General features: G+C 47.4%; 2 protein-coding genes and 1 long non-coding RNA gene across 3 annotated transcripts in view; all 3 read right to left on the bottom strand.

Moving 5' to 3' along the window:
• SPECC1L (sperm antigen with calponin homology and coiled-coil domains 1 like) overlaps window positions 1–23,589 on the bottom strand; it is a 622,366-nt gene extending 598,777 nt beyond the window's left edge. Inside the window, exon 1 of the mRNA XM_078667759.1 lies at window positions 23,453–23,589. The gene's annotated coding sequence lies outside the window, so the exon portion shown is untranslated. The remainder of the gene's footprint in view (window positions 1–23,452) is intronic.
• A 29,502-nt stretch (window positions 23,590–53,091) lies between these two features.
• Window positions 53,092–66,203, bottom strand: LOC144791529 (uncharacterized). Its single transcript, XR_013602420.1, has 3 exons — window positions 65,344–66,203; window positions 60,097–60,134; window positions 53,092–54,231 (listed from the first exon to the last, which is right to left on the bottom strand). It is a non-coding gene; the product is annotated as an uncharacterized LOC144791529 (long non-coding RNA).
• Window positions 66,204–112,622: 46,419 nt separating this feature from the next.
• Window positions 112,623–560,373, bottom strand: BCR (BCR activator of RhoGEF and GTPase). Its single transcript, XM_078667758.1, has 23 exons — window positions 557,583–560,373; window positions 378,589–378,779; window positions 338,757–338,861; window positions 337,932–338,117; window positions 313,468–313,575; window positions 312,767–312,827; window positions 302,279–302,331; window positions 277,269–277,409; window positions 240,141–240,262; window positions 224,914–225,082; window positions 205,216–205,335; window positions 193,581–193,656; window positions 192,531–192,635; window positions 191,542–191,616; window positions 191,049–191,146; window positions 176,997–177,128; window positions 158,585–158,644; window positions 156,167–156,276; window positions 154,732–154,871; window positions 137,563–137,697; window positions 132,491–132,596; window positions 131,438–131,600; window positions 112,623–113,650 (listed from the first exon to the last, which is right to left on the bottom strand). Exons 1-23 carry the CDS (start codon window positions 559,087–559,089, stop codon window positions 113,561–113,563), a joined length of 4,053 nt encoding a protein of 1,350 aa, XP_078523884.1. The 5' UTR covers window positions 559,090–560,373; the 3' UTR covers window positions 112,623–113,560.
• Between the last annotated feature and the right edge of the window lie 16,343 nt (window positions 560,374–576,716).

Below are 576,716 nucleotides of genomic sequence, written 5' to 3'. Positions count from 1 at the left end.
AGGTCTATAACATCCCTTAATTCGGCTTGCACTGTGGCTGCCTGCAGACTGGAATTCGGTCTCTGTAGCAGTTGGGCGCAGGGCCTATCAGCTTTAGTTCGATGGGTTGTTAGCCTAGCTAGAGGAGAAATGGGGTCTTTGAGATTTCTTCTTAAGGGGGAATTGTTGGGTAATTTAAAAGAGTACTCCCAAATTGTTAAGAACTTTAGAAAGGCTGTGGCACTTCTTGAATTGGAAGAGAGTACTCTTTTTACTATTTCTCCTTCCCAGCTAAAATCCCTTTTGAAACAGGCGTCATGGGATTTATGTTTTACGTTGGATAAGAAGTCTATGCAAGTAAAGAGGGGAGGTGATCTCCTTGCCAACTCATATTTTATGAAGCTTGCCCAACCCTATGTCGCCTGGAATTTACCTCATGGTATTCGGAGATTTTGGTTCCTTTTAAGGCAGGATTTGTTGCCCCTGAACATTCTTTGGGCAAAATGGTATGGGTCTTCTCCCACATGTAACTTTTGTAATATATCTGTTCAGGATCGTTCCCATATATTGTTTACATGTCATGCATTGCGCCCACTTCGGTTGAAGTGGTTAAAGCCAATATGCCTGCAATTGGGTATCCTTAATGTGAACTCTTTTCTACAGGCCTTATACACGCCTCCCAATGAAATGTTTTGCTTCAACATTTTTAACTTTTTTAAATGTTTTTTAGCTATTTATTGATGAAATATGGAGGTTTGTGACGCTAATTTTCTTGTTTAGTGGAAAATGTTGTAGTCGTCATTTTATTTAGAGAAATGTGTATTTGTATTTGTTGTATTTTGTTTTATGTGGCCCTCTTTGGAGTGCCAAAAACATAATAAAATTAAATTGAAGTTGACCAAGCAATATGCAAGCCTTCTCAATAGGGTCTAACACGAATGAGCATAGTAAAAATCTACTCCATAGGCTTGCCAGAGGGGGTGACCAACACAAACATTCTTGCCTACGATGGCAATCTGTGAAATTCCATGTATCAAAATACTTGTATAGAACCTATAACCTAATGTAATGTCAATTTACTGATAGATAGAAGCCTACTGGCTGTGACAAATGGTTTACAATAAATGAGGCCTACTGTCTTTGTTATAATTTCCAATAATAAACAGACTGGACTTACAGTATATGGCATAACTTTTTTCCCATCACAACAATCAGGCCTGTGGGCTTTATCATTGGCTTGTCAGCATAACCAACTAAGGCCTACTGTATTGAGCGTAAGCTTTCCTACAAAGAAAACATCAGTATACAGTCATGTTTGCAAAGTGACAGCTGGAAAAAAAAACATAATATCTACCCTAAGAGGCCCTAACAAGGATCATCACAGAGCAAAGGTCTGATGGAGTCTGTCAAAGGGTGTAACTGACAACAAAACACTTGCCTACTACAGTAATCTGTGAGATTACATGTAAGAAAATACCGGTCTGTAGCTTGTAACACAATGTGATAACAATCCACTGTTAAAAGGTCTACGAGCTTTAAAAAATGCTTTGCACAATAAATAAGCTAGGCCTACTGCTATTGTTATAACTTTTTATAATACGCATATCAGATCTATGGCCTCTGACATAACGTTTCCCAGTGCACCAACCAGAGATATAGCTGGTCACCATAACCAAATAAGGCTTGTTGTTTTTTAGCGTAAGCTTTCCCACAAGACAACCAACAGGCGCACAATGATAAAATTACAATGGTGTACAACATGAGAGGTGTCTAAACAAAATATGATCTCTCCTAAGAGGGCTTAGCAAGGATTCACACAGCACAAAACTTCTATTTCCAAGGTTTATCACAAGGGTAACCGATACCAAAACCCTTGTCTACTACATAAATCTGTGAGGTTGAGAATCTGTGAAACAAAATCCTTCCCTGCAGGCATTAATACAGAGTGCTAACATTCACCCTTAAATGGATTGATGTTAACATGTGCTCTCCACAATAAATATGGCGGGTTAACTACTTTTATCATAACATTTCATAATAAACAGATTGGGCCAATAGCCAAGAACAATGTCTTGCCACCATAACTAGTTCAGTCCGGCTGTACTGAGTATGAGCAGGGCCACTGGAAATCATGTGATTCTGCGGCTGCAGTTTTTACTGCATAATTATGGATTTACCGCATTTACCACTTAATCCAACATCTGCCACATAATCTGTAACACAAAAACTTTTAGTTTAAGTTATCAAAAGATACTAAAAATGTGGCAACTCGTGTCCATGCAGTGGTGGCCTTTCACAAAAGTGACTGCTCAACTTTTAGTTGCTTATTGCTGTATTTGTGTGGTATACTGGTAGTGGCAATGCTAATAGGTCTGGCTTAGGAAAGAACGGGGACTTTTGTGTCATCGATGGATTAAAGCATTCAATAAGCCATCATACATCCAAACTGTCACTCATCTTAGCACTCATGCATCCATATCCACCGACTCATTCTCGCATTTACCCTCTGACACAACCACAACAAAATACACCCTAAACCAAAAACATAAGCAAGATAAATTAACTATATTGAAGTAGAAAACAAGGGCATATTTGTAATTAAAAAAACGAAACAGAGGTATTGTAAATAGTCTATCACTGTTTTAAAGGTCCAGCATGGTGGTCACATTTAGAACCAAAGTGTGGGCCATTTGGAAATGGTGAAACAGTGATAGACTCTGGACCACAGCATTCCAGAATAGTCTCCGGGTTTAAAGAAGTGGGGGATGTGGTGCACTGCAGATGAAATGAGAAGTAATCAAGTGACCGGTTAGCACTCACTGGAGAGCTGTAGCATCATCCTAGGAAACATTAAAGTGAAATGAGTAGAAACAAAGAAGTGAGAGTGGAACTATAAATGATGAAAATTGAAAACAAAAGAATTGTCCGTCCAGCAGTGCCACTGAAGCACACCCATTTTAATGTGGGTGTACACAAGTGATCAGAAAATGCTGTCATTCACAGGGCAAGAGAGCCAAAGACCGATGTGGACTGAATCATTTAGCCATGTTGTACACCGTCATGGATTGGTGCAGAGTAAATGACACTCTGATAAACCAATGGCAGAAAATAGCGGAGTTAAAGGCCATCTATGTATCTATAGGTGTGGCTGTATGTATTATTTAATGTATTTTTTTTACAAGATCATGGCAGACAGCTAAGAAGAGATGCTAGTATGATTACAGTGTAAATCTTCTACCTCTGGGGTTTGTCAAATGGGGTGACAAACACCAAAATCATTCCAAGTAATTTGTGATATTTCTTTTAACAAAATACTTGACTGCTTGCAAAAACAAAACACTTAAAGTCCTATTGAGTTAAAACGTGTGTCACATAGTAAATAAATTAGGCCTACTGACTTTGTTCTAATATTTTACAATAAACAGATGAGACCTAGGGCATCGAAATACCATCTAATAGTGAGAAAATCGGACCTATAACTGTTATCATTGGCTTGTCACCATAACCTACTCAGGCCTCTTGTAGTGAATTTAAGCATTCTCACGAGGCAACCATCCAGCAAACATTCCTAAAATTGCTTAGTATAAAAATTACAGTTGGAAAAGCAAAACATTATCTCTCCCAAGAGGGTCTTAGAAGGATTTTGACAGTACAAACCTTCTATACCCACAGATTTTGACAGTACAAACCTTCTATACCCACAGTTTGTCAGAGGGGGGAACAAGAACCAAAAACCCTGCCTAATACTTTAAACTGGGAGAATCTGTGTAACAAAATACTTATTTGTAGGCTTTTATACAAAGTATTAACAATCTACCCTTAAATGCCTATTGACTTTATATGCTTTTCACATTCAATATGTAATGCATATGCGTGTTGGGGCAGAACTTCCAAGGAGTAGATATTATGCTGGTGTCAAGCTAAAAGTGTATGGTCACCCAACACGACATTGGAGGGCAATAATCGAAACTACGTAATAACACTGTACTCATTGTTGGTTTATATATTAAAGTCTTTTTGGCAAATATCGGGCACAAGCTGTTGTAGAGGGAATATGGTATACATGTATGCACAATGACTGTGCCAGTGTCACATGCTTGTTGAAAGATGCTGTATGATATAACTAATAGAAAGACTACACACACAAACAAATATGTAAGATCTACTGCCTTCATAATAACCTTTCATTGCAATCAGGACAGATACCTTTACCATTGACTGTCACCATCACCAACGGAGACCTACTAACTTGGCTATAAGCCTTCTCTCAATCGAGCATAACATTACAAATGTGTACAAAATACAATGGTCAAAACAATTTAAAATCCCAACTAATATAACCTAATAAGGATTTCCATGGTTTATTTGAGTGGATCACTAAGACCAAAACTCTTGCCTACTACGGCAGTCTGTGAGCTATATATAACAAAATATCTGCCTACGGGCTTTATCACAGTGTAATAACAATCCATCCTTAAAAGCCTATTGCCTTTAACACATGCTTTTCACAATAAGTAAATACGACCCACTTGCTTTGTCAAGACTTTTCATTAAAAACAGATCACAACTCAGGAGCCCGACATAAGTTTTCCCAGTGAACCGAAAAGGCCTCTTGCATTTACCAATGACTTGACACTATAAACAACACAGGCCTTTTGAAAGCACATTGGCTGCCAACCATTAGGCATACATTTATAAATGTATAAATATGTATAAAATGACAGTTGACAAAATAATGTACAACTCCTCTCCAGTGGGACGAAGAGTCATAACTGTGAAATTCAACTACCAGGCATCGTCAGAGTGAGTGACCAACACCAGAACCCTGCCTACTATGGTAACCTGTGAGATTACCTGTAAAATACCTATCAATGGCCTGTAACATACATAAATGTGATGACAATCCACCTGTTAGAGGCCTATTTAGCAATGCTGTTCACACTAAAGAAGACAGACCTACTGCTTTTAAAATAATGCTTCATAATAAACAGGCCAGACATACACCATCTCGCATAACATTTCTATACATGCACATCAAGCCTAGAGCTGATGTCATTGGTTTGTAAACAAAACCAACTCAGGCTGACTGTACGGAGCATAAGCCTCATAGAAGGCAACCGTCAGCCACACAGTAATAAAATTGCAAATGTGTACAAAATTAACATTTGGCAAAGTAACTTATTTTCTTTTATCAGGGCCTAACAAGGATTCTGAGAGCAAAACGTATATTCCCATGGTTAGTCAGAGGTGGCACCCAACACCAAAACCAATGCCTACTAAAGTGATCTATGAGATTCCATTTAACCTAAAAAAAACTATCTGTAGGCTTTAATTCAGAGTAACCACCACCACCCTTATATGCCTATTGGCTTTCATTCCAATGCTTTCATATGCTGCCTTTATCGTAAATGTTCATAATTAGGCCTTTACCCTTTATCATTGGCTTGTCACCATAACCAACTTAAGCCTACTGTACTGACCGTACGCTTTCCATAAAATCTCTCTCCTAAGAGAGTCCAACAAGGATTACTGCATTACATTTTTTTGATTCTCACGGTTTGTGTGGATCAACAACACCAAAAGCCCTGCCTTCTACCGCAATCTGTGAAATTCTGTGTAACACAATACCTGTAGGCATGAACGTTCAGTAATAGCAATCCACACATAAATGCTGATTGGCTTTAACATAAGCGTTTCACAATATATATGTCAGACGTAGTGCTTTCTCGTAATATTTCATGATAAACAGATTAGGCCTATAACCATGATCACTGGCTCCCCCCATTAACCAGCTCAGCCCTGCTGTATGGAGAATAAGCTTTGCCACAAAGTGGAATACACACAGTCTTTTTAGTCGAAGCACGTGCCAATCAAATCTTGTACTGAGGAGAACCAACCAACATGTGGGTAAAGCCTACAGCCCTCTCTCAGTAATACTCTGAAAGCTCTTTTTTGTTGATCACATAAGGTTGCACTGTCCGGCCAGACCTAAAAGTCCATGTATATTAGTGTAGACCTGGCCATCCCACACCGCTCTCAAATGCAAAACTGCACTCTGAAATCTAAAGTTAATGATGAAAGATGAGGGTGCTGGGACTGCAATACATTGCTCACGACTGCCCTTCTCCCAAACGTGCTGCTGCTAGAGAAAAATAAAATTACAATAGCTATCTAAGACACGTTCATAGCATTACAATGTCATGTGTGTTCCCCTGAAAGTTCAAGCTCGGGCACTCATACTACTGCTGCCTCAAGAAGAGGGATAAGTAAACTAAATAATCACAGCTGCTCGGAGGGGAAGCACATTTTTCTACGAAAGCACACAACTTCCGCCCAAGCAAAACATGTACTCTTGGCTCCAAACAGGTGGGCAGACCCAAACCCCTCTTTAAGTACTCCTGAAAGCTATTTTTTTAGGTTTATGACATTATGTCTGGTGACATCTGTGCTATCAGGCCAGACATAAAAATTATAAAAATCAAAAAGCATCATGGTGCATAATTTACCTTTTCTTAATGCATAATTTAGTGAACCCTTCCACATACTTTAGTCTTCCCCCGCCGCATAATTCCAGTGACCCTCCCTCCCCAACCGAGCATGAGCTTTGCCACAAACCAAAAATTTCAATACACGTACTCTGTTCAATGGAAGCACACAACTTTGGCCCAATCAAGTCCTGCACTCAGGGAAACCAACATGTGGGTTGAGGCTAGGCCCGTCTCGCAGCAGTACCCTGATAGCTCTTTTTTGTGTGAATCTTATGAGGTAAATAAATTACACTATCAAACCAAACCTAAAAATGAATAACATAACTCTCACAATAGCTCGCCTTGCAAGTACACTGTCACCCCATCATGTAAGCAGCCCTTTCAACCTAATTCAACAAATCAGGAGGGGCACGTGAAAGTAATGCTACCCATGCAAGTAATAACTTTACTGCTGAGCTTGTAAAAAAGCAACGTATAATATAATACAGCGATACAGGGCCAACAGTTATGAAACCGGAACTCAGATGCAGAAACTAAAAACAGATTGGTGTCGGGGCATCAAAACTATTACACACACTAAAACAGTGAATTTAGGCAGAAACGCTGTGGAGCAAACTAATAATTTACATAAGGGAGAAAGGAGGGAATGGCAAGAGACAAAAGATTGGGGTGAGGAAGGGGGGGGCAATATGGAGAGAATGAGGACGGAAACCGCAAACTGAGCATTATCCCTAAAACTCTTACACGTCACCACACAGTGATTGTGGCTGCACAACTTCAGTACATAAGGTTACCAGATGGATCCACGTCATCAGGGACATATTACTCCAGTCCAGTCTTTGCTTGTAGAAACCAATGTAATCTGGAAATGTTGTCCGCTTGGGCTGAGCTGATCCAGATGTACAACTCCTAGAATGCATCGAGTTTTCATTGAAAGACCAGGGTTAGGAAACTGCGTCAATGATGGCGAGGAGACACAAAGGTGGAAAGCGGGAGCAGGAGAAGTGTGTTAGCATACAATGGCAGGAGGTAATACTTAGGCAAGCGACGAGGCTGCCCATCCTTCACCGACCATGACGGTCTACAGTGGGTCATCATTGTAGTCCTTGCTAGGAAGGCAGGAGGGTAAACTATCTCATTACAAGCTACATAGCTCATGTGATGACCAAAATATTCTCTCAAGATTTTTAGGCTGAATGTTGGGGTCACCAATTTGCAAACTGGGGCTTGGCGAAGAGTTTGGTTTCTCAAATAGTCACTCGAATACAAAGCAGTATTCAACCAACTGGGTTATCTCGGCAGCCTAACATGAGCTCAGTGCGCTCCTCAAGCCCATTAAAGAGTTCGACAAACCTGTTGAACTTAAACACAGACACCTACCTGGCTGGACCCGCACGTACAACAGAGGAACGACTATTTAGAAGAATCTGCCCCAAATTAGAGCTTTAAAGTGATCTAGAAACATCATCTGTGGGTCCACCACAATGTTCACTGGAGGAATCAGGGACGACAGAATACCACAGCTGGAAAAATCAACCGGCTCGTTCCACTTATGAGGTAAATAATGAGACATTCTATGTGGTCACACACCCCACCAGTGAGTGTCTCGCTCTAATCACAATGGTACTTACAGGCTACAAACAGAACCTCGTTTCCCGACAGCTGACATCATCCTGGCACTGCTGGGGTTAGATCAAATCAGGAGGAGGGAGGGAGAAGCAACTGTGATCCATTCAGCTTCCTTACATCAGCATTCAAAATCAAAATGGGAATGGATCACTTGACCTGAGTAACCAGGGTTTATAAAGTTTGCGTGGTATACTGATAAAAACCCCTCATTCACGTATCCTAGAGACAGCACAAGTCGTGCTGCACCACGTAGCTCCCTGGCCACCCGATGAAGTCCGCACAGTAGGACTTGAGGTACTACTCGACCTTTCCAGAATTGGCTAATCATACCCAGATTCAAGGAGACCCTAAAAAGTAACAGCCTCCATTTTCTCTAGGTCCTGAAGAAAGCCCTCCTGACCCACATGGGCAACCACAAGGGCTGAAACATGTTGATCTTTTTATGGACACTTTTAGTGCAGTAGACCCATAACTAGTCTTCCTACGCATGATACCTATTTTAAGCATCTTGAAACCACACTGAATAAATGTATACGTCTGGATATACAAGATTTTAACACCACATTTATTGCTATTCACTTCACCAGAGCACCCTCACCGTTCTCTGATCACTACTGCAATTACCAGTGGTTTACCTCCGGATGGAGGAAGCATACAAAACAAACCCAATGATGATGCTGTCACGTTTTTAAAGCAAGGCGGGGAATCAAGATATACCGCCTCCCCGACTTGTGTACGTGAATGAGGGTTTTTTATCAGTATACCACGCGAACTTTATAAACCCTGGTTACTCAGGTCAAGTGATCCATTCCCATTTTAATTTTGAATACTGCGAGGCTTAGATTACAATCTTTAATGAAGGTACACAACTCCAGCGGGTCCAGTGGGGAGATGGTGGCCTGTAGTGGTCGGACTTGAGGTGCGGCATCCATGGGCACTTCAGTGCCTTCCATGAAGCACGAATGCCAATATATAGATTATTCACACTGTGCCAGTCATTAGGAACTGCACCTTGTGACAAGAGGTTAGCGGCAGTCAACCACCTCTGGGGCAACAGGTCTAACAAGGGGACGGATCGGGCAAATAAACGCAATATGGTCGGATTAGCGACATGCCATGGATAACTCACCTTGTTGTTCTGGCGTGAGATCTGTGGCATAGCAGTATCAGTGAAAAGATTCACTGCTTTATGAAAAAAATATACAATATTTAGAAAATACACTGTGCGTCACTCTCTCCGTGTCCTCGATTAACATACAAATGCTGAATTTTCTCTGGCGTAACCCGTACTCACAGAGTACTACTTTGTCGCCTGTCAGCACCAGGCCTTTTTGAATTTGTTTACTGTTCTTTCACCTCACCTTCTGGAAGCTGCTTACCAGATTCATGAGGCTCTTCCCAAAAAATAATTGGCTAATCTTCCTCCATTATTCCCTCACACACCCACACCCATTCTACAAACTCTTTCATAAACCAGTTTTTAAGTATAAGCTAAGTATTAGTTTCATTAAAATTGTATAAGCATTACAAGCCAGCACAATAAAGTTATATAATACTCTCAACAGATATTATACTCTTACATTGAAAGGGCGTATAATGTGTTTTTATACTGGGGGTTTTATAGCTTTAGTGCCGGCCTCGTGTTTAAAAGAAATATCATAATAGAAAAAAGTATATATAGGTATTTTTTGCCAGGAACAGTCTATCAGTCCTCTTCATCCATTGGTGTGTTCAAATGTCATTCACCCCTGGCTTCTGACGTTGACGCCAATATGGCAATAGGTCAACCCACTTCAGCCATTGGCTCTCTCTGCTATGAGTGACAGTATTTTACTTATGCACATCCACCTAAAAAGCAGTCCACTCGAGTGTCTGGGCTGGAGACCCAATTCTGCTTTCATTTCATATTTTATTGTTTTTTAGGGTATGGCATTTTTTGACAAACATGCACACCACATTTAGATTACATTTTAATGTACAGGTCTACAAAAAATAATGAATAAAAACATTGAAGGCTTATTAAGGCCAGACATATTGCCTTTGCCAATGGTTCCTCCCTTTATTAGGTCGAGCGACCTATCTCAATGCGCATGCGCATTGAGCGGGAGCTCGATATATTGCGGCTTAAACAGAGCTTACCGAGATCAGGCGATTCCCAGGCGATTTCTTCCAGTGCACGTGAAAGCGCGTGCACAATGCCACCAGCCGCTTGCCTCGCATTACCACATCAAAGGCAAGGCGGCCTCGTCTCAGGCCCCTGCTGCTTCACACCCTCATGCCGCTCTCCCCGCTCCGCCCCCTCCCCTGCCCGTCGTGTCGCATTTCTCCTCGTACTTTCACTTTGACGGCCGCAGGCCGTCTCTCGTGTTTCTCGTTGTCTTTAATTGGTCATCTATTGTAAAGCAGACCCTCTTTCCAATAGCATTGGTCCTTTGTAATGCATGCGTTTTTGTGTTAGACTTTGCTTTTATTTTCGTTGGCAGGGCATTTCTCGGACTTTGGCATATCTCAGACTTTGTAATTTTTAATGCCCTTTGTAATGCGTGCATTTTCGTGTTACACTTTGCTTTTATTTTTGATAGCAGGGCATTTCTCGGACTTTGTAATTTTTAATGCGCATTGCAATGCGTGCGTTTTAGTGTTAGACTTTGCTTTTATTTTCCATAGCAGGGCATTTCTCAGACTTTATAATATTTTATGCGCTTTCGAATGCAGGCGTTTTCGTGTTAGACTTTGCTTTTATTTTCGATAGCAGGGCATTTCTTGGACTTTGTAATTTTTAATTCGCTTTCTAATGCGTGCGTTTTCGTGTTAGACTTTGCTTTTATTTTCGATAGCAGAACGGCATTTCTTGCACTTTGTAATTTTTAACGCGCTTTGTAATGCGTGCGTTTTCGTGTTAGACTTTGGTTTTGTTTTCGAAAGCAGGGCATTTCTCGGACTTTATACTTTTTAATGCGCTTTCTAATGCGTGCGTTTTTGGTGTCAGCACTAGGGCAGGGTGAAAGTTCGAAGTGAGGATACAGAGGAGTACCGTTGAACTTGAAAGGCCAGCACTGTACTTTTATAATAATAGTTAGCATCTGCGGCCAGGACTGCTCCGTGTAATCATCCTTCACGAGTCAGTGAGTAATGTGCTTTGAATACGACGGCAGCGCTATCTTTTAGATAAAAATATACATTGCGATTGTATTTACCAGACAGGCTCTCGCTGCTCCTCATTGCGCAATATAGTATTCACTACTAAATTTTATATCACACACGAGTCAGCGCATTACATTTTTACTAGGGACGGCGCAGCTCTCTCTCTGTTCTCGGCACTAGGGTCCGGTGCGAGGAGGAAATGGAAAAACAGGAAAACATAGGAGTACCGTCATTCTTGAAAGGCCAGCACTGTACTTTTATAACAATAGTTAGCATCTGCGGGCAGGACTGCTCCGTGTAATCATCCTTCATGAGTCAGTGACTAATGTGCTTTGAATACGACGGCAGCGCTATCTTTTAGAGTTACATACAGCCTGTGCCAATAGCATGCTTTACAGGTAAAAATATACATTGCGATTGTAGCAACTAGTAATATTTATCGTCAAACATAAGTCAGTATGTAACGGTTTTACTGAGGAGGGCGCACATTTACTTTGCTCTTAGCACTGGTGCCCTACTGCCAACTGCAACTTATTTACGGGCCTCTCATTTCCCTATTTGTATTACTGCACACAATATACCTCAAGTATTGTGCAAACGTTAATAAAGCAGCCTAATCCCTTAACAAACAGCAATTATTCGCACACGTATAGTGATGTTAGAGTTATTAATGTGTTATATTGCTTTTCAGTCAAATGTGTCATGTTTAGAAAGTACCACGTGAAAACTATACTTCTTATCGTATGCTTCCTACGCACACTAAAACAACTTTTTTGTTGTACTTCTTATCGCGTGCTTCCTATGCACACTAAAACAACTTTTTGGTTGTAGTGTTGCCTGTTAGTGGAAGTCTACTCTGTCTCAGTGTTATGTTAGGGCATCACTATGGTTTCACGTTTGCTTATTAATAGCCGCAGACAACGAGTTTGGTGGTCTCCTTTTAAGTGTATGCTTTTATCCTGCAAACGCAGATATTATCTAAAGTTGCGTCTTAGCTTGGTGTTAAAGCCGCACCCCCGTCCTTCACAGTTCTTCCTCACATCGCAGCGTTGACTGGGGCAGAGTCAGATCTTGGCAGACACATACCCCTCGTACAATCCATAATGTGCCCTTAAAAACACAGCCAGCGTTGACCGGGGCAGACTGACAATTAAACAAATCAAAAGCTTTTTCGGCATCTGAGATACAAATGTGAGCTGGAATATGTTTGGTGTTAAGAAAATCTAGAGCTTCAACTAAATGTGTGTTAGTAGACAACCATATTCCTGCTATAAAACCGTTTTGGTCCTGATTTATCAACAAACCCACTACCTGGCTCAATGTATTTGCCAACATTGTTACTATTTTATAATCAGAAATTAGCAAACTGATTGGTCTGTAAGAGTTTACATTTTCCTAGTGTTTGTTCTTTTGGAGGAAGCTTACAAAAATCACAGTATTAACAAGCATTGGCATAGCAGATAGGTCTCGCGTTTGGGACCTTATAAGTCTTTAGCCATGCAACAGTTGATGCTGTTGCAGAAAGGATACTGTGGTGCATAACTGAATACTTATAAGGCCCCAAAGGCGAGACCTATTGGCTATGCCAATGCTTGTGTTACATTGTCTGCATTTTTGCAGAGAATATTCTGGCACTGGTATTGCCCAATGGAGTCTACAAAGCCAATGAATTCTAAAGTGGTTCCAGGGCCTGTGTGAGTGTGTGATGATGCGTTATAGGGGGCGGGGGGGCACTAGGGATTTCCGTGTCTATAGTAAGTACAATAGCTCTATTTTCACTGAGAGGAGGTGCGGGGACAATGAGAGAGAAAAAGAGAGAGCATTGTTGGATTGAGAGTGAAACCACTATATCGCCCCTTTAGATTTTTTCCACACCTTCTAGAACTGTTCCTCCTATTTGTAATCCACATGCACAGGCGTAGAAACTTTTAGCTAATCAAAACCCAACAAAATAACACCAGAACTTTATGACCAATCCGATTGGCTGAAATATGCACAGCAGTCATTAAACGACATGTGACATCGTGCAATGGTTCGCACATAAATCTCTAGGTGAGGACGGAAATAACAAAAGTGAAGGAATGCCCGTCACATGTTTGCAGAACAGGACGTTCGCCTACGCCTTGTTTACATTTCTGTCCCAACAGGAATGTTGTAGACACCAAGCGATATTTTAGTCCTCTTTCGGGTCCTTGCACAGTGGCTGCCACCAGATTCAGGCCCTGTGGCACAAATGCGGCCTGAAAACACAACTTCTGTGGTTCTGATTGATCTATTTGCCCTCCTTTGAAGGTGCCATCTCACCAATTTGCAGGAGCAAAATAAGGCAGGACAGCGGACCACAGAGGTGTGAAGTGTCACGGTTGGAGGTCGAACAGGAGAACCACAAGGCCTAAGTGAAGACAACACTGTGTCTGCACACTGATCCCACAAACAGTGCTGACACGCACTGGAGAGCTGATACCGAGATTAAGTCTCACTTAAAGGTGTCGAGTTTTTTTTTTTACCGCTGGGGAAGTTCATTTTCCTTGCTCTTTGTGAAACTTGCAAAGCCTTCTCAGTTATACGCCTTGTTATTAAGGTTTTTTTTTATGTAACAAGATAATTTCAAGGCACAGTGAGATCATTTTCCACTCTAATCGAAACCAGCTAAGTCAGAAACTGTGAAGATGTTTTGTCTGCGCGAGACTGCCTCGAGCAGAGCTTTTCCAAGCGCAGAAGAGCGCGAAGTGTTCTCTGCAAAGTAGAAGGCAAAACCATTTTAGTGTTAAATTCGTGCTTTTGACACAGCTGAAGCAAAGCGAAAACGTTTGCATACTTAGCAATTTTTTTTGATCATAGAAATAATTAATCCACAGAAACCACCCGCCCCGATTCCCACTACACATGCACAGGCCTGACGCCCAGAGAGGTTGTTCACAGCACAATGCTCGTTTTTTGGAGGCGTGGAGGCATGCACCTTCACCCTTAGTGCTACGAGGGGTTCTCTAATCCTTCACAGCACAATGAGGCTGTTCGCAGTTAGGCCCGAACCCCTTGCGTCCCTGGCATTGAACAGTAGGTAATGCTGAGACACATGCCAGCCCTCACATTCGAAGGCCGCCAGCACAGGGGGCGCTCCTGCTCTCTCTGATGTCAGATGCTGACAGCTTACACTGTGAGAACGGGTACTGCCAGCCCCGGCAGCCGGGAAGCCCTGCAAGGTTTGCAACCCGATAAGCGGGCACAAAGCATTTGCCCCTTCCATGGCGAGCTGCGAGTGAGAAGGAAAGCCCCTTCAACACGCCCCTTTCCTTGCGACTCATAGTTCAAAGGATACCTATTGCGATCGTAATGACAAATACATGTCCGGGTCACTTCTGCGCACTGCGGCTTTACGTGCGGGTCACACACAGAACCCTTGTATAGATCAGTGGGTTGAGCGCCCGCTGAAGAAATCTGTATGTTATATGCTGGTTACAGATCCAAATCCCAGCAGGGCCGAGTCAGGCGTTCATCCTCTCGAGGCTCTTATAATGTTATTAGAGAGCCCAGAGTATATTCCGTTTGGATTGTGTGTAACATACATGGACAATATTACCAAATCCATAAATTCAGACTAAACGAAGACGAATATTCATTCAAGAGCCGAAGAGTTCCATACAAGCATGAAAACCCACACCAGGCCCTTTTCGTGCCGTGAACCTCAGTAAATGCCCGAAATTCTGGGCTCAGCTCTTAGCCGATTCCCCAGCAGTCATTGCTTAGGGTCGAGTGCAGCTGGCAGGACAAAGGATCTATTCCCAGCGCCCCGGGTGTGAATCATGACACCCCCCGTCCCACGCGGGACTGGAGTCTGCAACAAGGTGTGTGCTAAATAAACTACCCGCCCTCTTGACGGGCACAGGTGCCAAGGCGCAGCAGGTACGGGTCGTTTTATGAGACGGAGTTCACACAAGACGGGACCAGGCCGGACCTGCTGAAAAACCCGGCACTGTGAGGCACACGCTTCTATTTCCTTATTACAGGGGTTTCTATAATGCGAACAACGCCCGGAGACAGAGTAAGAGCAGGTCAAAGACAGTATGGTCCTATAACACAGCATCCCTCAGGGCAATACCCACACTCTGCACATCACTTGCTTAATCCCTTAATGGTTAATGCAGTAATTGGGGTTAACCCATGGACACACATCTCTGGTCAAGGACTTCAATTAGGATTCACCCAGGGAAGGCACACGAGAAAAGTCAGGATTAACAGCAGCCCCACTGGCCTCATGCTTCAAGCATGCACAGGACTTATGATGACATGCCCATTCAAGCTTAGGCCGCTCTACAGAGGCTCACTTCTGGGCCATTTGTGAAGCTGGGGTTCAAGGGGAAAATAGGTATGAGGGAACATGCGTGACAGTGCAAACAAAGAGTACAGTAAGGAGCCCAGTCATGCTGTGGGGCGGGGAGGGCGGCTGTGTGGGTCCCAGCAGTTGCACCTGTTCTCAGCACGGAGGGTGAGCCGGCAGGTGGGTGGAGGTGTGAGTAAGAGCCGCACATCCTCTGTGGTGAGAGGGTGCGTGGACCCGTTCCCATGTTAGCACTGAGGTCCCCATCACACAGGCGCCATCCTTCCCCCTCAGAGAGAAGGCACCCCAGAAGGGGGAGGAAAGGCTGGAACTGGCAGGAAGTGCTTGCACCACACACAGGGCGCTACGACGCCTAGAACATCCCATCCCTACGCGCACCTCGCGGCCCCGGCCCTTGATTAAGGACTCACCACTGCACCCCTCAGAGATGCGCTCCCTCTGCTAGAGGTCCGAGCGGTCCATTCACAGAGACGCCAAGGGCGGCGGGAGCGCCATCAGAAACCTTTCAGCACCGATGGCATCACAGGATTGACCACCATGCCCACCCTTAGGCCTGGAAGAGCTTACCCTTTTCAAGTTCACAGGTGGGGACGTAGGGAGAAACGCAGAGAGTAAACAGGACTTTAAGTGAGGGTAGTGCCAGGAGTACCAAAGGACTAGACCAGGTTAATAGCTGCCCCCCCCCCATGCCCTCTATTGATGTCCACGCCAAGAGACCGAGCTTCCGTGCCCCGTGGATTATGCGTCTCACAAAGAGGCCTACCCAGTGTAACGTGGGACACTCTAAACATGTCACTATTTAACATGACATGATGACCGCCCAGACATGATGGGAATCGGTGTGGTCAGGCAGAACAATGATGTAGTGAAGAAAGGACAAGGAAGAGATCAGCACATGTTGAAAGTCTGGTCCTGGCACTGTGGTCCTTAAGCACGCCGATAGACGACATCCTGGCACTGGTGGGGCCTCGTCATGGTAGCAACGACCACCAACGGGGCTTTTGCAAGGTGGACAGGCCGAGGTGGCAGCAGCAGCTAGAAAGGAAGGCCAGAGGCAACAAAAACAAGCTAGACAGCCATGACAGAAACCAACGGCGAGAGACAGAGGCAGTCGAGAAGCAGCACAGATCCAGCAGCACAGATCCACCAACACGCTGCTGGAAAGGGCTCGTGGGCTCCGGTGAGAACAACTGGCGACCACCAAGTCACGGAATATGTATGGAGTGTGCTACGGACCAAAGCTACAGAGGATTATAATTGTATTCATATAGCGCATACTACCCCTGAGGAGGCGTCGAAGCGCCTTTCAGCGAGTAGGTATCAATGTTGATAGGTAGAAGGGCTGCATGGCCGCTCACCAGCAAAGACAACGAAGACAGTTGTGCAATGGATACTGAGTACCTCGAGGAAGATCACAGTTTCATGTGAGGGACAGACTGTCAGGGCTCCAGGGCAGATGACAAGTTCAGGTGACGGACAGACAGCCAGCACTCAAGGACAGATCATAAGTTCAGGTGAGGGACAGACAGTCAGGGCTCCAGGGTAGATCACAGGTTCAGGTGAGGGGCAGACAGACAACACTCCAGGACAGATCATAGGTTCAGGTGAGGGACAGACAGTTAGGGCTCCAGGGTAGATCACAGGTTCAGGTGAGGGGCAGACAGACAACACTCCAGGACAGATCATAGGTTCAGGTGAAGGACAGGCAGTCAGGGCTCCAGGGTAGATCATAGGTTTAAGTGAGGGACAGACAGCCAGCACTCCAAGGCAGATCACAGGCTCAGGTGACGGACAGACTGTCAGGGCTCCAGGGTAGATCACAGGTTCAGGTGAGGGGCAGACAGACAACACTCCAGGACAGATCATAGGTTCAGGTGAGGGACAGACAGTCAGGGCTCCAGGGTAGATCACAGGTTCAGGGGAGGGGCAGACAGACAACACTCCAGGACAGATCATAGGTTCAGGTGAGGGACAGACAGTCAGGGCTCCAGGGCAGATCACAGGTTCAGGTGACGGACAGACTGTCAGGGCTCCAGGGTAGATCACAGGTTCAGGTGACGGACAGGCAGCCAGCACTCCAAGGCAGATCACAGGCTCAGGTGAGGGACAGACTATCAGGGCTCCAGGGTAGATCACAGATTCAGGTGAGGGACAGACAGTCAGGGCTCCGGGGTAGATCACAGGTTCAGGTGAGGGACAGACAGCCAAGGCTTCAGGGCTGATCACAGATTTAGGTGAGGGACAGACAGCCAGGGCTTCGGGGTAGATCGCAGGTTCAGGTAAAGGGCAGACAGTCAGCACTCCAAGACAGATCATAGGTTCAGGTGAGTGACAGACAGTCAGGGCTTGGTGGCAGATCACAGGTTCAGGTGAGGGACAGACAGCGCACCGGGGAAGATCACAGGTTCAGGTGAGGGATAGACAGTCAGGGCTGCAGGGAAGATCATGGGTTCAGGTGAGGGATAAGCAGTGCTACAGGGCAGATCTCAGGTTCTGGTGAGGGACAGACAGCTCTCCGTGGCAGATCACAGGTTCAAGTGAGGGATAGACAGTCAGCGTTCCAGAGCAGATCCAAGTAGGTCAGGACAAGTTAGTTCTTATCATAATTCGCGGGAAGAAATCCAAAATACGGTTCCTTTGGAGAGTTTTTTATGTTGTATGACTCTTATCCGAATTTCGGAGTCACAATAGAGAAAGGTGACAGCCAATACGTGTTTCGCCCCCTCTACATGGCCCTCCAGCCTGGGGTTTCCTCAGGGTGTGGTCGGAATAGTTAAGACTCGAATAGGTCCCGTTCTGCACGTTCGTCAATCAGTTCTCGTAATCACGGCATAGTGCCTGGCGCGAATTCTTCATCTCTGTTGGCATCAGCTCCAGGGCAGATCACAGGTTCAGGTGAGGGACAGACAGTCAGTGCTCCAAGGCAGATAACAGGTTCAGGTGAAGGACAGACAGTGCTCCAGGGCAAATCACAGGTTCAGGTGAGGGATTGACAGTCAGGGCTCTAGGGAAGATCATAGGTTCAGGTGAGAGACAGTCAGGGCTCCAGGGAAGATCACAGGTTCAGGGATAGGCAGTCAGCGCTCTGGGGAAGATGACAGGTTCGGGTGAAAGTGGACGTTGGATGCCTCGTGATAGATCACAGGTTCAGGTGAGTGACAGACAGTCAGCACTCCAGGGCGGATGACAGGTTCAGGTGAGGGATAGACAGTCAGCGCTCCAGGGCATTTCACAGGTTCAGGTAAAAGATGGACGTTGGGTGCCTCGTGGCAGATCACAGGTTCAGGTGAGGGATAGACAGCCAGCACTCCATGCTAGATCACAAGTTCAGATGAGAGATGTGGAACAGGTGTTCTAGGGCAGATCACAGCTCCAGAAAATGACGGTCAGTGACTGCTCTAAGACTAATCACAGGCTCAAATGAAAGAGGACAGTAAATGTAAATGTAAATGTTGGATACTTGTAAAGCGCACTGTTACTCTACCCGAGTGTCCTGGCGCTGTAGACCGCTGGGGAACCTGTCCTGGTTTTCCCTGTGAGATGGTCCCTTTCTGGGTATCTCCAGGGTGAAACCAGGCATCCCCGGCGTCTGTGGGGGGCCGTTGTAGAATGAGGCAAGCTTAATGCCCAGAGTTACAGAGTGTATTCCCTGGTTAGAGTAGGCACTGAGGCGAGAATTATCGAGTCCGTTGACCTTGGTCCAAGACCCTGCCCCAAGACCCTGCCGCGTCGGGAATTGAACCCTGGTCCCGGGCCGTTCTCTGCTTACAGGTCTGCCGCCTCTAACCAGTGAGCCACACCTCTCAGTGACTGCCTGAGTTGAACGCAGGCGTGTGTCAAAGTCGGACAGTGACTGCTTTAGGGCTGATCACATGCTCAAGTAAAGGATGGAGAGTCAGTGCTCCAGTCCAGATCACAGATTCAGGTGCTCCGGGAGAAAGATGGACAGTTAGAGTGCCAGACAAGTTCAGTGAGTGATTCCAGGCAGATAACATGCCCAGGTGAACGAAGGGCACTAAGTGCCCCAGGTCAAATCACAGGTTCTGGTGAGAGATAAGACAGTCAGCTCTCCAGCTGTACCACAGGTGCTCCTTGGCTCATCACAGGCGATGGATAGAATCATTGATGCAGGCCAGATCACAGGTTCAGAGGAGTCATTTACAATGGGTGCTTCAGTGCAAATCAAAGGCTGAGGTGAAAGAAGGACAGCGAGTGTCTCTGGGCAGATGACAAGTTCCGGTTACAGACAGCACTCCAGGCCAGATCGCAGGTTCAGCTGAAATACAGCTAGTGCTTCAGGGAAGATGATAGGCTCAGGTGACGGATAGACATTCATTGCTCCAGACATGATCACTGATACAGGTGAGGTATGTAGCATGGATGCTTCAGGCCAGATCAAAGATTCAGATGAGGAGAGGACCGTTACTGCTCCAGGGCAGATCATGCTCTAGCACAGAACAGGTTCAGGTCAGTGACAGACAAAGGGTGCTCAACGCCAGATCACAGATTCAGGTGAGAAGTGGACAGTGAATACTTCATGGCCAGATGACAGGCTCAGGTGAGTAACCGACGGGGAGACACAGTGGTGAATCAGCACTGATCCCTTGGATCATTGTGGTACCATATCCCCCCTTTTTTCGCTCTCATCTTACAGGCTAAAGCCTACAGCAAGGGCTTCATCACACATGACATACTGCAATAAGGGATGGGAAAGAAGAGTTAGGGTACAGATCACAGGTGCAGGTCAGGAATTAACTATTGGTGCGTCAGTGAAAATAACCAGTTGAGATGACAGAGGGATAGAAGTGCTTCAGCACAGGTTGAGGCAAGAGACGGGCTGAGAGTGATTTAGAGCAGACTCAGAAGAGGCATGAACGGCGAATACTTCTGTACAGTTGATAAATTGCTTTTTAGTGACAGAAGGATGAACAGAGAGAGCTTCAGCACAGATCACAGACTGAAATAAGTGATGAACAGCAAGCACTTCCAGTGAGAAATGGCATCAACTTAAATATTACCACACAAGAGGATAAGCAAGCTAATTTTAACAAACAAGTACAGAATAAACTTTGAGCGGACCGACCTTAATGGATACAGAAATTAAATCCAAGTAACAAGATGAAATTCAGTCGTTGAGAAAATCACAAATGAAAGGATACGGCATTGTATAACAGGAATATCAATCAAACGAGTCATATACGACCTCTTTGTACCAATCTTAAAAAGTACATACATAATTGATAATAACAACCGAATCGTCAAAAAAAAGCTTTGAGTGTGCTCTTGGGTGTGTGGGGGTCAATAATAATGATAAATAATAGCTTGATTTATGATGTTTCAGCTGATAAAAGACTGGCTTTTTTGGAGAAAATGTTAGTTGATTGATTGCACTGTTTTTGCAAAGCTTACAATATTTTTCAACATTTAGAACAGCATTATCAATGGAGAAAAATACTTTAAATACTATTTCTTGTTTATGTATGTGATTGATTAATTAATGAAATGGACAATTTCTGAAGATGGGGTCGAGAATGAACTTTGGTATGCCAATCTGTGACAACAATGGTGAAACAGAATAGCTTGATGCACTATCTGAGCGGACAGCTTGGTTGCCACTCTTGCGGTACATTTTAGTTTAATTCATTTCTGTGGACACAAATTGTTTCAGCACCTATCACCGAAGCAAATTATGGCTAGACACTGTGTGCCTCGACAGAAGTCACAGATTCTGGAGTTAGAAGGCCTATGGAAGAAGGAATCACATACAACTTAGGTACACTTGTCAAATAAATAGCCTATCCCCACGGGCATCACGTGGGCATTGCTTTGTTGCTTCTCAGCTAGGTTCGCTCTATACAAGTGTCACCACTTGTAAAGTCTAAACAAAACTGCATGAACTGATTTAAACTAGACAGAAGCATATGGAGAACGCTCGAGAAAACAGCAGAGAAAACCAAGCCACTACACCACAAGAAGCCAACTCATGCAACTGAGACATTGAACAGATCAGAGCCATTGGTTCAGACACTCAAAGCGAGTGGGGGCAGAAAACAATCAACAGGGGGTCTTCAGTATTTAATTTGTTTTACCAAAGTCAACCTAGTGCAATTAGTACATAAAACCACACTTTACACTAACCCAAATAAGATCAGGTTGTATTCAAAGCCTATCCATACTTAAGCACAACGAGGCAACAATTTAACAGTGAAAAGGAAAGAGCAAGCAAGATCAGTGACATTCCATTGGCACCAAAACTGTACAACCATAGACTGTAGTCGCAATTAATAGCATATACCAAACATTGAGGTAAAATGATGAGTTTTATTTTGTATAAATCTATCCAATGATGAATCCCGAGCCAATATTCTAAACCTTGTTCATTTACCAATAGCGAGGAGCTTGCGCTTCTCAACCAGAATCCCATGGTGTTCTATTCTTAAGCAAATCACTCCTATACATAATCATGTTTATTTCCTCAGCAGCTCTATCATCAACACCGACACCCTTCAAACTTGGACCATTTACACAACCCTCTCTCTATTTTCCCCAAGTCCCCTGATGGTCTTTTCCAGGTTGAATGTCTCGGGCCCGTCTACAGCACAACACCACATGCTCAACCAAAACATCAATGCTTAACATTACTCACGATTACCTTCCTAAGCAGATCAGCCATTCACTCTCTTAACTAGATACAGAGGGTTTTCCTCTCAATAGGTTCATGGTATAATAATAAGATTTCTGATCTAGCTTCTTCCTCCTGGCTGTTACCTAGAGTTAATCAAGTTCTGTCACCCTCTTCTAATGGTCTTTATTCCTCATTCTTGGCATCTTTAGTGTCCACCGGATATGTTCTCAGATAGAACATTCCACTGCTTTACACACTTTTCTAGCCTCATATGGCGCTCAGTTAACTCCCATGGGATTGTCTGTATCTAATCGTATGCATCTTTAGCAGTACATTCCTCGATCACTCCTAATTCATATGTTCACACCACTCCTGCGTGAGGTCCCCTGAAACAGATCACCTGGACTTTCCTGTCAACAGCCATAGCATTCCCAGATAACTTGGTGGGTCTCCTGTACCTGACAATCTGCTGTCCCTCATATCATCTTCTCATGAATCTGGCAAGATCTCACCTGATGTCTCATACTAGATCGAAGATCCAAGTTGTACCCTTTACCAGTTCTGGGAGGCCATCAATTATTTCAGATCCCTTGGGTCTCTGTGGTAACGCCCCTTGTTTCGCTCACATGAAGCAGAATCTCTGGCTTTTCTCCCGTATCACATACCTTGCCCCATCCCCTACACGAGATCTCCCGTCACTCATGCACCAGAAAGATCCTTGTGTCACCCCTGGCCCTGGCCTTTCCCTGTACGCCTGACCCCTTGGGTCTCTTCGGTTCCACATCTATTTGCCTCTCTCTGCCATCACCAACTCTGATCTCTCTCCTACCACAAAGCATGGTGTCTCTCCAGTACATTCTTGCATCTCTGGGGTACCTATAACCCCAAAATCTCTCTGCATTACTAGCCCCCCCTGTATCTAATAGCCCTGATCTGTCTCCTGTACCAGACCCCTGGTTGCTGCTGTAACAAACACCCAAGTTTCTCTTCTGCATCAATGTCTCTGGTACATTCTGACCCAGCACGGTCCTTGACGATCTTCTTGTACCAGATCTCTTGATCTGTCTGTGCCAGACTCTCTCATTTCCCAAGTACCATGACCCACACGCTCAGATCCGTATCAGATCGCCAGCCCCCTGCCGACTCCCTGTCCCCTGCGCCCTCCGGTTTTATAACTCCTGGTCTACCAGCACGATCCCCATAGTGTCGCCTTCTTCCCGGTGACCCCTGTGGGGAGCGGGTTAGTACCTGGCGATGCTTCTGCTCCTCCAGGTTAGGGCGCCCCCCTCAGGCTCCGGTGCATTCCGCGGCTCGCTCTCTGTCCCTGTCTTTCCACCGTTCAAACCAGCGGCTCAGTTCAGTTGCTGTAATGTCTCGGGGCGGGGGAGTGCGCAGGCGCACAATCCACACAACCGTGTGGACGTGCGCCGTCGTCGTCAACTGGGCTGCGCGCGGTGAAACCCTGTGTGCGTTTCAAGCCTCCTTCTGGCTTGAGACGTCGCTTTGTTTACTATACCACCTAATTGTCGTAAGAGGCAGCATCGCACGCTGTCACGTGACGGCTTGAGAGTGTACCGCTGCCCTGGGCTTCTCCTCACAGAGCGAACCGTTGCCGGTGAACGAGACTGGAACCGAGCGCCGCCTGACCGCCCGCATGGACCGTAAAGTGATTAGAGAACCCTCTGCGACTCCTGTAGATTACGTTATCCCGCTTGGTTTGTTGCAGAGCGGGTCAAGCACCTGCTACACGTAGCTCGCCTCACAAACCAGTGGAGTGAGGATGGACCCCAACTGGGTGGTTGGACGGAATGTTTAGAGGAGCTGGAGATCACTGTAATGTTGTTTTTATTTTATTAGGTTCTCTTGCTACGCAGCTGTTGCGGTTAAAGATCGGTGGTATGAGACATAGGAAAGCAGGCAGACGCTAACTTGAGGATCTTTTCAGCTTCACGCAGGAAGGTCTAAGTGCCAAGAGACAGATCCACCGAACTTCCGTGGACCGTGGTCCGTGGTCCATGAATTGTGGGTGGCGAAGTACCGCAGCAGTTCAATCCTGAGGAGGTTAACAGACGCTTAACAGGGAGCAAAACAGACCGGGGGAGGGGCGTGTTATACAAACCAGAGGCGAGGCATATAGTAGAAATGCAAAAACAACGATTTAACGAGAAAAGTCTACAAGAAGTAAGAATAAGGTTGGGGAGGGGGGGAGTTGGGGACCCTTGGTTGTCGAAATGAGATATAGTCCGCACAGCCTGGCGCCTAAGTCTAGCCTTACTAGCTAATGTCAACTAGATATTTCTTCGATTTAAATTTAAACAATGGAAAGGCGGAGGCAGTGCGTACATCAAAAGGGTTTTTCGTTTAATTAACAGAGAGAACTTTTCGTGGATATTATTTGATACTCATGAAGTTAAAACAAAGAGTCGTTTATCCTCTCAGATTTCTTTGTTGTTCATTCTTTTACTCAAGTTGCTTAGTAGGAGTACATTGGAATTTGTTTATACCTATGGCCCACAATTTTTCAGTCTGCTTATGCGTGGCATTGTCAATTTACTATATGTTTTATGTGCTAATTTATCGGTTATCGTAATCAAAGCTAGGACCCCATGTCTTTGGAATAACTTTTATTACAAATTATTGCCTCTTTTCTATCTTATAGAAATCGCTTGTCGTTTTTAGGTCTTGCCTAGGCAGCGCATGCGCTTTCACTTCAAGACATGCTGTATCTACTCAATGGGCTTTCATATCTCCCATCACTTCTCATTTGTTTTCTTTGTGTGCCTGTCTAAATTCCTTTCTTTTCATTGGTGAAACGTTGCTATTTGTCCCACCTTCGGGTGTGTGTACTTGCATGACTACTGCCCAATTACATGCCCCCTAACTCTTTTGTTTATTTATAGTTTGGTCCGTGCACTCTTTTTTTTTTTTCCTATGAATTGGTCACACGCCTTTTGTTAGCACAATCATGTGGGCCGAGCACTGATTGGCCTAATTAGTTGGCTATCGGACTCAAATGTGTGGCAACCGCAATCCGCTTTGCAACTGTGGCCATTGGACATCTCGACGGGGGAGCGGTGCGTGGCATGTTTTGGAAAGACCCTAAACAAAGGGTACTACAATTCACCAAACCTAGCGGCACATCAGTAGAACCTGGCTCCAACATGGCAGAAGGGGGTGTGGCAGCTACCCGCCCAGAGAGTGCCCCTTCGAGCTCGGATGCCCTCATGCGTGCAGGGTTTAAGGCCCTGGATGGCCGCTTTGCCTTTCTGGAGAAGCGTCTGGACACTATGGGGGCCAGACTGGAAGGTCACGAGCGCCTTTTGGACAATGCGGAAGGCAGGGTGTCCGATCTGGAAGACGGGGCCGCGCAATCCGTCAAGAGATTGGACCAGATGGAGCAAATTCTGAAGAATGAAGATTTGGAGGCGAGAAGTAGGGGCAACAATGTGCCCATTTTGGTGTTCCAGAGTCCACCAACAATGGCCGTATTGGTTCATTGTTATTTAAACCTTATTCACAGACTTATTTGGCAAAGAGTCCTTCACCTCCAGCTTTCTGATCGAGCTGATTCACTGTACACTCAGGCCTCGCCCTAATCCAGGCGCCCCACTGAGACCGATCATAGCTCGCCTCCTGAACTTTCATGATAGGGACACTGTGCTGCGACTGGCATGAGAAACTGGAACATTGTCCTGGCAGGGATCCACAATTACACTGTTCCCAAATTTCGCTGTTATGGCCCAGGAGGCGAGGAGGAAGTTCGCTGGAGTAAAGGCTGCTCTCTGAAACTTAGGTCTCCAGTACGGAATTATCTACCCAGCTCGTTTGCGAGTGGACATTGCAGGGAGGTCTCGAATGTTTGATACACCCACAGCTTTCCAGGAGTTTTGCTGTGACTATAAAGGTGCAGATGGGGCCCAAAGAAAGGACCCTTCCAGAGTCTCTCCCCCATATAGCGGATCAGCGGCCAGTGTGGATCTGTCCTCTTCGGAGTGATCCGTCTAGTTGAACTCCGTATTGTTGGTCAGACTTGCACCAAACTTTCCTTTTCAGGGCGTTGCCTCCCCCTGGTGTGTATCACATTGGATCGGATATACTGTTTAGATTGTATGATGCTTTTTCCCATTCCCCATTATTTGGGGTTGTTTCCTTTTGCACTTCGCTTACTAATCAGTGGTGTTTTTCCCTGCAGTTGGGAGTGCAGGGTGGGTGGGGTATAGGGGGCGGTTTGTTGTTTGTTTTTATGTATCTTTGCTGTTATCTCTAAGCACTCAATGTAGCCGGTATGATGTACTATCAGCATTGCCTGAGGTCTAATTCAAACAATATATTAATGAAAGAGCAATATAAATTGTCTCCTCCTAAATGAAACTAATCATGTTCACGAAACAAATTCTACCTAATTTATATACCTCCAATACCGAACATAACACAAATTTCTGACTTGCACTTTATTTTTTTGTCAATTAGAAAAATTCTTTACCACAACGGCTTGTTAATTTACAAACCAATATTTAGGTACAGTGACAAACCAAACACATATACACACATTACTTTTTACACATATTTATATAGACACACATATTTTTTGTATCTCTTTCAAATATGTTAGCCCAAATTTTTTTGAAAAAGAGGATGCTATAAACATGTACAGCTAAGCATTCCTATGAAACAAGATCTAACCAGAAATCAAAAAGAGCAAGGAAGGTCTATATTGTTTCAACCTATCTTGTTATTAAACTCTTTTTAAATATGTATTTTCACAACGTAAGATGTTTTAATACTGGTGTCTCTTCGTGGGTGTCGACGCGTTTCAGCCCATTGACTACGGTCCTCATCAGGACAAGGGCTAATGATAATCCGTCGTAGTTAGTGAATTCCAACCGATTTGTAAAAAAACGAACGACAAAGAACTTTTCCAGATGTACTGATAAGTAGCGAACAAAAGTGTAGGCTCCTATTTTCAAAGTAATTAATATTGTTCAAAAAGCCACTAGGGGTGTTCCGATGGGCGCTCTCTCTAGTATGAGCGGACCAACTCAAACTGGATACGCCGGTGCAACTAAATTTCTTTTCCTTTTTTCATGAGTATTTTAGATGTGAAGTAGCGCTCGTTCGCTGTGGTATTCAATCACACGCCACAGATCTAACATCATTAGCCCTTGTTGGCATTGTTTTGTTTTGGATAATATGTTATTTACCCAGATGCCGTTGGCTTACCGGGGTTCCCCTCGTTTGTAATAGTACTACCAGCATTGGGCACAGACTCCTTTGTAAGCCTAGTAAATGACGACTTAGGATAAATTGTCAGCTTTCTCTGACTAAATGTTACTCACTTGGACTGTTAGGGGCTTAAATAACGGTAGGAAAGGGAAGCAGGTGTTGAACTACCTACAGAGGCACCAGGTAGATATTGCGTTTCTTCAGTAAACGCATTTGCCGAAAAACTGCAACAACGTGCTTTGCAACTTCCTGGGGCCCTCACAGATATTTTGCAAACTACAGCACATATGCTAGAAGGACAGCTGTCCTCCTACATAAGCGCTTGCCTTTCCAATTCCCAAAGGTTCGCATTGACAGCGAAGGCTGGTACACCATGATGGTTGTGCACCTTATGTGCTGTCGGCAAGCATTAGTCTGCATCTATGAGCCTAACGTCGAAGGTTCCAGACTTTTTTCACACATTACACCCACAAATCCTACAGTTGGACGTGGATTACATTTGCATGGGCGTTGACTTCAATCTCATATTAGAACCTGCACGTAATGGCACATCAGACTCCACTGACGCAAAGCCTCAAGCGTGCCACACCCCGCTATAGCTGTGCGACACACTGGGCCTCATGGATGTTTGGCAAAACTGCAGATCTGGGGACTCAGCATACACTCACTATGTGGCTCCCTCCAACACTTGGACAATATTGGATTTTTGGCTTGCGTCTCCTACTTTGGCCGCTTGGTACAAGGCATCCCAACATCTACCCAGAACCCTCTCTGAACACTCCAGTTGTGCTGACACTTAGGGTCCCACGGCCGGAGGGATGCGAGAGGCAGTGGAGGTTCCCCAGTCAGGCATTGCTGGACGAGGTCGTCCATTCTGAGCTCCATGACGCAATCATTGACCATTTTGACATAAATAATGGGTCAGTACAATCCTGGGCCACGCTTTGGGAGGCATTTAAAGAGTATCTGCGAGGAATATGTATCTCCAAGCATGCTGGTGTCTTACCAGACTTTAGGCATACACTGACACGCATAGAGCAGCAACTGAGTTTGTTAGATCAAGAGCAGGCAGAACTACCCGGGCCGACTTAGCAGAGCTGTCGTTTGACGCTCTTGGCAGAATTCAAGGAGACCGCGGAAGGCAAAGCACATTTCCTAAGTAAGTATGCTACAGCGCGCCGGTATGGAGAATGCGAGAGGCCCGGCCGCACATTGGCGAGACTCTTGAGACCCTCTGTGGGGCGATCATATATCGCTGCACTTCTCTCCTCACAAGGGCAGATACTGACCGGCACTCCTGATATTCGGTACAAATTTCTAGACTACTACTCTGTTATATCCGTTGCGCATAACTCACAGTGAAGACGATCATAATGCATATCTAGCTGAAGTTGCTGTAGTGTGGATTGAAAAAGCTATGCAATAATTTTTGGCAGAGCCCTTCACCTCTGATGAAATTATTAGCGCCATTGACGCCATGAATGGACACACCGCACCAGGCCTTGATGGGCTCACTGATAGCTTTTACAAGGCCTACAAATCCATACTAGCTCCACATCTGCTTGAAGTCTACAATGAAGCTCTCGAACGGCGGGAACTGCCCCCCACTCTGCTGGAGGCGTGATCATTTTGCTTCCCATGCCCAGCAAAGACCCTCTACTCTGTGGGTCATATAGGCCACTATCATTATTAAATCTGCATTATAAGATTCTGGCCAAAATTATAGCATTGGATTTGGCTATGCTACTTGATCCGATTATTTCACCTGTCCATTATTTCACCTGCCCAATCGGGCTTTGTCAAACATCGGCCACAGCTCTGAACCTCCGAACATGCTTTGCCTGTCCCTGACCAATTGTATCAGGATCGAACCGATGCTCAAAGGGGTCCACCTCTCAACAGCCCCAAGTCTGGATATGAGTAACACACAGACTTTAGGATGGTCAAGCCGGGAAAAGGAAGGATGGGGACAGGTGGGCAGGGAGACCTGTGGACACAAAAGAAAATATTGTAATACTCTTCCAACTTGGTGAGGTAACTATAACAACTCCCTCAAATGATATATATGTACCCATCATTTTAACTACCTGTACGAAAAGAAAATGCTTTCTTGCGTACAGGGGTGGTGAGCAGGTGACCTCAATTCTTTACGGTGTGTACTGGAAGAAGACAGAAGAATACATAAACTCTATGATCTTTATCAGTACTAAACACCCCTGTATTTATGAGATGTAGATAACACTAGTATTCTACACCTACCCTTAGAATCAGTGAAAAATGTCAGGAAACTACCTTAGGAAGGACCACCTACTGCTGACCAGCCCTGTTAAAAGGAAAAGACAAAACGTAGCCAAATAGCGAATCAAAGTTCGTAGTAGAAAGGTTCATTGTAATAATAAAGCAAGCAATAAAGTTCTATTCCAACTTAGTAATGTTTAGAGTAACTTCCTTATACTGTGAATCAAGATATCGCATCCAGAGAACTAATGATTTGTGGTTGAATCCGGTTCTTCAAACAGCAAATTAATGTATACCACATACGATATAGAAAGCTATAGTTAAGAGAGTTGGTAATCACTCTTCGTAGGCAACAAAGCAGGATATTCAAATGAGGCACAAAATACTCCCCCTGCATGAGTCTCTGCATTGGACTCGCCAACAGGGAAGTAAGAAAGTTTGCTCCCCAGCAGTTACAATATATCGTGAATAATGAGCAAAGGTTTATGCAACTTCAACATACCTGCAATTCTCCCCCCCCCCCCCCCCCGCATAAGCCCTCATAGAAAAGGGACTCGCGAACGTAGGGAAATATGCAGAGATGAGCCCAACTGAAAAGAATCTCCAAGAGAGTTCTAATTAATAACTCCCCAAGCAATTATTGCAGAGAAAGCAAAGCGGTGCTGCAAGGCACCCTTACTCGACCAGGAATACCAGAGGACTGCTGAGATATACAGCCACCAACCGTCAGGAAATCACATATAATCTGTAGCTTCTCCTCCTTTTCCGGATTGCTGGAAGTTGTGCACAACTGTGCGTCTGACGTCAGATGTCCGCTGCTGCTGGGGAATGTAGTTCTCCAGGGCGCCGGATCCTTCACACAGAGCCTGGCGGAGGATGACGTAAGTGTTCCCTGACAGTACATCTCTTTCTCAGAAAACACTGACAGGCCCAGGGTTTGTCTGGGTGATGTTTGTGGAAAGCAGTAACCATTCTTGGAGCATGTACAGACGACTCGGGTTCCTAGGAGTTTTCCTCCGCTCCATACCCCTTCCAGGCCACTAGATACCCGTTTGTTGCGCAGTATTTTGGAGTCAATTATACCAGAGACCTCATATTCCTCGTCTTGATCCACCCACAAAGGGGCCGGTACCTTTTTTACCTGACAGTGGGATGGTTTAAGTAAGGACGCGTGAAACACAGGGTGAATTCTCAAATGTGAGGGCAGTGCAAGTTTCACAGCCACATGACTGATGTGCTTCACCACTCTGTAAGGATCAATGTATTTCGGATTAAACACACTATGGAGGATATTCTCAAGAATGTGCGATAATCACCGCCAAAATAGGTTAATGCAATTTTTCATATCGCCGTCTATCGTGGGAAAAGAACTTAGTGTTAACGTTGTATTCCCAACACGGCGGTAACATGTGATAGTTTCCAGATAATGCGTCAAATGTCTGCAATAAAATTACAGGGATGCAGTCTCCCAGGTCCAGCTGCCAGCATGTATGCCAAGTATCAAGGCATCCCATAAACTGGTATCACGGTGACACACCTGGTCGTGGGCCAACAGGGGCGCGCACACATGTCAAAATCCAGTTCTGCTACTGTCCTGTTGGATAGGCAGACATCCATGGACCACTCGAATATGCACGATTGACGATGCAATACAGGCTGAACGCATGACGTTGGCAAGGGGGAAGCTTAGCCGGTTACTGATCCGCAGCACTGCCAATGGCAGTGCCCCAGTAAATGCAGCATACGTGCACAGTACAGTTCCACATGACCGGGGTTGTACATGTGTCCGGGATTTTCTGCTATTGCGTTAGTGGCTCTGGTTGAAGCGGCACTGTTCTGACCTGCGCCAGTTCGGTGGATGAAATGCCACAGCTCGGATCAATGAGTTGTTTTAGTGTGCAACGGTTGTACGCCTGGGATGGTGTGGGAGTAAGTGTGAAGGCCATTCCATGCAAGATAACTTCGAGCAAGGACTTCTCTGTGTGGGCTGTGTATACGTTGGTCTTTCGTCAGTCTGTACGTAGTGTGTGAGTCGTCATCGGCTGCAATAGTATCTGTCAGGGGGTGCCGGGGCACATGCAATTCCGAGGTCGGAGGTGCAGATGTGCACAGAGTGAGTGGCACCTGAAGCGCTCAGCAGGTGCGCAACCAGCGATGATGACGTGTCCTTGCAGGTCATAATTGGATTTGATATGTGTGAGCACTACTGACCGCAGTGTAGGTCGGAGGCAGCAAGGGCCCACAGCCACGTGGCATTGACTTGAGCTGCACAGAGTTAGTGGCACCTGAAGCGCTCAGCGGGTGCGCAGCCTGTGATGTTGCGTCATCCGGGCGGGCCGCACTGGAAACAATGTCTGTTGTCTACTGGACTTTGTCATAAATAAATCAAGACTCCATTTGAATTGAGGGACCTGCTGACCACAGTGTAGGCCGAAGGCAGTAGTCAGCACACACATAACTCCACGGTGCTGTGCCGCTGGGGGCCAGTGTAGCGGAAGCCAGCAATCTGCTGAAGAGACTGGCGGTCACAGCGGCGGACTCGTGGAAGGGTGAGGGGCGCCGCCCTGGCAGACGCGTTGGCCGTCCCGGAAGTGAACCACGCCCAGAGCCCCGGACTATTTATTCACACTCCTACGCTGGACTGGCGTACGCTGGACCAGCCCACTCCGCTTAAGCTTACAGGGGGGACGACAAAGCTACATAACCAAGGTATTCCCCACTGCCTACGGTAACACGGTTGCGTCTACTGTCCACAACACTACAAACACCAGCAGTATATGTCCACATGGACATGTCGGTGCTCTGCATACTGAAGTCTGTCCAGCACATCACCGCCACACTTGGCATTGTGTACATTCTCATTCATGGGTGACTTGCCTCCTTCACTCATACTTGGTTCCCACCTCTCCCCACATTCTGCAATTGTGTGGCAGAGTTGCCATGCCGTTTTTGGAAGGCCTGTTGTCTTGTTCTGCTCTGCCTCAGTGGTAGTCCAAGGGAGAGCCTGGGGGTGGTGGTGGTTGGTGTTGTGGCCCTTTTGGGTCTCTGAGCTGCATGATCAGTAACTCCATGACATGTTGGTCTTCAGTTGTGGCTCTGGGCTGGGCTCTCTTCTCTACTGCAGGTTGTCCTGCTTGACACCAGTAAAAGGCAGGTGTTAAATCCCTGCTGCTAACGCGCCTTATGGCCAGTTTTTGGATCGCAACGCAGATCTGGCTGGTCGTTGAGAATATCGCGAAGTGGTGTTTTCGTGTGTTTTTGCACGGGAACGCCTACTCTGCATATCATTAGCGTTAGTTGTCGCTCTCACCTCATGTGTAGTGGTTTTTTGCAGCAGCTATCGCTGGAAAACTGGCGATATCGGCAGTTTGCACCAGCTTGAGAATGGGGCGATAAATCTATCGCCACTTTTGCGGCGCTAAAGTGCCGCTAAATCAGCGATTAGTCGTTGAGAATATGCCCCTATATCATTTGAAACAAAGGTTATCTGTTGAGAGCCACACTTAATCCCCTTTTTCATAGTAGGTCCCTGCCTACGATGTTTGTCTACCTGTCTCTTGTATTGTTCTTAAGCGTGGACTGAATGTTTTTGTGTGTCCTTAAAGATTTTATGTAACTGAGATTCTATCATGTACCAGCGGAAGTCTCTCACTGTTGCTAGGTGTCAGAAAAGGAATAAAATGGGGATGATGCCCATAAGTACTACAGAAGGAAGAGTGTTTGGTGAAGCTATGCTGAACATTGTTGTACGCTTTTTCTGCAAGCCATAACCACTCCACCCAAACTTCAGTGTTGTTATCTACATACCATCGCAGATACTGTTTTAACATTTGGTTTAGCCTCTCTGTTTGTCCGTCTGTTTCCGGATGGAAACTGGTGGACATAGTCGAGGATATCTGCAAAGCAGAACACCATACCCGCCAGAAATGAGCAGTGAATTGAGCTTCAGGGTCTGACACGATCACTTTGTGGAGACTATGCAATCTAACCACATGGATCAACAGTAATCTAGCTAACTGACCTGCTGTAGGGATCTGTTTACAGGCGACAAAATGCCCCATCTTAGTCAAACAATCGATCACCACCGGGATAACAGTATGTTATTTATCTTTAGGTAGTCCTACAATGAAGTCCACTGAGAAATTTTCCCATGGCTTATCCAAAGTGGGTAAAGGTAGTAGGAGACCTTGTGGTTTGCCTTTGACAGTTTTCATTTGAGCACAAATAGTACAGTTCTTCACCCACAAAGGGATGTCTCTTCTGAGGGTAGGCCACCAAAACTGCAGTTGTATTTTCTCACTTGTCTTTTCACTCTCATTAAGTCCTGCACTGGGGTGAACAAATCACCATTGGAAGACCAGCTGTCTTAACTTTTCAGTGGGAACAAGAACCTGATTTTCCTTTATGGATATGCCCTGTCGCTTCCTACCCAGATGCCCTTTTAACCAATCCTTCCACGGGGAAGTTTGAATTCCTCTTATCACCTTTCTTAAAAAGGTGTCAGTGTGTATCACACCGATAATCTTCTGCGGTCCGATGAGCGCTCTTTCTGGGCTAGGAAGTGGTTCCATCGTGGGCTCTTGTCGTGACAGTGAATCCGCCTTCTTGTTCATACATGCTGGTCTAAACATTACTATGAATTTATACTCCTCAAAAAACATCATCCATCGCAAGAGACTAGGCAGAAGCTGCCTGGCAGATTTCAAGAACTGAAAGTTGCGATGGTCCGTATACACCGTAACTGTATGTCTGGCTCCCATCAACCAATGCCTCCATTCCACAAAAGTCTCCATAATGGCCAATGGCTCCTTTTCTGTAATTGTGTAATTCTGTTTGGCGCTGTTCAATTTCTTGGACATGAAGACAATAGGATGTAGCTGACCAGTATTGACATGTCTTTGGGATAGTACTGCTCCAGTAGCCACCTCAGATGCATCCCCTTCCCCTATGAAAGGCAATGTCGGATTGGCATGTGTCAAGATAGGAGCTGTAATGAATGCCTCTTTAAGGACGTCAAATGATGTTTGTGCCTCCTCAGTCCACGTGAAATGTGAGTTTTTCTTCAACAACTTCGTTATGGGTGCTGCCTTGTTTGAAAACTGCGATAAAGCATTGATAAAAAGGGGCAAATCCTAGGAAATACTGGATGTCCCTAAAGGTCTTGGGACAAGACCATTCTATGATTGCTCTAACTTTCCTTGTGCCCATTTCTTGTCACATGGAATTCGCAATTGCTGATCTTGCAAAAGAGATGGTTGTTCTTCAACGCTTGGAGGATTAATCCCATGTGTGTAGAATGTTCCTCTTCCTTCGATGAAAATATTAGGATGTCGTCTATGTACATGACTACTATCTGATCCAGGTATTCCAGTAGGACATCGTTCAGAAAGAATTGAAATGCTTCTGGCGCATTACCCAATACAAATGGCATAATCTGGTACTCGTACAAACCGTAGGAAGTCTTGAAGGCGGTCTTCCATTAGTCTCCCTTGCGCATCCTCATCAAATTGTAAGCTCCTCTGAGGTCGAGTTTAGTGTATATCACCGGTCCCTTTACTTGTTACCGTAATACCAATATCAATGGTAGTCGGTATTGATTCTTTACTGTGATGGCAATCTAGGCGTGAAAGTCAATACACGTCCTGAGCTCTCCATTTGCTTTCGGAATAAAAAAACGAGGAGAGGCTTCAGGAGAGCTGGAATGGCGTATAAAACCCAAAGCGAGGTATTTGTCGATGTACTGACGCAGATGTACGTTTTCTGGTTCAGTTAGGGCATAGATCCTACCACAGTGAATCCTACAGTTGTACGGCCTGTGAGGAGGGCGTACTTCAGCTATTTGATCACTAAAAACATCTGCATACTGATGATAACAGGGAGGTAGTGAAATCTCCTTCTCAGCAGCAGTAGCAATATGATGGCATAAAGTCAATGCATTGGAAGGAATGTCAAACGTCTTAAAACAATGTTTCTTGCAATAGTCAGATTCTGTAAGAAAGTGGCTCTATATATACTGGACCAAAGTACGGTACAGTGTGTATAGTGTCCCCAGTCTCCAGAGGTATAACAGAGGCTAAAGCAGATATGACCTTACTCTCTAAAGTGGTAGCTTGGTCGAGCAGTAAGGCAGTATCAGAGGACAGTGTAAAACATTTGTTGTACACACTCAGTCAGCCAATGGTTTCATACACTCAAGAACTGAACTCTAGGCCAATTGTTTCTATATCAAAAGATATCATTGTTTTATTTTAGAACCAACAGGTATCAAAACATACTTTTCTCAATATGAGAGACTTTAGGTAATTACTTTGCAGAAAGGCAATAGACTTTGAAAAGTTCAATAGCTACAGTGGTTGAAAGAGGTAACACAATTCTAAACACAATTTAACATTGAGCTCAATGGGTTTTTCTACATAAATGCAGTTGATTACTGTAAGGATTACTTTTCAGATATAGTCCGAATCCAACAGGATATAGATACCAATCACACAGCTTCAGAATCTGCCTTAGATCTTCTTCAGAATCAATTGTTGGTTTTGAAAGGCAGTCTTGCCTTGGTTTTAAACATTAGAGTCCAACAGAGATGGGAGGCCAGTAAGCTGGCACATTTTGAATATAGTGAGGGAGCAGGGAAATTATTGGCATGGAAGACCAAAATAGATCAGGTCCGTAATAATATAGCTGCGATTACAGTAGATAATGACACCTTTTCATCGGATGAGGAAATCAGGAGGGCCTTCAGAGAGTTTTTTCAATCTATATATCAAGAGGATAAGGCAATTCCACCAGGATATTGTAGGTTGGCTGAGTGGAATTGATCTACCCTCTTTCTCCTCTGAGCAATCTCAATATTTGGACAGCATTATTACTGAGGCAGCCATTAGGAAAAGTAAGAAGGGGAAGGCGGCTGGACCCGATGGGTTGCCAGCTGAGCTATATAGGGCGTTGGAAATAGAAATAGTGCCATTCCTCACTATCCTTTTTAATCAAATCCTACTTGAAGGCCAGCTCCCACCGGTGTCATGGGATAATGCTTCCATTACACTTATATTGAAACCTGGCAAACCTAAGCGTGCCTGTGGGTCTTATAGGCCTATTTCTATATTAAATGTGGATTACAAGATCTTTACCACAGTTTTGTCATCTAGGTTGGCCTCGATTGCCCCCTTGGTTCTTCACTCTGACCAAAAAGGCTTTTTGAAGGGGAGACAACTGCATGAATTGACCTATGACCTGATCGGCGCAATAGATATGGCAATGGCAGAGAACCTTCCTGTGGCCGCTCTCACGTTGGATGCAACCAAGGCCTTCGATAGAGTTAACTGGGTGTACCTGTCGGAGGCCTTGGCCAAGTTCGGCGTGGGCGAGGGGTTCCGCCGGGAGGTGAGCCTGCTCTATAATAATCCATCTGAGCGCTTACTAGTTAATGGTGACCTGTCGGACACTTTTTCCATCTCTAGGGGGACCCGGCAGGGATGCCCGCTCTCCCCCCTGCTTTTCGATTTTTATATCAAACCCTTTGCGCAACAACTGAGGGATGAGGTTACTATCAAACCATTTTCATATGAAGGGTGGAGGAGGAAGGTAGCACAATACGCCGATGATGTGCTTATTCTAACATCAGAGGTTACCACTTCACTCCCGGCAATCCTGAAATTGGCTCACGCATTTGGCCAAATATCAGGGTATGAGATCAATGCGGCAAAGACCGAAATGCTGATCTGGAATGATGATGAGAGTGTGAAGGAGGTTCAGGCAGGCTCTTCAATGCGGTACTAGGGCTTGACTATAGTGAAGGATATTGATAAACTTGCTCAGGTTAACTTATCAGCAGTGGTTAAAGAGTGCCGTAATCTTCTGCAATCATGGTCTCATCTTCCACTCTCCTTAATAGGAAGGGTCAACCTTATTAAAATGTCGATCTTACCCAAAATCTCTTTTTTATTTAATACTATTCCCTTATATTTTGATCAAGCTATTTTAACCAAGTTTCAGTCTGATATTACATATTTTATCTCGAACTAGCAGCCCGTCCCGACCTTGTCCGGGAGCAATCCGGCTTCAGGGCTCCCGCCCGCCCCAGCCCCCGCCCGACCCGACATTGTCCGTGGGTCCCCCGGAGTAGCAGCCCGTCCCGACCTTGGCTTCAGGTCCCCCGCCTGCCCCGACATTGCCTGTGGGTCCCCCGGAGCCTTACCTCATCCGCGGCACCTCCCCGCGCTCCTGAGTTCACCGGTCCGCTGCTCCTCGCCGCTCCTCCCCGCCTGTCCGCCGCTCCTCTCCGCTCCTCCCAGCATGTCCGCAGCTCCTCACTGCTCCTCCCCGCCTGTCCGCCACTCCTCCCCGCGCTCATGTCTGCCGCTCCTCCTCGCGCTCCTGGACGGCCCTCCTCCCTGCGCTCCTGATGTCAGCACGCACGTCGCGGCCGGCGCTACTTCCATGGGTCTACTTTTTATTTTCACGTACATTTTTTAAATAACTTATATTTTTTTAATTTATATAGCCTATGTCCATCTGCACACCCTGACAATTACAACGATGTATCGGGTGTGTGAATTGGCGCTGTGGTTCCCGAGTTTACCCGCCTCAAAGGTTCAAAGTTCTTCCTTTATAATAGTAGTAGTATAGATAATCATCTACCGAGAATAGCCTGGAAAAAACTACGACGGCGAAGGGACAAGGGGGGCCTGGCTGCCCCTGACTTGAAGTTATATGCATGGGCCTTCCAGCTATCCCACACCCGAATGTTGCTGAAAATGCCCACTGACTTTGGGGTGGGCCTGATGTTGTCAGCGATGTTGAACGGGGAAAGAGTTAGTCAGTCGGGCTTTCTTTTCAAATTTGGTAACCCCAAGTTTAAAAAAAAAATCAAACTGAAGGTCCTACAAGGCCTTGCAAAAATGTGGGCTGAAGTTATAAAATCTATTAAGCAGGGCTACCTTTGTGAAAGAACACCGTTGTGGGGGTTACCTGATAGCCCTGCTTGGCTTGAAGACAGTCTAGCAGCACCCTTGAGAGAGGCAGGTCTGGAAGTTTGGGGAGACCTCTTTTTTGAGGGGGATCTACTCTCTTGGGAACATCTTTCGACCAAGATAGGCCCCAACCTCTCAAGGTTTAAATACTTGCAAATGGTCAGCTGGACTCAAGCTTATAAAACTTCACCCCCTAGAGGAAGTAAATCTCTTCTTGGAGGCTACAGCCTATTGATTGCTAATCTGGTGAATTGCGACCCAGCTAAAAAAAAGAGATATCGAAGTGGTATAATCTTATACTGGATGAATCGGCTGGTGACTTTGTTCTGCCGGAGCTGCTGTGGGGCTCCTCACTTATGGACCACAATCTGCAGGATCTTTGGTCGGCTTCATTTGGGCTTTTATGGAACATTGTTAAGCCTTCCTGGCTACGCAGGAATCACATCTACACCCTGCATAGGGCATATTATTACCCTCTTAGGCTTTCTAAATTTTCCGAAGGCAACTCAGTGGCTTGTGCTAAGTGTGGGCTTGTGGCAGCATCAGATGAACATATGTTCTTCGAATTTCCTCTCTTAGTCACATTTTGGGAGGAGATCAGCAATACTCTCGCAGCATCAGTGGGGGTCTCCGTCACTATAGACCTACCTCTTGTTATCTTTGGCATCCTGGAGGGAGTACAGAGCTCCGCCAAAAGCCTAGTGATTTATGCGATCCTTTTGGCAAGAAGGGAGATCTGCAGGAAATGGAAGGACTCTTTACCTCCTACCTTCAGGGATTGGCAGGTTTCTGTCCTGCAGACTTCACGAAGTGACTTGGCCAGGCCGGGTAACCAGAGCAAAAGGGCTTTCTGGCATCTATTATCATGGGTGCACTGATCTCCCCGGGGTTTTTTTTTCTTTCCCCCGGGTCCAATGATTGAACTGCTATGGTGTCCCCTTTTTGCTTATACCATCGGCACAGCCGTTGCCCGGTCTTAGTCCGGCCCGATTTGGCTGTCACTTACACTAAGGTTACCGTGACCAGGTAACCGTTGGACTTAGTACCTTTTCGGTGGTGCTGGCGACAGCTGAGGGATGGTTGGCCCCCACTATGCATGTGTCCCTTCCAGGTTTGATAAACTGAGACAGCTGATCTATGCTAATCCGTCTTGGTATTTTGTCTGCATGGTGGTTATGAGGACAAAAAAAGAAAAAAAGGATTACTTTTCAAACCACAGGACTGGATCCTGGATTCAGTCCCGGGACCTAAGCTGTAAACAGTTAAGTAAAAGCGTATTGGTTACAGTTGTGATTTTTAAAGAATATCAATGTATTTTCAAAGTTGACACTGAAAATTTTCAGTGAAAAAGTAGCAATGTTATCCTATGGAAGGAAATTCAAGTCATAGGTAAAGTAGGTTCTCGTTACTTTTGTAATCCAATACTGGACTCCTAGGTTCAGCACTGGGACCTCTACCTAAGACAGGTAAGTAATTACGTTTTAGTATTTAGTACGATTTTAAGGAATATTTCTAGTTTGCAAAAATCGACACTTAGAAGAGATTTCAGCGAAAAACAGTCAATGGTTTCCTATGGAAGAAAATTCAAGTTACTGGTAAGTACAGTTAAGATTACTTTTGCGGTTCAGTACTGGGCTAGATGGTACAGTACTGGCTTCTCTCCTGATCACAGGTGAGTATTTCGGAATTCGTTATTCGGCTGATTTTAGATGAATATTTTAAAGTTTCAAAACTTCACACAAGATTTTTCGAGTCAAACCAGTCAATGTTATCCTATGGAAGGAAAGTGAGTTATCGGTTTTCAGGTGAGTACTCAACTGGTGAAGTTAAGGTTCTGGGCATAGACTCAGGGGTCCCCCGGGGTCAAGTAGGTACAGTTGTACACCCTCAGCGGCGCAGGGGCAGCCGGGTGCAGAGGTAGTTAGGCCCAATGTTATCCACTGCGGGGCAGGGGCCTTTGGTTGGTGGCTGCTGGCTAGCAGGCCACGCGGCTGTGGGAGCTGGGCTCCTGGTCACTTGCTCAGGGCAAATGGGGAAGTAGAATAGGGCAAAGGTTGCACTGCCAGGGGCACTCGGGCGACTGGGTGCAGGGTGCTTTTGAGCCGTCGGGCGCTCAATGTTATTCAATGTAGATCTTGAAAAGGGAACAAAGGCTGCAGGCTCGGGGACGGAGGATCTTCTAGAGCGACCAACACTTCGAGGGATAGGTTGGGATCTTGGAGGATAGGTAGGCACCCAGGAGTTGGGCACAGGGGGTCATAGGGTGCCGGGTGCAGGGTTGTCTTTTGAGGTCGGGAAATCTTACCCCCTGCTGGTCGCGGTTGGAGGAGTCCTTTGTCCTGAGGCTGCAGGCGTCATCGGGGTCGTCAAGCAGGATCCTTGGGCACTGGATTCCAGGTCAGGATCGCCGGGAGGACATCCTCAGGGTCTTGATTCACTCCAGCACAGGCCAGGCTTGGCGGGTGCAGAGTGTGCAGGGTTCGCGGTTCCGGGCTGATGCCAGGGCTTGTTACTTGCTTTGAGCAGTACCACGGCTCGTGGGAGATCCAGGTAGACAGAGTCGCAAGGCAGACAGGTCCTCCGGGGCTTTTGAGGTTGCTGACCGCTAGAGACGCCGGGGTTTTAGCAGGAGCAGGTTCGAGGGTCGACAGGCCTGTAGGGCTTGGGCCAAATCAGTTGTTGTCTTCCTCTTTTAAACATCTGCACGGCAGGTCTTCTTGTTCCTTGTTCTTTCTTGTTTCCATCTAGATCTAAGGAAGGAAGGTTCAGGGTGCCCCTAAATACTACATTTAGGGGTGTTACAGGTAGGGCGGGGGCAGGGACCAATGGGTCCCTGTCCTGGGGTGGGTACACCCCCTAGCCTGCTCCTCTCCTGTGGGAGGGGGGCAGGAGCCTAGCTGGGATTGGGCAGGGCTCCCCATCTTCAAGATGGCTGGTGGGGGCCAGTTGCTGAGTACAGCAAGTGTTCTGGAGAAGCTCACAAAGGCGGAATGCCTTTGAAGTTTCCCCTGCCCATCCTGGGGAGGGGGCTTGGCACCTCGTCCCAGGATGTGCATTGTTGCAGGCCCAGGAGAGCGGGGGCTCTCCACCCAGGGGCTCAGCAACATGTCTGCTGTGTGGCAGCCTAGGCAGCCTCTCAGACAAGACGTGGATTGTAGGTTAGGTTTCAGGGGGCATCTCTAAGATGCCCTCTGTATTGCATTTTACATTAAATCCCACACTGGCATTAGTGTGGGTTTAATGTGCTGAGAAGTTTGATATCAAACTTATCAGCCTTCATTGTAGCCATTATGGTGCTGTGGAGTTCATAATGACAACCCCCCAGCACCATATACTCTTAATGACATCACTGCACTTACAGTGCCCAGGAATGGCCCTGGGTACTGTACAGGGCTCATGCACCTGTGCCCACACCACTGGCATAGGGCACCAAGCTAGAGGGGTGGCTGATGTATGCCAGGAAAGTGGGGTTGTGGGCATGGCACACAGGGATGTGTGCCATGTCGACTCTTTGTTTAGTTCTGCACCAGGACACTCAGCCTGCAAAGGCAGTGTGTGTGTGTCAGGGTACAGGGCCCCTAAGGGTGGCACAATAAGTGCTGCATCCCTTAGGGGTCTTCTCTGGTCACAATGCCCTGGGTACCTAGGGTACCATTTACTAGGGGCTGACATGTGGCAGTGATGCCAATTGGGTTTAGGCTTTAGTACAGTTTTTAGGTAAGGAACACAGGCCTTGGGTACCTGATTGGCAGGAACCCAGGGCACACCAAGGAAAAGTGCATCAGGTATCAGGCAAAAAGGGGGGGGGGGGGGGTACTGCAACAGAAACTCACTTTTTCATAGATTCCACTTTCTGAGACCATTTAATGGTGGGGTTATGTGTTTGCAACCAAAATAGACCCAGAATGATCCCATACAGTGGTGCTTGGAATGTACTTGATGGAGATGTAAGGATAGTAATTCATGATGATTTCCATTGTACTCGACATCATACACTTTGTTGGCGTGACTAATGGGTCCGAATTCTAATCTCGTCTCATCAACTGCAAAAACCTCTTCTGGCAATGACTTGGGTATAAGATTGACACCCAACCTGTAAGCTTCCTCATTATCCATAAAACATCCTGTAGCTCAAGGGGGGGCGTGGCTGAGCACGCAATGGCGGCGGACGTGCCCGGGTAGAGCTCCGTGCGGAGCTTCCCCAACACGGGCCAGTTCTCCGTGCTATTTACTCGGATTCGGCCCCAAATAACAACGGAGCTGCAGGGGACTGCCTCCTGTGTCCCTGCCAACTTTGGCGCAGATTGGAGGATCCTGGACGCTCCGGCGGTGATAGAGACAGGCTGCTCCCTCCCCCGGCTCTCCCGACCGGCGGGGGCCTCTGGGCGAGGCCGGGGATTCACCGAGGCCGCTAGGCCCAGCCGCTGGGGTGCGCGGCGCAGGGTCGCCGGATGGCCTTCAGAGACCTGGCTCCAGATATCGGCGGAGCCGCAGGGAGAAGCGCTCCTGGTCCCTGCCAACATCGTGGCCGCACAGTGACTCCAACCCGCCCTGGTGGCAGCGAAAGTGGACGGCTCCCTTCTACCGGCCCTCCCGGCCGACGCGAGAGTCAGCGTGCGGCCAGGATCAAGCTGCGGGTCTACCTGTGGGGGGCCCGTGGGGAGAGGTCCTGTGGCCGAGGTGCGGGAGCGGGCGCCTGGTTCCTGCTGCCCTCTGGAGACACGCGGAGGAGCCCAGCGCGGCCGGGGGCCGTGGTGAGTTGTGAGGGCGTCTGTGACTGCCTGGACCGCGGCGGGGAGGGCGGCCCTGAGTACTGGCCCCCCTGGGCGGCGTGTATACCCCTGCAGGGCCGGGGCGGGCTATGGCCAGTGAGCCCCACTGTCGCCGCCTGGATCCAGAGGCCCCCACACTGGGCAACGAGTGGGACACTTGAGAAACATTCATGAGGTTGCTGGATACCCTGAACCCGGGTGCACCTGTTTCCATACACAGATAAGGGGCGCCCCTCCCCCGGCGCGAGGGCATTGATAAGTGCTGCATGTCTGCCCAACGGCCGCGAGACGGTTATCAACGCGGTGACTGGAAAGAGCGGTGGACGAAGTCACCTACCTCATTAACGCCCCAGATCTGGTCTCTCCGTTGCCGAGGGGGCCACCGCCCGTGGAGAATGCTGTGGAGACTGCATGGGATGCAGGAGAGGCGGGCAGTGGCTGCCACTGGACTTGAGGTGCTAGTGAGAGTGATTTGAACCGTTCAAGTGTCCGGCTGCACTGGAAAGCCAACTGGCGGTGGCTGAAGGTACGAGGGTCTTGCACTGGGCCCCCACACGCGGGGATATACCTGATGTCTGGGCGCACCGGCGGGGGCTAGTCGAGCGCAGAGGAGACACATCACACCCCATTCTATTCCCACCCAGTTGTTGTTCTTTGCTTTGGGGCACGACTGGGTCACCCACACGACCTGGAGGAGTTGCTGTTCTGCGCCCCTCCCCCCCTTCCCCCCTCCCCGGAGTTGATCTCTTGATCGCGTAGCGGACCTCGCCCTTCCCGGGGGCCTGTGAGAACCCCCCCGGGCGAGCCCGCGCGCTGGACTACATAGCGCTGCCCATGTCAGGGGGACCCAAGACGAGAGCCGGTGCCAGCGGCGCACAGGTGAAGGGGAAGATGGCGAAACAGCCTGAGCAGGATCAGACTGCCTCCAAATTGGACACGATGCTGGTGGCAATGGAGCGACTGGAGGAATCGATGCAGCTCACCCGCACCTCTTTAGAGACAAAGATCGACAGTGTTGCCATAGACCTCACGCTCCTGCGGGTGGACCACAGGAAACTATCGGGGCGCACATCTGTTCTGGAAGCAACCGTGACCGACATCACGCCCAAGGTCACACAGATAGACAGACACGTCCAGGACCTCTTCAATCGAGTGGAATTTCTGGAGGACCGCGCGGAGGATGCGGAAGGAAGGGCGAGGAGAAACAGCGTCCGCATTATAGGACTGCCAGAACGATGGGAAGGTAGGGAGCCACACATGGAACGTTGGCTCATGGATCTGCTCCCTGAGGGAACCCTGTCTCAGCACTTTGTGGTAGAGCGGGCTCATCGAGTGCCGACCTGGCCCCGGCGGGCTCTAACCCAAGACCAATGCTTATCCGCGTCCTGAACTATCGAGACCGCGATGCCATCCTGCGGGAGACCAGGAAGCTGCCGGACATCCGGGTTGAAAACGCCAAGATTATGTTATTCCCTGATTACACCATGCAGGTTCAACGCCAGAGACACTCCTTCTTGGCAGTGAAGCAGCGACTCCGTCAACTAGCCTTGAAATACTCCCTTCTTTTTCCAGCCCGCCTACGTGTGGTGGCCCGAGACAAGACCCTTTTCTTCGACACTCTTGAGGCGGTTGAGGCCTGGTTGGACTCGGGTGTCGACACGGAGCCCCGCCCGATGCCGCCGACATCAGCCATGCGGCGTGCTTGGGGGCCTCGGCGTCGCCGCAGACGGAGATCCTCGACGGGAACGCACAGAGACAGAAATAGGCCCTCGGGCCGCGCTCATACACACTGAGCAACAGGAAGCCCTCCGGATGGTGGCGGAAATCAGTGGCTCTTTGGAAGCGGACCCCACTCTGGAGGCCAGCCCCCGCGAACTCCCGAGTGATGACGAACACATTATGGACTGCCAGACTTGCAAGTTTCAAGTTACATTTGACCCCCCCCCCCTGTCGGTGGCAGAGGACTCTTATAGCCCCCGGGATTCTGTTCTCCCAGGACGCCACAGAAGCACCAGTGAAACCTCCGAGATCATGGGAGGTACTTAGATATAGACGTCACGGCACTACGACTGCTGCGTGGCGAGTCAAGACAGTGCACACATACCAGCTTTGCCAACTGGCTATGGAGCGACGTTGCGGGGGTGGCCCGACCTCCGGAGGTGAGTGACACGCTGGAGATTTCCCAAGGGGACTGTCAAGCTGCGACACGCTAGGCGTGGGGGACCTGGGACTCCACACTGGAAGAGCACTACCTGAAGCGAGGCCGAACGACATGTGATGCCTGTGTGGGGGAGACACCCTCCACCTGATCAGACAGTACACCTGTAACAGTCGAGCCAAGTGCTCAGCGACCCCCCCTGACTTACGGTTTCTTCAGCTCGTTAGAGCGTTTGGACGATAACATGTTCTGCTGTTGTCCTTTTGGCATTGTATTCTTGATTGCTCTACTTTTAGTGTTGCTTAACCTTTTTTTTCTCCCCTACACTCTCCTTAATTATGGCATGTGTGTACGAAGGTCTTTTGATGATGACTGTGGGTGTTTAATTCGCCAAGAGGCTATGCTGGCCGCTGTTGGGGGGTGGACAGGAGGAGTGACAACAGATCGAACGTACTATGGCTGTGATTTTAATTCTGCATGTGGAACGTGCGTGGAATGCATACACCATCCCGCCGTTACCAAATATACTCATATCAGACGACACGGCGTGCATATAGCATTATTACAAGAGACCCACTTGACTGGCCCGGAGACGCAAACATTACACCGCAGATGGAGAGGGGTAGCTGTATGCTACTGGGTTTTCGGCCTATGCCGGGGGGGCTCTAGTCTGGGTGCGCCCATGGGTCCCCTATGCACTCTCCCACTGCATGATAGACGCGGAGGGCAGATATGTAGTACTACATGGCAAATTAGACGGACGGCTTGTTGTCCTTGCTTCCCTTTACGCCCACAATACTGAGCAGGGCCATTTTTTCACACGGCTGTCGTCGGTGCTGGCACCCTGGCATGGTGTTCCGTTGCTGCTAGGAGGTGATTACAACTGTGTTTTGGACACTAATCTGGACCGGTCATTCCCCTCCTTGGCCAGTGCGCCTGTGCAAGGGGCCATGAAGGCACTCGCGGGCTGGGCGGCACAATGGGATTTACACGACGCCTGGCGCGGCCGCAACCTGCATACAAGGGTATACTCTTATTATTCAGGCGCCCATACATTGCACGTCAGGCTAGACAGATACATGCTGACAAGCGACCTACTCCCTCATGTTACGGACACTCACTATTTGGGCCGTACCCATTCTTACCATAATCCCCACATCTCAGACTTGGCCTGGGAGAGACCACACCCGCCTGTGCCCACCTGGAGACTCCAGCCTGACGTGCTGCTGGATGCCCCATTTAGGGATGCACTGTTGACACGCCTTCTGCAATACTTTGGGAAAACAACCACATTGCCTCTACTCCACAGTTTGAGTGGGAGGCATTTAAAGTTATCACGAGAGGTCACTGTTTGGGTACACAAGCGGGTATGCGGAAACAAATAGAAGGAGAACTAACACGTGTTGAATCTGAACTGCTGGACGGGGAGCGTGAGGCGGTAGAGGGATATGGTGGGACATTAATAGCGGCTAGGGAGCAACATACACATTTACTTGATAGGCTGAGGAACCCAAACTATGCTGCTCTTTCGGCGCGTACTCATCACTTTGGGAACAAGCCGGGTAAATTGCTATCGTGGTTTATCAGACGAGACACCCAGACCGCCCCAGTGACGTCCATCTGCACTGCTCAAGGTAATACTGTATACACACAAAGGGCAATTCATGAAGCCTTCACAACACACTACGAGGGCCTCTATCGTTCTCGCTTACGGGTTCCTACAGCTGACATAACTGCATATTTATCGGCCCTACCTCTGCAAGAGATAAACGACGCGCAGCGCGATGAACTAGGAGCACCGCTAACATCGGAGGAACTCCGCACAGTCCTTTTTTCCCTTTCCAACGGTAAATCCGCGGGGCCTGACGGGCTACCTGCGGAGTTCTATAAAGCCTATTCTATTATACTAATTCCTGAACTACTGCGTGTATTTGGGGCGGCAATCGCTGACTGTGCTCTCCCGCCCACCCTAAACGAGGTGACCTTGGTGTCACTCCTGAAGCCAGGCAGAGACGAGACCAACATGGGCTCGTATAGGCCGCTGGCCCTCCTTAACACTGATTATACGATCTTGGCATCCGCATTGGCCCAACGATTGGCGCCCTTGGTGCCTACCCTTGTCCATACTGACCAAAACGGTTTTGTGCCGTCTCGCAGCACGTCGTATAACATTAGACGGCTGTTCAGGGTGCAGCGTCTGGCCACATCTCGGTGGCCCCGCTCGGGATGCCTGATACTCGACCTCGAGAAGGCATTCGACTCTGTGGAGTGGCCCTACCTGGTATCGGTACTGCGGAAATATGACTTGGGCGATGACTTTCTCCAGATGGTGGAACTCCTGTACCAGAGGCCCATAGTCCGAGTTCGCATGGGTGGGCTACTCTCGGACCCTATTAGGGTACGCAGAGGTACCAGACAGGGGTGCCCCCTTTCCCCTCTAATCTTTGCTCTCGTGATGGAACCTTTGGCAGCCCAGCTCCGAGCCTCCGGGGCTGACTGGGGCATTCCTTTAGCCGGCGGAACCCATGCGGTGTCGCTATACGCTGACGATTTATTACTTTACATCAGAGACCTGACTTGCTTTCCCTCGACGCTCACGGGCATATTCCGTACGTTTGGGGAGATGTCGGGACTCAAGGTAAATTGGGCAAAAACTGGGGTGTACCCCTTTGACGCTGCCACACCAGAATGCGTGATTACGGTTCTAGAGGAACGACTTGTTTGGTATACAACAACTTTTCGCTATCTGGGGATATGCATGTACCGAGACCCCACTGACGTCTTAGAAGGCAATCTAATAAGATTAATCTCCTCACTCAGGGCGCAGGTAACCTTCTGGAACTCACTCCCACTCAATGTCCCGAGCCGAATCACCCTAACGAAAATGATAATGTTGCCCAAACTGCTGTACCTCTACGCTAACCTTCCCGTCTACGTCCATACCCGAATATTCCGCGAATTAGAGACGATAGTCAGAAAATTTATACGGAACGCGGGCAGGCCCAGGGTTGCGCTGAAGACGCTCTATGCGCCTACGGGGGCTGGGGGTCTAGCTGTCCCCAACCAGGAGCTTTATTACTTAGCCGCACAGCTACAGTGGGTCACCTACTGGTTAAGCTGGAAAAACCTGGGGGACACAGCCACGGACACCATGATCATGACAGCAACCCAAGTGCATGCCCTTTTTCACCCGTTAGCTAAAACCCGCTGCCCAGAGCAACTACACCTAGCGGTGGCGCGGAAGTGTTATATTAGGAGTTTGAAGCTTACGAGCTCCACAAAGCTGTATGCTCCGAACCTACCATTGCTGGGGACTCCCTGGGAGGACGGCGCACTCGCGGAAGCGGCATTGAGCAGCTGGACACGGGCTGAGCTAGATACGCTGGGGGACTCGTTTACGGAGGGTGCCTTAATTCCATTTGAGGTGCTGGCTGCAGACACGGGACTGCCGGTGGGACAGTTCCTGACGCATGCAGCACTCATACGAGTGCTAACACAGGTCTGGGGCGACCTCACCGAAGAATTGCCGACCCATCTACTAATACAATACTTACATGTGATGGGGAACGGGTCTCACGTGGTAGACTGGCTGGCTGGCACAGGCCCTGCACATGCATACACAGTTTTCCTCCCAACGATTACGAGATAAGTGGACGGAAGACAGGGGAAGGGCGTGGTCTGACAAAGAGTGGGCGGTGGTATTGGCCGGTGCACTCAACGTCCCACGCAATTCCCGTTTCAAAATCATACAATACTATGTTATACAGCGTGCATATTTATCCCCAGACAAGATAAACCGATATTTTGGACTGACCACGACGTCATGCCCTAGGTGCGGACTGGTGGATGCCAATTTACTACATCTGCTCTGGTCTTGCTCTCACCTACAAGGCTATTGGAAAGCGGTATCGACCTCCCTGGCAGCAGGGACGGGGGGTGGCTTACAGCACACATGGGAGGCATGTCTATTGGGCCTCTACAAACGGACAAAACAGACGAAAGTCCCGGCCAGATTTTGGGATCTTGGTTTAATTACAGCGAAAAGGCTTATCACTAAGCCCTGGAAGAATAGCGAGCCCCCTCAGGCAATACAATGGCGTCACTCCTTTGATAATTGGGCGAGAGCGGAGAGTGTAGCATTACACAGGGAAGAAACGGCGGGGCTCCGGGCGTACCCCATAGCCCAGGCCTGGGATGACACCTTGACCGCCTTTCACCGGGCGTGCCTGCAGGGAGGTATTATTTAGACACGCTCCCCTTTGATTACTGCCTTGACGATGGCGCCTACGTTGGAGTTTGTCCCATATAGTGTTCCTGCACCTACACTTTAGCGGGAGGGTGTGCGCTGTCGCAGCATACCTGGAGAGCACACCTGCCGTGACCTGATGGGGTTAGACCTCTGCGGCACTAGAGCGGGGACCATGGCTGGCCCCTTTGCCCCCCCCCTGTGTGGGCCCCACTTCCCCCTTCCCTCCCCCTCATTTTAACTACCTGTAAGAAAAGAAAATGCTTTCTCACAGCCAGGGTAGATGAGCAGGTTACCTCAGTTCTTTAGACCGTATACTGGAAGAACAAGACAGAAGAATAAATAAACTCTATGATCTCTATCTGTACTAAACACCCCTATATTTATGAGATGTAGATAACACTAGTTTTCTATACCTACCCTTCGTATCAGTGAAAGATGTCAGGAGACTTCCTTACAAAGGACCCCCTACTGCTGACCACCCCTGTTAAAAGGAAAACACAAAATATAGCCAAATAGCGACTCAAAGTTCATAGTAGAAAGGTTCATTGTATTAATAACGCAAGCAATAAAGTTCTACTCCAACTTGGTAATTTTTCGTGTAACTTCCTTATACTGTGAATCAAGATATCGCATCCAGAGAAATAATAAAATGTGGTTGAATCCGGTCCTTTAATCAGCAAAATAATGTATACCACATACGATATAGAAAGCTATAGTTAAGAGAGTTGGTAATCACTCTCTGTAGGCAACAACGCAGGAAATTCAAATGAGGCACAAAATACTCCCCTGCATGAGTCTCTGCATTGGACTCACCAACAGGGAAGTAAGAAAGATTTCCCCCCAACAGGTATTATATATCATAAATAATGAGCAACGGTTTATGCAACTTCAACAGATCTACAATACTCCCTCGCATGAGCCCTCATAGAAAAGGGACTCGCCAACATAGGGAAACATGCAGATATGAGCCAAACTGAAAAGAATCTCCAAGAGAGTTCTAATTGATAACTCCCCGAGCAATTATTGCAGAGAAAGCAAAGCAGTGCCGCAAGGCACCCTTACCTGACCAGGAATATTTATTTTATTTATTTAATTTATTTATTCAAAGTTTTATATAGCGCGAACAAGATCCTTACAGATATCAGAGCGCTTCACAGAGACAGGGGTAGGGGCAACAGGAATGAACAAGATAACGAGAGCAGCATAATAATCACTCACATAGTAGGATAACAATAATGTACAGAAACATATCCAAATACAATCAGGTAAACAAGTAATATAAGACGGCACAAGTCATTGCTCCACTACAGAAGGGTTGAGGTAAAGCCTTGGATGTGTGGTTGGCTTATACCAATTTCTTAGGATAGAGAAAGCACTGGGTGGGGGCATCGGGAGGGTGAGACAATACACCAAAGTGTAACATATATTGGTCGGTAGTAAGAGGGTAGCGTAGCAGTGACACCATAAAGTAGGAGTATAGTGCCAAAGAACAAGGTGATCAGTGATACAGAGCGATGCAGAGTCTCAGATCCAGTATCTATAAGGTTCAGGAGATCTTGGCCAGAAGGATTGTTTTCACCTCTTTCTTGAAGAGTGCAGTGGAGGAGATAAGCCTGGTTTCCGGAGGGAGCGCATTCCAGATCCTGGGTGCCATTCATGAGAAGGAGCGCTTGTATGTTTTTTCTTTCCGGAATCTACGAGGTTTCAGGAGTAGATTTTTTGTACTACGATTGGATCTCGACCCTCCAGATATAGACAACTTTTGCGCGAGGTAGTTGGGTGCCTTGTGGTGCACGGCCGAGGGTGTCATTACTGCAATTTTTAGCTGTATTCTGGCTTCAAAAGGCAGCCATTTTAGAGATTTTAAGTCTGGGGATATATGCGAGTGTTTTCTTGAGCCAGTAATGAGTCTCGCGGCAGCGTTCAGGGAGGCTCTTAGGGGTGCTGTTGTGGATAGCGGGAGTCCACCGAGGGCCACAATTCCGTAGTCTATGCGAGGGATGACTAAAGCTTGTACAGCAGTTTGGAAGTCTTTGGCAGGGAGGAAGGGTTTAAGTTTCCTCAGTGTGTTGATTTGAAGATTAGCCCCTTTTGTGGCTTTGCTAACGTGCTGTTGCATGTTGAGCTTGGCGTCGACTGTGATGCCTAGGGATTTCGCTGAGTCCACGATGGTAGGTTGGACATTGAGTGCTGTTAGGTTATTGAGCCAAGTTTGGGTGGTGGACGTTTTCGCCGGGGGTGAGATGAGTAGGAACTCAGTTTTCAGCGCATTTAGTTTGAGGTGATTATCAGCCAACCAAGATTGAGTGTTGCTAAGTGTGGAATTCAGAAGTTTGATATCTTCCGGGGATTGTAGTTTTAGGTAAAGTTGTGTGTCATCGGCGTACATATGGAATTGAACATTGGATGCTTGGAGCAAGGTGGCGAGCGGTTCCATGACGAGGTTGAACAGTGTGGGGGAGAGGGAAGATCCTTGTGGAACACCTAGATCTGCAGACACCGGTTTAGACAACACATTGTCGATCTTGAACTTCTGCGACCGGTTATGAAGGAAGGAAGAAAACCATTTGAGAACAGTTCCCGATAGACCCATTCTAGTGCTTAGCAGCTCCAATAAGTTCTCATGTTTGACCGTATTAAATGCTGAAGAGAGGTCAAGAAGGATGAGGAGGCAGGACTCATTGCGGTCAAGGATTTGGAGGGCGTCATCAATTATGTGTGTCATAGCTGTTTCCGTGCTATGTTTCGCTCGGAAGCCTGATTGGTGAGGGTTGAGGAGGTCAAATTGGTCAATGTGCTTTGTTAGTTGGAGTTGGACACATTTCTCCAGCAGTTTGGCCAGGGTGGGGATGTTGGTGATAGGCCGGTAATTGTTCAGGTCAGACGGGTCAGCTGTGGGTTTCTTGAGTATAGGTGTGACTTGCCCCACCTTGAGGGAGTCAGGGATGAGACCTTGTTGAAGGGAGCTGTTGATGATTTTGGTCCAAAGAGGGAGGAGCAAGGGGATGAAGTCTTTTACTGCATTAGCAGGTAGGGGGTCTGTGAGGTGATTAGAGGGCTTCAAGGTGCAGAGTAGTTTGTGTATTGCTTCTTCCGAGTAGGTGTGGAAGTACAGCCAGGATGCCTTGTTTTTAGGTTGAATGTTGGACATTCTGGTGTGGTTGGGGAATCGGCTTAAATCCATGACGAGGTCATTTCTTATGTTGTCGGTGATAGGGAAATACTGGCACCCTCCCAGGAGCATATCATGAATGAAACTCACCAGACATAGCAGGTTGCTCAGAAACAAAGTGAACTTTATTAAATGGTACCAAAAGCATGCATCATTGCTAATTAGCAAGGAAGAAGTCAGATCTGCCACCTTAGGGGCTCTCAGACCACTTCTTCCCAGAGTGACAAGTTTCTAGGTGTTATATACTGTATTCAATGCCATGTCAGCGGAACTTAGAATAAGGCACCAAGCCAAATATGGCTGACATGGATGTGCAATGTCTGCACCATGCAAAACAGCCAGATATGGGCAGACCAGAAAGGCAGGCTCTGCACTGTGTAACATTTGCATATCATGTAGTCAAGACAAGCAAGGTGACCTGTAAGGGTGTACAGAATAGCTTGTTGAAGCTTGTCCAGTCAAGGTCAGATAGGAAGCCATTTTGAGCTCCAGGCCTCATGTTAATGTGATCTTATATACTCATGAACTCTTTGGAAGTAAATGCAAATGAATTTATATGGATATTCATATATATTTTGTAACAATCCCCCCTTTTGGATATACCTATCCAACATTAGTGTAAAACCAAAATATATATATATGTCATTAGTTACATATCTTTGGATGGCATTACACAGTCTTTGCATAAAATGCATATATTGTCACATTGATACATCTTGATGATATCAATATTATATCAGCAGGCTGTTGTGATACCAGCAGTAAGTGTCCAACAAATATTGTCTCTGTGCAATGCATAGTGCTACAGTGACACTTCTAACTCAGTTCCTGGGCACCTTTTGCAAGTGTCAGTAGTTTAAAGGCACGCAGTAAGCGGTCATCTGCTTCTCCTCCTGGTCCGCAGTCGTCTTGTTCAGGGGCAGTGTCACAGACCTGCCCTGCGTTGTCCTCTTCAGTCTATATTTCTGCAGGTGCAGGTGCAGGCCATCATGTGTACTTCACTCAACAGCATCAGTAGATGTCGATGTTGTGTCCCTCTGACACTGTATGATGGGCCCTCATGGATCGTGGAAATGGTCTGGTCTGTCCTCTTCTTGACTGCTGTGTTGCTCAGGTCCTCTGGTGACAGATGGTCAACAATTTCTGGTACCGTCCTCTCAGGTGTTGGGGCGCTGCCTTGCATCTTCTCCCCTCAATCCATTCATGGCGTTTGTTCACCGTCTGTGGTCCAGTCCACCTAGAACTGAAAGAAACAGCTTTTATTTTTCTCTCAATGACCATGTGTCCATAATGTTATGTTATGTTATGTTACACATATTTGTATTGCGCACAGCTGCCCCAGCTAAGGGGCGTCCTGGCGCATGGCAGGAAATATGCAACACCTACAGGGAACACAACAGATAAAAAGAAGGAGGTATATTAAAACAGAAAGGTTTTTAAAGCTTTACGAAAAGCTAAAAGATCATCTAATAACCGCAATTCAACAGGGAGGGAATTCCAAAGCTCGGCTGCTCTGACCCGGAAGGATCGGCCACCAACCCGACACAACCTGTATCGAGGGGTCACGGCAAGAGCTTGGCCCTCAGATCTCAAAGAACGGGTAGGTACATACCAGGACAGAAGATCTGCAAGAATTTGAGGACCCCCTCCCCTCAAAATCTTGAATGCCAAACACAGCACTTTAAACTGAATCCTTGCCCTGATAGGCAGCCAGTGCAGTGATCTCAGTGTGCCGAAGACAGAACTCGTATGGGGTAAGCCAACAATGGCTCTCGCCGCAGCATTCTGAACGCGTTGGAGGCGGGTGACCTCAGCCAAGTTGGTCCCTACCAGGAGAGAACTTTTATAGTCCAGGCGAGATAGCACAGTAGCCTGGACTATCAACTGCCTGGTACGATGGCCAAAGAACTTAAGAATGGGACGCAGCGACCGCAAAATGCCGAACAGCAGGCCGCGATTTTCTTCGAATGGCCCACAAAACTAAGAGCAGGATCCATCCATACTCCCAAATTCTTCAGTTCAGTGACCGGACAAGGGGCCGGCCCCAGTTCAGCCGGCCACCACCTGTCCCCCCACAGTTCCGCCCCCCTACCGACGATCATGATCTCTGTTTTCTTAGCGTTGAGCTGGAGACAGTTGTTCTTCATCCAGCTTGCCACCGCCCTGAGTCCACTCTGAAACCTGGGGGCATCCCGGTCTGCATCCCCGCTGATCGTAACCGCTAGCTGAGTGTCGTCTGCATATGAGACCATAGTCATGTCCCATTGCTTGACGACCTCAGCCAGCGGTCTCACGTATAGATTGAACAACGTGGGACTCAGCGAGGAGCCTTGCGGGACCCCCTGTTTCAGAGAATGGAATTGGGACTGGAACGGTGGCTGGGCAACGCTAAAGAAACGATCGTCAAGGAAGGACCGGAACCACTGGAGGGCAGGACCACCCAGCCCAATCTCCTCCAGGCGATGCAACAGGATGGGATGAGAAACAGTGTCAAACGCGGCGCTCAGGTCTAATAAAACGAGCGCCGCTGTCACTTTAGAAGTCCTTGCCACATTGCAGGCAGTCTTAAATTCAGAGCACCAGGCCCTTTAAGGAATGTTCCATCAGTTGCTTTTACTAATAATTTATTTCTTTATTTTTATTTTTATTTTGGAGTTAATTTACTCCTCCTGTATAAATGTAGTCACTAAGTGATCTCCTTTTATCGCTATTTATGCCCTGGTGGGTCCTAACCTTGGAGAGATGGCTTTACTGAAGTCCTGCGCCTCAGTTGCTGCATTATTCTTCCCTGTTGGATGCACCTCCATTCATTTTGAAAACATATCCAACCACACCAGCAAATATTTAAATCCCTTCACTGGGAAGCAACATGCATCTGCGCATTCATCCTCCCTTGTGCAATATCAGAGGGTCCCGGCTCCAGTCTTGTAAGTGAAAGTAACATACTGCATCTATCCCATCCTGGTAGGCCCATACTCTCTTCATTATTCAGCTCACATCCATCATCAATCCTCCCTCTATATCTGTTGTTGGAGACCATTGTTCTTCCTTTACATTAGCTTACAACAATTGTCTCTAAATGAGCTGTATTTTTGGAATGCTTTTATTCATTAGTTCCATCTGCACTGGCTGTAACATATTTCCATTTAATGCTGTGTCAGCAATGGCATCATCTTTGGCTAACTTAGTATTAGCTCCTGTGTATGCTTCACATTTTATTACCGCTATCCTAATGTACAATAGTATTTCTTTTAACAAGATCCCTAATAAAGGACCATTTTTAATAAGGCGCCCTGTTTATGTTATGAATCCGTGATATTTTCACAGCTGGCCACAAATAAGAACTGTAAAGCATAATGTGAGTCAGTTTAAATGTTTAACAGTTTTACCCTTGACTAGTATTCATGCTTTTGTCACAGCAAACAGCTAATCTTATTGGGTAGATGTTGCAAGAAGCAGAGCTGCACTTCAGCTATTGCTATGGCTTACCCTGCTCTGTAATCAGTGTCTATCGCTATGGCATACCCTGCTCAGTAATCGGTGTCTATCAGTCTGCTGGAGGAACCATCAGTGTACCACTCCTATAGTCTACCTTTTTTAATGGTGTCTAATCTTGGCGGGGTGCCGTTTTCTACAATCTCAACACCAACTTACTTAGGGGTCATATCTTTTCCTAAGAGAATGGATCTCATCAGAATAACCTATTGCAGGTAATACTTTTGACAAATTAACAGGTCAGCATCTTACATGGTGCCATTATAACCTGTGTGCCTGCTAGCAGAAAAATGTTGTGTCTATCCAGACAGCAACCACTGTACCAAATATGGCACCTAGACAATACAGGTATAGTCCAACACAATGAGAGCCATCCTCTCCACCATCACAGCTGCTGACCCCCAATCACTGCAGAAAGCAATGTCACATAGTTGTGTCCCACAGGCCTTTCTTTTCCAGCTGTGTCAGCACATCATTGGCAGCATCACTTCATTTGCAATGTTATTTTGCTCTGAAACAGAGATGGAAAGGCAGTTTGTAGTCAGGCAGTCCAGCAGTCCCCATGAAGTTGCAGTACACAATGTCTCTTTCAATTTCTTGAACCAGTTTGCAAGTTCATTTTGTAACAGTCATAGCATCTGCATTCATTATCCATTGGTGGCAGCAGTTCATCATCCCCAGGAAGGACATCATTCCTTTCTTGGTGGGCAGGAGCTGAATGCCCAGAAACAATGTAATTCTGTCAGGTGATATGCTGTGGGTACCTTGGAATATCACAAAACCCAGGTAAGTCATCTCTTTTTGGCAGCACTGGCATTTTGACAATGAGGCTTCTCTTCTCTCCTGGAGGTAGTTCAGCAGAGCTACAGTGTCTCTTGTCACAGGCTTTCACAGGCCTCAAGTGACAGAGAGGTCACACGGATGTTATCAGCATACTGCAAGACAATGTACCACCTTCCAGGCATCGGTGGCCCAAGTCTCTCTTTACTGCGTGCGGCTTGACATTGGGACTCACAGTGAACATAGTGGATTTGGTATCTCAGTACGATGGCAAAGAGGTTCACACCCAGTGGATGGACTTTAATGCTAAAACCCACTGAGGAGAGAAAAATACTCTGCCTCTACAGGTATAAATAATAAGCACAACAGGCTCTAAGGGACCAGAAGCTCAAAAGGTAATCACTTTATGGGGACTGCATTTTTTTCACCAGCCTCTTTTTTTTTTTTTTTTTTACTTTTTTTTTTTTAACTTTAAATATCACTTTGTTGTGAGGGCATTATATCCTTCAGTATCAAGTTTGCGCTATAAAAAACTTTATAATAAATACATTTATCCAAAACCTCGCCGTTCCCTATATCTATAAACTTCTTGTTAGTTATGTGTACATCCATCCATTTCCTTTTCAAATGTAACAAACTGCAGTCTAACAGCATCATTCATCATCTCTCAACACATCCATACGTGCACTACAGATGTTGTATACAACAGAGAATCCTTACTGAAGCTGTAAGCAGTACTTGCCTTGTTCTAACCTATCATTAGGCATTTGTGACTAAATTCCATTTATTAAAAAAAATATACATATATATACTGTTGCAAAATTATATTTATTTATATTAAAGTTGTGAAATGTATCCCTTTATCTCCCACATTAGTGGAAACACCTTCCACTTTAGTGGAACCATGATATTCTCCTTGGGCATGTCTGATATCTTCATCCTGATACACTGTGCAACAATAAAACTGATACCATACTCTTATCTACTCTCTGGTATTTACGCTGCACCCCTTGATAATGTTATTCAGTGGAATAAACCCACCCTGTATATTTCCTGCAAATTTATTATTTTTCAAAAAACAGTTATATCCCCATCTGCTTCTAAAACAATGTAATTTATCCTTTAGCTAATGGTACCTAAACAGATCTTTGATGTCCAATGTTGTTCCAGGAAGGCTAATGTGACATCCCTAATATTATTACCATGCATTGAGAATTATTGTGGACCCTAATTTCCATAGGCACATTATATATTTAGACATCATTAGAGCAAAATGTACATGTACCTGTAGTGTTGTACCCTACAATGGTAGAATCAGTATTTTTAATTAATATAAAGGAATTTTAAGTTGTTTAAACTACTCTTCAACATTACAAGCAGTGCATTTTTTGCTTAACACTTATTTGCTGTAGGCCAAAATAGAAACAAATCTACTGAAAATGTATATGTTCCCCCTTCAATCAAACACAGCCCTGTGCACACACACACACAGTGGCTAACCTCAGCAAAAAATGCTCAAAACTCCCTGCGTGGACAGACTTCACATTACTTGTACAGGACTGCAGACACTTCTGAAAATTATTTCTTTTAATAAAAGCACCTACAGCAGGAAAATCCCAAACTGCTAATTTTACAGGCATTCTAGTCGGTACATTTTCTTCAAAATCCAAACTATGCAACATCAGCTCTAATAAGCATGGTCAGCTTATTTACACAGACTAGCTAATAAAGCAATGTAGACTACTTATCCTCTTATTAAAACATCAGACTGGATGGGCAGTAACATAGCATATATATATATATTCATTTTATCAATGCTAACACTTTTTAAAACCTTATTACTGAATAGCCAATTAAATGTCTCATGGCTATTTCATAGACAGTTTAGACAGTCTCAAAAGATATTGAGAAAAGGAGAGAGCAACCACATTTTTTCTGACCCTTAACTTGGACAGGAGCTAACCACCTTGCTCCATTTTGAAAGTAGAAAACCTGAAACAGTTTTCACTTGTGTCAACACTATGTCAGGACTCAAGCTGTGGGTTCTGTCATTACCAACCCAACTGCGTTATGGAGTGAATCAAGATGTTCTCCAAACACTTGGGCAGACAGGGTACGATCTTGGAGATGCAAGATGGCCGCCGTCGTGGCCAGCGTGGAAGACAATGGACGTTCTAGTCTTTCGGATCCTAGCTGCTGAGATTGCTATGTGGAGCGCGAGCGTCATGAAAAACGCGCACTTCACTGAAGACCCTAGCTGAGGAGGTTCGTCGTGTCAAGCTTATGAAGATTTTTAGTCATAGTAGTTTCTAGTGGTGAGAAGTTTCAGTAATCCGGAGAGTAAGGTGGAAGACGTCGGAAGTAGACTCGGCGCAACTAGCCAAGCGTGAGTCTTAAGAACATCGCGAGCGTCCGTTTCTCAAGACGGAGACCTCTTGACAGCCGCTAACTAGCTGAGGAGCGGTCTTCATGAAAAAAGACACTGTTATCGCCGCTAAGCAGAAGAGGAGCGGCCGTCAGGGAAGAAACGTCTTGCCGCTGTCAAACAGCTGAGGAGAGTTCGCCGGTTACCCCGTCAGAGGTTTCAAGTTCCCCGAGGACAAGACCGGGCGAGAGGCGCCTGCAGCGCGAGTCGCTGGAAGGAAGCAAGCTAAGTGAAAGACTGCAATTTCATTCAGAAATGTTATCTCTATAAGTATATATATATATATATATATATATATATATTTAGTTAATTCAAAAGCAACTGAGGTTCAACAAACAGTATACTGATAAATTAAAAGACGTGTGCAAAACTAAGAAAGACAAAAATGTGGAAAAGGTGAATAGTTACCATATCAGCTGAGAGACAACTCTAGGAACTCTGTGAATCTGCAAGGGAGGAAAGAGAGACAGAGTTATTCTTCAGTTAGACATCAAATAAGTAAATAAGGAAAGACAATTAAAACAGAATCCCATTTAACAGAAAACTCAGATGCCAGTGAAGTAAGTGCACTTTCCCTATCCAAAATAAATAGGTAGAATTCTGCCATAGTTACTAGAAACCAAACTAATTCATTGCTGTTTATTGTTATATTAGTGACAACTGGTAGCTGAGCAGAAGCCTAATCATTACATAAGAAGAGAGGCAAGGTCCAGCAGCACTAGGGTGGGTGAGCAGAGAAAAGGCACGCATTCAAGAATAGACTAGTGATAAAATAGATGGTAGGAGTGTAATGTTGTGTTATTGTTTTTAGGTTCCACACATCTACCAAGCCACCAGAAGGCAGAGACCAGAGGGAACCAACGCAGGACCATTCTCTTCTCTGTTTGTTATTTTATCCACACCCCCTTCCCTGGGAGTAATGAAGGGAGGGTTCAGAGACCTGACCCACTAACATTGCTCAAAGGGATTTGGGTTCTAGCATCTCTGTTCCCGTGCAAGACCTTGGTGAACCAGATAAGTTGAATCTTGACAGAGTGAAGTGCCCAAGTAGCCTTTGCACCTGAACAGAGATGACGGAGGGAATTGATGTCCAGCCCTTAGGTACAATCTTAGATGCAATACAGAAGGAATTGGGAGCGGTGAGGGAGGAGAATCGGAATTTGAGGCAAGAAGTGATCAGTGCCAGAAAAGAAACTGCGGATTTGGCGTTAAGACTACGCCAACCAAGTAGCTTAGAGAGAGAAGCCATGAACCCAGTTTTAGAGACAACCAATAGGTCCACCACTCAAGTAATACATTCTCTCTCTCCGGTCATTCCACTGGCAGCTCCAGAGAGATTTAACGGGGATCCTCAGAAAGCGCAGATATTTTTATCACAGTGCTCATTACATTTTATGTGCCGCCCTTCGATCTTCCCCGACGCGCAGTCTAGAGTGGCTTTCATACTCTCATATCTTAGCGGAGATGCAGCTTCGTGGTCCATGCCCCTAGTCACAAGAGATGACCCCTTGCTACGGAATTTTGAGGATTTTAAACAAGAATTTCTAAGAATATTCGACCGACTGAGAATTTCTCAGGTGGTAGATAACGAACTTTTAGATCTTCGACAGGGAAATCGAGACTTGATTGCATATCTGGCTCAATTCAATAAGCTGGTTGTAGAAACCAATTGGCCAGAGAGCAAGAGAGCCGCAGTATTCTACCGTGGACTGAGAGATGAATTGAAAGACACCTTGGCTCAAATTCCTAATCGGCCTACCGAAATCTCAGCACTGATAGATTTAGTGTTAGAGATAGATTTCCGTCAAGGAGAACGGCGTGGGGAGAAGAAAAAAGATTTTAAGACAATACCCCCGAGATTTGACCGGGCTCGGTCAGATGGCGCTAAAACCTCTGAAAATCATACAGGAATCAACCCGAAAAGAACACCCTAGCGCAGGCCTTGTGTACCATTGAACATTCTTTGTGTGTAATCGACGTTCAAGAAATACCAGAAGATTATAAGGAATTCGCAGAAGTATTCAATGAAGTGGAAGTAGAACGCTTACCACCACATCGAGTTTATGACTGCAAGATAGAATTGGAGCCAGGGTCAAATTTGCCATGCAGTCGTGTCTATGCCTTGACCGAGAAGGAACATCAACATTTGAAGGAGTACTTGGATAAGTATCTTGCCAATGGTTTCATTCGGCCGTCCCAATCGCCGGTTTCATCGCCTCTTTTTTTCGTGCCGAAGAAGGAGGGAGAATTGCGGACGTGCATCGACTATAGAGCCATAAATAAAATAACCAAGAAGAACAGATATCCTCTACCCCTTATCTCAGTGCTTGTAGACCAAGTTAAAGGGGCTCGAATCTATACCAAGCTTGATCTAAGAGGGGCCTATCATCTAGTCCGGATGCAGGAAGGAGACGAGTGGAAGACGGCATTTCGGACAAGATTTGGGCTTTTTGAATACCAGGTGATGCCTTATGGATTGTGTAATGCCCCGGCCGCTTTCCAGCACTTCATCAACGACGTCTTGAAAGAATTTATAGATCAGTGTGCAATTGTGTACATTGACGATATCTTGATTTATTCTTCCGATGTGGCAAGACATCACGAGCAAGTGAGAGGAGTGTTACGGAAATTACAGGAAAATAAGTTGTTTGTGAAGTTAGAAAAATGCGCCTTTGACGTAACCAAAGTGGAGTTCTTGGGCTTCGTACTGTCACCTTCCGGAATTGTAATGGACCAACGCAAGGTGGAAGCGGTGACAAATTGGGAATCTCCGAGAAGTGTGAAGGAAGTTCAAGGCTTCATAGGATTCGCTAACTTTTATCGGAGATTTATTAGCGAGTTCTCCAGGAAGATCCTCCCTCTCACCAAGTTACTGAAAAAAGGAACCAAGTTTGAGTGGTCGGAAGAAGCAGAAGGGGCTTTTCAATCGTTGAAGAAGAATTTTACCACAGCGCCAATTTTATTGCATGCTGACCCCTCTGAGCCTTTTTATGTAGAAACTGATGCGTCCGATCAAGCAGTGGGAGGAGTGATGTCACAAAGACACAAAACCACGGGCCAGTTGCATCCGGTTGCCTACAGATCCAGAAAACTATCTCCTGCAGAAGTGAATTATACCATCACAGAGAAAGAGCTGTTGGCTATCAAAGACGCTTTTAAGGAGTGGCGACATTATTTGATGGGGGCTCAACATCAAGTAACGGTGTTTCCGGATCATCGTAATTTAAAATTTTTGAAAACGGCCAGAACACTTACGCCACGACAGCTGAGATGGTCGTTGTATTTTGCAGACTACGATTTTATCATCACCTTTCGTCCTGGAACCCAAAATGGGAAAGCAGATGCGTTATCCAGAATTGGCACTGAGTTTCAGAAAACTTCCAACGACATTCAGCCGATCATTCCCAGTGAAAAGATTATTGGAGCCATAACCACCATTCAACTACAAGAGTCAATTGCAGATGTCATGAGCGAAGAGGCCATGCAGCAATGGGTGGAAGAAGACAGCAACAGAAAAATAATTCAACAATTGCCCTATCATCAGGACGCCTTGTACCTACCAACAATCGAGTTACGTCAACAAGTAATGCAAGAGTGTCATGACGACAAACTGGCTGGCCACAAGGGAGAAGCTAAAACAGAGGAACTAGTCAAGAGACACTATTGGTGGCCTAAAATGGCGTCAGATATTGAGACGTATGTGAAGTCTTGTGAGATTTGCGCGCAGGGGAAGTCAGAACGGCAGGCTCCAAAGGGGTTATTACAACCACTACCCACACCCCCCCATCCATGGCACACAGTTACATTAGATCTTATAACAGACTTGCCGGTAAGCCAGGGGTTCGACACCATACTAGTGGTAGTGGATGCTTTCTCAAAGATGGCCCATTTCACAGCCTTAAAGGGGGTACCTACAGCCAGACAGTTAGCAGAACACTTTAGTGCCCAGATTGTTAAAATACATGGAATTCCTAAAATAATCATTTCAGACAGAGGTCCTCAATTTGTGTCCCGTTTTTGGAAGGCTTTTATGGAAGGTTTGGGAACGGAAGTTAGGTTCTCCACTAGTTACCACCCCGAGACAGATGGGCAGACAGAGAGGGTAAATCAAGAATTGGAACAATATTTACGACTCTTCCTCTTAAAAGAAGAAGGGAATTGGTCGGAATATTTGTGGACAGCAGAATTTGCTCATAATAATGCCAAGAACATCTCGACAGGGTTCTCTCCTTTCTTTGTGAATTATGGCAGACATCCAAATGCAACCATTCGACAAATGGAAACGGCAGTTCCAGCAGTGAAAGAAGTCATGTCACATTTGTCTCGAATTCAGCAAGAAGTCATGAACAATCTGCGATCGGCTAAAGAAAAGTACAAGGAATATGCTGATCGGAAGAGAAAAGCAGGACCTCTTTTGGTTAAAGGTGACCAGGTTTGGTTAAGTACCAAGAATTTGAGACTCAAAGGAAACAGAAAGTTTCAACCTCGATTTATTGGTCCTTACCCTATAAAAGAACAAATTAATCAGGTCACTTACCGATTGGAACTGCCACCTAAGTTGAAAATACATCCAGTCTTCCATGTTTCACTGTTAAAAAAGGTTTCCACAAGTCTGAGGAGCCATCTACCGCCAAAGCCAATCCAGTTGGAAACTGGAACGGAGTTTGAAGTCAAAGAAATTTTGGATTCCAAGTGCTCCAAAGGCAAACTGTATTATTTGATAGACTGGAAAGGTTATGGTCCAGAGGAGCGGTCTTGGGAGCAGGAAGAGGATGTTCATGCACCAAGATTGGTAAAATCCTTTCATCAGAGGTTCCCTACCAAGCCAAGAAGGGAAGGATCTACCTTGTTGGGGGGTACTGTCAGGACTCAAGCTGTGGGTTCTGTCATTACCAACCCAACTGCGTTATGGAGTGAATCAAGATGTTCTCCAAACACTTGGGCAGACAGGGTACGATCTTGGAGATGCAAGATGGCCGCCGTCGTGGCCAGCGTGGAGGACAATGGACGTTCTAGTCTTTCGGATCCTAGCTGCTGAGATTGCTATGTGGAGCGCGAGCGTCATGAAAAACGAGCACTTCACTGAAGACCCTAGCTGAGGAGGTTTGTCGTGTCAAGCTTATGAAGATTTTTAGTCATAGTAGTTTCTAGTGGTGAGAAGTTTCAGTAATCCGGAGAGTAAGGTGGAAGACGTCGGAAGTAGACTCGGCGCAACTAGCCAAGCGCGAGTCTTAAGAACATCGCGAGCGTCCGTTTCTCAAGACGGAGACCTCTTGACAGCCGCTAACTAGCTGAGGAGCGGTCTTCATGAAAAAAGACACTGTTATCGCCGCTAAGCAGTAGAGGAGCGGCCGTCAGGGAAGAAACGTCTTGCCGCTGTCAAACAGCTGAGGAGAGTTCGCCGGTTACCCCGTCAGAGGTTTCAAGTTCCCCGAGGACAAGACCGGGCGAGAGGCGCCTGCAGCGCGAGTCGCTGGAAGGAAGCAAGCTAAGTGAAAGACTGCAATTTCATTCAGAAATGTTATCTCTATAAGTATATATATATATATTTAGTTAATTCAAAAGCAACTGAGGTTCAACAAACAGTATACTGATAAATTAAAAGACGTGTGCAAAACTAAGAAAGACAAAAATGTGGAAAAGGTGAATACTTACCATATCAGCTGAGAGACAACTCTAGGAACTCTGTGAATCTGCAAGGGAGGAAAGAGAGACAGAGTTATTCTTCAGTTAGACATCAAATAAGTAAATAAGGAAAGACAATTAAAACAGAATCCCATTTAACAGAAAACTCAGATGCCACTGAAGTAAGTGCACTTTCCCTATCCAAAATAAATAGGTAAAATTCTGCCATAGTTACTAGAAACCAAACTAATTCATTGCTGTTTATTGTTATATTAGTGACAACTGGTAGCTGAGCAGAAGCCTAATAATTACATAGGAAGAGAGGCAAGGTCCAGCAGCACTAGGGTGGGTGAGCAGAGAAAAGGCACGCATTCAAGAATAGACCAGTGATAAAATAGATGGTAGGAGTGTAATGTTGTGTTATTGTTTTTAGGTTCCACACATCTACCAAGCCACCAGAAGGCAGAGACCAGAGGGAACCAACGCAGGACCATTCTCTTCTCTGTTTGTTAATTTATCCACACCCCCTTCCCTGGGAGTAATGAAGGGAGGGTTCAGAGACCTGACCCACTAACATTGCTCAAAGGGATTTGGGTTCTAGCATCTCTGTTCCCGTGCAAGACCTTGGTGAACCAGATAAGTTGAATCTTGACACACTATCACCCCTATATGTAGAAACTGGGCATTAACAAACTCTGAGGAAGTAAATAGCATATTTAAAACAGCATTGTTCCTTAGCATGAGTGCATATAGTTCTTTCTTTAGAGCAAACTTCTCGTTTTCTCTCCCTGTGCTGCCATCTCCTCTTTCAAACTTTTTAAGAGGTCAAAATGTCAAAGACAGCCCTTGCTCTTGAGCCCTTTTAGGCTTCTAAATGTGGACCTCGACCTTCTAACCTATTAGCAGCTGTTCTTCCAAGGCGTTCCCTATGTGTGTTATTTGTTGAAGGAACTTCTCTAGAAGCAAGACTGAGGGTCCGTGCCTCCGTGGTGATATTTTAAAAGGTACGATCACATTTGAAAGTATCTCTCAAGAAGCATGGCTGAAAAATATTGCTGCTCCGCGCCAGCACGCCCATATATCTTTCTTTTAAGGTAGGATCTTTATTATTTATTTTTTATTCTTGTGTACTAAGCTTTTCTAGTAACCTAAAAAGTGGCTCAAAATATTTCACTTTTCAGAATGCTTTAATTTTCTCCCAGTATTCTTGTGCATGAAAGCAAAAAAAAAAAAAAAATGCATAAATGCAGGTCTCTAGATCTACTCTGCATTTCTTTTGAAAGCCTTTGTTTTTGACACTGCAGCCATTAAGCCATACTACATTTTAAGTTTGTCACTAAGAGACAGTAATATTTCCACACTTTTCATGTGGTGCAACAACATAGTTTAACCAGTTGGAGATACATTTTAATGTGCACATTCAAAATCTGAATATATATTTTTATATACTTTGCGCAGAATATTTTTCAACAGTGCTAAATATTCCAAACCAGTCTAAATCTATTAGCATTTTTTATTTTACAGCAGCTCATCCTCTGCACAGCCACCAATTAATGCGAATGCCTTTTAATATGTAATATCATGTATCTAAGGATAGTCAAATCTATTCCACATCAATGTCTATTTTTTATATTTGTTATGTCCTAGTTTTGTAGAAACACACAAATTCTATTTTCTCCGTGAGGCCTACTTTTTCCTATTTATTGCCTTTTTAGATGGCACAGCAAAAGCACCCACTCAATCTCCGTAGCTAGAATTCTACCTCCTACAGAGCGGTAGCTAGTCTACAAATATCTCCAAATACAACAGGATGTAGAGAAAGCACACAAAGAAACATTTCAATTAACTGCCATAGATATACAATACAACAATGGTATAGATATTGCTATCAAAAAGGAGGGATATTGTGGGGAAAAATATATCTATATCTTTGCATCAGCCAAATAAGTTAATCAATCCCATATTCTCCTCCGCACTATCTTGCTCCGTGCTCCTAAACACCCCTCCCTTCACAAATCTATTAAAGCTTGACCCCAGGCCCTGCACTGCCCTTTCCGTCACGTCCTGGGCCAACAGCTGCTGCCAAAATCTTCTTATTCTACTGAAGGTTATTCCAGTGAGGCTATGTATAATGCCCCTAGTAACATGAGGATGTATGCTAGTATTTTCCAAAATACTTATATTGGAAAATCAGTTTAACTAGTCTAAATACACTTATAAAAAACAATATTAATAAGCATTGCCAAAGCCAGTAGGTCTGAAATTGGAGGTCTTTTTATTTATTTTCAATGCATGACTTTTTCTAAGCATGGTTTTTCTAAACCCATATCAGTGTTGGAGCTATTGGCATCTCACCATTCTAACAAGCATTGGCAAAAGCAAAAATCGTTTTTGGTCTCAAAAAGTACTCATTGCCACAGGAATTCTGTGCACTGTACAAAACTACTTTGTTAGTCAATATGCTCCTTGTGCAAGAGCAGAATACAGTCACTCACAGTGATGCATGCTGAGAGAGAGTGACAGGCATACTTTTAATATACACAAAAAGTCATGGCTAACGCCAGGCCTAATTAAAAGCCCACTTATTAACCAAAGTCTCAAAAAGTGCATGCATGGTGTTTATCCTTGCATATATAGGCCAAGACATAGTAAAATTGGTGCAAACTCTTAAACACGCAAGTCACTATGTTTGCACAGACTCAAAAGGGCATTCCAACCCTACTTTGTACTTGCTTCACTGTCCATATTATTTTACTCCATATTCTTACCTTCATTTGAATTTGTCTCTCCGGACTGTTTTTTAAACAGCTTACTAGTGCGCTTACCATTATTTTCATCTGAGATCCCGTCTTGTGATGTCTGCTTTGTACTTACAATGTGCGCTTACCCTGAAAGATAAATTCAAAATATCTCCTGCAAAGGAAAAGTGTTAGGGCAATTTCCCTCTCTCATGCACTAATGCTCTTTATTTTTATATAAATCATGAAGCATATACGTTCAGTACTGAAGATCAATAACCTATTCAAATGCAGTCATTCATCCATGACATTACTACGCATGTTTCAAAATTATTCCCTGTGTTCCGGTGCAACCAGCAAATCAGAAGCTCCACTCACTATATTCTGGGAGTGTTTTTTTTTGTGGGTAAAATTAATACCCCCTCCTAGCAGAGCTCTCCTGAAATGGATTTTATAAAACTCCCAAAGAGTCTAGCCATTTGTCAATATTTTTTGACATAAAGTAACTTAGTTACTTATCAGTCACCTGCTTCACTACTTCTTATATGTGTAGGTGCACATACATTATTCTCTAACCCAGGCTCTCCTGCAGTGTATCCACATACCAATTAGTTTATTGATACAGAGAATATTTTTTAAAACATTCTCTACAGTCCCCCGTCTATTTTAAATGCCAGTCAATGTCCCTTTTTATTAATACTATGAGTTAAATACATATTTGAAAGACTGAAAGGTCACTTGCAGCAAGGCAAGTTAGTTATTTAACTTATATCTCACTTATCAACTGGTGACATCACAGTCCTCCAATATGTCCCACTTCTGACATCATTCTGATAGGGAAATACTGGCACCCTCCCAGGAGCATATCATGAATGAAACTCACCAGACATAGCAGGTTGCTCAGAAACAAAGTGAACTTTATTAAATGGTACCAAAAGCATGCATCATTGCTAATTAGCAAGGAAGAAGTCAGATCTGCCACCTTAGGGGCTCTCAGACCACTTCTTCCCAGAGTGACAAGTTTCTAGGTGTTATATACTGTATTCAATGCCATGTCAGCGGAACTTAGAATAAGGCACCAAGCCAAATATGGCTGACATGGATGTGCAATGTCTGCACCATGCAAAACAGCCAGATATGGGCAGACCAGAAAGGCAGGCTCTGCACTGTGTAACATTTGCATATCATGTAGTCAAGACAAGCAAGGTGACCTGTAAGGGTGTACAGAATAGCTTGTTGAAGCTTGTCCAGTCAAGGTCAGATAGGAAGCCATTTTGAGCTCCAGGCCTCATGTTAATGTGATCTTATATACTCATGAACTCTTTGGAAGTAAATGCAAATGAATTTATATGGATATTCATATATATTTTGTAACAGTCGGTCTTTAGCTTAAAGAAAGCAGAGAAGGCTTCACAGTGTGGGGTGTCGCTTGTTGCGTTGTTTGATTGTAAGGGTTGTGTCTTTGTTGGAGTCTTGATTAGTTCGAACAGTTTTCTTGGCCTGTTTTTTGCTTGGTCCAGCTGGCGGCTAAAGAAGTCCGACTTTGTGCGCTTTATTTTCCTAAAGTAGGCATTTCTCTTGTTTTTAAGCGTTTTTAGGTGTAGTGATGAGGGGTCAGATCTCCAGGTACGCTCTGCCATTCGCATAGTACGCCTGTCGTCATTGAGTCTGCCATCATACCAGGGGTTAGAAATTTTGTTGGAGACTCTCTTCAGTTGCAATGGAGCGACTTCATTGACTATTGATTTCATAGAGTCAAGGTAGTGGTCGGTCAGTGATTGAACATCCGAGACACCTGAAGGGGGAAGGAGGAGACTGCCAGTGTGGGGAGGCATGGTAGTGGGGTTAAGATTCTTCATGTCCCTTTTCCAGGTTTTGTATTTGGTGGGTTGAACCGGGTTAGGTTTAACTTTTTCGTTAATAAAGAAGGTGATAATGTGGTGATCTGACCAGTCGCAGGGTTAGATCGCCTCCAGTTGGGTAGAGTCCTCTTTGGCGATGATGAGATCGAGTATCGAGCCTTTGTCGTGTGTTGGACTATCGCATATTTGGGTGAGGTCAAGCGCATTAAGGAATTTTTTGAGACTATTCACCTCTGTGTCTTTCTGATCATTCCAGTGGAGGTTAAAGTCACCCAGGTAGACTTGGGTGATCTGCCGACCGGCATTGGATGTGATCGTGTCCATGAGTTGTTGGGTGAATATGAGGTTGTCACCAGGCGGGTGATAGATGAGATGTAAAGCACAAACTTGTTTGCCCTCGCTGGTGATATCGAGGCAGAGGAGTTCACAGGAGGTAAGGGAGGGGGAGGCGGCTTTAGTAACGGAGAGGTTGCTCCTAAAAATGCATGCAATTCCCCCGCCCGTCTTGACAGGCCTGTCCAGTCTAATGATGTGATAATTGGGGGGGACTAATATGTCCATTATCGGGGTAGAGGCTTCAGTAAGCCACGTTTCAGTCAGAATGGCTAGGTCCAGATCCATTGCTGAGACGAGATCAGCGATGTCGGAGGAGTGTCTCTGGGCCGATCTGCAGTTGAGTAGGATGCATTTGAGTTTGGGAGTGAGAAGGGTGGTCGAGCCTTCTAGAGAGAGGGGGACTTTTCTGAGGTTGTTAGGGATGGAACCTCTGTTGCTATGGGTTGGGAGCCTCGGGATTTGAGAGAATTGTGGGTATGGGGATGTGTGTGTTGGATATGTGTTTTACCGGACCTGGGCCATAGGAGCGTAGGAGAGAGCATAGGTCGCGGTCAGACAGTGAGTTGAGGACACGGCGGGGGCGGTGGGAGTTATTGCGAACGGGGATAGTCGGCCATCTCGGGGGTCGTTGAAGGCGAGGATATGTAGGGAGGGTGCGTCGTTTGTAGGGTAGTGGGATGGTGGGAGGTAGACTGGGCTGTGAGAAGAGAAGGTCTTTGATATCATGGACATCTTTTTTGACTTGTAGGAGATCCTCTTTGAATTGTTGGAGGGTAGATAAAGTCAGGTCAAGAGGAGGATTGGAGATGGCGTTGGTGGTGAGAGCCATTGGTGAATGGTTGAGTAGCGAGCTAGAAAGCGGGCAAGGTATCGAGGGGGGGGATATGCTAGCGTTGTTGGAAGGTTCTACGGTGATAATGAGTGGGATGGCATTCGAAGTGTGGGCGTAATTGTGGACGAGGGGTGTGGGTGAGGTAGGTGGAGGGTGGGAGACATAAGTAGTGTCGTCAATGGGAGACGGTGCCGGTGAGTTGAAGAGAGAGTGAAGGCTGAAGACAGTGGGGGTGGCAGGAAGGTAGTGGGGGCTGAGAATGGGAGGGGAGAGAGGGGGGGATGCTAAGGTAAGAGAGGCGGTATGTTCTATGGGACTGGTTGCGAGGGTGGGGGTGTCGTGAGTGAGGGTGGGGAGGGAGCTGGGGAGGGAGATAGATCTGCCTTGGGGGGGAGGGAAGGGGGGGGAGATGAACTCCGGACGGTGGTTTGTTCAGAAGCGATCATGGGGGGTGTAGCGTGGGGGGAAGGGGACGTGGGGGAATCGAGGATGTGGGTGTATCGAGGATGTGTGGGGGGGTGTACTCGCGTGGGGACTGAGAATGGGGGGAGCAAAGGGTAGGATTTGTCATTGCGCGAGCTGTTCTGGTGCTGATCTAGGTAGGAGGTGTTGTGGGTGGGGGTTGTTAAGACAGGGGAGAGAGGGATGGGGGAGGTATGAGTGGGGGTCAAAGGGGTATTGTTAGAGGGGCGGCTAGTGTATGAGGGGGAGAGATTGGTGACTGTGCCTGGGGAGTGTGGGGCGGTAACAGCAGGTGGGCCATTGATTAGGGTGCTGGGGGATGAGGTGAGGTGCGTGTGGACCCGGCGCTGAGCTATATTAGTAGTGTTGTGGGTGGGGGCTGCGACGTCAGGGGTGATGATAGTGCTGGTGGAGTTCTGGGTGGAGGTCCGCATCCTGGAAAGGTGCTCTTTGAACTTGGGGAACAGGTTGTCTAGTATTTCCAGGTTCTTGTCCTTGGATTGAATTAGGACAATCCCGTTATTGTAGATGGTGATGGTCGTTCTGCCATGGAAGAGTTGGGAAGGTGTGATAGAGAGGGTTATGCCATGAGCTGTTTTCCTGGTGGTGGAGACGGTGAGTAGGGTTAGAAACGCTTTTCTCCATTGGGCTGTGCGTTCGGTGTGGAAGATGATATCAGTGTTCAGGGCTCCATTGCCCGGTGAGAAGTAGGTGTCGGCAAAGGGTGTTTCAGGGTGCGACCTCAAGAAACTATGTTTAAAGCGTTTAGCTGCTTTTTTGGTGAGAGTGGAAGGGTAGTTGATTCTGTATGTGTGCTTACCGATGAGATCCATGTTAGGATGGCTGTAACATTGGGTGTGGGAGAAAAGCACAACAGAGCTGTCAGCCGTTGGATACAGGGCATAGGAGTGACGCTAGTGAGTGGCCAAAAGTAGCCAGAAGTATAAGAGGTAGCAGTCGTTGCAATCCAGGAACAAACAGTGCGTAGATGCAGCTTACACAATGTACAATAAATAAGAGGTAGCAATCAGCTTACATCATGTACAATATATGAGAGGTAGCAACCAGTTAGGTGGAGCCAAATTGACACATCATAATGTATGAGGTAGCAGCGGTGTAGTCCAGGTGTAGAAAGTGGCTTACAAGACTAAACTAGCTAAATGCAAATGTAAGAGGTAGCAATAGGTGCAGTCCGGGAACAGACAGTGCGTAGGTGCGGCTTACAAAATGCACAATATATAATAGGTAGCACTCAGTTAAATGGTGCCAAAATGACACATCAGCATGTAGGAGGTAGCCTCGGTGTAATCTAGGAATAGAAAGTGAGTGGATGCAGCTTACAGGGCTGAACGAAATAGGTGAGGTAGTAGTAGTCAGTGCATCATAGTGATAAAGTGAGAAGGGGGCGGCTTACAAGACTGAACCAAATATATGAGGTAGTGATCAGTGAATAATAGGGATAAAAGTGAGATGGGTGCAGCTTACAATATATACAGTATACAGATAGGGATAAAAAAAAATAATGAGTTACTGGCACCAAATATAGGTGCAAGCAGATGACTACAAAAAACAAATAGGACACTAGTGTGGAACCGGTAGGAATATGAGGTAGCAAACAGTGCACTGTCGGTGAGGAATAAGTGAAGGTGGGGTGCAGGTTACATAAAATGTAGAAATACCAATAGTAATATAATATAATACTGCAATAGGTGGCAAGTACTTAATCACCACTAACAGTAGTAATATAATACTGCAATAAATGGCAGGCACTTAATCACACAAAGAGTTAAATACAAAGCTATATAAAGTCTGTGGTACCGATAGTCAAGAATAGTCAGAAGGACTAGTCCATGATGGCCGCCAGAGAGTAGACTAAAAACTAAAACTAAAATGGCCGCCAAGTAGGGGGATAGTATCATTAGTCCTCTTTTAGTTGTTGCTGTTTTCAAAGCAGGGAAAGCAGTATACCAGAGGATTGCTGAGATATACGACCACCAACCGTCACAAAATCACAAATAATCGACAGCTTCTCCTGCGAGTTCTCCTCCTTTTCCGGGTTGCTGGACGTCGCATAACCGCTGCTGCTGGCGCCTTCACACAAAGCCTGGCGGTGGATGACGGAAGTGTTCCCTGGCATTGCCACTATTAACATGATAGACGCTGAGGTTCCGGCAGCCGCCCTACTACTTGATACGGAAAACTCCCTGGAGTGGCCTTTTTTCCTGGCCGTCATGAGGAAGTTGGGAATGCCAAAGTGTTTCATAGAGCTAACTGCCTTTCTCTACGCCTCGCCCACTGCTCGAATCAGACTGAATGGCAGGCTCTCCTCCTAGTTTCAACTTACTTGCCGCACCAGGCAGGGTTTCCCACTTTCTCCATTACTTTTTATTATAGCCTTAGACCCCCTGGTTAGGCAATTACAAGAGCGGCATTTACTCAGAGGGCTCCAATTTAAAAGTGGTCCCCTTCTGATCTCACTTTATGTAGACAATGTCGTATTATATGTCCGACGCCCTCAAGAGAATTTGAGCCCTCTTGTTAGAGAGGTTATACGGTTTGGTGGGTACTTGGGTTAGGTATAAACTGGGGTAAGTCGGAATTCTTCCCATTGACACCCGGTACTGCCAGGTGGGAGTGTGAATTCCCGCTGACGTGGTGTAATGACTCCACTAAGTATTTGGGGATACAAATTCATATAGAGGCGGAGCAGATTGTCCGGCTAAATTATGGCATAGCAATGCACGCATTAGAGCAGCAAGTTGAACGTTGGATAAAGCTCCCCCTCTCGCTGGCCGGAAGAATAGCAATCATTAAAATGGTAGTGCTCCCAAAGGTCCTGTATTTGTTTCAGAACATACCTATCCCGTTACCCAACAGCTTTTTTTGTACACTTCGCTCACATCTCATCAGACTGACATGGGGCAGGAAAAGAGCAAGGGTCATTTGGGACACTCTAACCCTGCCATATGAAAGAGGAAGACTGAGTGTCCCAAATTTCAGATTTATTATCTAGTTGCACAGAGCAGCTTTGCATATTCTTGGTACCATCCTGACACACGCATTCCTTATTCCAAGCTGGAGGCTGACCTGGTGCATCCTGCTCGGCTTAAAACGGTTTTGCCTGAGGGATTTCCCAGAGACCCCCGGGATATACAGACTGTGTCCACCACATGCTGGGCTAGGAAGAAACTAGCACAAATGACCGGCGGCCACACCTTATACTCCACTGCGCTACCGATAGTCAACAACCCATGGTTACCCATCACAACACACACTCACTACATACTCCTTAGACACGAGTGGGGATTTATTTGCGGGTGGACACGTTTTTCATAGCTCTGAGGACGGGAGGTTCAGTGAAGCATCCCTTGTGGACCACTTCATTCTTAGTAGGGTTCATGGTGCACTAAGAGCACAGATTGCTGAGTTCCCACTGGAGCCTGAGTCATTTTTACCACTAACAATGTTGATCACCAACACAGGGGGGGCACCGAATAACAACGTTGTACAAAGCTTGCATGACATTAATTCCCACTAGAGATGCTAAAGTCCGGTAGATATGGGAACGTGACCTGGGACACCCGATAGAGGACTCCCATTGGTCCTTCTGCTGTACCAAGACCAAGGAAGTTTCCCTGAATAGTCGACACAAACTGATCCATTTCAAGTACCTATGAAGGGGATACATGTCCCCCGCCAAGCTCAACTCAATAGACCCCTCTTGTCGACATACGTGCCCTAAATGTGGGGCTCGTCATGCAGATTTTGCTCACATGGCCTGGAACTGTGTGAAAATAGGAGGGTATTGGAGAGCAGTTTACACAATCCTTTCAGATATGACTCGCCTTAACCTCATCCCACGCCAGAGGTGGCCCTATTCGGGTATGTACGCAACATCCCAAAGCAGTTGCGTCGTTTCACTTCTATTGCGTTACTGCTTGCCAAAAGTGAAATAGCACTTCACTGGGGCAAAAAGGTCATTCCCACTACAAAGACCTGGCTAAATAGCCTCATTTATTGTAACACAAATTGTGAGATATTTGCAACAACCCTACCAGCGACATCCAGCCATGGTATTTTGTAATGTACGGGGACCATCAGGAATGGGAGCGGCGATTAGAGCCTAGATAACCCAAGTACAAGCTGACGATATCTGAATGTGTTTGCTGTGCTTTTTAGGTCTCGCCTGTCGATGCGCATGCGCATCGAGCAAGCGAGACTATAGGGGCTCATCCACACTTTATCTAACTTGCAAGGAATCGTGGCGATTCCTTGCAGTGCCCGTGACTTTTAAGGTCAATGCGCATGCGCATTAAGCTTATGCGCATGCGCATTGACCTTAAAAGTCACGGGCGCGTGCATGTCCGTCTTTGTTTACCCGCTCCGCCCCCTCCCGCCGTGTCGCCTTGCCTACTCTCTTCCACAGCCTCCCCCAGCTCCGCCCCCTCACTACTTGATTGCACGGCCGCTAGGCCGTGCCTCCCCTACTCTCCTCCCCCCTCCTCCTCTCCTCCCCTGCCTGCCTGCCGCTAGCCTTGTTGATGCTTGTTAAACGCTGCCTTCCTGCTTGGCGTCTGGCTGACGGCGCTCGTCACGTTCCTTCTGATTGTGGTACAGCAGGGGCTGTGTAGGAGGCGAGCGGGACTGACAGCTTTCTCGCTTCTGAAGAGTAGCACGTAGATCCCACCCTGCAAGGTTGTCATCTGCTGTCCAGGACTCTCTTTAATTGTTGCTTTTTTTCCTGATGGGACTTGGCCCGAGGTAGATGTGGGTCTGGATGGGAATCGCAAGGCGATCTAGCGCTGCCTTGGGGCTCACTGCGCCCAGCGTTCTTGGTCTCTTGTTCAGTCTCCCTGATCGACTGGATCTTTTTCTTCAGCTTCTACGGCCATATCATGGCAGAATCCGTTCCCTTGACTGCTCTTCTTTCCAATCCCCCGTCGACACTCGTCGTCTCACTCTGAAGCTGTATATTCTGTCTCTGTTCCCACATCTGATCACGACCTCCGGGCAGTCATCCTTTGTTGCTGGCTCGCTTTTCTAGCGCTGCTGCTCTGCATGCTTCTTTGCGCATCCGTTCACCCTCAGTTTCAGCGTTTGCCTTTCCCTGTGATTGAGCGCATCCTCCGGTCCATTCCCAGCACAGGTCATTCTCCATCTTACACTCGCACAATAGGCCTCCCTCGCTTCTGCCAGTGCACGCCGGTCTCCCTGCCCTCTCACTGCGCGCATCTCGCATTTCTGTCTGTGTGCTACTTTACCAGCGCAGTTTCCCTCTGCCCTGTGCTTCCCAGTCAGTGGCGCTTCTCCCTGCCTGTGGTGTGTGCTTCCCTGTCAGTGGCGCTCCTCCCTGCCTGTGGTGTGTGCTTTCCTGTCAGTGGCGCTTTTCCCTGTCCTGTGCGCTTCCCTGTCAGTGCCACTTTTCGATTCCCCATTGCATGCACTGCATGGTCAGTACCGCTTTTCCCTGCCCTATCAATAACGCTTCTCCCTGCCTTGTGGTGTGCGCTAATCTGTCAGTTCCCTTTTCTCCCGCCCTGTAGTGTGCGCTGCCCATTCTCCCTGCCCTGTGTTGTGCGCTGTCCTGTCGGGATCCCTGCTCCCTGCCCTGTGTGTTGCCCTGTCGGTGCCCCTTCTTCCTGCCCTGTGGTGTGTGTACTGCCATGTTTGGGGTATTTGTTTCTGACCTATGGGGTGCATTGCCCTTCCGTAAGTCCCCCTTCTCCTTGTTTCTGCTGGAAGTGTGTGCTTCAAACTATTAGACCTGGCTGCGGTAATCACATTTTGCAAGCAGACACTTGTTAAAGTGGCAGCTTTCCTGCCATACCAACCTTTCGTAGTTACATTGTAGGGAGGCTGTGATGCATGAAATGAAAAGCAAGTCAGAAAAGACATTACTCAATTCCAATATAAATAATTGTATTTACTACTGAGCGAAGGTGGTCTAGGGGCGCCAAAGGTCGCAAGAAGCTATCGGGCATCCTGCAATCGGCCCATGATAGAGCGGGGCAGAATGGAGTCCGATAGCATTGGTGTATAGATCAAACATTATTAGGTACGCAAATAAAAAGATGGCTATGCAAAAAATGCCGCAGCTGGGACTTATCCGGTGACTGGGACCACTCCTACACATGGGAAGATCTGTACGCAGAATGGGAAATGATAGTGTCTCTGGTTGTAGAATTGTGTTTTTGATGAGTGATGAAACCATTCTAAAAGCTGGAGTTTCTCACTCCCAGAAGGAGAACAATATTGATATCAGATGAGTCTCTGGTTCCTCTGCTTGCATGCTACTTTCGCGGCTCCTTTGATGTGCGTCCATTTGCCACCAGCCACTTAGCCACTTAGCCAATTTGTGTGCAGGCGCCGCCTCTGCTGGCGCGCGCCGCCTCTGCTGCCAGGCTTCAGCACACCAGGCTGCACACCCCTCACCCCCCAGTCACTTCATCCGCGCCCACTTCACACGCGCTCTGCAGGTCATAAACAGGACCATCTGCTCCACTCCCAGCACTGCATGACCATCTTCAAAGCAAGCTTGTAACACGAGCTGCCCTCAGACGTTCCAAGACACACTTTTAATGCTTCTGAGGTCGATAACATGAGCCCCGTTGCATTGACACACACTGCCCTCACACACACAAGTTACTGTCACACACACACCCTCAACCCCTCACCCTCACTCACCCTCACCCTCACTCACCCTCAACACCTCACCCTCACTCACCCTCAACCCCTCACCCTCAACCCCTCACTCACCCTCACTCTCACTCATCCTCACTCACCCTCAACCCCTCACCCTCACTCACCCTCAACCCCTCACCCTCACTCACCCTCAACCCCTCACCCTCAACCCCTCACCCTCAACCCCTCACCCTCACTCACCCTCGACCCCTCCCCCTCGACCCCTCCCCCTCAACCCCTCACCCTCCCTCACTCACCCTCACCCCCTCACCCTCACTCACCCTCACTCACCCTCACCCTCACTCACCCTCAACCCCTCACCCTCACCCTCACTCACCCTCAACCCCTCACCCTCAACCCCTCAACCCCTCACCCTCAACCCCTCACCCTCACCCTCACTCACCCTCACCCACCCTCACCCTCACTCACCCTCAACCCCTCACCCTCACTCACCCTCAACCCCTCACCCTCAACCCCTCTCCCTCACTCACCATCAACCACTCACCCTCAACCCCTCACCCTCACTCACCCTCACCCTCAGTCACCCTCACCCACCCTCACTCACCCTCACTCACCCTCAACCCCCCACCCTCACTCACCCTCACTCACCCTCACCCTCACTCACCTTAAACCCCTCACCCTCACTCACCCTCACCCTCACTCACCTTAAACCCCTCACCCTCACTCACCCTCAACCCCTCACTCATCCTCACTCACCCTCAACCCCTCACCCTCACTCACCCTCACCCACCCTCAACCCCTCACCCTCACTCACCCTCAAACCCTCACCCACCCTCACTCACCCTCAACTCCTCACTCACCCTCACTCACCCTCACTCACCCTCACCCACCCTCAACACCTCATCCTCACTCACCCTCACCCTCACTCCCCCTCAACCACTCACACTCACTCACCCTCACTCACCCTCAACCCCTCACCCTCAATCCCTCACCCTCACCCTCACTCACCCTCAACCCCTCACCCTCAACCCCTCACTCATCCTCACTCACCCTCAACCCCTCACCCTCACTCACCCTCAACCCCTCACCCCCTCACCCTCACCCTCACCCCCTCACCCCCTCACCCTCCACCCTCACTCACCCTCAACCCCTCACCCTCACTCTCCCTCACTCTCCCTCACCCTCACTCACCCTCAACACCTCACTCACCCTCAACACCTCACCCTCAACCTCAACCCCTCACCCTCACTCACCCTCACTCACCCTCACCCTCACTCACCCTCACCCTCCCTCACCCTCACTCACCCTCACCCTCACTCACCCTCCCTCACCCTCACTCACCCTCAACCCCTCACCCTCACTCACCCTCAACCCCTCACCCTCACTCACCCTCACTCACCCTCAACCCCTCACCCTCACTCACCCTCAACCCCTCACCCTCACTCACCCTCAACCCCTCACCCTCACTCACCCTCACTCACCCTCAACCCCTCACCCTCACTCACCCTCACCCTCACTCACCCTCAACCACTCACCCTCAACCACTCACCCTCAACCACTCACCCTCAACCACTCACCCTCAACCACTCACCCTCACTCACCCTCACTCACCCTCACCCACCCTTACCCACCCTCACCCTCACCCTCCCTCACCCTCACCCTCACTCACCCTCACCCTCACTCACCCTCACCCTCCCTCACCCTCACTCACCCTCAACTCCTCACCCTCACTCACCCTCACTCACCCTCAACCCCTCACCCTCACTCACCCCTCAACCCCTCACCCTCACACAGTGCAATAGGTCTCAGACCATTTCAGTTACAGCTTTAAGAAATGTTTATGGCTTTTTTTATTTGTAATTCTTTAGCATTGGCTACAGGAAACAAAAATGCTAAACATTTACAAAAAAAACCCATAAACAATTCTAAAAGCACTAACTCTAATGGTGCGAGACCTATTGCATTTCCAATGCTTGTTTAAAGTTGATAATTGCTTATTGAACTGTGCCTACTGTATTGCTATATTGAGAACATGTATCATATTGTTATGATTTCACATGAAAATGGTAAATAAAGTTTAAAAAAAAATAAAAAAAATTGGCAGAGCCTCTGAGTGGCTGAGCTGAGTGCGAAGTACAAGAGCGAGAGCTCGCCTTGATTTCTACTTCTAACTTCCACCGCTAAAAGCTTCTCTGACCTAACTAAAATCCGTGTTGTAGAAACACACCTGTGATATTTGAATGTGCCCTCTCATAGGCTGTTGTCCTTGTTGTTCCTGTCAACAAGCCAGCAGTAACTTCCTGCTTGTGTATTCAGTTATTAGCACGGTAGACCATCCTGGGCATCCCCCCCCTTTAAATGTGGTTTCATTTTGTCCCCATTTTACTATTAGTACCTCCTGCTTTTTCATTTATTTAGAATTGAACATCCGGTCGAGATGAGCCTGGCTTGGGCTAAACTTACTCTGGCTCATCAAAGTGGATGGGGATGAAAAGATTGTTGTCAGGACTGAGGCTACTCCCTCCCAAATGAATCCGTCATATTCACGAAAGGTATCTTAGTACCAAATACTGAGTGGAGTGGTGTAACCATAGCATATATTTATTTTGTTTTGTAGACCCTCTCCCATTCTTAGCAGCATTCTTAATTATCAGGTCTTATTCTGGTCCCTATAAACCAATATGGGCTCAACCTCGGTGAAGGGAGCATGTTGGTTATTTTTTCTTGGCACATAGATTGAAAGTGCACCCCCTACTCAGTCTGGTTCCTGCACACTTTTTGTGAGACTTAATCTCTCTCTCATCGCATAAATAAAACACTACTTTTTTCTGTCCCTATTACAGTTCAAAGACAAAAGCCGCACTCCGGACAGATTTGCACACATAATCTAAGGGAATTCTTTTGGCTGTGTCTGCTGCCGAGAATGGCTACAGTGTTATGGGTACCGCGTTGTTACAACGAAACCCTAACAACGCGGTACCATTACAACGCAGGTTTTAGAACGAAAATCGTTACAAAGACTTTCGCTGGAGGGCTCTCTAGGATAGGGAATAGTTTAATTTACTATCCAACACCTTCCCTACTATCCACGGGGACTGGAGTTGGAATAGTAAATTAAACTATTCACTATCCAGCGCCCCCCAACGCAAGTCGTTGTAACGACTTGCGTTGAAAAACCTGCGTTGTAACGGCACGCGTGGTAATAGCACGCGTCGTACCGTCATGTGTTATGTGTCTCACTGAAAACATGCAGCAAGTCGGAATCCTCTTTATTTTCGTAATCATTATATAATTGCGTATATTGAGGTGCAGGATGTTGCTGTTTAATTCAGGGGAATGCTGTAGTATTACAATTGAAGTAGCCTTCTACCTTTAGCACTTAACTTTGCTCATTTTTCAAGAGGATGTTTTGACTTTTTATACATTGATCATGTCATATTGTATTACCATCTGAAACGTGTTGATATTGATAGTAGATAGTGAATTAATGTGTCTTAGGGTGATAGAAGCAACAAGGAGATGTTCATCTAGTTCAGGGGTCTCCAACCTTTTCTGTAGTGAGAGCTACTTCTGCTCAAGGAAAGTCTTCCTGAGCTAGTAGCACATTTTATAACTGTAAAATAGTGACTACAGTACACTATGACCACCCTAAGCAGGATTATCAGTAGTTACCACCCAAGTATTCCAGGTGCGGTTACCAGCAGAAATGCTGGGAAAATGTTCATCAAGATAAAACGCCTTCACCTGACTTATGAAGTAACATTAAAATCTTTACTTGCCCTAAGGCACAAAGTATATAAGTACTGCAGTAGGTCTCCCCAGCTCAGCTTGAATTATCATTCATCAGTTTCTGCAAATGCACATGTTTCTATCAAATACCATTTTCCACTGTGGACAAACTAAATTTTCCAGAAGAAAATACATTTTTGAAAACAAAAATTGCCTTTAAAATATACGTTTTCAGATTTTAGGAAATGCACAGTCCCAAAACATCAGCTTGTCATTTTCATCATTTACTCTCATGTACAAAGGCCTTGTATGGACAGACAACTTTGAATATCCAGGTATTACAGTCTTGTGCCATGGATGCTCACCCCAGCAGTACAGATACCTTTATTATGCCATTAATTCCCACCATTATACTAGAGCCACAGTTGTGCTAATGCTGGAAACCATAAGGGTCAGAGCAGAGACCATATATCAGTCATGGCCATTATTATGCCAGGAATAGGCAAATGTAGGCCAGTCATGCTCCCAGTATATAAATGATGGCTGCCAGTATACCACAACTAGACCAAAAAATACCCAAAATAGTCAAGGGTGACCATTATTATGCCATTGGCACTATTATTCCAGGAATGGGCACAATTATGTCAGAGATAACACCCTTATTATTATTATTGTTTAAATATCTTTTATTGATTTTGTTGAACACATATACGACATATAAAGCATTCACGTAGTGAAACATTCATACAAGAACAAATCTGAAAATACAATTGTGTACAAATTGTGTGGTTAAGCAAGGTATGAAATGTAAAAGTGGCGCCTGCAGCTGCTTCATCTTGCTAAGGAGCACGTTACATAATTCTAATTCACTACCTGTTGTCTCCATCAGCCATAGGTGGTTGCGTTCTGCAGGCTTGCTGAAACCAATGTACTCTATTTCCAACTGTAATCTATTACATCTGGGTGTGCGGTCCGAGTATGTGCTGCATCAATGTGCTGCTGTGTTGCATAATAACTGAGCGACCACTGGTCGTATTGGAAATAAAAGATATTATATTCCAACTACAAACTCGAAATATATATAACTGGTTAACAAGAACAAAAGAAAAGAGAAAAGAAATAAGAATCACCATCTAAAAAACTTGATGCTGGTGGGCTGGGGTTCGTGTCAGAGATAACACCCTTATGATGGGGGATAGCACACACATTTGGTGGTCCTTCACACCAGGTGTAGCTTTCAGGAAGCATTAGTGTTTATTATGGATGCACATAAATGCTGATGAGTCTCTTAGTTTTCACTGGTCTGGATCTCCTCAGGTCTTGAGCTGATCATGCACCCAACTGACACATTGTCAGCACTCATTACTGCTCAGGCTGCCGCTGTCATACTTCTTTTATAGTCCACTGATCACACACATGGTGTGACTGATAAAGCAGGGATACAACATGGCGAATCTCCTTGTGGCTTTGTTATATTGAGATTGGATACAGAATGTCAATTGGCAGGCGCTATAGGCTGATACATTGTGTGTTTTACTGTTTAGTATGAGTTACTGCCATAGGTTTGGCTGGTTGTCACTCTAAGGATCTTGAGATCGGGGGTGCTGCCTTCTTAAATAGGTACCCACTCTCTGAATTTGATACTGGGCTTGACTTTACCTCTGAGAGCTACTTTGAGGGTACTGGTGAGCTACCAGTAGCTCCCGAGCTACTCGTTGGAGACCCATGCGCCAAACGTACCGAAATACTGGTTGATGCCAGCTCCATGGGCCTTGGGGCAGTTCTAACCCAGCAGCTGCACCAGGAAGGTGGGCGGCACTGGCGTACACCAGCAGGGCACTTTCGCCCATGGCAACGCGCTGTGCGCAGATCGAGAGGGAGGCCCTGGCCATCCGCTGGGCATGCCGGCATTTTCAATTGTACATCTGCGGCCAACCATTTAAGGTCATCATGGACCACCAGCCGCTGCTGCCGTTGTTCAAAGGGTCAGCGCCAAAACCACCCCCGAGGATTGAGCGATGGGTCATCGGGCTGCAGCAGTACAAGATGGAGGTCACCTATCGGCCAGGCACCAAGAACCCCGCCGACTTTCTCTCGCGGTGCGACACTGGAGGCACACCTGAATATGACCTCGACCATCGCATGCCCAAACGCACTGACACTGGCAGATATCGCCGCAGCAGTGGCAGGAGACTTCCTGATCGCCAAGGTGCGCATCACTGTTCAAGGGGGCAACTGGCACATCTTACAATCTGCCAACCAGTGGACCGGACCTGAAAAGGAGAGCCTCAGGAAAATGTGGAGAATCAGGAATGAGTTAATTGTGACGCAAGGGGGAATTTTGCTAAGAGGATCCCGCATTGTCATCCCCGCAGCCCTACAACATCAGGCAACGCAGCTGGTTCACAGAGGACACTAAGGGATCAAAAAATGAAAGCCCGGATGCGAGAGAAGATCCGGTTCCTGGGAATGGAGACCCGGGTGGAAGAAGTGGTAAGAAGATGCCCGGCGCCCCAGAAGGACTGGCATCCGTCCAAACGGAAGAGCACGGGAAGGCCCCTTGGGAGAAGGTGAGCATTGACTTTGGGAATTTTCCCGATGGTCAGACAGCCATAGGCATGGTCGACAGCTACTCCAAATATCCTGTAGTGGAAGTCGTCAGCTCCACTGCATTCTCCCGGGTTGCACCGGGACTCGAGAAAATATTTTCAATATTGAGGTGTCCAGAAGAGATAAAGAGCAACAATGGATCCCCCGCTCCAAGGGAATGAATTCAGAGAATTCATGCAGCATCATGGGATACATCATCGCCGCATCACCCCACAATGGCCGCAGTCCAACAGCAATATTGAGAGGTTCATGAGGACTCTCAATAAGCCTCTGCGCATTGCCGTGGCAGAGAACACAGATCCCGAATGAAATCTGCAGATGTTCCGCCGAGAGTATCGGAGCACCCCCCACAGCACCATCCATCAAACCCCATGGGTATTGATGTTCAAGGGGACCTGCCGGGACACAATCCATGCATGTACACCGAGAATGGGTTCCACCAGCCTACAGTGAAGAAGACATCCGTGGGCGAAGGGAGAAACAAAACCTCACTGCCAGTCGGACAAGAAGAGCGAGGCCCCGGGAAGTGCAATGGGGGGACACAGTCATAATGAAAGAATGGAGACCAGGAGGCACATTCGAACCATGTACGAACCAGGTCACTGGACAGTGATCGGTGTCTAGGGAACCATGAACACCGTGGCAAAGGAAGGGGAGGAAGTGACCCGGAACATCTCATGGTTCAAAAAGTTGCCAGAACCCTCCCCTGTGGCGGAAGCTGACGACACCCTGGGAGTAGATGGAAGTGGAGGAGAGGACTAGGAAAGACACCACCCCGGTACACCGCTGCAAGCACCTCCCGCAGTGTCGAGTGGAGCAGGTCAAGAGACCAACATGGCGCCACAGGACCCCAGGGAGACAACAGTAGCTTCTAAGGCACTGGAGTCCCCATCCATCACCCGGGGTCGTCACCCCAGATATAGACTGAGAGAGAATCCGAGGCCGACCTCACGCCTGAAGGACTTTATATGTAGAGTAGCGGGACCGCAAGCAACCAGCAAGAGAAAGGGGAAAAAAGACAGCGTTGGGATCGGATGTAATGAGTCAGCGGTCCAGTCTATTGTGCCGGATAAGGCCGGAAGTGTCACACACACGCACTCACGCGGATGCAGCACGCAGAATAAAGCAGGGGTGTGACTGCACAGGGTAATTTCGGCACCCAACTCTATCACTGTGTGGTGTCCCGTTATTTGGAGGCTCTCACTGCCCAGCATTAGCCCGCGTTTGGCCAGGCCTGGGCCAAACGCTACACATGGATCAGTTAATTACGACGAGTAGCTGGAGACATCCTACCTACCTCTGTTATGGCCATAAATACACTCTGGCAAACAAAGTCTGGTCTCACACGAAGTATGCACCGCTGAGGTCTCACTTCAGGGCTCCCCCAGGCACCTGCGCGGCCAACCCAGTCCCCGCCTAGGAGGTACAAGGCCCTCGCAGCCCCCCCAATGTAAGCTCCACAACCAGGAATGCCGTACTTGGTTGGGGGGGGGGGGGGTCGTCGATCGAGAGGGCAGCGCCACAGGGCCCAGTTCGGTTACACCCCTGCTAAGTCTCTTCAAGGTCTCTAGCAGTGGGAGCCCGTGGCCAAGCCTCATGCCAAGGGGATATCTCTCCAACACCGTCACCGCCGCAAGCTATGTCCCAGGGGCATCAGCGCTGCCCACTCTCCAGTCAACAGGATTACTACTCCCAGACCACCAGTGCGATCCTCGTTTCAAGTCAGCTACACAGCAGAGACCAGAGATCCCAGCCCCATCCCACGCATCGAGGGTGGAGGGGGCATTCCCTACAGGCCACCCTGTCACCCCCAGGTCTCAGTTAAATCAGGCCGTAGTCAGGATTTGGAACCCCGGGCCTCAGCAAGACCCCAGCATGGAGCTCTGATGTGCCCCAGCGCCTCACCTTCTTTGCAGGCTTCGTCTCCAGAGCAGCCCAATGGCCACGGAGCCATAACAAACTCCCGCTCCAGGCTCGGGCGTGCCGCACCACCCGGCGATCGCGGGGCAGGCCCCACACCTGCGTGTAGGATCTCTTGGGTGCTGCTGCTTCCCAGCGCAGCTCGCTGCTTTCAGGCGCAGAACAGCACCAATCGCCACAAGCCCAACCGCTCCGAAGGTCCAAAAGCAGCTCCTGGTCCCATCGGCTAGTTAAGGCCCCAGTGAGAAGGCCTCTTCAGCCCAGGGGGCCTTCTCTCAGGGAGCGAGAAGCGTGGGGATGAGAGGGTCTTCTCTCAGGAAGACAGAAACGCTGGGATTAGGGGGCCTTCTCTCAGGGAGCGAGAAGCGTCGGGATGAGGAGGCCATCTCTCAGGGAGCGAGAAGCGCCGGGGAAGCGAGAAGCGTCGGGATGAGGAGGCCTTCTCTCAGGGAGCGAGAAGCGTCGGGATGAGGAGGGCTTCTCTCAGGGAGCGAGAAGAGTCAGGATGAGGGGGCCTTCTCACAGGGAGCGAGAAGCTTCTGGATGAGGGGGCCTTCTCTACAGGGAGCGAGAAGCGTCGGGATGAGCGGGCCTTCTCTACAGGGAGCGAGAAGCATCGGGATGAGGAGGCCTTCTCTCAGGGAGCTAGAAGCGTTGGGATGAGGAGGCCTTCTCTCAGGGAGCGAGAAGAGTAGGGATGAGGGGGCCTTCTCACAGGGAGCGAGAAGCGTCGGGATGAGGGGGCCTTCTCTACAGGGAGCGAGAAGCGTCGGGATGAGGAGGCCTCTCAGGGAGCGAGAAACATCGGGATGAGGATGCCTTCTCTCAGGGAGCGAGAAGAGTCAGGATGAGGGGGCCTTCTCACAGGGAGCGAGAAGCGTCGGGCTGAAGGGGCATTCTCTACAGGGAGCGAGAAGCTTCCGGATGAGGGGGCCTTCTCTACAGGGAGCGAGAAGCGTCGGGATGAGCGGGCCTTCTCTACAGGGAGCGAGAAGCGTCGGGATGAGGAGGCCTCTCAGGGAGCGAGAAACATCGGGATGAGGAGGCCTTCTCTCAGGGAGCGAGAAGAGTCGGGATGAGGGGGCCTTCTCACATGGAGCGAGAAGCGTCGGGCTGAGGGGGCATTCTCTACAGGGAGTGAGAAGTGTCGGGATGATGGGGCCTTCTCTCAGGGAGCAAGAAGCGTCGGGATAAGGAGGCCTTCTCTCAGGGAGCGAGAAGAGTCTGGATGAGGGGGCCTTCTCACAGGGAGCGAGAAGCGTCGGGCTGAGGGGGCATTCTCTACAGGGAGTGAGAAGTGTCGGGATGATGGGGCCTTCTCTCAGGGAGCAAGAAGCGTCGGGATGAGGAGGCCTCTCAGGGAGCGAGAAGCATCGGAAGGAGGGGGCCTTCTCTCAGGGAGCGAGAAGCGTCGGGATGTGGAGGCCTTCTCTTAGGGAGTGAGAAGCGTCGGGATGAGGAGGCCTTCTCTCAGGGAGCGAGAAGCGTCGGGATGAGGGGCCCTTCTCTACAGGGAGCGAGAAGTGTTGGGATGAGGAGGCCTTCTCTCAGGGAGCGAAAAGAGTCGGCCTTTTCACAGGGAGCGAGAAGCGTCGGGATGAGGGGGCCTTCTCTACAGGGAGCGAGAAGCTGGCCATGCTTGGCCACGCCACGCTGTGTTTTTCACTAGTTGTTGGAGGAGCCTCGCAGTTTATAATGGAGCGGGTCTGTTGTATTGAACACTCAGTTACACTTATAATGTACCTTTTTTACTGTCAGCATTTGAAAAGTGCCCACCACCCAACTGTGTCTGTTGGTGCTGCTGTTATGAAACTGCCTTCAGCTGTGACCTGAAGGACATCACAGAGGTGGATACCTAGCCTCCAAGCGGACAAGAAGCTAGGACGTAAACAATAACCACTTTAGGCATTAATGTTGAATTAAGGGACCCTAAGAAGGGTTTCTTCTTTGCTTCTTTTTCTGCTAGGTAAATGGTGCTAGTTGGTGTTGGCATTTAAAGGCTGGACAAATAATTTCAAACCAAACTCTGATTGCCACAGGAAGCTAACAGAGATATCTCCAAGCTTCTAAGATATGCCTTTCACTGCCCATGTCAGCGATAACTCTTACTGCTGTTTTTATGGAGAGAAGTCCAAGTAACAATAGTTTCAGATCATGTGATGGCCTACGTTTGTTACAGCATGTACAAAAGAGTGCCACTGCTAGGCTGAACTAAACAGAGCCCGCTCAATTTCATAACCTAGACTCAGTGAAGTAGGTTTTCATGTAGTCAAGAGGAAGGCTTGGCAGGTTTAATATTACCTATGGGTAATCTAGTCCCCTACTTCTCCTGGCTTCCCAATAAGCATTCCTCTGCTCATCATGATGTTGCTGGAGCCTGCAGGGTACAGGGGAGAGATTAAAGTCAACTGTAAAGCCTACAACGAAAGGTATCTTTAGTGGTAGGGGAACTTTGAGGAATTATTTGGCTGCTCTCTGCTTATTAACCACATCCACAAATCAACAGGCATCTAGGTTTAAGGAATGCTCTCACTGAGGGGCGCAAGAGAGTCCGGAGCAAGATGGCCGCACTTTAGTGCTGCTCTGCTGGTCGAGTCCACCATCCGCCAATTATCATGCGTTTACGGCGCCAGCCATGGCTGCAACAAGCGTATCCTGACTCCTAAACTGTAGAGGAACACTTTGGGGCCATTGTTTTTGCCGTTCTGTGCCTCTAAACGCCTTTCACAGCGTGACCTCGCTCAGCGCAAGATGGCGGCCACGGAGGGGAATCGCCATTTAACTCTGCTAAAGGGAATCCTCCTACCCCTGTGCTGCAAACTGAACCCACAGCGGCTGTACGTTATTGTGGACCTGCCCTGACTGCCAATCTGTCATCGGTGCGCTGCGGTGGGACTGGGCTATACGTTCGCTCATCACCGCGAACCTCCATCTGGATGAACCGTCGCCATTACATGGACTGACGTGCTGAGGTAAGACAACTGCGCTGCGGCCTCAGCCTGCTACAGCTGCTGGAGGGAACAAGGAGCGCTCTGCGAGCGGCAGAATTGCCTGTGATGCGGCAGCATCTCGCTGCATTATTGCACTTACTGCTGCCATCCTGGTGCACCCTGTGCAGCCTGCGACCCTCCCGCCTTCGTGATCACCGCCTCTGTGGCCCGGTGCTGCTGTTGTGGAATGCGCAACTGATTTGGAAGCCTTCGCTGCCAGTATCGTCCTCCTCTGACCTTGTGCTCATATCTCTGTCTGCGCCGCCTGCTGTGTCTGCATTGTGACTCTGAGTCACGTGGCGTGGCTCTGCATACCATTCATCATCGCCTGGAAAACGTGCCATTGCGCCCTCTGGTAAGCCTCTGTGCCCGGGTGGACGCGCTGCTGGAAGGGACAAGGAGTGCTCTGTGGGCGGGGGAATTGCCTGTGCCCCACCCACATCTCACCCAAGTATTGTACTTACTACTGCCGTCCTGGTGCACCCTGCATGGCCTGCGACCCTTCCGCCTACGCAATCACCACCTCTGTGGTCCGGCGCTGCCGTTGTGGAATGCACAGCTGACTTGGATGCCTTATTTGCCAGCACTGCTCCCCTCTGACATCGTGCCTTCCGATCTGGTGGCCCTGTGATTTTATCATTGTCTGCCCCACCTGCTATGCCTTAATTGTGAGTTTGCATAACATGGCACGGCTCTGAATACCGTTTATCATTGCCAGTGAACCACACCATCACGCCCTCTGGTAAGCCGCTGTGCAGTGCGAACGTGTTGTGAATAGCCCAGCTCTTTGTTCACTCCCTGTGGTTGCCATTCTGTGACATATCCCCCCCGGTGGAAAGCTAAGTGTGGGGTGCAAGGCCTGTGATTGTGGTGGACATACTGCTGTCTTCAACCTGCCTGGCAGGAGCTGTGGGGCACTTCCACATGCAACTGCTGCACATCTGTCACTGGGTAAATCATGACTGTGTGGTGTATCATACTCCCTGTACTGGGTCCCATATACTTAACTGAAGTTCGCGCTAGTGTGGGGTATGGCGCTGTAGAAGTGGCTGACGCGCCTCCATATTCTATCTCTCTGGTGCACTCCACGACGTGGGATACGTTCATACGCTGCTACTTCTGCATGTCCCTGGTGTGATAGCTCCTCGCTCCCGCATATATCCTTAACTCTGCTACGTACATCTGTTCAAAACCACGGCCAAACATGGATAGGACGGACAAGCAGCAAAGCAAACTGCATTTTGAAGCCAAAAAGCTCACGAAGTCCCAAACACCAAATGCTTTGGACACTGAGCCCGTTCTTAAGCGGGGACGAGTACCAAGCTAGAGCGCCTGATGTTAAGCATGCAGCAGAGTTTGCAAACTATTGATGCAAAGATCGATCATCTTAACTTGCGCATGGACAATATGGCGGCAAAATAGACAAACATGGCACACAGATAGCGGAAGCCGAGCAACGTATCTCAACTACGGAGGATCGTATGGAGATTGTCAGCGCATCCTGTGACAGCAGGGAAAAGCTTTTGGAGGTAATACGGGCGAAGGAGGACTTTGAAGCCCGTTCCCGCAGGAATAATCTACGAATTACTGAAATTTCAGAGTCTATCAATACCGGGCCCATGGAATCCTACGATGAAACTCTGCTCACAACCCTACTGGGAGAGGAACAATTATCTAAAGTGCTAATAGTGGAAAGGGCTCACTGTTCCCGGGCAGCTCGCCCTATACCAGGGGCACCACCCCGTCCCATCATAGCCAGACTTTTGAATTATCGGGATCGGGACACGGCGCTGCGTCTGGCTAGAGAAAAAGGCAGTTTGAACTATCAGGGTATGAAAGTGGAACTCTTTCCCGATTTCACTGTAACTGTGCAACAAGCGCGCAGAAAATTACAAGCTGTCAAGAAGTTGCAATCCCTACACATCCAATATGCGATGTTATACCCAGCTCGCCTGAGAATTCAACATGCTGGGAAAGCAGGCATCTTCTCAACGCCCAAAGGTGCACTGCAATACGTCCGACGGATCGAGAAGCAGGAGTCAATGCGAGAGAGAGCGGGCTCTGACACAGGGCTGATCACGTATACTCACACTGTTTGCTGAACTAAGTAGGCGCGTCATTCACGGATTACAGTTGTATCTCATGTATTTTTTTTTATATCTTCAGTGCAATATGCAGTTACTCGCCACTATACTGTCCTAATTGCACCTCCCAATATATTGTGATTGTTTTATGCAAACTGCATGTTGCTCAAGCTACTGATACTTTACGATGCTCCTTATGTAAAGCTGGGGTATATGTGATGCTAGCGCTGGGGCTTGTTTACTGTCATTGTGCCTATGGCTGGTTAGCCTGATTCTTAATGTCTCGACCCACCCTGTTCTAACGGGGGGTTAACGGCTACTAGCAACCCTCAGTAAGGGAATTCCCCACAAAGTTCTTACTTATGTTATGGCACCTTTGGGTGCCTTTGCTGTTTTGGTTTCTGTTTTTCCTCTTTTTTTTTGTTTTCTGATTCAGGCATGCAAATGCTCAGTTGTTGTTTTGATATGGAGGCGGGGATTGACAGCATGATTCTATTGCTGAAGTGGGTAGGGGGTGGATGTAGGGGTGTTATGTTTAATTGAAGTTGCAATGGGCACATCATACTGGCAGTGCTCGGCTTACACAACACTCATTTTATAGGCAGCAACACAATCCTTCTCATCAACATTATTAGATATGATGGAATCTAAAGTTTTGAAGATTTTGTGGGTAACTTGGAACATTAGAGGGCTTAAAAACCCTAAAAAGGTGTGGCAAGTGCTCTCATACCTGGATCGTCACCATATCCAAATAGCTCTCTTACAAGAGACTCACCTTACTAAGCGGGCGGTTTCAACCACAGACACCAGATGAGCAGAAGTGCGGTTGGCTGCATCTTATTCCTCCTACGCGAGGGGAATTATGATACTCATTAAGAGAGGGGTCCCCTTTGTACCAATACATGTAGAGGAGGATGAGGTGGGTAGATACATAATAGTGTAGGGAACACTGTATGGTACGAGGATGGTTATTGTGAATTTATATGGGCCGAACATTGATGACCCTGCATTTTACGATACGCTATGGGGTAAGCTTTACAAACTGCCTCCCTCATCTCTTATCTGTGGTGGTGACTTTAATGTTGTGTTAGACTCTGCAATGGATAGAATATCTACAGCTGATCCTTCTCCTAAGAAAGCTGCTGCATCGGTACATGACAGTCTATTTAATCTGGGGCTTATAGATATTTGGCAGCTGTGACATCCAAGCTCCCGAGAGGGTACCTGTCACTCGTACGCGTGTCAAACGTGGTACCGCATGGACTATTGGTTAGTCACGCAGGACGTCAATGCATGGACAGTACAGATTAGGCATCTACCTCGGACGCTATCAGATCATTCCCCGGTATTTCTCAGCATGACATTGGCATCTTACATCTCCACCCAATTTCAATGGCGACTGCAGTCATCCTCCCTCCTGGACCAGGTCTTTTGCGAAGGAATTCGTGAAGCTATTTCTGACTATTTTTCACATAACACTGGGTCCGTACAGACTGTTGAGACGCTTTGGGAGGCTTTTAAAGTGACCATCCTGGGGGCATGTATAGGGCTTCAGGCGGGGGTTCTGAAATCTTTACACGGCACTATGGCTGCACTAGAACGAGAGTTGTGTGACCTTGAGCGCAGGTATAGTGATACTGCAGATCCCGCTACACTGGCACTCATTAAAACTAAAATCACAGAATATAATGATGTGGCCGATCAGGAAATACGACATATGTCAAGGCGGAGCAAAGCTCGGTACTATGGTGAAGGTGGTAGGCCGGGTAGAGCAATGGCTAGCTACATAACGGAATCCCAGGACAAAGCCTGTATGGTTAAAGCAATCATCGCCGATGATACTGCGCATTATGACACACCCAATATACTCAAAACCTTTGCAAATTATTACGGTGCGATGTATGCTCATCGACAAGCGGCAGATGAGGCTGAACTAACACAATACCTTGATAATATAGCGCTGGTATGGTTCTCACGTGGACAGCAAGAGTTTTCGATGCGCCCTATTACTCTGGAGGAAATACAGGAGGCCATCACCGTGCTGCCTAATCGGAAATCTGCTGGTACCGATGGGCTACCAGCAGAATTTTATAAAGAATATATAGACATACTGGCCCGTGCCTCCTTAAGTTATATGTGGAGGCATACGAAACTCAGGGTCTGGCACCGATCTTGAGTGACGCTCTTGTGGTCACACTGTTAAAGCCTGAGAAACCTCTGGACAGGTGTGATTCTTATCGACCCCTGTCATTAATAAATACAGATGGAAATATCCTAGCGAAAGTATTAGCGAATAGGTTGAAGCTACTCCTCCCAGTTATGGTGCTTCCCGATCAATCTGGGTTCATCCCTACTCGCTCTACGTCCCATAATTTAAGAACACTCTTCGATGTGCTGCATGTACTTGAGCCCACCATGCCGGTGGTTGCAGTGCTCCTCGACGCTGCAAAGGCCTTTGATTCTATCTCCTGGACATATATGTTTGCAATTCTGCACCTTATGTGTGTGCCATTTATTTTTACCAACTGGATTAAATTGCTTTACACAAATCCCATGGCGACTGTAAGTCAATGGTCAGCTGTCGGAGGAATTTTGAATACAGCGCGGTACACGGCAAGGGTGTCCGCCATCGCCCTTGCTACTTGCACTAATACTGGAACCACTAGCTTGTATTCTAAGGCAACGCTATGCTCAGACTGCATTACGTTTTCTCCAGCGCCCTCTGGCAGTCTCTATGTAGGCCGATGACATGATGTTGTATGTTCGTGATCCCACTATACACCTGGCGCAACTCATTAGGGAATATATCCGGTTTGAATGGTTCCTAGGACTGGGAATAAATTGGTCTAAATCGGTCATATTGCCTCTCACGGACAGCACACAACAAGTCGATCTGGATTATCCATTAGCGTGGTGTACTGACACTGTAAAATACTTGGAAATCTGTCTCCATAGAGATCCGCAGGTTGTAATGCAATCCAATTTTGGCACAGCTATCACGCACCTTGAAGGACAAGTAAGTCACTGGATTAAGTTTCCCTTGTCATTCGCAGATTGCATAGCATTAATAAAGATGGTAATTCTTCAGCACTCTCTGTATTTATTTTTGAAAATCCCTGTACATTTAACACAATTTTTTTTTTGATAGGCTCCGCTCCCTTTTAATTACGCTGGCATAGCGAGGTAAGATACCTTAAATGGGAAACACTAATGCTTCCTTACAATCAAGGGGCATTTACAGCGCACAATTTTCATCTATACTACCTTTTCGCACAGGTGTACTACGCCTACTACTGGCAGCAGGACACAGCTTACATTCCCCAGGTGGAGGTAGAAGCTATACATCTGATATCACTTAAAGCCATGATAGTCAATAAACACACGGTATTTGAAAAATGCAAACTACGGCCAAAGCCTGGCAGGAGCTAGGGAAACGGGCACAGAAACTGCCACTGTATGCGCCTAGCATGCCGCTACTACACCATACAGAACTCTGTTACTGGAGAAACACTAAAGACCCTTAAAGACATGGCTATGACTACAATGGATGATGTGTATCTTGGGGGTCAATTTATAACATCAGCGACTATAGTCGCTGGAGAAACTCCACTGCCAATGCGGATATTTGTATACACTAGGCTGCATTCCGCTATGCGTGCGCTCTATCTGCAATTTCCTACAGAACCGCCAAGACTAGAGGCGCTGCAACTTTTATTTACTGCCACATCACGAGCCAAGCTGGTCACAAGCCTGTATCATGCCTCACAGAGAGATGAGGCCGCAGTAGGCGTGGCCGCACAGGCTAAGTGGAATGCCATTCTACCAAACCCAATCTCAGAAGAGGAGTGGTCTGGATGTTGCCATTTGACTGGGCACTTGACGGCGAACAGTAACCTAAGATTGGTACACTTTAAATATTTACATCAATTATATTATACTCCGGCTCAGCTATATAAATACGGGTTGTGGGACACCGCCAATTGTAAGTGCTGTGGTGCATCTGATGCCAATTTTTATCATCTAGCTTGGTCATGCCCAAAGGTGCATTTATATTGGAGGTCCGTGACACATATTTTACACTTGATGGTAGAGACGCCCATAGCATGTACTCCCCAACTATGCCTTCTGGGCGCCGTCGCTAACATTAAGGCATCTCACAGAAAGTTTGTGGCCATAGCATTGTTGATGGCTAAACGCAGACTCTCTATGGGATAGGGGGGCAGACCTGCGCCTACAACTAAACTATGGTTGCAGGACCTGACTTACTGTCAGGGTCAGTTCACATGCTGTGCGGAGGAATTACCTACATCATCGAAACCTCGCGCTATCTAGGGTCCGCTTACTGCGTATTTGTTGACTGTAACTACTGTTTGATGTCCCATTTTCCCACAATATTGCTTTGCTCTGTACTGTCATGCAATGCAATTTCAATTACTGTCATATTTATGTATGCCTGTAAAGCCGAGTTATGTAACTACTGAATAATGCCAAATGAGTTGTACATCTTGTTTGTTTGTTCTCTTGACTTTATATGCTGGAATTGTCCATATCAGGAAATCTTTGCAATACATTATTTGTCTGTTTTTAGGAAACCTCCATAAACGGGACCTGTGATACCAAAAGACAATGGCAACACAATATACCAATAAATGCCTGGGTAATTATATGTACATAAAACAGGGGTTCACTGCGGTCTCATTTATCCAAAATATTTATACGTGAGCAAAATAAAATAAATAAATTTGACTGAACACATTAAATTTAGTTCAAATAATTCACAATGCAAACCTACTAGTACAATAGGTCAAGCAAAATGCATAACATTCTCAGCGTCCCAACCGAAAACAGTGAACAAATAACCATGAATGCATAAATTATGTACAGAAACAACAACTAAAGTAATGGAATTCATGCAGCATGTTATTATTAATCCTACTACTACATTTCTCTTACAGTGAGCCCAGACTCTGACTGTTTTGTTGTAATGACAATGTTTTGATTCTAGTACTAACGTTCGGAGTCATCATCGGGACAAAAATGATTGGGGACCCCTGAAAAACGTAAGAATATAGAAGTGTTTAAGTACTTGATTTTTTTTTCTCCTTATGTTTTTTAACAGATTTTATTGATTTGACATACAACAAGTATGGGGCCAAGGAGTTCCACCCCTGCCATTCAGCAACATTACGAGCAAGGTATGTGAAATACAAATCTGGCCACATATATTGTCCATGGCGTCATTCTGTTCATGTTAAGTGTTTGAGTACTTGATGAAGGACAGTGTGGAATCTTAAACTAAAGACTTTTGAGGCAAAATTGGACAAATTTGGAGTAATACTCCGCTAAACCAAAAAAAGAACGTAGTTGTTCTTTGTCAGAAGGTGATGGAGCATTCATGATCGCATCTAACAGGTTTTTCTTGGATCTAACACCATCTGCTGACAAGGTATGCCCAAGATATTCAATTTCATTCGTGGCAAACTTACATTTCTCAGCAGCAACTGTCAAACCAGCACACTGAAGTTTTGACAAGACCTCATTTAAAACATTGTCATGGTCAGTTTCACTTTTCCCCCACACAAGTACATCGTCTTGAAACACCAACATATTGGATATGCCTTCAAGGATTCTGCACATAACTCTTTGAAAAACAGGCGATGCCGAAGATAAACAAAAAGGCATTCTCAAAAATTGGGAAGCACCCTCTGGTGTTATAAAAGATGTTAAGTGACGAGATTCAGGGTGCAATTTTATCTGGTGGTATGCATTTGATAGATCAATAGATGAAAAATACTAAGCGTCCTTCACAGATGCTACCATTTCATTGATCTTGTGTAAAGGGTAACGATCCACCCAAATATTTTTGTTTAAGTCCCTTAAATCAACGCACATGCGTAATTTTCCGTTAGGTTTTCGCGCTAAAACCACTGGACTAAGCCAATCCGACGCCTCTATAGGCTCAATGATGTTTTGTTGACATAACCTATCCAGTTCTATCTTTAATTGTGATCTTAACACCAAAGGAACATTGCGCACTTTGTGAACTACAGGCATACAATCGGGTTTGAGGATTATGCAATGTTCAAATTTTTTAAGACATCCCAATTTGGAACAAAATAACTCTGGAAATTTTTTATGCCACTTGAACCCTGCATCACTTTGAGTTAATGAAACTTGGTCAGGAATTATTTTATGCCATTTGGATTCCGTATCACTCTGAGTTAAAAGAACTTGGTCAGGATGATTAGGATCTAGAATTATTCCCAAATTCTTCTGTTCTTTCCATCCTAACAAGGCTCTTCCCTTTTCTACCACATAAACAGTTCCTTGTGTACTCCTGCCTTTAAATAAAATATCACTAACAAAACATCCAATTACTGGTAATCTGATGCCCATATAACCCACAGGAGTTTTTTCAGGACATACAAGATCACATTTGCCACACAACTCCCACATGTTCTTGTCAATAATGGTATATGGTGAACAGGAGTCTGCCCACAAGAACAAATTGCAATTGTTGATAAAAATCTCACATTTGGGTGGTTGAGTTTCTTCTGATATTTCATTCACCTCATTATTCCAGATTGCCATAACTTCAACTTCACTATCACTACTTAAATAAGTAGACTGATCAACTAAATTAACAGAATTTTTCCATGCACCCGGATTGTCAGATCTGCACATTTTAGCAAAATGTCCAGTTTTGTTACTTGAAACACGTGACATTTGTCGCAGGACACCAAGAATTTTCAGCGACATGTCTACTATTCCCACACCTAAAACAGAAACATTTGTTAAAACTTTGTGTTTTGTTGGGAAATGATTTGTTTTGTGGCATTGCACTCTTGTTGTTAGAAGGGAAGGTTCGAGGTTTACTTTTGACACTATCTCGCTTAGTACTATATTTGTTGTCAAAATATTTTGGTTTGTTATTAACAATAGCACATACATCACTTCGATCTTTCCCATTTACATCATTACGATCCTTGCTAAGTTCACCACTTAATTTCTTGACATAACGAGAATTGTTTTCTACCCTTCTAGCTACACTAATAGTTTTTTGAAGAGATTGATCCTTTAAATCTAACAACTTCTCTTGGATTTTAGCATTATTGGTTCTATTGATAAATTGATCCCTTATAATTTCTTAATGCAATTCTCTAAATTTACATGTGGCAGCCAACCTTCTTAACACAGCTATATATTGTTCAACTGTTTCACCTGCTAGTTGAGCTCTTGAGAAGAACTTGTGTTTCTCCACAACAATGCTTGTTTTTCCCCCCAAATTTTCTTCTAATGCTTTTAACGCATCAAGATATTCATCAGAAATAAATTGTTCAATTTTTGAACTATCAAACACAATCTCCTCATCACTATAATCTTTACCACTACCCTCAGTAACTTTTAAGGTAGTACCATTTACACTGGAAACATGTATAGGTAAAGTCTTTAACACTTTCCTTCCTTCAACACCAAGACTATGTTTTAACAATGCTAGTTTGCGTGATGGAAGAAAGACTTCCCCACCAATGGCTTCCAAATATGTTTCTAAGGATTCTTGCCAATCCTCCCATATCATAGGGGGAACACCAGGGTCTTGTAAAAATTTTGGGGGAGCCAAAATAGTATTTGTCTCCATAATTCACCTTAAAAATGAAGAAATTATTGTTAGTGAAATATACCTTCTAAATAGTATGATAAAATTACCAGAAAATGAGTATACATAAAGAGTTAAGTAAAATTAACAAACTAACATAAGAAAAGTAGTCACCGTTGTCATAGTATCTTTTGTTTCACTTGGAGAAATTATGTACCAATATAATCAAAACAGATAAGTAAATACCAGCTTCCAAAATGATGATTGAAACCATTAAACGCGATGTTTTATAGTAAACTAACAAATTCAGCTTGATAAACGACGCTTGGATGTTCGTGTTCCGTGTTGCCTGGATACACGCCCCAGAATGCACTGCGTTATCCAAGATGCCTTGCGCAGAAGATGACGCGCCCAGAATGCACTGCGGTATTCAAGCTGCTCCTCCAAAAGATGACGAGATGTCTACTGTGTTCGGATGAGCGTGCGCGAATGAAAGTACTGCTGCACGAAGATGCCACGTTTAAAAGATGCAGGTTCAGTACGCTTCTGTCATTTATTAAAACTATTGTCAACGCAGTTTAATAACAAAATCGCACTTAGGCAATTCCACAATGCCTTCAGCAACTTTAAATTACAGCGTGATACAGTTGCTACTCACGAAAATTGTTGACAAGCAAATCGCACTTCGGCAACTCCTCAATGCCCTCAGCGATTACTGCGTTCTTGTTGCTAATTCCGCATACCTTCATTAATAAAAAAATAAAAAAACGTAAGAAGTAATGTAGATCTTCGTGTCTGGATGATACGTCGAAAGGAAGCTTTCTTTCTTTTTTTTATTTTAAAAGTTGGAATCGTTGCGATTTCTTTCCTCCATGCAGTCTCGGGGGTCAATCAGGTGGGTTCTCCCTCGTCGCCACTTTTACAAAGTGGAATCACACGATTAAGATGATTTAATATTAGTTTATTCAAGGTGAAAACCCCCGAGATACAGTTACAAGCAACTGCTCCTCAAGGCTGCTCGCTGCTTAGATAACGTTCTCCTAGTCAGCCTTACAAACATTCTAGGAAATTAAAGGGACATGACAATAGAACATAGCATAGAACATACCAGGATGTAACAAAGACCAACAGGCATGCTTTGTAAAAATCAGTGCTTTGAAGTCCTTCCTTTCAAATAAACACAAACCTACAGACATGACCCAACAATGTAAAATAAACATACTTTCTGTTGTGAACTTCACATGCAAATGACCCAAGCCCTCCTGAAAGTTATGAATTTTCCTGACTACCTTAACTGCTTCTTCATACTGCAGTAAAATTTGCTGTCACCTAAGTCCCTACTGATAACACTATATATAATAATTTATCGGCAGACGTCTTGTGACCAAGTAGAGCCAAAACAGGACCAGATCAGACAATAAAAATATATTAGCCCAGTTCAGTTTAGGTTGGGATAACAGACCCCCAATCACCTTACAATATAGATCCCATTTCTTAAATAGAAAATCTTCATTTAGAATTGTTTTGCCATTTGCCTGAAGAACCGCGAAGCATAGAGGTCTGTTACATGCATATTATCTGCTACAATCTACTCCTTATTATTTTTTTAACCATATTTTATTGGCATTTATACATTGAAAGTGCATACAATAGTACATATCCTGGTTCAGTCTCCTCATGTTCGTCACCCGGGTCCGGTGATGCACCCCTCGAGGTGTTCCCTTCGCGGTCAGCATCTGCTGCCACAAGTTCCTCCACAAGACCCTCCCATGACTTGACTTTCTCTATAGTACCTATTCCCTTGCTGGTCTCTATGAGTAGCAGTCTCCCTTCCGCCCCCGCCCATCTTTCAAGATCTTTACTCCAGGTAGTGAGTCTCTGTCTGCCCGGCACCTTCCAGTTCCTGGCTATCTCCCGCTTAGCTAATATATAGGCAAGGTCCTGAAACTTTCCTGTCACCCTGTTTCTAGCTGTGTGAGGGAACCACCCTAGAAGGAAGTGTTCTGGGGTCTGTGGAATTTCTTTGTCAATCAGGTCGCTTTTGATATGTCTAAGTTCCCCCCAGAATGTTTGCAATATTGGGCAGCTCCAGAACATATGGAGTATGTGCGCCTCTCTCCGCATCTGGGGCAGGCTGCTGAGTCCACGCCAAAGTACCTCCTAATGCGAACCGGCGTTAAATATGCTCTATGCAGCACATAGTAGTTAATTAATTTGAAGCGCGCATTCCGAGACCCTTTCGGGGTGCGTTCTAGAATTTTGTCCCAGTCTTTCTGAGGTATTTGTTAACCAAGGTCCTCCTCCTATTGTGTTCGCAAGCACTCTAGCGGTTGTTGCATATCCTGCTGTATTGCTTTATAGAGACAGGACACCGTCTTGATCCTTCCTGCCAATAGCGTGACATACCTGCATCCTGCCAGTGCTCTCGGCTCGGCGTCCCCAGTCTTCCAATGCACCCTAATCCTGCGCGTTTGTGCTCTATGCTTCAGGAAGTGTCCCCCAGGCAAGTAATTTGCAGTTTGCAATTCTGCAAAGGGAAGGAGCACAGAGTCGCGCTATAAGTCGCCCATCTCCCGCATTCCTGCCTCTACCCAGTTCTCCAGTACTGCCCAATGTGCCCCCTGTGGGAGATAGCGCAGCCTCGTGAGTGGTATGTCAGGGGATTGGGGAACTGCTGCACCCACTTTCCTAAGATACCGGGCCCAGCAGCGCACTATCACCTTAGCCGCCTCTGTGTCCTCAGCCGAAGTGCGATGCACTCGGAGGCGGATTCTCGCCAGCGTGGCTGTGTCTGGCGCAGCAGGATCCTGCTTCCTGTCTGGGTTTTGATCCGCCGCTAGCCACTGTATTAGCCAGTATAGTTGTGCTGCTAGGTAGTAGGCCTCAAGGTCTGGTACCGCCAGTCCGCCTTCTGCCGTGGGGCGTCGCAACATTGTCAAAGCCACCCTCCGTCTGCCTGCAACCCAGATAAACGATGTCATCTTGGAGTCTAGCTCCCTGAACATTGCTCACGGAATCTATATCGGCAGCGTTCCAAAATAGTATAGTAAACGCGGCAGTGTTACCAAATTCAGGACTGCCACTCTTCCAGCCACAGGTAGGGGAAGCGTTCCCCAGAAGTCCATTGCTGTTTTTGCAGCCCTCATAACCCTTCCTACGTTACCATCCAACAGGTCTGCCGCACTGTGATATATTTTAACTCCCAGGTACTGCAAGCAGTTGGGCTCCCAGCACAGTTGTTCTAGCATAAGCGGTGGTGGTGGGGGGGGGAGTGTCGTGTATAAGGCGCTAATGAGTATAGGCTGGATTTTTGCCTGTTGACCCCGAGACCAGACATAGTGCCAAACTGAGCCAGCATGCTGCGCGCGCCCTGCAACTCCTCAGCCGTGTTGCGCAAGAATATCAGGCGGTCATCCACATATAATGCGATATAGTGCTGCCCTATCCTCATCTCCAAGCCCCTGTAGTCCCGGCCACTCGTGGCCCTGCTCACCAGCGGTTCAATGGCCAGGGCAAACAGGAGCGGGGAGAGGGAGCATCCCTGCCTCGTGCCCCTCTCCACCCTCAGTCTGGGTGAGATAATCCTCCCAGTGCGTACGTGGGCCGTAGGGGACGTGTACAGGAGCCGCACCCATTGCAGGAATCCTTCACCCAGCCCCATCCTGATTAAGACCTAATATAAATATTGCCACTCCAGGCTGTCGAATGCTTTTTTGATATCTACTGCGAATACTGCCGCCTCTTGTTTGTCATACCCATCCGAGTCCATTACTGCCAGGAGCAGCCGAATGTTTATGGCTGTGTTCCGCCCTGGGATGAATCCCGCCAGATCTACGTGCACCAGTAGGGGGCATGTGTAGCAGGAGACACGTCACTAGGACTTTACTTACGATTTTATCATCCATATTCAGCATGGACAGTGGCCTGTAGGCCGTATAATCATGAGGTTCCTTCCCGGGCTCAGGTATGGGGATTATAAGGGCTTCTCTTGCACTCTCAGGCAGCTCTCCCAATTCTCGGGCCCCCTGGTACATCGCAGCCAATTGGGGGGGCCAGCTCGTCTGTGTATGTTGCGTAAAATTCGGCCTGTAGGCCTTCTGTGCCTGGGGTTTTGTTTCTTGCAATGCCCCTGATAGTGACCCGTATCTCCAACTGCGTAATATCAGCCCCTAATAATTCCGCCACATCAGGGTTTAAAACTGTCAGTGGCAGGTCAGCTAGATAGTCCCCGATGTCTGCCGGTTCGCATATGCACGTCTTCGTGTAAAGGTTAGTATAGTAGCGAGCAAAAATCTCATTGATCTTATCTGGCTTAAATTGTCTGGTCCCCTCTTCATCCTCCATCTCCACTAAAGGAGTGCCCCTGGTTGTCGGGTTTGTCAGCCACGCCAGGAGCAAGCCTGATCTGTCCCTTTCAGCATGCGGGCACTCTAAGTACTTCTTATAATCGAAGCTCCTAAGCCTCTCTGTTTGCTTCGCCACTTCCTCTTTAGCGTCTAAGAGTGCCGTATGCATTTCTGGGCGTCCCGGTCTCCTGCGTTCTATCTCTCTGAGTGCCGTCTCCACCTCCTCCACTTTGCACGTGATGACACGGCTGACCCCCGTGACCCATGTTATACACTGGCCTCTCAGGACCACCTTGAACGCTTCCCACTCTTCATTCCCCGACACAGCTGTGCCTGCGTTGGTTTGAAAGTAGCGAGGTATTTAGTCTCTGATCTCCTCCCTGAAGACCTGGTCTTCCAGAGTGTCCGGGCGGAGCCGCCACGTAGGGATCACTGCTGGCGGGTGCGCCCATCTCAGGGACAAGATCAGAGGGTTGTGGTCCGAGATGGTGTGCGTGAGGTATTCCGCGCTTGTGACAAGGGGTTGGACGTCTACTGAGCTAAGGAAGGCACCCAGGCGTATGTGTACTTCATGGACCGCTGAAAAGTAGTAGTCCCTCCCTTGTGGGTTCAGGGTGTGCCATGAGTTGAACAGTCCCCAACTCTGTCTCCATGTGGTGAATGCTTGGGAAGCGCACGCTGCCTGGGAATTTTGTAATGGGGGTGGGACCTGTCTAGTAATACATCATCCACGCTATTAAAGTCACCCCCTGCTATAACCGCTACTGCCAGGTAGTGTGCTAGTTTGTGGCTCAGTGTCGCGAAGAAGGCAGGATGGTCCACGTTAGGGGCATAGATGCTAAGTAAGCTGATCTCTCGGGCCTCTAGTCTCCCTTTTACTGCCGCATATCGCCCCTCCGGGTCCACCACTGAGTTGAGCAGCTGGAACGGCACCCCCGCTTGGACCCATATTAACGTCCCTCTCGCATATGTCGAATAGGTGGTGTAGTAGGACTGCTCCCTCCATTTTTTGTGTAGTGCCTGCCCTTCCTTCTGTTAGGTGCGTTTCCTGCAGGAAAGGTATCTGGACTCTTTATGTAAGAGTACCTTGTGGTGCTTGGACATTGAGTGCATTCCCCTAATGTTCCCCGTCATACAGGCGACTTGGCAGGGACTCATGTGCTCTTTCCAGGGCGAAGAAATTCGACAGGCCGGTCGGCGCCACTTCATTCCTGAGCCAGTTCTCGAGGTAGTCCGCCATGTTGCGGCCCTCAATTTTCTCTGGCAGGCCCACAATTCTCAGGTTGCTTCTGCGTGAGCGAATTTCGGTGTCCTACACCCTTTCCCCCAGCGTCCGCATTTGGTTTCCAGTATAGTCATTCAATGTTGCATGTTTGTGACCGCTGGGACAGCTTCAGCTAATGTTCGTTTATTTTTTCGTTAGTTTCTTATGGTCCTCCCGGAGCAATTCCACATCCCGGCTGAGAGAGTCAAAATAATAAAAGGAAGGAAATAAAAGTAATTTTCTTTATATGTACTGGAAAAACAGAATCCTCTTGATTTTATATGGAGCAAAAAAAAAAGGAGTAAACACTGATAACTACAAATTTTTACAGCATTTGTAAGCTTTGGAAAATACAGAAAAAGATCCACCGGAAGGCACAATAAACAGAAACTGAAACAGTAAAGCCTAATAACATGCCATTTGAATTCCATTCCACTGAATTTGTTTCTGTGAATACATATGTAAATTCCTGTTTATTTGTTGTTCACTCTGGGATCACTGGAGACACTGAGCCCTTTCTGCATTTTACCTGACTTTCTAGTGATTAAATAATTGTACTTGTAGGTTGGCCTTGTGATTTACTTGAGCCACATTAATTGCGGTGAGTCTAATTTATTTTGCTCATAAGCGTATTTGGGATAAATGAGATTGTAGTGGACCACTGTTAAAATTATCTAGGCCTCAAAACCAATATGTGGTTCTTTCAGCTAGCCAACCAATCCTGGAGGAGAGAAGATGACTAAACAATAGAGTGACCCAACAATCTTGGTATGCCAGTGCCCCCTTAATTTCTTACCTGCGACAAGCCTAGAGGCTGTATCTTCGTGGTTTATATTGCATGAAAACGTTCATCTGGAAACCTTCACAGAAATAACTCAGAAACACTCACAAAGATGCCAAGGAATTTTATTCAATATGTTGTGTACAAAGAGAGGCTAGAAACAGATGCCTTGGAGTTAGGGCACTTGCGACACCCTTATCGAAAACCAGGAACTTTTAAAAAAGGGAAGGCGCTCTGATCTGCGGTTTCTTTTTCTTCACCAGGCCCTCTCGTTATCTGTCGAGTCCAAGAAAGCAGCCCTGGTGAGCTGGCCGCACCTCATCAGAATGTCACAAACACGCAACAAAATGTATGTACATGTAAGAAGTGGCAATGTTAAACCAAGACCAGCAGAGCCTGCATACCATTCAAACCCATGAAGGATTTTAAAAATAAAAATAAAAAGACACAAAAATAAAATTATCTACCAAAAGTGCTTGGCTTTTCTCTCCACCAGATACATTGGAGCTACGTTTATAATTTAATCTTAATCTTTATATTTAAATAAATAGTTCTAACACTATATTTTCTTCTGGGACGAGCACAAATAAAACACTTGCAGGATAAGTGAAAAACACCATCATTGATTGACGAAAAGGATTTAGTGATGCAAACAATAGTTGTGGTGTTGTGTGCCGCAAAAGCTTACAACTGTACCATCCAAAAACTGAGAATGCATTGTATGAACAAGAAATGTACACCGTCCGAGAGATCAGTGTTTTATGTAGATGGTGCACTATAAGCACCAGTAAGACGAAGTGTGTTGTATGGCCAGAAAGCAACAGACCAGGACTGTTAAACTACATGGACACTTTGCAGTAGAACCCAGGCTGCAACCGCTTAAGAGACCCAGAGTTGTATAAAGTGTATGGCTGGTCAAGAACGTTGGTTGCATGGGTGAGGGCTTCATATAGCGTTTGGCTGAACCCGACTAGACACTTCACTGTATAGAACAATGCTGAATACAGTTTAGCATTCATTAGCCATGGATAAAACGCTGTTTCTGCCAGGACTACAAAGAACAATAAACTGCAGAGTTATACGAATCATGACTAAATACGACATTGAATTTGTATGGCTAGTATGCTTGAAATATGAGGTAAAGAGTGTATGAACGGACGAAGGCTACAATTAATGTTGGAGAGGCTGCTCTGTATTTGCACACTGAATGTAATTTTGTGTCACCTGATGCACACGGTCTCGTGTAGGATACAACTCAGCACAGTCAACTACTGAAAGAACATTAAGGGTACTACTTTGCATAACCCATAGACAAACAGAATGTAAACAAGTCTTTTCTGTACGGTCAGGTGCTTACAAAAATACTGCTCTGCAGAGTATCGCGAAGTGGAACGTAGTGGGTTCTTCTCCGCATAGGCCCTCAATAACTGGAATGTGCAGTATTCCTCTCTACATGTGCTCTTTCCGACTGGAGTGTCGAGGATCTTCGGTTTCCACCACTGCTATATTGAATGTGGAGAGCTCTGTTTTGAAAAATACTGTAAGAAATGAGTCATTTTCTCTACATAAAGCATTTGGCAAATGGAAGGTAGAAGATTCATCATTGTCTGTACCACGGTTGAACAGAATGCGGAGATTTGTTTGTACAAAAACTATAGGTGAATGGAATGTTGGGGTACTTCTCTGTATGGGTAATGTTGAAAGGAATGTGGAGCATCTGCCTATGCAGAGGCAATCGTTGAATGGAATGTTAAAGGTTCTTCTATATAGGGATCATTAGGGACAGCAAACCTTCACGTACTGTCTAGCAGCCAAAGAAGTTATATTGAATCTTAGGAACACTGCTCTGTTTGATGCAGCACTAAAAGGACTGGGGTCTGCATTGGAATGTTGTGGGAAACTGCTCCTTTGTCGCCAAACCAAGCTACACGGAGTAACGCCGTGCAGGCAGTGAGGAAAACAAAAAAGTGAGGTGGAGTGCAGGCAGTTCACGAAGCCATCTTCTACTCTCCAACACTCTCTACTAGGCTACACAACCATGTTAGGCCACACGTTTGCCCTCCACATCTATTTATTACCAGGCTTCCTGCATCCTCACGTTTGACTCAACATTATGAATTTGTCGTGACTGCAACAACTAGGACCAAATGTCCTGCAAATGTATGCCTCTGTCTTCTGCTTGGAGGGGGGCAAGCTTGCCATAAGTATAAATATACACATATATTAATGATAAATCGACCCAAAGTTCTGTAATGTACACCTTGTCCTTCAGAAACAGAGAAAAGCAGGCTGACAGCCACTGCCTCAGGTTGATACAGGCTTGGTTTCACATCTTGCTTTAATGAAGAGAAAGGTTCTGCTGCTCGTTAATGAAGGAATGTAAATACAGAGGACAAGCCCAGCCAAGCAAGAACATACATTTTCCTGAACGTAATAGCCACTGGGTTAAATGGAAGTCTTCCAACTCCCAGAATATACCCCTAAAGCAGCTGCTGAGAAAGGTGAACTGAAGGGAGAGAACCAGCAACATACAAGGAATCGAGGTCTGTAGTGAACAGTGGCAGCAAAAAGATACCATAGCGAGGAGGATATTCTATGACCAGGGGAGCACTGGTCTTTTATGATGTACCATGAATAGCGGGCCTTATTTCATACAAATATGCTTCTATGGAGTAAGCCCGCTGGTGTGAACAGAATGCAATACATCGGAGCATCAGTCCTTAGATCCTGTAATGAAAAGGGGAATTCATCAATAGTGTCAAGATTGGGTAATGGGTAGGATTAGGCTTCCTGGAAATGGTAAGAAATCTTAACTGTCTCTGCTCATTTACTTGTTGGCTTTTCCGAAGCAGTACCTAAAGTTAAAAAAAGACGTAAAATACATCTCTTTAATCATTTTGGAGGCTGACCTGTAGAAGTGAAATCCAGTCAATCATGGATAGTTAAGTTGTGTCCTCTGCCTTTACCCAAATGTACAGAAGAAAACCTCCCTGGAAATCACAACATGAAACCTTTGTTGTATTTACGGGAGGAAAACCTTTGTCAGTAATAGATAAGTAAACCTTTCTTTGGGATTACTGGAATATAAAGACCCTATATACAAACATAAGAGGAAACCGAGGTTTAACTGCAAAATATGGGTATTCCTTCTCAAAATAACAGGAGAAAATTCTCCTACATTATATTTGTAACAGAGAAAGATTGTCCCTCATATTAAGGTTGCAGAAAAAAATGTCTTGCTCCTTGTAATCAAAGGAAAAATCCATCTCAGAATCCAAAAATCAAAACCTACCTCCTTCGAATCACAGGACAAAATTGTTGTAACTCACAATTGCCGAAGAATAAGCTTCTTCCCCACATTCATAATGGTAAACGCTCATGAGAATCACAAGTCTCTCATTTCTCCTCAGAGTTTCGTGAGAGTACATCTTCAGAATCATAGGAAAATGTATTATTTTCATAATCTTAACAAGTAAAAGCTCTTGTTTAATAATCCTGCCTTACACATTAACAGGAGAAAATATTCAATTTTAGTCAAGTTCTAAAAAGTCACTGCAGAATTACAGAACAAAAGTTGCCTATCTTAAATTCAAGGAGTAAAACTTTCCTTGTCTGGTTTTTATAATAGGAATGCCTCTCAAAGCCAACTAACAAGTAAACACCGTGCAATGGTTTTACGAACAAGACAACTCCAATTACAAATGTTATAACCAGAACACGCGGAAAAATTGAGAGATATTTGCATTGCCCCTTCACTTACAACATCTCTTGAGATATAAGACTGTGACACTGACGTCTAACTGGTATGATAGCATGATGTTGGAAAAACTACTTTGCTCAGCACCTCTTATTAGCATTAGAGTATGCATCTTAAGCGACATGGAGCTTCGTCACTTCTCGATGTGATTAGCTTATAATCCTTAAGAAATGACACAGTTTATATACCACAATAGACGTCACTATCAGAGCATGATGATGCCCAGCCAGAGAGGATGCTTCATTCCCAAAACAGACAGCCGATTAAATGTCAAATGTCACATGAGGCCCAGAAGACCTTGCTATAAGACATCGCGGACTGCTTCTATGAACTCGTTAAGAATGAGAGCTCTAAACATGAGCAGGGATATGTTATTCACTCAGCCAGAGAGTATGTCAAGACAAGAAAGAAAGGTTGGTCATGTCCAAGGCCATTTGGCATCATGGAAGGTTTGCTTATATCAGGCTACGGATCTGCATGGTGAAAAAAAAACCTGTGTTTTTACACTCATATCCTCATCATCTAGGAGAAGAAACAAATGTCCTGCTGCCTCTACTCTGCAGGTAGTCCGGTGTTCTAACCTCGCTCACACACCAAAAAGTCATCTAAACAACAGTCTCTGCAACAATACAGACACTGCAGAGTACTTGCACCATCCACTGTAGCTGCAACACTGCATATGATGCTCATGAAGGAGGACTCAGACCTGCTGGGGCATTCAATCTCTTCTATGTATTCAAGCTAATTTATTTGGAACTGTGGCCCAAATACGAAAAACCAGTGCGTATTCTTTCAGTGCATGAGATTCTGGAGTGAGTTCACATCACCTGTGCTTCCTGGTTTGTGTGCTGGCTTGTGCAATGCAAAGACAGATTAAGAAATGCATCCTTTGCAACAGCTCAGGTCTCCGCAATGTATTCACTTACACTTTGTAGAAATCAAGAGGACCAAGGAGCGAAAGGTATGTCTGGAGCACTGAATGACCAAAGGAACTGGCAGTATGACTAGTACTACGTCTGTTACTAGCAAACAGTAAAAGCAGGGATAATACTAACATATTCAGAAGACGAATAGCCACCTTTTAAGAGATCATCTATCCACTGTCAGGAAGCACACTAAGGTGATTCCATTAGCTTAAGAGCGTGTATCCCCGAAGGAAAAGTGGCAGCAGAATTCTGCAAATCCACGCCACGCTAGCACAACAGATCGCTTCTGATGCATTACCACTTTAATGGAACGTTGAAATGTGGATGCTGCTGCCTGTCTGGCCACAACAACAATGGGTGAATTGCCCAGAGTCAAACTAATGTGCAGAATCATGTCTCTGAGAACAGTCGGTAACTCTTCAAGATGGAACAAACAATTTTTTATCGCTCAACGATTTTCCATTTTGGCTACTGGGTGGGAAAGCTGCTGAACCAGTACAGGGAGAAATTAGTATTTGGCATCAAATGTTCACGTACGAAACTATGGTGCTGGAAAGGAAGAATTTCAGACGTGGAATAGACGGATTCCTATTGTTGGCCACAGCTGAACTCTTCCAAACTGACTTTCCAAGATGAACCACAATCCCAGCTTCTGGCGGCGTCGACCATAGTACAAATCTGTTTGGAATGCTTGTATCTCAGATGCAGGGGGGCCTCAAAGATAAATAACGAAGGGGCTTCAAAAATACATCACAGTAAAAAGTTCACTCTGCAAACAATCCTGAATATGTCATGTAAGTGTAACGGGATATTCTTAATGCTTATCTCTTACATAAAGAAGAGGCCCACAAGATGCAGGCCCATCCCTTCTGATGCGCCTGGGTTTCCTGGAGGGATGGAAGATGGAGGATGTCTTCTCTCACTGGTCCCATTGACAACCATCCCCATCACATGTGTTTCTGGTTTAATTATTCGAAATGACCCCATTTTACTTTCAAAAACTTAAAGGGAGTGGCAGGAACACAAACTTATTAACTGCACCCCCTAGAGCAGAAAAAGATTCAGGGCGACAAAGAGGGAGAACAACAGTGAAAACATGAGATTTTTTCTGCATAAACATCCTGCAAGAGTTGACACCCAAACTCTTCTATGCACACCTACATTATGCCAAAGAGTTTTACCCAAGGACTGCTGTTGTCTGCTATACGTTGTGTTATGGACTACAAGGCCATTCAATAAATTCATTAAACAAGGTACTCACGCCGAGACTCCATGTACCTGTAAGGGGCTTTCTCGTGCTCTAAAATATAGGCTCATGGCAGATGCAACTACCTTTGTACAGATCTAAACGGTCTATCCCATTTCAGATTATAAGTTCATTATATGCACATGATCCCACCCCTAAGATGGCAGCCAGGCTCCCCAAAGGCTCTGTGCTGACTAAAGAACCAAGCACCCGTCTGCAGACATCTTCCCAGCCATGCTCCTTTTATCATGGTATTGCATTTAACGGTTGCCAAGCGTGCTGGTCCATCCATGCCTCCGAGCTGCTCTGGTCTCTACGCCACCATAAACCAAACAGATCTTGTGTGCTCCTGTCTTGTCACGTGGCACCTCTTGCTACAATGTCCATCTGTATGGCCTCAGTACACAGAGAAGGAAACCGCATAGTAAATACAAAGTGTGTCTGGCTAAAAAGAATCTAAAAACCAGCAAATTAGAAAAATTGGCTCTGAATGAGACATAAAAATTGTCCCAATACCCCACCAACTGCACACATATCAAAATGTTGTATCAAAGCAGCATCGTGATGCTGCAGAGTTCCTCTGTGTAGGCTTAATATTAGATGCATTCTCAAGAGGGGTATTGAGCTCTCGTGAAAGATTGCTTGTATCATCACAGGAGAATAAGCTGGCCTCAGTTTGGCAAGTTGGGTAGAGGGGTATTGGACTGCAATGGCGGAGGGCATTTGCATAACATTGTTTTACCAAGACTTTCTCAGAAACTATCCCCAAATTATTCTCTTTCCCCTTGCAAAGAATGTACATATTTTTTCTCATACGTATCCTGGTCATGGCTCCATTGCGAAGAATCCAGGGCACAACAGGAAAGGTAAGCACATGAACAAATCCCACACGGAGTCCATCTACTGATTGTAATTGGCTAGCATAGGGACATTCATCGATTTTTGGATTGTGATTGTCTGAGACTCCTGAACAATGTTTCGACTTGGAATTGGAATGCAAGCTAGAGGAAAATCAAAGGAGCTCCCACTTATGGAAAAGGTTGACCTCAATCTGAATCAATGTAAAATACCAGAATCCGGACTCTGCGTTTGTGTATTCTGAAAGAGTGGTAGATTCGACTGCATGAAGTGATGCTATTAAGTTCTGGTGTATGAATGAGCGACTTTCGAAAAATCTGACAAAAATCGAGAATTTTCAAATATGTTTTAGTAAAACGTTAGCCATGGTGAAAATTCTGGCACTGGATTACTTTTCTTTTTTGTTCAAGAACATATCCTATTATTGTGAAACACCTGAAACGCAGTGACCTCCGTTATAAAGTTCACCATGACAGACAGGCCTCGTGGCTCCCCATGCTGGCTTCGATAATGTTGTAAACACTAAAAAGCCTGCATCGTCTTGCCCCATGGTCTACATCACAGGTTCTCATCAATTTAAATAACTTCTTTCTGCTGGAAATCTTCAAATCTCATGAGTGACTTTTGGAAGATTCTGGTTGAACTCTGAATTCTTTAAGATCTTCTCAGTAGGCATAACTCAACAGCTCTGGAATGTTTCTCCACAGCCGCATTCTAGCATCCTCACGATCCGCTTTGGAATGTTCTCTGTGGTGGCAATCTAGGATTTTAAAGTGCTCTCGAAAGTTCTTTGTCGCACAAAACATGACTAGTAAGCAGCAAAAAGGAAGGTCGGCACATGTGGATATTTTTCAATCCATTTCCCAGGACTCCTCACAAATAGCCCCGCCTTAAAAAATATGAGAGTTTTCCCCCTAATAAATTAAGTAGATTGGAATGATGCACCCATCTTTTCCCCTTTCAGTCCATTGCCCCATAAAGGACAGACAACTACCCAAAGGGGAGAGTGCTTTTTTATGAAGCCTTTTGTTTCTATCTCGAACACGTCCTGCTGAGTCCATCCTTTCCTGCTCTGGTCAAAGCGAGAAAGAGGTTGCACCAGCTGTCCACATTTCCCAACCACAGACAGGCTGAAATCAGATGATGGCCAGCAGGATGACCGTGCAATGTCTGCCCGAGGGCCGCTCTTGGATTGGCAAGTGACAGGCTCCGATGCAACGAGGAAAGACATGTCCAGCAGCCACCCTCGCCTGCCACGTCCACATAGCTACACCTCGGTGGAGAAAAGGATGCTCTGCCGTTTGCTGTCCGGTGTGGGGAGGGATTCCAACTGCAAGAAGTATAGGAGGACCTGGACCTGCAAAACAGGAGAAATTAGACAATGAGCAAACAGGAATCGAAAAAATGGTGGACTGCATGCAATTTTAAAGGTAAGGGATTCGATACAATCAAATGTACATCAGAAACCTGCGCACAATCATGAACCGAGCTACAATCAGACACCGCACGCACCAGAGACTAGTCGGTCAGTCCACTTGTGCAGGAGTGGAATATCGCTGTCCGGGCACACAGGCAGAATCTATCCCTCTGGGTACAATGCGAAGAAGCCACTTTACACAAAGACAAGCCAGATTTGTCACAGATTTGAAACCTCACAGACCCAGAGGTATAATCTCTACAAATAGCACCAAACTCAGGTATCTACGTCCACAGAGGCAAAGTCTGTCACTGAAGTGTAAAGTGTCTTCCACAAACCCAAGTACCTTAGGGTCACTGAGAACTGAACTCATGAGGAAATCAGGGTGTATGCAAATGGAATCGCTTCCCCAACCCCCTCTCTGTGAAGTCCTTTCCTGTTCATGGGTCCATGTGGTGAACACATCTGAGGTGAGAAGGAAGCTCTTGTTGTCACTCTGAAGGCGCAGAAGCAGGATCTGCAAAGTCCCTTCGACAACTCATGAACACTGTAGTGGTAAAGCTGGCGTGCTTTGTTATGTTATCTGCATTAGTGTGGTATCTAACTGTCTGGAGTCATTATGTTATGTTATGTTAAATTTATTTTTGTATAGCGCGCGGTGACTCAAAAAGAGTATCCCGGCGCTTTAGCAGCGAGACCTACGGTGAGGTAACATAACACAGCTATAAAACAAAAAAGAGAGGTTCAGTAAAAGAAAGAAACAAGGCCTATAAAGTAAACAACCAGGTCTTTAGACCCTTCCTAAAGGCGAGTAGGCTGGTGGCAGCCCGGAGTGTCAACGGCAGAGAGTTCCACAGCTGTGGCGCCCGCAGTCCAAAGGAACGACCTCCATTACAGCTGGACATGCATGTTTGGTAGCAGACGTTTGTGGCTCCAGTGTGACCTGTGTGGGAAGAGTTAAGTTGAAGTGTGTGAAGTCCTCATTTGTGGTCTGATTGGTTGTAGCAAACGCAACTCTACTCCTAAGCGTACTCAAATGTAAAGGGTATGTAAGACCTTGCTCTATAGGGTTTTATTTTACCTGAAAGTCGCTGAGTTCTTGTCTGAAAGGAGTATTCTCCCGTTTTTGTGGTTTACTACTTCGTGGCTAATGGTCCCTTAGGTATCACTTGGGGCCCAAAATGTCAAAGAGCCAAGCTTTTATGACCTTCCCAAAAGGAAGGTGGCTTTCTAGCATCTGTGTTTGGATGGGAAGGGAGTGACACGAGGTGGAGGTTAGCAGTACCCTCTATGTGATGGTGTTGGAACATGACACTACAGGAGTGTATCGAATAAGATGCTTCACCTCAGGCAGTGGGTCTCGGATTTTGTCAGACTGTGTGTCCTATTCCACACAGAGCTCAAAGTGTTATGCACAGCGTTATGAACACGATCTAAGCACCTACTATCAATACCAGCAGAGTAGGCAATCTGATAAGGAATGGTTTGACAACAGACAACTCAACACTTGGTGGAAGTGGACCTGCTGGAACTTCCCAATGAGACTGGATGCACTCCAATTATTTGAGCTGCATAAGGTGGGACTTAGGAGCCCAAAGACAAACCTGGCGGGAAGGGAGAGGGGACATGTACCTCACAATAATTCCCAAATAAAGATGTAGGCATTGAACCCTGAAGGAGAGAGGAGGAATACTGAATTATAATTGTCCTAAGACCTTCTGTAATAGAGGGGACTTGTCTTAAACACATAGACCGCGTAGGAGATGAGACTTGATTTTTTCTGGGTATATTGTACACTTGTTATATAGATCAAGGCCTTCCATTAATGACACGTTATGCAAGTTTAAAATTCTAATTATTGAAAAAAAAAAACTTCAGCCACCGCAAACCAAATTGATTACATAGGTTTACTGGGCCCCAATGAAAATAAACCACAAGCTAGGCCTACATGCTTCACACCTGCCTCTTTCTACTTTCAAGATTCTATTGGTGTATACGTTATTCAAATGTATTGTTACAACAGTTTTGGAATGAGCCATCGGGGTCTTCTTTGATTTTAAATTTGAGAGATGAATTATAGCCTGCATAGGTTTTGCCTCTTATGTTCACCTGAACTGTAGAATTGTGAACACTATTGATTAATATATTTCCTTCTGACCATTGCTACAGAACATGTGCTTTCTCATTTAAAACAGGCACAATTTATATTGGTACACACTGGGTGGGCCTAGATTAAAAATATGATGGTGATAAAGTATGAGTTACTTACCTTCGGTAACAATGTATCTGGTAGAGACGTTGTCTAGCCGCAGATTCCTTAACTTAGAATATCCGAAGGTGTGAGACTGGATCCGGATTCTTTTTTGCAGCAGCACCTCTGCGCGCCAGGGGACGGCGCCACACGGCCCCGCCCTGACGTCGTCCACGTACGTGACTTCAGCAAGGTCATTAATCCCTCCCGGCGCGCTGACATCAGTTTTCTTCGGAGAAACTTTTCGGCGGCACAACGCGGAGCCACCAACCAAAAACTTCAAGGGGATGACCACGAGGAGACCAGGACCCCGAGGTAGTAGAGCAGACGGAAGGGAACTGGAGAGAAAAACAAATCTCTTTGTGAGTCAAAGGCACCATATAACAGAAAAGAAGCCCCTCAGCAGAGGTTAACTGTATATGAAAGCACCCAGAGAAGTGCAACAATCTGAGCCCCCCTCGAGATATAACCCAATGGCAACTAAAGAGGCCAGCGGAGAACACCATTAGACAAGGTCCTTGCAGAATGGGGAGGCTGAGTGGGCGTTAAGGGATCTACGGCTAGACAACGTCTCTACCAGATACATCGTTACCGAAGGTAAGTAACTCGTACATCTGATAGAGACATCTAGCCGCAGATTCCTTAACTTAGAATAGATACCACAGCCATACCCCAAAAGGGAGGCGGGTCTGCGACAGGACAACGGAAAGCGCCAAGCATCTGATCCGACAACAGAGTGACAGATAAAGGGGGGAAAGCTGTGGCAGAAGAGCCCAACAGCAACCCCAGAAGCTCGAAGAGCAGAAGTCACAGGATAGAAGATATCCGAAAAACATGCCAGAATGGCACCACACCATACCCGTATTAAAAAAAAAAGTTAGAACAGCAGGAGCCCTATACCAGAGCAAGGAAAGAGAGCAGAAGAAGGATCACTCTCTGCTAAATGGCGCACGATGAGTGCACTGACCTAAGCTTAAAATGAAATTGATGCAATGAAACCAGCGCCCAACAGACTAGCCTAAAGGAGGAAGCCAAAGGAGCCGGTGACAAGAGCCCAAAGGCAAGAGCTAGAACCTGAGCAATGCGTTGGGAATAGCCAGCAGGACAAGAAGCACGCCAAGCACACACCCAACCCAAAAAGGGTAATGAGGGGCAATTGCATCAACCCCCAACCCGCTGAAGCAGGTAGAATATGCTGCCGGCAAGCGGCCATAGAGACCATAAAGTGGCTTAAGCAGGAACAGAAGAGTGCCCGACTGGGCAGCATGAAGCCAAAGTGAGGAACAACCACAATATAGACTCGCTGACAGTAATCAATGACCACTGCCATTAGAAGAACTGTCCCACAGGCGTAGCTTTAACAAGAGTAGGCATATCCGAAGGAAGAGGCCAACAACAACAAGTTAACGAATGGTGGGAAGAGTCTCAGAATCCAAGACCAACACTCCAGAAAAACACGTACAGCGTTGAACACCAAAAAGGGAGCATATGTCAATTTGGGAAATCACTCCAGTAAGCGGAAGCAAGGAGGATTTCTAAGGGCAACTTGCAACAACTCAAAAAACTCGCCCACACATGGAGATATTGGTCCAGACCTCGCATCCTTGACAAGAGGTGGCAACATATGAAGAGGATACCATGACAACCGGCATGTAGACAGAAATGTATAACATGCAATTATGTATAGACAGAACAAGCCAGGAGCATGAACATGTATATACCGGACCATACCTAGAGCAGTAAGGGCAGGTAGGAACCGTTTGTGAAGAGGAGACCATGAAAGCTCCAAAGGCGGTGGATGACCATGGCAAAAGTAGATGGCACCAGGGAAAAACACAGAACACCGTACAATGGGCCACCACGCGACGCATGGAGCCCACATGATCTCCAGGCCCAGGAGAGATAAGCAAGGCTATATAATAGCTTACAAGTACCCCACATGGAGTATGCATACCACAAACAACGGAGGCCACCTCTTAGAGCAATAAGCCAGGCCAAAAGAACGCAGTAACGAACCGAACCCGTGAACTGAGTTCTGAGCCGTAATGACATTACCGAGCTGAGCCACTGGCTGAAAACCACAGTCAATGGACACAACAACCTGTGGAACACAGCCACAGAAGGCCAACAGGCAGCTGAAAGCAAAATGCATCCAAGGGATGCCAATAAAAGGGTAAGCACCCTTGACCACAGAAAAAAGAAGACGCAAGGCTCACTGCTCATGTTACACACAGAGCGCATCTAAAGGATGCAAAATAAAAAAACACCACAGAAGCAGGCCGAAAGACCTTAAGTGGGAGGACGAAGACCGCCAGGAGCGGGTGAACCATAAGAGAAGCTTCATATGGCGCTCCCGTTGAGACTTTGGTTTCAGACGTTGGCAGGCTTCAAGTCCGTGGAGTCATGGTGCTCGCCCAGACACCACATACAAATAAGATGCGGGTCCGTCGCGGACATTTGCCGCGAACAGGAATTAGAAGACTTAAAGCCCGAAGGCATCGCACACTGTTCCCAAAAATGAGGACTGAAAACAGGCCAGAGGAGCTCACTCCGGATCCGCGTGGCACGCGGAAAAGAAGGAAACTGATGTCAGCGCACCGGGAGGGACTTATATGACCTCGCTGACGTCACATACGTGGACGACGTCAGGGCGGGGTCGTGTTGCACCGTCCCCCAGCGTGCAGAGTTGCTGCTGCAAAAAATTTCCGGATCCAGTCTCACGCCTGGGGATATTCTAAGTAAAGGAATCAGCGGCTAGATATCTCTATCTGACAAACCTGTACTAACCTGCCTGTAAATATGGTTTTTATACTTGCTGTGTATAAATCCACCATTTAGTGATTGGGTCTGGAAGAATTCATGTATTCTTCGTTTTTTAAATTTCTTTTTAACCTTTGAACGTTGACTTAGCTGGAGTAGGTATGACTCAATGCGACATCAACCGTAAGCCCAGAATGCCCCTCAGGTGGCTTCCACTTTAGATTTTTTTACATACTTACTGCCCTCCTTCACCGTGGAGGTGGGACGATCACATGTGAAGCATGTGTAAGAAGAAATGTTTACTTCTTAATGGCTGGAGTCTCCTAAATGGAATACATTGTTCTTATAATTTATAATGTGTGTAGGGTCCTTTCTGCTGCATTAGTTCAGGTCAGTAGCCACTTACATCTTGGTCCTCTGCGCCACTCTTCCCACTGCCTCTGCCTACTAGCTCCTGCTGACATTGCAGCTGTTCCACAGCCCCATAGACTGCCGGTTTGGTCCTGCTACTCGGTGAGCTCAGGGTAATTTTGGGTTAAACTCTCACCTAACTTGGCTTATTGGGTCGAGAGGGCTCGTTGGGTCCATTGAATTTTTAGGCTTAGTTTGTGTTTTATTTTGGGGATGGGTTTACTATACACTTCTGGGTTGTTTGGCATCCTGTTTTGCCTCTGTAGTTCCTGGTTCCTGATCGGCTAGTAGTCCCACCCTGCCTGCTCCTGCAGTTTTCCATCTCCCGCCGTTCTCTCGCCTCCCTGCCTGCGCATCTCCCACCTCCCAGGACTTCTTATGGAGGCTGCTAGTTGGCACGCAAAGGCAAGCGTGTCTGCACCTGACCATGCCCAGCGGCAGGAACCCTGGCTCTTCCAACCAATGAAGATACACACCGTTGACCTACGAGCCCTGGACCCCGAATGCACCGTAATTGTTGCTGCAGCACATCCCCGCGCACCAACAGAGAAACCGTTCTACTGCCGACACTGCTGCCTCACCTTCAGCACCGAAGCAACCAATGACAACAGTGACACCACAATTGCGGCCCATTCCCCTACATCGACTGAGACCAACACAACACAACTTCAGTGCATCCTACTCAATGCACGTTCACTCTGTAAATGAGCCATGGAGGTCTAGAACCAGATATCCTCCTTCACCTCAGATGTCATCTTTCTCACAGAAACTTGGCTAAAAACCACCACTGCACCAGACATTGCCACTGCTATCCCCGGAGGTTACAAAATAACATACCAAGACTGAACCAACAAGCACAGATGTGGAATTGCCATCATCTACAGGGACACCATACGATGCACATCATCTCCTGAAGACCCAGCACTGGTAATGGAACAACTCAACTTCTAACTATACACAGATTGAAAAAAGCACCATCGGAGGCAGACTTGCCTACAGACCCCCAGGACCACGCCCCTGCTTCTACAATGCCATCCCGGAACTCATAGCCCCGCTTGCAATCGACTCTGAGCACTACATCTTCCTAGAAAATCTCAACTTCCACCTCGACGACCCCAGCAACGCCAACTCCACCGACCTACTAGAGAGCAGAAGCAACATCAGCCTCAAGTCACCGACCGTACCCACAGCACAGGACACACGCTTGACCCCATATTCACCTCCAGAGTCAAGTACATCCAGCACCACACCACTCACCTGGTCTCACCACCACAGCGTACACCTCACCATCTCAAGACCCACCCACACCAGCACAATCCCCCCCACCCACCCCCCATCCCCCCAGATCCACGTGACGAGACTGGAAAAAGGCATCAGAAGATCAGTGGAATGACAATCTCGGCTCTCACTTCCCATACCTTACACACAAACCTGAACAACAAGCAAAGAGCCTCTTCCAGTGGATCACAGAATAGGCCGATGCCATTGCCCCCACCAAGACAGCCAAGGTCAAAGAACAAAAAAAAGAGCAAGCTGAATCACAGAGGAACTGCACTCCTCCAAATGCAACTGCCAAAAAACTTGAAAGGAAATGGTGCATCAGCCAAACAACAGAAGACCTTCAGGACCGCTCTCAACCAGTACCACCACCTCCCAAAAGAAACCAAGAGGAAAGTCCTAGCAGACCGCATTCAAGCCAGTGCAAACCACAGCAAAGAACCATAATAAAAGAGTTCACCAACCCCGCTGCCACCGAGAACAACATCACCCCCTCGCAGAAGCTGTCTGACAACCTCGTGGACTCCTGCCATGACAAAATCTCGGCCATCTACGAAAACTTTGAACCCCAACCCTCCAACACAGACAGCATCAACCAGCTCACACCTCGTGGGGATTATCACCTTTTTAATGAAGACTGCTGGGCAAACAGGATCGCATATACCAGTTCAAAATTTCAGAAGCCTGACGCGTTTCTTACGTTGCTGTCCTTGTTCACAGGCAGAGGGAGAAAGAACAGCAGCAGCGTTTGTGGACACACCTCATAACCGTTTTCCAACTCCTAACCCAGTGGGCGGTGCCAAATGGCATGCTGGAACTTGTTGTCCCACAAATATTCCTCCCAAGTTGGTGCCGCTGAACTTTCAAATAAACTCAAATGTCTTCCCCCAGTGGGTCAAATTGGTGCCAGAGAACTGTGTCTCTGAAAAGCTTTTAAGGCTACGAACCGTTTTTAGCTTCAATTTGTGTCTTACCTGTGATACATCTGTTATGACGACGCCCTGAGGTGTAGGTAATTGAAATGGCCCACCTTGTCATGTTGTCTATGTTTGACTATTATATTTCTTTCTCAACTAAATTTATGATAACAATGATATCATCCAGTATCTCTGTGTTTGCAACCAATGACACATTAACCCTTCCTGAATGGGTTGCATGCGCAATTGTGCATTTGGAATTAGTTCAATACACAAAGTCAGCATCCCAAACAGTTTTATGATATTCCTCACTATTAATATTGAGACGTCAGGTAGAGGGCGCGCCATTATCCACATGAATGGTTTGGGTCTACAGACACTGTTGCATCCAAAGTCACCTCCAAGAATGTTTTCATTGTTTCTCGATTTGATGATGATTTCCCAAAAAGAAAAAAAAATTATATGGCAGATGCGGAGTACAAAACACCTAGGGCAACTCAAGTATATTAAAAAATTGGCATAGTATAACTGTACATACATATATAGGGCCCACAATGCCATATTACAAACAAGAACAAATGTTATTCAAGTAGAATATTATAAACATTGAATTATGTAAAAACCATACACACCTCAATCATATCTTCATTCATTCTATAAACATACCAGACAAAAACAAGATATACAAACAAGGCAACAAAAAATATAGATTGTGATAAAATGGTAATATTTCGTATTTCCTAATATATAAGAGGCATTTCATCAAAATCATAAGACACTGATAACAAAGAAGATGATGAAATAACGATGGGTGGCTGAAACACAAATGCCTTTCTTTTTTTTCTTCTTGTTTTTTATCCTCATCTCACCAAAGACATTAGCAGATTTAACAAGCCGATTTTTCATTTCTTACTGGGCGCCCTTCAGCTAACTGCATCTGTCTAGGCCAACCGAGCCATCCTCACGTTTTTGAGGTCTGGTGTAATCATAGGACTCAGCATCAAGGCCTATGTGGAAGCCAAGTATTTATTGAATTTCCCTCTCTGCCATCTTGTTCTAAACGTGCCATGTTGAGGGCAGCTTTGAGCCAAGCTTCCCTCGCCGGAGGAATTGTGGCCTTCCATCTTATGCATATCTCCCTCCTTGCCAATAGGAACAAGTATAATAGCAAGCCCATTTGAATCTGTGAGAGCACACCGCTGGTTGAGTCGTTCTTACCAAATATCGCCAAGTGGAGATCTATCTATATATTGCTTTCAAAAATAGATGTTAAGGTGTCTCCCACATTTTTCCAAAAAGAAGTTAACTCCGGGCATTCAAAAAAAATTTGAATATCATCGGCGAGTTTGCATCTAGGTCAGCTTGGCGCCGAGGCCGGGGCGAATTTGGCGATCTTGGCCGGGGTATAATTAAGCCTGTTAATCACGAAAAAGTGTTTTTTCTTCAGACTGGCAGGCTTTATATATTTATAAAGTAGCTTAAGTGATGGGTCAAAGAATTCCTCTATGTCATTTGCAAGTGATATTTGGTTCCAAGCTGATATTTGAGAGGGGGTCTCTATTTCCTCTGCTTCTAAGATTCTTGTATACCAGAGAGATATTTCTTTCTTTTTAGGCCGAGTGTCTTGTAATACCAATTCCAGGTCCCAGTTTCCAGTAATTTCTGCCACTTCTGACTCGTACCATGATCTTAATTGGAGAAACTTGAACCTGGAGAATCTTGGGCCTATCTTGGCTTGTAAAACCTCCCATGGAAGAATCCCATCTGAATCCACCAAGTCTGACCACCTCACAAGACTAGCACTTTTGATCCGAGTAGTCAAACTATCACACATGCAAGAAGGGGTCCCCGGGGAATCCCAGATAGGGGCAACGTCAGAGAAGTAATCTATGCCCCAAATACTCCTGATTTTATACCAAGTAGTCAAGGCTGTCTTGAGGACCTTAAGGCGAACCCGTTTAAAAAACCTTGGGGCCCCAAATTTATATAGGAACCATTCTTGCCCACTACCTCCCTCAGCCAGCGCCATTTCCCCTAGCACTCTACCCCACTTAGTTTCCTCTGGGGTGGACAGCAGCATCCTAATGCCCTTGAATTGGAAAGCCATCAAATACCAATTAACATCCGGTAGGGCCAACCCACCTTTTAAGAGCTTACGTCTTAATTTTTTCCAAGACATCCTGGCACTTTTTTGACCCCATATAAAACTACCAATTTTCCCTTGAATCTTGCTTATGTTTTTTGGGGGTAAGTTAAAGGAATTGCATTGAAAATGTATGTCAGTTTTGGTAAAACAGACATTTTCACAAGATTTACCCTCTCATAGATGGTCAAAGGGAGGTTTTTCCATTAAGTGAAAAGATAATCAATCTCCTTTTCAATTTTCTCCAGATTTATCAAGGGGATTTTGGTCAGGTCCTTGACAATTTTAATGCCTGGATATCTGAATTCTTTACTGGTGGGACCGCCTCTATACAGAGTATTCCAGCACATTACTTCGGATTTCGCCGGATTAGCAAGGTACCCTGAGATCAAGTCAAACTCATAAAGCCTGTTTTCCAGTTGTGGAATAACAAGCTCTGGATCATTAGTATATACAATCACAACATCCGCATACAATGCTAATTTGCACTCATAGTTTAAAGATTTAAACGGAATGATTGTGTTATCCAGTCTGATAGTTTGAGCTAAAGGCTTGATGTAAATATTAAACAAGAGAGGAAACAGGGGACACCCCTGCCTTGTCCCTCTCTGTATGTCGAAACTTATAGTCAGGGAACCGTTCAAGAGGATTTTTGCCGATGCACCCATGTAACAGTGCTTTAGGGTTTGCACAAAGATAGGACCCATACCCATAACCTCCAATACCTCCCAAAGGTACCTACAACACACCCGGTCGAAGGCCTTGGCAGCATCTAAGGCCACTACTGCCTGGGGATCTACCCTGGTCTCCGCCAGGTCGATATTCCCGATTAATAATTGGGTTAGTTCCTGAATTTCTCTCCCCACCATAAAACCTTTCTGGTCAGGATTGATCAGGTTGGTTGCCAATTTCGTCAATCTCCCTGCTAGAACGCCTATGAAGATCTTATAATCGGCGTTCAGCAGGGAGATCGGACGATAAGAATCAGCCATCAGAGTCCTTTCCTGGCTTCAGAATTAGAACTAACGTGGCCTTTTTCCAAGATCTAGGCATCACACCATTGGAACAATAAATTGAGTTAAATAGTGTATGGAGCACCGGTAAGAGTTCATCCAGTAACAACTTATATATTTCATTGGGGAGGGCATCGGGATCAGCGGCTTTTTTATTTTTCAATCTCTTTATTTGAGTCCTAATCTCCTCCATGGTTACGGGTGCACACAAATGCCTTTTAATGTCAGATGCTAACCAACATGAAGAAAAAGAAGAAAAAAAAAACATCAGCAACATGATTTATTCGCACACATGCATCATAACGGTGGCCGCCAGTATGAGGACCCATGCATGTGCACAAATTATGAAAGACGGTCTTTTATTTTGTCATTTTAATTTACTGTTACAAGAAGGCAGACACGCATCTTTTAACAGTAAATGGAAAAAAAAAAAGAAGTGTGCGAAATCGCATTGTTTAAAAAGGAGGGACACGGCAGCAAAGTGCAGCTATTGCCCCTGCCCCTCCCCCCACCACCCCAAAAAGCTTTTGTAAAGAAAGAATTTAACAGGAAGGGGTGGGGTAGCAATGATGGACTTGGTTGGACGGAGAAGTGCTACTGCTAGTCAGTCCAAAACATTTTTATTTGGATATTAGTCTTTAAACAGCACAAAACAAGGTTAAAAGTAATCATCATAATACATATCCATACAAATAACCCACACCATACAATTTAGATATCGCATTTGCCCATTCCCTATATATACTTTAAAAATCAGATTAATTCAGAATCAGATTAAGAGTCAAATAAAACACTCTTAACTGCAACCGCAAATCTTCCTAAGGCAAGTCACATCCAGATATCGCATATCAGTTAAAAGCGCCAATGCTTGTCCATGGTATTGGATACCATATTTGAGAAAAAGGTGCTTTAAAATTACTTTAAGCAGTGTCTGAAACTTTACACAATCTATGAGAATGTGCAAGAAGTCACACTTTACCTTTAATCCACAAATGCATATTCCATTTAAATCTATCATTACCATTTTTATCTTACTATTGCCGTGGCACAGGTTTATATCAGTTCTTAATCTTAATATTTCAGATCTAAGCGTGGGGTTTGGTAATGCGTCCACATAGGGGAACCACTCCTTGTTTTCCCGTGACTTTAGCATAAATCTAATAGAATGCTTCCCCTTTAAATAATGCATATCATTGTTCTCTGTTTTTTTTTTTTTTTTTTTTAATACGCAGAGTTCGCCCTTTGATTGGGCGTTCCTATATTTAAACCCAGCATCCTACATATTCTATCCAGGTGTATGCTAAGACTCTTGGCCTGCTTCAGCTCACCGTGTATGATCTCGTTTTTACACAGTAACAAAAGCTTTGGCCTTCTCTTGTCACCAGGAATAACCAGAATCCTACCGCCTCGGCATAAGTCAGATAGCTCCAGGATGTTATTCCTGTTTCCATTCTTCATGGGTCATTGAAGACCTTAGTAGTGACGAGGCTTTTTAAACATTTCCCCATTTCATATTCCCACTACGTTTTGCCGCTTAGGTTTAGCGATTCAACTCCATGCTGGGATTGCGGACAGATTATGGCCAAATAGGCAGTTATTAATGGTCATAGAGACATATCTCCATAGCTTTCATTACATTGTAAGACCACTTGCTGATATCTACTGCAACAATAAGAAGGGAGGAGCAGGGAAATATGCAAGGATTTGAAGGAAAATCAGCACTTGGAAGGCAAGAAAAAAATTTGCACTTCTATTGAATGCTCAAAGAAAATGAAAAGGTAGTTCCCTAGTGTAGAGCAGTGGAAGGATACAATTCATCCAATCAAAAGGGTGGTAAAGCAGCTATGCTCCAGGGGAGAGACAAAACCAAGACGTGGGAAAACCATTAAATAAGAAGCAATCGAATGAAATTGTCAAGAAAGCCAACCAATGTTAAGCAATGCCCTGGCCCAAAGCCCACTGTAAGTGTCAGTAGAGTACACAATAAGTCTTCCACAAGCAGCTGAAAAATGCCAGAGAGAGAAATCTACTTACGGTTGTGTAATTTTACTGTGAAGCTTTTATGATAACTTTTATCGAAATAAAGCCTTTTTGACTTGACTTGACATACGGTTGTGGTACCGATACTATGTTATAGAAATGTTATCCATATCGGTTCTGCAGAAAATACTGTGAGATATTGAAAGCTGCAAATGATCCCTTGTGTGAGCAATCGAGAGGACGGTCTTGATGGCTACAAAACTACAGTTTGTCACAACTTCTGGGGAACTTACCTAATATGGGAGAATATCATGTGGTACATAAACTACCTGATCAAACCCACCTCTACCCCTTGTTCGAGTCCCAGGGCATGTGGCCCAATTTACTCCAATGCGATCTTAAAACCTTGGAGGCCTATACCTGATGAAACCGTTGTCCTGAGAACACGTCTAGATCAAAGCATGATTCACTTCACACAAGAGGCTCACAATGTGAGAGTGCGCACATTCCAGCGTTCCCATGCTCGTTTCCTATCAGAATAGTCTGCTGTAGTACTACTGGTACTGGACAACCTGTTCTGAAATGAGTTGATTAAATCTCTTCCAGATTTGCAGAATGAATTTCATTTACATGGTGCCCACTAATGAAGATATCAACAACTGAGGGTTCACTTCAGACAGGCGCCATACACTCTCCTCATTTTGCTGGAACATTTTGTAGGAACAGGCATTATTTGAGGTATGTAAACTATCCTAATCTTGAAACACTGTTCAAAATAAACTGAGCTAGACAATAGCATGTATTGGCAGACACAGTTCTGTGAGATGATGGAAGACAACTCGGTTTCACTTCTATTGTCTCACAACAGAGGGATAATGAAATCCAGAATCAAGTTCACAGATGTTAATGTTCTCTACAATTGGTACTGGTCACTCAAAGTGTAGGGGATCAGATGCCTAATGCTTAAGATGTTTCAGTTCAGACTGTAATCAGCCATGTATTATGGTCTTGATCCATTCTTGAGCATAATGGTCTGTTCTGTGGCAATCAATGAGAGAGGCAAGTGTCTTTTGCCCATCAGCCAGATGAAAACACTACTTATCTTCTATAACAATTTTTGGGTGGATATTATCTTCCCACAGATTTCTTATATTATGATAATACACCAGGCACTAGCCTGGATTCAGAAACTGTTTCCCTCATCAATAGCTCTCCAGCTCCACCAGGTAGGACCATGCAATGTTAGTCATGACTTTGTCCACCCAGGATGTGACATCAAGACATATAAGGTGCAATGTGCAGAATGCAAGGAAAGGCTGAACTGAAAGGGGTTCAGACCTTCTAACTCATGCAACTCAAACATATTCCAGTGGTCCACATAAATGGATTTGATAGCAAGTGTTTTCTCAGTCAAGATAAACAACCTTTGGCAGCAAGCAGAAGGACTCTAGCTGCTGTGTGAGATTTTCAAGGTGGAGGATGTGCCCATACTACTCCAAAAGAAGGTCCATCCTGTGCGCCACAGTACGAAATGCACAAATGCTGAGATTAATCAGCCTGCTATACCAAATCCTCCTCTCCCAGCCTGGGGTGACCAGGATCATTTGTGCTTGATATTCTCCTACACTCTATAAGAAATTTGATAGAAGCAGGATCGGTGGGAATGTGTAAAGCAGACAAACCTGAGGACACTTCCTGTCTGGACTGTGGTGAAGAGATACATGCATGGACACATCAATCCGGAGAGGATCATTTAGCTCATTTGGGATGAAGTTCCCTCTTGGGAGGACAGCCCAGATCATGTGCCCTCAGATACAAGACCACTCAAAGCACTGTCTCTTGATATGATTGGTACTAGTGAAGCAGCTCCAGTGAACTTGAAAGGTATTGCCTGAGATGGAAGGGAGGAAGGCCTTCTCGGCAAGATGGACCACCTGCAGCTCCAAACCTTTATGTGTATGTATTGCTCCAACGACAACCACACCTGCTCTGTGATGTTGCTAACGTGGAAACCTAGCTAACAAGAAGGCATACATAATTACAGGAGCCTTCAACTGTGGAGGACTGAAAGGATGGCCCAGCAACAGATAGGAATAGCGCATCCACCAGGGCAGATCTGAGAGGCAAGAATAGCAGCTAAGTAATGTAGCCATGAGGATCCCCTGATGCAGGAGCCACTGGCTCCTCAGCCATCACTGGAGCGCACACTTTTGTAATTTGATGTGTGGCAGGAAGGATTGGCAGATTATAGTTGCTGTACTGGAGCTCCAGGACACCAGTCAACAATCCCACACTGAAGGCCATAAGGCCCTAGCCTCAGTCAGCATTTTCAACTTATTCTGACACATTAATTCAGAAGGTAAAGGTCTAGGATGGGTCTCAGACCTACATATTTGTGGAGGACCTACAAGTAAAAGCAGGAGAACTCAGTGCTCCTTTCTTTCACCGCCACCCTTTCTATGGTCCCTTTGCCCAGCAAAGAGAGTAGCTCCAGCCACACACATAGAGTTGCAGCCACAAAATGGGAACTGATGCCAGTGCACCAGTTGCCACCTTATACAGTCTGATGTAGTCACATCCTGGACAGGTGATATTGCGGCTGACGCTACACAGTGCCACCGAGTGGTGCTAGAGAAGTATTGTTAGGGAAATTTCTGAATTCAGCCTGACTCCTGGTGGATACTCATGAAGGAATCTTCAGAAAAAGGTATCCATCAGGATGACAAGCCGCAGATACAGAGGGCAACACACCTCACTGGCTGTGGCAAAGACTTTGAGATCCTGAGTGATCCAATCTCAGAATAAACAATTCTCAGAAGTGTATTCTTTTAAGTGATATAAAAATTACGAGACAAATTGTGTATCTTTTAGGAAATATGGGGTCATTTTCGGGAAATCTTGTTAATTATGCGTTTTATAAATGTATGCCCGCCCAAACATCTCAACAGCTTGTTTATTTCCTCAATTGTTGATTCGTAGTGCTGTAATTCTGATATAAATGTGTCTGCCAAAACATTTCAACAGCTTGTTTACTTTCTCGATTGTTGATTAGTATTGTTGTGTTGCTGATACAGAGTTTGCTGATCTATGGCAGTGCGAGATGAGACTACCAGTAAAGGTGAACACAGGCTTACCGTACAAATTAGTCTGGCTACTTACACTCATGTTTCATCCATCTTTATCTTAAGGATACCCCATTATATTGTCATGATGTGGATGATTCAATTATTACTCTACAGCTTCTCCTCATTTTCTCTAATCCTGTATCTTTCTTTTGAACCCTCCCCATTTCCCTTTGCCTTTCTTTTCCTTCACCCTTATGAGTTATCATTTGCAGGCTATTAACTTGGAGTAGTTTTCCAATATTTTAAATATAGTGCAAAGAGAAATGTTTGCATCTGATCAGTTTGCTGTTATTTTGTGTGTTCTGATGTATTTGTTTTGAACATATTTACAAGTCTTAGAATGTTTGAAAACATCTTGTTCCAAGGAATTATCCCAAGCCAGCAAGGGATTGGGACAAGGCGTTGTTACCTACAGACAAAATATATGGCACTGCTTTACACCTAGGAACCGTTGGTAATCCTATTGGGATTTTCAACAGATGGTCCTCCTTCAATACTCTAAGATGGGATAGCAGTTAGAACAGGTGCAGTTGACAAGGTAGGCAAGCGACTGATCTTCATTGTGGGAATGAGGAGGCACCAATACTGTGAGACTGACTACACAAAATATGGCACCTTCTAGCAATGGAAGAGCTTGCGATAACAGCTAAGGGCCAACTAATTAGCTTTGATGTAGAGCAGGAACCAACTAATCTCACAAGCCAAATGAGCAATTTATATGGTCCATGTAACAGGCTTGGGAACACACGACACACATACAGAGAAGGAAGATGATTTTTGACTTTCCTCACAACATGTAAGATGGCCAATACTTGTACTTTCGACTACACATTGGTGAGGTGGGCTTAAGTTGGGGTGGATCGAGAGTAGCCACAGGGGCTGACCGGAAGTGACAAAGGAGGGGAGGTTAGTGGAAAATGGAGAAGGGACAACTGTTGTGCTACCCTTTCCAGTTATAAATGCAATATATACATTTAAACCCCAAAAATGTTTGAAAATTCAGCATCCTCTACAAGACTAACTATAGGGTGGAAGCTTCAAGTTTATTAATTACATCTATTTAAACTACTGCATCTTCATGTACGGAGGGCAGGTGGGAAAAAAGAGATACCAGTGACTGCAGAATCAGGCTGCTAGAATGAACTTTGATCTAAACAGTTGGAAACGGATTAAACGCATGCTAAAATGACTACAGTGGTGTACAAATAACACTGTATTTCAACTGTGTGCACCAAGCAGGGCCCCTTTGGAACACTCACAGAGGAGGATCTAGACTGCCCCCGGTGACACTGCCAATCCTAGGTTTAAGCCATCAAGCATGGAGAGGGAGAACGGGGTGTCAAAGAGCCCATTCTCTGGAAATCACTAGATCCAAACTTAAAAGGACCACACTAACTGCATTTAGTTTAGAAACAGCTGAAACTCCACAATGGGAACAATTACTTTTGATCTGTAAAACTGTCTGAAAGCCCTTGCACTGCCCCACAGTTGCACTCTTTACACGTGCCTCAGGTATCTATTGCATCTTTGCTTGTATGTGTATTTGAATTGTATGGATTGTCAGAGAACACCCTGAAGTGGCTGCAGAGGTTGCACCTGCCGCTTTAGAAGGCAACTAAACAAGTAAAATGCTTCTTTCCAAACATCAATGCTTAAGGACTGCAGCTAAGAATGTTAGTGCTGCTAGCAGCAGCTCCTCACACTTGTCAGGCACCTGACGATGAACAGAGCAACCGAACAGGGATATTAGAGAGAAAATAGAATAAAAGTATTACACAATATTGTGCAGGCAGCAGCAGTGTCATACAGTGTCTGGTAGAGTCAGAGCCAGAAAGTAGTAAAAGCTTACCTGGGACATCACTTCCAGAGACCAGCTGTCAGCCATTGTTATGGGCTGAGTGGGGTTTGATGCTATTTTGCTGTCCTTCTCAGAAGGCCGGAGCAGCGTGGGTCCGAAGACTGTTGCCAAATTGTGGAGGGACATTTTGTTGATCATCTCCTTTTCTGCAATCCTTGAGGACCAAGATGAAAAAGTGCCAGCTATAAGTGATCTCAAACTACAGCTCTCTACACATTGTGTTGGAGTAGGGGGGCAAGTGAGGAAGGTGTAGAGTGTGTGTGTAAAACATGGGGTGATGGCAATTTGTATGCAGGTAGGGTGCCTGTCAGGACTGTGTAAGTTAACTTTGGTGCATACTGAGGGTGGATTTGTACTTTTTAGTACATGCTGGTGTAGCCGAAGCCTATACTTGTGTGAATATTTGTGCATGTATGCTTGTTTGTATAAAAGTTTCGATGTGTATTCAGATATTATGCGTATCTATGCACTTGTTGATGCATATGGCGGATTTTATGCGTGTTTAGGTGTTTGTGCTAGTATATATATATATATAGATGTTTCTCTGTACTGGGGCATAAGCACAGGGTTCCCTGCTAGTTTGTATGGGGGTGAGGGCTAGTGTATGTGTGTTTTGGTATGGTGTGTGTTTATTTATATCTATGCCCAGGTCGGTGTTGGGGCACAAGACGCCGTGCTGTGTGGCTTGCGGACCTGTATGACCATACAGGCATTAGTACATGAGAGGCTTGAAGGGACACTCTGTATTTAAACCATTTGGGATTTTCTGCAAATACTGGTGTATATAAATGGTTACGTGTACGAGAGTGTTTATTCTTGCTTATGCTGAATGGTATGGATTGGTCAATGTCCAGATGGATATTTGTAGGCTTGCGGGTGCATATAAAGTGCAAGTCTGTGCATGCTGGTATTTATGGGTTGTTCTTTGCTGGTGTGGGTGTATCTGGTGGCAACTGTACAGGTAATAATATGTGGCTGTGGTGGGCATAGCCCTGTCTCTGCTGGTCGGGAAGGGGCAGAACATCATTAGATTCCACTGCATACCTCTTTAAATGGTCCAGGAGAAAGAGGAAGGTCACCAGGTTGGGCTCTGGGAGGGACAGGAGTAGGTTCAGCATACAGCTCTCTTTTGCAACTGGGTCTGAAAGAACTAGCGAGGGAGAAGCAAAGACACGTTACATTTCTCCTACATCAAGTTCTACAGTGATTTTAGCTTGTCAAATTCCTGTAAAGGTTTTTAAGCACCCACACAGCAGGCATGTATCCAATATCGCCAGGCCTCTTCTCTACCATGCATCCTACCACTAGCCTTCTCTTATCACTGCCTTACCACCTGCCCAAATTCCTTAGACCCTTCTACCAAGCCACCCTCCAACACACTCATGTTTTTGATCTTACCTAACTGAAATCTACTGTATTTGTAGATCTTGTTCCACGTGTGGGTGAATGTTGACCACCACTGTAGTTTGCGCTCATCATTGGACTGCATCTTCCGAAGGCCCAGCCGCCTCGATCCTCATCTCACAAGGCAATCTTGCGAGGGGGTGCATGTGCAATCGGGCATTCAGAACTCGTTTAACGCAAGACACTATCATTCCTAACAGTTTCATTATCCTTCTAACTGTCTAAGGATGCAATATCTGGAAAAAGGGGAAGCAGTCTTTTAAATTTCACCACCCTCTTGCTGGAGTAGGCTTTGTCTGTCACTGTACTGAATATGGCTCCCAGGAACAATTGTGTTTGTTGGGAAAGAAGGCAAGATCTGTTTTTTAGCATTGACAGTGAATCCCTGTGTGTTGAAGGATGAGATGGCTTATTGAGCATGGCTGAGATATTTCACTCAGCAACTGCTCTTTTCCTGCCAATGAGTATTGTTGCATCAAGGACGCACTGCTACCACGGCCAAACACTTTGTAAATATCCGAAGACTGTTGTGACCTCAAATGGTAGGACTTTGAATTGATAGTGAATTCCACTTATCACAAACCAGACGCACAAGTAGTGAGCTGGGTGTATGGGTATGTGGAATTAGGTGTCCTTGAGTTTAAAGGTCGCCATGTAGTCCCCAACAAAAAGCATTAGAATAAGCTCTGGGAGAGTAGTCATTGGGTGGTTGTAGATCCAGTACCATCTGCAAAGTCTTGTCTTTCTAGGGGAAGATATTACCAGGGAATTGACGCCATACCCTCATTGGTGTGGAGGGGCAGGTATGATAGCTCGCTTTTGGAGCATGTGCTTCCTCTTGCAGCTGGTGTTGGTGGTTTTAGCAGATTGTTTGCTGGCGTGGTGGATTATCTGGTGGAATGGTGTGAAATTCCAGGCAGGAGTCAGGGGTGATGATGGAAAGTACCTAGAGGTCTGAGGTTATATCTTTCCACTGATGCAAGCTTAAATTGATGTGTTCCTGACGTGTTGAGTTTTCAGAGGAGGAATGTGCAGAAAGTCACGGTTTGGGAGCAGAGGTAGTTCTATTTTGGGAACAACTTCCCTTACCACAGGTGTTGCCCAGGAAGCCACCTCCTGGAGTTTGGCCTGGATTTTGACTCTATTGAAGTGGCTGTTGTGCTTGGTATGCAGGACACTGGTTTCTGCCCTCTAATTTTGCTATTTGTTGGCTATGAAATCTTGATGCTGGGGGTTGGTTTTAAAGTGCTAACTTGGCCTTTGCTGTGCCCAGCTCTTTCTTCGTTTTTTTTTTTATAACCGAGTCAACGTGTAGCCCTTGAATGTGTCCCTTAGCAAAGGCTAAGCAATAGGGTCATGTTTCACCTTGGCTGGAAACCCAAGAATCTAAGCCAGGCAGAATGGCAGAGCAAAATGCTGGTATTTGTTTTCCTGGAGACTATCAGCAGCATCTAGGGCACACCTACGTTTAGAGTTGGAAATTATTTTTCCTTCCTAGATGATGCCTTTCCTTGCTTTTTATAAGCTCGAGGAAGGTGCCTAACCAGTTCCCTTTATCTCCTCCTACTGATCTGTCATACCTTGAGAGCAGTCCACATTCCTGCCATGCCAAGGGTTGTTTCCATCATCAGTTGGTATTGGGTCCTCATATGGGTCTGGGTGATCTGCAGTAGAGCCTGTTTGCACAGACTGTACCGTTGATGGTAACTGTGTAGGCAATGGTGCAGGCTCCCTAGGCAGCTTCTTTTTAGAAATAAGATAGGCGCTAAGCTCTTCTAAAAATGCCTCCTAGAATGGGAGGTGGCACTTTTTGACTTGAAGATGACCAGTTGGAGGTGGTAGGGCCAGATATGGACAAAGACTGGATGTATATAAATTCTCCTCTGCCATAAACCAGGATGCTTCCCACAACTCTATTCTGGGGGTGGTTTTCTTGGAGTCAAGACGGATTCGTAGTTGATCTTGACATTGAGTTTTTACCTCATGGGAGCAAGACATTTCCAGCGCCTATGATACCTATCGGAGCCGAGGAGCCTCAGGAACAGTGGGCAGAGCAGACTATCAAGGCCTCTTTGGAGGCAGATCTGGGCTGAAGTCATGGCTCTCTCGCGCCGTTCCTTGCAGTGGAGCCAAGGCTCAGTTCAAGGTCGAAGCTCAGAGGCATTGTCTGCTGGGGAGGGACTATTCTATCGCTCTCAACTCGTGCCTATGCTGAATGAAACAAGGGTTAACCTTCTGAGACCCAGGGTCAGTGGCTGATGAAATTATCTTTGAAACAACCTAGTTTTGACCACTCTTATGAACTTTAAATGTGCCTGGGGTCTTTGAACCTTAGAGGGAAATGTGTTCCTGAGCTTGACAGCTTATACCAAGCAAGTGGACCTTCTTTGAATTTCATATTGTACGGTGGTATGACAATCAGTGGTGCTAGCCTGGAGCACAGTGTACTTTTTTGTTCGCACTACTTGCATTTAATTTGGACGTATAGTGGTCCTTTTTCTTGGGAGGTACAGTGGATGATGAAAATTGTTTTCAAAATTGATGATTTAGGGCCCGATGTAGGTAATAGTGAAATTCTAAATACCGAATCTTACCGATTCGGTATTTAGAAATCGGTATTTCAGAAGTAGGTAAGAATTCGGTAAAAAAATACTGAATCCTTAATTTTCATTATTACCGAATCGGTCATTGAGATTCGGTAATAACGAATACCTACCCATTCATTCCTATGGGCTTGGAGGCTCATAGGAATGAATGTGAAGACATTCGGTATTACCGATTCGGTAATACCGGGAGGTATTTAAACGGTGCCAGGGTATCCAAAGGACACCCTGTTGCACCCCTAAAATGTGCATGTGTGCACATGTGGCACACATGCATGCCCTACGGGCATGGATGTGTGCCACATGGCACTTCAAAAAAAGCAAGAAAGTGCTTTTTTAAAGGAATTTGGTAATTACCACCAACTTGTTGGTGGTAATTACCGATTCCTTAAGGCCGAAAAGCACTCTTTTATGTGCTTTCTACATTGCATTTAAGGAATCGGTATTACCGATTCCTTAAATGCAAGGCCAATAAGGAATCGGTATTAAGGAATTGGTATTTACCGATTCCTTATTACTTATTCCTTCCCTACAACACGAATGCCTAAATACCGGTCGATACGGGTGAAATTTACCGAATTTCACCATTACCGACCGGTATTTGGGCCACCTACATCGGGCCCTTAGTTACAGGTAGATAGTGAAGGGTTTGCAGGCTTGGCATCATGTGTTCTTTAGGTTGAAGACAGAGGTGTCTTCTTACTTCAGCCTTCTGGATATGTTGAATTTTGCATATGATGAAGCAAAGGGCGTAAAAATTCAGGCTACTTGTATAGTTGAGTTTGGAGATCACAAGCATAATGATAGCATGTCGTTTTTTCTGGTATCAAAGCTCAGGCATGGAAAGATGCGTCACAGTGTTTTCATTATGTAGAAGGTGTACCTTGTAACCTTATTGGCATGTGGTATCAGGGACATATCGGAGTCCATGTTTACTCCCACGTGTCTAACTTCTCTTGTTGTAGCTGGTGGGCATCACGTTCTTTAGGCCGCATGTATGCATGCTGGTGTGAAGGCTTTGCATTTCTACACTGGGAAAATTCAAAGGTGATATAATTCAGCCATAAACCTTTAATGCTTTCAGTGATGTATAGAAAAAAGTGATATGTGGGAAACTGAGAGGTTTTCCAGCAAGCAACCACACCTCTGGGAAGATTTCTGTGTCAGCAGGTAACATTACTGAGGATGCCTATAGTGATGGGTGGAATCAATTATCAGAGTTGGCTGTTCCATGCATTTTGAGTTAACAATGACAATGTTGACTCATGTTGCATTGAACTTTAGTCACTACATAATGATCGGTAAGTCCGATTCTGAGCTCTGCATATTGTGCAATTGTCCAAAGACTTAAATAGAGTTTAGCAATATACTACTAAATAAGTGTACACTTCTATAAAAGCTCTGACTCCGAATCAGTAGGTATGGTGGGAAGGCACTATATCAAGGTCAAAGATTGATCTAAAAAAAAAAAATCTGCAATATTGACTAACACCATATTGTCAATGTAAGCAGATGTGGAGTAAAGAATATTACATGTGTATTTCCTGATACTTATCTTGAAGATCTAGTAGTAGTCAATACCTTCATGGTGATATTTTGACTATGATAAAGAGACATACAACCTCTTCAGATTGGTGTTAATAACCAAGAACAGAATCCTGGATGACTCTTTAGGAAATAGAGTTGGGGTACCTCCAGTAAAGCCAGTAGGTACCAAAGAATATGAGCCACAGGAAAACTGCTCGTGACATTTTTGCAGAACTGAAAGGCAGATGTAAAAAGATCTTAGACTGTCACCTACATCTGGAGAGAACCAACAGCATGCTCAGTAATTCCTCTGCTGCCTTTTGAGGAAGTTTGACCCAGACACCATCAAGAGCAGTTTGGTGTTATGCACTGATGCTAAACAAAAGAAACAAAGACGCTGAACTGCCAAGTGGTCATTACAAAGGCAGTTTCCAGTGTGGTGGAACTTGGCTAGGTCCCAGTTCACAACTCATCCCCATGCTCCCCGTCTAAGAGGGGAGGCCCAGCGTAACATACCAAATCTGGTTGAATGCTCTCTAGCAGATAGCAAGAGGAAACTGTGTAGCATGAAAGGCTACCTACCAATACCCTCCGCAAAGTTGGGATACAGCTCATCAGTGAATAGGGGTTCAGGCAGTTCTCGAAAATACAGCTTCAAGGTTCCAGCAATGGCATTGACATCCATCTCACTCATCATCACAGAAACATCTTTATTGTCTGAAAGACAGAAATGCAGGTCACTGAAAAGATGCTATGGTGTCAGCTTTATCCATGTCTATACACCACCAAAGAATGCAAAAAGCCAACACTGCCTCAAGACTGTCAGAAAAGCAGGCACACACAGTTTCACAGCAACTCAAAAATCCTCAAAGTGTCCACTCTACGGTTAGAAAGATGTCTTGGGGGGTATATATGGCTCGAGATGCAACTGAAAAGAATGCTGGAGTCCATCCAACCCTGTGACTGGTCAGATCATCATATTGTCACATTTTTTATCAATGAAAAAGTCAAAGTTAACCCGGCTCAACTCTCCAAGCCCAAAGTCTGGAAAAGAGACTAGAAAAAGCTCAACCCAGGCTCTTTGCAACAGTTGCAACCTCCTACTGCCACCGACAAGCGCTACAGACGTCCAAACTCTGACTGACCACTATCTCAACGCTATGACATCTATAATTAATGAGGCTGCACCTATAGAGCTGAAAAGAGTCTCTACTAAAATCTCCAAACCATGGTACGACGGGAGTCTCAATGAGGATAGACGAGACATGCGAATGGCAGAGCGTACCTGGAGATCAGCCCCCTCTGCAATGCACCTAAAAGAGCTGAAGAAAAAGAGAAACGCCTACTTCAGGAAAATAAAACGCTCAAAACCAGACTTCTTCAGCCTCCAACTCGACCAAGCAAAAAACCGCCCGAGAAAACTGTTTGAGCTAATCAAAACACAATCCAAGGAACAACCCCAACCGCTCAACACTAGGTGTGAGGCACCCTCCTGTGAAGACTTCGCTGCTTTCTTCATCCAAAAAACTGACAAAATAAAAAGCGATCTCCTCATTGACGCAAGCCTCTACTCCAAACCCCAACGCCTAGCACCCACTGAACCAAAAAACAATGCTACATGGTCAACCTTCGGCACATACTCGGAAGAAGAAATTGGCAAACTGCTCAGCACCCTGAAACCATCCAATCACCTCACGGACCCCCTCCCTGCCTCCGCAGTAAAAGACTTTACCCCTTTGCTTCTCCCTCTCTGGACTAAAATTATCAACAGCTCACTCCAACAAGGAAGCATACCTGACTCTCTCAAAATTGGACAGGTCACACCTCTACTAAAGAAACCTACAGCCGACCCCTCTGATCTTAACAATTATCGTCCCATCACCAATATTCCTACTCTCGCCAAACTATTGGAAAAATGCGCACAACTACAATTGACTAAACACATTGAGCAATTCCATCTCCTCAACGCCCACCAGTCAGGTTTCCGAGCAGGACACAGCACAGAGACTGCTATGACTCACATAATCTACGACGCACTTCAAATGCTAGACCAAAACGACACCTGCCTCCTCATCCTTCTAGATCTCTCTTCAGCATTCGACACCGTTAAACATGAGAATCTACTAGAACTACTAAATACAAGAATGGGTTTATCTGGAACTGTTCTCAAGTGGTTCACTTCCTTTCTTCACAACAGGTCGCAGAAATTCAAGAGCAACAACCTGATGTCCTCGCCAATACCTGTAACGCTAGGCGTCCCCCAAGGATCCTCCCTATCCCCAACTTTGTTCAACCTAGTCATGGAACCTCTCACCTCCTTGCTACAAGCATCCAACGTAAACTTTCACATGTACGCCGATGACACTCAGCTATATAAGTTACAATCCCCCAAAGACATCTTACGTCTGAACTCAACGATCAGGAGCACCCAATCTTGGCTGGCTGATAACCACCTCAAACTAAACGCTGTGAAGACTGAGTTCCTTCTGATCTCACCTCCCACGAAAATATCTACCACACAAACATGGCTTAAGCACCTAACAGCACTCAATGTCCAACCGACCATAGTGGATTCAGCAAAATCTTTAGGCATAACACTTGACACCAACCTCAACATGCAGCAACATATCAGCAAGGCAACAAAGGGAGCGAACTTCCAGATCAATACTCTGAGGAAACTTAAACCCTACCTCCCAGCCAAAGACTTCCAAACAGCAGTACAATCGCTAGTCATCCCACGTATTGAATACGGCAGCACCGCCCTCTGCGGACTCCCCCTAACTACTACCGCACCACTAAGAGCTTCGCTGAATGCTGCAGCGAGACTCATCACTGGGTCAAAAAAGCACTCCCACATTACCCCTGACTTGAAATCCCTGAACTGGCTGCCTTTTGAAGCCAGAATACAGCTGAAAATCACCTGCATGACACACAAGGCGGTACACCTAAACTCACCCGGCTACCTCGCTCAGAAACTGACAATCTCTGGGGGAACTAGAAACACGAGAGGCACAAACAATCTTCTGCTGAAACCTCGAAGATTCCGGAAGGAAAAAACTTACAAGCGCTCCTTCTCAGGATTGGCGCCTAGGATTTGGAACTCACTCCCTCCCGAAACCAGGCTTATCTCTTCCACTACACTCTTCAAAAAAGAAGTAAAAGCTATCCTCATGGCTAAATACACTTGATCTATCATCTCGAACTCAGTCAACACCTTGCACCGATCTGTTTTGCATGCTTGACTCATTTACTTATTTGTATGAGTTGTTTTATTACTCACGTGATGGCTTGCAGCCACCTATTTGTACTATGTGATCTATTGATTTATTGTTTGACTATGTTCCCTCATGTACCCCTCTATGTAAAGCGCTCTGATATCTGTGAAGATCTTGTTCGCGCTATATAAAACTTTGAAAATAAATAAAAAAGTGCTCAACCTTCAACCTCAGCTTCCACTCTATGGACGTGCAAGCCTCTTCAGCAGATGCTTCAAACGCCATTGATGGGGATGGTGATCTAGCATGTCCCATGTTGCTATTCCCCACCATTTGTAGCATAACAACATGCTAAATATGTCTTTAGACAAGCACTCAGCTTGCAACACCAGCCACTGCAATCTGAAAATATCCTTGAACAGTATTACATTTCTTAAGTCAAAACACTTTCCTGTTATGACTCATCAACAAATTGCTATTAATGATATTCTGACGAATGCTTATGACTCAGAGTAGCAGCTGAACACACAGAAACAAGTCAACACCCATTGAGGCACAGGGCTCTTAACACACTTGTTTGGTTTTAATCTTGCTGTAGAGGAGTCCTATTAATGGTTCCTTAAACCACCCTCTTACAATTTTAGCCCTAGCGGTTCCTAAGGATGACAGAGCGTAAGTAGAACATGTAGTCAGTGTAGTTAAACAGGTGCTAGTTTAGAGATAATCTTCAGTGGCAAGACAGGTTTCGACATTTCACAAGGACATCTGAAGACTTTCTGTCCCACATACCAACTGTCGGATCCCAACTTTGGTGCTGACCCAGTGATGAAGCAAGATACAATCAGTGGGTGAGGCTTTGACATCATTTTGAAGTTACATCTCACACTACTTATCCAATAAACGTAATACTAACCACAGACAGGACATTCTGAGGGGCGCTATTTATGGTGTGCCTAGAGGGAGTAACACCACCTTAGTGTGCATTTGCATAACTCCAGGTAGGATGTACTGTTTCAACTTTACGTTCCTCGCTCCTCCATTTAAGGTAATCCATCTCCACACATAGTTGCCAACTCACAGCTCAGAAATGCACACAAATTGGCAGACGCATGTCACAAATGCAGAGCGATTCGGCGAACAATTAGTCAGACATATGCCTACATCTACATACTCTAGGTCAAACCTGTACAAAGATCAACATTCACAGCTCAGAACTGCAGACCCATTTTGTGGAATACCTGCCAGAAACACACAGATTGACATACTCGCTGCTCAGAAATGCACACAGATCTGTTGAACCATTGCTTAAACGTACACAGATCTGTTGGCTCTCTGCTCTCAACTGCATACAGATCCACAGCACAGTAATACCCACAGATCCACAGAATAATAGTTCAGAACTGCACAAAGACCCATGGAATCACGGTCAGAAACACACAGATGAACAATAGTTACTTACCTGTAATCTGTGGTTCTCCAGTATTAGGGGTGTCTTTCATAGATTCACATGCCTCAATCATTCCCCGTCGTCGGAGTAGGAGTCCCACGGTATATAAAAAAGAAGTAATATGCCATTTGTACATAGCAAATAACAGTTATAATAAACCAGGAAGTACAGTAGCCTCAGCTACCAATGAAAAAACTTCCACATTAGTGACCATCAAAGTCGTTATGTTAGACCAAACTGCAGCCAATCAGGCCACAGCTCCCACCAAGGTATTCTCCCCAGAGACCCAGGCTGTCAGATTTGTTGTAGCACTGGAGAGTACCAGAGTATATATACATATATCTTAACAGTCTGGGTGAGACTCTGAGGGGAGGTGGGTGGGTGCATGTGAATCTATGAAAGACACCAATACTGGAGAACCACAGATTACAGGTAAGTAACTATTGTTCTTCTCCAGTATTAGGGGTGTCTTTCATAGATTCACATGCCTGAATCCGAGTAGTTAGCAGTAATACCATATGTCGCTCTTATACGCCAAAAGAACAGTTTTCATGCATGAAAATAAAGCAATGCAACAACATATGAAAGCGTCAAAAGAGCAAAAGGAGGTGGGAGAGATCATCAGAGGCTCACCTTACTGAAAAAGATTACGCAGGACTGCTCTCCCCACCGAGGCATCGGTATCACTTGAAGAATCCAGACAGTAATGCCTCGTGAATGTGTGTCTGCTGGACCATGTTGCGGCTCTGCAAATGTGCAGGAGAGGCACACCAGCAAACAAAGCAGTTGAAGATGAGACTGCTCTCGTAGAATGCGCTCTAGGTAAGGTCTGTAAGGGTTTACCTGCTTGTTGATGGCAGAGCCCTATCGTGGATGAGACCCACCTGGCGATAGTCTGTTTTGTCACAGCACAGCCTTGTCTTGGTCTGCCATGCGCTACAAATAGCTGATCCGTTTTTCTGATGGCAGCTGTTCTTGAAAGATAAAATTTAAGGCATCTTTTAATGTCTAATGTGTGTAAAGTCCGCTCAGCTGGTGACTGCGGATTGGGAAAGAATGTCTTAAGTATCACTGGCTCATTTAAATGAAAATCCGATGGTACCTTGGGCATGTACTTCGGGTTGGTGCGTAGTATCACAGAGTCATGTGTGAATTGCAAGAAGGGTGGCTTAGATGTGAACGCTTGCATGTCACTCACCCTTCTGGCTGATGTCAATGCCAGCAATAATGCAACCTTCCAAGTGACGAACTTGAGATCGACCCTATGGATAGGCTCAAAGGGATGGCGCATAAGCTGAGCCAGTACAATATTCAAATGCCATGATGGAGGTGGTCGACGTATAGGTGGAAACATACGAAATAAACCTTTAAAGAATTGTTGGATTATTCTTGAGGAGTATAGAGAATTCGTACCGTCCTGACGGTATCGTGATATGGCAGCTAAAAACACTTTAAGTGTTGAGTGCGCCAAACCTGATTTAGCCAACTGCAGAAAGAAAGGTAAGATCCTTTCCGGTTCCGCATTCATGGGATGAAAATTCATAGTTTGGCACCAAACACAAAAACGCTTCCACTTGAGTTTGTAAGTTTTGTTTGTTGAAGGCGCTCTAGCATTGGCCAGGACTTCTTGACAGTCTTGTGGGATGTTCAAGTGTGCAAATTCATGGTGTTGAGGAGCCAAGCCGATAATTTCAGAGAATGAGGGTCCGGATGATACACCCTGCCTTCATGAATTGTCAGAAGATTTGGAATTTGAGGCAGTTGGACCGGTTCGCGCTCTGACAGAAGGAGAAGCTGTGTGAACCAATACTGTCGTGGCCACCGTGGAGCAATCAGAATTATTCGACACGGTTGTCTCCTCATTTTCTTGATGACTTTGGGAATTAACGGAATTGGCGGAAAGGCGTAGGCAAATATCCGTTCCCAATTCATTGACAGAGCATCCCCGCAAGAGTCTCTGTGGGGAATCCAGCTCGCAAAGTGAGTACATTTCTTGTTCTGATATGTTGCGAAAAGATCCAGATCGGGGAGACCCCATCTCTGGAAGATCCGATCCAGCGCTGGCTGATGCAGTTCCCATTCGTGAGTGCTGTTCTTGGATCTGCTCAGTGAATCTGCTAGCACATTGGCTACTCCTGGAACATGCACCGCTGACAAGTTGATGTCGTGATCCAGAGCCCAATTCCAGATCTCTTGAGCCTGTTGAGACAATCGGGCTGATCTTGTGCCCCCCTGCTTGTTCAGGTAATGCATGCTCGTTGTGTTGTCTGTTCGAATTAACACTGTTGAGCCTTCTAAAACTGCCTGAAAGGATTTTAAGGCAAGGAAAATGGCTCTTAATTCCAACAGATTGATGTGCCACTTCTTTTGACGAGTGTCCCATTTGCCACTGATTGTCATCCCTTGAAGGTGAGCGCCCCAACCTTCTAGCGAGGCATCCGTGGTCACAATGAATCTGGGGACTTCTGCGAGGAAAGCACAACCCACTTGCAGGTGGTGTTTCTGACTCCACCATAGTATCGTGTTCTTCATTCGAGGTGTTAAGGTGATGATATCCTCGAAGGAACCTGATACTTGCACCCATTGTTGACTGAGATCTTCCTGCAATGGTCTCATCCTCAGACGACAGTTTGGAGTGAGATGGATGCATGATGAGATCATCCCTAGGAAAGATTTGAATTTCCGAACAGAAACGCACTCTTTTCTGAGAAGTGTGGACGCCATCTTTCGGATCTTCTCCTGTCTTTCGCTTGAGATGAAGACCTGAGCGAGCTTGGAATCCAGCGTTGCGCCTAGGAAAGACTTCCTTTGCGATGGTATCAGATCTGATTTGTCGAAGTTCACTGAAAACCTCAGGCTTTGAAGCAGGCAAAGGCATTTCTGGACATGTTCGCTTGCTGTGTCGTAGGAATTGGCCTTGATAAGGCAATCGTCCAGATACGGGTATATCTGAATACCCTGCGATCGTAAGTGGGCCGCTACAGGTGCCAACATCTTTGTGAAGACCCTCGGGGCTGAACGTAGGCCAAAGGGGAGCACCTTGAATTGGAAATCCCTGCCAGCCACTCTGAACCTTAGGAACTTTCTGTGTCTGGGGAAGATAGGTACGTGGAAGTAGGCATCCTGAAGGTCGAGTGTTGCCAAGTGGTCGCCTTCTGCCAAAAACTGGAGGATCTCTTGGAGAGTTAACATTCTGAACGTCAATTTTTTGATGTATTTGTTGAGGGCACGCAAATCTAGGATTGGACGCCATTCCCCTGATTTTTTGCGTATCAAGAAAAAACGAGAGTAAAAGCCTGTTCCTCTCTGGTGTTGAGGTACTCTCTCGATTGCCCCCTTCCGAATCATTGTATTGATTTGAAGGAATAGCTCTTTGAGATGTGCTGGGGGTGGCCCTTTTGGGGGTGAATTTGGAGGGGTCTTTACAAATTCCAATATGTGTCCCTTGGACACTACATCCAGCACCCATTTGTCTGTAGTAATCTTTGACCATTTTGAGCAATGTAGGGATATTCTTCCTCCAATTCGTTTTTGGCTGGGACACAGTGGCGGCAGGAAGTGATTCTCACTTTTTGTTGGCGTTGTCTCTGCCCCGATATGTGGTCTTCCCTCGGGGCTGTGAATAAGTATTTTGTCTTTGGCCATAAGCTTGTTGTTTATATGGCTGGTACCTCTGGTTGTTTTGGTTGTTTGTATAGGAACGTTGTTGGTAGTATCCTCCTCTATTGGAGAAGCTTCCTCTTCCTCTAGCGCCACGAAAGGAAGATTTGCGATACTGCAGAGTACCCAGTGATCGTGCAGTTTCTGTATCCTTTTTGATGGCTTGCAAAGCCTCATCCACATGCGAGCCGAAGAGGTACTCGCCATCATAAGCCATGTTTAACACCTTGGCTTGCACCTCCTGCCTAAAGGATGTAGATTTCAACCATCCTTCTCTTCGAAGGACTGCGGCTCCTGCCAACTGTCTGAATCCTGTTGCTGCTACATCCACTGCAGCATCAATGATCTCCGATGAAGCACACTCTCCTTCTTGCAGGATTTTAATAGCCTCAGACCGGTCTGGTTCAGGCAGTTTCTTAATGTAAGGCGATATGTCCGACCACATTTGCCTGTCATACCTGCCAAGAATTGCCATAGAATTAGCAACCCTCACTGTAGTTGCTGCAATCGTTGATACCTTTTTTCCAATGGTATTGAGTCGTCTTCCGTCTCTGTCCGTTGGTGTGGAGATTTGAGACGACGGGTTCTTTGCTCTCTTTTGAGCTGCCTGCGCAATGACTGACTCCGTCTTGGCCTGTCCAATCAGGCAAGCAGGTGAAGAAGATGGTGCTCTGTACTTTTTATCTACTCGAGGTAAAGCTGCAGGTAAAGAATTTTGTGTGGCCATGATCTTTAGACCTTCTTTCCAAATAAAGTCTATGATAGGAATAGACCAACTTTGCCTCTGAGACAAACTCTTAAAGTCGTACAGGAAACATTCGTCCTGTTTAGTCTCCATGGTAATGAGAAATCTCTTGGTTGCATTGTCCATAATTCTGTGGAAATTCGCAATATCCACCGGTGGTGAGTCAGCCTTTGGTTGTTCATCTGGAGAAGGTGAGTCAGCCTGATAATCTTCATACTCCGACGAATCCGATTCATCTAATTCACCTTCTTCCTGAGCTTCCCCCTCAGTATTATCATCCTCCGGTTGGTTATAGGGCACCGGTATGGATGGAGTATGCCCCGTTTCTTCTGATATATTAGGCATTGAATTCGGGGCCACTCTAGGCTGTGGGGAAGAGATTTGTGAATCGGCCGACTCTGAGGGCGGGAAACGGCGATAGTAATCGTCCAACATGGACATTAAATTTCTAAATAGTTCCATAGGCATTTGCATCCCTGGTGGTGGTGCAGTATCCAACCTGGGCGGTTGTGTCACTTGCTCCTCTTCTTCCTGATCCTTTACTAGTATCAGCAAGTCAGATGGACTCTTGGCTGCTGGAAATAATTCATCACCAGAGCCCTCATCCTCGGTGGTGGCTGGAGATGGCAACGATATCACGTTGCTTGCTGCTGACCAGACCTGGATATCAGTGCAAGATGATAGTTTTGGTGTCATTGGATTCTCTTGAGCCACTGGGAAGTCTTGTGGTGTTGACTTTGTTGAGAGAGATGAACTCGCCGTCGCTGATTGCGTCGTCGACAACTGTGGCTGGTGAGACTTCGTCGACGAGACGTTTTTCGTCGACGACGACAACGTCGTCGACGGAACTATTTTCTTCGTCGACGGGGCCGTCGACGGAACCATCTTCTTCGCCGACGAGGCCGTCGACGACGACTTCGTCGACGGGGTCGTCGGCGGGGTCTTTTTCGTCGACGTCTGGATGGTCGACGGGGTCTTCCTCGTCGACGATGGGATGGTCGACAGCTGGGTCGTCGACGGTGACGTCGTCGACGGTAAGGACTTCTTCGTCGACGGTAAAGTCGTCGTCGACGGAAAGGTTTTCGTCGACGCCGATGAGTGTTTCGTCGACGGAGGCTCGTCGACGGTTGGAGAAACTTTCTTCGTCGACGAGATGGGACGAACTTGGACATGCACAAAAGTTGGTGAGGACGCTGAGGACATCACCAAAGAGGTTTTTGGTGAGGAGAAAGTCATGGTAGTAGTCACTGTAGTGGCTATCTGACAGGAAACCGGTAGAGAAGTTGCTGCCTTGGTTACAGGCCTCTGAGGTGACAATAAAGACACAGTCTTTTTTGCTACAGGTGGCTTCACGGATTTTTCAGAGGTTTTCTTCACTTTTGAGGTAGAAGGCTCATCAGCGTCAAGGGTGTGCTGGGCCTGTTTCGCCACCTTCGCCTTAGGGGTAGTCACTTTACCCTCAGCCATTCTTTTTCTAGATCCCATAGAAGACATAGAGGCCAAACTTCCTACCTCAGAGAGTGGCAAGTCCTTATCCTTATTCCGCTGTATCCACAGTAGCAGGCGACCCTCTCTGTCCCTGAGGGTTTTTGTGGGAAAAGTGCGACAAATCTTGCACTCCTTAGCCTGATGATCAGGATACAAGCAGTATATGCATAGAGTATGCGGGTCCTCCTTGAACAGTCTTGCCTTGCCACAAGATTCACAGGCCCTGAAAAGGGACTCAGATGTAGACATGTTTGAAAGTGAGAACTTTCAAGTGTAGAGAAAAAAACTGAGCAGAGCTCAGAGAGACTCCCTATCACACGACGTGCGGTAAAAAATCTGACAGCCTGGGTCTCTGGGGAGAATACCTTGGTGGGAGCTGTGGCCTGATTGGCTGCAGTTTGGTCTAACATAACGACTTTGATGGTCACTAATGTGGAAGTTTTTTCATTGGTAGCTGAGGCTACTGTACTTCCTGGTTTATTATAACTGTTATTTGCTATGTACAAATGGCATATTACTGCTTTTTTATATACCGTGGGACTCCTACTCCGACGACGGGGAATGATTCAGGCATGTGAATCTATGAAAGACACCCCTAATACTGGAGAAGAAAACAAGTTACTTACCTGTAACTACGGTTATCCAGTATTGGTATCTTTCATAGATTCACATGCCTGAATCATTCCCCGTCGACGAGGCGGGAGTCCCACGGTAAATAAAAAAGCAGTGCAAAAAGCACTTTGTAGTAGTAGTAGGCCCTAGGAATAGGCCTGAGGCCTAAATTATAGTAGCCTATCTACCTCATTATGTAAAAAAGACCAAAGTCTTTGCTCCAACCAATCAGCTCACAGCACCCTCTAGAACCCTCTCTGCAGAGCCAGCTCTCCTCAGATTTTCGTAGCACAAGTGGGAACAAGTATCCCAATCTTAGAGAACTGACTCTCCGGGGAGGAGGGTGGGTGCATGTGAATCTATGAAAGATACCAATACTGGATAACCGTAGTTACAGGTAAGTAACTTGTTTTCTTATCCAGTATTGGGGTATCTTTCATAGATTCACATGCCTGAATCAGAATAGCAAGCAGTAAACCTGGCAAAGTCGGTTGCGGATGGTGGGAGACTTATTGTAGTGCACCCCCATGAATGTACCGTTAACAACCAACAATCGCCTAGAGATTGACCTATTAACAAGTCATCTTCCGAACCAACATAGAAATCATGCAATTTCCTACAGGAAAGGAACCTTAGTATCATAGAAACTCAGTATATGATAACATATGTCTGTATATCATAAACAACAACTTGAATTGTATGTACTTTTTCAGAAATAAGCCAACATTAGAACCTGAATGTATGGAAACATGTGGCGTAAAAAACGGTTTGGCCCACTGCCGCATCATTCTGCTTTGCTGATTGTAGGCAGTAATGTTTTGTAAACGTGTGGACATTCTTCCATGTCGCAGCACGGCAAATGTTTTCAAGCGTCACACCTGCAAACAAAGCTGCAGACGCTGCCACAGCTCTTGTGGAATGAGATCGAACAGACCTGGTCAATGGTCGGTTAGCCTTAATGTGACAGAACTGGATGGCAGAGGCTATCCAGCTAGAAAACGTAGCTTAAGTGACCACTATAACCAATGTAATCCGGCCATAAGTCGCAAACAGATGATCTGATTTTCTAAAAGTCTTGGTTCTCTGGAGTAGAAGTTTAAGCATCTTTTGATGTCTAAAGAATGCAATGTTCTGTCCGCTGGGGTTGAAGGATTTGGAAAGAAAACATGCATGTCCTTAATCTTACCGGTTCGTTAGAGTGAAATTGTGTCGGTACCCTAGAAATGAACCCAGGATTCGACCAAAGGGTGACATAGTTCTGAGGAAAATGTAAAAGTGAGGTGTTCCTTCTAGTGAAAGCTTAGATTTCACGAACCCTTTTTTCCAAAGTAAGAGCCAGTAAAAGAGCAACCTTCCAGGTGAGGAATCTGAGAGCTGGTTTATGGATCAGCTCAAATGTACACTGCATCAGCTGCACTAGCAATGCAGAGTGCTCACCCTGGGAGGGCGCTCGCACTGGAGAGAAAGGCTCGGAAAAGCCCTTTCATAAACTGTCTGACAAGCACCGAAGAGCAGAAAAAAGAAAATTTTTAACTTTTCCTAATTCTGGAAAGAGCAGCAAGACACATTTTGTTTGTTGAAGAAAAACTAAGCCCAGACTTGGCTAGAAGAGCAGATAATGGAGAACTTGTTCTGCAGTAACTGTAATTGAGTGAATGGCTATCACCTCACACTAACCGCAAAATCGCTTCCATTTGAGGCGAGAAGCCTTGATTGTGCCTCGGGCACGAGAATTTGCCAACATTTCACAACAGTTCTTTGAAACGTTGATGCCCTTGAACTCTAATAAATGATAAGCTGTGCGTGCAATAGTAATGACTGTGGATCCGGACGAACCACTTGATCTCCGTCCCCTGCCAATATCGTAGGACCAAGCCGCAGCCGAATGGGCTTGTCTATATATAAACAATAGCAGACGTTCCGAGAACCAAAATTGGCCAACAGGGTGCAATCTGAATCAGATGGTAACCTTGCAGCTTCATCTTGCAGAACACCTTCGGAACCAATGGTATTGGGGGAAAACTCATACGCACAAACCCCTGACCCTAGCATGGACAGGGCATTCCCTCTTGATTCCTGTTAAGGAAACCTGCTGGCATAATATCGGCCGTCCTTGTTCTCTCTGAATGCAAAGGGATCCCGTGCCAGATTAACCCAAACTTGGAAAAACTGGGTTACCTGTCCCTTTCCCGGCGTCCACTCGTGACAGTCCGACTGAGACATGCTCAGAGCATTGTAGAGAGCCCTGACATGTGCGGCTCTCAAGACATCTTGTGCAATGCAACTCCTTCGCACAAATCCTGAACCTCGTGCGAGAGCATAGCAGATTTTGTTTCTCCTTGTGTATTGATATAATACATGCGGATGGTGTTTGCGGTCTGTCCTGGCACAGACGAACCCTCAATCCTCAAGAGGAATGCTAGGGGGGACAGAACAGCGTTGTGGAGCTCAAGCCTGTTGATCTGCTGTTGTCGTCTTTGAGACTATGTTCCTCGAATTCTGCAAATCCTGCTGATGACCTTCCCATCCTTCCATGGAGGCATCAATCGTTAAAATTAACCCTGGAATGGTTTGCAGGAACGTGCGACCCTGGGCTATATTCTCTGTCTGCGACCAGCAATGTACAGGATTGATCATGCACGGCGTAACCTTGATGGTATCGTCGAACGAACCCATAGGTTATTGATCTTGAAACTGTAGTTCTATCTGAAAAGGTGTCATTTTGAGCCATGCTAATGAAATGAGATGTATCGCTGAAGAGCACATCTTCAGGAACGAAACAAACATTTGAACTGAAACTGACCTTATGAAGTTAACCTTGCCCATTTTTGAAAACACAACTGTTGGTCGTGTGACAAGAATGCTTTGTTGTGGATTGTGTCTAAACCTGCTCCGAGAAAATACATTTACTTGGAGAGGACCTAAGTGCAATTTGCTGTCGTTGAGAATCAGCCCCAGAGAAAAAATGAGATGGGTACATCTACTGTGGCAATCCTGATTATGTTCAGAAGGACCTGTAAGCAGCCAATCGCCTAGACAGGGGAACACTTGCATTCCTCAAGATCTCAATGTTGCTGCCACTAGTACCAAGTACTTCGTGAAAGGCTCCTGGTGACGATCTCAGCCCAAACGGGAGCACTACGCACCTATAATGGGCGGCAGCCGCGTGAAAGCGAAGATATTCGTGCTGTTTGGGATGGACAAGTATGTGGAAATTCGCACCCTCTCCATCCAGAGAAGCCATAAAATATCCTTTGTTTAAATAACAAGTGTTATGAAAAACGAGGGGGAGGGGGACCCCTGGGCGGAGTAGGATATGGCTGATTGATGAATTCCAGGGAGTGGCCATTGGTTACTAGGTTTAGAACACATTGGTCCGATATAGTTCCTTGTTGCTTGGAAACAAAAACCTGAAACCTTCGGGAGAAAGTAGACAGACTATCTACGGAAAGATGCCTGGCTGCAAGACTATACTGAGATTGATACTGTTCATCCGATTGGGTTTGGTATGTTTCTCTTGATGAAAACCCCTTTATTCCGCTTCTCTGAAAGATCCGCGCCCATATTGAAGGGTGCTTAATGATCGTGCATTATCAGTGCCCGGTTTTATAACTAAGGGGGCTTCATTCAAATGTTTAGCAAACCGACAACTCTTCATCATAGGCCATGCCTAGAAACTTCGCTCAGGGCTGAAGGTAGCGGCTTTAAGCCATTCCTGGCGTGCACCTTCCAACAGAATCTTTCCTGCATCCCGCCTTCGGTTCTCAGGAATGAGGTCATTGAAATTCGCTATGTCCAACCACATTGGACGATCATAAAAACCGATGAAGGATAAAAGATTGTCAGCTCTACTAGAGGCCACTGCCAAAGTAGAGAAATTAGTTTTTTTTTTTTTTTTTTTTTTTTTTTTTTTTTTAATAAGGTTCAGACGACATCCTTCTTTGTAAGGCAGTGTGGAGATAGGTATTGCAGGATTTTAGATTGCTAATGAACAGTCTGTGAAGTTACTTAATCTGGTCGAACGATGGCCTATCAGATCGGAGGGGCTGCTAGTAGGTATACATAATTTCTATTCTATGCGCAGAAACACTGCTGGAATAGACTTAGTCTATTACACGTACCACTCTCGTGATGCATACCTCCTCGAAACCATGAAGGATATATTCTGTTTGCCTGTAGCTGGCAGTCATAATCTAGCTGCTGCCCACTACATTAAGAATATATATGATGCTCTTACCGCTGAAGCCATCTCAGCCAATCTCATCATAGACTTTGTCGTAGACATGGTTATGTAAGCGGGGTAATTGCAGACTAGCACGACGTCATAGATGACCGTCATGAGCAACCCTTCTAAACGAGGCTGTCAGACGACAGCCATATACAATGCCATTGAAGATTAAGCAATCATAAGTGAGGGCATCCGTAGATGAGGGTAACAAATGGGGCCATTTGCCCTTCGTAGATGCGGCCATCGGTAGATGCGGCCATCGGTAGATGCGGCCATCGGTAGATGAGAACATCAGGAGATGAGGCCAGTGGAAGATAAAACCACTGAGACAGAGCCATTGATAGACTAGGTCATAGGTAGACGAGGCCATTATTAGACACGGCCATTGGCATACAAGGCCATCATTCAAGCAAGCCCTTTACAGAGGAAGCCATTGGCAGACGAGGCCATAGGTAGACGAGGCCATTGTTAGAGAATGATGCTGTCATAGAAGACAGTCATAGCAATACCATCATAGATGAGGTTAAAATAGGTGATATCCTCCGTAGATGAGGCACTCATAGATGAGGCAATTGAATGATGGTCAGCCATAGATGATACCATGCATAGATGGTGCCATGTGTATTGTAGACCATGCACAAATGAGGCCATATGTATATGAAGCTACCTTGATAAGGCTGTCATAGATGTCCGTCGAAGCTAGGCATTGCCATTGTAGATGACACTATCAAAGATCAGCAGTCATAGAGATGAGGCCGTCATCAATGTGCGGCCGTCGTCGACGACCATCGTAGACGAGGCCCGTCGTCGACGACCGTCGTAGACGAGGCCCGTCGTCGACTACCGTCGTAGACGAGGCCCGTCGTCGACTACCGTCGTAGACGAGGCCCGTCGTAGACGAGGCCCGTCGTAGACGAGGCCCGTCGTCGACGACCGTCGTAGACGAGGCCCGTCGTAGACGAGGCCCGTCGTAGACGAGGCCCGTCGTAGACGAGGACCGTCGTAGACGAGGACCGTCGTAGACGAGGCCCGTCGTCGACGACCGCCGTAGACGAGGCCCGTCGTCGACGACCGTCGTAGACGAGGCCCGTCGTCGACGACCGCCGTAGACGATGCAGTCGTCGACGACCGTCGTAGACGAAGCCGTCGTCGCTGATCGTCGTAGACGACCGTCGTAGACGAGGCTGTCGTCGACGACCACCGTAGATGAGGCGGTCGTCAACAACCCCCGTAGAAGAGGCCATCATCGACGACCATCGAGGAAGAGGCCGTCGTCGACGATCATCGTAGATGAGGATCAGTTTGGTGAGGCAGTAATATTAGAACATGGAGATATTTGTTATATACTCCTAATGTCCGGTCAAAAGGTCGTCCCTGATGTAGTGTCAGGGTTGAAAAAGGGAGTTGTATCCTCAGTTAGAAATGCCTATAAAGACTCAAGGTGAATCTTATGGCTTTAATGCGCGCCCTCAGTAGGCTCCTGGCGCGACTTCTCCCTTCGACCTCACCTCATCCTCCTCAGAAGTGGCAGGTTTTTATGCGCGCCCTCAGTAGGCTCCTGGCGCGACTTCTCCCTGCGACCTTTCCTCATCCTCCTCAGAAGTGGCAGGTAAAAGTCTCTGACCCAAAACGGCCTCAACTCTCAGAACGTGAGAGTGATTGAAGAAAAGGTTAGACATAAATCATAGTCTATTACCTTGGTCACTGCCATTCTGCCATAGTACCGCCTTAATTGGGTCAGAGAAATGAAGTATGTAATCCAAAAAGAAGTAAAACTGAAGAAAAAACTGAGCAGAGCTCAGGGAGACTCCCTTCACCCACGACGTGCGGTGAAAATCTGAGGAGAGCTGGCTCTGCAGAGAGGGTTCTAGAGGGTGCTGTGAGCTGATTGGTTGGAGCAAAGACTTTGGTCTTTTTTACATAATGAGGTAGATAGGCTACTATAATTTAGGCCTCAGGCCTATTCCTAGGGCCTACTACTACTACAAAGTGCTTTTTGCACTGCTTTTTTATTTACCGTGGGACTCCCGCCTCGTCGACGGGGAATGATTCAGGCATGTGAATCTATGAAAGATACCCCAATACTGGATAATCACAGTTACTGCTCACAAACTCACACAGAATTAACATCTCAGCACTGCAATGACTAGCACACAGACCCAGTGGGCTGGCTTCTGCAGGTCTTGCAGCACATAACCATACACATACATGTTCTCTCACACAGACAAGTTTCAGCTCCAGCAAGGCTCAAGTCAGCTGCATCTCAAGCCACCTATAACGTGGATCACCACACAGAGGAGATGGGCCACAAATCAATACCCCTGTTAGCTGTCTGGATCAGAGGACTGGTACTTACTGGCATCAAAAGCAGCTTTCAGAGCCTGGATATCGGTGGCAACCCCGGACACACGATAAATGCCAACCTCTTCCATTCCTCGTCGCTCAATCTCCTCCACACACTGACGAACAATATAAGGCACCTTTGATCGCTCTCTCCTGAAGAAAAAGAAGGATTTCAGTTGAAGGGTATTGCGAAATGGGGTGAGACCCTGAGAGGGATGTGTACAACTGATGCTGACCAAAGGAGGCTCCTTTCCCTTCGCATGAATTCCACTGTCTCAAAGGTTATGAGATATTCTGCCGGAATCTCCTACCCGTTTATGTCCAGACTACTCCCCATTTTCACTCTACTTGGCTTCCAATCTTTTTGGGCTGTAGTTTCTGATTTCAAGCACCCTGGAGGCTCGTTCGGAGTAATGCTGGAACTGAATACATTCTTCAATAAATCGACCAAATAATGCTCCCAGCAGCCAATAACAATCTCAAAAGGGCAGAATTCCGACCACTGTGGACTGTCTAGGAGAACCATGTAGAAGGTTTCTCAGGAATGGAAAGGAGCCTTGAAGGAAGGCATGGAGGCCCCAACTATCCTTGTGACAAAGGAGCAAACTATAGGAGGTTATGGTGGTTTAAACATTCTTCACCCTGTCCACAGTACCACTGAAATTACTTTCATATTTCACCATACTAATTAACCACTAATCCTTTATGGGCTTCCAGAGTAGCGTGCTTCAACACCCCATCAGGGGTAACAAGCGCTGTATAAATACAAACCTTTTTTCCTCCTCTATCCTTCTGCTATCATTCTGAATACAAATAACGGACTAACCTATCCACAGCTTAAAATGTACTTGCCTATTTCACTATACTAATTCAACACTAATCCTCTATGGGTCCCGAAGTAGCAATTACAATACAATACAAATACAATATGCGAAGAGCAGGAACCCTGATGACAGCTTCAGGAGAACTGCTGCTCTGTGTATCCCTGAGGACTTTCAAGAAATGGTCAAGATAATGGAAAATACACTTGCTAGAACTGCTGCGGGATGTTAAAGGTTTTGTTGCCAACTTATATATACAGATAATCCACATCTTCAACAGAGAGGAGGTTTGTGAGAAACTGGTTCAAGGGTCCTCCAGATAACAGAAGTTGTGAGATAAAAGGGGGCAAGTTGAATGCACAAGGGGAACAGATAGGCCAGTGTTCATGAGAGCAGCTGGTGGGGTATTAGATATGGTTTGCTGTGTGATAAAGGGGAATGAAATTATCTTTAGTGAAAAAAAATATGGTTTCGGGTGATGGGCTAAAGAGACCCTAAAAAGGGAATTGTGCTAGAATGACTACAGAGGAACCTGCCTGAAATGAAGGTGAAGGGAGGAGTGGGCAGAAAGTATAGGGAAAGAAGTCACTGAAGACAGAGGTTAAGGTTATGTAGAGACTTGCTTACTTGGTTACTATGGCGATTTTGACCCCAAATACTCCAGTTTGCTTTCGAGATGGCATCCTCTTCAGGCTGAACTCACGACTGGAAAACTTCACTGATAGCTTGACCTCAATCTAGTGAGAGAAAGAAGAATACTTAGATGTGGTTACACCAAGGCAGGATGTATGGGCAAAGGCTGGCATTAGAGCAAGACAAGCATCAAAGAGACAAGCAAGTACAAGGGGAGAATCTTGGTGGGTAAGAAGGGCACCAAGGCTGGCTTGTATTAAGGTAGATCAACACCATGGTAAGCTAGCACGAATGAAGGATTCAAGGACTTAAGGCGCGATGAAGCCAGAACATGTTGTCATCATGCCACAAACCAAAGCAGGGCAAGTTGGCATCCAGGAAATGAACCGTGGAATTAGGGTAGACAGACACCAAGATATGATGGGTCCGGGGCAAGTTGTTTTTACGGCTAGTTTGAGCAGGGGAGGGGGGAAGGAATTGAAGTAGGACAGAACATTAATTATTGATGATCCCAGAGCAGAGAAACATACCACTGACAATTTTACAGCTAGAATACACTGGCCTAACAATTCAAAGATGCATGATAGACAGCACTGAGTGGCTTAGTCAAGACACAGAGCACAGATTACACAGTGCCAGGATACACATAAGTCTACTGATTAAAGAGGAGGGGCACAGCCCTCCCAACCCAATGGCAAGGAGACAGCACTCAGATTCCAAGTGCAGGAGCACATTTGGCGCAGGAAGCAGGGGAGTCAAACCAGCATCGACACACAGCAAGGCCAGGGACACAGCACTCACTCTGTAAGGGGAGGGGGTGCAATGCTCAAACTACAAGAGCAAGGATGCAGCAATCCTATCCCAATGGCAGGAATCCAGAACTCATCCAAAGGCTGAGGCTAATGCACTTGCCCTGCAAAGGAAGTGACGAAATACTCAAACTGAAAGGGGATTGGCTGTGGTCATACAGGAATGCAGCACATCCATGCCAGGGATGCAGCTTTCCCATCCCACGGGCAGCGGTGAGGAGAAGAACACAACATTCTCCTTCCTGGGGTAAGATACTGTATTGAGGGCTGGGCCTTGTTTGGGCACATTACTATGTTAGCATAGGCTTATTAGAAGTTTAAACGCCATTTTACCTTTTGCTGTTTTTTGCACACAACACTGAATAAAGTTGTTGTTGTAAGTTAGGCTGCGTGAATTATTTCACATGAGAAGGGCTTGTTTTCGGCATCCCTAGACTTACATCGCGAACCTAGTCTGCACAGTGAGTGCTAAAGCCTCCAAGGTTATCATAACAAGGAGCTGTTGTTCGAGCTGTTCGGCTCACGTTTTAGACAAAACATACATGCAGCTGCAGTCTACCGAGATTCTGGCGCCTTTAATATTGCACTGTAGGCATGATTTGAGGCACTTGGAAGAATTCAGTTTCCAGAGAGACAGAGAGCTTTTGCAGATCCTGATGTGATTCACTCTTGCTGATCTTGGAGGTATGGTGTCCCCCACACAGGCCTAAGAGACCTTCTCTATTTTATAAAACATAGTTCCTAGCTAGGGAGGGTGATATAGTAGGCGCTATAAGACCTGTTTTCACCATCATTGTAATATGATTGCTCCTTTGTGTTTTATGGAATTGTAACAATGGTGATCATATTATTTCTAATCATATGTCTGCTTGTGTTAGCAAAAATACTGCATCTTAGAGCATGTTGTTAAAATAAATATTTTAACCTTTCCCGTGTCTCTTTTTACTCCTGTTGTGGACTTGTATGAGAATAACAAACAAAAGTGTGTTCTTGATTCCCACCATTCCGGAGTATAACCTAAGTCGCATGTTCTGGGTTGTCTAATCATTGGTTCCTTTGCTATAGGATGAAGAACTAATGTGACACTGATGCTAGTCGGTTAGGGATTCTAGGTACTGAGGTGAGATTTTTGGTCCACCACAATTCACTGAGGTCCTGGGTCTCTGTGCACAGTTCTGTGTCTGAGCAGAATCCCTGCAACAATACCAAAACTCAGATTCCAAGTGCAGGAAGAAAGAATTCATAATCCTAGGTACGCTGCGTTCACAATCCTATGGCAGTGATAGAGCACTCGCTCTTAAAGGTCAGGGACAAAGCACTCCTATTACAAATGCACGGACACACCACTGAGAATCCCTGGGACTTTACATTCACAACACAATGGCACGGTCAAGCTCAGGACAAGGTCACAACACTCCAATTCCAAAGGCAGGAACAAAGCACTCAATCTCTGGGGCGCTGCATTCAGCAGTACAAACTCTTCAAGTTCAGGGACAAAAGATTCACATTCAAACTACATGGAAATCTTTCTCAGGTTCTCAGCCATCATGTGGATACTGACAAGGCACCACATCCAGACCAACATCTCACAGTGTTCACTTACTCCACCCATGGAAATCACCGTCCGCTGCCAATCTCGATTTGGGAGTGTCTGTGGGTCAAGCTGTGAAAGACAGACGAAAGCAGATAATTACGGATATGTTTCAGTGATTATGTTGCATCTGTGCAGCACACAGTCCTAGTACATCCGTTTTAAGAACTAGAACATCAACAATAACCAGTGCAAAGTGCAGTGCAGTTTGCCAGGGAGGTGAACAGATAAAGCTGCAAGTGCAGCAGATGAGGCGAGGTGCACAGGAAGCGGGCGCTTGGGGATGGCAATGGTTCCAGTACAGCAATACCAGTGCAAGCTACAATGGTGTGCTGGCTGAATGGCGTGTGGGTCTCAATATAGTATGCCAGCACAGCGGCTGGTGTGAAAACTTCTGAGCTGCGGGCACTGGCAAACCTGTGTGGATAATATACTGATAGAACAGCACAACAGGTGCTGCCAGCCGGCCTGGAGGCACACTGGCACAGCTGTGTGGGATGTTGTACTGTGTATCACTACAAGGGTTACCATAGTCTGCAATGAATGAGTACAGTCCAATGGCTCAACGGTGTGGGTGCAGTACTTCTATACAATTCGTGACATGCTGTCAGTCACGGGTGAGGCATACTGACATAACTATGTGGGGAGAAGCACAAGGTGCGCTGCAAGTGAACTTACAAAAGAAAGGCATTGGCAGAAAACTGTGCAGTGCAGAATAGGTACATCAACGCAGTGTATGCTTGCAGGTAGGAATTAGGTCTTCTGGAACATCTTCAAAGAGTCAGTAAATGTATTTCAGGAGGTGGGTGAGACACAAGTTAGGGGTTTGGTGCATCAACATAGCTGAAGTGGTGCAGTACTGGTACACAAGTGTAACATAGGCCACAGGGCAATAGTAAGGCAAACTAGCACATTTTTAAGTGGTACACACTGCTATACAAGAAAAGGGGGTGCTGCAGGTCGTGAGTGGAGTGCAGTCACAGAGATGTTGAAGACTCGTGTTTGATCATTTCAGGGGTTGATGTGTATCAGAAGAGACATTTCTGGGTGTTGCAAAACAATCAAACTGTATGTGAATATTGAGCTATATGTACAGGTTCTAGATAATCTCCTAGTAATCATATGATTCGGCCCACCTGTCATCCTCCTACAGATGTGTGTCCACGGAGTGTGGCTGGCAGAGCCATGGTCCTTGAATGAGTAGGCTGGGCTGAGATTGCAGGAGGGTTGGAAACAACGGAGGATTATCTCTTTCGGGAATTCATGATAACAATCAAGGTCACAATATCCTATGTTGAACAGCTGTCGGGTGCAACAGGGCACCACTCAGACTGGAGGATTCCCTCGTACCATGCTGGAAGGATGTGATCTACACTGCTCCCCTCTTTCATTTCTGGTAGGTTGTGGTATGCACAGCCCCTTCCATCAATACCAGCAGGTTGGGATGTGTGCACTAGAGTTCTTTTCAATGCTAGCAGGTTGGGGGGTGCACTAGAGTCCTTTTCAATGCTAGCAGGTTGGGGGTGTGCACTAGAGTCCTTTTCAATACTAGCAGGTTGGGGTGTGCACTAGAGTCCTTTTCAATCCTAGCAGGCTGGGGTGTGTGCACTAGAGTTCTTTTCAATACTAGCAGGCTGTGCTATGTGCACTAGAGTCATTTTCGATGCTAGCAGGTTGTGGTATGTGCACTAGAGTCCTTTTCAATGCTAGCAGGTTGTGGTATACAATCATCCCCTCTTTCATTACTGGAAGATGCTGGTGTGCTTACTCCGCTCTTTCAATACTGCCAGGTTGTGGTGCGACTTCTCTACTCTTGTAACACTGACAGTTTCTGGTGTGCACTGCACCAGTCTTTCTATATAGGCAGGTTGTGGTGTGTACTGCAGCCTTATCAGTGCTGGATGGTTGTAGTGTGCACTGTGATCTGTTTTCAGTGCTCGTAGGTTGTGCACAGGTATGGCATGCAGTGCGAGGTTGGCTTTAGCATAACATAGCTGAATGTGTCTCCTTCTCGCCAGGCTTGCTTTTAAAATAGCACTGCCAAGATGTGGCTGTGCAAAAGCTAGACAAAGTTATGTTTTCCTAGTGGAACAAGTAAGGTCAACACAGGTACATGATGTTGTTAGTTGGTATTTTTAAGGTGCTCGTACACATAAGCCTCCGGAATCTAAAGTGTAACAATTTTCCTTCAAGCCATTGAGACAATTTTATGGTCTGGTTGACATGAAAGGCTGATATTAGTATTGGCGAAAAACGAGAAGGAGTGCGAAGCACACTTCTGTTTTTGTGAACCTGTACATAAGGCTTCTTAACTGACAAGCCTCGAAGTTCACACCCTTTCCTAGAAAGGTTTTTGTCCCTAAAAAAAAAACTTGCTTTCTAAGATTTGAACTATAGTGGGCACAAAGGGTCGAAGGTTGAGTCAAGTGAGGACGACAATGTTAAGGTCCCAAGACGGAACAGGGGTCTTGCTTGGTGTTTGGATGATTCTTTAAGCCTTCTAATAAATACTTTCATCACATAAATTTTAAGTATGGACTAATGTCTATTTTGCAGATATGAGGTAATTGCTAACGTGCAGTCATATGGAAGTATAGGGTAGTCCACAATTTTTTTTGTGTAACAGCAAACAGACAATATGTTGTACTATTGCTAATGGAAGGACAAGGTGGTAACTGGAATAGTACACAATAAAAGGTTTCCATTTTGCTGCATAACATGCATGAGTCGTAGACTTTTTAGCTTCTACAAGAATTTGTATGCATTCCACTGGAACTCAGGAAATACCAATAATCTAAGATTTCAGATGCCAAATTCCAAGATTGAGTGAGCTGGAGTTGGGACTCAGCAGCGGCATGGATTGTTGACTGTTGACTGAGAAGTTCTGGGAGGTGTTGTCGTTTTCGATGAATGGACGTCTCTAAAAGCAGGAAGTTCCATTGTTGCCATGCCTTTGTAAGGGCAATGAGAATTAGTGTCCTTAGTGCCAGATGCATTTTTAGTACTATATACGGAATCAGTGGCTGCAAGCAAATGTTCCTGACTAGCTTATTCATACGCCGTTGCTCAGGGACCGGGCTTGTGGGTATCTGGAGCCTAAGCGTTGACATTCTGTGTTCTTGTTTGTGGTGAACAAGTCTACTATGGGAATCCTACAAACAAAGAAGAGATGGAGGCAGAGGCTTGGTTTATCATCCTGACAGTTATGTAGAGAAACAAAAAACGAGTAATTCGAAGAAAACCTGCCCTTAGGGAATTTGATAGGATACAGCGAGAATCTGCTGTAATCACTCGTCTAGAAAAAATACTTTTTTCTAGAGACCCCTCACCCATCAGGATTGCCCCTAGGTGGCATGCTTCATCACTGGGGTTCCTCTCAATCCTCTACGGATTGAGGCCTGCTGCGACTTGCGAAATACGTAGGAGCACTTACTGGTTCAGGCTATGTGTTGATCTCCCAGTCGTGCGATTCTTAATGTGTCCTGTTGAGGATGTTGGCAAATTCATCGTCCACCTGTGGTAGATGTTCTGTCAGCAGGTGTATTTGATAGCTTAGCCAAATAATTTGGGCAACCATGACCAGTTTTGAAGAATGTGTGCCTCCTTATTTTATATGTAGTTCACTGTGTTTCTATTTTTTATTTCCAAAAAGGACCATCTCGTAGTGTAGTGTTTTATGGACAGCTAAAGGGCTAACCACTTCCATGAGGTGCTACACACTGATGTGGCAGATGTACTCTTGTGGAGACTATTGACTCTGAATAGTGAGAATGCAATTGTGCTGTCCTTATTCCTGTCTTGGACGAGTCTGTGTTGGTGTTACGTGCAGCTGAGGGTCGTGAAATGATTGGCCCAGTAAAAAATTATCTTTGGTCCACCATTACATTTTGTGTCCAACACTGGGCTCCATCATCTCTAAAGTATAACCCCAGCCTTCAACAGGGGGGACAGCGCCAAGACGCCTCCTGGCAATCAACTGCTTTATAAGGAAAATGCTACTTACCCAGTATGCATCTGTTCTTGGCATAAAGAGCTGTAGAGACATATGCTTTAGCATAGATCGCCATCTGGTGTTGGGTACGGATGTTTGCACTTTGTGACTCCTCCTTTCGGTGATAGTGTGCATGGGCATCGACTCCATCCCCTGATTGTTTTGCCGTACGGGTGATGGGAGTAGAAAAAGATGTCCATGCATAATGTACCTAAGTAAGATGATATTGAAACAGATAAAGGTACCCAGGGAGGTGGGTGGGCACATATGGCTCTACAGCTCTATATGCCAAGAACAGATGCACACTGGGTAAGTATCATTTTCCGTTCAAGACATATGAGCTGTAGATCCCAAGTGGTGGCTAACCGGTATCTGTTGAAGTGATTTGGAATAGTGTTTTTGAAACAGCCTGGTCCACACTAGCTTGTTGTCTTGATAACATATCCACACAATAGTGCTTTGTGAATGTGTATGGTGTAGACCATGTTGCAGCTTTGCAGATGTCATCTAAGGGTATGTTCCCTAAGAATGCCATGGAAGCCCCTAGTGTGCGTGTCGAATGCGCCCTAGAGGGAATTGTTAATGTGCGCTTAGCTTTAATGTAGCAAATTTATATGCACTTAACTATCCACCTTACAATACCTGCTTTTGATATGGGATTACCTTTATGCGGTGGAGATAAAGCAACAAAGAGTTGTTTAGTTTTTCTAAAAGACTTAGTTGTTTCAATGTAATATAGTATTGCTCTTTTCACATCTAATGTGTAAAGAGCACGTTCTGCTACTGAGTCTGGTTGAGGGCAAAAAATGGTAACTCAACAGACTGATTGAGATGAAAGGCAGAAACAACTTTGGGCAAAAAGTTTGAATTTGTCCTAAGAACCACTTTGTTTTGATAATTTTGCAAAAATGGTTCTTGTATGGTTAGTGCCTGGAGCTCACCAACTCTTCTAAGAGATGTGATGGCTATAAGGAAGGCTACCTTCCAAGTGAGAAATTGTAGTTCACATTTGTGTAGAGGTTTAAATGGTGGGCCGGGAGCCTTGTAAGGACTATGTTAAGATTCCACACTGGAGAAGGTGGAAGTCTAGGAGGAATGATCGTTTTGAGGCCTTCCATAAAGGCTTTGATAGTGGGCACTCGAAACAAAGACAAGTGTTGTCTGTTTTGTATGTAAGCCGCGATTGCAGCAAGTTGTAGTCATATAGATGTATATGCTAGGTTAGACCGCTGTAGGTGTAACATACAGCAAATGATGTTCTGGATCGAAACATCTAGTGGTAAATTACAAATCGTTTCCACTTTTCTGCATAGTATGCTCTTCTGGTAGGACGTCTAGCCTCTTTAATGATGTTCATGTAGTCTGGTGGGAGATCAAGATATCCAAACTCTATGATATCAGGTGCCAGACCGCAAGGTTAAGTTGATTGGGATCTGGAAGTCTTATCTCTCCATGGTTCCGAGTGAGATACTTGGGAGAGAGGTGTAGTTTTTGATGAGGAACTACTGATAGTTCCAATAGGGTTGTGAACCAGGGTTGTCGAGCCCATGTGGGCGCAATTAGGATCATTGTGAAAGAGTGTTGCTTGAGCTTCCGAACTACTAATGGAATTAGCGGGAGAGGTGGAAAAGCGTAAGCAAATTTCCCTGACCAATTCTTCCATAGCGTTTTGCCTTTGGACAATGGGTGTGGATACCTGGACGCAAAGTTTGGGCATTTTGCATTGAGGAGTGTGGCGAACAGATGTATCTCTGGATAGCCCCACATCTGGAAGAATGGGAGGATGTAGTTTCCATTTGTGAATTTGTTGTATTGACGACTGAGCAGACCTGCGATCGGATTGTTTACTCCTGGGAGGTGTTCCTCAAGGAGAAATATCTTTTGAGGTATGGGCCATCTCCATATGCTTTGAGCTAGGTATGAAAACTGTAGTGTGTGTTTCCCCCCCCCGCTGTTTTTGTATGTAGCACATTGCTGTCATGTTGTCTGTACGAACTAGAGTACAAAAACAGAGCTCCTTTTCCTGATTTTATACCTTATGTATGGTGTGCCTAACCCCACCGGGGTGACCACCTTCGTGAAAGAGTTTTTGCGGTATTGTTTAGGTTACCAAATTTACAACTTAAAATATCAAACCCATCGATGTCATGGAGGACCACATATGAATCAAAGACTTATTAAAAATGTGTCATACATTTATTTATAAAATTTGTTAAAAAGATCATAGTACCACAATTCTGTTACACAAAAACAATGCAAAATATATATTCAATTAATACAAAAATGCTTATGACACACTCTCTAAAAAATTTTATAGTTTAAAAATTGCTTATGCAGCAATGTTTACCACAAACATATTCATACATCATAATTGTAGAGCAATATATTAATAGGAACAAACTGTTTGTTCCTATTAATATATTGCTCTACAATTATGATATATGAATATGTTTGTGGTAAACATTGCTGCATAAGCAATTTTTAAACTATAAAATGTTTTAGAGAGTGTGTCATAAGCATTTTTGTATTAATTGAATATATATTTTGCATTGTTTTTGTGTAACAGAATTGTGGTACTATGATCTTTTTAACAAATTTTATAAATAAATGTATGACAAATTTTTAATAAGTCTTTGATTCATATGTGGTCCTCCATGACATCGATGGGTTTGATATTTTAAGTTGTAAATTTGGTAACCTAAACAATACCGCAAAATCTCTTTCACGAAGGTGGTCACCCCGGTGGGGTTAGGCACACCATACATAAGGTATAAAATCAGGAAAAGGAGCTCTGTTTTTGTACAATTGTTGACCCAATCCTTTTCCTGACAGAAAGGGTAGCTCCCTACTCACAACTTTTCTGATGTCTGTACGAACTAGGACAGCTTTGCCTACTAGATGTAGTTGAAAAGCTTTTAATGCTAGCAAAATTGCTAGTAGCTCCAGATGGTTTATGTTGAGTCCGAATGCTTGGTTTTAGCTTATTTGGGCTCTGAACCTTTGGGAGTATGAGGTGTCCGCTCCGAAATTTTCGGTGCGGAGGGTTCCGGTTCCGAGGCTTTAGGTGTTGATTTTGACTCCAATATATTAGGTTTGGAGGCTTTCGGCTCCGAGGTTTTGTCTTTGGAGGCTTTCAGCTCCAAGGTTTTATCTTTGGAGGGTTTCGGCTCCGAGGTCTTTTGTTTGGAGGATTTAGACTCCGAGGGCTTCGGCGTCGAAGTTGTCTTCAGTGCCAGTAAAGTCTTAGGTTGTGTTTCGCTGCCGAGGGTGTTGGTTCGGCGCCGGAATGGGATAGGCTCGAGTCCAAAGGCTTCTGTTTCTGTTTCGTAGCCGAGCTGGAGGGCGGGGTATCCAACACTTTTTCATGGTGTCGACCTGAGCCCGAGGGCGAAGGTGATACCGGAGCCTTCGATTTGAGGTGACTGGATACATGGGGATCAGTACTCACGGTAAGTTGACCCAGAGTGATGTCCAGCTCTTCCTCTATGACGGCTTCGGACACGGAAACCAGTTCTTCCTCAGCTTCGAGATCTGGGCAGTGGGAATCAGGATCTTTGTCGAAGATGTCTGGTATGGAGCCGCTGCCGCGTTGCATCTCGTGGCATCGAGCCCGACAGTCATGAATGGTTTTCTTCTATCACAATGATCGACATGCTTCACAGTTGTTTTCGCTGTGTTCCGGGGATAAGCATAGGTTGCAAACGACGTGCAGGTCGGTGCGTGGAAACTTAGCATGACATCCGGGACATAGCCTGAATGGAGTCCGTTCGACGGCCTGCCTCGAAGTTCTCAATTGAAGGTTTTCAGAATTTACACGATGCACGTCTATGAAACCGCGATCGAAGACAATACGGTTGAGGGTAAAGGATTGCACATCAAAGGGGTTCGAAAACTATACTGAACCGGAGCGCAGCAATACACATCCGAATCCGATGGCGGAAAAAAACTATCTGGGGATGGAGTCGATGCCCATACACACTAATACCGAAAGGAGGAGTCCCCTACCTCGTGACTGCAAAGACTTCTTCGAGCAAAAACAAAGTGCAAACATCCGGGCCCAACACCAGATGGCTATCTATGCTAAAGCATATGATCTACAGCTCATATGTCTCGAACATATAATTTCCATTTAATTTCAACAGGTGTTGCATAGTCAAGAGGAACGTGAGGAAGGTGAATACTTGGTGATAGAGATGACTCTTACTTGTGCACTTCTAGCCACAGAATGACCATTGCCATGAAATACTCCTCTAGAAAACTGTCATTGCCTGGATTGCTTGGATCTTCCGGAAAGAAGTATACAAAAATGTTATGGATGTAATGCTTGAATTAATCCTCAGTACCCACTCGGCTGCACCACACTCCACTGTTGTTTTGCACACCATGCTACCTCCGTTTAAATCAAGCCAAATTAAAATCAATCTTGAACCTGCTCTAATTGGAGAAGTACAGCTCGAACTGCCAGGCCAGGTCCTCCCTAATCTGAAACACAAGAAATTCAAGACAGGCTTTGCCCTTATTGTGACTTGTCAAATAGGTACAGCTTAGTTCCAGTGGCATGGTGAGCATAGGGCCCACGTCTGGGCACACCTGTTGCACTGAAGTAAACAAACAAAAAAGTGTAAAATAATGATGAACTGTGTGATGTGGCCCAGAGTGACTTAGATTAATTCAAGTATTACATACATCACTTTTTTTGTATACTTCAGACCTTCTGGAAAGGACTGCCGTTACTGGTAAGGTGACCTGGTTCTACTATTTTCTAGCTTTGAAGTAGAGCGGGATTACAAAAACCTGCTTTTCTTCTAGAGGACACCCATTGCTTTGATGTGTCAACGTCTTTATTTATTTTTTCAGCAAATCATAAACCTGCAATTGAAAGTTCATCAAATCAAATAAGGTACTGCTGGACTTCAGGTCACAATCCTGAAATTCTTAGCGAGTTATGTCTTTGCAAAAGAATACATGCATTGACTTGCCTTGAGGCCATGTCCACTGCATCTAATTCACACCATATACTAGCGTTGGAAATTAGTTTAACCTCTTCTATGACCTCTCTAGGCCTTCTTTTTGTAGGAATCAGTGCTTCTATCTCATCTCATATACTCCTGTCATAACATGCTAGCAAGTCAGCGGAATAGACTATACATCACTGTATTGCGGCCTCAGCTCTATGCGTTTTCCGGTCACATCAATCTTTTTACTTATCTACCCAGTAGAAGTGTCTTTTTTCTAGCTGTATGCATTAGAAGATAATTTGAAGGAAAATGCTCATGGTCGAGCAATGTGTCATGGGTTTAACTTCTTTTCAAACCGTGCCACTACCACTCTAGCCTTTATCGTTCTTTAAAGTTTACTGTGGAACACTTTAACATGGTCTTTAGAACAGGTAGGAACTGGGTGCTCTTTTCCATTTTAGATAAAGTATCCACACAGAAGTCGTCCTATTCCACTCTGCGATGCGGCCCTTAAAATAATGATATGACTGGTAGAGGTATCATCAAGTCGAGATGCTTTTACTTGCTGTGTTCTAGGGCTTTGTCGTCTAGAGCATAAAGTCTGTAATCGTGCCATGCATCATTCTGGTGGTCAGTTGACTCAGGCTCTTGCTCATTGAAGGGTCAGCAAAGGCTCTTAATTTGATCCTGGATTTACTGATTGTGGTGGTAAGTGCAGTGTTTGCATCAATTTTCTTAGAAATTAAGAACATTCTGATTACCTTTTTTCTTCTGCTCAGTTTTGAAGCCAATGTTGGTGCCAAAGTAAAACTGGCATGATCATCTTCGATAATCCTTTCTTCAAACTTTTGCCTGTATTGAGGATGCCTTTCAGGGTCGACTGGACTAGAGTACAGTGGTCGCCATCGACTGTTTATGGTCAGTTTTTGAGATATAGTAATGTTAGAGCTGGCTCTTTCAGTGGAGATGACACTCCTTTTGAGGTCAATCCCAGGTGGGAGTATCCTCTGTGTGTGGAGGTGTATTGTTTTTTCAAGGCAGTAGGGAGTTGCAAACTGTCCTCGTTGTTAACCCCTGAAAGCTGAGATGTGGTCCTAGTCATAGGTGTCCAGGATTTGTTGACATGGTCTTAGTTCTAGGTGAGTGAGGTTTGTTGTGACCCCTGGATATTCAGCTGCTCCAGATTTAGAGTACTTGGGAGATAAAAAGTGACTTACCTTTGGTAATGCTTTTTTTGGTAGCTGCTCGATCTAACTGCAGATTTCCCACCTTAGAATACTCTCCAGATGCCATACTGGACCTGGAATTTCTTTTGATACCAGTGCTTTCTCACACCACTAGGTGGCTATATGCTGACCATACACCGGTAGGGCAGTGAGCATCATCTAAGTGCCACCCAATGTGCATACACCAGTTTCTTCTCTTTACTTTTTCTGGGGTCCTCACAGAGCGTCACCAATTTATATGCTGAATACAACCTTGGGGCTTTTTTTTTTAGATGTTAAAAAGATGCCACTCCACAGAACAGGGCGGAAGGAGGGCAGTGTGGATCCTGCAGTTAGACAGAATATCCACCAGAAAGAGTATTGCCTAAGGTAAATAACTTGTTCTTCTGAGGAACACTTTTAACCACATATTCTTCACCTTAGAATAGATACCACACTGCACCCTCCTATGTGGCCGGTCTGTGGAGTGGACCAGATAGTCTTGCAGGACTAAGCAGGTGAAATGTCCTTCCTCAAGGCAGTAGTGCTTCATGAATGTATGCATGTACACCCACGTCTCAGCCTGACAGATGTCACTGAGAGGCACTATGCAGGCCAATGCAGGGGGAGCAGATCTAGCCCTGGTCAAATGGGCTCTCAGACCTTCTCAGACGGTGTGTAAGAATCTTAATGCACTGCACTATCGATCTCACAAGACCCTCTTCTGCAGAGCCTTTCCTTTCTTTGCTCAAGAGAATCCTACAAAAAGCTGATTGTCCACCAAGCCTGTGTTACGATCAATGGTGCAGTCGATAGAGCATCTCCTTTTTGAGGGGGGAATCAAAGAACGTTGGTTGAGTGATGCACGGCCTAACGTTGAAGGGGGTGATAACTTTTACAAAGAAACCTGCCAGAGTCCTCAGCGCTAACTTGTTCAGGAAAAAGGTGGTGTAGGACAGCTGCACTGAAAGAGCCTGAAATTCATTCATGTGATGAGCTGATGTAATGACAACGAGGAAGACAGTCTTAAGGTCAGGAGACTCGGAGAGAAGCTATGCAGCAGCTCAAAGGAGGCACTCAAGAGAAATGTCAAGACTAAGGTAAGGTCCCACCGCAGCATCACAAACTGTTAGGGATGGAACATGTGTGTCACACCTTTAATAAATCTCAATACAACTGGAGATTTAAACAACCATTGTGGCTCCAGCAAACATAGAAAATCTGAAAGGGCAGACAAATAACTTTAAACAGTGCCCACTGTTAAGCCTTGCTGAGCCAAAGAGAGAACAAACAAAATGATGTCTCACAGCTTTGCCTCAAAGGGGTCATCCTCGTGAACAGGATACCAGACCACAAATTTGTCACAGCGCCCTGCATAACTACATGTTGCGGAAGGGCGCATGGCAGCAAGGATATTATCCACCACTCTAGACAGCAGATAAAATACAGCCAATTGTCGCTGCTCAACTTCCACACGTAAGTGTAGATTGAGCTGATTCGGGTGGAGGACCCAAAACTTCAGCAGACTGATGTGCAGCCTGCCCTCCACAGGAGACCAGAATCCTCTGACCACCACTTCCCCCAGATGACCTTCCCTCCCAAGCAGGCATCCATACGTCACCACTGTCAACTCTGCAAATGAGGCATTATCTTCCCTTGGCGGCCCAAGTGGCGAGTCAAGATGTGCCTCCTCAGGCAAGGTGTCAAGCGCACTGGCATTCTGTAAACCAATGTATAAGTCATCATCTGTATAACAAGGGGCAAGCAAGCTATCATCAACATCATCTTGAGCTGCCCCCTTATCTGAGTCAAACCCAAAGACATAATGGAGCCATTACTGGTAGGTGCAACATGGGAGAGGCATTGGGTTAGAGTCAGGCGGTATGACAACTGATTTCACTTTCATTATTTCGTAGCACATCTGTCGGGTTCAGGCTGAAGTTGGTTTAGGGCCCAAACCTGACATCGGCAGTGGAGACATCACAGGAAAACAGACAAAGCAGGAAGCTGAGCTCCGGATCTGCATCGGAAGATACAGTAAGAAAGAAGCTAACATAAGGGTGCAGTCGGGGTTCTTATATGCGTCTACACTCCATCAATTCCAGGGTAGTGTGGAGCCAGACAACACCACATAGCTTCATGCTGGAGCACTGCTATGAAAAGTTTCCTGATCCCGTCTGGCACCTGGGAAGGATTCTAAGGTGAGGAATCTGCGGTTAGAAGTATCTATCAGAAATAAAACTCTGCTTCCAATTCTCCTTCTGTGTACCAGAGGGTCCTTGCCCTCGAAGCCTGGCATGCTGGACAGGGACTAGGTAGAGTCCTAGTGCTGCATCTCTGCAGAGTGCACCCACCTCCTGTCCCACTGGTGGCAAAATCATGTTCTTGTATCAAAAGAAGTTAGACGAAAAACAGGTGGGCTTACTGTAGTCCCTAAGTAAACAGAGGGACATCATATTTGTCTGACCCTGGAAAACTTGCTATTGCAAGAGGGGTAATAGTAGAGCAAAGTACTTTCCATACCCACTCCCCAAAAGAGTCATTCCCATATGACCTGATCTTGGCAGCTAGAATCACAGGACCTCAACACGATCATTTTTGTTTTGTTGTTTAAGATCTGCTCAATGCCGTGAAAGAAAGTCATTCTTATTCTAGTTGTCTGACTTCAAAAGCTTTCTTTGATTTACAACAATAAACACTTGAGGCATGTCTCAGCAAGTCCGAGTCTGATGGCATTCTAAGGTGGAGTCTGTGTCCTGGTGCACTGTGGGCTTCAGGGCAGGGACAAGGAATCACTTTAAAAAAGCCTAACTATTTTTTTTTTAAGAAAAACAACTTGCAAAGTTCTGAGCCAAAACCTAGATGGTGAGATGCATAGTATATTACCGATAGCTACATATGCTGCAAATACTCTATTTCCACTGGAATTGGGTATTACTTCAGCCTAGGACCTTGGGCTTCAGTATTCAATTGCAGCATGAGTTAAAAGCGACAATTCTGTGGTTCCCTGACAAGAAAATCATGTGAAGATGGTACCAAGTGGATTTGATAGCAGACCCAATGTGCGTGCTTCCTGCTTCTATCAACACTTGTCATTATTAGATATGTCTCCTTAAGATAACCTTTGTGTCTATTTCAGTAAGCAATTCTGAAAACTTTCAAACTCTATGAGCTCATGACTCTCATAGGTCTCAATCCAACAGCATAGTCATGTAAATGGACTTAAACCACAAAATAAATATCCTTGTGAAACCACCTGTCGGAAAGTGGGTTTCTGTTGCAGTAACCCCTCCCCCCAACACTTTTTGCCAGATTTCTGATGCACTTTTCCTTGGTGTGCTCTGGGTCCCTGCCAATCTGGTTCCCAGGGTCTGTGTTCTTCCCTCAAAAACTAACCCAATTGGCATCTCTGGCCACATGTCAGCCCCTGGTAAATGGTACCCTAGGTACCCAGGGCCCTGTGACCAGAGAAGCCCCCTAAGTGCTGCAGCACTTATTGTGCCACCCTTAGCGGCCCTGCGCCCTGACACACACACACTGCCTTGGCAGACTGAGTGCCTTGGTGCAGAACAAGACAAAGAGTCGACATGGCACACATCCCTGTGTGCCATGCCCACAACACACTGCTCTGGCATACCTCGGTCACCCAACTAGCTGGGTACCCTATGCCAGTGGTGTGGGTACAAGTGCACAAGCCCTGTACCCCTACAGTACCCAGGTCCATTCCTGGGTACTGTAAGTGCAGTGCTGCCATTAAGAGTATATGGTGCTGGGAGGTCGTCATCACAAACTCCACATCACCATGATGGCTACACTGAAGACTGAGAAGTTTGGTATCAAACTTTTCAGCACATTACACCCACACTGATGCCAGTGTGGGATTTAATGTAAAATGCACGACAGAGGGCAACTTAGAGGACCCCTCTGAAACTAACCCACAACCCATGTCCTGACTGAGAGGCTGCCTAGGCTGCCACCCAGCAGACATGTTGCTGGACCCCTGGGTAGAGAGCCATCCACTCTCGTGTGCCTGCAACAATGCACATCCTGGGGTAAGGTGCTAGGCCTCCTCCCCCAGGATGGGCAGGGGAAGCTTCAAAGGCATGCCACCTTTGTGAGCTTCTCCAGGCCACTTGCTGTACTCAGCAACTGGCCCCCACCGGTTCTGACCCCCACTCTGGCGGGAAGACAGGCGGGAAAACCCAAGTGAGGAAAGGGGGTGTGCCAGCCTCTGCCAACTCCACCCCTCAGGTGGGGAGGCGACGTGAAGCACAACTCAGGGCTCTCGCCATCTTGAGGATGGGGAGCCCTACCCAATCAGAGACAGGCTCCTGCCCCCCTCCCACTGGAGAGTGGCAGGATAGGGGGTGTACTCACCCCAGGGAAAGGACCCATTGGTCCCGGACCTTTCCCTACCTGTAAGGCCCCTAAATTTAGTATTTAGGGGCACCCTTAACCTTCTTTCCTCAGATCCCGATTCCAAAACTCCAAAGAAGAACAAGAAGAAAGAAGACCTGCCGTGCAGCTGCTCACAAGAGGACGACATCAACTGACTTGGCCCCAGCCCTACAGGACTGTCGACCCTGCTCCTGCTAAACCCCGGCATCTCCTGTGGTCAGCAACCTCGAAGACACCGGAGGACCTGACTGCCTTGCTCATCCAAAGACTGGGACTCCCACAAGCAGTGGTTCTGCTCAAAGATCTACAACCCCTGGTGCCAGCCAGGAACTGCCAATCCAGCACACACTGCACCCGCCGAACCCGGTCCGTGCCTGAGTGAACAAAGACCACAAGAACGTCCTTCCGGCGACTGTGACCAAGAATCCAGCACCCAAGGACCCTCCTTGATGCTCCTGACTACGCCTGCAGCCTCACAACCAGGGACCCCTCCAACCGCGACCAGCTGGGGGTAAGATTTCCCGACACCAAAAGACACCCCTGCAGCCCCAAGGCGCCCTGTGCCCAACTCCCCGGTGTCTACCTAACCCACAGCTTCCCAACTAACCTCTCGAAGTGATGGTTGCACCTGAAGAATCTCCGTCCAAGAGCTTGCAGCCTTTCTTCGTCTGGCAGCTTTCCCACTGAAATACATTGGGCGCCCGACGGCCCAAATGCACCCTGCACCCAGCCGCCCGAGTGCCACTGGAAGTGCAGCATCTGTCCTATTCTACTTCCCCACTTGCCATAGGCATAACATTGGGCCTACTCACTCTGCACCCGGCTGCCCCTGTGCCGCTGAGGGTGTAACAACTGTACCTACCTGACCCGGGCAGACCCCTGAGTCTGACCCCAGAACCTTACCTCTGCCAGTCGAGTACTTACCTGAAAACCAATAACTCACATTTTCTCCATAGGGTAACATTGGCTGGTTTACACTTGGAAATTCTTCTAAGTGTCGAGTTTTGAAACTTTGAAATATTCACTAAAAATCCTCCGATCAACGAAAACGAAATTACTCACCTATTACCAGGAGAGATCCCAGTGCTGGATCTTTGTGCCCAGCACTGACCCTAAAAAGTCATTACAACTGTGATTTTCCGATAACCTGATTTTCGCCCATGGGAAAACAATGCCTCGTTTTTACCAGAAATTCTTCTAAACGTCGATTTTTGGAACTTTGAAATATTCACCAAAAATCTTCCCATCAACAAAAACAAATATTCCTTAAAAATCACCTGTGTAACAAAAACGATTTCTTTCAACTGTTTACAGGAGATGCAGCAGGGTTGAATCCAGGATCCAGCCCTGAGTAAGAAAAACCTATGCAAAGTAATTGATATTGCATTTACTTGAAATTCCCATTGAGCTCAATGTTATTATTGTGTTAAGTTTATGTTGCATATTGCAAAAACTGTATCTATTGCATTTAAAATTCTATTGCTCAATGAAAGTATTCGAATGCAACATCTCATTCGGAGAAAGTATTTTTATACCTACTTGTGGTTCTAAAATAAAACAACAATATATTTGTATATACAAAACAATTGGCCTAGAGTTCAGTTCTTGAGTGTGTGAGACCATTTGCTGACTAAATGTGTACAACAAATGCTTTACACTGTCCTCTGATACTGCCGTACTGCTCGACCAAGCTACCACCTTAGAGAGTAAGGTTATATCTAACTTTAGCCTCTGCCAAACCTCTGGGGACTGTGGACTCTGTGCACACTGTACCTTACTTTGGAACAGTATATACAGAGCCACTTTCTTACACCACCCCATGATCAAGCGCGTCTCCAGGTATTTCTGCATCAAGCACTCTCACACAAAGCGTTTCAATTTCTACTGGTCCCTCAGAAAGCATCACAACTTCCACTAATATAGGCTGCACTCCCAATGAGCTACCTAAAAGTCATACATTTACAATAATCCAAATGAATGGTCTTTACTTCCAAAGTTCCATCCAAAGGATCTCCCTCTCAATCAAAGGGCTTTAACCTCCAATGATACAAGTACTAAGTCTTCACTTTCAATGCCTCAGTCAATGGGCTCCAATGATCTTATCAAAACAACAACACTTTCAATGATCCAAGCAAAGGGCTTCCTGGTCCAATAATCCAATCTAAGGACATCCAGTGATCCACTTTAAAATACCCAATTAATGGTTCTCCATTCCCATTCAATAAGGCGTCACTCTCAATTATCCAAAATACGTGCTCTCGCTGTAAACTATTTAAATGAAGGGTTTTCACTTCCTGGGGCACATTCAAAGGGCTTCCCTGTCCAATGATGAAATCTCAGCTACTCCTCTTCTAAGAAGTCAACCAAAAGAATTCTATGTGCAGTGATCTAATCGAAAGGTTGAACCATGCAATGATCCAATCAAGCGATCCTCTATTTCCAAACATAGCAGGTTTCCACTACAGCGATCTAATCAAATCCTGCCTCCATTTCCAATCTAAAGGCACACATTTCCAATAATCTAAGCAAGGGGATCCCGTTCCAATCATTTAGGCAAAGGATCTCCACATGCAAAAATTAGATCAAAGAGCTTGCCTGTCCCATGATCTCACATCACGTTTCAAGGTCTTCAAAGGGCTCTCACCCGGACTGATTCAATCAATGAGCTTCCTTTTCCACTGATCTGGAAATATTGAGAAGAGACTGATTGATAGGTGGCAATTAATTAATTCATTGTAACAAATGTATTAATATAGCCTTATAGCCTGCTGCAGAGGGCTAGATCGGATGTTAAAGGCCCTGAACTAGATGTATTAGCCTGTGCCTCCAGGAAGGGCCTATAAGGAGTGGGGAGTCTTTAACAGCCGCTACAGCCAGAGTCAGAATGGTTATAAAGCTATTAGAACATTTAGCCCATTGCAGATTGGATTTTCCAAATGAAAAATGGAACAGAGAAAATAATTGGAATGTTGGAGCAGAAAGGCTCATACCAGCCATAATTAGCCCTCAGCCTCTACATGGCCTTAAACGAAGTTCCCAACGTTCCAATGTTCTAATAACCTTCAAATGTGATGGACTGAAAGTTGGTCATGTCCTATGATTCATTCAAATGGCCTGCACTTCTAATGGTCTTACAGGAGGGCCTGAACGTCCAATTGTCAAAAACGCGACATTATCAATACTACAATAAAAAGGCCATGTGCACCTATAATGCTGGTAGCGGTGGGAATGGCAACAGCAAAAACCTAAAATAGTATTTACTCTGCCCATAAGAGAGACTGATATCGTTTTCTATCTGTGTCTAGGGTGCATGCTTAGGATTACTCACCTGAGACCTTGAGAAAGGACTGCCTAGTGGTTTTTAATTAATTATCAATTAATAAAACAGTTTGTTTACCTAGAAATTGCCATTTCTTTAAAGTGGATTTGATTCCAGCTCTGTAAGCGAGCAAAGGGATTAAAGAGATTTACTGGTACATTTTCAATGTTTTACACCAGTTGTTAAGTGGGCAGCATGTTCCATACCATTAACAATTTGCATATTTGTTTCAAACAAAGTGAATAGAGGCAATTGAAATAATGGAATACGGATTTAATCCGAGAACTCATAACAATTAACCAGTACACTGCTGAAAGAGAGTGAAGGTGATGAAGAGGAAGACTTCCTTTAAAGTTGGACACATTACAAGCACAATGCAGATCTACGATTCCAAGGCACATATATTATCATCAATAGAACTCTATGTTCACAGCTTCAACCACTCCCAGCTTGTCAGTATCCCACACACAAGGCACTTTATATAATACCCAATCGCTGTACTGCTAGTACACAGATCCTATAGGAAGTTGTGTCTCTCAAACAAATGTATCACCTGGATTTGGCCCTTGCCCATTATCCGGTCTGTTGTTTCACCATCCTCTTTGGTAATCTTCGTTTTGTTGTAGCATTTTTCGTAGCAGAGGACTCGCAAGGTTTGAGACCCTTCCAACTCAATTTCAAACTCCTAGAGCATGGAAGACAATAGCTGATTATGAAGAAGGCAACAACGTAGTTGTTTCATAGCACCATTCACTATAATTATGACTAAAAACAAAAGTTACTTACCTGTAAATGTCCAGCGCTAGTATTTCTCATAGATTCACATGCTTGAATTACTCCCTAAGTTCAGGCTAAGAACCCTCAATAAGTAAGGTTATTACATAGCACTGTACACATACACTCATACAACACTGAAAAAGCTAGACATTTCATGTAATCAATCCACCTCATTTATTAACTCAAACTTGGGTCAATTAGGTGGACAGACTGAGCTCCATTCCCTCCCAGTGGCTCTACTCCGATTTTTAAATGGCGTTAATTGTAATAGGAGCCTCATATATGAGGAGGAAGGCCTACGTGGGAATGTGTGAAAGATACCATTGCTGGAGAACAGTAGTAACATGTAAGTAACTTATCTTCTCCAACACCATACCTTTCATAAATTCATGCACATGAATTACAGCTACCAAAGAAGTTTATAATCATGAAGTAGATGGTGAGAAGAGGCCCACCTTAAGTAAAGAGACAGCGTAGCACCACCTGCCCGAACCCAGTCTTCAATCTGAAATGGATGTCCAAGTAGTAGTGCTTTGTAAAGGTGTGTGTGATGTCCACATTGCTGCTTTACTTGTGTCCATAAGGTGCACACCATCAGAAAGTGCTGCAGGATCTGCCATGTCTCTTACTGGGTGAGCTTCAATTTTGTGATGGAGTGTGCTGCCACCTTTAGCATGGTAGAAAGAACGAGGAGATGAAATCCAGCTTGAGAGGCTGTGCTTTGAGGCAAAGGTACCTTTGTTATTGTTGCTCAATTACAGAAAAAGTTGGTCCACTTTGTGGAACGGACTCCTCCCGTCTATGAAAAATATGAAAATATATTTTAACATCCAATCTATGGAATGCTATTCCCACTGGACTTAAAGGTTGAGCTTGTAAGTTGGTAACTGAATTTTTTCAGTGGCTTGGAATGATGAAGGGAGCTTTTGATATAAATCCCACGTTGATGGATAAAGAGACATTTTCCTCTGAGAACTTAATGAAAGTTTTTTTAACTGAAAAACTTCAATCTCTCAAACTTGCCAGGCAGACATTATTGTCAGCAAGAGTTGTTCCCAATTAGAGCAGTGATTAATTCCTTACAGAAGGCTGTTTGGTCCATAGGAGGAAGTAAGAATAATGCCTTCATTAACTCTTTTATAATTATGCTTGATGAAAAAAGAGACTGTTTATTAAGAGATCGTAAAAATCGGGATTTTGCAGCACGATGGACTGTTAATGAAGAATATAAAAGCCTCGGCTCAGCTAACAAACAAGTAAGGTAGACTTCTTGAGGGTGCATTTACAGTGGATTTAGATTATGTGTTTTTGACTAGATACCGAATCTCTTTCACTTCAAAATGTAGGCTTTATTGAAAGATCAACCCTTGCTGCTCACAAGACCCGTAGACACTCCAAATGAACATTTATTGATGCAAACTCCATGTCTGAAGTGGCCAGGCAGTTACGTTGGCTGGGTTGTAATGTAGCATTTCATTGTGATCCTTCATCAGGAGATAAGGGGCCACAACATGACATGGATAGGTTTATCAACAGATCCCACAGGTCCGTGTACCAGAATCATCTAGTCTACGCAAAGTAATTAGAATTAGACAACAGTGCCCTTGTTTGGCTTTTTGGCAAATACTGGGGGGCAATGGAACTGGAGGAAAAGCATAGGCAAATACCCCGGATCATGGCAACAAAACAAATAGTTTCTTACCCGTCGGTGTAGTTTTGCAGCTTGAAGAAATTTCTGGATTCACATGCTGTGCATTATTCCGTCATCTAGTGGTTGGGTCTGGAATTGTAGTATTTCTTTCCTTTTTTTTTTGTTGATGGTGGGCGTCGACATACCACCATTTGGTGTCCTCCTGTGACGTCGACGGGCTTCCTCCGGAAGCTCCCACCTTTGGTCGCCATCTTCGGATTCTTTTTTGTTTTTTCTTCTGCTCCTATTCTCATCCTTTCTGGCAGAGGAGGCTGGGTTCGCTAGTGAATCCAGAAAATTCTTCAAGCTGCAAAACTACGCCGACAGTTAAGAAACTATTAGTTTTGCAGCTGGAATCATTTCTGGATTCACATGCTTTGCATAGACTTTATAGCGGTTTGCTAGTCTTGTAGTGGCTGGGTGGAAGATGAGCTTTGGTTTGTGAATAGATGTTGTAAGACCCTTTGTCCTACTTGTGCTTCTTTATTCATTTGAATGTCCACACAGTAATGTTTTCTGAATGTGTGCACTGAAGACCATGTTGCAGCCATGCAGATGTCTTGAATTGGAGTATTAGCTAGAAAGGCAATAGTTGGTCCTTTCTTTCCTGTTGAGTGTGCCCGAGGGGCACCTTGTAAGGCATGTCCTGATTGCCTGTGGCATAACTGTATGGCTTGCGCTATCCATCTTGCAATGGTGTTTTTGGTTACTGGTCTTCCCAGAAAACTGTTTACAAAGGATACAAAGAACTGCTTTGTTTTCCTGTATTCCTTGGTTCTTTCAATGTAGTACATGACCGCCCTTCTCGCGTCAAGTGTATGCAAAGCTTTCTCTGCTTTTGTCCTTGTTTTTTTTAAAAAAACGTAGAATTTGTATACTCTGATTTATGTGGAATCTTGATTCCACTTTTGGTATGAATTGAGGATCTGTTCTCATGACAATCCTGTTACTATGTATTTGGAAGTAAGGTTCCTGTAATGTTAGTGCCTGGAGTTCACTAACTCTACATAAAGATGTTATTGCCACTAAAAAAGTAGTCTTTAGTGTGAGCATTTGTGGCGTTGCTTTGTGCAGTGGTTCGAATGGTGCTTTCATCATTTGTGCTAGAACTATGTTCAGGTTCCATGTGGGTGCTGGCACCATTTTTGAAGGTGCAGTTCTTTTTGCTCCTTCTAGGAATCTTTTGCCACATGAGAAGTGAAGACACTTTTCCCTGTTTCTCCTCTGGTATACGCTACAATTGCTGCTAAGTGCACTTTCAATGATGTATAGCATAATTTACTTTCCAGTAAATGTGTCAAGTACTTTAGCACTGTTCTTTCCTTTGCAATCTTCTTTGAAAGACGTTTTTTAAGACACCATTGTTGATATCTCTTCCACTTCGCTGAATAGCATTTCCTTGTAGTTGGTTTCCTAGGTTCTCTTAGATCAGCCATTGTGTTTTCTGGTAGTTTGAGATGTGCACATTTTAAGTCCTCAGGAGCCATGCCGCTAGGCCTAAGCTCTCTGATTCTAGGTGAAGTACTTTTCCGCTTTGCATTGTTAGCAAATCTTTCTTTCTTGGCAGTTTGTACATTGTCTCTTTTAACATCTCCATTATTTCTGAGAACCAAGTTTGTTCGGCCCACTTTGGTGTGATGAGAATCATTGTTATTTGGCTGATCTTGCATTTGCTGATCACCTTATTCAGTAATGGTATGGAGGGAATGCGTAAGCAAATATCTCTGACCAGTCTATCCATAGCGCATTACCTAGGGACTGACTGCAAGGTCGCCTGGATGCAAAGTTCTGGCATTTTGCATCGTGGGGTGTTGTTAATAGGTCTATTTGTGGTGTCCCACATTTCCTGAAAATCTTTTGGAGTTCTGCATGATTCAGTTCCCACTCGTGGGATAATGTTGTTTGTCTGCTCAGTCTATCTGTCCTTCCCTGGTAGGTGTATTGCTATTAGGTCTATTCCCCCTGGAATGGCCCATTTCCAAATCTCTTGAGCTAGAGCTGAGAGTGCTACCGACTGAGTTCCTCCTTGTTTGTTTATGTAAAACATTGTGGTTGTGTTGTCTGTTTGTATCGACACCCTTTTCCTGTACAGCTCTTTCTGAAAGGCTTTTAAGGCTAAGAATACTGTTTTTAACTAAAAGATATTGATGTGTTTCACTGCATTCTGCTGTGTCCACAAGCCCCTCACTTTGAGGTTGTTCATGTGTGCTCCCCATCCCATTAGGGACTCATCTGTTATGGTCACTGTGGGAGTTGGAGTTGTGAAAAGTCTGCCCTGTGCTATGTTTGTTTTCTTCCACCATGCCTTCTCTTGATGAACTGTCTGCGTGACAGTGGTGGCTCCCCCATTGGGGTGTGGGGGCGTCGCCCCAGTGCTTTCTTGCAGTGCGAGAAGGCAGAAACATAAATGGTAATAACTACCATTTTATGTTTCTGCCTTCTCGCACTGCAAGAAAGCAGAAGTGCTAGGTTGGGGGTGGGCGGTCCTGCTCAAGGGCAGGGGGGAGTGGCTTGCCCACTGTTGTGCATATGGACTGTTTGGTCAGCCCCAGGCCGACAAAACAGTCAGTATGCACAACAGTGGGCAAGCCACTCCCCCCTGCCCTCGAGCAGGACCGCCCACTCTCCCTTTTCTCTATGTATGCTGCTGCATGCAGCAGCATACAGAGAAAATGACCCAGGTGGGCCTCACCAATCACAACGCTGCCATTGCAGCGTTGTGATTGGTGGAGGGGAGGGAGGCTGCCTTCCTGATGATGAGGGCAGTAGGAATTCAAAAGCAGGACGGCTGGAGTCTTGGGACTGTTCCAAAAGCAGGACAGTACTTTTTTTATAATAATTTTTTTAATTAAACTTACTAACCCCTTCCGCCTCCACCCATCCCGCCCGCGACTACCCCATTTCCAAACCCCCACTCGCCCGTCATACTGGATGCGACTGCCTACTACCACCAACTGCTGATGCCCGTTTCATTTCAGCCTCTCTGCTCCTCTGCCTGTAGTTTTCCTTAAACTCCCTTCATTAGACCGTGGAAGCACTTTCTATTATTTTCCAGGCATAGCCATAGTGATTGGATTAGAGCCGCTTCCCCCATCTCCATACACACCGGAATGGCTGCTCTGGTCTTTGCTGTGAAACCATGACAGGTATGCCAGTAAATTGGCATCCCTGAAACACAAAAAAGACACAACAATGAAGAAAGGCCTTCCGCAGCAGAAAGGAATGTCTCCGTCCCGCTCACTCCTCCGGTGACAGCAGGCAGGAGGAAGGTGGGATGTCAGAGACAGTTTATGCTCGGGCCCCGTCTTGAGATAGCATCTCTGGGGTACCCGTGGCTCATTGCATATTCTAATTTCCATGTTCCTAACCGGGGCTGTGCAGTAACGTGGGGCTGTCCGGAATTTGTATGATTCTCGCCGAGTCACAGCCAGTCAGCATGCCGTGTTTGCAACCCTTTGCATCACTTGTCTTTTGGAACGCATAGAAGTGCGGCGTCACTGTATTTTTTTCTCCGAATTGCTAAGGAAAAGTTCAGGTCCCTAATGTGCATGCACGATGTACTTCCTCCTCAGTAACAACGCTACCACACCTACACTTCACACAGTAGCGCAAGCTTTCCGCCATTCAAACTCACGCAAACTCCAATCATCACTCATTGTCCCTGTTGCCCCTCCCTTGTTTCCCAACACACACAGCCCTGCAGGGCGCCACAAACTCGTTTCACACAAAGCACACAAATAAATGTACACACCTCCTCTCCCTTCTCGCAAAGCTTGCAGCCCCCTCCTCTCACGACAGGTCCATCAAACATACATAATTTAATCCCTACTGTCAACGCACACAGATGCTTCTTATCCCTTCACATCTTGCTTTATCACCTCGGTGCAGATAGCTCTTTGTTTTGACTCTAGTTTATCCAGCATTAAGCAGCTTGTGGGGAAAATGAGCAAAGTTATCTTAGCATGGTTATGTCAGATGCACATTTTGTTATAACTTCAGCCATGAGCAGGGCAAGTCAGGTTCGCTTGCTACGTTCCCTCACCATAGTGCACTCAGCCACAACTTGTACGCCACACCCCTTTCAAAGGTCACCAGCCGCCACTGCTGCGTGACAACCACTAGATCGGTTGCATGTGTAGGCAAATGTTGGGCACAAAAGGAATGCATTGAAGCCATCATTCCTAGCATTTTCCCCACTGTCCTCGTTGTCAGAGCTTGCCCCTTGTGGTATAGGTGTGTCTCCTTCAGCAGTGCTAATGTTCTCTTCTCGCTTGGGAACATCTTTCCTAATACTATGTTGATTCGTGCTCCTAAGAACACTTCTTGTTGTTCTGGTTCTGTTGATTATTTGTCCCAGTGTATTGAGAAACTTAGTTGAACTAGTGTTTCTATTACTTGTTGTATATGCTGTTTGCATAGATTGCTCTTACTAACCAGTCATCTAGATATGGGTAAACATGAATTTCTTGTCTTCTTAGGTGTGCGGCTACTGCAGCTAGGCATTTTGTGAAGACTCTTGGGGCAGATTTTAGTCTGAAAGCTAGCACCTTGAACTGGTAGTGTGTCTTGTTGACCCACAAATCTTAATAGACTCTAGTGTTTTTTGTTCATGGGAATGTGCAACTATGCATCCTTTAAGTCTATGGCTGCCATGCAGTCTCCTGTTTGCAGCTGAGGTATTACCTCTTGCAGTGTTGCCGTCTTGAATCTTTGAGTCTTTATGAATTTGTTAAGGAACCTTAGGTCTAGTATTGGTTGTAAAGTTCTGTCCACCTTTGGGATAAGGAAGTACGTGGTTAAATGTCCTTGTTCCTTTCCTTGTGTTGTACCTGCTCTATTGCATGTTTGTTCAGACGTTCGTGTACCTCTTGTGGTAAATGAGATAATTCATTGTTTGGAATGTATCTTTTTGCTTGTTCTTTTGTTGGGAGGTTTCTTTGCCAGTTCTATGCAGTAACCATACTGTATTATGTTTAGTATCCATTTGTCTGAAGTTATCTTTACCCACTCTTTGAGGAAGTATGTTAACCTGCCTCCTACTGGTGTAATATGTTGCAGGAACTGTTTGATTTTCTGTTTTTTGGTTTGCAGTGTTTTTCCTTTGTGCAGCACACTCCGTGATGTCTTTGGAGTGTTCACAAGCTTTTGAGTGCAGTCTCTTGGTGGTCCCCCTCGTTGTGGCTGGACTCTTCCCCGAGGGCGCCCTCGAAAGGATTGCCTACCCTGTTAGTATTGCCAATTCTGCTGTTGTCCCTGGCTTACTCCTTGGTAAGTCTGTTGAAAGGCTTGCTGCAAGGTTGTACGTTGGTGGTTACCTCTGCCTATTGGTCTCCATGAGGGTGTGCCTCTACGCATGCCTCTGAACTGCAGTGCACCCATAGACCTTGCTGTTTCATTGTCTTTCTTTAATTGGAAGTGTGGTGGATGAAAACTAAACCAAACAGCTGCTTTTCATTGAAAGGTAAGTTTAGAATGTTGTTTTGCACCTCCGGCTTGAAACCATAAATTTGCATCCATGCTTGCCTCCTTTCGGTGATATCGATTGCCATTTATCTGCTAGCTGTTTAAGCAGCGTCTAGGGCTGATTTTAGACATGTGTTTGCCATGTTCTTCCCCTCTTCCACTAAGTGGGTTGCCCTCTTTTGGAATTGCTCTGGCAGGTGTTTTAACAGCTCTCCAACTTCCTCCCAATGTTTATATGCATGCCTGCTGATCAATGCATTAGAGTTAGCTATGCGCCACTGAATTGCTGCACTTCTCGCCACCTTTCTTCGCATGAGATCCATCCTTTTGCTCTCTTTGTCAGGTGGAGGGACAATGTTTGTTGGTACATTAGCTATCTTTCGAGCCGTAGAAGCTATTATTGAGTCTGTTGGCACTGAATCCTTGATGTACATAGGATCCTTAGAGGAATGCTTATATTTTTTCTCTCCTCTTGGAGTGACCGCCTTGCATGTGGCTGGTTTTTTAAAAGCTTCCTTACCCTGGTCCCAAAAATGAGGCAACATGGGAAGGAATTGGCTCCTTGTTTGGGTAGGCAGTAAGGTATTTAACAGAAAACATGATTGGGGTTTTTCTTCCTCCAATTGCACTCCATAAGTGTCTGATGCTTTCTTTATGACTTGGTTATACATTCCAATGACATCTGGTGGTGAAGGCCTCGAGGGATATGTCTCCACTGCTTCTTCTGGCGATTCGGCATTGAGATCTTGCTATTACAGGTCTTGAACCTCCGAAGTCGCCGAACCTGCGGAGGTTTGCTCCTCTTCCTCTCCCTTGTCTTCAAAGAAGAATTCCTCTTCTTCTTCGTTTTGTGGTTCGGAAGTTGTTGGCGGCAATATTTCCTCGACCTGTTTTTCGACGTCAACCGAAAATGTCAGCGGAATTTTAAATAGTTTCATCTTTTCGTCAAAATATTTCCTGCATGGCAAGATACTTGCCATTTCTGCTTCGAGTCTCATTTTCTTTTTCTCCATCTCTGATGCGTGACTTTCGGCGTCGAGAATTCCGCCTTTCTTTTTGAGCTTGAAGGCGTCGATGCAGCTGTCGAAGCCTGTTTCGACCTCTCTTTTTTGGACGTCGGAGCGTCCTTTTCGTGACTGTCTTTCGACATCTATGAACTTTTTAGGGTCTTTTTTGTCGTCTCAGAGTCCTTGTCTAAGGAAACGACGGATTGTTTCTCTTGTACGCGCCTGCAGACGTCGAGTGTTTGGACGCCGAGGCTCCTTTTGAGGGCTTATAGTCAGGTTTTCTGGACTTGCTTATCTTTTTCGAGGTTTATGGTTCTCTAACCTCCTTTGGAGTCATCTTCTCGACCTCTACAAATTTGACGTCTGTGTCCCCTTTGACTTCTGAATCTTTGGTTACGTTGTCCTCATCTTCGCTTGAGAGGCCCAGGTCTCGAAGCAATGGTGGCGGGCCTTGACCCTGCATGGTATAATTGGCTCTTCTCTGCCTCTCTCTTACCCTCAACGTCTTTGGGGTAAAAGCTCAGCATGCGTTGCAATTGTCGCTTCGGTGATCCAGTGGCAGGCAAAGGTTGCAGACTGGATGCAATTCTTTTTGTGCGTATTTATGATTACAATTGTCACAGAATTTGAATGGTGTTTTGTCCATTACCGCGCACTGGGGGCCCCCTGCATGCGCGTTCTTCGTGTGTAGTCGAAGTTTTGTTTTTCCCTCTTCATCATGCTCAGGCTTCTAGGATCGGAGTCCGTACGTCGAAGAACCTTTTCTCGTGTTCTTAGGATAATTTTCGTAATTTTTTTGTCGACTTTTCTCTCCAATCTTCTTGAGCTCCTTTCCATCTCGATCCAGATCCAACTGCAGTAAAAAAAGAATCTGAAGATGGCGACCAAAGGTGGGAACTTCCGGAGGAAGTCCGTCGACTAATCAAGAGGACACCAAATGGTGGTATGTCGGCACACACCAACATCAACACAAAAAAAAGGAAAGAAATACTACAATTCTGGACCCAACAACTAGAAGGCAGAATAATGCACAGCATGTGAATCCAGAAAAGATTAACGCTGCAAACGTGCTTCTCCATGGGGTCCAGGAGACTTCTGTTCTCCTATGAGTGTGTGCCAGGGAATCTTCATTTACAATTTTGTCATGGGCAATCAGTGGCCAGTCATAAATAGCTTCCTCGTCCTCCAAAGGGTCTTACTTGCCATCAACCTTGTACTGCTCATTGATGGTACATTACTTGTTATCGGTGACTGCTTTGCTTGATTTTGACAGAGGTGTCGATGTAAGATATTTCATTGCCTTCTGAGAAAGTTCCAACCTGCTCATCAATGAGATGCTAGCAGGAGATGCTGCCATCAAAGACTTGTGAGACTTCTTAAGGGGGGATTACAGAAGATCTGTTGCTATTTTTTTCCCCCTTAATTGTGCAAGACATCTGCCTACTACACCAGAAGTCTAGTCCTGGCTGAAGGAAGCAGAGGACTTCTCACTTGAAGACTGGTTTGCTTTCACAGGATTGGTAGTATCAGAATCTTATTTGCATTTTCTTGGACTTCCAAGTGGCCTCTGGAAAGAGCTCTTGAATGACTCGCCAATAGACAAAGATGTTTTTAAAGCCAAATGAATCCTGCCCTCTCTATATTGAAGTGTTCTGGCACTGTAATTCTTAAGATATGGAGCACTTTGTTGCAGAATGTCCATCTCTGTGGAGACACTGTAAGTACTTTCGCAGGGTTTAGCCAGAAAAACCTTTCATCCAGGTTGAAGACTTGTCTATGGTTGAAAAAACAGATCTTTAGATCGTTCAATTCAGAGATGTGAAAAACTGGATTTCTACAACAGAGAACTCCCATCCCCATTCACCAGACATGCAGAAGAAAGCCCGGGCAACTGAACCTTTGGGAGGGAAAGCAGCTCAGTGCTTCCCACATGAATGGCAAAGTGCTAGTATAAAATGAGGGGGATATACTAAATGTAGTCTATGATTGCTTCAATGTTGTTTGAGTGTATGTGCACACTGCTAATAGTGATTACAGAGGACTCCCAGTTTAATGTTGGGGAATAATTCAAGCATGTGGATCTATGAGCGAGTAATGCTGGAGAACTGGAGGTAGGGAAATGGTCAGGCTGACAGGGTCAATAGTTTTCTGAGCACTTGGTTTGAAAGAGATTACATCATGTGGCATTGTTGCGAGTCTGTGACCATAGAATTGTTAAATATAGCACAGGCTGATGATGTCTACTAGGGCAGTAAGTTTTCGGTCAAGTGAATGGCAGATGTTAAGAGCCCAGGAATGTTTCCTTGGACATGCTGAGTTTGTCTCCTTGTTCAATCCAGCAAGTATGGGAACAAGGTTCAAAGATATGGCGTTAAAGTTGGTAGGCATTATGGTTGAGATGAGAATGCTATTTTTGAAAATAGTATTTTGAATCACATACAGGCAATCTTGGAGGAGAAAACAAGAGGAGTGCAAGTATTAAATGGATCCTGGACACTGACAAATTGAGGAAGAGGTTGGAAGGGGGGGGGAGGGAGAGAGAGAGAGAGAGAGAGAGAGAGAGAGAGAGAGAGAGAGAGAGAGAGAGAGAGAGAGAGAGAGAGAAAGTCAAAGCAGAGACTTATCAGGACACTGTAAATGTAAATGTAAATGTATAGGCATTTATATAGCGCACTACTTACCCGTAGGGTCCCAAGGCGCTTCGACCGCTGCGAAACCCTTCCTGGCTTCCCTGAGAGATGGTCCCTTAATGGGTATCTCCAGGGTGAGACCAGACATCCCCGGCGGTCTGGTGGGGCCGTTAGTGAAGATGAGGCAAGCTAATGCCCAGAGTTGCCGAGTATGAACGCTGATCAGAGTGGGCACCGAGGCGAGAGAATTATCGAGTCCGCTGACCCTGGTCCAGAAACCTGCCGCGCCGGGAATCGAACCCTGGTCCCGGGCCGTCCTCTGCTCTCGGGTCTGCCGCCTCTAACCAGTGAGCCACACTACTTCACTAACAGTTACGTGTAGGCGTGAATCAATTATGATGGCAGTTTTGAAAGGTTTTGTTTTATGCGTAAAATGTCCATGCATGTAGCAATTGGAGCTGGCTAGGAAAGAGCTACATGTGCGCATAATGCCTTAGATGAGAGAGGGCGCTAGTGGAAAGGAACGTAGATTAAAATCTCTTAAATCACTTACAAAGGTTAGTTTTGAAGTGTGGACCATTAAAGAAGAGCAGAAATGACAAACTTAAATCAAACGAGTAACCATGTATATGGTTCTATAATTTGATTTAGCGGCTTTGGAGGCATAATATTGCATCATGACACAAAAGGCAGATTAGTGAGCTGATGTCACCAGAATCAAGATATCATTTTAGATACCCTTACGTGTTGCTGTTTTTTCCCAAGTTTACTAACTATGTTTTTCATTGGTTGAAATATAAAATTTAAAGCTAATATGCGACTCAAAAGAAATATCAGTTTTACAAATACTGCAGTTTCTGGAGTGAGGGCAGTCAAATATGACCACATTAATGAAAGGAGATAATCAGAAAGGATTCATAATAGAAAATGGTGTCAAATGGTTATACAAGTATCTGGATCCCCAAAATGATATATGTTTCTACATCAGTTACATTTGAAAATTCATGGAGATGACAACATTGGAATGATTACAGTTTTTGAAACCACTGTTGACCACACACCAACAAGAGTCAAACATGTTAGTTAGACATGCCATGGTACTAAATGCTTTTTTGAAATTATTATTATTATGTAGCGATCTCTAATTAATCACTGGTGAAAGGGTTTTGTGAATGAGGGCTGCTTTTCAACAAGGCAAAAAATGTAAATCCCAGCTAAGACATGCAATTACATTCCTTATATTAAAAGGGAGACCAAGACTGTAAAATATTCAGACAGGGACTTTTATAATGCCACCCTCCCACAGGTGGAGTTCAGAAAATACAGAACAATGAAGCAAAAAAGGAAAGATAAGTCAGGAGCAAAGGCTAAAACTGCCCATCTAAAAGAGTTGGTGAGTTTTAAAAGTAAAGGCATACATACCGTATATGGAAACACAAACAAAATGGGAATATGGCTAAATCTAGTAACCTGTATTAAGAAAATAGCTTAGAATATCAGAGTTATATGCCAGGAGATTTCAATTTATGAAACAAACTAGGACTGACACATTTGTAGCAGGGAAATGGAAAGCTGCAGATATGACTATTAGGCATTGCTGGATAATAGTGAATTGGTACAATTCAGTTTTTGAAAATGTAATCTGAAAAAATATGGGGAAACACACTGTAGTAATTTTAATCATATAAATGTAATGGTGTGCAATCAAACAACATTTCAGGAGTTTGCTACAAGCAATATAATATTTGAAGATGGTTGTGAATAAATAGATACAATTTGGTCAAACTTTGGGATGAAGCATAAGTTAGTGAAAAACTAAGTCACATTTAAATAGGAGTACACAATAGACCGCATACTTTTCATGGTGACATTTGGTTGTCAGTTGCAATAATTAGCGGTCAGAATCACAAAGTAATATAGTAGATGAATAGAACCCAAATATACCTTTGATTAGAAATACAGTGGTATCTGACTTGAAGAGGCTGAATAACCTGCTATGAACATAATACAATGCTGATTGATATATATTATATATATACACACACACATATATATCTGAAAATGATCACTATTAAATATGTGAGATATATATATATATCTCAAATGTTTAATAGTGATCATTTTCAGTTCTTTTTTGGACAATGCACTTCCTGTTTAGCTCCTTTCTATCGAAAGGTTGTGGTTGTAAAATAGCTGGAACATTATCAACAACCTATCAGCCAGGTTAATAGCTAAAATTAGCTGGCAAAACATCAACTCAATTAGGAATATTCTATAAACAGTAATAGAGGATATTTATCTAGTCGTAGGATCCCCCTTTCAAAAAGCAACCCAATATCCCTCTGAAGGTTTGTTACTGTGACTTCTAGTTTTGATCACCTATCTTATCTGAAAAGATTGGAGGACTTCACTCTTAGGAAGAACAATATTTGAATGTTGTTGGGCATGTATGGCTGTCCCCTTATACAGAATCTTCACATCATAATCTTTATATGTTCTTCGATAATACCCTTTTACATGTTATGAATGGCGTTGTTCCATTGGCATGGTAGAGGAAATGGGTCTCAGAGGTTGATCACATTTTTACACTTTAGTACTTACCTAGGATTTCGCTATGTCTCGCTGCTAAGTCATTTAATATTTCTATGTGAGCACTGTGATAACCTCCAGGATACATGGACTGATACTGAAAGCGACCCTATGATGCACTTATGGCCATCACCTAAAAATGGTGGCACTCACACATGCAAGATCCTCTATCCTACAACTTATCTCTGTACCAATTTGTGTATCCTGTGGGTTTAGATGGAACAAAAATGGATGAACTCACTACGGGGCCAATTTTTACATCAGTCAAAGACCGAGATTTTAGGTAGGACACTGTGGGTAACAACTGAAAAATATCTTAGGTTTAGGAACAGTAAACTGGTGCCTGGGATCTGAGAACCAATGCGTAAGGTAAGAAAGAGTACAGAATAGTTAGATGCCATTGCTTCCTTCGAAGGGGGTGTTTAATTCAGAGGAGGTGAATGTCTGACCTCATTCCAGTTGGGCTCCGCTGTGTCCCGGTACACTCTCGTTTTGGCTTTGTTCACAAAATAACCAAATGAATCGACCTCCAGAGTGCAATATAAATCTAGGGGAAAAGGAGACAGAAGTCAAAGACTGCAGGAACACTGGTTCATTGATCAAAAGAGGAACAAACATATACAGCTGAAAGCCAAGTCAGTCTTGGATTTTTTGTTGTAGATGACCCCAAAAATAACCAGAATTCACACTGAGATACCTCACCTAACTCTCAAAATAAACTATGTTATGTCCCCATCAATATGCATGAGTCTTTCTACAAACTAGACTTCACCAAAGAAGTCCTACTTCTACCGTTTAGTCCCACGATGGATTCCACTAAAAACAGCCATTATCATGATAGAAACGAAACCATGTAAAACTCCCTCGAGTCAAAAATTGAGTGCGTCTCTCATGCACAAACTGCCCCTTCCCCCAGGCACTGCGATCCCGTAAGTGGCTCACTTGAACTTTGATGGAATCCAGCTGCATTGTGTACTATGACATTCAGAAATCCATACAGGCCTGGAGACTCGTCATCTATGTGGGAGAAAAGGAGAGGTGAAGGTTAAGATTACATCACAAAGGTAGAGGCATTGGGTGCTGCAGTATGCATCACTGGGAGAGCAGTCAATATTAAGGGTCACATCAAGTTGGTCAAAAGTAAGAGACCTGTTGGGACTGCCCCTACATAGTGCCCTATTGGACTAAAGTAGCACAGACCATGACGGCAGTGGTGGGATCATTGGTCCCGATGGAGCTGAAGTGGTTATTATTGATGATTAAGGGCACCACAGACTGGTCCAGGTATGACGAAATCCTATTGCTTGCCTATTGAACACTGCTATGTATTGTAAAAGTCACTGAGCAATGTTAATAAAAAAAAGATTTTTCAAAAAAAAAAAAAAAAGGAAGAGACCAGGTCATGACCATTTTCGTGGGGTGGGGGGGCATTCTACAACTGATGCTCCTAAACCTGTAGACGAAACCAGTCTACAGGTCAAGCGCTGTAGGTAGTGAGCACAGTAGTCATCGCCTATATGTACAACGGTCACAACCAAAGACTCAAACTACCAAAAGCAGCTTGGCATGTAGAATTAAAGGGGCGTTTTAATGATCACTAACGAGACAGTAGGCTCTTCTCAGTAAACAAAATAGAAGCAGGGTTAAGATTATACATTCAGAAGAGAAATAAGAGGTAAGGGGATGGTGAAAGTTGTAAAGTGTTGGGATAGTTGCAGAAGTCATTAGGATAGCCAATGTCCTAAAAACAGGATGAAAAATATCCTAGTACAGAGAGGAAAGTGAATACACAGTGACAGCAGTGACAAGTATTTTTTTCCAAACACAGAAAACTCTGAAACCTATAATAAAAGTTAGGTTAACACATGAGTTCCAATAGACGTTAGCGGTGAAGGGTGACCTGTAACTTGGGAGGGTGTTGTGAAACTCACCGTCCTTATTGATGGTCAGCGGGATGTGATGCACTGTCTGCAGCTTTACACATGAATTAGTCAACATCTGGAGCTCCACCGACGTGAGAGAGAAAGTGTTATAGCCTGGAATTCAAGTTAAAAGGTAAGAACATATACAATGATGGTAGCAGCAAAACACCTCCCTCCAAGATCACAGGTAAAATAGGCAAGACTGATACACACCATCAAGACCCCTCTCTCCAAGAAAAATAGCTTCTCTGCAACCTCTGACCATAGTTCTCCCTAAAGATCTGATAAGGTGCCTTGGAGGCTTAACACATCCCACTGAGATTATCTAGCAGAGTTTCCCAAAGCCATGCCAGGTATCCGGAGAATAGGATAATTCACCCTTTCAGTTGGTCTCCATTTGTTTCCTGTTTCTGGGCTGGGTTAAACACCTTCCAGTGCATGTGCTCTCACCCCTAATACATGTCAAGTAACTAGCTAAAGCTGATTGGTTCATTTACCTTTTAGGTACGACTGCAGTGAAACGTGCAACAATAGCACAAATATCATAAAAGTCAAATATCACACGTGGACCATAGAAAACATACTCACCACCCGTATGAGAGACTTTTAAAACAAAGCACAAGGGCAGTCCCGTGGCCCTGGCCAATCTGCCTACACATGTCTGAGTAAACTCTTCTGACTTGTTTGAAAGCCTACCTCTATTATTACATCACATACCAAATGTGTCTTATAGTCCACATGACCTAGTTGTGTGCAGAAGTGAAACATGGAAAATATGCACCCAGCTTGTCTTCCAGTAGTAGAAATCTAACATGCTGCCTGCTCCACAGACTGAAGCAGCCTTTCCATTTGTTAAGGAAAAAACGAGAACATTTGTCCTTGTGGTATTTTGCTGGTTATTAGTCCCTGAAGAGGAGATATAGGTTCCAGGCAAGGCATGCGTTTCAGGAGAAACAGTGATGAGAGATCAGGCACATGGCCCAAAGTTACTGCATGGCATACATAACCTCTCCCTCCCCAGATTACCACCCTGGCAGACAAATGAACACTGAGACTTACACTTCTTCTGCTGTTCCTTGATGATTTCTCTCCACTCCGCTCGCTCGTAGTCTGAAGAAATCAAGAATGTATAGCTCTATAAAAAAACAGAAAAGTACATCCATCCATGAGTAGTATTTCGAGCCTATCGATGGGAGGGGGGCAAAGAATATATGCCAATGGATTATACTGGATGCTTCTGAGAGTCAGGCACAGAGAGACAGAGTCTGTTGTCCCTTGGACAGTAGGGACCAGTGCACAAGGAAACAGAACTTTTCACATTTATGGCAGGGCAGATATTGTATTATGTACAGTGATATGAAGCAGGTCTCGAACTGGATGCTAAAGAGATGCACAGTTACTAATCCTGTAATGTACAAGCACCCATAATTATGAAAGTTGTACAAAGGTGAGTCTCTAGTACTGGCATTGAGCCGAGCCCTTTCAGTTAAGCACAGCTAAGGGAAATAATACTAGGTTATGTTATCGGTCGCCTAGAAGGCTGCACAGTTACGTTGATAAGGAATTGAGACACTGAACCACTGTCTGTGGGGCCAGGCAGCCAAGATCTGCACTGGGATACACAGTTGGTCAGTTCAAGGACTGAGGAGGACAGGGGCTGTGGGCTGTCACTCATTTACATTGCTTCTCATTCAAAGGACTGGACAGCTATCTGTCCAGAGGCAAGGCACAGCACCACTATGAGACACCCTGGTTAGCCAAGGAAGCCAGCACTGGGATACAGATCTATTCAGTTCAAGGACTGCATCCCTAAAGAGGCAGGCACTGGATCACAGATGCCGCCATCTGGGGCACAACAGCTACAGGCATTGGCATTGGGATAAACTGCAAGGACTGGGATACAGAACCATCATCCGGAGGGCAGCACAGCTAAAGAAACCAGTCCTGGGTTACACTACCTATTTCAAGGGTTCAAATACAGTGCTTGCCAACTGGACTGGGTAGCTAAATAGACTAGTATTTAGACATTGAGCATGTGGCTTAAATAATATGCACAAGTATATAGTAGATATCAGCTGTAGGACTAGATTACTGAAGAAACCGTCCTGAAGACTCCCAGTGAATCAAGTCATTGAATGGATTGCTGTAGACACTGGGGCAGGCTCCTGAGCCCCCTTTTGGTCATACACTGAAACACTGAGGAAAACAAAATAGAGATGGATGGATGGAATGACTGAATGAATCTCAGCCACTTATAATTTTCCCCGCGGTCGCATTCCAGTCAATTGTTTTTCTGCCAACCATGCCAACTCAGACAGAAATCATCCATATTGAAATCAGGCTTGATCTTGCTCCAGCAGGAGCAGTCCAGCACCAACTGAAAGATCAAGTCACCTCTCAATGGAATACAAGCTACCCCAGGCCAGTTTCAACCTTCTTGGGCCTCTTGAGTGAGTTGCAGTTTGAGCCCTATGGCACAGAGAGCACAGGACCCCTGTCTGGGCATACCTATCACACTTACAGCATTACACTGAGGAAAACAAAAAAGTGACGGGTAGAATAACTGAATTAATCTCCGTCACTGACAATTACTAAGGGCAGCATTCTAGTCCATTGTTTTTTGCCCACCATCTCATCTCACACAGGAATCAGCCATAAGAAAATCAGGACAGTCTTGCTCCAGTCCACACTGCCAGGCCAGGGCTCCTCTAAACTGAAATACAAACAACTCCAGACCAGTTTCAACTAGCATGGGCCCCTTCAGTAAGGTGCAGCTTGAATTCTAGGTGTTGGAAATTTGCCCTTTCTGCAGGGTCATCCCAGATTTTTTGCCCTTTTGCTGAACTCTATTTTTGCTGGTTGAGGAATTATGTGCACTTTACCTCTGATAACTAATGGCAACATGCCATTGATCCTCCTTTCAAATTGTTGAAATCAGAATACTCCTAATTGGCATATCTGACTTACCTATAATTCCCTGAATGTCACTTGGGAACTGCAGTACCCATTGTACAATCCATTGCAGTACCAATGCAAACATGACTGCAGGTCTCCCATGTGTGGCCTAGCTGTTGCAGTTTTAAAAACGTTAAATTAGTTTGTTTTTTTAAAAATCTTTTTATTAGAAGTTTTTTTAAATTTTTACATGCAAGGCACGGCAGCCTACTTCAAACAAAAGGAATAACAAAAAAGAAAAAGAAAAAGAAAAGACCCCAAAAGAAAAGCAAAAAATAACAATCCAGGCTCTAAAAACATATATCAAATCAAGAACATAACAGATAGTCTTCATATAAAGTTACTAGCAAAATACTTTTCTTTATATTACATATATTTTCCCTCGTATACAATTAAACCATAATCAATTGTCTAGTGATATCTTTCTCCCAAAGTTTCAGAGGTGACATCTGGGTACCTTTTAATCAACGTGGGTCTCGAGTTTTTACTCATGTCCTAACTTCAATCCATTCATTCGATTCCATCGTGTAATGGGGTCCCATATTTGCTTACCCAATCTCTTTCCCCTTCTTCCCTTTCTTGCATAAATCTCTCTCTCCATATTATACATTGTTATTAACTTGGCCAACCAAAAATGAAAAGTGGGAGGAATAGGGTCTATCCATGCAGACGCTATACATAGTCTCATAACTGATGTTGCTACAAATAAAAATTCCCCCCCGCTTTGCAAATGCTCATCCTCCTCATTCACTCCTAATAGGATTATTGCGGGGGTTGACAACATTTCGGTTCCTAATATGTTGTTTATAAAACCTTCAATGTCTTTTTTAAATAAATATAAATGAGGACACGTTGCAAACACATGCACCAGATCAGCTTCCGCGCTTCCACACCTGTAACACTTAATGCCCACTGTACCTCCCCATTGAGCTATTTTTGCAGGGGTGTGATATAGATGATACAGCGTTTTATAATGTTGTGCTTGTAATGATGCCGAACAAAGCAACGAATATCCTTTTTCTAAAGAAATACCAAAACTCTCCCCGCTAATATCAAGATTATTTTTCCATTTATCTGTCCATTTTTCAAGATCATCCTGTTTTGATTTAATCAGTTCAGCATAAAACCTCTTGATTGTACAGTCTTCACCTAACTGAATCACATCCATAACCGGGTCACACCCAAACCCCAATGGTCCCCCCCTTTTACTCAATAAGAAACTCCTTATTTGTAAATATTTAAAGAAATGCCTAGTATCTAACTTAAATCTTGCCTGAAGTTCTGAAAATTGACAAATCCCTTGTTCCCCCATTACATCCCCTATTCTTCTAATTCCCTTACTTTCCCATTCTGTAAATGTAAGCCCCGAAAAGATCTCTTGAGGAAAATTTGGATTATCTGTAAATCTAGTATATATGTTATACTTCCCCAAACCCGTTTTTTTGTAACATTTTTCCAAACTGTGCATGCTGTTATAAGCATCTTAAACCTTGTCCTTTTATAATAACTGGCCTCTGTATATCTCAGCAACACGTTCTCAGCTTCTGTTCCCAAGGCTAACCCATAGATTGCAAGCGTCCCAAACTCACTCCAATCTTCTAACTCTGCCCCTCCAAGTAAACCTACCATATTTTGAAGAGCAGCTGCCCAATAATAGAGCCTTAAATCTGGTACTCCCCATCCTCCCCTCTCCTCTTGGAAGTGTCATAAACCTAAGAGCCCTTCTAGTTTTCCCTTTTGCCCAGATCTGTTAATTATATGCTCTAATTTTTAAAATAAATTAACATCAAATAACAAAGGAATTGCTCTAAATAAATATAAAAATTTTGGGAGGACCAGCATTTTTATTATATTCGTCCGCCCCACAATTGACATGTGTAAATTGTCCCATCTATCCAGGTCCTTCTGCACTTTCCTGATTAGAGGAGAGATATTCTTCTCTACCAGGGAATCCAAATCAGCCGAGATAATTACACCTAAATATATTCCTGTCTGTGACACTCGGTTGTCTGTACACGTAGTGTAGGAGTTTTTAATTATCTGAGTTTTAGACGTATTTAATTTGTAGCCTGAAATCTTTCCAAATTTCGACGCCTCAATTTCAACTTGCTCTATGGATTCGGTAGGGGTTGGGGTGATTATGGCAACATCGTCCGCGTATGCTAGAATTTTACAATGCCCAATAAGTGTTAATAGTGGTGTAATCAGTTCACACGCCTCTATTTTGCGAATAAATGGGTCCATATATATGGCAAATAGGAGCGGTGAGCAGGGACACCCCTGTCTTGTACCTCTTTTTATTCGAAATTGTCCCGTATTCCCAGCATTCACCCGGAGAGTTGCTACTGGATTTGAGTATAATGCCTGGATCGCTTTGAGGAATCCCTGTTTAATACCAGATCTTTCTAATACATACCAAAGATATTCCCAGGAGACCCGATCAAATGCCTTTTCTGCATCTAGTAACATTACTGCCATCGGGTCTCCTGTGACTGTTGTGATATCAAGTAGGGTTATTACCTTGCGTGTATGGTGGGTAGTGCCCCTTCCTGGTATAAAACCATGTTGAGCACTACTGACCATTTTGTCAATCACTCTTGCAAGCCTTAATGCTAATACTTTAGAAAACACTTTAGCATCTGAATTTATTAAGGTGATGGGCCTGTAAGAGCCTGGTTCCTCCGGAGTCTTTCCTTTTTTCAGTATTACTACCATCTCTGCGCCCCCCCATGATTTAGGGATGAGCTCACCCAGCTGTGCCTGCTGCATTATCTTTATTATATCTCCCTCCAGAATGTCCCAAAACACTTTGTAAAACTCAATAGGTTTTTGGTCGGGGCCCGCTGCTTTCCCTGAAGGAAGTTTACATACCGCATCCTTAATTTCTTCTGCCTGCAAAATCCCCTCTAAACCCTCTGCGTCCTCCTCCTCTAGTATATCTACTGGAATCTCCTGGAGATACTCCAGGAAGTCCTCTTTAATTCTCTGGATATCTCCACCTACTAATTCATCATCATATAATTTCTCATAGAAAGTCCTAAATACCTCCCTTATTTCCTCCGAGTCTGTGTGCCCCCTGCCTGATACGTCCCTGATCTCTCTCACTGTTCCTGACGCTTCTTGCTGCCTAGTCCGGATAGCCAGAGTTCTCCCTACTGACTCGCTAAATTCATAACACTTCTCCCTTTTGGTTGTATATATTTTAGCCGCCTTACTAGCTATATCACTCTCTGCGTCGCCTTTTGCTTTCAAAAGTTCTATCGAGGCACTGTCCAGTCGTGTCCCAGTCAAGATGCATTTTTCTAGCTCCTCCTCAGCCTTGACTACTTTTTCCAGTAACTCTCGGTTCCTCAGTTGTTCCTGCTTCCGCTTATAAGAATTAAAGCTCATAGTTTCCCCCCGGACCCCTGCCTTAAAGGCGTCCCATACCACACCTACCCCAGCGCTACCCCTATTAACCTCAAATAAATCACTAATCCATTTATTCATATGTTCTATGTAAGTATCCTCTTTTAGCAGCCCTCTTTCAAAGGTCAAGTTTGTATATTGTCTAACATTTATTTTCGTTACCATTGTGAGCACTAAGGGATTATGGTCGCTAAAGATCCGTGGTAACCTGTCTATCCTTGAATTTGATACCATAGTGCTTGAAACAAAAAAATAATCTAATCTGGCACAAGTTCGATGTGGAGCGGAGTAGTACGTAAAGCCTTTATTATCCAGTCTCTTTTTCCCCCAGACATCTGAAAGTGCATTATTTAGGACTAGGCTTTGTAATGCTTGGTTTACTCTCTTCTTCCTACCTTGGTACTTTCCAAAAGAGCCCGATCCTAATCCATCTGCCACATTTATGTTAAGATCCCCAGCCAAAATAATTTTAGGAGCCCAAGTGGCTAATTCCACATCTAGAAATTGAAAAATCTCTGGATCATCCTCCGTTGAGCCATAAACAGTCACTAATGTTATCCACTCCCCATCTATCCAACATTCAATCATAGCCCATCTTCCCCATTGATCCTGTGCTTTCTTCCTAATCAAAATATTTTTATTCCTAGCTAAAATTGCCACCCCTCTCTTTTTTACCCCTTGTCTAGAATTTACTAATAAGTGAAACCCTAGTTGACTAAGAAAATATACTTGTGTATCCATAACATGTGTTTCTTGAATGAAAACAAAGTCCACGTTCATTTGCTTTAAGGCTACTGATATTTTTGATCTCTTTTGAACATCATTTAACCCACATACATTCCAAGTTACACACCTAATACCCATAACTAAATTTGTAAAATAACACCCACACCATTTAATCCCACATATACCCTAACCCCCTGTGACTTCCGATATCTTATATAGTCTCTTACATCAACGTATATCAGCTTTCTTCCTTGAATCCTCCGTCTCCTTGCCCCTTCTTTCTTTTCTCCTACTATTCTTTCTAAGATACTAGTTACTCTTATGTGTCGTGCCGTGCCTTGCACCCCCTTTGTTTCCCCCCACCCACCCCTCCCCTCCCTCCCTTACTGGCAAATAGGTCAATCCTGACCTATACGTGACAGCCGAACCCCCCCTAGGGAGCTTCCCTCAACCGCCCCTCCTTAATCATTCTTCTTAAACCCTTAAGTTAAAAGGTGTACTGGCCTCACCCTTTCTATTTATTTCTGTGTCATGTGTGCTGTTTGTCTTATGGCTATGACCCGATCGTCTTGCGTATTCCCTTCCCTTTGAGCCCTCTCCTCCCGAAGGAAGGTCAAATATTCCTGTGCTACTATCTCTGAGAAAAATACTCTGAACTGGCCATTACGTCCTACTTTAAGACGAGAGGGAAACATCAGGTACACTTCACACCCTACATTCTGAAATGGTGTTATAAGTTGTCTCATACGCCATCTTCTCTCCACTGTTGTATGGCAAAAATTTGGACGTGCAAAAAAAGTTATGTCCTTAAAAGTTCGTTTCTTCATTGGTTTTGCCTTCATGATTATATCTTCTCTTAATAGATAATTTCCCACATACACCAGAATAGCTCTTGCTCTGGAGCCTGCATTATTCTTTTTCTGTAGAAGAGGAAACCGATGTGCTCGTTGCACCTCCTTGTCCCAGTCCCATTTATCCAACTCTGGAAATGCGCCTTTCAGCAGCTCAACCACAAAAGCTCTCACGTCCCCTCCCTCCTTCCCTTCCTCCACACCAAGCAATCGTATATTGTTGCGTCTTTGCCTGTTCTCAAAATCTTCGAGTTTCCAAAGTACGTCGGACGCTGTTTTTTTCCTGTCCCTGTCTAAATTCTTGCAGTTTTACCACTTCGTCTTCCATCTTGCCAGTCCTCTGTTCAACCTCCGTCAATCTATCAGTAACTTCAGCATACATTTCATGGACTTTGTGGAGAGATCCCTGAATTTTCTTATTAGCGCGCTTAGCTCTTTGGCTCTCTAGACGTGCTTCCCCCTGTATTTGCTTCAAGGTAGAAAGTAGAAGATCAAACCTGTCTGTATATGTGTCTGGAGGACCTTGAACTTGTTCCTGTAACTGCTCCTGTCCCTTCGCAGCCTGGTGGCCACCACTAGCATTTTCATCCTGGTGTACCTGCGAAGTGACTGCCTTATCCCAATCCAATCTCTTGACTACTCCTCTTTGTAGCGTACTACCTACCCTACTGATTCTCGTGCGAGGTCTCCCTCTTGGCTTGTAATTTTTAGCTTTCGGGTTTCTTTTTAAGGCAGTATTATGTCCCGTCTCTAAATCTGAAGAGTCAATATCCGATTCTATTTCTTGAGCGTCACTCGATGAGGGATGATCTGACTCTGTAGATAAGGTGTTGTCTGCATCTGTCTCAACATCTTCGTCCTCCTTATCATCATCATTCCCTGTAAAGAAACATTCATCACTGGGTGAACCTGTGACAGATGGCTGTCTAAGGATATTTGTATTTTCCTCGTAGTTTGACCTCCTGGAGTCCCGTAATAAAACATTATTAAACCTAGCCGGTCTCACAGTCTTCTCTTTAATTTCCTTTGGAATAGCGCCACTGTTCGCGTGTACTTGCACGGTAACCAAGGGTATTGAAGGTAGAGGTATGTCGACTATTTCACTCGATAAGAGCTCTGGCATGGGGGCTACATTCATCTTCACCCTCCCTTCTGCTGTGATTGTCTTGTGATTTAAATGAGCGGTATAGTCCACTGTTGCTGCCTGCGCTTCCCCTTGAAGCACATTTTGCTGCTCAGAACCAGGCTTATTCGTCATTATATCCGAATTGTTTGTTTTTCCATGCAGCACCTCCGTCGGATTCTTGTCCCGAATCTCGGTCTGTAATGATTTTTCCACCAAGTACTGCACTCCATTGCGCATCTGTGTACTAAACTGTACGTCAGCCTCTGATGCCTGCTGTAATTCCTGAAGTTGCTGTGACGCGCAGACCGCGTCATTCTCGTCATTTTCCCCAATCCCTCCTTCAAAAGAAGCTCCAGCCATGCGCTCTGTAATTTGCGCTGCCCCGTCTCCGGCTCAGACGGCTCCCATAGAGGTCTCTCCCTCAATTAACTTTGGATGCTTTACGGCCCTTGTTACCACCGCTGCTCCCACCTCCATTGCGGTGTCATTATGCAGAGATGTCAGGTGTTCTATGGTCCTTGTCGATACGGAGCCTTTTGCGTGTTCTGTCACCACTACCCCTGCAGTAATGATTTAGACGACGGCTTCAGCGATCTCTGCCTCCCTCTCTGCCTCCATTACTCTCGCCGGAGCTGTTATCAACACTTGCCCCACTCAAGGCGGAAAAGACTCGAAAATCGATGGCTGCCGCAGAGTCACCTCTCTTTGGGGGTCAGTGCTGAGGTCCACGGAGAGCCCCCTACCAGGTAACTTTTTTCTCCTCCGCTCCGCTCCGCCTCCCGATCTTGTCTCCTTCTTTCAGTCGCTAAGGAGCGTTCTTCCTCTCGCTTCTTGACAGCCTCCTTCCGAGCCTGTGCTCTTTGTCGAGCCTTAACTCTTAGGTTCGCCGCTGGGCTACTGGAATCGCTTGATGGTCCGGGTTCTTCCTCTCTCCCGAGGTCTCCTTAACTGCCCTCTGCACCTTTGGGGCCATGACCCGCTTGACAGCTTCCCAACTCTCGAGGAGGTGAGTAATCGTCTCCTTAAGTAGCAGTACAGCTGACTGCCAGACGTCGCTCTGTTTTCTCCTGGATTGAACCACTGCTTGCGCAGCAAGCCATTCAGCAGTAGTCACCAGATTGTAGATATCCCCCAGCATCTCTTCTCTGCCCGATTAATTACTGCATACCCTCTTGGTCCTTTTCGCATAGGGCTTCACAGGCTTAGATGCGGGCAAGGCCAGTTCACCAGTATACCAGTGTGAGGAGGGTGGCTAATGGGCTGCTACCTCCTACGGACCGTCGGCGGCCATCTTGCCTCCGGGGACTTAGGCCTGTCAAAATGGGTTATATTAATAGGTCGAATTTAGCGAAAAACGCTAAATTCGACCTATTAATATAACCCATTATGACAGGCCTAAGTCTTCCTCTTAAATATTTCGAAGTCACCCCTAAGTATGGCTGACTGCCCATAATGCAGGGTGCAAGGTATAGCAAAAATAGAGCATGTGAAAGATTAATGTTACACATGTCCTTACAGGGAAAAGGCCCCAAAAGCTATTTTAACTGTAGCAAGGCTGGCTGTACCATAGGAAAACACTAGAATGCAATATTAAATACTAATACTGTATCTGAGAAATGGGTCTAGCTTAAAAAATAATTAAACAACTATTTTAATAGTTATTAAAAATCCAATTCAATAGTGAAGTCAGATTTTTACTACATATTAAGGAAAAGTAACTTTAAAAAAGTTATCTTTCCCCTGACAAAACCTCTGGAGGCCCATTTGTATTAGTTCTGCCACTTCTTCCAGCCAATAATTAGCCTTTGAATAGGCGTGAATGATCATGAAATGCTTCCAGGGAGCAAACAATAGGCTGGCCTGAATGGCAGATAAATAACTCTTCTGAGCCGGACAGAATATGCATGGTGGGACGAGAGTATATTTTTTTACGTTAAAGAGTCAAATTCTGCTAGAATGTCGTATTGTGCTTGACAGGACTGCTGGGGCTTTCATATAACACCTGGGGTGCATTTCAAAGAGGCCACCCCTGTCATACGCAAATGTTAGCTGACACCTGGGGACCTTCCTTTGTACTCCCAGCCAGGAGGGCTCGAATTACATTGGGAATCTTTAAGACATTAGTGTCTAAGCCTGCTTGACAGGTCTGCTGGGATTACATAAAACACTGTTTTGGGATTACATAAAACACTGTTTAAAGTGTGCTGGAGCACACTTTAAAGGAGGGAAACAGTAGGCCAAAACAGTTCTTGTGAATCCACTGTCTGATTGCTGAAAACACTACTTTTGTTCTACCAGAAGTCTGTCTCTGTGTTTATTGGGGGTATCTCAGATACTTTAAACTGGATTTTCATGTTCGATGAGGGAGGACACTAGAATTACCATAGGGCACCCTCCCTCCTCCTCCTCACACACACCCAGCCCTCAAAGTCTAAGTTTACCATGGTTGAAGACTTTTGCCCTCTTCAGAATGCCCAAAGTGGAAAGGGTTTGCCCCGGGAACCTTTACCCTATTGGCTAGGGGTGACCCAAGGGGTCATTCCCACCCATTAGCTCACGCCAGGCATAAATGTGGCATCTACAGGCACCCACTTCAGAACACTCCTAGACCTGAGGAAGATCAAAAGAGGACGGATCCTGTTGTCTGAAACCTGAGAAGAGTCCTAGAGGACTGGAACTGCTCTCCCTCCTGCACCCAGGACAAAGAAGTGGAATACAAGGATCATAAGGCTAACCCCTTGTTAAAGCTACAGAGATACAACAAGCTACAAGAGTTCTTTTCTGCGACTACCCAAATGATCACTGGCAACTGGACCTGGAATGGACCCTACTGTTGGCTTCTGCCTGACACCCAGTGAGTCTTTAAGTGCCTCCCCTAAGATCCCGGAGGGCTTTAGAAGTGTACGCTAATGGTGGATTGTGACTTTAAGAACTAAGGCAGTAGTTAAAATCTTCTCCCCAGGACGAACCTGGTTGGTGCATCCGATCCTCACTCCATTGCGGTCAGCGTCAAATTGTGCCTAGGTCCTGTCCTACAGCAACAACTGACTATCAATGGCACTTTGTGCTTTTTGGTGCAATTTCAACCTAAAATTTTAAAAATTCAAATGTCTGGTTCCTCTTATTGGACTTTTGTCATTTTGGTATCACTTTGTTTATTACAGTTTACTCTATGCTTCTAATGTGGCTACATTTGTTAAATTGTTTTGCATTTTGAATTCATTACTGGTATTGTACTGCATAAACACTTCATACATTGCCTCTAAATTAAGCAGGTCTGCTCCTTGCAATAGCTACCAGGGGGTTAAGCTCAGGTATATTTTGTGACTTTAGTCTGACAAGGATTGTGATTATTATTTGAACTGGGTACTTACCCCCTAAACTAATAACCACATTTCCTACGCTAGGACATACAGAACACAGGACTCGCATCTGGACATACCAGTAGAACCCAGGAAAGCAAACAAATTGAGGAGTTAAAAGTGTGCATCAGTTTCTGCGGTTGGTAATTACATGGGGCAGGCTGTACACATTAAAGCATTATCTTAATCTGTCGGGTTAAAGACACAGGCAGGTAATGAAGAGACAAGTTAACATAACATCAAAAAGGTACAATCAAGAAACGCACCTTGCCATTGCGGTTATGAACTCGGAAGGCCATATTCGGTGACATCAGCAGCAGCAGCGATTCCTGCTCAGAGAGTTTCTTCTTCAGCCTCTCGATCCCTTTACTTCCTTTGTTTGCTCTCTGGGGGAGCAATGCAGAAGAGTCAGGCTGCAGCTACAGCCACATACTGCTGAAGAACTCTGTATTCATACTCTGATACAGACACACACAGGCAGACAGACTAATAACATTTTGTATGAAGATAAGCCACTGACATGCAATGCTGATAAGCTGTGATGTGAACATTTGAGCCAAACAAATGTAGTGCACTAGCCTTATTTTACACATGCAGCATGACTTGAGCGCCTCCCTGTAAGGGCACATAATGTCTGACAACTCAGTGTATACACTCAGCATAAAAGAAATAACAAATTCTACCAAAAAGGTATGGCCACAGCCAGTAATGTGCACAGATATCTGCCTCAAGCTCATCTCTATTCCATATCCCTGCTTGTTATGATATATCAGATGCTAATTATACAGTGCTCCTCTCCCATCTTTACCACAGTGCACTGAAATTCCAATATCTCACCGCACGCACTAAATCTCCAAGGACAAACCTTACTCTTAAAACCCACAATGTACTCATAAAATTACTGTCCGTAGTAAAAACTATAATATAAGTCTTTCAGCCACATTCTTCATTCAAACCTCAAACTAATGGAACAGGGTCAAATGCAAAACACAAGACGGAAGCGCAAGTCTTTTGCAGCCTTGGCCATGATCGCAGTTGGTTGCTCTTTTAGCCTCCAACTTCAGTTCTGTTTCTCGGCATCTACCACAATGGCTACCTATGTAGTAAACTGCAGTAGGAAGGAAGATGGGAATGTCATGGAAAGAAAGAGGGACTGGATGACCTAGAGTACACAGCAAGTAACCTGTTCTTAGTCTCCAATACTCGACCACCTTTCTTTATATAAATGGGATGGTTACCAACCCTATAAAGTCTAGGAGGCAGAACCTGTAACAACACTGGTTAGCCAAAACAATAAGTGGGTTCAAGAAATGATCTTATCTTTCAAGAAAATTGGTCAGGGATTCTCAGTTTATAATGCCTGATGTTCATGGACCCAGCTAGCCAAGGATTACAATATACTAAATATCTACAAAACAACAAAATGTAATCACTAATCACCATTTTGGCCACCTTTCATGCCCCCAGTTTACTGTCATTGAAGGTAGGACAGGAGTCACCTGTAAAGCCAGAGTGTCAGAAGTGGACTCAGACACCCTCAAGTAAGCTGCTGTCATGACTTTCATAAGGGACCAGGGGGATGAATGCGGACCAGAGGGAAGAAAGATGCTCTGGTACTGAACCAAGATGAATTTCCATTGGTGTTGGTATTTTGTAGAATGACATTATTCATCTTGGAGGTCAATGACAATATAAATCTCACAGCCACAGGAAGGACAGCTTTTGCACCATGATCAGTATCGTGATTAACCTTAATATGTGATGGCTATTCAACCAATAAAGACTGAGATATGTGTGCAAACTTCCTGTTTTCTTGTGTACACTGGTAGATGTGGAGTGCAATCCCTATCCCCTTTCTGCAGCCATAACCAGATGAAACGGAAGATCTGCATCCTCTTACTGGAAATGGGAGTGTGGTGTGTGAACGGGCTCCAGGGCATGTGGGGAGCAGGGCTTAAACCCCTAACCCAAAATTAACGGGTGCAAAGGCTATCTTGTAATATTCTTGCCATATGTTTACAAAGCACAAGCAGACTCTAGCATCCAGCCTAAGTAGCAAGCTCACAGATATTATCATGCGGACTCAACACCTCTGCTTGATAATTAATTATTCTTATAAGGTCTTAAGTCGAGTATCAGGAAAATGAACTAATATGGGGGTACTTCAGGCACTTTACTGTCTGAGGAATGATCAGGCATTGGTTGATATGGGGCGACACCTCAAACATAATAAATGGACAATGAAGGCAGGGTGACCAAGTGTAATTCCTGACTGCCCTGGTGGAAATCAGACAGGATTTTGAGCACCGCTCAATTCTTTGCAGAGTGACAGCATACTCGTTGATAGGAGAAGAACATGCCTTCTCAGCGAAGGTAAAGCCCAACGCATTCTTGAATCAGAGGAGAGGGTTTGAGAGGGTCAAATTGCTGATGGTAATTTAAAGAGGTGTACACAAGATTACAGCATGTGCTCAAAGATCATTGCCATCCATCACACTGAAGCTAACATCTTCAAAAGTATGGAGAGCCTTTAGTTCTTAGATGTACAATCCTGAAAGTATGGTGCCTGCCTCGGCCGCTTTTTCAGATGGGGCAGTGGCAGAAGTAGCACGATTCCTCCCTTCTAGCTAGGTTTTCCAAGACTAAGAAAAACAACAAAGTCAGGGACTAGAATACACAATGTTTTGTTCCATACATTTTATACACGTTCCATGCCACCACTGATGAAGAGATAAGCTACTTGCAGACAAGTTCAGGAATAACTAAATACAGAGAAGGCCTTTACAGTTAGCTACCCTGAAAATGAATATGCTACTTACCAGTATGCATCTGTTCTTGGCATGTAGGGCTGCTAACATTCATATCTTAGCATTAGATCGCCGCCTAGTGTTGGGCTCGGATGATTGCACATTGTTGTCCTGGAAGAGTCTTCGAAGTATCCTGAGATAGGTGGCTCCTCCCCTGGACTACAGTGCGCATGGGCATCGGCTCCATCCCCAGATTGTTTTTCGCCATTGTGGCAGAAGATGGAGTGAAAAGTGTAAAGGATGTCCATGCTAATGAATAAATACAATAGTATATCTGCAGCTGCGACAGGCACCGGGGAGGAGGGCGGGCGATATGAATGTTAGCAGCCCTACATGCCAAGAACAGATGCATACTGGTAAGTAGCATATTCAGTTCGAGGCATGTGGGCTGCTAAATTCATATCTTAGCATAGAATACATAGCAGTCCCTCCATCAGCGGCGGTTGCACGTGCCAGCTGCAGAAACTTGAAAAAGTGTTTTGAGAACAGCCTGTCCTACAGCAGCCTGCTGTTTGGAATGCACATCAACACAGTAGTGTTTTGTGAAGGTGTGTGGTGTGACCCACGTGGCTGCTCTGCAAATGTCCTCCAAAGGAATGTTCCCCAGGAAAGCCATGGATGCCCCCAGTTTGCGTGTGGAGTGCGCCCTGGGGGGTATTGTTAAAGTGCGCTTCGCTTTCTGATAACATATTTGGATGCACTTAACAATCCACCTGGCTATCCCTGCCTTGGAGATTGGGTTGCCTTTGTGTTGTGGTGCGAAGGCAACAAAGAGTTGCTTTGTCTTTCGAAAGTGTTGTGTCCTGTCTATGTAGTACATCAACGCCCTTCGTACATCTAAGGTATGGAGCATCCTTTCCGCCACCGTTTGCGGGTTTTGAAAGAATGCTGGTAAGTCAATGGTCTGATTCAGATGAAACTGTGACACCACCTTAGGAAGGAATTTAGGGTTAGTGCGTAGCACTACCCTATTTGGGTGAATTTGAATGAATGGCTCTTGTATTGTGAGCGCTTGCAGCTCACTGACACGCCTCAGAGACGTAATAGCTATAAGAAAGGCCACTTTCCACGTAAGGAATTGGAGCTCACACGAGTGCAGTGGCTCAAATGGTGGTCCCATCAGTCTGGTGAGAACGACGTTGAGGTTCCACACCGGAGCTGGTGGTGTCCTTGGGGGAATGACTCTCTTCAGACCTTCAAGGAAGGCTTTAATGGCGGGCACTCTGAAGACAGAGAGGTGCTGCCTGTTCTGAAGATAAGCCGCTATGGCTGATAGATGTATCCTAATGGAAGTGTACGCCAGATTGCACTTGTAGAGATGTAACAGATAGCAGATGATGTTGGTGATAGATGCATCTAGTGGGTTGATGTCATTGGACGTACAGTAGATGACAAAACGCTTCCACTTAGCAGCATAGCATGCTCTAGTAGTTGGTTTCCTCGCCTCCTTGATGATACTCATGCATTCTGGAGGTAGGTTAAGGTATCCAAACTCTAGGACTTCAGGAGCCAGATCGCCAGGTTGAGCTGTTGTGGATCTGGATGCTGAATGTCTCCATGGTTCTGCGTCAAAAGACTGGGCGTGAGGCGCAGTCTTTGATGCGGCACCACTGAGAGTTCGAGGAACGTGGTGTACCAAGCCTGGCGCGCCCACGTTGGAGCAACCAGGATGAGAGTCATGGAGTGCTGCCTTAGCTTTCTTGCGACCAGCGGTATTAGAGGGGCTGGCGGAAAAGCGTACGCAAATTTGCCTGACCAGTTCATCCATATCGCATTCCCCTGCGACTGTGGGTGAGGGAACCTGGCGGCAAAGAGTCGGCATTTTGCGTTCTCCTTTGTTGCAAACAGGTCTATCTCCGGATGACCCCACTGCTGGAAGTACGGGTGGAGAACAGAAGGGTGTATCTCCCACTCGTGCATCTGATGGCTGTATCTGCTGAGCAGATCCGCCATCTGATTGTCCTTTCCTGGGAGGTGTTCTGCCATGAGGAAAATGTTCCTCTGAATGGCCCACTTCCACATGCTCTGAGCCAGATGAGACAGCTGTGGCGAGTGGGTGCCTCCCTGCTTTTGAATGTAGTACATCGCGGTCATGTTGTCCGTCCGGACTAGCACGACCTTGTTGCTCAGATGTACAATGAAGGACTTGAGCGCCATGAAGATTGCCATCAGTTCCAGATAGTTGATGTGCATCTTCTGTTGCTGCGTCGTCCATAGTCCCTGCACTGTGTAAGTGAGCACATGAGCTCCCCATCCCTGGAGAGATGCGTCCGTTGTCAGGACAATCTGCGGCACGGGCTCTTGGAACAGTCGGCCCTTGCAAAGGTTGTGTGGAGTCCACCAATGCAGAGAGTCGTATGCCCGACTGGTAACCAACACTAGGTCTGTCAATTGCCCACGAGCCTGTGTCCACTGATTCGCTAAGCACTCCTGGAGCGGGCGCATATGCAACCGTGCGTGAGGGACTATGAAGATGCAGGAGGCCATCATGCCTATCAACTGCATGAACACTCTCGCTGGCAGGGAGTGTCGTGGTCTGAATCGTTGGATCAGCGACTGAATGCTGTCGATTCTGACTTGGTTTGGCTGAGCCATGGCTGTCAGGGTGTTGATCGTAGCACCCAGGAACTGCCGGACATGTGCCGGCTGAAGATGCGATTTTGGGTAATTTAGGGAGAAACCCAGATCGTGAAGAAGGTGAATTGTAGTCGACATGTCTGCGGCGCACTGTTGCTCTGACTTGGCTTGTACGAGCCAGTCGTCTAGGTAGGGGTAGACATGGATATTCTGCCTCCTGAGGTGCGCCGCCACTGTCGCTAGACACTTGGTGAACACCCTCGGGGCTGTTGTGACCCCGAAGGGTAGGACTTTGAACTGGTAGTGCCTGCCTTGAATAGTGAACCTGAGGTATTTCCTGTGTGACGGGTGTAGTGGAATGTGGAAATAAGCATCCTTGAGATCTAAGGTTGCTAAGAAGTCTCCCTGGTTTAGCAAGGGAAGAATCTGCTGCAGTGTAAGCATATGGAAATGTTCTGACAGTATGTACAGGTTGAGGGGACGTAGATCGAGAATGGGCCTGAGAGAACCGTCCTTCTTTGGAATAAGGAAGTACAGGGAATATACCCCTGTGCCTTCCTCCCCCACCGGCACGAGCTCGATTGCGCCTTTTTGCAGCATCGCCACCACTTCCTGCTGCAATAAGTGCAAGTGCTCTGCGGACATAGGCCTTTGCCTTGGTGGGATGTTGGGTGGAGTGGATTTCAACTCTAGGCAATAACCATACTGGACTAGTTGTCGCACCCACCTGTCTGTGGTGATGTTTCTCCAGACGGGCAGGAACTGCTGCAGTCTCCCCCCGACAGGTGTTAGGTGGTCGGGGGGCAGTGACAGAAAGTCACTGTTTGCTTGGAGTAGAGGTGCGGGAGCTGTTGTTTCCTCTGCCGCGACCTCTGTTGCTGTTATTCCTGTAACCTCCCTTGTTCTGTTTAGTGAACGAGGATTGCGCCCCACCTTTGGAGAACTGGGATTGTTGACCCATTTGTCCTCTGGTGACTCCACGTGCACCTGAGCGACGAAAATTGCTGCCACGAAACTGTTGGGACTGTAGGGCCCCCATAGACTTAGCAGTTTCTGTGTCCTTCTTTATTTTCTCTAGGGTGGTGTCAACATCCGGACCAAACAGACTATCAGGATTGACTGGCTGATTAAGAATTGTTGTCTGAATATCCTGCTTAAACCCTGAGATGCGGAGCCACGCTTGTCTTCTCAGCATAACGCTAGTGTTGATAGCCCTAGCAGCTGTGTCCGCAGCGTCAAGTGCACACTTGATGGCTGCGTTTGATATTAGCTTTCCTTCCTCAATAAGCATTTTGGTGCCTTCTTGGAACTGTGGGGGCAGGTGTTGTATAACCTGTTCTAGGGTGTCGTAGTGCGCCCTATCATAACGCGCCAGGAGCGCCTGTGTATTTGCGATGCGCCAAAAGTTTGCCGCCTGTGCAGCCACTCTTTTGCCTCCTGCCTCTAGCACTTTGGACTCCTTATCCGGGGGAGGAGCTTCACCCGTTGTCTGGGAGTTGGCACGTTTCCTGGCATTGGCAACCACAAGAGAGTCCAGTGGCAATTGTCCCCGGATGTAGGCGGGGTCCGCAGGTGCCGGCCTGTACTTCTTTTCAATGCGAGGGTTGACCACTCTCGCCCTCGTAGGCTCCTTAAAAATGTCCCCAGCATGTTTGAGGACACCTTTCAGCATAGGAAGTGTTTTTACTGTCCTTTCAGATATTGCAAAGGTGTCGAAAAGGAAGTCTTCCTCAACCGGGTCGGCATGCATGTCCACATCATGATTGGCCGCCGCCCTTTCAATTAGTGCATGAAATCCTGCTGAGTCCTCAGTCGGGGATGCACGTGCATTAAAGGTCTGCGGGTCTTGGCCCACACCTTGGGTGTTCTGGTCACCAGTGTCGTCGTATGAATCCGGTTGTACATCAGGTTCATCGATAGGGAAATTGTACTGCTCATCCTCATCATACCCCTCACCCACAGAGTGCTCTGGGGAGGGAGTAGGGCTCCGTCTTGGAGGAGGCTGAATCGGTTCCGTGAGGCCTGAGGCGTCAAGGGGCACCCTCTTTTTCTTCAGTGGGATGATGTAGGAGTCCACCGGCTCAGAAGAGATCTTCCTTTTATAGAGTGTCAGCTTGCCGGTGGCAGCATCGATGAAATGCTCCGAATCGTCTTCCGATTCGAGTACACGACGCGGAAGAGGGTCAGCCAGCGAGGAACCCTGTTTCGGAGCCGATTTCGTCGAAAACGCTTTCGGCGCCTCCTTAGGTGGCAAGAGAAAGAGGAGTTTTCCAGAAGGCTTTGCCGGAGTGTCCTTTTGCGGCTGCGGTGATGGCATCGGAGCCGATGGAGCAAAGGCTTTCTCCCTGATTCTCTGCAGTGACTCCGCAATGGGGGACGGTACACTGCCAGTGGGTTTCGTCGCCGACAAGGATGCTTTGAGCGGTCCCTCGGATCCGACGTCCTCGTGGGCCTTGTGCGTTTTGGGCGCGGAAACCGTCTTCGGCACCTCCGATTCTTGAGGCCGGGGCGCAGACTTCTTGTGCGTAGCCTCTCTGGAGCCGACCTTGGCGGGCTTGGACGGCGCCGTAGCCGCTGATCCGTGCCGACCATCTTTCTTGGGGGCCCCTTCCTCGGGCGTCGGTTTCGATTTTGGAGCATCGGAATCGACAGACTTCCTCGGCTTCTGCGGACCGGAGGTCGACGGAGCCGATGGGGTGACGGGCACCGATTTCTCCACTGGCACGGCAGCCATCTTAGGGACACTCGAGTCCTTAGGTTTCAGTTTCGATTTCGGGTCGGCCATTTTAGGTGTTGACGACCCCGATGGTTTCAGTTTCGGTTTCGAAACAGCGTGCCCAGCAAGTGAGTCCGTAGCCGGGCCCGAAGGCGGGGCTGTGGCTTGCGGCAACGGGTCCTGGGTAAGGCCGACAGGCGATCCCGTGTCCCGGTCGGCATCTTCGTAACCTTCAGGGCAGAGCTCGTCCCCCGAGCTGTCTGCCGCGGCCCCATAAATCTCATCGTCGTCTCCTACCTCTTCGACGTATTCGAGGACTTGACCCGCGACTCCGTCGTCGTCTCCCGGATCCGCCTCGACCTCCGTCTGTGATGGGGAGACTTGTAGATGGTGACCCTGGACCTCTTCTTCCTGGTCACCGAAGATGTTCTCCGGATCCGGGGCCGCTTGCCTAGCTTCCAAGCGCACCGCGCGCCGAAGCTTGAGAGTTTTCTTGGAGCGGAACTGTGCACAGGCCTTGCACTTGCCGTCGTCGTGGTCCGGCGAAAGGCACTTGTTACACACGGGGTGTAGATCGATGTGTGGGTACTTGGACCCACAGAGCGGGCAGTACTTAAACGGGCTCCGCTCCATGTCCGTAAAGGCTTGCAGTCGTGTCGCGATGAGAAGGCCTCAAAGTTCAGAGAGCGAAGAAAACTCCGCTTATTCCGGCTCCAAGAGACGGAAGACTCGAGACCGTGCGCAGACAATACCGACGCAAGAAAATCGAGGCCTTTTGGCCGTTAAAACTTAGTTTTACTTGGTTCCGACAGTAAGACGTCGAGACCACATCCGAACCCAATGGCGGAAAAAAACAATCTGGGGATGGAGCCGATGCCCATGCGCACTGTAGTCCAGGGGAGGAGCCACCTATCTCAGGATACTTCGAAGACTCTTCCAGGACAACAATGTGCAATCATCCGAGCCCAACACTAGGCGGCGATCTAATGCTAAGATATGAATTTAGCAGCCCACATGCCTCGAACATGGATATTAACCCTTCTAAGAGAGGTGGTCCTTTTCTCTTTGGCCCCATCTTACCACTAGCCTCCTGAACAAACATGAAACAGATTGGTTGGTTGAGTGACCTACATCCCTATCACAATCTGCATAATGGAGTGAGGGTAGAAAGGTAGTCATGGACCTGCCCACAACAGGCAATGGTATCAATGGATTGGTCATGGATGCCTTTCTTGTGGCACAGTCGGAGTAGTGCAGTTTTTACCATCCACAGGTCCCTATGTATAAATGCATTACTGAGACCCGTTTGCCTTATGTCTTGCAACCTAAGTTGGGTAAGGACAGAATTAAGCTGGGGCACATTACTGGATAAGATGGACTATGAAGGCACAAGTAAGTGAATGTATCTTAGGGCTGCTCTGCTCCTGGCAAAGCAATAGAGGAACTGCGTAGCGTTGTGGCTCACAGAAGTCTATGGCAGAGACTGCCATTTATGGAGAACAACATGCTGGATGCTTGCTCATCTTTGCTTCTTGTAAACCAATTACTGGAATTAATTTGTGACTCATTGGTTGGCATATCCTTCCCAATAGAAACTGAAATTGTTAAATCACTTCCTATAAAAGGGAGGTACATATGCTACAAGTATTGATGGGATGAACAAAGCAGAAAACCAGTACCAGTAGGATCATAGACTGAAATCTAAGATGAACAGGACCTGCAGTTAATAACCACTCGTACTGAAAGCATAAACACAATATATGAACTACAACAAGCAAAGAAGGAGAAAACACCATTGAAAGTAAAACTATCAAAAGGGACAGTAGATGCCCTGTCAATGCGAGGCAAATTAAAATAAATTAAAAGAACACACACACCCGCTCAAGAGTGTTTTCCGGTTCTGATGATGCATTCTCATCTACTCACTTTGGTTAAAATAGAAAATAAGGTAGCCAGGCAAGAAGGGGCAAGGTTGGGATATTGAGCTGTGTGGGGATACTTCCTACTAGCTCTTTCCATTTCCATTTAAAGGTCCATGGAGTCCCTTAACTGAGCCTCTTGCCTTTATCATGTTTGGGACATGTATGAAGACGCATGCCTGAGTATGGGATGTGTGGTTTACGGGTGGAACGATGCAGCTAATTTGGCCAATCTGTGTGTGCGTGTTGCGAAAATGCTGGTCTGCTTATATATGTATGAATGTATGGATAGGTATTTGTGCAGCAGAGACCTAGCTAAAGAGCAACTGAGCAAGAAACATGGGTGCACACCCATAGATATGATCCAAAGTAGTTTTAAATGAGGCACAATATTTATATGTGTAGACTGTTACTGTGTAGAGAGGTTTTGTTCCATGAGAAGGCGGTCTTCTTTGTGTTTAAACTTTTCATTCCATTTTGGACATCCTAGTCCATGCAAACCGTATTTAGTCCCCACCGACAAAACTTGGGTACCTGGTGAGGCAGGTTTCCAGCCTATTCTCTTCGTCCAGAATAAGTCTCCCCTGGCGTGGGTGAAACTCACCCATCTCATTCAACGTGATATAATCTCTCAGGATAACAGCATCAGGTATGGGCCTGTAGTCTGAGGCAAATGCACATCAATCCTTGCCCAGTTCAAACTAGCCACACTATGACTACATTCAAAAGTAAGCTAAATCTGGACTGCAAAAGATTCTCATGGATTGATCTCAAGTGTTCTACATTTCTCTGAAAAACTGTGTCATCCTGTCCTTGAGTTGTTTCTGGACAGCTGTGCACTTTATCTCCAGTTATCCAGACAATCTTGTTAGTGCACTGACCATGTAGTTTTGGTTTGTTGACATCAGAGCTGTGATCCGGAAGGTGACAATTCCTTCAAAATGTAAATTGTATTTGATCAATTTCCTTATGACACAAACTTAAAAAGGTTTTTTCAGCATGGGGCTCTTTTATATTCACATGCTGTGCATTATGCTCCATTTATTGGCTGGGCCTGTATGTATGCAAATCCACCATTTGACTCATTATGATGTCGACCATTATCCCATATGTCCTAAAACATGACCTCCATTTTCTATTCTGTTCCATGCTATAGGTGGCTGATTTCTCATTAACAATATTTAGGGGTCAGCCTAAGTATCCCTGCATCACATGGGCTACGAAGAGAATACAGGAAAAAATTGTAATGCGGGAAAAAATGCGTGTCTGATGAGTTTAGCTCACTGTGTTTGCAGGCCAAGGGTGAGACATGAATTAGACGGCCCGAAAGGGATTGCACGACGATTCGGAAATACAAGGACCTAATTGATGTTGGACTAGTCTACCTATACCTCAGGGCATTTCAGTGACATCGAGCTGCTACTAATTTACATCAAGTCCCCGCAACAGAATGTGAAAACACTAATTAGCTAGACGCCCTCCTGGACTTGCCCTTTTAATTTGAAAAGCGTATTAATGGTTGCATCTTTATTTTACGGGCACTCTGTCTTCCGTTTGTCCTGAAGAGGCCAAAAGTCACAGGCTGAAACACATCGACATCTTTGATGGAGAAGTCTCTGTAAATTGAACCACATTTCTTTGATGATGGCTGGTATGCGCACCCAAGAGATGGAAGAGGATAATGGTTTTCCTCACGTGTTCACTATTTCCCTGTGGGTTTATGCGTAAAATGGATGAAAAAACACCCATTATTAAGTCATAAAGGAGGACAGAGTTCAAGTAAGGAATATGCTACTTACCAGTATGCATCTGTTCTTGGCATAGAGGGCTGCAGAGTGGTACATTTATGAATAGATCGCCATCTGGTGTTGGGCTCGGATGATTGCACTTTGTTTTTCTTCTGGAGAAGTCTTTGTCGTCATAGGTGACTCCTCCTCTCGGTGTTAGTGCGCATGGGCATCGGCTCCATCCTTAGATTGTTTTGCCATAGTAGGGTTAGATGGAGTAGTGTAGTGTAGTACATAAAGATATGCCCATGTAAATGTATCTAAATAAGATAATGTTGGGACAGACACAGGTTTCCGGGGAGGCAGGGAGGGCATGTACCACTCTGCAGCCCTCTATGCCAAGAACAGATGCATACTGGTAAGTAGCATATTCCGTTCGAGGCATATGGGCTGCAGATGGTACATTTATGAATAGATTGTACAGCAGTTACCTCCCTAGCGGTGGTCACCAGTGTCTGTCGCAACTGTCTGAAATAGAGTTTTTAATACAGCTTGGCCCACTCTGGCTTGTTGTGCAGCCTGTACATCAACACAGTAGTGCTTTGTGAATGTATGTGGTGTAGACCAAGTTGCTGCTCTACATATGTCATCTAGGGGAATGTTCCCTAAGAATGCCATAGATGCTCCTAGTTTTCTTGTGGAATGAGCTCTAGGAGGAACAGTTAATGTTCTCTTTGCTTTAATGTAACATATTTGTATACATCTTACAATCCATCTTGCGATGCCTGCTTTAGAGATACGATTGCCCTTATGTGTTGGGGAAAATGCTACAAATAGTTGTTTAGTTTTCCTGAAGTCTTGTGTTCTTTCTATGTAGTACAAAATGGCTCTTTTAACATCTAGTGTATGTAGAGCCCTTTCTGCCACCGTCTGTGGCTTTGGAAAGAAGACTGGTAATTCCACTGGCTGATTGATGTGGAATGCTGAAATTACTTTAGGCAAGAACTTTGGGTTTGTTCTAAGAACCACTTTATTCTGGTGTATCTGTAGGAATGGTTCTTGTATTGTTAATGCCTGTAGCTCGCTTACTCTTCTGAGTGAGGTAATGGCTATAAGGAATGCCACCTTCCATGTAAGGAATTGTATTTCGCACCTATGCATAGGTTCGAAGGGTGGCCCCATTAGTCTGGTGAGTACTACGTTGAGGTTCCAGACTGGGGAAGGTGGTAATCTTGGTGGAATGACTCTTTTAAGACCTTCCATGAATGCTTTTATCGCTGGTACTCTGAACAGTGATATGCGCTGCCTGTTTTGTAGGTATGCTGCTATAGCTGCTAGATGTACTCTGATAGATGTGTACGCTAGATTACATTGCTGTAAGTGTAACAAGTAGCAAATAATCTCCCTTGTTGATACGTCTAGAGGGTTGATATTGTTATTAGTACAGTGTATAGCAAACCTCTTCCACTTAGCTGCATAGCATGCTCTGGTGGTTGGACGTCTCGCTTGTTTAATTATTTCCATGCAATTTGGGGGGAGATCTAAGTACCCAAATTCTAGGATTTCAGGAGCCAGATCGCTAAGTTCAATTGAGTTGGATCTGGGTGCATTATTTCTCCATGGTTCTGTGTAAGGTGCATGGGTAGAATTCGTAGCTTTTGATGTGGCACTTGTGAGAGTTGCAGGAGCGTGGTGAACCACGGCTGTCTTGCCCACGTGGGTGCTACTAGTATCATGGTCATTGAATGTTGTTGCAGTTTCCTGACCACTAATGGGATTAGTGGGAGAGGGGGAAAAGCGTATGCAAATTTGTTGGACCAATTTATCCATAACGCATTGCCCTGCGACAGGTGATGTGGGTACCTGGACGCGAAGCTTTGGCATTTTGCGTTCTGATGAGTGGCAAATAGGTCTATCTCTGGTTGTCCCCATCTTTGGAAGAATGGCTGCAGTATTTGTTGGTGCAGTTCCCATTCGTGTATTTGTTCCGACTGTCTGCTTAAGATGTCTGCTATCTGGTTTTGAACTCCTGGTAGGTGTTCGGCTAACAGATAGATGTTTTGAGGAATGGCCCATCTCCAAATTTCCTGTGCTAGTCTGGATAATTGGAGAGAGTGCGTCCCCCCCTGTTTTTGAATATAATACATTGCTGTCATGTTGTCTGTTCTGATCAGGACTGCTTTGTGGATAACATGTATCTGAAAGGCTTTCAATGCTAGAAACACTGCCAGTAGTTCTAGATAGTTGATGTGCAGTGTTCTTTCCTGCACACTCCACCTTCCTTGTACTGTGTATTTGTCCATATGTGCTCCCCATCCGGTGAGCGATGCGTCTGCTGTTATTGTCACCTGTGGAATTGGCTCTAGGAACGACCGCCCCTTGGTAATGTTTGTTCTGTTCCACCACTTCAGAGAGCGGTGTGTGCGGTCGTCTACCAACACCAGATCCGTAATCTGTCCTTGAGCCTGATTCCACTGTGTCGCTAAGCATTCTTGTAGCGGACGCATTTGTAGTTTTGCATATGGTATTAGCAGTATGCAGGATGACATCATGCCTAATAGCTGCATGAACACTCTTGCTGTTAGTGAGTGTTGTGGCTGAAATCTCTGAATGATTGTAAGCATTGCTTGGACTCTGATTGGGTTGGGGTACACTTTGGCTTTTTCTGTGTCTATGGTAGCCCCCAGATATTGTTGAACTTTGTTTGGTTGTAGGTGTGACTTTGTGTAGTTCACCGTGAACCCTAGCTGGTGTAGTAGCTGAATTGTCTTTTGTGTGTGTTGCAGACACTCCTCTTGCGACCTGGCTTTTATTAGCCAGTCGTCCAAGTATGGGAAGACATGAATTTGTTGTCTTCTTAGGTGAGCTGCTACCACTGCCAGGCATTTTGTGAACACCCTTGGTGCCGTCGTGACACCAAATGGGAGGACTTTGAACTGATAATGTTGTCCTTCTACCACAAACCTGAGGTATTTCCTGTGGGCTTTGTGAATAGGGATATGAAAGTAAGCGTCTTTTAGATCCAGTGTAGAAAGAAAGTCCCCTTTCTTCAGTAAAGGAAGTACTTGTTGGAGCGTGACCATGTGGAAATGTTCCGAATTTATGTATGCGTTGAGAGGTCTTAGGTCCAGTATTGGCCTTAGAGACCCGTCCTTTTTGGGGATTAGGAAGTATAGGGAGTATACTCCTGTTCCCTGTTGGTGCTGTGGAACCTTCTCTATGGCATGTTTTTCTAGCAGTGATATTACTTCCTGTTTTAACAGTGTCAGGTGATCTTGTTTCATTGGACGCTGTTTGGGGGGGATGTTTGGTGGGGTAGCTGTGAGTTCTAGGCAATAACCATGTTGGATAATTTGTCTTACCCACTTGTCTGATGTGATGTTTTCCCAGACAGGTAGGAACTGTGATAGGCGTCCCCCTACCGGTGTTATATGGTCTGGGGGAAGCTCTATGAAGTCACTGTTTTGGGGTTGGAGAGTTGCGGTTGTTGTTGTTTCCGCGACCTCTACCCTTGTTGTTGTTACCCCTGTATCCACCTCTAGAATTACCTCTGGGTGATGTAGGTGTAAAAGAGGTTTGCTGTTGGTTTGTACCTGTACTTTTGGATCCTCCTCTATAGGTGGATCTACGAAAGGAACCTCTTTGTGTCGGCTGTTGCAATGCTCCCATTGATTTAGCCGTTTCTGTATCCTTTTTCATTTTTTCTAGGGCCTCATCTGTCCCTGTGCCAAAAAGTGTTTTCCCATCAAAAGGTTGGTTAAGTAATGAGGTTTGTACCTCTTGTTTGAATCCTGACACTCTGAGCCATGCATGTCTCCTTAACATGATGCTTGTATTTGTCGACCTTGCCGCAGTTTCTGCCGCGTCTAGGGCGCACTTTATTGAAGTGTTAGTAATTAACTTCCCTTCTTGTATAAGTTGATCAGCTCTCTTTTGATGTTCTTTAGGGAGATGTTTGATGAGTGTTTCTAACTCATCATAATGCGCTCTGTCATACCTTGCAAGTAGTGCTTGCGTATTAGCTATGCGCCAACTGTTTGCCGCTTGAGATGCTACTCTCTTGCCAGAGGCATCTATTAGTTTAGACTCTTTGTCAGGAGGTGGCGCTTCTCCTGTAGATAAAGAGTTTGCTCTCTTGCGAGCGTTTGTGACCACTAGTGAGTCTAGAGGAATTTGTCCCTTAATGTATATTGGGTCTTTTGGAGCTGCCCTATATTTTTTATCAATTCTTGGGTTCAATACCCTAGCCCTCACTGGGTCTTTGAATATCTCTGATGTATGACTGAGAAGGCCTTTTAGCATTGGTAGTGTTCCTGATGTTTTTTGTGCAGTAGGTAGTGTCTCTAATAAGAAGTCCTGTACTAGAGGTTCTGTATGTAGGTCTACCTTATGAAATGTTGCTGCTCTAGTAATGAGTTGTGCAAACCCAGTATTGTCATCAGGAGGTGAAGGTTTTGAGGGATATGACTCAAGGTCGGTATCATTACCTGATCCCACATTATACTCCTCCCATGGGTCTGCCTCCTCTGGGATTGTGTCCTCATCATCCCCAGGGTGTCCCCCCTCCCCTGTGTCACTCTCTCCATCTGTTGTAGGTGTAGATGGACGTGTGGGAGGAATATCTGGCCTATTGTGAGGAAGAGGCGAAGATGGTGTGTGAGGTTTGGGAGAAGGGGGAGGAGTTGTATTCGTCCCCATTGTTCTCTTCTTTGGATGAGCCTTGTCGTCCAAATGTTCATGTTTCCTCTTTTTAGGTAGTTCTGTGACTACCTTGCCAGTCTTTGGGTCAATAAACAAAGTCTTTTGTTTAGGATCCGTTCCGTGTTCCTGTGTCGGTACCGCAGTTTTCGGTTCCGAAAGGTGTTTTTTCTTTGAAATGTCCATTTGTATTTTCGGTGCCGAAGTTTTGTTCGGATCCGACTTCTTCGGTATCGAAGATGTCCCCGGTGTCGAGGGTGTTTTCGGCGCCGAAGCGTGCTTCGGTGTCGACATGGACTGCTTCGACTTCGAGCTTTCCTTGACCTGGTGCTTCGGTGTCGATGTGGTCGGTTTATCGGAACCGGAACCACTATGATGGGGGACCGAGTGTTTCGGTTTCTGTTTCGTTGCCGGGCTCGAAGGCGGGGCGTTGGAAACTTTTTTCGGTTGTCTGACCGGGCTCGAGGGCGGGGTCGACACCGTGCGGGGTCTGTTTTTCGGTAAAGGGACGTCGTCACTCACGGTTTGTTGGACGTCGATTTCCTCGACGTCGGACTCGTCCGCTTCTGACCCCGCCTCGTCGGCCTCTTCTTCCTCCTCTTCTGGGTGCTGGTCCTCGAACAGCTCCGGGATTGCTTGTGACTGCATTCTCGATACCTCGTGTCTTCGGGCTCGACGGTTTCTAATCGTCGACTTTGACGAGAACGCTGCACAGGCCTCACAGTCCCTGGATTCGTGTTCAGGGGACAAGCAGAGGTTGCACACTTCGTGTAGGTCCTTGTGTGGGAACTTAGCACCACACGTTGGACATTTTTTGAATGGAGTCCTTTCCATGGACCCCGGGCTGGACTACGTCGAGTTTCTCGTAGTCGTCGTCCTTCGAATCGCGTCGGTATGGAGTGAAGTCGCGTTCGATAACGATACCGTCGATTTGGAAAGGAATACGCGCCGGTTATAACCTTCTTTGTTGAAGTCGGTCCGGAGCGCTTCGATCCTCATCCGAACCCGATGGCGGAAAAAAACAATCTAAGGATGGAGCCGATGCCCATGCGCACTAACACCGAGAGGAGGAGTCACCTATGACGACAAAGACTTCTCCAGAAGAAAAACAAAGTGCAATCATCCGAGCCCAACACCAGATGGCGATCTATTCATAAATGTACCATCTGCAGCCCATATGCCTCGAACATGTATTTTACACAGCCCAATAGGGTCATTGTGATGTTAATTATTAATTTTGTAAATTGTGTTAATGTATAATAGTGGTGATCATTTTGCCTGTGTTTCCTCGTTGTGTAATACTTTCAGGATTAGGGCATTTGTCCAACTGAGTAAGGATGAATAGAATTCCTTGTGTATATGCAAACTAAATTGGCTATAACTAAGTATTAGCAGGTAGTGACTAATTTAGGTAATCATAGTGGTATTTGTGTTGCACACGCATTCTTTCCCACATTTCAATTTGTTCTTGTATTCTGATTTCTCAATAACTGCATGAAACCTCTTCAAGTAGCTCATGCTGTACCTAGATTGTGTAGTGCTATTTCTCCCGGTGGAGGGTGGTTAGATGAAGGGTATTACCAAATAAATGTTTAATACTGTAAGGCCTACTAGTGCCTCTTATTGTGTCTTAATATCTATGCAATAATGTTTTGTGAACCTATGTGTTGACAACCATGTGGCCACAACACACATGTCGTGTAATGAAACATTAACTAAAAAAGGTAAAGTTGCTCTCTTCCTTCTTGTTGTTTGTGTGTTTGGTTATCTTTGCTAATGTGTAAGACACTTCTATTGCTTGAACAATATATCTAGCAACTGTCCCCTTTGTAGGAGGCATACCTAAACGTCTGAGTGATATGTGCTATGAAGAACTGGTAAGCTTTCTGAATATGTGCAGTGTTTTTAAAAAAAACAACACAATGGCTCTCAGAACATCAAGAGAAAGCAAAGCTATTTCAGCTGTCTTTTTAGGTGTATAGAAAAAGGTGGGACGTTGAATAAATTGGTTCCTGTGCAAGTGCTATAGGAATACAAGATGGTGGGTTCTCAATCTTTGTATTTACAAAATAATATTTATCTTTTGATAGAACTTAAAATTCACTTACTCTGCTTGAAGATGTGATTGTAATTAAGAAGGCTGTTTTTATAGAAGGAAACGTTAAGTCTATTTTATGCACAGGTACAAAATATGTTCTCTTTTTTGTTGCTAGTCATAAAATAAAATTTCCCAGAGGGGTATCTGTTGAATGCGGAGAAGGTTATACTCTGCTTTGCTCCTTGTAGAAATCTTTTTATGAATATGTTAAAAATATCTGTGATGGATTCATTCCCTTGTGTATGCTGAAATGGCTGACAAATGTACATTTAAGGATGTGTAACTAAGGCCACATTCTGGTAAACGGATAAGATATTTCACTAACACTACTGGATCTGTTTTCATTTCCATAGCATCATTCCGTGTACACCAATTTATCAATTGCACCATTTTCCACTTATACACTGAAGGGACAGAAAAAACACCAATTTCTTCAACACGAGAATCTTGCCAATGTTCTCCTTGAGCCTAGTTTGCATAAACAACCTATTCAACTGAAGCAAATCCCAGGTCTTCAATGGTTGCCACCAGCCTCTTTTGAGTAGAGAGCATGAATTCTTCAGGTGATGCCATTTTAACCTAAAATGCCAAGATAATTCTGTCTCTATGTATCAACATCTTTGGCTAGGACAAAGAGCATGCATGGATGCCTTCACGTGCACAGTCATGAGAAAAACTGAACATGCGTACTGGCTGTTGTCGTTGGAAGTGAACTTACGATTGTAGTTTGGGCACAACATGAACAAACTGCTTGTGTTAAAAAGTGGTGTTGAAAACTCAAAGCAACTTACATACAAGCTCTTCATCTGTAAATCTGGGTGTACTCAGCCTAAAGCATGCCAGAGATACAGGGGCCTCCTCTAGACAACTACCACTTCAGGACTGATACAGCAAGCAGCTCAGCCACATGACCTCATCATAAGTTTAACACCCAAAGATCAGATCTCTTCTCAGTAAACAAACAAATACGTCTATATAAACCTCAGTAAAAGAGATTTTGTTGGTAAATGCTAGACTACTTTAATTTGCAGGATCTCATACTTTGTCAGTGCACCTGGGGATTCTCCATATAACACAGCCAGCACGGCTCTCACCTTTCACTGTCTGCACTGTGAATGATCCACACTTCTTGAGTGAATGGCTCGTACAATGTACACACATACACAAACACACTCTTCCCCTCGAATGGTCTACACTTTTGTGTGTATGGCTACACCTCTCGCTGTACACAGTCTGAATGATGCAAACATCTAAGTGTATGAAATGTGCATGGCTGGAACCCCAAACTTCAGACACACCCCTTCCCCCATATGGACCATACTGCTGACTGCAAAAAGCCAGCAATGTTTGCATCCTCAATGTTCATACCCATGTCCTACTGGGTACACAGATGCTGTAAGGATAAGCAGGAAGTATACTTACTTTCTCTCTCTGGATGTCACTCTTCAGTTGGGAGATCTTGAACTTCATGGCGTCCAGCTCTTCATCAGGCACTACGGGAATGTTGATCACGGACTCTGACTCATCCACAGTCTGGAAGCTAAGATCTGCCAGTGGAATGTACCATTTGCAGTCATATTGCTGGTTTTTACTGCAAGGGACCAAGGGAGAATGTGAGAAGAGTAGGGAAAATATAAATCAGGGGAGAAGAGGAATTCAGAACACATGAAGCTAAAAGGAAAAGGGAAGCCTTCCATAGGTGGAGCAAACATATTGAAGGTGTGAGTGTAATGAGAAGAAGAGCAACTGTGAAAAGAGGTTTAAGTAATAAAGAATACCAAAGGGGATGATGGACGGAGCGCTTGAGCAAATCAAACACTCACCCCCAGTCAACTGATCTGGGTTTAATCCATCACCATTCTTTAGCTCACTTCACCACCCCAGTTCAGACATAGCCATATGCAAATCAGTCGAAACCGGTTCTAGGATGCTTGTTTCCAGTCCAGGGATGACCTGGCATGGTAGTTCGGGCTGGACTGTTCCCATGGGGCACAGGGTCAAGACTGATTTGTATATGGCTGGGTTCAAACTGGAATGGCATGGTGAGCAATAAAATGATGGATTTAGGCCCAGATCTCTGTACTGGGTGAATGTATGACATTGTTCTGCATTCTGTCCATCAATTGTTGTTTTTGCATAAGTAATAAGGAAAGCATGGAGAAGTAGGAAGAGAAGAAAAGTTAAAGAATGAGAGGAAGAATTGAGTATGGTATGGTAGGGAACTTGGTGGTAGTTGACGAATGAAAGTGCGAGCAGGGTGAGGAGAGGGGAAGATTATTAGAGCTCTGAGGTAAATGTGGAACAGAAGAGAGGTGTGTGGAGGAAGAGTTGTTGGGTTGAACGTGTGGGGCTAAGGGAAGATCATCAGAGATGGGAAGCAGGTAACATGTGAGAGAAGTTAATATGTTGTCGGGAGAAGTGTGAGAGCTGCAAGGAGTATAATAACAATGATCAGAGTTAACACTACCACAAGTATGGGAAGAAAAGAAGAGCATGAGAGGTGCATGAGAGGTGCTTGAGGTGGTAAGGAGAGGGAAGGGCAAGTAGTGTGAGAGGTAAATAGAAAAAGAAACATTTACAACAAAATCACAGAGCAGGAAAGATAATGGGCATACGGCAAATGTGCAAACATCGAAGCCCTATGTGCAGCAGGGAAATGGGAAACAGGAAGAGAGTTAGATGCAGAGAATTGGCCTTATGCAAACAGAATGGGAAATGGGGGTGGCACAGTTATACATAGGAATACTATGATCTATAAACAGAGCAGCGGTCATTCCACTCCGTAAAATAAAAATATACAGAATGCACAGGGCAACCTGAGCCGGATAAGATGGTGGACCATCACCCAGGCCTTCATCTCTAGTGACTGGACTATGGAGAAGCTCTATATGCAGGAATCTCAGCTCACCTCCTACTACGACTACAGACCATACAGAACGCCACACCCAGACCCGTCCTGGATCTCTCTACATGAACCCACATAACCCCTTAACCCAAACTCTACTGGCTCCCTGTACAGAAAAGATGCCAGTTCAAGCTCCTGACTCACGCATACAAGGCCCTAAACAACTACGGACCCACCTGCTTGAACCACTGCCTGAACTTCCAACAGCCCAGAAGACACCTCTGCTCCGCTTCCCTTTCACTAAACGCATCCGACATAGCAGATGGGGAGATCGCTCTTTCTCCTATCTAGCAGCAAAGACATGGAGCGACCAACCCTTTCATCTCTGGACCTCCCCATCTCTTCCAGAGGTGACAAGAAGTGCTCTGCAAATCTACTGTTTGATTGATTGCATCGCCTACACGTGGCGGCTTTTGTTCAAGGTGGTCATGGTAGCCTGGATGTACACCTTGAGAGAACTCACTTCCTGAAACCTGTTTTATGAGGAGGGGTGAGAAGAGGCTGCCAGGCGATTCCGGTTACTGTGGTGTTCCACCATTCCAGAAAAACCCACACCTCTTCCACATTCCTGTGTTGCTTTCATTCACCTAGCAACAGTGATCCATTATGGGCAGTGCTTACTCTGACACACAAAATCACCCTAACCAGTTCACCTTGGTCTGAAGTACGGACTCCTCGCCCCTGAAACCTGGAAGAAATAGGCACAAAAGGAAGATGCACTTCCCAAAGACTGAAGGAAGTGCTATAGCTTTTATAAACGATACAGAAAAGGGGGTGGTGATGAACAGAGTGTCTGAATTAAGCAGACCACTCTTACCCAGTCCAAAGATCAGGGCTGCTTAATTCAGAGACTCTGTCCATCACCACCCCTTGTTGTAAATAATTTTGTCCACCCTAAGCGTGGAAGGGTATACTCAGATGTGAGTCCCTTGCTCATTGCACCATCAGGATTCAAGCAAGCCGGGCCGAAGACGCCTGAAATGGCAGAAACCGGTCCCCGGAAGCTTGTTTCCTTCCCAGTGTAAGAATTGGCTTTTGTAGTCTGGTCTGCCCTGTTCCCATGATGCACTGGGCCAGGGACAGACTAATTTGCATACAGCCAGGTTCTGAAACTGGGATGGTGCAATGAGCTAAAAAACGGTGTTGGATCTAGCCCTGATCTCTTGACTGGGTGAGAGTACTCTGCTTAATTCAGAGACTCTGTCCATCACCACCCCTTGTTGTAAATAGCTTTTATAAAGGCAGCGATCAGGTTGGTGCTGGTTTAAAGTCTTGGCCATGAGAAGACGATTAATACTAGCCCGCAAGAGATGGTGAATTGCGTTTGCCAGAATAAAAAGTGCAATAATACGAGGAAGACAAGCACAAGGCCCATTTAAGAGGGGGATCTGCAAGGAGGAAACAGCAATGGACTGCGTACTCCTAGGATACATGAGATGCCCAGAGCTAAACAGGCAGAAAGAAACAAAGACCAACACCACTGGGTCATGGAGATGCAGTGACCACTCTACAACGTCAATAGAGCGTGCTGGAACCATCACTGATCTCTTCAGACCCCTTTTGGGTTCTGCAACTGTCCTTCTAGTCTCAAAGGGGCTTTGGGGGCATGCAACTACATACCTCAGGAAGGGGGGTTTGTGAAAGTAGAAAAGGCGGTTGCTCTGATTACAGAACTGTTGGAATTTTTTTCTCTGGCCCTTGTGGTTTCGGAGAAACCATGCTTTTTACAGTCAAAGTTGCACTCTACTCCTGGAGTCCAGTTCCCAGAAGGATCAAATAAAACATGAAGTACACTTGAAGCCAGAGGACCACCAACTATCCACTCAAACAATCTTGACCAAGACCACCAGTTTATGAGATGCAGGCCCCTAAGATGTGGTCACTGAAGGGAACTGAACACTGGGTAGTGACCCACAGGACTGCAGTTTGTGAGTACAGTGTATGATGTCCAAAGTGGACCCTAAACGGTGTGAGATTGTACCAGTCCAGAGGCTTGGACTGTGTGCAGTGCTGACCAGGGTGCCTAGTGTTAAAATGTTTGTGGCCATATCTTGGTCCAAGAAGAAACTAATACCACTAGGTTTTTTTGTTTATAGCTTCATGTAAATAAATGAATATGCTACTTACCAGTATGCATCTGTTCTTGGCATGTAGGGCTGCTAACATTCATATCTTTTGCATTAGATCGCCGCCTAGTGTTGGGTCCGGATGATCGCACATTGTTGTCCTGGAAGAGTCTTCGAAGTATCCTGAGATAGGTGGCTCCTCCCCTGGACTACAGTGCGCATGGGCATCGGCTCCATCCCCAGATTGTTTTCAGCCATTGTGGCAGAGATGGAGTGTAAAGTGTAAAGGATGTCCATGCTAATGATTGAATACAAGAGTATGTCTGCAGCTGCGACAGGCACCGGGGAGGAGGGTGGGCGATATGAATGTTAGCAGCCCTACATGCCAAGAACAGATGCATATTGGTAAGTAGCATATTCAGTTCGAGGCATGTGGGCTGCTAAATTCATATCTTTTGCATAGAATAAATAGCAGTCCCTCCATTAGCGGCGGTTGCCTGTGCCAGCTGCAGAAACCTGAAAAAGTGTTTTGAGAACAGCCTGTCCTACAGCTGCTTGCTGCTTGGAATGTACATCAACACAGTAGTGTTTTGTAAAGGTATGTGGAGTAACCCACGTGGCTGCTCTGCAAATATCTTCTAAAGGAATGTTCCCCAGGAAAGCCATAGATGCCCCCAATTTGCGTGTGGAGTGCGCCCTTGGGGGTATTGTCAAGGTACGTTTAGCCTTTTGATAACATATTTGGATGCACTTAACGATCCACCTGGCTATTCCTGCTTTGGAAATAGGGTTGCCCTTGTGCTGTGGCGCGAAGGCAACAAAAAGCTGTTTTGTTTTCCTAAAGTGTTGTGTCCTGTCAATGTAGTACATCAACGCCCTCTTGACATCTAAAGTATGAAGCATTCTTTCCGCCACCGTTTGTGGGTTTTGGAAGAATGCCGGCAAGTCAATAGTTTGGTTGAGATGAAACTGTGACACCACCTTCGGAAGGAATTTTGGGTTAGTACGTAGTACCACCCTGTTTGGATGAATCTGAATGAATGGCTCTTGGATTGTGAGCGCTTGTAGCTCACTAACCCGCCTCAGTGACGTAATGGCTATTAGGAAAGCTACTTTCCACGTTAGGAACTGGAGTTCACACGAGTGCAGTGGCTCAAAAGGTGGTCCCATCAGTCTGGTGAGGACCACATTGAGGTTCCACACCGGAGTTGGCGGTGTTCTTGGGGGAATGACTCGTTTCAGGCCTTCAAGGAAAGCTTTAATGGCAGGCACCCTGAAGACAGAGAGATGCTGCCTATTCTGAAGATAAGCTGCTATGGCGGATAGATGTATCCGAATAGAAGTGTACGCCAGATTGCACTTGTAAAGATGTAACAGATAGCAAATTATGTTAGGGATAGATGCATCCAGCGGGTTGATGTTATTGGCTGTACAGTAAATGACAAAACGCTTCCATTTTGCAGCATAGCATGCTCTGGTAGTAGGCTTTCGTGCCTCCTTGATGATGTCCATGCATTCTGGAGGTAGGTGAAGGTATCCAAACTCTAGGACTTCAGGAGCCAGATCGCCAGGTTGAGCTGTTGCGGGTCTGGATGCTGAATGTCTCCATGGTTCTGCGTCAAAAGTCTGGGCGTGAGGCGCAGCCTTTGATGCGGCACCACCGAGAGTTCGAGGAACGTGGTGTACCATGCTTGGCGCGCCCACGTTGGAGCAACCAGGATGAGAGTCATCGAGTGCTGCCGTAGCTTTCTTGCCACCAGCGGTATCAGAGGGGCTGGCGGAAAAGCGTACGCAAATCTGCCTGACCAGTTCATCCATATCGCATTCCCCTGCGACCGTGGGTGAGGGAACCTGGCGGCAAAGTGTTGGCATTTTGCGTTTTCGTTTGTGGCAAACAGGTCTATCTCCGGATGACCCCACTGCTGGAAGTACGGGTGGAGTACAGACGGGTGCAACTCCCACTCGTGCATTTGATGGCTGTATCTGCTGAGCAGATCCGCCATCTGATTGTCCTTGCCCGGGAGGTGTTCTGCCATGAGGAAAATGTTCCTCTGAATGGCCCACTTCCACATGCCCTGAGCCAGATGAGACAGCTGTGGCGAGTGGGTGCCCCCCTGCTTTTGAATGTAGTACATCGCGGTCATGTTGTCCGTCCGGACTAACACTACCTTGTTGCACAGATGTACCAGGAAGGACTTGAGCGCCATGAAGATTGCCATCAGTTCCAGATAGTTGATGTGCATCTTCTGTTGCTGCGTCGTCCATAGTCCCTGCACCGTGTAAGTGAGCAGATGAGCTCCCCATCCCTGGAGAGATGCGTCCGTTGTCAGGATAATCTGTGGCACTGGCTCCTGGAACAGTCGGCCCTTGCAAAGGTTGTGTGGAGTCCACCAATGCAGAGAGTCGTATGCCCGACTGGTAACCAACACTAGGTCTGTCAATTGTCCTTGAGCCTGCGTCCACTGATTCGCTAAGCACTCCTGGAGCGGACGCATATGTAGACGTGCGTGAGGGACTATGAAGATGCAGGAGGCCATCATGCCAATCAACTGCATGAACACTCTCGCTGGAAGCGAGTGTTGCGGTCTGAACTTTTGGATTAGCGACAGCATGCTGTCTATCCTGACTTGGTTTGGCTGGGCCATGGCCGTCAGGGTATTGATTGTCGCACCTAGAAACTGCCGGACATGCGCCGGCTGAAGATGCGACTTTGGGTAGTTCAGCGAGAAGCCCAGATCGTGAAGGAGGTGAATGGTAGTTGACATGTCCGCGGCGCACTGTTGTTCCGACTTGGCTTGAACGAGCCAGTCGTCTAGGTAGGGGTAGACATGGATGTTCTGCCTCCTGAGGTGCGCCGCCACTGTCGCCAGACACTTGGTAAACACTCTTGGGGCTGTGGTCACCCCGAAGGGTAGGACCTTGAACTGATAATGGTTGCCTTGGATAGTGAATCTGAGGTATTTCCTGTGGGATGGGTGTAGTGGAATGTGGAAATAAGCATCCTTGAGGTCCAAGGTTGCTAAGAAGTCCCCTTGGTTTAACAAGGGGAGAATCTGTTGCAGTGTAAGCATATGGAAATGTTCTGAAAGTATATACAGGTTGAGGGGACGCAGATCCAGAATGGGTCTGAGAGATCCGTCCTTCTTTGGAATAAGGAAGTACAGGGAATATACCCCTGTGCCCTCCTCCTCCTCCGGCACGAGCTCGATTGCGCCTTTTTGCAGCATCACCACTACCTCCTGCTGCAATAAGTGCAAATGCTCTGCGGACATAGGCCGTTGCCTTGGTGGAATATTGGGTGGAGTGGATTTTAACTCTAGACAATAACCGTACTGGACAAGTTGTCGCACCCACCTGTCTGTGGTGATGTTTCTCCAGACGGGCAGGAACTGCTGTAGTCTCCCCCCCGACAGGTGTTAAGTGGTCGGGGGGCAGTGACAGAGAGTCACTGTTTGCTTGGGGCAGAGGAGCGGGAGTTGTTGTTTCCTCTGCCACGTCCTCTGGTGCTGTTTCCTCGGTAACCCCCTTTGTTCTGCTTGGGGTATGAGGATTGTGCTCCACCTCTAGAGAATTGTGATTGTTGACCCATCTGTCCTCTGGTGACTCCACGTGCACCTGAGCGACGAAAATTGTTGCCACGGAACTGTTGTGATTGTAGGGCCCCCATAGACTTAGCAGTTTCGTTGTCTTTCTTAATCTTTTCCAAGGTGGTGTCAACATCTGGACCAAACAGTCTATCAGGATTGACGGGCTGATTAAGTATGGTTGTTTGAATGTCTGGTTTAAACCCCGATATGCGGAGCCACGCCTGCCGTCTCAGCATGACGCTAGTGTTAATAGCCCTAGCTGCTGTGTCTGCGGCATCAAGTGCACACTTTATGGCTGCGTTTGAGATCAGTTTTCCCTCTTCTATAAGCAGTTTGGTGCCCTCTTGAAACTGCGGAGGCAGGTGTTCTAAAACGTGCTCTAGGGTGTCGTAATGCGCCCTATCATAACGTGCCAAGAGTGCCTGTGTATTTGCAATACGCCAAAAATTGGCAGCCTGTGCAGCTACTCTTTTGCCTCCTGCCTCTAGGACTTTTGACTCCTTATCTGGGGGAGGAGCTTCACCCGTTGTTTGGGAGTTCGCCCGTTTACGGGCATTTGCGACCACAAGGGAGTCAAGCGGCAACTGTCCCCGAATGTATGCAGGGTCTGCAGGTGCTGGTCTGTACTTTTTTTCGATACGTGGATTGACCACCCTCGCCCTGGTAGGTTCTTTAAAGATGTCCGCAGCATGCTTGAGGACCCCTTTGAGCATAGGCAGTGTCTTTACTGTCCTTTCAGAGACTGAAAAAGTGTCAAATAGAAAGTCTTCTTCTACTGGGTCAGCATGCATGTCCACATCATGATTAGCAGCTGCCCTTTCAATGAGTGCATGAAAACCTGCAGAATCTTCAGTTGGGGATGCACGTGCAGTGAAAGGCTGTGGGTCTTGTCCCACATTTTGGGTGCCTTGGTCCCCTATGTCATCATATGAATCTAGCTGTGCATCAGGTTCATTGATGGGGAAAGTGTATTGGTCATCTTCACCATATCCCTCACCCTCAGAGTGTTCTGGGGAAGGAGTTGGGCTCCTTCTAGGAGGAGGCTGGATAGGTTCCATCAGTGTTGAAGCGTCCTGAGTAAGCCTTTTCTTCTTCAGGGGGATAACATAGGAGTCCACTGGCTGTGAAGTGATCCTCCTCTTGTAAAGGGTCAATTTGCCCGTGTCTGCGTCGATAAAACGCTCAGAATCCTCCTCTGAGTCGAGTAGTCGACCTGAAAGTGCACCAGACGTTGAAGAATCCGACTTCTTTGGCGTCGGTTTTGTTGAAAAGGCCTTTGGCGCCTCTTTTGGCGGCAGAAGGAAGAGAAGTTTACTCGCAGGCTTAGCCGGAATGTCCACCGGCTTCTGTGGCGACGGCATCGGAGCCGACGTAGCAGAGGCCTTCTCTCTGATTCTCTGTAGAGAAGAGGCGACGAGGGACGCGTCACTTACAGCGGCCTTTGGCGCCGATGAGGAGGTCTTGACCTTGCCCTCGGATCCGACGTCCTGTTGGCCCTTCTGAGTCTTGGACGATGATGCCGCAGCCGCCGACCGAGAGTCCTTGGACCGATGCGTAGATGTTCCAGCTTTCGATCCGTGTGATTTCGCTGGCTCCGTCTCCACCACGCGTCCGACTAACGAAGTCCCAGTCGGAACCGGAGCCGTGTCGCTGGCTTTGGCGGGCTTTGACGGCGTCGCAGCGGTCGACCCGTGCCGAACTCCCTTTTTAGAGGAACCCTCCTTTGGCGCCGATTTCGACACTGCGGAATCGACAGATTTCTTCGACTTCTGTGGACCGGTGGCCGACGGAGTCGATGAAGCAGCGGGTTTAGGTGTTTTTGGATGGACGGCCGCCATCTTAGGGACGCTCGAATCCATAAGTTTCGGTTTCAATTTAGGGTCGGCCATTTTAGGTGTAGTCGATACCGTAGGTTTCAGTTTCGGTTTCGATACGGTGTGCGCTGCAAGTATGTCCGTGGCCGGGCCTGAAGGCGGGGCCGTGGCTTGCGGTACGGGGTCGTGGGTAAGGCCGACTGGCGATCCCATGACCCGAGCCTGATCCTCGTAACCTTCGGGGCATAGCTCATCCCCTGAGCTATCTTCCGCGGCCCCATAAACCTCTTCGACGTCCCCTACCTCGTCGACGTATTCAAGGCCTTGACCCACGACTCCGTCGTCGTCTACCGGATCTGCCTCGACTTCCGTCTCGGGCGGGGAGATTTGAAGATGATGGCTCTGTTCCTCCTCTTCTTGGTCGCCGAAGATGTTTTCTGGATCCGGGGCCGCTTGTCTGGCCTCGAGGCGCACCGCGCGCCGAAGCTTGAGTGTCTTCTTTGACCTGAATCTGGCGCAGGCCATGCAGTTGTCTTCGTTATGGTCTGGTGAAAGGCATTTGTTACAGACCGGGTGCACGTCTATATGCGGGTATTTGGACCCACAGAGCGGACAGTTTTTAAACGGACTCCGCTCCATGCCGAAAAGTTGCGGTCGTGTCGCGATGAGAAGGCCTCGGTGTCCGAAGAGTGAAACGACTCCGCTGATTCCGACTCAAAGAGACGGAAGAACTCGAGACCGTGCGCAAACAATACCGACGTAAGGAATATAAGGCCTTTTGGCCCGTAAAAAGCTAGTTTATCTCGGTTCCGACAGAGAGACGTCGAGACCGCATCCGAACCCAATGGCGGAAAAAAACAATCTGGGGATGGAGCCGATGCCCATGCGCACTGTAGTCCAGGGGAGGAGCCACCTATCTCAGGATACTTCGAAGACTCTTCCAGGACAACAATGTGCGATCATCCGGACCCAACACTAGGCGGCGATCTAATGCAAAAGATATGAATTTAGCAGCCCACATGCCTCGAACATTCCTATTCTTTGTCGAACTCTGAAGCTATACCAAGCAAGAGACACTGATGTTATTGATAGTTATTCATTGAGGCATACTCTACATCTTAGTTTCTAAATCTTACCATCTTTGATAGATCAGCATCGCTAACTACCGTCAAGTGCCCCAAGGAAGTAATTTATGGCCCAATTGCAGTGCAGCAGATTTACAGATGCCTGGATGCCAGCAGAAAACAATAGTACCCGCACGAGACTGCTGGTTTTTCAATGACTGCACCAGTACACAAAGGAAAGGCCTCACAGAGCTCATCCCTTTGCCTTAAATGAGCTTCTGGCTATTTAATTGGCCCGAACAAAATGTGTTTTTCGAAACTGCAGCTACAGAAATAAATATGTTAATGTCTTAAAAAACATAAAGCGTGCATTTGGATGACAGTGGTGCATTTGTTTTAGAAAATGACAAGCTGAAAATTGAGTTATGGACAAAATACGTGACTTTACTGAAGCGACAAGCTGACATTAATGGGGGGAAAGGGATACGGTAGCAGAATATTTCAACCTAGTATTCGAGTGATAATTGAAGCTGATATGGGGACACATTGTTGAGGTTATGGAATTTATTAGGATTCAAAATGCACTTTCTTGTTGCTGTGACAGTATTTCACGGCCTTTAGCGGTTGAACTGCTTGTATACTGTTCTTTTCAACGGCTTGTTTTGTCGCTCAAGACAAAAGTCAGATTCCTGGGTTCCCCTCTTCCCACTGGTGTGCGTTTTAATTGGTGAGAGACCTGCTGTTAGTTGCAGCCATTTTTCCTTCTCGTGGGCATGATGAGGCATCATCCTTGGCAGTGCGTGGTGTAGTTGCTCAAAGAAGTTTATTGAGCACTGCAGGCTGCAGTGGAGATGCGTGCAGCTGGTGTGCCTGCGGCAAGCCCAACTGCACCCGGTACACGCCAGCCATGCTATCCATTTTGCTCCAGATCGACCCATCAGAATATCTTATTTGCCACAACAGCTCATCAATCTCAGATCAACTGCTGAATGTTTTATTAAGCAACAGGTTGACCGCGGTACAAGCTCTTTTTCATGTTTTAGTTTCTGGTCAATATTGGCAGGTGAGCCTGAGCTGATTTGTCCTATCAATTATACTCACAGTAGCCTGGATAATAATCATATTAATCCAGAGGTTCCCCCTCAGACTTTTATTGCCCACCTTAGTAACATAGGTCCATTGCCAAAACATGCTCTTCATATTTTCAACGTTTTCTTGATTCCAAAGTTGATTTAAAGTTCCTTATGGAAATTTGTCTCAACAATTCTTCCAACCGAGATATTGCTGTCACTATTACTACTGGGCACTCAATAATACATCAAGAAAGAGAAAGTAGAAAGGGGTGAGGATTAGTTATCTATTTCCATAATACAATCCATTGCTCGACTTTTCGTCTGGACAAACAGAGGCAGAAGGGCTACGTGTTTTGGATTTGTCTCTCCCCTCACTCTTCTTTCTCAGTGGCCCTTATATACCCCTATTGTTTATGCAGCAGAGTTTATTAAATCTTTTGATGAAGCCATTTCCCTGTATTGCCTTCAATGCTCCAATTTCTCCATATTAGGAGATTTTAATATACATATCGATCACACTAAAGAAAGATTAGCTCAGTCCTTGCTTGACATAATGTCCACACTCAATCTTCCTCAACAACTGTCCTCTCCTGTGCATCTAGCAATACAGTTAGGAAAGAATCCCTCCTACAAGACAAAGCATCACTAACGGAGAGAGCACACGGCTGGCTGACAGTACAAACCTACAATAAACTCACACCACAGGCATACCTTCTGACCAGCTTCACCAAAAAAACAAAAGAATCATTCCTAAAATTACGATTAGGAGTATTACCCTCAGCTGACCATATGGCCCCTTGGCTGCGGCCCCCAACACCGGCAAACTGTCGCCTGTGTGGAATTCATGAGGAAAACATTGTACATCTCATTACTATCTGCAAAGAGCTGCAGCAAGACCGCAGGAACCTACTGAGACCCCTACTCATAAAAAAAGGAATCAGGACGTGCAGACAAGCAACTCTGGCTTGCTTCAGAGGCGACGAAGTTCAAATGGCTTGCCGACTGGTAAAATACCTCGGAGCTGTAGAAAGCAGAATCAACACAAAGAAAGAACAAACTGACAAGGACAGCACACCCTCAATACTGCGAGTGCCAAAACATCAAGACAGCTCAGAGACTTAAACTGAATTAAAACACTGGCATACTACAACTAAAAGTTATGAACATTCAGGGTAAAGGCCAGCCAGTCTTTCAAAAAGGAATAGGCACTGCAATACCTAACTTTGTATAGGAACGAGGGCCAGGACTGACAAAAGAAACCCTCTCCGTAGAAGGACACAAGCACCTAAACGGCAGACGGACACTCCGTTCTTTTTAACCTTTTTTAAACTGCACTTTGTAACATAGCTTAAATCGAATAACTCCATCATCTATGCTGCTATAAATATTTTTAATACTTTCCTTTTTTACTGCTGATGGTTTTTGGAATGGTTTTTATTAACTGTACAATAAAGTATTACTTACTTACTGTGCATCTAGCAGGACATACTATTGACCTTATTTTTTCAAATTCTTCCCTTACAGTTGATGCTTTGTTGAAGAAAGTCTGACAGGACCATGCACTTATTGTATTCAATTGGAATAATTATTCAAGGGCGTCAGATGAAAAAATTGAAATAAAAAAAAATATGCCATCCTTAGGGCAAGATTGGCGCTAAAGAACTATCTAAAATTTCTACCAAAACTACTCCTAGGCTTAACAGGTTATTCTGACACGGACGTGAATAAAGTTAATAAGTAGCTTCATTCAACAATGGATCTACTCGCCCCTCTCAAAACTTCAAAAGCCAGAAGGCACTGCCTTTCAGCCCCCAGTTTCTCTCCAGCTCTTGCAAAAGATTTTTTTTTTTATAAAAAGCGTGAAAGAAAATGGTGCTTCAGGTATGCTCTGGAGGACAGGGAAGTATATAAAATTGCTCTGAAACGATATTATAGTTTAATTAAAAATACAAAAGGCCTATTTCTTTGCTCAAAAAATTAATTCTGCAAAGAATATATCTCGTGAAATTTTCAAAATCTCCATGTAATTTTGGAAACCTAAATCTTCCCCTCACCCGAGCTCTGACAACTTTCAGATTTTTTAGGAGGCAAAATTTTAAAAAATCATGCTGAATTTGGATCCACTGGCATGGAATTTATTAATGTGGAGGTTCCAGCAGCCTCAATCTCGAAAGTGGATTGCTCCCTTTCAGAGTTCAACCCAATGCCTTTAGAAGAGTAAGCACAGGCCATTTTTTATCGCAAATCTGGAACTCCATGAGCTCCGTGTCCTTCGTCTGTTTTTGCTTAGGCTCTTAGGGATAGCAATCCCACTTTCAACATGTTATTAAATACTTTTCGGAAACATCTTCTAGCCCCTGCTTCTGGAAGCAGGCGAAGGTGGTGCCACTTCTTAAGAAACTGACTGCAGACCCTTTCATTTTGTCTAATTAAGACCTATTTCCCTTCTTTCTGCAGCTGCCAAAATGCTAAAGAAATTTAGCAATTTGCAACTCTCATACTACTTGGAACAGCACAAACTCCTACATCTATCCAGTCACGTTTCAGACGCCGACGGCTAATGTAGGTATTTGTGGCCCAGTGTTAGGATTGATTCAGTCTTTTCTTCAGGATACAGATGAAGCAGTGCTGCTCTCTCCTTACTCTTCAGGAAGCAAATCACTTAAGTACAAGGTGCCAGTGGGCTCTTGGCTTAGCTCCAGTTTGTTTAACATTTATATGGCCCCTCCCCGAACTTCTCTGATTGAGTTTTTCGGCATTAGTATTGTCTCATATGCGGACATCATGCAGCTTATCTTTTCGATGAATAATAATCTTGCTATCACTCAGAGCACATTTAAAGCTTGCGTTTCTAGGGTTAATAGACTGGATGAAACTGAGCCTTAGGTATAATTCTGAAAAGACTGAAACCCTGCTCTCGGGACTGCTCAGGACAATTGGTCAAAACACTAGTGGCCTACAGGCCTCCCAGCTATCTACTATGGTCAGGAATCTGGGAGTGAGGTTCAATAACAATTCTTCCATGGTTTTGGAGCTGTTTAAGGGCTTTACACTTGTTCCTTTGTGTAAGCCTTGCTGCTCCGAGTCACAGCTATCCAGGGTTGAGCTAGGGAGTTTATCAAACGAAACCTACTGGTCCTAAAGGGGTTCGTAAGTGTAAATGTATTACACAGTGAGGTCGCACAATCACACCATATCATACAGCCATTTTCCTCGCAGTTATCAAACTGAAACCTGTAAAACCTTTGGCGTGTCAGTCAATTTCTTTAGGAAACTGTGCTGCAGATCCACCATCTGACCCAAATTTCCAACTTTTCTTTGGAGATGATCCTGCTTACTCTCTTGGAGGGATCAGCATCCCTCACTTGGTGCTATTTGGCCAGGATATTTATATCCCATATGTATGACTTTATCAGCTACCACTGTCCAGGTGGCAAGATGCTGTCATCCCAAAGCATGCAGTCAAGGAAGACCCCTGTCTTCTGGTGCCCCTAAACCTGTTGGCACTCCTCATCCCACACTCATTTTGCATGAGGATGTCCACAACAGACCATATTCCTTTCTGGAGATTCTAATTTGCTCAGACGCAGAAGTCAATCCTCCTGCTCTCTGTGATCAAGGTCCAATGCTATAACAAATGATCTAAGAACTCTATGCGATGCTCAAATTTGCTGCCTCCTGCACAAAATCTCTCAGCACTATTCTGGCAACATAAGACTCAGTTTCAAGGTATCATCGGCCAACAACATCCAGTCTACCTGAAGCGGAACCGCACTAAAAGAGAGTATGTCATCAGCATGGAGCTCACTTTGATCCACAGATCCTCATGCCGCTCTCCGACATTGATCTAGAGAGATTTTCATATGCCTTTACCACCAGCGCAAAATCAAACTCTGACCCCACCTACAAAGGATGATCTCTGTGAACAACCTTGTATGCCCGTTCTAATAAAATCACTCTACAGTTCAGGGGTCTAGGTTCACACTGCATAAATTATCGACAAAAATAAATGATGATAATAAATTTGGTTTCCACAAGGTGTTGGCACGCAGTATTACACAAAGTACTGAAATACGGTGTTAACATTCATCTCTCAGCGCATTTCTAAAGTTACCCACACCTCAATGTACAGATCCTTACCCTCCCATCTGTTTCTTGAGTTTGGCACATAGGAAGAGGTCAGTGAATAGGAAGACATGCCGTAGCTTCCGGGCACCCTCCATCAGCTCCACCATGAAACTGTCCTTCAGGAGCTGCCGGTTCTGCAGGAGGGAGGAGACAAAGATACAGTCTGTGGGGGACACAGAAGAGCCCTTTAGCACCCAGCACAATTCTCTAAATGTATGATCAGGAATTCATGGAGAGGTCCTCATGGGATCATGTATGTACCTTGTGGCTTCTACAAGTCCCTCACTCCTGAATGGCTCCAACATAACATGCACATTCATTCTTACAAAAGTATCCCTCTGGCAGCTTCGACAGGCTATTACATAGGTGTTGTCTTAAGTTACTCGCCAGTGGCTCCCAAGAGTCCTTTAACTAGACTCTCCCACAAAAGGATCCCCACCCCACCTCTAGAGGTGGATACATGCCTCAACTCTAAATGGGCATGCACCCTGTAACTCTAATGGAGGTACCAGCACAGAGTCTCACAACAAGCATGAACCAGGAGGCTTCCAAGGGGCTTACGAAGAGAGGGTCCATTGGGTAAAGCACGCAAAGGCTTGTAATACCAAGAAAATCAGATGTGCTAAGACGCTGCTTTTGTTTGGGCACCTGCTAAGAGGCACCACTGGGAACCAGAGCTTACAAGATACATCCACGGCTCCATGGATGACATTTACCAGGCGTATTCGCTTGCCACGTACTGCCAAATCACCAACTTCCAGTGCTGCCCCATAGCCATAACCACCAGCTGTAAGCAGACTACAGGACACTAGCTCTCCGGCAATTCTTTCTGTGCATACTGGCATCCAAAATACTGCCTTTCTCACGTCACCCACAGCACTAACAAGTTTCAACTACAGAAAAAAAATGATTTGTTGAAAATTACCAAAGCCAGCTAACCTTGTCTCCCACCTTTCGTAGGAATGCTCAAATAACCGTTCTAGCTCCATTCTTATCACACCTGAGGAACAGTGCTTCAAGGTAGGATTGAGCGCATGTCCATATTTTTGTGTGATCTTTTTTATTGGAGACTATTTTTTTTTAAACAATTTTTATTGCGTCAATCATCAGATACTATGCAGAGCCCTGTAACCCAGATGCCAACTACTACATTTTACAATACAGAGAAACATTGTGTTGACTTTTATCAAATATCCCTTACAAAAGAACATAATAATATGCAACAAGAATCCCCCACCCCCCAATGCACTGTCATTGTACCATATCTTATGCAGCCCCTCCACTCTCACCACAGCATTGACAAAACCCTCTGCACCATAAATTTACTGCACTGCATTCCGGTTTCCTTATCCACGAAACACCTCATCACCAGTAGAAGCAGGCTCCAGGGGAAGGCCTCTATAATCCGCCCACCTTTTCCATATCTTTACATGCTTTTGCGGGCACCCCGGGCCTTAAAGATAGGGAGCTCCAGTCCCATGTTAAAGTCCAGCCCATTTTTCCATGCTGACAAAGAGGGCAAAACCTCTGCCTTCCAATTCCGTTCAATGTCTTGTTTGGCTAGTGTAAACCCCAATAACATCAAGTGGCGCTTGTAGATATTTCCCCCACACCCTCCATTACCCAAAACCTCCGCCAAACAAGCCACCACCCCAGCCAGAACCTAACAATCACACTACACTGCCACACTGTATGGAAGAGGGTGCCATCCTCTTGACCACATCGCAAGCAAATTGGGGATGCCACCAGGCCAGCCATCCACAATCTGACTAGAGTATAATATACTCGGTGTAAATAGTTGAACTGAATTAACCGGAGGTGCATTGCAATTGCAGCCTCCCGGGGGAAGGCCAGTGCCTACGTCCAATCTTCTCCCTCCAATGGGCCATGGTCGTCCTCCCATACCTCCCAGATTCTATCCAGCGTAGTGGGGCTATTTGTTACTAGAGATTGATAAATCCAAGAAATGTTATGGCCTTGTGAATTCCCCATAAACAATTTGGCTTCAATAAGGCTAAAGTCTGGAAGAGACTCCAAACCGGTAACCCTGGGAAGAACGGCAGTTCTAAACTGAAGATAATTATAAAATTGAGTCTTAGGCATCTGAAAATCTTGCTGGAGCTGTTGAAAGGACTTAAGGACCATACCACGCATCACATCCCCAAGCGTGGAGATCCCTATATTGTCCCAATCCCAGACCCCCGCCAGACCAGCCAACTGGGGCAATCGTCCATTAGACCAGAGTGGAGTCTCCCTCGTCAACCTGCCCCACCACCCTATCCTGCGCAGTGCCTGCTTCCACATCTGAAATACCACTCTAGTGGCGGAGGGCAGGGCCTTACGCACTGATGCCGTATACAAGATAATATGTATTTTGTTGGCTCCCACACATCTCCGCTCCACCATATAGGCAGTGTCGGACCTATCCCAGTATTACCAATCATTCAATACTAGTAGATGCGAGGCCATGTAGTATGACAGGATATCTGAGGTCTAGTCCGCCACAATAAGTGGACTGGAAGCATGTCCGCAGTGCAACTCTAGAAGCCTTTCCTGCCCTTAAAAACGGATGTACGTTGTTACAACGCATGCTTTTACCACGCATGCTGTAACAACGCAAGTTTTAAAATGCATTCCATTACAACGCATTACACTGGGGGGTGTTGGATAGTGAATAGTTTAATTTACTATTCCAACACCAGTCCCCGTGGACACTAGGGAAGGTGTTGGATAGTAAATTAAAACTATTCCCTATCCTAGAGCGCCCCCCAGTGTAATGCGTTGTAATGGTTTTCGTTTTAAAGTCTGCGTTGTAATAGCACTGCGTGCTAAAAGTTGCGTTATAAAGGTTGTTCCCCCTTAAAAACTGGCCCAAAGCCAAATTGACTTGGCGGAACCACGACGGGAGGACCGGGAAGGGATAATTCGGGAGCTGATAGAGCAGTCGTAGTAGTGACACCATCTTAAAGATGGCCGAACGACCTGGGAGAGATAGGGGCATGTGCGACCAGGCCCTCAGCTCTTCGCGCACCCGAGCCCTCACCAGTAGAATATTACGTTCCCATGAGACATCCATGGAATCCGACAAGAAAACGCTAAGGTATTTAACCCCCGTGGTGGTTGTCTTTACTGCTGAGGCCCAGGAACCAAGTTCTATTTGTTGCCCCAAAGTCCACAGGGTAGATTTACAGGGATTCATAAACAGGCCCGATGTTTCCCCAAAGATCTCCATAATCCGGAGCAACCTTGGTCCCGTCCTATTAATGTCCGTCAAAAAGAACAGGACATCATCTGCGTATAGGGTAATCTGATCCGACAACCCCTGCGCCCACTCAAAGCCGGCTACCTATGCATCTATTCGCACCCATGCCATCAAGGGCTCCGTGTCTAAGGTGAAAAGGAACTGTGACAATGGACACCCCTGCCGAGTTCCCCTACCTATCGGGAAAGTGAAGGAGACAGACCCCGCGACGCGGACCGAAGCTGTGATGTCTGTGTATAATAATCGCAAATAGGATAAGAAGCATGGACCCATATTCAGACGATTTAAGAGAGCAAATAGATACGTCCAACGAAGAGAGTTGAACGCTCTGTTCATATCTGCCAGCAGGAGTGCACCTGGCACATCGAGCTCCTTAATAGTGTCTTTGGCGATGTGCGCACGCCAGACATTATGTCTCGTTGCCCTCTGGGGCATAAAGCCTGCCTGATCCAGGTGAACTATTGAAGAAATATACGGCTGAAGGTGGTTAGCCAAAGCCATGGCCAAGATCTTAGCCTCTATATTCAGCAACGAGATGAAGCGATAGGAGGCGTGCTGTTCTGGGGGTCGACCCAGCTTGTTAAACACTACTACCTCAGCGTGCCTCCAGTCCCTTGGGAGACCACCACTTTCTCGTGCCTCCTCCACCACCCGAAGGAAATGGGGTCCTAATTTCGTAAAATATTTCTTATAGAACTCAAATGGATACCCATTAGGGTCCGGAGCCTTCCCTGAATTCAGGTCACCCAAATTGCAGACTCATTTTTAATCCATTTTTTGTAGTATGTATTTTGAAATTGTAGGAAGAAACAAGGACCAACTTCACTCCCTGCAATGCCTGTGAACTCTCTTACCAGTTTCCAGGGAGGGGCATCACCCCACTTAATTGCCCCAGAGGCGAAAAATAAAATAGTAATGAAGTTAATTCATTACCATTTTATTTTCCTGTCAACCCGTCCTGGACAGAGTGTCAGGACGGGCAGGCCTGTTGAGTTGCAGCAGTGGGGGGCTGCCTGACTGTGCACTAGTTTATAGTGTGCATGTCCTTTTGGCCGGCCGTCTTGCGACGACTAGCCTGACAAGCGCACTATAAACCTCTCACGCAGCCATCTTAGATAGTCCGGTTGCGAGCATACACAAGCCTCCAGTGTCCTCAGGAGTGGCGAGAGAGTCCGATCCCTCCAATCCTGGCACTGCTCTCATACAGCGCCAAGCGTGGTTAAGCCCAGCTGGACGCGACGTGAGAAGCCGACGACCGGAGCGAGGAGGACGTGTCTCTGTAAAACATTGTAAGTACCTTTTTATTTGTTTTGTGTATTTCATTGTATTTATGCACTTTTTATAAAAAATGTATTAAACATTTTTCCAGCTCCTCTAATTGGAGGAGTTTTCAGCCGCCACTGACAGTTTCATTGCTCAAGTCTGGCTTTAGTTTGGTCCCCTGTGTGAGCAGTGTCCCAAAGAAAGCTGATCTCTAAAGGATGAAAACATGAATGTAACAGGCGGGGCTTGAAGGAAGGCTGCACAGTCGCAGGATTGATTTCCCACAGGATGTTGCCTCATTCATGAGTAGGTACCATCACTGTGTTCCCATTCCTGCGCTCCCCTTTTGATGCCATTTAGACTCCTGCTCCCCTCAGCGACGCAGGATGCAGCATTAGCTCACACAGAGTGAGAGAGTCGAGGACTACATTTCTTAACAGCCTGACCATGGGAATGACTGCACCTAGGCACTAAATCATTCTGGACACATTGACAGACAGGGGCATGTTGGGAAAGAGATGTGAGTTAGGGTGCTTCGATAACACTGTGGCTGAGATTACGAAGTTAATGGGGCAACTGGGGACGAATACTGGAAAACACCAGAACTTCAACCCATCGGCACTAACCCTTTTAGCCTATCACAAGCAACCCCAGGAATTCTTTTTAATGCATTTGATTGGTTAAAAGTTCATTTAACTTAACAGTACTTCCACAGCTAGACAGATTAAAGGTATTAACATGGGTGCACCACTGTTCCTGTAAAACCTTGACAATTCTGGGAAATTAACAGTGAAACCTTAATTGGAAGAATGCATGCTTCTCTGCCTTGGCTTGATTATTTGGAAATGGAGAGCAAAGGAAAGAAAGGCTTGGCATAAATGAAGAGGGACTGGTCTAAAAGACTATCTGGAGTCTTAAACCAGGGACTTTAACTGGCAAGTGAGATCGCAGGACACCTCCCGACTCACAGTATCCAACGATCATCTCCTGACTTTTGAAGGATCCACTGAGAATTAATGTGATGTTATGTAAGCTCTTAGGGACCCTACTGATTCTGAGTGGGCGTCACTCCACAGGATGTGGCAGAAGTGAATGTTCTAACATGGAGATAGCAATATCTGCCCTGGGGCAGCACAGATGTGTTCAACCAGCGCAAGCAAATCGCTGCTGAAGGATCCTCGTACTCTGAAAGACTGCCACTCGAGTAGTGCAATGTCCTATCACCAGCAGACGTGGGCTCGGGACATAGGGCATAAAGTGTGTAATCTGTGTGCATGGATGGGCAGCCTGGATACTCAGGGCTGTGAGCCTATGGCACATGGAAGCATACAGACAGTGAAAAGAGTTTGGGAGCTTGCGCGGAGTGTAAAGCCATGGGGCGTACAGAGACATCGTAAGGGGTTGGTGGCACATGGGTAGACAGTGACATTAGACTGATGTGCATGAGCAGACAGTACGAGGACACTAGCCCATGTAGGAAGACAGCACAAGAAGCTTCTTCCACATATGCAGCCAGCGCAAGGAACCTGGAGCACACAAGCAGGCAGAGAGGAACATGCACCGCATTAGCAGACAGTACAAGAAGATTGAGACATATAAGCAGACAGTGTGAGACGCATGAGCAGACAGTGGGAGGACCGTGGATGTAGGACCAGACAGCGCGAGAAGTTTGAGATGTATGAGCAGAGAGCACTAGGAGTTTGGAACACATGAGCACATGGTGCAGGAAGCTTGCAATCCATCAGGAGACGGTACAAGAAGCTTGCAATCTATCAGGAGACGGTACAAGAAGCTTGCAATCCATCAGGAGACGGTACAAGAAGCTTGCAATCCATCAGGAGACGGTACAAGAAGCTTGTGATCCATGTGCAGATGGTGCAAGAAGTTTGCAATCCACGAGCAGACAGTGGAGGAGCATGAGACGCATGAGCAGACAATGCGAGGCGTTTGGGACGCATGAGCAAACAGTGCGAGGCGCTTGGGACGCATGAGCAGACAGTGCGAGGCGCTTGGGACAAAGGAACAGACAGTGTTAGGAGCTTGGGACGCAGGAACAGACAGTGTTAGGAGCTTGGGACGCAGGAACAGACAGTGCGAGGAGCTTGGGACACAGCAACAGACAGTGCGAGGAGCATAACTAGTCCCTTTTCTGCTGCACAGAGCAGGACCACTACTAGTTAGCTGTGATATTACAAAAAAAATAGACAAATCAATGCATCTGCAGAACATTCCAAGCTGATCTTCTGGGGCTAAGACTACACATTTATAGCAGGTTTATAAGGAATATGCTACTTACCAGTATGCATCTGTTCTTGGCATAGAGGGCTGCAGAGTGGTACATTTATGAATAGATCGCCATCTGGTGTTGGGCTCGGATGATTGCACTTGTTTTTCTTCTGGAGAAGTCTTTGTCGTCATCGATGACTCCTCCTCTGGGTGTTAGTGCGCATGGGGATCGGCTCCATCCTTAGATTGTTTTGCCATAGTAGGGTTAGATGGAGTAGTGTAGTAGAATACATAAAGATATGCCCATGTAAGTGTATCTTAATAAGATAATGTTGGGACAGACACAGGTTTCCGGGGAGGCAGGGAGGGCATGTACCACTCTGCAGCCCTCTATGCCAAGAACAGATGCATACTGGTAAGTAGCATATTCCGTTCAAGGCATATGGGCTGCAGATGGTACATTTATGACTAGATTATACAGCAGTTACCTCCCTAGCGGTGGTCACCCGTGTCTGTCGCAACTGTTTGAAATAGAGTTTTTAATACAGCTTGACCCACTCTGGCTTGTTGTGTAGCCTGCACATCAACACAGTAGTGCTTTGTAAAGGTATGTGGTGTAGACCAAGTTGCTGCTCTACATATGTCATCTAGGGGAATGTTTCCTAAGAATGCCATAGATGCTCCTAGCTTACGTGTAGAATGAGCTCTAGGAGGAACAGTTAATGTTCTCTTTGCTTTTATGTAACATATTTGTATACATCGTACAATCCATCTAGCGATGCCTGCTTTAGAGATAGGATTGCCCTTATGTGTTGGGGAAAATGCTACAAATAGTTGTTTAGTTTTCCTGAAATTTTGTGTCCTTTCTATGTAGTACAAAATGGCCCTTTTGACATCTAGTGTATGTAGGGCCCTTTCTGCTACCGTCTGTGGCTTTGGGAAAAAGACTGGTAGTTCCACCGGTTGATTGATGTGAAATGCTGAAATTACTTTAGGCAAGAACTTTGGGTTTGTTCTAAGAACCACTTTATTCTGATGTAATTGTAGGAATGGTTCTTGTATTGTCAGTGCCTGTAATTCACTTACTCTCCTGAGTGAGGTAATGGCTATAAGAAAGGCCACCTTCCATGTAAGGAATTGTATTTCACACCTATGCATAGGTTCGAAAGGTGGTCCCATTAGTCTGGTGAGTACTACGTTGAGGTTCCAGACCGGTGAAGGTGGTAATCTTGGTGGAATGACTCTTTTAAGGCCTTCCATGAAGGCTTTTATCGCTGGCACTCTAAACAGGGATATGTGCTGCCTGTTTTGTAGGTACGCTGCTATAGCTGCTAGATGTACTCTGATAGATGTATACGCGAGATTACATTGCTGTAAGTGTAGTAAGTAGCAAATAATCTCCTTTGTTGATACGTCCAGAGGGTTGATATTATTAGTGGTACAGTATATAGCAAACCTCTTCCACTTAGCTGCGTAGCATGCTCTGGTGGTGGGACGTCGCGCTTGCTTAATTATCTCCATGCAATTTGGGGGTAGATCTAAGTACCCAAATTCTAGGATTTCAGGAGCCAGATCGCTAGGTTCAGTTGTGTGGGATCTGGGTGCATTATTTCTCCATGGTTCTGTGTAAGGTGCATGGGTAGAATTCTTAGCTTTTGGTGTGGCACTTGTGAGAGTTGCAAGAGCGTGGTGAACCACGGTTGTCGTGCCCACGTGGGTGCTACTAGTATCATGGTCATTGAGTGTTGTTGCAGCTTTCTGACCACTAATGGGATTAGTGGGAGAGGGGGAAAAGCGTATGCAAATTTGTTGGACCAATTTATCCATAACGCATTGCCCTGCGACAGGTGGTGTGGGTACCTGGACGCGAAGCTTTTGCATTTTGCGTTCTGATGAGTGGCAAAGAGGTCTATCTCTAGTTGTCCCCATCTTTGGAAGAATGGTTGCAGTATTTGTTGGTGCAGTTCCCATTCGTGTATTTGTTCAGACTGTCTGCTTAAGATGTCTGCTATCTGGTTTTGAACTCCTAGTAGGTGTTCTGCTAACAGATAGATGTTTTGAGGAATGGCCCATCTCCAAATTTCCTGCGCTAGTCTGGATAGTTGGAGAGAGTGCGTCCCCCCCTGTTTTTGAATATAATACATTGCTGTCATGTTGTCTGTTCTGATCAGGACTGCTTTGTTGGTAACATGCATTTGAAAGGCTTTCAATGCTAGAAACACTGCTAGTAGTTCTAGATGATTGATGTGCAGCCTTCTTTCCTGCACACTCCATCTTCCTTGTACTGTATATTTCTCCATATGCGCTCCCCATCCCGTGAGCGATGCGTCCGCTGTTATTGTCACCTGTGGAATTGGTTCTAGGAACGACCACCCCCTGGCAATGTTTGTTGTGTTCCACCACTTCAGAGAGCGGTGTGTGCGGTCGTCTACCAACACCAGATCTGTAATCTGTCCTTGAGCCTGATTCCACTGTGTCGCTAAACATTCTTGTAGCGGACGCATTTGTAGTTTGGCATATGGTATTAGCAGTATGCAGGATGACATCATCCCTAATAGCTGCATGAACACTCTTGCTGTTAGTGAGTGTTGTGGCTGAAATCTTTGAATGATTGTAAGCATTGTCTGGATCCTGACTGGATTGGGGTATACTTTGGCTTTTTCTGTGTCTATAGTAGCCCCTAAATATTGTTGAACCTTGCTTGGTTGCAGGTGTGACTTTGTGTAGTTCACAGTGAACCCTAGTTGGTGCAGCATGTGAATTGTCTTCTGTGTGTTCTGAAGACATTCTTCTTGTGACTTGGCCTTTATTAGCCAGTCGTCCAAGTATGGGAAGACATGTATTTGTTGTCTTCTTAGGTGGGCTGCAACCACTGCTAGGCATTTTGTGAACACCCTTGGTGCCGTCGTGACACCAAACGGAAGGACTTTGAACTGATAATGTTGTCCTTCTACCACAAACCTTAGTTATTTCCTGTGGGCTTTGTGAATCGGGATATGAAAGTAAGCGTCTTTTAGATCAAGTGTAGAAAGAAAGTCCCCTTTCTTCAGTAAAGGAAGTACTTGTTGGAGAGTGACCATGTGGAAATGTTCCGAATTTATGTATGCGTTGAGAGGTCTTAGGTCTAGTATTGGCCTTAGAGACCCGTCCTTTTTGGGAATTAGGAAGTATAGGGAGTATACTCCTGTTCCTTGTTGTTGCTTTGGAACCTTCTCTATGGCATGCTTTTGTAGCAGAGATAGTACTTCTTGTTTTAACAGTGTTAAGTGATCTTGTTTCATTGGACGCTGTTTGGGGGGGATGTTTGGTGGGGTAGATGTGAGTTCCAGGCAATAACCATGTTGGATAATTTGTCTCACCCACCTGTCTGATGTGATGTTTTCCCAGACAGGTAGGAACTGTGATAGGCGTCCCCCGACCGGTGTTATATGGTCTGGGGGAGCTGTATGAAGTCACTGCTTTGGGGTTGGAGAGTTGCGGTTGTTGTTGTTTCCGCGACCTCTACCCTTGTTGTTGTTACCTCTGTAACTACCTCTAGAATTACCTCTGGGTGATGTAGGTGTAAAAGAGGTTTGTTGCTGGCTTGTACCTGTATTTTTGGATCCTCCTCTATAGGTGGACCTACGAAAGGAACCTCTTTGGGTCGGCTGTTGCAATGCTCCCATTGATTTAGCCGTTTCCGTATCCTTTTTCATCTTTTCTAAGGCCTCATCTGTCCCTGTGCCGAAAAGTGTTTTCTCATCAAAAGGTTGGTTCAGTAATGAAGTTTGCACCTCTTGTTTGAACCCTGAAACCCTGAGCCATGCATGTCTCCTTAACATGATGCTTGTGTTTATGGATCTTGCTGCAGTGTCTGCCGCGTCTAGGGCGCACTTGATTGAAGTGTTAGTAATTAACTTCCCTTCCTGTATGAGTTGATCTGCCCTCTTTTGATGTTCTTTAGGGAGATGTGTGATGAGTTTTTCTAGCTCATCATAATGCGCTCTGTCATACCTTGCAAGTAGTGCTTGTGTATTAGCTATGCGCCAGCTGTTTGCCGCTTGAAATGCTACTCTCTTGCCAGAGGCATCTATTAGCTTAGACTCTTTGTCTGGAGGTGGAGCTTCTCCTGTAGATAAAGAGTTTGCTCTCTTACGAGCGTTTGTGACCACTAGTGAGTCTAGAGGAATTTGTCCTTTGATGAATATTGGGTCTTTTGGAGCTGCCCTATATTTCTTATCAATTCTTGGGTTCAGTACCCTAGCCCTCACCGGGTCTTTGAATATCTCTGATGTGTGATTGAGAAGGCCCTTAAGCATTGGTAGTGTTCTTTGTGCAGCAGGTAGTGTTTCTAATAGGAAATCCTCTATTTGAGGTTCTGCATGTAGGTCTACCTTGTGGTATTTTGCTGCTCTATTAATGAGTTGCGCGAAACCAGTATTATCATCAGGAGGTGAAGGTTTTGACGGATACAATTCAGGGTCGTTATCGTTATCTGACCCTACATTGTACTGTTCCCATGGGTCTGCCTCCTCTGGGATTGTGTCTTCATCATCCCCAGGATGTTCTCTCTCCCCTGTGTCACTTTCTACGTCTGTTGTAGGTGTAGATGGTCGTGTGGGAGGAATAGTTGGCCTATTGTGAGGAGTAGGAGAAGAGGGTGTGTCTCTAGGTTGTGGGGAAGGGGGAGGAGTTGTATTTGTCCCCATTGTTCTCTTCTTCGGAGGAGTTTTGTCGTCCGATTGTTCATTTTTCCTCTTTTTAGGTAGTTCTGTGACTACCTTGCCAGTTTGTGGATCAATAAACAGAGTCTTTTGTTTAGCATCGGTTTTATATTCCTGTGTCGGTACCGTAGTTTTCGGGTCCGACAGGTGTTTTTTCTTCTGACTGTCCATTTGTATTTTCGGTACCGAGATTTTATTCGGATCCGATGTCTTCGGTGTCGAGGGTGTCTTCGGTGTCGAGGTTGTTTGACGTCGAAGCGTGTTTAGGTGCCGACATGGACGGTTTCGACTTCGAGCTTTCCTTGATATGGAGCTTCGGTGTCGATGTCGGGGTGGGTCGTTTATTGGAACCACCATGCTGGGAGACCGAGTGCTTCGGTTTCGGTTTCGTTGCCGGGCCCGAAGGCGGGGCATCGGAAACTTTTTTCGGTTGTCTGACCAGGCTCGAGGGCGGGGTCGACACCGTGCGGGATCTGTTCTTTGGTAAAGGGACGTCGTCACTCACGGTTTGTTGGACGTCGATTTCCTCGACGTCGGACTCGTCCGCTTCAGACCTCGCCTCGTCGCCCTCTTCTTCCTCCTCTTCTGGGTGCTGGTCCTCGAACAGCTCCGGGATTGCTTGTGACTGCATTCTCGATACCTCGTGTCTTCGGGCTCGACGGTTTCTAATCGTCGATTTTGAGGAAAATGCTGCACAGGCCTCACAGTCCCTGGATTCGTGTTCAGGGGACAAGCAGAGGTTGCACACCTCGTGTAGGTCCTTGTGTGGGAACTTAGCACCACACGTTGGACATTTTTTGAATGGAGTCCTTTCCATGGACTCCGGGCTGGACTACGTCGAGCTGGTCTTCTCGTAGTCGTCGTTCTTCGAAACGCGTCGAGATGGAAGTGTAGTCGCGTTCGATAACAATACCGTCGAATTGGAAAGGGTTACGCGCCAAATATAACTTTCTTTATAGAAGTCGATCCGGAGCGCTTCGATCCTCATCCGAACCCGATGGCGGAAAAAAACAATCTAAGGATGGAGCCAATGCCCATGCGCACTAACACCCAGAGGAGGAGCCATCGATGACGACAAAGACTTCTCCAGAAGAAAAACAAGTGCAATCATCCGAGCCCAACACCAGATGGCGATCTATTCATAAATGTACCATCAGCAGCCCATATGCCTCGAACCTTGTATTTCTGGAAAAATACAGCCAATCTTTACACCGAAGTAAATCACATGAAATGCAGCTTAGGTGAGGCCCCGCTAATCTGGACCCTTTGTGTTTGAGAAACTGAATAGTGACGTCCATTCACTTCCCAATGTTAACTCCAGTCAGAACAACAGTAAAGCTGGACCGTGAGATAAACACTGACAGCTGGGTGTGAATCACCTCCTAGTTTAAAGCTAAAGTAACCAAATTAAACATACAGGCCAGTAATGCTGAATGAAAGAGATTCAAGTGTGATGTGCAGCACATTTGCTGCACACAGCAGCATGCAACTCCCACGAAAAGCTCCTTCTTTGCACGTGTCGTGCCTGTTCATCTCTACCCACAGCTGCATGTTATCACGAGGCCCCGCTGGGTTACCACCCATACCTGTTCTCCTTGCTATGCACATTGGCATGTAAAGCACTTTTGTAAGGACGACTGCTGAATCTTTAAAAGAAAAAAACCTCACACGCTGATCACTGAACAATTTCTATTGAATCAAAATAGTTGAATAACCAGAAGGTGTTTAGAAATGTGGCCAAAACGTACAGTGCCAACAGAAACAGCAGGCTGCCTGGTCTCATCCCGGACTTTGTGCCTAGACTATTCCATTTTTTGGGTTCCAAGCTTGACAACATCCAAGAATTTGTCGGATTTACCAATTTGCGGTGTCCAATAGCAGGCAGGCTCCTGGTTGAACAACTTTCCGTTCACAGAACGACAGCTTTGGAAGCACTGGCCTTGAGCCTCCAGAAAGTACAATCTGCACCCCCAAAGACCCTCTTCTGTTGTGTATGAGCGCACTCTACCATTTTACCAAACGTCAAAACCCACAACATGACGCTCCGGACCAGGAGAGTTATCAGACTGCAAGGATTGAGTCAAAGCCATGCCTTGAACACTACTAGGTCGGACTCCAGCCGCACAGATGCAGAGTCCGTCCTGCTGTCGGCTCCAAGCAGCCTCTCGATGTCAACAGAGGACAGCAGGGCCCCTGCAGCAATCGAGAGCAGCCAGTCTCTTAGACTCCTCAAGAGTGCTGTTCTGTTACAGGGCTTGGAAGCAGCCATGTTTATTAGCTGGCTCAGCCGAAAGGTTTACCTATCTGTTGCAATATAAACAGGGCTTTAGGTAGAATGGAAAAACTGTAGGGGGGGGCCCTCAAAGGGACGTGGCCAATGAAATTAAGGGCGTAGCTTAAAAACATTTACGCTAAAAATCTGTTTTAGCATAGTGTGCTGCCAGACTTGTATTTTGCAGTTCCTGTCATTGCATCCAGATATATTACACAACAAGTAACATCATACCTGCAACAAGTCAGGACTATTGCCTTAGTCAATGGTTGTTAGTTGCATAAGATAAATAAGCAGCAACTAAGGCTCGTTGTATATAATATTGAAAAAGCTTTCACTTAAAGCCCTGGTGACACCACGACAATGTTGCTGCTCCCGAGTTTTCAAAAAGAGAAGGCAAATCCAGAGAGAAAATGGGTCTCTTTAAAGGATTTCTCTTCCCCATCAACGCTCACCTGGTATGACATAATTCTGTAACTTCTCCACTAGTGAGAAGTGAGCAGTGTGAGCGCGAGCACATCGATGTGCCTGCGGTCACTGCAGTCCGGAAAAAAACGGACTGCTGTGCCAGGGTACAAAACAGAGCCAGATAGAGACCAAGGCCCCCTTAAAAAACTGCCGGTACTCAGACCCGGTGAGACCCGGCCTACTTAAAGCCGTGAATATAAAGATGGTCTTCTCCCGGTCTCGTGGTCTCCATCCTTGGACACCGCTCTGCCCCCTTTCTGACTCTACCACGTGCATCCAGGACAACCTCCGGGGACACTCCTAGGAATGTGGCGTTGCTAGGGTGACCAACTGGCATGGTTGTAAATTCAGGACAGTGAGTGCAAAAATTCAGGACAAAGAGTCAAAATTCAGGACAAAAATTCAGGCCAGAAGGTCAGAATTCAAGACAAAATTTCGGGACAAAAGGTACATTTTAGAGACACATCAGAGGAGTTCTTAAAATATTACATAAGTAAATAGACAACCAACACAAGCACAAGTCAAAATATGTTTATATTAGGTTGAGAGAACCTTGCACTGCATTTGTTGAATGCCGGAATAATACCTAAATACCTGTGTTTGCATATTGGATGCACCTGGGTAACATGAGCCAAAGTGAAATCTCCCCCCTCCCCCCCCCCACCCCCCCCCCAGAGCTTGGCCCCTGGTGAGGTGACAGGTGCCCATAAACAAAATAAATTTGCCATGCCCTGGGCTCTGGCTGGAGGAGGCCCAGCAAATACTGTCACTGGCCCATTATCATTCTGTCTGTGATAATTAGGCCGATATACAGAAGGATAATGGGTGGATAGCAGCCTGTGCCAGGTCAGGGAAGGGCTGCAGCAGGCCACTGATCACAGCAGGAGCGCGAGCTGGCACCTGCAGTGCGAGTTACAGAACTCGCTCTAAAGTCCGAAATTATGGACAAAAGGCGTCCGTGAAAGAATTCTTCACGGACAATGGACAAAAGGCCCAAATTACGGGCAGTCCGTGAAATTTACAGACGGTTGGTCACCCTAGGCGTTGCCTTCTTGTCGAGCTCGCTCCAGCAGAGTTTCCAAGGGGCCCTCTGGCCGACTCAAACTGGGATTCACAGGCCATTTATTTGTATTAATAAACCCACTTCGACCGGCACGTGAGTAGCTCTTCTTTAAGAGATCTTCCCGACCTGTTCGACCTTTGCTGGCACTTTCATGCACGCACTCCGTGACTGGGTTAGTCGGTCTGGAGCACGCCAGGAAGTGGTTCTCCAGACCGACTAACCCGGTACCCTGGCAGCCGACGGACTTCACTCTATTCCGCGGCTCCCTCCACCCGATTGTGGGTGAACGCGTGCCATCCTGCTACCGGAGGAGCAAGCCTCTATACTTTGAGGTGCCCCGGCATTTAGAGGCTTAAATTACCCTAAGGCTTTTCATTGTAATTGTCCTGATGATGGTCCCTGAGATTTAATAGGGGTCCGAAACGCCGTCGACTTTAAATGCACTGGAACCTAAATGTGATTACTACTTAATGTCAAGTGCATGACTGTAATACTCTGTACAATTGTACTGTTGATAGAGTAATGTGTTTTCGCCTTACAAAGCCCTTCTTTGCTGTCTACATCAACCCCTTGTACCTGCTCTGTTAGTACTGGACACAGGCTTGTGGTCCACACTGGTTGATTGTTGGAAGGTATCTTTATGTGATTTGAATACATAAATCCTGAGTAAACCTCTGAAAGACCACTGTCCGGCTGGACATGCCTTTCTAAAAATATAGATTGACTCTGTCTATATTTTATCTGTGTGTTGAAATTCCTCAATGTTAAACCCCAGGTAGCCACTATTAGGAACAACCAACTGCCATCAGACCCAGGAGATCCTCCTTGTCTTTCTTTGGAAAGAAACAGAAGCCCTCTTTTCCTTGCGAAGTTACCTAACATGGTCTTCATCAGTGTGCGCTCCAGCGCCGAGAAGCCCCTGTGAGTAGGGGCGCTGCGTTAGCACAGCTGCTGGCGATTCATTTGAACCCTGGCTGCTGTACAGCGCGGGCGTAGCCTTAGACAGAGTGCTCTGTAACAGGCAGCGCGGCTGGTCCAGGAGTCAGACTTACTCTGACAGGTCCTATCTCCGTCCACAAGGGGGCAGTGCGCTCCCATTCTTCTACGCCGGTCGCCTTGAGGAGACCGAGGAGTGGCGGGCGGAGGAGGGCACGCGCTCTACCTTAACAGCTCTCGTCTCGAGTCGCACTGTAAGCAGCTCAAGTCTAGGGTTTCACCACATGCACATTCTTTTGTTCGAGAAACATTTACTGATTAAATGTAATGTGCACACAGACAGGCTTGAATAAAGACGAGAACACGACGCGCGTGCGTCCCAGCATCATCTGGTCGTTGTGATCTTGCGCAAACCCGGGTGAGGCAAACTGCGAGGGCCACCTTAGCGGCCAGGGCGCCTCACATGCCGGAGGGAGGGGTCGGGCAATAACTGACAGTATTCACCATCAGCTGTCACGTGAAGCGAGTGACAGATAAGTGGATGGCGAAGGGGAAGGAATTCTGTACAGAACAGGTGGTCCAACAGTCAATCAAACATTGATAAAGCGCTGCAAAGCACCCATGAGGGTCTCGAGGAGCTGGAGATGTGGGTTGATGCGGGGTGGTTTGATCATTCAAATACCTCGGTCTTTAGTTCATTCCTGAATTGCTGGAACAATGGTGCAAACCGGAGGTGCAGGGGGAGGTTGTTCCATGCCTTGGAGGCCGGTGAGAGAAAAAGCGTCCTCCATGGTTGATTCAGCGGTCCGTGAGGTGTTTGCAAGGGAGAGGGGAGCGGAGCGCAGGTGTCTGGTCGGTTGGTGGAAGATCAGGCATTTGTTGATGCATGCTGGTCCTTCGTTGTGCAAGGCCTTATAAGCGTGGGTCAGCATCTTGAACTGGCATCTCTTCTGAATCTGGAGCTAGTATAGTTTCTTGAGATGAGGTGCGTTGTGGGTCCTTCTGGGGAGGTTGATATGAGTCTTGTTGCTGAGCTTTGTATTGCCTGGAGTCTCCTCAGGAGGCGTGCAGTGATTCCTATGTAGAGTGTGTTTCCGTAGTCCAGCATGCTGGTGATGAGGGTCTGCATGACGGTCCTTCAGGGGTTGTCTGGGGGCCACCTGAAGATCTTGCAGAGCATATGAAGGGTGTGGAAGCAGGCAGATGAGACCGAAGTGACTTGTTTCTTCATGAATAGCTTACTATCCAGGATGATGCTGAGGTTGTGGGCATGGTCTTTTGGGGCGGGGTGTGGGCCAAGTTACGCGGGCCACGAGTTACCAAAGAGGAGACTTCCGTCGTGAGTTTTGAGACAGTTGCCCTCCATTCAGTGTGGGGTGTTCATCATGCATCTACGGAAGTTGGCTTTGGTAGTGGAGGGTTCTTCGGACAATGAAAGGATGAACTAGGTGTTGTCTGCATGAGGAGAGGATGTTGAATCCGCGCGATTTGATGGTGTCAGTCGGGGGAATCATGTAGGTGTTGAAGAGGGTGGGGCTGAGGGCCGATCCTTGGGAGACTTTGCAGATAATCTTCTTGTGCTCAGAGGTGAATGGTGGGACACGGATCCTTTGGGTTCTACCAGTGAGGTATGAGGCGATCGATCCATATGAGGGTGTCTCCCTAGATCCCAATGTGGTGGGGTCTGTTGATCAGGATGTGATGGGAGACCGTGTCAAACACGGTAGAGAAGTCCAGGGGCTGCTATTTCTCTGTGGTCCAGGAGGGCTCTGATGTCATCGATGGCTGCGATCGGGACTGTCTCAATGCTCTAGTGTACTCAAAATCCAGATTGGGAGGGGCCCAGGAGGGTGTGGTCTTTTTGGTGTTGTGTGAGGTGCTGGTTGATCGCATTCTCTAGGACTTTTGCTTGATAGGGGAGCAGAGAGATGGGCCAGAAGTTCTTTGGTTCAGCGGATGGATTTTTCAGAGGAGGCCTCACTTGTGCGTATTTCCAGTCCTCAGTGAAGGAGGCCGTGGTGATAGGGGTGTTCACGACTTACCTGAGCTCGTCACCGATGGTCTTGCTTCCGAGGTTGAAAAAGAGGTGGAAGCAGGGATCCGTGGGTGCTCCAGAGTTCATGGAGTTCATGCTGCAGATAGTGTTTGGCAAGGTGAGGACGTCTCAGTGGGTGAGCAGGTGTTCAGGGTTTTGTGTTTGTGAGCTAGTTGATGCTGTCAGCAACAGAGGGTTGGCGTTCAAAGTTTTAATAGAAGGCCAAGATCTTGTCATCGAAGAAGTCAGTGAGGTTGTTGCACAGTTCCTGGGAGGGTGCAATGTTGTTCTCGGTGGCTGCGGAATTGGTGAACTCCTTCACTCTGGCGAGAGTTCCTTGCTGTGGTTTGGCTGGCTTTAAAGCGGTCTGCTAGGGCGTTCTTCGTTTCTTTCAGGAGGCGGTGGGACTGGTTGAGAGCGGTCATGGTGGCCATGCAATTTACTGTCTTTTGATGATGCGCCACTTCCTTTCTAGTTGCCAGCAGCTGCAATTGGTGGAGTGTAGTTCCTTGGTGAACCGGCTGGCTCTTTTGATTGGTCCTTTGACAATAGCTGTCTTGACGGGGGCAATGGTGTCTGCGCATTCTGTGATCCACTGGGAGAAAATATTTCCTGCTTGTTCTGGGTTGTGTGTAGAGTTTGGTACCACTTTTCAGTCTCTGCGTGTGGATCTGGGGAGGCATGGTGCCGGAGTAGGTGGGTTCTTAGATGGCAAAGTGAAAGTTGTAATGTTCAGAAAAGGTGGGTTGTGTGGTGTTGTTGTACCTGACTGTCGCTGGAGGTGAAGATGGGGTTGAGGATGTGTCCTGCAATGTGGAAAGGGTTGGCGACAAGCTGCTTGAGGCCGATGTTGCTCATGCTCTCCAGGAGGTCTGGGGTGTTGGCTTCGCTGGGGTAATCGAGGTGCAAGTTTAGGTCTCCTAGGAAGATATAGTCTTCAGAGTCGATTGAGAGCAGGGCAATGAAGTCCAGGATGGTGTTGGAGAAGCTGGGACATGGTCCTGGTCATCTATAGGCAAGGGTGCTTCTGATGGTGCTTTTTCCATCTGTGTGGGGTTGGAAGTTGAGGTGTTCCATTACCAGGGTCGGGTTGTCTGGGGATGTCATGCAGCGGATGGTGTACCTGTAGTTGACGGTTATTCCACCTCCGTGTTTGTTGGTTCAGTCTCGGGTTATTTTATAGCCTTTGGGGATGGCGATGATGACGTCTGGAGTGGAGATGGGGCTCAGCCAGGTTTCTGTGAGGAAGATGACATTCGGGGTGAGGGATGAGACTGTGTCCCAGATTTTAGTGGTGCATTCCCCCAGTGATTGTGCGTTCAATAGGATGCACTGGATTTGTGTTTTGGTGTTCTTGGTCAATGTGTCGGATGCAGCGTGTTTGCAGTGTCTCTAGTGTCGTTGGTTGCTTTGGTGCTGAAGGTGAGGCGGCAGTGTCGGCAGGAGAACAGTCCTCTAGTGGTACGCTGGGATGTGTAGCAGCAGTGGTTGTTGGTACACACGTAGTCCAGGGCTCGGCAGTCTGCGGCGGTGTAGCGTCGCAGGGTAGAAGGGCCTGGGGTCCTGGCACTAGGTGCAGTCCGGCTTGCCTCTAGTGGATGTACAGCTGCCTCCATAAGTAGTCCTGGGAGGTGATGTTCTGTCTCTGTCCTTGGATAGAACATATTTTCTCAAATGTGATCATCTGTTTCCCCTCTTGATATTTTGAATGTACATTGTTTTTAGGTCTCGCCTGTCGATGCGCATGCGCATCGAGCAAGCGAGACTATAGGGGCTCATCGACTCTTTATCTAACTTGCAAGGAATCGTGGCGATTCCTTGCAGTGCCCGTGACTTTTAAGCTCAATGCGCATGTGCATTGAGCTTAAAAGCGCGTGCACAGCCGCCCGCATTCCTCCGACACCTTTGAAGTGAAGCTTAGCTTCACTTCAAAGGCCCGGCTTCTTCACACCCACATGCCGCTCTGCCCCGCTCCGCCCCCTCCCCTGAGTCATCCTGCCTGCCCAGACTTCTCCTCCCCCCCTCCGACGTTCCCCCCGCCCCCTCCCGCCACGCAATGCCGAGCTTGTTAGAAGATTCTCCCCCAGGTGAGTTTGCTATCTGGATCATGTAATGTATGGATATTTTTCTTTTACAAAAAGTTCTGCTTTAAATGTTTTGCTGGACCGTTTTTTTCTGCTAGAAAGATCTTTGCCGTTCTCTGCCCCCCCCCCTATTTAAAAGTGCTGTTTCTTAAAATTCTTGAGTAAGTTTACGGACCCTCCGACTTTCTAATTTAACTTTTCTTTTGCGGGTAAACGTGTGTGCTAATAAAAACTGATGACTGTTCTAGTGTACGCAGTTCTAGCATTATATTCCCGAACCTATACATTTGCTTGCTGCGAGTGTCTCAGTATCTTGTAAGGGTACAGCAGGTGTTCGATACTGCCAAACCACGATGTGTTTGTTGGCTCGTGATGCCAAGTTGACATGCACCATATAATCTTATATATTACGGTGCGTTCATCCTATAAAACCGTTCTGAACCGAAGCTTTCACCTCAGTAAGGTCCGTTGAGCACTCCGGCGGTCCTCGTATTAATATGTTCATTCTCCTGAGGTCATATAGTTATTGCTGACTGCGTTAAGAGCCAAAGGCCAATGTGAGCGTTAATAGAGTTCTACTTTTCAGTAAGTTTTCAAAGGTGGAGATTCATTTCCACTGCGAAGGTGAGTTACCGAGTCACTCGCCTCGGCCTTTATTTTGCTTTGCATTCTGGAACTTGTAGTACTCATGTCATAAGATTATAGGGAAAACCAGATGTAGAGCGTAAATAAAAAAAAAATACGGACTGGATGAGGCCGGCAGGCGTGGATCCGGGAAACTGGAGCAGGTAATGCCTGACCCTTTATTGCTTGGCAGGAAGTGTAGAGACGCCTCTACTTGGTCGCTACTTCCAGCAACGCGCACAATCGGCCACGGGGTAACCCCAAGCTTCAGCATGCCCTGCACAGGTTCGTACCTTATACGAAGCAGTCCTCGAGTTTCACCAAATCAGGCGTAAGTAGGTCATTAGAACTGTCGCCCCCCCCCCCTTATTCAGGTGCGCGCAGTGCCGTAAACAAAATGGAGTAGCAGGATTCGAGTACAAGAATACATTTGTTAACTTTTTTGTTAGGTATATTTCACTCTCATTTTATATCCATGAGAACAATTTAAACTATTACACTAGGCCAGTCCAAATTGTCTGCAGAACATGAACAATAATAGAAATTGAAAGCAATTTTCACCGCTTTCAGCTCGTTTCTGCTGTAAACTGATCGCAAACCCTAGTCAGTTCGTCATCTTCTGTTCACCCTGTAAAAGTGTAGGTGCTCATGTTTTTTTGCGAAATGCAGGACGCTAGCCTCGCCCCCGTCTCAATGAAAGCTAGAGTGCTCGCAGTAGGGCTAAGGGCCCAAATGCTGTGCACATGAATACATAGGTCCAGGTGTCTAACGTTTCTCGAAAGGAGCTCGGCGCAGGCGTTGCCGAACACCGGGGTGTCCGAGTCACCGTTTTTTTCTACTATGTTTCTCCGCCTCGTTATTTCCCATTCTCTGGCTTTCTCTCGCTTGCTCTGGGCCAAAGTCTGACGAGATAAAATATAGCCCGGCTCTGCAACCACCGGTACAAATTAAGAACTCATTAGAAGTGTTCGTTGCATGTCTGGCTTAAGAACTGAATTGGCGAGGTCTGGGTAATGAGTCTGTGGGGCTATGTGTGTACACTTTAAAATAAACTTCTCCTAAAATCCTGCACTACGCACAGAGAGGTAAGTTCCAGTTTGAGTATGCATGAGAAGGAATTGGAAACAGTGGGGTCATTTGGTAACATGGTGTTACCAGGCCCTGCAGCCAGGTGGTACCCTCTGAATAACCAGGCACCCAGGGGTCTAGTTTGGCATTCCGGATGCAGGCTCGGGACGTGAACATTGGGAATTGTTGGATGGGATACATGGTATTTAGTTAAGTGAGCAATGTCCGTCCTACAGCTTGTTAGGTCTCGCCTCTCAATCCACTCCTGCTGCCATATGAACCATCGCGCTGGGGGCAATGCAGTCCTCCATGCGCACTGCTGCTAGGCCCGCAAGGTGGTACCTGGGCTAAACATTGGGTGTAGCCACACCCTATTGTAATTGTATACCACTCTTCACCCTCACTCACCCTCAACCCCTCACTCACCCTCACTCATCCTCACTCACCCTCAACCCCTCACCCTCACCCACCCTCAACCCCTCACCCTAACTCACTCACACTCACCCACCCTCACTCACCCTCACTCACCCTCACTCACTCACCCTCACTCACCCTCACTCACCCTCACTCTCACTCACTCTCACTCACCCTCACTCACCCTCAACCCCTCACTCACCCTCACTCACCCTCACTCACCCTCAACCCCTCACCCTCACACAGTGCAATAGGTCTCGGAGCATTTGAGTTAGAGCTTTTAGATTTGTTTATGGCTTTTTTTATTTATAATTCTTTAGCATTGGCTACAGGAAACAAAAATGCTAAAGATTTACAAAAAAACCCCATAAACAATTCTAAAAGCACTAACTCTAATGCTGCGAGACCTATTGCATTTCCAATGCTTGTTAAGTCTTGATTTTCACTTCTATCACCACCACTACCACCACTTCACCACCTTTCATTCTCCACTCCAAGATGGCCACCACATCCTAGTTAACCTTTGAACCGCTGAGCTAAGAGTTAGTCCCTCCTTTATTTTAATCACATGCCCCATGCTATCTCATTCTCCACTCCAAGATGGCCACCGCGTACTAATTGCATGACTGCCATTCCAATATGGCCACCACACAGTCAGCGCTAGTCCCTTCTTTATTTTTCCAGACCACATGTCTTTTTAGCCGGCTGCCATAGAACAGCCCAACAGCGATCCCTGCCAGAGATGCTATGTCCTGCACAACTGTAAGTACACCCACCCTAACCTGCTTAACCCCAGCCCCCCGTCACATATTTTTGACTGAGCCCATGCTTGCTTTCCCCAGCGAGCCGTGATCTGGACGGTCTAATTGACTCAAAAGCGGGATAATCTGAAATACACGCTATCATTGGTAACTATTCTCTGCTAATTTTTCTAACGCTCAATTTACCATGACTGCACAATACTTATCCAGGCCACCTTCTCCATAGGTCCAAATCGATCCACTTCTCTCGACCTGTACTACCTCCCCACCTAAGGATCTGTCTTGGTAATACCCTTCTCCTCTATTATCACCGCGCCGTTTACACAAACTTGCTCACTGTAGAGATAATTGTCCACGCCTTAAAGACTAGCCTTGATATTAACTTTCTCCCCGAATGCCACCGCGCCGGTCACACAATACTGCTCACTGTATAGACCATTGTATACCTGGTTAGGATCTGCTGTGATAATACCTTCATATGTCACCATGCCGGTTACATAAAACTGCTCCCTGTATAGACAACCCTGTATCCAACACTGTTTAGTCATCTTTAATGCACCAGTCACTCTGGACCCTCTCACTTCTATACTGGATACTGTCTCGCACTGCGCCATATGCAACGTTTTTTTTTTTTAATCACCCCTTCTCTGAACTGGTTCCCATTTGGAACTCGGGCTTTTCAATTCCAACACCATTTCGCACTGCGCCATCACTTCTCCTTCCTTTTTCGCCGAACTCACTGCACCGATGTTTAAATGCACAGTTTCACATCGTTGCTCCAGCACTAAGCATGCCAGCAAAGAACGGTCCTTGATGTGCGAATAGTAAAATGCGCCACCATGTGTTTTTTGTTTTAAACATGCCTGGCCACGTAATTACATTGTGTTTTTTTTCCCTTTTCTCCCTAATTTTTTCCTACTAATGTCATTTGTATGTAGCATGAAAGGCAATAGTTAAGTACGCACGCAATGGCGGAGGTCGCACTAAGGTAGAGCTCCATGCCGAGCTCCCCTTCCCTGGGCCGATTCTCCGCCACAATTAACCGCAGCCGCCCAAAACTTCAGGCGGACCTCCTCAGAGCAGTGCCCGACACTCTGACGGACTTTGAGGTCAGAGACCCAGCGCGGTCCACACCGGCCTTTCCTGCGGCCCTCCTGCGGGGCTTGCGGCTTCCCGACCGGCGAGGAGAACACGAGAGGCAGCGGCTTGGGCCTGGCACATAGGCCCCAACCTGCGACTGTCGCCCTGGCGGGTGCGGCCTCCCCGACGGCTACAGCCGAGCAGCGGAAGATCTCTAACTGCCCGGGGCCCTCTCCACCACACTGCTGGACGCCTTCCGGGGGCCTGGCCCGGAGACGGAGCGGGCAGCCGGCCCCATTTCCGCGGCTACCCTGCTGCTAGCGGCCCGGACGTGAGACGCGCTTCCTTGGCTGCCCGGTGACACGCCTGGAGTTGCAGCCGGTGACCCGGCGCGATCTGCACGAGCCTTGCCTGCGGCCCTCCTGGGCGCCCTGTGTTTCCCCCTGCCGGCGAAGAGGCCACGAGAGTGCGCGGCTCGGGGCTGGCGCGCGGGCCCCAGCCTGTGACGCCCGCCCTGACGGACGCGGCCTCCCTGACGGCCGCCACCGAATCCCGGAGGCCCCCTGGCGGCTTGGCACCCCCGCTACCACGCTGCAGGATACCTGCGGGAGACCCGACCTGGGAGCGGCCGGGCGGCTGGCCCCGCTCCCGAGGCTGACGCACTGCTGATGGCCCGGATGTGAGGCGCGTCTACTTGGCCTCCCGAGAATCACGCTTGGTGAAGCTGCGACTCCGGAGGCACTACCGGCCGCACACCGGGTTGGTGGAGGCGGCCAACGGTCCCTCCTCCGAACATCGCCAGGGGACCAGAGCCACCCGGTGAGACCCCTTTGCACTTATCCGCGTCGCTGCAGCGGGTGCTGCGAAGTACCTGGGGCGGACCCCGGGGCCCTCGCGAGGGAACCACCGAGCGGCTGCTGCCCACGCCCTGTGAGCCCCTCCCTCTGCTTGCGACGATGCTGCCCGGCCACATATGCTGACTGACACGCTGCCACCATTGGCACACTAGCTGGTTCTTGTGTCAAGGGCCCACACTAGCATTCTCTGCGCAGGACTCTCGCACGGACCTATTGCGGGGCTCACTACCACTCGACCTGCGGGGCACGCCGCGAATGGCGACGGCTTGGGCCTGGTGCTTGGACCTGCACGCGCGGCCAGCGGAGGGACTTGCTCTGCCTCCGCGCCCTTTCCGGCACGGACGGGGGGAACCCGCGCACCATCCAGGCCCCGGCTCCTTGTTGCGTCTGGAGCGGAGCGGCGGCCCTGCGGTGGAGGTGGGCGGGGTCCTGGCTGGGGGCCCTCGGCCAGCTCGCCGCTGGAAGATATTATTGCCCTAACCCACTCAACAACCTGGTGAACGGGGTGCGTGGGGCGCCAACCGGCCGCTCGGAGACCACGCCACACACTGCGGACGTGGCCTGCTACGCTCATCAGCCGAGGGGGCACTCCTCTACTGCTCGACCTGTACCACTGGCCTGGCGGCTCTGCACATGTCCGGTGGAGTGAGGACGCGTACTGGGACAGGGGGAGCCCCGCCGAAGGGAAAAACAGGCAAGTCACTGAGCAAGATGGCCGCCGATCAAGTGACCACGAGGCTAGACAGCGTGCTAGCCGCTATGGAGCGCATGGAACAGTCGCTTCAACTGACCAGAACCTCCCTGGAGTCCAAGATTGACTGTGTCGCAATCGATCTCACTCACCTACGAGAAGACCACAGGAAGCTAACTGACCGGACTAAGACCCTGGAGGGAGCGGTGAAAGAACTTGAACCCAAGGTCACTCAGACGGAAAAACAAGTGCAGGACCTCCTTAATAGAGTAGACTTCCTGGAAGACCGTGCTGAGGATGCGGAAGGGAGGGCGAGACGCAATAACATTAGACTTGTGGGAGTCCGGGAAAAATGGGAAGGGAACCGACCTGCCCAGCGCGTGGAAGACTGGCTCAGGGAACTGCTACCTGACGACGCGCTTTCGCCACACTTCGTGGTGGAGAGGGCACACAGAGTTCCAACGAGGCCCCACACCACTGGAGCAAACCAGAGGCCGCTCCTCTTCAGAATTTTGAACTATAGGGACAGAGACACGGTGCTGCGGGAAACCAGACGGCTCGGAGACGGGGAGATGAGGCGGGGCCGCGCTCGTGAGGGCCGCGGCGCCGCCGCGGAGGCAGGGGCCAGCAGGCCCAACGCCCAGAGGATGTATCACGCCACTCCCCGCCAGCAGACCAAATGCTTCGGGAACAACAGGACGCGCTCCGGAGAGTCTCCCAGTTGAGCAATTCGCCCGTCTCGGAAGCTAACCTAGACACCGGCCTGCAGACGATCCCCAGCGACGACGAGGCCATCTACGGGATACCGGAATCCCAGTTGTCCGTGGAACTGCCAGACGTCACACCGCAGACGGCGGACATGCTCCACTGATGACAACTAGACAAGGATTGCGAACCCTGTCGGAATAACGGGGATGGGGCAGTGAGCGGGTTGACCATCAGACACTTTGAATTCTGGTAATCTGACAGAACGGCTCCCGCAGACCCGGAAGTGGATGGAACGTCCTACATACTGTGAGTACTCCTCTCAGACGCATAGAGATTGAGAAGGTAAGATGGTGGTGGGAGAATACCACAGTTTCTCCCCCTTCCCTCCTCCACGTTTGCAATCCCTCCCACCTTGAGACCTTCTCCCACTGAAGTGTTGGGGAGTGAGAACTGCTTACGCTCCCATTGCATCACTATCCAACGGGGGAACCGCGGCGGTCCCTCCCACCTTGTGACTTCCTCCCACTGAATCGATGGAGTGAGCAGACACACGCAGGACATGGTGCAGGTGGGGTGGTCTGGTGGCCTGCGCTCCTCCCCCCGCCCTCTCTGATCATAGGGCCTGGTGATTGGGGAACCACCGATACCAGGGCGAGTGACCCGTACCCCATCTCACTCCGAACCCCTGCTGTGGCTGGCCGGGGGGGCCCCCCCACCCGTGGGGCTGGCGACACCGCCTTCCGGCGCTCTGACATTGGCTGCCAGTTAACAATCCCAGGAGGCCTGGGGAAGGGCTCTGATCTTCTTCTTCTTCGTCTGTTTGAACCGTCAGGACTGTGATTAGCGCACGATCCCCCCAGACTTGAAAAGTTGTCCCTCTTTCTTGAGAGTATGGACGGTGGCCCGTTTCGCTACTGCCCCTTTGGTATTCTAGTGGGGTTCCCCCACAGTTGGTTTTTGTTGTTATTTGTTTTTCCCCTTTTTAATGTCTTCCTGGACTTTGCTGAGTGTGTTGGGGAGGGTGGTCGTGGGAGGGTCAGGAGCAGAGATACAGTGGACTTGTGCTGGGCTGATGTTTATGGACATGGGGGGGTGCGTACACCGATAAGATGACCACGATTAAAATATGCACCTGGAACATTAGAGGCATGCACACACCAGCGCGCCGTTATCAAATATACTCCTACTTGAAAAGACACCAGATACACATTGCACTTCTGCAAGAAACACACATGAACAGGGCGGAAGTAGTCGCACTGCGCCGCAGGTGGAGGGGGCAGCTGTATGCCACCGAGTACTCCTCGTTTGCTCGTGGGGCGCTAATGTGGGTGAAGCCGGGTACCCCCTTCACAATGACAGACGTTCAAACAGACCCAGAGGGGAGGTATGTGTTAGTGAAAGGTCGCATTGATGGGCAGCCTATAGTACTGGCATCCGTTTACTCTCTGAATACGGAACAGGGGAGCTTCCTAGCACACATTTCGGAGAAGTTGGCGCCCTGGCATGGAGTCCCCTGGGTTCTAAGGGGGGATTACAATACAGTGCTGGATCCCACACTAGATCGCTCAGACCCACCTAGGCCTGACGCGGCATCTCTAGGAGCCATGAAGGCATTCACTCAGTGGGCGGCGCAATGGGATTTAAAAGATGCATGGCGCGCTCACAATCCCAACACCAAAATATACTCTTACTACTCGGGGCGCACACGCTCCATGTCCGCCTAGACAGATACATGGTGTCACCAGAGCTGCTGCCGCACATTACGGACTCCCAATACCTTGGCCGAACACACTCGGATCACAATCCACACACGCTGCAAATAGCTTGGGATCGCCCACACCCGCCCATCCCCTCATGGCGTTTACAACCAGCCCTACTGCTGGATGCCCCCTTCCGAGACTCCCTGCAGGCCTGCGTGGCACAATACTTCACAGACAACTCGGGCTCAGCGTCCTCCCCGCAGATCGAGTGGGACGCCTTCAAGGTTGTGGTACGGGGACACTGCTTGGGCACACAGGGAGGCATACAGAAACAATTAGAGGCCGACCTTCGCCGGGTGGAGGCTGACTTGCTCCGCTGGGAGCAGGAAGCAGTGGAGGGGACAGGCGACCAGCTAGGGGTGGCCCGCGAGGAACATATGACGCTACTAGAGCGATTGCGTCACATCAACTATGCGGCCCACTCGGCGCGCACACACCAATACAGCGACAAACCCGGGAGACTGCTGGCCTGGCTAGTCAAACAGGAGAGTCGTACGGAACCGGTGTCCGCCATCCGGACGACCATGGGTGAGGTAGTGTACACTCAGAGTAAAATACATCAAGCCTTTGTACAACACTACCAGGCCCTATACAGGTCGCAGCTGCGGGTTTCATCGGCGACCATAGTGGATTACCTCGCGAACGTCCAACTGCCTTCCCTCACGGACGTACAGCAGGGGGACCTGGGGGCGCCTTTCACACAGGAAGAGATGCGCGAAGCTATTATCGCCCTCTCCAATGGCAAGTCGCCTGGCTCGGATGGTCTACCTGCCGAATTTTTTAAAACGTGTTCGGACACGCTGATCCTGGAACTGCTTAAAATGTATGATGCCGCGATAGAAGACTCGGCACTCCCAGCTACGCTCAATGAGGCCACCCTGGTTTCACTTTTGAAACCCGGCAGGGACACAACGAGCATGGGCTCCTACAGGCCTTTGGCTATGTTGAACACCGACTACAAAATTTTCACCTCTCTACTAGCCCGACGATTAGCCTTAGAAGTCCCAACCTTGGTCCATGCTGACCAAAATGGTTTTGTGCCGGCGAGGAGCACCTCACGTAATATTCGCCGCCTTTTCTGTATACAGGAAGCCGCCGTGTCACACTGGCCGAGATCGGGCTGTCTGATCCTGGACCTTGAGAAGGCCTTTGACTCTGTGGAGTGGCCCTATCTGGGGGCGGTGCTGGACAGATTTGGCCTGGGTGACACATACACGGAAATGGTCGGACTAATCTATCAACGGCCTAGTGTCAGAGTGCAAACGGGCAGGTTGCTCTCGGAGGCGGTGCGGGTGCGCAGAGGCACCCGACAGGGTTGCCCCTTGTCACCCCTTCTCTTCTCTCTGGCTATTGAGCCCCTGGCAGCGCTGTTGCGGGCAAGGGGGACGGGATGGGGAATCCCGCTGGCTGATGGTATACATAAAGTTTCGCTCTATGCAGACGACTTGCTTCTGTACGTGCGAGACCTTACTGTCGTGCCGGATGAACTGTCGGAAATTTTCCAGACATTCGAAACAGTATCGGGGCTTAAGGTCAATTGGGCAAAGTCCGGAGTGTATTCGTTCAGCCCGGACATGCAGGCTTGCGACGTGAGCCTCGGAGGAGTCCGGCTTACCTGGTATCCTACCACCTTTAAATACCTTGGAATGCACATATACAGAGACGCGGAGAACATACTGGAGGGTAACCTGGTACGTGCTATATCCTCTTTACGAGCCCAGATGGCATTCTGGAAGACACTGCCTCTAAACGTACCTAGTAGGATTGCACTCTCCAAAATGATAGCGTTGCCTAGGCTGCTCTATCACTTCGCTAACATCCCATTATATGTCCCTGCAAAAATATTCCGAGACCTGGAATCAATGGTCCGCAGCCTGATCTGGAATACTGGGCGCCCCCGAGTGGCTCTGACGAAACTCTACTCCCCAACTGCTGAAGGTGGGCTGGCAGTCCCAAACATGGAGCTGTATTATCTGGTGGCACAGCTGCAATGGGTAACACACTGGCTGAGCGGCACGCATCTAGAAGACACGGCCACTGATTCCTACACATGGACACACACACAAATATGCGCCTTGTTCCATCCCCTGACTAAGGGACCCCGCCCACTGCCTCTGCTTGTAGCTGTGGCCCGCAAATGTTTCCTCCGCAGCCTGAAGCTGACCCGGGACGTTAGGCCCTATGCCCCCGCGCTTCCCCTGTTGGGCACACCCAGGAGGGGCGGAACGGTGACACCGCGCATTCTGGAGAGCTGGACTGGGGTGGAGACTATGGGCGACCTTTATGCAGATGGGGCCATGCTCCCATTCGCAGACCTGGCGGAGGGCACGGGACTGCCGGCGGGGCAGTTCCTGCTCCATGCTTCTATACTGAGGGCATACGCGGAATCCTGGGGTGATGTTCAGGAAGAGCCACCGATACACCACCTAATGCAGTACCTACATGTCATGGACAACGGCTCCCACATCATCCACTGGCTGGCACAGGCCCTCCTCATGCACACACAAATGTCCACACTACCGATACGGGACAAATGGGCGGCCCACCGAGGGAGAGATTGGACGGACAAGGAATGGACCATGATCCTAGCCTGCCCCATGAATATCCCACGCAACTCCCGCTTCCGAACCATTAAATTTTACATACTGCACCAGGCGTACTTATCGCCAGACAGAATCAATAGATACTTCATGATCAACACCTCTACCTGTCCCAGATGCGACCTGCTAGGTGCGGACATTTTGCACATGCTCTGCCTCTGCCCCTCTCTAGCCACGTATTGGGGGGAGGTGACGTCTCTCCTGACACACAGCACTGGCCCGGGGCTGCCATACACATGGGAGGCTTGCATTCTAGGATTATATAAAAGAAATAAGCTAAATAAGACACAAGCCAGGTTCTGGGATCTAGGCCTCATCACAGCCAAGCGGTTACTCACCAAACATTGGAAAAAAAGGGAGCCACCGATCCCTAAATACTGGTATGCTTCCTTCACTAACTGGGCTAGGGCAGAAAGCGTGGCATTACACCGAGAAGAGATAGCGGGCTTACGGCAATTCCCAATCGCACAACACTGGGATGGCCTCATGAGATCCCTCCAGACAGAGGGCGCGGCCAGAGGATTCGTATAGGAATCGCCACAAGCGAGGTGACGCAGAAGGGATGGATGGGGAGACATCAGGTACACAGATAGTGTTTCCCCCTCACGACACTCACACACTCGGAGCGCTGGGGATGTGGTGCTTACAGGCCGGTAGGGACTGCCTCCTCCCCAGCCGCCTGACGGCTGACCGATGACCATGCCACAAGTCCGACATCGGTCAGAGGTCCGGGCAGCCACGCACACGAAGACACACCAGTACATGTCCTGTTACAATATCTTCCTGGCCCCCTTTCGCGGCGCCGCTCCCTTAGGCACACTCTCCCTCCCTACCCCCTCCCTTCCACATAACCCCCCCCCCGTTTAACTGTTCTGGATTCTTGTCTCCAGCACATAGCCCCCCTTTTTCCACATACACATCTTCCAGGAGGCACACTCGGACACCCGACCGGCCACGAGTACTGACGAGGGCCGTGTCTCCCCGACTTACAGACAGGCTATAACAGTGATCCGCATGAAGCATCACACACCGCAGTATTAATCCGTGGGGCTCTGCCGTCCTTCCTGGATGGAGTGACCCGCGGCGAGGATAGACCGCACACATGTATCCGATACCTCTACTCTGTTGACACGCAACCGAGGTCTATCCGTGACCCTTATGGGTTTCAGTACAATAGACATTGAAATGTTACCTGGCGACACGGCCAACAATGTGGGACGCACCGATGAGAACCGTTCAGTTCACAGAGTTAAATTGTTTTCTTACAAAATACTAAAATAAGACGTCCTTTAACAACATGATTGTATTATGAACACCTGTGCTATGAAGGATACCGTTATTGACCCATATTCCGTGGTCATAGCTGTGGGAATGTATACCTGTCTCTTGTACCCTTCTATCCTTAATATACATCGCAATGTTGCAGCCGGCCCTATGGGTTGTAGGCTGCGTCATGTGTACTGTTCTGTTGATCACTAATAAACGTCTTACAAAAAAAAAAAAATGAAAGGCAATAGTTAAAATTCCAAGACAAACATAATTTATATATTTGTCCTGAAGATGATGTCATTTATCTTGTTTTTCGGCATCGAAAAGTCGTCGACACAATAGGATCATATGTACTGATATGCTTGTGAACACTATGTACAATGGTCACTCAAACTACAATCAAGTCTGTTCACAGACCGATTTGCTCGTTCTTCCCTATACTTGTTTTGTCTTGTTCACTGTGAGTCACGGGCCGTGCTACTTTCTGATTGGGTGCATCGGCAAACAAATTCCTGTCCGGCTGGACAAAGGACATAAATACTATTCCAGTTTGTGTCTATGCTTACCCTGATCACCCAAACTACTAGGGTCCACTGTTTTTTTAAATAAGTCCCCATAGCTACTGGCAGTCATACAGACCACAATCCTGCTAACAGAGCAGTCCTTCAAGTGTTCTGCCAAGCCCTCCCTTCCTTGATCATAAAGAACTTGAAAATAATACAACCTGGGGTGGTTTGAATCCCACTCTTACACACATTTCAAGATAGAGGATGCTGATCCACTGGCTAAGGTTTCAGAACTGGTTTGGGTTGATTCTCTTTCAAATGTCACTTTCTGGCTTCTCCTCAGACACAACCTCTGTGCAACGTGATGGATTTCACAGAAGGTAATCATGCTGCTGGTTCCAAGCAGGAATATCCAAAACAAGGGCACAATGAAGTGTCTGATCTCTGCACTTGGCTGTCAGCAGCCTTCTAGCAGCAGTGTTTGGGATCAGGCCCTGCCTACAAGGTTCCATGCCTTGAACAACCGGCACCGAAATTCCACTCCTCGCCTCTATCATCTACCAAATGGAAGTGCTGAGGAAGAACTTATCAGCAGTCCTTTGCTAACAAGGCCCTCACTGAATTTCGAAAGGTAGCCCTGTCTCAAACCTTCACTTAAAAGTCTGGGTCTCCCGCTTCCAGCCACAGGAATGCAGTTAATACTGTACTCAATATTGGGTGCGTCATTTCCACACTTGTACAGTGCTAAACCAGGTATCCAAGATGGATACCACTGCTCCCATTACTAGGACTCACATCACACACACAGAGTCCTCTACCACATGTGTCACGCACACACTGCATGCACATGCACTTGACATACACACGGAATGTCAGCACAAGGATCTGGGGTTCACATAACAGTGGAACATTACGTCAGAGGAGTCAGTAGACCACGCTCTCCTGGACAAAGAGCGAAAGGCCTGGCCACTACTGATTCATAAAAGGTTGGCCCGCCACCATCATCGCTTTACGTGACTCAACCAGGGCATAGGCAGTTGTCCTATGCCAACTACGATGGTCTGCGTTGTGCGCCCCTACTGGTCAGAGCACAAGTTCTAGACCTCACGTAACGAGAGACAGGCCTATGCCTCTGAGCACTTGCTAGACTCATGTGGTGCCAAAGTCAGGATATAGTTTCACATACAGTCAGGCACTCAGAGTAGGAGTATGTCTGTTTACAATGCAGATAACTATCCTGCTGTTCGTATAGATAGAAGTTCAATGGGGAGGAAATCTGGTGTTATCACATCATCATCCATCCACCCATGAACAGCACGGTATGCCTTAGCACCATGCTAGAACTAAAGACAGAGAAAGCCCTCTCCCATCAGAAGCTAGTTTAAAGTCAAAGACAAGACAATGGGCATTGTGCATTGCATAGCCATAGCCACTCGTCCCAACATTATTCAAGATATGCTACTTTCGCTTCTTAGACGTGTCCATCGTGGACATATGTCAGAGTCTAAACAGCAGATGTTGAAAACTCCTTTGCTGATTTCTGCCTGCCTTCCTGGTGTGTGACCCACCCAGGCCTCTTCCTTACTCTTCCCAGAAGCACAGTCCTGGAGGCGTCCCCCACGGCCTGTGTAAAGCCTCTTTCTAAGGCATCCAGGGTCTGCCCACGCCAGCCTCTACTTTCATGTGTCCCCTCTGTGCTGAGCGCCTTCTCTTCTGTAATGCCCATCGCGCATGCTCTGTCCCTGTGCAGCTCGGCTTGCACTACAGAAGTCACACCCCGCCCCACCCTCCCTCCCTCACTAGGCTCCATTGTCAAGGCTGAGCGGCGCAGCTCCACACGGGGCCTGGTTGTACTTACGTAAACTATAGACCTGGGGTTGGCACAGTGTGGAGGGCTGCAGCATCGGCGCCACCCTGCGATTCTGTTTGCTTTTAGCTAGCGCCTCATACCCCGGATGAGGCACAAAGCGCATTTGCGCATCTAGTCTATTCGATAGAAGAGTGAGTCTATTACATGGCCTGTGTGGACAGTGTTTCGATGCTGTGCCTGAACACACTGTGCTCTTGTGTTTTGTCACTGCGGCTTGGCAGGTAGCGAAGAAGGAGGTCTCTTGTGCACTAGGTGCTGGTGGATGGATGGACAGAACCTGCACACGTGCATGTTGCCTTCGGGAAGTATTGTGGTGTTATGTGTGTATTGCAAGCACTGCTCAAACCAAGCAGGAGAAAAACGTGAGTAGACAACCATGCTTGTGTACACCTACCGTCACAGCTCTGGAGTCCACAGGAGCCAGATATAGTACGAGGCGCTATACAAGCTACCGACGGGGGGCAGCCCCCCGTATGCTTTGAGGGGTGCACGCAGGTGAGGCGGTGCAAACTGTAGGAACAGGTATTCAGTGCATCGGCTCTGCGTGCCTACTGCGTCATACATTGCAACCAGCCTGCTCTGGGAGCCTCATGACGCGTGCGCCGTCGCCCTGCAGACTCTGTGTGCATCGTGTAATGTTACCTAGCGGAGAGGTAGTAATGCGCCCAGAATCCGCCCGGCCGGCCTCAGGGCGCTCATTCATCCATGATGGATGAGCGCCCTCCAAGGCCCGGCTCCTCTCTGCCGTCACCTTCTGCTGGCTCTCTCCGGGGGGCGGTCCACCCGGGCCCGCTCCTCACCTGTCTCCTCCAGTCCCTCCTTCGCCCCCACCCCCGCCCTCTCGCCGCTCCCGGACGCACCTCGCGCTGCCCGTAAACTCAGGGGACGTGACTGACGCCGGATCAGCAAACACCGCCCGCGACCAATGGCGGAATTCATTAGCTAAGAGCTGCGGGGTCAGAGGCCGAGCCGAGCCGAGCCGTGCGGGGATCGGCTGCGTGAGGGGAGAGAGTGACTGTGAGAGGGAAAGAGTGACTGTGAGAGAGAGCCTAGGAGAGAGAGTGCCCGCGAGAGGGAAAGAGATTGTATGTTCCTATTTATATATATTTTTTTAGATTTCCCGCCTGGGGGAGGGGAAGAGTGACTGTGCGAGAGTGACTGTGAGAGGGAAAGAATGACTGTGAGAGGCAAAACGACTGTGAAAGGGGAAGTGGCTGTGAGAGGGAGTGATAGGGTGGGTCTGTCTGACAGAGAGGGACTGTGATGGGGAGAGTGACAGAGGCAGTACAGGATGTCCATGTGAAAGGGGAATAGCAGACAGCCAGGGTGCAGTTACAGTACAGGCTGTGACTGGAGCTAGAGCACAGGATCACCGCATCCCTGTTTCGAGTTACTGCACGGAATCCTAACCTCCTCTTCAGTGAAAACTAAAATATATATATATATATATATATATATATATTCTTTCAAGTGCGAGGTGAGCAGGAGGAGCACACGTGCAGGTTGAGGCTGCTCAGCTCAACACAACTGGCTCATTGAAGTGTTTTTTATGTTTTGCATTGTAACCTTAATGCTCATCCAAAGTATAATTAGACCCCCCCCCCCCCCAGTTATAGAGAGTTTGCATTTGGGGGCCCTGGGGCCTGCCGCTTTCCTTTGGTAAATGTTTCTGCTGGCGGGAGCCCTCCTGCCTCAGCAGGGTCACGGTTGGGTCAGGGGCTGAGGGTCGGAGCTCTTGGGTTTGGAGCAGTATAAATGTTTGTTATTTGAGATGCAAGTACAACAAAGCTGATGTGTGGAAGTTGAACATCAACAACATGGGGCAGAGGCCCACTGGTGTTTAAAGTGCACCTCAATGTCCAATCACAGTGAAGTGAAGAATGCGCGGGGAGGTGGTCACACCTGTGATGGGTTCACAACTCCCAATCAGATTCTGGTATTAAACTCATTCGTAGGGCGTTGGTAACACGAGGACAAACATAATTCAAAGTTCTCCAGGGCTTCGGCTTCCTGGAGTGGTGGTGGGATGAGAGAGGAGGCATACCACCCTGTCCCAATATCACCCGGAGATAGACTGCATAACTACTTCTAAAAAGAATCCCCTTCACTCTTATAGGGTCATGCAGTCAGAGTGAGGGGCGCGGAATGTATGGGTTTCACTTAGGGGGTTTGGGAGGTAGCATCTCTCCTTGGGTTCAGAACTCCCCAAAAACCATAGACTATCACCAAGGATGCAGCATTCCCTCACTCGCTGGGTGAAACTGAGGGACCCTTAGGAGCAGCAGCCGGGGCTCTGCAGGGACACATCTTCCAGAAATGGCACCCTGGGGTTCTGGGGTCAGAGCACTCATGCTGAGGTCTAACAAGCAACCAAGGAGGGAAGAAAACAGAAGATAAGCTAGCTGACACTCTTAGCAATCGCCCCTACAGTCCCTCACAACCACAAAGGCCATTGCATTTGTAACATGGCTACCACATTGGGAAAAAGGACCAGAACATGTTTAGTCTCTCCTTGCCTATGTCACGCCATGAATTCTCAGCACCCAATCAAGGACCTCTGATTCTCCACCACTGCAATATAGCACACACCGCCAACCTATCACCCAAGTGCGACACTCACCTCTCCTTTCTTCACGGTCATGGACTGCCTGCGAGGGGTGATCTCCTCATTGATGCTGGACAGAAAGTTCTGGGAGATGCGCAGGGCATCCTGGAGCAAGGGGTAGTCCGGGTGGCTCCCTGGAGTGTGCTTCAGCAAATCCTGGATATCCAAAAAAAAGCAAACATAGAAAACAGATTAATGCACCGAACAGGAATACTGAAATACAGAATAATGCACAGAACATCTTTCAGGGATGCATGATAAATACATGATCTCACAGCTCATCATCCATAGACTGAGGCGCCATACAATGACACCTAGACAGCATTGGGTAGAGATGGAGGCTGAAAACAGTTCATGAGGAAATACAAGGAAAACATTCCCCACAGATTAAAGCTAATGGCAGTGAGGTACTCCAGGGCCACAGATCACAGCGAGACAGAACTAGACAGGAGTGAGAGAGAACAAAGGGAACCCCCATGTCCAGACCTTTAGACAAGGAGGTACACGCGAACGAACAGCTCATCCCAGATCCTAACAAAGAAGCTGAAGCCAGCAGAGCTAGAAGCACAAGGGAACCTCAATATCAGTCCTGACATGGAGGCTGGAGCCAGCAGAGCCAGAGGCACAAGGGAGCCTCAATATCAGTCCTGACATGCAGGCTGGAGCCAGCAGAGCCAGAGGCACAAGGGAGCCTCAATATCAGTCATGACATGGAGGCTGGAGGCAGCAGAGCCAGAGGCACAAGGGAGTCTCAATATCAGTCAGAGGCACAAGGGAGCCTTCAATATCAGTCCTGACATGGAGGCTGGAGACAGCAGAGGCACAAGGGAGTCTCAATATCAGTCCTGACATGGAGGCTGGAGCCAGCAGAGCCAGAGGCACAAGGGAGTCTCAATATCAGTCCAGACATGGAGGCTGGAGCCAGCAGAGGCACAAGGGAGTCTCAATAGCAGTCCTGACATGGAGGCTGGAGCCAGAAGAGCCAGAGGCACAAGGGAGTCTCAATATCAGTCCTGACATGGAGGCTGGAGCCAGCAGAGCCAGAGGCACAAGGGAGTCTCAATATCAGTCCTGACATGGAGGCTGGAGCCAGCAGAGCCAGAGGCACAAGGGAGTCTCAATATCAGTCAGAGGCACAAGTGAGCCTTCAATATCAGTCCTGACATGGAGGCTGGAGCCAGCAGAGCCAGAGGCACAAGGGATCCTCAATATCAGTCCTGACATGGAGGCTGGAGACAGCAGAGCCAGAGGCACAAGGGAGTCTCAATATCAGTCCTGACATGGAGGCTGGAGCCAGCAGAGCCAGAGGCACAAGGGAGTCTCAATATCAGTCCTGACATGGAGGCTGGAGACAGGAGAGCCAGAGGCACAAGAGAGTCTCAATATCAGTCCTGACATGGAGGCTGGAGCCAGCAGAGGCACAAGGGAGCCTCAATATCAGTCCTGACATGGAGGCTGCAGCCAGCAGAGCCAGAGGCACAAGGGAGCCTCAATATCAGTCCTGACATGGAGGCTGGAGCCAGCAGAGCCAGAGGCACAAGGGAGTCTCAATATCAGTCCTGACATGGAGGCTGGAGACAGGAGAGCCAGAGGCACAAGGGAGTCTCAATATCAGTCCTGACATGGAGGCTGGAGCCAGCAGAGGCACAAGGGAGCCTCAATATCAGTCCTGACATGGAGGCTGCAGCCAGCAGAGCCAGAGGCACAAGGGAGCCTCAATATCAGTCCTGACATGGAGGCTGGAGCCAGCAGAGGCACAAGGGAGCCTTAATATCAGTCCTGACATGGAGGCTGGAGACAGCAGAGCCAGAGACACAAGGAAGCCTCAATATCAGTCCTGAGATGGAGGTTGAAGAGAGTAGAGCCAGATGCACAAGACAGCCTGGATTTCATTCCTGAGATGGAGGCAGTAGACAGCAGAGCCAGAGACACAAATGAGCCTGCACGTCATTCCTGAGATGGAGGCTGAAGTGGGTGGTGTGCAGACACAATATCGAGTTGGAAATGTCGAACTACAGAAATATCAAGTCCTAAATATTGTGAGTCAGAAATATCGACAGGAAGAATATCGTGGTCAAGAATATCGATTGTAAGGTAGGAAAGATCTTTAAAACAAATATAGAAGTCATTAATATCGTTTGCAAAAATATAGTTGTTTAAAATATCGTTTTTTTTTAATTAATGTTATGTATTTTAGTATATATTTGAAATGTATGTGATGTATTTTTTTGTATAAGAATTATGTATGTGTTTTAATATATGCGTTACATTTCTAGTAGTCATCAATTTTATTTTAATACAATTTTGCGTTTTTTAGGTCCACAGCGGGTTGTGGGTTTATAGGAAAGTAGGGTAGGAATTAATATAATTATAATAAATTAATATTTTTTTAATTTATTAATATGTATATAATCAAGATTTTACAGTGTTAATTGTAGGAAGTAATTTATTATTAATTGGCTGTTAATATTAATGAATTGCTAATTATGGCAACTGTGTAATTCTTTTAGGTGCGCGTTGTGGGGTAAAGTATGGGAAGTAATTTATTTTTCATTAATAAGCTAATTAGTATACATTAATTGAAAATTACATATGGAAGTTGTGTAATTAATTTTAGGTGTGGGGTTTATAGGGGTAATGGGTGGGAAGTAATTTATTTTTGATTAATTAATCATTAGTTGTAATTGATATCAATGTATTTAAAATTAATTATGAAATTGTGTAATTCATTTTAGGAGCGGGTTGTGGGGTTTATACTGTTACACTTATTGGGGTGGGAATAGTAATTTTTACCCCTCTGCTATCTAACACTTTCCCTACTGTTACACTGACTGGAGTGGGAATTATAAATTGTATTCCTCCACTGTCCAACACTTTCCCTATTGTTACACTCACTGTAGTGGTAAATTTAAGTTTAAAGATATATATATAGTTCAATGTTTTAATTTATAATGGATTTTTTGAAAATATATCTTATGTTATTGGTATATATATATATATATATATATGTAACACACAAACTCTCTACTGCGCTTGAAAGAGAGAAGGACTCGCACTCAGGATAACAAGAGTTTATTTCGGCAAGGTAACGCGTTTCGACAGCAAGCTGTCTTGATCACACAATTTGCCAAATGACACAGGGAGTCAATACATAGGTATTAGATACAAACAAAGGACTTAATGTTTGGTAACTGATGTTATGAAAATACGGCGGCCATCTTAACACTGTAAATTATATCAACCACATTGGGTTGTATTTATACTACAAACATGTCATATTATATCCTGAAAACATGATTATGAACGTCTATATAGTTCTAATGCCTGTGACCAGATCCACTGTAATATGTACATTACTATATACATGTATTTACAAAGTGATTTATTCGACATAGTGTCAATTTGATCTGCAAAGTTGGGCTACATATATGTGGCATAGTGCCTCATTATTTCAAAAATAGACCTTCATTGTGTCAAATGCACAAATGGTTTTCATGGACATTTATCGATATCGTAGTTTATATATATACATTTGTAGATGGAACAGCATATCTATACAATATATCTTATACGTTTTCCCGTGTCACAAAAAGAGAAAAAGTGAAATGTGCATAAAAAGTGCAAATTACTATCAGAATTTGTCTAAAAGGGACTTCCGGTTGACGAAATGACAGAAAATTCCAGAATTTCATTATAGCCAGTCTCGTCCACCTAAAAAAATCAGATAAGACTAATCAAGTGATGTGTTGAAAGTGAAAAATAAAAATGAAAATAAACAGAACATGGAAAACAGATGTTAAGATCTATATACATGAGAAAGGGAACATAGCACTTCATTACTATCTCATAGAGGAGTTAGCTGTTCACTCTTTTAAATGGAAGGCTAATTCTTCGTCAAGATTGTGGCCTTTCGGATACTTGGTTTCGAGATTAATAATCCATTTTGACTCGCGTTTGCGAAGAGCCAGAGTCAAAATGCTATGTTCCCTTTCTCATGTATATAGATCAACCGGAAGTCCCTTTTAGACAAATTCTGATAGTAATTTGCACTTTTTATGCACATTTCACTTTTTCTCTTTTTGTGACACGGGAAAACGTATAAGATATATTGTATAGATATGCTGTTCCATCTACAAATGTATATATATAAACTACGATATCGATAAATGTCCATGAAAACCATTTGTGCATTTGACACAATGAAGGTCTATTTTTGAAATAATGAGGCACTATGCCACATATATGTAGCCCAACTTTGCAGATCAAATTGACACTATGTCGAATAAATCACTTTGTAAATACATGTATATAGTAATGTACATATTACAGTGGATCTGGTCACAGGCATTAGAACTATATAGACGTTCATAATCATGTTTTCAGGATATAATATGACATGTTTGTAGTATAAATACAACCCAATGTGGTTGATATAATTTACAGTGTTAAGATGGCCGCCGTATTTTCATAACATCAGTTACCAAACATTAAGTCCTTTGTTTGTATCTAATACCTATGTATTGACTCCCTGTGTCATTTGGCAAATTGTGTGATCAAGACAGCTTGCTGTCGAAACGCGTTACCTTGCCGAAATAAACTCTTGTTATCCTGAGTGCGAGTCCTTCTCTCTTTCAAGCGCAGTAGAGAGTTTGTGTGTTGGATTAATTACCGAGTGTCCCGCTCGGTCGGACTTGCCATCTGTCAACGGGCCGCGGACTTCATGTAAAACGGGTCTTCTTGGTGTAACAATATATATATATGTGTGTGTGTGTATTTGTACATTTTAATATAATTGTAAAACTATACAATAAATGAAAAATAATGTTTAATTGTTTAAAAAGTTAATATATATACATATATTTAATGTTTGTGTTTAACTTTTTTCATTACGTTTGTTATATTTGTTAAAATGTACATTAAATCTACGTTATTTAAAAAAATCTTTATTTAATATATTTAATATGTATTATATATATATATATATATATATATATATATATATATGTGTGTGTGTGTGTGTGTGTGTGTGTGTGTGTGTGCGTCAAAAAAAATCGATATTTGTACAACTATTTTTTACTGACATTTTTTGGGGATATTTTTGTACTTACCTGTTTAAGTATAAGGAGTCGATATTTTTGCATTCTAGATTTTTTACATCGATATTCTGTCAGTGAACCGGAGCCTGCACACTATTCCTGAGATGTAGGCTGAAGATAGTAGAGCCAGAGACACAAGGGAGCATGCACCCCATTCCTGAAATGGAGACTGAAGACAGTAGAGCCAGATACACAAGGGAGCCTGCATATAATTCCTGAGATGGAGGCTGAAGACAGCAGAGCTAGACGCAAAAGGGAGCCAGGTTATTGTTCTTTAGATGGAGGCTAGCACCAGAGGCACAATGAAGCCCGCACATCATTCATGAGATGGAGGCTGAAGACAGTAAAGCCAGAAGTACAAGATAGCGTGGGCGTCATTCCTGAGATGGAGGCTGAAGACAGTAGCGCCAGAGGCACAAGAGAGCCTGCATGTCATTCATGAGATAGTTGTTGAAGACAGTAGCGCCAGAAGTACAAGAGAGCTGGGCGTCATTCCTGAGATGGAGGCTGAAGACAGTAGAGCCAGAGGCACAAGAGAGCCTGCATGTCATTCATGAGATAGTTGTTGAAGACAGTAGCGCCAGAAGTACAAGAGAGCTGGGCGTCATTCCTGAGATGGAGGCTGAAGACAGTAGCGCCAGAGGCACAAGAGAGCCTGCATGTCATTCATGAGATAGTTGTTGAAGACCGTAGCGCCAGAAGTACAAGAGAGCTGGGCGTCATTCCTGAGATGGAGGCTGAAGACAGTAGCGCCAGAGGCACAAGAGAGCCTGCATGTCATTCATGAGATAGTTGCTGAAGACAGTAAAGCCAGAAGTACAAGATAGCGTGGGCGTCATTCCTAAGAATGAAGCTGAAGACAGTAGAGCCAGAGGCACAAGAGAACCTGCATGTCATTCATGAGATAGTTGTTGAAGACCGTAGCGCCAGAAGTGCAAGAGAGCCTGCATGTCATTCCTGAGATGGAGGCTGAAGACAGTAGCGCCAGAGGCACAAGAGAGCCTGCATGTCATTCCTGAGATGGAGGCTGAAGACAGTAGCGCCAGAGGCACAAGAGAGCCTGCATGTCATTCATGAGATAGTTGTTGAAGACCGTAGCGCCAGAAGTGCAAGAGAGCTGGGCGTCATTCCTGAGATGGAGGCTGAAGACAGTAGCGCCAGAGGCACAAGAGAGCCTGCATGTCATTCATGAGATAGTTGCTGAAGACAGTAAAGCCAGAAGTGCAAGAGAGCCTGCATGTCATTCCTGAGATGGAGGCTGAAGACAGTAGCGCCAGAGGCACAAGAGAGCCTGCATGTCATTCCTGAGATGGAGGCTGAAGACAGTAGCGCCAGAGGCACAAGAGAGCCTGCATGTCATTCATGAGATAGTTGTTGAAGACCGTAGCGCCAGAAGTGCAAGAGAGCTGGGCGTCATTCCTGAGATGGAGGCTGAAGACAGTAGCGCCAGAGGCACAAGAGAGCCTGCATGTCATTCATGAGATAGTTGCTGAAGACAGTAAAGCCAGAAGTACAAGATAGCGTGGGCGTCATTCCTAAGAATGAAGCTGAAGACAGTAGAGCCAGAGGCACAAGAGAACCAGCATGTCATTCATGAGATAGTTGTTGAAGACCGTAGCGCCAGAAGTGCAAGAGAGCCTGCATGTCATTCCTGAGATGGAGGCTGAAGACAGTAGCGCCAGAGGCACAAGAGAGCCTGCATGTCATTCCTGAGATGGAGGCTGAAGACAGTAGCGCCAGAGGCACAAGAGAGCCTGCATGTCATTCATGAGATAGTTGTTGAAGACCGTAGCGCCAGAAGTGCAAGAGAGCTGGGCGTCATTCCTGAGATGGAGGCTGAAGACAGTAGCGCCAGAGGCACAAGAGAGCCTGCATGTCATTCATGAGATAGTTGTTGAAGACCGTAGCGCCAGAAGTGCAAGAGAGCTGGGCGTCATTCCTGAGATGGAGGCTGAAGACAGTAGCGCCAGAGGCACAAGAGAGCCTGCATGTCATTCCTGAGATGGAGGCTGAAGACAGTAGCACCAGAGGCACAAGAGAGCCTGCATGTCATTCATGAGATAGTTGTTGAAGACCGTAGCGCCAGAAGTGCAAGAGAGCTGGGCGTCATTCCTGAGATGGAGGCTGAAGACAGTAGCGCCAGAGGCACAAGAGAGTCTGCATGTCATTCCTGAGATGGAGGCTGAAGACAGTAGCACCAGAGGCACAAGAGAGCCTGCACATCATTCATGAGATGGAGGCTGAAGACAATAGAGCCAGAAGTACAAGAGAGCTGGGCGTCATTCCTGAGATGGAGGCTGAAGACAGTAGCGCCAGAGGCACAAGAGAGCCTGCATGTCATTCATGAGATAGTTGTTGAAGACAGTAGCGCCAGAAGTGCAAGAGAGCTGGGCGTCATTCCTAAGAATGAAGCTGAAGACAGTAGCGCCAGAGGCACAAGAGAGCCTGCATGTCATTCATGAGATAGTTGTTGAAGACAGTAGCGCCAGAAGTACAAGAAAGCGTGGGCGTCATTCCTGAGATGGAGGCTGAAGACAGTAGCGCCAGAGGCACAAGAGAGCCTGCATGTCATTCATGAGATAGTTGTTGAAGACAGTAGCGCCAGAAGTACAAGAAAGCGTGGGCGTCATTCCTGAGATGGAGGCTGAAGACAGTAGCGCCAGAGGCACAAGAGAGCCTGCAAGTTATTCATGAGATGGAAGCTGAAGATAGTAGAGCCAGAGGCATAAGACAGCCTCCATATCAGTCCTGAGATGGAGGCTGAAGACAGTAGAGCAGTAGGCGCAAGCAAACCTGCTTATCATTACCCGGGATGAAAGGCGGAAGACAGAAGAACCAGAGAGACGTACAAAGGAGCCTGCGTATCAATCCTGAAATGGAGGCTGAAGACAGCAGAGTTAGACACACCAGGGAGCCAGGATAGTGACCTTTAGATGGAGACTGAAGAGAGTAGAACAAGAGGCACATGGAAGCCTGCATATCATTCCTGAGATGGAGGCTGAAAACAGCAGAACCAGAGGCATAAGGGAGCCCGCACATCATTCCTGAGATGGAGGCTGAAGACAGCAGAGCTAGAGGCACAAGGGAGACTGCATGTTATTTTTAAGAAGGAGACTGGAGACGGTATAGAAGGAGTACAAAAAACCCAACTTCTCAATACCCAGAGATGGAGCCTGAAGGCAGTACTGGAGGGATGCAGGGCCCTCACAGATCCTTCCCCAGAGATGGAAGCTAAAATCAGTGAAGGACCAAGTACAAGAGAACCGATCATCCCCAGAGACAAGGGGTGAAGACAAATCAGGAAATAGAGGAGTAAATGTCAGTCAAACAGTCTGCTCACTTAGATGTAGTATTTGAAATCACTTGAGCCGAGACTTAACCAAATGAGAATGAAGTTATCCGGCCTCAGAAGTAGATTCTTTCACTTTCACTAAGTATGGTGTCCAATGAGGTGGCTGCCAGTTGCTTGCTGGTACTAGCATTTCGGCTTATTAATTGCAATTGCAATGGTACACGTCTTGTCCACTAATTAGAAACCATATACAATAAATGCAAAAATGGTTTTCTGCGAGTCTGGCTGACTGCGTTTTTTCTGTGATTAATTCAAGGATTAGCTGATTTAAAATACTATATGCAAGTAAGACCATATTTTATTTCACTGCGTCATTTATTTCTATATTTAGTGTCCCTAGTCTCATAAATTCAACATACCCCCATGCTTCAAGCTGACAGTAGAGCAGGAAATACAAGGAATCCCCAAGTCATGAGACACAAAGGATGAAGGCAGTAGGTAGATTAGGAGATACAAATGTCCGAACATCAAACAACTAATTCCTTTTCCATTTACAAAAGCTTCAGGAGGAAGGATTTAGATTACTGACAGGTGATTTCATGCGGACCTTGCCTGTGACCACCAACACACCTGATGACCTCTTTTGTGATTGCTGCAGGTCCACACATCTGAACAAATTACCAGCCCTTCCCCAGTGCAGCTTCCACATTAGTCTAGAATGTATTAAATGCTACATGTTTTACCGTGTCTGGACCTGTTTTCATCTTTCAGTCTCCGGATCCTCTGCTTGGATACTGTGTTTAATGTACCAATTTGATAGTATCTGCCCTCTTTCCAAGATCAGAGCCCACTGCTGCCAGTTAGCACATATGTGTTTTGAAGGAGCTCGGAATCGCTTCTTGCAGTTCCTGTTCGGTGCACTGGTTCCAGACGCAGGTCTGAATCAATCGTCGTTCCGCTTAGCAAAGATTTACTAAACGAAGTCATGAGCTCTGCCTAGAGCATAGTCCCGCACATGCATTCTGACTCATGCTTTGCTCAGAAGTCTGTTCTGAATTTCAGGTTCTCCTCCAAGCAGACTGCTGTATCCTAAATTCTTCCCCGCTCATGAGTTCAGCCCTTGAGACAGCTGCAGGCCTGATGCATTGTATTTCAGCTTTACTTCAGCCTTGGGCTTGTGCTCTAGTCCGGCTCTTTCCACTTGGTGAGTGCATCTCTTTCTCTACCTCTTTAAGGTATGAGCCCTATGCTTGCTTCCTGTTTTTCAACAGTTTGTATCGGCTCCTTGGTTGTTCACCGTTTATCTCCTTGATACATATTCCCATTACTAGATTCCAGGGACTTCCTACAGAACTCAGCACAACTGCTTGTCTTCTGCACATGGCCACGGGGACCCGCTGGCTGCATACTGGGGATATCTGTAGTACCACATCAACAATGAATGGTCTGATGGAGCTTTGCGTCTCTTCTGGGAGCTGCCGTCATATCCTTGCTGTATAAACCCTTCGGGGTGACCAGTGTCTGCTGCTTCCGGTCCCATTAAGGCCCAGCTACTAGCACTTTGTCCTCTTTCACACCCCTCTCTGCAAGCTTATGCTTTGACCTGAAAATACCCAGCACTTTTAGGGTACAGCATTTAGTTACCGTCAGTCTGGATAGCATTACCTGCCCCTGACCAATCGCCCTCACCGGTACACTAGACAAAAGCATGTCAGAGCCCAAATCTGTTCAGTTGAAGTGCAGCAGAAGAACCATTTCAACAAAATCACAGGGGTGCAGCAGTCAAAGTCACGCACCCATTGTCCACTGATATCACAGCAAAATCACAGCACCACTGACAAATTATTTCACAACAATCAAATGATAAACTGAAGGCTGCAGCTTGTTAACGACTGCACCAGTGACAGAAAACAAGCACTGATTCAAGGTATATTTTAGACCCTTGCTAAAATGAAATTTTCAGTGAAAAAGCACAAAGTATTAAAGTGATGTTTTAGTTATGTGTTGGAATGAGACACAAGCTAACGTTAAAAAAACTTAAAAACCCCTGATATACCTTAGATATAGTTCAGTGAACTAACTACAACTTGTGCACACCTCATGTACTGTTTATGATCTCACTTATTACATCACTAATCACATGACACCATTGATTATAACTAAACACTTAAGAAATTACTAATGATATCAACAAATCATTCTGATAGTGTGCTATAAGATTTGTGAACGGGGAGTAAAATAACCTCCAAAATCGACAGCTGGACTCTTATAAGCTGCTTTCAAAAGATGCAAAAAAAATTGGAAAATTCAGAGGTGAAGCTCCATTAATGGATGTCACCCCAGGATGGGCACATTGGTCATAGGTGGAGAGCTGGTCACTAAATAAAATATCCTGTGGTGAACCTTTGCTGTGAAGGGCTGGAGGTTGAGAAGTAGGGAGTTAGCTGGTCATAGAGGGGTGGGTGCAGGGCCTGGCTACAGGCGGAGACCCTGCAGCCAACCCCCCACTGTGCATGGCCAAGGGCCAAGCACATTGGTAGTTGGCCACATGCAGAGGGCTGGGCGCAGGGTCTGGACCACAAGCCCACCACCCAACCTTTACTGTATGTTGGATACAGGGTCTGGTGTGACACCAGGACTTGCAGGCAACCTCCACTGTGCATGTGTAAAGTCTGTGCATAGTACTGGTTGGCCCCTTGTGGATGGGTGGATACAGATGATGGCCACAGGCTAAGCCCTGTGTCAAACCTGCTCTGAGTAAGGCTGAAAATTGTGTGCTGTGGAGGTCTGATGCTTGCAGAGGTTTGGATGCCGGGCCTTGCTGGAGCTAAGGCACTGAGTCGAAGCTTTGTTGCAGATTGAATGCAGGGTCTGGGAGGAAGCTATGACCTAGATGTCATGAGTGAAGTAATGTGAGAGGTCATTAGCAGTGCACGTTGGGTGGGCGGAGTAATCATATGTGGAAAGGCGATGATGTACCTATGCTATCCTATGGATGAATCTCTCCATGTATATTTAGCCACTCTAAAAACACATTATGCCGCAAATTAATAAAAACACATAGCACCGCTCACATTTGTAACCCATTGGTTTCATACCTCCATTAAGTTCTCAATGATAATTTACTTCAGCCTCCTCCTTGGGAAATGCTTTAAATTCAATATCTTATATTCCAACAAAATGGCATACTGGGGAGCCTCACTTCTGTCTTGAACAAATGATTAGCACTCTAGTTGTTCAATGAAACTCAGTGGTGATGCTGCGGTGGATCACTAGGGAGTTAACTCACAGACTGCTGCTGGTGTTGAAAATACTTTTTAGTCTGCCTGGCCTGTCACAATGTTTTATTGAGATAGATGAGGAAGATACTTGAGAACTCCTAAAAAAAATATGCCCTCAATTCAACTTTCTAGAATACTAATCCTAATTTCTTTGATAAAAAGAAATCACTAATTTTGTTCATTTGCTGAAGTCTCTTGTATAGGAGAAACATTCAGTTTTACAAATTTGATTCCATAAATCTGAAGTTCATGTGCAACATGCTTTTGTCATCAATGCAAAATGTTAGCGCTTTAGTTGCGTAGTAGAAATCTGTGGTGAAGATGCAATTCTTCACTAGAGAGTTAACGGACAGTTGCTACTGGTGTGTTGAAAATACGTTTCAGTCAGCCTGTCACAATATTTTACGGACATGGATGAGGAAGACATTTAAGAACTCATAGAAAATATGTCCTTATTTTAGCTTTCTAGAACACTAACTGTAATTTCTATGACAAAAGAACCACGTAATTTTGTTCTTTTCTAAGTGAAATGCTTGCAGCTTTACAGCTTGGGTTCCATCAACATGGCTTCCTGTGTGCCACACTTTTGTCAAACACATAATAATTGTAGCACTCTAGATGTTCATTAAAACACTGTGGGGAGCTGCAGTAAAACATTGGGGAATCAAATGACAGACTTCTGCTACAGTTGGAAGTACATGATTTATTCAGAATATCAGACTTAATTCTCACATGGTAGAGGAAGATAGTGTGAACTTAACCACTTCCACGCTCATGACGAGCTGAGCTCGTCATGAGCGACGACGCTCGCACGCTGATGACGAGCTGAGCTCGTCATGTAACGCGGCTTTTTTTTAAAATCGCAGCGCGCCGCGGGAAAACCGCTAGCGCGCATGCGGTTAAAGAAAAGGTGCTCTCATTTTATCTTCTGAAACACCTTCCATAATTTCTATGAGAAAATCATAACAGAAAACAGTTTTCTCTTAAACATGGTTCATCGAATCCGAGCGTATTTTTCACAGGATACAATTACCTGCAAACTCACCAGAATTCCTAAAATATGTATAACACCACCATCAAATGATTCATATTGTGACTAACATCTGTTATCACCCTTTATAGGCACTCCTCTTTGTGACCTTTAAAATCTGGCATTCACTACAAAACTTTTCAATGTGGACCATGTCTCTGACTTCTGTAATGGCTGCCATACGTTTTCCATACTCAGGCCAGCCAATCTAGGGATGAGTTCCTTAATGGTCTCCCCCTGCATATCCCCCAGCCTGCTCACTTATATTTTTTCATCCATTTTCAGGACGCAGTGACCATGGCCTGAGTTCTGAGATGGCTGCTACAACATACTGTTCATGTTGGTATTAGCCAATCTGGAACTACTGGCACCTTTTAACTGGCCAATCAGAGTATATCTGAACACCAACGGTCCCGATATTACTAACTTTTTAACCCCTTCATGCGCGACCTAGGCCCCTCTTTAAGAACAAATTTCTCTAAAAATGGCCTAACTGTTTTACTCCATATCACAAAAAGCCTTCTTTATGAGTAAAGTTCTAACTTTTTGCCAAATTTGGTGTAATGTTTTCAGTATTTGAGAGCAACGTTTACTACAGAATTAACAACGGAAATCACACTTTTGGGACTCTTTTTCTAGATGCTCATTAGATGGTTCAGAGCAAAACTTTCAACAAAGGAACAGGGCGGATGAACCTTTTCTGTTTATAACAGTTAATGCTATAGAAACACATGCTCTGCATGCTCCCTTCATCTAGTGTTGGGCTCAGTAGTTTGTAACTTGCATTTTTTCCTAAGAGGTTTGAGTCACTATTGTGAAGCCACCATAAGTCCACAATGCACCACTAGAAGGGCTTCACTTCAGATTCCTTTCCACTAAGTGGACAGATAGTGTACATAGGAAGCAGTGTCATCACACAGTGCACTATGCATAAAAAAAAAGGGAGATAAAGAAACATCGGTTATCATTCCTGTCTTCTGGTGAGGATGGTGATCGCATGTAACGCTGCAGAACTCAGGAGCTGAGGAGCGTCACCCCACTTAAATGCCCCCAAAGCCTCAGAGATGAAAAATAAGATGGTAATTGATTACCATTTTATTTTTCATCATCCCATCCTGAACCGAGTGTCAGGACAGGGTGGGCCTGTTGAACGTCAGCAGGGAGGAGTGGTGGGCAGAGGGCTGCCTGTGCACTATCAAAAGGACGCATCTCTCTTTGGTTGGCCGTCTTGCAAAGGCCAGCCAGACATGGGCACTTTAAAACCCTCAACCCAGCTGTCTTAGACGGCTGGGTTGAGAGCAGGTGCAGGCCTCCAGGGCATTGGGGAGAGCCGAGAGAGGCCCCTCCCTCCAATCAGGGTGCCGTTCTCATGCTGGTTAACAGCATGTGACCAGCGCCAGGATTGGTCAAAGGTGTTTGCTGGTGCCCACACTACAGTTGACGGAAGAAGAGGTCTGGAGCTGAGGAAGGTTTCGGTAAGTATTTTATTATTTTACTAGCAGCCCGTCCCGACCTTGTGCGGGTTTGAATTGCTGCCGGCCAGTAGTATATTGTTTTGTAGGATTTTGTTTTGATAGCATTTCTTATCTGTGACAGGCCTGTGAAACGCTCCGATTCACAGTGCACTGCTGATGCACTTAAGAGTGCTCGTTCAGTAGTGTGTGAACTCTAGTTTGATAGTTTCCCTACTTTATTTTTCCTTGCAATATTATTTAGCGCGAACTCGACAACATGGCATGAGCACAATTTACATTACAGAAGAACACATTCATTTGTGGTAGGCACGGGGAGACAAAGCGATTTGCCTGGAATCACAGGATGTTGAGCTGATGCAGAGATTCGAACGTAGCTCTCCAGCTCTAAAGTTCGCAATTCTAGAACTTGTGGCGGGAGGTGTGTCTAAAAGTGTATGTCGGTGCTGGCCATCAATGAGAGAGACCTGTGCATTTTTCAAATAGGTGTTGAAAAAATATGAGTATGTTGCTGTAGATGTGGGCCGCCGTGCCACCAATGTACTTACCGGGGGAGGGTAAACACCCATTATTCCGCAACTTTCTTTCCGCATACCATCACTCCGCATACTTTCATTACGAAAGTACCATGACTCGGCAATGCCATTATAACGCATGGCATTACATTTTATATGCTTTTACCACGCATACATTTACAACGAAATTCGTTGTAAATGCATGAATGGTAATAGCATGTTTTTTTTTAATGTTTGGATAAGGTAAGTATGGGTATAGGGGTATATGTTTTGGGGTGTTTGGGCATTTTAAGGGTTCAGATATAGTTTTGGGTTATGGGGTACAGGGGTAGTTTTAGGGTTTAGGGATAGGTATGGGTTTTGGGGTACAGGGGTATTTTTAGGGTTCAGGGCTAGGTTTGGGGGTATAGGGGTATTTTTAGGGTTCAGGGGTAGGTTTGGGTTTTGGGGTACAGGGGTATTTTAAGGGTTCAGGGCTAGGTTTGGGTTTTGGGGTAGAAGGGTATTTTTAGGGTTCAAGGCTAGGTTTGGGTTTTGGGGTACAGGGGTATTTTAGGGTTCAGGGGAAGGTTTGGGGTACAGGGTTATTTTTATGGTTCAGGGCTAGGTTTGGGTTTTGGGGTACAGGGGTACTTTAGGGTTCAGGGGTAGGTTTGGGTTTTGGGGTACAGGGGTATTTTTAGGGTTCAGGGCTAGGTTTGGGTTTTGGGGTACAGGGGTATTTTTAGGGTTGAGGGGTAGGTTTGGGTTTTGAGGTACAGGGGTATTTATAGGGTTCAGGTCTAGGTTTGGGTTTTGGGGTACAGGGATATTTTTAGGGTTTAGGGATAGGTTCGGGTTTTGGGGTACAGGGTATATTTATAGGGTTAAGATGGGTTAGTGTTTAAGGGTGTTGGGGTATTTTAAGGAGTAAGGTGGGTTATGATTATGGGGTGCAGGAGTATTTAAAGGGAGCAGGGTGGACACCCGGAGCTGGAATGTACAGAACCTGGGAAGGAAAAACAATGAAATAATGGGCAGAACGCTCGCTTTTTTTTCTCGTAATCCCGCGCCCCGCACACGCCCACCCTCCCAGCACACGCCCACAGCACACGATATGAGACATGGCATGAAGGGCGGAACGTACCACACGCACCCAGCGTTTGTCACGCCCCCAGAACACGCCCACAGCACAACGCAGACACGCCCACAAGGGACTACTTTGCTGGCACAGTTCTTTTACCTTTTAAATGTATATGGTAGGCGTCTGCATAGCCTATGTCCTTCTGCTGCAACTGCCCTTTCCAACGCTGTATTGGGTGTTGTGATTGGTGCTGTGGTTCCTGAGATTACCCGCCTCAAAGCTTTGGGCTCTCTCTTTATTATATTAGTATAGATTTGCAAACATGCCCTTCCCCGTAGATGCCAGCCACCACTGGCAGAACTACATGCTATGAACAGCTGGTTACAGGATAAGGAATAGTTGACCTGTAACTCCAGTTCTCTCATAGGGGAATTTCCATTATAATCATAGGCATTGAGTAGTCCCGCCCACGTACGGGGACCCTGGACCACTTTTTCACAATACGTCTTCTTAAGTGTAGTTGTTCGGCTTTCTTCAGGAAGGCCTACAGACTCACGTTTTTTTAACCAATTTTTATTTAGTTTTGAGCAACACGGACATAACATTCGCTGCCAACCTCACCGGACAACAGTACAAAGTGTACATTACAATGCATAGCATTCCATGACAGGAGTACGTTGTTCATACTATAGAACTTAATGTCAGGACAAACCAAACACATTAGCAGATATCAAATACATCGTGGGCGTAAATAAAGACAGCATATTTTATACTGTGCAATCCAGTTATGGTGTCCTATGTGAAGTCCACAAGTAGCAGTCAACATATTTTCATGAGTGATTCCGGAGGCCCCCTCCCTCCATTATGGAAAACAGAGACGACAAGCCACCAGGCCCTACAGGAAAGTAGTGTTGTTAGACCGAATCAGCAACGCCTCAGGTAGGTCCCTGGGCGTATGTCATGGGTCCTAAATGCCCACCACTATCACCCATACAGGGGGCATCCTATTGCAGAGTCTCTTAAGAAAAAAATATATCATGCAGCCTATAGGACTAGGCTACATGGCCCAATTCTTCATCTTGTACTTAAAAAAGCGGCTAGGAGAATTATATATGTGTATCATTTCATGAAGTTTTTATATAACAGCATAAATCTCTTTCACAAACCCTTTTTTTGATAGCGCATAAAGATGAAGGGAAGCAGGACAGGGTAGTCCCATAGACTGTCATTATAGGAGTTAAAAACAGAGGCTGCGCCTTTAAGAACCCAGAGACCAACAGTATCCCATCTTGCTTAGCAGGTGGCAGTTGCTTCAGTTCTTTTTGAAGGCGATGAATGATGATATGTAGATCCTATGGTTATCTATGTTCACTTCGCCGGGGAGGAGGGAGGGTTGCTCGTGACAATAATGGAAATTCCCCTACGAGAGAACTGGAGCTACAGATAAGAAACTAAGCCTTCTCTCGTAGGGGATTTCCATTCATAGTCATAAGCACTGAATAGAGCAGCAAGTCCATCTCTACTAAGAGTGATGGATTGGATTTGGATTGGATTTGTATAGCGCATGGCTACCCGGAGATGTCCCAGCTCTGCGGAAGTGGACTAGCGGACCAGAAAAGATTATGGGTAAAGCCATGTTTTATGGAGCGTGCGGAATGTAGATAGGCTGGTTTGTCTACGAATGCTGACAGAATGCTGGAGAAGACAGAGAATGAACTAAGATAGCCATTTAAGCAAAAGGATTTCTGAGAGAGGCCCGTCCTACTTCAGCGTCTGCTCTAGCATCAGAGTCTAGGCAGTAATGTTTGGTAAATGTATGGACAGATCACCACGTGGCTGCTTTGCAAATATCCGGAATAGGGACATTCCTCAACAAAGCAGCAGTAGCCGCTTTACCTCTATTGGCATGTGCTTTAGGTTTAGCTGATAGTGTCTTGTTAGCTTTTTGGTAGCACAAAAGGATGCACGAAACTATCCATCTGGAGATGGATTGCTTGGAAGTGGCTAAACGCATACGGACCGACCATAGTTGATAAACAATTGGCTCGATCTGAAGTTGTCCCCTGTCTTATTGAGATGAAATTGTAAAACTCTCCTCGCATCCAGAGAACGAAGAGATCTTTCAGCTAGAGCAGAGGGATTCTTAAAGAATGTTGGTATGGAGACGGTTTGATTAACATGAAAGTCTGAAATATCTTGGGGGAGGAATTTTGGGCGAGTTTTCATGACCACTTTGCTTGAGTGGAAGACTGCATCTGGTGTATGAGAACAAATCACTTGAATCTCACTATCCCTGCGAGCAGATAGTACTACTACTACAAGGAAAGCGGTCTTCCAAGAAAGGTGTTGCAGGGAGGCTTTGTGGATAGGCTCAAAGGGATCCTGCATCAGATGTGAAAGCACTATGTTAGGCTCCCAGAAAGGAGGACGATGCCTAATGCGAGGGAAACCCGTCTTTAACCATTCTAGAGAATCCTTGATTATGATGACTTTGAAATAAAAAGATTTGTGAAGGACATTTTCTGTATGCAGTAAGAGATGTCAGGTGAGCCTTTATAGAAGAGAATTGCAAGCCCAGATTTTGCGAAATGGGAGTAGGTATGGAAAAATGACATCTCCCTGGCAAGACGTAGGGTCCACGTTCTTAGAGGAACACAATAGGAAAAATCTCTTCCATTTGAAGGCATATGCGGAACAAGTTGAAGGCCGCTTAGCCTCTTTCAGGATGTCCATGCAGTTTTGTGGCAGATTCAAGTGTCCGTGCTGCACTAGCTCAGAAGCGATGCCACCAAATTCAAAGAGGAGAGATTGGGGTGTACCATCTGCCCTCCTAACTTTGTTAGCAGGTCTGGTCTGCATGGTAGTTTGAGATTTGGATGGACGCACTGATGAAGGAGGTCTGTGAACCACCATTGACGTGGCCACTCTAGAGCTATGAGGCTCATCTTTGTTCTCAATTAAAACCACTTGATGAAGACTGTTCGTATCAGTGGAATCGGTGAAAAAGCACAGAGAAATTTGCCAGACCAATTGATCCATAGGGTATTCGCCAGCGTCCCTGGCAGGAAGTAAATTGAGGCGAAGCTTCAGCATTTTTGTTTTCTGCAGTGGCCAACAAGTAGATGACCTGAGTTTCCCACCATTGAAAGATGTTTTAAACGACTTCGGCGTTTAAGTCTCACTCGTGGCTTTCTTTCAGGAGTCTGCTGAGGGAGTCTGAGAGAGGATTTTGGACACTTGGAAGGTGAGTGGCTGTGATTGTAAGGTATCTGGCTAGAAGCCATTTCCAGATCGTCTGGGCCTCTTGAGACAAGGGCTTGGACCTCATCCCTCCCTGCTTGTTGAGTTAGCACATGGTTGTCGTATTGTCCATCTGATCAAGCAGGGAGTGAGATCTGAATGACCAAACGTAACTTGTGCTATGTAAAGCGCTCTGATACCTGATTCGGTTCGGGTCTAGTTCGCGCTATATAAAACTCCACAAAAAAAAAAAAAAAATGAAACGCCTTCAGCGCCAGATAGACTGTGTGCAGCTCAAGTAGATTGATATGGTATGTTGATTCTCTCTGCAACCACTTGCCCTGGATTTGGAGATGATGCATGTGGGCTCCCCATCCCAGTCGTGAGGCATCCGTGACTACTGTTTGAAGAGGAATCTCCTGATGAAATGGGGTACCTCAAAGGAGATTGGTTGGAGAGCACCGCCATTTTGGGGACAGCTTCGCATAAAGGGATAGTTATATCCTGTCTTCCCAGTTGCCTGTCAGTTGGTTCCACCAGTCCTCGAAACATTCCTGAAGAGATCATATGTGGAGACAGGCATTTGTTGTGAGAAAGATGAAGGAGGCCATTGAGCCGAGGAGGGAGTATACTGTCCTCACCATTGGATGAGAGACTTTCATGAGAGCATGACACTTCTGAAAGATCGATAAGCGCCTCTCCTCCGAAGGACACAATTTTGCCAGTAGGGTGTCGATAAAAGCTCCCAGATAATGTAAGATTTGAACTGGGACAGAGGTTGACTTGTGGTTGACCTGAAGGCCTAGTCTTTGTAGGAGATGACAAGTCCAATGGTTATGAAGCTGAGCTTTCTGAGACACGGACGCCTTGATTTGTCAATCGTCTATGCATAGGTAGACAAATGTTTTGAGTCTCCTGAAATGGGTGGCCACTACTGCCATGCACTTCGAGAATGTCCTGGGTGCTGAATTCAGGCCAAATGGAAGTACTTGGTATGGATAATGGTTCTGACACACTATTAACCTCAAGAACCTACAATGCTTTCTGGCAATTGGTATATGAAAGTATGTGGCTTGAAAGTCGATGGAACAGAGCCAATCTCCCTGGTGTAATTGGGGATAATGCCTACATCCAGAACTTTTCTCACCAAATCCATTTGTTCGCTGTTTTGAGGTCGGGAACGGGTCTGAATTCATTCTTGTCTTTCATCTTGATGCGAAAGTACCTGGAATAAATGCTTGTACCTCGTTGTTGGTGAAGAACAGGTTCCACTGTCAGCTTTTGTAAGAGGATTCTGACCTCCAATTGTAACAGTGGGAGTTAGAAATTCGTTGGTTTCGGAGGTATGGACGGTGGAGGGCTAGAGAACTTTACACAGTATCTATTGAGAAAAACATTCAGTATCCAGGCTTACGTTATGTTTTGCTACTCTGCCAGATAATGTCAGATGCTTTCCCCCACCGGATTGGGTAACAGAAGGGGCGGGGGGGGGAGAAAGAATTCAGGGTTTTGACCTGGATGGTTGCTTGCCCCCTTGAGCAGACTGCTGGGTAGATCTCCCTCTAGGCTGCTTTCTTTTTTTTTTTATAAAACATTTTTTATTGAGAAAGAAACAAACACGCAATAGTATGACAGTTCAGAGGGAGTAATTCTATCGGCATCTTTGGTACAGCAGGTGAGTTTGCAAAAATACAGTTACGTTTGGCAGAAAGTCTAGGGTGACGAGGGATTGTCCACTACAGGGGCCAACGGAGGCTGACATATATCTCCACGGTAGGAATTCCAAGGGCCCCACACCCGAGACCATTTCTTAGGGCATCCACGTGCTACATACACAGTCTTTTCTCGAGACATTGCCCAATTCAAGTCCCTTTCCCATTCCTGGGCCGTAGGCGGGGTCAGTGCTCCCCAATGCTGGGCGATATTCCTCTTAGCTAGCGTTAGCCCCAACGTTACCCACTGCGTTATGCAAACATTTAAATCAGTTGGCTCCCAAATGTTCAGGAGACACCTACGGGCCTCCACACGGAGCTGCACAGACAGAACAGTGTTGATAATGTTGTGGATGTCGTGCCAGAAGGGTTGGATGTGAGTGCACTCCCAAACTATGTGAAAAAGGTTCCTGGCTGGCCACAGTCTCGCCTACAGGTGCCTTCATCCACTCTTCCCATTCGTGCCAACTGGGGCCCCATTACATAAATACGGTGAAGAAGTTTCAGCTGGACAAGGCGGAGACGAGCAGGTATTGCTACGACTCTGGGAGAGGAGACTGCCTCTTGCCATTCCTCGTCGTCCATTTCTATACCATCCCTGGTTCACCTCTCTCGAAGAACCTAAGGGGGTCCGAGATGTTGTTGACCAACTTTTTGTATATCAGGGAAATGGTGCTATAAGGGAGATGCCCATCTAGTACTCTATCTTCCAACGGGGATGAATCCGTCAGTGTGGTACCAGGCTTAAGGTGCGTGCGAAGTGCATGTCGAACCTGTGTGAACCGGAAACGCTCCGATTCAGCCATGTGATATTGTTTCTGCAGCGCTGCAAAGGGCTTAATATCAGTTTTGTCCCACAGATCCCCAATGCAATTAATACCTATGAGATCCCATTTGTCGAACCCCTTACTCCTCCACAGGTCACCTAGCTGTATAAAATCCCATAGTGTCGTTGCGAGCTTTCGCTTCCGTCTCCAACCATAGGCAGCTTTCTTTGATATAATTGGTAGGGACATTGGTGCTATCGTTGTGCACCGCTTTGCTGGTGCCCTTGCTCCGTGTGAGAGATTTGAACCTTGTGGGAATACAAGCAGTGTTAGTAGGGTTGGAAAGATTCCCTCCGTTCCCGGGGTCTCTCTAAGCAGACTGCCTTTAGAGATTTTATTTCTGCCTTCATGCATGCCATCTCATCGTCGGCATGGGTTACAAATAGAGTGGTCCCGGAGAATGGCAGATTTAATATTCTCTGCTGCGATTCTGGCATGAGGGATGTAAGGCGGAGTCAAGAGTGCCTTCTAAGAACGACGCCGTGGCAGTACTCATGAGCTGATAATAGAGCAGAGTCTGCTGCTGCAGTAATAACTTGATTTGAGACCATTAATCCTTCATTTAGGATTTCCATGAAGTCTTCCCTTTTCTCTCTAGGGATATTTTAAGCAAACTGGTTCATGAATTCCCACAGTGCCTTGTCAAATCTGCCTAAAATAGCAATTGTACTGGCTGCCATACAGCACTTTTTACGAGCTAAGGAATCTAGCTTCTGACTATCCATATCGGGAGTCACTGTATAAGTGGGAGTAGTGGCATGCTGCTTCTTTGCAGCTACTACAATCACCAAGTCTGGTGTAGGATCTTGCTCCAGAGGGCAGTATTTCTTTTGAAGCATGGATGGTGCTGGGTTAACAGAGGCTGGTGTCAGGAAGAGGTCAATAGCAGGTTCAAGGACACCTGGTACAAGAGGCAGCAAAAGCCTTGATGCCGGCCTATGTTGTAGAGCCTCAAAAATGATTGATGTCGTTTGTGTTGTCGTTGACATGGGAATGTTAAGTTTTGTCACTCCCCTCAAGAAGACCTCTTGAAGTGTGGTGAATCATTCCCTGGTGGTAATGCGTGGAGGTAGAGAGTCTGAAAGCATTGGGGAGTATCATCCAGTAGAAGCGGAGGAGATGTCTGTATGATGTCTGGACTGAGACGTGAATGATGATGAACACCAGAGTGCCTGGAAGAGGAAGAAGTGTGCTAGGGCTGTGACCAGGGCATCTAGAATGGCGCAACCTGGAATGAGATCAGGGTCTTGGAGTGACCAGTGCTGGTGGAGCTGGAAGCAGTGGTGGACGACGTGGGGTTGGAGGCCAGGCCGGAAGAGTCGGTGCAGGTGGCGGAGGAGGAGGAGACAAAGCTGGTGGTGGAGAACATGGCTGGATCCCTGAAGAAGGGTAATATGCTCTACAGTACTCCAAATCTGGGGATGAGTAGATGCGTCTTCTCTCCTTTCTTGCCTCCTATAACGTAGACTATGTCGATAGTTCTCGACGTCGACTGACCTCGGCCTGCACAGTGATTGCAGGGCGTGACTCGACATTGATCTTCGACGGTGCCTCGATGACCAGGATCTCGGCAGTGACTGTCTTGATGGCCTCAAAGTCGAAGGACTCCTTGGCGTCAAGCGAGGCCTGCGGGTTGTTGAAGTCCATACTCCTTGCCTCAACACTGATCTGCGGTGCTTGCTCGACGTCTAACCATGAATAGACAGTGAACAGGTCGGTGCCGTACCTGTCTTCGACATCAATCCTCTTGATGCAGACTGGGACCAATGGCATTTTTGTGCTATTTTCTTCCTGGCACGCCCTCCAGAGACAGATGAGAAACCCCTGGTAGAAGCCTAACCCTCTCCTCACCCTGAGGTCCCACTTTCAGACTGCATCTGCTTTCTTCTTTACTCCTCTGTACCATGAAGGCGAATCTTCTCTCGGGGCACGTCTTCAAAAGTTCCTGCAGTGATGGCAAGGCTCAGGAACATAATCGTCTGGGAGGCAGAGTATACACTGCTCATTAGACTCTGTCTTGGCCTTTTTTCTCCACCAGGCTGGGCATTTGTCAAAAAGAGATTGTATTTTTCGGTCAAAAAACTCTACTTTCTGTTAGAAAAAGACAGAAAAAGTGAGAGAGAGACCAAAGACGTCGAATTAAAAGGTTGGCACCAACATTCAGTTGAGAATTTTGAAGAGAAACGCAAAAATGCAACTGTGGTCAATGCTCCAGGGTCCTGTCAGCGGAGTCCGGAAAAAAGAACTAAAGCAACTGCCACCTGCTGAGCATGATGGGATACTGGTGGTCCCTAGGTTCTTAAAGGCGCAGCCTCTATTTTTAACTCATAATCACAGCCAATGGGGCTGCTCTGTCCTGCTTCACTTCATCTTTATGCTCTATCAAAAAAGTGTTTTTAAAAGAGATTTATGCTGTTATATTAAAACATCATTAAATGATTCACATATATCATTCTCCTGGTCCCTTTTTTAAGTACAAGATGAAGAATTAGGCCATTGTAGCCTAGTCCTATAGGCTGCAAGATATGTTTCTTTCCTAAGTGACTTTGCAGGCCTTCCTGAAGAAAGGTGAACATCTACACCTAAGAAGACATATTGTGAAAAAGTGCTAAGGGGTACCCGCACACAGGCGGGGCTATTCAGTGCTTATGACCATAAACAAAATCCCCTACGAGAGAAGTAACATTTTCTGTTTGTAGCATGTTATAGTAAATATACATGCTCTGTATAGAATGTAAAGCCGTTCCTCCCCAAAAGCAGTGGCTAGCAAACAGATGAAGCAGATGTTTGAAACAGCATTCTCAGAGCAGCTTGGCCAACTAATGCCTGATGACCTACTAGAAAATCCATACAATATAGCTTGGCGAAGGAGTGTGGTGGTGACCAAGTGGCAGCTGTCCAAATATCTGCTATTTGTATATTTCCCAGGAAAGGTAAATTGGCAGCTGTGTCGTGTGTGGAGTGGGCTTTAGAGGGCACAGAGTGTGTCTGCTTGTCCTTAGCAAAGGAAGTCTGGATGTACTTCACAATCCACCTTGCAATGCCTGATTTGTCACCCTCCTAACATCTAGGGTATGATGTGACCTTTCTTCTACAGACTCTAGATACGGGAGAATGAGCAGCTCAATCTTCTAGTTTATGCAGAAAAATGAGGCAACATTCAGCAGAAATCTGGGGCTGGTACAAAGAACTACTCTATCATTGTGAACCTGGATGAATGGTTCCTGTATTGTAAGAGCGTGAAGCTCACAAATGCATCTGATGGAGGCATAGGCAGCAATTACCACACTGGTAAGATGAGTTGGGAGTAAGTTGCCCATCTCCTCATCATTACTCAGTGTCATGGAGAATAGTTTGCATGCCCCGTGTCAGAGTCTGGTATAAATATATATTTTTAAAATACAAATCCACATAGAAATATTGATTAGAAGTAGATCGCTGCCTCTGCCTCCTTTCTACAGACTAATTAAATATTTGTAAAGTTAATATTTGCTTACATGTAGAACAAGGGTGCTCCGTGTGACTCGATCCACAGGTTTGTACAGCAAAGCTAAGGAAAAAAAACACAGGAATGAATGAGTAACAGGGAAACACATGCTAGGTACAGATGTACAACTGAGTAGGCATCCCTACTCTCAATCAGAGACACTAGGGAACACATTGGGGTGCAGCAAAAGCAGGGTTGATCGAGAGAAAGCAAATCACATTCATTCAGCCATACAAATTGGGAGACACACAGTTTCACACATTAGAAAAAATGAGACACAACTTAAGCTTTGGATGAAATGCTGCCAATAAAGACCGCAGATACATGCTTACACATCAGCAGGCACGCCCTGCCTGCATATCATGGAGATGAGGTGAGGACAACAGAGGAGTCAGGCACAGCCCAGCCAATCCAGACGCACCAAGCACAAACATGCATGCATACGAAGAATACCTGCACACAAGCAAGCTGGCACTCACAATGAGGTCTGAGGAAACACAACTTTAAGAGCGACACAGAACCAGTGGTGATCCAGGAAAACAAACAAGCACAACCCCAAAATGACAGACACACCCGATTTAAAACCAGTGGGGTTCCTCCGCTAAGGTTTTTAGAGCAGTGAAAGAGGGAAAAATAAAATGATAATAACTGAACGTTATCATTTGATTTTTGGTTGCTGCGGGGTTGGGTTAGGGTGGGCAGGGCTGGTGGCTCCGGGAGGAAGAGTGGACTGTGCACTCTAAGTGCGCATGACTGCTTGGCCATCTGTTTTGGCCGGTCAAGCAGTCATGCGCACTTTGCACATTCCCCACTAGGTTGTGATGCACAGCCTGGTAGGGAATATGCACAGGCGCCCTGTCCTGATCTGAGCTCCGATCCACAGCGCTCAGACCAATCACAACATTTCATTGCAGCGTTGTGATTGGCCTAGGGGAGCCTGTGTGCCCGGGTGCTTCCTGCAGCTTCTTCCAGGCTGGAGTCAGGAAGAGCAGAGAAGCGGAGGAGAGATGCAGCCGGCGGAAAAGGTAAGTGTGTTTTAAAAAAAATATTTTCTAGCCCACCCAAAAAATCCCACACCGCCACCCTCATTCCCTACTAGCCACTATTGTTTCAAACATCAGAGTTAAAGAGATACAACAAAGTAAAGATGCAAAAACACGGACGAAAGAGCACACACATGCCCACATACTAACCTATCTAAGTAATAAATAGGCATGCTGAATATATATCTAATCAAAAGAGAAATGACTAAAGAGGGCCCTATTTTTCAATATTTCCTGTACACTTAGCACAGCATGAAAAACCCTCTAGAGGACCATTTTAGCACCACCAAGTTGTGATGAGTAAGGAATATGCTACTTACCAGTATGCATCTGTTCTTGGCATAGAGGGCTGCAGAGTGGTACATTTATGAATAGATCGCCATCTGGTGTTGGGCTCGGATGATTGCACTTTGTTTTTCTTCTGGAGAAGTCTTTGTCGTCATAGGTGACTCCTCCTCTCGGTGTTAGTGCGCATGGGCATCGGCTCCATCCTTAGATTGTTTTGCCATAGTAGGGTTAGATGGAGTAGTGTAGTATAGTACATAAAGATATGCCCATGTAAATGTATCTAAATAAGATAATGTTAGGACAGACACAGGTTTCCGGGGAGGCAGGGAGGGCATGTACCACTCTGCAGCCCTCTATGCCAAGAACAGATGCATACTGGTAAGTAGCATATTCCATTCGAGGCATATGGGCTGCAGATGGTACATTTATGAATAGATTGTACAGCAGTTACCTCCCTAGCGGTGGTCACCAGTGTCTGTCGCAACTGTTTGAAATAGAGTTTTTAATACAGCTTGGCCCACTCTGGCTTGTTGTGCAGCCTGTACATCAACACAGTAGTGCTTTGTGAATGTATGTGGTGTAGACCAAGTTGCTGCTCTACATATGTCATCTAGGGGAATGTTCCCTAAGAATGCCATAGATGCTCCTAGTTTTCTTGTAGAATGAGCTCTAGGAGGAACAGTTAATGTTCTCTTTGCTTTAATGTAACATATTTGTATACATCTTACAATCCATCTTGCGATGCCTGCTTTAGAGATAGGATTGCCCTTATGTGTTGGGGAAAATGCTACAAATAGTTGTTTAGTTTTCCTGAAGTCTTGTGTTCTTTCTATGTAGTACAAAATGGCTCTTTTAACATCTAGTGTATGTAGAGCCCTTTCTGCCACCGTCTGTGGCTTTGGAAAGAAGACTGGTAATTCCACTGGCTGATTGATGTGGAATGCTGAAATTACTTTAGGCAAGAACTTTGGGTTTGTTCTAAGAACCACTTTATTCTGGTGTAACTGTAGGAATGGTTCTTGTATTGTCAATGCCTGTAATTCGCTTACTCTTCTGAGTGAGGTAATGGCTATAAGGAAGGCCACCTTCCATGTAAGGAATTGTATTTCGCACCTATGCATAGGTTCGAAGGGTGGCCCCATTAGTCTGGTGAGTACTACGTTGAGGTTCCAGACTGGGGAAGGTGGTAATCTTGGTGGAATGACTCTTTTAAGACCTTCCATGAATGCTTTTATCGCTGGTACTCTGAACAGTGATATGCGCTGCCTGTTTTGTAGGTATGCTGCTATAGCTGCTAGATGTACTCTAATAGATGTGTACGCTAGATTACATTGCTGTAAGTGTAATAAGTAGCAAATAATCTCCCTTGTTGATACGTCTAGAGGGTTGATATTGTTATTAGTACAGTGTATAGCAAACCTCTTCCACTTAGCTGCATAGCATGCTCTGGTGGTTGGACGTCTCGCTTGTTTAATTATCTCCATGCAATTTGGGGGGAGATCTAAGTACCCAAATTCTAGGATTTCAGGAGCCAGATCGCTAAGTTCAATTGAGTTGGATCTGGGTGCATTATTTCTCCATGGTTCTGTGTAAGGTGCATGGGTAGAATTCGTAGCTTTTGATGTGGCACTTGTGAGAGTTGCAAGAGCGTGGTGAACCACGGCTGTCTTGCCCACGTGGGTGCTACTAGTATCATGGTCATTGAATGTTGTTGCAGTTTCCTGACCACTAATGGGATTAGTGGGAGAGGGGGAAAAGCGTATGCAAATTTGTTGGACCAATTTATCCATAACGCATTGCCCTGCGACAGGTGATGTGGGTACCTGGACGCGAAGCTTTGGCATTTTGCGTTCTGATGAGTGGCAAATAGGTCTATCTCTGGTTGTCCCCATCTTTGGAAGAATGGCTGCAGTATTTGTTGGTGCAGTTCCCATTCGTGTATTTGTTCCGACTGTCTGCTTAAGATGTCTGCTATCTGGTTTTGGACTCCTGGTAGGTGTTCGGCTAACAGATAGATGTTTTGAGGAATGGCCCATCTCCAAATTTCCTGTGCTAGTCTGGATAATTGGAGAGAGTGCGTCCCCCCCTGTTTTTGAATATAATACATTGCTGTCATGTTGTCTGTTCTGATCAGGACTGCTTTGTGGATAACATGTATCTGGAAGGCTTTCAATGCTAGAAACACTGCCAGTAGTTCTAGATAGTTGATGTGCAGTGTTCTTTCCTGCACACTCCACCTTCCTTGTACTGTGTACTTGTCCATATGTGCTCCCCATCCGGTGAGCGATGCGTCTGCTGTTATTGTCACCTGTGGAATTGGCTCTAGGAACGACCGCCCCTTGGTAATGTTTGTTCTGTTCCACCACTTCAGAGAGCGGTGTGTGCGGTCGTCTACCAACACCAGATCCGTAATCTGCCCTTGAGCCTGATTCCACTGTGTCGCTAAGCATTCTTGTAGCGGACGCATTTGTAGTTTTGCATATGGTATTAGCAGTATGCAGGATGACATCATGCCTAATAGCTGCATGAACACTCTTGCTGTTAGTGAGTGTTGTGGCTGAAATCTCTGAGTGATTGTAAGCATTGCTTGGACCCTGACTGGGTTGGGGTACACTTTGGCTTTTTCTGTGTCTATAGTAGCCCCCAGATATTGTTGAACCTTGTTTGGTTGTAGGTGTGACTTTGTGTAGTTCACCGTGAACCCTAGCTGGTGTAGTAGCTGAATTGTCTTTTGTGTGTCTTGCAGACACTCCTCTTGCGACCTGGCTTTTATTAGCCAGTCGTCCAAGTATGGGAAGACATGAATTTGTTGTCTTCTTAGGTGAGCTGCTACCACTGCCAGGCATTTTGTGAACACCCTTGGTGCCGTCGTGACACCAAATGGAAGGACTTTGAACTGATAATGTTGTCCTTCTACCACAAACCTGAGGTATTTCCTGTGGGCTTTGTGAATAGGGATATGAAAGTAAGCATCTTTTAGATCCAGTGTAGAAAGAAAGTCCCCTTTCTTCAGTAAAGGAAGTACTTGTTGGAGCGTGACCATGTGGAAATGTTCCGAATTTATGTATGCGTTGAGAGGTCTTAGGTCCAGTATTGGCCTTAGAGACCCGTCCTTTTTGGGAATTAGGAAGTATAGGGAGTATACTCCTGTTCCCTGTTGGTGCTGTGGAACCTTCTCTATGGCATGCTTTTCTAGCAGTGATATTACTTCTTGTTTTAATAGTGTCAGGTGATCTTGTTTCATTGGACGCTGTTTGGGGGGGATGTTTGGTGGGGTAGCTGTGAGTTCTAGGCAATAACCATGTTGGATAATTTGTCTTACCCACTTGTCTGATGTGATGTTTTCCCAGACAGGTAGGAACTGTGATAGGCGTCCCCCTACCGGTGTTATATGGTCTGGGGGAAGCTCTATGAAGTCACTGTTTTGGGGTTGGAGAGTTGCGGTTGTTGTTGTTTCCGCGACCTCTACCCTTGTTGTTGTTACCCCTGTATCCACCTCTAGAATTACCTCTGGGTGATGTAGGTGTAAAAGAGGTTTGCTGTTGGTTTGTACCTGTACTTTTGGATCCTCCTCTATAGGTGGATCTACGAAAGGAACCTCTTTGTGTCGGCTGTTGCAATGCTCCCATTGATTTAGCCGTTTCTGTATCCTTCTTCATCTTTTCTAGGGCCTCATCTGTCCCTGTGCCAAAAAGTGTTTTCCCATCAAAAGGTTGGTTCAGTAACGATGTTTGTACCTCTTGTTTGAACCCTGACACTCTGAGCCATGCATGTCTCCTTAACATGATGCTTGTGTTTGTCGACCTTGCCGCAGTTTCTGCCGCGTCTAGGGCGCACTTTATTGAAGTGTTAGTAATTAACTTCCCTTCTTGTATAAGTTGATCTGCTCTCTTTTGATGTTCTTTAGGGAGATGTTTGATGAGTGTTTCTAACTCATCATAATGCGCTCTGTCATACCTTGCAAGTAGTGCTTGCGTATTAGCTATGCGCCAACTGTTTGCCGCTTGAGATGCTACTCTCTTGCCAGAGGCATCTATTAGTTTAGACTCTTTGTCAGGAGGTGGAGCTTCTCCTGTAGATAAAGAGTTTGCTCTCTTGCGAGCGTTTGTGACCACTAGTGAGTCTAGAGGAATTTGCCCCTTAATGTATATTGGGTCTTTTGGAGCTGCCCTATATTTTTTATCAATTCTTGGGCTCAATACCCTAGCCCTCACTGGGTCTTTGAATATCTCTGATGTATGACTGAGAAGGCCCTTAAGCATTGGTAGTGTTCCTGATGTTCTTTGTGCAGTAGGTAGTGTTTCTAATAAGAAGTCCTGTACTTGAGGTTCTGTATGTAGGTCTACCTTATGAAATGTTGCTGCTCTAGTAATGAGTTGTGCAAACCCAGTATTGTCATCAGGAGGTGAAGGTTTTGAGGGATATGACTCAAGGTCGGTATCATTACCTGATCCCACATTATACTCTTCCCATGGGTCTGCCTCCTCTGGGATTGTATCCTCATCATCCCCAGGGTGTCCCCCCTCCCCTGTGTCACTCTCTCCATCTGTTGTAGGTGTAGATGGGCGTGTGGGAGGAATATCTGGCCTATTGTGAGGAAGAGGCGAAGATGGTGTGTGAGGTTTGGGAGAAGGGGGAGGAGTTGTATTCGTCCCCATTGTTCTCTTCTTTGGATGAGTCTTGTCGTCCAAATGTTCATGTTTCCTCTTTTTAGGTAGTTCTGTGGCTACCTTGCCAGTCTTTGGGTCAATAAACAAAGTCTTTTGTTTAGGATCCGTTCCGTGTTCCTGTGTCGGTACCGCAGTTTTCGGTTCCGAAAGGTGTTTTTTCTTTGAAATGTCCATTTGTATTTTCGGTGCCGAAGTTTTGTTCGGATCCGACTTCTTCGGTATCGAAGATGTCCCCGGTGTCGAGGGTGTTTTCGGCGCCGAAGCGTGCTTCGGTGTCGACATGGACTGCTTCGACTTCGAGCTTTCCTTGACCTGGTGCTTCGGTGTCGATGTGGTCGGTTTATCGGAACCGGAACCACTATGATGGGGGACCGAGTGTTTCGGTTTCTGTTTCGTTGCCGGGCTCGAAGGCGGGGCGTTGGAAACTTTTTTCGGTTGTCTGACCGGGCTCGAGGGCGGGGTCGACACCGTGCGGGGTCTGTTTTTCGGTAAAGGGACGTCGTCACTCACGGTTTGTTGGACGTCGATTTCCTCGACGTCGGACTCGTCCGCTTCTGACCCCGCCTCGTCGGCCTCTTCTTCCTCCTCTTCTGGGTGCTGGTCCTCGAACAGCTCCGGGATTGCTTGTGACTGCATTCTCGATACCTCGTGTCTTCGGGCTCGACGGTTTCTAATCGTCGATTTTGACGAGAACGCTGCACAGGCCTCACAGTCCCTGGATTCGTGTTCAGGGGACAAGCAGAGGTTGCACACCTCGTGTAGGTCCTTGTGTGGGAACTTAGCACCACACGTTGGACATTTTTTGAATGGAGTCCTTTCCATGGACCCCGGGCTGGACTACGTCGAGTTTCTCGTAGTCGTCGTCCTTCGAACCGCGTCGGTATGGAGTGAAGTCGCGTTCGATAACGATACCGTCGATTTGGAAAGGAATACGCGCCGGTTATAACCTTCTTTGTTGAAGTCGGTCCGGAGCGCTTCGATCCTCATTCGAACCCGATGGCGGAAAAAAACAATCTAAGGATGGAGCCGATGCCCATGCGCACTAACACCGAGAGGAGGAGTCACCTATGACGACAAAGACTTCTCCAGAAGAAAAACAAAGTGCAATCATCCGAGCCCAACACCAGATGGCGATCTATTCATAAATGTACCATCTGCAGCCCATATGCCTCGAACAGAGGATCTTCTCTTTTGTCTACAATTCTGGTTCTCCATCATGGGTCTCTTAAATGAGCAATAAATATCTCTATGTGCCGGTCCGTGGAAAAAATGAATAGCGACAACACTGTCTATTTTAAAAATGAAATAGACCATGTGGTGTCAATTTATTTCTTTTTTCCACAAGCCATAATAAGAAATCAATATAAACGACCACAGTGCGGTTTCCACCGCGTACCCAAACTGTATATTACAATGAAATATAAAAAAGGGAAGTAGATGATCAATTAATCCTAAATGGAAGAGAAGGGAACACCGCCTTAAGGCAACCGTGAGCACTTGGAACTTACATTAGGGCGTAATAGAGGCCCCTGCAGCGCAAAGGGGCCCCAACCCTCCAGGGGATCCCCAAACCTTAAAAGGGCCCCAATCAGCCCAAAGCTAATGAATATATGTGAGATATGGTGACTCGGTTGGACCCTCAGCATATTCTGCAGGGGTCCCCATCATTTTGCGTTAGGCCACTGAACTCACAATGTACCGCACTGGTAGGTGACATCTCAGTTCATTTGCTATAGTACATGAATCTCAGAATCTTTAGAAGCATTTTCATGATTTTAAATCGGGGTTGGAAATGTTTTTCTGCTTCATTTGTCATTGTTCAACAGCTCTTCGCTCTTGATAGATGTATTTTGATCTTTGTCCTTCTTTTCCGCAGTCTCTTGTTGACATTTGGAGGCAAACACAGTTCCTGTGGTGGTGAAATATCCATTAATGACATCCATACGTCTTTACGTTTTCTTCTTCCAAACTGTTCTACCATTACAGACTATCTTTGCGTCATAATTATGCTTAGGAGACGTATACCGAAAGGGAATATGATTTATGGCCAGACTGAAGTTCCTCTTACTCCTCCTTGACCTCATTTAGGGTCTTTTTCTACTCGTCCTAATAAAAGTGCCAGAATCGATTCTCTCTCCTTCAGAGGATGTAGATTAGGTTTTGTCTCTGACACCAAAGATGCCCCCCCATGGCACAGATGTCCTGTCTGGTCGGCACTGATAGTTTCTACCTCTGGAGGCGCACTGGCCTCATGTTCTACTGATATGTGGAGATGCCTCTCAGACCTGCTTCTCTGCAGCTGTCTACTATCCCAGCGTATAGCGCTTCGGCGCGGAGGATTCCACGGAACCCCTAGAATACGCGACCTGTGGCTCTGGTTCCTTTAGTCCATCCTCAGAATTGTTGCTTCACACTGGTCAAACCGGACATAAGATAGTGACTTGCAACAGGTCGCATGGGGATGCTCAAGCATGTCTAGGTCATCAGCCCAGATCTTCTTTACATCTAAGGAGACCCGAGGCTAAGAGGAGACGGAGCAGATCATCTTGGCGAGTTGAAGCTCCTTCAAGGCCAGATTACAAGCATTCACGACTACACGCACATTTACTCATAAAAGGAGGGTGCAGCACATGCTTGGATGGAAAGGGAGGCATTTATTCTACCATCAATGACCCTTACCTTTTGATGACTGCCAGCTTTTACAGATAAAATCTTACGGGCAGCAGCAAAGTTAAATATTGCAGTTTCAATTCGATGGCAAGATATATCACGGACCCGAGAAAAGACTGAAGTCCGGGGGCCCTCCTCGCCCCTTAAGAACCTTATAGGGGAACTTTTATTGTCTGTTTTGCTTTGGAGACACAACGCACCTGAAAGAACCCTTATCCACCCAATGAAAAAATACTGCCTTCAACAGCGAAGACTGCAAAAAACACTGCCAATCCACTCTCTTCAAGGAAACGACATCTGCTGTGGGCGTTTATTCCTCCACAAGGAATGCACGGACTGCTGGGGTCTTTCATTGCTGCTTCTTTTAATCTGACTATGTGGGAACTGCCATCCAATCAAGAAAGAAACTGCAGTGGTCACTGCTACCCACATGCAGCAAAATGCCGGAGCACTGGCACTTGACCAAGGCAAACCAACGCCAGAGGTGTCGCCAACCAAATGAGACAACATGAAGGGACAGAGCCACTCACCAAGGACGGACTGACTGCGGATGGCACTGTGACTGATCCAAGACAGACAATCGGTATGCTACGCTGCTGCTGATCTAAATCAGACTACAAAGACATTGCAGACCATCCACAGCAGACTGCCGGGGCACTGCCACCAAAACAAAACTGAATGACTGCAGGGGGCACTGCCACCAAAACAAAACTGAATGACTGCAGGGGGCACTGCCACCAAAACAAAACTGAATGACTGCAGGGGGCACTGCCACCAAAACAAAACTGAATGACTGCAGGGGGCACTGCCACCAAAACATAACTGAATGACTGCAGGGGGCACTGTCACCAAAACAAAACTGAATGACTGCAGGGGGCACTGCCACCAAAACAAAACTGAATGACTGCAGGGGGCACTGCCACCAAAACCAAACTGAATGACTGCAGGGGGCACTGCCACCAAAACAAAACTGAATGACTGCAGGGGGCACTGCCACCAAAACAAAACCCAATGACTGCAGGGGGCACTGCCACCAAAACAAAACCCAATGACTGTAGGGGGCACTGCCACCGAAACAAAACCGAATGACTGCAGGGGGCACTGCCACCAAAACAAAACCCAATGACTGCAGGGGGCACTGCCACCAAAACAAAACCGAATGACTGCAGGGGGCACTGCCACCAAAACAAAACCGAATGACTGCAGGGGGCACTGCCACCAAAACAAAACCGAATGACTGCAGGGGGCACTGCCACCAAAACAAAACCGAATGACTGCAGGGGGCACTGCCACCAAAACAAAACCCAATGACTGCAGGGGGCACTGCCACCAAAACAAAACCGAATGACTGCAGGGGGCACTGCCACCAAAACAAAACCGAATGACTGCAGGGGGCACTGCCATCAAACGAAAGCAGACTGACTGCTGAGGCATCATCATCCAACCAAGAAAGATTGAAAGTGGAGGTACCCAAATCAATCAAGACAGACGGCAAGGGCAAACTCACCAACCAAGAGACACTGCCGGAATACACCCACCCACCCAGAAGACACGTACTGCAGGAATAATTGTGGGGGACGTAGGGTCTCTTCATTTCAAACCAGACTGACCAACTGCAGGATCATTCACTATTAAACTCACACTATTATTTAATAATGCACTAAGTAAACTTGCCCTGGTCATTTCCCATTGTCTGCTCCATGTTTCTGCTAATTCCTACTTTTCCCACAACGCACATCTCACACAGTTAACTAACTACTACTGAATGCACACAACACTCAGCCCCTATATCCCAAAATAAAGCAACAACATTAGGTGAACACTCACTCTCCAATGAGTTCTTGGTCATCTGTTCTTTGGGATCCCTTACGTTTCTGGCCTTCAGATTCTGAAAAAGAACAAAAGCAGGAGTGAAATATCATGACAGTCCAGTGTACGACATGGAAAGATCTGACCCCTCTCATTGAGGCAATAATCATCATATGTAAGATGCTGGAGGCACAGGACATTCCTCCTCTTTCACCAGATGTTTATATTTCAAACTAAAAGATCCAAACCTTTAGTTTCTACATTTAATATTTTAACATACTTCAATCTAGACTCACCATACCCCCACCCCCACCATGAGAAATAAAGTATGTGTGGGGCAGAAGCACCTCAGCACATTCCAGCACCATGAAGGGACGACACAAAGCAAAGATCTTAGCTCCTTAAGTTCCACCAGATGTGCGACCAGGGATGGCGCCCAGTGCAGTGGTATAAGACATTTGCTGAGCACAAACCTCTCAACACCTTGAATACCATCCGATGTGAGAAACTGAATAAGCTCAAACACTCACTCCAGCACAATCACACTTAGGACAGGAGTCAGTGAAATATCTGTGCACCCTATGGCCACCATATCCCACAGTCCTACAGCGCCATTATCAAAAGGTTTACGTGCAATCAAGGCCTCAGCGATTTACATGTGTGGACTAGTCTTGTGTATGCCAGAGGCTACCAGCAATCAGAACATAAGAATACTTTACCTCAGAGATTTCAGCAAACTGGCCATTGGCTTGGCAACACTTCTCTGCTGTTTCCATAGCTACCTCGTAGTTGTCTACAAAGGCTCGGTATACTCCCAACTGGCTGGCCTGCGGGGAAAAGAATGTTATAAGTCCTAAACAGATACACAAGTACTGATGGTCAAATCACATGAATGGTCTCTTACAGGTTATCTTCTACTCACCCACCAACATTCTAACCTGGGGAAAGGGGGGTGATGTGTAGCGGGAGGTGTACGCGTTTATAGCATGTACTCTCTGATGGTGCTCAACACCATCATCAACAGGGAAAAATATTTTTTGCAGAAAAAAGTAGGTGAGAGGTAATGAAAGAGAGCCTCGATAAATGATGACTTATATATATTTTAGGTGTATGTTGGTTGATTTTAAAGAACTAAACACAGTCATGATTGAAGTACTCACAGCTTGAATGAGGAAAGCAGGGCTCGGTGAAGAGACGCGAAGACCATAAGGGCCTTTCCAATCAAATGATCTCCCTCAAAACACAGTGCATATTGTGGACAGAGATGCCTTATCTGACAACAACACACTTTCTGCGAGCAAAGGTGGTTTTTGGGAAGACTTTGGAACAAGAGATTATTCCTGAACCTAGACAAGTGGTGGAAAAGCCTACTATACCGAGCCTGAAAAGTGAAAGCGGTTTCCTCTACATGCCGTGGTTCTCACAGTAAGTATTAAATGCGCAGAGCACAGGCTTTGAAAGGAATATAAAAATATATATTTACTGAAAAGACATAAGGAAACAATGTCTCTTGCCCAATACCTTAAGTCTGATCTGGGCGCCCTCTGTAAGTCACAGTTATGACTGGTGACCAAGATCTGGGCTCCATTCTCAGTTCACAACTGAGTTTGACCACCAGATCTAGACTTTCTCTATTCTCTCTATATCACCCCGGGTCCAAATGACACAGACGGAAAATAGCTACTAAAACCACAAGCTGGTTATGTATTCAACGTTCCTGCCAGGTGTAATATGTGAAGAACATGTGTATACCACAATGTACGTAGCCCTGCATAGGTTTGTGTGACGACAGTACTTGTGTACTAGAAATACTCGCCTGAGCCAAGTACTATGTGTAATTAATGTATCCACGTAAGTGCCGGGGGAGGGAGGGACTGGGTGGGGAGAGTTGCGGAAGAATCTTCTGGGCATGTATAAAAATGAAAATGATTGATAAACGACTTAACATTGCTAGCATATAGGAACTTACGGAATGTGCATTTCGTATTGCTAATGGAATTGCTGTATTTGTTCTCGCCCATTTGCCAATAAAGACATTTTCAACAAAAAAAATGTATTCAACTTTCCTGTTGCAGGATCAAGAGAAGATAATGTGGTGGGCTTAGTGTTACTGGGGGCAGAAAGAATTACTTAAAGTAGCAAATCTGAAGGTGGAAGGGAGGGTTGCACATTGGATACAACACCCTTGTTTAGGAGTGCAAACTTTTAGGGAACAGAAGTTTAGAGATGGAAAAGTAAAAGGTTGTTGCTGCAAAAAGGCCAGATTTAGAAACTCAGACATTTGTAATTATCTTTATTGGTTTTACCTCATTTACAAATAACAATACTATAACAATCCCCTTACATCTTCCTTATATTGAGTAAACATGGTGTTAATGGTTATATTGTAACACAAAATAGTATAATGAGTAGGAATATTACAACCCTGCATGCATTCCTCAAAGTTGAAAAGGAATGCGTTGAAGATGTCCATGACATATTTTAAAGCAACTGGATCAGGTGTAAATCATCAATACATTAACAAGAGCAGACAGGGATATTGAGCTGTAATCCTTTGGTGATATTGATATTGAGATATATATATATATATATATATATATATATATATATATATATAGAATACATCTCCTGAATCCTCGCTATCACTACAAACATCATTGAGATTGTCCTCTGACTCAGGGAGGTCTGGTATTGTTGTAACAATCATCCCATGGGATAAATCCGGAGGTCTCCGGCATCCTTCCTTCAGACCTCTAGCTTAGTTCTCCACTCCTGCCCATCTTGTAACTATCCCTTGCCAATGCTTGGGAGCTTTCCATTTCAGAGTACTGGGTCTTCTACCTATTAAAAGAGCCAAGTCTAAGAATTTGGTCTCCGCTCTATGATTCTGGAATGCCTAAAAGACCCGGGATACAACTCCTGAGGTTATGTAGATCGGTGCGTTCTGTGCTGATCGAGAAGAGACTCAATAATCTCATTGCAGTAACTTTACAGCTGGGGGAAATCCTAGAACATGCGTTTAATCCAAGCCATAGCTGTAGCACATCTAGGACAGTTGGGAAAGGCTCCAGCATTAATTCTATTGCGTCACTCGGGAGTCAGATATGCCCTATGTAGAATGTTGGATTGGATGTGTCTGAGCCTAGCGTTGTGGGAAACCTTGTGTGGATAGATTACCAACACACAAAACTTAAAGCGGTACCTGGCCAAAGAAGACACGAACAGGACCAGTCTCTGACCAGTGACAACTATCACAGCAGGTGCTCACAGCGTCACCTTCTGAATTGCTGCTTAAACATCTGTCACAATGAGAAGGTTTCACGCCAGATCTACAGGGCTGTCTGCCACCATCCTACACAGACAGCACCCCATTACCACCACGATCAATGTACCTGTACCATAGACCGTGGTCAACATTCACAAAAGATGCAGCTCAGTCAGCACTTTGAACTGTATGCATGTAATGTTATTTGTAGTGCGTGGAATTAACGGAGCATAGCAGAGCAGAGGCATTGATCACGGACATAAATCCTGAGGTAAGGTTCATGCTTTTTTTACCTTGAGGGAGCATTTTTGGGGAGGGAGGTTATGTGTGTGGGGGAGGGGGGGATAGACAGATTCCTACAATGTAAAGAGATTGACTTCTCTGAAAAGAGGTTGCCATTTCAAATTTGAATTGCACAAGTATCGAAGTAGAAAACTAATTGAAAGTTCATTGTTGCCAAATCACTCTCAATAGCCCCTTCACTAGTATGTCCTGCCAAATGAACCACATTGTGTCCCACGAGTGCTCCCATATGACCCCGGCACACCCAGGGCACCTGTGCTATTCCATTCTACTACATGCATTCCATGATTATCAGTAGTTAGTGCTCCAGCACTAAGCCTCGCAGCTGCTTTTACACTGCCCGACCTCGAACCCTAGCGTGTTCATCCCACACCTTACTGGAGATCTTCATGCTCGAAGAGCCACTAGGGCTGGTTTCCACTGTCCTCAAATAACACCAACAGCTTCCATAACTCTGCAGATGCTTTGATGCAACCAATTAACAACCTCAACGACTGAGATCTATCACACTTCATACAGTGGGAACTCCCACACTAACCGCTCATACACACCACTCCACACCTACTGTGCCAAGGAACCACCCACCGTCACAACTGCAACAAGAAACACTCATGTCTCCTGTAGCGCCTACATATGGAAAACCTCCTGACAGCAATACATTGAAACAGCACTGCAATACAATCCTTCCCAAGGATACCTCATCCATCACCCCCTTTGAGAACTCAACTCTTGAGCAGAAGCCACACACCATCACCATGGTACAGCCGCCAAGCCATCCCACTGCACAACTTCCACGCTATTAACAGGAGAACTCCTGAGCCACCTCAATGCAGAGCTCCCATGCACTCCTCAAGGGAAAACTTCCCAACTATCCCACAGTAGAACACCCTGGCCACCTTGATGCACAGCTCCCACATCATCCCACAGGAGAGCTTCTGGGCCACCTTGATGCACAGCTCCCACATCACCCCACAGGAGAGCTCATGGGCCACCTTGATGCACAGCTCCCACATCATCCCACAGGAGATTTCCTGGGCCACCTTTATGCACAGCTCCCACATCATCCCACAGGAGAGCTCCTGGGCCACCTTGATGCACAGCTCCCACATCATCCTACAGGAGATTTCCTGGGCCACCTTGATGCACAGCTCCCACATCATCCCACAGGAGAGCTCCTGGGCCACCTTGATGCACAGCTCCCACATCATCCCACAGGAGAGCTCCTGGGCCACCTTGATGCACAGCTCCCACATCACCCCACAGGAGAGCTCATGGGCCACCTTGATGCACAGCTCCCACATCATCCCACAGGAGATTTCCTGGGCCACCTTTATGCACAGCTCCCACATCATCCCACAGGAGAGCTCCTGGGCCACCTTGATGCACAGCTCCCACATCATCCTACAGGAGATTTCCTGGGCCACCTTGATGCACAGCTCCCACATCACCCCACAGGAGAGCTCATGGGCCACCTTGATGCACAGCTCCCACATCATCCCACAGGAGATTTCCTGGGCCACCTTTATGCACAGCTCCCACAGGAGAGCTCCTGGGCCACCTTGATGCACAGCTCCCACATCATCCTACAGGAGATTTCCTGGGCCACCTTGATGCACAGCTCCCACATCACCCCACAGGAGAGCTCATGGGCCACCTTGATGCACAGCTCCCACATCATCCCACAGGAGATTTCCTGGGCCACCTTTATGCACAGCTCCCACATCACCCCACAGGAGAGCTCATGGGCCACCTTGATGCACAGCTCCCACATCATCCCACAGGAGAGCTCCTGGGCCACCTTGATGCACAGCTCCCACATCATCCCACAGGAGAGCTCCTGGGCCACCTTGATGCACAGCTCCCCCACCATCCCACAGGAGATTTCCTGGGCCGCCTCAATTCAGACCTCCCAAGTAATGCTCACTGCAGAACCCCAACACCATCCCACAGCGGATTCCCTTAGACACCCCAATGCAGAAATCCCATCGATATAATTGTTACTGCAGAATTCCCACCCCACAGCAGATCTCTTGGTCTGCTCAATGCGGACCTCCCACATATCTCTCACTGAACATCCTCTAACCTATTCCCACAGCAGCCCTCCTACAACATCTGCATAGCAGAACGGACAACATCCCAGATGCAGAATTCCCATAGCAACCCTCCACTCCATCTACAGACTCTCAAACCTCCCCTACTGAAGGCCTTCAGCACATCCTTATAGGAGAACTCCCATGCATCTGCAAAACAGAAACCCTATACCACCCCATGCCAGAACTGGTACGGTAGCCTCACAGCAGAACTTCAAGCCAGCCCATAGCAGACCACCTTCATCATCTACATAGCAGAAACCATACATAAAGATCTCTGTAGCAGACCTCCCAAGTCACCCTAACATAAAACGCCCATGCCATCCCTGCTACAGAACTTATACACCATCCAATTAGCAGACCATCAACACCATTAACTTTGCAGAACCACCATCCTCATAGCATACGTCCAGCACTAGTTATGTATCAGAACTCTAACACCATCTCACCTGAAGGCATCTCACACCAGCCTCAGAGCTGGCCTCCTACACCATCTATATACCATACCTCTACCCTATACCGTCTGCAAAGCAGACATCGTACAACAACCTCACAGCTGAACTTCGACTCCATCACCATTCAAAATCTCCCACGCCAGCCTTGTAGCAGAACTTTTACGCCATCCCCACAGCAGAACTTTCATGCAATCCTAAGAGGAGGACTCAAAGGCTATCGCCATAGCAGGACTACTACAACACCCTTATGGTAGAACTCTCCTGCCATCTCCATAGCATAACTCATGCTACTCCCCTAGAAGAACTCACACCATCCTCACATAAAGCACACTATCCTTCAACAATTTATGGCATCCTCGCAGAACTCTCACGCCACCCTAGTAGCAGAGGTTTCACACCACCACCGTAGCAGAACCTTTACACCATTGCCTCAGCAGAAATTTCATGCTATTCAGGGAGAACTCCCATGCCATCCCAGTAACCGAACTCATACATCCAACCCCCATAGCAGTAAATCCTACACAATTCCATTAAGAGGGGGCGCCTGACATTCACAGAGTACCGCTGCCGCACCACTCAAGTACAAGAACAAATAAACCACCTCAAAGCAGATATACTAACCCTACGCACCACTGCAGAATTCTAGCATTAAACACCCATATCTGAACTCATATTATATCCAAACAGCAGAAGTCCCAGGTCAATGCCATAGCAATCTCCAACATCATCCTCCCACATCATAAGGCACAGCTATTCCACCCGCAGCATGACTAGCTCTTGAACCATGACGCACAAGAAGTCCTCCAGCACCGTACTGTCCTGCCAGCTCTTCAACACCAACCCACAGAGAGCAATTCTAGCAGACCATCAACACAGCCATTCCTCCGACTGCAGCCACAGCACGCTCTCACACCATCAGACAACTAACCTACTCCACTAACAAAGCTAACCCTCTTACACCATCTAAGTCTACCAACCCAAACACTGCTGACGCAACCATCGCCAATGCCAGATCTTCTGCCACTAATGTTTACCCTGTCACCCTCAGTCCTATCCCACTGCAACAGTCATCGCTCCAGTCCCTTGTGCCACTGCCCGCCCTCAAATAGCACCCACATCCAGTGCACCTGCATCACCCTCACCAGCAGGGCTCCCGCGGCCACTACACCCCCAACCATCTTGGATACCAGCCCTCCTAACACCAGTCCCTCTGCCATTCCTGCACCCTATTCTCCTAAGTCGTGCAGCAGCCAGCACTTGGGGAAAGGCGGCATGAGGGGCCTGCATACCTGCCAACTCACATGGGGCCACCGTGTGACGCACGATATCGTCCCGCTTCACACAGCCTCCCGGGGAGCAGCCGAGATCACAAGGCGGCAGGGAAAACAAGCTGAAAACCACTGTAAATAGTGGTTTTGCAGCTCGTTTTCCAAGGCTTCGTATTGCCCACGTCCATTAAGTGGTGTTAAAACACCCCAGGACATCGGCACCAGTCTCACTCAGCAATTTTTTTGGGGGGGGGAGGGGCTTGGGGGCAGGGTTCAAAAGTTATGTTATGTTATGTTAATGGCATTTGTAATGCGCGCAGCTGCTCCAGCGAAGGAGCGTCCCGGCGCCCGACAAGGTAGCCACACCACATAACTAGGAAACAGAATATTTTAAAATTAACGTTTAAGAGTGCTGGAGAAACAGGAGGGTCTTAACGGCCTTGCGAAAGGAAAACAAATCAGCAAGGGTCCGGATTTTCAGAGGGAGTGCGTTCCATAGTGCGGCTGCCCGCACCCTAAAGGAGCGACCCCCAGCTCGACTGAGTTTAAATCGTGGCACTGCTGCTAATTCCTGGTCCGAGGAACGAAGGGAACGGCCAGGGATGTAGGGGCACAGAAGTTGGTGCAGTAGCGGGGCCGACGGGACCTTTAGGATCTTAAAGGACGTGCACAGCACTTTGAAGTGGATCCGCTGCCTAACAGGCAGCCAGTGTAAAGCACGCAAAATGTGGGCGACCGAGCAAAACCTTGGCAGGCCCGCAATTGCTCTGGCCGCTGCGTTTTGCACTCTTTGGAGACGGGTGAGCTCGGCCTGATTTAACCCTATAAAAAGGGAACTGGCATAATCTAGCCGAGTCAAAACCGTCGCCTGAACCACAAGTTGACGGGTTGCGGCATCAAAGTACTTAAGTGCAGGTCTCAAATTACGCAAGATGCCAAAACAGCATGCCGCCGTCCTTTTGGTGTGGCCAACAAAGTTGAGTGAAGGGTCCAGCCATACCCCCAGATTTTTAATCTCCAAGACCGGAGTGGGGGTGGGGCCCAGCTCAGGAGGCCACCAGGTGTCTCCCCATAGTTCCGTCCGTTTACTGAAGACCATGACCTCTGTTTTTTTGGCATTCAGTTGGAGACAGTTGGACGTCATCCAACTGGCCACCGCCCGAAGTCCTTCTCTGAATCTTGGGGCATCCACCCCGGAGTCCCCGCTGATCGTGACCGCTAGCTGGGTGTCATCTGCGTACGATACCATGGTCATGCCGCAGAGCTTCACAACCTCAGCCAGCGGCCTCACGTAAAGGTTAAACAGCGTGGGGCTCAGCGAGGAACCCTGCGGAACCCCAAGAGACAGAGGATGTAATTTGGACTGGTAGGGCGGGGCAGCCACACAGAAGGAACGATCCGCGAGAAACGAACGGAACCACTGGTGTGCAGTACCGGTCACACCTATCTCCTCAAGACGCCGCAGGAGGATCTCGTGCGAGACCGTGTCAAAGGCGGCGCTCAAATCTAACAAGACAAGCGCCGCCGTTTGACCTGCATCCTGAACTGCCCGCAGATGCTCGACCATGAATAACAGTGCTGTCTCCGTACTGTGGCCAGCTCGGAAACCGTTCTGTGTGTCGTCCAGAGCGTTCGTACGCGACAGGTGATCAGTGAGGGCGATGTTAACATGCACCTCCGCGAGTTTGGCTGGCCACGGGAGAAGTGAAATCGGACGATAATTCTCCGATTTGCTCGGGTCGAGAGATGGCTTCTTCAAAATGGGCATCACTACTGCTTGCTTCCATTTCAAAGGCACCCGGCCAGATGTAAGCGAGATATTAATCAGGTCGCGGACCGGGCGAGCGAGTGTCGGGTCTCTGAACATTAATGGCTTAAGCGGATCTACCGGAGACCCAGACTTGACTTGAAGAGCCAAAGTCTTAAAAATCTCCGGAGTGAGACAGGGAAAAGAGTCTAACACCACCTGTCCAGGCAAGATGTATGGCCCCGCACTGGTTAGCGCAGCAGTAGGAAAGGCTCTATAGATGGTTTGAACCTTCTCCAGAAAAAAGGCCGCCAGCATTTCACAATGAGTGTTAGAACTGATGGCATCGATGGCGGGCTTCTTTGCCACAAGGTCCTTGAGAGCCTTGAAGATGGATTTAACAGGATTCCCACTGTTGCGAAATTCCAGAGCATAAAATGCAGTCCGGGCTCTGCAAACCGCTCGGTGATAGGACTTGACAGTGGCCATATAAAAGGTTTTTTTGCTACTGTCATACTTCCTCCTCCAGTCTCTCTCTGCACGTCTGCACACGCTTTTCAATGCCCGCAAATTACCATTGTACCAGGGGCTAGGGTCGCGGAGGCCACACTTACTCGATACCATCGGGATAAGGGAGTCGAGAGCTCTGGTTACCCATTCACAGAAATGGTCATACCCAGATTCCACATTCTCGCTAAGCCCAATGGATCGTCAGCAAGAAGGCGGTGAAGCTCTTCCACCTTTAGTTTACTCCAACGCCGCCTGGGCAGAGCTCGCAACGAGGACTTAAGTGGAGCCTCTATCAGAGGGCAGTAAGTAGTCACTAACGAGTGATCTGACCAAGTCAGAGGGAGGGGGGGGCCACTGTAACCCCCTCTAGGTTGGAAAAGAAGGGGTCCAAAGTATGGCCACCGTTATGGGTGGGATCCGAGACCAGTTGGAACAATTGAAGGGCCTCAAGGTCCGCCACCAACCCGCCCACTGAAGATAAGGTCAAGGTGTCAAAATGGAGGTTCAAATCTCCTATGATGGAAAAGTTGGCACACCCTACTGCCAGTGAACTAACTGCCTCAGGAAGGGCCTCCCGAAATGCCACGTCGCTGCCCGGTGGGCGGTAAATTAGCAGCCCAGAAAAAGTAAAATGAGGTGTAACCGAGACTTTAAACAGGGCGCTTTCACAGCCCGCGATGTTTTGAACTCTCCAGGAACAAGGATAGCAGGATTTTACTGCAAGTGCGACTCCTCCTCCTCTAGAAGAGCGATTGAGCGTGTGGATGGAATACTCGGCAGAAAAAGCCAGATTCAGAACAGATGTATCAGTGTCCTGAAGCCACGTCTCAGTCAGACAGAATATGTCAGGGGGTCGTTGTCCATAAGGTCGGCAATGTCCTGATGGTGCTTGGCCAACGACCTTACGTTCAAGTTCCAGATGGTAATATGGTGCAAAGGGGAGCTACTACATGTGGCGGACTGCGCTCCAAGGGCCCCCAAGTAAGAGGGTGCTTCAAGTAGCCACCCACCGCAGGCACACCGATAAGGGCCACACAGAGGGTAAATGCGGGCTCCATCAAAGTGCCTCCTAGATACTGCTAGGCACAAATCCCCGCCCCTTTCACGGCCCGGTACTCCTCACACAGTGAGATTGTTCAAGTTGGCAGGTATGGGCATGCAACGAACACAGGACCTCAGTCTCATGAAGTAATTGCAGGGTCTCCGCTGTATATCCCCCAATTGCATGGTCCCAAGTTCAGGCCTCACTAAAGGGTTTCAATTTCATGCTCTTTCCGCAGGGTCCCCACCTCTTCATCCGCAGGGTCCCATCTCTGTCTTCATCCGCAGGGTCCCCACCTGAAAATGTTGGAGCTCCCTGAGTGGGTATGTGCTGTGACTAGGTCACAGACGAGCCAGAAGGGAGGGGCTGGACACTTGGACCCTGGAACAAAGGGCCAAGCATTCAAGGACAAGGGTACTGGGCCTGGTGAGCCAGCCCAGGGAACTCCAGAGGTGCAGGAAGAATCTAACCATGATGGGGAAGATATGGCTTCTTAGGGAGGGACTCCATCCCTGCCAGAGCTGTCAGATTTGGTAGAACTGACAGGAGCAGGTGGACCCTCCAGAGAGGAGTTCAGTCAGGAACAGCGTGTCTGTCCCACCCTTGAGAGCTTGAGGCGGATTGCTTCTAAGCAAGAGGAGGGGGATGACAGTGGGTTTCACAAACTCTACTGGGAAGATGGACTGCTTTATACTGAGGCCAGAAACCTCAAGGAGGGGGCCACCAGGAGGTTGGTGGTGCCCCAGAAGTAGAGAGAGTTCATCCTGACTTTGGGTCACGATATCCCCTTGGCAGGACATTTGGGACAGACAAAGACATGGAACCGGTTGGTGAATCATTTTTACTGGCCCAATATGTCTGAAAAGGTCAAGGAGTTTTGCAGCTCCTGTGTCACCTGTCAGGCCAGTGGCAAGGCAGGGGGCAAGACAAAGGCTCCCCTAATACCACTGCCAGTGGTTGAAGTTCCTTTTGAAAGGGTGGGGAGGAAAATTGTTGGTCCCCTGGACCCACCTACTGCATCAGGGAATAGGTATATCTTAGTGGTAGTTGACCATGCTACTAGATACCCTGAAGCCATTCCTCTTAGAACCATTGATGCTCCTGCAGTGGCTAGAGCACTGCTTGGTGTGTTCACCAGAGTGGGTTTTCCAAAAGAGGTGGTGCTTTATAGGGGCACAAACTTCCTGTCCAGCTATCCGACTGCTACGTGGGATGAGTGTGGTGTCAACTACAAGTTCACCACCCCCTATCACCCACAAGGAAATGGTCTTGTTGAGAGATTCAACAAAACCCTGAAGGGCATGATAAATGGGTTGTCAGAGAAACTCAGGAGGAGATGGGATGTTCTCCTCCCATGCTTACTGTTTGCTTACAGGGAGGTGCCACAGAAAGGGGTTGGTTTCAGTTCTTTTGAGCTGGTGTTTGGACACCCGGTGAGGGGGCCATTGAGCCTGCTAAGAGAGTCTTTAGAGAAGCCTCTTAAAGAAGCTAAGGACAATGTGCTTGATTACGTGCTGGGCCTGAGATCTAGAATGGCGGAGTACATGTACAAGGCAAACAGGAAACTGGAGGCCAACCATGAGCTCATGAAGCACTGGTATGATCAAAAGGCTACTATGCCAGAGTATACTCCAGGACAGTTGGTGTGGGTGTTGGAGCCTGTGGCTTCCAGGACCCTCCATGACAAGTGGAGTGGGCCTTAGCCAATCTTAGAAAAGAAGGGTGAGGCTACCTAATTGGTTGACCTTGGCACCCCCAGGAACCCAAACAGGGTCCTGCATGTGAATAGATTGAAACCTCACCATGACAGGGCAGACATGACCACTTTACTGTTCACTGATGAGGTTGTGGAGGCGGGAACTGAGCCTGTGCCCGACCTACTCTCCACTAATGAGCAAGATGGGTCAGTGGAGGGAGTTGTGCTCTCTCCCAAGTTGACAGACAAGCAGCACAGAGACTGTAAGCAGGTGCTGAAGCAGTTTGCTGGCCTGTTCTCTTTGACCCCAGGCATCACTGAGTGGTGTGTGCACCACATTGACACTGGTGAAAGCCTACCTTTCAAAAATAAACTGTACAGGTCGTCTGACCACTCCGGAGCCAGCATTAAAGCTGAGGTTGCTAAGATGCTGGAGCTGGGGGTAATTGAACCGTCTGAGAGTCCATGGGCCAGTCCAGTGGTACTGGTACCTAAACCTAATCCTCAGGGGGGACCCAAGGAGTTAAGGTTCTGTGTGGACTACAGAGGTTTGAATGCAGTCACAAAGACGGACGCTCACCCTATACCTAGAGCTGATGAGCTCATTGATAGGTTAGGGGCTGCTAAGTACCTAAGTACTTTTGATTTAACTTCAGGTTACTGGCAGATTGCCTTCACTGATGAAGCAAAGGATAGGTCAGCATTCTCCACACCAGAGGGACATTATCAGTTCAAGGCAATGCCCTTTGGGTTAAAGAATGCACCTGCCACCTTCCAAATGTTAGTGAACATGGTCTTGTCTGTGTTGGAACAGTTCAGTGCAACTTACCTGGATGATATAGCTGTATACAGTTCTACCTGGAGGGATCACTTAAAGCCCCTAAGTGCTTCATGCCATGCAGCAGGCAGGCCTGACTATTAAGGCAAGCAAGTGCCAAATAGGGCAGAGTTATGTAGTGTACCTGGGCCACCTGGTAGGTGGGGGCCATGTACAGCCTCTCCAAGCTAAAATCCAAACTATTTTTGGATTGGACAGCTCCTGTTACCCAGACTCAGGTCAGGGCATTCCTTGGACTGACAGGGTACTAGAGAAGGTTTGTTCAAAAGTATGGGACCATTGTGGGGCTCCTCACAGAACTGACTTCTAAAAAGAGGCCCATAAAGGTGATTTGGACCCCAGAATGTCAGAAGGCTTTTGACACTTTGAAAGCTGCTATGTGTTCAGCGCCAGTGTTACTGGCCCCCCGATTACACAAAAGAATTTGTAGTTCAGAATGATGCTTCAGAGCAAGGGATTGGGGCAGTTTTGTCACAGCTAAATGAAGGGGGCCTTGATCAGCCAGTTGCCTTTATTAGCAGGAGGCTTCTTCCCAGAGAGCAGAGGTGAAGTGCCATTGAGAGAGAGGCGTTTGCTGGGGTGTGGTCAGTGAAAAAGTTGAGACCAGAGGTGTGGCGCCGCGGCCAGGGCGACTGACGCTGGAATCTGGGGATCAGGGTTCGATCCCCGGGTCCGGCGGCAGGTTAGCCCAGCACCATGCGACTCTGGGCAATAGCTTGCTTAATCTTCCCGACGGCCCCCAGCGCCTAGAGACCCTAACGGGTGATTGTGCGCTATACAAATGTGGATTATTATTATTATTATTATTTGTTTGGGACTCACTTTCGTGTTCAAACTGACCACAGGCTTCTCAGGTAGCTCATGCAGATGAGGGGAGAATCCCAAGTTTTTAAGGTGGTCCATTTCCCTACAGGGAATGGACTTTACAGTGGAACACAGACCTGGGGTTGGCCATGCCAATGCAGATGGACTTTCCAGGTTTTTCCACTTAGCCGATGAGGACTACCAGGGTGTAGGTTAATAACCCATCACCTTTCGTTTGGGGGGGGGGGCTATGTTGCAAAGTCATCCTGTGCCTTGTGCACCCCCCAACTTTTTGCTGACTGGAACTGGTGGTAACTGACTCTGACTGACCCTGGGCTCTGTTTAACCAGGCCCAGGGCCAGTGCCAAGCTAAAAGGAACACATTACAATACAGTTAAGACACCCAACATATACTAGGGTACCCTATGGTATGGTGAGGTACTCCTGTAATTGGTATTACCTACCCCATAAGCCCCTAGTATGTAATAGGGCAGGGGATTGAAACTACCTAGAAGTCTCCAGTATCCTGGGGCATGGCAGTTTAGAGGCCAGCAGATTTTCTGCACCAGCATGTGTGCAGTGCTGAAGCCTGGGGTCAGTTTAAAAGCAGCACTGGTTGCCAGTACAGCTTTTAAACCTTAAATTGTGCCCAAACTCGACTTTGTGGGTAGGGGCCTTTTAAAATAAAAAAACAACCATGTTTTTGCATATTAGGGACCCCCAGGGTCACCCCTAGGTATCCCAGGGGTGGGGCAGTTATCTATAAGGTACGCCCTTATCTAATGAGTTTTTATATGCCCGGGTAAAGTGAAATTTTACATTTCACTCCCCACATTGTATTAAAGAGCTGCTCAAATTCGACTTTGATGCTAGAAGAACTGGTTATGGAAGATTTGCCATGTTTCTGCAGATTCAGAACCCCTGAAGTCTCCCCTAGTTGCACAGGGGGTGGGGGTCCTGTACAAATTAGGGAAATACTTATAAAATATGCTTTTATAAGCCCTGGTGCTAGAAAAGTGGCCCAAGTCATTTTCCCAATTGCAAACCCCATGGCCCATAGGTTAACATGGTAGGAAGTTATTGATTACTAAATATTGATAGGAGAGGACTAGCCGGCCCATTCAAAGACTTCCCAGAATGGTAGTAGTAAATCCAACAATATGATATTGTTGAATTTCTCCTAAAGTGTACATACAAAAAGTTATAAGACTTTCTTGTTTGTAAGTCCAAATTCCGCCTTTCAGTGGTCTGCCCTGATTGGTCAGAGTTAAGTGGATTAGCCAGGCTGCTTTGAAGAGGTGATAAAGAACCCCTCTGCTGGGAGGGCGGTTTGCTGGTCTATAGGATGCCAGGCCAGGGGGTTGGAGTCGTGATCCATCCTCTTCAAAGGCAGAGGGGAGACCTGGGTTTCAGTTTCACTCTGACACTCTTGATCCAGAGTCAGGGCTAGGCTTAAGGAAGGTATGTGCAGATGGTAGGGGGAGAGTCCATGGAAATAAGCCATCCCAGGGGGTGTGTTTAGCCAGCTCTTACCTCCTTGCTGGAAAATCAGCCATTATGGATTTGGAAGAATGATGCACTCTGGGACAAACTAATGCCACACTCTACAGGATGTGGTCATAACTATGAGGAGTTGCCCTGTTCTCATTGGTCAGAAGTGACCTGGCGCTTGCCCCAGAGATTTTTTAATAAGTATCTGAGAGGGGCAGAGCCATCCAGATCGCTGCTTGAAACTTACTGAAGCAAGAAGTGCCCTGCTGAAAAGATTTTGCTGTGCAAGGAACTCTAAGGCCTGACCTCTGAAGACTGCACCAAGTGAAACTGCAGCCCTGTGGATTACCTTGCTGCCAAAAGACTCAAGAGTGGAAACTCCCTGCAAGCTACAGGTTAACAGAGCTCACCTGGACAGCCCCACAAAGAATTCAAAGCCTGGAGTACCAGTGGATTTGTAACGGTTTTGTTCAAGTGGATTGCGGAATTGAAGTTTCACACTTTCAAGGACCCTCTTGGAGATTCCAGAACCTTGGATTGTGTGTTGGATACTTTGGGACCCGCAAGCAGAACTCCAGGAAGGTGTTCTAACTGGACCCGGCTTGCTGAAGAAGGCGGCCCACCACAGTGGTGAGAAAATTCTTCAGAACAATTTATAAAGGTGTGTCCCTGACAGAGAAAACAAAATGACTAAAAGGGGCACGGTTGGTTTCTAAGCACTAGAAAGTGACTAATCTTTAAAAATTCATATCTCTGGTTCCCTACAGTGGATTATTTTTCGTTTTGGTGTCATTTAAAAGATAAAAATATTACCTATTTTTACAAATAGGTGTTGGATTTTTATTTTGTGTTGTGTCTTAATTATTTACTGAAATTGTGTTTTTAAATGCTTTACATACCTTTCTTTGAAGTTAAGCCTGTCTGCTCGCAGCCACGTTACCAAGGGTTGAGCATAGGAATATTTTTCTAAGACCTATGCTGAGTCCTAACATGTGTTAGTGGCCTTATTGCCAGTGGCAGACTACATTTGCCCCAACCAATAACCCACTTTCCAACACTCATGATGGAGATGCTCAGCCCCACGGTGCGCCTGCAGATTCTCATCCTCGGGATGGAGATTCTTAGACCAACGATGCACCTGCAGATTCTCAGCCCCACGCTGTGCCTGCAGATTCTCATCCTCATGATGGAGCTTCTCAGCCCCACGGTGCGCCTGCAGATTCTCATCCTCAGGATGGAGATTCTCAGCCCCACGGTGCGCCTGCAGATTCTCATCCTCGGGATGGAGATTCTCGGCCCCACTGTGCACCTTCAGATTCTCATCCTCAGGATGGAGATTCTCGGCCCCACGGTGCACCTTCAGGATCTCATCCTCGGGATGGAGATTCTCAGCCCCATGGTGCACCTGCAGATTCTCATCCTCATTATGGAGATTCTCAGCCCCACGGTGCACCTGCAGATTCTCATCCTCGGGATGGAGATTCTCAGCCCCACGGTGCGCCTGCAGATTCTCATCCTCTGGATGGATATTCTCAGCCCCACGGTGCGCCTGCTGATTCTCATCCTCGGGATGGAGATTCTCAGCCCCAATGTGCACCTTCAGATTCTCATCCTCGGGATGGAGATTCTCAGCCCCACGGTGCGCCTGCAGATTCTCATCCTTGGGTTGGAGATTCTCAACCCCACGGTGCGCCTGCAGATTCTCATCCTCATGATGGAGATTCTCAGCCCCACGGTGCGCCTGCAGATTCTCATCCTCATGATGGAGATTCTCAGCCCCACGGTGCGCCTGCAGATTCTCATCCTCGGGCTGGAGATTCTCAGCCCCACGATGCACCTTCAGCTTCTCATCCTCTGGATGGAGATTCTCAGCCCCACGGTGCGCCTGCAGATTCTCATCTTCATCATGGAGATTCTCAGCCCCATGCTGCGCCTGCAGATTCTCATCCTAATCATGGAGATTCTCAGCCCCATGCTGCGCCTGCAGATTCTCATCCTCATCATGGAGATTCTCAGCTCCACGCTGCGCCTGCAGATTCTCATCCTCATCAGGGAGATTCTCAGCCCCATGCTGCGCCTGGAGATTATCATCCTCGGGATGGAGATTCTCAGCCCCACAGTACGCATTTACCGCCAATTTGGCTCTCTTCCTGCCCAAAATCTCTCATCTTCGATGGTTTTTAGGTCTTGCCTTCGCAGCGCGCATACACTGCATTGGAGGACCTTTAGCCGTCGTTCTGCTCTTTTTGGAAGCACACACTTGTGCTTGTGGTGGCATCCAGCTTGCGGGAGCGAGCAGGGGCGCGCCACAAGCACAAGTGCAGCGCTTCCAAAAAGAGCAGACTGCACACGCACGCACCACTCCCGGGCTTGTGAGGTCTCACTTAGGCCAATCGCTTTGGTAAAGCGCGGGTGAGCGATTGCTGCAAAAGTAAAGAAATAGATTTTTTTCTATTTCTTTACTTTTGTAGCAATCGCGGGTGAATCGCTGCACCTCTCTCCTTGTAATTCGTTCCACAATCCATTTCGCCTCTCTGTGCTAAAGCATTTTAATTTGTTCTTTTTCAGCCATCCTGTTCATCTCTTTTGTCATTTTTCCTTCACTCGCTTGTCAATGTTTTTCCCATCTCCTGATTTACTCCTCTTCCATCACTCTTTCCTCCCCTTTCCCTCTCTCGTTGTCAACTTTAAATAATGAATCCATTTTGTTTATTACACTATTTGTACTGCTCTCTTCTTGCCCTTTACCTCTTCACCTCTACTTGCCTTGTATCTCTTGCTCTGTTCCATCAACACCGCTATGAGACAGAGGCGAGTAGAGTGAGCTGTAATAATAACTATATCTCTTCCACTCTGCTCACCCTCTCCTTCTTGTGTTTGTCCTTATTAATCTCCAATAATTCCAGTTTTCGATTTAGGTCAGCCTTGTGATTACTCTCTTTTCATTTCATCTTCCTACGTCTACTCGCCTCTGTCTATTCTTCATATCATCTTCCCCCTTTCTTCTATCCCCACACATTGTTTCACTGTTCTCATCTCCTGGCTTGTGCTTTCTCTTCATCTAAGTGGGCATGTCTTGCTTTCTTGTGGTGTAACATATGACACAGTTTGCTACACAGAGACAAAACTGAGGTCATCAAGCTCGGTCTTCAAGTTGGAGTCATGCAAGGTAGCAATTCTTTAAGCATCTGTTCTATTTTCCGACATTTTACCCTGTGATGAAAATCTTGAAAGTATGTTTAGTAGTACAAAAGTAAGTGTAATAGTACAACTGTTTAGTGTTCACCTACATTCATGAAGCTAAATCAAAGACGGACAGTGCCCTGGACTACATGCCATCTTTTCGGCACAGACCACAACTTCAATAATTGTTTGCAAAGAGACCATTATTACAAAACAGCACACCAGCCTAGATCTCATGTTTTAAATGAAGGCATGTGGCATCTCTTTAGCAAGGACAGTTCTAGTTTGGCGGTAATCTAGCCATCCTAGTAGCAATATGCACTTGTTAACAAAAGCTGTATTTCCAGGTCCTCACGCTACACCAGATCGTGGGTTAAGAAAACAATAAAATGATGATGTCTGAGCTGGTGGGGACGAATGAACGATTTACTAATGCTTTTGTCTGCGCTCGCCCCTCTGTACAAACGCACGCATCTGAAAAATGGATACTACTGAAACAGAAGAGTTCATTCTGATGCATGTTTTTCAGATGCTTTTGCGAATCTACAAAACAGCCCGTTGGGCATGACAAGGAAGGCGAAAGGACACAACCAAATATTCAATTAAACATTGGCATAGCCAATAGGTCTCGACTTTGGGACCTTTTAAAGTATTTAGTTATGCAGCACAATATCCTTGGTGCAACAACATCAACTGTTGCATGGCTAAACACTTATACGGTCCCAAAGGCAAGACCTATTGGCTATGCCAATGCTTGTTTTTTATGCTAACGACAACCCCTTTCCCTGTACTCTGTTTGTATTTTTAAAGTTCTCTACGTCCTCTACATCCGCTTTTCTTCCCTATACCCTTCTCGTTTATTTTTGCAGCCGTTTGCCACCGCTACACTTGTTATCTTCTAGTCGTCTAATGTTTTCCAGTTTATTTACATATTTGAGCTTTTTATTAACGGCATTCTTCACAAAATTATTTTTCGTTTTGTTTTTTGTTTTTTCGTTTTCTCATAATTGTTTTTCTCTTACACAACAAACCACGAAAGGCCTACCTGTATGGGCAGATTGATTGTGTGATGGTGTAATCCACGTAAGAACCATGAGTCTCCTCTGTGCAGTCAGAATGGGACAGGGTGGGGTGCCACATCTTCTGTTTCCGTCCTGGGAAGTATTCGTAGTAGGTACTGCTGTTTCCCACTGCTGTCCAACGGCACAGGTATTGCGAAACTCCTGATGAATAACCCAGGTACTCCCTTGAGGAATTTGACTCTATAGCTTTAGTAAAGTTGAGCAGTCGAGGGGAGGTAAATGTTCGGAAGTCTTTAGGCTCATAGTCCACTGAGCGAAACACATAAGGCAAATCATAACAAGCATTTGCAATGCAATAGGTCTTGCATTACTGGTATTTTGAGGTACTGGCGTTGCAAATAATAATGCATCGCCAATACCTCATACTTTCCGTAATGCGAGACCTAGTACATTACAAATAGTTGCGTAGTGAGCCAGGAACCAGCATTGTATGCCTCAGTGCAGTACTGCAAGCTGCTCCTAGAGTTCCCTAGTGAGCAAGGCACTAGCACTGCATGTCTAGGTGCAGTAGCGCAAGCTGCTCCTAGAGGTCCTGGTGAGCAAGGCACCAGCACAACGTGTGTAGTTGCAGTACCGGAAGCTTCTCTTAGAGGTCCCTAGTGAGCAAGGCACCAGCACTGCATGTCTAGTCGCAGAAGCAGAAGCGGAAGCTGCTCCTAGAGGTCCCTAGTGAGCAAGGCACCAGCACTGCATGTCTAGAATCAGTACCGCAATCTGCTCCTAGAGGTCCCTAGGGAGCATCATAAACTTTTCGTCACCTATGGTACTGCCAACTACAGAAGATATGGTAAATCCACCCTACCCATAATGCACTGCATGCAAGACAGTAACACGAGTACATTCAAATAGCTATGTCCATATATACAATTAGTAGCTTTGAAATGTGACAAAATAATTATTATACTAATTTTGGATTCGGTTGTACTCTATGTGGAGCTGATGAAGGGAAATTTATAGAAGGTCTAAGATAAATGTGAGATATGCTAGCAAGTAAAGTAACCACTGCCAACTTAGATTAGGACCAAGTGAGTGTCCTGTCTGAAGGCCTTTAAGAAAATAGAGCATTGAGGCTGTAATTAAAACCTAGGGCGTAACAACACATGTAACAGGAGCTGTCCTCATGGGAGGTTACAAAAAGAGACAAGCCAGTACTAAGAAGGGACTACAAAGTCTAATGGCCAATGAAACGCCACCATTCACAGAGGACAGAGACAGGAGCCAATTACAAAGATGGGCGGGAAGTAGGCGGAACTTTATCCACATATCCTGAATACATCATGTCTCAAAGAGACAGCACAAGCGTTGCCTAGGCAAGACCTAACAAGCATTTACAATGCAATGGTTTCGCCTTTTGAAAAGTTTGAGCTATTGGCATTGTAAATGACAAAATTTATATTTATGTGTTGGTTTTGAAAACAGATAAATAAATGGCATTGTCATTTACAATGCCAATAGTTTCAACCATCAGCCCCAGATTTTACCAACGTTGGTGTAAACACACAGCAAGTGTTTCATTTAAGCCTGCCACGCATGTTCAAGCGACAAATTCCATGTAATCACCAAGGCGCACTTTTTGGCGCTGTCTAGCGCTTAGCAGGTATATTGTTCTGCATCAAGACGCCCCCTCAGGCAGGATTGCCGGCTAGAAATAGCTCCCCGTGCAAGAGAGTGTGAGCTGTCACCTAGGTGACGGATCGCTTTGGTATATTGGAAATGTCAGCTGCTTAGACGTGGCCTGCTTTTAGCAACAGTTACTCCATTGGCAGCCACGCGCGCAGATCATGGGGGCCCTCTCGCAGCGCAAAGCAACATGGGAAGGTTTGTAATAGCTTCCTTAATAGTCTGGCGCACAGACCAGTCCATCTAGTGTACGTGAGGCTATGAATTTTGACGCCCTGCTCAGCTATCTGTCACTGCGTGGAGTTGTAATGCACATTACCACTTCAACAAGTTGGAGTAAGTCTGGGGAGGCGGCCGGCTGCAGACAGCCAGGTGACGTGTATGCTGCAAAACTCAAATCTATATCCAGCAGGCTTTCCATGCCTCTCTACCTTTAGGGGGCATGCATATATGGGGTCGGATTAAGAGCATTGTTCAGTGACCGAGCGGTCAGTGCAAAAACAACATTTGCACTGGCTGCACTAGCCTGTCACTACAAATTTTGGTGCAAAACTGCCTGGTCACCAGTGCAAAACTGCTCTGTCAGGGGTGAATTGTTTGGTCCGGTTGCCCCGAGAACTAATTCCACTCTAGGAATCATGCGTTCAGGTTCGGATCGCAGTAAAAACAGTGCCGGGTGCTAACACTACAAAGAGTTAATCACGGCATTGTTGCTTTGTGTGGTCGAGGCTTTTAGAGTCAGGCTCCCTTCAGAAATGATTCTAGGGCTGCACGAGTGCAGTCCAGCAAGAGCACCTACCGGAGGCCGGGGAGAGGAGCAGCAAAAGCAGCATCCGCTGGAAGGCGCAGCTCAACATGGCGAGAACGGAGTCCAGAGAAGAGAGAGCCGCCAGAGAAGCAGAGCCCACGGAGGAGTAGGCACAGTACAGCAGCAGTCCGTGGACACCCGCAGCAGGCAGCGAGAGATCAGCGCTGCGGACAAACCAAGCCTGACCAGAATGCAGTCGGAGACACAACGAAACACGCAAAGACGAACTGGACTTCCTCCGGCGGCGGTCGGCCTGAAGGAATGACCCCAAAAAAAGTAACAATAAATAAATAAATAAATAAACCACCGCCGCATGACGTAGGAAAAGGGGTGGGATGAGTAAAAATCGCGGGAACGCCCACGAATGTGCTCCGGCCATGACGGACAGATGTCTGTTCCAATGGCTAGCCTCCATTTATGGAGCTAGCCAATGGAACAGAGGGCGGATTCCCAAGCCACATACTGTAAACATTAGATTTCGCCTGCGCCGAAAAGCTGCGCGGTGCGCAGCTTTAGACGAGGCGAAACCTAAAACCAGGCACAGCTTTCCCAGGCCATGGAAAGACGTCTGTCCCTCAGAGGTCAGAAAGTGGGTGGAGACCTGCTATATCCACCCCTATGCAGACAGAATGTTGGATTGGGTGATATCATAAGACTCTCGACGACCCGCTGGTCCATTCCCGTTACTGGCAGATGATAATGTTATGACTTACCCTGGGTCCACCTGTACCCTTCTCTCTGCGATAAATTGATGGAGTACAACGCACGTACACAGCTGGTGTAACCTTAACCTGAATGAATGAATGAATGAATGAATGAATGAAATTATTTATAGAGCGCACAATGGCCAAACGGCTTCCTGGCGCTGAGAAGTCTAGGGAACAGAACAAGCAAGGCTAGGAAGGATATTAACAGGGGTAGGCCAAAGCGAACAAGAATGTTTTAAGTGCTTTGCGGAAGTGTGAAAAGATGGGAATAGAACGCATAGAAAGAGGGAGGGAATTCCAAAACCGGGGTGCAAGAACAGAAAATCTGAAACCACCGGTGCGAGTTTTGCGGAAGCGGGGGACTGTGAGGAGGGCAGAAGAGGATGAACGGAGAGTACGGACAGGGGAGTAGGAGGAAATAAGGGAGTTGATGAACGCCGGTGCCGAGCGATCAAGAGCCCGATAAACAAAGCACCCTAATTTAAACAAGGATCTCTGCGGGATAGGTAACCAGTGAAGGGATTTGAGGACAGGAGTGATGTGAGAAGTTTTGGGCAAGTGAAAGATGAGTCGGGCAGCCTGATTTTGGATTGCTTGAAGGCGGCGGGTTTCGTAGGCAGGAATGCCCACGAACAAGCTATTACCATAATCAAGGCGGGAAGTGATGAGAGCAGAAATGATAATTTTAAGAGATTCAAGGGAAAAGAAACGAGAAATTTTTCGGATCAACCGAAGGGAAAGAAAACAGGAAGATACGACAGCGCTGACCTGGCCATGCATGGACAGGTCCTGGCTGACCTTGATGCCCAAGGTTTTTACAGAGGCGACCGGGGTGGGAGGGGGTCCGAGGGAGGGGGGCCAGAAAGCAGAGGACCAAGGGCTGGATGAGCCGCCAGTCAGAACAAGCTCGGTCTTATCTGGATTGAGCTTGAGGTGATTGGCGCCCATCCACCCAGAGATAAAAACCATGGTGGAGCGGAAAAAGGATAGGGAGTGAGAAGGAGAAGAAAGGTCAAAGACAAGCTGGAGGTCATCCGCGTAGTTGAACACCGAGACTCCCAGCTGAAGAAGAGAAGGGATAAGTGGGTGAATATAAAGATTGAAAAGAAGAGGAGAGAGAGAGGAACCTTGGGGAACCCCACAGGGCACCGGGAGGGGAGGGGCAGAAAAGCCGGGGAGGTGAACAGCTTGTGAACGTCCTGTTAGAAAGGACGTGATCCAGGAAAGAGCAGTACCTCTAATGCCCGCTGCGCTGACACGGTCTAAGAGAATGTTATGATCGACCGTGTCAAACGCAGCGGACAGGTCGAGGAGAACCAAGGCTTGGGGAGAATTAATGTCGGCCTTGGCTTTCAGCTCGTCGAGAACGGCGAGCACCACGGATTCGGTCGAATGACCCGAGCGAAAGCCTGCTTGGTGAGAAGCGAGGTGTTGGTTCTGCTCAACATAAGTAGAAAGACAGGAAGTAACATAAGATTCCAGAATTTTAGCAAGGTAGGGAAGGAGAGAAATGGGCCTGAAGTTAGAAGGGAGGGAGGAGTCAAGACCAGGTTTTTTAAGAATGGGGGAAACAATAGCAGATTTAAATGAGGAAGGGACCGATCCAGTAGAGAGGGAAGCATTAAGGAGGGAAAGAGGGGCAGCAGGGCAAGAAGAAAAGAGAGTTTTAAGAATGCGAGCAGGGGCACAATCAATGGGGGAGCCGGACTTGATTTTTGTGAGTAGGACTAAGAAGGAGTCCAGAGAAAGGGGAGGGAAAGAGGAGAAAGAAGAATTAGACATAGGAGGGCCAGGGTGAAGAGGAGTAAAAGGAGTGACAGAAATGTTAGATTTGATTTTAACGATCTTCTCGATGAAGAAGTCGTTTAGAGAGGTGCAGAGGGCCTGAGAAGGAATGAAGTTGGGGCAAGCACAATCAGAAGTAGCCAAGTTATTAACCAAGGAGAAGATCTCTTTAGATTTATTAGCCGAAAGGGTTACTTGTTCGGAAAAGTACTTAGACTTAGTCGCAAGAATAGCTTTCTTGTACTCTTTAAGAAGAGATTTATATTTTTCCTTGAGGTCGGGGTAGTAGCTACGGCGCCAAAGGCGCTCAGAGCGTCTGAGCTCTAATTTAAGGGCCTTGAGCTCAGGGTTGAACCAACGATGGGCCTCGTGTGGGCGAATGGACTTAACTAGCTTGAGAGGGGCTACTAAGTGGCAGGCAGACGAGAGCCAGTTCTGCTGATCCGAACAGTAACAGCCTCCCACCCCCGTGAGGATGTAACCACTCACCAGCTTCTGGAAGAGGTCGCCCACCCTCTGCTGATGGCTCCACTGCTGGACGCGTGGGAAGAGGCGGTCGTAGAAGTCCTTGTGAATCTCGTAGAGCTCAGGCACTTTGAAGAAGATGGTCTCTATCTGCTGGATGGTCAGCACCGGCTGGGAGGTGGTGGCAGCAGCCTTCAGTGGCTTCATGGGCTGAAATTTGTGGCCAAAGGAACACATAAAAAGAGAGGGGCAGAAGACCATGTTAGATGACCGTCACCAGCCAGTGTCTTTGCACACCAAAGCATCCATAGATACGCGCCTTCCCCCATTGCAATCAAGCACTCCTGCCCCCAAGCAGACACACACACACACACTCATGAGTGCCTGCTTCAACTTACTCAGATCTTTCAATGTGTGATTTCCCTACCTTTAACCCTTCACAGAAACCGCCACAGCCATCTGCATACACAGCCTTTGGCAACCACATAGACCCCTCGTTGCTGCCACAGAGGGAACCCTCAGAAGCTGCACCCTGGGAGATACACCAGACCCTAGCAGCTAAACTCAGTCTTCACCAGTCTAACAGACAGTCTTTTACTACAGACAGCCCTACTCGGCTGTAGAAGTTGTTGGTCATGGAGGAAGCAATGTCCTTAACCAGCAGTCACTGCTGCCCCAGTCAGCTCTGGGCAAAAGCGTAAAAACCCATGGATAACAGCTACAGCCCCCACACACAGCTGCATCTTTAAGAGCAGTCATCGAAAGCAACAGCCAAACTTCCAAGCAGACAAAGCACCTCCCAGCTGCAACAGCCCCCCAGGAGCAGTCTAAGGCAGAAGCTGTACTCACCAGCAACAGTGCTTCAAGATGGCTCAGGTAGGTTTCCTCGCTGGAGAGAATTGCAGACAATACCCACTTCCTCATTTCCAAGCCTTTCTCCAAATCTGGTTCACTCTAAAGAGAAGGAGAAGAGTTGAGCATTCAAAGTACGTTTTTGAGGATTAGGGGAGTTAAGACCAATAAGAATTAATTCATAGTCAGACTTTACAGTAGAACGAGATCAAGAAAATACACCTTGGTCAAAGGAGCTTAGAGTGATTTCTGAAACAACTCTGAGAAAATCTAATTGGAATATGTTTTGGCATTTACCACCAAACAAAAGGCACTCCAAGCTATACGGTCAATACATATCCCATTGTCAGCGTTATCAGATATTATGCCTCAAATCTATTAGCAAAGAATCCAAAACTATTGTATAAATTCCCCCGACAAGCTGTTTTATCACTCTTCAACTGGGGGATACAGCCAAGTGCACCCCACCCTAAAGGACATGACAACAGCTCCATCACTAAGCTAGGGGAGACTGACATCTGATGTCAGCTGACTGACAGGGAAGGAACCCAAGCCTTTTTTAGTAGTACCCTAGGTAAGTGTTTACGGACCATCTCCGTATATCTCTGTAGTCTTCCAATACCTGGGCCCTCACACATGAACGTGTTGTGAAACTGTGTGTGTGGTGTGCACGCAAAGGTTTGCAAGTACAAAACAGCGAACATAAAAGGCATTCCTTGCACAAGGCTTTGCCCATTCCAGCTTCCGTTTTGTTGGGCCAGGATTGGGCTGTACCAGTGTCACCCTTGTCTGTTTTCTGGATGCAATTTATATCCAGCCCAGAACCTTGCCTGAAAACAAAACTCTACCTACACCAGCATGATCACTAGTCAGATCTGATGGAAGATCAGCCTAGGGGGAACTCAACCCTGCTCAGTGATTCTGAAGTTGGTGGGACCTTCACATTTTGTGGATCTGAAGACTGTGTGTGGAAAGTACCCCCACGTGAGGTGTCAGCCCTGCCTCTCCTAATGTAGGCAGTCATTTCAACGTTTGGTGCCTGCACCCCCTCTCCTTTGTGGAAATGTTGACAAATATGTGGCAAACTCGGACAGGCACAATCTATGCTTTTGTTAACCTTTTCACCCCACCTGGATTCCCATCAGTGCCCCACAGAACCGGAGAAGAATCAGCTTTCCAAACCAAGGTCCTTTTTTGGGTCTCGCCTAGCGTCACAGCGCATGCACTGCACGCTCTGCAAAATCTATTGATGTCGAGTTGATTTCGGAAGTGGAGTGGAAGCTCCGCCCATGCTTTTGATAGGCGCGCCATCTTTTATGGTAAAAGGTGTCCTCCGATTGAAAGCAAGGCTTTTTGGTAATCGCCCTGTCTCCTTTAGGCCCCGCCCACCCGGAATGGATCATTTGCTTGTTTTATTTCCAGTGCACTCAGATCAGCCTGTGTCCCACCCGTGCAGTTTGCAGTCCTCACCCTGCTCTCTACCAATGCCTATTGCCGACCTACATCACGGTGAAAGCTGTAGCTCCCCTAGGGCCTCACCTGAGAAGTTGTTGAAGGCGGTGGGCCCGCACTCCGTGGGCTACCCATTAGTGGAATAGCTCATCACCAGGCTGGTCTTGCCCACGGCGCTGTCTCCTACCAGCACACCCTTGATACAGCACTTGGGTGGTCCCCGGCTCCTTGCTCAGCGGCCGACAGTCCGGCTCCGTACTCTGCGCGGGGGAACTGGGGTCACCTCGCCGGGAGCGCTGATGTAACCCGTGGGGGCTGTTGCACCCTGCTGCTACAGGTGCGGAGGCATCGGCCACAGGGGGGCCACGACCCCGATGGCAGCACACCCACTTATGCTCCAAGGTCCTACCGAGACAGCGGTGGTGCCAGCGGGGGCTCTCGTCGCTACACTCCTCAGCGGCGCAGGCGGTGGGCATGGTGCGGCGGGGAGCATGCTAAAGACTATTGTGGGAGGCAAATCTTTGCTTCCCGTTTATAACGTGCGGGGTTTCTACATAGTGGGAGACCAGGGTTGGATTGGGATTAAAAATCGACCCGGGCACGCATAAAAAAAAAATCGGCCCACATTTGCATAATGCTTTCCCTCAAATCACTGTTTTAGTGCCGTTTTACATAAAAGGGGGAGGTAAAAAAAAATGCACACATTAGTTTAAACTAGTGAAACAAACCTGAAAACAAGTGAGGCCACTTCTGCTCTGGCCCCCTACCCTGCTCAGTATGCCTATATTAATGGGAGGCCCAGCGAAAGAAAAGGGGTGACACCTCTACCTGTTGCTGCTATACGGGAGATAATGAGTGCCCATCTCCCTCCTGAAAGGCCACTCAGACACCCACTAGGCCTCTGGCGGTATAGTCGAACAACAGAGACAACGCCCAAATCGGCCCCCAGGCTGCTCAAAAGCAGCCCTCAGCTGGAACTCGGACCCCGGCCCCTCCGGCATTGCCCGAATGGCCCCGTTACCAATCCGACGCTGTGGGAGACTGCACTTTTACTGGTTTGAGAATGCCGCCTCCTTTCCAGGTACATAGTGGCCATTGCCCGATGGGCCGGCTGCTGATCCCCGGTGATGGCTGCTCCCCACCCCCAAAAATCAGTTTAGCAAATGCATGAGATGTTTTTGTTGTGCCGTTAGATCAACCCAATTAATCAGCAATCCATAACTGACTAACCGTTACGCTTTGTTTGCCAATTATTTTGCCTTTTTAGGTTTTGCCATTTGTGTCGCCCTGCCCTGGAAGTGCAAGTGAAGACCACTGCCTCCCTGCCAATAATAGTCTGATGTTGTACTTGCCATTCTTGGCAATCTCGTTATTACAGAGCATCGTTGGCCAGATTTACAGAATTGTCATTAACATTTACTGTACCATATCCGTCAGCCACTGAAACCTCTTTAATCCCCATATATGCATCCGTTCCTTAAGTGTATGCTGACAAAAATAAATTCAGCCCCTAGTTGCTCATTCCCTATTGCTGCTGTTGGAACACTCGCGAACAGAAAGGATGCCATCTAGACTCCCTTTGTCGGGTCCGTTTGGCCACTGCATCGCTCCTTAAAAGTGGTTCCTTTGGATTTCCTACCGTAAGCGGTGCTGGCTCTGTGCGAGTCGTGACCTTTCCCTTGTGGACGACTGTTCTCATTTGGTTATCAAGCAATTTTTGTTATGGTACCTATTTCGTGCTGGATTTGCTGTACCTTGTTGACATACCACCTTTTGGTAAGGCGCTCGTCATATATCCCTGATATTATTCCGCATTGTTTACATCGCCCCCCTCACTTTGTGGGGTTGTTGTACTCTTTGTTGGTAACTGTATTGTTGCACTGGTTACTTTCTGGGTCTGTAGGTATCCCCCCCCCCCCCCCCTCCACCACCACCTTCCCAATGAAGATAACTGTATGAGAACACACAAATAGGCTTGCCAGGTACATCCCTAGGTGCTGACAAGTAATCAACCAGGAAAGCTGTAGTGTAAAACAGATTTGCTGTCTGTATATAGTGGAGTAATGATTCAAAGAAACCAATGACTGAAAGTTTTTTTTTCTTTTAACCATAGTCTCTTAGAAAATTACTCTTCCGACTTTTATCTGTTTTTAACGCCCAATAAAAAATCCAGGGCTCCGGAATGACGCAAAATTTCATGATTAATCTAAATAATTGGCAACTCTGAACATACTAATAGATTCAGACCTCGCGGATATGTTATCCCTTTTTTAAATCTAACCTGTTACGTGATCACAGTGTGGTTCTTTATTTTATTGGGAATTAGAGTAGGACTTTAGCCCATTCGGTCTCTACCTGCACACACACGCACTTTGACAACAACTTCCAACCAGGAAGTGAACATAATTGGCCATAAGTGATGCCTTTTTTTCAGATTCTCTCACTTCCGCGCTGTTTTAATAATTAGGTTTGTGTATATTAATAAATGCTCCTCTTGATCAGTAACTCCCTCCTTTTTACCACAAGCGCCATTTTTCAGCTCCATTTATTCTCAAAACACAAAATAAATATGGATAAACACCAATGAAATGGCCTAAAAATAAATATGGATTAATACAGATGGAAATGTTTATAAGTCGGTGAGCACTATTTTCTCAAATGCTCTTCCCCTATTCCACCCGAGACGGCTGTTGAAGGCGACGACACCATGAGTTTCACTGGAGCCCCACTCTCATCATCCAAGCTTAGGACACAAGAGATGCCCGGCTGCTGTGCCCTGCCCTAGACCACGGGGGACTGGACAGCAGGGAGGTGCACACCCCTGACCAGCATAGCTGTGTGGGGGTGAATGAAGGCCGGTGTGGAGAGTGTCCCCAGGAAAGGAACCGCTCAGGACCAGGAAGACCTTGCAGCCCACCTGGCCATGACTGAACCAGCAGCTTAGGAAGAGCCACATATTCGAGCGAGTTAGGAGCATCCAAACATTGAGTGTGGCGAAACTGGCCTGCCCTCAACCTGGACCACTTCATTTGCAGCACAAGTCACACCTGATGGTTTTCCTTTTCTCCCTGGTTACTTGGGGTTCTTGTGCTTGGACAAGATCAGTTACCTTAATTTCAGAACCTTTAACCCACTTTTTACATCATGCGATTCCATAGATATGTATTTAGTTTTAAAGGTGTGGTTCGACCAGGCTTCTGCAACGAGTAGCTCGTGAGTTACTGGTAGGAATCCAGCTACCTGTAAGTAGCTCTCCCGTCTGCAGCTCAGCCTAATAAATGATGGCCTTTTGTCTGGTTGAATTAGTGTATGTATATCGAAACTGAAAAGTGTGCCTTTGCCATGACAATATGTGTATTTCAGAACTCGTTTGGAGAAAAATGGCTGAATTTCTAAAATATATTTAAAGCTGATATTTGAGTGATAAATCATAAATGATGGGGAGGCTGACTACTAATATAACTCTGATGCACGGGGCATTGCAGCTATGGTTCTTGTGTGTTACCCTTGTAAAGGCATTCAAAACGGGCAAAGCCTTTTTATATTACTGCTGGCAACCCCCCTGATGCAAGGAGGTGATCACTACTGGTAATACTGCATGGGGGACAACGAAGATAATCTTGACTGATGTGGTCACCATAACAACACTAATTATAGTAGCTCTGGCTGGTTTTCATTGAGTAACGGTAGCTCTTATTACACAAAAGGCTTGAGACCCCTAGGTTAGACACTGACCCTAAATTCCATTACCTGATTTGCAAATGGGAACTAGTGTGAACAGGGGGTGTTCCAGGACTATGGGTGCCTCCCACACACAAGACCAAGACTAATCACGTTAGACACTGTGGTCCCTAAATGTTGATGCCCTTGGAACTTTACTTTGTTCCTTAAACCTTTTCAAGAACTACTAGCTCCCTTAATATAACAGTAACAGTCGAGACCAGCTGGAGCAGTAACAGGTATCCCAAACAGAACGACCCAGAACCGTGGCCCGTGTCCCCCAAGTCACCTATGCATGCATCCCAATAACTCCATTGACTGCACTAGAACTATGCCTCTGGGACAAGTTCCAAAAGCCATCACATTTCATGGGCTATGGATCCCAGTTATCTTGAGTGGCAGGTTATAGGGCTTTGTAAGATGTCTGCCTGCTTCTCAGCTCCTAGGGCACAAGCCCAGTGAATTGGTTCTCCTTTGTAGCCAAGGCTGTTGAGAAATAAAGACAAACAAGCAGACATATCATGGTTTTGTAGCATTCTATATGACACCTTTCACCATTGAATATCATTTCCCATAGGGTAAAACTAAGAGCCAAAGCTACTCCGACACTACCCGAAGCAACGATCTCTGCCTCACAGTATACGAAGTCCATGTCCCCACCTATATCATTTTAGAATAATCTGGAGTTTTATTCTGGTATCTGTTATTTTTCGGCATTCTGGTATTAGGCATAAAAAACGATGCTCTTTTAAAAAGAACTATGACTTTACTGAATTACTACTTTGTGCCATAGGTGTCTTGTTGTAAACCTCATCACCTCCTACAGTAAGCACGGACTGCTCGAGCACACAAGCGTTCGTACACTCAAGACACACATGGGATTCTCTGGCACCCAATGAGAAGTGCAACAGCGCTCAAGGGCCTGGAGCATGAATCGTAAACAATAGTGCTCACCAGAAAAGCAGTCACTGACAAGCCCCGCCCTCCGTCCCCTGTGCTCCTCTCCCTCCAAGGACCTATTTAATGAGTGCCACAGCGCAGACCTACCTTTAAACAAGAACCTAGGCCCTGCCCCCTAGATTACCTGGACCAGTCCTTCAACCGGTCTTGGCCCTCACAGACCTGGCCTCAGGCGTTCATCTGACTGCTGCCTCGTGCTCCTCTTTCTCACTTTTGCACAACTGTTTCTTCTCCAATCTTCTTACCTCTGACTCTTGTCCTTCTGTCTCTCTCAGGCATACGTTCCTTTTTGTCTCGTTCATTCCTTGCGTCTCCCTCATTGTTTGGTGCTTTTTGTCTGTTCCATTCCTTGTGCATCACTGTTTTCGCTCTGTTTCCTCTGTTTTGCCCGTGCATCGCTCTCTTTCCACTCACTCATTCTTTTTGTGGCTCTCTACTTACTATTGTTCTGCCCGTTTGCTTCCTTCTTTGCTTCTCTCTGCCACCCCTTCTCGCATTTCTTTATCAGCTCCTGAAACCCCAACCACTTCCCCCGCTCCATACCTGTCCTTCCCGTGCTACTGACAAGCCCCCCTCACCACCCTCTGCGCTGCTCTCCCTCACCAGAACCTGCTTAATGGCAGCAGCGTCACTGGCGCACCAAAGGCAGTCCATTTGCGCCCGGACCGCCCCCAAAGCCACAAACCATGGGTGCGGTCCGGGCACAAATGGGCTTGCCTTTGGTGCGCCAGTGACGCTGCTGCCATTAAGCAGGTTCTGTTCTCCTGTGATTCTGAGCAAATCACTTAATCTCCCCGTGCCTAAAATGAATGCGTGTCCTCATGTAACGTAACTGGTGCTATGTAAAGCGCTCTGATACCTGATTCAGTTCGGGTCTAGTTCGCGCTATATAAAACTCTGCAAAAAAAAAAAAAAACTCTGGTCTAACTGCATCCCAATGGTACTCCGCTGCCTCCCTCCTGGTTCCCAGACCCAGTCGCCCACTGCTTCTGCGCCCCACAAGACAGAAGGAGTTTTCACTTGCACCCACTTGCAGAAAGTCCTTTCTTGCCGGCCGCCGGCAAATGGTCTGGGCCCCTCCGTTCTCCGCCGAGATGCCACCTCTCGAGGTAGGGGTGCCTCAGGGCTCTGTTTTGAGCCCTACGTTGTTTAACATCTATATGGCACCCCTGGCAGCTCTGGCGGAGTCCTTCGGTGCCCAGATCGTGTCCTATGCTGATGACACCCAGCTTCTTTTTACCAGTCAGAAGGGGTCAGACTTCGATGGGGGGCAGATCAGAGGCTGTTTGGGAGCCGTCTTTGAGTGGTTCGAACGGCACAGCCTGAAATGCAACTCCGACAAGTCGGAGCTGCTGTTTTTTGGCTGTCCCGCCGATCCCAGATGGCAGTCCTGGTGGCCGCCGGCTAGGTTTCCCCCGCAGCTGTGTCGTCCAGGGCCAAGAATCTGGGGGTTCAGATAGACGACGGTCTTACCTTGAAGCCTCAGGTTTTGGGTCTTGTCGGCAAATGCTTCGGTATAATTAAGATGCTGAGAAAATTTCTTCCTTTGCTGGCCCTTTGCCATCGGAAGGATACGGTCCAGGCTCTCATTGGTTCACGGTTGGACTATTCCAATGTTCTCTACCTGGGCCTGCCGGAGCTTCTTCTTTCGCGCCTGCAGGTCGTGCAAAACGCTGCTGCGAGAGCCATCTACGGGCTCCATCGCAGAACTAGTGCGACTATTTTATTAAAAAATCTTCACTGGCTCCCCATTAAAAAAAGAGTGACTTTTAAGGCTCTCTCACTGACTTTCAAGGCGCTTCATGGCACAGGAGCTGAATACATCAGAAATCGTTTGGCATTCTATCTGCCTACGAGGACGCTAAGGTCAGCTTCCTTGGCTCTGGCTCAAGTTCCATCAATTAGACGGGCCAGGATTGGTGGACGCTCTTTCCGCTATCTGGCTCCCAAGCTTTGAAACTCCCTGCCAGTGTCCATGAGACTCAATGCAAGTCTATTGGGTTTTAGGAAGGAGCTAAAGTCCTGGCTCTTTGTCCAGTAGGTCCTTTGCTTGGTCCCTTTTCGCCCCGATGTCTGTTTCTTAGTTTTTATTAAAGCGCCGGGACACTCCCTGGAGTAGCTGTGCGCTAAATAAAATTATTTTAACATTAACATAGTTGCTTCGTGTGAAAAAACACGCCCACCACACCATCACTCAGACATCCCACACGCAACAAAAACCCAAAACCCGCCAGCAAACCCAACGAACTAAGCTGCATGCTCAAAACCCACTCATTTAGCAAAAATACCACGGAAATCCAGGGCATCCTGAGCAACAAAGCCTCGGACATCCTATTCCTCAAGGAAACCAGCCTGACTGCTGCATCAGCACCAGACATCGACACAGCCGTCCCTGAAGGATACAAGATCACATGGCAGGATCGTCAACATAAACGAGGTTGAGGAATCTCAAATCATCTAAAAAGAATCCATCAGATGCACCACATCCACTAAGAATGCCATCCCTACATGGAATACCTACTCCTTAAACCAGAGTTCTTCAAACTGTGGGGCGGGCCCCCCTAGGGGGGCGCGACACCATCCTTGGGGGGGCGCACTCTCCTCTCTAATTTCACACCTACTCTCTATTTTCACCTTTGTTCCCTGTGGCAAGTCGAAGGAGGCGGGAGGGGAAATCGACGAGGCACGAAGTGCCCATGCTTTTATTCTGTTTACCCTCCCAGGAGGGGGTTAATTCATTCAGCTTCAGCAAGTCAAATCAAATCAAATCAAAGCATTTGTATAGCGCACTACTCACCCGGAGGGTCTCAAGGCGCTGGGGGGAGGGGGTCCGCTACTGCTCGAACAGCCAGGTCTTGAGCTGCTTCCTGAAGGCGAGGTGGTCTTGGGTCAGGCGGAGGTGGGTCGGAAGGGAGTTCCAAGTCTTGGCGGCCAGGTAGGAGAAGGACCTTCCTCCTGTGGTGGCTCTTCGGATGCGGGGGACGGCGGCGAGGGCGAGGCTGGTCGATCGAAGCTGGCGTTTGGGAGCGTAGAAGTTGAGGCTGCTGTTGAGGTATCCTGGGCCTTGGTTGTGTAGGGCTTTGTGTGCGTGGGTGAGGAGCCGGAAGGTGATTCTCTTGTTGACCGGGAGCCAGTGCAGGTCTCTCAGGTGTCCGGAGATGTGGCTGCGGCGGGGGATGTCCAGGATGAGTCGTGCTGAGGTGTTCTGGATCCGCTGGAGTCTCTTCTGGAGTTTGGCGGTGGTTCCGGCGTAGAGGGAGTTGCCGTAGTCCAGACGGCTGGTGACGAGGGCCTGGGTGACCGTCTTCCTGGTCTCGGTGGGGATCCATCGGAAGATCTTGCGTAGCATGCGCAGGATGTTGAAGCACGACGAGGAGACGGCGTTGACTTGTCTGGTCATGGAGAAGGAGGAGTCCAGGATGAAGCCCAGGTTGCGTGCGTGGTCTGTGGGTTTGGGTGCGCTGCCCAGGGCGGGGGGCCACCAGGAGTCGTCCCAGGCGGAGGGTGAAGATCCCAGGATGAGGACTTCTGTCTTGTCCGAGTTCAGTTTCAGGCGACTGTTCATCATCCACTTGGCAACGTCTGTCATCCCTTCGTGTAGGTTGGCTCTGGCGGTGGCAGGGTCGTTGGTGAGGGAGAGGATCAGCTGGGTGTCGTCGGCATAGGAGATGATGTTGAGGTTGTGCTGGCGTGCGATGGCTGCGAGGGGGCTCATGTAGACGTTGAAGAGTGTTGGGCTGAGCGAGGAGCCTTGAGGAACGCCGCAGATGACTTTGGTGGCCTCCGATCTGAACGAGGGGAGGCGGACTCTCTGTGTCCTTCCGGCGAGGAAGGAGATGATCCACTTCAGTGCCTTCTCCTGGATTCCGACGTTGCTGAGGCGCTGTACTAGGGTACGGTGGCAGACGGTGTCGAAGGCCGCGGAGAGGTCCAGGAGGATGAGGGCCGCCGTTTCTCCGTTGTCGAGCAGGGCTCGGATGTCATCGGTAGCTGCGATCAGGGCGGTCTCGGTGCTGTGGTTGGCCCGGAAGCCAGACTGCGAGGGGTCGAGGGAGCCGTTCGTCTCGAGGAAGGCGGCCAGTTGCTTGTTGACGGTCTTCTCGATGACTTTTGCCGGAAACGGGAGCAGCGAGATGGGGCGGTAGTTCTTGAGTTCGGTGGGGTCGGCTGATGGCTTCTTAAGTAGGGCGCTGAGTTCGGCGTGCTTCCAGCTCTCCGGGAAGGTAGCGGTGTCGAAGGAGGTGTTGATGATGTCCCGCAGGTGGGGTGCGATGACAGCGTCGGCCTTGTTGAAGACGTGGTGAGGGCAGGGGTCTGTCGGAGATCCGGAGTGGATGGAGTTCATCGTGTTGACGGTGTCTTCGGTGCTGATCGGGGTCCAGGCGCAGAGGGTGGTTGTGGGGGGCGGTGGTTCGGTCGTGGCGTGCGTCGGTGGAGTGCTGAAGCTGTTGTGTATGTCCGCGATCTTGTTGTGGAAGTAGGAGGCGAGGGAGTTGCAGAGGTCTTGCGACGGGGTGATGTCGTTGTTTCCGGCGTTGGGGTTAGAGAGCTCTTTCACGATGTTGAAGAGTTCTTTGCTGTTGTGTGCGTTGTTGTCCAGTCGTTCCTTGAATGCGGTTTTCTTGGTGGCGTGGATCAGTTGGTGGTGTTTTCGGGTGGCGAGCTTGAGGGCAGTCATGTTGTCCGGTGTTGGGACTCTGCGCCAGGTTTTCTCGAGTGCTCTGCAGTTCTTCTTGGAGCTCTTGAGTTCGTTGTTAAACCATGGTGCTTTCTTGCTGCCGGGTCTGCTCGGCGGGGTTTTCAGCGGGGCGAGGTCGTCTGCGCAATCGCTGATCCATTTCGTGAGGTTCGTGGCCGCTTGGTTGGGGTTCGTTGTGCTGGTGGGAGGGTACTTGCTCAGGGAAGTAGCGAGCTGGTCTGCAGTGATCTTGTTCCAGCTTCTGCGGGGAACCTGTTGCTGGTGATGGTGGAGCGTGGTCCTTCTGAAGCTGAAGTGGACGCAGCTGTGGTCCGTCCAGTGGAGTCCCGTGGCGTGGCTGAAGGCGATGTCCTTGCTGGAAGAGAAGACCGGGTCGAGTGTGTGTCCGGCGTAGTGGGTGGGGGTGGTCACCAGTTGCTTGAGTCCGAGGTTGGCGAGGTTGTCCAGCAGGGTGGTGGTGTTGCGGTCGTTGTTGTTCTCCAGGTGGAAGTTGAGGTCCCCGAGGAGGATGTAGTCGGCGGAGGGGAGGGCGTGCGGGCTGATGAAGTCGGCGATGTCTTCGCTGAAATGTGTACGTGGTCCCGGGGGTCTGTAGATGAGGGTGCCTCTGAGGGTGGTCCTGGGGTTGACGTGGATCTGGAAGTGCAGGTGTTCGGCGGGTGCAAGTGTATCGTTGGTGTCGGTCGTGATGCGGATGGTGTTCCTGTGGACGATGGCGATGCCTCCTCCTGTCTGGTTGACGCGGTCAAGGAGGCAGTAAGTCTCCTCTGCTAAACCGAGAGGTCTGTGGTGACGTGGGAGGCGCTGCTTTAGATGACTGAGCCCAAATGCAAATTATGGTTCGTGAAAAAATGGGAACAGCGCCAATTGCAACCAGGAAGCATTTAAAGTTGACACGGAGCCCGGCCCCCCTTTGAAATGAAGTGAATCCATACCAAGAGCACAAAATCGTAAAGAACAAAATCATCCAGAAATTGGGCAAAGTCACAACATTCAGACCATGAAACAGGACATATTGTTGCAGCCTCATTTTGACACATTTAAAGCAATTGATTTGTGGTGCTTGCCAATGGTCCCTTAACCCACATTCCTGATTGTCTGTCCCCAGAGGTGAAATACAGAAGCCTCATTAACATACAAATGGTCTTTTAAAGACCTGTGAAGCGCTTGGGTGCGGGGGGGGGGGGTGTCTGCCCTGAAGCTGTCTCAGCCCGGGCACAGACAGGCAGGATGAGATGAAGAGGGTGATAGAGGGAGGTAGAGGGAGGGAGACAGAGGGAAGAAGGAACAAGCATTTGCAATGCAATAGGTCTCGCATTAGCAAAGTTTGAAGTTGTTGGTATTTTAAATGGCATTGTTTTTTATCTATTTGTTTTTAAAAGCGTCCGTGGTGCATTTATTTATTATAGTTTTATGTAGCACTATGTTCTAACATTGCATTAGGGGCGAATTAACACATTCCGTGCTGCTTGACTCCCGCACAATAGGAGCATCAGCTGAGAGGCCACTATTCGAATGGGCACAATACCATAGCTGTATTTAACTGCCTTGAGGACACCTCTATTTGGAGAGTTGCGGCTAAGTACTGTAACAATTCCCGCATCTCCATGATAGTAATTTTCCTGACAGTGGGAGGACGGTGCGCAGCCGGCCCTGCTAGGGTTCAAACTAACACTCTGCAGCCTGCGAGGACATTTCTCCAGCAGATGTGTGAACCCGCTCAGTTACCTCCTACCACCATCATGCACTCTGGCAGAAGTTACGAGGGGTCAGCTGGGCTATAGCGCACACGAATCACAATGACCTTGAGTCGCTTTCAGGCAAAGTCCCATCTTAAAAGAGTGAGAAATGCTAAAGCAAGTCAAGGGTCCATGATAGTGCTACAAGGTGTACATCTGACTGTTGAGGCAAGCTAGTCCAGATGCATTAGGGGCGAATTTACACATTCCGTGCTGCTTGACTCCCGCAGAATAGGAGCATCAGCTGAGAGGCCACCATTTGAATGGGCACAATAACAAAGCTGTATTTAACTGCCTTGAGGACACCTCTTTTTGGAGGGTTGCGGCTAAGTACTGTAACAATTCCCGCATCTCCATGATAGTAATTTTCCTGACAGTGGGAGGACGGTGCGCAGCCGGCCCTGCTAGGGTTCAAACTAACACTCTGCAGCCTGCGAGGACGTTTCTCCAGCAGATGTGTGAACCCACTCAGTTACCTCCTACCACCATCATGCACTCTGGCAGAAGTTACGAGGGGTCAGCTGGGCTATAGCGCACACAAATCACGATGACCTTGAGGCGCTTTCAGGCAAAGTCCCATCTTAAAAGAGTGAGAAATGCTAAAGCAAGTCAAGGGTCCATGATAGTGCTACAAGGTGTATACATCTGACTGTTGAGGCAAGCTAGTCCAGATGCATTAGGGGCGAATTTACACATTCCGTGCTGCTTGACTCCCGCAGAATAGGAGCATCAGCTGAGAGGCCACCATTTGAATGGGCACAATAACAAAGCTGTATTTAACTGCCTTGAGGACACCTCTATTTGGAGGGTTGCAGCTAAGTACTGTAACAATTCCCGCATCTCAATGATAGATGTACTTTTTAGTGTACTTTTGATAAATATACAAATATATTTTTAAAAACGTTAAGGAAGCTAACAAGAATGCGTTCTTAAATTATAATATTAAAAGTACCTTACCGTATATTTACGTACTAAATGTAGCAAGGCTTTCAGCTTTCCAATTCACCGAAGTGTCTCCGTTGGAACAAATGTTTGCAAATGCTTGCTTGTGTGTGCTTAAGTAGAGGAGCGGTAAAGGGAGGCAGACAGAGAGAGAGAGAGGGAGGGAAAGGGAGGGAGAGGGATGGAGGGAAATGGAGGCAACAGAGGGAGAGCGAGGGAGGGAGGGAAAGGGAGGGAGGGAGAGGGAGGGAGAGAAAGGGAGAGAAAGGGAGGCAGACAGAGGGGGAGCGAGGGAGGGAGAGGGAGGGAGGGAAAGGAAGGAGGGAAAGGAAGGCTGACAGAGGGAGAGCGAGGGAGGGAAGGAAAGGAGGGAGGGAATGGGAGGCAAACAGAGAGCGAGGGAGGGCGGGAAAGGGGGGAGGGAGGCAGACAGAGGGAGAGCGAGGGAGGGAGGGAAGGGAGACAGAGAGAGGGAGACAGAGAAAGTGAGACAGAAAGAGGGAGACGAAGAGAGGGTGAGGGAGAGGGAGGGAAACAGAGGGAGAGGGAGGGAAACAGGGAAACAGACAGAGGGAGACAAAGAAAGGGAGACAGACAGAGGGAGACAAGGAGAGGGAGGGAGACAGAGAAAGGGAGAGGGAGACAGAGAAAGGGAGAGAGAGGGAGACAGAGGGTGACAGACAGAGGGAGGGGGGAGGGCGACAGAGTGAGGAGGGTAGGAGAGAGAGGGAGACAGAGAGAGAGGCAGACTGAGAGAGAGGGAGTCAGAGAGAGAGGAAGATAGAGAGAGAGGGAGACAGAGAGAGGGAGACAGAGAGAGGGAGACAGAGAGAGGGAGACAGAGAGAGAGGGAGACAGAGAGAGAGGGAGACAGAGAGAGAGGGAGACAGAGAGAGAGAGGGAGACAGAGAGAGAGAGGGAGACAGAGAGAGAGGGAGACAGAGAGAGAGGGAGACAGAGAGGGAGGGAGTGAGACAGTCAGAGTGAGTGAGACAGGGAGGGAGAGAGAGGGAGTGAGAGGGAGTGAGACAGTCTGAGTGAGACAGAGGGAGGGAGGGAGAGAGGGAGGGAGAGAGGGAGGGAGAGAGGGAGAGAGATGGAGAGAGAGAGAGAGAGAGAGACATGTGGGTATGCCTGGTCTGGTGGCTCAGTGGACAAAGGCGTCTGCTGCAGGGACCTCTGTTCAACCTCAGTTTTTTTTTGTTTGCTCTAGCCCTGCCCCCTCCCCCACTTACCCTGCCCCCACCGGTGCGGCCCTCGGACACAAACCACACTGTAAATTTGGCCGGAGAGAAAGTTTGTCACTACCCATGGTTTAACACATTTGAAACCCTACTCTGCCCTCAATAACATTCTGAGTTACTTCAAGTGTCTTGGAATGCACCTTGCATTCAGACAACTGCGCTTCTCATTCTCAAAAATCCATCCACAGATTGAGCGTCTGTGACGAAAAACGGGCACACCCGTCACATTTATGTTGGTGGTGTTATCAATCAATGTCATGTGTAAAACAAAGCATCCTAGTAAAAACAATTTGCGCACATTTTATCTAGGAAAATGATGGTTTGAGCTATGTAATAATCTGTCATTTCAGCACACCCACTCACAAACCTGCACTTAACTAAACACTCTTATTATGTTGGACATTATATGCTGGATATGGCCCCGGATTTGGCGCGGCGGTAAATTATGTAGTGTACCAGATTCCAGAAATTTCTGTCAAGTTTTGGGGGGGCCCAACAGCTGAAAAAAGTGAGCTGGGGGGGGCTCAACCTACAAAAGTTTGAAGACCTCTGCCTTAAACTGAAAGCCTCGCCAATCTGCATTCTGAATGGAACTATTGTCTAATGCCCACCGGGACTCAGAGATAGCTTCCCCGACAACATTGTTCCTCTTCCTATTGAATCCAAAGCCTACATGTTACTTGGTGACCTGAATTTCCACCAGGAGAACCGGAACGAACCCAGCTCAATAGCACTCCTCGAAAGCCTTCGAAATCTAGGACTAAATCAGCACGTCACCGAACCAACACACGCCGCAGGGCACACCCTCAAACCGATCTTCACAACCTTCGAGAAGATTAAAATCACAGCAACCATACCTCTCCACTGGACCAACCACGCAATCATCATTTCCAAATCAACTTCCCGTGCCAAACCAAACCCGCCACCAAGAGCCAGGCCAGACATAACTGGAGCAGGCTCACAAAACCAAAGTGGTTCCCACAAACTGCGTATGAGCCAGCCCACCCCTACAGGCAACCTGAACTGCGACGTCAAGCAACTCGACAAATGGATCACAGACTGCGCCGACTCCCTGACACCCCGCAAAAACAGCAACCAAAAGAGAACCAGGAAGCAAACAAGTTGGAACACAGATGATCTACGAGCAACAACTAAACAACACTGCAAGCAACTAGATAGAAGTTGGAGACTACATCGCAAAGAAGAAGACAAAGTCACCTTCACAGCGGCTCTGAGATGCATGCCAACAACAGATCAGGAAAAAGAAGAAGGCAGAAGTCTCCCTGTCGGACAAGACTCCCGCAAACAACAACAACTTCGACAAATGTATATCAGGTGTGACAACCTCGATGAGATCAAACTGCCTAAATCTCAACACAGACAAGACCGAAGTGATGACCTTTGGCGCAGACCTGCAGTGAAAGGAACTCTGGTGCAGAACTTCAGCGGCAGGAGCTGAGGGGTACACCCCACAGAAAAGGAATCTTAGGGGTAGACCTGCAGCAAAAGGAACTCTGGGACAGACCTGCAGCAAAAGGAACTCCGGGACAGACCTGCAGTGGTAGGAGCTGAGGGGTACACTGCACAGTAAAGGAAGCTTAGGGGTAGACCTGCAGTAAAGGGAACTCTGGCACAGATATGCAGTGGCAGGAGCTGTGGGGTACACCCCACCGTAACGGAAGCTTAGGGGTAGACCTGCAGTAAAAGGAACTCAGGCACAGACCTGCAGCGGTAGAAGCTCAGGGGTAAACGCCACAGTAAAGGAAGCTTAGGGGTAGACCGGCAGTAAAAGGAACTCTGGCACAGGGCCTGCAGTAAAAGGAGCTCTAGTGCAGACCGGCAGCGGTGGGAGCTGAGGGGTACACTCCACAGTAAAGGAAGCTATGGGGTGAACTTTCAGTAAAAGAAACTCTGGCACAGACCTGCAGTGGTTAGAGCTGAGGGGTACACTCCACAGTAAAGGAAGCTTAGGGGTAGACCTGCAGTAAAAGGAGCTCTGGCACAGACCTGCAGTAAAAGGAACTCTGGTGCAGACCTCTAGCGGTTGGATCGGACCGGTACACCCCACAGTAAAGGAAGCTTATGGGTAAAACTTCAGAAAAAGGAGCTCTGGCGCAGACCTGCAGCGGTAGGAGCTCAGGGGTAAACTCCACAGTAAAAGAAGCTTAGGGGTAGGCGTGCAGTAAAAGGAACTCTGGCACAGACCTGCAGAGTTGAGAGCTGAGGGGTACACTCAACAGTAAAAGAAGCTTAGGGGTAGACCTGCAGTAAAAGGAACTCTGGCACAGACCTGCAGCGTTAGAAGCTCAGGGGTAAATGCCACAGTAAAGGAAGCTTAGGGGTAGACCTGCAGTAAAAGGAACTCTGGCACAGGGCCTGCAGTAAAAGGAGCTCTAGTGCAGACCGGCAGCGGTGGGAGCTGAGGGGTACACTCCACAGTAAAGGAAGCTATGGGGTGAACTTTCAGTAAAACAAACTCTGGCACAGACCTGCAGAGGTGAGAGCTGAGGGGTACACTCCACAGTAAAGGAAGCTTAGGGGTAGATCTGCAGTAAAAGGAGCTCTGGCACAGACCTGCAGTAAAAGGAACTCTGGTGCAGACCTCTAGCGGTTGGATCGGACCGGTACACCCCACAGTAAAGGAAGCTTATGGGTAAAACTTCAGAAAAAGGAGCTCTGGCGCACACCTGCAGTAAAAGGAGCTCTGGCACAGACCTGCAGGAGCTGCAGGGTTCACCCCACAGTAAAGGAAGCTTAGGGGTAAAACTTCAGAAAAAAGGAACTCTGGAGCGGACCTACAGCGATAGAAGCCGAGGGGTACACTCCACAGTAAAGGAAGCTTAGGGGTAGACTTGCAGTAAAAGGAGCTCTGTCACAGACCTGCAGTGGCATGAGCTGTGGGGTACACCCCACAGTAAAGGGAGCTGTGGGGTAGACCTGCAGTAAAAGGGGGGTCTGACGCAGACCTGCAGTAAAAGGAGCTCTGGCGCAGATCTGCAGCGGTGGGAGCTGAGGGGTAAACTCCACAGTAAAGGAAGCTTAGGGGTGAACCTGCAGTAAAAGGAACTCTGGCGCAAACCGTCAGCGGCAGGAGCTGCGGGGTACACCCCACAGTAAAGGAAGCTTAGGGGTAGACATGCAGTAAAAAGAACTTTGGCACAGACTTGCAGCGGCAGGAGCTGTGAGGTACACCCCACAGTAAAGGAAGCTTAGGGGTAGACTTGCAGTAAAAGGAACTCTGGCACAGACCTGCAGCGGCATGAGCTGTGGGGTACACCCCACAGTAAAGGAAGCTTAGGGGTAGACATGCAGTAAAAGGAACTTTGGCACAGACTTGCAGCGGCAGGAGCTGCGGGGTACACCCCACAGAAAAGGAAGCTTAGGGGTAAAATGTCAGAAAAAGGATCTCTGGCGCTGACCTGCAGTAAAAGGAGCTCTGTCACAGACCTGCAGTGGCATGAGCTGTGGGGTACACCCCACAATCAAGGAAGCTTAGGTGCAGAAATTCAGTAAAAGGAACTCTTGCACAAGCCTGCAGCGGTAGGAGCTCAGGGGTAAACTCCACAGTAAAGGAGGCTTAGGGGTAGACCTGCAGTGAAAGGAGCTCTGGCGCAGATATTCAGTAAAAGGAGCTCTGGAGCAGAACTGCAGTAAAAGGAGCTGTGGCGCAGATCTGCAATAAAAGGAGCTCTGGTGTAGATCTGCAATAAAAGGAGCTCTGGTGCAGACCTGCAGTGGTGTGAGCTGAGGGGTACACTTCACAGTAAAGGAAGCTTAGGGGTACACCTGCAGTAAAAGGAGCCCGGGCGCAGATCTGCAGTAAAATGAGCTCTGGTGCAGACCTGCAGCAGCATGAGCTGTGGGGTACACTTCACAGTAAAGGAAGCTTAGGGGTAGACCTACAGCAAAATGAGCTCTGGCGCAGACCTGCAGTAAAAGGAGCTCTGGCGCAGAATTGCAGTAAAAGGAGCTCTGGCGCAGAACTGCAATAAAAGGAGCTTGGGTGCAGATCTGCAGTAAAAGAAGCTCTGGCACAGAAATGCAGTAAAAGGAGCTCGGGCGCAGATCTGCAGTAAAAGGAGCTCTGGTGCAGACCTGCACTAAAAGGAGCTCTGGTGCAGACCTGGAGTAAAAGGAACTCTGTCACAGACCTGCAGCGGCAGGAGCTGAGGGGTACACCCCCATAGTAAAGGAAGCTTAGGGGTAGAATTTTAGTAAAAGGAGCTCTGGCGCAGATATGCAGTAAAAGGAGCTCTGGCGCAGAACTGCAGTAAAAGGAGCTCAGACGCAGAACTGCAATAAAAGGAGCTCGGGCGCAGATCTGTAATAAAAGACGCTCTGTAGCAAACCTGCAGCGGCAGGAGCTGAGGGGTACACCCCACAGTAAAGGAAGCTTAGGGGTAGACCTGCAGTAAAAGGAACTCTGGTCTGGTGCAGACCTGCAGTAAAAGGAACTTTGGTGCAGACCTGCAGCTGTAGGAGCTGAGGGGTACACTCCACAGTAAGGAAAGCTATGGGGTAGACCTGCGGTAAAAGGAACTTTGGTGCAGACTTGCAGCTGTAGGAGCTGAGGGGTACACTCCACAGTAAAGGAAGCTATGGGGTAGACCTGCGGTAAAAGGAACTTTGGTGCAGACCTGCAGCTGTAGGAGCTGAGGGGTACACTCCACAGTAAGGAAAGCTATGGGGTAGACCTGCGGTAAAAGGAACTTTGGTGCAGACTTGCAGCTGTAGGAGCTGAGGGGTACACTCCACAGTAAAGGAAGCTATGGGGTAGACCTGCGGTAAAAGGAACTTTGGTGCAGACTTGCAGCTGTAGGAGCTGAGGGGTACACTCCACAGTAAAGGAAGCTATGGGGTAGACCTGCGGTAAAAGGAACTTTGGTGCAGACCTGCAGCTGTAGGAGCTGAGGGGTACACTCCACAGTAAGGAAAGCTATGGGGTAGACCTGCGGTAAAAGGAACTTTGGTGCAGACTTGCAGCTGTAGGAGCTGAGGGGTACACTCCACAGTAAAGGAAGCTATGGGGTAGACCTGCGGTAAAAGGAACTTTGGTGCAGACCTGCAGTGGTTAGAGCTGAGGGGTACACTCCACAGTAAAGGAAGCTATGGGGTAGACCTGCGGTAAAAGGAACTCTGGCACAGACCTGCAGTAGGAGCTAATGGTCTGAACCTGCAATAACTCGGCTCGTGGAAATGTCTGCAGTACATGGAGCTCTGGGCTAGACCCTCATTAGAATGAGCACAGGGAGGGGTACACACTGTAGTAACAGGAGCTCACTGACACACAGATCCTCAGCAGGAGCCCAGAGACATCTGCAATCGATGCATCCCTGTGACCCAGAGGGTGCTGGAAGAACTGCCCGCTCGAGCAGAAACCTCTCTGAAACGCAGAGTTCACTGTTGTTTTAAGAACAACCAGGTCTGACTAAGCCTCCAAGAAACCCAACGTTCACGGGTGGCCCTCCACCCTAAGCTCGACCCCCGGGTAACCAAGGCGATGAGTTTCCAGAATCCAGTGCCTCGTGTCAACAAGTACAGTTATACAATGTTTCATCGGAAGTTATTCAGTGCATTTTATTAATTTGCTGGGTTTTTCCATCCTCCTTGAAATGTCTCGGTGACTCTTCTTGATGCTTCAGCCTATGTGATGCTATGGAAGCAAAAGATGTATTTTTCACACAGTCTTGCTTGGAGCCCTGTTGTTGACATGGGTAAGTTCCACGTTAAAGGGTATTATGGCCCAGAGGGAGTTATCTGCTGTGGAAGTGTCGGTGAGGAGGCTTCAAAGATGCTTTCGCTCACAACACGTTGTGCCTCAGCTCTCTGTAGCAATCACGCCGAGGGAGTGCACACCAGCTATACTGTACATACCGCAGTGTACAGCAGAGTCAAGTGACAATGCTGCTGCCTCATCACTGGACGGTCTAGAACATTGTTAAACGAACACCTTGAGAAACCCCCGCTTTATTGTGGCTTTCATTTCCACTTTGGAGGCCAAATTAGGTAAGAGCAAGAGCTAACAGCAAAATATGAAAGAATCATTATATTCACACCCTCAACTTCCCTCTGGGAAGCATACTAGTAATTACCAGAAACACCCAAGCAAAAGCACCTATGTTTTATACTACTTCACTTCCTCTGAAGCATTTCTACTTCATTGCTCCTGACGTTTGGCCTCCAGGACTGGATAAACTATTGTGGATGAGGTATGCACACCCCCTAGGTGAGCGTGGCTATTGCCCTTTATTATCGATCAGTGGTACACCACTTTTGCCTGTTATCACAGGGAAGAGAAGTCCAAACGCCTCGCCTCCAGTTTGTTGTAACTGGATTCCTTCCTTCAAAGTTCACCGGAGAGTTATCATTTAATGCAGCACATTGAGATTCAATTGGCACCGTTCAAACACTTAAAAGCTCGATTAACAGCTGGGGAACTAACAACAGTCAACCTGAAGTGATTAAGGTGGACGACTAACTCACTACCACAAATAGCCAAGGAGGCAAAACACCTACTTCAAACCATAACCGATAAAAGCGAACTGTGTGCAGAAACATGGACTGCCTTTTTGGAGAAGCTACCAAAAACTGGAGTCAACTTGCGCGAGAACTTCAATCAAAAGAAACATAGTCAGACCAGCAAGACTATATTGTCCTTAAGAAGGCGTCTGCGGGCATCCATGAGGCATGCAAAGGGTCGCAGTTCGGATATGCACGTTTGGCAAACGTTTCGATCAAGCAGGAAACAATACAAAAAACAAATCTGGCTCGAAAATAAAACCAAAGTCACTGACTTTTGGACCAAATTGCTACACAACATAAAAAAATCCGACTCCAGAGCATTCTGGTCACTAAATAGATCAGTGCAAACAACAGGCATGACCTGTGTTACGGAAAATGCATGGGTCCAACATTTACTTGATACTTTTTCAGTAAACCAATTGGTGCCACCTACAACACAAGCTCAAACAATACAAAAAATATTAAAAATAGTGGAAGTGAAGACCACTGTCCCTGTAGAACTTAACAACTTGAGTGTCATCCAGCGATACGGAGACCAGACATTAAGATCATACGTGGAATTCGAAACAGCGCAAATAGTTAAGAGAAGCAGACAAGACTGTGCACCTGGACCAAATGGTGTCCCTCAGGCTATCTACAAGGAGGACCCTCAATTCTGGGCATGCAAGTTAAACATCCTATTCAGATCAATAAATGACACGAGCCGGCTGCCAGAAAGTTGGAGAGGGGCGATAATAAATCCGATTTACAAAGGAGGAGACCGTAAAAACCCAGCAAATTACCGTTTAATAGCACTCATCGATGCTGAAGCAAAATATTACGCATCCTTGGTGTTAATGGACCTTTTAAACTGGTCTGAGGATAATCAGAAGATCCCGGTAAACCAGACTGGTTTCCATAGGGGCACAGGCACCATGGCCAACGCCATGGCAATAAGTTTAATCGCCGAAAAAAGTATGCAAAACCATCAAGCATTTTACTCCTGTTTCGTCGACTTCAAGGCGGCCTTTGACCGTATTAACCGTCAACTACTATGGTCCAATTTGCCGGATACAATTCTAAACCCTATAATGAATTTATACACAGATACCTGGATGCAGGTAAAGATCGCTAATGGGCACCGGCTGACACGAAAGATTAACACACATGACGGATTAAAGCAGGGCTGTGTGTTGGCCCCTCATCTTTTCAATCTGTTCATGGCAGACCTAACCCCGAGGCTGGATAGCACTAATGCTCACCCACCGCGGCTAGGAACACTATGGCTGACACATCTCTCCTATGCCGACGATGTGGTGCTCCTAAGTCAAACAAAGATAGGTCTGCAACGTCTCCTGCATGAACTGGCAGATTACACAAAACTCAATCTTCTCGAAATCAACAGCCAGAAAACAAAGATCATGATACTGACCCGTCGACGTAATACTCTGCCGGTTTTTGTCAGACAATAAAAAATTGGAAGTGGTGGGCAATTACAAGTATTTGGGAATACAATTGGACAGTCGCCTCAACTTTTCCCTGCACTTCGATGTCATCGAAAAAAAAGGAATAGCCCTGTTACATGCGTTTAATAGCATCTCCAAACAAATAAAGGGCCCGTTTTTTAATCCACTTCTGACAGTCATCAAAGCCAAGCTGTTACCCACAATAGGCTATGGCAGTGTGTTACATCATGGCAGAAGTGCACAGCTTCTAGACCGAATCCAAACTAGAGTCTACAAGCGGGTTTTTAGCGTACCGTCCAATGAATCACCTGCGCAGGTCCGACTGGAGTTCGGCCTGAAATCCCAAGAACTGCAAAAAAGTATGAGACCATTAAATTCTGGTACGATATTTGGATGAACAGGGAAACAGGAATCAACCAAGCCACGTGGGATGCAATGCAAAATAATTCCAACTCTCAGTACGCCAAGTATCTAAAACTATCCCTCGACACTACTGAACTTACATCCTTGTGGCAAACTAAGCTACCGTTATCATCATTCAAGCTAGCGAATAAAAAGGCTGCAAACAGGCATTCGCTGATCAATGACAAGTCAATCCTTAGTCACCGATCACATGCCTGGATGATAATTCAATCGTATAAAGTGCTCAAACCGGCAGCTTATCTTGGTCTCTCCTTTTCCTCATATGTCAAAACGAAATACCTTAATTTAAGGATGGGTAATCTGCCGACAAACGCAGACAAACCAGATTGGAGGAAACCAGACACCAAGGAGTGTGATTTATGTGGCGATGCAAAACAAGACTTTATCCACCTACTCTGCATCTGTCCTGCACTGGATCAGGCACGACGGTACTGGTTAAAGACAAAGTTAATTGAATACAGAGTACGTACCTGCCGCTCCGCCGTCATACAAGTCTTGTGTACAGCGGATCCACAATTAATCTGCAGATCAGTCAAACTTGTCACGAACTTTGAGAACAAAAGGGATACTATCATGCAAGTTTGAAAAAGAAAAAAACTATGAAGATAAAGATTATGCTGCTAATTTTAGAGTAAATAAGATTTAGTTCCCTCTTTTTAATGTCACGCAAGTCTTCCACCTCCCGCTTGTTCTTTGGTAGTCAACGGAAGATGAGTTCCACTCACCGTTCCTCGACAAGTAAATGGGCAATATAAAATTGAATTGACTTGGCACTTGACGTCCCTTGTATGTAATCTTGTTTTTTTTAATATTGCTAAATTTAAACCATGGATGCTCGTTGATCATTCATTTTAAACCGCTGCTCCTTTTTCTACTTTTTGTAATGGTTTTAACTAACTATACAATAAAGCTTATTCATCATCATTCCTTCCTTCCTGGCTCTTGGCGCGGTGTATTGTATGCTGTGTGTGATCTCTTTCAAGGGTTGTTGCACTGAGAGACTGGGTTCAAGACGAAGGGCGTCCTCTAGTGGATAGGGTGAAAACTATACAAAATGTCTGTTCCCTTGAAGTTGAGTTGTCCCCCCAAGGACGAGATAACGTGAATACTATGGTTTCTCGTGATTGGTTGCACAGATCCCATGGATCTGGCCGAGTGGTAGAGAACACAACCTGTTCCTATCCATTTAATATTTGCCAGTACCTCATCTTTCCCCCCACATGGCACCCAGGAGACCTTGGCAGATAGAGCAAAGCTTCTCTAGGGGCAATCCGCATGACCATTGGGTGCCACTTCTTTTACTCTGTTCTGCAGAAGTACAGAAGGAAGTCCGCAAGCCTGGGAACATGCACTCTTTCTAAACTGGAGGAGTGTTTAAATGTTAAAGGTAGTTTGCTTTTTGTTTAGCCCTGGCTTGACAATATGTACATCAAAGGAGGATAAACACTTAATTGACCCCGATCCAGTAACTTATTTACTGTCCGACTTCCAGTAAAGCCTAAGTCGCACCAATCAAGGGAGCTACTCGTCAAGGAGAGGCCTGCGTGTGCTGCAGAATCTACACGAAGTCATGACCTAATCTTGGATAATGGAAGAAACCTTCCCGATGCTAAAAATGAGAAGCACACTTGAGGAAAGGAACAGCCTCCCTTCTACACAAATCCAGGAACAAAGGCCAAAACCCTGAAATGCAAGTGTTGTATAGCATTTTAGGGCCCTAGTGTAATTTTTCCGATTCATGCCCTTATATAGGTATAAATCACCTTGTCCTATTATAGGCATTGAAATCATAACCATATTTAGACATAGCCCATGCAGTCCAAATACAGGCATGGATACATCCACTAGTTCCGAAAAGCCACAACGATTTCTTGGAAAACTCGGCTTCAGCAGTTAGGGACTTCCCCTTGCTTGAATATTGATTTGTCCAAGAACTCATGGAGTTTTCAAAGAACTGCGACTCTTTGATGACATATTTATGTCCAACTTTGAGTCAAACTCAGCACCTTCAAGGTATAAATATGCCCACACTTGCCCTAGCAAACACATGGTGGTTTGGAGCAGTTCGACTATCTACTTGCTCAATGCATCTCGCTACAGCAAGTGCCGAATTAAGCCGACCCTCCAGCAGACGCACTGAGAGAGACGCCGTCTTTTCTCTTGCCGAGAAATCCAGCTCCAGTGTTTCCAAGCTCCCCTTGCGGGGTGTTGGGAAATCGAGTCCCGAGACAGAGAGATACCAGACCTCCTTCATTCTAAACCAAGGTACGGAGCGGATTAGACCTTAAGAGAAATCTTGGATAGATTCTTGGCAAAAGAATACTAAACTTATGCTACACCTCACTTACTTCTTCCCTCGTACTAGATTTAGGTTAGGTACATTTGGGTAGGCATATTTTAGAAGCACCAGTTGAGTACTTTTAGTCTTTATTTATTTATGTATGTATTTTATGGATTAGAAACCATACAATGCTTTTACAGTATTATTTTATAATACTCTTCTTGCTGTACGTATTATACTTCGCAGCCAGTATTACGATTGTAGCAGTTCATTCTTCTGCATGAAAAAGAAGACTGTTCAATAAATACTTTTATTGAAAACGCCGGTCTCTCTATTTCTCTGCACCTCTGATGAAACGAAGCATGCACAATTGACTGAGTAAAATATCTATCTATTGTTTCCACGACTCTGAGGATACGTTTTATCTTGGGGAAACAAAGTTTCATGTTTATGGGGTTGTCAGAAACGAATCCCTTCTTGTTTATTCGATAAAGTTTCTAGTGACCTCTGAGCTAGCTGGCACTCACAGTTAAGTCTAATATATTCGATAGAGACCTAGTAGACATAAGTCCTACGTCACATCTATAGGATATATTATTCCAATGCGCAGAGGAGCCTATTGGGAATATAGGAACTACACCACAAGTAATTACATCAAGGAAGTAAAATGGAAATCGGGACCAAGAACCTTGCAATCCAGTTCACAGAATGTGACAACAGAACATCTCGAGATCAATAGGTACAAACACCGAAAAGTAGCATTATAGGCCTGAACGCGAGGTAAACCTTCATCATCCCCAATCCGGATCACAAAGTCTGAGTTTGTCAGTGGCTGCATTTGCCCATGTCCAGCTCAAGGAGGATACAGAGGTTATCCTAGATCTAAGAGTGGTATCCAGTTGGCAAAAGCTGGTAAAACACATTTCATAACTACTGGCTCAATCCCTGGAGTCCTTAAAATCCCAGAGCTAATAGGTTTGAATTAGCTACAGTACTGAAACTCTGAAGTCCCTTTCCCAAGTTTCACCTGCTGATCTGTGGATCCTGTGAGCACCACGCCACCCAAAAATCTCAACTGTAGGCTTGACAAGTTCCAGCCAAAACCCTGCCCTGGTAGTCTACTTGCACGAACTTTAAACCCAAGTTGTGCTTGTACCTTAACTGGTCTTACTAGTACTATGTCCAGTGGCACCAGACACAGACTTCCAGGCCCATCAAGATCACATTAACAGTAAACAGACTTTTAGCTTATGAAAAACAGAAATGCGCACCTCAGAAACATCTACCGACTTAGGGAGGATCTCTGTCTATTTCAGGTGATGGATGACTTTACTTTTGAGACCGTTCCATATAGACTCTTAGCACCCTAGCCTCAGACCCTCTGAGCTGTCCAGTTTTGCACCCAGTTCACTGACAAACCAATGCAAATGGTAAAACGTAGCATGGCACACCTAACTCTGTAACATTTTGTTTGGCACCTTTGCCCATACACTGGACAGTGGTAAACAAATCCATAGAGTGAGACATGAGAAATATGAAACCCACGAGTTAATGTATGCAGCTCCCGTCACCAAAACCACTGTCAATTGATACTATTAGATATAGGGCCCCATGTTATATGTGCTATAGTGCCTTACCTCGGGTCAGATTTCGATCCCAGAAGGTGCTAGGGTCTTCTGGTGTTCTGTGAATTTTCACATTTTTACAGCCCTACTTTCCAACACTTCGATACCCATCAGAGGGCGCATCTGCCACTACATCCACCAGAGGACATATTTGTCTCAATATCCATCAGATGGTGGCACTCTTTAAACATCCATGAGAAGACCCCACTGCCTGATACCTCGGATGACCCCCTGCTATGACACCCAATCAGGGAATCCCTCGACTCACAACAAATCAAAGACTATTCTCATTCTGCAGTCACTTTGACACCAGCCACAACAGAGAAGACCCCTGCCTACAGGCCAAACATAGAAGACCCCTGCCTCCAGCCACAACAGAGAAGACCCCTGCCTGCAGGCCCAACAGAGGAGACCCCTGCCTCCAGCCCCAACAGAGGAGACCCCTGCCTGCACACCTATCAAAGGCCCTGGACTGCCATCTTGACTCGTCGTTAACCACCTGTTACGAGGCGCATATCCGCGCCTTTGATATCAAAACAAATACCGGAAGTGAGCAGTAGAAGAGACCCCCGACCACCCCACCCTTTAGTCTGACAGAGGAGCCCCCTCCCCCCCCTGCTGGTGCTTTTAAGTAAACGAGGATCGGCTCTTGGCCTTGCTCTTGAGGCGGTCACAGCCCTGTGGGTGTAAAGCGGGCAGAGCGGTGACCGTGCCAGCCCTGCACCGAGCACAAAGACGGAGAAGAGGAGGGGAGGGGGTTATTCATAACCTCCGAGCCGTGAGCAACCTGCACTGAGGAGCCGGTGCACCCAAGCGGAGCCATGAAAGGGGGAGTGAGAGGCCGGGGTGGGGAAAAAGCAAGGGGTAACAGAGGAAATAAAGTGGGGAAGCGAAGGAACAATCAAAGAGTACAATGAACGGAAGGAGGGCGCTGAGAAGTGTGAGAAATATATGGTAAACGATTAATGGGGGCGGGAACGAGGGCAGAGAAGAAGAAGCGACAGGAAAGGACAGTGGACAAAGGCGGAAGGAGGAGGTGGAGGGAGCCAGCGGGGGTACAAAGGGACAGCTAGAGAGGGGGGGGGGGTGGAGGGAGGGAGGGCGAGCGGCAGGCCGGACGTGGAATGGAGCAGGAGACACCCCCCGAGGGTCCTGGTGTCCGTGCAGAGGCCTCGGCTCGGTGGACGGAGAGGCAGGCCCCGCTTAGAGACAGTCCGGCAGGTGTACCTGAGGCATGAAGGAGCGGGACGCAGCAGAAAGGTCATCACATGTAAAGACTGAACACCCAGAGAGTGAGTGTCTGGCACCCGGGCTCGGAGCTGTGGCGTGTGAGCAACAACTGATCAACGAGGCCGGCGGCGGCACAGATGAGCTCGCCTTAAACACGTCATCACCACACGACTCACCGGCCCCAACCCCAGGAGCACCCCCGAGGCTGGAGGAGACTGACTGCCCCTTGAATGTTCATCACAAGCCTGGGGGCAGACTGCCTTCAATGCAGGCCACCGACCCCGAGACAGCCTGGTCCCTTCATGCACATCACCGGCCGGGAGACTGCACACCTGTATCGATGAGACAGATGTGGTCTATCGATGAGACCAGGATGTGGTCTGACGGCTAGAGCTGCCGACTTTGGAACTGGGGAACCGGTTCGAGTCTCGGCATCGGCTCAGCATCCTGCGATTCTGGCCAAATCACTTAACCTGCCCGCGACACCCTCAAATGAATGTGTCCTTGTGTAACGTAACTGGTGCTCATGTAAAGCGCTCCAATACCTTCGGGTCGAGCTCGCGCTATAGAAATCTGCAAAAAATAAAAATAAATGCAGACTCTCTTCTACCCACTCATACACCCCTTAGATACACTGTCTCTCACTGACCTTAACAAGCCGGGACTCGGAGACATCCTCCCCTCTATGCGCACACGCAGCCCTGAGACATACTGTCCGGCTTCAATGCACATATCCTACACATCACTCACGCGGACACAAGCCGCCCAGTTTATGCAGAGCACAAGGCCTCCGACGGGCTGACCTCTGCCACCACCATCTCCACTGCACACGACGGCAGCCCGTACAATTACACAACTGTTCTGAATCTGTGCAGAGGTCTGGTGAGTGACGGGCCTCTATGCGCACCATAAAGCATGCTTTGAAAAGGCACTGGTCCGGCCTGCCCTGGCACTGCAACGAGAGTGTATGTGCAAAGCAGGCCCTGGACTTCTCTTCCAGGAGGGCAGTGTTGGAAATGGGATCCCTGGCTGGCCAGGGCTTTCGCCAAAGTCAGTCAGAGACCACCACACCCAAGTCAGGGCAAGGGAGTTACACGCCAAGATAACCCCTACTCACCCTCTAGGTAACGTGGCGCGAGCAGCAAGGCTAAACTTGGAGGCGATGTAGGCTAAGTATTTGCGCATGCACCCCAGCAACAACAACCAAAGGCCCACCACAAAGGAAACTCCACACAAGGTTATCTAAAAATAGCCTTTGTATTACACCAAAAACACATTAGATAAAACACACACTTTACAATGTGCCAGAGGCACGGGCAGAATTTACAGGGGATATGTACAAGACAGGGCCACCTGGACCACTGTCAGGAATCAGAAGTAGCACTTTCAGAAATAGCACTTAGTACATAGAATATAGCACAAAATAGCACACAACCAGTAATCACTGGTAACCAGGACCTCACTAGCACCACCTGTACTAGGGAGAAAACAACCACCTATGTATTACAATACCTGTAGGGGTGCAAGAGGAAAACACATGATGCAATGCATAACATTCATTCAGAGGTGTAAAGGCACATGACGCATAAACAATACATTCAGAGGTGCAAGCAAAAATGAACAATTGCGCCAACTCACGTAAGTCACCACCTGTGACTGTCCCTAGGCCCTCTGGCCTTGTTGGGGCTAGGACGCCCTGTGTCCCAAAGTCAGGGGGGCCTAAACGTAGCAGTTGCCCACAAAGTGCTGGGCAACTGGTGCAACAATGTTTGAGCCTGCCAGGGCTCAAAAACAACAGTGGGGGCTCAAGAGCCTCTCTGGGCCCTTCACAACCACTTTGGCGCCTGGAGCCTCTCTCCGGGCCCTAAGAAATAAATGTGGCCCCCTAGAGCCTCTCTAGGCTCTTAACTTGAATGGGCCAGGGTGGGGCCTCTCTGGGCTCCTTCTTCCATTCTGCCCCCGAGCCTCTCAGGGCTCATGACCAAAGAAATGCCCCTGAGCCTCGCAGGCTCCAACCAACAAATGCCGCCTTTTCGAGCCTCTCTGGGCTCTGGGACACTGGGGGCGCTGTAAGCGGGAGTCCCCCTCCCGGGGACTCCCAAGGCAATGGTGCGCCCTGAGCCTCTTGGGGCTCAAGACACAAAGCGTGAGGTCGCGCTACCGAGGGGCGGGGGGGGGCGGACACCGACAGTGTGTCCCGGCGCCCCTCCCGTGTCTGGTGCACTCACCGGCTTCCGGTGCAGGTCCGGGGCTCCTCTCTTCAGACTTCTCCCCCGGGCTCTCCCTCGCTTTGGGAGCCTGGGGGGGACAAGGAAAGACGCCGGCTTTTCCCCTCACCGGAGCACGGGGTGGCCTCCCGTCTGCTTCTGGTTTCCTCGCTCCTGCCCCCGGCCTGCCTGACTTCCAGGTCGCGGCTGCGGGGCGGGACTTCCGGTCGCTTCCCCCGGGGCCGCGCTGTGATTGGCCGACGGGCCCTGCACTTCCGGGTCGTCGCGGGCAGCGCGGCGGCCCGTTTCAGGCACTTCTAGGCGGGGGATGAATTTACCGAGGGGTCGGCACCCTCGAGGAAAATGCGCAAAACGGGCGGCAAGGTCCCTGGCAGGGTGGGCACCTGCCAGGCGACAATACCCTCAAAAATAAGCGAGGTGGCACTCGCTTGGGGCGGACAATGCCGGGTGGGCACCGGCCTCCGCAGACAAAGCGCTCACAGCGCTAGAGGCAATTTACAGCGCTCCCTGCGCTAGGCAGACCATCACAGCGCTCCAAGCGCTATAAACAGGATAAAGCGCTCCCAGGCGCTAGAGGAAAGTTCAGACCCCCACAGTCCTTCAGCAAGGCAGGGGGGGCAAGGCTGGGCCCAGAGCCAGCACACTGGGTCTCCAGGCAGGGAGACACCCCAAGTGGCGGTCCTCTGGCCCAGCAGCAGCAGCAGCAGCCCCCTCAGGATCCTGGAAGAGAACAACTTCTGTGGGGACACAGCCCCATTTTTATACAGTGCATTCCTTTGTTCAAGGGTGTAGAGTGGGGGCGGAACCAGTCGCAGCTGGTTCTTGAGTACCCTGTTTACCTCAACCACCCTCTCTATTCACTGGCAGGGCTTGGGTCATTAGACACACCACAGGGGGGCGGAGCCAGCATTGTGTGGGGAAAACCCAGCCCATCCAGGACACAGGTACACTCCTCCCACACATCACTCATGCTAATCTCCCACTCACCACCGGGCAGACCCATCCAGACTTCCTGGAGCCTGGCATGCCAGCCAGCTCCAGCCAATCACACGCCAGCACCCTCACAGCACACGTACAGCCATGTCTAGAAATGGCGCTTCGCTACTAGACACATACATGCTGCATACACCATCTCGCAGCATTCACTCACACGAGTTCACACATACCAGACTCAAGCCTGTACACCCCACGCATCAGGAACTACCCGGGACACATACATTCCCCATGCATTCCTATGGGCGGGCAGGCCTAGCTCAGCACATGCACTCAGAGTGCGCACGCACTTTCCACTGGGACACAGTGAAAGTGCGCAGAATCCCAAAAATCACCATTGCCAGATCACCATTACCAGCAAAAAGTTTAGGGGTGAACCTGCCCTAAGGGCCAAAGTCCAACATAACCCCCTTCCAGCCAAAACGCAGGGGAGACCAATCACCACCGTGATGGACTTCCCTGCTTGGGGCGATAGAACACGGACGCGGGCCCACAACTGCAGGGACACCCTCCTGTTCTACGCCACGGTGAACCCATGGGATTCCTTCTAAACACACTGTCTGGACCAACTGGGCTACCCCACTGGTACTCCCAAGTTGTCCGCGGCCAGGACCAGGCCCTGGGCCACCCAGGTGCCACTGGTCCATGCCAATTCGCAGAGCGGGGGGTAGTAACCCCTGGCACATAGGAGCCATTCTCCACTCTTCCTGTCTGCAAGACAGGACTAGACTGCCACTGGTTCTCCAGCCTAAGGCCTACAACCTCAGGCGGACCAGGAGTCTCAGGGAAGGCTCTCCTCCCCCTACCTCTTCTCCTAGGGTTCCTCCTCCCTCTGCGAGGGGTACCCCTAGAACGCCATTCCAACCCAGGGCTTATCCACTCAGGTTGCACCGGGGTCAGAGGTGGGCTCTCCCACCCTCTGCACCCCCTTCCAGAGGTCTGCCCTCTCCCACCTGGAGAAGTTCCTCTGGAAGAAGAACCGGTCAGGACACTGGTTACAGTCTTCCTACCCTTCAGGTCAGGCTGATCCTGAACCTGGCCTTCCAACCTCTGGTCTAAAACCTTCGGTGGAACAATTGCCTGGCACTCCAGGACTTCTGGGGATTCGCACGCAATCCCCCTGAGGCTAACACATGGCCCATGTGTTGTGTGACTGTCTGTCTGGCGCAGATCTCCCGCTCCCTGTCCACCTGACAGTGCGTGACGATCCCCCAGACCAGAAGTGGTGTTACCATGGTCACTACACGGGAACCTAGCCCAACTGGGTAGTCCCTGACCCACTGGTCCTTCCACTGGGGAACTCCCCCAATCACTCCTCACTCTGGACTCCTGTACCCTCCCTATCGGAGCGGTACTGCCAGACTCTAGAACCACAGGAGCTCTGGTTATAGACGCTCCAGGTCCTCTACTCACTAGGAGATCCTCCTCAACTGGGTTAACAGGACAGCCTAGGTCCCCAACCTGGTGTTCCCTCAAGAAACCACCCAGGTTCTGAGACAGGGCTTCGGGCCTCTGGGGGCTCTCAGCCACCCACTGACTCCTGCTCCACTGAGCCAGGCAGTCAGCCCCTACACCCTTCTCACTAACCAGGGACCTAGCTGGGCTACACTGAGCCTCTTCCACCACGCTGGGCTGGAAGATCCCTGACCCACTACTTTTGGAGTCACTCACCAATGACTCTACAGAACCTCTGGTCCCTTCCCAGCGGTCTGCTTCCTCTGCCAGCTCACATGGTTCAGACAATCCACACCCTAACAGGTGTTGGCGCAACCCTGGTGAACAACAACTGAGCAACTGCTCTCTTAGAAACATATCGAACAATAGGTCCCAATCACATTTCGTGGGCTCCCGTACCCAATCACACAGGGCTTCACAACAGTCATCCTCAAAGTCTTCCCAAGACTGATGAGACGGTTTCCTAAGGTTCCTAAACCTCAACCTATTCTCCTCCTCTGGGGAAACAGGAACCATACTCTGGGAACTGGGACTTTCTAGACTGAGATTTAAATAGCTGCCACCACTGGACCCAACCCTCCCTGGGGGATCCAGAAACTCAACACTGCGCGCAGGGGATAGTCTACCCTCCAGAGCTACTTTGCCTCTGGTGGCGGCCCTCTCAGCCTCCTCTATCCTGTCCTGCGCTAAGACCCTCTCGGTCTCCAGCTGTTGCTTCTTAACCTCCAGCTGTTGCCTTCTAATGCCCAGCTGTGCCATAGCCTGGGCATGCTCCAACCTGAGCTTTTCTAAAGCCAGCTGGTGCTCCCTTTCTCTCCTCCTATCTTCCAGCTCCTCTGGGGACAGGAAAAGGGATGAGGCGCTGCCTCCTAAACTGGACCCAGCAAGGGACTCCCTATCTATGGGGTCCTCACTCTCTGCTGGCGTCCCTGTGCTATCATCTTCTTCCTCCTCAGACTCTTCAGGGCTCCCCTCTGACCCACCACCCTCATGGTGTGAGACCCGGGCCCTCTCCGCACTGTGCTCACGCTCCCAGTCCTCCTTCTGCCATTGGATTAGGTTACCCCTAAGTTGGGACTGGGTGTCTGACTCATTCACTGCAATGTCTCTCTCCTCGCAAAACTCTCTCAGTTCATGCAAAAACAGACCCCAGACATTAAAAGCAGACTCCATCTTGGCAAGATGCTTACAGACACGTGCAACACAGGGGACTTAACAATCTGAAGTAAGAGGACACAATTCCAAAACTTCAACAATCTCCTTATCAAAGAGAACTCATACTCATGCGTCCAGGAAAACACACCATTCATCCACACACACCCTCCCCTCGGATCGGTAAGGCAGTTTCTACCACCCCTGACTTCTCAACCTGACCAAAAGCGACACAGGTACCAAACTCTGGAAGCAGGGCGGGGGACAAATGTACTGAACACAATCAAATGACACTCTTCAGGAGAAGAAACAATGGAATTTCAAAAACACAATCCCCTTAAAATGTGGTCATCTAAATGCAGAGTTTTGTGGTATGGCCAGTTACTACTAAGGTACAACGCAAACACAAATCCTTATCCCGCCGCTTGCCACCAATGTTGGAAATGGGATCCCTGGCTGGCCAGGGCTTTCGCCAAAGTCAGTCAGAGACCACCACACCCAAGTCAGGGCAAGGGAGTTACACGCCAAGATAACCCCTACTCACCCTCTAGGTAACGTGGCGCGAGCAGCAAGGCTAAACTTGGAGGCGATGTAGGCTAAGTATTTGCGCATGCACCCCAGCAACAACAACCAAAGGCCCACCACAAAGGAAACTCCACACAAGGTTATCTAAAAATAGCCTTTGTATTACACCAAAAACACATTAGATAAAACACACACTTTACAATGTGCCAGAGGCACGGGCAGAATTTACAGGGGATATGTACAAGACAGGGCCACCTGGACCACTGTCAGGAATCAGAAGTAGCACTTTCAGAAATAGCACTTAGTACATAGAATATAGCACAAAATAGCACACAACCAGTAATCACTGGTAACCAGGACCTCACTAGCACCACCTGTACTAGGGAGAAAACAACCACCTATGTATTACAATACCTGTAGGGGTGCAAGAGGAAAACACATGATGCAATGCATAACATTCATTCAGAGGTGTAAAGGCACATGACGCATAAACAATACATTCAGAGGTGCAAGCAAAAATGAACAATTGCGCCAACTCACGTAAGTCACCACCTGTGACTGTCCCTAGGCCCTCTGGCCTTGTTGGGGCTAGGACGCCCTGTGTCCCAAAGTCAGGGGGGCCTAAACGTAGCAGTTGCCCACAAAGTGCTGGGCAACTGGTGCAACAATGTTTGAGCCTGCCAGGGCTCAAAAACAACAGTGGGGGCTCAAGAGCCTCTCTGGGCCCTTCACAACCACTTTGGCGCCTGGAGCCTCTCTCCGGGCCCTAAGAAATAAATGTGGCCCCCTAGAGCCTCTCTAGGCTCTTAACTTGAATGGGCCAGGGTGGGGCCTCTCTGGGCTCCTTCTTCCATTCTGCCCCCGAGCCTCTCAGGGCTCATGACCAAAGAAATGCCCCTGAGCCTCGCAGGCTCCAACCAACAAATGCCGCCTTTTCGAGCCTCTCTGGGCTCTGGGACACTGGGGGCGCTGTAAGCGGGAGTCCCCCTCCCGGGGACTCCCAAGGCAATGGTGCGCCCTGAGCCTCTTGGGGCTCAAGACACAAAGCGTGAGGTCGCGCTACCGAGGGGCGGGGGGGGGCGGACACCGACAGTGTGTCCCGGCGCCCCTCCCGTGTCTGGTGCACTCACCGGCTTCCGGTGCAGGTCCGGGGCTCCTCTCTTCAGACTTCTCCCCCGGGCTCTCCCTCGCTTTGGGAGCCTGGGGGGGACAAGGAAAGACGCCGGCTTTTCCCCTCACCGGAGCACGGGGTGGCCTCCCGTCTGCTTCTGGTTTCCTCGCTCCTGCCCCCGGCCTGCCTGACTTCCAGGTCGCGGCTGCGGGGCGGGACTTCCGGTCGCTTCCCCCGGGGCCGCGCTGTGATTGGCCGACGGGCCCTGCACTTCCGGGTCGTCGCGGGCAGCGCGGCGGCCCGTTTCAGGCACTTCTAGGCGGGGGATGAATTTACCGAGGGGTCGGCACCCTCGAGGAAAATGCGCAAAACGGGCGGCAAGGTCCCTGGCAGGGTGGGCACCTGCCAGGCGACAATACCCTCAAAAATAAGCGAGGTGGCACTCGCTTGGGGCGGACAATGCCGGGTGGGCACCGGCCTCCGCAGACAAAGCGCTCACAGCGCTAGAGGCAATTTACAGCGCTCCCTGCGCTAGGCAGACCATCACAGCGCTCCAAGCGCTATAAACAGGATAAAGCGCTCCCAGGCGCTAGAGGAAAGTTCAGACCCCCACAGTCCTTCAGCAAGGCAGGGGGGGCAAGGCTGGGCCCAGAGCCAGCACACTGGGTCTCCAGGCAGGGAGACACCCCAAGTGGCGGTCCTCTGGCCCAGCAGCAGCAGCAGCAGCCCCCTCAGGATCCTGGAAGAGAACAACTTCTGTGGGGACACAGCCCCATTTTTATACAGTGCATTCCTTTGTTCAAGGGTGTAGAGTGGGGGCGGAACCAGTCGCAGCTGGTTCTTGAGTACCCTGTTTACCTCAACCACCCTCTCTATTCACTGGCAGGGCTTGGGTCATTAGACACACCACAGGGGGGCGGAGCCAGCATTGTGTGGGGAAAACCCAGCCCATCCAGGACACAGGTACACTCCTCCCACACATCACTCATGCTAATCTCCCACTCACCACCGGGCAGACCCATCCAGACTTCCTGGAGCCTGGCATGCCAGCCAGCTCCAGCCAATCACACGCCAGCACCCTCACAGCACACGTACAGCCATGTCTAGAAATGGCGCTTCGCTACTAGACACATACATGCTGCATACACCATCTCGCAGCATTCACTCACACGAGTTCACACATACCAGACTCAAGCCTGTACACCCCACGCATCAGGAACTACCCGGGACACATACATTCCCCATGCATTCCTATGGGCGGGCAGGCCTAGCTCAGCACATGCACTCAGAGTGCGCACGCACTTTCCACTGGGACACAGTGAAAGTGCGCAGAATCCCAAAAATCACCATTGCCAGATCACCATTACCAGCAAAAAGTTTAGGGGTGAACCTGCCCTAAGGGCCAAAGTCCAACAGGCAGCCTCCAGCCCCTCACTCTGCCGACGTCGCCACGAGCCCCTCTCTAGGCCTGTACGTGGCTCGTCGCGTGCCGAGGTCACGCCCCGGGCCTCCTCACAGCAGCCCCAGCGCGTGCAGCAGGTGCGCGCCTGGGATCATGGGCAGACACCCACATGATGTTATTGCAGGGGACGCCCATCCTGCGCGAGCCACTGACGTGACGGCATCAAGGGCAAGGCAGCCCAAAAGAGGCTATTCACCACCGCAACACACGCCGGCAGGAGGAGAGGACCAAGGCAGCCCAAAAGAGGCTATTCACCACCGCAACACACGCCAGCGGGAGGAGAGGACCAACCAAGGCAGCCCAAAAGAGGCTATTCACCACCGCAACACACGCCGGCAGGAGGAGAGGACCAAGGCAGCCCAAAAGAGGCTATTAACCACCGCAACACACGCCAGCGGGAGGAGAGGACCAACCAAGGCAGCCCAAAAGAGGCTATTCACCACCGCAACACACGCCAGCGGGAGGAGAGGACCAACCAAGGCAGCCCAAAAGAGGCTATTCACCACCGCAACACACGCCAGCGGGAGGAGAGGACCAACCAAGGCAGCCCAAAAGAGGCTATTCACCACCGCAACACACGCCAGCGGGAGGAGAGGACCGCTCCACAAACACGAAGCCCATGAAGCAAAGAACAACCAACAACCGAAAAACGAGCAAAGGTAGAAACAGCAGGGCAAACGGGAAACAATCGATGAAAACAGCAGGTACACCTAAACACAAGCAAGAGGCCACACAACACCGTACAGTGATCAACAAGAGATGTGGATCAGCGCAGCACAGCTCTATTTCTGCAAAACAATGAAAAGGCAATGCAAACAGAAACAAACTACCTGCCCACTCACATGGTGCCACCGTGATACACGATAGTGGCTCCCGGGGAGGAGCCGATATCACACGGAGACAGGGACAACCAGCTGAAAACCACAGTCAATAGAGGGTTTCCAACAATACATCAACATGTTTGCAAGTCACCAACTGCTACACGTGACTGCTTTTCTACTTCGATGGTCTGGGGTCTAGGATCCCTGTAAGAGGCTCTGCTGCTGAACTGGTAAGGGAGAATGCTAAATACCTTTAACTAAACTTCTCTAGTTCCAAGCGCCCTCAGCAGGACAAGGACACACCTCAGTTTATAATGGTGATTTCAACATGACACCAGGACCTTCTCGAGCAGGATGTCATCTGGCATACTCTAAAGCAAGACCTGTGCGCAGACAAAGGAATAATTCTCCATCACCCTCTACAATCCAACAGCTTGAAAGCCTGGTTTCTAGAAGCCACTGTTCACCAGCCTAAGCCTCTTTGATCACCTTGATGTTGTGGGGGTTGATAGAAATCCATCACCATCTTTCGATGCAAAAGCAGGTAGGTAGGAACTGCCACTAGACTCTGCCCAAGGGATCAATTCTCTAACTTGCTTGAGGAATCACATCATATTATTCTCCAGACACTTTGAGTCCCGAGCGTTTAATAGGATTCTTGTATGACATGTTAACCGAATGGCTGCATGTGACATGAAATTCCTTCCTCAGAAAACAGTCTCGTTTAATGACTGGCCAGTCATGTAAGTGAGATTATGATCCATTTCGTAACCCAATTTGCACCTAGAGAATGTGTACTTAGCACTCCCTCTATGTTTGGGTCAGTCTTCCCCTAAATCCTACAATCCTTCGGGCTGCTGAGCGCTCACCCTCAGCCCTCATTTTACTCACAGAGCTAAGTGCCTCACTTAGATACTTGTAGTCAACTACAGGACTGAGAGCCTTTCCCAGAACCGACGATCAGCTGCAGCCCTGAGCACACCTCACAATCCCTGCAATCCCTGGCAGTGCGTAACACCTTACCCTGTAACCACACAAAGACAGAGAACTTCAACCTAATTCTCGTGATCATCTCCAGGCTTCGAAAGAAGCAACTACCTCAGACTGACTCCTTCCACCACCCACAGAGATGAACACTTCAGCCTGAGTTCAGGGAGAACCCACAGGACAGAAGAGCTCGCCCTTCGCAGTGGGTGCCAGAAGAGCAGAGGTTGATTCTGCAGCTCCAGCCAAGCTTCTAATTTTTATTGCTGTCCACATTCATACTTTTTCTAAATATGAACCCCAAACTCTTCTTTTAGCAACCAACATTGCCTGTGCCACAAGTTTGTCACTCTGTACCTTCCATGAAACTTGCAACATATTGCTGACCACAACATATGATTCCGTATGGAGGAGACATCTGGCGAGACGCCCTGGATCTACATAGAATAAACCACACAGTATTATACCAGCGCTGATGTGACCCAGTGTACATGTACTGAAGAGAAGACCGTCCACACACAGCACTCAGTTGAGACCTCAAGAATCTGAGACCACTCATACTTATCCGATGCCGCCTTAGGGGAGAATCGCCTACTCTTTTAAAAGAGGAGGCCACCCTGCTCACACTAGCTCTCGAGACCTCATATGACTCCTAGAGGAGTTCTGTCTCTGAAGTGCTATTACTTTAGAGGCCTCATAATTACTCAGGAGAATGACAAGGAGGCATGAAACCACGACCTTCATGAAACTGGCACTGCACCTTTCTCCTCACTCTGCCCACCCTCAGACTGGCAGCAGAGCGAACGGAGGACTCACCGATTTGGAAGACTCCACGGATCCTGAAGACAAAGTGTCCCGGCTGTCCCTGCTGCCACGGCTCTTGATGCTGAGATGTGGCGAGGACGAGGGGGAGTCATCAATGTATGGCATCATGTCCTGGTGGCGACGATGATCCTCCACACGCTCCACGTCATAGGAGTAGCTGGGTGGGGTTCCAAAGGAAGCATCTGAAAAAGAACCATACGGCCGAGAGTAAGCAGGGAGCTCAGGTCCACGTGTAAATACAATTAACCAACAGTAATCCAGAGCCTGGGCTGCATACCATCTGGGAATCAAACAAACTAACCACGTAGCACATGAAATTTAGTACATTGATTGCACAGCGTCCAAAGATGTGGCATGTTGGCTTCACAACGCTAGGAGGGCCGGTGCTCTGACCACACAGCACCATGAGATGCAGAACACTGACTAAACAGCAAGTGGACATACAACAGAATTGGCTTCACAGCACCAGGAAAAGCGGGGCTTGGACTACACAGCACGTAGAGATCAACAGCACTGATTACACAGCACTGGTAAAACCAGCTTGCTTAATACTCAGATTCAGCACATTAACTACAGAACATAGAGATCCAGCACATGGGCTGCACAGCACCTATACGTTTAACAAACTGACTAAACGGAGATCTAGAAGACGATTAAACCCATCCTTGGATCCAGTTTTCTGAATCTACTTCACCTACAGACTTTGTTAATTTTCCGACAAGTAACCATTCCTACTGATAGACTAATCGCGAGGAATAGTACTTCCCGCTATTTCCCCTCCATTTTCTGCATACCTACTCCAGCCTCAGTTTTTCTGGCCTGCTTCATGCTCTGCCATTAGGGACGGTCACATGCTCTACTCCATGCCTTTCCCCGCCATCCTCCTTTACTCCCTTCTCTATCCTAAAAGACAGGGTTTCTAACAGCTCACCGGTCTGCCTATGCTGGACTAGCTGCACTATAAGGATTGTGGTAGTTACCTACTCAATATGGGCAGTACATGCTACTGTCATATTAAACAACACATTAACCTGGCCTCATTTTCTCTGCTCCTGGCTATCCAAAAGCACCTAGTAAGAGTGTGAGAGACATGCTAACCGTTACAGGTTTGTCAGGCAAATAGAGAGGCTCCTGCACACCCAGACAACAGGACTCCCTCTCACGGGGCTCAAGATCCTCCCCATTCAAATCACGTTCCCCCCCAACGGGTTGTTTGTGGCCACAAACACTCACCTCTGGAAGAATCAGGATAAATGGCTCCACTGGCATAGAGCACAATTTAGGTCTCACCTAGGTAGATATGCTGCATCTAGAATAAGGGCATTAGGCACCGCCCCTTTTTTAATTTGCTCCTTTTACTGTCCTTCCTAAATGCCTGCTTTTCATTGGTTAATATGCCTAGTTGTGCCTCCTTTTCTACTTTTGTAACCTTCTATGAGGACTACCCCTGTCACATGTGCTCTTACTCTGCATGTTAATTTAGGATACTTGGAGTATTCTGCACGTGCTTTGTGCAAAGTTGTTTTTCTTTATTTAATCTTTTACACGCTTCAAGCGTTGTTACTTTTTTTTTTTACATTTTGGGGATGCTCAGCGAGCGCTGTGCGTTATGCACACACTTCACAGGATATTATTTTCCTTATTTAAACTTTTACACGCTGAACGCAATGTTACTTTTATTTATTATAAACATTTTGGAGAGACTCAGAGGTGCCGGATTTATTCTAGGTTCCAGGGTGGGTGCTTTGAACGTGGATATAGCGAGCCGCATGATCAATTGAACAGTGTTTGGTGCATAAAACTGACTTCAGCCACCCGGACTGTACTGTAGCTTTCAATATATCACTTTATTGAGGACATCATGCAGTCCTTTAGTGAGGGATGTTGTGCAGTGCATTAGTAAGGGACTCTGTGAAGTGCTTGTGCTTTGGTGAGAGACAGTCCGTGCAGTGATTTAGTGAGGGACACTGCGTGGTGCTTTACTGAGAGATACCGTGCAACAGTGTGCAGTGCTTTAGTGAGACCCACTCCATGCAGTGATTTAGTGAGGGACACTGTGTAGTGCTTTAGGGAGGGATGCTTTTTAAACATGTTTTAAAGCATTTTGGGGATGCTCAGTGGCCGCCGCATGTATTAAGCACACGCTTTGTGCAATGTTGTTTTTCTTTATTTAAACTTTTATACAATTTGCGCGACGTTAATTTAAATTTAAAAAAAAACATTTTGGAACTGCTCTGCGAGGTGCCAGATTTTATTTAGGTTCCAGGACGGGTGCTTTGAACCTGGCTCTAGCGAGCTGCCCATGCAATTGAACAGTGTTTGGTGCATAAAACTGACTTCAGCCACCCAGACTATACTCTAGCTTTGAATACGTCGCTGCTCCGATGCCATCAGAGAAGTGACGCCTCAATTTCAGAGGACTATTCTTTTATTTTCAACTGGACTCCTGGTCTGAAGCCCCTACCTATAAGGTCAGGGTTTAAACCTTTACTAAACTGGTCTGCAGCTTTTTTTTATTATTATGTCACATAAGCCGAAATGTGCATTAAAGCTGCAAACAAAATGTGAGGCATCGTCTGGAATAATTTGTAGTTGTGGCTAATGATTGTCAGTCAGTCAGTCAAAGATCTTTATTCGGATTTAAGCATCCATAAAAGTACATAAAATCACAGCATCATACAATATCATATAGAGATAAAATTCAAATACACTTATAGAAAAAATTAATAAAAACATATAATAAAATCATCTGAGTCATCACAATATATATTTACTGTCGGCTATAGGAGGAAAAAGTATCAATCAATTTTAGATGCGCATTAAAACAGACTGTGGGTGGCAACTCTTCGGAATCATTTCTATAATATGTGCAAAGGTAATTGTTTGTGCAAAAGTAGGTAAATGTGCAAATTTAGCAATTCAAAGTGCAGACTTTTCAGGGCATGTTCAATGACATTCTTGATCGGATTGCAGATTTAAGAAAGCAACTAACTCTGAAAATCACTTCATCACAACCTAACCTTAATAAATTGTCAAGGGCTAAATTGAAGTCAGGCTGATCGATTTTACGCAAATATGGCATTAAAAAATGTTTGGTAAATTTAACATAGAAACCACAAAAGAGTACAAAATGTGAAAGGCTTTGTTTGCCACCATGGGAGCAGGGACAATTTAAATTTTCCAGATCTCTATTAAAGCCTATCGGGAAGCAAAATAAGTTTTTAATGCTTCCGTCCCTGAAACGGAATAACAGGCTTCTATTCCATTTGCTCATCTTTTTACATAGGTACCTTTCAGGTTGATTAAAAGACCTGTCATTGAGAGTCTGGTGAGATAGGTACCTTATAATGGCCGGCTTAGTAAGGTCTTTCATTTCTCTCTCACGGTTGTAGAGGCTGTACAGGGCTCTTTTTACTAAGTTCTTGTGTGAACAGTCTATCGTGTGGGGAGATGAAAATAAATGCCCCTGTTCGACACTCACTAGGCTTTTTTCCACCGCCACAAGCCATGGTATTCGGTTGGCCCGATCACATTTTAAACAATCCATAATGATATCGCGGGTCAGTGATGCGGCTTCGTTCCTCCAAATTTTTTGCCAAAACAACGCCGGTCTTGATCTTATAAAGTCCTCTATGTATTTGATGCTCAGTTCGCGGTGGCATAGATGGATTGGAGCGCAGATGACCCCTCCCAAAATCTTCCTGCAAAACCGGTTCTCCGCTATCTGTATATTGGAACAATTTGTATAACCCCATACCTCTGCGCCGTAGGTTCCTATTGGTATACATTGAGTCCTATAGATATGTAGCATTGATATAATAACCTCGGAACTTTGTGGTTGGCGGAGTGAGGTAATGGAGTTTATGGCTTTGCTCAGTTTATTTCTGCCCTGTGCAACATGCGGTTGCCATGAGCCAGCGAACAGCAGACCTAAATACGGAAAAGTGCTTGTGCATTTTAAAACATTGTCCTCTATTGAAATGCTGTTGATCTTATGCTTTTTTGGGCCACAACACATTATAAATGATTTGGTAAAGTTAGTACAAAGCCCCAAATCGGCCATATAGTTAACAAATCCAGTGATTAAAATTCTTAATGCGTTAGGTGTGCGGGCCATGAGAACCGCGTCATCCGCGTAAAGAAGAGCGGGAAGCGGTCTGCCACTGACTTGCGGGACATCAGATGTTAATTTACACACACAATTACTTAATTCATTTATATACAGAATAAAAAGCAGGGGGGCTAGAACGCACCCCTGTCTAACCCCCCTGCCAATAATAATGTCATTGGATACCTCGCCAAGGGTGTTCAGACGAACACGGGCTTTCAGATCACTGTGTAGGTGGGCCAAAAAGTGAACTAAGGATTCATCTAAACCATAATTCAACAGAACAGACCATAAACGAGAGCGGGTAACAAAATCAAAAGCAGAACTCAAATCCATAAATCCTAAATAAAGTGGGGATTTTTTTGCAATAGTGTATTTTGTCAATACTAAATTTAGATTTAGACATTGTTCCACTGTGCCCACATGGCTTCTAAAGCCAAGCTGGCACGGATGTAAGATGGATTTTTCATCCGCCCAGGTTCTAATCCTGTTAAAAAGGACCCTGCCTAAAATCTTCAAGGTGTTATCGATTAAAGATATCGGTCGATAACAGGCAGGGTCTAGTCTATTGCCTTTTTTGAAAATGGGCACATTAGTACTATTGGACCAAGTTACTGGCGGTGGGGAGTGGGATAAATGATTAAAAATGTTGCAGAGTAATGGTGCCCAAAAATCTGGTTCCGATTTAATTTGGTCGATCGATAGACCGTCGGGGCCAGGGGCCTTGTTCCCTGCACTCTCTATGATGCCTTCTTCTACCTCTGTTAGGGTGATGTTAAGGGAGGTTAGTCGAGGGACTGCGCCCATGATGTTAGGTGGCGCCTCATATTTTCGAGAAATGTTTCACCCAGTCTTCCCCTGGTATATTACAATTTATCGGGGTGATGTTAGATCCTAGTGATCTTAAAGTTTTAACCTCACTCCAGAATCCGGTAACATCCCTCAGTGTTGCAAAACGCACGAGGGAGTCCCAGTGTTCTTTTAATAACTCATCTGTCCTTGTTTTTAGTGCATGTTTGTAACTGGTCCTCAATCTCCTCACAGCAGACTGATCTCGTGGGACTGCTGTGAGTGCTCCCCTGAGTTCACGATTGGCTTTAGAGCAGAGTGAGTCGAACCACCGTGGTTGGTTATTCTCTGTGGTTCGAATTAGTTTGGAGGTTTCCTTTTTTATAGCCTTTCAAAGGTCCGTAAAGGCCTCTATAATTACATGTTCGGGGCTGTCAGAGGATAGGCAGACTGACACTAAATGGGGATGTGTTTTAATAGTGCGTGCCAAAACTCCTTTGTTGTCCACCCCCCTCCAAACCACCTTAAGTTTATCTGTGGAGGCTACTAAATTCTGGGCGCCAATTTCTCTCACATTCCCCTGTTTTTTGATAGATTTGAAACTAATTAAAATGGGGTAATGGTCACTATATGGGACATCAACCACCTTGGCCTTTAGTAGGAGATCTCCTAGGATGGAGGATAGAAAAATACATAATCTATGGTGGTTGAGCACCCTCGCCCTACATAGGTTGGCTGGGGTTCGTCAGTCTCCGTTATTTTTGCCTCATCCATTGCATTAATTAGATCACGGGAAGATAAGTGATCGAGTAGTTCTACACCTCTTTTGCATCTAGGAGTTCTTCGGTGGATATGGGCATTAAAATCACCCCCAATACAGATGCCAGCAAAGTTGCCATATTTGCGTCCATCCACAATCTCATCTATAAAATCAAATAGTTTTATAAAATTAGGATTAGGGTAGGTTAGGAAATCATTGTTATTATACATAGCTTTATCCTGCTGATGTACGCCAAAGCCTGGAAACTATTGTCCTGGACAGTTAATAGTTCAGTTTTAACACCTGCCGTGATTTTAGCCCAGATGGAGAGTCCCCCACTTGGACGGCCCATAGAAGAGGAGAGAGCATTTTGATTATAACAGCTGTACCCCTCCAAGAGTAAGGGAGTTATACACCACGTCTCTTGGAACATCAGAACATCGAAGTTAGTAACCTACGCTGTCCACTCTTTAATTTGTGTTTTGCCTTGGAGGCCAGCAATGTTCCAACTCAGGATGCTCATATTATCCGTAGGTACTACAATGTTAGTGTCCTGGGAAGAGCTTAGGTGAATAATTGGTTGGACCGGTGTTCTTACTTCATTGGGCACTATTGTAATGGGGCAGGTCGTTGTTTCTACTGTAAAATCGGTTATGGGCAGCAATTCGGTTTGTATAATATCTAAAGGGGCTGTAAGTGGTGGTCATTCAAGACTACTCATCTCTGCTAAAGCACTAAATCTGTTAAACAATGGGTATGGTAGTGGTGCTTGGTTGAGTGGTCTCTGGGGGGGCCTGTAAAAATAACCTAATGAAAGTGGAGTAATAACGGTAGAAGGGCCAGAGAAAGTGTTATTGTTGTTGAGGATGTATTTGGCTGTCCCAGGATGACGAAAGTTGATCACAATACAGTCGCTCTCGATGTTCTTAAATAAGGGACCGACCCAACTTACACGGCGTGCTGACAAAATTTCATTTGAAATGTCATGACCCACCCCTTTGTGTTTACGCAGCCAATCTATGCATTTGTTATTTAGCTGGACCCAAGACTCGCCTTGGCCTTCATTAAGTGGCGGGACGCCAGCTAAGATTAAAACATAAGGGCATGCATCTGGTGGAAGATGTAGGGTGGGTCCCATGCGTTTTACAGGCTTTGGTGTAAAGGCCGGTCCTTTATCAGGGGCAGTGGTGGTTGTTGCGCCTGATTTTGGGGCAGCAGGGATGGTGACATCCTTTGGCGTCCCGCTAGCCCCACTAGTAGAACCGGTAGAGCTGGGGAGTACTGCTGTTATAGCTTGGGCTTGCTGTGGTTTCCTAACAATGGAAGTTTTACCAGTAGTATTGCTTCTAGGTGTAGCAATAGGTACAGATGTTTGTGTAGGTGTAGGTATACCGGTACTAGTGCGGTCTGTGTTTGGCCCTTTGCCCATATTAGCCTTACAGATAGACTCTATATCTTTCACTAGGCGTTCTCCTCTCAATAGGTCAAGGCTAATCTGTCCTTTACGTTTAACATCTTCTTTCTTTACAAGATTTTCCAACCTATCTAGTCGTTTAAAAATAGTATTAAATTGTTTGATCATTTGACTTTCCATTTGTTTAAAAATAGTGTCTACAATAGTTTCAGATTCCCGTTGGTTTTTGGTTGGCTGATGCTGTCGAGTATTGACTCTGTCTGGGTGTAGACAGAGGCATGGTCATCATTTTCCAAAATTATGGGGGATGCCACTATGACCACGTCATCAGTCAGTATAGTATCGCTCATATCAGTGCCACCTTTTGGGAGATCTTTGTTCACTTTAGACCACATACTCTGGGGTGTCGGCTGGATCTTGTTGCGAGGGGGTTGTTTCCTCTGTTGGTTTAGGGACCCCTCTTTTTCTTTTCTCACCTCCCGGTTTATTAATCGGGGTCGGGGGGGGTTGCTGTGTCTAAAGGAGCTTCCCCTATCCCGTTAGGATTGCTCCCACCCGATAATGATTCCATTAGATTAGCTGGGAGTGGTTGCTTTGAAATCGTGACCACAGGAGAGAGCGGGGCGACGTTATTTGGGATCAGCAAAGATGTTTCAGAAAGTGTACTTGCTAGGCCCATAAACATTCTCCTCTCAGTGTTGGCGATTTCATTGGTGATCATAGTGAAGGCGTTTTCCAGCATACTTTCTAATGAAGTTTGTGACGGAGTGAATCCCTCGGGGACTGGTACCACATTTGCGGTGTTTCTTTTCATTTAGGGGGTATTTGATCACACTCACCTAATGCTGGAGCTTAATGGGGTGGCCCAGCCCAGCCTCCTCAGGCCTCCTCAGGCCACAGAGGGCCCACCCTTTGCCCTGGCTTAGCCCGGCGCACGCCCGCGCGCGTCCCGCGACGCGAAGGGAGCGTCCTGCTGAAGTAGCGCCTCCGGGCGCGCTGTGGCCAGAAGCAGAAAGTGGCCGCAAGGCTCCCTGGGAGCTGTAGTCTCAAGCCGCGGGATGGCAGTGGCGGCGAGACTTACAGCGTTTGGGCCCCAGGAGCGAGCTGGCGAGCGTCTTCTCTGCAGGTAGGTTCTCCCCTCACAGGCCGGTTGATTTTGCTCCCCTACTTATATGGCTACGGCACTACTAGGGGGATTCTTGGGACACTTGGAATTAATGAATTAATGGGCGCTAATGCACCACTGATAACCACCGAACATCTCCAGCGTAATAAATCTTCAAATTCAAGCTACTTAATGAATTATTTAATGATTGTAAATGACTTGGATTATCGGTTTAAAGCCCTACAAACAAAAAAAATAATAAACAATATAAATTACAACACCAATAGCTCTAACTTTCACAAATGCGAGACCGATTGCATTGTAAATGCTTACTTAGCATGTGGTCTGGAACCCCAGACCAGGCCAGTTTCTGACAGGTACCGTAACGACTAATGGTTGAATAGCAAACCAGAATCTTAAGTGAGGAAACAGGAAAACCCCTGCAACCAGATCCAAAGAAGTAGTTTAATTAAAAAATGTTTTTTTTTTTTTTAAATCAAACCTCTCACTGAGGACTAAGGGAGGAGCATTCTTTTAAAGAGGGCGGGACATGTGATTTCAGAAGTGGTGGAGCATGGGACGGATCAACTTTCTTACCTGTAGGAAACTCTTCCAGGTTCAAAAAGTTACTGGTCTCTGCCCACTCCTGTGTCGAGGCAGAGCTTAAAGTAATGAGATCTAGAGTACTTGCCTATAGAAGCCTGTACACGCCACTGTGGTAGGGAGAGATGCAAAGGAGAAGGAGAGACTGAATCTACATTCCTCCTCGTGAATTATCAATAGCAAGACCAATGAGAAACTCATGACTCACCCTCGGACTCCTAGAGAGACTTTGGCATGCAGTAAAGAGTGTACATATAATGAACTCCAACAACGAAGACTCTGAATGGAAACAGTGTCTCTCCACTGAAATAGAATTAACTTTAACAACTGTCTGTGGCAATACTTTATTAAAGTCAGAGTTCAAACCCTCTCCTGTCGGCAAATTGCGAATATGTTCAACGGCATTCCTTATAACATTCCTCTAATATTTGTGTCAGATCCAAAAAAGTGTCCTCCACTACCAGGAGTAGAAAGAACAAATAGTTAAAGCTCTGTAAAGAAGGACTACAAAATGTCACAGGTGTATAGTAAAATCTCAAGCGCCCTCCGCTGCCCTCCTGAATCCCACAAGAGGAAACACCCAAGGGAAGGGCTGGTGAAGGAAGGGTTTGCACGGGGACTGGGGCAGTCAAATGAAAGCAATACTGGGAGTCAGTCCAGAGTTAACACAACGTGCTATTAAGTTAAGGAACAGTTAGTACAAACCCCCAAATAACAGATGAATGCTGACCAAATGTGGACTAAGTAACAGAAACTGGAAGCAGATACTTGAAACACAGATCAAATCAGAAACCAACCAAAAACCCAGAGACAGAATATGAGAAACAGACGCACAGAAACCTAGTCCTACACATACCCGCAAACAGGCATTCAAGGTATCTACTTCCGCAGATTCTGCGAGTAAAGGGATGTGTAACTACAACAGAAGACAAACATTTGCAATGCAATAGGTCTTGCATTTACGAGCGTTTGAGCTATTGACATTGTAAATGACAAAGCCTTTTATTTAGGTGTTGTTTTTAAAACAGAAATAAAAAGCATTGTCATTTACAATGCCAGTAGCTTAAACTCTCGCAAATGCGAGACCTATTGCTTTGCACAGGAGTTTGGCGCCCATGCTCTAAATTTCTTTTTAAAGCGTTAGGAGAGAGCTTTGTCCTGCCTGCAGTGCTCGAGGCTGTAATTAAAGCCTACAGAGTAACAACACATGTGACAGGGGGTGTCGCCATGAGAGGTTACAAAATGAGACAAGGAGGTACTAAGAAGGGACTACTAAACCTATTGACCAATTAACAGTCACAGTTTACAGTGGACAATGATACAAGCCAATGAAAATATGGGCAGAGAGTGGGTGGAGCTTCAAGCCCCAACCTGAATACAGCATGCCTCTCAGAGCAGCGCATGTGCTGCCCAGGCTTGATAAAAAAAAAAACACACAATACCTTATCTCAAGAGAACTGCCAGAAACAACATGGGCAACTAATCAGCTGTAGGCAGCGAGATGATCAGAGGGGGTGGTACGAGGAGAGGTGAGGAAGATGGGAGAAAGAGTCTGGGGCAAAGAGAGGGGCAGGGTGAGAGAAGGGCGAAGGGTCCGAGTACAGGGTAAAATCTAAGGTGACCAACAGAGACAGAGCAAAGAGTAATGGTCAGAGGTGAGGATAGGAGAAAGTGGAAGTAAGAGAGCAGTAGTTAAGAGCTGTGAGAAGAGCAGGAAAGTTGAGAAGGGCGGTTTGTGGACTGGAGTAGGATTGGGGTAGTGGCAGGCAGGAAGAAAAGAGCGGCGATGAGTAGTAGCAATGAGTAAACTGTAATGGTCACAGCTGCAGGAGGAAGCTTTGAGATGACAGCATTAAGCTAAGCAAAGTGGGCAGGTAGAAGCGCCATGGTGCGAGAAGCAGAGATGGGCAGGTGTGAGGCACATGGTAAGAGGCTGTTCTAAACACTGGAGAGGTGTTGGGAAGACACAAATAGGGCATGAGAAGAAGGGAGATTGACACCTCGCCCTGAACCGTACTAGTGTGCAATGTCTTTACACCCTCCCAGTGGTTTCCACCCATGGGACTCCTAGAGAAGTGCACATGTGGAGACTTTGTAAGACCTTCTCAGGCGGGCATGTCCCTTTCGCATTCCCCAGATGTCCACATGGCTCTCTGATCCAACCACCTGCACGTCTTCTCCCACCATCCGCATGTGAAGATATCTTATGCCTCACAGAAGAGAGCATGCGCACACTTAGAAAAAAGCAAAAGAAAACTACGTACACAACAAACAGACGAGTTGTGCAAGTAGTTGGATGAAAGGAGTGTACCTTTGCTGGTTTTCAGTGTCCGGAGTTTTCAAATGTTCTGGGTCCTATTTTAGCAGGCCCGGGGTCACGGTGCCCGTCTAGGGAGGTGCCCGAGGCAGGAAAGTCTGACCTACTATGGGTATTTCGGTGGACACAACCCCAAAGAATAGAAGACGAGGGTGTGAGGTCTTTGCTCTGGTTCCTGGGAAGCATCCCTGGCCGGTACTGCCCTTTACAGCTGGTGCCATAGGGGGTCAGGCATTTACTACTGTGCTTCAACTGGGTACCACCAAGGTGCTTCCATTAAACGCCTGAATCTACAAATCAAGGCTTCCTCCAATAAGGAGGTAGTCTGCAGCAGTATGACTGCAAATATACCCACTCACAGCTCTCACTTTAAACAATGCCTTCATGTAATTGGAGGGGGGTTGAGTAAGGGAAATAAAATAACGAACAATGAAACAGTAGGGCTTTGCACTTTCGGGGGCCAATATAGGACTTCAAATACAATAGCTCTTGTGCTCTTTGGGCACCTTTGAGCCTCAGATCTTTACTACTGACTGTTCCTAAAGGTGGTGGATGGAGTGTTAGAAGCCTGTTGTATACCTGCCCTTAGTTCTGGCTTCTCAGAATCCCCTAGTTTGGAAAGGGGTGGACAGTCACAAACAAGCAGGTGTGAAACCAGGGAAATGAGAATTGGACAACAATCTCATAGCCTCGCCACCCAAGAGTGAACGGGGATTCCCAATGCACACAAACTACACCAAAAAGGAGTGACCATATTTGATGTCCATGGACAAACCATGCTCGATGAACATTTAACTAAATCAGGGGATCCACTGATTGACAGGTAATGGCCACAGTTCAGGAGGGCCCAGAAACAGCTCTAACAGATTCCAGAGTCCGAGGTGAACTATGACTATAGATCACAAACCGCTAGTGACAGTCAAGGCCTCGGGTGGCGCCTGCACCTGTGGGACACTCACTGGTTCCCACAGTCAACTAGAGAATGTGGACTTTGGATCGACAGTCAGGGTTCCACCACACACCCCGAAACAGGGATGGCACTGGACTGTACTAAAAATGGGGGTGACGTGACCAACCGTGAAAGTGGGAAGTCCTTTTGTCCGTCAGTTACTGAGGATAAGGGGATCCGGGCTCGTGTAATGCAGGAGAGGGCCAACTGGCAGAACAGTCCTTCAAACATCCCAGCACAACCTTGAACGACAGTGAAGTGGATGTTGCCAGCTGACCACAGACTCTCGGGGGTCAGGCCAGACCCCGTTCCTTCATGTACATCCTGACAGGTGGGCTTTGTGAGTCCTTCCGGGTCAGCCAGAGTATCTGCTGACCCCAAGCAAACATCACAGAGTTCAGGAGCTCCATGGTTGGGGGGCGGGGGGGGCTCTTTAAATCATATCTTGGCATCTATAGGATGCGGTTCAAAAATACACAGGGGTAAAGGCACCACCATCTCCTCTAAGGGAGGAGTCAAATATCACAAATCGGATCTTCAACTTGACTACCAGTAGTTGGACTTTACCATGTAGTCGTGCGGAAGTCGAGTCACCGGACCTTTTAAACTGCTATTGGACCAGAATGTCTTCTTAACCATGCTAAAAAAAGATACTGGCAACATATTTCCTGCCCTTATAGCATCAATTCAGTGGTCCTGCTTGCTGCCTTACAGTTTCTACACTACGACTACCACTATACCTTGAGGCCAACAGCCCAGCTGGGACTGGCCCAAAGCACTCTCCAGAAACAGACAGCACAGCTGGCAGTGCCCCTGCATGCTACCCAGGAACAGACAGCACAACTGGCAGTGCCCCTGTATGCTGCTCAGGAACAGACAGCACAGCTGGCAGTGCCCCTGCATGCTGCTCAGGAACAGACAGCACAGCTGGCAGTGCCCCTGCATGCTGCTCAGGAACAGACAGCACAGCTGGCAGTGCCCCTGCATGCTGCTCAGGAACAGACAGCACAACTGGCAGTGCCCCTGTATGCTGCCCAGGAACAGACAGCACAACTGGCAGTGCCCCTGTATGCTGCTCAGAAACGGACAGCACAGCTGGCAGTGCCCCTGTATGCTACTCAGGAACAGACAGCACAGCTGACAGTGTCCCTGCATGCTGCTCAGGAACAGACAGCACAGCTGGCAGTGCCCCTGCATGCTGCTCAGGAACAGACAGCACAGCTGGCAGTGCCCCTGCATGCTGCTCGGAAACAGACAGCACAGCTGGCAGTGCCCCTGCATGCTGCTCAGGAACAGACAGCACAGCTGGCAGTGCCCCTGCATGCTGCTCAGGAACAGACAGCACAGCTGGCAGTGCCCCTGCATGCTGCTCAGAAACAGACAGCACAACTGGCAGTGCCCCTGCATGCTGCTCAGGAACAGACAGCACAGCTGGCAGTGCCCTAGCATGCTGCTAAGGAACAGACAGCACAGCTGGCAGTGCCCCTGCATGCTGCTAAGGAACAGACAGCACAGCTGACAGTGCCCCTGCATGCTGCTCAGGAACAGACAGCACAGCTGGCAGTGCCCCTGCATGCTGCTCAGGAACAGACAGCACAGCTGGCAGTGCCCCTGCATGCTGCTCAGGAACAGACAGCGCAACTGGCAGTGCCCCTGTATGCTGCTCAGAAACAGACAGCACAGCTGGCAGTGCCCCTGCATGCTGCTCAGGAACAGACAGCACAGCTGGCAGTGCCCCTGCATGCTGCTCAGAAACTGACAGCACAGCTGGCAGTGCCCCTGCATGCTACTCAGGAACAGACAGCACAGCTGGCAGTGCCCCTGTATGCTGCTCAGGAACAGACAGCACAGCTGGCAGTGTCCATGTATGCTGCTCAGGAACAGACACCACAGCTGACAGTGCCCCTGCATGCTGCTCAGGAACAGACAGCACAGCTGGCAGTGCCCCTGTATGCTGCTCAGGAGCAGACAGCACAGCTGACAGTGTCCATGTATGCTGCTCAGGAACAGACACCACAGCTGGCAGTGCCTCTGTATGCTGCTCAGGAACAGACAGCACAGCTGGCAGTGCCCCTGTATGCTGCACAGGAACAGACAGCACAGCTGGCAGTGCCCCTGCATGCTGCACAGGAACAGACAGCACAGCTGGCAGTGCCCCTGCATGCTGCTCAGTAACAGACAGCACAGCTGGCAGTGCCCCTGCATGCTACTCAGGAACAGACAGCACAGCTGGCAGTGCCCCTGTATGCTGCTCAGGAACAGACAGCACAGCTGGCAGTGTCCATGTATGCTGCTCAGGAACAGACACCACAGCTGACAGTGCCCCTGCATGCTGCTCAGGAACAGACAGCACAGCTGGCAGTGCCCCTGTATGCTGCTCAGGAACAGACAGCACAGCTGGCAGTGCCCCTGCATGCTGCTCAGGAACAGACAGCACAGCTGGCAGTGCCCCTGTATGCTGCTCAGAAACTGACAGCACAGCTGGCAGTGCCTCGGTATGCTACTCAGGAACAGACAGCACAGCTGGCAGTGCCCCTGCATGCTGCTAAGGAACAGACAGCACAGCTGGCAGTGCCCCTGCATGCTGCTCATGAACAGACAGCACAGCTGGCAGTGCCCCTGTATGCTGCTCAGTAACAGACAGCACAGCTGGCAGTGCCCCTGCCCCTGTGTGCTGCTCAGGAACAGACAGCACAGCTGGCAGTGCCCCTGTATGCTGCTCAGGAGCAGACAGCACAGCTGACAGTGCCCCTGCATGCTGCTCAGGAACAGACAGCACAGCTGGCAGTGCCCATGTATGCTGCTCAGGAACAGACAGCACAGCTGGCAGTGTCCATGTATGCTGCTCAGGAACAGACAGCACAGTTGGGATTTGCCCGAGTTGTCCCCAGGATTAAACAGCATAGCAGTGATTGGCCCAAAAGTGGTGTCCAGGAACAGACAGCACAGTGTGGTGGGCCCCGAGTGCTGCCCAGGAACAGGCAGCACAACTTGGATTATTTAGCCCTGCATGCTGCCCAGGAACAGATAGCATTGCTGATATTCATTGTTCCTGCATGCAGCTCAGGAACAGACAGCACAGTGAGGATGGGCCCCGAGTGCTGTCCAGGAACCCACAGCACTGCTGGGACTGGCCGTGCATGCGTCTAAGGAACAGACAGCGACAGCTGTAATTGGTCCAGAGTGCTGCCTAGAAAGAGACAGCACGGCTGGGATTGGCCCTGCATGCTGCTCGGGAACAGGGAGCACAGCTTGGATTTGCCCCGTGCTGCTAGAGCCTGACAATCCAGCTGTGACTGGCCCTGAATGCTGCCCAGGACCAGACTGTGAGCTTTGATTGGCCCCGACTGCTTCCTAGGAACACACAGCACCGCTGGGCTTGGGCCAGCCTGCTTCTCGGGAGTCAACAGTGTGTTGGCAGCCGTGGCAAGGCTGTGTCAGCAGTCTCGAGCCTGGCACACAGAGGCTTCTGTTTAAGCCTCGGGACGCCCAGCATCTGGAAATAGGGATATTTTTATAAAGCACTCCACACCCGTTTGGTTAACCAAGAGACGGTCTAAAACGAGCCTGGCTCTAGCAACGAGAGACCCACAAAAGAGTAGAAGACCCACAAAAGAGTAGAAGGAGCCCAGTCATACCTGGGCTCGATATTTCAGCCTGCCCGCCTCGGTCCGACTCGGCAAGCAGTGCCGTTGTGCGGAGGGCGGACAGGCAAGAGCCAGGCTACACTTCCGGTCTCGCCGGAGCTGAGGTTAGCGCTCTAGTGGCTACCTCACTCCGGGCTATTTAGCCACGCCCTTCCTTTAAGCACGCAGCGGTTGCGCGCAGGGGGCGCCTTCGAGCGCGCCTAAGAAGCGCCGAAGAAAAGCCCGTCTGCGCCCGTCCGCGACAGGACGGGGCGAGGGGCGATGGACCCTGGTCCCTCTAGACAAGCCTGTACTGGTAAGGTCCGCCAATCCCTCTTCTATTCCGCTCATACATTACGTAGCCTCAGACCACCCACATGTTGCTGTACAGTCATACCGTGGCACCATATTGAGGAGGCCTATTCCTGCCCTCAGTGTTTGCGCCTTTCTAACGCTACTGTGCACCCTCTCAACTCTCATACATCTATCAAGGGTTTGAAGAGTTTTCTGTTAAATGTACGCTCACTACCCAAGCATCAACATCAGGTCTGGGATGTTATACATTCCATTCAACCAGACATATGCTTCCTTGTGGAAACCTGGTTAAAACCCCACACAATTACAGCTATTGCTATGGGGATCCCATCAGGCTATAAGATCAAACACCTAGATAGGGATATCAAAACGGGAGGTGGACTGGCTATTATTTACAGAGACCATATTCAAATCACCATCATTGAACAACACTCAAACCCGCAGCTAGAAATACTGCTTTTTAAAATTCACCTTACCAATCGTCTCACCTGGAAGGGTGCTTTGATCTATCGCCCTCCAGGAGTAGACCCTAATTTTGCACTTAATCTACAAGAAATTCTTGCCCCACACATAAAATCTAAAGAAGATTTTTTACTTCTAGGTGATTTTAATATACATGCAGATAAGCCTACGCTGACTGAATCTATGACTTTGACCACAGATCTTTCGAACCTGGGCTTAGAATTGAAAAATCATGGCCCTACTCATGTAGGAGGACATATGCTTGATTTAATCTTCTTAAATTCCTCTAAAATATTCTGCTCACCGGCAAAGAGTATACCTTGGACAGATCACTTTCTGTTGGAATTCACGCTAATAACCCCTGAAAGGCCCACAAGAAATGCTCCCCTCCCCCCTTCTTGGAGACGTCAATGGCATAAAGTTAATTTCGATACAGCTCAAGAAGCATGGACAGACCCCAATTTTTTGGAATCTGACACAGCAGATACAGTGCTGGCCAAGCTGAATGAGTCGATCAAAAAAGCCATCGACACTATAGCTCCTCTAAAAAAACATAAACAACATCCAATGTCAAAACAAGAAAAATGGTACACAAAGGAATTGAGAGCAGAGAAACAAAAATGCCGACGGGCTGAAAAAGCCTGGCGGAAAACAAAAACCGATGATAGTCGGAGAATCTTCTTGAATGCTCAAGCAGAGTACTATAAAAACATAAAGTTGGCTAGGAAACAACAACTAACCCAGCAAATAGCAGAAGCAGGAAACAGCCCCAAGGAACTTTTTCATATTCTGCAAAACTTCATAAAACCCACGGCATGTGAAAGCTCCGATGATTTTTCACAGGATCTGTGTGACAAAATCTCTCTATTTTTTGAAGATAAAATTAACATCATCTATGAGAAAATAGTAGTAGCCAACAACGTCATGAAAAATAACATCAAAACTTGTTCTATCTCAACTCCTTCCATATATAATAAACCTTTTCTGACGTCATTCCCCTCGATTGATCACACAGAGCTTCTGACTCTTTGTAACCATATAAAAACAGGTTCCCCTAATGATTTGATTCCAGCTAAAATGCTTGGTCCCCTGATCCCTTTACTAGGTCCTCACATCCTTGAAGTGGTCAATATCTCCCTCAAGACTGGCCAGGTCCCGGCAGATTGGAAAAAGGCAGTGGTGAACCCGATAAGGAAAAAGTCATCATCTCCCTGGACAGACCTTTCCAACTTACGCCCTATCTCTCTCCTACCTTACCTGGGCAAGATCACGGAGAAGCACGTGAACACCTATCTCTCCCAACATCTTGAAGCGACGGACGGCCTGGACTACTCTCAATCTGGGTTCAGGCCGAACCACAGCACAGAATCAGCACTTCAAACAGTGACCAATAACATCAAAATGGCACTGGATGATGGTTGCTCTATGATTCTGGTGCTGCTGGATCTTTCCGCCGCTTTTGATACGGTGTCTCACAAGGTGCTTCTCCATCGCCTAAGGGAGGTGGGAATAGAAGGAGAGGCCTTGGCGTGGTTGGAGAGTTTTCTGTCCGGGCGTTCCCAAGAGGTTAGGTTGGGCTCCCATAAATCCATCCATAGGGAGCTCAATAAAGGAGTGCCACAGGGCTCTTGTCTGAGCCCCACTCTCTTTAATATTTATGTGGCCCCCCTAGCCAACCTAGCAAGATCTTTCGGGTTCACCCCCGTGTCGTATGCCGACGACACCCAACTCCTTTTTCCCTTTAAAAATCTTACACCTGCAATTAAAAAATCTTTTGCAGATGGCATGAGTGCCATTGCAGACTGGATGACATCAAACTGTCTGCAGTGTAATGTCGGGAAAACCGAAGTAATGTTGTTTGGTCAAGCGACGGCACTCTGGTCATCGGATTGGTGGCCTCAAGAACTAGGCCCTGTCCCTACTCCTAATAGCAGGGTCAAAAACCTAGGAGTACTATTTGACCAACAACTTACTTTCAAGGATCACACTAATCAAATAGCCGGCACCTGTTTTCGGGCTATCGGGATGTTAAGGCGGGTCTTTCCCTATCTACCAGACCACTACAGGAAAACATTGGTCCATGCTCTTGTTATCAGTAGGGTAGACTATTGCAATGGTTTGCTCCTTGGAGTCAACGAGGAGCAAGTCAAGAAACTGCAGGTTATTCAAAACACTGCAGCAAGGATTGTCATGAATGCTCCTCCAAGGACACCCTCCTGCCCTCTATTGACTCGTTTACACTGGCTTCCTGTGAAGAAGCGAGTTCAGTTCAAGACCTTATGTACTATACATAAAAGCCTAATAGGGATGGGCCCTAAATATTTTATTGACATCTTTCAGCCTTACATCCCAGGACGCTCCTTACGCTCCAGCAACCAGCAATTACTGAAGGTGCCCAGAGTTAAGAAAGCCAGGCAAGGTGGCCGTGCATTGGCTCACACCGGACCCACACTCTGGAACACACTGCCGTTGGAACTAAGGTCCATTACCAATCATATGAACTTCAGAAGGAATCTAAAAACTTATCTGTTTCCTACCAACCGATGATTTTATCATCTCCGGTCACACTGTTATTCTCACTCATACCTGCAGTCATAGCGCGGAGATACTCCTTCGGGAGTCTAGTCTGGCGCTCAATAAGCATATAAAATAAATAAAAATAAAAAAATAAAAAATAAGGATGAAGAGATCACGAAAGCAAGAAAAGAGATACTGAAAGACCCAGAAAAAGACAGAGCCGGACGCGGCGTTATCGAAAACACTTCCAGTTTTGATATTCTAGACTGAAAGAAGATCCTTGGGCATGCTGGCTCTGCGAAATCACAACACTTCCTATGTGGCAAGAACTGACCGAGTAGAAAGGCTCAGATATTGCAGAGAAGAGATGCTTTTTAAATCCCGCCTACAGGTCACAAAATACCTAGTGTTCACTTACAGTGGGTTTATCACTGATTTGCTTGCTTCTTACTCAATTGGTTTCCTTCTTGTTAGGTGTGTCCCTCTCCTGGAGTATAGCTTCTTTACAATTCTTTTGATTGACTGATTTGTAGCCGTCCACTGCCCACTTTTAGTGAACTGCTTTTCAAGTCGAGCATTTATGCGTATGTGCTATCTTTTGCAAGACCTATTGGCTTGCAAAGTTTGTTTCTTTTGTGTTGTTACTCGATGAGAATGCATGTGTTTTCGAGCTGTCTCCCTTTTGTACTTCTCTCCCCTGATCTCTGTGCCTCTCTATTACCCGAGTGCTTCTCGCCGCATCCCTCCTTATTGCGCTCACCCATGCGCTTCTCCGGATGTATGACGGTACAACGCGTGCTTTTTCAGCACGTACCGTTACCACGCAGGTTTTACAACGCACGTCGTTATAACGACTTGCGTTGGGGGGGGCTGGATAGTGAATAGTTTAATTTACTATTCCAACTCCAGTCCCCGTGGATAGTAGGGAAGGAGTTGGATAGTAAATTAAACTATTCCCTATCCTACAACGCCCTCCAGCGCAAGTCGTTGTAACGACTTGCGTTGTAAGACCTGCGTGGTAATGGTACCGCGTTGTAAAAGTTTTGTGGTAAAGGATGTTTCCCGCTTCTCCTCATACCTCCCTCGCCCTCCATGTTTTTTCCTCCGACCCGACCCTCCTCGTCTCTCCCGGTTGTTCCGTCCCCCTACTTGCGCTGCAAGTTTTGCTTTGCCCAACCCCTCTGTAGTATTTGCGCCCCTCCTACCTCCCCATGTTGCTTTCACGCCCCCATGCCCCTTATACGTCCTTTACACTCTAACCCATGTTGCTTACGCGTCATGTGTTCTGCCCAAGTGTTGCTTCCAGCCCCACTCACTTAAAATTAAAAAGTTTTGGCATTTTTTATTCAGTTACCAATCCAACTTGGATCGTGGTGTATGTGCCTGCCTAAAATATGATGTGGGCGGATGTATTATATAAATATAACACTCTTCTGTTTCAATGTGGTGATAACGTGAATAAAGAAAAGACCTTTGAACCTTTGCTTTGGATTTATTGGAGATCTTTGTTGGTCCGTACCGGGGGGGGGGGGGGGTTGTGTGTGTGTATATATGTATGTATATGTATATATATATATATATATATATATATATATATATATATATATATACACAGACATTCCGAGAGATGGCTTATGCACCTTGCGTTCGTCTGGATATGGAGATGAGACACACACAAAAAGAATCAGTGTGGTGCTGTACATAGCACAAAGAGGCAGTGTAGTGCTGTGCATAGCACGCGCTCTCTTTAGTGGCATTCACAAACATATTTTGCTAATCATTTTCATTGCACCCCAAAATGTTGCAATCACAATGCAGGTGTTAAAACTGTCATTTCAATTTTGCAACAAGGTTAAAAAAAAGAGTGTGTGTGCTTTTTCTTCAAGTCAATGTAATAAATCCTGTTCTATCAAACTTCACATTTTAAACATCTCCATCAACAATAAGTCAACACGTTTTGTCCCCATACATTTGGTACTTCTTCAGGGAGCGCGTGCTGTGCTCAGCTTCCTTTGGTCCATAAACTGTCCTCATCCATGATGTATGGTCCTGCGACTCTTTTCTCGATCTAGTGCAAGGTGCAAAAGCCCTGGATAAAATACTCAACATGCTGTTTTTGACTGGTCCGAGTATCACTGCTCAGCCCGGGTAAGACTTGTTAAAGTTCCAAACATCTGCATTCAGTGTACAGAAAGAATGCTTCCCAGGTACGAACACTGATCATTGTTTCTACATTGAGATGATGTTTTAGGAGTTACATTGTGATTGATTTTAAAGCGGGCCCATACGGGTGCAAGCAGTTTAATCCTTCCAGGCTTCCCATTGGATTCCTGAATGTGGCGATGTGTGCAGTCAGGGCGATGTGGGATTTCTGCCCCTACTGACATTGCTCTGGGGCGCAACCCCTGTCCGGACTAGCCGCAGTTGTTTATGGGTCTTTATACATGTTGCTGGCCCCTCTGTTGTTTCTGGCAGGTCTCCTAAAATGAAGCTCTTTTCTTCATCAGTTTTACCAAGCAGAGTGTTTCCTTAAAGACTGTCGGGTTGTAGGTCAGTAAAGGATAAAGTGTTTTTAAATGTCTACTTCTCCCAACTGACACTGATTCCAAGTATTTCCTTTGTGGTTTGGTCTGTTACTGGGCCTATATTTGGTGAGTGTTTGTGCTTCGTGATTTTTGCCAGTTCTGCAACATTATCTCGTACTCCCAACATTCTGAAGCATTTGAGTTATGTTTCTGCCCCAGGCGTTCGTTCCCCAGTACTCTCTGTAGAGCGGCTCCCGTCGGGCCTGTCCTAAGTTCCCAGGAAGTCCCGCCCTCCTGTTTTCGTCCCCTGTGTTAGGTCTCTGTGGGCGGCCGGCGGCTCCACAGGGGTTTAAAGCCCGAGAGATGGCATTCTTGAGACTCTCCTTCTTCCATACTTGACAGGGAGAGGCATTGGGATCACTTTCCTTGACGTGGCACCAAAATGTAAACACGGCGCCTATTTATACTGAAAACAAAATTGCAATACTAAAGGTCTCGCATTTGCAAGAGTTTGAGCTATAGGCATTGTAAACCACAATGTCTGTTATTTATGGGCTTTCAAAAACAACAGATATATAAAAGGCATTGTCATTTCTAATGCCAATGGCTCAAACTCACAAATGCGAGAACATATTTATAGTGGCTGCACGCACCCCTCTCTTTAGACTCAGCTTGTTGTAATCAGGTTACAGCGAGCCACATCTAAAGAAAAGGGCGTGGCCACCATTAAAGTGAAAGTACGTCATGGGGCGCTTTTAACCCCCCCCAAAAAAACATTTGTTCACTAACAAATCGTTTTTAGGTTTTGCCTAGCAAAATGCGTACGAAGTACGCATGCGCTAGGAAAACCTTATGTCTTACAGTGGGGAACAGGGACTCGCCCCCTGCTCCCATAGGCTAGCTCCATAAATGGAGGCTAGCCATTGGCAGACATTGCTGTCCGTCACTCTTTGCCCGTCTGGACGCGAATCGGGGGCGTTCCTGTGCCTTTTTTTAAGTCCCGCCCCCTTCTTTCGTCAGCCGCCCCTTTTTTCGTCACGGCTTTTGTCGCCCGCCCTCCGCCCCTTTTTTCGTCACTGCATTTGTTTGTCGCCCCTCTGCGTTTTGATTACCCTTTCCCGCCCCCCCTCCCGCTGTTCAATCCTTTCCCGCCCCCCCCTCCCTCTGTTCGTTCCTTTCCCGCCCCCCCCCCCTCCCGCTCTTGTGTGCTCGTAGGTGCTTGTTCACATTTGTTTGCAGGAGTCTCGCTCGCAGCTGGGAGGGAGCGCGTGGAGTGAGCGCTGCAGCAGTGCGAGGGAGGCTTCGAGGCGGCGCTTGTGTCTTCATAGCGTCTGCGCTCCCAGGGCTCCAGCCCACAGCTCATCCGGAGGGTCCTCTCCCTGTGAGGTGCCACCGCCTCTACCCTCGCAGATCTGCCCGCAGGAGGGTCACCGGCGTCGCTGCGTCTCCTGCCCGCCGGAGGACTTGAACCCGCGCCTCGGATCCGGGCCGCTCTCTGGTAGCTGCTGCCGGCTCAGGGATCACCATGGGGGAAGTAATTTCCACTCACCTGGACGAGGGCAGGCGGCAGTACATCTCCGGTAAGAACCAGTGCCACGTGCCGCTGCCCCCACTGGGAGGGGGCTGTGAGGAATGGGGGTGAACGCACTACAGACCATGCACGCATGTTCATTAATGTATCCGCTGTGCTGGGCCCGCCCAAGGAACGTGGCCGGTTTCTACTCCAGACATACGGGCAGGGCACCTTCAGTTCTCCAGGCTGTGCAGGGAGTCCGGTCGCTGAGAGACGGGCACTCTGAGCGCAGCATTGTAAGATTGCATAGTCTCCGAAACGTACTCAGACCGGCCCCTGAGATGTAATCACTGTGATCATGTTTAAAGATACTCTGTGTGCAGTGAGCGTTATTCACACTGTACAGTGGGGGGAGTAACACCGCTGTTGCTCACTATGAGAGGTGTCGGGGTGCGCCAAGAGTAAGTGGCCACGGAGGGTTACTCGCAGTGAGACTGTTCATAGGCATGAAGGGTGCGCTCTGACAGCGTTATTGAGGATTACTAGGATGCGCAATCGTACTGAGAATTTCCCTGGCTGGTCACTTCGAGTTCTTTAGACTAGTCACTGGGGGTTATTTATTCAGAATAGCTGCTGACATGTCCCCAGGATGGGATCTCCAGACAAATTGAAAGTGGTCACCGAATGTTGCCCAGAATGCTCACAGGGATTTATGCAGCATGGCCAGTAAACAGCTCGCAGTGGTCACTGAGAGCTGCAGAGTGGTCACTGAGCTGAGGCTCCCTCCCACTATTTTACTGCTGCTGCTGGCCTTGGAAGGTAGGACACAACCCGAGTAATATTTGCTGTGCTTTTATAGTGCCCAGTATGAGCTGAATTGTATCTTTGCGCTAGTTGGAGAGCTTAGTGGGTTAATGGATATTTCAACTTGCTACCTGGTGGGTCCCTCAGATTTGCTTACAGCAGTTTAGTTAATTTTTTCTGTTGACTTCTGCACTCAAAGTGCCTGTAAAAGCGCCTTGAACCCTCAGCGACCGAGTTGCGCTATCTCAACGATAGACTACTGTTTTAAATATGTGCGTCCTCGTTTATAGATACTACATAAGGTGAAATGTGTGCTTAGCGTTATTAACCCTGCTTTAGCCTTCTCCCACGTGACTGGTGAATGAAAAGCAGGAATCATAAACAATGCAAGTTTCCGCATTTATGCGTGGAGTATTTCATTTTACCGCCACTTTCTGTTGCTGGTAACGCTGACATTTTTGCGACGTGATGAGGTAATTGATAACGTGCGTTACCACCACGATTACCGCATGTTTAGCGCATTTTCGTGCTAATCTACAGTGAGAAGATTGTTGTAACAAGCAAGGTGACACGTCTCGGTCTCATGTTGTGTGAGTTGGGGGTGGGGGGTGCACATGTCCTGCTTCACATCCAGCATGGACCACTGGAAAACAGTAGGCACTAGTGATACATTCACAAATTCGACGTTTTTACTTCACAAAGCGTGTATTTGTAGAGCGCTAAGTTGACCCCAATGTATCCCCCTAGCGCTATTGACACATTATAGATGTTTAGTGTTTCCTACCTTAAGGGTAGGCATGTTATCGACCTGTTAAGGATAAAATCCTGAGTGGGCTCTTCGGATTCGAAACTGTGGCCATGCATTTGGCCTCATTTCCAGCCAGCACTGAACACTGGACAGCAAAAGGGTCAGTTTCTAATTGTGAATCACACATTTTGAAATGTATTTGCTTCGCATAATGTGTATTTGTAGAGCGCTGTATTGACCCCAGGTAGGCCTCTTAGCGCTATTGACACCTGGAAGCTGTTTGTGGTTTCCTAACTTAAAGCTGTGCGGTTTATCAACTTCGTAAGGATGAAAGGCTGAGTATCTGTGTATGTGGGAAGCTTTGTGTGGCTGTGTGTGTGGGAGGCTGTGTGGGTGTGTGTGGGGGGGGGGCTCTGTGTGGGTGTGTGTGTGGGGGGGGGGGCTCTGCGTGTGTTATTTGCGAGAGATAAAGCTAGTGGCATTGTAAATGACAATGCCATTTATTTATGTTAAAAAAACATAAATAAAAATGTCAAGAGCAATGCCAATAGCTCTAACTTTAACAAAGGCAAAACCATAGCATTGTAAATGCTTGTTTTCCTTGGTAAAAGCGCCCCATGCCGTGCTTTCCCTTTAATGGTGTACATGCCCCTTTCTTTAGATGCAGCACGCTGTAACCTGAATACAGCAGCAGTGTCTAAAGAAAGGGGCGCGACCACTATCTAAGTAAAAGCATGGCTTTGGGACTTTCACTGAAAAAATAATGTTTCGTAGTGCAGCCACTAAAGTTAAAGCAGACCGCACTGCCAAATTAAATAAATAAGCGCAGCCACTAAAGTTAAAGCGGACCGCACTGCTAAAGTAAATAAAGAAACGCGGTCACTATAGTTAAAGGGCCCACCAATAGTAATTAAAATAAAAGCAGGTGGTGTGTTGCTTGTAGGAAAGCACATAGTGGGTGGAATAGGGGCAAATCGTTGAAGAAAATAATGCTCACAACCTAGATTAAGCAGACCGTGTAACAACACTAGTAAAAAGTCCAGTCCTCATGGGAGGTTACAAATGCAGACAAGGCGGTACCAAGGAGGAACTACTAAACCCATTCATGAATGAAAAGCAACGATTTAGAAAGGACAGTGACAGGAGCCAATTAAAAGATGGGTGGGACATGGGCGGAGCTTTAAGTCCCTACCTGAATACAGCATGCCTCGCAGAGGAGAGCATTGGCTGCCCAGGCTAGACCTTAAAAGGGGAAATCTCCCCAGCACTCCTCTGCACTCAAAGTTGGAGAGGTTCTATGCACAAAGAGGATTTTTCTGCAGAACAGAAGGTGCAAAATGTCCATGAATTTTAAGAATGTGACGGTGTCTTAAGTCAGAGACACCGTAATACATATATAGCTTTTCTTTCTTGCAGGGCATTTATGTTTTTTTATAACTGTTTATTGGTTTTATAAAAAGAAGACACAGAACAACTTGCGCAGGTTCACACAACAGAAAAACTGAACAGGCGCGCCAATGATTCGATGATGAAAAGTAACTGCAACGGAGGAGGATGGCTAGAGGAACCGAGGCCTGATGGGCATAGGAATCCATCCATGCCGCATGTGGCCTGGGGGCTAGAGGGCCATTCACTCCACATCTTCCCTCCGCAGCTGCCAAGCAGCAGTTCACACCACAAATCTATTAAATGGAAGGGCAGGTGATGCTCTTCTCCAGTATCTACAAGCAAATACCCCACACCCGTCAATGTCCTCTGACTCCTAGTCAGACCACCCCTCACCCACCAATGACCTCCGACTCCTTGGGTCAGACCATCTCTCCATCTGCCAATGTCCTCCGAATCCTATAGTCAGACCATCCTCCACCCGCCAATGCCCTCCGACTCCTTCGGTCAGAACATCTCTCCACCTGCCAATGTCCTCCGACTCCAATAGTCAGACCATCCTCCACCCGCCAATGCCCTCCGACTACTAGGGTGAGACCATCCCTCTACCCGCCAATGTCCTCCAACTTCTAGGGTCAGACCATCCCCTCCACCCGCCAATGTCCTCCAACTTCTAGTGTCAGACCATCCCTCCACCCGCCAATGTCCTCTGACTCCTAGAGTCGGACCACCCCTCCCGAACCCTTAGGAGGGCCACTTTCCGATCTAATTGGGCAGGAAGGCCCAGAACTGATGTCAGAGTACCATGTACATGCAGCCGAAATGTTACTATCCATGGCCATCCCCAAATCATGTTATAGGGTCTCCTTAGATAGCCTGCATCTCCTACAAGGGGATGCTACCCTGCTGCAGGGCCTTTACTGGCAGATTTAAGCTTCCCGAGGTGCGTATTCTGACGCCCATACAAGATGGTTACGCAAAACGCCCCTCCGACTATCTGCCCCCCAGACACAGTTCTTGCGTCAGTATCACCCGCCACCCTCACATATATCCCGCCCCTGGACCTCAGTCATTTAGAGAGTTTCATGCAGCAGGTCAAATCAGGATCACCCACTGACCCGGCCCCCCCACGAGCTCTCATTCCGATCACTAGTCAGATTTCACCCACTATTCTGGACCTGCTTAACTCCTTTCTCCATGTTGGCATCGTCCCGCCCCCATGGAAGCGAGCAATGGTCAAGGCCCTATTAAAGAAACCAAGCCTTGATCAAAACAACCCCTCCAATTATAGACCTATTTCTCTGCTACCCTGGCTTAGCAAACTATTAGAAAAGTATGTCAATTCAGTCGTGACACATTTTCTGGAATCGAATGCCATACTTGATTCCTCTCAGACGGGCTTTCGGCCCGTCCACGGAACAGAGACAGCCTTGGTTGCAGTGACGGAGGAGGCAAGAAGGATCCTGGATAGCGGTGGGTCATCGGCCATCGTTCTCCTCGACCTTAGTGCCGCCTTCGACACTGTAAATCACAACATCCTTCTTCACCGTCTCAGTAGGATAGGCATCTCGGGAACGGCGATCACTTGGCTGAGATCCTTTCTCACAGATCGTTCTTTTCAGATATTCGAGAAAGATTTCACTTCTCCCAGCAAACCCCTGAATTGTGGGGTGCCCCAGGGCCCCTCCCTGAGCCCCACCCTTTTTAACGTTTACATTAGCCCACTGGCTGAAGTCGTCCGCCCCTTTGGAGTGAAAATGATCACCTATGCGGACGACACACAGCTAGTGGTAGCACTGGATCCCCCTCTCAATTCCCACCACAGCCTACACAAATGTTTGGAAGCAGTCGCCGCCTGGATGACGACCTCCTGCTTAAAACTAAACGGGGAGAAAACTGAGATGATGCTCCTGGGAAATACCATCACCAAATCCATCGATTCCATCTGGCCCCCCTGCCTAGGCTGTCCCCCCGTACCTAAAGAACAAATCAAAAGCCTCGGCATTTGGCTGGATAGAACACTCAATTTTAACTACCAGGCAACCAAGCTATCCGCCACTTGCTTCGGGCTCCTAAGGCTACTACGTAAGATCCTCCCCCTTCTTCCTCTCCACTCAAGACGGATCATGGTCCAAGGGCTGATTCTATCTCGCCTTGACTGCGGAAATGCCCTATACCTCGGGGCCCCACAGTCCACGCTTAACAGACTCCAAATTGTCCAAAACTGTGCCGCCAGGACTCTTCTCAATATTCCCCGACGAGTCTCAGTCAAAGCCCGACTGAAAGACCTTCACTGGCTCCCTGTAAAGTCGAGGATTGAATTCAAGGCCATGTGTATTGCCCATTGTTCCTATTGGGGAACAGGCCCCGATATCAATCGTCCCCTTGTAAAAGCTTATCATCCCAACCGACACCTCAGATCCGGGACATCCTATCTCACCACAGTGCCTTGAATCAAGAAAGCGAGGTGTGGAGGCCGTTCACTCTCCTACAACCTAGCCAAGATCTGGAACACGCTCCCCCTCACAATCAGATCAGAGCCTAAACTACTGACCTTCCGAAAGCTCCTTAAAACCTGGCTTTTTAATAAACCGATATAAGATGTAGCGTACTCTCCCTTAGCCCAACCTCTGCAGTGCCGGGACGCCCCAGGGTAGCCATCGCGCTATATAAATTATCTTTTCATTTCATTTCAAGACCTCTTGAATATTAAGAAACACCCATTTCTTAAGCCAATGCTTGTTTATCATTGATAGTTACGAACAACAGGGGCAACCCCATCGCCTGAACCAGGGGTTAAATAATACTGGAATCTAAACAGTGGTCCAAGTACAACATTAAAAGTGAGAAAGAATTTGAAAACAAGAGAAAATGAATCCTCAAAACATTTTAAATAAGAAAAGGAAAAAAGAACCAAAAACGAGTGCTAACTATCTAGTGAAACACCCATGTACATAGAATAACGTTGAGTTTATAAAATGTATTTTTAGAAAAAGTTTTTTAATGTATAAAACAGTAATGGTGCTCACAGAGTTACACAAACAATGTTACAATTAAAGACAATGACATGTGAGAGCTGCTAGGGTGTGGGGAGGAGGGGGGGGGAGACATAAGAGCTGCTATGGCAACTCCCATGGGCATTTGTCTTTCACGAACACAAAATTCAAATTCTGCAGGGACAACTCCGGCGTATTGGCAGGAAAAGCGTCAGGAAGCTTGGAAGTGTCAGGAAGCTTGAGCCTTTATCAGGGTCATAGGAGGGAGCCTGGCTCATGACGCGGCAGCCAGACACTAGAACCTGGAAAACCACGTGGGCTGTAAGCAAACCATGGACTCAAAGCACCACGAAAAGGAAATCAAGAGGGGGGAGAAGAGAGACGGGGGAGGTGAGAGTGGAGACAGAGAAAGTCAGGAGAAGCTACACACATTGAGCAAGAAGGCGGTGCCACCAGCCACGGCAACAATCTATAAATTCAAATAAAAAGAAGCGACTCCAGGAAAGAGAGCGGCAGCGCTTAATTTGAGCCGGTGGTTCGGGCTGGTTGGTGGGGCTAGATTAAGGTGAGGAGGGGCAGCGTGTGATCAAACCCTGCCAAGCCTGATCCTGATCGCCTACAAATGTTCCCTCGCCCGTCGCAGGGTGCCAGCGCCCTGGTTGTCCAAGGCTACCTTGAGCCCTCACACTGCCACGGCTTCATACTGCCACCATGCCAATGCTTCCGCGCTCTCTATGATGCCAGGCCCCGCATCAATCCCTTCCCCGAACGGCTGATCACCTCTGGAGCCTTCAGGGTGAACCGGAAGCGCACAGGCTTAGCGAGGAGCGCTGTGCCCTGCGGCCCGGCCCGCGCCCCTTGCCTGGCACCCCTGCCAGCCTCCCTCCTCCACCGTTTTATTGCAGCTTCACGGTGTCCTAGTTTAGGACGCCCCCGCGCCGCACGGCCACCAGCTGGTGCCAGTGCCTCCCCGCCTGCCTGCCTCTCTGCTCGGCCAGCCGCCGCGTGACCACGCCCCCCTGCCTTCGAGCGGCGTGGTCTGGGCTCGCCTCCTGCCCTTGCCTCTGTGTGTTTATTTTGGTGTGCTTTAACTATTGTGGCATTTTCCAGTTGTATTTTGTATTTCTGTACTTGGTTCCCCTCTTTTCCCTGTTTTGCCCTCGTCTCTTCCCTCCCCGCTTCCCGCCACCGCCGCTAACCCCGCCACTTTTTTTCATTCTGTACCCTCCCCGCTCCCGCCTCCCAGCTGCTCCGCCCTCCCTCGCACTTCGCCATATATGGCGACCGTGCGAACGCGCAGCGGTGACGCGCAGCGGGCGCGCCGATTGTGCGCCGAAGGCGCGCCAAAGGTAAGCCCGTCTGCGCCTGTCCGCGCCTGGACCGCGCCCAGTGCCGGAACCCCTGGCCCCCGCAGACCCCAGCCCACCCGCCGGACGTACGACGCCACCACCCTCAACGCACTCAACACCGGACGAACCCCTGGATGCTACCAAGCCACCCCGAGACGCACCCACGGACCCTTCAGCTGCCGCTCCTGCAAGTTCACCTGCACCCGGACCTGCACCGCACCCGCACCCACCAAGACCAAGACGAGCAACAACAGCAGCCACCTGAAGTGCATCCTGCTCAACACCCGCTCCGTCCACAGACACGCCGTCGAGCTCTGGAACCTGCTCGACACCACAGACCCAGACGTCGCCTTCCTCACGGAAACCTGGATGAACGCCTCCTCAGCGCCCGACATCGCCATCGCCATCCCGGACGGCTACAAGATCATCCGGAGAGACCGCGTCAACCAGACAGGAGGAGGCATCGCCATCATTCACAGGAACACCATCCGCATCACGACCAACACCGACGACACCATCGCACCCGCCGAACACCTGCACTTCCAGATCCACGTCAACCCCAGGACCACCCTCAGAGGCACCCTCATCTACAGACCCCCGGGACCACGCACTCAATTCAGCGAGGACATCGCCGACTTCATCAGCCCGCTCGCCCTCCCCTCGGCCGACTACGTCCTCCTCGGGGACCTCAACTTCCACCTGGAGAACAACGACGACCGCAACACCACCACCCTGCTGGAAAACCTCGCTAACCTGGGACTCAAGCAGCTGGTGACCACCCCCACCCACCTCGCCGGACACACACTCGACGCCGTCTTCTCATCCAGCAAAGACATCGCCTTCAGCCACGCCACAGGACTCCACTGGACGGACCACAGCTGCGTCCACTTCACCTTCAGAAGAATGACAATCCACCACCACCAGCAACAGGTTGCCCGAAGAAGCTGGAACAAGATCACAGCCGACCAGCTCGCCGCTTCCCTGAGTCAGCACCCTCCTGCCAGCTCAGCGAACCCCAGCCAGGCCGCCGACAACCTCACGAAGTGGATCAGCAACTGCGCGGACGAACTCGCCCCTGTGAGGACCCCGCCCAGCAGACCCGGCAGCAAGAAAGCCCCATGGTTCACTGACGAACTCAAGAGCTCCAAGAAGGACTGCCGAGCCCTCGAGAAAGTCTGGAGAAGGGAACCAACACCGGACAACATGACCACCCTCAAGCTCGCCACCCGGAAGCACCACCAACTGATCCGCGCCACCAAGAGAACTGCATTCCAGGACCGGCTGGACAACAACGCACACAACTCCAAGGAACTCTTCAACATCGTGAAAGAGCTCTCCAACCCCAGCGCCGGAAACAACGACATCACCCCATCGCAAGACCTCTGCAACTCCCTCGCCTCCTACTTCCACAACAAGATCACGGACATTCACAACAGCTTCAGCATTCAACCATCGCACACAACGACCGCAGCACCGCCGCCCACCACCACCCTCCGAGCCTGGACTCCGATCAGTACCGATGACACCGTCCGCATGATGAACTCCATCCACTCCGGATCTCCAACCGACCCCTGCCCTCACCACGTCTTCAACAAGGCCGACGCTGTCATCGCACCCCACCTGCGGGACATCATCAACACCTCCTTCGACACCGCCACCTTCCCGGAGGGCTGGAAGCACGCCGAGCTCAGCGCTCTACTAAAGAAACCCACTGCGGACCCCACCGAACTCAAGAATTACCGCCCTATCTCGCTCCTCCCGTTCCCAGCCAAAGTCATCGAGAAGACCGTCAACAAGCAGCTGGCCGCCTTCCTCGAGACGAATGGATCCCTCGACCCCTCACAGTCTGGCTTCCGTGCCAACCACAGCACCGAGACCGCCCTCATCGCTGCCACCGATGACATCCGAGCCCTGATGGACAACGGAGAAACAGCGGCCCTCATCCTCCTAGACCTCTCCGCGGCTTTCGACACTGTCTGCCACCGCACCCTAGTGCAGCGCCTCAGCAACATCGGAATTCAGGGGAAGGCACTGGAATGGATCGTCTCCTTCCTCGACGGAAGAACACAGAGAGTCCATCTACCACCGTACATGTCAGAGGCCACCGGAGTCATCTGCGGCGTCCCTCAAGGATCCTCCCTGAGCCCCACCCTCTTCAACATCTACATGAGCCCCCTCGCGACCATCGCACGCCAACACAACCTGAACATCATCTCCTACGCCGATGACACCCAGCTGATCCTCTCCCTGACCAACGACCCCGCCGCCGCCAGAGCCAACCTTCACGAAGGGATGAAAGATGTAGCCGAGTGGATGACGACCAGCCGCCTGAAACTGAACTCAGACAAGACGGAAGTCCTCATCCTGGGTTCCTCGCCCTCCGCCTGGGACGACTCCTGGTGGCCCCCCGCCCTGGGCACCGCACCCACACCGACAGACCACGCACGCAACCTGGGCTTCATCCTGGACTCCTCCCTCTCCATGACCAGACAAGTTAACGCCGTCTCCTCGTCATGCTTCAACATCCTGCGCATGCTACGGAAGATCTTCCGGTGGATCCCCACCGAAACCAGGAAGACGGTCACCCAAGCCCTCGTCACCAGCCGACTGGACTACGGCAACGCCCTCTACGCCGGAACCACCGCCAAGCTCCAGAAGAGACTCCAGCGGATCCAGAACGCCTCAGCCAGACTCATCCTCGACATCCCCCGACGCAGCCACATCTCCGGACATCTGAGAGACCTGCACTGGCTCCCCGTCAACAAAAGAATCACCTTCCGTCTCCTCACCCACGCACACAAAGCCCTACACGATCAAGGCCCGAGCTACCTCAACAACCGCATCAACTTCTACACTCCCAAGCGCCACCTCCGATCAGCCAGTCACGCCCTTGCCGCCGTCCCCCGCATCCGAAGAACGACAACAGGAGGAAGGTCCTTCTCCTACCTGGCCGCCAAGACCTGGAACTCCCTCCCGACCGACCTGCGCCTGACCCAAGACCACCTCTCCTTCAGGAAGAAGCTCAAGACCTGGCTGTTCGAGCAGTAGCAGCACCCCCCCCTCCCAAGCGCCTTGAGACCCTCCGGGTGAGTAGTGCGCTCTACAAATGTCCTTGATTGATTGATTGATTGCACAGTTCCGCCTGAACAGACCCGCTCGGCACAGGGCGCACAGAGCCCTCTCCATGGCGGCCGGTTTTAAGCGCACAGGGCCGCTCTGGACTGTCTCTGCCCCTCTCCCCCGCTGCACGGGAAGGCACCAGAAGAGAGAGGGGCGGAAGGGAAGGTGGAGAGAAAGCGATCAGAGACGGAGAAGAAAGGCAGATGGGGAGAGAGTGGTTGGATGGAGGAAAGAGATGACGCGAGGTGGGGAAGGGCCAGTGTTGCTTTTGGTTTCCCCGCCCTGCCAGGCGCCCATACTTGCCAACGCCACGGATTTGGGCTTCAGAGTACTGTGTTTTCAGCATCACTCCTATCTACAAGTTTCCAAGACACCCTACTGCCTGTGGGGGCGCGGAGCGTTTTACCTGCTCACCAGCGCTGCACATTAAAGTATACAAAGCGCAGGCACTCTCTGTCCCAGAGACACAGTTTACTAACCAGAAGGGTTTGTATTCCCCCGCTCTAAACACGGAGCCCCTTTGAGGAGTGCACTCCCTTTCACGGGGAAGAAGTGCAGACACTCAGTACCTGCCCATTGAAAGCCCGGCTCCCTAAGCAGGGGGGGGCTTGCCAACACCCCTCGTAGGCTAGCAGCGCCCAGAAGCGCACGCCTTGCGGCGCTGCTGCGGTCACAGACACCGATAGCAGGAGACCGCTGCCCGCAGTGGTCACAATTCACTTCATCCCGCGATGTCACACACGTTCACTCCTCTGATCTGGGTCACATTTACCGTCAGGTGACAGTCGAGCCAAGGCAGTGAGATGTTATTTCCAGTGAAGTCACTGGGATGTTAATTAACGGGTTTGAAACCTCAAAGTCCTACTTGTGGTTGGCGACAAAACGTTGCTTTGTATGCCAGCTCAATGCCCAGTGGCACGCTACCTTGGAGGCCTCGTTGGGCCTCGCCGCGCGCGCTCACAGCCCTCCTTGTGTGTTTCGTGTGTAGGACTCCTCCTGCGATGCACCTCCGGGCTCATAGCCTGCCATATAAACAAAAGCTGGGTCCGCCACATCACGGCGTGCAGGGCTGTGTGAGGGGCATCCTGCCAAGGTCGCTCCAGGCATCCCAGACTGCTCCGGGTCCGAACCACACATCACGGCGTGCAGGGCTGCGTGAGGGGCATCCTGCCAAGGTCGCTCCAGGCATCCCAGACTGCTCCGGTCCGAACCACACATCACGGCGTGCAGGGCTGCGTGAGGGGCATCCTGCCAAAGTCACTCCAGGCATCCGAGACTGCTCCGGGTCCGAACCTGGGCACAGGGCATGGAGCCCTGTGCGTACGCGCCCTGTCCCTCACCAGTGTGATCTTAATGTATGGATCGGCTCCATTCACTCCTGCCACGTAGAGTCTTGGCGCTGCACTGGCCTCCGGGTACTCTGCTGGCAAACTTTAACACTGCCGAACGGGCCGGGTTGAAAGGGGCGGCCTACGAGCGGTGAAAGGGGCAGCCTGGCAGCGGTGAAGGAGACAGTCTGGCAGCGGTGAAGGAGACAGTCTGGCAGCGGTGAAGGAGACAGTCTGGCAGCGGTGAAGGGGGCAGCGCCAGCCTGGTAGCGGTGAAGGGGGCAGCCCGGCAGCGGTGAAGGGGGAAGTCTGGCAGCGGTGAAGGGGGCAGCCTGGCAGCGGTGAAGGGGCCGGTCTGGCAGCGGTGAAGGCGTCGGTCTGGCAGCGGTGAAGGGGCCGGTCTGGTAGCGGTGAAGGGTGCAGCCTGGCAGCGGTGAAGGGGGAAGTCTGGCAGCGGTGAAGGGGGCAGTCTGGCAGCGGTGAAGGGGGCAGTCTGGCAGCGGTGAAGGGGGCAGTCTGGCAGCGGTGAAGGGGGCAGTCTGGCAGCGGTGAAGGGGGCAGTCTGGCAGCGGTGAAGGGGGCAGTCTGGCAGCGGTGAAGGGGGCAGTCTGGCAGCGGTGAAGGGGGCAGCCTGGCAGCGGTGAAGGGGGCAGCCTGGCAGCGGTGAAGGGGGCAGTCTGGCAGCGGTGAAGGGGGCAGCCTGGCAGCGGTGAAGGGGGCAGTCTGGCAGCGGTGAAGGGGCCAGTCTGGCAGCGGTGAAGGGGCCAGTCTGGCAGCGGTGAAGGGGCCGGTCTGGCAGCGGTGAAGGGGCCGGTCTGGCAGCGGTGAAGGGGGCAGCCTGGCAGCGGTGAAGGGGCCGGTCTGGCAGCGGTGAAGGGGCCGGTCTGGCAGCGGTGAAGGGGGCAGTCTGGCAGCGGTGAAGGGGCCGGTCTAGCAGCGGTAATTTTGCTCCAGTGAGTGGTAACATAATCAAACAAGCATTGGCAAAGCCAATAGGTCTTGCCTACACAAGAGGAGCTATTGGGTTTGTCTATGGTTTAGACATGTTGTACACCAGCATTGCCGCTGGTCAGAATGGACAAATTATAGTTGGGTATATGAGAGTGAATTAATGAATTTTTATGTTAGGCATAATTACCTAAAATTATTGCAAAATTGCAGCACATTATCCAAAATTACACTAAAATACGAATCTCACGCCGTTATTAAACAAATATCTGAGCATGTATAAAAGGTTAGGAATGTCATTTGTTCAGTAATGCCAGACCGTTTCTAAAATGTGGTCTTGTTCTTGAGTTCACTGAATTTAAAATTAAATATTGGCAAGGTCCGTGTTCCCTATATTTTCATGGGAAGTTTATACTTAGTTCGTTCTGGGGCTTGTGGGAACCGTACAGTTCTTTCCTGGAAGGGGCTATTCACCGTTCTGCTCCTTCGGTTACTACCAGGGACTCAACAGTTGCAACCGCACACTTTTCCTCTGTGTTGTTTTCCTTTAGGGCCCAGTCGTGTCATATTCATATATTTGCCAAATTTGGCCAGATCTGAAGGCTCTATACTCGACTGAAGCAATGTCACTACGTCGGCGCATTTTATAGTCCCCTGCATTAGGAACATTGGTTTGAACAGTATACGTCGCTGTTGTAGTAATGCAGGGCAGCAGCATAGTAGATGTGCCAACGATTCTGCCCTATAATTACACAGTCTGCAACTGACTATATTGTCCAACAATTGGTAAAGGAGAGTGGAGTGTCAAAGTGGAGTAGACTGGAGTGTTATGTAGTGGCATAGAGAGTTGTAGAGTGATGTAGAGTTGAGTGGCACGGAGTGGCTCAGAGTGGAGTGATGTACAGTGTCGTGGATGGAGGGAGTCGAGTCTCAAACAGTAGAACAGCGTAGAGTGGAGTAGAGTTGAATGACACAGCAGAGTAGGTGTTGCAAAGTGGAGTGGCATGGTGTAGAGTGGTGTAGACAGTGTGTAGGGTGAAGTAGAGTGTTGTATAGTGGTGTAGGGTAGAGTATTGTAGAGTATAGTGACAGAGCGGAGAAGACTGTTGTTGAGTGGAGTAGAGTTTTTTTTTTTTTTTGCAGAGTTTTATATAGCGCGAACTAGACCCGAACCGAATCAGGTATCAGAGCGCTTTACATAGCACCAGTTACGTTACACGTCACACTTTCATTTTTTAGGCACGGGGAGATTAAGTGATTTGCCCAGAATCACAGGAGGTTTTTGGCGTAGTTACCGAGGCTCAAACCCAGATCCCCAGGTCCGAGGTTGAGCGCCTTAGCCGTTAGGCCAACTCCTCTCTCCACTCCTTGCGGAGTGGAGTGGCATAGCGTGTCAGAGTGAAATGGTGGAGTGGAGTAGTATGTCACAGAATAGAGTGCAGTATAGTGGTATGGAGTGGCATGGAGGGAGCTGCCTACACGTCATACAGAGGAGTAGTGTCAGTGGCATGGAGGGTTGTGGAGGTGCATAGAGTAGAGTTTAATGGAGTAGAGCTTTAGAGTGGAGTGTCGTACACTGTAGTGTCGTACAGTGGACTATTGTGAAGTGGCACAAAGTACAGTTGCGCAGAGTAGATTAACAGAGTGCGTTGGCTTTGAGTAAAGTGGTGTAGAGTCCATTGGCATAGAGTGCAGTGACCAAGAGTGGCGCAGAGTACTTTGCAATAGTGTAGAGTGCAATGGAGTGGAGTAGAGCAGAGTAGAGTCACGTAGAATGCAGTGGCATAGAGTGCATTGGCGTAGTGTAGATTGTTTCAAAGTAGAGTGAAGTTGTGTAGAGGAGAGTAGCATAGAGTACAGTTGCATAGAGTACAGTGGTGTAGAGTGCAATGGTGCAGAATAGAGTGTAGTGGCGTAGAGTGTAGAAGAGTTGAGTGGCGTAAAATGGCGTTGAGTTCAGTGGCAAAGAGTGCAGTCTTGCAGAGTGCAGCCTTGCAGAGTCAGAGTGCAGTGTCGTAGAGTGCAGTGAGTAAGCGCATGGGTGTAGAGGAGTGTGGAGTACAGTGGTGCAGTGCTGAACAGTGCAGTGGTGCAGAGTAACGTAGGGTAGAGTGCAATAGCATAAAGTAGAGAGGTGTAAAGGGATGTGGCATATTGTGCATTGTCAGAGTGCAGTGGTCCAGAGTACATTAGAGTAGAGTATAATGGTGTAGAGTGCATCAGCGTAAAGTGCAGTAGAGTGGAGTAGAGTAGAGTGGTGCAGAGTAGAGTGGTTTAGAGTGGAATGGTGTAGAGTAGAGTGCAATGGTGTAGAGTTTTGCAGAATAGAGTACAGTGGCGTAGAGTGCAGTGGCATAGAGTAGAATGGCACAGAGTGAGACAGGGTAGACTAGACTGCAGTGGAAGAGTAGAATAGGAATACAGTGGCGTAACGTAGATTGTTTCAGAGTAGAGTGCAGTGGTGCAGAGTAGATCAGAGTGGCCTAGAGTGGATTGTCGTAAAGTGCAGTGGTGAAGAGTACAGCTGTGCATAGTAGAGGAGTGTGGGGTTGAGTGCATTGGTATAGAGTTGAGCAGTGCAGAGTAGAGTGTAGCGACGCACAGTGGAGTGGCATAGTGTGAAGCAGTGTAGAGTGGGGTAAAGTGGAGTATGCATAGTGTGTTAGCGCATGGCTATTACAAACAGCACAGTTTCAACTGGAATGACCATCACATTTGCACAGGCATACAGTGTTACTGATAAAAGTATCCGACATACAAACAATAGTGTGTGGAAATGTCATCACCTAATGTATTGATTTGTTTTGGTCGTAATAAAATATTTCTTTCCACCACCCTTCAGAACTACTAAAAACAAAAATAGTGCTTCATGTGTGCTTTCCATGCTTTGAGATAGCAGCACAGTTCATTTACAGACATTTACATTTTGTTTTGTGTTAGAAAATAAATAACATTGGACAACACACCCTGAGTAGCCATGTAGAAAAAAAAAATCACATCCTACAGCCATTCTGTCCTACATAAGTACTCAGCCTGATTGTCACATACATCTTCTCACTTTGAAGTCAGAGAAAGAAAAGTAAACACCAAGCTCCCTGGAAGACAGAGCCTGACATTTGACCTCTGTTTCTGAATGCACAGCAAATGTGACAAGATAAGAACAAGATTTAAAGGCCTGTTAACAGAAATTCTGTACTGGGGGAAGAATACAGTACACAGGGTTTGGGCAAGGGAAGGAATGAACTCAAGCTTGACAACCAAAAACAAATAAAGCAAGCAAATAGAAAGCAAGCAAATCTGAGTTACAAATCACAAAGCCAATAGGAAGCCATGGGCGGAATGCATTCGCAGGGAAGCTTTCTGAATATTCCCACGATCTTGTTGTTAGCAAACCAGACAAGAGGATGGGAAGGATGACACAAAATTCTCTCTCCTGGGTCAGAAGAGCAAGGTAGATGCCCTAATACCCGCTTCTGTATGCCCACCTGAGCAGCCTTGGAGAACCTTGGCACCAATATAAGGATCACTGGCAACCTGAACAATATGAGAAACTTGAGGCACATGGGCAGGTAATGCGAGCAGTGTCACACAAGGACATACAGAGCGAAGAGCTCAGGCGCATGGGCATGCATTGCGAGCAGTGTGTTGCAGAAGGACATACAGAGCGAGGAGCTCAGGTGCATGAGCAGGTAATGAGAGCAGTGTCACACAAAGACATACAGAGCGAAGAGCTCAGAAGCATGAGCAGGCAATGCAAGCAGCGTGTCGCAGAAGGACATGCAGAGCGAGGAGCTCCGTTGCATGGGCAGGCAATGCGTGCAGTGTTTCACACAAGGACAAACAAAGCCAGGAGCTCAGGCGCATGGGCAGGCAATGTGAGTAGCGTGTCACAAAAGGATATAAAGAGCGAGGAGCTCAGGCGCATGGGCAGGCAATGCAAGCAGTGTGGCACAGAAGGACATACAGAGCGAGGAGCTCAGGCGCATGGGCAGGCAATGCAAGCAGTGTGGCACAGAAGGACATACAGAGCGAGGAGCTCAGGCGCATGGGCAGGCAATGCAAGCAGTGTGGCACAGAAGGACATACAGAGTGAGGTGCTCAGGCACTTGGGCAGGCAATGCGAGCAGGGTGTCACACAAGGACATGAAGAGCGAGGTGCTCAGGCACATGGGCAGGCAATGCGAGCAGGGTGTTGCACAAGGACATACAGAGCGAAGAGCTCAGGCGCATGGGCATGCATTGCGTCGCAGAAAGACATACAGAGCAAAGAGCTCAGGTTCACGGGCAGGCAATGTGAGCTGTGTGTTCCACAAGGACATACAGAGCGAAGAGCTCAGGCGCATGGGCATGCATTGCAAGCAGTGTGTCGCAGAAGGACATACAGAGCGAAGAGCTCAGGTGCCCGGCATGCAATGTGAGCTGTGTGTCCCACAAGGACATACACTGCATGGAGCTCAGGCGCATGTGCAGGGAATGCGAGCTGTGTGTCCCACAAGGACATACACTGCAAGGAGCTCAGGCGCATAGGCAGGCAATGCGAGCCGTGTGTCACACAAGGACATACACTGCAAGGAGCTCACGTGCATGGGCAGGCAATGCAAGCAGGGTGTCACACAAGGACATGAAGAGCGAGGTGCTCAGGCACATGGGCAGGCAATGCGAGCAGGGTGTTGCACAAGGACATACAGAGCGAAGAGCTCAGGCGCATGGGCATGCATTGCGTCGCAGAAAGACATACAGAGCAAAGAGCTCAGGTTCACGGGCAGGCAATGTGAGCTGTGTGTTCCACAAGGACATACAGAGCGAAGAGCTCAGGCGCATGGGCATGCATTGCAAGCAGTGTGTCGCAGAAGGACATACAGAGCGAAGAGCTCAGGTGCCCGGCATGCAATGTGAGCTGTGTGTCCCACAAGGACATACACTGCATGGAGCTCAGGCGCATGTGCAGGGAATGCGAGCTGTGTGTCCCACAAGGACATACACTGCAAGGAGCTCAGGCGCATAGGCAGGCAATGCGAGCCGTGTGTCACACAAGGACATACACTGCAAGGAGCTCACGTGCATGGGCAGGCAATGCAAGCAGGGTGTCACACAAGGACATGAAGAGCGAGGAGCTCGGGGGCATGGGCAGGCTATGCGAGCAGAGCAGTGTGTCACACAAAGACATACAGAGCGAGGAGCTCAGGTGCATGGGCATGCTATGCGAGCAGTGTGTCACACAAGGACATACAGAGCCAGGAGCTCAGGCGCATGGGCAGGCAATGCGAACAGTGTGTCACACAAGGACATACAGAGTGAGGTGCTCAGGTTCATGGGTAGGCAATGCGAGCAGTGTCACACAAGGACATACAGAGTGAGGTGCTCAGGCGCACAGGCAGGCAATGCGAGCAGTGTGTTGTACAAGGACATACAGAGCGAAGAGCTCAGGTGCACGGGCAGGCAATGCGAGCAGAGTGTTACACAAGGACATGAAGAGCGAGGAGCTCACATGCATGGGCAGGCTATGCGAACAGTGTCACACAAGGACATACAGAGCGAGGAGCTCGGGCGCATGGGTAGGCAATGCAAGCAGTGTGGCACAGAAGGACGTACAGAGTGAGGTGCTCAGGCGCATGGGCAGGCAATGCGAGCAGTGTGTGGCACAAGGACATACAGAGCGAAGAGCTCAGGCGCATGGGCATGCATTGCAAGCAGTGTGTCGCAGAAGGACATACAGAGCGAAGAGCTCAGGTGCACGGGCATGCAATGTGAGCTGTGTGTCCCACAGGGACATACACTGCATGGAGCTCAGGCGCATGTGCAGCGAATACGAGCTGTGTGTGGCACAAGGACATACAGAGCGAAGAGCTCAGGTGCATGGGCAGGCAATGCGAGCAGTGTGTCAGACAAGGACATACACTGCAAGGAGCTCACATGCATGGGCAGGCAATGCAAGCAGACTGTCACACATTGATAAGTTCAACCTCCTTGATGCCTTTCAATCTGGTTTCAGAAAAGGCTGCAGCACGGAAACAACTATGCTCAACATCGCTGACGACATTCACAAGGCCCTAGACGTAGGTGATGCCTACCTTCTCATCCTTATTGACCTATCTGCGGCATTCGACACAGTAAACCATCCAGCCCTTTTGGAGACCCTGTCAAAACGGTCCGGCATTAATGGCACAGTACTAAAATGGTTCACCTCCTTCCTTCAACACAGCTCGCAACAAATAAAAATTAACTCCCGTCTCTCAAAGCCAACTAAAGTCACACTTGGGATCCCTCAAGGCTCGATCCTCTCCCCGGCCCTCCGCGGCCCTCTTCAATCTCTTCATGGAGCCCCTCACAATCATATTGAAAAAAGCCGGAGTGAATTACCACCTTACGCAGACGATACACAAATCTATTTCAGGACCAAGTCTCTCAGCGACATCCAACTCCTCCATACCACCCTAACAGAGATACAAACTTGGTTCTACGTTAACCACTTAAAGCTCAACCCAGACAAAAAAAAAAGGAACCATCGTCCAAACCAAGAGTGGCTCAAGAATCTGGTTGCCCTAAACTGCACCCTTACCCTATCCGACTCAGTTAAGTCTCTAGGCATCACTCTTGACGAGAACTTATCAATGGAGGCCCTCTGCAAAAAGTGCTCTCTTCTCTCTTAAACACCTCAAGAAACTGAAACCTTTTCTACCCCACAATGACTTCAAGACAGTAGTCCAATCCCTAGTTCTCTCTAAAATAGACTACGGCAGGGCTCGACAAATCATAAAAAATGCTCTAGACCTGCAGGTCTAGTAAACCACAAAATCTCCTCGACCTAACTTAAATGAACTTGACCTCAAACGCTGAAAACTGAGCAAATGTGACAAGTTAACAAGATTTAAAAGCATTTTTATTGCTCATTTACTTTGTGAGCAATAAAGATGCCTTTAAATCTTCCTATCTTGTCACATTTCCTCTGCTTTCAGAGGCAGAGGTCAAGTGTCAAGTTTGTATTCCTACTCGCCAAAAAGGGCGAGTAGGACCTAAAAATAGCTCGTCCTTAATCAATCTCACTCGCAAATGCGAGCGGTCGAGAGAATTTGTCGAGCCCTGTACGGGAACGCAATCCTTACAGGGACTCCAAAGGCTCACCTAGCCCCTCTAAGAGCTGTGCTGAACATGTCCGCTCGACTCGTATCTGGAGTTAAAAGATTTGATCACATCACTCCAGCTCTCAATTGCCTCAATTGGCTTCCCATGGAAGAGAGCTGTATCTATAAATTGGCCTGCATCACACACAAAACCCTTCACTCTCCTGACCCCAACTATTTAAATAACAAACTGAGTAGAGCAGGTCAATCCAGAACACTAAGAAGCTCCAACTCACTCCTTATTCCTCCGAAATTGAAAAAGAAAACCACCCAATACCGATCGTTTTCTGGCAACGCTCCCAGGATATGGAACGCTCTTCCTGGAGTCCTCAGATGCAACCCCTCCTTCCCCTGTTTCAAAAGGGACCTGAAACTCCATATCCTAAACAAATACTATCGTGATCAACGTCAACCAACCTAGTCTTCTTTATCCGAGTAGTCTCCTCTCTCTCAAGAATAGTGGGTGACCGGACCATGTCACTCTCGCCTTTTCTTTTATTGCTCTCTCCCCCTCTGCTCCACTGCATATTTACGTCCCATGCTGTATTTTTTTCCTGTGGTTTGCCTACTATGTAATATATTATCCTTCTGCTGTTAACAAAGTATATGTAAAGCGCTCTGATACTTACGGTTCAAGCTAGCGCTATATAAAACTTTAAATAAATAAATAAAAATAAATAAGGACATACAGAGCGAGGAGCTCAGGCGCATGGGCAGGCAATGCGAACAGTGTGTCACACAAGGACATACAGAGTGAGGTGCTCAGGCGCAGAGGCAGGCAATGCGAGCAGCATGTCACACAAGGACATACAGAGTGAGGCGCTCAGGCGTATGGGCAGGCAATGCGAGCAGTGTGTCACAGAAGGACATACAGAGGAAGGAGCTCCGGCGCATGCGCAGGTAATGCAATCAGCGTGTCACACAAGAACATACAGAGCGAGGAGCTCAGGTGCATGGGCAGGCAATGCAAGCAGTATGTCACACAAGGACATGAAGAACGAGGAGCTCAGGTGCATGGGCAGGCTATGCGAGCAGGGTGTCACAGATGGACATACAGAGCCAGGAGCTCAGGCGCATGGGCAGGCAATGCAAGCAGTGTGTCACAGAAGGACATACAGAGCGAGGAGCTCAGGCGCATGGGCAGGCTATGCGAGCAGTGTGTCACAGAAGGACATACAGAGCGAGGAGCTCAGGCGCATGGGCAGGCAATGCAAGCAGTATGTCACACAAGGACATGAAGAACGAGGAGCTCAGGTGCATGGGCAGGCTATGCGAGCAGGGTGTCACAGATGGACATACAGAGCCAGGAGCTCAGGCGCATGGGCAGGCAATGCAAGCAGTGTGTCACAGAAGGACATACAGAGCGAGGAGCTCAGGCGCATGGGCAGGCTATGCGAGCAGTGTGTCACAGAAGGACATACAGAGCGAGGAGCTCAGGCGCATGGGCAGGCTATGCGAGCAGGGTGTCACAGATGAACATACAGAGCCAGGAGCTCAGGCGCATGGGCAGGCTATGCGAGCAGTGTGTCACAGAAGGACATACAGAGCGAGGAGCTCAGGCGCATGGGCAGGCTATGCGAGCAGTGTGTCACAGAAGGACATACAGAGCGAGGAGCTCAGGCGCATGGGCAGGCAATGTGAGCAGAGCAGTGTATCACACAAGGGCATACAATCTGAGGAGCTTTTTGCATGTGAAAGCAATTCGAACAGCATGTCACACATGGGCAAAGAGTGCTTGGACCTCAGGTGCTTGGAAAAGCAATTAGAGCAGCATGTCATTCATAGGCATACAGTGCGAGGAGCTCAGGCCCATGGGCAGTCAACATGAAAAGCGAGTTACCCATGGAGTTTCATTTATTTATTTATTTAGCCATTCCGAGTTGACCATTCACAATAACCAAGGAAAGCAAAACTATTGGCTATGGCAATGTGTTTTAGCCATGTTGTACACCCGTGTGGCTGCTGTTCAGCATGGCTAAAAGTTAGTGGAGTAGAGTACGGAGGGTAGATACTAAATTGGGGCAGAGTGGAGTGTGGTAGATTAAGGTTGAGTGGAGTAGGCTAATGTGTTAGAGTGGGGTAGATTGGAGTGGAGTAGATTGGGGTAGGGTAGAGAAGAGTGTGGTAGATTGGGATAGAGTGGGTAGATTGGGACAGACTGGAGTGGGGTACATTGAGGTGTGTAGGGTAGACGGAGGTAGAGTGGAGTAGAGTGGAATTGGGTGGAGTGAAGTAGGCTAGTGTGTTAAAAGTGGGGTAGATTGGAGTGGTGTAGGGTAGAGAAGAGTGGGTAGATTGGAGTGGAGAGGGTTGGATTGGGGTAGACTGGAGTAGGATAGATTGGGGTAGGGTATATTTGAAGGGGTAGAGTCCGAAACAAACAGTCAAAAATCTTGGTATACGGATAGATCAAGCACTCTTACTTAAGGAACATACTACCCAAGTCACAGGTGCATGTTTCCGTCTGATTAGGCTGCTTCGGCGTGTTTTTCCATTTCTGCCCGACAACCACAGGAAAACGCCTGTCCAGACTTTAATAATAAGTAGGATGGACTACTGTAATGGCCTGTACATCTCGGCCAATGAGGAACAACTGAAAAAATTACAAGTGGTCCAAAACACTGCAGCGAGGCTAGTTCTTAATGCCCCTCCCAGAACTCCCTCTCGTCCCCTTCTGCACCAACTCCATTGGTTACCGGTAAAGCAGCGTGTTAAATTTAAGATATGCTGTATTATTCACAAATGTCTGTTTGGTACTGGACCCAAATACTTATAGGAAAAATTTGTTCCATACACCCCTGGACGTACTTTACGCTCTAGTAGCCACCAATTGCTTCAGGTTCCAAGGTTTAGAAGAGCTAGACAGGGAGGTCGGGCTCTTTCTTATAAAGGCCCTGTCCTCTGGAACTCCCTTTCCCCTATGCTGACACAAATTACCAGTCTTGAATCCTTCAGGAAAAACCTAAAAACTTTTCTTTACACTCTGCCTTAGGTAAAACCTTTCTGCTAAATAGCATATAACCCTGATTGAGTCTAACCAGTAGAAGCATAAGCGCAGAGATATCCCTTCGGGAATTGACTCAGGCGCTATATAAGGAAATAAATAAATAAATAAATCGATCAGAGTGTGCTAGACTGGGGTGAAGTGGGATAGATTGGAGTGGGGTAGATTAGAGTAGACTGGGGTGGAGTGAGGTAGATTGGAGTGGAGTAAACTGCAGTGGATGTAGTGGGATAGGTTTTGGTAGAGTGGTGTGGATTGGAATGGGGTAGATTGGGGAAGATTGGAGTGGTGTAGAATAGGGTCGAGTGGAGCGGGGTAGATTGGAGTGTTGTAGATGTGATATACTGGAGTGCAGTGGGATAGACTGGAGTGGGACTGTCTGGCATAGACTGGAGTGGAGTGGGGTAGGTTAGGGTAAACTGGAATAAAGTAGTGTTGAGTGGAGTGGGGTAGATTGGAGTGGAGTGGGGTAGACTGGGGTGGAGTGGGGTAGATTGGAGTAGAGTCCAGTGAGGTAGATTAGGGTAGAGTGGAATGGAGTAGATTAGAGTGGAGTGGAGTGTAGCCGTAGCCGTAGCCGTTAGGCTACATCTCTTGCACCTAAGTGCACATAAACATAGGGCACCTGCAAGCGTTTTCAGTGGAATACATACAAGAATGATAACTTAGGCACAGGTTTGTAATGTGAGAAGCCAGTGACATATACACCGGCAGTGAGGATCATGTGCCACACTGGACATACAGAGCCGTTCACATGAGCATTGAATGTGAATGGCTGGGGGCACATGGAAGGCAATGAGGAGCTCGGGAACATGGGCGTACATAGTGGGACACATGGGCATGTAACGTGAGCAGCCATGGGCACTTGGAAGGCAAGGAGGAGTCTGTGCCACACTGGACATAGAGACGGATACATAGGCATGTAATGTAATGTGACCAGCCAGGGACGTATAAACCCGGCAGAGAGGAGTCTGTGCCATACAGGATATACAGAGCTGGACACATGGGCATGCAATGTGAGTAGCCGGGGACAAATGGCAGGCAGTGAAGAGTCTGTGCCACACTTGGCATACAGAGCTGGACACATGGGCATATAATGTAATGTGAGTAGCCAGGGGGCACATGGCAGGCAGTGTGGACTCTGGGCACCTGGACATACAGAGCCAGACACATGGGCATGTAATGTGAGTAACCGGGGGCAGACAGGAGACAGTGTGGACTCGAGGCACCTGGACATACAGAGCTGGACACATGGGCATGTAATGTAGCGTGAGAGACCGCGGGCACATAGCAGGAAGTGTGGACTAGGGGGACCTGGATATACAGAGCCGTACACATGGGCATGTCATGTAATGTAATGTGAGTAGCCGGGGACACATAACAGGCAGTGAGGAGCTGGTGCCACACGTGGCATACAGAGACGGACAGATGGGAAAGTAATGTATTGTGAGTAGCCAGGGGCACGTGGCAGGTAGTGTTAAGTCTGTGCCCCACTGGACATACAGAGCTGGACACATGGGCATGTAATGTATAGTATTGTAATTGCATTTATATAGTGCTTACTACTCATGACGAGACGTCAAAGCGCTTTTTTGGCGAGTAGCACGCTACTCCGGAAAGGATTAGTGTTGAATTAGTATAGTGAAATATGAAGGTAATTTGAGTGGTGGTTATGTTAGTTATTTGGATTGAGAAGGATTGCAGAGGGATAGAAGAGGGAAACATTTTTGCATTTACATAGTGCTTGCTACCCCTGATGAGATGTTGAAGTGCTTTTTCAGAGAGTAGCATGCTACTGTGGGATCCATAGAGGATTAGTGGTGAATTAGTATAGTGAAATATGAAGTAATTTGAGAAGTGGACATGTTAGTCTGTTATTTTGATTGAGAGGATAGTGGAGGGATAGAAGAGTGAAGGATTTAGATTTTTTTTAAATTTTGTTTTGGAGGTCATAGCAGTAGGAGGAGGTTTGGGATAAGTAAAAATGGATGTGGAGGGTAACAGAGGGACGAGTTTAGAAAGGTTTGTTTTGAGGGATCGGTATAGTAAAAGAGGGATCAGATGAAGCAAGGAAGGGTAGAGTAGGGGAGAGTCTAGAAAGGGTTATTTTGGTGATCATAGTAGCGGTATGGGGTTTGGGATCAATGAGAGAGTGGATGTAGATATATATTGATAGAGGTATAGGGTGAGAAATAGGGTAGTGCATTGGAAAGAGTAGTAGAAAGAGGTTTGAGATGAGTCAGAGTTAAGGTAGAGGATATATTGAGAGAGGTATAGGGTGAGAAATAGGGTATTGCATTGTATGCTTTTTTAGGAGAAAAGTAATAAATATATAGATCTACATACATGGAAGGTATATAGATGCATAAAGTAGGTAAGTATATGTAGATTAAAGATGCATTAGATAAAATGGTTTTCAAGCGTTGTACTTAAAAAAAACAATTCTTTTTAAACAATTTTTCTACATGTTTATACAAAGCAATGCACATATATCTATAATACAAATAAATGCATATATACAGAGTGATATGCTGTATATTTCTAATTGTGTAGGGTGCTTATGTGGGGAAGAGCCAATTCTTGAGTAGTTTTCTGAAGATAAGGTGCTTATCCATGGATCTTATGTAGGTGGGGGGGTAAAGAGTTCTATCGTTTGGCTGCTTGAACAGAGAAGGATGTGCCACCCATGTTTTTTTTCTAGTCTCTTGGGATTTTGAGGCGTGGTGCCACTCTAGAGCAGAGGTTCCTTTGTTGAATGTGTTTGATGATTTTATTCCTGATGAAGAGCCGTCCCCTTCCATGTATCGTTTTGTGGGTGATGCAAAGCAGCTTGAACGTGGATCTTCTGGCAACTGGTAACCAATGCAGGGCTTTCAAGACAGGGGAGATGTGGTCTTGCGGTTTGATATGCAAGAGTAGTCTAGCAGACGAGTTCTGAATCCCTTGTATTCTTTTCATGGTCATTATAGGTGATCCGTGGTAGAGGCTATTGGCGTAATCAAGTTTGGACAGAACACAGGAGATGGTAGCTTGAACTTTGTGTGAAAATCCCAAATGGGGAAAGATTAGTTACAGAGCTTTTAAAGTAACAGAGCCTTGATCTTGGTAGTTTGGCCACTTGTGTATTCATCGATAGCTTGGAGTCCATGGTCATTCTGAGGTTCCTTACTTCCTTCGATACTTTAGGCAGTGATCCCAGTTCATCAGGCCAGGCGACAAGCGGGTCGTAATGTTTCCAATCGCCACACTTGAGTATTTTAGTTTTTGAACCATTCAATTTGAGATAGCTCCAAGTCATCCATTGATCCATGTCTCTGAGACAACAAAATTGGTGAGTTTCCAATTTCTTTGGGGCATTCCAGTTGAAGGAGTATTTGCATGTCATCTGCATAGTTATAGCATGTGAGGTGAAATTGATTGATCAGTACTGGTAATGACTTCATGTAGATGTTGAAAAGCATGGGCGAGATGATAGAACCTTGAGGGACCCCTGCTTTTGTGGAGTATGGTTTGGACGAGAAAAGTGGAGTATGGATGACATTTGTTCTGTTTTGAACATAGGGCGTGATCCAGTCTAGATCAGTTCCCTCTATGCCGGCTTCGTGTAGTCTTTGTACCAGAATGTCATGGTCTCCAGGGTCAAAGGCAACCGAGAGGTCCAAGAGGGGTAGGGCAGCAACCCAGTTGAGGTCAACTGTGTTCTTCATGTCATCCCAGATGGAAAGGAGGGCAGATTCTGTGCCTTTTCCTGGACGGAATCCTGTTTGGAAATCTGAAAGTATGGCATTCTCTTCCATGAATTGTGTCATCTGGGCGAACGCTGCTCTTTCGATCAGTTTACCCAGGAAAGGCCCATTTGTAATGGGTCTGTAGTTGTCACGGTTCAGCGGGTCCAAGTGAGTGAGTAGCCGGGGGCACATGCCAGGTATTGAGGAGCCTATGCCACATGGGTCATACAGAGCTGGACACATTGGCATGTAATGTAATGTGAGTAGCCCGGGGCAAATCGCAGGCAGTAAGGAGCTTGTTTCACGCTGGGCATACAGAGCTGGACACATGGGCATGTAATGTGAGTAGACGGGGGCACATGGCAGCCAGTAAGGAGCTCGTGCCACACTGGAAATACAGAGCTGGGCACATGGGCATGCAATGTAATGTGAGTAGCTGGGGGCACGTGGCAGATAATGTGGCGTCTGTGCCACATGGGGCATACAGAGCTGGACACATGGACAAGTAGTGAGGCACCCGGGGCACCTGGATATACAGTGTGAAGATCTTTACAGTACAGAGACTTTAAGTGCGAGGACTTTGGAGGGGCGTGGATAGCGTCAGAACACAGGGGGGGAGAATGTGAAAAGCTTGCACTGCCTTATTCAGCCAAACGCCGCGTATGGTGCTCCAGATCCAGCCCTCTGGTGGAGATTCATCTCACAGCCTGTCACACCAGTGACAGAACTCAGCCTGCTATATACTCAAGAGTGGCAGGAAATGAGCAGGGGTCTGCAGCCGTACTGTTCTGGGAGCGCCTGTCAATCTTCTACAGGGAGGGTCCTTAAATCCCAGAAGAGAGCCCCTCCACCCGCAGACCCTTGATGGCTTGTGTTCCTCTCCTTATCTGCGAAAAGCGTGTCCTCTTTGGAGCAAGCTCCTGGGAAGGGTGGCTGGTGGACTGCCCTTGTGAATTTTACTACAAAGCAAAGCCCAGTCAATAGGTCAAAGGGCAGTACAGGCGGCCTTGGGGTAGATTCGCAGAGAGGCAGTGAAGAGCTCAGAGAGGGAGAGATATTAGCATCTCTCTCCACAAAAGAATGGCCTGAGAATAAGCTGTGAAGGTGAAAGGCTGGCAGGACGACATTTGAGCTGAAAGGCCCAGAACTGGCAATTCGGCTGTTTTTAGTGGAAATCGTCCCTCTCCACAAAGGTGGCCGTGTAAGTGGCCAGGTACGGCGCTGCGCCCCAGCCGAGCAGCCGGGTACCACGACTGAGTCGCAGACACTTGCTCCGCACGGGGCTGTCCTGCTAATGGGGATTATAGCGGTTGTCTGGGTTTATCCAGAGCCAATTAAGCCTCATCCTCTCACTGATCGTCTCAATTCCAAACACGGTCCAAGCAGCAGCAGGGGGTGGCGGGCTCCGGCCAGTCTCATGTACGAGCATCACCTGGACACGAGGGTCGAAATTCTTGCGCCCAGCAGCATGGACCAGCTATCAAGAAAACCACTGATCATGTCAACAATACACACTTACAATTAAACATCTAAATTCAGCGGGTGCAGATCTTCCGCAGGAAGGTTCTGTGAGTGAAACACTCACCGTTCAGATGTACCGGGATCTGCGGGACATAAGTCGGAACCATAGAAAGGCGAGCTAAGCCCTTCATCCTTCCGAGGTTGCTTAACTGAATATAATCGCGCTAACAACAACATGCATTGTTTAAAGTGATTGCAAGCGCGGGTTTTAACTCGGCATGAAACGGGCTATTACCCTGAAAGAAAGGATCAGTCCTGCCTGTTCCATTGTCCTCCCCTCCTCTCAATTCTCGGCGGCCGGGATGTCCTCACAGTGTCCATTAGAGTCCAGTTTCTAGATGTGAATGGAATTCTGAATAGTGAGAAGCGGCACCCCTAGAAAGTGTTCCCTTCTGCTGCCCGCACCCCTCTTCTCTCAGGTTCTCTCTCGCAACCCCTACACTCGATTCTCCTCTCTATCAGCGCCTCGAAGTGGCGTATTCAGCCATACAGCCCATTCCATACAACCCTCTCCTGTCCCCCTTCAGTGCTTTGAAGCGGCCAGCAGATGACTAGTACTTCTATGAGCTAGAGAGGGTTCTCTTGAATGCCCGGCCTGGGTGCCGCGCCTGCCCACTGGCCGCGCCAAAGATCCTTTTATTGTTCTATAAAGCGCACACTCCGAGCTAGCAGGTCTCGGAGCGCTATGCACGAGAGGGTGGTCGAACACACGACAATAGTGAATTGACTGGTGACACAGCAGAGCAGTTTGCTGACAATGCAATATTGGCCCGAGATTAGCCGTGGACGGATTCCAGAACAGAGAGTGTACAATCCTCAGTGCAGAGCAGGTTACACTGCACGGAGGGCACACAAAGTTTATTTACGATGCATTTATAACAAGCGGACTACACTGAAAGGGTGCGCCTGCGGCCTAAACTGGAAACAAGGTGAACAACACAAGAGACGTGGGATTAGACAGCGCCGCCTAATCTGGGACTGGATTGAAGGTGGCTGCCAGCACAATGTTTACTAAGTAGTTATTTTGGAATGGTGTTATGCATTGTTTATGAATCATTGCTTTTACCACTCCAAGATGCCCAGCACGTTGCTCCTAAACAATGATACAACATGTATAATATCACTGACAGACATCCACCAGCTTCTAAATGTAATTTTATTTTTGGGTCACAGGCATATGCCTGCCAAGTGTAGCTATTGGCAGGTTTTCTTTTTTTTCTTCTTTTAACTTATCTTGCTTTTGTGAGCCTGTTTTATTGTAGATGGGTAAGTGGTTGAATGCAAGAATGAGTCAGAGGATGATGTATGAATGATAGAACACATGTATGATGACTTACTGAGCGCCTAAACCATCAGAGACTGAAGAGGCACTTTGGGTTATAAGCAGACCTCTTGGCACGGTCAGTAATTGTTCCGGATGCAAGTGGACGGGTGCCAGTCACTGCAGGAGACTGGATCCGGATACACCCGCCCCCTTCTTCCAAAGGTGAGTGGCCTGCTGGAGCCTGGAGCTGTGATTCACTGGTAGGCTGCGGAATGACTGATGCTGTCAGTGAATGCACAGATCAAAGAAGGGCGGTGACCTGATGACGCCATGTAGAATCTATGCCAATCTCTGCTGAGCGAGGTGAGCAGAAAGCTATGATGTTGAAAGGGTTAAAAGGGCTGGGCTGGGCTGGCACTGGTCTGGGAAAATAATCTGAGCCAGTCTGCAGTGCTGCACGCCCAAAGAGCTCAGCTTGTCAAGTCAGCCTTGATTCCAGCAATATGTGAGGAATGGATATGGGCTCCAAGCCCCACTATAGGGCAAGCCCGATTCTACCCCCGAAATCTACCCAGGATTGGATGATGGGTTCTGCACGCAGCCATAGGTTAAGGAACCAAGAGGTGGATGCCAGGTGACCTATGAGTGAATACATTCTGCAAACCGGTGAGTGGGTTGATTTCACCCAGAAGCAGGCGACGGGTTAAATCTGAGCCCAAAAGCCGGTGAGGGGTAGATTATGCACCCAGAAGCCGGCCAGGAGTAGACTCTGCACCCAGCAAGCCTGGGGTAGCGTCTCAGCACAGAAACGGGAAAGGGGTTGATTCCGTACCCAGAAGCAGACAAGGGGTAAATTGTGCTCCCAGAAGCAGGCCGGGGGTATATTCTGCACCCAGAAGTAGGCCTGGGGAAGATTCAGTGCCTAGAAGCAGGCGAGTGGCTGACTTTCCACCCAGAAGTAGGCAAGAGGTGTACTCTGCACCAAGAAGCAGCTAAGAGTAGACCCAACAAGCCTGGGGTAGATTCTGCATCTAGAAGCAAGCCAGGGGTACATTCTGTGTTAGAGCAGGCAAGGGGTGAATTCTGTGCCCAGAAGCAGGCCAGGGGTGTATACTGCACCCAGAAGCATGCGAGGGGTTGATTATGTATCCAGAAGCAGGCTTGGGTTGATTCTGCGCCCAGAAGCAGGCCAGGGTAAATTATGCACCCAGAAGCAGGTCAGGGTTGATTCTGTGCCCATAACCAGGCCAGAGTTGATTCTGCACCCAGAAGCAGACCAGGGTGGACTCTGCACCCAGAAGCAGACCAGGGTGGATTCTGCACCCAGAAGCAGACCAGGGTGGATTCTGCACCCAGAAGCAGGCCAGAGTTGATTCTGCACCCAGAAGCAGGCCAGAGTTGATTCTGCACCCAGAAGCAGGCCAGGGTTGATTCTGCACCCAGAAGCAGGCCAGGGTTGATTTTGCACCCAGAAGCAGGCCAGGGTTGAATCTGCACCCAGAAGCAGGCCAGGGTTGATTCTGCACCCAGAAGCAGGCCAGGGTTGATTCTGCACCCAGAAGCAGGCTCATTGTCAGTGAAATTGCTCTCCCACCCTCGCAGCTCCACCATTAAGTGAGGTGCCCCTGCCCCTACACTCTTGAGTGTTGGTGATTGAGGCCCTCCTCCACCCGCAGGTTTCCCTGCGCCTCATCCCTGGTGGTCCAGTGGACCTCTGTCTCCTTTCTCTCACTCTGCTCCTTCACTCGTTTTTCTACCCTTTCTATCTTTCACCTTTCTGCACCTTTCTGCATCTCTGCTCTTTTGTGCCTTATTTCTGCCCATTTTCCCTTTCTCTCCCTCTGCTCCTTCACTCGTTTTCACTCGTTTTTCTACCCTTTCTATCTTTCACCTTTCTGCACCTCTGCTCTTTTGTGCCTTATTTCTGCCCATTTTTCCTTTCTCTCCCTCTGCCCCTTCACTCGTTTTCACTCGTTTTTCTACCCTTTCTATCTTTCACCTTTCTGCTCTTTTCTGCATCTCTGCTCTTTTGTGCCTTATTTCTGCTTATTTTCCCTTTTTTCTTTATCCCTTCTTTCCTCCCTTTACCTTTCCCCGCCGCTGCTGCCCCCGCGGCCCCTCCCCCCCCAGCGCGACCGGCCCAATCCAGCTCCCCTCCCCGCTCCCGCCTCCCAGCTGTCCAGCCCTCTCCGACCCCTACTTAATGGCGGCCACGGGCTCCGGGCGCGCCGCTGGTGCACCGAAGGCGCGTCAAAGCAAGCACGTCTGCGCCCGTCCGCGACCCATCCGCGACCAGCACCAGGAACCCTGGACCTCCGCCCGCCAACTCTACGACCCAGCAGCACTCCACGCACTCAACCCAGGCTGCAACAACAACTGCAAGCTAGCATCACCAGCCGACACCCATGGACCCTTCAGCTGTCACCGCTGCCGGTACACCTGCAGCACCGCCAAGGACACGGATCCAGCACAACCCGCCCACAAGAACACAACCGAACCGAAGACCCTGCAATGCATCCTCCTCAACGTCCGATCCCTCCACAAACATGCCACAGAAATCTGGGACCTCCTCGACAGCACCACCCCGGACGTAGCATTCTTCACCGAAACCTGGACCAACACCACCTCTGGACCGGACATCGCCATCGCCATCCCCCAAGGATACAAGATCTCCAGGAAGGACCGCCCCACCCACCGAGAAGGAATCGCCATCGTCCACAAATCCAGCCTCCGCCTGAGCACACTCCCTGACGAGTCCACAGAACTGATGGAACACCTTCACTTCAAGATACTGGCCAGCCCCACCGCCGCCCTCCGAGGAACCCTCAACTACCAACCCCCTGGACCCCGCGGACCCTTCGCCAACTCCATCACGGACATTATCTCCCCGCAGGCCATCGCATCCACCAACTACACCCTGCTGGGAGACCTCAACTTCCACCTCGACAATCAACTGGACCCCAACACCACATGCCTCCTGGACAACCTCCACAACATTGGACTCTGCCAGATCGTGACCGAGCCCACGCACTCAGCAGGACACACCCTCGACCCCCTCTTCACTACAGGAAACTCCATCACCTTCAACCACACCACTGAACTCCCATGGACCGACCATCGTTGCGTCCACTTCACCTTCAGAACACCCACCATCCACAGACACCAGCACCTGCTTCCACAAAAAAACTGGACCAAAATCACCGACGACCAGCTCACCTCCTCACTCAACAACTCCACCCCAACCATCGCGGAAAACGACGACCCCAACACCGCAGCCCGAACCCTGCATAGATGGATCTCGGACAGCACCAACACCATAGCCCCCCTCAAGAAAAACAACAATACCCGTGCCAAGAAAGCCAGATGGTTTACCACCGAACTTCGAGAGTCCAGGCGCACATGCCGCCGCCTCGAAAAGGCCTGGAGAAACACCAAATCCACAGAAGCCCACAACAACTTAAGAGCCGCCACCAACGCCCACCATCAACTCATCAGAGAAACGAGAAAAAAAGCGATTGAAGACAGAATCTCCACCCACGCACACAACAGCAAGGAACTCTTCAGCATCATCAAGGAGTTCACCCAACCCACCAGCGAGTTTACCGACATCCCTCCCTCACAAGACCTCTGGGACAAACTCAGCACCTTTTTCCACCACAAAATCAAGAGCATCTACGACAACTTCGACGAAGACAAACAACACACTGAACCCTCACCAACCACCCCCGACACCCGGAAACCAGCGATTGATGACTGGACAGCCCTCACCACCGAAGACACACTGAAGACAATGAAGTCAATCCACTCAGGGGCCCCCACGGACCCCTGCCCCCACCACATCTTCAACAGAGCCGCCGACACCATCGCACCCATGCTCTGCCACACCATCAACTCCTCCCTGGCGACCTCCTCGTTCCCCGACGACTGGAAACACGCCGAGGTCAACCCCCTCCTAAAGAAACCCTCAGCGGACCCCACCGACCTCAAAAACTACAGACCCATCTCCCTGCTCCATTTCCCAGCAAAAGTCATCGAGAAAGCCATCAACAGCCAACTCGCCACATTCATTGAAGAACACAACATCCTCGACTCCTCCCAATCCGGCTTCAGAAAAAACCACAGTACGGAAACCGCCCTCCACGCCGCAACAGACGACATCCGCACCCTACTGGACAAAGGAGAAACAGTAGCTCTCATCCTCCTAGACCTATCAGCGGCGTTCGACACAGTCTCCCACCGCACCCTAATACGCAGACTCTACGACGCAGGAATCCAGGACAAGGCCCTCGACTGGATCTGCTCCTTCCTCTCCGGCAGGACGCAACGGGTCAGACTCCCCCCTTTCCTCTCGGATCCCACACCTACCACCTGCGGAGTCCCCCAGGGCTCCTCCCTCAGCCTGACGCTCTTCAACGTCTACATGGCTCCACTTGCCCCCATCGTCAGAACCTACGGACTCAAAATCGTGTCATACGCAGACGACACCCAGCTCATCCTCTCCCTATCCAACAAGCCCAACACCGCCAGAAGCAACTTTCGAGAAGGCATAGAAGCCGTCGCCAAATGGATGAAAAACAGCTGCCTACAACTAAACACCAACAAAACAGAAGTACTCATCATGGGCCCAAACCCCAACGCCTGGAGCGACACCTGGTGGCCCACCGCCCTCGGAAACCCGCCAACCCCCACAGACCACGCACGCAACCTGGGAATCATCCTGTACTCCAAGCTCAAAATGGACCACCAGATCAACTCTGTCTCATCTTCCTGCTTCCACACCCTCCGCCTCCTTCGTAAGACCTTCAAATGGATACCCCTCGAACACCGAAAGACAGTCACTCACGCCCTGGTCACCAGCAGACTCGACTACAGCAACGCACTCTACGCCGGAATAAACAAAAACTTCATCCACAAGCTACAGAACGTCCAGAACGCCGCCGCAAGACTGGTCCTCAACCTGCCAAAACACTGCCACATCTCCCAGCACCTGCGCACACTCCACTGGCTCCCCGTCGAGGCGATAATCACCTTTAAGATGCTCACCCATGCACACAAGGCCCTCCACGGCACCGGACCAGCATACCTGAACAGCCAACTCAAATTCCACGCACCCGAAAGGACCCTACGATCAGCCCAGCTCTCCTACGCCGTGGTCCCCCGCACCAGAAAGACCAGATCGGGAGGCCACTCCTTCTCCTTCCTCGCGGCCAAAGCATGGAACGCCCTTCCGCTCCACCTCAGACAGACAACATCGGTCCCCATCTTCGCAAGAAACCTCAAAACCTGGCTCTTCGACAGACCCCCCTCCTTGATGGAATGGAACCTGCACCCCCCCCCTAGCGCCTTGAGACCCTTACGGGTGAGTAGTCGTGCTTTAACAAACTCCTGATTGATTGAGAAGCAGGCCAGGGTTGATTCTGCACCCAGAAGCAGACCAGGGTTGATTCTGCACCCAGAAGCAGACCAGGGTTGATTCTGCACCCAGAAGCAGACCAGGGTTGATTCTGCACCCAGAAGCAGGCCAGGGTTGATTCTGCACCCAGAAGCAGGCAAAGGTTGCATGCTTCTGGGTGCATCAGAAGCAGGCCTGGGGTAAACTTTGCACCAAACAAGGCAGGGGTGGATTCTGAACCCAGAAACACATCAGGGCTAAGTTCGGTGCACCAGAAGCAAGCAAGGGGTAGATTATGCACCTAGAAGCAGGCCACATGTGTACTCTGCTCCTAGAACCAGGTGAGGAGTTGACTTTGCACCCAAAATCAGGCAAGGGGTAGGTACTGCACCTAAAAGTAGAGGTGTGGATTATGCCCCCATAAGTAGGCCAGATGTGATTCTGCACCCAGAAGCAGGCCAGAGTTGATTCTGCACCCAGAAGCAGGCCACGGTCGATTCTGCACCCAGAAGCAGGCCAGGGTTGATTCTGCACCCAGAAGCAGGCCAGGGTTGATTCTGCACCCAGAAGCAGGCCAGGGTTGATTCTGCACCCAGAAGCAGGCCAGGGTTGATTCTGCACCCAGAAGCAGGCCAGGGTTGATTCTGCACCCAGAAGCAGGCCAGGGTTGATTCTGCAGTCAGAAGCAGACCAGGGTTGATTCTGCACCCAGAAGCAGGCCAGGGTTGATTCTGCACCCAGAAGCAGGCCAGGGTTGATTCTGCACCCAGAAGCAGGCCAGGGTTGAATCTGCACCCAGAAGCAGGCAAAGGATGCATGCTTCTGGGTGCATCAGAAGCAGACCTGGGGTAAACTTTGCACCAAACAAGGCAGGGGTGGATTCTGAACCCAGAAACACATCAGGGCTAAATTCGGTGCACCAAAAGCAAGCAAGGGGTAGATTATGCACCGACAAGCAGGCCACATGTGTACTCTGCACCTAGACCCAGGCGAGGAGTTGACTTTGCACCCAAAAGCAGGCAAGGGGTAGGTACTGCACCTAGAAGTACACGAGGTGTGGATTATGCCCCCATAAGCAGGCTAGAGGTAGAGCAGGCGTGGGGAGGAGTGCAACCAGAAGCAGACAGGTGCATTCCGTACCCAGAGGCAGGCCTAGGGAGTATTCTGCACACATAAATAGGTATGGGGTATTTTCTGCACCCTGAGCAGGCCCGGGGTAGATACTGCATCCAGAAGCAGATAACGGGGATACTCTGCACCCAGAAGTAGACAGCTGGTATATTCCACACCCAGAAGCAGGCAAAGGGTTGACTTCGCCGTCAGACGTCGGCAAGGCGTGTATACTGCACCCAGAAGCAGACCAAGGGTAGATACTGCATCCAGAAGCAGGGTAGATAATGCATCCAGAAGCAGACAACGGGTATACTCTGCACCCAGAAGTAGACAACTGGTATATTCTGCACCCAGAAGCAGCCGAAGGAAGGATTCCGACCGCACCCAGAAGCAGGCTACGGAAGGATTCCGCACCCAGAAGCAGGCGACGGATTGACTTTGCACTCGGACATCGGCAATGGGTGTATACTGCACCCAGAAGCAGACCAAGGGTAGATTCTGCATCCAGAAGCAGGGTAGATACTGCACCCAGAAGCAGACCAGGGGTAGATTCTGCATCCAGAAGCAGGGTAGATACTGCACCCAGAAGCAGACCAGGGGTAGATTCTGCACCCAGAAGCAGGGTAGATACTGCACCCAGAAGCAGACCATGGGTAGATTCTGCACCCAGAAGCAGGGTAGATACTGCACCCAGAAGCAGACCAGGGGTAGATTCTGCACCCAGAAGCAGGGTAGATACTGCACCCAGAAGCAGACCAGGGGTAGATTCTGCACCCAGACGCAGGGTAGATACTGCACCCAGAAGCAGACCAGGTGTAGATTCTGCACCCAGAAGCAGGGTAGATACTGCACCCATAAGCAGACCAGGGGTAGATACTGCACCCAGAAGCAGGCAGACCAGGGGTAGATTCTGCACCCAGAAGCAGGCGAAGGGTTGACTTTGCACTCAGACTACGGCAATGGGTAGATCCTGCACCCAGAAGCAGACCAGGGGATCTGCTTCTGAGTGGAGCGTGCACTCAGAAGCGGATCAGAAAACTGGTGGATTCAACCACGTCGCAGAAAGGGGAGAGGTTGAATCCTGCACCCTGAGGTCGGCCAGGGACGAGAGGCCCCTGCTGCCGCAGCGAGCGCTCGGCAGGGGAGGAGGAGGGCACAGTTGTTGCAGCCTGCTATAGGCAGAGGGCAGATTCCGGCACCAGGGCTCCTTGATTTCATCGCCCCTTTTGTGATTCTGCAGCAAACGCGGTGGACAAGACGGGACGATTTACACTTTAATAATAGAGATCACAGGCGTAAGGCTCGGGCCTCGGGGTCAAAGGTCATCACGGCGAGGCCAGAAGCACTGTCCTGAGTCCCAAGAGGAGGCTGATGGTACAGAGGCCACTGCAGGAAGGGTGGGAGGGGCGGCGTGAGAAAGAGATACTGCCAGTATCTCCTTCTCACGCCGCCCCCCATACTGTCCCAGCCTACTATCTGAGGCACCGCAGTGCTCCATGGGTAAAGAAACTGCACCCGCCTGTAGAACCAAAACACCCCTTACCAACTCCCCACCCCCGCAGAGTAAAAACTAAACAGACACTACAAGCAGGAGAACAACTGGCACCTTACCTTCACTAGGAGTAAAAATTAGACAAACTTCTCCTGTCAGGAGTAAAACTGGTAACTTACCCACCCCCTATGGGTAAATCCTAAACATGCACATTACTCGCAGGAGGAGAAACAAGCATTGTCAAGGCCAATAGGTCTCGCCCACTTGAGATCTATTGACTTTGTTGGGGTTTTTTCTAGCCATGTTGTTCAGCAGCATGGCTGCAGTGCAGCATGTTTGAAAGAAAAAAGAAAAAAGAAAAGAAAGTGCTGTGACTCAGTCAGCATAGAGTGTCATGGTGCTTTGTTTTAAATTCACCATAAACCATGCTGCACAGCGGGCACGCTGCTGTATAACATGGCTAAAAATCACTGACAAAGCCAATAGATCTTGGATAGACAAGATGTATGGACTTTGCCAATGCTCGTTTATATAAGGGTATATGGGTGTTAATTCCAACTTGCAGTAACTAGCAGAGGCTATTAAGGATGATAGGCTGAACTATCTCTCCTAAAATTCAAATGAATGACCCACAGATTACAATAAATGCATGTAGGGAGTACTCAACACTAAAACATTGCTATTTAGCTCTACCCGAAAGGGACTAATTTAAAGAGCACTGGAAAAAACGAAAGGATCACGTTTTTCTCCACTCCCCTTGCCTCTTTGAATACCTAGTGAAACCTCGATCTTTGCAGCATGGACAGAACCCCTTGGGCTATCGTGCTAACATAAATATGGGCGTTGGCTTCCACTCTCAAATATCAGACAATTTCCACCAACATGAAATTCTGTGGCATGGCTGTTGGCTGATATTAGTTCAAAAGTCTGTCAAGTGTCACAACCTAGTTCAGAAACCATACAAGCCGCGAAAATTGTGGTTTTCGCAGTACCAGCGCTTTTACGCCAGTTGCCAGTAGAAAAGGGGTGCACTGAAACTAAATAAAAAGCCTTTTTCAGACAAATGTTTATCATTGGACATAAAACTCCAAGGTCGTCAGTTATTCATAAATACGTTGCACTATCTTAAGAGGTGCATTTTCTTATAACTCGGAACTGATAAATCGGTGAGGACCATTCGCAAGTTTTGTTGACCTGCCTGGACGAGTCATTTTGGCAAACACAGGGAGATGGCAATAAAAGGTAAGAGCAGAGATTGTTTACTCTGGGAAACGGGTAGCTGAGATGATCTCCAATCTGGGCTCCCAGCCAATAGCATCTGACCTAGCGGTCCTAAAGAAATAGCAAACTGTGCTCACCGACGTATGACAAGCAGTCCAAAGAAAAGGGCCTATTGTTAGCCTGAAGTAGGAAACTATCAGAGGGGTTAGAACAGAACCTGACTTAGTGTCCTGATTTTTAAGTAGCAAATTCATCACAAAAAGAAATGCTCAGAAACCCATTCCTCGTATGTTTTTTAATATCAACATTTATCACCGGTAGGGCGATCCAAAGTTTGAAAGACACAGGAGGTGAAACACTGGGAGGTGAAACTGTGCCGGATCACACAATGCTGCAGAGCTGGGAAGCAGAGATTAAAATCCAATACGAGGTCTCCAGCGTTCATAGCTTAATTAAGTCTACCTGATATTTCAATTCAGACAAATACAAAAAACATTGAAGAAAAAAAAAAAGGGAGTGGACACGAAACTCAGAGAATATAAAAACATATTTTGTTCAGAAAGGGCGTTTGATGCAATTTCACAACGCTTTTTACATTTAGTTACATTAGTACTACAGCAATCTTGATGATCTCCAGTTTAGTGAATGCGTTTGGATCAACAACAGGGATAAACAGGAAGAAAAGCCAACATTTTAAAAAACACGAGCAAAAACAAAAGAAAAAAATAGTGCGCTTAAACAAGACTACAAAGGGCAAGACTACAAGTAACAGGGCCATGCTCCATGTGAGAGGTGAAGACACAAAATGGAGGGACACATAACAGACACTGACCAAAGAGAAGCAAGCCTTTGCAAAGGACACGCAAAGCAACAAATAAATAGTGATGGGTGGGCTGTAATCCCACAAAGTAGATACAACATGTCTCAAAGAGACAGCGCATGTGCTGGCTTGGTGAGACCCAGGGGAAGGTGATGAAAAACGTACGGTTCCGAGCTATTTATATATAAATATACAAGTTTTATGCTAAAATAATAAACAGGTCACTACTCACTCAGAAAAAAAAGTCATCTCATCTTCCGTAGTGATAAAAACTAAACAGACCAAATTATTCCCACCAAGAAAGAAAACAAGCATTTGCAATGCAATAGGTCTCGCATTAGAAAGGTTTGAGCTATTGGTATTGTAATTGACACATTTTTTATTTATGTTTTTTTTTAAATAGCGAAATTAATAGTTTGGTCATTTACAATACCAATAGTTATAACTTTTGCAAAGGTGACACCTATAGCATTTGTAATGCAATATGTGTTGTATTTACGTGACTTAGATGTATTAGTATTACAAATAACAATGTCTTACTTTTTTTATATAATTAATACTTAAATAAAAGTTATTGCAATTTATAATGGCAATAGCTTAAACTTTTGTAAATAACTTTTGTGAAGATTATGTTCAGTGTATTTTATTGTGACGAAAATCCAAGAAAAGAAGTGAAATATTAACATCTTTTTGTTACATTTGTAATAAAAATTCAAACATTGAGAGAACATATTTGAACCAGTTTTTGTTGAATCGTTGCACAGATTGATGCTTTGGTGGCGCTGAGTGATGTTGTGATGGCGAATGAGTGATGCTGTGGTGTTCAGTGATGCTGTGGTAGCGCATAGTGATGTTGGAGTGCCCCTGAGTGATGCTGTGGTGTGCTGAGTGATGCTGTATGCTATGCTATGTTTTGTTTTGCTATCCTATGTTTTGTTTTGTTATGCTATGCTGTGTTTTGTTATGCTATGCTGTGTTTTGTTTTGCTATGCTATGCTATGTTTTGCTATCCTATGCTTTTTTTGTTATGTTATGCTATGCTGTTGAGGGTGAGTGAGGGTGTGGGGGGTGAGAGTGTTTGAGGGTGAGGGGGTTGTGAGGGTGAGGGGGTTGTGAGGGTGAGGGGGTTGTGAGGGTGAGGGGGGTGAGGGGTTGTGAGGGTGAGGGGTTGTGAGGGGGGGTGAGGGGATGGGGGGGTGAGGGGATGTGAGGGTGAGGGGGTGTGAGGGTGAGGGGGTGTGAAGGTGAGGGAGGGTGAGGGGGTGTGAGGGAGTGGGTGTGGGGGGGTGTGATGGTGAGGGGGTGTGATGGTGAGGGGGTGTGATGGTGAGGGGGTGTGATGGTGAGGGGGTGTGATGGTGAGGGGGTGTGATGGTGAGGGGGTGTGATGGTGAGGGGGTGTGATGGCGAGGGGGTGTGAGGGTGAGGGGGTGTGAGGGTGAGGGGGTGTGAGGGTGAGGGGGTGTGAGGGTGAGGGGGTGTGAGGGTAAGGGTGTGAGGGTGTGTGAGGGTGAGGGAGGGTGTGTGAACGTGAGGGAGGGGGTGAGGGAGGGTGTGTGAACGTGAGGGAGGGTGTGTGAACGTGAGGGAGGGTGTGTGAACGTGAGGGAGGGTGTGTGAACGTGAGGGAGGGTGTGTGAACGTGGGTGAGGGTGTGTGAACGTGGGTGAGGGTGTGTGAACGTGGGTGAGGGTGTGTGAACGTGGGTGAGGGTGAGGGCGGTGGGGGTGAGGGGGGTGAGGGTGAGGGGGGTGAGAGTGTTTGAGGGTGAGGGGGTTGTGAGGGTGAGGGGGTGGTGAGGGTGAGGGGGTTGTGAGGGTGAGGGGGTTGTGAGGGTGAGGGGGTTGTGAGGGTGAGGGGGTTGTGAGGGGGTTGTGAGGGTGAGGGGGGGTGAGGGGGTTGTGAGGGTGAGGGGTTGTGAGGGGGGGTGAGGGGATGTGAGGGTGAGGGGGTGTGAGGGTGAGGGGGTGTGAAGGTGAGGGAGGGTGAGGGGGTGTGAGGGAGTGGGTGTGAGGGGGTGTGATGGTGAGGGGGTGTGATGGTGAGGGGGTGTGATGGTGAGGGGGTGTGATGGTGTGATGGTGAGGGTGTGTGATGGCGAGGGGGTGTGAGGGTGAGGGGGTGTGAGGGTGAGGGGGTGTGAGGGTGAGGGGGTGTGAGGGTGAGGGGGTGTGAGGGTGAGGGGGTGTGAGGGTAAGGGTGTGAGGGTGTGTGAGGGTGAGGGAGGGTGTGTGAACGTGAGGGAGGGGGTGAGGGAGGGTGTGTGAACGTGAGGGAGGGTGTGTGAATGTGAGGGAGGGTGTGTGAACGTGAGGGAGGGTGTGTGAACGTGAGGGAGGGTGTGTGAACGTGGGTGAGGGTGTGTGAACGTGGGTGAGGGTGTGTGAACGTGGGTGAGGGTGAGGGCGGTGGGGGTGAGGGGGGTGAGGGTGAGGGGGGTGAGGGTGAGGGGGGTGGGAGTGAGGGGGGGTGAGGGGGATTGAGGGTGAGTAGGTGTGAGGGTGAGGGAGTGTGAAGGTGAGAGGGTGAGAGTGTGTGAGGGTGCAGGGGTGTGAGGGTGCGTGAGGGTGAGTGAGGGGGTGTGTGAGGGTGAGGGGCTGTGAGAGGGTGAGAGTGTGTGAGGGTGAGGGGGTGTGAGGGTGCATGAGGGTGAGTGAGGGGGTGTGTGAGGGTGAGGGGCTGTGTGAGGGTGAGAGGGTGGGCGAGGGCATGTGTGAGGGTGTGTGTGAGGGTGAGGGTGTGTGTGGGTGAGGGTGTGTGTGTGGGTGAGGGTGTGGGTAAGGGTGTGGGTAAGGGTGAGGGTGAGGGTGAGGGGGTGTGTGAGGGGTGGGGGAGGGTGAGGGGGTGTGAGGGTGAGGGTGTGGGGTTGTGAGGGTGAGGGGGGTGAGGTTGAGGGCGTGTGAGGTTGAGGGTGTGTGAGGGTGACGGTGTGAGGGGTTGAGGGGGTGAGAGGGTGTGTGAGAGGGTGTGTGAGGGGGTGTGTGAGGGTGTCTTTCATAAGACATAGAAACAATGAGGTGTGCGTTGAAACACAGCCTTGTATTTGTAAGTCGAAAATTATATACCATGACTCAGAGGCACTAATGAGAAGCTTGTGGGAGAGAAGGGAGGTAGAATAAGGAGGAAACAAGGGGAAATAAGGAGTGATGGAGGGAAGGAATAAGGGCTGTGACTGGCTGGAGAAAGAGCAAGGTACATGGGAAAAAGCGCCAGGGAAGGAGGAAGGAGGGGTTTTTGCAGGTTGGGTAGCGAAAAGCACGGAGGGGAAGAGACAATGGCAATAGGGAGGGGATAGAGGGGGCATAAGAAAAACAAGGCACAAAACGGATAATTAAATACTCAAGTCAATCAACACAAGAGGAGTTTGACAATATCGCACATCAATAGATGAAGGCTACAGAGCAAAAGAAACCAACAGGTTAAGGCCGATCGCCTAAAGCAAGTATAGAACACGTTTGATGTGAATAGCACAAACATCGCACATGTCCCACCAAAAAGCAGTTCATTCCCTAACCAGTGACAACATACATATGGCTCAAATGGATTAAACTGCGTTTCCAAAACCGAGCAAAAAAAATATGTGAATGACGCAACAACAGACCGTTGAATGGAGAGAGCTGGCCGAAAACTCCTGTAAGTATATTACGTATATAATTTTAGTAACATCAGAAGATATTGGCTAACGCCAGAAGTAAAAAAAAAAACACTTTTAGTGAATGTAAAGATATGGCAAGCCCCTCTAAAAATTCAACGTTCTAAAATCGCCAAAGTGTATGGAACTCCCAGACAGAGGATGTTCTAAGTTTTCGTTTCATATAAAAAATGCATATATTGTTAGCCATCAGCCACTCACTCCGTTTTCCAGTCAGAAGTGCTCCAGCCTCTTGTGTGGCACACAGGGCCACTCTGCCGTCGCTCAGCACCACAGCCACATGGCGCAGGCTGCAGCTCACCTGACCAATACCACTGAACTCCAGGGGACACCGGCTCAGCTGGCATTCCCCAGCCGAATAGAACCACAGAGATGAGGAGGGCAGATTGGAAAGCGCGCACGCTGCCAGCGCACCGCTCCCCGAAGGTCTCTTCTTACCCATGCCGAGGACCGCAATACCAAGTGCGCAGAACGACTGCCGATATTATATACACTGTTGCGGGACAGTTCAGTTTCGTTTCCGGAGACGGCGGTGACATCAGCCCTCGAGGCAAACCCTGTCTCTGCATATCTAGGAGCAGAAAGGAAACCGAAAGCAGGGCCCCGAGATTGGAAATGAAAACCTGAGTAGGAAGGGAAAACGTGAATAAATGGATTTCACAATCTAATTTCCGAGCCTCAAACCCGACGCAGTCAGTATAGTACCATTACGAACTTGAGAGTGCACAAGAAAACAAAGAAAAGGCGCAAGTGCGTCATATTAAAGACAAAGCGCAGTTTTAAACAAGCCAGCAACAACAAAAAAATACAGAAGAGGGTCTTAAAGTATGTCTGGAGCAACAGCAGCGATTACTAAAACAATGTGGTTGATGTGGGCCAGGGGCAGAGTGTTTTAACAGCTACGGGTGAGGGAAAGGACATAACAGAAAGCGAAAGCGCTCGCACACATTCACAGTACACAGCCAGCAGCAAAAGCGCGCTCACAAGGACAAATCTGACACTGAAAAAGCGCGCGTCCGACTCGTGTCCACATTCAAGTAAGCAAGAGGTATACTAAAGTATACAAGAGGTCTCGAATGCTCGACCTAAAAAAAAAAAAAAAGGTGCCTCATCCAACATGCACATATGCAGAGGCACACCAAATCAGTCCAAATTGTAATGTAGGTAGTAACCAATGTAGTAATCACAGGGAGTCCATAAAAGATTCCTTTCTTTTTATTTTCTTCTCAAAATCCATTGGCAAAAACACACTGGCAGCCGACATGTGTTTCGTCCAACTGACTTTTTCAAGGCTAGATGGTATGGGCAAAGAAATCCGGCACCCCTTAGAACAGCGTACCAGAGGTAAGTGTATACGTGAAGATTCTGAAAGTCTGCAAAGCAGACGTCAAATTTGGAACATCAGACATGCAAACTTTCACAGTATTTGCCAGATCCTAAACAATTTGCAAACCATCAAGGTCTTCAATGTTAATAAAGATGTCTGTGGCCCGTAGTTGTCACCACGAGTATCTGTACCTGCAGGCAAAAGTAATCAACGTGGAAATTACGAGCACAGTTAGTCTGTGGAAGGTAGCTCCAATGAGAAATGCCCGTATCTCTCGTATGCTAGAGGAGTTGCCTCATCCACTCCAGAGATCAAACCTAAAGAGACCCTATTACCCCCGGAAAAAAACTGGCACTTTACATACCTTCATTTTTCTGACCACCAGTAGAAAAGGAATAACACCTTACATACACTAGGGAGTAAATAAATGAAACAGACATACTATTTCCAATCCCTGCCCTAGTGATAACAAGCACTGGCAAAGCCAATATTTTTCACCTATGCGAGATCTATTGCCTGTGCAAATGTGTTTTTTTTTTATGTTGCACACCGGTGCGAGCTGCTGTGCTACATAGCTTAAACGTAATATGACATGGTTAGACCATGTCATAGCACTTTTTCTTTTTACTTTAAGCTATGCACGTACAAACAAGTTTAAGTTATTTTCCCTATACTTAATATGCAGTTTATATCCTTGAACAAATGCTCATAGCAGTTACCAGTGTGTCAAAGTGTAGCTAGCTGGAACACTGAGCATGGAGAGGCTGTGGTGTTAATTACAGGACGGCGGATTTTCAGTCGACTTAACTCTATATAAAACAAACTATGCAGCGTGGGGAAAGGGCATGCAGAGAAGGGAGTGAGGTGGTGGGAGGGACAGGCCAGCAACGTTCGGGGAAGGGACATGCAGTGACGGAATTGGGGTGGTGGTAGAGACGGGCAAGCAATGCACAGAATGCAGATGCTGGAAAGTAAAAAATAATAATAAAAGAATATTGAAAGTACAAACAAGTTAAAATTATTTCTTTCCCTATTCTTAACATGCAGTTTATATTATTGAAAAAATGCCCATTGCAGTTACCAGTGTCTCAAAGTGTAGCTAGCTGGAACACTGCGCATTGCGAGGCTGTAGCGTTACAGCCAGAGCTGTTGACTTTGGAGCTGGGGAACCAGGTTTGAGTTTCAACCCCGACTCAACATCCTGTGATTCTGGGTAAATCACTTAATCTCCCTGTGCCTGTAAAATTGAATGTGTCCTTGTTCACTGTAACTAGTGCTCATGTAAAGAGCCGAAAGTCCTGCCAGTTGACTTCGCGCTATATAAAACAAGCTATGACTAGAGAAGGGGTGGGGAAGGTGCATGCAGTGACGGGAGCAAGCTAGTGGGAGTGACAGAGCAACAACAAACGGCAGAGGGGAATGCAGCGACGGAGGGGAAGGTGGTTGTAGGAATGGACAAGCAACAAACGGAATGAAGACACTGGAAAGTTAAAAAAATAAAGTAGGTTACAAGTGCACGGCCAGTGGAAGGACACTGAACACCAGAAAGCAGTACTTGGGCCAAGCTCCACAGCAAGAACAAAGTCGTGAAGCCTAGTAGGAAGCGGGAGACAGGAGGAGGTGCCGACTAACAGGAAGAAAGGAAATGAGACAGACATGGGAGTCATCCAATGGTAAGTAAAGCTAAGTAATGGGTGGGCTCGAAGGCCCTTTTAATAATTTTATTTTTATTACAGGAGATTTTTAAAACTCAGCTCAAACGCTGTGTAGGCAAAACCTAAAAAGTAAAAAAAGACACTACTACCTACCAAGAAAAAAAGAGCTTATTTACTCTAGTGGTAAAAACTAAATATAAATAATACTCACACCTGGAGAAAACCTGGCACCTTACGTACCCTAGGGCTAAAAACAAAACAGACACCCTACTCCTGATCAGAATTGTTTTTTCAAACTATAGTCTTGTATTCCCAATTTAGGCCCATGTAGCAAAGCAGCTTATTTCTTACATTGTCCTCACAAATAAAATTCCTAGCTGTGACCTTTTGCACATATTTGCATTTATGACAATGTTGGATTTGCTTCTCTGAAACTAAACTTGTTTTACATCTAGCTTCGCACAATATTATCACACCGCCCTGAACATCATGTACAAGATCTCGTTCCGCACTACGTACAAATGTCATCACTATCTTCATCCACGTGGCTACTGGGCTATCTGCATATCCATAACATCACTAATCTATGCACACATCGCAAGGCTGCTTTCTATTATCAAAGATGAGCATCCTGATAGATAGGGGAGGGGGTACTCTGAGGTGACACCGAGGGTCCTTGCATGCTGAGAAAACACCACGCAGCGGTCTGACATCTCGTGAGGGGTGTCCAGTTCATGACCAAGACAAGGTCCTTCACTCTATCCCATTAAGTAATGGGGTTGGATTGTCCCTTGGGGGGATTCTTGGCTGTACATATACACACACTCTAGGTACACTTAGAGTAGGGTACGCATAGTAGGAGTACGCTAGATTACTGCCTTGTTTTATGCCTGCATATATACAATTGTTTCTTGAATGTAAAAGGGAAATGACCACAAACACCCCAGGGCTTCTTCCCAACAGGAAGAGAAAGAGAGGCGCTGAGAAGCGTCCAAAGCACCCGAGTCCATATTTAATGAGACTGAAGCTTTGTTTACATTTTCTTAGTGACTGAAATGGCATTTGGCCAGAAGAATGCATTCATTCCAGGAAGTGTGTCCTGCTTTGCCTAGTATTCAGTGCATGAAATAAAACAAACCTCCATTGGCAAACTGAAACCGGCCCTAGGAGGGGGCTTTGCGCTGTACAGTACGCTGTACTGTTACACTGACCTCCACTGACCTGTAAAGCGCCGCTGGGTTCCTGAAGTCGTGACCGTCCCTGCCGCCGAGTAGCACCAACACTCGGCCAGAGAGCGGGGTGGACCACAACTCCCAGCTTGCCCTGCTCCAGCACCGCCCACTTCCTGCACACAGCGCCAGGAGGCGCACAAAAGGAAACAGCTGCCTCTGTGGAGCGGGGGACATTGGCACACTGAAACCGGCCCTAGGAGGGGGCTTTGCGCTGTACAGTACGCTGTACTGTTACACTGACCTCCACTGACCTGTAAAGCGCCGCTGGGTTCCTGAAGTCGTGACCGTCCCTGCCACCGAGTAGCACCAACACTCGGCCAGAGAGCGGGGTGGACCACAACTCCCAGCTTTCCCTGCTCCAACACCGCCCACTTCCTGCACACAGCGCCAGGAGGCGCACAAAAGGAAACAGCTACCTCCGCGCGCGGACGGCGCCGGGCGGAGCGCGGGCAGAGGGCGGGCCGTCTGTGGCCGTCAGTGGTGAGCTGTGGTCGGGCGGACCACCCCTCTAACATTTCCTTCCTGTTGTGGTGAGTCTACTTCGTTCATTATGGAGTCTGCTGATACAGCTGCTACACAGGATGATTTCCCTTTCCCTCCCCCAACATTTGAGTCCCTACTTGAGAATGCTCTGAACTTGGTTTCTAACGAAATTGCTGACACTGAAAGAAGAATGTCTTTGAGCTGTATCAATAATATTACACAGCCCATATCATCGCCAACTTGCCTAAGAATTCCATTATCACCATCTGTTGTAATTACAAAATTGGTACCGTTACATACACCCCCTGTACCCCTGCTGACAGAAGTTGCCCCCACCATTACAATTGACTCCCAGGAAGTTGTTAACATCACTGGATCTATGGAAGCCAAAAATAAACAAGGAGGGGAAAAACGCAAAAGAGGTACCGTTAGGCTAAGTGCCAACAAAAGGAAACAATTACTAATTAATAAGAGTCAGCCTACGCCACAGAGTCTGTGGAATAAACAAAAATCTTCTGGGGCACAAACTATTCATGTGGTCGACCTAGACTCAGCAGATGCGGATGATATTCACACCGCAACCACCGGTAACTCTAGTGGGAACTCCAATACAACATGGACACAAACCACATTAATGGGAGATAATTATAACCTCTCAAAACAAAATGGAAATCTAATAGAAACTATAGTGGACACTATTTTTAACCGACTAGAGAAGCAAATGATCACACGGTTTAATAATGTTTTTAAAAGACTTGATAGATTAGATAATCTGGTTAAAAACGAGGAAGCAAAAAGAAAGGGGTCTGTTATACTAGATCAAATCAGAGCTGACCGCCTCCTAAAAGAGCTCGAGTCTGTAAGCAACAATCTGTTACAGAAGAAGCAGGAAGCCTCCACTTCATTGGGTGGGGGCCCCAGCAACCCTGGATTATTAGCACCGCCTATTGTACCAGCTACAACCCAACCCCGACCTGCCGATGGGGGGAAGAACATGGCGCAATCCAATTCACCTTCCAAACCCACACCAACACCGGCACCACGAAAAACTGCCCCCTCTGTTTCTACCAATGCCAATTCCATCAATCATAACAACGGCCCCACCCAACCGACAATAACAGCAAGGTTAACCGTTGATAACAACAAAGGTACTGGGCAACCGGGGAAAGGTAGGACCCTCATACATCAAGGGCCTGCCCTACATTTGCCACCGGATGCCTGCCCTTTTGTCCTGGTCCTTGCGGGGGTACCACCGCTGAGGGAGGAACAGGGAGAATCGTGGGTACAATTGCGAAACAAAAGTATAGACTGGCTAACCAAGCACAAAGGTGTCGGATACGATATCTCGAGAGAGATTCTATCGGTACGCAGGGTGTCGTGGATTGGACCTTTACTAAAAGACAAGGAAGGCAACTGTATAGTCCTCAATTTTAAAAATCCTGGTACTGTAAGATATCTATTGAATAGAAACAATAACTACTCTGCTATTTCCACTGTTGCAACCATGCTACCTCTGAGCTATTTTTATAGACCACCTCTAACGCAATTTCGGCCACCTTTAATGCAACTTCAACCTCCTCCAACGCATTTTCAGCCACCTCCTATGCAATTTCAGCCAGCTCCATTCCCATGTACGATGTTTAATAGATATGCTCCTTTGTCGGATTTGGACATGTTGGATTGACCTTCAGTGATCAATTCAGTTGAACTATTTCCTGCACCCACGTCTGAACCTCCGGAAGATCCACAATCCCAGCTACGGATTGTAGATAGACAAGAACCCCTAAATTACAGAATCTCTGTCCAGGATTCTGAACTATCTCTCGTAAGTTGGAACATAGCGGGTCTTGCCTCTAAATTGAAAATTAAAGAATGGTCAGAGTGGGTAAATGACAACTGTGACATACTGATGCTACAAGAGACTTGGAGCACAACTATGCCTACAATGGAGGGATTCAGCTGCTATAACCTAATGGCATCCCCTTCGTCTATGGGTCGCCCCAGTGGGGGCCTATCCATTTGGACTAAAATAAAAACCGGGGTACAAACTAAACTGATTCCTACACAGGGTAAATGTTTTATGGCTATGAAATATACCAATAAGATGAAATTATGCATAATTAATTTTTACAATAATGATTTTGTTACCCACCCTAACAATAATTTTCTGAAATTATTTAATTTTATCGATGATATTGTGGAGGGGCAGAAGTATGGGTCCTTTGATGGTATCTGTATTGGAGGGGATTTCAACGCCCATATGTACCGCAACAGTCCAACTTGTAGAAATGGAGAGGAGTTGAAAAACCATCTAGCCTCCCATGACCTATTGAATGCTATGGAAATTGCTGGAACAAGTGCTAGCAATATATTGACTCCTACATATATTGGCCAGGGCTGTGCTTCCACAATAGATTATATGTTTATTTCCTCGATAATAAGTTCTATTATTTTGCGAGCAGAAGTTATCTGCTCCGTATACAGTGACCACTATCCACTTAGAATACACCTAAAAAATCTGCAGTCCTCGAAGGATGCATCGAGAGTAGAGATAGGGGCAGAAAATCTGGCATTATCTACCGACAGATTAAGATTAATATGGAAAGGGGTGGACAACAAAGATATCTCAGTTAGAGTTACCAATAAATACCCAACGCTAGTAGAGATTTGTCTGACGCATAATAGTCTAGGCAATGATATGGTAACCGCCTTTAGTAATCTTTGCAGGGCGATCAAAAGTGAATCCTCTAAACCAGCTAGGCCTAATAAAGATCATGGCCCTCGCTGGTTTGACTCTTCCTGCTCTAAGGCTAATAGGGACCTGAGGGCGGCCCTAACAACCAACCCTAGGGATGTTTTACTTGTGAGAAACCTAAGATCAAAATATAAAGCCACGCTACGCATTCGATCTGAGGCCCTAGTGATTGATCATTGGGAATCCCTCAGTCGTACTGCCACATTAAAAGATACGACAGGCTTTTGGAAAGAGGTTAAGTCCCTCAGATCCCTTGGTACAAACATCAAACCAATCAATTGCAATATAAATGGCGAGGCTTGGGTGGAGCACTTTTCTAAAATTTACGCCACTCCTGGTACCTCTCTAGACATTGTCCCCCTACCTATCACTGCCGGGCCTTTATATATTCTATTATCCGAGGTCGAAGATGCCATAGCGGAGAGCGCTGGAAATAAAGCTCCCGGCCCGGATGGTCTTTCATTCAATCAGATCAAATCTGAGATTAATTTCTGGGCCCCTTTACTTTGCAACCTATTTAATAACCTAAGTGACAGCTCAATTCCTGAATCATGGTCGAACAGTGTCATCGTACCGATATTCAAAAAGGGTGACAGGATGGACCCTGCCTGTTACCGGCCGATTTCACTGATCGATAATACGTTAAAGGTCCTTGGAAGGGTAATTTTTAAAAGGATCAGGAACTGGGCTGAGGAAAATAATGTTTTAAATTGTAGTCAACTAGGATTTAGGAGTCACGTGGGCACCATCGAACAATGTCTTAATTTGAATTTGATCATGGCGAAATATATTATTGTAAAGAAGTCCCCGCTTTATTTGGGATTCATGGATTTGAGTTCTGCATTTGATTTTGTTAATCGTTCTTGTTTGTGGTCACTTTTACTTAATTATGGTTTGGATGATTCATTGGTATATTTCCTTTCTTACTTACATAGGGATTTAAAAGCCAGAGTACGTATCAATAATGAGGGCGAATTATCTAATGACATTTTTATTAGCAGGGGAGTTAGACAGGGCTGCGTACTCGCCCCACTGCTTTTTATTTTATATATTAACGGGTTGAGCAGCACTTTGAGCAAGACTACCAAGGATGTACCTATTGTAAATGGTTCCCCCATTACTGTTTTACTCTATGCGGACGACGCAGTTTTAATGGGGCGTACACCCAATGCTTTACGTATTTTAATCACTGGGTTTGTTGCTTTTATGTCCGAGTTGGGGTTAAATACCAATTTTAATAAATCATTTATTATGAACTGTGGACCAAAAAAATATAACATTACCTCAATCAAATCAGGTGATAATACCTTAAAATGCACTAGCACTTTCCCTTATTTAGGGTTATTATTCTCTAATACAGGCTCATGGCAGCCCCATGCTGCCTATGCAAGAAACAAAATTGCTAAATCAATTAATTCGATCTTATCTCTCCGACAACCCAAACAGGCGGATGTTACTACTCCACTTCTCAACATTTATCGTACTCAGTGTCAACCAACAGGGACATACGGAGCAGAAGTGTGGGGTTATTGTAACAGTATGTCTATTCAGTTGGAGGAAAATAGATTTTGCAGGCGGGTGTTGGGGGGAGTCCCCTGTGCCTCCACATTTATCTGTCACAATGAACTTAGGTTGCCATATATCCAGGATTTTATCAGATCTAGGCCGGCGCTTTTTTGGATAAAAATATGGCTAAATCCAGCGGCAACCCTAACACGTAGCATAATATCCGATTGCTTACTATGTGAAAGATCCCACCATGTACCCTGGTTAACTGCTGTTGAGAATAGCCTGCTGAGTGTGGGACAGGGCTCATTATTTAGCTCCCCTAATACCATTGTTCATGCTCATAAGAACATTGTTAAACGGGCATTACTTGACCTTTACAGGGAGGAACGGATGAGAACTGAATTTGCTAAAACTGCGGTTATTAAATATATGCCACATGCCGATTCAGATAATGATAACTTAAATAAGCGCTGTAGATATTTGTCAATCCCGATAGGAAGATGGAACCGGTGTCTATTGTTCCGATTCCGGGATGGAAGCATTGTTAACCTATTAAGCTTCCCCCTCGGCTATAATAAAAACTTAGAACAGATGGATTGTCCCTGTTCTGAAGGTGGGAAACAAAGCTTGTCACATTATTTTTTCTTTTGTGGTCATTATAAATTGTATACCCGCCAATATTTAATGCCGATTCTCCGTAAACAAAATCAAAGGGATTTTATTATGGCATTGAGAATCTTACAAACTCTGTCAACAGACGAGGTAATATGTACTGTAAGCTGTTTTCTAAAAGCCTGTGTGAGATCAAGGGCAAGCATGGAACATGCATGATGGACTACGGTATTTTTGTTACTGAATACACATTGCACCTTTTTGACATATTTTGCACATAGATTTAACTGTATGCTCGCTTGGATGTAAATGACTATTTTAATGGAAAGGATAAACTGAAACCTATGACTAAAATTATCTGCACACCAAAGATCCTTCTTATTATGTATTATGCACTTTATGCTATATATGCTGCTTTAAACCTTATTGGGCAAGTTCCGTCTTACCTAATACTTTTAAGTATATGCTTTTTATGTGTTTTTATTGTGTTTTAAATTGTATGTACTTTTATGGATGTACCAAACTCCGAATAAAGATCATTTGAATTGAATTGAATTGATTAGCACCATGGGAGAACTATATCTACTATTTACACTTTAATCACATTGATCTGCTTCTGTCTCCTAATCATTGTAACACACGTATTTTATGCAAGAATAACGCTGGTTCAATAAATATGATTGAAAACCTCCAACTGTGTATTCTCTGTATATTCCTCTGAGAATAAGTGAGCACGAGTGGTTGAGCTAAACGTAATATACTGTTTCCACGATCCTTGAGGGGTCAGTGTTGTCATGTTCAGTGGTTACCAAAAACCATTCGCTCCCTGATAGGTTAGGGGGGCTTATGGTGGCACTGTGCACTAGCTGGGTCTATAGGCCAACATATCCTGTGGCGGTGTCCTGAATCAGTCTCCAAGCCCCCAGTTTATGTTGCCCAAACAATACCCAGGTTCTACAGATTGGTAGGAACTACACGACAATATGAGTTAGGTCTGTAACACAGCCTAAGGCTAGACCACTTCTATAATGAGAACAACTTTTTTTGTCTTGGCTGGCATTATCATCAACTTTATTCTTTAAGGTCCAGGATTACAATTACCTTGAACCTTCATTTTTTATTTATCAAACTATATTAATGATTTTACAAACATTCCTTAGATCATACACATTGGATCTCATTTATCAAAGGTTTCCTGGACCATTGGGCCCTTGATCAAATCAAAACTGATGACAAAATATTCACATAACGTTTTTTACAATGTCTAAACCTATGCAAAATAAGTGCTTCACACATTTAAATTATATTAAACATATATCACAACACTTTCCCACTTTCCACGAAAACACAGTGTTAACATTTCAACCACTCTTGAAAAGGTAAGACCCCTCCTATATTCCTTTATATCATCAAATATAATAGTATAGGGTTCCTGAGATGAGCCCTGATAAATACCCAAGACCAAACTGGGCTATCCAAGGGCAGAAACATGTTGGCACTATATGGGTACATAAGGGTCATGGTACCCAGTAATGTCCTCTAAGTACACTTCTTAGTATTTTATAAATACCTAGAGGACCACCTAATAAAGGATTCTTTGTGGCTTACCCGGAGATATATTTTGCTGAAAAACAGGATCCTAGGTAATTATCCAGACTGATCAATTTCTAAGAACTGCCTCAAGATAGTCCCACTTGAGGTGGAGTTCGCCATGGTAGTACTATCTTGCCAGGGTGGAACGAGGTGGCCTATAATGAAGCAAAACACAATACGTGTGTGAGATCACCTCATCCAATTCTCGAATTGCCCAGATCTAAAGTTGGAAAGTAGGGAAGGTACTTGGAATTTCTGAATAGGCCCAAGACCCATAGGTGCTTCTTAGTTGGGCTACTGTGTCAAGTTTGTAATGTGATCAGGATCGAAGCGAAAACACAGATTTGTGGCTTTAGACACTGCCTGACATCGTAGGCAATGCAAATGACACAAATATTCAGCATCCTACTTGCAAACCTCAATCCTACGGTTATTCAATTAAAAATAAATTTGACCCCCATCCTTTCTTGAATGGTCTCCAAGCATAACAGAACTAGATGAGGTTCTGCTCATAGACGCTTTCTGATGAAAGTACTGGATCAGGCGAGGACTTTCCAGAGCATCCTGTGCTGAAAGGCTGTGCCCCTACCTCTAGGTTGAAGATCAGGTTAAAGTCGACAAGAATGTCTGAGTCATCTTCAAAAAGTACAATAGGCCTGCATGTCTCTTAAAGCCACTCAGTGATGCACTGGTAGTTCTCACTCACCTAGTTATGGCTTAATCTCTCATTGATGTTACAACTCTAAGACCTATCCCTCACTTTTTAGGAGGATCTACATGGTTTACCTACACATATGGAACGGGGGATTGCGTTGTTCTGTTACTTGAGCTAGAATGCATGCAAGTTTTGAAGAGAAACAGTAATAAGTAAGATCCTTGTGAGACTCCACAAATCAGGCCAGTTCAGTTCATTATTCAGTTGAAAGAAAAGAACCAGTTTGTACATAGTACATAGATAAAACGCATACAAATATATAAATTCCAATTGTAAAAACCCCAATCTCATCATCCAAAGCCCCAGATTGATTAGTACATAAAACTCAAGTCATGTAATTGAAGAAGCATAGGATGAAACCTATACTGATGTGGTTGGATCCACAAGATTTCTGAACTGGACACCCTACGCACTTCTTCATGTGATCAAAAAAGAGCCTGTGATCTACTCTGCCATATGCATTGTAAGGGCATAACGTGATCAGGGTTGCAGGCTAATCAAGGGAAGTGAGAAGACCGTCTCAGCTAAATGGCAAGGGGATCTCTGTATCTTTTGAGGTACTAAAGCCTGTTTGGCCTTTGCGATGGAGAATGTGAGCTAGAGCTGCGTTTTGTAGAAGTCTTGTGACTTTCCCTTTCAGGAACCTGCTGGACTGTGGATGGCTTGGAATTAGGGTGTTGGTTAAAGCGAGTGTATTACTGTATGTTTGAGCTCCTCAAGCAATGCAAAATGTTTACTTCCTACATACCAGGTGTCCCCAGATGAAAGGGTTGGTGAATCATTTGAGGCTCTATGGTGAGTAGCATTCTAAAAGGAAAGATTGATATAGTGTGAAAGACAGATAGGAGATAAACTTAAGACAGACAGGTGCATATTTTCTGATCACCTGCACTGCGTATGTTATCCAGAGACCTCACATAGTGAGATACTCCTATGTCAGAAGAGTAGCTCACTCAATTTTGTTTGTTTTGTTTTATTCTTATAGTTCTACTTTGTTTTCCAATTATAAATAGGGCTCCCGTTGTATGGTGTTTATTTTCTTAACATTTCTGTCTAATATTTATACCTATATATTTTTGAGTCATTATATCAGTATTTATCCATATTTATTTCATAGTTTGAGAATAAATAGAGTCGTAAAATGGAATATTTCCACATTTAGTTAACTGATAAACATGAACTCATACTTTGATGCCTGTTGCATTTGAGCAAATTAAGCAGCCAAATATAACAGGACACTACATCGATGGGTAAATATTAGCAATGTATACAAATATATGTTAAATGCCTATATTTAAGGGAATCTCATACCTTTTTTTAGATCCCCATGATGTATATATGCTTAGTAGTTGGTCTGGAATGCATGAAGGACAGCCAGGAGAGTCACTCACAAGAAGCACAACTGTCTGTATTTGTCTGCTTTTCAAATTGAATACAGACAGGAAATAGATTGTTTTCTGTCTGTATTTATCTGTACAAACAGTCAAAATTGAAAACTGGAAGCCTTCATTATAAACAAAGGATTGAAAGTAGTGGAATCCTAAAGCTATTAAAGAGGATTGCGTGAGCTACTCACACACAGGGTCAGTGCTACATTGAGACCACAGTAGACTGCTTGCATTTGGCATCACCACGGACATATAAGGGCTCCAGATTATCAGGGAATGCCTAGTAGATCAGAAGGCCCTTGACCAAAGCTACTCAGGCCTGGAATGAGAACCCTGGTGATCTCTGGTCCTCTGTTGCTACCGCATTGATCTTGTATTATGGGTCAAAGGCCTGATTTAATGGGTTGAAAATGTTGAACCTGTCGAGGGATGTTTGAACTAGCTAATATCAGAATTGCAATGTGAAGTTGGCAGAGGTTGGTTCAGAGGTGGTTTTACCATTTCTATGCTATCCCATTTCCCTCATTCATTCTGTGTCGGGATCTCTTTGAATGCATGAAAGCGACCCTGCACGCGGACAAAACAAAAAAACGATTTCAGACATTTTAATCCTTACATGTGAAAATCTGCTTGACTTGCCACATTTTGACTATCTATATACATAAAGATGGACAGACCGCATAGGAGACTAATTTCACAATAACTGAACTCAAGACTGTCCACAAGATACACAACATTTCTGGCCAAATGTGGAACATTTCCAACGACCCATCCAAGAAGTGTGCAGCTGGTCCTTGGAGCACAATTGTGCGATACAGACATTACTTGGATTCATCTATCCTGTGGCTTCCTGATGAGGGCAACATGCCGAAACGCGCACAGAAAATCTTAGCTCTAGAGAATTCTGTTTTTTGGCCACAAATATGTATAGATTTTGTTGCATCAGTACATTGAAATATCCAGTTCAACTTTGTGATACCAAAACAATGAATAAACACTTTGTACTTCTACAACATAGCGAAAATAAGAGGGACAAGGAATCTATGTATGTACGAGCAGTAGTGTCTGATGATTGTAATGCATGTTATTTATATAACGAATATTTTCATTGTTAATTATTGCGCTTAAAGACATAGTGATATTGTTTAACGGATTAAATAGATTTTCGTATTTTTCCAACAATAAGGCAGTCCTGCTGGGTCTTTCTTTGTGCCCTGAACCAGATTTTATACACAATTGCCTGAGATCTCCTTTTAAAATGTATTGATACTATACCTGCGTTGGGCAAGCTATCTTGTTGCAGGGGACCCCTTCTTTTTCTCAATTTATCTCAATGCCCTCGCCCTAGAAGGGATATTTCATCTCCTGGGCCATATATTCTGCCCTCTCCAACCACCCTAGAAGTATGTTTTCCACTCCACTCATGTGCTCTATTTATATTTATTTATATTCATTTACTTGTCCTACTATCTACAATAGGCGTATTTCAGCAAAGAAACTCCGTGTCTTCAAGTGAAAATACACATGTACTCACCTAACGAACAACATTCCAATTGGAAATTAAAATAACTTTACTCGATTAACAACAAAAAATAGAATTTTTACCCCTAAATTCCAAAAGTAAGACTCGGGCTCCAAAATACTATGTGCACCCCTGATTGTAGTTAGAAGAACAGATCCATGTGAAGGCGCCTGGACACCAAAGCTCGCCATGACAGAAAGATCGAGCACAGTATTTCTATCCCATCTCACTATAAATGCAGCAATCATTCCCACTACCTTCACCTACCCTCAGGTAGGGCCACGCAGTCCTGTTTCACTGCCAATAACCACGCGCGGGCAGCCGATTGGAGTTCATTGCTTTCCGATCGGCTCCTGGCGTCAACTCTGCTGGTTTGCCTCTCAACCTCCGTTCCTGGAACGCCCAAAGGGGCGCATAAATGATGTAGGGCTCTGCCCTAGGAGGGTTGAAAGGGGTGGCTCCCTCCACTCAAATCAACATATTAATCAGGCGAAAATAAACTTTTAATATCTCCTGTTTGGCATAGGCCTGAGAGGACTTGAGGCTTTAGGCCAGTGAGAGTCTGTCCTAATTATTAAATTTACTTAACCCCTGGGTTGCTCTCCCCTGAACCTCCTCCTCCACACCTCTATTAGTAAAGATGGCGTACTACGCCAAGGAGGTTAATGAATATGCTGATTATAATGACTACGCTGAGTTTGAGGAGGTGCCTTATGAGCACTAAATGGAGGAGCAGTGAGTAGAGGCCCTGGATTGCCATGTGCAGAGTTCAGTGACCAGGGTTTTGATTAGGGCACTACAACTCGTCACAAAACCCCTAAAAACATATGGGAAAAGAGCCTCGCTGGGTGAATCTTCATTTACCTCCTCAGCAGAGGCATTGTCTCAAGTGGCGTTGTCAGTCTTTAAGGACCATGGGTATGGCAGTCCCTTCCCTTCTGTCCCATCAGGTAATTCTTCCCGCTCTAACCTGGGGGACGCAGAGGAGTCCTCTCCTGCAGTGCAAGACACATCAGACTCTGAAAAGGACTCCAAAATAACTCACAAGGCGGTGAAACGCAAACATAAAACTCACCATGTGAGTTAAAAGGCCCCAAATAAAAACCTCTTATTTGATCCAAAGAATATTATCCACCCAAGGTCGACGGAATGCGTAGAGGTGGCAAATTATGTCCAAGATAATATCAGACAGAGCTTTGAGCGCAAAGTGCGCACTACTCTTAAATCTTGAATGCCCTAGAATCTCCCTATTAGGCAAGGTAGCAGACACCCCAGAGCTGGACCTCAACATGGCAACCTTCCTATAGAAGTTCGCCAAAGATCCCAAGAAGGGGTTGGTTACGGCAGGGAAGGGATGCCAGGACAAATTACTGGATGTATCGGGACTCCTCACTAAAATCCTCAACTTAGCAGTCAGAGCTAAAGATTATAATTCAACTCTTGACCCTACTGAAGTCTTAGAGTGGGCGCAGACAGCCTTATTCTTTTTGAGGAACGCTCTCTCCACCGAGCGCAGATGATCCTTTCTAATGAGAATTGACCCGCAAATGGTAGACATGGCCACTACAGAGGCACGCTAGCGAATGGACTGTTGTTCAGCGACAAATTTGTCAAGGAGTTTGTATATACGTAGCTACCTTTTCGGCTCTTGACAAGGCCCAATCTTCGATCAAAAAAGTTTTCCACAGTGGCCTTTTTCCACAGTGGCGTTTTCCCAGGGCCTGACACTTCAGGGGTCGAGCGACTGTCCGAGGCTATAACCAGACCTCCAGAAGTTTCGTGAATCGTGGTCATGGCGCCACCCGTTCAAATTTCTACCCCACCCGTAACAGAGATGGCAGAGGCAAACAAAACAGAGTTGCTTACAGAGGATAACATAATTCTGGCTACACCTCCTATGCAGGTAAACCTTATTCATGTTGGGGAGGTCTTGGTGGGATGCCGAATTGGGTTGTTCTTTCACATGTGGGAGAGACTAATGCAGGACCCTTGGGTACTTCAGACAGTACAGGACTTTCGGATAGAGTTCTATTCCCCCCCACAGCAGAAGCGCAGACTTCAACCTCTACACTTTTCCCTAACAGAGAGGTCTTTCATAGAAGAGGAAGTGAGGCCATTAATGAAAAAAGGGGCAGTCGTAGAGATGGTACCCCACCCTCACGATCTCGTCAGTACAATATTTTTGGTACCAAAGAAATATCAGGGATTCCGACTAGTTTTGAACCTCAAGGAATTCAATATCACTTCAAATGGAAGGCATACACTTGCTGAGAGATCTGTTGTTCGAAAAGGATTGGATGGTGCGTCTCAATCTGAAAAACGATTTTATTTGGTGAGCCGATATTTCCTCCACAACGGAGATTCATGCAATTCCCATGGGTAACCTATGGTTAGAATTTACCACCATGCCCTTCGGGCTATTGTCCGCCCCTTGTTGTTTCACCAAACTGCTCAAACCGGTGGTGCAATATCTGAGGGAGAGAGGGGTGAGACTTATCATTTATCTGGACAACGTCCTCATTATGGCTCAGAGTGTGGAAACAGTATTACTACATTTAACCTGGACGACCCAACTCCTGCATGAATTGGGGTTCGTCATTGTTGGAAGTGGGATCCCCGGCTGACCAGGGCTTTCGCCAAAGTCAGTCAGAGACCACCACCCCCAAGTCAGGGCAAGGGAGTTACACGCCAAGATAACCCCTGCTCACCCTCTAGGTAACGTGGCGCGAGCAGCAAGGCTAAACCTGGAGGCGATGTAGGCTAAGTATTTGCGCACGCACCCCAGCAACAACAACCAAAGGCCCACCACAAAGGAAACTCCACACAAGGTTATATAAAAAATAGCCTTTGTATTACACCAAAACACATTAGATAAAACACACACTTTACAATGTGCCAGAGGCACGGGCAGAATTTACAGGGGATATGTACAAGACAGGGCCGCCTGGACCACTGTCAGGAATCAGAAGTAGCACTTTCAGAAATAGCACTTAGAAGGTAAAATATAAATGTACTTTAGCACAAAATAGCACACAACCAGTATCTACTGGTAACAGGACCTCACTAGCACCACCTGTACTAGGGAGAAAACAACCACCTATGTATCACAATACCTGTAGGGGTGTAAGAACATACACATGATGCAATGCATGACATTCATTCAGAGGTGTAAAGGCACATGACGCATAAAAACACATTCAGAGGTGTAGGGGAAGGAAACACATGATGCAGAACCTACATTCAGCGGTGTAAACGCAAAGCACATGACGCATAAAAACACATTCAGAGGTGCATAGAACAGTTGCGCAAGAATCATCAGCAATAAATTACAATGCGCAGGGTGCACGTAGCAAAACACTAAAAATGTCCCTCAGGCCAACTGGCCTTGAAAGGGGCGGAATGCCCTGAGTCTCAGTGTCAGGGGGTCTGCGCAGGCAGCACAGCACACAAGCCTAAACGTAGCAACTGTCCACTAAGTGCTGGACAGTTGTAAATAACAGTTAGGCAAACGTTGGAAACTCTTGGGCTCAGGAACACAATGGGGCAAAACACAGTGTGGGAGCCACGGGGCTCTGACCACTAACTGCCCCTCCAGAACCTCGCTGGGTTCTAAACAAATATTATGGCACCCCAGAGCTTCTGCGCTTTAAAACAATGAAATGCCCCCAGAGCCTCTCAGGGCTCTCACTACGATGTGGGCAATGAGCCTCGCCGGGCTCGCGGAATGAATCTGGCTGTGAGCCTCTCGGGGCTCGAAGATCAACTATGGGGCCCTGGAGCCTCTCTGGCTCAAAGAACAGAATGCCCCCTCAGAGCCTCATGGCTCTCAAAATGAATAATGACTGCCCACGTTGGAGTCCCTCACGGGGGACTCGGGAATCACGCAATGCCCCCTGAAGCCCTCGGGCTTCACACAGTAGTGCGCGCAAGATCGCGCTACGGGGGAGGGGCGGACACCGACAATGTGTCCCGACGCCCCTCTCCCTTTGTAGACACTCACCGGGTCTCTGGGTGGCAGGGCGGCTCCTCGGCGGCTCGGCTGGGACCGCGGGCGGGCTCCCCTTCACTCTGGAGCCTCGAGGACGGAGCCGGCCGCTCCTCTCGCCTCCCGCCTGGCTTTGTCTCGCTCTCCCCTCCGCCTGACTTCCGCCGGGGCCGCCAATGGCAGCGCGGCCCTGGGGGTCAGGAGGCGGGACTTCCGGGTCGCTCTAGGCAGCGGCCCGGCAACAGCTTTCACTCCCCCTCGGCTGCGATCACGGGAAAACGCCGGGTGGGCTCCGGCTTCAATCAATAAAATCTCCACGGGGCAATGCCGGGTGGCACCGGCCCTCAAATTAAAAGTAAAGCGAGGTGGCACTCGCTAATGCCGAAAATCGGCAAAGTCAGTTCCAATGCCGGGTGGGCACCGGCAATGTCGATAAAGCGCTCCCAAGCGCTCTGGGAGCAAAGGAAAGCGCTCCTAGCGCTATAAATCAAATAAGAGCGCCTCCAGGCACTCTAAGCAAAAAGCAAAAGCTCCAGCAGGGTCTGGAAGCAGGCAGAGGAGCAAGGCAGGGCCAGAGCCAGCACACTGGGTCTCCAGGCAGGGAGACAAGCCTAGTGGCGGTCCTCTTGGCCCCAGCAGCAGCAGCAGCCCTCTCTGGCAAGGATCCAAAAGTAGAACAATTTCAGTGGGGACACAGCCCCATTTTTATACAGTATTTCCCTTTGTCTGAAGGTGCAGAGTGGGGGCGGAACCAGTCGCAGCTGGTTCTTGAGTACTCTGTTTACCTCAACCACCCTCTCTATTCACTGGCAGGGCCTGGGTCATTAGACACACCACAGGGGGGCGGAGCCAGCATTGTGTGGGGAAAACCCAGCCCATCCAGGACACAGGTACACTCCTCCCACACATTACTCATGCAGATCTCCCACTCACCACCGGGCAGACCCATCCAGACTTCCTGGAGCCTGGCATGCCAGCCAGCTCCAGCCAATCACACGCCAGCACCCTCACAGCACACGTACAGCCATGTCTAGAAATGGCGCTTCTCTACTAGACACATACATGCTGCATACACCATCTCGCAGCATTCACTCTCACGAGTTCACACATACCAGACTCAAGCCTGTACACCCCACGCATCAGGAACTACCAGGGACACATACATTCCCCATGCATTCCTATGGGCGGGCAGGCCTAGCTCAGCACATGCACTCAGAGTGCGCACGCACTTTCCACTGGGACACAGTGAAAGTGCGCAGAATCCCAAAAATCACCATTGCCAGGTCACCATTTCACGCAAAAAGTCTAGGGGTGAACCTGCCCTAAGGGCCAAAGTCCAACATAACCCCCTTCCAGCCAAAACGCAGGGGAGACCAATCACCACCGTGATGGACTTCCCTGCTTGGGGCGATAGAACACGGACGCAGGCCCGCAACTGCAGGGACACCCTCCTGTTCTACGCCACGGTGAACCCATGGGATTCCTTCTAGAACCACTATCCGGACCAACTGGGCTACCCCACTGGTACTCCCGAGCTGTCCGCGGCCAGGACCAGGCCCTGGGCCACCCAGGTGCCACTGGTCCTTGCCAATTCGCAGAGCGGGGGGTAGTAACCCCTGGCACATAGCGGCCATTTTCCACTCTTCCTGTCTGCAAGACAGGACTAGACTGCCACTGGTTCTCCAGCCTAGGGCCTACAACCTCAGGCGGACCAGGAGTCTCAGGGAAGGCTCTCCTCCCCCTACCTCTTCTTCTAGGGTTCCTCCTCCCTCTGCGAGGGGTACCCTTACAACGCCACTCCAACCCAGGGTTTAACCCCTCAGGTTGCACCGGGGTCAGAGGGGGGCTCTCCCACCCTCTGCACCCCCTTCCAGAGGTCTGCCCTCTCCCACCTGGAGAAGTTCCTCTGGAAGAAGAACCGGTCAGGACACTGGTTACAGTCATCCTACCCTTCAGGTCAGGCTGATCCTGAACCTGGCCTTCCAACCTCTGGTCTAAAACCTTCGGTGGAACAATTGCCTGGCACTCCAGGACTTCTGGGGACTTACACTCCATCCCCCTGAGGCTAACAAATGAGACATATGTTGTGTGACTGTCTGTCTGGCGCAGATCTCCCGCCCTCTGTCCACCTGACAGTGCATGACGATCCCCCAGACCAGAAGTGGCGCCACCCGGGTCCCCCCAAGAAGATCTAGCCCAACTGGCTAGTCCCTGGTCCACTGGTGCATCCACTGGGGAACTCATCCCCCAATCACTCCTCACGCTGGACTCCTGTACCCTCCCTACCGGAGCGGTACTGCCAGCCTCTAGAACCACAGGAGCTCTGGTTACAGACACTCCAGGTCCTCTACTCACTAAGAGATCTTCCTCAAGTGGACTAACAGGACAGCCTAGGTCCCCAACCTGGTGTTCCCTACAGAAACCATCCAAGTCCTGAGGTAGGGCTTCGGGCGTCCGGGGAACCTCGGTCTCCCCCTCACTCCTGCTCCACTGAGCCAGGCAGTGAGCCCCTACACCCTCCTCGCTATCCTGGGACCTAGCTGGGCTACACTGAGCCTCTTCCACCACGCTGGGCTGGAAGATACCTGAACCACTACTTTTGGAGTCACTCCCTAATGACCCTAGAGAACCTTTATCACTCTCCCAGCGCTCTGCTTCCTCAGCAAGCGCCCAAGGACTAAGGGATTCAGACTTCAACAGGTGCTGGCGCAACTCTGGACAAACAACACTGAGCAACTGCTCCTTGAGAAACATATTCAGTACTCCGTCTTTCTCATCATCCGAGCTAGCCGCCAGCCAATCCCACATCGCATCAGAACAGTCATCCACAAAAAAAAACCACTTCTGTTGAGGCGGTTTCCTACTGCCCCTGAACTTTAACCTTAACTCCTCCTCTTGGGAACAAGGGACCATACGTTGGGCACGGGGTAGGGGACTGTCTGCACTGAAGTCTAAATAGCTGCCACCACTGGACTCAGCCCTCCCTGGGGAATCCAGAAAATTAAAACTGCGCGCAGGGGATAGTCTATCCTCCAGAGCTACTTTGCCTCTGGTGGAGGCCCTCTCAGCCTCCTCTATCCTTTCCTGCGCTAAGACCATCTCGGTCTCTAGCTGTTGCTTCCTAAGCTCCAGCTGCGCCATAGCCTGGGCATGCTCCAACCTGAGCTTTTCTAAAGCCAGCTGGTGCTCCCTTTCTCTCCTCCTATCTTCCAGCTCCTCTGGGGACAGGGAAAGGGATGAGGCGCTGCCTCCTACGCTGGACCCAGCAAGGGACTCCCTATCTATGGGGTCCTCACTCTCTACTGGCATCCAGGTGCTGTCATCTTCTTCCTCCTCTTCTGAATCTTCAGGGGTCCCCACAGACCCACCACCCTCCTGGTGTGGGGCCCAGACCCTTTCCTCACTGCGCTCACGATCCCAGTGACCATCGTGCCATCTGACCAGGCGGTCCCTAAGGTCGTACCAGTTTGACTCACCCCTCCCTAGGTCTCTCTCCTCACAGAACCTTACCAGCTCCCACGTACTGTAGGTATCTAGATCACTGAAATCAAAAATAAGATCCATTCTGGCAGACGTTCTGGAGACAAGATCACACAGGGAACCTAGGGGTCTGAGCTAACACAGGAGTACACAATTCACAAAGGTATCAGCAAGCTCTCTACCCCAGAGAACTCACACTCACTTGCCTAGTGCCACACACCATTCATCCACACACAACCCTCCCCTCGGACTGGTAAGGCAGTTTCTACCACCCCTGATTCCTCAACCTGACCACAAGTGACACAGGTACCGACTCTGGGCGCAGGGTAGGGGACAAATGTACTGACACAATTGCACAATGATACCTTCAGGAGAAGAAAATATGAAACTTCCAAAAAAAAAACAATCCCCTAAAATGTGGTCATCTAAAATGCAGAGTTTTGTGGTGCAGCCAGCCGCTACTAAGGTACAAGGCAAACACAAATCCTTATCCCACCGCTTGCCGCCAATGTTGGAAGTGGGATCCCCGGCTGACCAGGGCTTTCGCCAAAGTCAGTCAGAGACCACCACCCCCAAGTCAGGGCAAGGGAGTTACACGCCAAGATAACCCCTGCTCACCCTCTAGGTAACGTGGCGCGAGCAGCAAGGCTAAACCTGGAGGCGATGTAGGCTAAGTATTTGCGCACGCACCCCAGCAACAACAACCAAAGGCCCACCACAAAGGAAACTCCACACAAGGTTATATAAAAAATAGCCTTTGTATTACACCAAAACACATTAGATAAAACACACACTTTACAATGTGCCAGAGGCACGGGCAGAATTTACAGGGGATATGTACAAGACAGGGCCGCCTGGACCACTGTCAGGAATCAGAAGTAGCACTTTCAGAAATAGCACTTAGAAGGTAAAATATAAATGTACTTTAGCACAAAATAGCACACAACCAGTATCTACTGGTAACAGGACCTCACTAGCACCACCTGTACTAGGGAGAAAACAACCACCTATGTATCACAATACCTGTAGGGGTGTAAGAACATACACATGATGCAATGCATGACATTCATTCAGAGGTGTAAAGGCACATGACGCATAAAAACACATTCAGAGGTGTAGGGGAAGGAAACACATGATGCAGAACCTACATTCAGCGGTGTAAACGCAAAGCACATGACGCATAAAAACACATTCAGAGGTGCATAGAACAGTTGCGCAAGAATCATCAGCAATAAATTACAATGCGCAGGGTGCACGTAGCAAAACACTCAAAATGTCCCTCAGGCCAACTGGCCTTGAAAGGGGCGGAATGCCCTGAGTCTCAGTGTCAGGGGGTCTGCGCAGGCAGCACAGCACACAAGCCTAAACGTAGCAACTGTCCACTAAGTGCTGGACAGTTGTAAATAACAGTTAGGCAAACGTTGGAAACTCTTGGGCTCAGGAACACAATGGGGCAAAACACAGTGTGGGAGCCACGGGGCTCTGACCACTAACTGCCCCTCCAGAACCTCGCTGGGTTCTAAACAAATATTATGGCACCCCAGAGCTTCTGCGCTTTAAAACAATGAAATGCCCCCAGAGCCTCTCAGGGCTCTCACTACGATGTGGGCAATGAGCCTCGCCGGGCTCGCGGAATGAATCTGGCTGTGAGCCTCTCGGGGCTCGAAGATCAACTATGGGGCCCTGGAGCCTCTCTGGCTCAAAGAACAGAATGCCCCCTCAGAGCCTCATGGCTCTCAAAATGAATAATGACTGCCCACGTTGGAGTCCCTCACGGGGGACTCGGGAATCACGCAATGCCCCCTGAAGCCCTCGGGCTTCACACAGTAGTGCGCGCAAGATCGCGCTACGGGGGAGGGGCGGACACCGACAATGTGTCCCGACGCCCCTCTCCCTTTGTAGACACTCACCGGGTCTCTGGGTGGCAGGGCGGCTCCTCGGCGGCTCGGCTGGGACCGCGGGCGGGCTCCCCTTCACTCTGGAGCCTCGAGGACGGAGCCGGCCGCTCCTCTCGCCTCCCGCCTGGCTTTGTCTCGCTCTCCCCTCCGCCTGACTTCCGCCGGGGCCGCCAATGGCAGCGCGGCCCTGGGGGTCAGGAGGCGGGACTTCCGGGTCGCTCTAGGCAGCGGCCCGGCAACAGCTTTCACTCCCCCTCGGCTGCGATCACGGGAAAACGCCGGGTGGGCTCCGGCTTCAATCAATAAAATCTCCACGGGGCAATGCCGGGTGGCACCGGCCCTCAAATTAAAAGTAAAGCGAGGTGGCACTCGCTAATGCCGAAAATCGGCAAAGTCAGTTCCAATGCCGGGTGGGCACCGGCAATGTCGATAAAGCGCTCCCAAGCGCTCTGGGAGCAAAGGAAAGCGCTCCTAGCGCTATAAATCAAATAAGAGCGCCTCCAGGCACTCTAAGCAAAAAGCAAAAGCTCCAGCAGGGTCTGGAAGCAGGCAGAGGGGCAAGGCAGGGCCAGAGCCAGCACACTGGGTCTCCAGGCAGGGAGACAAGCCTAGTGGCGGTCCTCTTGGCCCCAGCAGCAGCAGCAGCCCTCTCTGGCAAGGATCCAAAAGTAGAACAATTTCAGTGGGGACACAGCCCCATTTTTATACAGTATTTCCCTTTGTCTGAAGGTGCAGAGTGGGGGCGGAACCAGTCGCAGCTGGTTCTTGAGTACTCTGTTTACCTCAACCACCCTCTCTATTCACTGGCAGGGCCTGGGTCATTAGACACACCACAGGGGGGCGGAGCCAGCATTGTGTGGGGAAAACCCAGCCCATCCAGGACACAGGTACACTCCTCCCACACATTACTCATGCAGATCTCCCACTCACCACCGGGCAGACCCATCCAGACTTCCTGGAGCCTGGCATGCCAGCCAGCTCCAGCCAATCACACGCCAGCACCCTCACAGCACACGTACAGCCATGTCTAGAAATGGCGCTTCTCTACTAGACACATACATGCTGCATACACCATCTCGCAGCATTCACTCTCACGAGTTCACACATACCAGACTCAAGCCTGTACACCCCACGCATCAGGAACTACCAGGGACACATACATTCCCCATGCATTCCTATGGGCGGGCAGGCCTAGCTCAGCACATGCACTCAGAGTGCGCACGCACTTTCCACTGGGACACAGTGAAAGTGCGCAGAATCCCAAAAATCACCATTGCCAGGTCACCATTTCACGCAAAAAGTCTAGGGGTGAACCTGCCCTAAGGGCCAAAGTCCAACAGTCATCAATTGGGACAAGTCCATACTGACCCCTGCTCAATCGATTGAATTACTGGGGTTTCAGTTAGATTTGTTACTGACACAGTTGTAGCTCCCTCTAAAAAAAGAGGATTTCGATCAAGAAAGAGTTGAGGTCAGCGCTTGCCTCTCAGACTATATTTTTGAGGATTCTGGCACGATTGGTGGGCCTGTTGGCTTCCTCTATTCAGGCGATTTTACCGGGTCCTCTCCACTAACGGGCACTTCAATGACTGAAGATCATGCATTTGTGCAAGTGTCTGAGTTATGTGGAACAGATTCTACTATACACGGAAGCCAGGACAGAGCTATCCTGGTTGTTGGAACACATGGATGCTTGGAATGGCCAGGCCATTGTGTAGTCAGTCCCCAAAGGTGGCAATAGAGTCAGATGCCAGCCAATGGGGCAGGGGAGCCCAGTGCGGTTCAGTGGAAACGGGGGGCAGATGGTCCCCAAAGGAACTGAGATTACACATAAACTGCCTGAAGCTATTAGCGGGGTCCTTTGCTATCCGGACCCTTTCTCCACAAAAAGTGAGTTGTTGTATCCTGCTGCAGATGGACAATGTCTTAGCAGTGAGATAAATAAACCGCTTGGGTGGCATGAGGTCTCAACTATTGGTAAAAATAGCCAAAGACTTCTGGCATTATTGCCTGCAGCACCACATCTCCGTGACAGCGGAGTGTATTCCGGGCAGCTCCAATGGGGTGGCAGACTGGAACTCGCGATTCCTTTGGGATTCTAGCGATTGGAGACTACATCCTAGAGTGTTCCAGCGATTGAATCGAAAGTGGGTCTATGCAGGATAGATCTCTTTGCGTCCAGGCTGAACACTCAGCTTCCCCAGTTTTACAGTTGGCGACCAGACCCTCAGGCATTCAACTTGGACGCATTGCTCATGGTATAGTGCCCCAGAGATGGAAAAAGGCAGTGGTAAAAGCCTTATTGAAAAAACCAGGATTGGATTCTTCCAACTTGACCAACTTCAGGCCCATTTCACTTCTGCCTGGGTTCTCAAAAGTTGCAGAGAAGTTGGTCAACCGTCAGCTTTCTTATCATCTAGAGTCCAACCACCTGTTGGGAGACTCCCAGACTGGTTTCCGCCCCGGCCAGGGAACGGACACAGCCCTACTGGCAGTAGTGGAGGAAGCAAGGAGCACTCTTGATACAGGAGGGTCAGTGGCAGTGATCCTCCTGGACTTGAGTGCTGCCTTTGACACCGTAAGTCATCAGGTGCTCCTCCAACGTCTGTCTGAGGTAGGTGTCTCAGGACGGCCCTGAAATGGTTGGAATCCTTTCTCTCCAACCGTTTTTACCAAGTCTGGGAAGGGGCAGAGCAGTCGACCCTATTTCCTCTTCAATGTGGAGTCCCGCAGGGCTCTTCGTTGAGCCCTACCTTATTTAATATATACATGACTCCACTTGAAAGAGTGGTCGCCCCTTCGGGGGTGAAGATCATCAGCTATGCTGATGATACTCAGCTGGTGGTGGGCCTCACCCAGTTGGCGGAACAACCTGAAGTCTTACACGACTGCCTTGCTAATGTCTATCGCTGGATGTCTCCCTCTGCCTTAAAGCTTAATGGAGGAAAAACCGAGCTGATGCTCTTGGGTAATTCCAGCCCCTCTATTATTGCTAGTTGTTGGCCCCGGTCTCTGGGTGACCCTCCGTCTCCCAAGAAGGAGATCAAGACCTTGGGAGTGTGGCTGGAGGAAGATCTGTCCTTTAGGACCCACGCCAGGAAGACCGCGGGGGTCTGCTTTGGTCTGCTGCGGTCAGCCCGTAAGGTGTTACCACTGCTCCCTGATTCAGCAAGGAAGCTTTTGATGCGTGGTTTAATCCTATCGAGGCTCGACTATGGGAACGCGCTGTTTCTTGGTGCTCCCGAAGCGACTTTCAAAACCCTCCAACAGGTGCAAAATGCAGCCGCGAGAGTCTTAATGGATGTTCCCAGAAGGCAGTCTGCCGCCCCGGCCCTCAAAACGCTTCACTGGCTCCCCGTGAAGGAGCGGGTGAAATTTAAAGCGCTATGCACGGCTCACAAAATCCTGCATGGTAAGGGCCCCCCCATCCTTTTTAACTTGGCCCGTCCTTATAAGCCCACACGTCCTTTGCGCTCTGACCAAAAACATCTTCTGCAGTCAGCGAGAGTAAGGAGAGCTCGCTCTGGGGGCAGGCGTTTCTCAGTGCAAGTGGCGACTCTGTGGAACTCTTTGCCCCTGAAGATTCGTTCAGAGCCCAAGATCCTATTGTTTAGGAAACTTCTGAAGACCTATTTGTTTCCACAGTAATGATTGGACTTGAGCCTCTCCTCTTGGCCTGTTTCGCGCCGGGATGCCCCTGGGTAAGCTGAGCGCGCTATAAATTTCATATAATAATAATAATAATAATAATAATAATTCCTTCAATCATGGACGACGGGCACGCATTATGCCTTTCCCCGTTCGTCATGATCCAGAGAGTATTAGCACAGGTCGTAGACACAGTGTGGATTTACTAATGATTTCCCTTTGCTGGAAAGCACAGGCATGGTTTCCGGTGGTGTTATCTGTGCCCTTCCAGTACAGCTGCTCTCGTTCCAAGAGAAACTTCTGTACCTGATGGGCCAACCTCATCCATTGGTAATGCAGGGTCATGGCATGGAGACTTTCAGGGGACATTGGCAAGTGCCAGGTGTTTCGCAGGAGGCAATGTTTTTCCTGTTGCAGTCTTTGGCCCCCCCTACGCACACGCAATACGAGTCAGAATGGCGTAGATGGGTTAGTCGGTATTCTGAACGACAGTGGGATCCCATGGGATCCAGAATACATACAATTGTTAATTTCTTATATAAAATGGCTAATCAAGGAATGGCTCACTGGGCGGTCAATAATTTCCATTCCGCGATCTCAGCTGGTCATCCCCATGTGGATGGTAAACCAGTGTGGGATCACCCCAGAACATGTAAAGTAGTGAGAGGCATTCAATTGGTGAAACCACCTAAACCCAGATTTTCAACTCTATTGGACGTGGATGTGGTGCTTCGCTTTATTAGGAATGGTGCAGCGACTGAGGGTTTTTCCTCGCAAACAACTATCAGCGAAACTTACTGTATTATTTGTCTAATCTCCTGTAGGCGAGTCTCAGATGTACGAGCACTGGATTTAGCAGGTAGAGTATTTACTACTTCGGGGTCTTATTTACAATTTCAAAAAGAAAAAAAGACTAATTCCAGATGTGACATACTCCTCTTTCCACACCACAGCAAATTATGTGTGCTTAAAAGTTTGAAGTGTGGATTGCACTTGTGAGTTTAGAAATGATGTAGCAGGACAATTGTTAATCTCATTTCAGAAACCTTTCCACCCATCTCTTCAGCGACTTTAGCCAGATGGGTTACATGGGTAAGTCAAGCTAGTGTTGATACATCTGTATTTTGAACTCACTCTGTAAGGGGAGCTATGGCTTCTAAAGCCCTTTTAACAGTTCCTCGATTGGAGTACAGCATGACTGCAGCGGATTGGTCTTCTGATTCGACATTTAAATCATTTAATCATAAACCAATTGTTGCTGTAGCATCTCCGGTAATTGCACAACTTTAAACTAGCATCATCAGAAGCCTCCGTTGCCTGACCTAGAATAAACAAAATTCGGGTTGACGCGTCAAGAGTTTTCACTGCTATTAAGGACACGGAGCCGAGGATTATCCCATCCAGAGAGAGTTCACATACTGAATGTTAACAATCATTATTGTTGGTTTAATATTGTACAGTAAGATACGCACCCTTTGTTGGAAATGTCTGATTAGACAAGATATTGCGGCCTGTGTTTCTTTCCAGGTACGGAGAACAAAACGACCTGAAGGATCATAAGGAACAGAATGTTGGATGGAGTATAGACGGGAAGTTTTCCACTGTTGGAAGTTCTGGTGACAAGGAACGGTTAAGAAGAATAGAAGTTATGGAGTTCTTGTTGTGGTTATGAACTGTTTTCAAAGGAAGAGTGTGACGTTATGGTGTTATATACCCTGTGGGGGGGCTCTGTGATTGTTGCAGAGTTGTCATACTAGGCATCATGGGTTAGGTAGTTTAAAGTTTATTTGCTGCTGATTTGGCTTCAGTAAAGGAAGAGAACCATAATCCTCGCCTCCGTGTCCTTAATAGAATCAGAAAATTCTTGACACATCAGCTAGAAATGTTTTTATTCTCTGCAGCCTCGACGCCTGCAAACGAATCAACGAATGGGACAGGCAAGAAAGAAATTACACCCCAGGTAAAGTCTGGAACCTACAGAACATTTTGACGAAGTGTGAGCTTCCATGATTCAGCTGGATAAGGTTCAACAGTCCATGTATAATAAATACAGGACAAATCACCTCCAACAGTGCTAGGTTTGTATCCCTTTCCTCTCAGCATGACTCAATAGTCTAACCTTACTTCAGGGTGTATATTTACAAGTCATTTATGTCGTCATATATGTGTGTGGTAGCACATTTTTAACGCTTACAGAATCAAGCGATCCAACTTTTCAGGGTAAACCTGAGCAATATATCTCCAAAGCAAACATCCATGTGTGTGTGTGCCTATCAAGAAATTAATGTAGCACACAAAACTACAAGTGTGTGTTTGTGCCAGAGCAGATAAAGTGAAGTGTTTATCTATACAGTGTGACCCACTGAATGAACACAACAAACAACTATACCGACAGAAGTAAGACCAATCATACATTCTAGGCCAGAACATAATCATCAACATCCTTCTGCCAGTTAAAAGCCATGCTGGTAATGCTCAATATGAAATCCTGTCAGGGATGTCCATCAAGAATGCCATAAGACTTCTCAAAATGGCAGCCTGGAGAAGGTGGAGGGGAGCACTCCGGAATGCCACAGGCCTTCTCAAAATTCCAGCCTGTCACAGTGCCGCTCAAAAATGTCACAGTATCTTTCCAAATAGCAACCTGTCGGTGTTGATCATAGGTACCGTAAAAGGTCAGCGATTCTCAATGTGACAAGAGAAAGCTCATTGTGTCAGGGGGCTGCTCTGGGCGTCGGGGGGCTGCTAGGGGTGGGGGGGCTGCTCTGGGCGTCGGGGGGCTGCTAGGAGTGGGGGGGGGCAGCTGCTCGGGGGGGGGCTGCTCGGGGTGTGAGGGCTGTTGATCGGAGGTCTAGAACGGGTGCAGGTTACTTATTATACAGGCTCAGATATTATAGTTGTCCATGGGGTTATATGTAATGCCATAATACTAATGTCCACATTGCGCCCTTTGTGAACACCTTTCCAGCTATTTGTTTAACAAATAGTCCCCCACGTCCCCAAGAAGCAACGCCGATTGTTGCTAACAAAGTGCTGCAAATAATCCACAGTAAAGATACTTTTATTTCTCATAATGCTTTTTCACAATATTCCCTTGTTTTGAAATTCATTATTTACATTATTCAGAAAGTTATATGTCGCCATCCATATGGCATTAGTCAACTACAGCATTCGTCATTTGCCAACCGAATCAATCCCCAATGTATTTTGGATTAAACAGACCATCAGGGAGTAGAAAAAGCAGTTCATATCACAGTTACTGCAGTAAAGGAAACAAAAACTAAACATCAGACCATGGGTACTCTTTTCCCAGGAGCCAAAAAGTATGGCTGGTTGTGAGACAGAGGGCTGCATTGACACCAGCAGGTTGGGGGTGAGAGGGGGATATAAGGTGGGGCAATGGGGAAGCTAAACATGTGCAAGGTGTGGACAGTGAGTGAAGGAGTTATTTTGAGGGTTTAATTCCATACTGCCTTCTAAATTAAGCCAGCAGTGTCTACAAAAGTTCTAGATTTGACAACACTGTGTTATGCTGTATCTGAGTCACTATCCCTCAACCCCAACCTTTGGGAAGCCTTCTCTGCTTGCTTTCCCTACCTTTGGCGAGTCAAGTGTACAAAGGAAATAACTTGATTGTTGAATTGGAATGCAATAGAACTTTAGGCCTCATAATTTCCTTATGCATTTAAACTCCGATCTGTAAACATTAGGAGTGTGTAAAAAAAAGGCTCAGTTGAGGTAGCAGGTGCTATAAAAAAAAATCTGGACAAGACCCACCAACAAGATGTGCATCGAACGAAGGTTAGCAGACAAAAATACCCAACCTCCTCTGATAAACATGGACTGTGGGAACGTTTTAGCAACGGCACTAGGAGTCAATGTTTTATCCTGGCTTTACCGCTTTGCTAAAAGATGCACACTGTGAACTCTGTATTTAAGTTCTAGACAGGGTCCACAGCATGGCAGCATATATTTGGCGAGGGTCGTCCCTGATTCTCACCACTGGATTCACTCACTCCTCATTGTTGTGTAATTAGCAACATGGAAAGCATGGAACCAGATGGCCCTTTTTTTTTTTAATAACTCCTTCGCCGCGGCGCAAATTTCGCTGCAGCGTGGGGGGACTATGGGGTAAGCGCGGTGCTGCAGTGCTCATAACGGAACCACGCCGTCATGAGTCACGGGCGGCGTGTGCTCATGACGGCGTGGTTCTGTCACAGCCCGACCGCTCATTAATTCACCCGCACAGGCGGGGAATTAATGCCGTGTGGGCGGAGCAGCAGCCGCATGATGGAACCACCCCGTCATGAGCACACTCTGCCCGTGGCTCATGACGGCGTGGTTCCGTCATAAGCACGTAACGGGTTAATCTCAGCCTCCCCTTGAGACAAATTGTGTGCTCTTGGGTAATCACTTTCAGAACATATTTCCATGCTCCTTTTTTTAACAGAGATATGATAAAGTATATCAAACTTCCCACTGGTAGAATATGATAAGAAGACAGGAATGAAACACAAAAATCATTTAATTTTACTTGAGGGGGGAGAGAACACCTAATCTCATAATCCATTTACTAAAATCTGGGGCAGTGAGAAAGTTATGAATTTTGAAACAAGGAGTCCTGCACTTTGATATTGGTACCCCTGCTTCAAATTGTTTGATGATGGTCAAATCATATCCTTCTTTCACCTTTGTCTCCTTCGGGCGAGCCACTGAAGGCCTGGTTCTGGCTCAGCTGAAGTTTCTCTTGAATCTACGAGTTCAAACCGAGGCGAGTCTACATGTGGTTTTGGTCTGCCACCCACACTCTAACCTCATGCACCAAGAATCAAAGAGAAAGATTATCTTTTGATGTACAATGAGAGAGGGTAGGAGGTACCCATCTAGTTTCTGAATTGCACAACTTGAAACCAGAAAACCTGGAGTCATTCCCATCTTCCAGACTTGATTAAATTGTTTCATTTTACTTTGCCTTTATTTTCTTCCCTATCACATGAGAACACTTTGAAATACATGAGTTTAGGATGTGCGCTGTACAAAACAATGTTGTTCCGTGTATAACAGCAACCTAGGCCACCCAAAGGGTGCACAACAACTGACTTTCCTCCCGAGTGACTAACCACATTGTTATCCAGGTGGGAGGAGGCATTAATGTTCATGTTTTAAAACTATCACTTTTAATAAATGATCCTAATGCAGTAATATCATCTGATATACTAAGGGGAAACGCTTTTTCGAATTTTGAAAAGACCTTATCATATTTTTACATGTTTGTTGCATGAGGTCTTTAAAAATGAAGACATTAAGGTGCTCCTAGAGACAAATTGTGCTGAACATCTTTGCTTCTTTTCCTTTACTTGAGTTAAACGTGTAAATAAAAGCTTGCTCGCTCAGTCAAGTAAACAGCAGCCCAGTGGTGTTCTTCAACAGGAGGCAGCAGGTAAACGCTGAGAGGGCTGCAAGCTGCTCCCAGGCCATACTCTCAGTATCCCTCATTAGACAAAAGGACAAAACATATCTCATTTAATAACCTTCCAAAAATACCTGATGAATTACCTACAGTAGTTACAGTGTACAACAACAATCGTAAGCGTGATACATCAATTTGTTAAGCACACCACTATAAAACAAAGTAAAAAAAAGCCATTTGTCAATACAGTATCCTGATGCCACTTCTTAACAATCACCCATGAAACCACACAGTGGAAAAATACATTTGCTTGCCAGTCCATGCCAAACTCAATCAGTCAACCAGGGATTTGTAAAGCACAGCAAATCACCTTTGAGGGTCTCAAGGCGCTGCAGTAGCTAACTGCTTCGTGGTGATGTGTTCATTTGAACAGTCAGGTCTGGGGTCCTTCCCTGAACTCCCGGAGCGATGGGGTGCTCCTGTGGTGCATGGGAAGGTTGTTCTAAGCCTTGGCCACCAGATATGAGAAGGAGTGTCTTCTGCTGTTGCTTCAGTGGATCCAGGGGGCAGGGGTGTCTGCGAGTAAGAGAGAGGCGGATCGTAGGTGTCTGGTCGGTTGGTGGAAGGTTATGTGTTTGTTGATGTATGCTGGTCCCTCTTGTGCAGGGCTTTGTATGCATGGGTCAACATCTTGAACTGGCATCTCATCTGGATTGCAGCCAGTGTAGCTTCTGGAGGTGCAGTGTGATGTGGGTCTGTTTGGGGAGGTCGAGGATAAGTCTTGCCGTTGAGTTTTTTATGGTTTGTAGTCTCCTCAAGAGGCGTGCGGTGATTCCTACGTAAAGTGTGTAGCCGTAGTGCAGCCTGCTGGTAATGAGGGTCTGCATGACGGTCCTTCTGGTGTTGACTGAGAGCCACCTTAAGATCTTGCAGAGCATGCGCAGGGTGTGGACGCAGGATGGGATGAGACTGAGCTTAACTGTTTCTTCAGGGATAGCTTGCTGTCCAGGAGGATGCCGAGGTTGCAGGTGCGGTCTGTAACTCCTCAAAGACACAGATACCGGATAACCAATCACTATACTACACTACACTACACTACATGACATGTCATTTGAAGTTAACTGTCAACAACTACAGTATGTTAAATAAACATTCGCTCAAAGTTTACATTAAGTGTATACATGTATGCCCTGTAGTTCATTCACATGGGCAAATATGAGTGCCATTAAAGCAGCCATTGCCTCAGCCTTGTGGAATCCTGAAAGAAATGTCTCAGGAAGGCCAACAACAGAGGTGTAACACAGGACCCTGCAGTGCAGGGGGACCCACCCCTTCATTGGCGACTCTGCACATTCTGCAAGGGGTCACCATAATTTTGCGTTACATCACTGGCCGACTGTTTAAGCGTCCACCGAAAGACGTTGGTAAAGTTGTGTAACAAAGGAGCAGCCATCTTAAAATACATTTGTACTAGAAGTAAGCAGGCTATCTCTACCGATATGATTGAATACACTAGATAAAACTATCATCAGTCTCCTAAAAATGTATAGTACAAGGGTGAAAAAATCATACATTAAGGCTCATTAGCCAGAGTACAATAATTACCAGCTTGAGCGACAAACAAAAACGCAAGGACATGTGAAATCATATGATTTCAGATACTGAAGTGCCCATATTGAAATGTATGCAGGCACTGTCACTCAATATGATGCAATTTGAGATTTAAGACCATCACAAGTCTGCTGTTACTGTACTTAAGACTTGCACTACAAGCTAAACACCAAACAGGGAAAACCTGACTGAACATGCACATTTCACCATGCTTAAAAACTGAAACTTCTCCAAACCAACACCGAGATGTTAATGTAAGAATATAACTGTTGAGATGTATGACTGATTTTAAAGGTTTAGAACACTAACTGAGTTTCTTACCACAAACAATGACTACAGTTGAATGACCTACTGGTAGAGCAATTTCGGGAACCTGTTGTGTAGCTTTGGACCCCTGTGGGAATGCCACACATTGACACGGTAGCTTCTGCATTGGCTCAGTGTGTACAACACCACTGCCATGACAGACCCTACATTGCTGGGGTATGTAAAGCAATGATGCTTTGCCAAAAATAACAAAAAAGAAAAAATGCCCTAGTACGTAAAGCACCACAGCAATTCACCTATCAACTTTCCTCTTATTTGCACACCACCACAATCACACCATACCCCACACTGCTAAGGTCTGTACAGCAGGAGTGTCATGCCTGAAACTAAATCATAACCATAGGGCGTTTATAGCACTACTGTCAGGCCGGAACCCAAAATACAGTGGTATGTTCAGTGTGATCTTAAAGCAAGCACCTTTCTTGGGTGGGCGCCCCTAACTCCTAGTTGTAGGACTATACAGCGAAGTCTGTATATATGCATAGGCCTGACAGCTCTCCCAACAATAACGTTTTTACAAATAAACTTGACAGTAAAAACACTGACAAAGCCAAAAGGGTGGCAGCCCACACAAGGTCTACTAGCTTTGCCAATGCCTTTTTAATAAAAAATAAATGCATAAATCGAGGTATATGGTTAGTTAGAGGGTGAAACAAGTGGTTCTCTATGAGCAGGTTGAGAACATTGATGCATTTGACTATAGACCTGTTGTTGAGTACCGCGCCCACCAATTACTTTTCTGCTGGGCCGCTAAATGATAAGGGGCAGGTGGGGAGTATGGGTTCCTTTTGCCTGTCCCGTACATGGCAAAATTCACAAACGACTTTTATATAGAACCACAAATGGTCTCGTAGCGCCCGCTTTTTCTTTACGTCTGTCTTCAGTACTTTTTTCTTCTTCTCTCACCTAACTTTACCGTTATTATTTCCTGACACAGTAAATTCTAACACATGATATATCAATTGAACATACTCATCCTATGTGAGATGGTCTCCTTCAATAAACCACATTTACAAACAAAACAGAAATATTGTATGTAACTCAATATATACTGCATGATAACTGCTTGCGTATTGCTCTTATGTATATATCACACTCTTGCAAACGTGATCGATAAGTGGTGGTACACTCTAAAATACGCTATCCACGGTGTCAAAAAACCTGTTTCTCTTCCCCCAAAAATTAAATAGAAACTTATGAATTCAAAAGGCACATCTATACGGAAGGTAAAGTACATTCATCATGTTACTAGAACAATAACATCACATGGCTGCATAATGTATACATGTTGTTTCCTGCATGGCCTCGTGCAGGGGCACTAGGTGAAAGTTGACAGTGTGCTGTACAGCAGCAGAAAATACTCACTGTTCAATGAAGTCTTTTTTCCGCTGCAATTAACGACTTCGGTTTCCTTTTTGACCCTCCCCAAATTGTCCAACAAAACATGTTTTTCCAATAACTTAGAAAAAATCTTTAAAGGTTTATGAGTTATTGACGCGCATTGCCGTGCAGGTTACAGGAGTGTCGGTAAAAGCATACAAAGGACAGGTTTAATGACAGTAACACTCAAACAAACACAGTTTATAAGGCTTTATAGGTTATAACAAGCATTTGTAATGCAATAGGTCTCGCATTAGGAAAGTTTGAGCTATTGGTATTGTAAATGACAAATTTTTTATTTATGTGTTGGTTTTGAGAATAGCGAAATTAATAGCTTTGTCATTTACAATTTTTATTTATATTTTAAAAGTTTTATATAGCGCTAGCTTGACCCGTAGGTATCAGAGCGCTTTACATAAATACAGTAAACAAGTAAACATTATGTGCAAAAGAACGACCCTATTAAAAGAAAATTAATATATACACTGTCTTCCAGTTTGTCTTTCCTGTTGCTGAGATAATGTTATGCTGATGCTCAGGTGATGCGGAGTTATACTGACATGTGGTGGTGTGCTTGTGCAGAAGTGGTGCTGAGTGATGCGCTAATGCTGAAGTTGTGCTGAGGTGGTGCAACGCTGATGCTGTGATGGGGCTGCGCTGGTACTGAGTTGGTGCTTTGCTGGTGGTGCACTGATGCAGAGGTGGTTCTGTGCTGATATGGAGGTGGTGCTGTGGTGGTGAGTGATGCTGAGGAGATTCTGCGCTGGTGCTGAGTGATGCTGTGCTGGAGCTACGCTGATGCAGAGGTGGCAGTGCTGCACTAATGCCAAGGTAGTGCTATGCTGGTGCTCAGATCATGCAGAGTTAAACTGAAGTAGTGCTTAGGTGGTGGTGTGCTTGTGCGGAGTTGGTGCTGAGTGATACTGAGGTGTTGTTCAATGATGCTGAGGTGGTGCAGAGTGATGCTGAGGTGGTTGTGTTGAGTGATGCTGAGGAGATGCTGATGCTGAGTGATGCTGTGCTGGTGCTGCACTAATGTTGAGGTTGTGCTGTGTTACTAGTCAGGTGGTGCTGAGGTGGTGTTGAGCTAGTGCTGAGGTAGTGCTGCGCTGGTGCTAAGATGGTGCTGCACTGGGACTGAACAATGTTGAGGTGGTGTTGTGCTGAGGTTGTAGTAGTGCTCAGCTGCTGCTGAGTGGCGTTCAGGTGGTGCTGCTGAAGTGGTCCTGAGTGATCGTGACTGGTGCTGAAGTGGTGCTGCGCAGATGCAGAAACGGTGCTGAGGTATTGCTGCACTGATGCATTGGTGTTGCGGTGGCGCTCAGGTGGTGCTGTCCTGGTGCTGAGTGATGCTGAGGTGGTACTGTGCTGGGGTGGTGCTGCGCTGGGCCTGAGTGATGCTGAGGTGGTGCTGTGGTTGTGCCATGCCCAGGTGCTGGTGTGTGAAGCTCAGGTGGTGTTGCTGCAGTGGTGATGAGTGACGCGGACTGTTGCTGAAGTGATGCTGTGCAGATGCTGGGGAGGTGCTGCGATAGTGTTATACTGATGTGGAGGTGGTGCTGTGTTGATGCTGTGGTGTTAAATGGTGCCGTGATCAGTGATGCTGAGGTGGTGCTGAGTCAAGCTGAGATGGTGGTGCTGTGCTGGTCTGGTCTATGACATTTATTTTCTGAAATTCAATCTGCTTACAGTGTCTTAAACCCTCTGCAGATGATAAAGTGCAACATGTTGGCAGTCAAAACAATTGCATAAACATACATATAAACCATTCAGGCAATATTTCTTCTAATGGAGGGTGCAAAAAAATGAAATTTCGCGCAGTTTACTCCCGCGAATTGTGGCAGGTTTTCTTGCAGCAAATCCTGGGAGCAAATATTTAAGATGTGATTTGCACCCTAAATTGTGAGTGCAGTAGCGTAGCCAGCGTGTCATGGGCCTAGTGCAAGTAATGGGCCACCCTGGTTGCTGTTTGATTTATAAAATACAGCAATAATCAGGGCTCAACGGGTCCCTCAGGGCTCTGGGTCCTGGTGCCAATGCAACTGCTGTACGAATGGAAGTCACGCCGAGAGGGAGGAGGGGAGGGGTTTGGGAGTTTGCATCTGAAACAGAATTAGCATCACAGTTGTAACTAAAAACTTGGACCCGAGAAATGTACAGCTGAAACATAACAGTGCGGGAGTGCGAGTGAATGGACTTTAAAAAAAGCTCAGAGCTTGTGTAAAATAGTGTGGTGGGCTAGGCCCCTGCTGCTGTGATCTTGTACAACCTGCAAGTTATCAGTTTGGAGTGCAGCAGACCCTCGCTACCTTCCGATTATGAGATAGTAATTGTGATTGGTCTGGTGCAATAGTAATCAAGTACAATCAGCATTTGTTATTCTTGTTTTGAGAGTGCTGAGATTCCTGGGATATTTTTTTACAGTTTGAAGGTAAAGACAAAGTAAAAGGGAAGAAATAAAGATTAGTAGATCGTAAGGGGGAGAAACGGAGATTGTGGTTAGGAAAAGTGGAAGCAAGAGAGCAGGGAGGGAAAAAAGGTGAAAAGAAATAGCGTTAGGCATTGCGAAAGGAAGGAAGAAATGTGAACAAGCCTAAGCCAGCAGCAAATGTAGTTATAGGTGCAGCAGTAATGAGAACCAATCAGTGCCCGCGCTGCCCTTGGGCACATTTAAAGGCACAAAAACGAGAAACTTGGAAGCCAAGCCATTGCCTCGTAACATTGTCCTCTTTCTATTGGTGATGACGGTTAGGTGACTGACGCAGGGACTGAAACTTCTACTATTGGGATTTCTAGGTCGCACACACCCGTGTACACAGTCACCATGTTGGGATGGTATCTACCGGAAGTGCCTCGGTGGCGAGTGAAAGGTAAATATTGAGTTAGTAAACTCTCGCCACTGGGGGTTAGTTACTGACTGACCTCAAGCTGCCTGCGAGTGAGAAAGCTTGTGAAAACCATGTGCGGCTTGTCAGGTTTTGGCGCCCTTGAATGCTGCAGGGATGTCCCAGGGACTGCTATGAAGTGGTAGCAAATTACGTCAACGTGGCTGCAGCCTGGCGAGTACTGTCGTGATGCTGCATGCTACGGTTTTCTGGTGTGTTGTCCTATATCTATCGCATGCTTGGCTCAGACCTAGCACTCTAATCCTGTTTACCTCTCACACTTTAAATGGTGATTTGTTTATACCGTGTGCCTTTTGCTGCGCTTTTATTCAGTTTCAGGAGACCACGCGAACACTTTCGCACACATTTGTCAAGCGAGGAGGATACGTGAGGGAAGCAGTGCTGCTGTTATTAATAAATTGCCACACCGGTTCCGCTACTATTAAAGTGGTCTAGGGGGCGGCGGGTAGCAAGCATCACCACGATCGGGGGGGGGGGGTCGGGAGGAGCCACGTTACCCTCATCTCTTCAGCACACTGTTATGCACCCCTTGTCATTTCATATACCTGCAGAGCCTGCAAAGTTTCAGAGGGGCTGGGGCCATGCAGTGGTGGTAAACAGAGCTCCGGTGGGGCAGGGCGATATATGTGAGGATTGTATGGTTTTAGAACAATCGCACTCCTGATTCAAATGGAGGGTAAGAATTTGGTTATAAGGTCTGTAGGTGCTATCTGGTATTCCTTTCAGGGCTGAACGATGATCAATGCGTTGTGTTGCGTTATCCAAGACGTGGGTAACGTCGCCAAATGCACTCAAGAAGTAAAATGTTCAAAAACGTTGTTAGGAGTATGTATCAATAAAGTTTTATTGAAAAAAGTTTTTTGTTTGTATTCCTTTGACGTTAAATTCACATCATTTTGTTGTGGAACTTAAAAGTTTATTATTCTTTTTCTTTTTCAATTGCCCAATGCATTTCGGGCACTTGGCCCTTCATCAGGGGGTCAAATGTACCGCCAAGAAAGGATTATACACGAACATTAATACGTTCAGTAATTCATTAGGATCACTGTAAAGCATATCATAATTTTATATACCAACATTATATTCCTCTTTTTTAAACCTTTAAGACCTGTGTAATACACCTTATATCCCTCATGATTTCAAACAAGTTCTCGTGTGTTTTACACTGATTGCAAACAGTTGAAGGCTCAAGCACTAATCTGCATGCACGTAGTGAGTGAATTTCATGAAATCATGTGTAACGCGGGTGATTTATATTGAGTGAGTGGAAACGTAGCCAAAAAACATAACGATTAACAAAACGATATATGTGAAGAGCATAGAACTGGGGTGCGATGTCTGGCACCGGTTGAAGCGGAGAAACAAAAGAGACGACAAAAGAATGCATGTACCACTCTAGGCTTTAGTAAGACGTATTGGAAACCATAGGAAAGGCAGCGCTGGGAGGGGGGCTAGCAACCATGCCAGCATTCCGATTCACTAGGAGATGGTCCTGTTTATGACCTGCAGAGCGCGTGAAGTGGCTGGTGGCAAATGGAATCAGAGCGGCCGCAGTCGCTTTGATGTTCTTGTCTTGTCTTGCTTTGTGGCAGGGGTAGGGGGAGCGGATTCCTGTGCACGCGCCTGGCTCACATGAACTGGACGCGATCCGCAGTTGGGTAGACTTTTCGAAAGCCTTACTATAAATCTCGCCCACCATCCCTAGGCGATAGAATAGACGAGACCTAAAAATGCACAATGTCCGGGGTTTACTTTGTGGGTTTGTCAGGGAAAGTTCAGTTGGGTAGATGCACCGAGGTCAGGAGGAACGTCGGTGCATTTCTGAAGGTTAGGAGTATGTATGTGCATCGTATTTCTACAGCATGAACCTAGCCAAAAGGCAGCGAAGCGCTTTACAGGTCAAAGAGAAGCATAAATTGAAGAAGTTAGGAGAGGACACTGGTTTGTGGATGGTTAGTTCATTGTGATGTAGTGTCTTTTATAGAGAGGAGTCAAACTCTTTCCTAATCCGGAGCATCTTTGGGGCGATATGGGGATGAGCTCCAAATGCAGGGTACGTAGATGGAAGAGGCTTATGTCTTGTTTTTTCTTTTCTTTACACTTCTTAATCTGCAGTTTGGTGGTGGTTTGGCAGCGGGTGGCTTTGTAAATGATGCACCTAGTTTTGTAGATGGTGCAGGCCGGTAAGGGGAGCCCATGGAGTTCCATCAGGATGGGGGTGATCTGATCATGTTTCTTCAGGCCCTCGAAAAGACCACTGGATACATACGTCTGTCTGTGACTGGAGTTTACAGGAGTAGTGACCAGGGCACATTTACTCTTCATCTGCATTGGAGCTTTGTAGCCTATCTCGTTCTCTTGGAGAGCGATCTCAACGGAGCTTGGAGTAAGGGGAACTCTTCAAAAGACAGCTGTGCCGAAGTGAACAGAGACTCTCAGGGAATTCTATAGATCCAAAGTACATTTAAGGTTTACTTTACTCACTCATTGTCATTTTACGCTGTGCACTCACTTGAGACAGACTGCACATGTATTCTGATGAAGGTCCCAAGCTATTTACTGATTCCACATGTATTTTGGGATATTTCTTCCAGTGAAATAACTGAGGTCCAAAGTCCTGTGAGTGAGGGTCGGACAGCTGTGATGGACAGATTCCCATTTTTTGTCAGTGTGGGGCGACAAACATTTTCTTCATCTAGGACGGCAACATGAATTCATTTGACCCCTTCATCCATCACCGAACATTTCACACCATCTTCCCAGTGGGCAACCTTTCCTTTACAACACATTTAGGCATCTGGAAGCATGCCCTTACCTTGGGACACCTGGCTATCAGAACAGATGACCCACATTTGTGCATATGGTCCAGTAATCTAGGCTTCACATAACGTAGAGGGATACGAAAGGTCTCTGAGTACCAGTCGGGCTCTTCACCCACCCCCTTCCATGGATTTCATGTCACCATATGCCAGCCTTTCTCCTAGGAGAACCAGCCCATGCCAACTTTTTAATGTCATGTTATGTACCAGTCAGAAGGAGGGACCAGAAAATATTTAGATACTTTGAAAATATATTTTCGGCTATTGAGACCCACAGACCTTTTGGAGGAAAGTCTAGGCTCGATAGAATGGTCGTCCTCAAACTTCAAAAACCCAAGATCAATAACAAGAAGGAAAACAGCGGTCCAAAGATCATATCCATCAAACGAACACACTTCAGAGATAGTGAATAAATCACAGGGGCCGAATCCTCATCTGTGGGGAAAAAGAGCACATTCCAGGCTTTCCGCTCATATTAAAAGCTCTCCAAACTAAAACTTTCCCAAATCTACACAGACTTGCTGGCCCCAACATCACAACTCAACAAGGCTCACTTCTGGAGAAGTAAGCAACACATGAATAGCCTTTCTCTGCAGCTAAAGTGAATTCTCCTGGCAAACACTCGCCTATTGCCATTGCTTTAGTCATCCTGTAAACAAATCACCCCCATCGAGAACTCCTAACAAATGTACCTCTTATCACCAGCATCAAACTCCTGAGGTTTCACGGGGAGGAGGGGTTGGGGATTCGCCCAAGAACCCCGGAGAAGCCCACCTTTATGTACACATATTGTAGCCCCAGGCTGTAAAGATAACCTAACAACAACAACTATGTCCGGCTCGTCACAACTACAGAAATGCTGCTCTCCCACCAGCACCTGCATAATTCCTCTTCCTGGAGTTTCTAGATTTGCAATATCTGATTGACTGGAAATTGCACAACTTTACAACTTCACAAAATTGCGCAAGTGCAAGTTGCGCACACCGAGCCTGAGAAGGGCTGTGCATGCGTCATGCTTGCATCATAGGGATGGAGCTGGGCGGGTGAACCTGGAGGCGGATGCCAAGGCTGAGCTGCTAGTTCAAGGACAGAGCAGCATCTGGGTGCCCGGAGGAGAGGCAGTGACAACGCATGTCCCCTTACCAAGTGCGTCTGTGTTGTACAACACGTGGCACGCCAGGGCCACTGGGCCACCTGTGACAAATCAAAATACCTATGGCACGTCACAGGATACCCTGTAGGTCACCGAACACGCGGTAACCTCAGGTTCGCACATAGACCATAGCCCAAGACAGCCTACGGCCCAATACAGAACGCACACCACACTACAGAGTATGTGCCAGCTTAGGCGCCCATGCAGAACCCTGCAGCCCTGCATTACCTCCTGGCACCACAAACACAGCCCTGCAGCCCCTCACTGTACCCAGGCCACTTTAGAGAACCACACCCCTATACAGAACCTGCTACAGAGCCCAGGCCACCTGCAGAATCCAGGCATCCTACATTACCTCATGGAACCTCAAGTACAGCAACTCACTGAACACAGGCCACTCAAGAGAACACACAACCTCATACAGAACCTGCTGCAGAGCCCAGGCCACCTGCAGAATCCAGGCATCCTACATTACCTCGTGGAACCTCAAGTACAGCAACTCACTGAACACAGGCCACTCAAGAGAACACACAACCTCATACAGAACCTGCTGCAGAGCCCAGGCCACCTGCAGAATCCAGGCATCCTACATTACCTCATGGAACCTCAAGTACAGCAACTCACTGAACACAGGCCACTCAAGAGAAAACACAACCTCATACAGAACCTGCTACAGAGCCCAGGCCACCTGCAGAATCCAGGCATCCTTCATTACCTCGTGGAACCTCAAGTACAGCAACTCACTGAACACAGGCCACTCAAGAGAACACACAACCTCATACAGAACCTGCTACAGAACCCAGGCCACCTGCAGAATCCAGGCATCCTACATTACCTCATGGAACCTCAAGTACAGCAACTCACTGAACACAGGCCACTCAAGAGAACACACAACCTCATACAGAACCTGCTACAGAGCCCAGGCCACCTGCAGAATCCAGGCATCCTACATTACCTCATGGAACCTCAAGTACAGCAACTCACTGAACACAGGCCACTCAAGAGAACACACAACCTCATACAGAACCTGCTGCAGAGCCCAGGCCACCTGCAGAATCCAGGCATCCTACATTACCTCGTGGAACCTCAAGTACAGCAACTCACTGAACACAGGCCACTCAAGAGAACACACAACCTCATACAGAACCTGCTACAGAGCCCAGGCCACCTGCAGAATCCAGGCATCCTTCATTACCTCATGGAACCTCAAGTACAGCAACTCACTGAACACAGGCCACTCAAGAGAAAACACAACCTCATACAGAACCTGCTACAGAGCCCAGGCCACCTGCAGAATCCAGGCATCCTACATTACCTCATGGAACCTCAAGTACAGCAACTCACTGAACACAGGCCACTCAAGAGAACACACAACCTCATACAGAACCTGCTGCAGAGCCCAGGCCACCTGCAGAATCCAGGCATCCTACATTACCTCATGGAACCTCAAGTACAGCAACTCACTGAACACAGGCCACTCAAGAGAAAACACAACCTCATACAGAACCTGCTACAGAGCCCAGGCCACCTGCAGAATCCAGGCATCCTTCATTACCTCATGGAACCTCAAGTACAGCAACTCACTGAACACAGGCCACTCAAGAGAACACACAACCTCATACAGAACCTGCTACAGAGCCCAGGCCACCTGCAGAATCCAGGCATCCTACATTACCTCATGGAACCTCAAGTACAGCAACTCACTGAACACAGGCCACTCAAGAGAACACACAACCTCATACAGAACCTGCTGCAGAGCCCAGGCCACCTGCAGAATCCAGGCATCCTTCATTACCTCGTGGAACCTCAAGTACAGCAACTCACTGAACACAGGCCACTCAAGAGAACACACAACCTCATACAGAACCTGCTGCAGAGCCCAGGCCACCTGCAGAATCCAGGCATCCTACATTACCTCATGGAACCTCAAGTACAGCAACTCACTGAACACAGGCCACTCAAGAGAAAACACAACCTCATACAGAACCTGCTACAGAGCCCAGGCCACCTGCAGAATCCAGGCATCCTTCATTACCTCATGGAACCTCAAGTACAGCAACTCACTGAACACAGGCCACTCAAGAGAACACACAACCTCATACAGAACCTGCTACAGAGCCCAGGCCACCTGCAGAATCCAGGCATCCTACATTACCTCATGGAACCTCAAGTACAGCAACTCACTGAACACAGGCCACTCAAGAGAACACACAACCTCATACAGAACCTGCTACAGAGCCCAGGCCACCTGCAGAATCCAGGCATCCTACATTACCTCGTGGAACCTCAAGTACAGCAACTCACTGAACGCAGGCCACTCAAGAGAACACACAACCTCATACAGAACCTGCTACAGAACCCAGGCCACCTGCAGAATCCAGGCATCCTACATTACCTCATGGAACCTCAAGTACAGCAACTCACTGAACACAGGCCACTCAAGAGAACACACAACCTCATACAGAACCTGCTACAGAGCCCAGGCCACCTGCAGAATCCAGGCATCCTACATTACCTCATGGAACCTCAAGTACAGCAACTCACTGAACACAGGCCACTCAAGAGAACACACAACCTCATACAGAACCTGCTACAGAGCCCAGGCCACCTGCAGAATCCAGGCATCCTACATTACCTCATGGAACCTCAAGTACAGCAACTCACTGAACACAGGCCACTCAAGAGAAAACACAACCTCATACAGAACCTGCTACAGAACCCAGGCCACCTGCAGAATCCAGGCATCCTACATTACCTCATGGAACCTCAAGTACAGCAACTCACTGAACACAGGCCACTCAAGAGAACACACAACCTCATACAGAACCTGCTACAGAGCCCAGGCCACCTGCAGAATCCAGGCATCCTTCATTACCTCATGGAACCTCAAGTACAGCAACTCACTGAACACAGGCCACTCAAGAGAACACACAACCTCATACAGAACCTGCTACAGAGCCCAGGCCACCTGCAGAATCCAGGCATCCTTCATTACCTCATGGAACCTCAAGTACAGCAACTCACTGAACACAGGCCACTCAAGAGAACACACAACCTCATACAGAACCTGCTACAGAGCCCAGGCCACCTGCAGAATCCAGGCATCCTACATTACCTCATGGAACCTCAAGTACAGCAACTCACTGAACACAGGCCACTCAAGAGAAAACACAACCTCATACAGAACCTGCTACAGAGCCCAGGCCACCTGCAGAATCCAGGCATCCTACATTACCTCGTGGAACCTCAAGTACAGCAACTCACTGAACACAGGCCACTCAAGAGAACACACAACCTCATACAGAACCTGCTGCAGAGCCCAGGCCACCTGCAGAATCCAGGCATCCTACATTACCTCATGGAACCTCAAGTACAGCAACTCACTGAACACAGGCCACTCAAGAGAACACACAACCTCATACAGAACCTGCTACAGAGCCCAGGCCACCTGCAGAATCCAGGCATCCTTCATTACCTCATGGAACCTCAAGTACAGCAACTCACTGAACACAGGCCACTCAAGAGAACACACAACCTCATACAGAACCTGCTACAGAGCCCAGGCCACCTGCAGAATCCAGGCATCCTACATTACCTCATGGAACCTCAAGTACAGCAACTCACTGAACACAGGCCACTCAAGAGAACACACAACCTCATACAGAACCTGCTGCAGAGCCCAGGCCACCTGCAGAATCCAGGCATCCTACATTACCTCATGGAACCTCAAGTACAGCAACTCACTGAACACAGGCCACTCAAGAGAAAACACAACCTCATACAGAACCTGCTACAGAACCCAGGCCACCTGCAGAATCCAGGCATCCTACATAACCTCAAGTACAACACTTCACAGTACACAAGTCACTCTAAAGAAGAAATCCCCTCATACAGAACCTGCAACAGAACCCAGCCATCCAACATAAACTCCCCGAACCCCAAGTACAGCACCACACTGTACCCAGGTCACTTTACAGAAAGCTCAACCCCCATACAGAACCTGCTACAGAGCACAGGCATCCTACATAACCTCCTCAAACCTCAAGTACAGTAACTCACAGTACACAGACCACTCTAGAGAACACACACCCCATACAGAACCTGCTACAGAGCCCAGGCCACCTACATAACCTCCTCAAACCTCAAGTACAGCACCTCACTGAACACAGGCCACTCTAGAGAACGCAAACCCCCATACAGAACCTGCTACAGAGCCCAGGCATCCAACATAATCTCCTCGAACCTCAAGTACAGTAACTCACAGTACACAGACCACTCTAGAGAACACACACCCCATACAGAACCTGCTACAGAGCCCAGGCCACCTACATAACCTCCTCAAACCTCAAGTACAGCACCTCACTGAACACAGGCCACTCTAGAGAACGCAAACCCCCATACAGAACCTGCTACAGAACCCAGGCATCCAACATAATCTCCTCAAACCTCAAGTACAGTAACTCACAGTACACAGACCACTCTAGAGAACACACACCCCATACAGAACCTGCTACAGAGCCCAGCCATCCAACATAAACTCCTCGAACCCCAAGTACAGCACCACACTGTACCCAGGTCACTTTACAGAAAGCTCAACCCCCATACAGAACCTGCTACAGAGCCCAGGCCACCTACATAACCTCCTCAAACCTCAAGTACAGTAACTCACAGTACACAGACCACTCTAGAGAACACACACCCCATACAGAACCTGCTACAGAGCCCAGGCAACCTACATAACCTCCTCAAACCTCAAGTACAGCACCTCACTGAACACAGGCCACTCTAGAGAACGCAAACCCCCATACAGAACCTGCTACAGAACCCAGGCATCCAACATAATCTCCTCGAACCTCAAGTACAGTAACTCACAGTACACAGACCACTCTAGAGAACACACACCCCATACAGAACCAGCTACATAACACAGGCCACCTGCAGAACCCAGTGCTACACAAACAAATGATGGACGGAATGCTGAATAAATCATACATTCACCCCCAGTCAAGAGATCTGGGTTAAATCCATTGTTCTTTTGCTCACCATGCCACCCCACTTTAGACCCAGCCATATGAAAATCAGTCTTGACCCTTTGCCTCATGGGAACAGTCCAGACCGAACTGCCAATGGCAGGTCCTCCCTGGACCGGAAACCAGCATCCTGGGACCGGTTTCTGGGTATTACCCTTCATCAGCCAGGCTAGCTTGAATCCAGTATTGTAGTGAGCACGGGGCCCATGACTGGGCATACCCTTCCCACTTAGGGCGACATATGCAAAAGAAACAATTCATGGACCGTGCCACTGGATTATTGAATCTTAAGGTACTATACAGAACCACCTTTAAGGTCCAGGCGACATCTTACAGGATTCACTGCGCTTGGTTCACTGCTCCTTACAGAACCCACAGCACCTGACGTAACATAAGGCCAACCCCAGGGCCCGGTAAAACCCAAATAAATTCACTGCCTGTTACAGATATTCACTGAACTTGTACGAGACCCAAAACACTGCAGATCTGGTGATGTCCTAGGGTAAGAACGAGCATTGCCTAAACTACTACAGGTCTGACGATGTCCTAGGGTACCGTAAGAGTCAGCATCGCCGAAAATGCTACAGGTCTGACAATGCCCCAGGGTGTCGTAAGACCCAGCATCACCCAAAACAGTACTGGACTGAAGATGTCCTAGGGTCCCGTAAGAACCAGCATCACCCAAAACACTGCTGGTCTGACGATGTCCTAGGGTACCGTAAGAACCAGCATCACCCAAAACACTGCAGGTCTGACAATGTTCTATGGTACCGTAAGAACCAGCATCGCCCAAAACGCTGCAGGTCTGACGATGCCCTAGAGCAGCAAGAACCAGCATTATCAAAAACACTGCAGGTCAGACAATGCCCTGGTGCCCTAAGAACCAGCGATGTCCTAGGGTAGGAAGAACCAGCATCACCCAAAACGCTACTGGTCTGACAATGCCCTAGGGTACCGTAAGAACCAGCACCACCCAAAATGCTCCAGGTTCGACGATGCCCTAGGGTACCGTAAGTACCAGCTTCACCCAAAATGCTCCCGGTTCGACGATGTCCTAGGGTACCGTAAGAACCAGCATTGCCCAAAACACTGCTGGTCTGACAATGTCCTAGGGTACCGTAAGAACCAGCATCGCTCAAAACACTGCTGGTCTGACGCTGTCTTAGGGTACCGTAAGAACCAGCATTATCCAAAAATTGCTGGTCTGATGATGTCCTAGGGTACCGTAAGAACCAGCATTATCCAAAAACTGCTGGTCTGATGATGTCCTAGGGTACCGTAAGAACCAGCATTATCCAAAAACTGCTGGTCTGATGATGCCCTAGGGTACCGTAAGAACCAGCATTATCCAAAAACTGCTGGTCTGATGATGTCCTAGGGTACCGTAAGAACCAGCATCACCCAAAACACTGCAGGTCGGACGATGCCCTGGTGCCCTAAGAACCAGCATCACCCAAAACACTGCAGGTCTGACGATGTCCTAGGGTAGGAAGAACCAGCATCACCCAAAACGCTACTGGTCTGACAATGCCCTAGGGTACCATAAGAACCAGCATCACCCAAAACACTGCAGGTCTGACTATGTCCTAGGGTACCGTAAGAACCAGCATCACCCAAAACACTGCTGGTCTGACGATGCCCTAGGCTACCGTAAGAACCAGCATCACCCAAAACACTGCTGGTCTGACTATGCCCTAGGCTACCGTAAGTACCAGCTTCACCCAAAATGCTCCCGGTTCGACGATGTCCTAGGGTACCGTAAGAACCAGCATTGCCCAAAACACTGCTGGTCTGACGATGTCCTAGGGTGGGAAGAACCAGCATCACCCAAAACACTGCTGGTCTGACGATGTCCTAGGGTACTGTAAGAACCAGCATCACCCAAAACACTGCAGGTCTGACGATGTCCTAGGGTACCGTAAGAACCAGCATCACCCAAAACACTGCTGGTCTGACGATGCCCTAGGCTACCGTAAGAACCAGCATCACCCAAAACACTGCTGGTCTGACGATGCCCGAGGCTACCGTAAGTACCAGCTTCACCCAAAATGCTCCCGGTTCGACGATGTCCTAGGGTACCGTAAGAACCAGCATTGCCCAAAACACTGCTGGTCTGACAATGTCCTAGGGTACCGTAAGAACCAGCATCGCTCAAAACACTGCTGGTCTGACGCTGTCTTAGGGTACCGTAAGAACCAGCATTATCCAAAAACTGCTGGTCTGATGATGTCCTAGGGTACCGTAAGAACCAGCATTATCCAAAACACTGCAGGTCGGACGATGCCCTAGGGTCCCGTAAGAACCAGCATCACCCAAAACACTGCTGGTCTGACGATGCCCTGGTGCCCTAAGAACCAGCATCGCCCAAAACACTGCTGGTCTGACGATGTCCTAGGGTGGGAAGAACCAGCATCACCCAAAACACTGCAGGTCTGACGATGTCCTAGGGTACCGTAAGAACTAGCATCACCCAAAACACTGCTGGTCTGACGATGTCCTAGGGTACCGTAAGAACCAGCATCGCCCAAAACACTGCAGGTCTGACGATGTCCTAGGGTACCGTAAGAACCAGCATCACCCAAAACACTGCAGGTCTGACGATGTCCTAGGGTACCGTAAGAACCAGCATCACCCAAAACACTGCTGGTCTGACGATGTCCTAGGGTACCGTAAGAACCAGCATCGCCCAAAACACTGCAGGTCTGACGATGTCCTAGGGTACCGTAAGAACCAGCATCACCCAAAACACTGCAGGTCTGACGATGTCCTAGGGTACCGTAAGAACCAGCATCACCCAAAACACTGCTGGTCTGACGATGTCCTAGGGTACCGTAAGAACCAGCATCGCCCAAAACACTGCAGGTCTGACGATGTCCTAGGGTACCGTAAGAACCAGCATCACCCAAAACACTGCAGGTCTGACGATGTCCTAGGGTACCGTAAGAACCAGCATCACCCAAAACACTGCAGGTCTGACGATGTCCTAGGGTACCGTAAGAACCAGCATCACCCAAAACACTGCTGGTCTGACGATGCCCTAGGCTACCGTAAGAACCAGCATCACCCAAAACACTGCTGGTCTGACGATGCCCGAGGCTACCGTAAGTACCAGCTTCACCCAAAATGCTCCCGGTTCGACAATGTCCTAGGGTACCGTAAGAACCAGCATTGCCCAAAACACTGCTGGTCTGACAATGTCCTAGGGTACCGTAAGAACCAGCATCGCTCAAAACACTGCTGGTCTGACGCTGTCTTAGGCTACCGTAAGAACCAGCATCGCCCAAAACACTGCGGGTCTCATGATTTCCTAGAGTAGCAAGAACCAGCATTTCCTAAAACAAAATACAGGTCTCATAATGTCCCAGCGTAGCAAGAACCAGCAACGCCCAAACGCAGGTCTGACCATGTCCTAGGGTACAGTAAGAACCAGCATCGCCCAAAACACTACAGGTCTGACAATGTCCCAGCGTAGCAAGAACCAGCATCGCCCAAACGCAGGTCTGACCATGTCCTAGGTCACCGACCTATATCAGAAAAAATTTCCTTTCTGTGTATTGGTCTTTCAGTTGGTGACCATGAGGCCTACACACTTCAATTATTATCACTTTTTTGATTATAATTTTTTGATAACCAATAGTACGCCACACATGACCATGTCCTAGGTTACCGACCAGCATCGCCCAAAACGCTGCAGGCAGGGCTGCCTTAAGAACATTATAGGCCCGCGCCACAGGTTGGAACACCTGGCACACAGCATGGCAGGCCGCCAGGGAACCAACGCCGATAACATACTCGGCCTTTTTACACCATACACGATCTCGTGGTTGGCAAAAGACTGGCCAGACAGACCTGGCAGGAGGACCCGGCCCTGCGGCTCTCGCGCCCTCCTGCTGCAGGCAGCAGGCCCCCTGATCCCCCACGGATAAGTTCCCAGCCTAGGAGCAGGGCGATGTGTTATTAATCTGTATGAACAGCCATGCCCACCCTCCGCGCGCACGGAGCCGGCCTGCCCGCACCGTCACCCTGCATTCCGGGAAGGGAGGTGTATTTGTACGGCTGATCAGGAAGTGACGCGCCCTTCCTATTAAAACAGGCTTTACTGCTTTTTGGGGAAATGCTCTTGTAAATGAGATGAGAGGGAGCGACAGTCAGACCCAGCCAGGTGGTGCGCAGAGAGAGTACAGAGATATGCTCCTTCACCACCTCTAGTGCACTGAGAAGCTCCGCCCAGGGCAGCTTGTTCGAGCAGTGCGGGGTGTGTGCACACGTGCACACGGAAGAGATCCTCCCTCCCGCTTGTGTGCAGCTGCTCACGTGGATGCGCCAGTAAAGCTGCTCTTCTGTTCTGCTGTCACGTGTACATTTTTAGTTTGCTTGGATACTTGGGCCCCTTTAGTTCGCGCACGTCCACCGGTTTAGTTTGCACAGATGCCAACAACTGCACATTTAGGGGAATATTTATGAGAGCTTTGTCTCATGTTTGCACCACGCAATGTGCTACATGTGAGACGCAAACCTCCATGTCAGATTTTTGAAACCATGCAAAGTTGCTTTGCGTGCTTTTGAATGTCTACAAAAATCTGGTTCTTACTACCCTAGCATATCACCAGACCTGTAGTGTTTTGGGCTATGCTGGTTCTTACAGCAACCTAGGGCATCGTCGAACCTGTAGCGTTTTGGGCGATGCTCGTTTTGGTACCCTAGGACATCGTCAGACCTGTACTGTTTTGGGTGACGCCGATTCTTAAGCTACCCTGGGACATCGTCAGACCTGTACTGTTTTGGGTGACGCCGATTCTTAAGCTACCCTGGGACATCGTCAGACCTATAGCACTGTAAATCTGAGTTCTGTTCTACGGGCAGTGTCAAACTAACCTGCGGATGCAGAGCAACGGAATGTGCTGATATTAACCTCTTCGCCACGGGGTGCGGCCAGATCAGACGGCCCATGGCCGTCCGACGCATACGCTCACCGTGATGTCGGACAGTTAACAGCAAAGGAAAACAGAGTGTAAGTAATGAGCAGTCATTACATTAATAGACGTCTTTGTAAGAGATGACAGACCAACAATGACATGTGTGGCCCACCTGCCAGACACGGGGGACCCGGACCCCTCCCCCTGCCCCCCAACTCCAGCTCATCCCGAAGCCAGCCCTGAACTTACAAGCATGTAACCTCAACTGCACCCAGTGCCAATCACATCTTACCCCAAGTGTACTCAACTAAAAGTACATCCGACACCAATCACACCTTAATACAAGTACTTATGAAGTGTGCACTTTAATGTTTTAGTGAAGTGCTGCGTGCCCCATAGTGTGTACTGATGCGTCTCTGGTAACACACTTCTGATGCCTTTCTGTGCACTTTGAATATGCACTGATTCACATGTGCGCACAAAGTGTACTGATACAGCGTGGAAAGGTGACTCCCAAAGATGTTCAGTTTCACTGTTACCCTGGAGTGCATGTGTAGCACATGCCTGTGTCCACACGGAGCTAGGATATCATGAATGGACTGGAATAGAGAATCCCACTTCCCCTTCTCCTCCTGGGCTGCATGCCAGAGAGAAGCTAGATCAGGGCACCAAAGAAGGTGGAGTTTGATTCAGAAATATGTAACCCACTGACAGAATCAACAACTTAACATAAGCAGGCAGATGGTGGGTGAGAGAGACAGGGAATGCTGTACACAGACAGCTAACGCAGACGAGCCAAGCCTGGACTTCAGCAGACAATGGCATTTCACTCAAGCTTTCACACCTTTATGTATTCGAAATGTAATCCGCGCCTTAAAAAAGCACGACCGTATGGCCAAAGCGATGAATATGAATATGAAGTACATGCACCGTATTCCATCCTCTGCGGTGTCATATACAACTTTTAACAAATGGGTTTCTTGCACAAACGATTGAAAGTTATTAACATTTCTGCACAGAAAAAGCAATGCCACTTAATACAATTTAACTGGTAACATTCAGCTGTTTATTGCTGTAAACAACCATTTGTAGAGGTGACAACGTTGTCCGTATACTGTAAAACTCCTAATTTGTTCAAATGTGCGTGTGTGGGGGGGGGATTTTTTGTATGCAACTAGAAACAAAAAAAGAATCAAAAGGGATGAGTAAAATTATTCCTTCTTTGGACTTGAAAATATTTAGTTTCACTATTAAAACAAATACATGTTCACAGTACAGCCACTGAACTCAAAGCTGCAGCTATTTCATAAAAGCTCTCAAACATTAGAAGACTCACAAATATGTGTAACTGTTTAATGTTTCTTATCTTCAATCCTACCGTACCTCTTAAAGAGACTCAAGCATAACGAATACAAAATGTAATACACTGTTCTGCAGGCTTGACTTTTAATAAAAAGTAGGGCAGTATAATGTACCTTTCCTGGCTGCATACTTTATTTAAACCAGTCGCATAATTTGTTACTCCATAGCAGCATAATTCGAGTGTGCTAGATTACACTATAATGGCACAGCCCAAGTTTGTCAGGGAGGTTTTGTATCCTATTGTTCGACACAGTCTCCCACCACACACTAGCCACCAGACTCCACGACGTCGGCATCCAAGAAAGGGCCCTGGACTGGATAAGATCATTTCTCAGCGGCAGAACGCAGAGAATAAGACTCCCGCCCTTCCTCTCGGAACCAACAGAGACCAGATGCAGAGTACCCCAGGGATCTTTACTCAGCTCCACCCTCTTCAACATCTACATGGACCCCTCGCAACCATCACCAGCAACCATGGGTTCAACATCGTCTTCTACGGCGATGACACTCAACTCATCCTCTCCCTCACCAAGGAACCCGACCTCACCAGGCACAACTTCCAAGAAGGGATGAAAGCCGTTGCAACCTGGATGAAGAACAGCTGCGCGAAACTCAACTCAGAGAAAACAGAAGTCCTTATCCTCAGCTCTACCCCCTCAGCATGGGACGACACCTGGTGGCCCCCCGCCCTCAGAAATCCACCCACCCACCCCGACAGACCATGCACGTAACCTCGGCATCATACCGGACTCTTCACTCACAATGAATCACCAGATCATCTCCGTCTCATCTGCATGCTTCAACACCCTCTGCATACTATGTAAAACATTCAAATGGATACCCGCCGATCCCAGGAAAATGGTCATTCACGCCCTCATCACCAGCAGATTGGACTACGGCAACGCCCTCTATGCCGGAATCAACAAGAAACTCTTCTGCAAACTCCAGACCATCTAGAACGCCACAGCCAGACTAATCCTCGATATCTCAAGCCACAACCACATCACCCAACACCTCCGCGGCCTCCACTGGCTCCCCGCCGAAAGAAGGAGAACTTTTAAGCTCCTCACACACGCATGCATGGCCCTCCACAACATTGGACCTCAGTACCTCAACAACCACCTCTCCTTCAACACATCCATGAGAAACGTACGATCAGCCGACCTCTCCCTAGCCACCGTCCCACGCTTCTACAGGAGCAGAGTGGGTGCAAGGTCCTTCTCCTACCTTGCAGACAAAACATGGATCGAGCTCCCCCTCCACCTCCGGCGCAGCCAGACACTGGACCAATTCAGGAAAAACCACAAGACCTGGCTCTTCGAAATACCCCAAAGCAGCTGCCCCCCCATTACCCCCTGGCCACCCAAGTGCCTTGAGACCTTAACGGGTGAGTAGCGCGCTTTACAAAACACTAATTGATTGACTTTTGAGAACGAAATGGTGTTTATGATGCTGAAAGAGGTTGTGCTGTAAATTACTACTAGCTCCAAAGCTCAGTGAGATCACAAACCTTTCAGAGTTTGTAAAAGGAGCAGAGAATCCAGAAACATTATCAAGCAAGGTTGTCATCAGTTAGAGATGCTTGGACTCAGTCATGGTCTCAGCGAGCGAGTCACCGCTATCTGTGAGGTGACTCGCTGACTTAATGCTTGCTACCGTTTGAAAACAAGCATTAGCAATACCAGTGTGCTGCACCATGCACCCTCACAGGCAAATCACTCACACTGCACTCAATGGGCATAGTCTTGTATCTCTGGTGTTCTGGAAATTGGAACCAGAACCAAGAAAAAGCACCTGCCTGCTCTGGTGCGATGGAACATAGGCACAACTAAGAGCGCATGAGAAAAGGAATGTAGCTTTTGAGTAGACACCAGGGCTAACACAGAGAGTTCAGCAACACAGGACATATCCCAGCAAAGTGTCCTGTGCACCATGCTAATGCATTAAACAAGAGCCATTTATTGACTGGTAGCCTATGGAGGAAGCTCAATTGGGATTTAGCAGACGCATGATGGTGTAAATTCAGAAACCGATATAGCAGCTGCATTCTGCACAATGTAAATATTGTCAGTCAAGCAAGACTGCTTTATTATTATCTAAACAGGATTCTCCAATCAATTAGGAGGTGAGGAAGATTTTCCCTAAAGCTCTTCAAAAAGGTGTAACATTATACCAGTGATCTTGCGGACAAGTGGACGGAAGATAAAATCGGTGTTGATAGTGACAATAACGTTTCTGGTTATAGTAGCAGGGGTTGTGAGTGGGCCAAACATCAGTAACAATCCAATGGATGTCCAGATCTCGTAAAGATTCCTTAACACCCAAACGACACACTGGGTGGTTCACCATCCTCAGAACTAACCGATCTACTTACAGGGTTAAAACTTAATCAGCACGTGTCTTCAGCTACACATAATAAAGGACATACCCTTGACCAGGTATGGACAGCCAACCTCGCTGTGTCTGCCCGGTTGATCATACCCTGTACATGGTCTGATCATTTTTTTATTAACCACTTCCATGCTAATGACAAGGTCAGCTCGTCATGCAGTTTACTGGACCTGTGCTTATGACGAGCTGACCTTGTCATGAACAATGCATTTCTAGAGATTGCAGCACCCAGCGGGAATTGCCTTAGCAGGCAAGGTGTTTCTCCATCAATAACATCTCTAAGGCTAAAACCATCACCACGGAAGGGGGACCAGCTAGAAGCTAGAATAGTATCAATAAAGCTCAATTTCTTGACACACTGGCCAATACAGTTCCACAAGATAAACCATCTATTAACCTTAGTGAGGGGAATTTCACTGCTTGGCTACGAGCCGCCAGCAACAAGCATGCACCGCTCAGGAAAATACGCCTAGCCCAACGTCACGAAGCACAGAGATGGTTCTCCACTGACCTAAAGGCTCAAAAGTTAACCCTTCAGCAACATGAAAGAAGGTGGAGATGCAACTATTTGCTGATGACAAAGCGACTTATCTAGCAGCATTAAATGGTTACAAAATACTATCCTGACCACAAAAGTTGCTTATTTCTCCTCGAAAATCCTAACCTCCAACAATAGGTCAAAAGAAATTTTCGCTATTGCTAATGAACTGTCTAATCCTGACAGATGAACAATAAAATCCTCGCCCTCTCAAATTTTATGCGATTTATTGAACACCTTTTTTATCAATAAAATTACGACAATTAAGGCCAACATTCCCACATGCCCATCCCCTGAGGCATGCGCCACCATGCCAACAAACTCCGTCTCCTTTGAGCAGTTGCCGAAAATAAGTGACCAGGTATTCATGGAATTGCTATCCAAAGTAAAATCAGGAACCTCCAGGTTTGCTGTCCACCACGCATTTTGAGCGAAGTTTTCTCCGCGCTCCTTAGATCCGACTAATCCCTCTTAAACAAGTCATTATCTTAGGGCTATGTTCCGGACACCTTCAAGGAGGCAGTTCCCCCTCTTGAAGAAGCCAGGTCTGGATCCTCAAATCTTGAGTAATTATCGCACTATCTCATTGCTCCAATACCTGGCCAAGGTTTTAGAAGCCTATGTGGCCAGATGCCTCTCTGCTTTCTTGGAACAGTCAGAGTATCTTGATCCACATAAAGCAGGTTTAAGCCCTGCACACTCCACAGAGGCTGTCATACTGACGGTATTGAACACTCTTCGGAAGGAGGTTGATGGGGGATTCCCACAGGCCCTGGTGTTGCTGGATCTCTCCACCGCCTTTGACACGGTTGACCACGGTATATTGGTCGACTGGGTCAGGGACGCAGGAATCCATGGACTGGCCCTCGACTGGATTAGATCCTTTCTGGAAAATCCTCAGTCAGTCCGCATTGCCCACTTTACAGCCCCAAAGTTGGAAACTAAATGTGGAGCCCCGCAATGCTCCTCATTATCTCCCCATTTGTTCAACCTTTATCTCCTCCCTCTGATACACGCCTTGAAGGAAAGGAAAGTCATTACCTTCAACTATGCGGATGACTTTCAACTTATGTTTTCAATCAGAGACTCTCCCGAATCGGTCTGTGATTTTCAATCTACTATGCTGTTCATCCGTAGCTCGATGAACAGCAATCCTTTGAAACTCAATTCAGATAAGACTGAACTGGTCCTAACAGGGAGATCACGCAACCCTTGGAGCCCACAATTCTGGCCTAAGGAATTTGGACAACCTCCTACCCAGTCTGCTCCTGTCAAAAGTCTGGGACTAACCATCAATTGTGAGCTTACAATGAGGACTCACATCAGCTCAGGGATCTCGACCTGCTTCTACCAAATGAGGAAAATAAGGAAAATTAGCAGATTCCTTACCCAGAAAACCTTAATTCAAGTAGTTTTAGCTATGGTTATGTCCCACTTCGACTACGCCAATTCCTTATACTTCGGCATCCCTCTCTACTTAATTAAACAATTTCAACTGGTACAGAACCAGGTAGCGAGACTGATTTTTCAGCAACCCAAGGTGGCAAAATGTCACTCTCCTCACGAGGAAGCTACATTGGCTCCCAATCAACCAGAGATGTGCCTTCAAGGCCTGTTGCCATGTTTCAAGTCAATGAACGGTAGGAGCCCCAAATTTGTGGATACCCTTATCCAAAAGCACATCCCAACACGCAACCTGCGTTCGGCACATAAGCATCTTCTTTCTATCTCCTCCTTGAAACTGAAGCGCATGGGTGGTGCCAGATTCGCCGTATTAGCTCCCAGCTACTGGAATTCCCTGCCCTACGAAATCAGATCTTGTACAGACCTCCTGAGTTTCAGGAGGCTCCTCAAGACTTGGTTGTTCAGACAAGCCTACGATTAGTCACTAGGGTCCCGAAACTTCCTAGAGCAGCGCCATGAAACCAATTGATGTACGTGCGCTTTATAAGAACTTGCTAACATAACATAACAAACCTCTGCTTTACCTGCATTCAACTTCGAATTTTTATTGGTAATCCAAAATGTGACTGAAGGAAGACATTCCTGAAGTTTAAGGGAAAAGTCAGTTACTACCACTTTGTTCTATAAGAAATTGACAGCACACTTGAAAAAGTAAAGCCTAAAGAACAAAATAAATCAACTAAAGAGCCTAAAAAACGTTACAGGGTTCATCAAATTGCACAATGATTCTTAATAAATCAATGTTCAATGTTTTTACTTTTAAATAGAAAAAAATACTTTCGTTTACACACAACTAAATACATAAGCTGAAATTACAAATGTACACAATGAAGACAAGATCTCTCTGGCACCCCCTGAACTAGAGATCCGTTTCATAAAGTCTCTTAGTGTTAATACATGAATAGCCTTCCATGTGGTGTTTGTCACAGAGTTCTCATTGTAAAACCCTTTCCTCTTACATTTGTCAAAGACTTCATAACGTAAAGCCTGACTCACAGAGTAATGAACTAAGAATAGATAACTAGGAGTTCCCTCAAGTTTACACAAAGGAAAATTGAATCACTTGGGAGAGCAGCCAAATTCTTCTAAACCCCAAAAGAACATGTACAAAAGTCAGATTTTTGACAAGGTAAACAATACCTGTTCAGCCAATAAAGTAAACATGTCAATATTTCGACACCAGATTTTGATTAATCGTAGGTTCTTGATCAGCACAACAAGATGATGGTGGCCTCCTCTATGCAGGATAGTTACTAACTTGTGATTACTTAGGACCAACTCCAGATGAACCAGGTGCATGAGGAAATCTCTTGCTTCCGGTACAAAACTCAAACACTGACTTCACCTTGCTAAATGCTGTCAGCATAGAAATTTTACTAATTGGCTGAATATTTTTTGTGCATAAGTTTAGAGCCTGAAGTGACACTGTGGTCTGCGCTTTCATAAGAACTATAATACACAGCCAATACTGTGTTTTTCTTTTTATTGTTCTGCCGTGCACAATCATATCTTTTCACTGGTCATTTGCACTGCGCTGTCACATGGAGCCCCTAATTTATTGTTACTGTATATCTAATTGAAGAAAATCAACATAAATTTACCTTGATAAAAAGTCTTTCTACTACATGTTGCTTTGGGGTTCAGCACAATTTAGGTCCCCTTCAAAGTGTTCGGATTAAAGAGATGCATCATTACATACAAATAAAAGTATTGCGAAAGTGCTACTTTAAAACATAGCACAGAAATGCTTTTTTAATTTTAAATGAGCAAGTTGCAGAAGCTGGTTGGGCATGGGGTGGAAGTGAAGCAGCACAGGGGTGGAGGGGTGACGGAACATGCAGGCGAAAGGAGGTTGAGCAACATGGTGGGAGGGGGCAAAAGCAACAAAGAGGGAGAGAAGGTGGGAGAAAGAGCAACGTGGAGAGCGAGGGAAAGTACACAGGCGAGAGAGAGCAACAGAAGTGCAGGTGGGGAGAGAAGCACATGGGCGAAAGAGAGCAACGTGGGTGGGGAGAAATGCACGGAAGGGACACAGCTGGAAAACATATGCACACTCACTGAGTGCTTAAATAAAAATCAGAAAGCAGTTCCCTAAAAGCGCCCAGAGGAAGCACAGAAGCCAACAAAAGAGATTGTAAAGAGGTTATGCTTCAGGGAAAGGACGAGCACAAGATGGACAGGCAGGCTGAAACAAGGAAAGCCATTCCAATAGAAAGCAAGCAGATAAGAGTGATAGTAAAGCCAACCAATACTATGCAGTGGGTGAGGTACAAACCCCTGTATGCTCTTGGCAACAACACAATTGTAGTTCACAATCAAACAGCTTGCGGTGACTGGTAGGCTCGACTGAACAACAAATACTTACAAGAAGGTGGCTTTACACATTTGATCGACTCCTATAGGGACCTTGCAGATTAACCAAGGTGCAAATCATGTTTCCAAAAGAAACACCATAGGAGCAACCAACTCTTAAAGTGTAACACAAGTATGAGTAACATGTGACAGTTTACACACTAGCAGGGTCTAGGTGTAAAAAAAAAAAGGTTAAATAAAAATTGTCAAGTGTGGGCTTATTGGACACAATGCTTTTCACAATCAAAACTATTAAGTCTACAGCCTTTGTCAAGTCATTCACTATGTAAAATAAAATGCCTAGTACCTTTGTTACCACATTTAATAATCAAGTTTACTTTATTTATGTTGCAGAACTCCGAAGAGATCCAAATAAAACACATACAATTTGCACATAACCAACCACAATCCAAAACACTTGCTATTCAAATTCCTTTATTCAATAAAATACAATATGAAATAAAACAGAAGTACAATACACCCAATAGAATCAATATAAGTTTAAAAAACACTTTAAAAGTAAAAAAATCTCGCGTGGAAGGACGAACGGGCCCCTCCCCTGTGTGTATGGAAAGCAGGATTAGATTTTTGTATGGGTCTGGAGCGCCCGATCTTTGAAGCGCGAGGGTGCCCCCGCAAGCACTTTAGGATATGGAAAAGATGGGCCGATTATAGGGACTTGCCACTGGATCCCCCAGTTGAACCCGAAGAGGAGCCCTAGGCTTTCCCCCATTGCATGGGCCTGTGTCTTGCGCCATGCCGGATACACTATACTCACACACCGCTGTTCCTTTTCACACGTGCACAGGGTTAGGGAGGGACTATGGGGTGGGATTGGGTGAGGGTGGTGGGAAGTTGGGGTGGGGATGGGGTGGGGGGTAGTTTCAAATAATTATGATTTGCAATGATTCTAGTTCGAATTTAGATCCTGCCATATGTAATGTACCCAAATGCTTGGTGGTCTCTCCTGATTGTGGGGTGCCACATTGATTGCCTTGCTTGATTTGCTCAATAAAATCTGTTGTGAAAAAAAAAAAGTAAAAAAATCTAAAACAGAATATTTCATTAGGGGGATTATAAAGTGTCTGTAAGGTTTCAGAGGTAGATCGTATAGATAAATGCAGACATATGGCCCTCAGCCATTTTTGATGATGTAATAAAAGTGCTGGGCAAACAAAGAGGACATGGTTTAAATCTTGAATCCCATTTTGGCATAAATTACATTCTGCGGGTGTTCCATACCAAGAAGCCACAAGGGTATTTAGCGGGAGCATACCCAGCCTGAGTAAAATCCAAAAGTGTCTCAACCCATGAAACAAATTCCAATGAATATAGGGTTGAACCCTTTTTACTGAGATAGAAGCAATTATATATTGGAAGCCAATTTTTTTAAAGCATGCCTCCCTATCCAGGTGAAAGCTTAGTGCCCACGTGGCCGGTTTTAGGTGAGCCTTTAATTGCGACACTGATAGTGTGCGCATCAAGTTAGCATTAATTGGAGCTGACCAACTTCATAGGAGAAATTTCTGTAGACTAATTATTTCTCTTTTTGCTACCAGAATTTCTTTTCTCATAAGAGATCTTAGTGTGTCTTCTTCGCTCTCTAAGCCGGCAATCCAGCGGACGACCCCCGCCAAGCTCTGCACAAACGAGCTTCTCAGACCCATTTCCAACCTTAAAGCAGCCACGGAGATCGTGGAGTTAACAGAAGTAATATTTCTTAACACTTGCCCATCCATTATATTTAAGAAACCCCATTAAGCTACTTCAATTGACTCCAATCCACAGCAGATAGGAAGGAATTTTCGCTTGATAAACATCTAAAATATATGAGAACTAACAGTCGCCCTATAAAGAGCACCCAAACATTGTGACTGTGACTGTGCTTTTTTCATATTATTTTCAATGTGGGCCTTATCACTAAGATGGCCACTCATCATACCCCAAAAAGTATAGGATTTTACAAGATCCACCCTTTGGGAGGCCAAGATCAAAAAAAGTTAATATTTTTGGGTTTCTCTTTACCGTGAGAACACATAATGTTACTTTTAGAGACGTTAATCTTCAGATGATGAGTGGTAGCGAATTGTTGCAGTGCCTACATTGTTAGCAGTGCCTCCAGACAATTATTTAGACATTTAGGGGCAACGATGCTAAAAGGCATCCATATTTTTGGTCATTTTGGGATGCTATTTCCCTAGATAAGCCCAGATCACTGCCAAGCAGTACTCTGCACAATGTGGGGAGTGACGTGCAGTTATAACTGGGGCATCTGTGCGCTCAATAAATCCCGGTAACATAACATAACATAAGATCTAACAGGGAACTATGCATACCCAGTCTCAAGAGCTTTCTCGACAGCAAAGATCAATCTACTTTATCAAATGCTGTGGAGAAGTCTATAAAGGTGCACACTTTACTCTTCTCTTCTGGATGTTACATATTTCTCATTGATCAACACAAGAGCAGCTCTATTATTGAAAGTTCCATGGTTTCTTCTGAACCCAGTTTGCTCAAGTGGAATGATTTTGTTACCTTCCGCTCATTCGCTTATCTGAGATAGTTGGCATTTAGAGAAAACTTTGCCAACTGCATCTAAGAGTGCAATCTGAACGGTTGCCCAGCAATCTAGGGTCACCCTTCTTGTATAATGGGACTATAATGCCTCCAGTCCATGGGTGGGGAGAGCAACTCCTATTCTTAAAACACCTTTTAAAAACTGGAAACAATATTTTACTCCAAAGAGTTGCCTCTTGTTTTATAAAGGAGATTGGAACATCATCTGGCCTATCGTGGCAGACCCACGCATTCTTTGAATTGCCAAAGCAAAGATCATTTTCTGAGGGAGCGTTATATGCATGATTACCCACTTCCAACTTAAGAGGATCATGTGCCTCTCCATTTGAGGTTCAAGATTAAGTCAATCCAACTAGCTTCCTCAATTAAAGATGGAGAAGATCTAACTCTTGACGCCCCCCCCCCCCTTCTGTCACTAAAGCCCAAAAGGACCACGTCTGACCCTTGAAAGCTGCCTTTCTTAGATCAACCCAGAGCTGATCATAGAACTCTTTTTGTTAAGCTGGGTTTTAACCGCCTCCTTCACCTCTTTAATAGAGACAATCTAGAGTTCCTCTCAGAAGAGTACAGTGCTTATTGTTTTGTGAATAGGGCATTTATTTCTCTATTTAATTAGAGGATCGAGAGAGGGATAGTCGGCATTTAATAATCACTAAACCAAGCTTGCTGGCTCAAATTCACACATAAAAATGACTATGTGGTCTCTGCTTAGAAAGACCCATAAAAAAATTTAGGTAGACCCAAAATCTGCATGGACATGAATAACTCTCCACCTAGAATCAGGAAGCATTTACTGTGCCCAGATGAAACAAGCATTTACAATGCAATGGTCTCGCCTTCGGAAAAGTTAGAGCTATTGGCATTGTAAATGACAAACTTTTTATTTATGTGTTGGTTTTGAAAACAGATAAATAAATGGCATTGTCATTTACAATACCAATAGATTAATCTCTCACAAATACGAGACCTATTGCATTAGCACCACACCCAGAGAGCCACACACACACACACACACACACAGAGAGCCACACACACACACACACACACACAGAGCCACACAGAGAGAGAGAGAGAGAGAGAGAGAGAGAGAGAGAGAGACACACACACACACACACACTTTTTTTCTCAGATAGGAGCGCGCAGTCAGTAGTTATCTTGAAAATCTGCTATGGATCAGCCTTGTGTAAAAAACAGAGTTCTAAGTGTGATGAAGCGACATGGTTTACACCTATGGGAGTGGGTTTGGTTGCACATTAACGTTCTTGAATAAGCAACTGTAATAATGCAAGGCCCTCTAGCAAGCACGTCGTGTTGTTAGTGCATGGTTGCCTTGTCTTTGAAGTTTGTGCGGGAACAGCGACCTAGTACTCAATGGCTGAAGAATGGGAAATCTAAGCTTCCAAATCACACGAGCAGACCCTCACTGATAACACCGTTAAAGTAAAACGTTAAAATGTACGGGGGGGTCGATTTTGATAATAGAAGCAAATGTGCGGTTTTTCCACTTTTTTCCCCCCCACAGGTGTGTTGGACCTCTCCTCATACCACCGCCCTCTAGCCCCGCGCCGCACTCACCGCTGCTGTAGCTTCTGCTCCGGTGCATCCTCAAGGCGGCGGCAGGGAGCCCAAAGTAAAACGTTAAAATGTACGGGGGGGTCGATTTTGATACTAGGAGCAAATGTGCTGTTTTTCTGTGGTTTTTTTTACCCATGGGGGTGTTGGACCTCTCCTCATACCACCGCCCTCCAGCCCCGTGCCGCACTCACCGCTGCTGTAGCTCCTGCTCCGGTGCATACTCTAGGCGGCGGCGGCAGGCAGCCCCTGCTCCCCCCCCCCCCGGGCCTGGGTCAGTTTAAGCTCACCTGGAGGCTCCAGAGCAGCTCGCACGGCAGGAAGAGAACGATAACCTGTTTTCGGTGCCCATGCGTCAACCATACGGGAGCCCTCAGCAATATTAACCTCTTGAAACCTTGTGGTTTCTAAGTGCTGTAAAACAATAGGGCATTACAGCGCAGCATCTTCTTACTGGCCACACACCTTGTCGAGAGCCCCGAAACATAATAATATAAACGGTATTTCTGTACAGTGTTTCAAGCGGCTTTGCTGCGGTTCCTAACATCAGTAAACAGCGAGGCTGTCACCTCACCACCTCACCTTCCTCACGCCCATCCCTTGCCGTGACCCCTCCCCCCAAAAAAGTTGAAAACGTGTTTTCGTTAAATAGCGCTTCACTGACAGTTTGCTGTTTTTCACCGCCATAAATACGAGTGTGACATTATTGACTTACCGCTGCGCCATGTCTTTTTTTAGTCAGTTTTTTTTTTAACCAAATAATTAGCTCAAAAACAGAAAGTGAAGAACTGTTATTTTTTATATTGGGATGGCGCCTGTCACCTTCAATGGTGTGAGTGAATAAAAGACTGTCTGCTGAAGACTGTCTGCCGGAAGCAAAGTAAAACACAACAGGAAATTAAAAAAAACAAGCGCTCACTATTTGTGTATAATCCCCGTCCTTTTCAGATTGGGGGGTGTGTTTTTTAGGATGTGAATAACAAGCAAAAATACGCCCCTCAATCCGAAAAAGACGGCACTGAGACCTCTTCTCCAATGGCTGGCCGCCGTTTAGGAGGCCAGCAAATGGAGAAGAGGGGCGGGGTTAACCCTCGCTACTCTGAGTCATTAAATCTTGCGCGCGAGACTGCGCATGTGCGAAGCCTACGCCACGTGAGACCTAAAAAGGAATAACCCTCTTCCTATTGCACTTGACAAGAGAGTTCGCAATGTAAAAGCCATTACAACTGTATTTGTCAAATAGTTTAAAAATGTAAAATCTCCTCCTAAAGTAAAACCCCTTCTTATTGCGTTTCTTAGAAAGTTTACAACGTAAAACCTCTTCCTACTACAGTTGTGAGAGTTCTCAATGCAAAACCCTTACTATTGCATGTGGCAGAAGGTTCACAACGTAAAACATCTGGCTCTGGTGTTTGGCAAGGAGGTCAATATAAAAACCATTTTCTATAATATTTATTAGGGACTTTGCAATGTGAAACCCATTCTTACTGTGTTGGTCACTGGATTACACCCTGCAAAGCCCTTCCTACTGTATTAGACCCGGGGTGTGCATTAACAATGCTTTCATTAGTTGTAGGAGGAAGACCTCTGACCTCCTGGTCAGGGAACTCTGCTCTCCCCTCCCACAGCTCCGTCATTGCACCGCTGCCCCCAGCACCTCTCTGTCCAGGTAGGTATTCAATGCCATCCTCCACCCGCAGGCTGCTGCCTGGTGCCTGGTGGTCCAGTGGGAGAGCCTTGCTCTGCTGCTGGTCCTCTTGGCCTGCCTTTTTCTGCTCTCTCCTTTTGCCTGTGTCTGGTTTCTGTTAATTGTGCCTGTCTATCTATTGTTTTCTTATTCATTTATTTTCGCTCTATTCTTTCTTTCTTTCTTCCCCGCCCCTCCTGCCCCCACACTCACTCCCTGCTGGTTCCCGCTCCCGCCTCCCAGCTGCGCTCCCGCCTCCCAGCTGCGCTCCCTCCCCCCAGCTGCGCTCCCTCCCCCGTCCCCTACTTAATGGCGGCCACTGCGCAAGCAGTTGAGCAAGACCTCTGACCGCCTGGTCGGGGAACTCTGCTCTCCCCTCACGCAACTCTGTCATTGCACCGCTGCCCCCAGCACCCCTCTGTCCAGGTAGGTATTCGAGGCCCTCCTCCACATGCAGGCTCCTGCCTGTGCCTCATCCCTGGAGGTCCAGTGGGAGAGCCTTGCTCTTCTGCTGGTCCGGTTGCCCAGCCTTTTTTTGTTTTCTGCTTTTGTTTTCTGTTTTCTGCATTTGTCGGTTTGTATGTCTGGTTTCTGTTAATTGAGCCCGTATATCTGTTTTCTTATTCATTTTTTATTTTATTTTTATTCTTTCTTCCTTATATTCTTTCTATTTCTTTTATTCTATTGTGCCTTGTTGTGTCCTTTTTTACCCTTGTGTCCTTTTTGTGACATTTTTCTCACCGCTGCTGCCACTGTGGCCCCTCTGCCCCCTGCCGGTTGTCGCTCCCGCCTCCCAGCTGCGCTCCCTCCCCTGTCCCCTATTTAATGGTAGCCGCTGTGCCAAAGGAAAGCCCGCCTGCGCCTGTCCACGACTTGACCTCAACCAGCGCCAGGGACTCTGGCTCTCAGACTACCCACCCCTACGCACTCAACCCCAAAGATACAACAACTGCCAGCTGTCGACGCCAGACACCATCCTTGGTCAGTTTTCCAGCCGACACTACCGCCAAACCCCAACCTCCGCACCCTCACGGCCACCGCCCACCCTCCGGATGCGAGCGCACCCAAACCCCTGAGGTGCATCCTCCTCCAACGTGCGCTCCCTGCACAGACACGCAGTAGAAATCTGGGACCTCCTCAACACCCTTTCTCCAGACATCACCTTTCTCAAGGGAACCTGGACCAACTCCACCCCTGCCCTGACATTGCCATCCCCGAAGGAAGCAAGATCCAGAGGAAGGACCACCCGAACCACCTAGAAGGAGGACGCGCCACTACACACAAGAACTCCCTCGTACTCGCCACTTCCAGCACAAATGACTCCTCATCACCCACGAAACAGCTCCATTTCCTCATCCAGACCAGCCCCAGAATGGCCCTACGAAGCACCCTTGCCTACAGACCTCCCGAACCACAAACCGTGTTCGCCACAACCATCATGGACATCATCCCGCCCCATACCATTGCCTCCATGGACTACATACTGCTCGGAGACCTGAATTTCCACCTCGACGACCCCAACTCCACCACCCTCCTGGACAACCTCCGAGTGAAACAGTTTGTCACCACCCCCACCCACAAGGCAGGACATACCCTCAACCCCATCATTGCAGGTGAGAACAACATCCACTTCCACCACACCACGCAGCCCCTCTGGAAGGGCCACCACTGCGTACACTTCTTCAAAAAAAATATCACTCACAAACCTACACCACACCCTCCACGAAGGAATTGGTGCAAGGTCACAGAGAAGCTCCTCAACTCCACCCTCAACTATGATCCCCCTCCCACCACGACCAATGTCAACTCTGTAGCCAACAAACTCCACAGGTGGATCACCAACTGCGGAGACAAGCTCCTCAACTCCACCCTCAACCATGATCCCCCTCCAAACTCTGACAGACAGCGCCCCATGAAAATCACCTGGTTCACCACTGACCTCAGAGAATCCAGACGCACCTGCAGACGCCTCGAAAATGTATGGAGAAGAGTGAGTTTAAATCTTTGTAGTGCACTAATCAATCAGTGGGGGTGGCCCACGGATCCTAGCACGTCCTTTCTCACAGTAAAGGACACACAAATGATGGATGGAACCGAGAACAAATCAAGACATTCACCCTCAGTTAAGAGATCTGTGTAATATCCATTGTTCTTTTGCTCACCATGCCACCCCAGTTTAGACCCAGCCATATGCAAATCAGTCTTGACCCTGTTCCTTTCTAACAGTATAAACCAGATGAGCCGGCGCTCAGGAACCAGCTGGTTCCTGGCATTACCAAGAGGGAAAGGCTGTGGCAACGGACAGGGGGCTGTCGCTGCCTCGACCACAGGAGGCTGTCGCTGCCTCGACAACAGGGGGCTGTCAAAGTCTCACCCCCCTGTAGGTTCAGGCTTCAGCAATCAATCCATACAAGCCTTGCCTCCACCACTATTGGACCTGCACACACAGTGCTAACATCCGGCCCGCTGCATCGCCTCACCAGCCCAGGGTTCCGGTACAGCGGCCTCGCTCTCTGCTCACCCCCACAGGCTCAAGCTTCAGCAATTCATCCATACAAGCCTTGCCTCCACCACTATTGGACCTGCATGCACAGTGCTAACATCTGGCCCGCTGCATCGCCTCACCAGCCCAGGGCTCGGGTCCAGCGGCCTCGCTCTCTGCTCACCCCCACAGGCTCAAGCTTCAGCAATCCATCAATACAAGCCTTGCCTCCACCACTATTGGACCTGCATGCACAGTGCTAACATCTGGCACCGCTGCATCGCCTCAGCAGCCCAGGGCTCGGGTCCAGCGGCCTCGCTCTCTGCTCACCCCGCAGGCTCAAGCTTCAGCAATCCATCAATACAAGCCTTGCCTCCACCACTATTGGACCTGCATACACAGTGCTAACATCTGGCACCGCTGCATCGCCTCAGCAGCCCAGGGCTCGGGTCCAGCGGCCTCACTCTCTGTTTGCCCGGTCCGCACATAACGTTACGTTACTCACTTCTCCGAAAGCCTGGCCATCGCCACCAGAGGCAGCCTGCCAGCCACACTGCCAACCGACCCGGTTTGCTTTGGTTGCCTTGTGCCACTCCCAATGGATCACATTTTACATAAAACATGGGTTGTCAAAGAAGACTCGAAAGACAATGGCTCCCAAGAGTCCCAGGTGCAGAGGTCCGGCTGCGCCCACTGGATGCTGATGCATTGGGAAGTGGGGCTTTATTTCTGACTGAATAGCTGCACTGTATAAGAATGCCAAATACGTAAATAAAAAACTGGCAGGTCCACGGGCAATATCCAGATAGTTTAACATGCTTCACTCACACGTTGGCATCTGGTGCAGGGGGGGGTATTCTTTCTTAACCCCGGCTGGAGCATCAGTTGTGCTGCTGTAGTCAGGCACCCACCTCCCTCCCACACTCTGCTTGACCCAGCACTGGTAGTCTGTGCAGGGGGAGAATGCTTTCGTAGCCCCGGCTGGACCATCAGTCCTGCTGTCAGACAATCCCCTTCCTCCCGCCATCACACACACTGCTTGGCCCAGCACTGGGTGTTTGTAACTGTATTTACATACCACTTACTACCCCTGATGAGACGCCGAAGAGCTTTTCAGTGAGTAGCGTGCTACTCCTGAACCTAAAAAGGATTAGTGGGTAATAAGTATAGGGAAACGGCTTTAATTTGAGCGGTGGACATGCGAGTCTGTTAGTTGGATTGAAAGGATAATGGGGATAGAAGAGGGAAGAGTCTAGAAGGTGTTTATTGGGAGATCATAGTAGTAAGAGGAGATTTTGGATGGGAAAAAGGAGAGATGCAGGAGAAAAGAGTATCTAGAAATGGATTAGAGAGATTATAGTAGTAAAATGAGTTGTTGGGATGAGTCCAAGGAGGGATGCATGAGGGAAGAATTTAAAAAGGGTTGTTTGGGAGATCGTAATAGAGGTTTGGGGTGATCTAAGGAGGAAAGTCTAGAAAGGGTTATTTTGGAGATCACAGTGGTAAAATGAGGATTGGGACGAGTCAGAGTGGAGGTATATGATATATTGAGAGAGAGTGTATTGGAGACAACGTTTTTTTCTACAGTAGGAGTAAAGTAAACAAATATAGAGATACATAAGTATAAACAGGGTATACATGTATGAAGAAGGTAATATATCAAGATTTAAGTTGTACTTAAAAAACTCAGACTTTAAAATATTGCTGTACTTTGACTCGATTTGTGTTTTTTTTTTTTTAAGTATGCTTCCTTTGACCTGGCTGCAGCATCCTCAGGCGTGTGGCTGGAGCCATACACCCCACCCCTTCGTGCACTCTGCTTGACCCAGCAGCTCTGGGTGTCCTCGCCAGGCTCTTTGTAAGGACCCCACCACCAGACTGCAGCCTGGCCTGATAACCGCTCTGCAGACAGCCCCAAAGCCTGCACACTGCTCGCTCTCTCTGGGCTTAGAACCCCCAACTCGCGCCCACCCCGGCTGTGCACAAGAGAGCTCCCTCGTCCCCGAATGGAAAGCATCGACACTTCTCCAGAGGTGCCAAGGAATGTTTCACACCAGAATCAAGAACTAGCAGGGGCTCTGGCGGCGCAGGGCGGCCGTGCAGAGGCGAGGAGAAGGCTCGGAGAGAAGGGCTGGGGAGCAGAGGGTGTGCATGCGGCACGGCCACCAGAGAAACGACTCCAGTGCGACACTGGCCCCAGGATGGTGCACACATCAAGGGACGTCAAGCGGAAGCACAGGGCAGCCTGCTCTGACGTCAGAAATACAAGGTATGTATCTGATGCACAGCAGACTGCTCAAGATGTGCATATGCAAGGTGCTATGTAGCTGATTACAGGGCGGATTGCTCCTGACGTCAGAAATACAATGTATGTATCTGATGCACAGCAGACTGCTCAAGATGTGCATATGCAAGGTGCTATGAAGCTGATTACAGAGCGGATTGCTCCAGACATCAGAAATACAAGGTATGTATCTGATGCACAGCAGACTGCTCAAGATGTGCATATGCAAGGTGCTATGTAGCCGATTACTGGGCGGATTGCTCCAGACATCAGAAATACAAGGTATGTATCTGATGCACAGCAGATTGCTCAAGATGTGCATATGCAAGGTGCTATGTAGCTGATTACAGGGCGGATTGCTCCAGAAGTCAGAAATACAAGGTATGTATCTGATGCACAGCAGACTGCTCAAGATGTGCATATGCAAGGTGCTATGTAGCTGATTACAGGGCGGATTGCTCCAGACATCAGAAATACAAGGTATGTATCTGATGCACAGCAGATTGCTCAAGATGTGCATATGCAAGGTGCTATGTAGCTGATTACAGAGCGGATTGCTCCAGACGTCAGAAATACAATGTATGTATCTGATGCACAGCAGACTGCTCAAGATGTGCATATGCAAGGTGCTATGTAGCCGATTACAGGGCGGATTGCTCCAGAAGTCAGAAATACAAGGTATGTATCTGATGCACAGCAGACTGCTCAAGATGTGCATATGCAAGGTGCTATGTAGCTGATTACAGGGCGGATTGCTCCAGACGTCAGAAATACAAGGTATGTATCTGATGCACAGCAGACTGCTCAAGATGTGCATATGCAAGGTGCTATGTAGCTGATTACAGGGCGGATTGCTCCAGACGTCAGAAATACAAGGTATGTATCTGATGCACAGCAGACTGCTCAAGATGTGCATATGCAAGGTGCTATGTAGCTGATTACAGGGCGGATTGCTCCAGACGTCAGAAATACAAGGTATGTATCTGATGCACAGCAGACTGCTCAAGATGTGCATATGCAAGGTGCTATGTAGCTGATTACAGGGCGGATTGCACCAGACATCAGAAATACAAGGTATGTATCTGATGCACAGCAGACTGCTCAAGATGTGCATATGCAAGGTGCTATGTAGCTGATTACAGGGCGGATTGCTCCAGACATCAGAAATACAAGGTATGTATCTGATGCACAGCAGACTGCTCAAGATGTGCATATGCAAGGTGCTATGTAGCTGATTACAGAGCGGATTGCTCCAGACGTCAGAAATACAATGTATGTATCTGATGCACAGCAGACTGCTCAAGATGTGCATATGCAAGGTGCTATGTAGCTGATTACAGAGCGGATTGCTCCAGACGTCAGAAATACAATGTATGTATCTGATGCACAGCAGACTGCTCAAGATGTGCATATGCAAGGTGCTATGTAGCTGATTACAGGGCGGATTGCTCCAGACGTCAGAAATACAATGTATGTATCTGATGCACAGCAGACTGCTCAAGATGTGCATATGCAAGGTGCTATGTAGCCGATTACAGGGCGGATTGCTCCAGAAGTCAGAAATACAAGGTATGTATCTGATGCACAGCAGACTGCTCAAGATGTGCATATGCAAGGTGCTATGTAGCTGATTACAGGGCGGATTGCTCCAGACATCAGAAATACAATGTATGTATCTGATGCACAGCAGACTGCTCAAGATGTGCATATGCAAGGTGCTATGTAGCTGATTACAGGGCGGATTGCTCCAGACGTCAGAAATACAAGGTATGTATCTGATGCACAGCAGACTGCTCAAGATGTGCATATGCAAGGTGCTATGTAGCTGATTACAGAGCGGATTGCTCCAGACATCAGAAATACAAGGTATGTATCTGATGCACAGCAGACTGCTCAAGATGTGCATATGCAAGGTGCTATGTAGCTGATTACAGGGCGGATTGCACCAGACATCAGAAATACAAGGTATGTATCTGATGCACAGCAGACTGCTCAAGATGTGTATATGCAAGGTGCTATGTAGCCGATTACTGGGCGGATTGCTCCAGAAGTCAGAAATACAAGGTATGTATCTGATGCACAGCAGACTGCTCAAGATGTGCATATGCAAGGTGCTATGTAGCTGATTACAGGGCGGATTGCTCCAGACATCAGAAATACAAGGTATGTATCTGATGCACAGCAGACTGCTCAAGATGTGCATATGCAAGGTGCTATGTAGCTGATTACAGGGCGGATTGCTCCAGACATCAGAAATACAAGGTATGTATCTGATGCACAGCAGACTGCTCAAGATGTGCATATGCAAGGTGCTATGTAGCTGATTACAGAGCGGATTGCTCCAGACGTCAGAAATACAAGGTATGTATCTGATGCACAGCAGATTGCTCAAGATGTGCATATGCAAGGTGCTATGTAGCTGATTACAGAGCGGATTGCTCCAGACATCAGAAGTACAATGTATGTATCTGATGCACAGCAGACTGCTCAAGATGTGCATATGCAAGGTGCTATGTAGCTGATTACAGAGCGGATTGCTCCTGACGTCAGAAATACAAGGTATGTATCTGATGCACAGCAGATTGCTCAAGATGTGCATATGCAAGGTGCTATGTAGCTGATTACAGAGCGGATTGCTCCAGACATCAGAAATACAATGTATGTATCTGATGCACAGCAGACTGCTCAAGATGTGCATATGCAAGGTGCTATGTAGCTGATTACAGAGCGGATTGCTCCAGACGTCAGCAATACAAGGTATGTATCTGATGCACAGCAGACTGCTCAAGATGTGCATATGCAAGGTGCTATGTAGCTGATTACAGGGCGGATTGCTCCAGACGTCAGAAATACAAGGTATGTATCTGATGCACAGCAGACTGCTCAAGATGTGCATATGCAAGGTGCTATGTAGCTGATTACAGGGCGGATTGCTCCAGACGTCAGAAATACAAGGTATGTATCTGATGCACAGCAGACTGCTCAAGATGTGCATATGCAAGGTGCTATGTAGCTGATTACTGGGCGGATTGCTCCAGACGTCAGAAATACAAGGTATGTATCTGATGCACAGCAGACTGCTCAAGATCTCCATATGCAAGGTGCTATGTAGCTGATTACAGGGCGGATTGCTCCAGACGTCAGAAATACAAGGTATGTATCTGATGCACAGCAGACTGCTCAAGATGTGCATATGCAAGGTGCTATGTAGCTGATTACTGGGCGGATTGCTCCAGACGTCAGAAATACAAGGTATGTATCTGATGCACAGCAGACTGCTCAAGATGTGCATATGCAAGGTGCTATGTAGCCGATTACAGGGCGGATTGCTCCAGACGTCAGAAATACAAGGTATGTATCTGATGCACAGCAGACTGCTCAAGATGTGCATATGCAAGGTGCTATGTAGCCGATTACTGGGCGGATTGCTCCAGACATCAGAAATACAAGGTATGTATCTGATGCACAGCAGACTGCTCAAGATGTGCATATGCAAGGTGCTATGTAGCCGATTACAGGGCGGATTGCTCCAGACGTCAGAAATACAAGGTATGTATCTGATGCACAGCAGACTGCTCAAGATGTGCATATGCAAGGTGCGATGTAGCTGATTACAGAGCGGATTGCTCCAGACATCAGAAATACAAGGTATGTATCTGATGCACAGCAGACTGCTCAAGATGTGCATATGCAAGGTGCTATGTAGCCGATTACAGGGCGGATTGCTCCAGAAGTCAGAAATACAAGGTATGTATCTGATGCACAGCAGACTGCTCAAGATGTGCATATGCAAGGTGCTATGTAGCTGATTACAGGGCGGATTGCTCCAGACGTCAGAAATACAAGGTATGTATCTGATGCACAGCAGACTGCTCAAGATGTGCATATGCAAGGTGCTATGTAGCTGATTACAGGGCGGATTGCTCCAGACATCAGAAATACAAGGTATGTATCTGATGCACAGCAGACTGCTCAAGATGTGCATATGCAAGGTGCTATGTAGCTGATTACAGGGCGGATTGCTCCAGACGTCAGAAATACAAGGTATGTATCTGATGCACAGCAGACTGCTCAAGATGTGCATATGCACGGTGCTATGTAGCTGATTACAGGGCGGATTGCACCAGACATCAGAAATACAAGGTATGTATCTGATGCACAGCAGACTGCTCATGATGTGCATATGCAAGGTGCTATGTAGCTGATTACAGAGCGGATTGCTCCAGACATCAGCAATACAAGGTATGTATCTGATGCACAGCAGACTGCTCAAGATGTGCATATGCAAGGTGCTATGTAGCTGATTACAGGGCGGATTGCTCCAGACGTCAGAAATACAAGGTATGTATCTGATGCACAGCAGACTGCTCAAGATGTGCATATGCAAGGTGCTATGTAGCTGATTACAGGGCGGATTGCTCCAGACGTCAGAAATACAAGGTATGTATCTGATGCACAGCAGACTGCTCAAGATGTGCATATGCAAGGTGCTATGTAGCTGATTACAGAGCGGATTGCTCCAGACGTCAGCAATACAAGGTATGTATCTGATGCACAGCAGACTGCTCAAGATGTGCATATGCAAGGTGCTATGTAGCTGATTACAGGGCGGATTGCACCAGACGTCAGAAATACAAGGTATGTATCTGATGCACAGCAGACTGCTCAAGATGTGCATATGCAAGGTGCTATGTAGCTGATTACAGGGCGGATTGCACCAGACATCAGAAATACAAGGTATGTATCTGATGCACAGCAGACTGCTCAAGATGTGCATATGCAAGGTGCTATGTAGCTGATTACAGGGCGGATTGCTCCAGACGTCAGAAATACAAGGTATGTATCTGATGCACAGCAGACTGCTCAAGATGTGCATATGCAAGGTGCTATGTAGCTGATTACAGGGCGGATTGCTCCAGACATCAGAAATACAAGGTATGTATCTGATGCACAGCAGACTGCTCAAGATGTGCATATGCAAGGTGCTATGTAGCTGATTACAGGGCGGATTGCTCCAGACGTCAGAAATACACGGTATGTATCTGATGCACAGCAGACTGCTCAAGATGTGCATATGCAAGGTGCTATGTAGCTGATTACAGGGCGGATTGCTCCAGACGTCAGAAATACAAGGTATGTATCTGATGCACAGCAGACTGCTCAAGATGTGCATATGCAAGGTGCTATGTAGCTGATTACAGGGCGGATTGCTCCAGACGTCAGAAATACACGGTATGTATCTGATGCACAGCAGACTGCTCAAGATGTGCATATGCAAGGTGCTATGTAGCTGATTACAGGGCGGATTGCTCCAGACGTCAGAAATACAAGGTATGTATCTGATGCACAGCAGACTGCTCAAGATGTGCATATGCAAGGTGCTATGTAGCTGATTACAGGGCGGATTGCTCCAGACGTCAGAAATACAAGGTATGTACCTGATGCACAGCAGACTGCTCAAGATGTGCATATGCAAGGTGCTATGTAGCTGATTACAGAGCGGATTGCTCCAGACGTCAGAAATACAAGCTATGTATCTGATGCACAGCAGACTGCTCAAGATGTGCATATGCAAGGTGCTATGTAGCTGATTACAGGGCGGATTGCTCCAGACATCAGAAATACAAGGTATGTATCTGATGCACAGCAGACTGCTCCAGATGTGCATATGCAAGGTGCTATGTAGCTGACCTCAGGGCAGATTGCTCCAGACGTCAGAAATACTGGGTGCTCTGCAATGACCAACCCCATTACAATCTTTGACCCTAAACCTTTGATTGATGGACCCGAGTAGGTCTGAGATAACCCACCCCTCTATGAAAGAAACAACGGGTCTATGGCGACCAACCCTTGTATGACGGGCCCTGCGTGGTCTGTGATGTCCCACCACTCCATGACGGACACAAAAGCGTGGTCTATGGTATTCCATCCAAGTAACAAGTCGAGCTGGGATAATCCACCAGTGCATCATTGACACAAGGTAGTTTGTGACGCCTACTCTTGAAGACAGCCCATTCTATTTCAATTCTGGCTGTTAGAAAGGTGTGTGCTGTTCGGAAGGAAGCAGTTAATAGGTAACTTGAGTCTGTGCCATTCAAGAACACAAATTCGCCACCCTCCCAGTCCCAGGAACAGCACTTCTCCCTGGGCATCACAGAGGGCACGTCCTGCCCTTGGAATCCGGCCGGCTCTTACAGAATTAAGGCACATCATCTTCCTTCTCCAGGCAGTCACAGCCGCCACCGAGTTGAACCTACTGAATCCACCACAAGAGTGCCTAGAGGGAGAACGGCGCTACACCAGGCAAAGCAGCCTGCAACACCTCTGTAAATCTGCGCCCCAGGAGCGAGCCCGTTGAAAGCGCTGGAAACTTCTCTCCATGGGCTCCTTTGATGCTTCATAGGAAAGAACAGCGGAGTGGAAACGAATCTGGCCACTGACTCATTGGTGCCGGGCTCCTGCGAGCCCTGGCTGCTGAGACACAAAAGTAGCCCTGTGGGCACGAGCGCTGCTGACCCTCCGAATGCAAAGCAGCCAAGCCCCCAAGGCATCGACACTGGGAAGGTCTCACTACAAACGGAAAGTGCAAGCATGGAGGCAGCACCCAGGCAGGGTCACTGGGAACGTGGAAATAACAGCGGCCTTAGGCAAGGGATCTCCTGGCCCCTTACAACGATGGATCCAACTGAAGCACTCCAAATTGAACCACAAAGGCCAATGACTTGTAATGGGGGGGGGGGGGTGAAACACTGCCAGAAACGCCAGGAGACAATGACACAGAAAGAAAGTTCAGTCTGAATCAGGTGGGACCCACCACCAAAGGCTCAACATCAAATTCTCAATCACAAATATGATTAAGGGGCTCCAATCCTATCAAAGGGTATAAATGGTTCTTAATTGTTTTAAAGATGCCAGGCACCAGAGACCATCATACTAAGGCAAAGCTAATCTGGCCACATGAACAGACCAAGCCGGCCGGACACCACTGGAAGAACCTGTAGTACTGAAGCGGCGAATCCCACTGGGGCAGCACTCCCAAGACACTGGTTGCGAGAGCGCGCCACCACATAAATAAAGTAGCAGAATGGCGTAGCAGAACGTGCAGAAAATAGATATTAAATACACAGAATATGGTATTTTGTTATCTCTTGATGGAATATTGTTCTGGTGCATACAGTTCATCGAGCATTTCTTCCAGGGGGCAGTGCAGGAGTAAAAGGGCTCGCATGTGGAGCTTAGCTGAGGCAGGTCAGTCCTCTGTGGCCCTCTCAGAGACAGTAAGATTTCTCTCCTTACCAATATTTAGGGCCAGATGTATAAAGGATTTTAACAGATGCTAACAGACTGATTTGCAGAATCGGGCAGTTTGCAACAGGAATTTTTTTTTTTCAAATGTACAAAATGCAATTCGGTAACTTGTTACGTCGCATTTTGCATTTGCGATCGGTAATTTGAACGGGCGTGTTTAAGGCGTCCCTTCCAAATACTAAAATCAGTATGGTATGTATTACTGTTTAGCGCCCAAATTCCGGTCACAAAACAGTAATACTTTACCACCAGATTAAAATTGGCGGTAACCCATTTGCAAAGCGGAAGGGATCCCCAACGGACCACTTCCACTTTGAAAATGTAAATAATAATATTTTTAAGAGCAGGCAGTGGTCTCGGCTTAAAAAATGAAACTGCAAAAGTTAAATTTGTTTGCATTATAAAGGCATCCCGTTTCCCTTCAATGAAAACTTCTATATTAAAAAAAAAAAAAAAAGATTGCTTTATTAAAAAGAAAATCACAGACATGGCGGCGTGCTGAACTCAGCTGACCAATAGGATGGTGGTCTGCTGAGTTTCGCAGATCATCCTGTCTGTGATTGCTTTATAATAAAGCTATATATATATATATATATATATATATATATATATATATATATATATATATATTTTATTATTTTTTTGGGTGATGGCTGCGATTCAAGATGGGTCACAAACTGCGACATAACTCATTAATATTCATGAGGCAGGCTGAATTACGACCCATAAGGAACCCTAAATGAAACTCAGTGAGCTTTATACGTTAGTAATACTGATATCCTAACAGCAATTCGGAGAGAAACGCAATTAGAAAATCCGTCATCTTAATATTTGAACATCAGGACCATTATTCTGCAAAAGGCAACTTCATGGCCCAACTAAAGAACCAAACACCCTCCTTACCACTAAGATCAACACCTCACCACAAGAGAGGTCATTAACAGATACAGGGGTTACACACGCAGAGCGTAGAGCAAGAAAAGCGTATTTTGACCTGTCGAACCAACTGGTAGGTAATAAGAGGCGGCCAGTAAAAGCACTGCTTGATGGTTGCAGGCCTGGAAACGGTGGACAGACAAATAATATATCACTTTGGAGTAAGTAATAACTCGACATAAGTTCGGTTCAAACATAGAGAGTTCTTCTAAGTGCCGTTCGGGATGTGGCCGAGGTTACAAATCTTCCTTCAATGTAGAGGTTGATCGGAGCATCGTTTGAATACATGTCGAAATTGAACTTATAATGTGTTATTACTGGGGACTTGTGCACCTGCACTCCGAAGGTTACTAGTTCCTCCACAGTAAAGTAAAACCCGTGCACTGTCCATTATGCTGCTCACCCCCACGCAGCAGCCTCCTGCTGGGCACACGGTGGAGGGCATTCCTGCCCACCTGAGCAGCCAAACTGTGGCCTGCCGATCTGCCAACGCCCAGCTAGGACGAGAAGCTCATGCCCAGGTGTGGGGAATTACTGGAAGACTTACACAACGAAGGGGTACTGTTCACCAAGCGGACCTTTGGGAAGGAGCAATGTGTATGTAAAGCTATACAAACTGCTCCAGCAGGTGACGAGTACGCGAGACCCTCTGGGTGCAGGACCCCCGGTGCACAGGCTGAAGGCACACCTGCTGCAGATCCCACGCACCTCGTACCCTGGGCCAGCCGCCACCGGCCCCTGCGGTACAGGAGATCAGTCTCTCCAAGAGGAGGAAGGCCTGAAATCCAGCCCTACCTGTACTACTTGACGGGCCTGCTGGAGGCACTGACAGTGAGGGGTCGGTGGAGAGCCGCGCCCCAGCCAGGACAGGAATCCAATGGAGGGACGGAGGGCATGCACGCGCAGCATAGATGTGCAACATACATACACCCGACCGGAGTAAATCACTTCCCTGTTGACAGGCAGCAGGGGCCTGGTGAAAGGGCACTGGTGATCAGGCAATCACATGAGACAAGTGCGTTTGTGATGGGAGACAAGCCAGCCAGCACTTCGAGCAACCACCCTAAAGGTGCTGCAGCACTCAAACACCAAATGAAGAAAGACTGCAGTAACTCCGGCACCAGGTACAGAGGGGGATCTGAACTCAAGGCTAACACCAGGTGCATCTGAGCTCAGGGCTAACAACACCAGGCACGAGATGCAAAGGGGCATCTGAACTCGGGTCTAACACCAGGCGCAGGAGGTCCTGTAATGTCAAGGATAACACCAGGAGCAGAGGGGGCATCTGAACTTGGGTCTAACACCAGGTGCAGGAGGTCATCTGAAGTCAAGGATAACATCAGGAGCAGAGGGTCTTGTGGAACCATTCCCACCCAAGGCAAAGGGGCGTCCACAGTCAGAAGTAAAACCCAAGGCAGACGGGCCCTCTCGTCACTAGCGCCTGGTTCAGATGGGCTAAGACAGAGGGGCTTCTGCGCTCAGAACTAACACCTGAGACAGAGAGGCCCTCTGCTCTAGCCCCTCATTCTCTCTCAATTCCACACAGCACACAATGCACTTAATAAATCAATGCTCAGGTAGTATTTTTACTTTTTAAAAGATAAAGTTCTTTAATTCACACACAACTAAATACTAAGCATACAATTTACACAGTGAAAACCATGCCTCTCTAGCCACTACTGAACTGGGGAGCTTAGTAAGAAGGTATCTCAGAGTTAAACACTATATGAAACTTCTTCTTACGGAATCTGTCACAGAACTCATAATGTAAAACCCCTTGCTGGTGCAATGGTCAGAGTTCAAAATGTAAGACTCCTTCCACTTGTATTTGTCAGAGAGTTCACAATTTAAAACCCTGTCCTACAGTATTTGTAATGAGGCTACAGCATGCAAACTCCCTTCCCACTATATTTGACACAAGCGGTGTGGTAACAATGTCTCAATCAGTTATGAGTAATGAAACTACTTCAAAGAAAGGCTAACACAAATGATGCACATACAAATGCCTGTGAGGATAACCACCAAGGAGAAAAGACCCCGCTCTATATAGTGATTTTCTTTTATTTACAATTACATGGGCTTTGGAAAGCGGCTAAAATGGTCTTTAACCAGGCCTCAGTATACTACGTAGATCTTCCTAGATAAAACCTACTTTACTTTCACACTAAATTACAGTAAGCTTTTCAACCCTAAATACTGTACTAATTTGCTTCCAACCACACACAAGCAAACATCAACACCACAAAGGCACTATCAAACAATGGTTCCTTCAATCGGGATGAAGGCCTTCCACAATCACCAGGGCAGAGCGCCCTATCATGGAATGCATTATATAAAATGGCGATTGGCACTATACATATGTGAATAACATAAAAACACACTACAAACTCAGACCCTCCTTCCAAAGACCGCCTGCGATGCAACTAGACATCTGTCCATACAGTGCTTTGCTGTCTTTACAGGGCTATCAAGTGCTATATAAATGCAATATTAAATTGCACAAGACAAGGACCGCTAACACAGAGTCATTAAAAAAAAGCACAAACATTTCTAACGTCTTCGGAAAGAGGATCAATTGTGGAGAACTTGATTGGTCATATTTTGGAAGCTCCCTCAAAAGAGAACCAGCACTATGTCAGAATGAATCAATGTGGCAAAAAAGGGTAGTGTCTTTTTATCCAGCAAACAAACAAAAAAAGTGCTCCAGCAGAAGGTCTTGAGGTCCAAAGAATGAATGTGTACCGAAAGAGAATATTCGTCACGGTGGTGGTGGTGTCAGGCGCCTTTAAAAGATTTCTAATCATTGCCTGGTGCCACGTGCCACTGAAACGGGTCTACGAGGCAATTCAGGAGATGTGATGTGCAGGGATCCATATCAAGGAAAGCCAAGCACTGCACCTTAGCATGGCATATCGCTTTACAGAAATAGTGCCATGAAGTGCTCTTCTTTGCGCTTGGGTAAGGGGGGCCTCTTTCGGTGTGTATGAGATCTTAACTGGAGGATATAGTTTGTAGTGTGCCCCAAGCACAAAGATATGGCTGTGGTTCATTGGGTTTGGAGGGGGTGATACGAACAGGCTCCTACACACGTGTCTTTGCACTATGGCACGAAGAGAGGCTGGAGGGCGAGAGGCGCGTAGGGCCATGCTTGTTGATAAGAGCCATCTTCCTCTAATGACTAATCCAACATCTAGTCCTAGCGGGGGTCCGGTCTCCTTGGACAGTCAGATCCTTACAGCTCTCCCGAACCCCATCCTTAAATTTATTTATTTATTTGTGCGTTTTTATATAGCGCGGACTTTACCCGAAGGTGTCGAGCGCTTCACAATAGGAACAGAACTGATACATGAGAACATTACAAGTGAACAAAATACAAAAGCAAACGTTACATTAAATGAAGCAATAATGTCAATCGTGAACCAACAAAATACAAGAGGTAGCAAAACGGTGCATTACAGGAGGAAAGAGTGGCGTGTGCAGGTTACAAAAGCGTACAAAGTAAACATAGAGGTATAATACTGCAAAATATGGAGGGCCCTCTAGCAAAAGAACAAACGTTACGTAGGCCATGGTGGCACTTGTGCAGGTATCGAAAATAAACAAATGTAAGAGGTAGAAAACAGTGTGTTACAAGAGAAAGTGATGGGTGCATGTTACACACGAGTACCACTCGTGTGTAACATGCCATTAAAGGACACATGTTGGTGATGCACAAGAATTGAGAGACATGCCAGCGCAGGAGCTCACAGGGCCCCCGCGGGTGGCAGAGCTCAAGGGCCACGGAGCATGCGCAGTTGGCAGAGCTCAAGGGCCCCTCCTACACGTGCTGACGGCGGGTGGGACGACCGGCGACAACTCTGTGTAACACATGAGTGGTGTTTAACCCCTTCGGGGCTAATGACGAGCTGGGCTCGTCATCGCGCTTACCTGTCCTGCGCGGATGACAAGGCCAGCTCGTCATCAGCCCCACCCTCGGGGGAAGCGCTGGCGCTCCCCCCGAGGCTCTCAGATCGTCATTGTTTTGCTGGGGGCGGCAGTGGAAGAGCTTCCGCTGCCGCCCCCGCCCCCCCCCATGGTAATCCCTGATGACGTCAGCGCGCACAGCGCGCGCTGACATCATCAGGGATTCCCAGCGCTCGGGAAGCCATTTGCTTCCTGCGCGCTTCAGAAGAAGGTAGGTTTTGGGACTCCGGCGGGGGTTTGGGGCAGCGAAGAGGCATCAGGGGAGAGGAAAGAGATTTTCCTTTCCCCTGATGTCTCTTTGCAGGGCATTTCTGCCTCACGATCGCGCACAGCGTCGCGATTGTGCGGCGGAAATGCCCCCACTAGACACCAGGGATATACTTTTAGTTTTTAGGAAGTGACCCCTTGGGCAAGGGTCACTTCCAGGCTGGCTGGCAATATGTTTTCGTTTTTCTGCCCCCCCTGGGGGGAAATCGGCCCGTTTTTTCGGCCGTTTTGCCCCCAGGGGGGGCAGAAATTCCCCACTAGCACCAGGGATATAGATTTGTACAAAGATGGCGGCCATTTATTTTGTTTACGTTTTTCTGTCCCCCCTGGGGGCAAATCGGCCCGTTTTTTTTGCCGTTTTGCCCCCAGGGGGGACAGAAAATGCCCACTAGACACCAGGGATGTAATTTTAGTTTTTAGGAAGCGACCCCTTGGGCAAGGGTCGCTTCCAGGTGGGGTCTGAGTATGTTTTCGTTTTTCTGCCCCCCCTGGGGGGAAATCGGCCCGTTTTTCGGCCGTTTTGCCCCCAGGGGGGGCAGAAATTACCCACTAGAACCAGGGATTTTTGTTGGGGCAATGTGTTTGTTTTGGGAAGCGACCCCTTGGGTAAGGGTCGCTTCCAGGTGGACATGATTGTGTTTTTGTTTTTCTGTCCACCCTGGGGGCAAATCGGCCTGTTTTTTTTGCCGTTTTGCCCCCAGGGGGGGCGGAAAATGCCCACTAACACAAAGTTTTTAGGAAGCGACCCCTTGGGCATGTTTGCTGGTGGTGTGTGTGGGGAGTGGTACTTGGCTGGATGGTGTGCGTGGAGCGGTGCTTGGCTGGCGGTGTGTGTGGAGTGGTACTTGGCTGTCGGTGTGCGCTGAGTGGTGTTTGGCTGGCGGTGTGCGTGGAGGGGTACTTGGCTATCTATGCACAGAGTGGTGCTTGGCTGGCGGTGTGTGTGGAGTGGCGCTTGGCTGGTGGTGTGTGTAGAGTGGTACTTGGCTGTCTGTGCACGGAGTGGTGCTTGGCTGGCGGTGTGTGTGGAGTGGCGCTTGGCTGGTGGTGTGCGTGGAGTGCTACTTTGCTGTCTGTGCACGGAGTGCTGCTTGGCTGGTGGTGTGTGTGGAGTGGCGCTTGGCTGGTGGTGTGCGTGGAGTGCTACTTTGCTGTCTGTGCACGGAGTGCTGCTTGGCTGGTGGTGTGTGTGGAGTGGCGCTTGGCTGGTGTTGTGCGTGGAGTGCTACTTTGCTGTCTGTGCACGGAGTGCTGCTTGGCTGGCGGTGTGTGTGGAGTGGCGCTTGGCTGGTGATGTGCGTGGAGTGCTACTTTGCTGTCTGTGCACGGAGTGCTGCTTGGCTGGCGGTGTGTGTGGAGTGGCGCTTGGCTGGTGGTGTGCGTGGAGTGCTACTTTGCTGTCTGTGCACGGAGTGCTGCTTGGCTGGCGGTGTGTGTGGAGTGGCGCTTGGCTGGCGGTGTGTGTGGAGTGGCGCTTGGCTGGATGGTGCTTGGCTGGCGGTGAGTGGTGCTTGGCTGGTGGTGCTTGTGGAGTGGCGCTTGGCAGGTGGTGTGCGTGGAGTGCTACTTTGCTGTCTGTGCACGGAGTGGTGCTTTGCTGGCGGTGTGTGTGGAGTGGCGCTTGGCTGTTAGTGTGCGTGGAGTGCTACTTTGCTGTCTGTGCACGGAGTGCTGCTTGGCTGGCGGTGTGTGTGGAGTGGCGCTTGGCTGGTGGTGTGCGTGGAGTGCTACTTTGCTGTCTGTGCACGGAGTGCTGCTTGGCTGGCGGTGTGTGTGGAGTGGCGCTTGGCTGGTGGTGTGCGTGGAGTGCTACTTTGCTGTCTGTGCACGGAGTGCTGCTCGGCTGGCGGTGTGTGTGGAGTGGCGCTTGGCTGGATGGTGCTTGGCTGGCGGTGAGTGGTGCTTGGCTGGTGGTGCTTGTGGAGTGGCGCCTGGCAGGTGGTGTGCGTGGAGTGCTACTTTGCTGTCTGTGCACGGAGTGGTGCTTGGCTGGCGGTGTGTGTGGAGTGGCGCTTGGCTGTTAGTGTGCGTGGAGTGCTACTTTGCTGTCTGTGCACGGAGTGCTGCTTGGCTGGCGGTGTGTGTGGAGTGGCGCTTGGCTGGTGGTGTGCGTGGAGTGCTACTTTGCTGTCTGTGCACGGAGTGCTGCTTGGCTGGAGGTGTGTGTTGAGTGGCGCTTGGCTGGTGGTGTGCGTGGAGTGCTACTTTGCTGTCTGTGCACGGAGTGCTGCTTGGCTGGCGGTGTGTGTGGAGTGGCGCTTGGCTGGTGTTGTGCGTGGAGTGCTACTTTGCTGTCTGTGCACGGAGTGCTGCTTGGCTGGCGGTGTGTGTGGAGTGGCGCTTGGCTGGTGGTGTGCGTGGAGTGCTACTTTGCTGTCTGTGCACGGAGTGCTGCTTGGCTGGCGGTGTGTGTGGAGTGGCGCTTGGCTGGTGGTGTGCGTGGAGTGCTACTTTGCTGTCTGTGCACGGAGTGCTGCTTGGCTGGAGGTGTGTGTTGAGTGGGGCTTGGCTGGTGGTGTGCGTGGAGTGCTGCTTGGCTGGAGGTGTGTGTTGAGTGGCGCTTGGCTGGTGGCGTGCGTGGAGTGCTACTTTGCTGTCTGTGCACGGAGTGCTGCTTGGCTGGCGGTGTGTGTGGAGTGGCGCTTGGCTGGTGGTGTGCGTGGAGTGCTACTTTGCTGTCTGTGCACGGAGTGCTGCTTGGCTGGCGGTGTGTGTGGAGTGGCGCTTGGCTGGTGGTGTGCTGGAGTGCTACTTTGCTGTCTGTGCACGGAGTGCTGCTTGGCTGGCGGTGTGTGTGGAGTGGTGTTTGGCTGGCGGTGTGTGGGGAGTGGTGTTTGGCTGGCGGTGTGTGGGGAGTGGTACTTGGCTGGATGGTGTGCGTGGAGTGGTACTTGGCTGTCGGTGTGCGCTGAGTGGGGTTTGGCTGGCGGTGTGCATGGTCTGGTGCTTGGATGGTGGTGTGGGTGGACTGGAACTCTGCTGGCGGTGTGTGAGTAGTTACTTTCTGTTGGTCACTACACACACTGCTAGTTGAGTGACACTCTACGCAGTCCATCATTTTCTGTAGTTGCTATGTCAGATATGTGGGCGTGTGAAAGTGATGGGCGGCTGGCGGTGTGAATGTTTTGTATGTGTCACACGTACAAAAGGTGTATGAATGTCCTTACTGCCCCTGTGTGATATGGGTACTGGTAGTAGCAAAAGACTGACTGGCACCAAAGTGGTCAGGCACTTTACAAAAATTCAAAAAATTATCCAGTGTCTTGATGCTAAAACTCATCTAATCTCATTTGGTCTAAGCCCTAATTGATGGCCCATCTGGCCGAATTTTAATTTGGGGGGCAAATTTGTGTGTTGTTTTTTTAATTGTTATATTGTTTGTGAAATGTGGTAGTAATTTTTTTTTCTTCTCTATTTTTGTCTTGTTCCAGGCTTTTGCTGTTTGGATTGTTGTAGGTTGCGTGTCTGTTTGCAGCTTGTGTAGTTGCTTGTGCTTGGTAAGTGAATGTATTTTGTACTACTTCTCCTTGATGTTTGTCTTTTTGAAAAAGGTTGTACCTCTAGCAGTTTGTGTGGCTCTGTGTTTTTTTTTTCAGGATTAGTGTTTGATGTGCACTTTGTTTTCTAATGTCATTTCTTTTTTTCTTTCTAGTGGGATTTCATTTCTTTTCGCTGTGTCTCAACAGAGTAGGTGCTGGTGAGTGTAGCTATATTTTGTAAGAGTGAAATTGTTTTGGATTGTATTTATCTTTTAGTGAAAGCCTTACCTTGTTTACTTCTTACTTTGCACAGTGTAGGTTGTTGTTCACTTGTGTGTGCAGTCTTCTTGCTTTGTAAGGATAATGGCTAGTCGCAGGATTACTGCTCAGCAGGTTCTTGGTTTGCTTTTTGAGTCTTCCTCGGACCATGGTTCAGAGTCTGAGTCCGATTCGGACTCCCAGGAAGTGGCAGAAGATTCAGGCAGTGAGTTTTCTCTTCGCATGGAATCATCATCATCGGATGATGACTCTTCTTCTAGTGCTGATGAAGGGCCTATGGTACAGGAGGACATTGTGTTGCCGGTAGTGGGCCAAGAGGCACCTGTGCTGCTGCCTAGGGCCGCAAGGTTTCCTTTCTTTTTACGTCGGCAAGAGGCATGTGGGCTGGAGCCTGCACCCAAAAGGCTTCACATTGCTGTGGTGCGCAAAGGGGCATCTGGTGCTTTTCGTCTTCCTGCTCGTGTAGTGCAGCAAGAGGCATCTGGGGCTGTTAGGCTTCCCATTGGTGTAGAGCGGCAAGAGGCATCTGGGCCTGCTGGGTTTCCCGGTGGTGTAGTGCAGCAAGAAGCATCTCAGGCTGCTGGGCTTCCCGTTGGTGTAGTGCAGGAAGAGCCCTCTGGGGATGCTACGTCTTCTGTTGGTGTTGTGCAGCCAGAAGTATCTGTGGCTGTTAGGCTTCCCGTTGGAGAACAGCAGCAAGATGTTTCGGTGCTGCAGGCTGGGGTGGCTGCTCCCCCCGTTGATAGGGATGGCCTCTGGGTTCCCCCTGGCTTGGTGCAGCCGGCATTGCCAGAGTTCACTGGTGTTCCTGGGTGTAGAGTGAATACAGAGAATTTTCTGCCAATTAATTTTTTTCAGTTGTTTTTTGACGATGTGTTTTTGCAAAAGATTGTTGAGCAAACCAATTTATATGCAGAACAATATTTGAGGGCCAACAGTGCCAGCCTTAAGCCCTATTGTAGAGCAATCCGGTGGACTCCCACCAATGTTGAAGAGATGAAGAAGTTTCTGGGATTAACTTTTTTGATGGGCTTGATAAGGAAGTCATCAATTACTTCATATTGGTCCACTAGTCCCTTGATGGTAACAGCTGTATTTCCAGCAGTCATAAGTCGTGATCGGTATACGCTTCTTCTTCGGATGATGCATTTTGCTGATAATAGTTTAGCGTTGTCACGCGATCACCCTGATTGTGACCGTTTGTTTAAAATTCGGCCTGTCCTTGATCACTTTGTTGATCGTTTTTCTGAGATTTTTGTCCCTGGTAAAGAAATTGCAGTGGATGAGTCTTTGGTGTTGTTCAAGGGCCGCTTGGTTTTTAGGCAATACATTCCTAGTAAGAGGTCACGCTATGGAATCAAACTGTATATGCTGTGTGACAGTGAGACTGGATATGTCTACAATTTCAGGGTGTACACTGGTAAGGAGTCCCGCATTAACCCTCCCGGTTGTCCTTCTACTTTTGGAGTAACTGAGAAAATTGTGTGGGAACTAGGTAGAGGATTATTTAACAAAGGCCATCATTTATATGTAGATAACTTCTACACTGGTGTGCAGTTGTTCAAGGAGTTGGCCAAAGTGGGCACTGTTGCTTGTGGCACAATGCGCAGTAACCGTAAAGGTTTCCCAAAGGAACTTGTTTGCAAAAGGCTTGTGCGGGGACAGTCTACGGCATTGCGATGTGGGGAGCTTTTAGCTGTGAAGTATTCAGACAAGAGAGATGTGTACATGCTGACTACTATCCACGATGAAAGTACTGTACCTGTGCCTGTTTGGGGTCAGGGTGCTGAAGTGAGCAAACCTGTGTGCATTCTAGCTTACAATAAGTTCATGGGTGGTGTTGACAGAGTAGATCAGAGGTTGGAACCTTATGCTGCTCTTCGAAAGGCTTACGTTTGGTACAAGAAGTTGGCTATCCATCTGTTCCACTTGGCATCATTTAATGCTTTCGTTGTGTACCAGAAGTCTTGTTCTGGGACGAAGATGACTTTTCTTAAGTTTCAGGAGTCTATAATAGGCAGCCTTGTACTTGTGCAGCAGGCAAGTGTTCCTAGATTTGGAGTGGTGGAGGAAGTGGCTAGATTGCAAGATCGCCACTTTCCTGAATCTATTCCTTCCACTACTGCTAGAGACTTTCCGACTAGAAGATGCAGAGTCTGTTGGCGAAGAGGCGTGCGGAAGGAGTCTCGTATATACTGTCCTGACTGTCCTTCTAAGCCTGCATTGTGTATGTCAGCTTGTTTTAAATCGTACCACACGCAAAAGAACTATTGGGAGTTTGATTGAGCTGTAAAGTGAATTGCTTGGTCTGCATTCTGTGAAACATTTTTAGTTTGTTTCAAGGATTGGCATTAGTGCAAAGTTTTTATTTTAAGAATTTGTGTTACCTGATTTGTAGGTATTTCCATTTGTTTAGTGTCATTTTCAAAAAAAGAATTCTAAATGTGTTTGTGGTGTGTGCCGGCTGGTGCTTGGCTGGCGGTGTGTGTGGAGTTGCGCTTGGCTGGCGGTGTGTGTGGAGTGGTGCTTGGCTGGCGGTGTGTGTGGAGTGGTGCTTGGCTGGCGGTGTGTGTGGAGTGGTGCTTGGCTGTCTGTGCAGGGAGTGGTGCTTTGCTGGCGGTGTGTGTGGAGTGGCGCTTGGCTGGTGGTGTTCGTGGAGTGGTACTTGGCTGTCTGTGCATGGAGTGGTGTTTGGCTGATGGTGTGTGTGGAGTGGTGCTTGGCTGGCGGTGTGTGTGGACTGGTGCTTGGCTGGCGGTGTGTGTGGAGTGGTGCTTGGCTGGCGGTGTGTGTGGAGTGGTGCTTGGCTGGCGGTGTGTGTGGAGTGGTGCTTGGCTGGCGGTGTGTGTGGAGTGCTGCTTGGCTGGCGGTGTGTGTGGAGTGGTGCTTGGCTGGCAGTGTGTGTGGAATGGTGCTTTGCTGGCAGTGTGTGTGGAATGGTGCTTGGCTGGCAGTGTGTGTGGAGTGGCGCTTGGCTGGTGGTGTTTGCGGAGTGGTACTTGGCTGGAGGGTGTGCGTGGAGCGGTGTTTAGCTGTCTGTGCACGGAGTGGTGCTTGGCTGGCGGTGTGCGTGGAGAGGCGCTTGGCTGGTGGTGTGCGCTGAGTGTTTGGCTGGCGGTGTGCATGGTCTGGTGCTTGGCTGGTGGTGTGGGTGGACTGGCGCTCGGCTGGCGGTGTGTGAGTAGTTACTTTCTGTTGGTCACTGCACACACTGCTTGTTGAGTGACACTCCACGCAGTCCATCAATTTGTGTAGTTCCAGTGTCAGAAATGTGGGCGTGTGAAAGTGATGGGCCCTTGAATGGCGCTGTTTGCTGGTGTGAGTGTTGAAATGTGATGGGTCCGCGGCTGGCGGTGTGAATGTTTTGAATGTGTCACACGTACGAAAGGTGTATGAATGGCCTGTAAAGAGGTTGGTGCCTTGACGTGGCTTTACAGCTCACGAGCTGTGAGTCAGTGGTTCAGTTTATCATACTTGCAATTATACACAGTGTATTTCATTTTTGTGAAATTACTTGCGTATACAATTGTATGTACTGAATCATCACTCACCCTCGTGCCAAATCCAACCAGTATGTGTGTGTGCTTGCGGATTAGATGGGTGTGCAGTAATAATTGTTTTTTTTCTCTTTCTGCATTAGGGTGTACCTTGTCCCTTATTGTGATTGTTGTAATGTGTTGCTTTTATTCCAGATGGTGTCAGTGGTCTTGTTTGTATCAGGTATGAAAGGTGCGTGAATGGCCTGTAAAACGGTTGGTGCCTTGTCGTGGCTTTACAGCTCACGAGTTGCGAGTCACTAGTTCGGTTTTTATGCATTTATTTATTGACAGAGCATTTCATTTTTTTGAAATATCTTGTTAATAAAATTTTATATACTGAACCATCACTCGCCCTCGTGCCAAATCCAACCTGTATGTGTGTGTCTTTGAGGAATAGATAGCCGTGCTTGAATGTTTGTCTTTTGAGTAACTCTGTTAAGGTGAGGTACCCTTTTACTCGGGAGAACAAGGGGAACGCTGGGTGGTAGGACATTTTTGCCGGCACGGCGATCCCACGGCAAAATTTTTGTAAAAGTGCTATTTTTACCTAATTAAGGTTTGCAAGGAGTTCTGGGTAGGAAAACATTGGGGGACCCACGCATGCCATACCTCCCTGGACTCCCCCGGGTGTCTACTTTTCAGAAATGTGTGGGTTTGGTAGGTTTCCCTAGATGGCTGTCTCGCACGGGGCCAGAAACCCAGGTAACCCCTCTTGCAAAAGCTGGAGAATTCATGTCCACCAGCTTTTGCAAGAGGGGTTACCCGGGTTTTTGGCCCCGTGCGAGACAGCCATCTAGGGAAACCTACCAAACCCACACATTTCTGAAAAGTAGACACCCGGGGGCTTCCAAGGAGGTATGGCTTGCGTGGATCCTCCAACGTTCCTTTACCCAGAATCCCTTGCAAACCTCATTTTTTGCTTGGAAATAATCATTTTTTTTCACACGTTTTAGTGTGGGAAAGCGTGGCATCACTGGGCTCACACAAATTACCTCCCACCCAGCGTTCCCCAAGGTCTCCCGATAAAAATGGTACCTCACTTGCGTGGGTAGGCATAGCGGCTGCTTTAGGAAAAGGCCCAATTCATACTGTGGAGACAAAAACATTACCTTTAGCCAAATAATCTTATTTTTTGAGGGGGTCACCTGAGCTTTTGGCCCGGGGCTTGGCAGGCATCTTTGGAAACTACCAAACCCAAACAGTTCTGAGAACTAGACACCCGAGGGAGTCCAGGGTGGTATGGCATGCGTGGGTCCCCCAATGTTTTCCTACCCAGAAACCCCTGCAAACCTGAAATTTTGGTCCAAAAACCAACTTTTCCATACTTTTTTGGGTGGGATCTCGCTGCCGGAACAAATGTCCTACCACCCAGCGTTTCCCTTGTTCTCCCGAGTAAAATGATACCTCACTTGTGTGGGTGGGCCAAAGGCAAGTGACTTAGGCTGGGGTGCTTAATTTGTAAAACGTAAATATGAGTAAAAACTACCTTTTTCAAAATTCATTTTTGGGGTGTTCTACTTTGGGGCACCCACACAAGTGAGGTATCCTTTTACTCGGGAGAACAAGGGGAACGCAGGGTGGTACGACTTTTTTGCCGGCACGGCGATCCCACGCCAAAAAGTTTGGAAAAGTGCAATTTTTACCTAATTTTAAGGTTTGCAGAGAGTTCTGGGTACGAAAACATTGGGGGACCCATGCATGCCATACCTCCCTGGACTCCCCCGGGTGTCTAGTTTTCAGAACTGTTTGGGTTTGCTACTTTGCAAAGAATACCACCGAGCCCCGGGCCACAAATTCAGATCCCCCCCCCCCAAAATCAAGGTAGTTTTGCAATAAGGTAATGTAAATTCACCACCGTACGATTTGAACCGTTTCCTGTTGCAGCCACTATGTCTACCCACGCAAGTGAGGTACCGTTTTTTTCGGGAGACCTGGGGGCACGCTGGGTGGGTGGAAATTTGTTGATCCACGCAGATTCCAGAACTTTCCACCACAGAAATGTGAGGAAAATGTGTTTTTTTGGTCACATTTTTATGTTTTCAAGGAGTTCTGGGTAGGAAAACATTGGGGGACCCACGCATGCCATACCTCCCTGGACTCCCCCGGGTGTCTACTTTTCAGAAATGTGTGGGTTTGGTAGGTTTCCCTAGATGGCTGTCTCGCACGGGGCCAGAAACCCAGGTAACCCCTCTTGCAAAAGCTGGAGAATTCATGTCCACCAGCTTTTGCAAGAGGGGTTACCCGGGTTTTTGGCCCCGTGCGAGACAGCCATCTAGGGAAACCTACCAAACCCACACATTTCTGAAAAGTAGACACCCGGGGGCTTCCAAGGAGGTATGGCTTGCGTGGATCCTCCAACGTTCCTTTACCCAGAATCCCTTGCAAACCTCATTTTTTGCTTGGAAAAAATCTTTTTTTTTCACACGTTTTAGTGTGGGAAAGCGTGGCATCACTGGGCTCACACAAATTACCTCCCACCCAGCGTTCCCCAAGGTCTCCCGATAAAAATGGTACCTCACTTGCGTGGGTAGGCATAGCGGCTGCTTTAGGAAAAGGCCCAATTCATACTGTGGAGACGAAAACATTACCTTTAGCCAAATAATCTTATTTTTTGAGGGGGTCACCTGAGCTTTTGGCCCGGGGCTTGGCAGGCATCTTTGGAAACTACCAAACCCAAACAGTTCTGAGAACTAGACACCCGGGGGAGTCCAGGGTGGTATGGCATGCGTGGGTCCCCCAATGTTTTCCTACCCAGAAACCCCTGCAAACCTGAAATTTTGGTCCAAAAACCAACTTTTCCATACTTTTTTGGGTGGGATCTCGCTGCCGGAACAAATGTCCTACCACCCAGCGTTTCCCTTGTTCTCCAGAGTAAAATGATACCTCACTTGTGTGGGTGGGCCAAAGGCAAGTGACTTAGGCTGGGGTGCTTAATTTGTAAAACGTAAATATGAGTAAAAACTACTTTTTTCAAAATTCATTTTTGGGGTGTTCTGCTTTGGGGCACCCACACAAGTGAGGTATCCTTTTACTCGGGAGAACAAGGGGAACGCAGGGTGGTACGACTTTTTTGCCGGCACGGCGATCCCACGCCAAAAAGTTTGGAAAAGTGCAATTTTTACCTAATTTTAAGGTTTGCAGAGAGTTCTGGGTAGGAAAACATTGGGGGACCCATGCATGCCATACCTCCCTGGACTCCCCCGGGTGTCTAGTTTTCAGAACTGTTTAGGTTTGCTACTTTGCAAAGAATACCACCGAGCCCCGGGCCACAAATTCAGATCCCCCCCCCCAAAATCAAGGTAGTTTTGCAATAAGGTAATGTAAATTCACCACCGTACGATTTGAACCGTTTCCTGTTTCAGCCACTATGTCTACCCACGCAAGTGAGGTACCGTTTTTTTCGGGAGACCTGGGGGCACGCTGGGTGGGTGGAAATTTGTTGATCCACGCAGATTCCAGAACTTTCCACCACAGAAATGTGAGGAAAATGTGTTTTTTTGGTCACATTTTTATGTTTGTAAGGGATTCTGGGTAACAAAACCTGGGGGTAGGCAGACGAGTCACCCCATCCTGAATTGCCCTGGGTGTCTAGTTTTCAGAAATGTATAGGTTTGCTAGTTTTCCCTAGGTGCTGGCAGAGCTACGGCGCAAAAACAAAAGGTAGTCTTTTTGTCAGAATCGTGCAAAATTTCACTGGGAAATTGAGGTGCGACCATGCTGCGTTTTGCGCTGTTTCATGTCGCAGCCACTATGCCTACCCACGCAAGTGAGGTACCATTTTTTTCGGGAGACCTGGGGGCACGCTGGGTGGGTGGAAATTTGTTGATCCACGCAGATTCCAGAACTTTCCACCACAGAAATGTGAGGAAAATGTGTTTTTTTGGTCAAATATTTATGTTTTCAAGGGATTCTGGGTAACAAAACCTGGGGGTAGGCAGACGAGTCACCCCATCCTGAATTGCCCTGGGTGTCTAGTTTTCAAAAATGTATAGGTTTGCTAGGTTTCCTTAGGTGCTGGCAGAGCTACGGCGCAAAAACAAAAGGTAGTCTTTTTGTCCGAATAGTGCAAAATTTCACTGGGAAATTGAGGTGCGACCATGCTGCGTTTTGCGCTGTTTCATGTCGCAGCCACTATGCCTACCCACGCAAGTGAGGTACCATTTTTTTCGGGAGACCTGGGGGCACGCTGGGTGGGTGGAAATTTGTTGATCCACGCAGATTCCAGAACTTTCCACCACAGAAATGTGAGGAAAATGTGTTTTTTTGGTCACATTTTTATGTTTGTAAGGGATTCTGGGTAACAAAACCTGGGGGTAGGCAGACGAGTCACCCCATCCTGAATTGCCCTGGGTGTCTAGTTTTCAGAAATGTATAGGTTTGCTAGTTTTCCCTAGGTGCTGGCAGAGCTACGGCGCAAAAACAAAAGGTAGTCTTTTTGTCAGAATTGTGCAAAATTTCACTGGGAAATTGAGGTGCGACCATGCTGCGTTTTGCGCTGTTTCATGTCGCAGCCACTATGCCTACCCACGCAAGTGAGGTACCATTTTTTTCGGGAGACCTGGGGGCACGCTGGGTGGGTGGAAATTTGTTGATCCACGCAGATTCCAGAACTTTCCACCACAGAAATGTGAGGAAAATGTGTTTTTTTGGTCACATTTTTATGTTTGTAAGGGATTCTGGGTAACAAAACCTGGGGGTAGGCAGACGAGTCACCCCATCCTGAATTGCCCTGGGTGTCTAGTTTTCAGAAATGTATAGGTTTGCTAGTTTTCCCTAGGTGCTGGCAGAGCTACGGCGCAAAAACAAAAGGTAGTCTTTTTGTCAGAATCGTGCAAAATTTCACTGGGAAATTGAGGTGCGACCATGCTGCGTTTTGCGCTGTTTCATGTCGCAGCCACTATGCCTACCCACGCAAGTGAGGTACCATTTTTTTCGGGAGACCTGGGGGCACGCTGGGTGGGTGGAAATTTGTTGATCCACGCAGATTCCAGAACTTTCCACCACAGAAATGTGAGGAAAATGTGTTTTTTTGGTCAAATATTTATGTTTTCAAGGGATTCTGGGTAACAAAACCTGGGGGTAGGCAGACGAGTCACCCCATCCTGAATTGCCCTGGGTGTCTAGTTTTCAAAAATGTATAGGTTTGCTAGGTTTCCTTAGGTGCTGGCAGAGCTACGGCGCAAAAACAAAAGGTAGTCTTTTTGTCCGAATCGTGCTAAATTTCACTGGGAAATTGAGGTGCGACCATGCTGCGTTTTGCGCGGTTTCATGTCGCAGCCACTATGCCTACCCACGCAAGTGAGGTACCATTTTTTTCGGGAGACCTGGGGGCACGCTGGGTGGGTGGAAATTTGTTGATCCACGCAGATTCCAGAACTTTCCACCACAGAAATGTGAGGAAAATGTGTTTTTTTGGTCAAATTTTTATGTTTGTAAGGGATTCTGGGTAACAAAACCTAGGGGTAGGCAGACGAGTCACCCCATCCTGAATTGCCCTGGGTGTCTAGTTTTCAGAAATGTATAGGTTTGCTAGGTTTCCCTAGGTGCTGGCAGAGCTACGGCGCAAAAACAAAAGGTAGTCTTTTTGTCGGAATCGTGCTAAATTTCACTGGGAAATTGAGGTGCGATCATGCTGCGTTTTGCGCTGTGTCATGTCGCAGCCACTATGCCTACCCACGCAAGTGAGGTACCATTTTTTTCGGGAGACCTGGGGGCACACTGGATGGATGGAAATTTGTTGATCCACGCAGATTCCAGAACTTTCCACCACAGAAATGTGAGGAAAATGTGTTTTTTTGGTCAAATTTTTTTGTTTGAAAGGGATTCTGGGTAACAAAACCTGGAGGTAGGCAGACGAGTCACCCCATCCTGAATTGCCCTGGGTGTCTAGTTTTCAGAAATGTATAGGTTTGCTAGGTTTCCCTAGGTGCTGGCAGAGCTACGGCGTAAAAACAAAAGGTAGTCTTTTTGTCCGAATCGTGCTAAATTTCACTGGGAAATTGAGGTGCGACCATGCTGCGTTTTGCGCTGTTTCATGTCGCAGCCACTATGCCTACCCACGCAAGTGAGGTACCATTTTTTTCGGGAGACCTGGGGGCACACTGGGTGCATGGAAATTTGATGATCCACGCAGATTCCAGAACTTTCCACCACAGAAATGTGAGGAAAATGTGTTTTTTTGGTCAAATTGTTTTGTTTGAAAGGGATTCTGGGTAACAAAACCTGGGGGTAGGCAGACGAGTCACCCCATCCTGAATTGCCCTGGGTGTCTAGTTTTCAGAAATGTATAGGTTTGCTAGGTGTCCCTAGGTGCTGGCAGAGCTACGGCGCAAAAACAAAAGGTAGTCTTTTTGTCCGAATCGTGCAAAATTTCACTGGGAAATTGAGGTGCGACCATGCTGCGTTTTGCGCTGTTTCATGTCGCAGCCACTATGCCTACCCACGCAAGTGAGGTACCATTTTTTTCGGGAGACCTGGGGGCACACTGGGTGGATGGAAATTTGTTGATCCACGCAGATTCCAGAACTTTCCCCCACAGAAATGTGAGGAAAATGTGTTTTTTTGGTCAAATTTTTTTGTTTGAAAGGGATTCTGGGTAACAAAACCTGGGGGTAGGCAGACGAGTCACCCCATCCTGAATTGCCCTGGGTGTCTAGTTTTCAGAAATGTATAGGTTTGCTAGGTTTCCCTAGGTGCTGGCAGAGCTACGGCGCAAAAACAAAAGGTAGTCTTTTTGTCCGAATCGTGCAAAATTTCACTGGGAAATTGAGGTGCGACCATGCTGCGTTTTGCGCTGTTTCATGTCGCAGCCACTATGCCTACCCACGCAAGTGAGGTACCATTTTTTTCGGGAGACCTGGGGGCACACTGGGTGGATGGAAATTTGTTGATCCACGCAGATTCCAGAACTTTCCACCACAGAAATGTGAGGAAAATGTGTTTTTTTGGTTAAATTGTTTTGTTTGAAAGGGATTCTGGGTAACAAAACCTGGGGGTAGGCAGACGAGTCACCCCATCCTGAATTGCCCTGGGTGTCTAGTTTTCAGAAATGTATAGGTTTGCTAGGTTTCCCTAGGTGCTGGCAGAGCTACGGCGCAAAAACAAAAGGTAGTCTTTTTGTCTGAATCGTGCTAAATTTCACTGGGAAATTGAGGTGCGACCATGCTGCGTTTTGCGCTGTTTCATGTCGCAGCCACTATGCCTACCCACGCAAGTGGGGTACCATTTTTTTCGGGAGACCTGGGGGCACGCTGGGTGGGTAGAAATTTGTTGATCCACGCAGATTCCAGAACTTTCCCCCACAGAAATGTGAGGAAAATGTGTTTTTTTGGTCAAATTTTTTTGTTTGAAAGGGATTCTGGGTAACAAAACCTGGGGGTAGGCAGACGAGTCACCCCATCCTGAATTGCCCTGGTTGTCTAGTTTTCAAAAATGTATAGGGTTGCTAGGTTTCCCTAGGTGCTGGCAGAGCTACGGCGCAAAAACAAAAGGTAGTCTTTTTGTCCGAATCGTGCTAAATTTCACTGGGAAATTGAGATGCGACCATGCTGCGTTTTGCGCGGTTTCATGTCGCAGCCACTATGCCTACCCACGCAAGTGAGGTACCATTTTTTTCGGGAGACCTAGGGGCACGCTGGGTGGGTGCAAATTTGTTGATCCACGCAGATTCCAGAACTTTCCACCACAGAAATGTGAGGAAAATGTGTTTTTTTGGTCAAATATTTATGTTTGCAAGGGATTCTGGGTAACAAAACCTGGGGGTAGGCAGACGAGTCACCCCATCCTGAATTGCCCTGGGTGTCTAGTTTTCAAAAATGTATAGGTTTGCTAGGTTTCCCTAGGTGCTGGTTGAGCTACGGCTCAAAAACAAAAGGTAGTCTCTTTGTCCAAAGAGCTTAAGATTTCACTGGGAAATTGAGGAGCGACCACGTTGCATTTTGTGCCGTTTCCCGTGGTAGGCACAAGGCCGACCCACACAAGTGAGGTACCATTTTTTTCGGGAGACCTGGGGGCACGCTGGGTGGGTGGAAATTTGTTGATCCACGCAGATTCCAGAACTTTCCACCACAGAAATGTGAGGAAAATGTGTTTTTTTTTTCAAAATCTGAGCTTTGCAAGGGATTCTGGGTAACAAAACCTGGTGGTAGGCAGTCGAGTCATCCCATCCTGAATTCCCCTGGGTGTCTACTTTTCAAAAATGTATAGGTTTGCTAGGTTTCCCTAGGTGCCGGAAGAACTAGGGTGCAAAAACTACAGGTAGGCACTTTGCCAAAAAAGGGTCAATTTGTAACTGCAAAATTTAGGTGTGACCACGTTGCATTTTGCGCCGTTTCCTGTCGCAGGCACAAGGCCGACCCACACAAGTGAGGTACCGTTTTTATCGGGACACTTGGGGTAATTCAGATTTGTAAATCAACTGTTATTACCAATTGAGCTTTCTTGCATTTCTCCCTTTGAATGAAAGATATTGTGTAGAAAAAAAAACTTTATGAAAAATGACCAATAATTCTCATGCTAGTATGAGTATTCCCAACTTTGAAAATGTGCAATTATATACTGTTTCTGAACTCTATAATTTGTACCCAATTCATACATACATAGGTGTCTTTCATGCAGATTATTCCATGTGTACATTTTCCAAGACAAAGTGCACTATACCCAGTAAATGAAAAAATACCATTGCAAGTTGCTGCTCAGTTTTTGGATCTGGGTTCGTCGGGTTCTTGGTGAAACTACAAGTCCCATATATCCCCACAACCAGGAAGGTCTAACGGATGTAACGGTATATTGCTTTCCAAGAGCTGTCAAAATTAGAGAAAGTTATAGGTGAAAACGTTGAGACAAAAGGCCGTTGTTTTCAACAAATTTTCAAATATTCCAATATCTAACTGTTAGTTTCTATAACGAACCCTTCATGGATTTAGACAAATGACCCCTTTCTGAATTCAGAATTTTGTCTATTTTTCGGAAATGTAAAGCTTTCCAGGATCCATTATTGCTTTCAAACTCATTTCTACCATTAACTGGAAGGAGGTGGAAAGCTCTAAAAATAGCAAAAATAGGCTATGTCCCAGAAAAATGCCAAAACTGAGTGAAAAATTTCGGTTCTCTGACAAAACACTGTCATTCCCTAAAAGCTGAGAAAATGGAGAATTCAGCCCCACAAACCCTTTTTTGATACCATATTCAGGGAAAAAGCCAGAGGCTTTCATTTGCAGCCCGTTTTTCCCATTTTTCTGAAAAAAACAAAAAAAACACTATATTTTGGTTAATTTCTGGGACCCCTCCAAGGGAATCCACAAACCCTGGGCGCCTTTAGAATCCCCATGATGTTGGAAGAAAAGGACGCAAATTTGGCGCGGATCCCTTATGTGGTCAAAAAGTTACAAGGGCCTAAGCGCGCACTACCCCAAAACACCAAAAAAAGCCTTAGCACAGGAGGGGGAAAAGGCCTAGCAGCGAAGGGGTTAAAACAGGGACTCCCGGGCCTAACGTGAAGCTTTGGAAGAAGCTCTGCCTCGTGACCTTCTCACCAGGTGAACTCGGTCTCTCCCAAGGCGGGGAGCTTTGCCCTTTCAAACACACCTTTGTAAAGCAAACACTCCAAAGCCCTTCAGTGTACACAAGGCTGCTCCCAAGCGCGCCCAAGAGGGACTGTCGAAAGCAGAACCGCAAGGAGGACTCGGGCAGCGAAGTGTGAAGAGTGGGAGGGGCGGCATCCTCTCGGGATGATGACCTCATCACGTGCGCCGCGCACACGGACGAGGCCTTCTAGGGGCACCGGCGGCTCAGAGCATCCTTCACATGCCTCTGGTGCACGCGCGCCTCTGCTGCCTCAATGCGCAGATGGAACCCCTTCTACGCTGGTTCCATGCTCGACATCCAGCACCCTCCATGGGTCACCGACATGCAGTGCAATGACACCTTACTTCAGGTCACAACACCAGTCATTCCGAACCAAAGGGTCAGAGCTTCTTCTTATCCACCCAAGGGTGGAAGAATGCCTCCTAGGTACCCGCAGAGGCCACAGCAGGGCGTAATGCAAGCCCCTGCAGCGCAGTGCGTCGTCATTTGACGTCAATGGGCCACAGACTCACTCCTGCCCACTTATGAGCATGAACCGGCCCCTGTCCGCCAACAAGGATTAAAAAATGCCTTTTGCCCACCCAGAGTCCTTCCCCCTCCCCCGCCTTTGTATAGGACCAGTACTGTTGACCACCCCTATCCACAGGTGGAAAGCATAGCTTCCCTTCTGTCCACCCACAGGAGTCCTACCCCACTGTTGACCATATACAAGCAGCAGTGCCGCTGTCCTTCCTGTTCACGTGTTGCGCGGAACAACTCTCCTCTCAGCCCACAGGGGCCATGACTCTACCTGCCCATCTGGGAGCCCAGAAGGACCTCAAACTGCTTTCTTGTAGACTACATGAATTCACTGGGGGTCAAGGTAAAGGTGTAAATTCAATATGCACTTAGCGCAGAGAAGTACTTTCACTACCACCGCTCCGCAATGGTGCAAGATAAGTTCCACAATTACACAATGCCCAAGCTAGATACATTCCTCCCAAAAGTATCAACACTGCCGCAAGCCAACAGCACCTCAGCAAGGCCTTACAATAATAGAAGAGATAATAAGGCTCCGGACAATGCAACAAAATGTGAACACTATCTTTCATACTAGAATTAGATTGCTTTTCTGACCCCTGTGCCACATGTAAAAATGGAAAGGTGAGCTGCGGGTCATTACTGGAAGAAGACTGAGCTCCAGCAACTTTATATCTGAACACCTCATGGTCGTCTGCTTTGATCCACTTTAGAAGCAGAACAAAGGCTGCACACCTTAAATTCCTGAAAACAAAAGCTGTTTCAAAAATGACAAAAGTTCGCGTTGAGCAAGGTTGTCTGTGTTGAAACAGGGCATGCATTGTTCCAGAAAAGGGACATTGCTTGGGAATCTTGCTTCCTTAAAGTTCAGCGTTCAAGTTCAGAAATTTGTATAGCGCACTACTCACCCAGAGGGTCTCAAGGCGCTTGAGGGAGGGAGGTGAATTTACTTATCGAATATCCAGGTTTTTAGTTGCTTTCTGAAAGAGAGGTGGTTCTGAGTGAGGCGGAGGTGGGTGGGGAGAGAATTCCAGGTTTTAGCAGCTAAGTAGGAGAAGGATCTTCCCCCCATGGTGGATCTGTGGATGCGCGGGATTGCGGCGAGGGCTTGATTGGACGATCGTAGTTGGCAGGAGGGGGTGTAGAAGGATAGACGCATGTTGAGGCATTCGGGTCCTAGGTCGTAGAGGGCTTTGTGTGCGTGGGTGAGGAGACGGAACGTTATTCTCTTGTTGACAGGGAGCCAATGGAGGTCTTTCAGGTGGTCGGAAATGTGAGCTTGCCGAGGGATGTCCAAAATGAGCCTGGCTGAGGCGTTTTGGATGCGTTGGAGTTTTTTCTGTAGTTTGGCTGTGGTTCCGGCGTAAAGGGTGTTGCCGTAATCCAATCGGCTTGTGACCACTCTCGTCAGAACTTTGTTTTATTGTTTTATTACTATATTTGCATTGAACTTAGCACTAAGGGGCACCTCAGCGCTTTACGTGGAACATTGTATTGTAACAATGGCATTTCGAACACGAGAAGGCGCAATAAACAGTATTCTGTAGAGTGTAGTTTTTTAGGCCAGATTATAGACGTCTGCCAGGGAGGGTGGCGTGAGAAGATGCCAATGGGCAGTACTAAAACTGCACATTGCAAAGCTGGTTATGACACACAGATCACACATCTCAAGTTTCTGTTATGTAGTTCTGTACAACATTTAAGAGATCAGTGTGCATTTGAAGGCCGATGGACTGCCTTTGTTTTTACAGCAAAAGCGCCTGTGCTCGAACATCGACAGTTTAGTGTCTGTGCTGATTTTAGATATCACTTTCTGTTTTAAAGGCTGCGTGTTAAAAAATGCACTTTTTCAGGCTGAACATATATCACAAAGGAAGGAGACACATCCCACTGAAAGAAAACAAGGTGTTGATGTGTCACATGGCACTTACACTGCCGTAAGGCTGCTTGTTAGCACTGAAGGAGGAACAGAAAGTGCAAAAGAGTACCAGGGGGTGGGGGCATATGGGAGAGGGACCAAGAGGGTGCGGCTTCATGCTATCTTGACTGCTTGCATCACACTTGTATCACAACGAAGCAGCTTCAACAGGGGCGTAGTGCAGCAGGTGTAGTGGCACCAGAAAGCAGGAATATACGGAACCCACTGGACTCCAATTATGGCTCTTTTGCTACGAATCTATGGCGCAGGGAGGGCTGCATTTCCCCAGCACATAGTATGGGGCTCGGCACCTCCTCTACCCACTACTTTCAAGGTGCAGATGGAATCCTCTTTCCCTATGCCTACACCGATGACATGTGTGGCCCACGTCACTAAATGTTTGGTCTCTTTCTGAGTTAAAGTTATGTTTAGTTCTGACTCAGAAAACATCATCCTCTGGGGCCGAGAGTTATAAAGGCGGAGTGTTACTAATCGTGATGCAGCCAGAGGCCAAACAGAAGAGACCATGTCTGCTCTCCCCTCAGCCCCCCTATTGGCCAAGTTATTCTGAATTGGAATTGCCAGTGGTTTCTATGTGGCCCTGGTGTAGAGGTGAGCACTGCCCTTCGCTTCGGTGATCCGGGAGCGACCACAGGGCACTGGCTGGCCATTTGCAGTGAGGCCAGGGCTGGTCTTCTGCAGCACACCAGAGACCAGCCATAGCAGCTTCTATTTTTACATCAATACAAGGTCTAAAGGAGATGAGAGCCGAAGATGCCTTCAGCCAGACATAAAATGAATCCCGTGCTTTCGCTTCCCCATGACCTGGTGTGCCAATCTTTGGTGAGATCAGGCCCGGGCTGTCAGCAGGGACCTCCCCTCCACGGCTCTCAGCCGGTATATACGGAGCCGTGTTAGCATACAGTGGTTGAAGGGTGGAGTAGGCTGTTCTTCATGCAAGAATGGCCGTGTTTTAATTCACCAGAAAAAGTTACAGGAGATGGTGCTTTAGTGGCCACAGATTTACTAATATGTACATTTGCACATAGCAGTGGTACAAGAGTATGAGCACTGGAGAGCCATAGTAGACAGGCGATACTGGGAGGGCTAGGACGTGAGGGAAAGGATGGGGAGACTATGATGAACAGGAGCAGCTGGCAGGGCCATGGCATAAAGGTGAGGGTGGATGGTCAACTGAATCGTTGAGACCGCGGGGGGCATGACAGCGAGGTGGGGCCCAGAGCACCCCATCACAAGTGTATTGCCGGGACGACCATGCTGAATAGGGCAATGACAGAGAAGTAAGGCTGACTGCAGGGTGAGGAACTTGCCAATGTGGTGAGAGAGGCATGCCAGACTTGCAAGGTTGGGGGGGGCCTTATCCAAAAGGACCTTGTGCGATAAGTGAGGCTGAGGGGGCCTGTGCAGGGCCTTGTCCGAGAGTGAAAACCGAGCAAGCAGACCAAAAGGTCCCTGTTCAAGAGGGCAGGCTGAGAGGTCCCCGTCCCAGAGGGCAGGCTGGGAGGCCCTTGATGAAGAGGTGAGGATGGACGGTCCCTACTCAAAAAGAACAGATGAAAGCTCCTTACCCGAGAACAGAGACAAACATTTAGGGTTCCTACCTGCAAGCCGAGATGAAGATGGACGGTCTCTACCTGAGAGGAGAGGCGAGGATGGAAGGTCTCTACTCGAAAGGAGAAGGGAAGTAATTTAGGTCTCTACCAGAAAGAATAGGTTAGATTTGAAGGTCTGTACACCAGAGGCGAGGTGAAGATGGAAGCTGCCTACAAAAGAGGAGAAGCAAATTTGTAAGGTGCTTTACCTGCACGGGCAGATGAAGATGGAAGGTCCCTACTCAAAAGCAGAGGTGAAAATCGGAAGGTCCCTACTCGAGAGGAGAGGTGAAGATGGAAAGTCCATACCCGAGAGGCAAAGAATTGAAGGTCCCTTACAGAGAGACAAAGATGAAAGGTCCCTACCTGAGAGGCGAAGATGGAGGATTCCCTACCCGAGAAGAGAGGAAAAGTCTGACGGTCTCTACATGAGAGATGAACTGTTACTAAAAGAGAGGAGAGGTAAAGATGGACCTATTAGAGAGGAGATGAAGGTTCCTGCCCGAAAACGATGATGGAAGGTCCCCGCCCGAGAAGGAAGATTGAAGGCCCTTACCCGAGAATATAAGGTGCCAAATCATGAGGAGAGTCTAAGATGAAAGTTTCCTACCTGAGAGGTGAAGATGTAAGGTCCCGACCTGAAAAGCATAGACGGAAGGCCACTTGCCCGAGAGGTAAAGACATATAGTCTCTACCCGAGATAAGGCTGGAAAGGACCATGATGGACAGGAGCAGTAGAAGAGGCCTTGCCATAAGAGTGTGGCAAAGAGAGGCATGCCATGAGCGAGTCTGGGAGGGACAACATGCCATGGAGTGGCGAGGCAATGTCAAGCGTTCACACTTAGTATCCAATGCCAGGCTAAGAGGAAAGGCAAGGTAAAATATTGATTCAACCTCAACCCACAGCATTGATTGCGCCAAAGCCTTTCCTATAGGCTCCTGCTGGGGATTTCAGCAACGAATCCTGTAACTACACGTTTTGGACCCTGGCTCTACTAAGATTCATTGGACAAACTGATCACTATGCATACTCTCAAGAGACTTTTGTTGTCTCTGAACAATACAGGCCCTCTGTATTCACATTTCAGAGGTGAAGAGGCATGTGCTGTGGCATCTAAGAAACCTGGCATGAGTTCTATGCCAGCCTGACCCCAATTCATTATGGAAAGAGGCCTCGCACGAATTCTCTTCCAAACAACAGAGGGTTGTCCTTGATGTCCTAGCGGAAGAGGAGGGCGCCCGCCAGTCTCTGGTTTATTTTCGGGATAAACACGAGTACAAAACAGTGAGATGTGCTTCTATACAAGACCCTAATTGGAGTGCTGCGAGTTGTTCTTTAGGTGAAATGAGAAGCCTATATCTGGGTTTTCTCGGACGCTCGCCCCACGATCTGTTTTGTGACACAGGGGTGTAGCCGGTCATATATTTTTCGAAATCTTGGAGTCCATGATTTATGTTTAGAATAGGCCTGTCCTCCACAGACAGGACTGCTGGAGCAGTGGGAGGCCTGTCCCCCAGTGAGAGAGAGAGGCCTGCCCGATTCCTCCGAGCAGTGAGAGGCCGGTCCCCCAGCCTGCCTGATCCCTCCGAGCAGTGAGAGGCCGGTCCCCCAGCCTGCCTGATCCCTCCGCGCAGTGAGAGGCCGGTCCCCCAGTGAGAGAGACGCCTGCCTGATCCCTCCTAGCAGTGAGAGGCCGGTCCCCCAGCCTGCCTGATCCCTCCGCGCAGTGAGAGGCCGGTCCCCCAGTGAGAGAGACGCCTGCCTGATCCCTCCGAGCAGTGAGAGGCCGGTCCCCCAGTGAGAGAGATGCCTGCCTGATCCCTCCGCGCAGTGAGAGGCCGGTCCCCCAGTGAGAGAGACGCCTGCCTGATCCCTCCGCGCAGTGAGAGGCCGGTCCCCCAGTGAGAGAGACGCCTGCCTGATCCCTCCGAGCAGTGAGAGGCCGGTCCCCCAGTGAGAGAGACGCCTGCCTGATCCCTCCGAGCAGTGAGAGGCCGGTCCCCCAGTGAGAGAGACGCCTGCCTGATCCCTCCGCGCAGTGAGAGGCCGGTCCCCCAGTGAGAGAGACGCCTGCCTGATCCCTCCGCGCAGTGAGAGGCCGGTCCCCCAGTGAGAGAGACGCCTGCCTGATCCCTCCGAGCAGTGAGAGGCCGGTCCCCCAGTGAGAGAGACGCCTGCCTGATCCCTCCGAGCAGTGAGAGGCCGGTCCCCCAGTGAGAGAGACGCCTGTCTGATCCCTCCGCGCAGTGAGAGGCCGGTCCCCCAGTGAGAGAGACGCCTGCCTGATCCCTCCGAGCAGTGAGAGGCCGGTCCCCCAGTGAGAGAGACGCCTGCCTGATCCCTCCGAGCAGTGAGAGGCCGGTCCCCCAGTGAGAGAGACGCCTGTCTGATCCCTCCGCGCAGTGAGAGGCCGGTCCCCCAGTGAGAGAGACGCCTGCCTGATCCCTCCGAGCAGTGAGAGGCCGGTCCCCCAGTGAGAGAGACGCCTGTCTGATCCCTCCGCGCAGTGAGAGGCCGGTCCCCCAGTGAGAGAGACGCCTGCCTGATCCCTCCGAGCAGTGAGAGGCCGGTCCCCCAGTGAGAGAGACGCCTGCCTGATCCCTCCGAGCAGTGAGAGGCCGGTCCCCCAGTGAGAGAGACGCCTGTCTGATCCCTCCGAGCAGTGAGAGGCCGGTCCCCCAGTGAGAGAGACGCCTGTCTGATCCCTCCGAGCAGTGAGAGGCCGGTCCCCCAGTGAGAGAGACGCCTGCCTGATCCCTCCGAGCAGTGAGAGGCCGGTCCCCCAGTGAGAGAGACGCCTGCCTGATCCCTCCTAGCAGTGAGAGGCCTGTCCCCAGTGAGAGAGAGGCCTGCCTGATCCCTCCTAGCAGTGAGAGGCCGGTCCCCCAGCCTGCCTGATCCCTCCGAGCAGTGAGAGGCCGGTCCCCCAGTGAGAGAGACGCCTGCCTGATCCCTCCGAGCAGTGAGAGGCCGGTCCCCCAGTGAGAGAGACGCCTGTCTGATCCCTCCGCGCAGTGAGAGGCCGGTCCCCCAGTGAGAGAGACGCCTGCCTGATCCCTCCGAGCAGTGAGAGGCCGGTCCCCCAGTGAGAGAGACGCCTGCCTGATCCCTCCGAGCAGTGAGAGGCCGGTCCCCCAGTGAGAGAGACGCCTGTCTGATCCCTCCGAGCAGTGAGAGGCCGGTCCCCCAGTGAGAGAGACGCCTGTCTGATCCCTCCGAGCAGTGAGAGGCCGGTCCCCCAGTGAGAGAGACGCCTGCCTGATCCCTCCGAGCAGTGAGAGGCCGGTCCCCCAGTGAGAGAGACGCCTGCCTGATCCCTCCTAGCAGTGAGAGGCCTGTCCCCAGTGAGAGAGAGGCCTGCCTGATCCCTCCTAGCAGTGAGAGGCCGGTCCCCCAGCCTGCCTGATCCCTCCGAGCAGTGAGAGGCCGGTCCCCCAGTGAGAGAGACGCCTGCCTGATCCCTCCTAGCAGTGAGAGGCCTGTCCCCAGTGAGAGAGAGGCCTGCCTGATCCCTCCTAGCAGTGAGAGGCCGGTCCCCCAGCCTGCCTGATCCCTCCGAGCAGTGAGAGGCCGGTCCCCCAGTGAGAGAGACGCCTGTCTGATCCCTCCGCGCAGTGAGAGGCCGGTCCCCCAGTGAGAGAGACGCCTGCCTGATCCCTCCGAGCAGTGAGAGGCCGGTCCCCCAGTGAGAGAGACGCCTGCCTGATCCCTCCGAGCAGTGAGAGGCCGGTCCCCCAGCCTGCCTGATCCCTCCGAGCAGTGAGAGGCCGGTCCCCCAGTGAGAGAGACGCCTGTCTGATCCCTCCGCGCAGTGAGAGGCCGGTCCCCCAGTGAGAGAGACGCCTGCCTGATCCCTCCGAGCAGTGAGAGGCCGGTCCCCCAGTGAGAGAGACGCCTGTCTGATCCCTCCGAGCAGTGAGAGGCCGGTCCCCCAGTGAGAGAGACGCCTGTCTGATCCCTCCGAGCAGTGAGAGGCCGGTCCCCCAGTGAGAGAGACGCCTGCCTGATCCCTCCGAGCAGTGAGAGGCCGGTCCCCCAGTGAGAGAGAGGCCTGCCTGATCCCTCCGAGCAGTGAGAGGCCGGTCCCCCAGTGAGAGAGAGGCCTGCCTGATCCCTCCGAGCAGTGAGAGGCCGGTCCCCCAGTGAGAGAGACGCCTGCCTGATCCCTCCGAGCAGTGAGAGGCCGGTCCCCCAGTGAGAGAGACGCCTGTCTGATCCCTCCGAGCAGTGAGAGGCCGGTCCCCCAGTGAGAGAGACGCCTGCCTGATCCCTCCGAGCAGTGAGAGGCCGGTCCCCCAGTGAGAGAGACGCCTGCCTGATCCCTCCGAGCAGTGAGAGGCCGGTCCCCCAGTGAGAGAGACGCCTGCCTGATCCCTCCGAGCAGTGAGAGGCCGGTCCCCCAGTGAGAGAGACGCCTGCCTGATCCCTCCGCGCAGTGAGAGGCCGGTCCCCCAGTGAGAGAGACGCCTGTCTGATCCCTCCGAGCAGTGAGAGGCCGGTCCCCCAGTGAGAGAGACGCCTGTCTGATCCCTCCGAGCAGTGAGAGGCCGGTCCCCCAGTGAGAGAGACGCCTGTCTGATCCCTCCGCGCAGTGAGAGGCCGGTCCCCCAGTGAGAGAGACGCCTGCCTGATCCCTCCGAGCAGTGAGAGGCCGGTCCCCCAGTGAGAGAGACGCCTGTCTGATCCCTCCTAGCAGTGAGAGGCCGGTCCCCCAGCCTGCCTGATCCCTCCGAGCAGTGAGAGGCCGGTCCCCCAGTGAGAGAGACGCCTGCCTGATCCCTCCGAGCAGTGAGAGGCCGGTCCCCCAGTGAGAGAGACGCCTGCCTGATCCCTCCGAGCAGTGAGAGGCCGGTCCCCCAGCCTGCCTGATCCCTCCGAGCAGTGAGAGGCCGGTCCCCCAGTGAGAGAGACGCCTGTCTGATCCCTCCGAGCAGTGAGAGGCCGGTCCCCCAGTGAGAGAGAGGCCTGCCTGATCCCTCCGAGCAGTGAGAGGCCGGTCCCCCAGTGAGAGAGACGCCTGTCTGATCCCTCCGAGATGCTAATACTTGGTTCCAAAAACATCTGGCGACGAGGACAGGGATCTGACCCCTATTTCTCTGCTGGAGACAAAATGCATGCCTAAGATTTCCTACGATGTATCTGCAGGGTAAGCAAGCCCCCTCGTGCCTGTGATGTCGCTGCTGCAGAGAGGCCTGAGCCCATTTACCTGCTGCACAAGGAGACAAGCGTTCCGAGCATTCTTCTGCGGAAAAGAGCTGGCCTGCTTCCATTTTCCAAGAATCCCGGCCCTGCTTTTAGGAGTGATTACTGCCTACGAGCTCCCGGCCTGGGAGGTGTAAGGCCTAGCCACAACTTCAAAGAGACGAGCAAACCGTCCAGAAGCGTGCCAGCCCCTTCTAACGGAAAGGTCTGTCCCCCGTGACCCCAAGTTCAGTCAGGTCTGAAAGACATGTCCAGGATTTCTGCCCGATGTAAGAGATATGTGCCAAACTTCTGGGAGATGTGACGAGTGCCGTGCAAATCTGCCCCAACTTCAGTAACATGTGGAGAGGGCGGGGGCGGTTCCACAGGAGTGAGGAGGGTAACACTCGCCCACACTAGAGCACGTGTGTGCCCACTTTCTGTGTGAGACGCAAGAGCTCTGCCCTGGGGCGTGGGGTTTCCAATTTCGCACTGACTGGGTACAAGATTTCGACCCAATACTTCTACGTGGTAAGATATGCCCCCAATTTTCTGTGAAGCGAAGTGGAAAGTCGAGCTTCCATACGGATGTTGGAGATCTAACGCACGGTCGCCCTGGACTTGGCAACTATCTGCAGCCCGCAACATCCAAAACACCACCACCAATAAACATATTAATATATTTGCAGAGAAAAAGAGGCTTAGTCCTTGTAAAGTGAGACTGTAGTTCCTTTCAAGAGAGGAAAGCTATGGCGAGTATATTTTCTAAAATATAAAAGTCAAACCCAAAGACAAATATCGAGTAAACACGAAATCATAGACTACATTTTGGAAACGTATTTATTTCCAAGTTGATATGTCAATATTTTAATTATATGTTTGAAGGAGGGGTTTCATAGTAGGGCAGGCCATAGGTCAGTCAATTCCTGCAGCTTGGGGACCAGTTTTTCTATTCGAGGCAAGATGCTTAAATGGCTGTATTTTGATCTAAAAGTTTATACAGCCAGCTCATCCACTGGGCTAAATAACATTTCCCAAAACAAACTGACACCATCAAATCCATAAACAAAAAAGCATTTGTAATGCAATAGGTCATGAATTTGCGAGAGTTTAAGCTATTGGCATTGTAAATGACTATGGGCCAGATGTAGGTAAATAGTATTTACCGATTCGAAAATACCGAATTTTACAGATTCGGTATTTTCGAATCGGTAAATGCTATGTAGCAAATTAATCGGTAAAAATGACTAAATCGTTAAGATTCGGTATTTACCGAATCGGTAATTACCGATTTGGTAATTGCCATTCATTCCTATGGGCCTGGAGGCCCATAGGAATGAATGGCAATTACCGAATCGGTAAATACCGATTCGGTAAAATGGGGAAATCATTGAAGGTTGACAGGGTGTCACTTTGACACCCTGTTGCACCCCTCAATTGTGTATGGGTGCACATGTTGCAGACATACATGCCCTAAGGGCATGTATGTCTGCAACATGGCACTGAAGCAATTTGCATAAAATTGCTTTTTTTCGTTATTTACCACCAACTTGTAGTTGGTGGTAAATAACGAATCCTAACACGGGATAAGCACTCATTTAAGTGCTCCCTACATTAGGAATTCGGTAATTTACCGAATCAGTATTTAAGAAAAATCGGTAATTTACAGATTCCTTAAATTACCGAATCCTTAATTTCGGCCCCTACATCAGAAAAGCCTATTACCGGTCGGTAAAGGCCGAAATTCGTTAATTTCGGCCGTTACCGACCGTTAATAGCCTTCCTACATCTGGCCCAACGCCTTTTATTGATCTTTTTTGATAATTAGCACATAAATAAAAGGCATTGTCATTTACAATTATTTTACAATGCCAATAGCTCAAACTCTTGTAAATGCGAGACCTATTTAATTTCAAATAAGCGTCCGCCATTGCCCCGGCTGCTTAGATAGCGAAAGGGCGAATGGCATGCTGAATGTTGCAGGAAAGCATGTCGTGCCTGCAGTAGGAGAAACTCATTAAAGAAAATAGTGCTTACAGACTAAATAAAACATATCGTGTAACAACAGAAGAAAAAAGGCCAGTCCTCATGGGAGGTTACAAATGAAGACAAGGATGTAGTAAGGGGGGATAAACAAGCCTATTAACAAATCAGAAGCCAGCATTTACAAAGGACAATGACACAAGCCAATGAAAAATATAGGCGGAGAGTGGGCGGAGCTTTAAGTCCATACTCCAACACAGCATGTCTCACAGAGCAGCACAAGCGCTGCCCAGGCGCAACCTAAAAATGCAGTAAACAACAAAATATATATGTTCACTTACCATTATCTCCATGGAAACAGCTATCTTGTGGTACTCTTCCAGAGGATACAGAATCTCCATCACTTGGCCATATTTGTCCAGTCTTCCGCACCCCTACAATGGTAGCCTCAGAAACCACCACTTGCTGCTTAAGACGTTTTTGGGACTGTGGGGTGGGAGGACTGCTGCTGTCAACAGACTGCTGAGAGTTTTGGGAGGGGGAGCGGCTTTTTTCCCGATAAATGCGGTAAGTGGTGGGACTTGGAGAAATGTGGCTTGACTGCCCAGATGAGAAGTCATCTTCGCTGGATGTCAAATTCTCATTAGAGCTGCAGTCTGGAGTGTAACCCCCTCCAATGTCCTCAAAGCTACGCGGTGAATATGACCTCCTGGGCCAGGTGAGGTGACTCTCTGAATCTGCAGAAGTCTGTGTGCGCATAGTAGGCCCTTTTCCATCTACATCCCCCATTATATTACCAACAAAGACACTTTGGTATGGCTGACACTCTACTGGTTGCCACAGTGGCCTATTTCCACCATTGGCATTGATTAAGTTGTCCTTTATGAACTTGGAATTTAGTTCTACATCTTCGTACTCCCCATCATAACCACAACTGCTCTCCGAGGACCGGCCCCGGTATACTGGCTTCTGCTGCTCCCCAGGTGATATGCTACCAGGAAGCGAATGGAGTGTCTTCTTGCGCTCAAGCTGCATGGCTTGTGTTCCAAGGGTGCTAATCTTATCAGAAACATCCCTGTCATTTACCTTCACCAGACCTTTCTCATGGTGGAACTCCATGTTGACGTAAAAGGGCTTTTCTGGGGAAATTTTGGGATCTGCAGAGGAATGGGAGTTGGCCCTTTTAAACCTTTCAAAGTTCGACCTCAGAGCAGCCACGCTGGCTGGCCCCTTCTCTTTGTCTGGGGAGTCAAATGACCCATCTTTATCAGAGGAACTCAGCAGTCTGCGTACTGCAGGCCTTGGCTTAGAAGGAGACCTATCCACGTCCGACTTATTGTCTGTATCCTCTGAGATCCTCTTTTTTTTCTCATCGCTGTAATATTTGCCCCGGTCTTGCTCACCTTCCCCATGGTGTGGGCTATCCAAGATAGACATGTCTGACCCTTCGCTCTGAGTAGACAACTTCCTCAAGGAAGCCAACCGTGGCTTTGGCTTTTCCTCTCCATGGTAGTGCTTGTTCTTGTCCTGCCCACCTGAGTCGCCAGCCTGGGAAATGTAATGGAGATCCGAACTGGGGAGTTCTGGACCCCCGTCTAGGAGTTGGGAATTTCGCTTGAACCCCCATCTCTGCCGATCATAGCTCTTTTTCTCTTTTGCCAACAACGTCTGCAGGTAAATCATGCGAAATCGTTCTTTGTTTACCTCCATCTCCAATTTCCTGATGGAGGCCTTGCAGAGGTCCAGCTCCAGTTCTATATCCCCAAGTGACTTTAACTCCATTTTAGGGGGTTCTGAATCTGGAAATTGGGCCTTCCATGCCTCCACGAATCCCACCGGATCCACCATGGTTGTGGTTGATAATCAGGCCTTGATAACCTGATGTACTTATAAAGTTAATTTCACGTGTAGGCATGAAAAGAGCTGGGGAATAATTCTCAGGCAGGGCCCATCCATCATCTTTAATTTGTACAAAACACGCAGGTATGATGCCAATTCCTCGAGGGGATGGAGCAATGGGAGGCCAGTATCACTGCCCGCCGTTGAGAAGGTCCCCTAAAATTAATCTTCTTCTTCCTTTCCCCAAGCTACCTGCACTGGGGTCAATCCATTTTTATTCAACATAGATGCTTCTTGTGCAAAAAAATGTAAATTTGCCTGATAAAAAAAATCAAAGAAATATTACTCCAGAAATGCTGTTCTTGCTGCATGGAGGATGGAGTAAATCCGTGCGTCCCTCCTTCAAGGTCAAGCTGCTGTTTTAGTTCACCTGCAGTACCACATCTGTGCTGCCACTAGGCTCTCTCCATCCTAGCCATGCGGCAGGTTGATCTGAGGACACTGGTGATGATGGCGTTGACGACTCACTGCCTGTGCAGACGGGGGGTCGCTAGTGGCAGTATCTCCATTTCTGTACACAAGCGCTGCGTTGGCTACTCCTCCAGATGTTTTGCTGCACCCAGCTTCCTGTTGGCCCTGCTGCTCCTGATCCCTGTTGCAGGTTGCTGTGATTATGCTGACACTGAAGACAGTGAGGGAGAGCAGCTCTCTGATTGTGTCCCTCTCTGCACCCCTTCGTTGCTGTCGGGCCCACCAGTCTTCTGTTACCTGCACCATGCGCCCTCTGCTGCCTGCTTCACAACTCCCTGTTGCCTGCCAACGACTCTCTCTCTGCCTGTCCCTCGGGTCCTTTTTTTTGCCTGGTTCCCCACTTCTTTTCTACCTGCCCCCCACCTCTGTCCTTTCAGCTCCCTACCGTAGTGCCTACTCCTCTAGATTTGATTCACATATATCCACCTCTGCTGTTTCTTCCCTAGCTTCCTGCTCCCTTAGCTATATGCCTCCAGCCCCACCCCCTCATCCTGCCTCCTTCCCTGGCTCTCCGTTGCCCGTGTACCTTCCCTATGCTGGCTGCTTCCCTATACAGCTGCTCGCATCTCTTCTCCTTGCCTGCTGATGTAGCCCTGGGTTGTCTGCCTCCTAGCTCCGTGCTAGGTGTTACCCCACCTCCGTGCAGCCTGCGTTACCCCGGCTCCCAGCTGCCTGCTCCCCGTTCTTCCAGCTTCTATTGTTGCTGGGCTGCCTTCCTCCCCTGCTCTACCCTTCTCCTGCTCCTGCCTCGCAGAGGGGGATGGGATGACACTGGATGGGGCTGGGCCAGCCGGGCTAAGCTCCACCCGCTGCTTCTCCCCTCCCAGACGCCCAGCTCCAGTGTCCCATCCCGGCGTGCATTGCGGAGAGAAGAGCGCGCGCCGCCTTTGCCTCATTCTCGCTGCTCCTCTTCCTGCAACCGTGGGGCGCTCTGGGCTCCAGCTCCCGTCTCGCCGCCTCTTCCCTAAATTCCAAGCTACGTGTAGGGATGTCGCCTCTTTTTTTCACCGCCGGCGGTGAAATTTAGTGTTTTGCCACCTCACACTGTGCCCTTTGTATCCCAGTCACTGCGAGTAACGGGAGGGGGTGAGTACCAGTTAGTGCCCCCTAACCCCCATCCCGAGCTCACCTCTGTAATAGCTGTAAGCGTTATGCCACCCCACAGTCGTTCCTGATTGTTTTAGCCATTACTCAGTGCATGCTGGGACATGTAGTCCAAACTGGTTGATGGGCGACACATGACGGAGACAACTTGAGGCAAGCTGTGTATGTTATATAGTTAATGCTTTTAGTTTTGGAGCAGAGTTAATAGATAGGGGGAAAAATCACTGGAGCTCGAGTTAAGTTCTAAATAGTTATTTATGTTTCACAGCAACAATCAATGAACGCAAAAGCCTCATCCGCAACCGTTAACCGCCCATAGGCTCAAGTTGGAACGTTCTAACGTGCATGGAAGACAGATACAACACATCGCCCTCCATCCAACAAAAAGACATGGAGGGGAATCGCGGTGGGAAAGGAAAGCAGTAGGAATAACGCCATTCATGGAATATCCTCAAAGAAGGAATTCTTATTCTTGCTGAGCGAAGTACAAGATCAGCAATGGATCCATCTCCCACAAAGTCATTTTCAGTGCTTTGAGGTATATCTGGTTCAGCAGATGGACCCTCGCCCCATTCAGTCTTTATTTATTTAATGCTGTTTTATATAGCGCGCACTTTATTGAAAAGTGTCAGGGCACTTTATATTAGAATCAAGTAAGTTACAAAAGGTTCATATGATGGAATATACACACTAACAACTTACATAAACAATCAGAATTATAAAAATTAAAGGTGGCAACATTAGGTTAATACAGGTATAGAATACATATTACAAAGTGGAGCTCATTTGAATGTCAGGTGGCCGTGAGGGTCATGAAATGGGTTGAATTATTTCTCGAAGTGTCTTTGGAAGAGAAGAGTTTTAAGATCTGTTTTGAAAGTCCGGAAAGAGGTGGTGGTTCTAAGAATTTAAGTAAGCAAGTTCCAAGTTCTAGTTGCATTGCCTGAGAAGGATTGAGTCATAAATCTTTTCCTTTTGAAATTAGAAGTTTCCAGCAGTAAGAATTCAACATTGCGTGAAGGCCTAGAGCCGCCTGAGATTTTGAGTTTATTCCCCAGATAGCAAGGGGTGGAAGTGTGCAAGGCTTTGTGGATGATACAGGCAGCCTTGTAAATTGACCTAGCTTTGATGGGAAGCCAGCAAAGGGAAAACAGTATGGGTTGTAAGTAATCATTTCTTTTGACCCCTTGTATGAAACAAGCTGCTGAACGGAGGATGGATTTTATAGGGGAAAGGTGGGTATTGGGGAGGCCAGGAAGGAGGGAGTTGCAGTAGTCCAATCTGGAGAGAACCAACGATTGGACCAGTTTTTAGGTCTTTCTAAGGAAAGAAATGCCAGATCCCCAAAACAAGACGCAGCTGGTAACGTATATTCTTGGTGATGGTATTCATATGGGAGTAGGTTGAGCCTTTTGTCTAGGATCACACCTAGGGATTTAGCGCTGCCAACAATGATAGGCTTGTTGTTAAGTATGTTCAGATTGTCCATTCATGATTGAACAGGAGGAGGAGAGCGTGAGGTAGAGAGAAGAAGGAATTTGGAAAGATTCAGAATTAGTTGATGAGTTGACATCCAATCTTGGATGGAGTTGAGAGTGGTGTTGAGAATTGAAAGGTCATGTGCGGAAGGCACCTTTAGGTAGATTTGGGTGTCATCAGCATAGAGGAAATAATTAATTCCAGATTTTTTTAGGAGATGGTCCTAGCGGTTCCATGTAAAGATTGAACAAGGTGAGCATGAGAATCGAGCCTTGATGGACGCCTTGTCCTACAGCCATTGATGTAGAGAGACAATTTGCTATTTTGGTCATCTGACATCTGCCAGAGAGGACTCATCCAAACCACATGAGCACAGTGACTTAACCCATTCTTAGATTTACAGTGTTCAGAAGAATGTTGTGATTAACAATGTTATAGGCTACGGATAGGTCAAGAAGTATCAGGAGACCAGATTCACCAGAGTAAAGTACTCGCAGGGCATCGTTTATCACATGTTGCAGGGCTGTTTCAGTGCTGTAGCCTTGAGTGAAACCAGATTGGAATTCATCAAAAAGGTTGTTGTCCTTGATATTTTGGGAAAGATGCTTCGCTACACAACTTTCAGTAATTTTAGCAAGAAAAGAGACGTTGGTGATAGGGCGGACATTGTTGAGGTCATTCACATCAGCAGAGGGTTTCTTAAGAAGTGAGGTAACCTGTCCTCTTTTCAGGGCAACAGGAAGGGAACCTTGGTTCAAGAAGAGGTTTACCAGACTGGTCCAGTAGGAGAGCGTGTGGGTGTAGAAGTCAATGGCAATGTCACTAGGGATGGGGTCAACAGAATGGTTAGAAGGTTTTGTTTCTAGAATGCTTTTGAGGAGGGCTTCTTCAGTGAGGATATCAAGTTCCTGCAATGGGACTATGGATTTGTGGTCCTCAGGGGTTAGGATGAGTGACTTGATCCACAAGCGATTTCAGTTTTTCATTGAAAAATAGGGCACATTCTGCTGCTTTCTTGGGAGGGTCATCAAATTTGATGGTTGAGGGAGAGATGTTGGTACTTTTGATAGGGTCAAATACCTTTTTTGGTCTGTTCTTTGCAGAGTCGAGGAGGGTTCTGAAGTGCATCGCTTTTTTATGGAAGATGTGTTTTTGGTAGCGCGATCTTGCAGAGCAGATATTGGAGAGATTAATGGTGGAAGGAAAATGTCTCCATTGTTTCTCCAGGTACCTGAAGTTCTTTCTTTCTTCATAGAGGGATTTATTGAACGATGGTGCAGAAGGAGTGGGCTTTTTAAAAAAAAATTTTTAGTGGAGCAACATTTTCAATTACGACTGAAAGACTGGTGAGACATTGGGTGGTAAGATCATTGACATCAGAGTTGGGGTCTAAGACTGGAAGTGATCTCATATCTATGTTGCACAAAATGTCAAGGTCCATGCTTTTGGAGTTACAGAACCAGGTAGTAGTCCTTTTAGGTTGGCCAAGGGTTACAGAATGAGAGAGGTACAGAGAGTATGGGATGACGAAGTGGTCAGACCAGCCTACTGGTATAGGATCAACAGCAGTTAGCATATCTACTTTGGAGATAACAAGGTCAAGAATGGAGCCCTTAGAGTGAGTCTGTTTTGTGTTATGTTGAACAAGATCATTTCCTAAGAGAAATATGGCAAGCCTGTTGGCAGCTGAATCTTCCAGAGTCCCCCAGTGAAGATTAAAGTCTCCTAGAAAAATCTGTTTATCGCTTTGTGAGTATTGGTCACTAGCAAAGTCAGTGAATTCCTCCGTGAAGGCGGAGCAGTCACCAGGCAGGTGATAAACAGTATGAAATATGAAATATGAAAGGGGAGTTATGCTGTACTGGAAGCTCCAGAGAAAGGCATTCAAAGGAGCAGAAAATGCTGCTGACAGTCATGCACGGGTCTCACGTTAGGAGCATCCTTATCACACAAAATGCCAAATAGGTCATAATTTTTTTCATATTCAGGATCCACATAAGGACCCGGACTTTCACAACAAGGCACACTGTCAATGATACACTTTGCAATTCTCCTCGTGCTCCACCATAATGACCCTTCCCTTGTTTATCTAACAACGTTGCTAGATCTGGAAAATGTGGAGCTTCCCTTCTTGACACGACCAGAAGCGTACCTTAACAAGACCCCCAACAGTATTCCAACAGGATTAGCCTTGCCTGTGTCATTATAGTGTCCTTTGCACTTGATTTGCTGGGACTCTACCATACGTAAAAACAGACCCGATTCAGGCTGGCGACTTCTGCTTTCTTTTTTAAAGCCAAAACATGTTTTATTTGAGCAGTTTCTTGCTTAAAATTACCTCTGCTTCAATGGAAGTAAATGGGGAAATTACAGTCCCCCATTTTTATTTAAATCTCCCTTTTTCTAATTTCAACATGTTGGCTCATGTGCTCTACAGTTGCCCAGACCTTCTGGATGTCAAGCCTGGTATCAACATTATTACCTTGCAGCAGCTTACACCTCAGCCACCAGGTGAATACATCTGATGTGAGAAGGCTTCACTTTAACAACTGGAAAAGGCTAAATCCAATGAGAGAGTTGTAAAATATCTAATGCACCCACAACCTCTTCCCGATGGTCAGTGATACAGGAATCAGATTCTGATGTACACTATTGTTAAAATAAAACATAGCATGTCAGGAAGCCCAAAAGTCTCACAAGCATTTAATGGAAAAATAGCAAGCAAGTAGCAAAATAATCAGAGACAATTGTCATTTCAACTGACCAGAGCACCACCAAAGAAGGCAATTAGAGCATTTAGTGCTAAACTGCATGAAATATTTTTCAGCTCTTACACACTTTTCTCTCAATGCAACTCTATGGCGCACAAGCATATGACAAAAACTTGTTACTTCAGTGAAACTTATCTAATGAGCAGGTGATAGGATCTTCACGTAGCGCAAATGCGAGACTGCCTTGAAACTAAGATGTAAATACCTGATCACACCGCTGATTTAATTAATTTCCTATAATCATGCTCCTGGTTACCAACTTTGAAAGCAAGGCTATGCTTTGCTACAAGGTGCAGGAAATGTGCAAATGTACTACATTCAAATATAATGAATGCTAGGCCTATTAGAGTCATGAAACTTCGCAGGTATATTTAGGGTAAAGGACAATTAAGATTATTAAAAAAGGACATCCACATATGATTATAAAACATATCAGCGTCCTTTGTGATATAGAGGTGCAGCTGTTCATTAACATTAAAGCAATAGGAATATATGGTTAAGTTTTCACTATCCTTAAGATAACGGTTACATCGTTTTACCTACCCATTACATTGCGAGTCATACCAAGCACTGGGAGGAAATCAGATATGTCCATCAATTTGAATTGCATACCGTTGTCTGTAATTAGGGTGTCAAGGAATCACTCATTGCTAAAAACCTAAATTACTCTAGATCTTCATACACCATGACCCTGTCAAAAAACGTGGTTTCCGGCCACTTCGGATGACTGTCAATTAAGACCAAGGAGTATTGCAAATGTTTGGGATGTTCCTTAAAGGGCCTGGCAGTGTTGAAGCTCAGCTTTTAGCTAGCAAAGCAAGGCCAAGAAACAAGCTGGATAGGAGCTGTAGTGGTTCTAAAATTCTTGTCACATGCCATACAGACTTCGCACTCCATAAAAAATCGATCAGTCTTGGCATTCTATTCTGGGCCACCAAAATTGGGTCTTACATAAGTTCATCAAGGCAAACATATCCAAATGCCTTGGGGGCAATAATTCAATATGGGATTGTGAATGCTGTGGGAAGACACATCTCCTTGCGGAAAACAAAACTCCATACAACTATCAACTGAGCGGACACATGGACAAAAGAGTGTGAAGTTCCAGATAGAGATTTGATCAAGGGCCACCCTTCACAATTCTATTACGTGACCTCATTTAATTCTTCCTCCTTAGAGTCCTCGGATAACCACACCACAATTCTTCAGTAAGAACTCAATTTTCTTTGGCAAAACATTACACCAGCTATATCTGGTGGTAAGCATGTTTTAAGTCTTGAATAGAGAACAATATGGCTCCTTCCAAAAGAGATAGAATTGAATTTATTTAAGGCAAGGGATGCTTGTCATTGATTATAGTAGAGTTCAGCACTCTCAAATTGACACAGATGCATACAGTACTATTATTTTTTAGCTGGGGTAATGGGTGAGACCCAGTCGAAGTATTCAATCTCCGCTATGATTCCCTCCTTCTGATGATTCCCCAACTAGACTCACTGCTTCTTGGCACTGCTCTCAACTTTTGCTTCTTTGGGGTGTTACCATGTCTGATTTTTATGTGGTGCACAAACTTCGAAGCCTATCTAACGTCTTATTGAACGCAACACTTTGAGGAAAGACTCAAAGATCTGATGGCTCATTCATTCTCCTTAATAGACAATACAGGATCAAAATGCACAGGGATTGAGCTTTATTTTGAAGAGTATTTGGTCCTTCCACTAAAGAACACACACTCTGTTCAGTGCCACATATATCATGGTCCAGGTGGACTTCCCCTCGAGCCCAATGTTATTTGGGAAGTATCTTATGAAGTCAATTTTTCGACCATTGAACATGTCACCTCGGTGACTTACAGGACAAGGTAATCGCCTGGCTCTTAATTTTGAAGGCTGTGTCGCAGGTCCCCTACCTGGAGCTGAAATTTTGCATGTTGTATTTTTACAGCATGTATATAGCTAAAATGCAGCGTTCACTGTATAGGTCTGAAGGTAGAGATACAGCCAAAAAGTGATTGGAGGGCTAGTTGGTTTCTGAGAACGTGAACTATTACTGCGTTGAGATATAGTGTTCTTTAAAGAGGTTAGCCTTCAGCTCTTTTCTACAATCCTGATGAATACCAGGAATTTGTTTCAAACCGATTTTATTTCTTTTAGGCATTTATGCCTGTTCCACCAATAGACAGTTTAAGAACAGGGAAGCAACAGAAATCTATCTCTCTACAGTATGCGAATGATGTAATGAAGAGGGAGTGGCCATAATAGTATAGCTACATCAACAATTATGTAGGTGTCAGCATCTTGCCTCCAAGGCGGTATTTCAGAATCTTCTGGACACATTTCAAACCCTGCTACACTTTTCACTCATGGCTTAGTCTACAAGGATCCTGACACAAGGTGACATTTGCCCTCATACCTTTTTGGTTGGAATGTGGGGAGCAAGACTTCTGACCTCCTGGTCAGGGATTCTGCTCTTTGCCCCAGCAGATCAGCTGTTGTGCCGCTGCCGCCTACACCTCCCTGAGAAAGTAGGTGTTTGAGGCCCTCCTCCACCCGCAGGTTCCTGCCTGCACCTCATCCCTTGTGGTCCAGTGGGAGAGCCTTGCTCTTCTGCTGGTCCGCTGTTGGCTATCACTGTGTTTGGGCCCAATTTCTGTCCTGGGTCTCTGCTCTTTGCCCCAGCAGCTCCGCTTCTTCTGGACACATTTCAAACCCGGCTACACTTTTCCCTCAGGGCTTAGTCTCAGCAAGGATCCTGACACAAGGTGACATTTGCCCTCATACCTTTTTGGTTGGAATGTGGGGAGCAAGACTTCTGACCTCCTGGTCGGGGATTCAGCTCTCTGCCCCAGCAGCTCAGCTGTTGTGCCGCTGCCCCTACACCTCTCTGAGAAAGTAGGTGTTCGAGGCCCTCCTCCACCCGCAGGTTCCTGCCTGCACCTCATCCCTGGTGGTCCAGTGGGAGAGCCTTGCTCTTCTGCTTGTCCGTTGTTGTCTGTCTCTGTGTTTGTGCCATTTTCTGTCTTGGATCTCTGTTCTTTGCCCCAGCAGCTCTGCTGTTGTGCCGCTGCCCCCTACACCTCTCTGAGAAGGTAGGTATTCGATGCCCTCCTCCACCCGCAGGCTCCTGCCTGCGCCTCATCCCTGGTGGTCCAGTGGGAGAATGTGAGAACTAAATCAAAAATAAGTGGATAAATGTGAACCTAACCTAATCTTGAGAAGTCCCATCAGTCACCACTCGATACCGCCCTTCATCATTTGGGGCTCCTTTGTGGACCTTGTTACCGCAGGCTATTAGTAACATGTGAGGATAGAATGGAACATCCTCCGTACCTAAAATAGCCAAGTGAATGGTCCTAGTATCAGAAATCTCTGTGATGTAACATAGGGGTGACTGAATTGCAGTGTAAATTATAGAGAAAAGTGTTAAAGTGTATTTAAAATTGGGTGAGAGAACAACGCATACTTTATTCTTGAGTTGGTCTGCATCACGTTTAGTGTAATCTTCCTTTTGAGACCCATTGACGCTTATTTGTTAGAAATTATAGCTTAGGGAGTGTGTCTTTGCTTGGTCTTTTAAATTTCCCTAGGACCCTATTCTATTGTCGTGTTGTTATTGGTCCAGTGGGAGAGCCTTACTCTTCTGCTGGCCCGCTGGTGTCTGTCTGTGTGTTTGTGCCCGTTTTCTGTCTTTTTGTGCCTGCTTTTTGTCTTTTTATCTGTCTTTGTATTTATTATTTTCTGTCTGCCTTCCTGTTTATTGTTGCCTGTTTGTGTCCTCCGTGCCCCTTCCTTTCCTGATGCTACTGCCCCTGGGGCCCCTCTCCCATGCCGGTTCCCGCTCCCGCCTCCCAGCTGCGCTTCCTTCCCCCTTCCCTATTTAATGGCGGCCGCTGCTCGGGTGTGTGAGCAAGACCTCAGACCTCCTGGTCAGGTAATCTGCTCTCTGCCCCAGCAGCTCCGCCGTTGTACCGTGGCAGCGGCCCCCTACACCTCTCTGGGAAGGTAGGTGCTCGAAGCCCTCCTGCACCTCATCCCTGGTGGTCCAGTGGGAGAGCCTTGCTCTTCTGCTGGTCCGCTGTTGCCGGTATCTGTGTTTGTGTCTGTTTTCTGTCTTTTTGTGGCTGTTTTCTGTCTTTTTATCTGTTTTTGTATTTATTATTTTCTGTCGGCCTCCTGTTTATTTTAGCCTGTTTGTGTCCTCCGTGCCCCTTCCTTTCCTGCTGCTTCTGCCCCCGCAGCCCCTCCTCCCTGCCGGTTCCCGCTTCCGCCTCCCAGCTGCGCTTCCCTCCCCTTCCCTATTTAATGGTGGCTGCTGTGCAGCCGTGCAGCGGGCGCACCGCTGGCGCACCGCTGGAAAGCCCGCCCGCCCGCGACCTCGAACGCAGCCAGCGCCAGGGACCCTGGCTCTCCGACCACCCTTCACTACGACCCAGCTACCCTCCACGCACTTAACTCCGGAGGGAACCACAACTGCCAGCTGCGGCGCGAAACTCCTGCGGACACTGCAGACAAACCTTCACCAACCACCGCACCCCAACGGCCACCACCCTCCCGCCGGACCCCAGCTCACCTAAGGCCCTGAGTTGCACCCTCCTCAATGTGCGATCCCTGCACAAACAAGCAGTAGAAATCTGGGAACTCCTCGACACTCTCTCGCCAGACGTCGCCTTCTTCACGGAAACCTGGATCAACCCACTCCTCCGCCCGACCTCGCAACCGCCATCCCCGACGAATACAAGATCCAGAGGAAGGACCGCCCCAACCACCCAGGAGGAGGACTTGCCATCGCACACAAGAACTCCCTCTAACTCACCATCTCCAACACGAACAAGCCCGCGTTCCTCATGGAACACCTGCATTGAAAGATCCAGACCAGCCCCAGAACGACCCTACCCGGCACCCTCGCCTACAGACCTCAATCCACGTTCACCACTACCGTCTCCGACCTCATTGCCCCCTACGCCATTGTATCCATGGACAACATGCTGCTCGGAGATCTCAACTACCACCTCGACAACCTCAGCGATCCCAACTCCTCCGCCCTCCTGGACAACCTCACCAACATCGGAAGGAAACAGCTCGTCATGACCCCCACCCACAAGGCAAGACACACCGTCGACCCCATCTTCACAGGATGCAACAACATCGACTTCAGCCACATCACGCAACCCCCCTGGAAGGACCACCACTGCGTACACTTCTCCTTCGACAAGGCCACTGCTCACAAGCCCATAACACACATCTGCAAATGAACTCGAGTAAGGTCACCAAGTAGCCCCTAAACTCCGCCCTCAACACGATCCCCCTCCCACCTCAACAGACGCCAACTCTGCAGCCAAAGAACTACACAGATGGATCACCAACTGCGCAAAGAAGCTTGCCATCCTCCGCAACACCAACAGACAGCGCCCCAGTATGGCCTCCTGGTTCACCATTGACCTCCAAGAATGGACCTGCCTTAACTGGCTCTGTTCCTTCCTTATGGCAGAACCCAAAGAATCAGACTCCTGCCCTTCCTCTCCGAGATCAACTGCGGAGTACCCCAAGGACCATCGCTCAGCCCCACGCTATTCAAAATCTACATGCTCCCCCTCGCCGCCATCGTCAGACAGCATGGACTCAGCATAGTATCCTACACGATGACGCCCAGCTCATCCTCCCCCCTCACTAAGGACCCCTACACCACCAGACTCAGTTTCCAGGAAGCCGTTGCATCCTGGATGAGCAGCAGCTGCCTGAAGCTCAACTCGGAAAAGTCAGAAGTCCTCGTCCTCGGACCCACCCCCTCAGCATGGGAAATCACCTGGTGGCCCACCGCCTTCAGAAACCCCCCAACCCCCACGGACCACAGCCAAAACCTCGGCTTCATACTCAACTCCTCCCTCACCATGACCTGACAGATCAATGTGTTGCCTCCACCTGCTTCAACACCCTACACATCCTTCGCAAGACCTTCAAATGGATACTGCTCCGAATCCAGAAAGACCGTCTCCCACCCACTCATAACTAGCAGACTAGACTACGAGAACGCCCTCTATGCCCGGATCAACAAATATTTGCTCCGCAAACACCAGACCATCCAGAACTCCGCTGCCAGACTCATCATCTGCATCCCACAACATGAACACATCACCCAGCACCTGTGAAGCCTCTACTGGCACACCGTCGAGAAGAGAGTAACCTTGAAGCCACTCACCCACGCCTACAAATCCCTCCACAACACTGGACCCCAATACCTCAACGAAAGAGTCTCCTTCCACATACCTAAGAGAAACCTCCGTTCTGCCGACCTCACACTCGCCAAAACCCCGCGCATCTGCAGAGGTAGAGCCGAAGCCGGTGGAAGAGCCTTCTCCTACATCGCGGCAAAGACCTGGAACGAGCTCTCGATAGACATCAGATGCTCCCCCTCTCTGCACACCTTCAGGAAGAGCCTCAAGACCAGGCTCTTCGGCTGACCCAGAGCTGCTCACCCTCCAGCACCTTGAGGCCCTCACGGGCGAGTAGCGTTCTTCACAATTCTCTGATTGATTGTTTGATTGGAAACAGCTTTATGATTGGCATCTCCAGCAGAGTCAGCTGTTCAACTGGTAATTTGCCGACCCACTGAACATTATTCAAGCTACAGAACAGCAAGCATGTTGACACTTTACAACAATTCGATGCTATGCCTACAACATGGAAATGTACATACCATACAGAGAACCTTACACACACTTCCTATTCCCACACAAAGAAAACAATAGCAATAACACCTGTACATGTGCTACCATATAGACCTGTGGACAGAATCTTTCAGCCTACTGCAGGCACTAACCACTCCAGATTGTCTGTGTTTAGCAACATGAATCTCCCTTCTAAAATTCCCTTTCTGTACCTCCATGTCTCAGCCAATACGGAATTTTCCATTATTACGATTTTTACTGCTCTTTAACTCTACACTACCCCTTTCATTGCACAGTCCATCACCAGCATTCTCCTGACTACTTCCACCACGATACACTTCTTCATTCCAGATCTTCCACAGTGTTCTTCCCTCTTCTACTTGCCGTCTGTTCAACATCCTCTTACACCATGTCTAGTACTTCCCTATTCCTCACACCGCTTGCATAATCTTGACTATTCTTATTTTCCAGATAAGTATACTGTCTGCGCTCGTCACCTCCCTGACCATGTATCTCAACTCTAGTTCAACCTGCAGATTCCTTGCACAGCACAACCCAGCTTATAAGGCAAATTTTTCATTCATCGAATACCAGAAGACCTCAGTAACCCTTTTTGGTTCTCCAGCAACTTTAATACCAAGTCAAGTCAAATAATATTTATTTCGGTCGAAGACTATAAAAGATGCAAAGAATCGAATACACTCATTAAAAAGCATCATGACAAATATGAATAAATCCATTAGTTGCAAAAGATACACAAATTCCATTTCTCACAGGCTAAAAAGGTAAAAATGAGCTAAAAGGGCGTATAAAAATATGTACAGGTTAAAAATATGGTAAAATAAGGACATAGATATCACACGGCCAACAAAGTTAAGCAGATAATTGACCACACGATTGGTTCTTAATGAATGACCAGCGTCTCCGCCACATGGCATATAAATAGCGAGAAACAGAAAATACAACTGATTGAGTGGTATCACATTTTAGGATCCTGAGTGCCTGATGGTACTGGTTGAGCCCCAAATTTCTGCATAATTGGGTAAGCCACCGCTGTCTAAGATTTTTATAGGATGGACAGAAAAAAAGGACATGGTGCACAGACTCCTTCGTTGCCCCACATGTTGAACATTCCAATAATTTGTTATCAGTCCATTTTTGCAAAAAAGCTCTGAGGGGTAGTGTTCCATGCCTAAATTGGACATAGAGTTTCCTTGCTTGGCTAGGAATAATCTCGTCCAAGAAGGGCTCAAATTTGTACTCATCTTTATGTCTCAAAAATTCTAGGGTTAGGGAACCCAGCGCAGAGTTGGTGACAACATCCTCCAGTTGTTTATTAGGATGGAGTCTCACCAAGTCAGCACGGCACACCCCAGGTCACTCCCCACGCCTCTCCACCCTCTGGGACCCGAGGGCTGACAAGGGTTCGCCGCTGGTGTGCCCCGGGTCTTTACATTCCATTGGGTAAATTGTTGTTGCTCCTGTACTGTCTATATTTTTTACTGTTTTCCTATTTTTTGGTTTCTTGGTGCTCCCTGTGCGCCCCTGCCCCTCTGTGCCCCCCCGCTCCCTGCCGCTGCGGCCCGCCCCCTTTTTTATTCTGTACCCCTGCCCGCCCATTTGCCGCCCCGCTCCCGCCTCCCAGCTGCCCCTCCCTCCCACTGCGCCTCTTATGGAGGCCGCACAGCGGACGCGTGCGCCTGACCGCGCCCAGCGCCGGAACCCCTGGTCCCACCCGAGGCCTGGGCACCCGACTGAGATACGACACCGCCACCCTTGTCGCACTCAACACCGGACGGCCTGCTGCCTGCCACCAAGCCACCCCAAGGCGCACCCACGGACCCTTCACCTGCCAAGCCTGCAAATTCACCTGCACCCGCCCACCGAACACAGCAACGATAACAACAACCACCTCAAGTGTATCCTCCTCAACACCCGCTCCGTCCACAAACACGCCGTCGAATTCTGGGAACTCCTTGATACAACAGCACCAGATGTCGCCTTCCTCACGGAAACCTGGATGAACGCCTCCTCGGCGCCCGACATCGCCATAGCCATTCTGGACGGCTACAAAATCACCCGGAAGGACCGCGTCAACAAAACTGGAGGAGGAATCGCCATCGTCTACAGGAACACCATCAGCGTCACGACCAACGCCGAAGACACACTCACCGCCGAACACCACACTTCCAGATCCACACCGACCCCCAGACCACCCTCAGAGGAACGCTCATTGACAGCCCCCCGGGCCCACGGACACAATTAATCGAAACCATCGCCGACTTTATCAGCCCGCACGCCCTAGCCTCACCAGAGTACATCCTCCTAGGGGACCTGAACTTCCATCTGGAGAAAAACAGCGACATCAACACCTCCACCCTGCTCGACAACCTCGGACTCAAACAACTGTTGGACAAGCCCACCCACCTCGCTGGCCACACGCTCGACCCCATCTTCTCCGCCAGCAACCACGTCTCCTTCAGCCACTCCACCGGACTACACTGGACTGACCACAGCTGCATCCACTTCACCTTCAAGAAAACCACATCCCCCCACCACACGCTACAGATCCCCCGCAGATGCTGGAGCAAAGTCACCACAGACCAGCTGACCACATCGCTGAGCCAGAACCCTCCTGTCGACACCCCTGACACCAACAACGCAGCACACAATCTCGCACAGTGGATCACCAACTGCGCCGACGACCTCGCTCCACTAAAGAAACCCCCAGCCAAGACTAGCAACAGAAAAACCTCATGGTTCACAGACGCCCTCAAAATCGCAAAAAGAAATCATGCTGAACCCTCGAAAAAGCTTGGCGCCACAAACGGACATCAGAAAACATGACAGCCCTCAAGAGCGCCACCCGCGAATACCACCAGATGATCCGCACCACCAAAAGGACATCGTTCAAAGAGAGGCTGGACAACAACACCCACAACAGCAAGGAACTCTTCAGCATCGTCAAAGAGCTCTCCAACCCCAACGCCAGCAACAATGACTTCACACCGTCACAAGACCTCTGCAACTCCCTCGCCACTTTCCTCAGGGTCTAGCGATGAGGAGGAACAGAACAATGAACACATGGGGAGACCCAATTCAAATTACCAAAAGGAACCCCAACCTTTTTTAGGAGGTCGCCCCTTCATGGGGCACAGATAATAATAATAATAATCCACATTTGTAAAGCGCACAATCACCTGTAAGGGTCTCTAGGCGCTGGGGGCCATTGGGAAGATTAAGCAAGCTATTGCCCAGAGTCACATGGTGCTGGGCTAACCTGCTGCCGGAGCCGGGGATCGAACCCTGATCCCCAGATTCCAGCATCAGTCGCCCTGGCCGCGGCGCCACACCTCTCCCAGAGGATACCGGAACTACTCCCGGGCAGAGCCAGTGAGGAACCATCCACCTCCAAATTCGGGAACACCAAATTACCTCAAAACCAGGTATGCGAGGTATTGTAGGTTAGAGATTTCCCTATTGTTAATCTTTCGGATAGGATACTCTCCACTGAGGAAGTTGAGGTTTTAAAATATGGATTCAGCTTTGCCCCAAGTGCTCCACCAAACAAATTTGAATTAGAGAAAGCTATGAAATGTTTCTTTAGGAAGGTGAGATTAAATAGATTCTTTGCTGACAAAAACTACGAACCTGCCCCAAATTTAACCGGGTTTAAACTAAAATCAATTTTTACCCCCAGTCTTAATCAGGTTGAAAGAAATGTAGAACTATTCGAAAGGATAGTAGAGATAGAAGTTAGGAATAGCTTAATCTCCCACACAGGAACAACAAATAATCTGACCCAGAATCAAAGAACAGCACTAAAAGACCTACAGAACTGTGACCAAATAACAATCAAACCCGCCGACAAGGGGGGAGGGGTTGTCATTTTTAACAGTTCAGATTATGATAACAAAATGAGGTCCCTACTGAATGTGAGAGACCATTATATCCCTGTCTCCTATAAAATGATTGACAAACTAAAGAAAGAAGTCTCGATCTTTCTAAATATTGGCCATGAAAATAATTGGATCTGTGACGATGAATACAATTTTATGTTTAATAGGAATCCCATAATACCAGCAATATATGGATTACCAAAAATTCATAAGAACGTGGATGATCCGCCGATGCGGCCGATCGTAAGCAGTCTTGGATCGTTACTGGAACCACTTAGCAAGTACGCAGAGCATTTTTTACGCCCATTAGTACAGGCCCAAGAATCCTATCTGAAGGATACAGCTCACACTATTTCTATATATGAGGGTATGAATTTTGATAAGGACACTCAATGTCTGGTCACACTAGACATTGAGGCCTTATATACAAATATCCCCCAGGATGATACCATCAAGGTCATATCCTCCTTCCTGGAGGAAATTGATCTTTCCCATGGGCATAAGGAATTTATCTTAGGTTGCATCGAATTAGTTTTGAAAAATAATATCTTCCTCTTCAAAGAGGACCTATACAAACAAGTAAAGGGGACCAGCATGGGGGCCACTTGTGCCCCCAGTTTGGCCGTCTCTATGTTTCTAATTTCGAGCAAAACCATATCTATAATGAGGCAGCCCCATATTTTGAGAACATCACCCACTGGCACCGCTTCATTGATGATATTATCTTTGTCTGGAGCGGTGTCAGTGAGGAGCTATTTTCTTTCCTGGAATGGCTGAACTTGGGGGACAAAAATCTGAAATTCACAGCTCACTACAGTAACAGCCATGTAGATTTTTTAGACATTAAACTTAAAGATTCAGGAGGTAAATTAGAGGTAGAGCTCTTTACCAAGCCCACTGACAAAAATAGTCTCTTAAAATACCAAAGCAATCACCCAAGATCCCAGAAGGATAATATTCCCTTTGGGGAATTCCTGCGATTAAGGCGCAACTGTACGAATCTCGGTGATTTCTACCACCATGCTGGGATCATGGAGAAAAAATTAAGGGAAAGGGGATACCCCAAAAAATTAATAAAACAATCTCTAAAACGTGCCAGATTTTACAACAGAGACGCACTTTTGGATATCAATAAACAAAAAACTAACAAAACTGATAATAGGATAGTGTTTGTGAGCCAGTATTCAG

The sequence above is a fragment of the Lissotriton helveticus genome, chromosome 11 (genome assembly GCF_964261635.1).
Source record: "Lissotriton helveticus chromosome 11, aLisHel1.1, whole genome shotgun sequence".
Lineage (NCBI taxonomy): Eukaryota > Metazoa > Chordata > Amphibia > Caudata > Salamandridae > Lissotriton > Lissotriton helveticus.
The sequence above is the reverse complement of the archived record's forward strand: the minus strand, read 5'-3'. Positions and strand labels throughout refer to the sequence as shown.

Bases quoted from the DNA above. Each gene is read 5' to 3' on its own strand.
- BCR (XM_078667758.1), bottom strand. From the start codon at position 559,089: ATGGTGGATCCGGTGGGATTCGTGGAGGCATGGAAGGCCCAATTTCCA. The intron at 312,828-313,467 runs GTAAAGTATTCT...GTTCTTTTTCAG, and splicing joins AGTTTGCTGAAATCTCTGAG to AATCTGAAGGCCAGAAACGT. The intron at 191,147-191,541 runs GTGAGCCACTTA...CTTTTCCCCTAG, and splicing joins TGGATTCCATCAAAGTTCAA to ATTTATATTGCACTCTGGAG.